This window comes from Haliotis asinina, chromosome 4, assembly GCF_037392515.1.
Source record: "Haliotis asinina isolate JCU_RB_2024 chromosome 4, JCU_Hal_asi_v2, whole genome shotgun sequence".
NCBI lineage: Eukaryota > Metazoa > Mollusca > Gastropoda > Lepetellida > Haliotidae > Haliotis > Haliotis asinina.
In genome coordinates, this window is record NC_090283.1 from 57,360,138 (window position 1) to 57,816,001 (window position 455,864).

Sequence of the window (455,864 nt, forward strand, 5' to 3'; positions counted from 1 at the left end):
CCCCACATCCGCACAGTTTGTGAACCCCAAGTTTAGTATTCTCAGCGGTGATATTTCTGGAATATTGCTAAATGTGGCGTAAAACTAAACTCGCTCAAATCCTAAGTAGAGGGTCAGTTGAGCATTTATCGTGTTGTAATCCCGTTTAGTTTTGAAATTATTTTATTGTGTCCTACTATATTTCTACTCTTGTGAGTATTAAGACTTTGTGGGGCTGTCAAGAACCAACCTTTTACTTTATAGGAGTTTAAGCTCAGGTTAGAAACAAAGCCTCAGCCACACAACTAACCGACTGATCCAATGTTTGGATCACCAAACATAACAACATGCACCAAAACGTAACAACGAAGTAATACTATCTCAACATAAATGTATGTGTCAGCCTTAACACAAAACTGGAAGGTCGAGTCAAAAAAGAATGTCTCTAACTGTTCATGTGCCTAGTTGGGGAAATGAAGCACGGAAATGGTTGTGAAATGATAAAGCAGTCGGGAACCAGCCCTTTGGCTACTGACGCTTAGCTCATTTTCGAATTTGTGTGTTTTATACTACACTGTGCACAGATTATAAAAAAATATGACTTCAATGTGTTTTGCACCAGTTCTAGAACAAAGTGAATTATCTTATAGTAGATGCACCAACAAGAGATCTAGACTTCGTGCATTGTTGGAAATCAAATCCAGATCTTGGATTAAGAAGCGGTCAATTTCTCTAAACTCTTGTTTGGATAAGACGTAAACAAAATGAAGTAACAATAATTTACAACTAATGTCAGTTTTCTTTCACAGCGAGTTTGTGTCACAGACTACTTTCATCGTTATTCTAACTAGGATTCAGTGCCTTTGGGGGAAAATGAAACAGAAATAAGGAAAACGGAGCTGATAGCTTTTGCTTTTCAACCGCTTCATCACATCATGCTGCTCACATCTCTCATTCCTTTCTGCTTTTTTCCGAACAGCTAAAATCGATCAGTCAAATTTTCTGATTACCCAAATGGAATTGTATTTTGTGGTTTCAAAGTTTCAGTGTCGAGCTTATTTTAGAGGGATAATTCATTCACCGATTCGTTGCTCATGCATAAAAAGCGAGAAGGATGTTTTCACTGCTCCGTCTTAAAATTCATCTCTTTTCCACTGAGATTGTTTGCATTTTTCTACATCCTTTAACAGTAAACCGTAAGAAATAAATGATGGCCAACAATGTGTGATATATTATTCCATACAAAATCATTATGATATAAATTATTTCTTTAATGGACGGTACCTGCAATGATTCAACATTACAATAATTCGTATACACGACAAACTGCTGGAGAGATATTGTCTTTGTGTGAAGTATTCTTGAATCCCGAAATACAGATTCCGTGAGTGAGTGAGTTTAGTTTTACGCCACACCCAGCAATATTCCAGCTATATGGCGGCGGTCTATAAATAATCGAGTCTCGAACAGACAATCCAGTGATCAACCAGTGATCAATATCATGAACATCGATCTGCGCAACTGGGAACCGATGACATGTGTCAACCAAGTCAGAGAGTCTGACCACCCGATCCCTTTAGTCGCCTCTTACGACAATCATAGTTGCCTTTTTGGCAAGCACGGGTTGCTGAAGGCCTATTCTACCCCGGGACCTTCACGGGTCCCCGAAATATATATATGAATACGATCTCTGAACACATTTAAAAGTGTTTATCCATATTTTCATTTTACATTTGGGTAGATATCACAACATGGATTTACGATATGCGTTGAGGGTATTGTTTTCTGTGGTCTGATTGTCCTGTTACGTGTAACAAATAAAGACACGGATTAACATCTTACACTGATATCGACAGAAGCACATTCACACAGTCTCGGTCTGAGCAAAGTTTTATGAATACATTTTCAGCTTGGACCTCTGTCAGAAAATGTACTATGCAAACAATCAGTCTTTTCTATTCATTGCTGATCTAGAAACCATTCCACGTGTTTATACTGACTTCATTCATTTGAATCAGTATACAGCAATCAAGAAAAGACTGATGGCCTAGGAGAAAAAAATGTTTTTCTTGGCATTTTGATGAAATATCTGCGGTGTATCTTTTCATTCCTTAATACGGCAGGACAAAATGATGCATGGGTTTCCTTGAAACGCCCTCAAGGTACCTGGGTCAGAGGAATTTGCACAGCGGTCAGTAAAAGTCATGTAGCCGTCATGAATTGAATTACTTTTGAGAATTTGTGTATGGTTGTAGAGGAACTGTCAGTTTATAAACTTAACGTGCAGGTTCCATATCAGAAGGTTGAACATGGTATTTAGAGATTGGTCATTCTTGATTCTATTAATACATCAGATTTCTGTAAACTTTAATCTGGAAGTCTTCCTGAAGGACGAAACACACTTCCCAACAAACAAATGTCATGTTTGCGGTGAAAGGTCTGTTTGATATTATATGAATTTGAGCGATTGGAAAAGACGTCAATCACAGGGACATAAATGAATATACTCAGATCAGTATGTGTAAAAATGTATCATTATCCACGTATGTTGCTACACTGCAAAGCCACGTTTGCAAAGTCAGTATGTCAACATCTTCACATAAGGATACCAAATATTGAAAGTATACTGCCCAGCCAGTCGAGAGGTCAGGATTGCAAAGTTTGTTGTTTTCTCTTCCAAACCGTATCAAAACGATGCTCGCTATGTTGGTGTGCCCATCCCATTTCACTCCATGAGTTGAATGCAGTTAGAATGAGGCACCTAGAAGTACGGGTGCAATACCGATTTGACATTTGGAATATAGGGAACCTGTTGGAGGGGGCTCTCGTACTGAGGGAGAGATAATGTACACTTGACTGATCATGACAGAAATATTGACTTAGCACACACTGAATGAAAGGTCCACGGTTAAGTTACCTAAAAACTAATTTTCTTTGAAAGGAAGGCTTTTCTTAGATGCAGCGGATCTGCCATTTCTAAAGTGAAGCAAAGACATTTATTGTTGCATGCTATGACAGAGGTAACGGAAGGTGTACCATATAGTGTGTCCTTAACCTTGGCAGGACCGAACAAAATGCCGTCTGTCAACACATGTCCTGAATGCTTTTTTGTCTTACTTCGCAAGAGTGATAAAAGAGGACGTAACTCACATCTCAGTCCAACATATAACATAACCTAACCACATAACCACATAACCTCATCAGTACGCTACACTATACGCGTTTGGTATATGTCATGGTGCTGTATTGTGTGTTACCTGATACATGTCATCATGTCACTGTATATATTATGCTTGACTTTAGTATGTATCCTGATTATATCTTTGTTGGCTATCTGTTGCGATGAACACCCGATTTGGTGACTGGAAGTGATGTTGAGTTTTATGCAGTAACTTGTTTACATATTTATTGACCATTTAGTGACCCCGCCCCGCCGCCTTCAACGTCAGTCATCACCATGTGATTGGACAGAAGGATTTTGAGATACATATTACCTTATGTAATAAAACATGCACATGTTTCACATGTGGCACACATGCGCCAGCACACATATACCACACATATATTTGTCGTTCACTTTACATTCATCACCTTAGCGAAAGTGCATTCCTTGAACCATGAGGCTATCCGATGGAGATGTCTACCTCAGCACTCAATGTTAATCGTATAAAACTGAACGCTACACAAGGCCATTCATCAAATTCATCACTTCTGATTTTTTGTTCCATTTACCATTATATGTCCGAATGGAGACAGCTACAAATGATTGAGAGGAGAAACGAAACAAACCTTGCCTCTAAATGTTGATCGTATCAAACTGTAACGTCAGACAAGGCCATTATTTTCTCAGTTAATGAAATAGTCATCGCCTTTAAATAGAAAGATTCCATTTCCTAACCACAGACAGATTATGCCCCCTTTGGCATTCAAACATTAAGCTGGTTAGAAAGCCAACGCGGGCAGTTTTGATTTGTGGCTTGCCCACTGACTGATTCAAGATATTAACAACTGCACATGTTTCGTCGACACAGGTAAGTCCCCATGGTCCCTAGTGAAGTGATCTACCTTCAGTTGTGGGAAATCTACAGCCCGTTTTTATATTGTATTGTCATCTATTCTTAAACTGTTTTAGATTTAATTACTAACTTTGAATGGATATCTGCGATATATCGGTGGTTTTACTGTTCTGTGTGAACAAGGTTTTGGTTTCTAATATTCTTGATATACAATGTCATTATTAACTGTTACAAAATATTAACTCACTCAGCCACTCACTCACTCTTGGACACAAGAGTAATGTTAAATGTTTTTAACATCGGTGCAACAGTTACAGTGCAACATAAACCAGAGACGATGTAATTTTGTATCATTTTTTGTATGTATTATGAATTTTGAACCAACTTTAGTCACGATATGGCTGTAATATCAATTCTCTCCAGATTGCAGACGTCCCACATCCTAAGTGTTTAAGTGCGTTCAAATTGGGAATTGTTGTTCATTTATGGTACTGTATTCACATGTCCGCCGGTAAAGGATATCACACCACCCAGAATTAACACAAGGTTAAACTCATACCCTTTCAACCACACAGCTCTTAACTGTGGACTGAATATTTTGACATGGTCCCTTTAAGATCCGGTTGAGACTTATCAAATCATCTACGGCGATTTCAATATACTCCAGCTTAATGTGATGTGAAAATCAAATTAAATAGAAAAGTGATGTGTTCGCTGTCTACAGTCTGACATAAGACCGTCACAATAATGTGTGAGATACGTTTCACGGTAACATTAGATCTCTCAAGTAAGATGCCCTTTCAAATACTTACACGAAAGGTTCAGTTTGAAAGGATAATGAACTAAATTCCTAATAGGATCGTCATGAAAGGCGTTCGTATGTTCGATTTATTTCATAAAAAGATAACTCACACTGCTGTTCTGACTTGTCAAATGACTCTGAGCCCTGGATCGGGATTGAGGGTTCCCTGACATATGCAGGAGAACTTCGAGTACCAACAAATACACTTCGAGAAATATATTTCACGTTTTTAAGACGCCTTAATGTTTGAGGATTTCTTTGTGGGTTTTTTCGTCAGCTTTGAAATATTCAGTCATATCCTCGTATGTTCGTCAAGAACAGCCAGCACACAATGTTTTGAATTGATCTGCGATCGTCGTCATTGCGAATCTAAGGTTTCACTAGCAGATTACCTCACTGAACCCTTGCTTGTATCACCACGACAAAACAGGTTCAGTCTTCTGTTTCTGTATTGTAAGCAGACTGATTCTTGAACCCATTTAGAGGAGGATATGAGCATTCGAGGATGTGGAGGCAAAATAAAGAAAGGATTGTCTTGAACAAAGTAGAAATTGCAATAACAAAGGAAACGAATTCAGCCAGCCTTGAGAAGAATAACTTCCTATATAGATAGGTGTCCAGTCATCCCTCCAACGAGGATTTTTCATATTCTCATCTACAAAACATGGGCACTTTCACATTTCGTATGTTATTGTTGAAAAGTCCCCTTTCAGACAACCATTTTGAGATGAGAGACACAAAAGGCCGTAAAAGTATTTCATACCACACAAAATCAATATGCTCAGAAGTAAACTACTTTGGAATTGTTGCCGAGAAAATAATAGATCTTAATTGTTTTATTTCCCCGTGAACAATTTTCACACTGCTGTGAACGGAACATTGAGAGTATCGCTTCCCTAATCAGATTGTCCTGTCCCATCAATTAACCAGTCACGGATAATCATATTACACCAGAATCGACAGAGTAGACATTCTCGCCTCTACCTCTGAGTGCATTATCGGGAATAGTATTGTGTGTATCTTGGATTACCACAAGTAAATATACTGTATTGCACAAAATTGGTAACCATTATATTCTTTACCAGCTGGTATCCAGAACGTCTGATATATGATTGCATTTGGTAGGCTCTATTATGTACATGTAACAAATATACTGAAAACCAAAAGTTTCTTAGATTGGGGGGTTCAGTCATAAATGAAATGAAATAAACGCGGAACATACCAGGAAGTGCTATGGTCATAGGCATGTTGATCTCATTTCAAACACGTTTTATTCACAGCTGTAAAAGGGATTGGAGAAAAATTATCCAGCTTAAGTATTCACTCTCTGATATTTAAAGAAAGGATAAGAAAGTTGAAGCGAGGAAGCGATACAGCATATGTTTGTACACATTTGAAAATATAGTCAAATATGTTGGCGAAATAACATTAATGCCTGTGTGATTGGAGAGTCACGTTTTACAATTGTCTATTGTATCTCTCTTGATGATATAGACTTTGCAGTCTAATAGCGACTGATGCACATTTCCACTAGCATTGCCGCAGTAACAAGAAGCAGAATCTTTCATGTTGTAACGACACAGGGCATAGTGCAGCTGACGCGTACCGCTACAAATGCATGTTCAGAAGAAAGCAACCGCCTAGAAAATAATGTATCCGATCATTTGGTTAATACCGATCGCGCGCGATGATGCATCTTAACACTCATCTCCGGCTTGGTCTAATGTAGCATTTGTATTTATAAATGTTTCAAATGTTAAACTTTATATGGTGAACTATGTCACAGAAGATGACGGAAGTGTCCAATGTTATACTGCAGAAACATCAGCATACTCGGACTTTATTTATTTATCTGCAGCACACGCAATGGTTATAAAAATGTCTGTGAACTGTTCTTAAATCACCAAACACAAAATACCTTATTTGCTATGGATCAGAATTCGTTTTTAGCATTGAATCTTTCACACGTAAACGTATTCACAAAAATCAACACAGATACTTACAGAAGCGTAGTAGGGCCACCGTAAAAAAGTTGGAGGTGGGGGAAAGGGGGAGGCGGGTGTCCTAGGTGTGACTTAGTATTCTCTACGTATGACTTAGTATCTCTTACGGGGCGGTGGGGTAGCCTAGTAGTTAAAGCGTTCGCTCGTCACGCCGAAGACCCGGGTTCTATTCCCCACATGGACACAATGTGTGAGACCCATTTTCTGATGTCCCCCGCCGTGATATTGCTGGAATATTGCTAAAGGCGGCGTAAAACCAAACTCACTCATAGTATCTCTTACTTAGCACTTAGTATGTTCCACGTAGAACTTAGTATCTCCTGAGATAATGAGTCTACAAATATTCACCGTGGTCCTAATGCGCTTTCGTAGATACTCATGCTATCACATCGATTTATTTTCTTGGACAAGGACTGCTTATTTGGCTGTGATGCCGAACAATATTCCATCAAGATTTAATAATAGTAATGAAATTAAATCTTTTCTCTTTCAAAATAAATTACATGTAATTACAATCAACCAATGAAAAAAATGGAGCAAGAGCACGTATTTGATGAATTATTTAAAATGTATGTTTAGCATTTGTTTTTGTTGAAGAAAATGTGAAGTTATGCCCCTTTCACTTTGGTGCGTATAGTGTCATTTCTGTCGTGTTTTATCAAATAAAAACAGATTTAGTATCGAATTTGTCACGTTATACATTACATTACACCAGTCTAACATAGATCTTACAAAGTTTTCAGTCATAAGACTGGATTTTTGTTCACTTTGCAGAGTACACAAAATTGTCAAATGTTAATCATTTCATCACACGGTAGATATATCAGTGTATGACGAAAAGAGGTTCATTGTAAAGATGATTCGTCAGCAAAGCAGAAAATCGTGCACACGTGTTCTTAGCACTGATGTTGCGTCAACTACTGGCTGTACCGTGTGAATGTCCTTTTAACACAATGTGGAAAAACAAGTATCTGTTTTGAATATAGTGGCGATTTAATCAAATATTTCCTTGACTGTATTGATTTTGCCATCACAAGGTATAAGTATTTCAATGTCAAGACTGTAAAGGTTGTTTATGGTGAACTTAATTATCATTTTGTTATTGAAATTTTACAGAATTACTCCATTCATTTTGATAAACGGTTTGTATTTACAAATAGATGAATATTTTATCTTTGTTTAGATTAGGACCTGAGATTGTAAGTGCATCCTCAAAGGGGGTTGAGGTATTGTAAAAGTATTATCCTCCTGAGAGGGTACGTAAGTCCCAAGATATTCAAGGTCAGTTTCATTATGGATAAGTTTCCCTACATTGATCGCCAGGGGCAGAAGGGATGACGTAAACTAGGGCCCATGGTTGTTGGTGATCTATAACTCGTTTTTACATTGTGTCTGTTTTAGATTCAATTACTAGTTTTACACACACACACACACACACACACACACACACACACACACACACACACACACACACACACACACACACACACTCACTCACTCACTCACTCACTCACTCACTCACTCACACAGAGAGAGAGGGGGGCGAGACAGATGTGTGTGTGAGACTACTTCATGGGCACAGGGAACTCATCTACGAACCGACCATTCTATATTCTAGGTGCGGTAGAGAGCTCAAATGGGTGTGGCAGGCGTTATATATTTTTGTCAACAGTCTGAAACGTATGTATTTTCAAAGATTACAACAATATGCACGTTTTCGCGAAATCCAACTGACTATTACTGGCTGTGTTCACCTGCTCCTCAACCTCCCACATCCCAAGAAAAACAACAACAAAAACCAAAAACCAAACATAATCTGTGAATAAATCCTGTTGACTGTTAGCTAAACGTAAACATTGAATTTAATATTGCACGACAACCAGAGAGTCTAAATGCCCCCGGGTAATGCGGTATCCCTTTCTAACAGGATTTAAGAGCTAAAACGGGAGAATAACTGCAACAACCCCATTCATCCCTCACGAGAGAGGAGATATCATGTCTAAAGGAGACTAAGCACATGTGGTACGTGCATCTAACATGGATCAAGACCAGCCTGTGCTAGCTTAATAGTGTGATCATATCTTCACGTCCAAAGATGGATGGTCTCAGCACTAGACGCAGGTATTCTAAGATGTGTATTGATGCCCGAAAGGAAGACATTAGTTTCTACGAAATCTGATGACCACGATACCCTCTTGACTAGTAAGTCTGTCTTCGTGAGATTGCTTCCAGTGTAATAGAGGGCACTTGTTCCTTTGCTTTGGGAAAAGAGAGTGGAAGTAACATAACAGTCCTGCTTTGACTGGAATCCCTTTCCGCTGGTACCTGCAAAGTATGTAAGATATGCTCATGTCTGTGGTCCCGCATCTCTGTTTGAACGCCCCCTAGAACCACAATGGTACTATTAGGTGTGAGTTACATTAAACTTCAAATAAATGGTCTGCTAAAATGTTCCCAACAAACTCACTGGTAACGTATATCTGTACAACATACAACATATAATAGCCAATCTCCATCAAAATTATGTTATGTAAGAGTTTCACTGCGGTGTGTGTGTTGTGTGTGTGCGAGCGCGTGAATATGTGCGTGCGTGCACGCGTATGTGTTTGTATGCAAGCGCGTGAATGTGTGTGTGCGCACGCGTGTGTCTGTGTGCGTGAGTGTGTGTGAGGGAGAGAGAGATCACACCAAGAAGATACTGCCATGATTGGTGTCCCCACCACTGTTTAGTTCACGGGCTGCGGTAAGTTGAATGAAGCACTTATTCTCTAGCTGCCAATGGAAGTGTAGGTAAAATTACATTGGTGCATTGACATTTTGAATACTGTGGGTCTGTTAGAGAGGGTTCCCACGAGAAGGGAAAGATAAATCTAAACTTAAGCGATCGTGGCAGAAATATTGACTGCTACACAATTTAATGGAAAGCACTTAACTGAGTAAATTGTTCGTGAAAGAAAATGAGTTCGGAAAATACATCAAAATGGTCTGTTTCTCCTGCCATGATGTTAGGAATACGCAGGTTCTGGTAAAAGTACACGAATACCTATATTCAAAACATGACTTTGCATTGGGGCTATGAAGAAAGTAATGTTAAATGCTGATGTCCACAGTGGTGATTTGGAGCTGTTGAAGCCTTGGGGAAGGATGGGGGTCAGGACTTCATGTTTGTTGTGATTGCAAAGCTTGGGTTCCTTCGGGGAAGATGTGTTTGTAGTGATCATATCTTTGGTCTTAGTTTTGTACCTGGTGTGGTGATGCGTTAGATACTTTTTCGTCTATTGCGATTTGGCGACTGTAATTTAAGAGTGAGTGAGCTTAACTATCTAACTATTTTCTAAACATCTGCCATTAACTAATTTTCACTGTTTACCGATAGTATTCAATACACAAAGAACTTGGTTGTCTAGTGGCAGACATGGGTCACCCCACACACATTTGACAAATATATTTTTGTACACTCCACATTCATCACTCTTGTGATAGATCATTCCTTCCAACACCAATCTTCCTTAAGGTGACAACTACTTCTGATTGAGACTAGAAAAGAAATAAAACGTCGATCGTATCAAACTAAACGCCAGACAAGGTCATTCTTTTCTCGGTGTAATAGCCATCGCTTTAAACACAGGGAATCCATTTCCTAACAGCAGACAGACCGTGCTCTCTTTGGCATTCAAAGATAAGCCTGATTATAAAGTCAACGAAAGTACTTTTCATTTATGGCCTTGTCATTGACTGATTCAAGATTAACGGAAGGAAACCTGTTTCCTTGCCACAGGACAGAAAGTGCAGTTGATTTATGCTAGTCTTTAACCTGTTACTCTCTAAAAGCTAACCTTAACTAAAGTTTTAACTAAACTGTTTTTCCCAAAACGTAACTGAAACCAACAGGTATGTTTTCATGAGAAATAACCGTGTACAAACTGACGACTGAGATCATGAGTGTCACTGTGATACTTTAGAACAGGCCAAAGAAGCTTTTATTTTGATGCAATATATCGCACGCACGCACGCACGTACGCACGCACGCACGCACGCACATACACACATACATACACACATACATGTCATCTGCACTGACCAAGCAAATATATCTGTATCTCTCCCTAACCCGGGACACACCGATTTGAGACAAACCGGTTGTGTAATTTCAGATTAAGCTGGAAGCAATCTTACAGAGCAAGCAAAGGCAGACTCAACAATCAAGGACGTATCATTGTGATCGGAAGTCATAGAAAAGTCTTTTGTGGCTTTAGAATCATGAAGAAACATCCAGTAATGTCAGCGAGAGCTCAGTCAGTCTTGTTCCCGAGACAAGGCATTTGAATGATGTGAAGGTGTTAGTCTAATTATGTCGGATGGCCAACAACAGCCTGTTCGTAAGATGGGTCAGACACGATCTGATTAAGGTCATCAGACGGTTCCCCCAAGTATAATTACAACCCCTCGCTTGTGAACTATAACTGGGTTTGGATTTAGTCATTTCTAACCATTGTTGTAGTAGTGTAATCCACTGCTCGCTGTCTCCAAAACAGCATCAAGACAAAGTCATCAATGTCCCCCATAATGGCAACATACTCTTCCTGGGTATGTCTGCTAGTTATGATGACGCCAACTGTTTTGGTGTGTATCTGGCAAAGTGGAAGGAGAGCATTGAAAGCTTTTAAGTTCTGCTTCAGAACATGGTATGGAAGCACAACAAAAACATTTTATTCATAATTCAAAAACTACCCAAAGGCACCGTTACACCACCAGACCTATCCATATGCCAAGTTTGGCGAAGAAATAGCAAACAGTTTTAAAGCTCTGCCCCGAAAAAGAGCTACCTCACCAAATTTAGTCAAAGTCCAACGTGTAGCGATGGGAATGCAGAAATACATTTATTCAGAAGTCCAAAACTACCAAAAGGCACCAGTTCACCACCAGACAAATCTAAGTGCCAAGTGTGATTTAGAAACAGTGAACAGCTTTAAAGTTCTGGCCCAGGAAAGAGCGCACTTACCAAATTAAGTCATAGTGGAGCTTGTTGCCACCTAAATGAAAATAAAAATATTCAGAAATCCAAAATATGTAACACAACACACTTCGTCAATCCAGGCTACTTTTACAGGATAAACAGGCGATGGTTCTGGCTCTGGCTCTGACCCTTAGTCTCGCTCGGGACCTTTTCTGCTGCGGGCTGCTGGAGAGGTTGTTGGTTGTGCCTCGGTCGTCTGTCCTGCCGCCGTCGGCCGGCTCTTGTCTCTGCTCAGAAAAACTTTCGTTTTTATGGGCAGAAGTTTGCGTCCTACTTTGAGCCCACTGACCCAGTCCGTGACCCTATCGTCACGTTTTCTGTCAGGCACCGGTGTGGGATGCCTTATCGACATCTTCAAGTTGTTTGTCACACCTGTTTCTCGACACTTGGCCCATAGCCCCAGGCTGAACTATCTGGTCGTGATCCTTCACCTACTGCTCAAGACTGTCCGTCGTCAGCAAACACACACACACACACACACACACACACACACACACACACACACACACACACACACACACACTTATTAGCTTCGTAACTCGTCCAAGCATACGTGACTGTCTTCGGGTAGCTTGACCCTCGTTACAGTTTTTCACCACATAGCTGTGTTACAAATACCAAAAGTGCTAAGTTTGATGAAGAAATATTCAAAGGTTTTACTGTTCCAGTTCGGAAAAGAACACTACCACCAAATTCAGTCAAAGTCAAACTTGTTGCCATGGAAACGCTGAAATATATTGTATTCAGAATCCCAAAAACTACCAAAAGGCACAAGTACACCATCAGACCTATCCAGGTGCCACGTTTGGTTTAAAAACAGTGAACTGTTTTCAAGTTATGCTCCAACAAAGACCACAACCATCAAATTCAGCATAAGTCGAACTTGTTGCCATGGAAAAACGCCAAATAATATATTCAGACCTCCAAAACTACCAAACTGCACCATTACACCACCAGTTCTATCTATGTGTCACGTTTGGCGACGAAATAGTGAACGGTTCTTAAGTTCTGGTCAGGAAAAGACCAATGTGCCCGTACATACGTACGTACGTACTTATGGAAGGACGGGCGGACGGTGCGCTTTTTAATATTCCCCAGCAAAACACGGTAATGAAGTGTTCTTACTCGCTATCGCAGTACTTCAAATTTTCGGTTTCGTTTTTCGTTCATGAATGCTGTTAAGTGATTGGCTGGTTGGTCGGTCGGTTAGTTGTTTAACGCTGCACGCAGCAAACGTGTGATCAACACTATGAGCATCGATCTGCGAAACAACGATATGCAACACTGTGAAGATTTGATGTGACGAACTGTACAACACTGTGAAGACTTCATGTGAGGAACTGTGTAACACTGTGAAGCCTTAATGTGAGGAACTGTGTAACACTGTGAAGACTTGTATTCAGGGATACAGAAATACAGGTCAGTCAGAGTTTCTCATCGTGTGAAGACTGTTCTAAACGAAACACGGCATGACTTAATGTTTTTCAGCTGTTTAAATGCCTGACCAAAAGCCTCTCAATATTCATATATACTAGCCATATAAGGACACTGCATTGTCCAAATATCATCCCAGTTGTTAAATACGATACCAATGTCAAAGATACATACAAACTGTAATGGAGAGATCATGAGACCATAACAAGTCGGGAGAAGTTCAATTGAAAAGTCAATCACAATGACGCCTCGAGTCCACAAGCGGGACAGGGGTCAAACCATGTCACAAGCTCAATAATGGGTATGTCCACCATTGGCATTGAGCACAGCAATCCATCGACGACGCATTGAGCCTATCAAACGTGCAAGGAAGGCTTGTGGGATGTCACGCCAGATTCTCTCATGTTCTGTTGCAAGGTCAAGGACGTTATCTGGCGGAAGAGGAAGACGGCGTAGACGTCGATCCATCTTGTCACAAACATTCTCTATCGGGGAGAGATCCGGTAAATTTACACGCAATGGCAGTAAGTCAACGTTGTGGTGTTGCAAGAAATCCATAGCAACCCTTGCCGTATGAGGGCGGGAAATGTCCTGTTGGAATGGTAACCCATGGCCATAACGTTGGAGAAAGGGAATTGTCACAGGTCGAAGAATCTGATCCCTGTAGCCCACACAAGTTAAGTTGCCCTGAACAATCAACAAAGGAGTTCTTGGGGTGCTGCTACTCCACCCCAAATCATCACGGAACCACCTGCAAAACGATTCCTCTCCAAGAGACAGGCCTGTTCATATAGACCGGTTATAGGCGTCTATAGGCAGGTTGACGTGCATGTTAAACCTGGACTCATCTGTAAAAACAACATTTTCCCACCAAAACAAGGGTCTGCGGACATGATTTCGGCACCACATTCGGCGAGCATGTCGATGACGTTGTATCAGGATAAGTCGTATGATGCCGTGGTCTGATCCCATGATGACTTAAACGTTGTCGAACTGTGTTCTGATGAATACGGCGAAGCCCTGGGATGGTCTGGGCAGTCATCACTGTCAGTCTGAAACCTGTGGCGAAGATGGGTCACCCTTATCCATCTGTCCTGTCTGGGCGTTGTTACACGTGGACGTCCAGAACGTGGCCGATCGATGACGTCATTTGTGTTCTGGTCTTATCAGTGCAGAAATGGTGTCCCGGTGGCAGTGGAAATGTGCTGCCACTTGTTGTTGAGACAGACGTTACCCCACGGACCATCCCAATGCCTCATAACGCCTTGCAGACGTTAGCCTTTGCAAGCTATGCGTTTCAACAGCCGTTTGAGCCGAACGATCGCAAGGGCAGAGGTAGAGCCTTCCAAAGTGACAGTATTGTGTGGCATTCGTTTGCTCTGTTTCTCTTTCCCAGAATGCACGTGCAACAACGTATTGCACGTCTCGAGGACGAAACCACTGACGTCACGGAATGTGGCACTTGCATGCATTTTGGATACATGTCACTAATCTCTGAGTTTAAATTCTAATGTATCTACACAGGTTCGATAAATTTAGATTTTAATTTTTTTTTATGCAGTTTCTTTACGTGCTTAGTATACCTCCTAACCCAAGAACTCGTTGTAAACATTTCTACACCGAAAGTGGAATTTATACTCGATGTGCTCTTCTATTATATCACGGCAGGAACTCGTCGACCTCCAAACTAAGATCAAAAACCCTCAACTTTGTTATCCCGACCTCATAAGCATTAGAACCGTCAGGGCTGTGTTATACACTTCGAACATTACCTTCTATCCATATGAGTCACAGACTCGAACGCCAGCCATGAAGACCCTTCAAACCAATTTTGATTTCCATCTGTACCTTTGGTGTGGTTATTGAATTGAATACTCTTTATGTGATTGCGATCTTACTAAAATTATTCTGACGGCCCGTGGCAAACTATAGAGGGTCAATATATCACTTTCCCTTAAATTTGATTTTCACGTCAGAATAATGTGCAGTATATTGACACGGTGGTTTAAGATGCCTTTGATCTGCCCCGACCGGATCTCCTTGGGGACCGTGTCAAAAACACTCAAAGCATGGACAGCCAGTGGTGCAATATGGCTGATAGAGGATCTGTTTAACCTTATGTCTATGCCGGTGTTTGTTGAGAGGGTTTGGTCTGACATGCCTTATAGCAGGACATCAAACGATCATGTTTGGAGTGGACAGCAATTCACTTAGGAACGCACATGTCACTTATAATTTGGAACTTTGGCGATAGAATGAAGAGGTGTCGGAGGCTAGCTGGTGTGTCTGATAAATATCTATAACTTGAGCTTGTTTCAAACCAGTTTGGCAGTGTTACATTGGTTTATCAAACCTTTAAGATGTAAAACCAACATATCCATTTTAAGAGAGTCTGCAATATATCCACACATGGATTATGGACGGTTTTCTAGGAAATTATGTTTTTTTCAGTTTTACACAGTATTACACTAATAATGTTTCCTCCAGAGCGTTTTAGAAGGGCGCTGCACCCATTCATTTTTTCTGGCGCCCTGCCCCTTTTTACTTCGCCCTGCACGGTACTTGCTAGTTTGACGGAGCACAGGAACAGACTGAAAGTCAGCAACTGTAACAAGCATCTTATGATCAGCCTAAACACTGACAGCCACAATGAAACCGACTTGGAAGCTGTTGTGAAAAGGTTCCTGAGAAAAAATCAAAGGAGAGTTAGAATAGATCTCTTGTCGTAAGAGGGGATTAACAGGATCGGGTGGTCAAACACGCTGACTTGGTTGACTGATCATACTGATGCTAAATTGCAATAGGGACCCGTGAAGGTCCCGGGGTAGAATAGGCCTTCAGCAACCCATGCTTGCCATGAAAGGTGACTATGCTTGTCGTAAGAGGCGACTAACGGGATCGGGTGGTCAGACTAGCTGACTTGGTTGACACATGTCATCGGTTCCCAATTGCGCAGATCGATGCTCATGTTGTTGATCACTGGGTTGTCTGGTCCAGACTCGATTATTTACAGACCGTCGCCATATAGCTTGAATATTGCTAAGTGCGACGTAAAACTAAACTCACTCACTCACTAAATTGGAATAGGAGATGTTATGTCGCATCGAGTTCCAAGAAATGATTTCTCACATCAAAAGTCCAAACAGAACAAAGTTGTGATAAAATTAATAATCAGATATAGTTGGCCTCGGCTCCTTGTCAACTCGGTTCTGAAAAACTGTTTGTTTTGAAACCGTATTTTTAACCAGTCAGAAAACATTTCTTTTTCTTTTTCTAATCTTGAAGATTAATACTATTTGCTTTATTTATAACTACTTGTAACCCCTTTTCGGGTATCGGACTGATCACTGATCATGTTTGTCGTTGTGTCAGACGTATGCTCACAAAATAATCCTTACGTACTCGCCCACTGACATTTCCACTCAGACACTCAGTCACCCACACACCCACTCAAACTCTCACACCCTCACACACCCACTAATATAATTTTTTCACTAAAACCCGAACTTCCTGCAAACGTTTATCGAACACAATGATTATTTTTAAACCTGTACCATTTCAATCTGAGATTGCACAATTATCAATGATGTCAAAGCCAAGCAAGCGAAAACTTCAACATTCCGTTATGGGGGTGTTCATCTCAGAGCGCACCCAAGTCGGATGATGTCTTTGCAGCTACGGTAACAGTACTTTCACAGGCGATACAGCTCTCTTACTGGTTTAAGTCTGCAGGGGTTTTATTATTCAATAAAGGATGTGCGTTATTAACTAGTGTTTTCTCTCGTCTCCCCAGAAGGTGGAGTAAATCAATTTAGGTTGATTTGTGGCCAGTTGGAAATCGATTTCAATGCGTTCAGAATCCACTCGGAGAATGCAAGTCAACAGCTCTCCTTAATGTTTCAAAGTTCTGCAGCCTTGTTTGAGGTTTAACACGATTTCGTAACATGTTATGAATTATTTTCGCGTTACCCTGAAAACGTTGAAAATCTAATTGGATTCCAAAGGCATTTAACTCGCAGCTGTTTCATTTTAATACCTAAGACAATAGAAATATATTCCTTTTATGCGAAAATCGCGTCAGGTGCCATCAAACGCTCCCTTTGAGAAATTTGGAGAATGGTATTTTTATTGACAGTTGGCTACGATTACAAGGCAGTGCGTGACTACTTTATTTAGTAACGTAATCACGATATGTTGTAGAAGCAGTTTGGAAACAATCGATAAAAAGTTGAAGGGCAGTTGAACCTTCATCCTGATTCAGGCTTGAGGTCTTAACACTCACTAAGACCATGAATTAAACATACTGATTTCCTTTCACTGCACAGGAACTGGGTTACAATTTACAATACCTGTGTATTGTATACGTATGTCTCAAATGTTGGAAACTTTACATTCTTGGGAGCCTGTGAATAGGTCGAGTCTGACAAGGGCATGTCATTGCTACATTGTATACAGACTGAGTATATTTATATTTTCGTAAAACATTGCTATCTAGTGGTGCGGCATTATGACTTCGTGTATATCAACTGACTCATTCATGTTGAAGCGTTTAATTTGAGAGAATTATGGACTAGAAAAACTATCCAGTTAGTTAGTGTACGAAATGTAAGGCGAAGCTAATAAAGTCTATAGAAACTGTGACCCGTGAAGGTCCCGGGGTAGAATAGGCCTTCAGCAACCCATGCTTGCCATAAAAGGCGACTATGCTTGTCGTAAGAGGCGACTAACGGGATCGGGTGATCAGGCTCGCTGACTTGGTTGACACATGTCATCGGTTCCAAATTGCGCAGATTGATGGTCATGTTGTTGATCACTGGATTGTCTGGTCCAGACTCGATTATTTACAGACCGCCGACATATAGCTGTAATATTGCTGGGTGCGGCGTAAAACTAAACTCACGCACTAACTCACTTTAGAAATTGTAATAGCAACTGTAGTGATCTCATGTTGTCATCGATGTTAAAAAAGAAAATCCGGATATACGTCAGCTGCTGATGTCTTCTTTTTAAAACTGAATGCGATAATGTCGAGATTTTAGATGTACAAATGAGAATACTTGACATTTGGTTCGTTTGACAATCGGTACTTAAAAGGTAATGTGTTTCCTTTGTCGCAAAATCAAAATTTTAAAAATGATTATGTTTTAGAAATCGTTGGTGGTGATGCAAAATTGTAATATTAATATCCTGCCCAAACCTTGAACAAAGCTGGAGAACTCTGAATCATTAAAGATCACATATACTCTACGGGGTACAACTGCTTAAATCATTTATTGACATCGTCTTAAATGAAACTCCGTCATTAAACCTACTCATTTCAACATTTACTTACCTTAAACAACCTGTTTGATAACACTGTACCATTCTCTCCCGCGAAAGAAATTTCAGCCAATCAGAGGGGCACGCCTCCGTGATGTAATGTGAGGTATGTGGGTGGTTGTAGTATTCATGTACATTTCCGGGGTTAGATTATCTTGTTTATAGGTTTCTCTAAGCCTGCAGTCTTGACAATTGTTTTGGAAAATGAGAGATTTATGTGTTTACAATCTACTGTCATGTAATTTTGTCACCTGCTTTTCTTGTTTTCCGAGATACAACTTGTTTTCGTAGACGATTATGTCACAATCGCTTGCTGTCATAATGGCCATAAATCGTTCTGTTACAAACGTCACGCAATGTCTTTTTGGTGATGATTCAAACAAATATTTAACTACGATTAGGAAGTAGTGTTGATATTTTAACTTGATGAAAACAAACCGTAATCTTATTTATTCTCAAACTGATTATAGACTGTGACGCCACGGTTTAAAAAAAAAACGTCGGCGCTATGCGCTATGTCGTGAACATCCCCTAGTCTGAGAATAAATGCTATTTAGGATTGTTTTCACCGAGTTGCAAAATCTAAATTACTTTCTACTGGTAGTAAAATATGTATTTGATTGGAGTTTTACATGACACTGCTATAACATAACAATTTCACTCTTGAAAGCAAGGTGGGTTACTTACTATGTTATTGACACTTCGATTACAACCTCGATAGCTTCCGAGGAAGAAAACGTTACAAGTTGGTTATCAATCATTTACAACTAGTATGTATATTTTTTAACTCGGTGAAAACAAATCTAAACAGCATCTTTTATCTTGGAAGCGAGGTAGGTATCCAACTACCCGATTTAATGCGGACAGGCTTCCACAACGCTCGCTTCGCACTCACAAACAACCTATTTAGCACGAACTGAGGGTTCTGGTGGAAATCTGTGCATGGTGACACCATCACCCGACATCTTGGAGCTATTGACGGCAACCTAACGATAGGGCATGTTTTTGTTGACGACAAGAAATCGGCAAACTGACGAGCTTGTTACACATTTTTATACAACTAACGTGACGTCACTGCGGCTCACTGTGCACAGTGCTCTGTTACATATTCTGTCTGTGGTTTTGTTGGCGAGAGTGGAGCAGACGACTTTTTGGCAGCTTTAAATCGCTGGGTATTAATTAACCACTCGGGTTTTTTAGAAATAAAATAACGCTTCTCTTAAGACTAACCACGTGTATTTCATATCTAATGTTTAAGAGAGCACAAACAATGTGTTTGTTCCTTCTTTAAGGAGTGACCCGTGAAGGTCCTGGGGTAGAATAGGCCTTCAGCAACCCATGCTTGCCGTAAAAGGCGACTAACGGGATCGGGTGGTCAGACTTGCTGACTTGGTTGACACATGTCATCGGTTCTCAATCGGACCAATGGTCATGTTGTTGATTACTGGATTGTCTGGTCCAGACACGATTATTTACCGACCTCCGCCATATAGCTGGAATATTGCTGAGTGCGGCGTAAAACTAAACTCACCCACTTGCTCTTTAAGGAGTGCTTCCGCTGACAGGATTATAAACGCATCCAAATTGACTTTCAACATTAGTCTCAAATCAACCTAAACTACATTTACTACACTTTGTGGGGAGATGAGAAAAAACAATATCGCACACCGTTTATTGAACGCCAAAACCCTTACAGAATTAACCCGATAAAATAGAGAGCTAAACCTTTAAGAAGGGCACGTGCTGTGGCCGTTATCGTATCATCAGTGGGTATATTTGAGATCAGCTCTCCATCGAGTTACCATTCTGAGAAGGTATTCAATTTTTTCGTTTTCTCGGCACTGAGATCAATGATAATGTCAGTTCTTGAGATTGAAAATTCGTTATGAAGACATTTTGTATAAACGTTTAGAGAAAAATGTTAGTTGGAATGGAATGGAATTCATTTTGTAGGAAGTTATATCATGTTTTGTAAGGAATAAACTCCTCAGACCCACCCAGCCCCGCGAGTAGGACTTTATTGCGCTCAAACCTAAAATCATACATATTGGCGGCCTAGTTTCGTAACCTCTGTACCCGAACACAGCAAGAGCAATATTGGCGTCCTACATCTGGGTAACACGGTATGCACGATACACACGTTAAGAGCACGTTCTGCTGTGCACGAGGCAGCTTATAGCGTAACAAACCATACAAACCAAGTTAGGAGGCTAGTTTCACATCGTAGGATCGGTGAACGGCAGGAAATAGTTCATCGCAGGAAGTGAACGACTTATCATGCTAGAGATGAGCACGTTTTATTTTTAAGTGTAGGAAAATTGTGGATATCTGAATTTCTATTGGTCACATTGTTCCCAAAATTCATTCTGTGAAAAAGAAGATACATGTGTGTATTCCCACTAAATATCTTTCCATTCCGTCAGTATTCAAACCCACGAGCTTGTGGAACATTGTCTAGCTTCGCCTTTGTTCCCGTAAAGATGCATAAGGTTTTATGTTAGAGTATCATTGTTGTATAAACCCAAACTAAAATACACCAACATTTAGAGTAAGTATCGAATTATCTTTGTGCCAAATTTGAAAGCATTAAACTGATTTTTGCAGTTGAGGTTTGGTGATAAACTGCAAGCGCCAGACAGCGACGTATAGCGTTGTTAACGAAGGTGACTCAGCAATTCAGAACAGCTGTGATTGAGTAAGTTGAGTCCTTATTATTGATAGTCCGTGATTTTCGCACGAACTATATATATTGCGACAGAGCACACATACATCAGTCTCTTTGTGCAGAAGAGCAATGAGGCTCGCAAATGTCATGCGCATTGGGAATCACGTGCTGCACGTGCAGTATGTCGTCGACACGGAAGACATGCGTAGCTCAAGAGCATAATAAAATTATGATCAGTCGGGGAAGACAATTGGAAACAATGTGAACAGTTCGGACGAAGCCATTGCCTGTTCACAGACTCAGTCTATGAAAATAGAGGATTTCTGTGCCCCGTCTGGATTTGCAGGTGAATACACTGCAATGTTTAAATAGTGAAATTTCAAAACCTTTAAAAAATGTGAAATTTTCAACATGTGTTGTTATATACGTATACTACCCTTCAAAAGTTTATACTCACTTGTGTAACTGAAGCCAATTACTTAAGTGTTCTAAAGTAGATTTTGCAAAATATGCCATACCGTTTAAAGGTACTGTTCACACATGAACTGATGGCTTGTAAAACAAATCCAAAGTTTAAAAACATTATTGCCATGAGTTCAATAAATGATTAAACAAGGTGAAATTTGGAGAATTCTAAACAAAACTCCACACCACAGCGCTGCTCTTGACATGCACTACATTTGTACACGCCTTTGAGCAACTTGATGTATGAAAACGTGCATTTCATCTGCATGTTTGCTGTTGGGTTGGAGAGAGGGAAAGAAGGACGGGGTTGAAGAGAAGTGGGGGAAGTGGTGTAGATTCAATCCAAACTTGAAAAGTAACGTGACCTGCATAAGCGTGGTGGAGAGGTTGTCCATAATTGTCATATAGTCGTTTTATTATCGTAGGGAAAGCTGTTTGAGGACAAATTCAAACTGAGTATATACCTTATCTTTATCGTGATGCCATAATTGATTATAAAATCAAACGTGTCATGGGAATATCTGCTTATATCACGTTTCCCCACCCCCAAATAATATTGCTCAATCATTATGTACTAAATTATTAACAAAACCTACAACAATTACTAGACAACTCACAAACATGACTTAATGTCCAAAATTAAAATTTGGGGTAAGGTTAGGTCTAGAGTTAGGTTTAGGTCGGGGAAAGGATGTTAGTAGCAGTCACTAAAATAGTTCCGAAAATCTGTTTGCTTTGTAGGTTTTACACGAACCACTCACTGCGTGCGATGTGCGCTACCTGCTTCTACCACTGAGGAGTTCCACAGTCCGTTTCGGCATCAGGTCATACAAGAGGGCAAGTGCAGAAGAACAGCGTAAGCATGATTGTGCGGGGTTCCCACAAGTGTACAGTTAAAAATTCTGCGACTTCGCCATCCACAGGAACGCCAAAATGTGCGGCGATGGATCCCGGAGGACCTCGATTTGTCCAGCTGGAATTAGGCGTCACGTGACCTTCACGTGACCTGGTTATCATGAAACTGCACGTAGCCGCCTAATTGTTCAACGAAAAATGCGGAGCCAAATCGGCAATAAAGGAGTATTCGTTTTGTTTGCGTTTTCTTCATATTCTACTTCTGGTCAGTTGTAGTGTCATTTGTGAAGTACTACCTGTATGACCAGAAGTAGAATTTACACTCAGTAGGAAATTTCCACACACAGGTTACTATGCTTGGAAGTAGTTCCAGACGTTGTCAAACTGAAATTTAAGTTGGTTGGACCACGCATAAAAAAACAGGTATTTTCTTATTAAAGACATTCACTTGTCAAAATTTCAATGTCTTAGTGTATCCTTTTCCACGAGGTGTATTTAACAACTGACCAACATCACCTTAAATACATATATCGAATGATGAAATACCGCTCGTGCTCCGGTTGTAGCAACTTCTGCCCGTTAGTTTCAATGCAGAGATATCTAATTCAACAGCGAATGTTTACATGTTAAAGGGCAATTGCAAGGTTGCACAAACGATAACCTTTTTTGTCTTGCACTATTTCAAGATAAAAAAAAGTGTTCCTTAAGTAATTATATAGCCAAAACGGTATAGAAATAGATATAGCTATAGTGTATTTTTGCGTTATATCGATTCAAATTTTCCACATTAACCGAGATAAACACACCATGGCTTACGTCCCTTGGAAATGAATATACGAATGACGTTGTTAGACGTTACTGAACCCATTTCACGTGGTGCAGGTATATTTGTGGTTCTTGTCTTGATGTGCAGGCTACTGTTTAATCCAGCTGTTGCCTGGCCGTCAGTTCCCTATGTGGTCGACGTTGCGGTTTCAAGAAAACGTACATTGTACAAACATTCAACCGGAGTCGGCGGTCGCCATTCCAACAATATCTTCCACCAAACCTCACCGATGGCAAGCGTTATTACATTCAGCTTGCCAAAGGTGAATGTTTGCGACTTACTTCCTGCATAGATCGTACGATATATACCCCCCCCCCCTCCCTCTCTCTCTCTCTCTCACACACACACACACACACACACACACACACACACACACACACACACACTCTCCCACCTTCACATTGACGTCGACCCAGTATCCAAATACACCAAGGAGAATGCATGCAATTTGCAGTTTTGAATTGTGTTCGAAATTCGTTTTCACATGATATCACACACTCATTTTTGGATACACTCATTGCACATTAGCTGAAAGTTACTTGCATCGTAAATGTCGCCAATTTTCACACATTGCTAAATCATCTTTCACTACGTTTTGCGTAACTTACAGTATGTCTTAGTTGAGTTGATGAGTAACATGCGTATCGTTGAGATTCGCGGTATTTATGTTGTTTGATCGAGTCACTAATGTTCGTTCATAACACATTGTCCATATACAGAGAATCGCGGGGAACGTTTTGGAACATACGCACAGTTAACGTCAAAGTGAATTTTCAGCCATATTGCAGAATGTTTGTAAAATAACGTCACACGTATGTCGATTATTTTTCGCCCCAAAAAATCATTTGTATAAGTCAACATCATATTTCCTCAATCCCTCAGATAGTTCAAAATAAAATGTCAAATGGTCCTTGTCATCAATACCAAGTGCCTTGGTGAAATCTAGCGAAATATATCAGATGCCGCGTTGGGAAGGACCACTTGTTTGAAATGTAAACAAAGCCAATCTCAGATTTAACACTATGTAACCGTTCGCTTACTTTTGCTGCATCCTCGTGCTTATTAGTTTTAGACCATGCATTGGAAAGGTAACGCAGCCAGTAATGGTAAAATACAATAGGTGTATTCCAGTGATTTCTTAGTCATCACGTGACATCACCTTATACGTTTCTGAAAGTGTGACGCCATGACTGACGCAAGCTCGCGCACACCGACGATGGTATTTGTCCTCATTTCTGACTGTTTCCCTTCGTCACAATGAAGACAAAACGAAAATAAAGTCCTGCAGATCATCAGGATGTTTCGGACTGCTAGCATGCCACCTTTATGCATATACATTGCTTGAAACAACGAACGATTCCTTCGAAATTTCCGATGTACTAGTGTCAGGGAACAATTAAGCCATTTTGAGCAAGCAGCTTCACGGAAGTGATGTCATACGTACGTCAACATTGTTAAACATATCTGGTATTGTCCTTGAAGTCATGTTGTGAATGGATCGCACTATCAAACTGTCCTGATGCTTACGTTTTCCGTTCTAATGCTTCTTTCGTATTTTCACAAACCCTTTTCACATTTCAGTATCCGGAAGTTAAGTTATGTAAAGAGCAAATAAACATCAGTTCTATTTACTTGAGATCCGTTAATATCACTTCAGATGCAAAGTCATTTGCCTGTAAAGCAAAACATAGCGAGCGAAATTCAGCAAGAGCAGTCGTCTGTTAGTTATGGATTGTGTATAAAACTACATGGAAGCCACGTTATCTAAACACTCTCTCGCAGTTCGGAGGGGAAAGTATGGCATATACAAAATCCCCGGATGTGGCAAGCCTACAGTTTCACCGATACGCCGTCAGTTTTTTGTATGAAACGCATGGTATTTTTTTGTGAAACAGATGAATATATGTCCATCACTCATTGTTAGTAAAATCAAAACTTTAAATGATATTAAATATAAAAATTTCGTTTTCGTCTTACATCATCGAAAACCCCTAGCACCGGTTTATTTATTTATTTATTTATTTATTTATTTATTTATTTATTTATTTATTTGGGACTACACGGGAGATCAAGTGGCACCAAATACGTCATAATCAAAGGGTGGTAATTCAGGCCTTTTCAGCTCGGCGACCAAAGACCACATGATGGTATAGCATTCCATCACTTATTTTTAGGGTTATGCTTTCATTGTAAGAACAATGACTGAATATTTTCAAGCATTCATATTGTCTACTTAAAACGTTTCACTTTATTTCACAATGGAATAAATGTGTCTTTTTCGTGTACGCTTCCTCTTTAGACATGAACATTTATGGAGACCTATATTCAGCATGAAAATGAATTTCCTTAAATATGGTAGCGTGGCAAAAAAAGTATCTATTTCACAACATTGAATTATTGTTCAATCCCACGCTCAGCTCGGAATGCGCGAAACCTGGTCACGGCAGCTTATGATGTCCTTCAAACACATGTGATACACCAGATTTGAATATGTTTCTTCCTTCGTACCATAAAAGTAATCCACATTAGTACCCACGTTTCCAAATGTTGCCCTTAACTAATTCTGACCACTACTGAGGAAAAAAGACATTTAAATGCATTTTCGCAGTTCAAAGTTTTTTGGTTTTATTGTCAGTTGATGCATATTATTTCTCTCGCATACCCCAGGGCTTGGTATTATGGCTATTTCACTCATACAGTTTGAATACTATCGTTTTTCTTGTAAAAGTTATTAAGTTAAAAAGACGGAAGAATGATGACAGAAAATATATATAATCGCTGCCTGCGTTTGGAGCTGCTCTAGAATGATTATTTTATGAGAGATTCACACTTCAATATATTTGAGACATACACTCTTCAACAAAAAAAAGAAACGCATACGTCATTTTTGACGAATTTATTGTCTTCCTTTCAGAGAAAGTATTAAATGCAGTTTCACTGGTATGATAAGAATGTAAATAAACGTCTGTAGACAAAGAGTTCGCCAACACCAGAACAGCCTATGTGTTTTTGTTTATGAAAGTCCACAAGATGGCGTCAACTTTCGTACTGTGTGGTCACCATAGGCAGCAATGTTACTGCTCGGCACAGAGTGGACAGGTCGACGAAATCACTCTTATGGATTTTTTCTGACTTGTTGTGGAAGTGTTTGAGGCAGATTTTGACGCCGACGTACACGTCGATCGAGTTCATCCCACAAGTGTTTAAGGTCTGGTGATCGGGAATGCCACGGCAAGACATTTATGTTAGAATTGGCAAGGTAGCGGACCGTGGAAGTAGTGTTGTCATGCTGGAGCAGCTTCCCCTGTCGATCCATAAGCGGAAGTATATGTGACGTGCAGGGACTGATTTGCTGTCAAATTCTCCTAAACCACAACTATATCTTATCTTTGAGAGCTGGATATCTCACCCTACACCATGACACTTTCACCACGAATCTGTTGCATATGTCGAATGCAGTTAGGGGCAAAACGTTCATTTCTCCGACGGGAGCTACCCTGTCTTCCTTCTCGCAGGTGAAAAAGAAATCGTGATTCATCAATGAACCGACTGGTCTGGAGTTTTCCTCAAACTAAGGATGCGTTGTGCAGTCTCCACGGTTGTTGCCAGACGATGGCGCAAGTGAGCAACCCGAATGTAGCGGCCCTGGGCTTGAGTAGTAACACTTGGATCACCTCTTCGCGGGCGGAACTGGTCTGCAGGAAACGATCTTAAATGCGAGAAGATGAGCGTTGGAACGCAGGGCAACCACAGACTGTGACTTCCCAGCTTCAAGTCGGCCTTTGGCGATGTTTCGATTGGTGGCGCACTAGTGCTGTTGCGGCATGAATTCCCTTTTCCAGGCCAAAACGAATGACGCAATGAAACAGAACGTTGGCCTTTTATAGTCATCGATACCGAATGTTTTTCCGCTTGCACTAGCTCTTTCATTTTGATTTGAATGTTCTGTTGGTGACGTTTTGTATATATGTAAGTAAGGCAGCGCCACATGGCGACGGTAGTGATATTTCATTTAGGTGACTGTGTTCTTGTAAGCACACATCAAGGAAGTTCATTGAATTTTCCGGTGGAAAAATGCGTGTTACTTTTCTGTTTGTGCATAAATGCCTATTTCAGTAATGTCGTATTAGATATCTTTTAAGGAAAGCAATAATAAGAAGAATTGACAATATCTACGTTTGAAACTAAGACAGAAATAAATATCTCCACGACTTTTGCATGAGGTCATCGTGGTTGCTCTTTTAGAAGCAGTATTCGATTGCTTTTGAAAGGATCAAATAGAAATTCCGCTTTACAATTTATCTTCGTTTTTCTTTCCCTGAAATACGTGTCATGGTTTTAAATTTGCGAAAGGCAGACAGTCATTATCTCAACAGGAATACTTGGTAAAGGCGAGACAGCGCGAATACACCAGGGAAATTGTGTTCATGATGTACATTAGCTTCAGTGTATACTGTATTTGTATTACTTGATGTGACAGCAATATTCAATGGCGTTTTTCAAAGTTATGCAATAGAAATTCCTCTTGTCGTGTGCATGTATGACTTGATGTTTTGATGTTTTAAACCAAATCCTCAGTACCAGAGGACGTCAACTAGACCCTCAATCCTGGAAGCCTTAGACATATTGGTAAAACAGTACACTTTTAAAAAGTTACAATTTTTATGCAAATTGAAATATCTTCAAAATTTAAACACCTTTCACAATGATCCTTCAAACCAATTATTCCATTGTGATTATTTTTTGTTTGTTTTTTAACTGTAGCCTTGCTGTAGTTGTTGGACTGAATACCTCCAGTTGGACTGGACATATTCTTTAAGTTATAGTGAATATATTAACACAGATTATACTGACGACCCCCTGACGACGTCAAGCAAATCACTTTTCTATGTATCTAAATTTCATGTTCAAATTCCACTAGAGTCTACTGGTACTTTTAGGGTACTGTAAGTCCCCATGGTCTCTAGTATGGTGATCTACCTTCAGTTGTTGGCAATCTGTAGCCTGTTTTTATATTGTATTGTCCGAATAGTGATATAAGTTTTAACTTTCCCCGCTAATTTTAATTCTAATTGGTGATATTCTAGTTGTTTTACTGTCCTTCGTTGACAGATTTTTTTATAGTAGACATATATTTCTTTTCAGTATTAAATGTTCTCGTAACGATATGGCTGAGATATTGCCGATGTGACGTTAAATATTAACTCACTCACCCACTATTGGCACTTTTAGTGTTAGTTGCCTTAGACCAGAGGTTGTCTTCAGTAACACATGCTCGTTGTATGAGTTGACTACCAGGATCGGTTGGTAAGGCTTGCCAACTTGGTTGATATATGTCATCGTATCCCAGTTGAGTAAATCGATGTTCATGCTGTTGATCACTAGGCTGTCGGCTGTAATAAGGCTGGAGCGTTGCTTGGAACGTCGCTAAACAACAAGAGAGAAAAAAATACATGGCTTGTGTGTGTCATCGTTCAGCGGTGACAGCCCAAATTGCGATCTAAAACTGCTCTCACTCACTCTGGACTGAATGTTATATACACGCATCAATTGTCATTGTTTTGCACAGTCTGTTATGTAAAAGGCGTGAAAAACATACTGACGCTTTCAACCTATCAGACTGCAATAGGAGACGTTCCTCTAGGAGATGTCGCATCATGTTCCAAGAAATTACCTTTCACAGCAAATTCAAGAGTCGATCTGTAATTATTCTTTTTCATAGGATGTTTATATAGTCCACATATCTACGCAACTAGTACATGCTCAAGGAGCTGGAATGGCTTTTCTACCATTCTTTTAATCTAGTTAACTAGCTGGAGAGTATTCGACTCGCGCTGCCTGTCAAGTGCAGCGAGTTATCACACAGCCTGCAACATGTTGTAATACATTTGTAATACATGTCACATCTATATAATTTAATGTGGACCCTTTACGGATACCCTCGCATCGACTGGTCATCGACTGTGAGTCATTGTATCTTGACAGGTGCGTGCTCACAAACAAAATAACCGTTACATACTCTTCCACTCACTCACTCACACGATCACTCACACAGTCGCCAACACGCACGATCACCCACCTCAGTCACCAGCTCATCGCTCACTCACTCACACGCTCATCAACACACACGATCACACCACAAACCGACCGCTAACACGTCGCTCACTTACTCAAAACTACTAAAAACAAGACTCATTTCCTTCCAACAGCTATCCCAACCTTTATCCAATTTCATACATCTTCATAACGACTGGTTTTAAACCTTTAAGATTTCAGTCACAATATCCGACAGTTGCGGGTGTTGATTTCAAAGCATACGGACGATGTCTTTGTAGATACGGTAACAGTATCTCCACAGACGATACAAACACTCTTGCTGTTTTAAGTCTGTAGGGGTTTTATTATTCAATAAAGGTTGTACGTTATTAACTAGTGTTTTCTCTCGTCTCGCCAGAAGGTGGAGTAAATCAAGTTTAGGTTGATTTGTGGCCAGTTGGAAATCGATTTCGATGCGTTCAGAATCCACTCGGAGAATGCAAGTCAACAGCTCTCCTTAATGTTTCAAAGTTCTTCAGCCTTGTTTGGGGTTTAACACGATTTCGTAACATGTTATGAATTATTTTCGCTTTACCCTGAAAGCGTTGAAAATCTAAATGGATTTCAAAAGCATCACTATCTATGTATCAAACAAGTTCATTTTACATTCAGGGGCGGTAGGGTCGTCTGGTGGTTAAACCGTTCGCTCTTCACGCTAAAGACCCGGGTTCGATTCCCCACATGAGTACAATGTGAAACCCATTTCTGGAGTCAGCTGACGTGATATTACTGGAACATTGTGTATAACCCAACTCACTCACTCAATTTGGATTCCGAAACGTAGCAGTCTTGGGAGCGTCTGGTTTGTAAACTGACAAAGTGCGCGTGATTGTTACAGTTCATTCATATATAGTCCTAGCACATAGTCCTCTTTGGTGCTGCATTGTGACTTTGCGTGTGTGAATTGATTGATTAAATTATTGCTCAAACTAAATACATTTGATTTTTTCTATTTTTGCTCATTGTTGATTTTGAATTCATTATTTATTCTTTGATATTTAAGTGTTAAATCTGACTGAATTTTATCGTAAGAAAAAACTAGTTCTCCAAATATGCTTAGGACAAAGCTGTTAAAATCTTCACTGTACTCATCATTTTATAACGTCATCCTTTCAAGATAAATAACCCAATAAAAAAAAAATAACCAGATGATTCAGCTATGATGTCTGTTTAATGAATTCAAAAGTGACAAATCACGAACTACGAAGGATATTTTTTGTAATATTAGTTATCATTTAATCACGCGTTTTAAAAGAATTAGATTTGTTACATGACTTGTAAATAGATAATTTTAAAATATTTTATGATTTCAAGTTGAGTTAGCAACTGAGATTGTTAATGGCAGTATCCTCGAAGGGGATTGAAGTACCGTAAACTTATTGTCCTCCTGAGACGGTACTTAAGTCCAAAAACGGTTGAAGTCAGATTTAATCTTCCACTTTTTTTAGCTGTAAAATATGTGTCATTTTAATTTGTGGGTAATCTTGCATACAGTCGTCAACAGCTGAGGGGATGGTGTAAATCCAGCAAGGGACCATGCAGGTAGCAGAGGCAATGTAAGTCCCCATGGTCCCTAGTATGGTGATCTACCCTCTGTTGTTGGCGATCTATAGCCTGTTTTTATACTGTATTGTGCAAATAGTGATGCTATCATTTTTTTAATTTTTCACGCTAGTTTTAATACTAACTGTGATAGTCTAGTGTTCTTACTGTCCTTCGTCGACAGGTTCGTCATAATATGCATATATATTTCTTTTTTATGTCACGTTTGTTCCCGTCATGATATGGCTGCAATATTGCCGATGTGACGTTAAATATCAACTCACTCACTCGAAAGTGACAAAGTTTGAGGTTGCGCTTTCGTGTTAGTTTAATAGAAAAGAAATCACAATTCAATTGCTTGAGGCTGAATTGACACTGTATTGGCGATCCTGAAATTCCAACAAGTTGTAGCTTGTTCTTTTGTGGAAACTTCAAGGCAGTAAAACGTGCCTCCTAACTGCTGGGTTCATTAAAACTTACACGGGAATGTGGGTGACAAGGGCTGACCTGTCCTTGAGGAAAAATACCGTTTTTTCATATAGATATTTTCAGTCTGCCAACATAGCAGGTGACTGACAGACTCTATACCGAACCTGTCTATACCGGACCTGTCTATGCCGAACAGTTGTTTTCGGGCCATCGAGATATCTGTGTCCATCCTTCAAGTCGAATATATACATTTAATACAGCTACACTGTGCCTGGAGCAGGTACTTGGTACAGAGACAGAAAATGCGAAGCACTGGAAATATCTACTGTTGAAAGAGTATCATCACAGAATGATATTTTTATACTCATTCACACACCCTTGCAAGTTATATGTTCTGCATGCATGTATGACACCGTCGCCTTTGCTGCGTGTGTATCAGATCGCATTTGATTTAGAAATGATAGAATGTGTAATCAAATGGTATTAACACTGATGATTTTTAGTCTAAAAGTATATGGGGAAGACAATGAGAAAAAAGACATTCATCATGAAAGATCGCGACAAGACTGCTTTGCGAATTGACGCAAATACTCTTGAGGTGTCGTTTAAATTTTATTTACAGTGGAAGCAGTCTAAACCGGCACTCATTAGGTCTGAAGAAATAATCCGGTTTAGACAAGATGTCGGATTGTACAGGTGATGATAAATGTACAAGTCATGAATGGGACTGAGATGTTATGCCAGTGATAACAACATGTCGGATTGGACAGATGCCGGTCTTGACAGCTTACACTGTATAAGGTTCGATACAAAGTGTACTAGGACAGGCCTGAATTCACCTGGCAGTGGAGCATGCCGCTTTTCAAACTTATACTAGTATTCAGAGAAAGGAACTTATTCCTAAAGCACTGTCAATAATTGTCTTGCTTCACTCTTTTCCCGCGGAAAGGCTATCAGTGAACATTCGGTGTGCAAAGGGAGATAAGATATACTGTAGGATGTTAAACAGGGAATGAATTGTGATCAGAATATGTTCCTAATATTTTTAGCATGCATATGTTGTTTAGATATTTTTAGAAATATATAGTCTGGTTCATAATTATTGAGAATTTTTCTTCTTACTTTGAGCTATCCTAACACCTCAACTGATTCACTGATACTTAAAACTAAGTAATGGTATAAGGGAGGTAACTCATCTTGGCCTACTGAGTATAGTACAATTAGAGTTACCTCCCCTGAATTTGTAGCAGACGTCATTTTCCTCAGCTCTGTCAGCAATGTCTGCTGAAGATAAAAGAAGGTTGATTTTTGAGTTGTGTAATCAAGGAATTGATGATGTAAATACATTGGCAGAGAGAACAGGAACTGCTCTTTCTACTGTGTATAGGATTAGGAGGAATTTTAAAGAGGGAAAGGATTTTGGGCACCAGAAAGGAGCAGGGAGACCCAGAAAATTGGACTTCTCAGATCGCGTCCGGATGGGAATTTTAGCGTCTAAAAAGCAAAGGGCAAGCATCTCCAACAACAGGTATGAAATGATAGAAAGGGGATCAAAAGTTGTATCAAAATCTACAGTTAGAAGAAATTTGATTGATCTTGGATGGGAGAAAAAGACTGGAATTCCTTCTCCTCTCATGAAACAAGAACATAAAGACAGGCGTGTTGAGTGGTGTTTGGCACATGAAAACTTTGACTGGGAAAATGTGATTTTTACTGATGAAAGCTCAATATGGGTATATCCCAATAATGCGAAAATATGGACAAAGTCTGCTCAGAACCGTTGTATCGACGACCTAAATACAGCCCAAAGTTTCATGTATGGGGAGGGATATCCTTATTAGGAACGACCCCGCTGTGTGTGTTTGAGGGAAATCTGACAAGTCAACGCTACACTAACATATTAGATAATTTTCTCCTTCCAAGTGCACATGTGTTTTATGGAAATGACTGGATTTTGCAGCAAGATAATGATCCTAAACACACCGCAAAACATGCCAAGCAGTGGTTTCAGGAGAAAAATGTGACTGCATTACCACTTCCTGCATATAGTCCCGACTTAAATCCCATTGAGAACATTTGGGGGATGATGAAGAAATGTGTGAATCAAAAGGGGTTGACAAAAATTGAAGACATGAAGAGAGAAGTGGTCCGATACTGGGACAGCATAACTCACGAGACACTAACCTCTCTGATAGGAAGTATGCCTACCCGTCTTAGACTGTGCCATGAAGCTCAAGGAGACTTGATAAAATATTAAATTGTTACCTACACAACATGAAAAGGTCAGTTCACTTTCACAATACATTCAATTTTATCTGATTTGTTCTCGTTTAATAATATGAAATGCTTTAGCTATTCTCAATAATTTTGAACCATACTGTATTGTAGCCTAAATTTGTCTTCGTTCTATGGTGTTAATGTCGTTTTGAAGTTCTTGGGGACGTTCCGTTGATACTGTCTATTATATACGTGAGTGAAGTATCGTGTTGTAAACAAATAGTGCAGCTTTTTATTTTGATAGGACAAGTGTCTTTATCTTCACTGACCGTCATTGTATTATCATATCAATATTGTGACTAACCAAGTTTAATTTTGTTTCATGGTGGATACCCTTCGTACAGTCTGGACAACTTGCAATCGTCCCAAGACTTGGTACCTCTGACGTCTCGTAAGTCGCGAGGTGATTGTGTCAAAACAAAAAATTATTTTAGGCGAGTTTGAGACTCGCTTTCGTTGGTAGGGTTGTCATTTTCATTTCACTAATGTCATACCGAACCGTTTACCACGTCTGCCATTTTCGGTGCGTTTTCTCGATATGCTTTTTCATCTGGAAACACCGACGTTCGTAATAACTGTCGATTTGGGTTGAAAAAACATGTTAACAAAACGGTACAGTCATAATAAAAACACCGCCATGTAGCAACACACTTTGGCACTTGGTTTTGAAGGTGTCGTTTCTTTTGTGGTTCAGTATATGAAAAAACAACATTCCGATTGGCGGAATGGACGGCGAATAAATCAAATCTATGGTTTACACAACAGCGTTATCTAGCTGGTCCACTTCGCTTTAGTACTAGTACTGAGTCAACTGAGTACTAGTTGCACGAAGTGAGGTATAGTATTCGGGATTCAAACAATGTCATGGAGGTTTGCATGCACGTGCGAAGGTACTGCGCAGTACTATGGGAAGAACCGGGCAAGAGCTGACCTTCAGCAAATCATGCATGATAAATGGTGCCTAAATAAATCGGCTGGATAGGATCGCTGACTTGACACTTGTTGTCGTATCCCAACTGCGTAGATCGATGTTCATGATGTTGATCACTTGGTTATCCGGTCCAAACTCGATTGTTTACAAATCGCCGTCAAATCCAGACCCGTGCCACCTATATTCGCATACTTGACGTACTTTCCCTAGACTTACGTGTTAATTTAGCGGAGCATAAAACAAATATGTTTCATAAATGTAAGTTTCAAGAGATCCAAGTCGAATTTTGCACAATTGTGAGGAATTATCTTACCTACAATCACATAATTTCTCTTTAATATTCCGTTGCTTATTTATCGAATGGCAGCGAGCTGATCAGCATATGCACAGTGCCGAGAACTCATTTAACATGGCAGCCTATAACAATGTGTATTGTGGAACCATAAGTAGGTTGATAAATGTGATGTCATTAGTGAAATAGTGGTCGGAAAACTGAACTGAAATTATGTATGAAGAGCAGACATGATTTCACATTTGCCTGTCAAATTTTACAACGACCCACCCTAAACTCACTTCATGAAAATTATTTATGCTACACTGAAATAACATGTAAGTCTGTGGAAATGAGGTCAAGCGTCGTATAAATAGCGAATATAACTGACACGAGCCTGTAGATGGAATATTGCTGAGTGGGATGTTAAACATCAAACAGACTTAGCTGTGATTTGCTGTTCAACAGAAAGCAAGGGTTTGACATTTCTACCGCACGATGTTCGGTTATTGGAAAATATGTTCAAATGTGGACTATTTTGTACACCGACATTGTACGCGCGATGAAGAGAATTCCTTGACAGTTTAGTGTTAACTGTGACACTCTTATATCTTAACAATGTATATAGATAATTGTATTACTGTGCATCAAGCGAAACATTCGAAAACTTTCTTTTAGTGACGAAATCCAATGTTCTGCTCTACCGTCAGAACACCGGAGACGTCTAGTCCACAAGGTAAAAGGGACGTAACTCCACATTCCTAATGACCTTTTCCTCGGACCGATCCCGATTGCCATTATTCCAAGTGTCCATTTTATTCGAGTTTTTGTGAACAAAAATTAGAAAAAATACATTCATTTCTGCTGTTAGCCTCGGGTTATAATGAATGTAATCCGAATGATCAGAAAAAGGAAATATCCTGCAGAATTTGTATGAAATAAAACCTATAAATATTAGCCAGAAATAAGGCTTGTGGATAGTATCATCGGATATTGCCAATGAATTAAAGTCTAAGAATAATGGCTTGAAAATAAGTGCGTTTTGAGTTTTGATTTGAATGCAATTAATTACGATTAAAGTTTGATGTCCGGAGAAAGTGTGTTCCATTGTCGAGGAGCTACATGAAAGGATTTCTTTCCATGGCTGGTAAGATTATATTTGGTGTGTTCAGACGTTCAGATTTGGGGACCGAATAGTCTATAAAGGAATGCAGTCTACCAGCATGTTAGAGAGATGTGCTGGTGCCATGTCATTTTAACATTTGTACACCATACATAGAACTGTAAGTTGATTATCGCTTCAACCCACCAGTGCAAATCCTTTACAATGGGCGTTATGTGCGATGATTTTGGCGTTCTAGTCACTATCCTGACAGCAGTGGTTCTGGATTGTCTGAGTTTGTAAAGCTGGAGTATCCTATTAAGTAAATTCAAAACTGGGAAGTGTGTCCGTGAACATAATACGCATGGGTGTACCTATGTCATCGTTTCTGTTAATCTCAGATGAAACCCCACAATTTTTGTCTGTTTACGAGAGACACGTGGGCAAACTTTAGTTTACAAATTGTGTGCCCTGGCACACAAGAATACATGGTCGTGGACCATAGCAAATTCAGTCCACCTAAACGGATACTATAATTTTTGTTGTTTGTAACAGCATATCAGACTAAGTCTTATGCTTTGTCCCTGTTGTTAAGGTGGTGACGTCATCACGGAAGCGTATGACGTCATACTTTTGTTTGGCGTAACCATTGTCAACATTCATAAATGCAATTAGGAGATAAACATCATGTGTTGGCCAATTTCCGGGTGTTATTGAGTATTTGAAGCAAGGGAATGCATTTGGAACCGACGGCGTCAACAAAAAGGTAAACCAAGGGGTTTTACTGTCTGGACTCGTTTACATCGAGTATGAGTACAGCAGTAAAGTGTCATCAGCTGGCCGTTTCAGCTGGTTCCCATGGTAGCATCTGGAGTTGCTCATTTGTGACGTCATTCTAACTTTACGTCACAATATGATTTGAATGACGTCACCACTGTTGATGACACAACAAAACAATTGTTTACGTGTAAATGTGCAGTGAATAGTCTTGCAGTTTCCGGGAATCTAATACCATTTGATCATGTTTTTCAACCAATCAGATTACAGAACACAGTGACTTTTGGTTTACAATTAAGGATTGACTGTGTATTTCTTTCGTTGCATTGAGGTATGAAACTAAAAACCAATCCGCGTAGCGGATTCTTACAAAGGTTTGCACATTGGTTTTTAGTTTCATACCTCAATGCAACGAAAGAAATACACAGTCAGTTCTTATAATTAAATTCAACAACAAATACTATAGGCTTTCAACAATATTTCTTTAAACATAATCAAATTCATGGAAACAGGTATCTTTGTTACCTCCGATTAACAATTTCGGTGTAAGAATTCGGTAATGGCGTGACATGACTCCGGTGACTCATTTACATAAAATGACACGCCTACCAAACCATTAGCCAATCAGCACAGAGCACCCCCAAACTGCTGTCAATCAACCAAGCTAACATCGGGTGGTGAATCAGAATGGAACAACACAGCGTGACGCGTTCCGGTAACAGCAAAGTTTCAAGTTCAAATATTCGAATTATTACCAGCGAACTGAAAGACCCAGTTTCAAAAGTGAGAATTGGAAATGAAGCCCGATGACATGAAGTTAGTGGAACTGAGATTGTTAGTGGCAGCAGCATTTGCGCAAGTGGAAGGAGGCTGTGATGTGACTGGGATTGCGATGCCATGAACTGATGTTCCAACGTGCACATGCTCTTGTTGAGGCGTTACAACGTTATTAACGTTCACGGATAATTTTGAGTTGTTTGTTTATGTTAACCACAATGTATCATTTCAATGTTTATCCAAAGTTCATTAGGGTACCTGAGTGCAAGGGAATTCCCTCGCCGTGTAAAGGTATTCCCCGACATTCCTCAGGTCCGAAAGTAGTGAGTGAGTGAGTTTAGTTTTACGCCGTACTCAGTAATATTCCAGCTATATGGCGGTGGTCTGTGAATAATCGAGTCTGGACCAGACAATCCAGTGACCAACAACATGAGCATCGATCTGCGCAATTGGGAACCGATGGCATGTGTTAACCAAGTCAGCGAACCTGATCCCGTAGTCCGAAAGTAGTCCGGTTCGGTGGGCGTGGCATAGCTTTTTAGATTCAGTGGGAAATGAAATCAAACGAAATGTTCCCAGTTAACCAATCAGATTGCCAGAATTTTATTGAACTCAATGAAAATGTATTTATATTTGTATGAAAAGGTTCATGAATCATGCAGACCTCAGTGTTATATCTGTACATTCACAGTACGTGAATATAACCAACTTGTATGTTTATCACGGGTGAGGAACTGGCGTTTACGGGAGATGCTAGAACACGATGTATTGATGCTTTTGATTGTAATTCACTTCAAATTGTGCATTTGGGGAACAACTGAAGATCGATACCGGTGTATGTATTGCAGTGCCTATATTTCAAATATTCTACTCAGTTATCATACTTTATTCTATTGTATTTCTTATTATTTTTAATAACCAGTACATGAGTAAATTCAGCATGCAATAAGAAGAAAGTTATGATGGGATCAAGTCAACAATCCTCCTCTTAAGCTTAAAACGGATGTTGCTGATTTACCTACATGAACCTTTATGTTCTTTACACCGAATAGAGAAGATAAAGAGCTTACGGTCAAATAGCTGCGTCTTTTTTTTCAAATCTGTAAGTGGGATATGAAGTAAGAATTAGGATATAGACATAATATGTTATAAAATCAGAGGTAGGTTATAAAACGAAAATATTATAGCTGTGTATTTGATTTCAACCCGAACGCGTAGCGTGAGGTATTAAAGTATCTGCAGCTGTCATAATTTTGCTATATAGCTCTGAGTTTCCAACATAGTACGTTTATCTCCATTCTGTTGTTTAATTTTTTATACATACTGTGCTAAAGCATCAGTTATATAACGTGATAATATGCCTCTGAGTGACTTTAATTAACCAATCAAAATCATGTATGTATACTAAAGTCATGGTAGAATGATGATGTATCTAGAGAAATATCCTCTCCAACTTGTTAAAACTATATCTGAATAATGTATGTTACTGTTTTGTATTCAACGTTGTAAGATATAAATCTACATTTTTTTATTTTCCGTTTGGAGACATTACAGTCATCGTGGAGCAAGCGCTAACTGCTCTTAGAAATGAGTCATCCCCAGAGACAACTGGTATCAGCAATAGAGTTACGTCCCTTGCCAATGTTTACATCCGGGCATCGAGTATCCAAAGCAATGGAGAAACAATCCAGGCGGCCATCTTTGTTGTCATAAACGCGAAGTCGTAGGTCGCCGTCTCAAAAACCGTCAAGATGAGCAACAGAGGGGCGAATAGCATCCTAAGCGAAATAGAATGGGACGAAGGATTAAGTATGCCCGTCGCCAACGCCTCAAACAAGGTGTTGGAAGACCAGGTTAGTTTATGAGGCAATGTTTATTTGGTTGTCATCAACGAAATCAGTCAAAAATGTTAAATATGTCTGATTCAGATTGGTGCATCCATTTGTTTTCAAATTACACATACAAAAGTACCGATTGACAGAAACACAGCAGTGAAATCACAATGATCGTTGGAATACATGTGAAAATTTGTAGGGATGCAGGATGATAACAGGATGACGCAGAAAATATGCCGAGGACACATAGGCCAGGTGGCAACTGTCCTATTTTCGATCAGCAGTGACCATGCATAGAATTAGAAAGCCAGTCAGTCGGACCTACAGATCGTACATTTATCAATACATAAGTGTTAGACTCTATGAGGAAATAAATGTATTCTGTTTAGTGCAAAATGAAAACAGAAACTTAATAAAAAAAAATTGTTTTATCAATGTTCGTTCTCATTTGGAGCATGGTTTATGCACGGCAGGGCTACAGTAATAACAAAAGAAACACTATGACTCCTATACAATATTTCACAAATAAAACGTAACGGAAATTAATGTTTATTCTTAACATGAAGTTAAATCTAACAAAAATGCCTTGAAATATTCATTACGTGATAGTGTTTTCATGGAGATGTGGGAGGGTTCACCCATTTTTTTTCTGGGGAGGTACAGGTCTTAAGGTATTGTACACATGTAGTAGGGGTGAGGTCACAAATTTGTACATGACATGCAGAGGAAGGGTGTGGGGAGAGCTGGATATCCATTCACAGTGAATAAGCTTTTCCACAGAAATCAATATCAATGCCCTCCAGCCATACATAATGAACAGTCCCTAATGCAGAGGTGCCAACCACTCTGAATTAGGGGAAGTTACTCTGATTTTCAAACACAAAATCTACTCTCCGATTTGTCTGTAAACCCAAACTTTTTTAGAAAATACAAATATGTTCACAAATTTCGAATGTTTAAAAGACTTTTAGTAAATGGCTGCTTGAATATGTTCATTTGAGTTAGGTATTATCTTGTTAAGTATCCCCAGCATATTTCTAACCAATTAAATCTATTTTTGTAGACACCCACGGTCAAAAGGGTCCTGATCCCCCTCTCACACTCACCTACAACTCATACCTTTAGGTCTCAAGAATTGCTTTTGGCAAGGCACGACACCGCTTTCATTTGATTCAGGGTTGGCTAATGCGCCCAACCCCACTTTTAACATAATAAATAAGATTTTCCTAGATTTTAGAACCAATATCTTTGAAATGCAAGCCAGCATTTATTATACACATTCAGAATATCTTTGTGAGATAACTTTGTTATTTGATACAGGTGTTGTGTAAATTACTGTAACCAGTTGAAAGTTGTCCTACAAGTGCTGTGTAATCAAACTATGGTATTCAACAAATTGTGACATCATAATGCCGAATTTTCTGTTGCCACTTTGATATCCTGAATTAACATTATAATCCATTCAAGCAGTTTTTTACTCAAACTGTCAACCAAACAAAACAACTGGCTTGTGGATAATTGAAATTCGGTTCTGGTGTCCTTGGATTTAGTATTATTTTTCATTCGAATATTTTCACTTTTTTATTTTCATCTCTGAAGCAGTTGTGACATGGTTACCTCAATTTCATTTGTTTACATCCATTATCATCTGCTTGATTTGTCATATTGATCACACTGTTTGCCCATCCTGTGTGTAATGAATGACAAACCTTATAGATGTTGAACATGTAAAATATTCCATATTCAACACCCCCTTGTTTTGTAATCTCTGTGTACCCTTCAGTGTATGTAAATTTTGGTTCAACCCAACATAAGCTTTCAAGATATATTAATTTCTGTTTATAGTAATGTATTGGTCAGTGGTACAAATCACATAAAATGGATAAATACCCATACTCTGCTATATTCCAAAGGTACAATCAAAACAAAGAGTGATAGTTACTCACAAAGAGGAATTAGAAGAAACAGAAGATCGTGTCCATGCTATGACAGAGCATCTGAAGAATGTTCGTCAAGAACTGCAGCACACACAGAGTCTAGTGAATGCCCGAAAGCATGAGACTGAGACTGAAAGTCACCTGTTGAAGATTGCCCAGAGGGAAGATGGTCGACTACAACAAGAAATCAAAAAGCTGGACAAGGAGCTGGAGGAACTCAAGGAGAAGAAAAACATATATGAGGTAAGACAAGAGGAAGAGTGTTTTCTTGATAAGAAAAAAGTGGAAATTGTTTAGGGGAGTACAAGAGGAAAGGCAGTACTTGTGTATTCAAGAGGAAGAGGGTGATGTCTTCAGACAAGAAGAAAGTAGCATCATTGCTCAGTCACTGAATTGTTTAGCCCAGATTTAATTCATTATTTGCTATCATTTTCACAATCTATGTGCTATTAGTTCATTTGCATTTTCATAATTAATCATTCTCTTCACAATATGGCTGCAATATTAACTAAATATTAACTCACTCACTCATTATTTGCGATCAGCCACCACATAGCTGGAATTTGCTAGGTGCAGATTTAAATATCCCACATTAAGTTCGAACAAGTGACACCATATCTCATTGCTAACTGTCATCATTTTCTCCCCAGAACAACATCTTCAGGCAGACCCAGAAGTTGGAGGAGATGAAGTCCCAGATGAACTGGGACCAGCAGGCTCTGGAGGCTTGGCTGGAGGAGTCGGCCAGGAAGGATGAGGATGCCATGACGCTCCAGAAGTACACACGCCAGGATGAGAGCAAGATCAAGGTATGGGCTCACTAAGGAGGGACATTATAAGTTGTTCACTGGTCATGATTGGTCCATGGGCTCATGTACCCGCATGACGTGGGGAACATAAACAAACTTCGAGGTACATGAGCCCATGGATGCCGAGGGACCAGCGAACAATTTATTTTTCTTACCGAACACCTGAATTTTAATTTTGAGCTGTTTGAAGCACTGGCACAGCCTTGTAGTATAGCGAATCGTTTCATCGCTGTTGTGCAGACGACACAAGGAAAACAAATTGAGAGATATCTCCCTTCCATTCACTTTCAATCGCAAAACATCGGTAATTTCCATGCATGACGTGTGATTCAATGTTATTCAAGATAAAGAAGTATTACCATGAAGAACCAAATCAGTTCGGCATTCCTAGCGCTGTACATTGAAACAAATACATGGTCTGTAAGTGGGGTACATTGAAAAAAATACAAGGGCGCTTAGCCAATCAGAAAGCAACATTCATGTGTGAGGTAAGATAAATATGAATGTCAACTTCTTTAATACATTAGTTTACTGGATTCAATCATTGGGCACTCTACTACTGACAAAAACTCTCATAGAGGATCATAGATGATGTTTGGTTTTCCTCCTCCAGGGTATAAACTATGACAACTGAAATACTCTAAAACAGTGTACCTCATGTAAGTTGAATATTAGTTCATAAGATTATAGTCTAATCTTAGAACACAAAATATGTATAAATTATTACATACGCTTAGCTTGGTTGTGAGGTTAAGTGTGTCAATACATTAATCTTCCTTTCCAGGAGTTGTCTCTACGTATGGAGAAGCTGACAGATGAGGCTGCTAAGAAGCGTCATCAGTTGGATCATGAGATGACAGAAACTCTGACTGCCCAGGTAAGAGAGCATTCTAAAGGACTGTCTCAATGCTTGATGGTATACAGATACTGAGACTCCATGAAAATGCATTATTAGCTTGAAATTAGAAAATATCTGTTTTTGTGCATAAATCCATCACATTGGATTCAAACCTTTTTGTGTTTTATTATCGCTCGTCTAAATATCCAGAAGAACTTAACTTGAAGCACCAGCCGTCCACACTGGACATTATGTGAGTTGTTTTAAGAAACATTTGTAGATTTTTTAGATGGCAGCTAGTCCCCACTACTTTTGTCTGTTCCACCTAGAAACTGGTCTATCCTGCTGGTACAGTGTAGTGAGTGGTTCTATCAGTCTGTATTGTATTGTTTAGATTGAGCTGGACAAGACTGCTGAAGATTTCCGGAAGGCCCATGCTGAACGTCAGGAGCTGATCCAACAGTGGGAGTACACCATAGACCAGATGCAGCGAAGAGATAAGGAGATGGATCTGCTGGCTGCTGTAGGTGTACTCTCACTCTCTCTCACACACTCTCTCATTCTCTCACTCTTAACTGGCAGCTAATGGAATCTGGTGTTTTATGCTTGCTGTATTGATTTATGCATGTCATCATATGCTAGTTTCACAGATAAATGCCTGTGATTTCAATCACCCGATGTGATTCACAGGCTTTGATTGCATAGCTGGAATATTTCGTAGTGAGATGGTAAACAGGTAAACAGGAGCAAAATAAGGTGCTATAAAAACTAAAGCAAGTTCTTAAAGTGGGTGAAAATCCTTCATTATGAAATAAAATGTATTAAAATTTTTATCGTCTTTGTGCTTCCTCTAGCATAATGTGCTCAGACAATTGAGGGGGAGTTTAAAAGAAGTACTTTAATTCTGAAATCGTCTGTATGACTAACAACAGTGCACCAGATTTTCATCTTTACATATTGAATTTATTAATCCTCTATATAAAACATCACTGCCTGATTACCCTCCCAGCAACTGGCACGTGTGAAGATAGAAGTGCGGAAACGTGAGGAGTCCATCAAGGAAAAGCAACAGTTCCTCGAGTACGAGATCGAGAATAACAAGGACCAAGAAGTGAAGATCTCCAGCGCTGAGCGGCAGTCTGCGAAACAACGTCTTGACCTACAGGAAGCTGAAACACAGCGAGTACAGTTTCAAGATGAGGTAGGATTTCAATAATCTATTTGGTTTTCATGTATTTGGTAAGAGGTTTACATCTCTTGTGTAAATCCAGGTGTGAGTGTGTGCATCTGTAAAATACATCGTTGTTTCAAGAAACCTTAAAATAGTGACTCCCATATTTTCCTGTTGAGGCATATTCTGCTGTTCACAGCTTGTGTCACACATGAGGGAATCGTAGGCATCTTTCGTTGGGGAGACTAGTGAGTTGGATGTCTGTTTTTGGCAGTGCTCCAGAGAATTTCATTGGCTTTGGCTCTGGCCCATCTTATTCAAGGTCTTGTAATGCTCTTTATTTTGCCTTAGACATGTTAATCGGAGGCATGTTCAGAACCATGAGTGTACGGGCTATTGCCTCCCACGAGCGCTCACATCGGCCCTGGATGGACACGAGTGGTTACATTAAACCATTATTTGTGACCAACTTAGGTTATTCCGGGAAAAAATTGAATAGCGTCTTGTATTCTTGTAGGAAATCACAGAAAGGGGCGAGTGGTGATGAATGACATTATAGCACCTTATGAAGGAGCAAGTATACCCTCCGAAATGACAAGTTATTCACAATAAACAAGTTGACATCCATAATGTTTACTTTTCTTTGTTTATTTTTGTTTCAAATGACATTATATATGGTCACCATCTGGGTTCACAAAGCGAGGTTGCATGGGGATAGTCCTTGGACTCATGCAGGCTCTCGAACAGGTACAGGCATTCAGGATCAAGTGCTTGCTAGGGTTCACGAGCACTTGCAGTTCTGAACATGCTTTGGGTCACTCGGCAGTGAAAACGGTCATTAGAAGGTGATATGGTAACTAATAACTTTCTAGTACAGGCAGCCAGTGTGGCACAGAAAGGAAATCCATTGATCCTAAGAATGGACTTTGGCAGATGTCCATTTTTGATCGCCATTGTCATTGTATCAGTACATTTTGTGTTGTAGCTCGATGCCTTGAAGCGTACAGTTGATCGCACCAACACTGATCTGGAAGTGACAAGATCACAAGTCAAACAGCTCAGAAAGGATGTAATCGAAAAAGCAGACAGGTACAAATAACTGAAACAGGAGTGTAATGACTGGATGTTGATCAAATCTTTTGGTATCTCTCACATACTTTCACCCTTCCCTGAAACATTTGTACTAAATCTGGCTCAGTTTTGCATCTATACAATCCAGGATCAACTTGAGCACAGAGAACTTAGGCCAACGACTGTCTTAAGCTGATGTTAGAGTAGAGTACATACAGTCACTTTAGCTTTGGTCAAATAGAACCAGATACATTTTTCCATCCTTTCTGCATCCATATTTACCTATCCATGACTGTACGTACAGATTAGAGGAGGCTAAACTCCTCCGCGAGACCTTGGTGAAGAAGTTGAAGGTTGCGACAGAGTCGACGCTGACTGCTGAAGAGAGGGCTACTATGATGGGCAATCTCCTGAGTGATGAGGAGGCTCGTCAAGCGGAAATCGAGCAGGAGTTGAAACAGCTGAGAGACATGCAGTTCCGTAAAGCTGAGGAGATGTACGCAAGTAAACGAGAGGAGAAGAATACAGAAGCTGAGATACAGGTGAGATATATATCTCAGGGCCTCCTTTCACGAAGGTTCTCCTTTGAGGGTACGTAAGTCCCAGAACATTTTCAAGTACATTTAGACTTTCCACCTTTTTAATCATAGAATATGTGTATATTTATTTATGGCTAGATATGTCTCAATTGCTAACGGCTGGAGGGATGATGTAAACCCAACTGGGGACCATGCAGGAAGCGAATGTACTGTGAGTCCCCATGGTCCTTAGTATGGTGATCTACCTTCAGTTGTTGGCAGTTTATAGCCCATTTTTATACTGTCTTGCCTGAGTTTGCAATCCAATTTTAGAGATAGACACTAGTTTACTTCTCAAATACTGTGATAATCTAGTTTGTGTTACTGTCTTTTGTTGACAGGTTTTTATACTTTGCCTGTATTTATGGTGAATTTACCACTTGTTTTAGTCATGGTACGGCTGAAATATTACCGACGTGACTAAATTTTAACTCACTTAATCACCCTTTTTCTTTCTGAGGTTAACCTAAACTCCCATTCTTTAACATTGCTTTAAAGATACCTTAGTGACGTACGATCAGCTTAGTGTCATTACTTAGTTAATACTGAATCATGACTCAATTAACAGTATAATATGAATCTAGAACATATCTTGTCATGGTACAAGTCGATAGGTACATGGTAGTTACTTGAGTGAAATTTTGTTATGGCACCCTGAAACATGGCACTTTTCTAGAAGTCCATCTCATTTGACTCATTTTCAAGTAACAGCTTTTTCAATCAACATAATGATGAACAGTGTGAATAATTTGTAATTAGTCCATCATTTTAATGTTATAGAAGAGGATATGCATGTATTGACTGGTAATGCAGTTTACTGTCTGACCTGACTAACATCTTGGACATTTTCATAATTCATAACCTTCCAAACATTTACAAGGGAATCAGGGCAATGTATGTTTTGTGTGCATGCTGTATTATAAGTTGTTTCTCATGAATTTGTAGTCTATAGCCAGAGAGTGTGTTGTGAAATGAGATTTACCTCCCTTAGGTCATATTGTTCATTACATGACGTCTGTTCTGTTTTCAGGGAAGTTATGCAGCCATGAGGAACTTGAACAGCAAAGTGAACAAACTGGATCATGATTCTCTCAAACAGCAAGAAATCATCTACAACCAGGTGGGTACTGTCATGATAAATTTTTCATGGTTTAGTATTCTTGTTGAAAGACTGTGCAAGGTACAGTATTGTTGTATGTTAGAACTGGCCATGAGCAAGTTTTGTTTGTTTCATGCCACACTTGGCAATATTGAAGCTACGTGATGGCAGTCTTTAAACAATCAAGTCTAGACCAGACTGTCCTGTGGTCACTGCCATTCCATTAGCATCAAGTTAGGCACTAGAGAAAAGATGAGATACATCAAAAAGCCCAGCAAGCCAATAATTGCCTTTGGCGACAAGAATGGATAGCTGAAGAGCAAGCTTTGATGATTATGTAAAGCAGCTAAATCGTTCAGGGTGTCAGACTTGGGGACTGGTTTAATTTGTTCAGACTCAACAACTTCGGGGCCCCCTCCATCAGGCTTTGATTAGGGTGTTGAACAGCAACAAGAAACAGCAGCCAATTTATCATATATCAAACATCTGGTAAGTGTTTAACTTTATGAAGATACCTCTGTTACTGATTCCTGCATGTCTTGCCAGGACTTTTCTATCCAACAACTGGAGCGGCGGATCAACAGGATGAGTGGAGAGAGAAGCAATGAGGAGAAGATTCAGCTGGAAGCACGGATCGCAGAACTCACCAACGAGCTAGACAACAAGAACGCTACCCATGTGCTGCTGACAAGTCAGCTCAAGAGACTCCAGGTACCATAGCTATCAGTTTGTCCACTTCACCATGGACAAAGAAGCATCACAGAAGTGAGACACCTGTTGTCCTTTACTGCACATTATATTTTCAGGAGAAATAAAGTTAGTCTATCCAGTCAAATGGCATCATATTTCTGCTTAAAGCGGATGAAATTAATAAGCAGTTACTTTACCTTACCCTGACTCATACTAATTGCTATACCGTTTTAGTCAGGATAATTATAAACAATGTGGGTTTGATTGCAATGGTGCAGGAAGTACCATTGTATGTTTTTTTCTGTTAGTGAACAAATGTATGACATGTACTGATTGCAGGATGACATCCGGCGTGTGACGAGGGAGCTTGGGGAAAGTGGGGCTGAGAAGTCGGATCTTACGAGCAAGATCGAGGAGCTCAATCTCTACAATGACAGCTCAGAGAGAGAGCTGAGGAAGATCATCTCTGCCAAACAGGTATGTTGTTTGAAACTATTGACACTCATAGACCATGCACTGATTGAAGAAAATTGCTTATGTATTCAGTCTGATGTTCGTGAAGATTCTACATACTATGAATTCTTTTATTCTGTGAAGCCATAGCTACGACAGTCCAGCTGAATCTGGTGCTAAAAGGAAAATTGTGGCAGTTACAGAAGACTTAATTTGAAGGAATGCTTTAGATGATGAAGCACAAGATTATGGCCAGAAACTGAAAATATTAATGCAGTGAATTAAATAAATAAGATAACAGTTCAAGAAGGTTGCTACAAATCATCTGTGGTTTTTTTTGACACATGTTTTTTTTGTTGCATGACACCTTGAACATTTATATAACTGTCTGTGCAAACAGCATTTGATGCTATCAATTTAAGCATAGCCCCTATCATCATTTGATAAAATATCATATAATTTTGTCCTATCCTGTATGTCAGTAGGTAAACTTACTCGTCTGAACATCATTTTATGAGAATCTAGCTTCCGTGTGGTGCCTATGAGGTCTCAGACTGGTCACTACACCAAGAGCATAAACTAGTTGCAATCATAAATCTCACTCAAAAGTCATGAGCGTGTACATTTCAAACATTTTTCTCTAAAACAGTTTCAAATACATTAGAGTATAGAGCATAGCAACAGTTGACTATATGTGCGAGCTAGTCACTGCTGATCTGTGATGCAGGATCTGATGGTGGACGAGAACCTGATGAAACTGGAGACGAAACGTTTGAGGGACATGCTTAGCAACAAGGCCGACAGTGTGCTCAGTCTGGAGAAGAGGAAACTACAACTGGAGACAGTGAGTATTGTCGACATCATGGCTGTGTTGGGTATGACAGCAGTAGTGTCCGTTATTTGACATTCTGGGCTGGACAGAAATGACTTTTTGAATTGTCACAGAAAATTTTCAGAACTCAAATACATATTTCATATTCTCATCACACATCTCAGCACTGCCACCCATCATATTTTGCTTTGTCAAAAGTCATTGGAGTGTTCTTCTTTAATCATAATGGCCCATGAAGAACCGGGTTAGAATTGGTCTTCAATAACCCATGCTCTTTGCAACTAACTGGATCGAGTGGTCAGGCTCGCTGACTTGGTTGACACATGTCATTGTATACCAATTGCATGGATTGATGTTCATGATATTGATCACTGGTCCAGACTCGATTGTGTACAGACTGCTGCCATATAGCTGGAATACTGCTGAGTGTGGCATTAAACAACAACAGCAACCGACCAATCAATAATCATATAACCCACTGGCAATATCAGGTGGCCCTGCTGAGAAACCAGCTTTTTATGTCTCCATGTTTCTCTCTATTCTACAATGTTTTGTCAGCAATGTAGGGTGTGAACCAGTATTTGTAGCCTACTCATCATGTGTCTATAGGCCATGAAGGAGAGACGCCAGGAAATCAACATCCACAAGGACATGTTAACAGCTCAGTTCCGAGTTGCCAACGACGAGAGGCAGCAGATCAGTGCTGAGCTCCATGAGAGAATCTCAAAGATTGACAAACTCAGAAAAAGGTGAGTTACCACTGAAAGAACAAGTCACCAAATCATTGTACTCTTCTCAGAAGCAGTTTTAAGGTCATATTGGGATCCAGGGCCTTCTTTCACCAAGCACTAAGGCAATCATAAGTCACTAAGGCAACCTTAGTCACGTTAGTGCAGTATGAAAGAATGGGAGTTAAGGTTAGTCATAGTATAGGCAGGCCAGCTTTGTGGAAGAAGCCCCAAAATGATAAGAATGTGCAACATGGCCGACTGTCATTTTACCCTCACAGCACCGATTGTCATGCATTTATCCAATTGTCTGATTGAGAAATGATGATATGAAATATAGTTGCATGAGACAAGATTGCTTTTTACTCATGCAATAAAGGTTTTGGTATTTAATCTGGAGGGTCCATTTGGATTGTGCTTTTTGTTGTACAGAGTTGCATGTCCTTATCACGTCCATTATCAATTCAGTCCATGAGTCATCATGATTCTCAGTACCATGGTCTTCACACATCATTCTCACAGGCTATGGATATCAGCAGTACTGGTCAAAGCAGTGTTGGGGTGGGGGTGATGGTGTAGCCCAGTGGTCAAAGTGTTCCCTCCTCATGCTCAAGACCCTGATTCAGTTCCCCACGTGGGTAAAATGTGTGAAGCCCATTTCTGGTGTTGCCTGCCATGATATTGCCCTTGGCTTTGAATTCAGATAGCAGTGGCAAGTGATACTGATGAAGTAATCTGAGGTTCAGTTCTTAGATGTTATTGAGGGGATGGATGAGTGGTTATTTGATGTCCAAGAGAGGCTGTTCATACAGATGACCGATTCCTGGTGTCCTCCTCAGTGATATTGCTTGAATATTGTGAAAAGAATCGTAAAGCTAAACTCACTTGCCTACTCATACCAGTGAACCTGTCCCTGGACCTGTCACTCAATATAGTAGTACTATATAGTCTCCAGTATTGGCCATGACGTAATCGGTGTGCTGTCTGTCTCAGGTATGAGATCCTGATGGTGTCCATGGCTCCACCGGAGGGGGAGGAAGAGAGATCTCAAGCCTACTATGTTATCAAGGTAAAACTAACTACTTTTAATTACTTACTACTCTTGAAATTCACTTAAAATATTCACTTGAAGCTTGCATGTGTGCCAGTTGTGCAGACAAGACAGCAACCAGCAACTATGTCAAACCCTCAGCAGACTCATGAATTTCTTCTGTCCTGAAGACTGTCACCTGAATCAAATTCTGTATTAAATCCTGATCCTGCCTAAGCCCTTTGTAGTGTCTGGTATTTAACCAGTTCTATGAAACTTGTACTTATCATAAGATGCTGACATGTTGGATCAGTGGTCAAGCTCTGAGTTTGTTGACTGGATGTCTTCATCCTCATGCAGACAAAGTGGACCATTGCTTATGACATCAATCACTAGTTTGTCTGTTCCATACATGAGTATTTGAATCATCATATTGCTGGGATATTGTTGAATCTGGCATTAAACAATAAACACAACAATTCTAATGTCAGTGTTTGTCCCCAGGCTGCCCAGGACAAGGAAGAACTGCAGCGAGAAGGGGATGAACTTGACGCACAAATCAGGAAGGCTGAGAAAGAGATCCGAGCTCTAGAGAACACACTCAAACTGATGAACAGCCGGAACGAAACATACAGGAAGAGCTTCAACAAGATCACAGAGACAAGTGAGTGCTTTAGTACAGCCACAAATGTATGAAGGAGTAATATTTCCTAATGTGTGTGCTGCAGGAGATGGTGTAATACAGCATGTGTGGCATAGCTGATGCTGCAATGAAGTATGTGTGCTTGTTGTTGATGTTGTAATGATATATCAGTGGTGTAGATGAGTGATGGTTTTACAGGTATGGTATTCCAACAATATTATAACAGGGGATACCAGAAATGGGTTTCATACATTGTGCCCATGTCGGGAATCATGAGCAAGCAAGCATATTTTACACTTCTTTTAGCAATATTCTAGCAACATCACAGTGGGCACACTAGAAATGGGCTTCATACATTGTGCATACATTCATACAGATCTTCAGCATGACGAATGAACACCTTAACCACCAGGCTACCCCACTGCCCATGTGGGGAATAGAATCCAGTTCCTCAGCACAAACACCTTAACCATTAGGCTACCCCACCTCCCCTGCAGGCGATGATATTGTAAAGTGTATTTGTTGTAGTCGATGCTATAGTTGATGTAGATGTGTGTAGGTGATGTTGTAATGACGTGAATGTGCTGCAGGTGATGTTGTAATGACGTGAATGTGCTGCAGGCGATGATATTGTAAAGTGTATTTGTTGTAGTCGATGCTATAGTTGATGTAGATGAGTGTAGGTGATGTTGTAATGACGTGAATGTGCTGCAGGTGATGTTGTAATGGCGTGAATGTGCTGCAGGTCAGTTTGTAATGACGTGAATGTGCTGCAGGTGATGTAATGACGTGAATGTGCTGCAGGTGATGTTGTAATGATGTGCATGTGTGTAGGTGATGTTGTAATGACGTGAATGTGCTGCAGGTGATGAGATGGAGGAGAAACAACAGCTGGAGGAGCAGATGAGGGCCGTGATGGACAAGTACAAGTACAAGAGGAGGCAGATCAGGGAGCTCCAGGATGACCTGCAGGTAGGGGAGGCAACTCTGGTGTATTTACTATGTAGCCACTGTTCATTTACTTCATGTTTTCAGTCGTCAAAATGAATATATTCTCAGGTTTCAGATGTTTCAGGTAATATCTGACACATTGATATGTGCAGGTATACGTCAAAATGACTGATGATTCTGTTGATTTTCAGACAATGAGCAACACTCTGGACAATCTTGCACGAGATGAAGATGCATATGTTGATATGATTGAGGACAAGAAGGTACTACTTGCTTTCTGTATTGAATTCTTGTTTTGAACTCATGACAACCACAACACCCACACCCACAACAACCAACAACTTGAAATAATAACCAAAACCACACATCTCAAACTGTAACCCCCCAAACCCCAAATACCGAACACCCAACCCCACATTGTTTGTTGGGATCCTTTGATCCACCATTCACTTTCATTGATGTTATAAGTGTCTGAACATTGTCAGTGTATATAATGCGTAAGTCATTACTTTGTTAACAAATGCAATTGTGTTTGTTTTCAGAACAGAATTCTTCAACTGACCAAAGACCTTGAAGTCCAGAGAACAAAACTGGAGAGAGTTTCAAAACAGGCATGTATATCTTCAAATGACTGTATATTACAGATTAGATATATGAGAAATCGAGCTGTATGGAAGTGTTTAGTTCTAAACATATTTCTACACATGAAGATCCAAGTTACAATTGATGTTCAGTAAACCATGCTTGTCGTAAGAGGTGAGTAACAGAATCGGGTTATGAGGCCCTCTGATTTGGTTGACACATATTTTCATATCCCATTTCCACAGTTCAATGCTCTTACCATTGATCACTAGATTGTCTAGTCCAGACTTTATTATTTACAGACTGAAGCCATAAGGCTGGAATATTGTTGAGTGTGGCATAAGACTGAACTCACTCCCTCACCTAATCATGTTGCATCCAATGGAAAAACCTTTACCACTAGCAATACATTATGAAACACAGCATGTCAGCAACTGTTCAGCACAGCATGACTGGTTGTCTGCTTTCACACTTTGGGGCAGTAGGGTACCCTAGTGGTTAAAGCATTCGTTCATCGCACCAAAAACCCAGGATCGATTCCCAACATGGGTACATTGTGTGAAGTCGATTTCTGGTGTTCCCCATCATGACATTGCTTAAATATTGCTAAAAGCGACATAAAACTAAACTCACTCACTCACTCTTTCACACTTTACAATCTTGTTTTTAGTATATTATCTTTATATGTATCTATTTGAATTTCATTAGTAAAGTGTCAATTGGAAGTTCACGTTTTGTTTGTCATTTAGATATATAATGTGTGAAAGGCCCCTTTTTAAGGTTTCTTAAACATTATGTTACAGTGGATATAATGATGGTTATCAATCTATTCTCCATATTCCAGAATGCCAAATATGCAAGAGAGGTCCGTTCTGCCAAAAAGAGCAAGGGTGAGACACCAGAAGAGGTAAGCTTGAACTTTGGGACTATTCAAGTTCTCTCACAAATATGCTCTCTCTTCACTCGTGATGATCTTTCACCCATCATTTCCCTGATGAAGTATTAAATGTTTGAATGTTGTAGTATCATGTCTAGCTAGTTCTTGTGTTGTTGTTCCAGCGTGACTTTGAAGTCCGTGAGATGCGTGAGTTCAACAAGAATATAATGAAGGGTATCTCAGATGTTGTACAGGTCCACTCTGAACTGAATGAAGCTGTCAACATGTACTTCTCTCAGGTCAGTAGCCAGTCTTTGAAGTTGTCAAACAATGTCCTTAGGTCAGTAGCCCTTTAAGACATTTTCACCTGTAGCTTCCGGCCATCTGAAACTTTTTTCTGTGCTTTCCAATCATTAACCATCAGAGACCTATAAAGCATACAGGTCAGTAGCCCATCAGACAGTGATAAACTACTACCGGATAAGTAGCACATCCAAGAGTTACAATGCTTTCAAATTGGTAGCCCATCAGAGAGTAAACTACTTCCAAATTAGTAGCCCATCCTACAGTTACAGAAGGTTCAAATTATTACCTTATCAGTTACAAAACACTTTCAGTAGCCATCCAGAGAGTAATACACTTCTTCCATATTAGTAGCCCATCATAGAGTTAGAAAACAGTTCAAATTACAATTACAAGTTACAAAACACTTTCAGATTAGTAGCCAATCAGAAAGTGTTGAAACACTTCCAGTCAGTGTGATAAGGCACTTTCAGTAGCCCATGGGAGTAATAAAACACTTTCAGTAGCCATCACCGAGTGATAATACACTTTCAGTAGCCCATCAGAGAGTGATAAAACACTTTCAGCAGCCCATCAGAGTGTGATGAAACATTTTCACTAGTCCATCAGATAGACCAACATGTAACACCTGTAACTGTGTGTCCAGGCTAACCTGCCACCCCCTACACCAAGTGGCCATCGTCCAGGCAGTTCTCGCAGCAGCCTGTCCTCAGCCCGCAGCTCTGTGTCCAGCATCAAGAGTATCCAGTCGTCCCGCAGCCGACCTGCCTCCATACAGATCGGGGCGGACTTTGAAGGTCAGTGTCCACAGTTTCTGGGTCTTCTGTGACATGTATGAAAGTGTGTTTCTCTGGACACACTGTTGTAATTTCAAACCTTTACTTTTGACTCTTAGTATGCAGAAAACTGGAGAGCCTATAGTTGGTATATGTATGTACCCTGCTCCAAAATGACACAGTGCATAAGGTTATCTTGTCCACATAATTTTCTTTTTCTTTCTTATGTTTGTTTAATGACACACTCACCAATATTCCTGTTGTATGATGATGGTCTGTAAATAACAGTCTACACTAGAGAGTAAAGTGATCAACAGCATATGCACTGATCTACACAATTGGAATACAATGGTTGCCCAGTCCCATTATTTGTGTCCTATAACAAGCGTGTGGGTTGCTGAAGGTGCCATTTAAACTGATCGTCACACGTCGTGTAGATATTATGTGCAGTTACATTGCTATATATGTGGAAATCATGAAGTTCTAATTAGGTCCTATAATTACTATGTTGTTACATGGTTACAATGTTGCTATGTTGTTCCATGGTTATCATGATGTTATCCTCCTGCCCAGGTCCTGGATCTCCCGGCAGTGCCCGCAGCGGCAGCTCCATCGCCAGTGTGCGCAGCGACCGCAGTCGTACCAGTGTCACTGGCCCCAAGTAACTGACCAACTACATTCCCTCCACCCATCTGTGATATGTCTTTCAGAAAATCTTTTAATATAGAACTTGTACTGAAGTTAATTCCATTAAAAGAACATTCCAATTTATTCTGTTTTTAATTTATTATCTATGTAATAGGAGGATTCAAAAGTTCTCAGAATTGATAATTAGAATTTAAGTATGTTTATCCTCCTGTGGAGAAAACTGAAGTTTACTTCTTTCAGGGAGCATATTGAATTACTTGTATTTTCAAGTACAAAAGTTGATCACCTAGAATCTGTTTCTTTTAAGCTTTCACTTGTTTCCCTTTTGTTAATTGTCTTCTTTTTCTGAAATATCACCCAATGCTTTTTGTCACACCATCAAAGGACTTGTTTCTCAATACTGGGTAGATGAGGCCAGATGTGAGGCTGGCTACTCTTTTAGTGAGCGATTGTCTCATGTCAAAATGAGATGTTTTATACTGAAAAGTATTTATTGTACATTCATATTTGTCTTACCATTGTAAATAATATCAAGTGTGTATTTATACAACTGTATAGAAAAGCTTGTCCACCATCAATTGTGAATCACACATTAAATAATGTAAAAGTGGAAGGTTTTGTTGTTTTCATTAACTGGTGTTTATCTCCAGTTTTATACATTGATATTTGCATTCCACTGTTTTGTCTGGTTCAGACAAAATGAAATCAGAGTGAGTGAGTTACATTTACGCTACTTGTAGCAATATTCCAACACCAGAAATGGGCTCTACGCATGGGTCCTCAATGTGAAAAACGTTTTAAACCACTAGGCTACTCCACTGGAACTCAAAAACACTGGAAGTTAGAACACCTATACAGTCCAATGGATAGAGCACCTCTGCCAGGAGAGTGAAAGGTCAGGGGTGCAATCCCAAAAGACATTATGTGATGTATTTGTTGTTACCTTGCCTGGCACTCAGCGTTAGAGAATAAATGCAAAGACAGTTTCATATGTGTTCATCCATATATTGTCATCCTTCCATAGGTCACTTTAGAGTCCAAACACAGTGTCAGTGTGGTGTCCATGTTAAGCTGTGGCATGTGATTTCAGTGGTTTGGCCCTATCATACAGGAAATAGTCAGTGATAGTACAAGCAAACACAACATTGGTTTAACACCATGAAATACATACGGTTTTAGGTTTTGTTTGTCAGTCAATACAAGTTAGATATCCCAAACAAACCTATATTATGTTTAAAAGCATGGATGATAATAACCACAAGACATGGGTTGATGAAATGAAATTGATGTATATTTATGGTTTTAGCTATGGGTGGAATTTTCAGAATACTGTTAACACTGACTTATTTGTTAAACAGTTTTCTCAGCGAGTCAAAGATTTTATCATCCAGTGTATATTTTCTATGTTAAATGAACATTCAAATTTTGAGTTCTACTCATGCGTAAAAAGTGTGTTCAACATGAAATCATATTTGTCAACTTTATATAATAGAGATTTAAGAAGATTTTTATCACTTTTAAGATTAGGTGAATTGAACATTACAAAGAATACAAGCAGAAGGAATAATATCCCAAGAGAATTCAGATTTTGTCCATCTTGTAAAAATACTTTAGAAGACGAGGTTCATTTCATGCTTATTTGCCCACAATACAATGATTTACAAACAATATATATGTTAGATATTGTCTGTAAAGATTCCAACTCTCTAACCTGTCTTCTGCAATGTGAAAACAGCAACTATTTATGTATGTATGCCAAATGTATTAAGGAAGCTTTGATGCGACGCAACACGCTATTTTTGTAAGTGTATACAAAATTCTTTTTGTTACTAGTATTGTGCACATCAGTCGTCTTATATTGTATCGTACATTGTACATGGACCTGTGGCCTTCCTACTGAATAAAGTTATATATAATACAAGTTACCGTGTGTTCGTAAGCTGGATATAGAGGTTTATCATGTGACCGAGTTAAATATCAAACGAGAATGGAGAGATTGCAACTCATGCTTAGTGATGTCGTGGGTTTCTGGAGAGTACCCTTCATGACCAATAGGTAGCCGATATTGATGTGCAAGTCCAGATGATCCGTGTTAGTGATGCTGAGACAAGAAAAATTCAGAAGCACTCATAAAATGACACGAAGTATTTCACTCTTTGGAATCCGTATTTCTATGTAGGTGGTTGTGAATGGCAGGCCTCGGAGTGCTTTTGTCCTACAAAACACTGGCCCCGAATGATGCAGGACTCAAATGCAAGTTATCACTTTCCGTTAGACGTGCCCTCTCCCTTTGACTGTAGTATAAAAGATGGTTGGATGGTTGATTTGTTGTTTAGCACCGCGCCCAGCAATATTGCAGCTGTATGACGGTGGTCTGTAAATATTCGAGCCTTGACCAGACACTCCAGTTATCAACAACATGAACAGCGATCTACACAACTGGGATACGATGATATGTGTCAACCACGTCCTCGTGCTTGACCACCCGGTAATGTTGTCACTCACCACAAACATGGGTTACTGAAGGTAAATTCTAGCCCGGATCTTCATGGATTCAGTCAAAGTACATTTATTTAAAATTTATATAAATTAATCAGAGTCATTTTCATAAATAAATGTCCTCAACTAAGGTCGTGATTCATAAGTTTGTTAATGAACGACAAACAGTTCGGATGCATGTTCTTTGGGAGTATTATGTTGTTTTCGATGTCAGTTGCAAGCACGTGTACTGAATATGCCATATGCTCATACCAGAGTCAACTTAAACGTCATGGCGTGCTGAAAATCAAACTCTTCTTTGGAGTATTGCAAATAGACATATCACGTTGACAGACATTGTGATGTCCATGGAAACACTGCCGAACTGTTCGGAGATGTTACTTACAACAGGGCAATATATGTAACTTGCCTCGGGCCAGTCCTCCACGGAGGAGTCTGATGGTCGTGCATTGCATCTACAAACGTCAAGGAGGGCGTTTTGGCGACGCTTCCGTGTCTTAGGAGCCAGCGAAGATCTGGGTTAGAGTTGATATTCACCAACCAACGCTTGACGCAAAAGGAGGCTAGCAACTGTTTTGTTGACAATACCCGTGACAAGGGCAAAACCATATGGTGACAGGTCTCCATCATCTAAAGAACAATCTCCCATCTTGTATGTCTTGAATACTGCTGTGTGCGGCCTTCAATAAGAAACCAACTGCAATCCTTATTTTAACAGTGGTATGTGTGTGCGTGCGTGCGTACGTGCGTGTGTTATTTAGTTTTTGGATTTTTATTATTATTTTATTATTATTTTTTGTATTGTTTGTTTGTTTGTTTGGGTTTGGGTTTTTTGTTTGTTTGGGTTTTTTTGTTTGTTTGTTTTGGGGTTTTTTTATGCAGCTGGAATGTTATGAAGTGTGCCAAACAAGTAGATAGCCTTACTACCCGTCTCTGTCGATATATATACATGGATTGCTGAAGACCAATTAATTTCAATTCTGATATTCATGCAGTGGAACTGATTTGGTAAGACTGGGTAACATTCCTGAACTACCATGGCCACCAACGCTCCCCGGTTGTCCGACTCTTTCTGGTCGCCTGGTCACCACCCCGGCCGTGAGCTGGGGGTATTAGCCTAATCTGCGTTTCAAGTGGGCTATAACCTCAGCTACCCGAGATCAACCCTGTCATCTACACACATGCTATTTTGATACAGGTAATAAAAGGGGAATGTACCTGATGGGGAGGAAATGCTAAAAATATTTTCGCAGGGGTATGAAAACCAGTGGTCAAGAAATAAAAGTGTACACGTTTCAGTGGTTTCGCCAGGTGGCGTTGACACCAGAAATGTTTACTGGGATTTGTCATGTGGAATCCATGATCAAGCTCAGTAACACATGTCCTGTCTTTGCATGCTTTTACCACGTATGTTCTATCGTGTAATTTTGGGGACATATCACCAATGGTTTGAATTTGATAATGTCTGTTTGACGAGTGAATGTTTGACCTTACAGCATTTCGAACCCATCCTGTGTTTCCGATATTAAAGTACTATATGCCTTACAACAGATCGGTATTTTATCCGTATCGAGACCCTAAAAGAGTGTAAAAGAGTGAGTTAGTGAGTTTAGTTTTACACCGCACTCAGCAATATTCAGGCTCTATTGCGGTGGTCTGTAAATAATCAAGTCCGGACCAGACAACCCAGTGGTCAACAGCATGAGCATCGACATACGCAATTGGGAACCGATGACATGTGTCAACCAAGTCAGCGAGTCTGACCACCCGATCCCGTTAGTCGCCTCTTACTACAAGCATGGATCGTTGAAGATCAGTTCTATCTAGGATCGTCACGGGCCTCAATCGATCTATAGTATACACACTTCACTGCTAGAAACTATTTTTTAGCCAACAGTTTATAAATGTCACGTGTTCAGCTCATTTCAGCCTAAAGTGTCGATTGATGTCTTCCTTTAATTGCATTTTATCACAACAAAACAGGAACAGACCCATTCTACACCAAGGGAACGCCATGATATACTCTTATATCTGTGAAAGCAGTACAGGTCGGCGTACGATTGATCTGTCTCATATGACTACGGTCACCACCCCTGGCCAGTCTGGCCACCACCCCGGCCGTGAGCAAGGGGAATTAGCCTAATCTGCCTTTCAAGTATGGTCATAACCCAGCTACTCGAGATCAAACCACTCATCTACTCACATGCTATTTTGATACAGGTAATAAAAGGGCATGTACGAGACGGTGAGGAAATGTTGACAATATTTTCACTGACTAATCAAAACCAGTGGTCGGGAAATAACAAGATATACGCTTCAATGGCATCGTCAGGTGCGCGGAGACCTGGAATGTTTACGGAGATTTGTCGTGTGTTTGTGATATCAATGGTCAAGCTCAATAGCACTTATCTTTTCCTTTCTAACTTTGATCACACGTGTTTTATCACAACCTCTGTTAATTGTGGCATATCGCAAATGCTTCCAATTCAATCATGTTTTTCATACATCAATAGTGTAGCTTAATGGCTCCAAACATAACAAAACGAGATTCTGTTTTTCGCGGTCACTGTTGCGGTGGTGTCAGTCATTGCCCACTTTGGGGGATTTTGTCTTGTCTCAAATTGGCATGGTTAATTCTGTTGTGAATACATATTCTATAGGGACCGCCCCCGTGGTGTAGTGATTAGAGCGTCCACCCGGAGAGCGGAAGGTCGCGGGTTCGATCCCCGGCCGCGTCCTACCAAAAAAAAAGGAAACGTCCCTGTCTATCGCTCGGCATTAATGGGTTCCACGAGGTATGGCCGGTTCGAAGCCAGTATAATGTGTGTCACCTCACCTCACCTCACCTCACCTCACCTCACCTCACCTCACCTCACCTCACCTCACCTCACCTCACCTCACCTCACCTACTCCACAGTGTGACTGGTCCCTCCTGTTTTATATGTGTAGTGCTCGTCTAACTTGAAAATACAAAAAGAGAACTTTGGAATACCTACACATAACCTTCGGCTATAAGAACATAATTCTTCCATTTTTCTACACATTGACAAGGTGAAAATGCGCCAACACGCAACAGTGAAGATCCGGGTTAGAGTTGGTTTTCACCAACCATTCCTGTCGTAGGAATGGTCGAACGGCATTGGGTGGTCAGACACGCTGACTTGGTTGATAGCTATTGTCGTAACCCCATTGCGTGGACTGATGCTCATGATGTTGATCACTGAAATATGCTGTGTACGGTAACAATACACCCGGATTGATTATCACCGGATCCTACCGTGTCACGCCTTTGCAGCGAATATCCTGGAACCAGCCCTGCTCCTTCCTGAGAATACACAAAACTTTAATTGTATCTTATGTGTTTTATTGCTTGAAAACACTCATTAGTCTGAATGTATGGTGAAAATTGCCACCATATAGCGGAATGTTACTGATTAAAAAACAAGCACACAAACAAGATCCAAATTACAAACAAACTTCGTTTATTTAGTCTTGTGACGCTCTTTAAGTATGTTTTACACCGCTTTTACCATATTCCTGCAATACCGCTGCGGGGAACACCAGAAATGGGCTTCACATGTAGTACATATATCGGGAATAGAACCCGGGTATTCTATGTGACGACCAAATGCTGTAACCGCTAGGCTACCCTACCGCCCGTGTCGTTTCTTGAAATAACCGTACAAGAAAGAACATAGTAGATTTCCTTGAGCATGTTTTATACAAAAGCACGTCCGCTGTAAGTAACGTCCATGTCAAGATCATAGCAAGACCACATGATATTTTGTAACCCGAACATCACATTCCTTGGTGTTTTGTTACCCACAGTTCAGCACCTGCGGGGCGATTTGAGTCGACTTCAGCAAGGTCACGGCTAAATTGAAGGTACATTCATTGTCAATGATTCTCACATTTAATCTGTTATAGTAGTGAGATGAACTGTAAAGTGACTATTATGGCTGTTTGTGAGTATATAGGTAGACCGGTATACGGCCCAGGGTATATTCTCTGTCATGCCTATCCAGTTTATTGTGACATATTATACGAGGTTAAAACCTTTGGCACTATTTTGGACATTTTATTTTCAGAAGGGATTTCGATAACTTTAATTTAGTTCTGTTTTTTTCCAAATATACAGGGCATTTTTTCAAATCAATTTAATCAAAGCAAAATAGTAGTAATTAATAGTAATAATAGTAATAATTCATTAATAATTAATTAGTAGTAATAGTAGTAATCACTATGAAGTGATCATATTAGTGTTTATCCCTTGTCAACACTCAATACAACACTAACTCTCCCTGTAATTGTAAAAAAATGTGTCGACTAAGGTAATTTGAGAAATTTCCCGGTAACTGTTGTATATATTAAATTCGAGTAAGAATTTGACTTATTCTCGGGAGTGATTCGCATTTACTGCAGTTTTGAACAATATTCAAGCTGCATATCATCCTGTCTCAGTCGAATGTGGGAGGAAAGTCGGAAGTGACGCTGCCGGAAGTGATGCTGCCGGAAGCGATGTCTACATCATTTACAAACATTATGGAAACTTAAGAGCATGGAGAAAAATGCTGCCAAACCTAGAAACGTAACAGTGAAAGAGTTTAGTTTTACGTCGTTTTAGCAGCAATGCCACAGCGAGAGACACGAGAAATGGGCATCACATATTGTAACTATGTGGGGAATCGACCTCGGGTCTTCAGTTTGACGAGCAAACACATAAACCACAAGGCTATCCCATCGTCCTATGATGCAGTGAAAAGAAATCAACATGTTCTATACATGTAATCTTCCACATGTCCCTTGTTAAGACATCAAACTGGAAACACCATAAAGGCTCAAATGCCCTAGTTTCATCTACTTAAGTGATTGTTTCCTAACTGTTTCTCCAACATATCTTGATTCCGTTCCTAAATATAATAGTCACGTTAGGCTACCACACCGTTCCACAAACACAAAAGGGATTCGAACTAGCAGCCATAGGTTTCTGATATGAACGTGGGAAGAGGTTTTGCTTGGGGATTATTTTTTAAAACAACGCATTCATATGGGGGAAAAATCCCTTAGGCCGAGGACTTGCTCCTAACCTGGAGTCAACAAACAAGAATCCCGTTTAGCCATGTTTAGAATTTGATCTTCTCAGAAATCCAAATCTTGCAACTGTAATAAAAGTGCCAGTGGTAAACCTTCTGAATATTCTGATAATTGTTGCTCAAATGTATCTTGCATCTTCAAAATCTGATATTTTCAGATGGTCAAAGGGGGCCGTATCTCGTTTTTGAGTATGATAATTAGATTAATGGCCAAATAAAAACAGTGGTCAAACAATGAGACAAGTTTACAGGTGTCTTTTCAGTCATAGGAGCGATTTGTGGTCGTCTCATTAAATTCTGTAGTAGCACGCGCTTTGTGGCGACCGGTCACACGTGACCTTTGACAACAGCACTTGTGCCAGCATGTTTCATTTAAACAGAACCCAAGTTAATTAAATCTTTGAAGGGCATACAGAAGTGGAAAGTAAAAGAAAAGGCTCATTTATAGATGTCAGCTTCTTTATTGTGAATAGCACGACGTTTCATTCAGAGCATATGCTTGCTCCTTCACCAGGTGAATAGTTGGTAGAACGCTGTTTATATGCAGGGGCGCTACACTCAAGTTAATTGAGTTTCGGGTTCCAAAAGCTATTAAAGTTAGCTATACACTTGTTGCCAGTATTCGTACAAATTTAACTGCAAGAGCATCGTGTTTCGGATTTAATTTCAGATGTTCAGAGTCCGTATTTAACATTCCTCCGATTCCTTCTGATCAAAGACGGGTCAACTTTTCATCCAAATCTCTTCAATAATGGTACAACACACCGTTGAGGAGGCAAAGATCTTTTCTAAACTATCAAAGATAATAATAATCCCCAATTTACTTTTCAATTTCACTTATCTAGAGGTAATACCCTGGTCGGACTTGATTATCTCTAATGCCATTCAGGGATGTCCCGTCATGCCACAGGACATCTACCTGAAGCTGTCGCATCTGAACTGGGTTCTTGTCTACTGACATCTGTACTGTGATATCGTTTCAGTAGACCGTGCACAGCAATGAGAGACCCACTTTCGCTCCCACGGGGCCCTGTCATCATGATTACCTCCAACAGGGTCATGTTAACACCGAGATCTCTATCGCAAAGCCTTCTGGGATTGTAAGTGAATTTTGACGGCTATCGTCTGCTGCTTTTATCACGTGACTGTTAGAATTTGCGCCTGAAGCCATCCTGTGTCAATTGATGAGCAAGATGCGCTTTGAAGTGACGGAGTGGTCTTTCCCTCAGGCGTTTAGTACACGACATGTTGCGCAATTTGTCTGATACGTTTATAAATTATGATGAGAGATGCAAGGCCGGAGATTTGTAGTGTTGATGGTATCGTTCACTGAAATCAATTACATAGTAACACATAGTAGGAGATAGTATCAGGGAAACATTCGTGCTGGATGTCGAGATTTTTAAGAAGTTCGGTGTGGATGTTGATACACGAACTAATGGGTAAAATGACACCTTACGCGCCAGATTTAGAGTTTTGTGAAGTTAGATAAACATGAACATAAACTACCACTGCTGCTGCTGCTACTACTACTACTACTGCTGCTGCTGCTACTACTACTGCTACTGCTGCTACTACTACTGCTGCTGCTACTACTACTACTATTACTACTGCTGCTGCTGCTACTACTACTGCTGCTGCTGCTGCTACTACTGCTACTATTACTACTGCTACTACTGCTGCTACTGCTACTACTGCTACTACTGCTACTATTACTACTGCTACTACTGCTGCTGCTACTATTACTACTGCTACTACTGCTCCTGCTGCTGCTACTACTGCTACTACTACTACTGCTGCTGCTATTACTACTGCTGCTGCTGCTACTGCTACTACTACTGCTGCTGCTACTACTACTACTGCTGCTGCTGCTACTACTACTACTACTGCTGCTACTAATACTACTACTACTACTGCTGCTGCTGCTGCTATTACTACTGCTACTATTACTACTGCTAATACTGTTGCTGCTGCTACTACTGCTACTATTACTACTGCTACTACTGCTGCTGCTACTACTACTACTGCTGCTACTATTACTACTGCTACTACTACTGCTGCTGCTACTACTACTACTACTGCTGCTACTAATACTACTACTACTACTACTGCTGCTGCTGCTGCTGCTATTACTACTGCTACTACTACTACTGCTGCTACTGCTACTACTGCTGCTGCTGCTGCTACTACTGCTGCTGCTACTAATACTACTACTACTACTGCTGCTGCTACTACTACTACTTCTGCTGCTGCTGCTACTACTACTACTACATACAGCTTTCCTGTCTGGTCTCAGACAGATGATGAAATGTTACCAATTAATCTCAACAGATTTGGAAAGTCGAGAATACAAATGCCAGAACTGAATGATCTGTCTGAATGAAAGGCGGCTTCATTCGAATATGGCTACTGCTGCTGCTGCTGCTGTTGTTACTACTACTACTACTACTACTACTACTACTACTACTACAGGAGCGGATACAACGTTTTGAGAAAGGGCTGCCGAAAAGAAATTCTGTCTTCTATGAGCAGAACCTTTGTACTGTTCCAGCTTTATTACTAGCATTAGTGTATCTGTGTAATGCCAACAGTGCGGATAGTCACGAGATTTAGGATAGCCAAGTCGTTGAGGACTGGGCTCGATTCTCCAAAAGGTTAAGTATAAACCTTTCCAACCTAGACATCGATATTGCTGGGGAACTGACAAAATTCACCCACTCATTCACTCACTCATCCAATGGTATCGCTACTGTGGTCATAAATTCAGTCAGTGTGAAACTAGGAACACGGCCATATACATATGCAAAATATTTCTTGTCCTTGTATTCTGGTTCCTGCAGTGAAGACAACGAGAATATGCCTTAAGGCAATGCCAATTATAAATATATATCCGGTTATAAAATTGTTTGCTCAATGGACAAGCCACGTCTGAGCTCCCTGAGCTTTACAGGAGTTTAAGAACCTTTAAGATTTTACGACATATCCAAGTCACACATTAATGTACTTTACAAGTATTGCAGAGCCTTTGAGCTTACCTACGACACATTCAAGACAAAACGATACATGCTTTACCAAACCCATCTTTTGACATCTCCACTTAGTCAAACAATACTCGTTTTGTTGAGAGACAGTTTAAGTCATTGCCCTGGGGACGATGGAATTTATAGTCTGAAGTGCCGACAAATCCAGTCCATTTACATGCAATAAATGTATTATTGTTGAAACGATTCGTCCTGGCATTTGGAGGTCACGAAAAGGTTGTTAAATCATATCCAAACATTTCTCTTGTCGGGCAGTGCTTGCAAACACCTGTTGATGTTGGACTTTGGTCTCCATTAACGTCAAAATAGTGTGTGATGAGCTCCAGTTTGACGTGTTTAACGATCCACATGTCAAAATGATGTATTCTAAATGTTTTACAGTCCTTAAAAAACTGAGTTTATCTAGTTTGACGTGATGACGTCATGCACATACTTTGAAAGGTTGTGTATTTAGTGATACATGCATACACGGAAGGACACATTTGTAACTGCCTTTTTGAGATTTTTATAGACATGTTATATGCATGCATCGCGTGAAGTCTTTTGATATGACATACACAAGTTTCTAAACCAGAACCAAAGATACTTGCTACGAAAGTACACGCCAAGTTAATACCTGTAATATTAAAATGTCCTTGTTTTCTACGGACATTTACCGTGCATTTCATTTCGAACACATCAACAGCTCACGTATAAATAAAAGCGACATCCATAAGAGATTTCTACTAACAGCAACATGGATTGTAAACTGCCGGCTATATCATGAGCGCGAGTTTATAAATCTCTCTCTAAATGATGATCCTTAGCTTTCGCCATTAGGTGACGAATGCCATTACTTTAAACATCCAAGGCGTTTCTGGTAGTGCTAATTCTACATACTGATTTATGACTAATGTCATACGTCAGTCCGTAGTGCATAAGTGACCTTTGTTCATTTTTAGACTAACTGTGCAATGACAGTTTTGATTTAGTGTAAACGCAACCTTGCTTTGACCTTTGACTGTGTGGTGTTTCCTGGGTCATTTAGAACCCGAAGGATCCCGTGTCGCAAATCAAGCGTCGAACTGTCATGCTTGTGGCTATTACGATCAAATGTTTAAATTTTATTCAAAGGTATGTATCTTTGTAAACTTGGGTGAGGACAAAACTGCATCATCCATTCCGGAAACGTTCCACTGATTGAGATTGTTCCCTCTGTGGTGATATGTCTTGGTTTTGTTTCTGTTTTTTGGTTCGTTTTCGCTGTTTGGGATTTCTGTGTGTGTTTGTTTTCTTTACAGGTGTTTTGTTTGTTTGTTTGTTTGTTTGTTTTTGTTTGTGTGTTTGTTTGTTTGTGTTTTATTTTGTTTTGGGTTTATTTTTGCTATTTATTTATTTATTTATTTATTTATTTATTTATTTATTTATTTATTTATTTATTTATTTATTTTGGGGTTGTCGTTGTTGCTTAAATCATAAAAATCGATTGGAATATTTCTTTTGTCAAAACGATTTTTATGATCGGTGGTTAAAACAAAATCTGTTCTTCTGCTTTTTATTCACTCTGAACATTGAACTTTTAAGATCGGAGGCCAAGGAAAGAAACTGGACCATATGTTTATCTAAACAAATGGAATGGTGGCATTCTGTAATTGTTCCTGCTGGTTTATCCCATCATGAGTAATCTCCTTATATACCCCCATTGTATAGCTGGATTACTGCCCAGGAAAACAATGACAAACAAATAGACTAACAAATAAATGGCATGTGCCGAGTTAACAGCATGAACATATTCGGCAAATATCTCTAAAATACGAATAAAACATGGATATTACGTGGCCAATTTACCTTACACACGTAACGTATTAACTGCCGCTTTAACCACAGATATCGTCTCATGTGCTAATCCCGAAGTCACACCTGATAGATTCATATCGTGCTGGGCGAGATTTACCGCCTGGCGGTTTGCTATAAGCCTTCTGTAAATAAGTATACACAGTATAGCCGATCATGTTCACGTAACATCCGATCAAATTGACAGATTCCATTGGCGTTGGCCCAGTGTCCAGTCTATGCTAATCTCTGTGAAACGAGACTCGAAGTCAGTATACAGCCTCAGGAAATATTCCGCCACTTTATCAACTCGTATCACATTTCGGGGTTCGAAAAGTGGAACCCTCGTGATACGAGTACCAACTCAAACTATATACAGCTCAACAAAGGTTCAGAACGCTTGATTTTACATTTTATTACGGTAATCTCTTGTGCAATTTAAGGATTCATTTTTGCAAAGGAAATAATGGGATTGTCAGTTAACTACTGTCAGTTTGAGTTGTACGGTCAAACACTGCTGTGTCCAACTCAGATACGTCGAGTTTATTGTTGTCACAAAGTTAAAGACGACCCACACGCCGCAATACCTCGGATAACCCACTGAACGCGAAACCTCGTATAACTCTTTCAGTGGGATAACTCTCAATAAAAAACCTCGGAAAACCCACTCAATGAAACCTCCCGGATAACCCACTCCGTGCAAAACCTCATATACTTAACCCGCTCAATTAAAAGCTGGGATAGCCGGCTTGATTAAACACAGGATAACCCACTCAATTAAATCACCGGATAACCCATTCAGTGGAAAATCTTGGATAAACCGTTCAGTAAAAAACACAACTCTGAGGTAACCCACTCGATGAAAACCCTGATAACCCATTCGATGAAAAATCTTGGATAACCCACTCAATTAAATACCTCGGATAACCCATTCGATGAAAGAACTTCTGTAACCTATTCAACTGAAAACCCAGAATAACCACTTACTGAAACGAACGAATGACCTATTCCCTGAAAAACCTCGGATATCCAACTCACACATTGAAAACCCTCAAGACACTTCAGGTAACCAGGTCACACGATTACAACATACAGCTAACCTACTCCCTCGATTACAACGAACAGATAACCCAAACATTTAAAGAAAACCCGAAACACTCGTAAAAAGACAAGTAACCCACAAATAACCCACTAAATGTATCTGGTTTCGTTATACAATAATTTACACTTTTAGTGACACTGTGAAAACCAAAACACTGTACTGCTTGAGAGACATTCTAGAAGTTTTAAGAAATAGGACAAGTCATTATGGATCACGTTTGTTTCGTTATGAGAATGAGTATAATTTTATGCCGAATTCATCCACGTTCCATTCATTATACCTCGGGACCTCGGTGAACATGCTGTCTGACACGGATCGTTGGCATGATCAGCTGTCAGTTTAACACATCCCAACATCCTGAAAAATCAAATACCTATAGAAAACATTTGCACGTCACGCATAATACCTATCATGGGTAACGCAGGGCGTGAACAGAGGCAAGGCAACACGATACCTAGGGATGACATAGACAACCCTCTCACACAGTTTACTGTCCACACACGAAGGACTACACACAAAGTCGGCTCACGTGACGCATCCTCCTATACGTGCACCCACACTGCGTGGATCAACGACAGTGACATGTCCTGCTTTCAAACTATTTTTATTAAAATATACCTGATGTAAGATCTTGATACACTAAATTATGCAGGTGGTTTATTCTTTCTAGCCCACAACAGACATATGATACACATAGAAAGTTCTCGCATACATCTTCAAGTACGGTATAGCCATCATGAAAGCAAACATTATGTCAATCGTTTTCGTCATGTCTTCCCCAAAGTAAATAAGTGTGGCCTAGAATACGGGTTTCCACAAAGGAACACGCCTCTCTCTGTCTCTGTCACCTTTGTAGGAGCAACCCATAGACATATTATTATCTATGTGTGTGCAAGATAACTCCAGATTCAAAGATGTTATCGATGTGCTTTCATCCCTCCAAAGAACCTTTATGTCCAGGTTCTGGTTTGAGGGTTTAGTATGACAGCCCTAACTCTGTACTGCATGTTTCTAGAATGAGTCATTTTAACAAAATGCTGTTTTAAAAAGTCATGGTCTGACAAAAGGCATTGTGAAGTCTCGCCCTGAATATGAATTCAAAGATGGGGTTTAATAAGGTAGAAGACGAAAACATGAGGTTATATTGTGATGTGGAGAACATAGCAACGCTCCTTTGACAGTAAATTACCCGTGAAGTGTCACCCTGACGGGGTGTATGGACGTTAATGATGCCGTTGGTGGAGAAGTGGGTTGCTGTTGTTGGTGACGGGTGGGCAAACATAGCATGGGCTACAAACTAGAATCACGAAACTGACTTCTAAACTCTTAAAAACGCGGAATGGAGTGTGGAAAACGGCACCTATGCAACTACTTGCATGTCTGGTCTATGTAGAACCTATGTCACTTAATGGTTTTAAGGCGCCTGTAGTATGGACAGTTTGATTAAATACAGTCAGTATTTGGGTCTGGATTCGTATTAACGCACCTGTTTAACGTGAATCCATTCTAGTTGAGGCAGTTATTGTCCCTTGTGATTCAGAAGAGAGTGCGCTCAAAAGCATTGCATAACTGGTATATGTGTAACATGCAGATGTTTGGGAATGTAGTGTTTAGATAATGTGTGCAATCTGTGTCACTTGCCATCACCATTATAGATGTGACGTTTGGTCGCACATTGATGTGTCGAAGTAATGGTTGTCTCAAAAAAGGCTTGGTCACCATTCTGCGTCTGTCGAACCTCGGGTAACTTGAAGCACTCACGCATGGATACACATGGATACACACCCATCTATCCATTCATGCATATATCCATGCATATAGTTCGATACTCCTACTGTTAATCACTGGATTATTTCATCCAGACACGATCATCCACGGACTGACGCCGCCCTTGCCTAGATGGTCTCACGTAATTATTCACCGATTTCAGCCACCAGCGACTACTTCCAACACACCAACTACAACTTACGCTTGTCTCGAAGTAAAAATATCTATCCCGGCATCCACCCATGCACACGCACGCACACGCACACACACACACACACACACACACACACGCGCGCGCGCGCGCACACAAGTGCATTACTTTACAACTTCTAATCTCTAATATGGGACATGGTGGGCGAGCTGGCTAAAGCGAGGCTGACATTTCGGGATCGAGCCCACCTGTGACCGGGTGTAAAAACCTTGGAGTCAACTTTGTGTGCAGACTCTTTCAGTGTTGTCACAACCCCTAGTGTACAGTACACAACCCTGTGCACTTAAAAGAACCCACGAATGCGTTGGTATATGACCAGACGGTGGCCACATGAATACGTGCAAACACCTAGTTGCGGGTACAGCAACGTGCAGTAAACTTGGACAAAGTGCTGTGACTATGTGTCCCAGTCCACCCAACCGTCAATTGGGTACCTCTTTAGAATGAGAGAACCACAATAAACTCGGCGCGCATAGTGGCAGTAAGAGTTGTATACTCCCCTGGGAGTTGAGATTGATGCGCTGTTGAGACTGACATCCAGTAATCGAAGGAAAAATGCCAGCGTCTTGAGTATGCACTAGTGTGTGGATATGTGCGCTATAAAAAATACCTATATCTATGTATCTAATATTGCAGATGCGGCTTACATAGCGTTACTTTTCAACTAACAGATCCCATCTACAGATATTGACGCTGTTTTAACCAGAGAACTTACTTGTCATAAGCCGTCGTAACAACACCCAGGATTGATTATCACCGGATCCAACCAAGTCACACCTTACTAAGAATATCCTGAAACCAGCCCGGCTCCTTCCTGAGCATACACCAAACTTTTATTTCTTGCATTTATGTGTCTAATTGCATTGCTAACACCCATTATCCAGTGGTCATGGATTAAACTACAAGTCTCCTTTGTGTATGATGTCGTTTTGAACCTGTCCGGATTATAACTCGTCACGCAAGACTGAGCCCGATTATACAGCACTGTCGTGTCGAAGCAGAAGGAACCTACTACATATTCGAGTTAGCTGAGGATCCACGCAAGCGCATGTGATGACCAAATAAGGAATCTGCCAGGATCCAGCCTTTATCTTCGAGTCAACCGTAAGTCCGATATCTCGAAGTTCAACTCAAAAGTGTTGACTGTGTTCGTATAAAGAAAAAAAAGGCAATTTAAAATCAAAATGTCTTATTCAGTAGTAACTGACAGAAGTCGATATTAACCGTTTTAAGTGACAAATTTAATGTTTAACTTCTTCTGTCTCACAGGCCATGTCTAACCCTCTCTGTGATGCTGCTTAAGTCAGAAATGAAGCAAGTCTAGATTTCTCCAGGTTCTGATCCTCCCTTGTCACTAGGTCTCTGTTTCAGCATAAAGGGAATTGTTTGTTTCTAAAAAGTTACATTTTCAGAGACTAATCCTTAGTCTCTAACTTCTTCCGCGGACTAAGTTTTATTCACAGATCTCTTTGGGGAGTCGTAAGGCGAATTAGTAATGCATACACGAAGTTTCGAGTGACTGGGTGAAAACCGACAGTAGTCACGTAACAGATGCAATTATGGCGTTGATATCACGTAGGCACATATTTTCATCATTTGTCATATATTGTACCCAAAGGAGGGGGGAATCGTTGCTTCACACACTTGTATATTTTCAAGCCTGTATCGAATCAGTGTCTGGCGTTCCAGTGTGAGATAGTTTTTCCATTGAAGTATGGTCTGTTTTTCTAGGGAAGGAGAGAGCGTAGTTTCACAAACTTGGGTATTCAACCTGCATCGAAACAGTGACAAATATTCCTGTGGGGAACAACTATTGGCCCTTTCCAGCTGAGCTAACACTCATTCTCTCCATTTCTATCTTCTTCCTTCTACCCTTTCTACTCTCTTTAATAACTAGTTGGATTGTGTGCCCATCACGCTGAAGACCCAGGTTCGATTCCCCAAACTGTGAGAAGGCCATTTCTGGTGTCCACCCATCGTGATATTGCTGAAATATTGCTAACTGTGGTATAAAACTAAACTCGGTCACACACTAATGGAAAGAGTATTCTATCCAGCTCGACTATCTGTCTTGAAATATACTCGATTCCAGGGAAGAATATCCCTCGGGGTATATGCGGTGTAACTGGGAAGACCACTGGCCTGCTATATGGATATTGTACCACGATCTGATTACTCACTCATACATATTCATATTCATTCGCTATAGGCTATATACACAAGCGTGTAAACCATTAACAAAACTGTTCGCTGTTTGATGGGCAAGATAAAGGTAAGTAGTACTATCATTTAAAGAATATATTTCACCTTCGTCACAAAATCAGGATCTCCCATGCTGTTTTCGGCTCTTTAACACTGTTACTGGATAGAATCGGCATCGAGTGTTCTCAAAAGTGTTCCATACACGGGTCTCATGGGGTACAAGAGATATAGATCCCTATTAAGTCAGGCTTGTCGTGATGGCAGTCTGCGTGGGAACGGAAGTTGGTGTGTGACTTATATTCTGGTGGATGGTTAGGAGAATGTTTGGGTTGATGTGTTATCGAAGCCTCACAACGCTCACCGAGAATACCAATATTGTTTGTTCGTATTGCGCATGAATTACATGCATTACATGACCAAAGCGCTGACAGGTATCAGGGAAAGGGTTTTTTAAGTTTGCGCTTGAAACGTTCACATGAAGAGATAGTTCTGAGTTCTGTTGGGAGAGACTTCCTTCTCGAACCCTGGTTTGCTAGGTACTGGTCGCATTACCTTCAGCAAGGCGCTGTCATTTTGAAGCACCGTTAAGAAATAGAATGTGTTCCTGACTCCCTATCTCTCTCTCCTAGACTGAGTCTGGGATGCGGGGGTTTACGACGCTTTACGAAAAATACAGCAATTTCACGACAGGAGAGACAAGAAATGAGCTTCATATATTGTAACCGTTTGAGAATTCAAACGCAAAACTTCGGCATGGCAGGTGGAGGTTGAAACCATTAGGATACCCCAAAGCCTCACACACTTAGATGCAGTTTTTATTTAGATATTTATCCTGGTTAGGATTCTTCAGCAACCTGTGTTTGTCGTGAGCGGCAGATCGAGTTGTCGGGATCACTGATGCTTGCCATTCTATAGTAATACATGTAGATCGATATTGGTGGTGTCAATCATATAACCGAAATATCATTGTGCTAAAGAACAAACAATGAATTATAAATGTCGGATGAGACAGGACAGTTGACACACTTCCTTTGGGTATATTTACTTCGGAGGCAAATAGCACATTGCTCGTGAGAGGTTCTGCTGTGTATGGCATACTGATTATAAGATGATATGTTGTGTATAACATACTGATTATAAGATGATATGTTGTGTATAGCATACTGCTCATAGGACGATACATCGTGTATAAACATACTGCCAATAGGACGGTATATCGTGTATAGCTAAGATGTCGCTTATAAGACGATATGCTGTGTATAGCATACTTCTAATAAGATGATATATTGTGTATAGCATACTGCTCATGGAACGATATATCATGTATAAACATACTGCTAATAGGACGATATGTCGTGTATAGGATCGACTTATAAGACGATATGCTGTGTATAGCATACTGCCAATAGAAAGATATGTCGTGTATAGCATACTTCCAATAGGACTATACGTTGTGTATAGCATACTGCTAATAAGTCTCAATTTTTGCTTAGCATGCTTCTCATTGCCCATGAGACTTTATGTTGGGTATAACGTACTGCTTCTAACACTGTATGTTTTGTATAACATACTGCCCATGAGACTTTATGCTGGGTATAACGTACTGCTTCTAACACTGTATGTTTCTATAGCATACTGCCCATGAGACTTTATGTTGTGTATAACGTACTGCTTCTAACACTGTATGTTTTGTATAGCATACTGTCCATGAGACTTTAGGTTGTGTATAACGTACTGCTTCTAACACTGTATGTTGTGTATAGCATACTGCCCATGAGACTTTATGTTGTGTATAACGTACTGCTTTTAACACTGTATGTTTTGTATAGCATACTGCCCATGAGACTTTGTGTTGTGTATAACGTACTCCTTCTAACACTGTATGTTTTGTATAGCATACTGCCCATGAGACTTTATGTTATGTATAACGTACTGCTTCTAACACTGTATGTTTTGTATAGCATACTGCTCATGAGACTTTATGTTGTGTATAACGTACTGCTTTTAACACTGTATGTTTTGTATAGCATACTGCCCATGAGACTTTATGTTGTGTATAACGTACTGCTTCTAACACTGTATGTTTTGTGTAGCATACTGCTCATGAGACTTTATGTTGTGTATAACGTACTGCTTCTAACACTGTATGTTTTGTATAGCATACTGCTCATGAGACTTTATGTTGTGTATAACGTACTGCTTCTAACACTGTATGTTTTGTATAGCATACTGCTCATGAGACTTTATGTTGGGTATAACGTACTGCTTCTAACACTGTATGTTTTGTATAGCATACTCCTCATGATACTTTATGTTGTGTATAACGTACTGCTTCTAATACTGTATGTTTTGTGTAGCATACTGCTCATGAGACTTTATGTTGTGTATAACGTACTGCTTCTAATACTGTTTGTTTTGTATAGCATACTGCTCATGAGACTTTATGTTGTGTATAACGTACTGCTTCTAATACTGTTTGTTTTGTATAGCATACTGCTCATGAGACTTTATGTTGTGTATAACGTACTGCTTCTAATACTGTATGTTTTGTGTAGCATACTGCTCATGAGACTTTATGTTATGTATAACGTACTGCTTCTAACACTGTATGTTTTGTATAGCATACTCCTCATGAGACTTTATGTTGTGTATAACGTACTGCTTCTAACACTGTATGTTTTGTGTAGCATACTGCCCATGAGACTTTGTGTTGTGTATAACGTACTGCTTCTAACACTGCATGTTTTGTGTAGCATACTGCTCATGAGACTTTATGTTGTGTATAACGTACTGCTTCTAACACTGTATGTTTTGTATAGCATACTGCTCATGAGACTTTATGTTGTGTATAACGTACTGCTTCTAACACTGTATGTTTTGTATAGCATACTGCCCATGAGACTTTATGTTGGGTATAACGTACTGCTTCTAACACTGTATGTTTCGTACAGCATACTGCCCATGAGACTTTATGTTGTGTATAACGTACTGCTTCTAACACTGTATGTTTTGTATAGCATACTGCCCATGAGACTTTATGTTGTGTATAACGTACTCCTTCTAACACTGTATGTTTTGTATAGCATACTGCCCATGAGACTTTGTGTTGTGTATAACGTACTGCTTCTAACACTGTATGTTTTGTATAGCATACTGCCCATGAGACTTTATGTTGTGTATAACGTACTGCTTCTAACACTGTATGTTTTGTATAGCATACTGCCCATGAGACTTTATGTTGTGTATAACGTACTGCTTCTAACACTGTATGTTTTGTATAGCATACTGCCCATGAGACTTTAGGTTGTGTATAACGTACTGCTTCTAACACTGTGTGTTTTGTATAGCATACTGCTCATGAGACTTTATGTTGTGTATAACGTACTGCTTCTAACACTGTATGTTTTGTATAGCATACTGCTCATGAGACTTTATGTTGTGTATAACGTACTGCTTCTAACACTGTATGTTTTGTATAGCATACTGCCCATGAGACTTTATGTTGTGTATAACGTACTGCTTCTAACACTGTGTGTTTTGTATAGCATACTGCCCATGAGACATTGTGTTGTGTATAACGTACTGCTTTTAACACTGTATGTTTTGTGTAGCATACTGCCCATGAGACTTTATGTTGGGTATAACGTACTGCTTCTAACACTGTATGTTTTGTATAGCATACTGCCCATGAGACTTTATGTTGTGTATAACGTACTGCTTCTAACACTGTATGTTTTGTATAGCATACTGCTCATGAGACTTTATGTTGTGTAACATTCTGCTAATAGGACACTATGTTGTGCATAGCATACTGACGTCACTGGACGCCTTAAACAGATGATTGATACATGTGATATACCGGTCAGTATAGGCCCCACTAAAATATTCGTGAACACTCCAACTTGTATGATTGTACTCCGTTATCAAGAGATCATGTTTATGGCCAAGCTGACATGTCAAACAGTTGCTACTGAAGAAATATAGACAAACATATCAGTTCATTTATCTTTTGACGGGTTCATTCATTCATTCGTCTTCTGATTCATTCGTTTATTCAATCATCTTTTGATTCATTAATTAATTCTTTCATTTCTTAATTATTTCGTTGTACAAATGACTTGCTTTCATTTACAGCACAAATCATCTCTAGATGCGTCTCTGTTATTAAAAAAAGCAACTCAAAGCTATCTATGCCTTACAGATAACATTGGACAACAAATCCGACTTCAGATCTCCGTATTAAGTAAATCGTGCTTAAACGAGCTGCGGATTTATATTACATTAGACCCAACCCAAATACAGACAGTGATACATGACTTGAGTCAGGACTCCACAGTCTCACCCCTAGTCTTGTACTAGCGACACGTTCCCACCACGCTCCACTGGCCGACACACTCCGCTGACCACGACAACAACGCGATGGAATAAATTAATTTTATTAAATGGCAAATAACCCTCTTGAATAACAAGCGTCAACTCTGGCCACGAGAGCGACACACACGGTAAGTCGTGAACTCTTCGCAGTAATAATATTTCCCGTGTTCCTACCTTCAGTTTATTATTGGCCTACAGGATTAGCAATACGCGAGCGTTTACTTTCAGGTGTGATTTGTATGTGTTGTGTGGCTAGAGGCTGTTGTTGACCACGGCTGGGTTTGATACAGGTGTGGGACTGCTGTTGGCGACGTCACTAGACCGTCGTGGTCACAACGCTACTGTTGCGCGCATGTGTTTGAAGACGTTGATGCTTGGATCGAGTTGGACATTCTAGGTAAGAGACTATTGTCAGGGTATTTATATAATGCTGGGTATTTAGGTCAGTGTTTCATCTTAAAGGGACAATCAGTAGAATCAGTTTGTTTCGTGTCCACTGAAGGAGAACTTTGGGAGAGATTCGGCGTTTTTACGACTTCAAGTCCAGCTGTGTTAGAGTGTATGTAGGTCATTGAAACGAAGAGAGACTGTGATGTCACAAATGTCACGGTCGTGAAGTCGCGTGACACCTACTCCCAATGTAGCCTGAGTCTACTCCTCAAATCCCACACAAACCAAGCCTCCAAATCCAAACCATAATCCATCGCCTAGTCTACCCCAACATTGGACAAACAGATCTCCAGATCTTGACTTATCCCATATGCACACACCCATACGATTTGAAGCAAAACAGAACACGCTTTCATCAGTCTTGGTTCGCGTATAGTAAAGGATCGATTTCCAGATGCCCTGTGGCGGTCCAGCCTAAGATAGTCTCACAATGATGCCATCCATTTCTAGCGTATTCTTTGAAGTATCATGGAAATGTATAATGCCACATAAGATTTCACTCAAGTTAATTCTACATTTAGCATACAAGGAAAATGTGATATGAACGTGTTGTCTGCAGTGTTCAGCAATGTGTGTGTAATGTTGAGGTCAGGTTGTGTATGTCCTCATTGCATGGAGGAAACAGATGAAAACGCGGGTTTAGGAGGACGACAGTGTGTCGTGATGGATGTATTCGGGAAACAAGAACAGCCTAGTCACGCCTGGGTTGACGTCTGATTTATGTCCTGGTAAACATGATCTATCACACACACATTAAAACACCTTGGCAGATCTGACAAGGCACTTTGCCTCAATTGAAACAATATCTGACGTATATTTTGACCATTGCTTTCATAAATAGAGAGAATTAATGATACAGCGTGACCTGAATGAATGAGTAGATGTCGGGAGGTGAGAAACAGTTGGGATGGTGTGTCTGTATGCAAAGAGGTAGACAGCTAGGTAGATGTGTCTTTATGTATGGAGGAAGACAGATCGGTAGTTATGACTGTAAGTGTAAGAAGGTAGACAGATGGGTAGATATGTCTAGGTGTCGGAAGACAGATAGGTGGGTAGATGTTTGTGTATGTAAAGAGGTAGACAGATGGGTAGATGTTTGTGTATGTAGGGAGATGTGTCTAGGCGTAGGGAGACAGACAGATGGGTAGATGTATCTGTATGTAAGGAGGTAGACAGATGGGTAGATATGTCAAGGTGTAGGAAGACAGACAGATGGGTAGATGTTTGTGTATGTAGGGAGATGTGTCTAGGCGTAGGGAGACAGACAGATGGGTAGATGTATCTGTATGTAAGGAGGTAGACAGATGTGTAGATATGTCAAGGTGTAGGAAGACAGATAGGTGGGTAGATGTTTGTGTATGTAGGGAGGTATACAGATGGGTAGTTGTTTGTGTATGTAGGGAGATGTGTCTAGGTGTCGGAAGACAGACAGGTGGGTAGATGTTTGTGTATGTAAAGAGGTAGACAGATGGGTAGTTGTTTGTGTATGCAGGGAGATGCGTCTAGGTGTAGGAAGACAGACAGATGGGTAGATGTTTGTGTATGTAGGGAGATGTGTCTATGCGTAGGGAGACAGACAGATGGGTAGATGTTTGTGTATGTAGGGAGATGTGTCTAGGCGTAGGAAGACAGACAGATGGGTAGATGTTTGTGTATGTAGGGAGATGCGTCTAGGTGTAGGAAGACAGACAGATGGGTAGATGTTTGTGTATGTAGGGAGATGCGTCTAGGTGTAGGAAGACAGACAGATGGGTAGTTGTTTGTGTATGTAGGGAGATGCGTCTAGGTGTAGGAAGACAGACAGATGGGTAGATGTTTGTGTATGTAGGGAGATGTGTCTAGGCGTAGGGAGACAGACAGATGGGTAGATGTATCTGTATGTAAGGAGGTAGACAGATGTGTAGATATGTCAAGGTATAGGAATACAGACAGATGGGTAGTTGTTTGTGTATGTAGGGAGATGTGTCTAAGTGTATTGAGACAGACAGATGGGTAGATGTGTTTTGGTGTATTGAGACAGACAGATGGGTAGATGTGTTTGTATGTAGGGAGATGTGTCTAAGTGTATTGAGACAGACAGATGGGTAGTTGTTTGTGTATGTAGGGAGATGTGTTTAAGTGTATTGAGACAGACAGATGGGTAGATGTGTTTTGGTGTATTGAGACAGACAGATGGGTAGATGTATTTTGGTGTATTGAGACAGACAGATGGGTAGATGTGTCAAGGTGTAGGAATACAGACAGATGGGTAGTTGTTTGTGTATGTAGGGAGATGTGTCTAAGTGTATTGAGACAGACAGATGGGTAGATGTGTTTGTATTTAAAGAGGGTGGACAGCAGGGTAGGTGTGGAGGTAGACCTAGTGATAACTACGAAGAGATGAAGGAATGTATTTAAGTATAGCTGGGTAGACATATATTAAGTTATCCGTGTGAAGAGAACAATACATTGTCCTGGCACTGAGGGCATAGAAAGAAAAATCATTAAACAGTTACATGAGGAAGTCGGAATATATTCCATCAATGCCAGATCACAGCATTTCATTTAGAGAAACATTGCTTAGGGCTGTCAAAGTGCAAGGTTTTATAAGAGCATATAGCCGTATAAGCCCTCATATGTCATGTAATAACTGCATAAACCCCCATACGCCATGCAATAAATAGCACAGACAAATCCCATCACACCCAAGACAGGCCATTTCAGCTGTTTCAGGGTAATATCTGTCTTCTCACGTTGTATATCATCGATGCTTTTTAACGACTGACTCCCATTGTACTAATCAACCAAGCATGCCTTTCTGTAACTGTAGGTAATTACAGGCGAGTGGCATCCTATATCAGTGTAGTTTTGTGTATACTATCTCGTGATTGGTTAGTTTATTGTTTCCCGTCGCACTCAGCAGTGTTACTTTTATGTTGCTGCAGTCAGTAAATTATCGCGTCTGGAGTTGACAATCCAGTGATCAACAGCATGAGCATCGGTCTACGGATTTGGGATAGGAGGACATGTGTGAACCAAGTCAGCAAGTTTGACCACTTGATCCCGTTAGTAACATATTACAACAAGCATGAATTCCTGAAGACCAGTTTTAACCCAGATCTTCACGGGACCTATTGTGTGATGCATGTAGAACCGCGGCTTTCCCTCATGTCTTTATGTTTGAAAGTCATCGTTATTAGTTCTGATCACCAACAGTCTCGCTATATGTTGTTCATGGTGTTAGACATTTCGTGGCGTTCAATAGCAAACATGCACCGTGTCGCCATTACCTTGGTCACTGACATTGGTGGATGCGTTTTGTTTAAAAACACCAATGAGGATGATATATGACCCAGTTCCCTGTATCTCGCAACACTGGGCCTGATACCGACTCAGTCAAAGACGCCCAAAGCCTATGATTAGTTCAGATATCTGTATTGAAATTAGTATCAAACATCAACGAAATCCATATGTTAGTATCCAGCCTGTCATATGTTTGTTGATCCGCACATTTATGAAAATGACTATGCCATGTTTCGCGTTTTCCCCAGATAAGCACATGCAGTCAAGCTATGTTTGTAATACTGTGACAGTGGTGTTATAGAAACGTCTGAAAGGCCTGTCAAAGGTTGTGAAACTTAATGGTAAGCATATAGAGGGCATTTTGAAATCTGGCGCACAGGAAACCCAAATGATTTCCGATAAACGTTCTTTATTTTGACAGTGATTTCAAAACAAATTCTGATGGTGAAGTCAGTATCGTTCAGTCGCTGCAAACGTGAGTGAGAGAGTTTGGTTTACGCTGCTTTCTCAATATCCCAGCAATATCCCAGCAATATCCCAGCAGTATTCCAGCAATATCCCAGCAGTATTCCAGCAATGTCTCAGCAGTATCCCAGCAACATCCCAGCAGTATTCCAGCAATATCCCAGCAGTATTCCAGCAATATCCCAGCAGTATCCCAGCAATATCCCAGCAATATTCCAGCAATATCCCAACAATATCCCAACAATATCCCAACAATATCACGGCGGGGGACACCAGAAATGGGCTTCACATATTGCATCTGTATGGCGAATTGAACCGGGTGTTCGGCGTGACAAGTGAACGCTTTCACCACTGGGCTACCTAAAACGCCCAGCGCTACTAACATAAAACTTCCGCTACAGATGAGTAGCTGAACCAGGCGTCAGACAAACACATACTGAGGATATGGTCAGAACTGAACAATTGCAAATTTCTTATGCCTGTGGAAAGGGTTTCGTCATTTCTATCATGTCAATTAACGGATGATATACGAGGTTCTTGAGAGGCATATGGAAGTTGATATCCTTCAGGTGAATGACGAAGGGTCAAGGAAAAGCCTTGAAATGTTGTGTATACAGTGCAGATGAAGTTGACACCCATAACAATTTGTAGGATAATAAACGGTTATGTATTCGACGTTCGTGTCACAGAAATGGTGCCATGGTGGATATCCTGAAGCATGTAACATCTTTTATATATACAGTATACTTCAGACGGGTTACAGAGGTTGCATTTAACTGTAACACGTGTGACACCATCAGCAAGGTGACAAGCACACTCAGGTACCCCCCTTTAGAGTATCCGTCCCTCCCCGGAATCCCTCCCTTACTCGCCTACACTCTCACGGTCCTTCCAAACCCCTCTACACTCGCGGCCCAGGGGGCAGTTAGAGCGCCCCTCAGGAAACCTTCCTACACTCTCTCACAGCGCTACACAGGGGGCAGGTTGACGGCGTGTACCTGTTGCCGGCTATCGATGTGTGGAAACAGGTTGTAGGGACGGGTTCACCTCGTTCCACGACCTGAATAACACACAGCGGAGACAAGGGGCAACTTGAATATCAGGACGGGAAAATTAGGCTCTTGTGTGTCATAGTGTGACACTTACTACGATTTGCTTGAAATCTCATATATTTTGAACTCACGCCACGTCGTTCACGACTGAATCTAATTATCAGTGGAGGTTTGTCAATTTTCAGTAAACGATGATTATTGAGTTATTGAGAAACTGAGACATTGATTCTCTGTGATAGGGTAATCATGTGACTGTAGGCCGACATCATAAACTCTGGGTTAGCAAATTGACAAAGTGATCTGTGAATGTGACTCGGTGGAGATATCTTCTAGATATAGTGCCCTTTAATGGCGATGTGGCGAAAGGGGATTTGATCTCACGGTCAGGATTAATGTGCTCTGTATAGCGACATGCTTGCACGTGTTCCATGCAACTTTTTTTGATTGAGTTAATTTTACGCCGCCCTCAGCAATCTGCAAATAATCGAGTCTGAACCAGACACTCAAGTGATCAACAACATGAGCATCGATCTGCGCATTTCGGAACCGATGAGTGTCAGTCAAGTCAGCGAGCCTGACCACCCGATCCCGTTAGTCGTCTCTTACGACCAGCATAGTCGCCTTTTATGGCAAGCATGGGTTGCTGAAGGCCTATTCTACCCCGGGACCGTCACGGGTTGTTCCATACAACTAATGTACCGAGATGTTATTACAGTGTAATAGAGATAATATACATATTATATACAGCACAGGAGCTGACTAGGTCTATTCCGCTTATTGTCAAGCACGAAATCAAAAATGAAAGCTATGAGTATGTTCTATGAGTGACTTTAGTGACTTAGTGAGTTAGTGACTTTATCAATATTTGAAGGGGACACAAGAAATTGGCTTTACATATTGTTCCCATGTGGAAAATCGAACCTGGTCCTCGGCGCGACGAGCGAAAGCTGTCAGCAATATGGTGCCCCGTCGCCCTGTATTTTACATGAAGCATGAGGGATCATAGTACACGGAGACATGATACCAAGACCAATTTATCATTGTCACTAGGCAACCAGGGTCTGAGATATTTAATCAAATCCATAATTATGTATTTCATATGTCTTTGGATACTAGTTACTAATCATGAATCCTATCCCCACTAACTACAGCGTTGGTTTCTGCGAAATACGTGACGTCGAGTTATAGCTTGTTCTTGATTCGAGTTCATTAATCATATTCCTACTTTTATAAGAAACCAGTACATTAAGACATCGTTGGAATATCAGTTTTCGATAAAAAATTATTTTACTGGATTGGATCAGACTAATAGCTGATATTTGGTTTTGGGGTTTTTTTAGTTTTCTTGTTTTAGTGTTGGTTTTTTTTTTGTTGTTGTTGTTGTTTTGTTTTGTTTTTTGCTTTGTTGTTTGTTTGTTTGTTTTGTTTTGTTTTTGTTTTGTTTTTTGGGGGGTCTTTTTGGAGGGGGGGTGTTTTTTAATTTGATTCCTGTAGGCATATTACATATTCTTCTTCGAATTATAAATTCAATAGCGTAAATGTACATTAACTGTGAGTACAAGGGCTATATGGGGTTGTGTGGTAAGGTAGGCATTTTCAAGAGTGTATTGAGTTCCATTCCCGCAGAATATTCCAGTAATTTAATCCCTGGTTGCCCTCACATCTGTGGTGCAAGTTATGGACGTGGTGTTTCTGTGACTAACTCTGTTGGCAGCCATTAGTAACTTGATCAATAACAGTAACAATAGCCTATTATCCTCCAGGTCGAGACCCACTGCTAATGGCGACGTTATATGCTATTACTGAAACAAGAGAATAGGATTATTGTTCATTAATCCTTATTCACAATGTTATGTCAGAAGAGCGTGTTGTAAGAAATGTTGACCGTCTCCAAATTTCTTTCAGTAAGGAATGGTTCCACAATCCTCTGAACATTTCGAGTCGTCACAGATACAAGTACAGTAACTACGGTTTATACCTAATCAACTTTTTATGTAAACAATAAAATGATCGTGATAATTTCGCTTCAAACCCGTTTTGTTTTTGACGAATTATTCAACAACGTAAAACACCCGATTAGATAGATTAAGAGAAAATGAAGCTAATGTTCAAAGGGAGACAACTGCTGTTAGATGGAATAAGAGCTCTCCCTATCGATGCCCCATGCGCTGATCTGATTGGCTGAACACCGGGTATTTGTTCAAAACACTGTTCGTGCGACCTCGTGCTTTTTTACGTGACAATACTCCACGAAAGTTTTCATGGCTGCCAACTTGTTGATTGAGTATCACTCCAACATTATGTAGCCAGCATGGAGATATGTTGGGACGATTTAAACGCTGGATTAATCACCAAGACTCTCACAGGGTATCCGGAGTACTTGACCCAGTGAAAGTCCATAGTGAACGGGACTTAGACGTTTAAGAAGTTGACAGCTGGAGCAAATCCGTGACTTGCAAAGGATGTGAATAATCTCAGAAGAAATAACCAACATAGCACACCTAATTTCCCAGTCTCACTATAGGATTTATCGCACAGTGAGATACAACCTTATAACTTGGACATCGTGTTGGAGGTGAAAGATAACGAGCAGTGTTTGCTGGTCATAAAACCGAGAATTCATAGATTGAAGTGGGTATAAATATTTCGCCGAGTTATGATTATGTTTACGGTCACCTTTGAGTATCAGTATCATGTGTTGTCTCTGCTTAATGTGAGCTGTGTTTTACAGTATTGATTTTATGACTGTGTACATATGTGCTGACATCCAAGAGGAATACGAGCAATGTTTCTGTATCCTTGTTTAGAGTGGTTCGTCCTTGATGTGTGTTAACGTGTATAAAATTTTTCCATTGTTGTTCGAGTATTATTGAAGGTGTTAAGGGCTTTAGCTTAAGTGAACGCTTCTATTTACGATTGACAAGTTTACGAGACCTTCTTATTTATGCTTCTCGATATTTAATTTTAATTTTATTTTAATTTTTATGATGCCGCTGTGTTATACATCGAGGGAAAATGTCAAACTTGTGTCCACACTGAAGTTGCCCAAGTTGTGCTGGTTTATTTCAGTGTTTCGTTACTGGGGCATTGTTCCGTAACAGGTTTGAGAGACCCCCTGCTTTGACATTGTATGATATTTCATCCTTCAGCAAGACTTGCCTAAGTAACTGTTACATGGGTCCCGAGCTGGTCACTAATAAACTCTCATATATTTTCAGACAAGGATTTACAGATGACTTTTTCTTGGCCTGCCACGGAGACTTTAAGGGAACGGTGAAATACTGGACATTTTTCAGCCGTAAACGCTTGGCAAAACGACAGTTGCAACAATAGCTCAGTCTTATTCTATTGAGACACGGATGTCTGCGTTTGTTCGACTGGGATACTCTGTGACGAAGACCAATCGTGACCTCTAGGTATTGAGCTGGCTTAACCCGAAAAAGGGAGGGAGCAAGGAGGCCACCCCAGCCCCCTCCTCTTGGGAGTAAACAGGGCTATACTCTTTTACCTTTTCTTTTGGACACATACACGTCTGTTGCAAACACAGACGAACCAGGACCTATTTGCTTGATTGCCTGAAACTGAAATATTCTGCGGTGCTTCATCTGAATGGATGGTTTGATGTGGACATTACTCGAATGTCGATCTCTGGATTCCATGTGTTACTGAACGATTAGGAATACTCTCAAAATAATTACGTAACCTTTGCATCGTTTGATGTCAGCTTAATTGGAACTTTATTCAATACTCGGCTACCTGTCAAACACAGCAAAACACGGAATAACTGATTTTACTTTGAGAATAGCTTCTGTGGACAGGCAGTGTGCTGACGGTACATTAAACAGCTGTAAAGGATATCACATATACCAGCGAGGGCGCTATCGGATTTACCTGTGAAGCCAAGGCGACTATGCATGAATGAGATGAAGTTTACTCAGGTATGTGTACACAGAGACATTGATTGTTTAAGGAAAAATTTACATGCATTGCTTCACACATGCGGTGTAGACGTGTATTTTGTGGAAAAGTTATATGGATTGCCTTTTATTACCATTATCTATCAAAAGTGATGGGGTAATGCTAAATTATTACATAATGAGCCATAATCATTAAAAGAGGTATACTACTCGAATTAAGTTTAAGAACACTATATTCCCCACCATGAGTCATACTCTTCACGAAATATGTTAAAGAGCACCATATTTACCGCCACGAGGTATATACCACTTTAAAAAGTTAAAGAACACATACATATTCACCAACAAAATTATATACCACTCGAAAAAGTGAAAGAACCCATATTCACCACCACGAGTTATATACTACTCGAAAACGTTGAAGAACACTATATTCACCACCCTAAGTTATATACTACTCGAAAAAAGTATGAATATAGGTTTCGTCATTACTATTAAATTTTGTTCTATGAAAAGAATCCCGTCTTCTTGAACGTCTTTTGAATCACATTTATGATGTATTAATGATCTAAACTCTTTATCATATCATTGTCCAGAACACAAGAAACCACTTTCCAACTCAGTGTACTCAAATACAGGCTTGGTGGCATCGAGACCACACTGCATCCATAGGTGTATTAATACTACCGAATAATACACGTGAGATTTCACGAACGCTTCCTTTTTATAAGGTAAACGTTGGCTAGAAGTCTTTTACCTTCTGTAGAAAAAGGCTACCAATCTGCGGGCATGTAACGTATATAGAGTTTTGTCTAAGAGATTCAAATACAGTTAACTCTCCATGTAGAAACAGCAAGTCCGTTTCAATATGACCGTGTGTTAACCACGCAGTCCGCCTTGGCATGCTATGTCATTATAAACCTTTTCTCTAAAAAAGTTAAGACTCGTGTACTACGGCAAATGTTACACACAAAAAGTCCTGTTGGTGTATTATATTGACACATGCACGTTGCCTTACAACGAGTTATAGTGTTGGGTCATTTCAAGGCGTGCTGTGACAAAATGGCCAGAATTGCAGTGTATGTACAATGTCGACGTCGTTGCTGGTGCTGTATATGGTGCTGTAGTAGTGATGACGTTTTGGAACACTTATCAGTCTCCCACAGGATTAACGCCTTGACCAAGCCGAGCATTATAATCGTTATTCCATTGTCATGGAATTGTGGGATATTAAAACGCGTCTTCTTTGAATCATTTACCAGGAGGATTACATCCTACGAACAAGGACAGTGGCGAACCGGGCTTGACTGATGCCTTGGGAATAGTCCCCCTAACTATTCTGTATGAGTGTTTTGACCATTGGACATTGGTGGTGCATAATTCTGAAATGACAAGAACATGAGTTAATGGATACCACAAACCTTATAGGTGTCATTTTATCACACTCTGAGATTTAACATAAAGACTTGTATATTACCTCGAACATATTAATATGATAATTATATTATAATTATTTGATTATTTGTATTTCTGAACAAAACAATAAGTAGTATTTGCTTTTAACTCTGCTAAAGATGGAGGGAAACGTATTTAATATTTGTCATAAAACATTTTTGGTCAATTGTTGAATGTTTCATTAAATGATAAATTGTAGGTGCCATGCATTACAGTCTGTTTGGTTACAACTATGACGTGTGTTTAGTGATGTGGGTAGATGTTAAACTGGTGACTTTCTGTCACGTACCAAGTTAATTTACGAATAACAGGAGTTATCGGAAAGTTTCCATATTTACTTGCCATGCATATTTAGCATTCAAGTTAAAACGCATTATGTATTGTTTGATGTTATTTGTCTGCTATATAATAGAGATATTTTTACGAGAACTTCGTAAAAAAAATTCTTACCATTATGACTGTCGATCGCAAACGTAACCTTTTATTTCATGTGTACCAGTGTAACAACGCTTAATGTAGACAGCTATTTAAATAGATCAAAATAAATGAAAATATATTTATTAAGTCACATAACATCATGTATGCACATATATACTTATATCATGAAAGGAAACGCCACTCAGTGGCACACACGTGGTCACTGATGAGCTGACTAGAACATCCGTGAACATTCTTGGGCTCACTAGTACATCCATGAACATTCTTGGGCTCACTTGGACATCCATGAACATTCTTGGGCACACTAGAACATACATGAACATTCTTGGGCTCACTAGAACATCCATGAACATTCTTAGGATCACTACAACACCCATGAACATTCTTGGGCTCACTAGTACATCCGTGAACATTCTTGGGCTCACTAGAACATCCATGAACATTTTTGGGCACTCTAGAACATCCATGAACATTCTTGGGCACACTAGAACATCCACGAACATTCTTGGGCTCACTTGGACATCCATGAACATTCTTGGGCACACTAGAACATACATGAACATTCTTGGGCTCACTAGAACATCCATGAACATTCTTAGGATCACTACAACACCCATGAACATTCTTGGGCTCACTAGTACATCCGTGAACATTCTTGGGCTCACTAGAACATCCATGAACATTCTTGGGCACTCTAGAACATCCATGAACATTCTTGGGCACACTAGAACATCCACGAACATTCTTGGGCACACTAGAACATCCATGAACATTCTTGGGCACACTAGAACATACATGAACATTCTTGGGCACACTAGAACATCCATGAACATTCTTAGGATCACTACAACACCCATGAACATTCTTAATCTCAACTGAATACCCATGGAACATCTATGAGGAATTCTTAGGCTCACTTGAACTTCCGTGAGGAACATTCTTAGGCTCAATTGAACACCTATGAGGAACATGTTTAGGCTGATGTGAACACCCATGAGGAACATTCTTAGGCTCACTTGAACAATGTGTAAGATTTATCATAACGTACGGTCATGAATATCTTTAGACCAACACAAAATATCTGAACAAATTGATATTTGAAATGATATCTTTATTCATTATGTTCAAGTGCAAACATAAAACATAGCATAAATTTGTAGGAAATGTGTAAATTTCAGTCTGATATTGCCATCCGAATATGTATACACAACTAATCATGAATTCAAAATACTCGAAGCCTTGGGATACACACCTGAATCCCTGACCCAGCCCCAACTCCTAGCCGTTCCCACGACAGCTCAGCACAATGCTTTCAGAGGGAAATGCACTGTACAGTCTCCCCCATTGCATTCGCGCCGTCCTCTGTGACAATAGCGAGCTACACCGCAGCTTGGGGAACTAATAAAACACTTCAATAGGGTAGCAAACCTCAAAGGCTGGACAAATAGGTTTCCTATTCATAAGTCTCTTGCTGGGACTCAATATTAATAGGTAGTAAATGTGCTTGTATCGAAGTACATATCGCTGCATACCACTGTAAAAGGGGCTTCAGGAACAACTGACACATTCTTTGTGAGCTATGTTGATCCGTTGGGGTTTGTCTATAAACATAAGTATTTATACGTGTGTGTGCGTGCGTGCATGCATACGAGCGAGAGTTCGTGTGTATGTAATGATGATGTTAGAGTGACACACGTTTTTCTCCGTTTGATGAAGGAGTAAGGATATACTCCGAAAAGTTGTGTTCCTCATAATAAAGAAGCTGACATCCACGAAACTTCTTTTCCTGACTGTTATTGCTTTTTGCATTTTCAGTGTCCTCATTGTCCTCACTAATGTTTTTCATGTGTGTGTACCCTATACCAGTAGTTCGCTGTTACGTGGTCGATAGATTTACTTTTCACTACAGGGGCGGTGGGGTAGCTTAGTGGTTAAAGCGTTCGCCCTTCACGCCGAAGACCCGGGTTCGATTCCCCACATGGGTACAATGTGTGAAGCCCATTTTCTAGTGCCCCCGCCGTGATGTTGCTGGAATATTGCTAAAAAAGCGGCGTAAAAATAAATCACTCACTCACTTTTCACTAAGTTAAGATTTCCCCAGCCATTTTGCTCCGAACACCAAATTTTTCGTTTCTCAAGATAGTATGTTTTGGCACTAGCGTTATATAAGTACTCCCTACAGAATCAGTTCCTGGAAGTATTTTAGACTGTTTATTCTCTGTCAATGGCGGCTTTAATTTGCTGAGATATCTTACTCAGGATAGTGTCCGAGGTTCCAGTTCGCCACGGAACTGTACCACACTGCTTATTGAAAACGTAGAGTGACAACAAAAATCTTTCATATTATGTCTTATTCCTTTTGTATTATAACAATTACCAGGTCGTTTAATTGCATATAACGTTGTCATTAAATTGACGATAGTGTTATTGGACTGACTGTCGGAGAAACACTGGTAAACAAATCAAGAAGCAGAAAATAATAAACACGGATTGTTGATAGAGGCCATTTTGAAATGAACACTGAGAGAGGTTAAGTAAACAGAATGTCAGACATTAACACTCTTTGATGGCAAGCATAAATCCAATGTGATAATCAGATGAGATTAAAGTCAGTAGTTACTAGTGTCGGCGAGATGGACTCATAGATTGAGAAGGTGTTAGACACGTTGATGTTAGTGTAGTGTTAATTCGTAAGGCTTATATGAAGATGGGGAAGTTTAGCAAGTAGGAAGAATAATAGGCCTTGGTAAAACATGCGGGTTCATATTCAGTTCCACACATATCAAAACGATTTATCCTATCAACTCAACACCTAGATCACAATGACGAATTTTTAAGTATCAAAATCCAAAGGAATGTATATTGAATGTAACTGAGCACTGTATGGCCAGATGATGCAATACTGAATTTTTTTAAAGAGAATTGCATCCATTAATTTCACTGAAGGTATACACTACTCACATTTTTAAATGCAGTTTTGATTTGCATATTTTACACAACTCATCGTTTAAATAAACATGCATTTTGTTTGTTGCTTTTGTCACGTCAGGATGTTATGTATTAAATCACAACCCCAGACACAACGGTAAAATTAAGTTTTAGTAATTGTGTATTTTACCTGATGTAAAAAATACGTACGTGACATTTCTAAGCAATTTTGACCATACAATTTAACTCTTCCGCGGTGATCAGTCAGTCCTATATAAGGTAGCCTAATGGTTAAAGTTTCCACTCGTCACGGTTCGATTCCCTACATGGGTACACTGTTTAAAGCCCATTTCTGGTGTTCCCCGTCGTGATATTGCTAAGAGCGGCGTAAAACCTTATTCACTCACTCACTCACTCACAAGTACCCAGTGAGTACATCGTAGAAAGGGAATCAAAGAGGTGTTTAAAATGTACAATTAATCAAGCATCGCATTAACACACTGACGTCATTTAACATATTTCAAGAGGTGTATTACTAGCATGCATTCTTAATTATGCTACCTGTTACTTGACAAAGTTTAAATGTCCGTTACACAACGACACAAAGACGAGGCGTCTTGTCAGCGCTGAAGATGCAATGTGTGATATCCTTCAGCGTTGCATCCACAGTGTTGGGTTTTTGTCATTTGCGTCGAGGTGAGGCCAGTGTTCAGTTGTTTTCAATTTACCGTCAAGTAGATTCAGGCATACAGCATAAAAGTATTTGTATAAATGTTGTACACAGAGGAACCGTCCAAACAGAAATCAAAATGGCATTCAGTCACGATGATTTGAAAGTACAGCAAAGTATCTTCATGTTCATCAATAATAAATATGTCAGAACATGGAATTGACTCGTTAAGGCATGCATGTGTATACCTCATACGAACATATACAAATAAATTTGTAAGAAGCAAGTACTATTGCAATCATGTATTTGACATAAGTTTCTAATAGTATTCAATACAAGATATCCTTCGTGGATATCTCCTTTGAACGGAAATCACAAAATTGTTCAAAGGTTTTATAGTAATTTCAAAGGTTTTGGAGTAATATCACTTTTAACCTTTGAACACACGTCCAGGTGTATTTCAGGTGAGTTCAATCAGGCATCAAGAACTGCTCGCTCAGGTGTACGTCTGTCTTAAGCCTTCTCTTCACTTCTAGAAGGATTAGGGGATAGACTTGACCACTGGCCAGATACCTCGTTCGGTTCCCTCAGTTGTCCACGCACAAAGGATACAATGGAGTTTCACTCTGTCGTGTTGGGAATCCGGGACTTGGATTGTCAGAGTTGCGTAGACATAATCTTTGGAATCCACAAATCCTGTCCAGTGTCTCGTGTTGTTTTGATTCTGCTTATGAATTCCTACGCTGTGGCACACAATAATCGAAACTCGTGCCTCTAGTTCGGAAGTAATACTTTTCGTTGTTCTTGGCCTTTGTAGAGGGCAGCTCATATATGTATACTCACTGACAAAAGAAACTATGCTTTTGCTTTTATGAAATCAAATCAACCATATTTATGTTTTGGGGATGGTGACGGTATGGGTGGGGGGCTGGAGGTGGTGGTGGTGGGGTGGGGATGTAAAATATCGAAATGTACGCAGTAATTCGGTCTCTTGAGGAAATTAAAGTCAACACTGTTTTGTTTTTAATGAAAATCAACTGACTGCCGACGTGTTTGCAGTGAGACTCTGCATGTAGAATGAAGGCCTGCTCTCAGTCCTTGGATGTGGACTCATATTACTCAACACATACCAAGCCGATCAATTTCAGTCATGTCACTTCCGCATATTAAAATCATTTCTAACAATATGACTTGCAATCATAACACCGTTTTGTTTGTTCGACCCTAGATGTAAAATTCAAAGACCGACGCTGACGTAATCTCACCACTGTTCAAGGTAGCTTCTTTTATGAAATGTCGTGAAAAATCGAATCTTGAAGGAAAGAGGAAATCAAGTTATGCGGGAGTCAGCTTACATAGCTTCCTGGAAGGACGACGACAAATATTCAACCACAATTTGTATATTTACAATAATTTCATGAAGTTTTGTAGATCGAATGTTTGTTTAGATTGAAATAAGTTTATTTAATTCGGTCATGGAGGATAAGTAACTTCTGTGACAGAATATGGTCTTAACATGTTATCAGACTGATGTGAAATGTCTTCAGAGAAGCATTTTAGACATTTTACATTTTAAATTTTAAATCCAAATAGATACCAGAGACGTTCAATAAACCTGGTATTTTTCAGAGAAAATGTATTTTCATGTATTTGTAATGTTTGCAATTAAACACATTTTACATTAAGTACAAACAGATTTAAGGCCGCTGAGATGTACATAAAAAATTATCCATGAGAGGATGAATTGCCAAAAAGTCATTTAAATTTAATGCAACCGTAACGACCTCTTCTTCATCATCATCGTCGTCATCATCATCATCATCATCATCATCATCATCATCATCATCATCATCATCATCGAGGTGTGCTGGCATCTCTCTCCAACTAGATAAGAGACACGTGTCTGGTAGCAGTGTCGTACGGTGGAATATCTGAGGTCATGGAAGTGATAGTTCTTGAAAAACAAAAGTATGAGGTCCTATTTTTACAGACCTCTTGTGAACTCTCTTTGTCAAGGTACTTTCCCTTTATGAATCTGATCTGTCAGGTTGTTCTGTGTCTAATGAATATTGCTAAGTGCATTGTAAACCGTACTCGATTCCCCTAGCAGTAGCAGTAGCAGTAGCAGTAGCAGTAGAAGGAGTAGCAGCAGCAGTAGCGGTAGCAGCAGTAGCAGTAGAAGGAGTAGCAGCAGCAGTAGCAGTAGTAGTAGTAGTAGTAGTACTAGTAGTAGCAGTAGTAGTAGTAGCAGCAGTAGCAGTAGAAGGAGTAGCAGCAGCAGTAGCAGCAGTAGTAGTAGTAGTAGTAGTAGTAGCAGTAGCAGCAGCAGCAGCAGTAGTAGCAGTAGTAGTACTAGTAGTAGCAGTAGTAGTAGTAGTAGTAGTAGTAGTAGTAGTAGTAGTAGTAGTAGTAGTAGTAGTAGTAGTAGTAGTAGCAGTAGCAGCAGCAGTAGTAGCAGCTGCAGTAGCAGTAGTAGCAGCAGCAGTAGCAGCAGCAGTTGTAGCAGTAGTAGCAGCAGCAGTAGCAGCAGTAGTAGCAATCAGCATGGAGCGGTCCTAGAGGGAGTATTAGCAGCAAGATTAGTAGACGCAAAGCAGGCGGAGCTTTGGGAGCAATAAGAATAGTCAATTTACAATAACTTTTAATTCTTATTATCCGTTTAAAACTTGATCCAGCCAAGTTCAAGTGCAACCCGTAAATCAGACTTTTTAACGTTTTAAACCGTATTGCATAACAGCGCTGTGTGATTCCTTCACCGCCCGACCTAACACTAGGGATCCATTTGCCCTCACCCACCTCTCACCAACAATCTGTACACTAGCTACCATGGAGACAGCGACTGCATTATGTAAGGGTCTCCTTTGCTTCAGTGGAGAACCTCCTCCTGTGTTAGAACACAATAGCCAACACCTGACACAACGTCAGGCACAACAATACTATAATGGCAAGACACGGCTAATTACAGGTGAGAACAGGTGATTTGTTACCACTCACTTAAGAGGATTAAATACGTGTAGAAATCAGCTTTTCAGGAAGTCTGAATTTCTGCTTTCAATACGACTTTTTGTCTATGGTCAAGGTTGAGTAGCTTTAATGCATAAATCGTAAAGTATTGTGACGTATGAATCAATATATATTTCTTGTTTCTACATTCATCTGATGAATGAGTCTCTTCATTCATCATCTACCCTCGTGTTGAAAATATTAAAGAAATTCTAATTCCATACTATGCGTTGTTATGTGACGTTCCAACTTCTAAATGTCAATCAGTCAGCAGACTTAGTAATTATCATTTAATCTGAGATATTTCCAGAAGATATTTCATCCCTTCTTCTCATCCTTTCTCAGCTGAATACTCAAGGGTAAATCAATGGTTCGACAAACTCCAACCTCGTCTCTTCCCTTGTCCTCTTTACAAAAATACATTTACCAGTGATACCTCCTATCCATATATCTCCACGTACTAGCATACATGGGTAGTGTTGGCTGGTGACCTTAGGCGTGGTATAGCACTACTGATGAGTTTCTGATCTCTCCAATAAGTCACAGTCTTTACAACACAAGGTGACAACACTCCTGGCCACTCCCGGGGAATGACTGATTACTGCACAACACGTGTTTATGATCCACACATATCACGTAAACACTATTAAGAAGATCTAATTTATTTCCGTCCTGCCCGTTCAAAGGAGTTACATCAATGTCAAGGATAATATCTCACACTGATCCATAATCACACATATTTGAACCTGTATAAATATATCATGTAACTAGGTGTCGTCAGTAAGCCCAATCGGATATGTATTTTTCATATGGTAGTTAATAATAAGAGCGGGACACAATTACAGAAGGCATTTAACGATTCCATCCGATTTTATTTCATAATGAACACGTTTAAGGAATAATTTAAATTTCTCGGATTTATGCAGTCTTCCTGTTAGTCAGGACGTGTTATCTTTGGGCTAATCCTGCCATCATTCCTGTTCAGAAGCGCAATGGATCTTTAGAAAAAAAAACCTCCGCGAATCCTGTCCATGAACCACCAGAATACCTATCTAATGGTTTGATAAATTCTCCACCAGCTTCAGTTTCCTTGTCAACATTTAGGTTTTTCACTCCCAAACCTCCATTCAACCTTGAGGCATGTTACTATGGCCTAGTCCAGTCACAAACCGTCGGGGTGTCTGACCGTGGTGACCCCCTGACTCAACATCGGAGATTTAGAAACAATGTGAGAACAAGAGGATTTCTCTTCTAATCCGATTGTATGGAGATATCAGACAAACACAAGTGTTGGCCACAGGTAGGTGAGAACAAAGCAAGATTTGAGTGGAACAAACATTATTGCCAGAGCAATGGTCACTTCCTTCACTGGACTGAACTGGACCTTGGCCATTCGGGTTCTTTTAGACTACTTGGGGATTATCGATCTTAGAAGCAAAACTTTAAAACTTCCTTTGTTAGGGGGATTTCTTAAGATAAGGCATAAGGAATCCTATATTTCTTTCTGTTCTTTTGTCTCATGACTTAGACCTTAAGATTTCAAAAATTTTACATGGTTCCGAGAGTTTTGTGCCTAGGTCTTGTACTCCTATGAACAGTTCTTAATTGTGATTCAGGTAGGACTAACATTCCACCTTTTGCGTCAGAAATATGCACATTCCTGGTGTGTGAGGGGGTATGCGTTAAGGAGGATTGGACACCTTCCCCGCCTCCCCACCCCCACCCCACCCCCACCCCGTCCCACACATACACCATACCACACCACCCCCATGCCCATGAGTTAATGTTATCGCTTTATTTCATGCTCTATTATTTTGTTTCACCTATTAAATACCTTTCAATTTTATGCAAAATTGTGCTTGTTTACCAAAAGATGTTGTCACAATCAGGTCATGATTTATTTGCTGATAATGTCAACAGTTAGAGAAGGGCGAAATTCTTTTGTGAAATGCCTGCCTTTGCAACATGCTGTCGACGAGTGTGTCCCATTGTCTTAGCGGTCAACATTTTATCGAGTGCGTGATCTTAGATCTGAGATAGACTAAGGCACCTCCTCGAATGACAAGTGTCCTTGTCGCATTTTATTCAGTTTTACTAAGGAATTTGTATTTGGAAATATTGGTATGTTTCTCTTTGTTGTTTCGTCAGCGTCTGTTCGGTTTCAGTGCTTTGTCCTTTGTCATGAACACTCTGTTATTGAGAGCTTATGTTCAAGAGAGTCATACGATTCTTGTTCAAGGTTACAATATTCAAGGCCTCAGTAGAGCTTTAAGGTAGTTGTATAAGGTTAGGCATGTGGATGACATTCTCAACTTTAACGTATGTGTGTGATAAAAGAATATGTCTGATGTATTTCCCTAATGTATTATTAATAATGCCTCTTGTGGGTTTATTAATTAAACATTTGACTTGCCATTTCATGCGTTTATGACGTGTAGACGTATTAGGATGTTTTGGGGACCATAGGATGTTATGTATTGATAGATAAACAACGGCTCATAATTTGGTTGAAGTCATGCAATCGAATGGTGTTAGCAGAAATTTCTCATGAAAATTATCTTTTTAGCCATTTCATCATGTCAGTACCAAAGTGTGTCAGGAAAACAGTACGAGTACGAAAGGGTGGTCAACAACTGACCACATGAAATTGACATTGTTTTTTATTGATGCAATTGGTAAACACTTCACGGTGAACTACTGATCCTGGGTATTAGTAAAAAACTGTCAACACCTGAGAATAATCAGTCTGGAATATCTGTGATTATCTAAGGTAAGATAATATTAGATGTACACAGAAAACTGGAGGTGGATGATATACAAACGAATTTCTACAAATCAGTGATAATGAACACAAGTTCGCGAAAAGGTTAAGTGTGTCCCATTTTCTGAAAATACGAACCATTAATCATGTCATACTGTATAAGAGAAACCGGTTATATTACATAATGAATACTCTTACAGAGAGAGTCTGATAAACAAATATATAAAGCATGTATTAATGAATATGAACTGTGACGAATTCTTAGCCAAAACGCCAAAGATTCTCGGCAATTCGTTTCCCTAACCTGCAAATGCATGTTTCGTCTGAAATGAGATCATGTATTGGAAAGTACTATACACATTTACCAATACATCACCTTTGTTTTCACCTGTTGTGCCATGTGTCATTGTTGTACAGCAAACGCATGTTTGAACGCCCTGTCAATTATAATGCTATTGAAAAAGAAGATGAATGTCCTCGTACTGCAGCCAATTATGAGGTGGCTAGTAGTTTTGTGTCAGGCCGACAAGTTACACCCATTGTTACAAGGAAGTGTTAAATAGAGTACTTAACGGGAAGGTTATTAGGGGCCTCTCGACCCATAAACTCTTCAGGGTAACCCTCAACCTGCAATTAGCGGCACCTTATCGGACTCGTAAAGTATTCCTGGGTGCCGACTGTTTAAACATTAGATTCCAGCAAATGAACTAAGATAACGGCAGCGAGCACTGAGTGATTATTCGTACCAGTTCCTGAAATTTGAAACCAGAAGTTGGATCGAAGGAAAATAAGGAGATTTGTTGCTGTTGATAAATGTTCCAGACTTTAAACGTTTCAAATGCACAATTGGTTGAATCAAAGGAGTCCGACAAGGAAATGTACTAACACCTACCCTTTTAGCCAGAATACATTCCACTTACACAAAATGTCAAAATGATATGTATGTACATAATAAGTCGTATGTTTGAAATGGATTCTTCCCGTTTGTTAGACACCCAGTTGTTAGACAGCTTTAAAAAACTTTAGTTATATGCACAGATAAGTAATTACCTGTTACCTTAGCCAGATAATGAAATCATCCATGCAGAATGCTGATATAACATAAAATAATAGATAGCGAGCACATTATGTATGTCAGGCATTATTATTCTCACATGCACAATCAGCTGATTCCTTTCGGTTAACATGTTTTGTATATATTTGCCTTTATCGATTTATGTACTTCCAGTTATGGTATATTTCTGTAACCTATGTTTTATCTGGGATTACACTTTCAGCGAAATCTCATCCGAGATTCGAACCCCTGCCTTCCTAGTCAGACACCTAATAGCGAGCAAACTAAGCGGTGACTGAGCGGGTTGGGGTTTACCAAGAAAGTGTAATCCCAAATATAACATATTTTATGCCTTACCACTTTCTAAATGGTATAGTGTAATTATAGTAGATTTCATCGAACATAACCTCGTATTATTTAGGACAATGAACTTAAGCATGTGTACTAGTGCAGACAGTTCACGGTGCCAAACATTGTCTCCATTTCCGAGCTAAGCTTCTGAGTTTCTCAAGATCCCTGTCTCATAATTACTGCTCAGCGGCATTTGCAAGACACCACTCAGCTAAGTAGTGTGGCTTCTGTATAGCTTCAACAGATTACATTTGCTCACAGCATATCGCAGCCTAGAGAAGAGGTGCCAAGACTGACTAAACACACGGAACATCGTGATTCCCTAGCAGTGGGCCCACTCTCTTTTGTTGGCTTATCAAACTCAATTTGTTAGTGTATTGAGAGGTAAACTAGCTGTATGTAGTCGGGAAACAGTGGGGAAAGTCAAACACACGTGTTTGAGGACATGTCTTGATTTCCGCTTACGTCATCATGTCATCTATTGTAACGCCGCAGTACTAGCGGTCAACATTTGATACATGCTGATTCTATTGTTTTATATGAGATTTGTCACGTGGTCAAAAATATTAGTTATGGAAAAATATGCACTAATGATCAAGAGTTCAGTTGGACTTTGGGAACGGCTTGGTAATTCTTAATAGGTGGCACGTTAAGGATATTTCGTTTTATTGACTTGTCTTTTGTTTCTAATTGTAAATACGAGGCGAGACTTTAATAACAAATCTGTCTGTCTCAACATTTTTGTATTACGAACAACTTAGGTTGTATGGTTCGTTTACGGGAGATATCTCGACGAAAGTACCCAGCGGATTAAACAACAGTGTTGTAAATAAGTTCATCTGACCTTCCATAGTACATCCCTATACAGGTAGCTTAAACAACAACCTGTGAGGTTATTACCATATTCTACGTTTTAACCAATGTGCTCTTGAGCAATTAATGTCTACACACACTTATAATACTGCCCGTCTAGTTCAGATGCTACAGCCCTTTCATTCCCTTGGGAATCGTGTCACATGTGAACCCTGTGACTGCGGATCTTCACTCAAGCGTAAAAACGTTTCAAGCAGTTGGTTGTTATTCTTTCTTTGCCATTCTGACCAATTATATTCGGGGCCTCAGCCATTTGGAGCTCCGTGCGCCTTCCGTAGCATGATTGTACCTTTCATTTTTTGCTGGCTGAACATTGCAAGTTTTGTCATATGTTCGACGTGAGCTCTTTAATGCTGCTTCTGTGACAACAATAGCTTTTAATATGATCATGGCTTTGCGTCAAGTTGATTCTGATGAAGGAGAGGAAGAAGGAATAAGAATCGTATAAAGAATAAACAGAAGTTCCTAGGAGAATAAGGAATAAGAATCGTATAAAGAATATACAGGAATACCTATCCATATAAGGTGTCAGGCGTTCATGGCTTTGAGTCGTGGCTCTTAGACTGTCTTGTATGTACAACAGTAAAATAGTAATATTAAAAATATTGCACATCGTCTTTTGTATATCGGTTGGTTTCTTGTCAAGCTGCATGAGACACAGACTTGCGTCTCTGGATCATTTCATTTATTACAAAAAGCGGCGTAAAACATACTCACTCATTTACTCATGTACGTGTGAGATGGTGTACGTGGACGTCATCGGCGCCATTCTGTGCGGATATCCTCTCTCCAGCTAAACATGAGTCCATACGTGTATTAAGGGGTTTATGGTTTAGAACAGGTTTTCTAAGAAACGTAACGCCCTGATTAACACTGGATCAGAAGGGATTCCGCTGTGGCTTGGTGGCATTGTGGCTTATAATCACTTAATATGACATTCAACTAAAATATACTTTACTGGGCAATTTGCGAAGACCCAATGAAACAATTTTGCCTGTTGCATACTCAGGGATAAACCTATAGGTGTTGTAATAGTGATTGTGACTTTCGTTGCTTTCAACAATATTCTGGCTATGGCTAGGCTAGCATTATCCAGGACTTGTTATTCTACACTGTATATAAATTTAGGTGTGTGGCGTGACGAGGTGACGCTTTAACCACCTGGGTTTATGCAGATATGACATCATGCCTGTCACACACCCAGTTTCTACAAATTATAAGAAGTTGTGGCTGGCATCCATAGCTTTAAAGGCTTACAGTTATCTGTAATGAGTGAAATCCATTCAATTTTTTCTCGCCATGATTTTACAGTTTATCGTCATTTATACTAAAGCGAGAAAAATTACCATAACAAGTATTTTCCAAAAGGAGAGTCCATTGTCCGGCAATAAGCCACAAGCCTGTCGCCATTGCCTTCTCACTGATGGAAATGTCTCCTCTGAAAACATTTTGAAAGCCTTATTGAAGCCTTGAATGTTGTCAACTAAATCGCATAACTTTTGTACAAGAGTGACCCGACGCCCTTTGATACCATCATGCCCTGTTGCACAACAAAACCGAACGCAGCAAGATTCAAGCTGTAAATAGTCCCGTCTGGACCAGACACCCCAGTGATCAACACCACGGGCATCGATTTACGCAACTGGGATATGATGACATGTGTCAACCAAGTCAGCGAGTCTGACCACCTGATCCTGTTAGTCGCCTCCTGCGACATGCTAGTTGCTAAAGACCTATTGTTATGCATTTGCGTCAAAATTTTGCAAACTTTCACACCTCTACAGCTACGTTTAATTATACCCATTTTAAGTAAGTACAAACATTCTGCATGGCTGTACTGGGTTGTTGCAGTACCACATTCCTCGAGATTGCACAGCTCACCTCTTTTCTATTATGCTTAAAATGAAGCATTCAGTGTCAGATACTATAGCAGAAACACTTATCTCTGAAACGATGCATCCACAAAACTATATGTGCAACAATGTAATATAAGGTGTATGAAAGCGCCCACCGATCTGTTGAGCTATATGAAATTAAATGAGGTGATCAGGTGCGTTGATAATGTCTCGAATCAAAACCCCAAAATGGTATAACCTACATTAACCAAGGTTTTTATAAACATCACTTCAATGATTCTAAGGAAACTGTATTGCCACTCCAGAGAGCCTGTTGTGTGTAACCGATCACCTTTCAATCTTAATGTTGTGAATCAGATTGAAACGACCCGCACATCGTCTCACTTCACTCCACATCTTAGTTTTCTGAGAGAGCTGAATGGCGTTGTAAGACGATCGCTTGAGATGGTTCCTTAGGCCGGCATTTTTACCAGAGACTTAACTGTTTCACAATCATTTTAGTGGTGGATGTTTACCTTTTGAAAATGGGGTTGGCTAGAATTTTATAACTTTTAGGATGAGTTTCATGAATTAAGAAGAGGTGACATCATTTAACTGGATCTACGACGTAGAGCCGGAGATGCGTTCCCGACACATGAATCACAAGCGTTAACAATGTACGGATGTTGAAGAACAGTTCAAGGTATTTAAACGTGTGAGTCACTCGGGGTACTTTACTGGAATGATTGGTGATGTTTATAAGCCTTGTGTTTACGAGTAACCATTCAAGGCTACCTAGGTTATTTCATTGACATAAATATAACTACTGTCATATGAAGTCAACAATTGTTGTGATTTGTTTGAGGGAGATATTTAGCCCAGCTTTTTTCGCAGTTCTCCTCGCGTACGTTTCGGGTAGGTGTAGGGAACAAGATCGTCATCACATCGGTTCAAATGTGTGATTCTAATCTACTAACAGCGGAACCTGGTGGAACAAAGGGAGGCGACTTTGTTTTCCGTTTGCCTGATATTTGTGCCTCATTTTATAATGTATTCAAGCGTCACATGTATTATACATGGAGATTAATGCTAAATATCCATGACTTATATCGTTTGACTTAAACAATAACCTACTTGCATTATTAGCATTATTTGTCTTAGTATAGCATCAGAGTATAACTTTCTGATGGTTGTGTATCGTCCAACTAAATAGTAGTAGACATGATATAAGTGATTCGATACTTCACGTCTCGGTAGTCTACAAAAGCATTGGTTCTACGCGCAATAGACATACAAAGATACAGACCTGTCATGTGAGAAAATTAATCCAAACATTTTCACATTTTATGGGTATCACTTCTAAAAGCCTTCCAAAAGCTTGATATATAGATGTTGGGTATAATGAATTCCTGCCTGACGAAACATTGATAATGACGAAACAGCACGAAACAACTAGCTTCACAGTGTATAACCTGTATATTACATATTCACATGTTACGTACAGCTTCAGTTATCTTATAACAAAAATGCATTATTATTCTTTGCACAATGGATCATCGTGTTTGTCAATCTTATCATAAAAGGGGCACCTGAAGAAACCTGTGGACATGTATTCTAATCAAAACTTGATATTAATTTTAATTCTGTATTTTGCTGGTAAAATATCATGCACGCATGATTCTGTTTTCAAATACTCATTCAGATGCAAGAACATACCAATAACAAATACAAGACTATTGTTTACCAAAACTCCACAATAGTACAACGTATGGTGGGAATTTACAACTGCTTTATTACTGACAACCCTTTCATCAGGTCAATGAAAGGCTACTTCCCGTCCCTTCATCAGGTCAATGAAAGGCTACTTTCCGTCCCTTCATCAGGTCAATGAAAGGCTACTTTCCGTCCCTTCATCAGGTCAATGAAAGGCTACTTCCCGTCCCTTCATCAGGTCAATGAAAGGCTACTTTCCGTCCCTTCATCAGGTCAATGAAAGGCTTCTTCCCGTCCCTTCATCAGGTCAATGAAAGGCTACTTCCTGTCCCTTCATCAGGTCAATGAAAGGCTACTTCCCGTCCCTTCATCGGGTCAATGAAAGGGAAAGAAGCAGCCCAGAAACATCGTGTTATAAAGAAATAAAGACGTTTTTTGTAGACACGTAGCGGATATTTCGAACCTCGAAGCATCAGTGACGAAAATGACGTCCGATTCAATTCACTATTTTGACTTGTACCATAAGTCATTTGTGTCAGGTAAACTGTTGACTAGACTCTGCATGTGTTTAAGCCAGGTGACACCATGTGAGCGGGATACGCTCACCCTTTGGCGAACACCTGGTATCATCACTATTTCATAGTGATTCATAAGCACATGACCTGTCATCATGTGAATCACTGAATTGTCTTGTCCAGATTAGATTGTTGCAGACCACGTCGTACAGCTATGATACGGGTGAATGTGACGTCAAAGAAGTACATGCTCTATAGTCACAACTGTACAATCGTCTCTGCTTTTAGCAAATGTGGAAATGGTTTAGTATTTACGGACAGAGGGTGAACAACCTGTGTCAATATTTCAACTCAAAATGAATCATTTAACTTCACCCGTAGTATAGATAGGAATGGTACACATGTTTTCCTTTTAGGTTCGAACGAAATCTCCTTTTCCAAGCAGTATGAAAGGTTTACGTTACCACGCCATCAATATTGGTTTAAGATACGACAGTTTTACACATGACGGACTTCGCCGGACTTGTAACAGACCTTTTGTATGTTTTCCTGTGTTTATTTCAAGATCAAAGAAATCAAAACACATATACAAGATGCCTGAGTATATTGGTGTATACGTGAGTTGGTACCGTTCGATGTCACAGCATAACATGCTGATTGGCATTGCCATTTAAATGTTGCCCTTATAGTCAAAATACGTTCAATCCATGGGATTATGGCATTAAGGAGAGATGTCTTCCTTTAAACATTGAGATTTTGGTTGTATTTCCACGACCAACATAGGACTACCTGAGCTACAAGGGCACAGAATCCCCTTCATACGAGTGAGTGTGACAAGGTAAAATCAGGCACAGCCCTACAGATCTGATTGCTTTAAGGATTAATGGCGCATTCGTATTTGTGTGGACAAAGACGGAGCCAATTGTCGTTACGAAAAACTGCAAAATCCAATACTTTCAAAAATGTGTTTTCGAATGTAGGAAATGTTAGATGAAAACAGATGAATATCTTAATGTTAAAGCGGGAACATTAATAGAATCTATAAGTGTTTTGGCTATGGGTGTCAATTATGTTTTGTAATTTCGCATGAATAAGTTAAGATATAATACTCTGGCTAGAATTGGTCTTCAGCAACCCATTTGTATCGTAAGAGGTAACTAACGGAATAGAACGGTCAGGCTCGCTGACTGGGTTAACCCATGTCATCGATTCCCATTTGCGCAGATCGATGCTCATGCTTTTGATCACTGGATTATCTGACACAGAGTCGCTTATTTACAGAACACCGATATAATGCTGAGTGAATAACAAACCCAAAAAGTTAAGACGTCATTATTGACGAAGAAAACTGACGCCATTGTTGAGAATGCTATGTATAAACAAATGATTTTACAAATAGTTTTAACTGAATCTTTGTCTGAAGGTGTATGTCAAACCACAGTGTGTAGGTGTATGTCAAATTACTCTTGAAAATGTTCATTCAAAGGGATCCTTATCTGCCCTCACCAATAGTCGCCCTAAAGTTTTCGTGACAATACGACCTTGCCTTCGTGTACATATCCTGATGTCAATCAAGATTGTGGTAAGATCAGCTGGGAGTGAGCTGGTCAGATATTAGCGTTAAGACCAGCCTTCCTGTTCCGCGTTGCCTTTGTCGGTACGTCCTAGCACCTGTCTGTGGCCAGACAACACTACTTCCTGGTTCGTATACAACAGGTGCCCTCTGTTTGCGGTGTTTGTTATGACGTCAAGTGTGTTTTCCAATGTTTAGATGACTTTCTGTTCCTTATAATCTATTCTGAATCTCTCATACGTATTTAGGGTTATGTTGGGCTCTGTTTTATTGGGACAATTTGGACCTGTGTAGACTATGGCTTAGTTCTTGAATGTATATAATTTCGACTGAAATGAATAAAACCATTCAAATTAAAAAGTAGCAACAGTGAGTTGAGATAATTCAGGCCCGGATGTGATAAAATCTGTTGTTGCTTATATTAATAATTGGATTGAGGCTTTGGCATTGCAGAGACAGCTTGGTAGTAGGGAAAGTTATGTGGTTCAGGGACTGTGAGGCAAACTAGGACATGTGTTTCATCTTCCTGTGTATTAGGTGACCAGTCTCAACGTGTGTTTGTGACGGTTGCTACCGATAGGGTAGGATCCGCACACCGTTACGCTAACATCTGGTCTCAGCTAGTCTGTGGCACAATCCTAGAAACACATTATTTTCCCTGCTGTCTAACTCCTCCCAGCAATGATGAAGTCCTCAATGGATATCACACATATCAGCTCCTTTTCAGTTCAGCTGTTAATGGATGTTAGGATGAGGGAGCCTCAATATACTCGGTGCGCCACGTTGCAGCAAGAGTTGTATACTCCCAAGAGAGTTGAGATTGAAATACGATGTGCTGTTGAGATTGACATCCAGTGATCGAGAAAAACATACAAGCGCCTTGAGCATGCAATAGTGCGTGGATATGTGCGCTATATAAATATATCATATCATATCATATCATATCATATCGTATCGTATCGTATCGTATCGTATCGTATCGTATCGTATCGTATCGTATCGTATCGTATCGTATCATATCATATCATATCTCATATATCATATCATATCATATCATATCATATCTCATATCATATCATATCATATATCATATCATATCATATCATATCATATCATATCATATCATATCATATCATATCATATCATATCATATCATATCATATCAATGTAAATGGGTTGTATAAAGGTATATATATGGTGTTTACATTATGTAGTCTAAATCGTACAATCACCTTTGCTGAGGCTTCTCGTGAATTTAGGAAGGGTTGTTATTTATGGAATATCATCAATCAGTCAAGTATAGCGCTGCTATGCCCTTGAAGTGCCCTGCCAAATCAAATGTTTATTGTATGGAAGCCAGAGAGCCAGATATATAAAGTGCACACAAAACATTACAGGGTCATATTTTGAACAAATAGATTATATACCAGATTTTAAATCTCGATAATTTGTGGTTGCCACACAATTAAACGTTGTATGTTGTACTCAAGGTCGAACAAAATATTTACTTTGAATGTATTGCTTACAAGTCTTGTAAGGATAGACGACTACATGTCTTCGATACTGACTCAGATACGATATGTATGTATGTTTTCAGATTTTGGAATTTCCTAAAGTCTCCTATTGACAATATTAAACCTTGAGCATCCAAGAGGAGCACGATCAAGACCGGCAGCAAATGTACACAAGGTCGAATCTGTTCAATGTGTAATGGGCTTATGTTGAAACTTATATAACAAAAATATAACTAAACATAAATATTTGTCCATTCTTCAGTAAGTCTGAAGATTAAAATTATATTGAATGGTATCGGTGATGCATGAATACAAATAAGCGCCCCTTTAACGGTCACATGCAACGTAAAACACAACTTTGCAGATTCTGGTACCTTTCGGTATGCACTTACCGAAACAAATCATAAAAAATGCCAATTCAACCTATAAAGTTGAAGAAAAAGCGATGAAAAAAAAGCCCGCGAAATCGGAGTTCAAACGTTTCACTAAATTCCCCCCAGCGCTGGGGGGAAAACTGGTTTCAACAGCTGTGCTGCGCTGCGTCCATAATAGGTTCGCGGAGCTTGAAACAGTATGCATGCCCAGCGTCTTAGGTCGTGAGCAGTAGTCTTATCTTGGTTGTGTACACAAACAAGTAAATGATCTACTCGTTACGTAAAAAAAACTTGTTGATTGTGGAAAGCAGTCTCTGTCACAGAGAAAGCTCAGTGTCTGGTTTATTCACACCTATATGTCTGCCTGCCTGTCTGCTAAAGACAACATGCAGTACACAGCTTCAATCATTGACCACGTGTAATTTGAACTTAACACCTATCAGAGTATACGACATAAAGAAAATCAGTTGATTTATGACTCGTGCACCCGAGTCCCGTGTCTGCCGCATTATGTAATTAGGCACGTGTGATACACATGACATGTTTTTATGTCTGTGGGTTGCAAACAAACTACATTCACTTTTTTCGGATGACTGGATCTGACGGAAACTGGTGCAAACTCTTGTCAGTTTCAAGTCCTGCCTTGTACTTGGACGAATGACAGATTCCAGCCACGCAGTAGTTTACCATCTCTACTGATGTCATTTTTGATTGGATCGAGCGCAAATTCGGAGAACATGTATTTTCAAAACCCAACATCTCTATATACATTCTTCATGGATAACGACTTGTTTTAGTATGTATGATTTTGTTTGACAACAGTATATGAATCCATACTGAAACGACGCATCAAGTACACAAAAAGAAGTTGTTATCCATAAAGAATCTTACTTTCTTGTGACTCGCTATACTTCTAAAATGCCCATCAAACAGATCATCTGTCTGTACACACAATGAACCCTCAGCAGATCAGCAAATGAAACAGCCAATCAGAATCCGTCGTTACACTTGAGTGCACATCCAGGTGCTAAGACTGGGTTCGGTCTCCCGACGGCTTCGTTTCGTGGGAAGTAAGCCCAAGTACAAAATATTGCACTTTTGAATCGCGATTATACGCTTATAATTTGTTTATTTGTTTTTTAAAAAGCAGCAATGTATATTATATGTCATGAATAAGTGATAAATGTGTTTTAATTATGTTTGATTTTTTGGTTGCATGTGACCTTTAAACATTGCTCCGCAAAAGCGTATACGTTTATACATATTGAGTATCTAGTAAACACTGACCCCGAGACATCCCTGTGTATCTACGATGCCATGAGCATATACAAGAGTATTGTAGTCCACAATTTCCTTATGACATTGAACATACACGTCCTTTCAGATTTTCTTCTTCTTCTCCTTCTTGTCTTCTTCTGTTTCCTTCTTTCCATCTTCTTCTTGTCTTCACCTCCTCCCTCTTCCTCTTCGACTCTTCCTTTCCTTCTTCATCCTCAACTTCTTCACCCTTCTCTTCTTCCTCTTACTCCTTCGTCCTTTTCTCTTCCTCGTCTTTGCTCTTCGTCTCCTCTCCCCTCCTTCTCCTCCTTCACCCACCTCCTTCCTCTTGTTCTTCCTCCTCTTTCTCCTCTTGCCCATGAAATATGTGAGTGTGACAGGGTAACTCGAAATATCAACCGAGAACCATTTCCAATGCATACGTACATCTGACATTCGAAGCAAGGACACTGACTGTCAAGAAAAAGGCACAGACCCTCGTCAACTGTGGTCAGATTAAGGTATCCAGATAACATCTCCGAACCGCGACACTTTCCAGTTCGTCACGCTTCCCAGGTGTCACGTTTCCTTTGTGTTTTGACCCCAATATGATAGGTGTCTCGTCGTGATTAACACCAGGCATTAATATGCCATCTCGCACATGCTCCCCATAATGGGGGGTCGGCCTGAGTGATGGTCAAGTGGAAGGTGGATCTTGACATGAGAGGTATGGAGGACATGTGTTTTGACGCCTACATGTGTACTTACCGTCTTTTTGATTTCGTTGATTGAGTGGACACGTAGAGTGGCTCCAAATGTGAATGCTTCAATTTAAGTGTCCTCATTGCCTGAGCGTCACCCGTATCGTATCTGATGGTCTCAGCGATAGTTCTTTAAGTGATCTTTGTGGGTGTTAGAATCTCAAACGTGTTTACCACCCGTGGGCATGTATAATATAAATATGTATTTAGATTTGTCCATATAATAGACGATATATGGATATGCATCTAGGGCTTTATTATATATCCATTAAAGTATGTTCGATATGTCCATATAATAGAAGTTGTTCATCCATAACGTTTGTCCTTATCTGACTGCCCAACTTCTAAACATTCCACTCAAAGGAACATATAATAGAGAATGCAGTATTCATTTAGATATGTCAATATATACTATCCACAAAAAGATACGAATAGGTGATTTGTCTTTTTAAGAATCTATTCATTACCTATGAACAAAAGCGCTGATAACATGATTTTACACAATTTCACAAGTACAGCATCGATTTTACCTGAAAATGTTGATTTTGATGAGATTTCTTACAAGGATTGAAAAGGCATCACCGAAAAGCAACAGAAATCACCTTACAGTTGAAATTGTGCAGCAAAGAGCATGCACTGTCTGGCAATGAAATTCCAGATTACTTTCAGAAATTGACATTCGTTTTGAAGGCGTTTCAAGGTCAAATCACTACGTCACTAGTTTACTCGTAGCCATTGAAAGAACGCATGCTGGAGATTACCAATCTTCTGATGCAAAGCGTCTGAATGCTAGAGAGAATCTTGGCTTTGGAGGACATCAGGTCAAACTGTAGGGGACAGGCTGAAAGAGATTGGTCATAGAACCAGGAGATCCGACGTCGGGTCCGCGCGACGTCAAAGTCTCCGTTATCTAAATATATCCACTTGGTTGTATAGACATTACCTTCTTCTAAACTGGTGCAAAAAATCATGCACTTAAGTCTCTTTGTGGACGATTTATAATGTTTGAAAATACAATATTTTCGCAACACATATCTGTCATGTGTTTCTTTTTGGGGATATTATATTATGACATTATTAAATGGCTATGCATTGAAGTATGTCCATATGATATGACAAGGCATATATTATGTGAACATGCATCCTTTATGACATCTCCATATAATGGGACATGTTTTGAAAGAATGTGCATTGAAATATGCCCATATAATATTCAGGTTTTAATGTTATTCTATAATATGGCAATCTAGAAAATTTCTTAAATGTTTGTAACCAAATTCTCAATGAATATCAGTGACATTTGGAATATAATCTAGCAGAAGTGATATATTCAACCACGACTCAACATGGATACCCAATTCAGACACAGTAGATAGATCCGAGCCGACCAATTCTTGTATTAGCCCTTTATGCCCTGCGCATGGCACGGACACAATACGTACCATGCTTTAACGTCTTTTGGGGATCAAATCACCGATCACTTGGCAGACGCGCTGTCCACTCTACCACCAAGGTCGTCCCGCATTAAAAATAATATCAGGAATACTACTATCTGCCTGACGTTTTCCCCTTTTTGTAAATCCAACCCAGCAATCTAAAGGAAAATTGTCAAACACTAGACACGAGCCTGCCATACGAAAACAAATATAAGAAATTCAAGAACACAAGTGAAGAAATTGTACCTCATCCATAACGTAGTGTCATCTCTAGAATATATGGGAAGTATAGATGTCCACAGCTTCAGGAAGAAAGTCTCCCGTCTCCTTTTCATCACATGCTTTTTATTAATATTCAGCAACAGGTTTTTTTCTGTGAAATATGTTCATTTCATACCCTAGATATTAGTCTAACTGAGCATTAATCCACGTTTAAAAGACAACAGCGCGAATAAACAAACATGTTGCATGTTCTCCAAGCTTTTCAAAAAGCGCCTGAACTCTCTTTAAGCAGCAGGTCTTGTCGTTTAGCCCTTCGGTAAACTTAATGTGGGACGCCCTTCCTATAGACGAATGGGCATCTATAGGGTAAGGACAAACAGCCACATAAACGTCGGACATTTGGCATGTTTTCATATATGTTAAAAGTACCGCCCCGACTTTGTAGTAAAATACCCTCCTACTTCTGGGTAGAAGGTGTTAGCGCAAGGAGATGTCCGAGGCCGCTTTATATTCAGTGATTACCAGTTGGATGTTTGTAAAGGGTAAATATTCCGACTTTTAACACGCTTGTTGCGATAGTTTCTCTATCGTTTGAAATAATTCTCGGACTATTTATAGACTTACGTGTACAATAACATCAGTTTGAATAGCTTGTCTTGGAAATAATTCTTTGTGTTTATCACGCGATGGGAACTATGTCATATTACGAACAATTGTCAGTGAGTACAAAAAGATGTATTGCTGATAAAATTCATACTTTTACTGGAGGTCACGGTTTAATGAACTGCCACAAACTCAGTTTATTAACATGTATTAACGTGGAAACTCATTGCCGTGTCCATGTGCTCAATCTGGGTGTGGTCTATATTGTTTATTTGACCCATGAAGAGCAGGGTTAGAACTGATCCTCAGTAATCCATGCGCGTAAAAGGCGACTAACGGGGTAGGATGGTCAGGTTCCCTCTTTAACACATGTCATCGTATCTCAAGTGCGTAGATCGATGCTCATGCCGTTGATCACTGGGTTGTTTGGTCCAAGCTCTCTTATTTAGCACCCTATAGCTGGAATAACTCTGAGAGGGGCACAAAAGGAAACACACTCATTGTTTACTTCCGAACTAATACAAGTTATTGGCATTCTGACAGATTCCTTACGTTTGTACAAATATGTTTTTACAACACAACAAAAGGTTTCGAAACACAATGCAGTTGGTGTGGATGGTAAAGTACAGATGAGCATGTCATGATACCAGGCGTATCACCGCGTGTCATAAATACAAGTAAAGGCATGTCAAGTGTTCACATCAACAAACACATACACATATGACGTAGGCAACACAATAAGGAAGTGCATGGGGCATCATATCAGTAGCTGATATCCCGTCTTTCGAGTGGGATAGTGGTGTTCAGAGTTGAAAAAAAGTTTTTACTGGGTGGCATCATCGAAGCAAATGGGGATTTGCAAAACAAAATTAGAAACCACATGACATGTTTTACCTCTAAATATAAAGAAAGTCCCACTTAGAATCTATCAAATAGCATTGTTAATCTTTCAGATTTGGATATTGGGACATATTTGATTGACCCAACAAAATATCTCAATTTTTTACGGATTTTTAGGAGCTTCCTGTTCGAATTAGGAATGGACATGGCTCATGGTTTTTAGCGTCAAATAAAAGTTGATGGTGCTGATGCGTGTTTTTGGTACATCTCTCCTGAGAATTACATGATAGATTTCTGAAATGAGAACCTCAGGACCTAACCATATATTATCAACATTTGGTGCGTGAGGTTTGTTCAAGCACTGTAATGGCCTATACTAAGGTTAACCTTAACTCCCATTCTGTAACACGTTAATAAGGTTACCTTAGTGACTTACGATCACCTTAGTGCTTTGCGAAAGGAGACTCTGGTACGTATTCTCCGGAAATTTGTGATCAGCGTTTAGAGAGAGACATAACCTGATTATCGCAGACTTGTCTGGGTGACCTATCTCAATCAGACTGCCCCTGTCACAATGTCGGATACGAATCCACCTTTAACGCATATTCTTACATTCCAGGGGATGGCGATGGACGTTTCAATAACGGTGATGTTGTGGATGCTGTTGGCGTTGTCAGTCGCCTCTGGATTAACCGTATATGGTACGTGGAAGTTATTCCGTAATGTATCTGCTCTACAAAAGGTTTCAGAGCAGTGAACGAATATTACAGTTGCCACTTGTCAATATAGTAAGGGTTAACATTCCGGAGGAAAGGGTTATAATTGGTCTTCAGTAACCCGGGATAGGAAGGTCATATTCTGTCACTTCACTTATATATGTCACAGCATCCCAAATGCGTAGATCGCTTCTCATGATGTTGATCACTGGATCATTTGGGTCAGACTCATCTGGGTCATTTTTTATAAGCCCCGCTGCCGCACAGCTGGAATATTGATGACTGTGGCGTAAAACTATACTCACTCACTTAAATATCTGAATGGGGATGTAATACCAAAAGATTACACAGTAATCATCATTATGAATTACAGTCTAAGGTTACAGTGAGTGAGTGGATAAGTGAGTTGGATCCAGTTATATCACGGTTTGTCAACTTCATTTTGGAAGAAAGCCCGAAAGCATGTCTCAGAATTTCCTGCTTTCAGTGAGACCTACGAGTAAAGACAAGTCATGTGAGAAGTCTCTTGAAAAAAGGTTTAGAACTGATCTTTAGAAACCAATGCTTGTCATAAGAGGCGACTAACGGATTCAAGTGGTCAGACTTGGTTGACACATGTCATCGTTTACCAGTTACGTAGATCGACGCTTATGTTGTTGATCACTGGACTGTCTGGTCCAGGCCCGCATATTTACAGACTGCCGCCATGTAGCTGGAATATTGCTGAGTGCGGCGTTAATAAACAGACCGGCGTTAAGTAAAATAAAATAATAAAATAAAATAAAATAAATAGTGTGAAACAGGAATTAGAAGTTACAATAACAGATAAGACTAACTGGTCTGCAGAGCGAATTATGACAGGCACCTTGATTTGTTCCACAACAATAGGCCTTCGCGTTCGCTTCACGACATGTGAATACTGCACGACTGCCGCGTACTGCAGAAACTGCTTCCCCCAGCTGAGATATCCACGCATAGCTAATACTAAATGATGTTTGTTTGTTATTACAGAAGCGTGTGTAGCCATGCCTAGCGGGCTGTCCGAGATATTTGTGGATGTCCAGGAGAGTGCAAGTGTTGGTATGTATCGTAATTATGGTTCATTTACACTCACAGTGACGTCTGTGACCATATACAAATATTCATGTACAAACGCATTATATCTATAGAGCCTAGCGGTTAAAGCGTTTGCTCGTCACGCCGAAGACACAGGTTCGATTCTCCACATGGGTTCAATGTGTCAAGCCCATTTCTGTTGTCCCAGCTTTGATACTGCTGGAATATTGCCAAAAGCGGGGTTACGCCAAGACCCCGCTAACTTTTGGTTAAACAAATGCATCATTGACAATCCAGTACATGCTGAAACTGAACTGATGGAAAAACGAACTGGGTATTTTTGTTCCGACGAACTAAATGAACTAAATTTAACGTTTATCTTGCGATAGTTAGAACAATCACGCATCTTTGATATAACCTCCAAAATTAGGTTCATTGACACACCTCCAAAGAATGTGCTTGAAGGGTTGATATATGACCGTGTAGTAACGTTTTTTCGTGCTGTTAGAATTTGGTCTTGAGCAGCCAACGTTTGTTGTAAGAGGCGATTAACGGGATCAGGTGGTCAGGTGATCAGGTGGTCAGGTGGTCAGGTGGTCAGGCTGGCTGACCTGTTTGCCAGATGCCCTCGTATCACAACTACTTGTATACTGGCTATGATGTCAGTTATTGGAATGTCTGTTCCAGACACAAACATTTACAGGCTGCCGCCATACATCTTCAATACTTTTGTTTAATGCGGCGTTACACAACACACACACAAACAAACAAAGCTCATGCATACACTTGATGTGTGGATGCATCATCAATCACACGATTGTCTGGTTCAGAATCCATTATTTAAGAGCACCGCCATATTGCTGAAATATCACAGCATCTTACAACAATCGCTACTTATTGTTTTAGGTTCTGTGGTGAAAAAAATGCAATACAACGCAAGCGTTGGTGAAGTCAGAGTGGCAGGGGTTCCTAACACCTACTTTGGCTACAATGACACAAGTCAGGAGATATTCCTCATCAAGAAACTGGATGCTGACAATGGTGAAGAAACTGAGATGTTGGAACTGAAGTGTCAACTGGCCACGTCGCCACAACCCAAGGTAACAACTACCTACAAACCTGCCATTGTCATTTCCAAATGCATTTGAAAATGTATAGGTGAAGGGTTAAAAGAAAGCATACCGTGTTTACATTGCTATGGAATATTGAAAATAGCATAAAAACCGCTGATAAATGTTACATAGCAGTATCAAGTTCCGCCACCAATTGTAAACAGGACCATAAACTGATGGGGAGAGTAAACCATTTATCCACAACAACCCGGCCATGTTTGAAACGTAACTGTCAGCCCAAAATGACAATATTAATGTCAAAGAGAAGACGTCAGCAGATTTGCTCTATACTACTTGTTTTTTTTTCCATTTGTAATAATTTAAATTCCTTTATGTTTGAAAGTATTTGGTACTGACTAACTAGCGATATGTTCAGTTACATTTAGGATACAATCAACTGAGAGGTTTAGTTTCTTGCAGCCGTTGTTTGAGAATGTCGGTTTTGAGCTATGAACTTTAAACCATATAATAATCGTGAAAGCAATATAATAATCCCTCTGTTGAACCAGATTCTGTTGGGTGTAGAGATAAGGATGTTCAAGCTTAATGCGTGACTTGAAATTGGATAAATAAGTTAATCAGCATTGCAAGGTGCAAGGTCACGTTGTGACTGTGCTATAATGAAAGTATACCACAGAGTGATTATACCATAATGAAAGTATACCACAGAGTGATTATACCATAATGAAAGTATACCACAGTGTGATTATACCATAATGAAAGTATACCACAGAGTGATTATACCACAATGAAAGTATACCACAGTGTGATTATACCATAATGAAAGTATACCACACAGTGATTATACCATAATGAAAGTATACCACAGAGTGATTATACCATAATGAAAGTATACCACAGTGTGATTATACCATAATGAAAGTATACCACAGAGTGATTATACCATAATGAAAGTATACCACAGAGTGATTATACCACAATGAAAGTATACCACAGAGTGATTATACCACAATGAAAGTATACCACAGAGTGATTATACCACTATGAAAGTATACCACAGAGTGATTATACCACAATGAAAGTATACCACAGAGTGATTATACCACAATGAAAGTATACCACAGAGTGATTATACAACAATGAAAGTATACCACAGAGTGATTATACCACAATGAAAGTGTACTACACTGTGACTATACCACAATGTAAGCATACCACACTGAGACAATGCCACAATGTAAACATACCACACTGAGACTATACCACAATGTAAGCATACCACACTGTGACTATACCACAATGTAAGTATACCACACTGTGACTACCACAATGTAAGCATACCACACTGTGACCATACCACAATATACGTACACCACACTGTGACTATACCACAACGTAAGTATACTACACTGTGACTATACCACAACGTAAGTATACCACAATGTAAGCATACCACGCTGTGACTATACCACAATGTAAGTATACTACACCATGACTGTACCCAAAGTAAGTATACTACACTGTAAGAATACAGCACCATAACGACTATACATCAATGTACGTATACCACAATATAAGTATACCACAGTAAAGGAACTATAAAATCCTATTCCAGCTAACTATCGCTGTAACCATGCTGATCAAAGACTTCAACGACCATCCTCCAGTGTTTGACAAGGACAATTACTACATTAACGTCAGCGAGGTATGTTAATTTCATTAAGTGAAAGAACAGTCTGGTTAATGTCATGTACCGATATTTTATTTTATTTTATTTTATTTTATTTTATTTTATTTTATTTTATTTTATTTTATTTTATTTTATTTTATTTTATTTTATTTTACTTTGTTGTTTGGTTGTTTTTGTTTGTTTTCTATGGTTTTGTTTTGTTTCTTTGTTGTAGTTTCGGGGGTTTTTTGCTGGGGTTTTTTTTTTTTTGTTTTTTTTGTTTTTTGTGTTCAAACACCTAACCACAACTAACATGGGTCCCAATCTGAAGGATTGCTACCTTTTGTCTTTCATACGGATAATTTCTTTTCTATTATTAATTTATTCGAGTTTTGTAAACGATTGGCTTCTGTTTATCATCTGAAAGACTGCTGCCTTTTGTCTTTCCTATTGATAACTTCTTTCCTGTTAATCATTCCTTCGAGTTTCCTAAACAATATGGCTTCATGCTTTTCGTTATCAGCGTTATGAAATCTGTAACTACATATAAAACATCTCACATTGCAATTACATGATGTAGCCACTGACAGGAAATAAAAACAATCACAAACAAGACAAAATATGACCATCTTAATTCTGTAGAGTGATGATTGTACTTAATGTTCCAGAGAGAGCCAAACGGGACAGTTATTCCAACGCCAGTTTCTGCCACAGACAGGGATGCTGATAAAAATTCCAACGGGCGTATCTACTACAGCATCCCTGAGATGTACTCGGTCTGTATATTGCCAACATTCATCGTACTTTCTATAACGTTACACGGGAAAAAACTGAATAATAGTTACTCTCGATACATATTTACATTGGACGTGAAAGTAAATAACAGTTGTAAAATGTAAATCCAAATGTAAACCATCACCGAACGCCGGCGTTTCTATGCTCTCAGTGGTATTGAAACGCGAAGATATGATTTGGTTCTTACTAATTTCGCTAATTTACTAAAGTAAAAAAATAAGTTTCGTAATATTTTGTTTGCATTCTTTTCACAGTCATACTTTGAAATTAAAAATCCACTCCGGACTTCTCTGACACTCATCAGCCCGTTGGATTATGAAACAACCCCTAACATGACGATACAAGTAACCGCAATGGTGAGTTCAGCATTAGTCAAGAGTGAGCTAACGATTCGTCCGTTTCACTCGATGTGACGTTATATCAATCAGTGTCACACATGCAATTCCCTTTTCTGCCATGGTAATGCATTATAATATCCCCTTAACCTATGAATTCACAATGCCATTTAGAAAGTGGTCAAATGTAATGTATGTTATATTTAGGATTACACTTTCTCAGTAAAGTACAGAACCACTCAATCAGGCAAATAATCAAGCACACAAAATTAGACGCCAAACCCTTGTGGAAGACGCGGTAGTTGAGCCGGGTCAGGCAACTGACTTTGCTCGCTGGCAATCAGGTACTTAACTCTGAGTGTGTGGGTTCAACCCATCGAAAGTGCTGGAATCCGACATCAATCTGTCCTTTACTGGGGACAGATAAAACATATTTTACATACCGTTAACCTATTCATTTATAGTGCGTAACACGTTTTCATTTTGTGTTTTTAACAGGACCAGCCCACAGGGGGAGCGACCCAGATGACAGCAACAGCAACCCTGCACATCAACGTTATCGACATGGATGATCTTCCACCTGCTTTTGACGAACCTTCATATACAGGAACTGTCCCAGAACTGTCACGAAAGGTACGAGGTCTAAACTGAAATATGTCGCATTTTTTAGCATATATTACTTTAATTGCCATATATGTGTGATTACAAACACACAGTTTAATTTTCAAGTTGCTACCCTTAGGAAAGGCTTCCTGGCTGGTTTCGTGTACACCTGTTATCGTTGGTTTTTTTGACCACCTGGTGGCTTCACACATTGTAACCATGTGGGGAACTGTATCTAATGTTTTAGCGCAACGAGCTAACGCTTTAACCCACTAAGCCACCCACCGCCTCTCGGGGATTGCATTTGTACACAGCGTAAGGCATATACGAACTGATTCAGTTGACACTTGCTGCTACGTGTACGTCACAAGCAAATAATCAGGTGACTGACATCATGAGCACCGATATACGACATGGTGACATGCAGTCAACAAAGTCACCGAGTTTGATCCCCTGATTCTTTGAGACACTTCTAACGACAAGCTCCTGTCATGTGTTTTATTACCCGTATGTATTCACCAATCTGGTTTTATATTGCTTGTATTATCACGGAGTATTGTCATTTGTTTTCAAGGGTACAATAGTGAATGTTACGAAGCCCATCTCAGCCCGTGACCAGGACGTTACAATCAACGCTCCCCTCCGCTATTCAATTAAGAAAGGTGAGGTTGTCACTATCACTCGTGGTTTAGGTGAGACTGCGCTTCAAAGACCATTGCATAACAAGTATGTGTGTTGCTATACTGAAAAGCAAGAGAAACGCAAGTTTCGAAAAAGGCTTCATGATTATGTCTTCTGTTTATAACCTTGAAAAACGTTGCGTATGTTTTGTTGTTCATTATGGCTACACACGTACTTGTTATGCAATAATGTGTATAAATAATAATCTTTATTAATAATCTGTATAATGTGTCATCATTTTAGATGTGACGTTATTCGAAGTTTGATGTGTCGAACTGACGGTTGTGTCGAAGTAATGGCTTGGTCCCTGGATGTTACTTATTGTCAATATTCTGTCGAAACTCCGATGACTGGAAGTACTTACTTACTTCGAAACCACTTTTAAGTCGATATTATTAAACACACACACACACACACACACACACACATACACACATACACACTGGAATCGGTTGCGAAAGTGTAATCCCAAACATAACACGTGGTAAAATTGATCACTTTCTAATTGGCCCTCTGTAATAATGTCCTATTTCAGCCACTAACAACTACTTCATGATTGACCCTAACACAGCAGTGGTGTCGGTCAACAGCCCGCCTCCCGCCCAGGAATTCTCCATCATGATCGAGGTAGGTCACTACACTGACAACGCATCGGTCACTTAAACTAGTGTGCTGGTTTACGGGCTCGTTGGCCTTGTCGAAGGATCGGGTTCGATTCCCTACAAGTGTTAAAATGTAGAGTTATTTTGTGTGAGATATTTAAACACTGCAAAAGCCGCGTAAAACTATACTCACTCAACTCATCAGTCGTTTAAAGGTATTTTTGTATACGTTGTCCATACAAACAAATTTTGTCCCGTTGGATTCATACAAATTAATTCCAATGAAGCATTTCTTCTCCAATTATCCTGAACTATAACACGGAAACTTTACTGAAACGTTCTGGACCGAACTTTGATGGAGTTGGTTGCCAAATATTTCAACACGATCCCATGAAAGGACCACAGGTATTACAAGAAAGACTCCAAGAGTCAAGAGTAAGGCTTCGTCTCTGGAAATACGTTATGTCGATATATTTAGGAAGGCAGGTAAATGATACTGAAAAAGCTCAGCATTGAGTTGTGAAAGATTCAGAAGCTGAGGAATATTGCTTCGCTTTGGGCTGGGCATTGCAGATAGGGGTGGACGACAGAGAATCGGGTACAATCAGTACGTGAAAGTTCAGCGGACCTCGTCTGTTTCAACAGAGGAAACTTACATGTTTGTTTCAGGCTATTCAAGTTGACAACCCGTTCAGGACAGATACAACCTTCATGAAAGTAGTTGTATCCGCCATCAACAGCAAGCCCCCTGTGTTCCAACAGCAATCCTACACAGCCAACGTCCCCGAGAGTCTGCCAGTGGGCTCCACCATCGTCACCGTCACGGCCACAGACTCAGACTTTGTACGTGATCCCAATCTCTACGACTCATCTCGCTCACTCTTGTTTTTAAATTTATTTGGACTTACTCGTAAGATTCACTCACTCATTTTCATAAGGCGTTATTTCTTGTCCTGCAGGGATCGAGGCTACGGTATTACTTTGCCAAGGAGGAAGACGTATTCACAATCAACGGAGACAGGTCAGGAGATATAGAATATCGACAAACTTGTCATTTTAACTATTAAATTTGAATAAGTGCATGTGTGTCAGTTTGTAAAATGTATTGTGACAAGCACATCCACCCAAAATATGTTTCAAGGGTATGCGATCAAACTAATCTGAAAGCACCAGTACCTGGAGCTCTGCAAGTACCAGTTTTATGTTCTGGTTGTTAATAGGACAAACCCTGCTCAGATTGCGGTGCCAGTATGTTTCATATATTTCGAATTCCGAAATCTGTCATAGCTTATCGTTACACTTTTTTTAACGAATACGGCACTTCCGAAATCTGTCATAGCTTATCGTTACGCTTTTTTTAACGAATACGGCATTTCCGAAATCTATCATAGCTTATCGTTACACTTTGTTAACGGTTACGGCATTTCCGAAATCTGTCATAGCTTATCGTTACGCTTTTTTTAACGAATACGGCATTTCCGAAATCTGTCATAGCTTATCGTTACGCTTTGTTAACGGTTACGGCATTTCCGAAATCTGTCATAGCTTATCGTTACGCTTTTTTAACGAATACGGCATTTCCGAAATCTGTCATAGCTTATCGTTACGCTTTGTTAACGGTTACGGCATTTCCGAAATCTGTCATAGCTTATCGTTACGCTTTGTTAACGAATACATTTCCGAAATCTGTCATAGCTTATCGTTACGCTTTGTTAACGGTTACGGCATTTCCGAAATCTGTCATAGCTTATCGTTACGCTTTGTTAACGGTTACGGCATTTCCGAAATCTGTCATAGCTTATCGTTACGCTTTGCTAACGGTTACGGCATTTCCGAAATCTGTCATAGCTTATCGTTACGCTTTGTTAACGGTTACGGCATTTCCGAAATCTGTCATAGCTTATCGTTACGCTTTGTTAACGGTTACGGCATTTCCGAAATCTGTCATAGCTTATCGTTACACTTTGTTAACGGTTACGGCATTTCCGAAATCTGTCATAGCTTATCGTTACACTTTGTTAACGGTTACGGCATTTCCGAAATCTGTCATAGCTTATCGTTACACTTTGTTAACGGTTACGGCATTTCCGAAATCTATCATAGCTTATCGTTACACTTTGTTAACGGTTACGGCATTTCCGAAATCTGTCATAGCTTATCGTTACACTTTGTTAACGGTTATGGCATTTCCGAAATCTGTCATAGCATATCGTTACGCTTTGTTAACGGTTACGGCATTTCCGAAATCTGTCATAGCTTATCGTTACGCTTTGTTAACGGTTACGGCATTTCCGAAATCTGTCATAGCTTATCGTTACGCTTTGTTAACGGTTACGGCATTTCCGAAATCTGTCATAGCTTATCGTTACGCTTTGTTAACGGTTACGGCATTTCCGAAATCTGTCATAGCTTATCGTTACACTTTGTTAACGGATGCGGCATTTCCAAAATCTATCATAGCTTATCGTTACACTTTGTTAACGGTTACGGCATTTCCGAAATCTGTCATAGCTTATCGTTACACTTTGTTAACGGTTACGGCATTTCCGAAATCTGTCATAGCTTATCGTTACACTTTGTTAACGGTTACGGCATTTCCGAAATCTGTCATAGCTTATCGTTGCACTTTGTTAACGAATACGGCATTTCCGAAATCTATCATAGCTTATCGTTACACTTTGTTAACGGTTACGGCATTTCCGAAATCTGTCATAGCTTATCGTTACGCTTTTTTTAGCGAATACGGCATTTCCGAAATCTGTCATAGCTTATCGTTACACTTTTTTTAACGAATACGGCATTTCCGAAATCTATCATAGCTTATCGTTACACTTTGTTAACGGTTACGGCATTTCCGAAATCTGTCATAGCTTATCGTTACACTTTGTTAACGGTTACGGCATTTCCGAAATCTGTCATAGCTTATCGTTACACTTTGTTAACGGTTGCGGCATTTCCGAAATCTGTCATAGCTTATCGTTACACTTTGTCAACGAATACGGCATTTCCGAAATCTATCATAGCTTATCGTTACACTTTGTTAACGGTTACGGCATTTCCGAAATCTGTCATAGCTTATCGTTACGCTTTTTTTAGCGAATACGGCATTTCCGAAATCTGTCATAGCTTATCGTTACACTTTTTTTAACGAATACGGCATTTCCGAAATCTATCATAGCTTATCGTTACACTTTGTTAACGGTTACGGCATTTCCGAAATCTGTCATAGCTTATCGTTACACTTTTTTTAACGAATACGGCATTTCCGAAATCTATCATAGCTTATCGTTACACTTTGTTAACGGTTACGGCATTTCCGAAATCTATCATAGCTCATCGTTACACTTTGTTAACGGTTACGGCATTTCCGAAATCTGTCATAGCTTATCGTTACACTTTGTTAACGGTTACGGCATTTCCGAAATCTGTCATAGCTTATCGTTACACTTTGTTAACGGATGCGGCATTTCCGAAATCTGTCATAGCTTATCGTTACACTTTGTTAACGGATACGGCATTTCAGCATTATGTCACGGACCAGCTTATTTTCTTGTCCGTCCTTGAAACTGTTCTGTAGAGCCTCTGAACAAATTGGTTGGAATGAGATCAGCGCCCGGAAGCATTCGTGTTTTATGACTGGTGTATGTGTTGCAGTGGTGTCATGCAGCTGAGACAAGCGTTAGACTACGAACGAGAGACTGGGTATTCTGTCGTCGTCGTGGTCACTGATGGGCAGTTTGTAAGTATCTTCTTTCTTCAAGATATCGATATAGCATTCACTTGCAGTCTTACAACTTTGACTCAGACGTATTAGGTGACTAAATCACTGAGCACTGTGGCCTGATCCTGTCATGAAATAGAAGCCCATCAATACAAGTCATATTCTTGAGAGCTGGATTTCACGGTGAAATGCCAAACCTTTTCAGAACGTCTGCAGACTTAAACAGTCAACGACAGCATTACACACGTACACGTCCAGGGCGGGCGTGCATCGTGTGTTATTTTTATTTATTCATTCATTCATTCATTCATTCATTCATTCATTCTTTCTTTCATTTATTTATTTATTTATTTATTTATTTATTTATTTATTTATTTATTTATTTATTTATTTATTTATTTATTTATTTATTTATTTTAAAAAAAACAATTGTTAGCCCGTGGTACACTGCAAGAAAGCCAGTTCTTCGGACTTCTCCGTGGCCGAGTGCTTGAATCTCATTTCTTTTGAAACATTTTCTTTCCATTTGCCCGTGATAATGGTCATGCATCTACTCGGAGTGTAGACTATGACAGTATCAGCACGCTGTTACATGTTGTCCTGCTGTTACAGAACACAACGACGACAGTGACGGTGTCTGTGTCTGACGTTAACGACAACAACCCTGTCTTCACTCAGAAAGAGATCACAGTTGAGAGAGAAAGAGTTACCGGTGAATTAATAACGACAGTGGAGGTATGTGTAGTGAAAATAGTATATATTGCATGACAGTACTAATGTAACAGCAGAGCACTAATTACAATCGAACCCCGTTTACTCCGCGTTCAGTAACTCACTATATGGTTCTTAATGCTATTCAGACCCGTGAAGATCCGGGGTAGAATAGGCCTTCAGCAACCTATGCTTGCCATAAAAGTCGACTATGCTTGTCATAAGAGGCGACTAACGGGATCGCTGACTTGGTTGACACATGTCATCGGTTCCCATTTGCGCAGATCGAAGTTTATGCTATTCATCACTGAATTGTCCGATTATTTACAGACCGCCGCCATATAGCTGGAATATTGCTGAGTGCGGCGTAAAATTAAACTCACTCACTCGGTATCTCTATTCATACACGAAGTTAATCTTCAGCGTTACTGTGACATGCACCGTTGCTATGGGGGTGCCAAAGAACCAAGAAAAGAACCTTGAAGTTGGGATTAAGAAACAGCAGCTTTAGACAGTTACATGTACAATATATTGTGTGGGAAAGAGTTGCGTATGCATTGTGCGTGTATCTGTCTGTCCGCGTGATATAGTTACATAACCGTTAATGTAAATTAATTTGTCGATGTTGCATAACCTCACAGCCTAGCCACATTCCATTCAAAGAATGTTTCGTCATTCTGCTATGGAACTGATCTTTAATCTATCAGTATTTATCACCAGTTTTATTTTTTATTTCAGGCAATGGACCATGACTATAACTCTGTGCTGAGTTTCTCACTGGCGAGTCACACAAGGTACGACATGTTGCATATTTCACTAGCTGTGTCTGTTGTAACCTTCGTTTCGTTATATCGTATTTCTTCTAATAAACGCCCGGGCGCATATTTTCTCAACGTCCTTCCAGACCCTGAGTTTACCAGACTCCCGGTTCTTTTGCACCTACCGGTTGCCACTAACGTAATCGTTAGTAAGCTGCTTTACGTCCAACGTTTATTAGAGGAAATACAGTATGTTGAACAAGAGTGCCATTAAATTATTAGGTTGTATCCATAGAATCGTGTGATCACAATGATACACAAATAAACAAACATACATTACACTCTGAGGTTTAGAATGATTCTAATGAACATTCTGGAGTGATGAGTCATTAATATTAATGTTTTGATTTTTACATAATTATTAAATGTTTACTGTATCGTGAGATTCATGCTCTGACTTCACATAATGTAGGACAGACATGTCACAAACGCGATCTATTTTCATATTAATGACGCGAGGGTCAGGTTATCCTATTCCTGTTTGAATACAAATGCACTCAACCCTCGTGTCACAATTGTGTATTATATTCAAAGTATTCCCACACAAACTCTACATTTAGAAGTGTTAAGTGTTGCCGCTTCTAAAAGAACAGAAAAAGCTCTTCAAACCATCAACACTATTTCCGTGGAAGATTATTCTATTAGCTTCTGTAGAAAAATCAACTTTTTTCCCAAATCCGACAGTGACTTCAAATACATGACAAAGAAGTCTCGATGTCTTGCCAATCCTACGAGTAAGTTACCCAGCGTCCAGATGAATGCAGAAAAACATTCCCACATTGCAAGGCCCAATCCTCCAGTCTAGTCCTCGTCGGGCTGAATCTTCCATTGTTATTTGAAACCGGATCGATCAACTCTGTGTGCAAACAAGTGTCAAATACCCTACCAGGTTTCAAACAGTGTTAGTAAATAGGGACACTTCTTCCATCAAATACAAGACAATGAGAAACATTCACTATGCATGGGTCTTTTATCATTTATTATGGAGCAAAATTAATGGAATTATGCTGTCAACCAAAAGTAGCGACATCAGACGACGAAACAAATATTTCGATGATGAAAGTCAAATCTGGCATCATATATGCTGATTCTACACGTGGGCAATATTTAACCAGAAAATTCACGGATGATTGATAAAAAGGTTCTTAACAGCCGACTAGACTTCTGTGAAATTTGATGATTGGAGGCACGTTGTTGAAAGGTGGTGATGTTGTTTCAACGTTAGCCATTTGTTAATATTATTTTATTTGATTCTTTTTTTAAAAGGAAACGTTTGGTGCAATATGTTATGTTGGAATTGAAGAACTGTTAAATGTTTTCTTTCTGTTTCATTTTCCCTTTCCCTATTTGTTGATATAAGACTTCTTTGACACTTCTTTGACACTTCTTTGACACTTCTTCATGCAACGCTCGAACGTGAAATTCGTTTCGTGTTAATATAGACGTGATTGTGTAAAGAAATATTGTTTAGGAATGGTGCGGAGAACAATAGTTAGGAAATATTCGTCCTTTAAGCTACATCCTTATCAGACGGAACTATGCTTTTACACAAACATGAAACAAGAAACGGTCATACATCTTAACAATGGAAAGGGATCATATTAACATAGCAATGATTTACTAAAAGTTTAATTTCCTTTCTAGTCCCTTTCTTCTCTCTGCTTCCAAAATGACTAGCATTATTTAGAGTTTCGCCGTGAATTGTGATAGTTACTTTTTACCCTCTTCGCGGACACGCTGTCATCAATGATTTTCAGAAACATATCTCCACTGTCCGTTTGATTTTCATGATATGTGGAATCAGTGTTGTTGGAAAGTCATGAGTGTTCCTCTGCAGCAGGTTATCTGTCGGGTGTCATAATTTCGTGTCACTTATATGAAAACAAAAACAGCATCGGAAGTTTACATAAAATCAAGGTGTAGTTGAATTAACTGGACGAAAATTATACTCAATCGCAGTATTTTATTCTCCTATCATTACACTCTTCCACATGACTATGAGTTCTTAGCCTTTTATATTATATTATATAATCCTTGTAATTTCTTAACCCGAGTGATGGCCGTATTTCTTTGAGAGATATTTTAGAAGTTGTTAAGATGAAGGAAAACCAATTTCTGTGGATATTCCCCGTCCAGATACATTATCAAGCAATTGATAACAATGTTAGCATCTACACCGAAAAGTCGCATTCTTTGCAATAAAGAGTTGCCTATCCTCAGAACTTTGGTTTTCCATGCTGGCCATTTTGTTGAGCACTGATACCGAGGGATGGCCAGACACCAACCATCTTGTAAGTGAGATGACGTTGTCACGGTGTGTCCAGGGTGTAACAACCGATATAATTCAGGGTAGTTCATAGAATTCTCTTAGATATAAACTCACTCAAATTATTTCTTAAATTATACACAAAATATCCATTGTGTTGTATTGCCTTGTAAACCTGTTAACCCAAGGTAAAGTAACAACACATGCCAAACCACGTACAAGGCTTTATCCTAGACAGGAAAGGAATTTGTCAAAACAAAAGTACTACGTAGATTTTTTTAAAAAGTAATCTTATAAAATGCAACTCGATATCCCAACATTACCACAAATCCCACCCATTCTGGCAGCTCCTTGCCACAGCTGAAGCTCGAATACCTGTCGCGATTGAACCAAACATTGTGTTGTTTTTTCATCTGTTTGTGTAAGACCGAAAGGCATGGCGTTTTGCCCGTCAGGCGGATTTATTCAAACTTGAAGGAGGGGATCATCTTACTCACAAAGCTTCGCTTTTTCTCCCCTTTAATGCCTTTTGAATAGCGGGCAACGGAAATCACTATCTATTTTAACGCTGAAGAACCTGGTGTAAATTTGTCAAGTAAGACAGCCCCAAATCTTGGTCAATTTTGGCACCCGTGAATAAGCCTTCCTCTATCTCCTGTTAGACTGTTGGTGTTCTTCCGCATTCTCGTGCTAGGGGAGAGTATGTTTGACAGGTAGGTGCGACATTCTGGTCAATGTTAGGACAATCACCATACAAACACCCTCTGGAAATATACGTGGGCGTTTGTGTCTTATGTCGGAAATGCAAGCGGTTTATCTTGATATACCAAGATCATGTTGAGTGTCTTTTTTTCAAAGAGAACATCACCGGCCTAAAGTCGGACGGTTTATCCTATTTTGATTTTTTATATTTGTATCCGAAAATCAATCGATTTTTTAACCTCGATTTGAACTGTTGCTTCATTTTTTATAACGATACAGTGATGTGGGGATACAGTAATATATGAGAAGTGATACAAACGTCACAGAGCAATCTCGTGATGATTAAGCCCTAGAGTTGTTTATCTTACTGATACGAATAGATTTATAGCGATCACATTTGAAATGACCTTAACGTCATTCAGAAAATATTACGTTGATGTGATTAATATGATCCAATTCATTCCATCAAAATTCAGATCGACCACAATAGTACGTGTCTTCTCTAACCGGAAATAAAAGCGACAAAACAAATTTCATATGTGCAGAAAATCTCTGCTGGCTGTAGAGTCGATTGCAAGAGCCTGACCTTCTCATTAGCATGCGTTTATGAATCACTGTCAAACTGTGATGATAACAAATGTTCGCGAAAAGGTGAACATACTCTTCCCCACATGTCACAAACACACGCAAAGACCGGTCAATGTCTCACCTGAAAACGCACGAGGTCGATGATACTATAGAATGGTTAACATTGAAAACAAGTTTTGTCACTGAAAGTGACATGGCGTTTGAACTGTTGAAGATTAAAACGAAATTTGCCATTTTACAAAAATCAGTGCATATGAGCAATATAATCATTATCCATTCGGAGCCACCAAAAGCATTGAGGTGATAGTGTTACTGTATGAAAACCAGTTATTATAGGGACATTTGGCATATAAAGCCTGAAACTAGTCGTTCCATGAAAAGGTGCAATATAGTGAGATCCACAATAACACCCCTGTTGTCAACTTGACAATACAGACGTTAAAAGTTAAAGTCCACTGAAACATTCCATTAAAAAGCCTCTTAAAGTTTTAACAAAGAGTTAAGAAAAAAACTAATATGTTTGGAAAAGACACCAGTCCATTAAAAATAAAGTCTGATTCATTCAGAGACCTAATGAAGCTTCTATGTTCATCTTTACAAATACAAAACAAATATGGTTTCGTAAGCAAAGTATAGTAGGCAAAATAATGTGGTTCAGGGACTGTGAGACAGACTATCTCGCCAAGTGTATGCACGTCTGACAATTTTGTTATGAAGGGAACATCTGTCTATACACACAGACACTTAACAGACAGGACGAGGAATCACCCGTGTTGATGCTAGTCACTGTGTATAGATACTGTCCACTTCCTAAATAGGACCACCAATTAGAATAACTGGACAAGTTTGGATTGCCTCAGCACTAATGCATAGTTGTTTCTTTGATATTTGGTATTATGTTTGGTTTGTTTTTGTCGAGAAAGTAAATTTAGATCATATGGATTTTCTGAATCTGACAATTAGAATATAAACATACATACGTGCGTGCGTGTGTGCGTGTGTGCGTGCGTGCGTGCGTGCTTGCGTGTTTATAAATCCCTAGCACAACAGATGCGGGTTTCTTCAGATAAATCTTCATTTGTTCATTGCAATACCTGTTTTGTTTCTTTCATATTCCTTTCTCTTTTTACTTTTTACATTTGCTTTTCTGTGTTAGCATGATTAGTGTTCATGATAATTTAGATTTCTGAAGAGTAGTTTCTGCAGAGAAATATACACAGTGGAACAGTCAGGAGACTGTGGTTTGAATGTACACTGAAAACGTATCCCTACAGGAGACGTGGCAACACGTTGATGGATGCTTCACTCAGCTGTAGGCGATCAGGTGTGGACCAGATAATCTAATGATTGAAATCATGATGCATCAACAAAGTCAGGGAACTTGTTCCGTCAGTCGTCTCTTACGACAAGCACAGAATCGGAAAGTAATAATTACTTACCTATCTTGAACCCGACTAACGAGGATTCTCTGAAATGTCAAATGAGCCAACGTTCTCAGCACTGTTAATCCTCAAAACATTTCTCTCCGACAAAAATCTGCCGATTCAGCAAGTACTTTATTCATTATCAGCATCCAGTATCACAGCATCAATATCAACTCTTTTCAGACCACAATATAATTCCCATTCACCACTAAATATACTTGAAACGCTACATGGAGGTACCGCGCAGTCATCGGAAACTTATATTCGTCTATCATATCCTGTATTCTTGAGTAGTGCCAAGTAGCGTCAAACGACGCGAGCAGGTACTTTTTGTAATGTAGGTCGTGTGGGCGGCGGGTTCTGCCCGGGGGTGCAGGGCATGCCTGTCATTTCCGCAGGGCGCCTAGTGTCGTGGCTGTTGTTTAGGTGATCCATTCATGGGATTTCGCCGCTGTGTCGCCTTTCATGACCAAAGGAGTCTTTTCAGACGAATAGTTGAAGCTGACTGTTTCTCTGACATTCACGTTTTATATTTCAAAACAACGCAAAACATCTTCCCTGCAGATGTGCTCATAAAGAATAGGTAAACAAAGGCAGTAATTTATATGTATTTTTCTATCAGTCCTATGTAAATGTAGCATGCCAAAGCTCTACAGAACACATAATTACAATAACAATACGCTAGCCTCGGTTTGTGGGTGTGTATGTGTGATGGTGGGGAAGATGACTCGACGCTGCCATGTGGACTCCAGCCTGACTTAAGACTGCAAGGACACAACCGGTGATTACCGTCAGAGAGGCGGGCGATCGCACCTTTGTCACCCGTCTCAGGAATGTTGACAACTGAATTATCGTGTACGCTTGGTCTGTCAAAATTGGTCGGAGAGAAACATCGGTGTCACCACATACCGCGGTACCATGTGAGATGTCCAGTGACTGTAAAGAGTGTGAGATGTCCAGTGACTGTAAAGAGTGTGAGATGTCCAGTGACTGTAAAGAGTGTGAGATGTCCAGTGACTGTAAAGAGTGTGAGATGTCCAGTCACTGTAAAGAGTGTGAGATGTCCAGTCACTGTAAAGAGTGTGAGATGTCCAGTGACTGTAAAGAGTGTGAGATGTCCAGTGACTGTAAAGAGTGTGAGATGTCCAGTCACTGTAAAGAGTGTGAGATGTCCAGTGACTGTAAAGAGTGTGAGATGTCCAGTCACTGTAAAGAGTGTGAGATGTCCAGTCACTGTAAAGAGTGTGAGATGTCCAGTCACTGTAAAGAGTGTGAGATGTCCAGTGACTGTAAAGAGTGTGAGATGTCCAGTCACTGTAAAGAGTGTGAGATGTCCAGTGACTGTAAAGAGTGTGAGATGTCCAGTCACTGTAAAGAGTGTGAGATGTCCAGTCACTGTAAAGAGTGTGAGATGTCCAGTGACTGTAAAGAGTATGAGATGTCCAGTGACTGTAAAGAGTGTGAGATGTCCAGTGACTGTAAAGAGTGTGAGATGTCCAGTCACTGTAAAGAGTGTGAGATGTCCAGTCACTGTAAAGAGTGTGAGATGTCCAGTGACTGTAAAGAGTGTGAGATGTCCAGTGACTGTAAAGAGTGTGAGATGTCCAGTCACTGTAAAGAGAGTGAGATGTCCAGTGACTGTAAAGAGTGTGAGATGTCCAGTGACTGTAAAGAGTGTGAGATGTCCAGTCACTGTAAAGAGTGTGAGATGTCCAGTGACTGTAAAGAGTGTGAGATGTCCAGTCACTGTAAAGAGTGTGAGATGTCCAGTGACTGTAAAGAGTATGAGATGTCCAGTGACTGTAAAGAGTGTGAGATGTCCAGTCACTGTAAAGAGTATGAGATGTCCAGTCACTGTAAAGAGTGTGAGATGTCCAGTCACTGTAAAGAGTGTGAGATGTCCAGTCACTGTAAAGAGTGTGAGATGTCCAGTCACTGTAAAGAGTAGGAGATGTCCAGTGACTGTAAAGAGTGTGAGATGTCCAGTCACTGTAAAGAGAGTGAGATGTCCAGTGACTGTAAAGAGTGTGAGATGTCCAGTGACTGTAAAGAGTGTGAGATGTCCAGTCACTGTAAAGAGTGTGAGATGTCCAGTCACTGTAAAGAGTGTGAGATGTCCAGTCACTGTAAAGAGTGTGAGATGTCCAGTCACTGTAAAGAGTCTGAGATGTCCAGTGACTGTAAAGAGTGTGAGATGTCCAGTGACTGTAAAGAGTGTGAGATGTCCAGTGACTGTAAAGAGTGTGAGATGTCCAGTCACTGTAAAGAGTGTGAGATGTCCAGTCACTGTAAAGAGTGTGAGATGTCCAGTGACTGTAAAGAGTGTGAGATGTCCAGTGACTGTAAAGAGTGTGAGATGTCCAGTCACTGTAAAGAGTGTGAGATGTCCAGTCACTGTAAAGAGTGTGAGATGTCCAGTGACTGTAAAGAGTGTGAGATGTCCAGTGACTGTAAAGAGTGTGAGATGTCCAGTCACTGTAAAGAGTGTGAGATGTCCAGTCACTGTAAAGAGTGTGAGATGTCCAGTGACTGTAAAGAGTGTGAGATGTCCAGTGACTGTAAAGAGTGTGAGATGTCCAGTCACTGTAAAGAGTGTGAGATGTCCAGTGACTGTAAAGAGTGTGAGATGTCCAGTCACTGTAAAGAGTGTGAGATGTCCAGTGACTGTAAAGAGTGTGAGATGTCCAGTGACTGTAAAGAGTGTGAGATGTCCAGTCACTGTAAAGAGTGTGAGATGTCCAGTCACTGTAAAGAGTGTGAGATGTCCAGTCACTGTAAAGAGTATGAGATGTCCAGTGACTGTAAAGAGTGTGAGATGTCCAGTGACTGTAAAGAGTGTGAGATGTCCAGTGACTGTAAAGAGTATGAGATGTCCAGTGACTGTAAAGAGTGTGAGATGTCCAGTCACTGTAAAGAGTGTGAGATGTCCAGTGACTGTAAAGAGTATGAGATGTCCAGTCACTGTAAAGAGTGTGAGATGTCCAGTGACTGTAAAGAGTGTGAGATGTCCAGTCACTGTAAAGAGTGTGAGATGTCCAGTGACTGTAAAGAGTGTGAGATGTCCAGTCACTGTAAAGAGTGTGAGATGTCCAGTGACTGTAAAGAGTGTGAGATGTCCAGTCACTGTAAAGAGTATGAGATGTCCAGTGACTGTAAAGAGTGTGAGATGTCCAGTCACTGTAAAGAGTGTGAGATGTCCAGTCACTGTAAAGAGTATGAGATGTCCAGTGACTGTAAAGAGTGTGAGATGTCCAGTGACTGTAAAGAGTGTGAGATGTCCAGTGACTGTAAAGAGTGTGAGATGTCCAGTCACTGTAAAGAGTGTGAGATGTCCAGTGACTGTAAAGAGTGTGAGATGTCCAGTCACTGTAAAGAGTGTGAGATGTCCAGTCACTGTAAAGAGTGTGAGATGTCCAGTGACTGTAAATAGTATGAGATGTCCAGTGACTGTAAAGAGTGTGAGATGTCCAGTCACTGTAAAGAGAGTGAGATGTCCAGTGACTGTAAAGAGTGTGAGATGTCCAGTGACTGTAAAGAGTGTGAGATGTCCAGTGACTGTAAAGAGTATGAGATGTCCAGTCACTGTAAAGAGTATGAGATGTCCAGTCACTGTAAAGAGTATGAGATGTCCAGTCACTGTAAAGAGTGTGAGATGTCCAGTCACTGTAAAGAGTGTGAGATGTCCAGTGACTGTAAAGAGTGTGAGATGTCCAGTCACTGTAAAGAGTATGAGATGTCCAGTGACTGTAAAGAGTGTGAGATGTCCAGTGACTGTAAAGAGTGTGAGATGTCCAGTGACTGTAAAGAGTGTGAGATGTCCAGTGACTGTAAAGAGTATGAGATGTCCAGTCACTGTAAAGAGTGTGAGATGTCCAGTGACTGTAAAGAGTATGAGATGTCCAGTGACTGTAAAGAGTGTGAGATGTCCAGTGACTGTAAAGAGTGTGAGATGTCCAGTGACTGTAAAGAGTGTGAGATGTCCAGTGACTGTAAAGAGTGTGAGATGTCCAGTGACTGTAAAGAGTATGAGATGTCCAGTGACTGTAAAGAGTGTGAGATGTCCAGTGACTGTAAAGAGTATGAGATGTCCAGTCACTGTAAAGAGTATGAGATGTCCAGTGACTGTAAAGAGTATGAGATGTCCAGTCACTGTAAAGAGTGTGAGATGTCCAGTGACTGTAAAGAGTGTGAGATGTCCAGTCACTGTAAAGAGTGTGAGATGTCCAGTCACTGTAAAGAGTGTGAGATGTCCAGTCACTGTAAAGAGTATGAGATGTCCAGTGACTGTAAAGAGTGTGAGATGTCCAGTCACTGTAAAGAGTGTGAGATGTCCAGTGACTGTAAAGAGTAGGAGATGTCCAGTGACTGTAAAGAGTGTGAGATGTCCAGTCACTGTAAAGAGTATGAGATGTCCAGTCACTGTAAAGAGTGTGAGATGTCCAGTCACTGTAAAGAGTGTGAGATGTCCAGTCACTGTAAAGAGTGTGAGATGTCCAGTCACTGTAAAGAGTAGGAGATGTCCAGTCACTGTAAAGAGTGTGAGATGTCCAGTCACTGTAAAGAGAGTGAGATGTCCAGTCACTGTAAAGAGTGTGAGATGTCCAGTGACTGTAAAGAGTGTGAGATGTCCAGTCACTGTAAAGAGTGTGAGATGTCCAGTCACTGTAAAGAGTAGGAGATGTCCAGTGACTGTAAAGAGTGTGAGATGTCCAGTCACTGTAAAGAGAGTGAGATGTCCAGTGACTGTAAAGAGTGTGAGATGTCCAGTGACTGTAAAGAGTGTGAGATGTCCAGTCACTGTAAAGAGTGTGAGATGTCCAGTCACTGTAAAGAGTGTGAGATGTCCAGTCACTGTAAAGAGTGTGAGATGTCCAGTCACTGTAAAGAGTGTGAGATGTCCAGTGACTGTAAAGAGTGTGAGATGTCCAGTGACTGTAAAGAGTGTGAGATGTCCAGTGACTGTAAAGAGTGTGAGATGTCCAGTCACTGTAAAGAGTGTGAGATGTCCAGTCACTGTAAAGAGTGTGAGATGTCCAGTGACTGTAAAGAGTGTGAGATGTCCAGTGACTGTAAAGAGTGTGAGATGTCCAGTCACTGTAAAGAGTGTGAGATGTCCAGTCACTGTAAAGAGTGTGAGATGTCCAGTGACTGTAAAGAGTGTGAGATGTCCAGTGACTGTAAAGAGTGTGAGATGTCCAGTGACTGTAAAGAGTGTGAGATGTCCAGTCACTGTAAAGAGTGTGAGATGTCCAGTGACTGTAAAGAGTGTGAGATGTCCAGTGACTGTAAAGAGTGTGAGATGTCCAGTCACTGTAAAGAGTGTGAGATGTCCAGTGACTGTAAAGAGTGTGAGATGTCCAGTCACTGTAAAGAGTGTGAGATGTCCAGTGACTGTAAAGAGTGTGAGATGTCCAGTGACTGTAAAGAGTGTGAGATGTCCAGTGACTGTAAAGAGTGTGAGATGTCCAGTCACTGTAAAGAGTGTGAGATGTCCAGTCACTGTAAAGAGTATGAGATGTCCAGTGACTGTAAAGAGTGTGAGATGTCCAGTGACTGTAAAGAGTGTGAGATGTCCAGTGACTGTAAAGAGTATGAGATGTCCAGTGACTGTAAAGAGTGTGAGATGTCCAGTCACTGTAAAGAGTGTGAGATGTCCAGTGACTGTAAAGAGTATGAGATGTCCAGTCACTGTAAAGAGTGTGAGATGTCCAGTGACTGTAAAGAGTGTGAGATGTCCAGTCACTGTAAAGAGTGTGAGATGTCCAGTGACTGTAAAGAGTGTGAGATGTCCAGTCACTGTAAAGAGTGTGAGATGTCCAGTGACTGTAAAGAGTGTGAGATGTCCAGTCACTGTAAAGAGTATGAGATGTCCAGTCACTGTAAAGAGTGTGAGATGTCCAGTCACTGTAAAGAGTGTGAGATGTCCAGTCACTGTAAAGAGTATGAGATGTCCAGTGACTGTAAAGAGTGTGAGATGTCCAGTGACTGTAAAGAGTGTGAGATGTCCAGTGACTGTAAAGAGTGTGAGATGTCCAGTCACTGTAAAGAGTGTGAGATGTCCAGTGACTGTAAAGAGTGTGAGATGTCCAGTCACTGTAAAGAGTGTGAGATGTCCAGTCACTGTAAAGAGTATGAGATGTCCAGTGACTGTAAATAGTATGAGATGTCCAGTGACTGTAAAGAGTGTGAGATGTCCAGTCACTGTAAAGAGAGTGAGATGTCCAGTGACTGTAAAGAGTGTGAGATGTCCAGTGACTGTAAAGAGTGTGAGATGTCCAGTGACTGTAAAGAGTATGAGATGTCCAGTCACTGTAAAGAGTATGAGATGTCCAGTCACTGTAAAGAGTATGAGATGTCCAGTCACTGTAAAGAGTGTGAGATGTCCAGTCACTGTAAAGAGTGTGAGATGTCCAGTGACTGTAAAGAGTGTGAGATGTCCAGTCACTGTAAAGAGTATGAGATGTCCAGTGACTGTAAAGAGTGTGAGATGTCCAGTGACTGTAAAGAGTGTGAGATGTCCAGTGACTGTAAAGAGTGTGAGATGTCCAGTGACTGTAAAGAGTATGAGATGTCCAGTCACTGTAAAGAGTGTGAGATGTCCAGTGACTGTAAAGAGTATGAGATGTCCAGTGACTGTAAAGAGTGTGAGATGTCCAGTGACTGTAAAGAGTGTGAGATGTCCAGTGACTGTAAAGAGTGTGAGATGTCCAGTGACTGTAAAGAGTGTGAGATGTCCAGTGACTGTAAAGAGTATGAGATGTCCAGTGACTGTAAAGAGTGTGAGATGTCCAGTGACTGTAAAGAGTATGAGATGTCCAGTCACTGTAAAGAGTATGAGATGTCCAGTGACTGTAAAGAGTATGAGATGTCCAGTCACTGTAAAGAGTGTGAGATGTCCAGTCACTGTAAAGAGTGTGAGATGTCCAGTCACTGTAAAGAGTGTGAGATGTCCAGTCACTGTAAAGAGTGTGAGATGTCCAGTCACTGTAAAGAGTATGAGATGTCCAGTGACTGTAAAGAGTGTGAGATGTCCAGTCACTGTAAAGAGTGTGAGATGTCCAGTGACTGTAAAGAGTAGGAGATGTCCAGTGACTGTAAAGAGTGTGAGATGTCCAGTCACTGTAAAGAGTATGAGATGTCCAGTCACTGTAAAGAGTGTGAGATGTCCAGTCACTGTAAAGAGTGTGAGATGTCCAGTCACTGTAAAGAGTGTGAGATGTCCAGTCACTGTAAAGAGTAGGAGATGTCCAGTCACTGTAAAGAGAGTGAGATGTCCAGTGACTGTAAAGAGTGTGAGATGTCCAGTGACTGTAAAGAGTGTGAGATGTCCAGTCACTGTAAAGAGTGTGAGATGTCCAGTCACTGTAAAGAGTGTGAGATGTCCAGTCACTGTAAAGAGTGTGAGATGTCCAGTGACTGTAAAGAGTGTGAGATGTCCAGTCACTGTAAAGAGTGTGAGATGTCCAGTCACTGTAAAGAGTGTGAGATGTCCAGTGACTGTAAAGAGTGTGAGATGTCCAGTGACTGTAAAGAGTGTGAGATGTCCAGTGACTGTAAAGAGTGTGAGATGTCCAGTCACTGTAAAGAGTGTGAGATGTCCAGTGACTGTAAAGAGTGTGAGATGTCCAGTGACTGTAAAGAGTGTGAGATGACCAGTGACTGTAAAGAGTGTGAGATGTCCAGTGACTGTAAAGAGTGTGAGATGTCCAGTCACTGTAAAGAGTGTGAGATGTCCAGTGACTGTAAAGAGTGTGAGATGTCCAGTCACTGTAAAGAGTGTGAGATGTCCAGTGACTGTAATGAGTGTGAGATGTCCAGTCACTGTAAAGAGTGTGAGATGTCCAGTCACTGTAAAGAGTGTGAGATGTCCAGTCACTGTAAAGAGTGTGAGATGTCCAGTCACTGTAAAGAGTGTGAGATGTCCAGTCACTGTAAAGAGTGTGAGATGTCCAGTCACTGTAAAGAGTGTGAGATGTCCAGTCACTGTAAAGAGTGTGAGATGTCCAGTGACTGTAAAGAGTGTGAGATGTCCAGTGACTGTAAAGAGTGTGAGATGTCCAGTGACTGTAAAGAGTGTGAGATGTCCAGTCACTGTAAAGAGTGTGAGATGTCTAGTGACTGTAAAGAGTGTGAGATGTCCAGTCACTGTAAAGAGTGTGAGATGTCCAGTGACTGTAGAGAGTATGAGATGTCCAGTGACTGTAAAGAGTGTGAGATGTCCAGTGACTGTAAAGAGTGTGAGATGTCCAGTGACTGTAAAGAGTATGAGATGTCCAGTGACTGTAAAGAGTGTGAGATGTCCAGTCACTGTAAAGAGTGTGAGATGTCCAGTGACTGTGAAGAGTATGAGATGTCCAGTCACTGTAAAGAGTGTGAGATGTCCAGTGACTGTAAAGAGTGTGAGATGTCCAGTCACTGTAAAGAGTGTGAGATGTCCAGTGACTGTAAAGAGTGTGAGATGTCCAGTCACTGTAAAGAGTGTGAGATGTCCAGTCACTGTAAAGAGTGTGAGATGTCCAGTCACTGTAAAGAGTATGAGATGTCCAGTGACTGTAAAGAGTGTGAGATGTCCAGTCACTGTAAAGAGTGTGAGATGTCCAGTCACTGTAAAGAGTATGAGATGTCCAGTGACTGTAAAGAGTGTGAGATGTCCAGTGACTGTAAAGAGTGTGAGATGTCCAGTGACTGTAAAGAGTGTGAGATGTCCAGTGACTGTAAAGAGTGTGAGATGTCCAGTGACTGTAAAGAGTGTGAGATGTCCAGTCACTGTAAAGAGTGTGAGATGTCCAGTCACTGTAAAGAGTATGAGATGTCCAGTGACTGTAAATAGTATGAGATGTCCAGTGACTGTAAAGAGTGTGAGATGTCCAGTGACTGTAAAGAGTGTGAGATGTCCAGTGACTGTAAAGAGTGTGAGATGTCCAGTGACTGTAAAGAGTGTGAGATGTCCAGTGACTGTAAAGAGTGTGAGATGTCCAGTCACTGTAAAGAGTATGAGATGTCCAGTGACTGTAAAGAGTATGAGATGTCCAGTCACTGTAAAGAGTGTGAGATGTCCAGTCACTGTAAAGAGTGTGAGATGTCCAGTCACTGTAAAGAGTATGAGATGTCCAGTGACTGTAGAGAGTGTGAGATGTCCAGTGACTGTAAAGAGTGTGAGATGTCCAGTGACTGTAAAGAGTGTGAGATGTCCAGTGACTGTAAAGAGTGTGAGATGTCCAGTCACTGTAAAGAGTGTGAGATGTCCAGTGACTGTAAAGAGTATGAGATGTCCAGTCACTGTAAAGAGTGTGAGATGTCCAGTGACTGTAAAGAGTGTGAGATGTCCAGTGACTGTAAAGAGTGTGAGATGTCCAGTGACTGTAAAGAGTATGAGATGTCCAGTGACTGTAAAGAGTGTGAGATGTCCAGTGACTGTAAAGAGTATGAGATGTCCAGTGACTGTAAAGAGTATGAGATGTCCAGTGACTGTAAAGAGTATGAGATGTCCAGTCACTGTAAAGAGTGTGAGATGTCCAGTCACTGTAAAGAGTGTGAGATGTCCAGTCACTGTAAAGAGTGTGAGATGTCCAGTCACTGTAAAGAGTGTGAGATGTCCAGTCACTGTAAAGAGTATGAGATGTCCAGTGACTGTAAAGAGTGTGAGATGTCCAGTCACTGTAAAGAGTGTGAGATGTCCAGTGACTGTAAAGAGTATGAGATGTCCAGTGACTGTAAAGAGTGTGAGATGTCCAGTGACTGTAAAGACCGCGGAGGCTATTCCTAGCGGTAAACCAGTATCATGGCACTTGAAGCACATCTACACCATTTCGTCCAATGCGCGATCGTCACTGGAGAGGCATGTTGCCTGATTGGTTTACATTTTATGCACGTGATGCACGTTCGTACCATGACCAAGGTGAATTTAGTTTACGCCGCACTCGGCAATATGACAACTATATGGCGACGGTCTGTAAATAACAGAGTCTGGACCAGACAACCCAGTGATCAACAGCATTAGCATCGATCTGCACAAATGGGATAGTGACAAAGTCTTAACCAAGTCTGACCACCCGATCTCTTTAGTCGCCTAGCATTGATTACTAAAGACCAATTCTAAACCGGAATGTGACAGGTCCAGTTATGGTAGGGATTTAGTTATCATTTAAGCAGGAAAGACTATGTGGTGATACTGGTGGTCACGCTGAATGATGACAGCAACTAGGGTGAGTGAACGTTGTTTTACATTTGCGGGCGATGTTCCCGTTATATCGCGGCGATGTCTAGATATCCGTGTCTGCAAAGTCAAACCAACGGTTGATAGCATGAGCAAAGTATCCAGTTGACTAGTCGCTACCCATTCCCTTCATCCTGGAAGCATAGACTCAGATGTAACATCTGACAAGAGGGAAGTCTGACAACTTGGAGAAAACCAATGACTCTGCTCTATGTAGAGATTCCTTATTATTATCGAATCCTCTCAATTAATTTTCTTCTATATTTAGGAATAGCGGCTGATGCTCCCGTAAATATTTCTTGTTAGAATAGGTCGTCAAGGCCCATGTTTGTCGCTATAGAACAGAAGAACTGTCTCAGGAACTATGTTGATCCCATTCTGACAGTGTTCATCATAATATCAATCACTGGTTTCGTTAGTCAAGGCACAAGTATTTACATGGCTATGTCAAATTGTTCTACTATTGCTGGATGAGGCTAACACGTTAACACACAATGCAGTGTTTGGGGATTTGATCTGTTCCGGAATCGAGGAGAGTCTAGGCTTTGTGATCTCAACATGGAACATATGGTGTCAGTTTGGGCAAGTGAGCTTGTTCGAAATATGTCTCTGTTACCCAAGTAGTGAAAACGGATACCCGGTCGGGTGGATTGCTTCGAACTAGCTTTCTAGTTCTAACAGCTGTAATTGCGTACTTCTCCCGGAGCTGACTCGTAATCTTTTATCGCCTGACAAGGGTGGGCAGATCCTAAAGACTGGACAGTCATCATCTAGTTCATAATGTTAGCGCTTAGCATGCCCGAGGTATTTGGAGGCTAGACCTAAGTATGTCATCATTATTATTATAATGAGGATGAAAAGTACAAACACTGCTGCTCCCACCCTTGGGGTTTGAGTCGGGTATCTCGAATGGACAGGAGCGCCTGTAACGTGTAATTACAGATACGTGCAGACGTGAGAACTGCTGCGTCATGTCACGGTTCGCGTTTCACGTCAAAGCATCACGGTCCATGTCAGTCGAAATGAGAACATCCATAGCTCACAGGCATGACTAGGCGGGTTTACTACAGCCCTCTTCAATGTGATATCCTTGTAATGAGCAGGTACTGCGCCTCGCCATCAGATTAGGGACACGGTGGACCGGTCACGGTAGCCGGAATTCGCTCTGCAGAATTGCTTCCCTTGATCACCCCAGGATCTTTCGGGCTCGAGGTTACACACCACCGAATGTTTTCTCATAGATTTCTATAGTAACGTTATATTTTAGTAAAAAATATCCAGGCTATTAACAGCTGGTCCGTTTACATAGTTACAATCTAGCCTTAAAACTACAATAAAACACAAATTCTGGCCAACTTATCCCTTCAGATCCACTTCTGCACCAAATGTCACCTACTTGAAAATATCTGTATACACATAAGTCAAGGTGATAAAAATGACAGCACTGAATGCTTAAAATTGTGGTCAGTCTTAATTGCTGGGAGGATGTGATTTTAAAAACATAAACATCTTACACTGTTTCATCCAATCACAGCTGTCACGTGTGTCTTTTCAGTTACACGATCAGGGAGAAAGTGATTCTGATTTATAGTAATGGAACCTCGAGTCTCACTTCACCCCGAATGTCCTCTAGCACCACATACATACGCTCGTTGGTTTCACCGAAGTGATAAACTGTACGCATTACTTCGGGTTTCCCTCCCACATAAAGCAGAAAAGCCGTGCATAACTGGAACAAATTTCAAACGGACCTGAGAATACTAACTCCCTGACCTGGATATGTCAGCGCTTTTGCCATGCGTAGGTGTGGATTAGGCTCTCGTCAGATTCATATTAATTAATTTTCTGATAATATTTCTCTTTTACTGGGGTTTTTATTTGAGGAGTGCAAATAATACACTAAAACAAAAAGTCGTGAGTATACTGAATACTGGATAGACCCGTGAAGGTCCCGGGGTAGAATAGGCCTTCAGCAACCCATGCTTGCCACAAAAGGCGACTATGCTTGTCGTAAGAGGCGACTAACGGGATCGGGTGGTCAGGCTCGCTGACTTGGTTGACACATGTCATCGGTTCCCAATTGCGCAGATCGATGCTCATGTTGTTGATCACTGGATTGTCTGGTCCAGACTCGATTATTTACAGACCGCCGCCATATAGCTGGAATATTGCTGAGTGCGGCGTAAAACTAAACTCACTCACTCACTGAATACTGGATTAAAACCCTCAGGAATCATAAACATTTTTCGTAGGACTGATGTTGTTGTTGTTGCTATTGTTGTTGTTGTTGTTGTTTGTGTTGTGTTGTGTTGTTGTTGACAGTGACTGAAAAAAATATTGTCCTTAAATCAGATTCCAGGCAGATAAATATTATGATCGGTCTCAAAAGCCACTCTTCATATTGTCATTTCATAGGGAAAAAGTCTCTTAATCCAGGCATGGTTACGACCCTTGCCTGTTTCAGGATCAGCAGATCGTTGGTTCAAATCCTGGGCCTAGACTTTCGAAGCTATCTCCGCACTAAGATAGTCGTAAGTGCCATGCATTAACATTAATTTACGACTGTCTTAGCGATAGAGAGCTTCGGAAATCTAAATCTTGGATTCAAATGAATCAAGTTTAGATTTTCACGGGAACTGAATATCCCAGCGAACTGTGTCCCCACTTCAGTTTGAATTAAATGTGATTTTTCAAAACTGTATTAAGAGACTGAGCGTTAGTCTGGTAATTCATACTTAATGGTTTATCCAAAATACTAGATACACGTACTACCTAGGTGAGTTTCAACGCCAGTAGCAGCCATGATGCATCTCCCACGTCCATTATTGTATACTTGCAGCTATACCTAAATAACTTATTTTATGTATATTTCCAGTCTGTTTGCCATCAACTCAAAAGGAGAGCTACGAATATCCGCCGATAAAGACAACCTAACGGAAAACGAATACGACGTGGTTGTCATAGTAACAGACAATGGCGTTCCGTCCCGTCAGTCCTCAGCGGTAGTGAAGGTCAAGTTCCCTCCTCAGAGTCCAACCATTGGGAACGTGACGATGCGGGAAGGCGGGAGCGACGTCGTCTCCATTTGCCTCGGCGTCGTCGCCGCCATTCTCCTCATCGTCGTCATCATCCTCACAGTCTACATTGTTAGACGGTACGTTTTCAGAAGCAATGTCCGTCGTTTCATACTCCGACAATATACAACTGAGGGTCCGAAAATAATGGCAAACCGTATATATTTTGCTTAAGTTAAGAATCTGTATACCAGAGTCGATCTGTCATATTACCTTAGTTATCTGTCGTTTTATTCTCAAAATAAAGTGAAGCGACTGACTTATGATACACTTAAATTAACATACCATGTTAGGCTAGCCAATGTGTCATTCTGTTCAGCTGCACACTTTCCTACATATCGCCACTAATAGTCCAGCCTTTCTCTGTTCAGCTGTAGACTGTCCTACATATCGCCACTAATATTCCAGCCTTTCTCTGTTCAGAAGACTACAGAGTACGGAACAGCTGGACAAGGCCAAAAACCGCAGCTCCCTCGACCCACGTGGCATCATGTTCAAGAAGCATCCTGGCTCCAGAGCTCCGTCCCGGGTAGCCATCGACTTCGCCAACGAGGAGTCCACAGACGGAGGCACGACGTTAGCAGAGAACCCCTTTACGCTAGATGGCAACAGTAACTATGGTTACATGCATAGCGACGAGTCCGAGAATGACCGAGACGTTGACGAGATTCAGATTGAGACTGCTGTAATTCCCTACAGAAATGTGGGCAAATTTACTTCCAACGGACCAGTATTTCCTAATATGGAAGATGAGGATGGGTTACCTATCAACGATCACTCGTATCACAATAGCTCCCTCAGCACGTTCAAAGATTCTAATGACAGTCTCCACAGTGACAGCACGAGCAGTAAGAAGGGACTTATGAAAAACATGAATGGCATCGGGACAAAGTCTGTTCCTAATAAAAAGTTGTCCTGGGCGGGGAATGGCGAGATGCCGTCAAATAAATCCCTGGTAAGTGATGGTTGAAGTGCTTGATGATCATTTGATATGATCTGTAGTTGCAGTGAGTGAGTTTAGTTTTACGCCGCACTCAGCAACATTCCAGCTATATGGCGGCGGTCTGTGAATAATCGAGTCTGGACCAGACAATCCAGTGATCAACAACATGAGCATCGATCTACGCAATTGAGAACCGATGATATGTGTCGACCAAGTCAGTGAGACTCACCACCCGATCCCGTTAGTCTACCCCTATTCTACCCCGTAACGGGTCTCGTAGTTACAGGAGGGGCTAGCAACTTAATATTGTGGTTGTGTTAGGTAGGCGTGTGTGAATGATGGTTCCACTGTATTTTGGGTTTTTTTGTCAAACATTAATTTGTTCCTTACATAGTTGACAATGGAGATTAACTGGATGGATGATGACGTATTGCTTTTGTAACCATTAATTAATTAATTAATGATTTTACTGGCACATATAGTATTCCCAGAAATTATTGAGAATCATGTTGCGTCATTGCATTGCAAGTTGATATGGCCACTTTGGAAATTTAGGTGACCTGTGACTCCGCATCATCAGATGAACAGCTATGCATAAGAGTGAGTTTAGTTTTATGACACACTCAGCAATATTCAAGCTATATGGCGGCAGTCTGTACATAATTGAGTCTGGACCAGTGATCAACAGCAAGAGCATCCATCTACACAACTGAAATATGACATGTCAACCAAGCAATCCTGTTAGTTGCCTCTTACGACAATTCTACTCAGGTCTTCAAGAGAATCTTTTTTCAGTAAGAAAAAACCATAATTAACAGAACACACAGAAGTGTACACTAAAATCATACAGTTACAAAAGATGCAAATAGTTTCTCATTGACTAAGACAAAAAAATTAATTCACTTCCAATAAAAAATTTATGAGAATATGTTCTTAACATAATAAGGAAGCCACTAACAAATTAAACATAAACAAACATTAACACTATCATGTATAGTATTCCCAGAAATTATTGAGAATCATGTTGCGTCATGTAACTCATTACGTTTATTAACTTCTGGCGTTTTACTAACATAAACATGTTAAAACATCATCCTTTTACAGTCTCAGTCTTGTTTTAGTACTTTGTTAGACCTCCTCGCTCAGCAATGCATGCCTGAATACGCCTAGGCACACTACCCATCAAAGTTTGTAGGTAATCGTGTGACAGGGTATCCCAATATTGGACCACCTCGGCCTTCATATCTTCAATATTTCTCAGTCCCTTTTGGTTTATTCTGTCCTTCATTCCTGCATTCCTTCCCCACACATTCTCAGTTGGGTTTAGGTCTGGACTGTAACTGGGCCAGTCTAAAACTTGAACATTTTCGCCCGACAACCACTGTTTTGTGTAGCGCGCAGTGTGTTTTGGGTCATTATCATGCTGGAAAATCCAATCATCTTCATACAATGTTTGTGCTGTCGGAAGAAGGTGACCATTTAGAATGTCAACGTATCTTTCTTTTGTCAAGTTTCCCGTGAAAACACACAATGGCGTCACTCCGCGAGCCGATATGCCATCCCACATGTGAAACTTCGGGCTATGTTTTGGTCGCTGGTAGATAGGTTTGACAGTATCTTTGGTCCAAATTTTCACACAATTAGGGAAAAGCCAAACAGAACTTTCATCCGAAAAGAAAACATTATCCCAATCTTGACTTTCATGAGCCCGACACTAGTTTAAACGTTTTTCCTTTTGTGCATCTTTCATCAACGGCGAGGGAATTCCACGTTTTTTTCACCAAATTAAGTCTCTGTAATTCCTGCCTAACTGTTTCATTGCATACCTGAGGACTTCCTCTGCTAATCATTTCATTTCTGATGTTCTCAACACTTTTCAATTTGCCCCTACTCACAATCTGCCCAAGTCTTCGGCGATCCACAACACTGAATTTCTTAGGCCGACCTGCCCCTGCTTTGTGCTCTATCCCGGTTCCTGTTTGAATATTCTTCAAAGTTCTGTATACTGTAGACAGAGGAATACCATGTCTACAAGCTAACACTTTAGCATCAGCCTCACCCCTTTCAAAATCATCTAGAATGAGCTTTCTTTTCTCTCTTGCTGTAAATTCCGCCATGTCAACACAGGAAGCCGTCTGCTCAGACAAGGGAGATGACTCTTGACGTAATGAGCTGCCTTCGAAGCCTTCAAGAGTTGTCTCCCTTATTTAGTATGCTTAGTGCATAGTGAAAGCCCTTTTTCCAATCTTAGCATCATTAGAAAAAAAACAAAGATTTTCTCAATAATTTCTGGGAACACTGTATATGTCATATATCCCAGTTACGTGATCGATGCCGATGTTGTTGATCACTGAATTGTTTGGTTCAGACTGGATTATTTACAACTAGCATATAGTTGGGATACTGCTGAGGGCGACGTTAAACGACGAACAAACAAAACATTAATGTGTTCCAGAAAATGTAAGCAAAACATCACCATGCATTAAAATATACGACTGAAAATTCCAAACGATTCGCGTTCAAATCCCTGCTTTTGCCCTAATCGTCTCAGATTGTGAGAGATTGCTGACGATTCCCATTAGTGCTCATTGAAAAACGACCCGTTGGCCCGTCAGCAATTGTTCAAGTTTATAAGTGTTCCGTATGTATACCATTATTAATACTTCCTTGGTGTTCTACTTACAGAACAGCCTGGATCATGACCCGGGGATTTCGCCGATAGACGAGAAGCCAGAAATAACGGTATACTTCTGAGCAAAGATGTACTTTTGTGTGTAACCTTGACCTTCGTGAGGCAATCACGGACAAGTTCACGTGCAATTCATGGATGTGGGGACCCAGCGGTAACAAGTGATATTGCACAACCACCAGCTAATGTCCAGACAGTTGACAGTATTGATACAAGACACGAGGCAGCTGGATGACATGATACCTTCATCAAAGTGCTGATTTTGATGCTGTGGACTACGGATGTAGGGTCTTTATACGTACATGAAGATGGTCAATGTAGATATTCAAGTCTTACCGGTCACTGATTTGCGGAAAGACGTAACTGGAGTGTTGACGTATTTGTGAGTGAGTGAGTGTCGTTTGACGCCGCTTTTAGCAATATTCCAGCAATGGTCGTCACACATTATACCCATGTTGGAAATACAGCCCGGGTCTTCGGCGAGACGAGTGGACGCTATTTGTGTAACGGGCAGCTGAATGACAGCTGAGGGATAATTTCAATGGAAAAATCGTCTTTCGTCCACAAGAATAGAGCAAATCAGTACATCTACAGAACATCTGACTGACCAAGTATCTAACCTGCTGATATGTTCGTTTCAAGGAATACAACGAGCTGGTTCACTTACCGAGTAGTTGATCGGTTCGATAATATAATTCGTATCCCTTTCCTTGTTGTGTGTGTGTTTGGTTTGTGATTGGACGAATTTCAGTGCAGCTGATTCATTCTTGGACAGAAAAGAGTGATTGTAAATGTTTCTTATTGGTGAAAGAATAGCAATATGAACGATCTCTTCAACTGGGGAAACTCTTCGTGAAAGTTTTCAGTAGTTACCTCCCTTGTTTTCGTGGACCATTAGCCATCGACAGAGCCAAATTTCTTGGATTTGAGTGTATGCACCAGCACGCCAAGATCGATGTAAACCAGGTGCATCTTGAACACACACTCATCTAACACTATGTCAAAAAAAGATGTAGAAATGTTTAGAAAAGTCACGTATTAATTTCATGTTAGCATTTGTTGTCTCAACAGAGCAGTAGCTCGGACATATCAACAGACTATGTAAATCACAAACGAAATCATGTGGATTGCCAGTGCCATCAGATGAATGAGTGATTGAATATGGTTTTATGCCATATGTAGCAATATTCTAGCAACATTGCGGGTTGAACACCAGAAATATATCTATGTCTTGTCTCGAATCCGGACCGTAGGCGTGACGAGGCTAACACTATATCTACTGGACTACCCGACAGCTATAAAGCTAACATTTATAAAGCACCAATTAAAAGAAGACCCGAGAAGACTACGAATTACTAGAATCTGTATTTAACTGGCAAAGTACTAGAATCTGTATTTTACTGGCAAAATACTAGAATCTGTACTTTAATGTCAAATTACTAGAATCTGCACTTTAATGACAAAGTACTAGAATTTGCACTTTCCTGAGAAAATTATATCATGCATTCATAGCAGTACAGACTAGTAAGCAAGGCTCCAGAGATTCGTATTCAACTGATTTTTTTTATTCTTACACCAGTTTTATTTCCAATCTAGAAGGATCCATGTACATGAGGTACAACTTACATAGACTGGACCTTCATACTGGACCCAGAGAGTTACCCTCAGCCCCACGTCCCACCCCAACCCCACCCCACCCCACCCCAACCCATCCTCTATGTACGACGTTGTATACCGAGATACTCTCTAACAAAAGTGCCTTACTCAGAATGAAGCATTCCTGTCTATCTTGCCCAATGTGTATCGTTCACGTTAGCATAATTCATGCATCATGGCGCTCTGTATTCAAAAGATGTGTAATATATTCATCCTGCGTCATGTGCACGCTTTTGTACATAGACAACATAATGTCATTAACCAAAGATTGTGGTGATATTTTGTATGATACATACACGACACTAATCAAAATGCATCATGGGATGATTATGGTGCGATATCTTAGTAGGACTGTAAACACGTGTTACATGCGTGACACTAATCAAAATGCATCATGGGATGATTATTCTGAGATATCTTAGTAGGACTGCAAACACGTGTTACATGCGTGACACTAATCAAAATGCATCATGGGATGATTATTCTGAGATATCTTAGTAGGACTGTAAACACGTGTTACATGCGTGACACTAATCAAAATGCATCATGGGATGATTATTCTGAGATATCTTAGTAGGACTGTAAACACGTGTTACATGCGTGACACTAATCAAAATCCATCATGGGATGATTATACTGCGATATCCTAGTACGACCGTCAACACGTGTTAGGGTGAATTAAGACGCTCTTAATACTCAGACTGATGTGTCTTAACATTGTATTTTATCCAATTATCGTATCCAAGAAAAGGAAAGTTTCCAATTTTCGTTCCACACACTATTGGTCATTTATGTATTTACATATTTCCAAAGTTCCTGAAAATGTTACAGTATATTCGTTCACGATTGAGGGAATTGATTCTAAAGTAACAAGACAGGTAATAATGAAGATTTCAAAATATTGATATAAGAAATGATTGGTAGAAGTCTACTATTGATGATTATTTGACAACGTACCTGTTAACATCGGCGGGATATATGTGCCGCCTATCGTCCTTCATGTACTCTTTCAACATGTATATATTTCTAACATCTATTCATATGACCTGACCTAGTATTTCAGCCGTACGTTTATATGGTTGTTTATACGAGTGTAAGCATTGTGATCCTACATACGATACTCCAAATGTGATTTCACAAGAAGATATTTCTTGGGAAATAAAGTCTTTCCACAACGAATCATCATCGTCATAATTTGTTCGTATCGGTACTGACTGAGTATGATTTTACGCCGCTTTTGTGGGGAATCGAACACGAGCCTTCGGCGTGAAGACTGAGCGCTTTAACTACTAGGCTACCCATCTTATCAGTACTGACTGAGTATGATTTTACGCAGCTCTTATCAATATTTCAGCAATATCACGGCAGGGAAACACCGGCAATGGGCTTCTCACATAGTACCAATGTGGGAAATCGAACCCGGGCCTTCGGCGTGAGGAGAGAACGCTTTTACCACTAAGCTACCCATCTTATCGGTACTGACTGCAGACACTGATTGAAAGCAAGGTGACCCAGTCGACCTACATACTTCACACCTCTAGGCTTCCCAGGATACTGTCTGCTGTAGAAGTTTCAAATCCAGATTTGGAATTCCACTCTGTCTGTAAAAGCTCATGAACTAATCAATAGACGCTTACTTATAATGCGAAAAATCAAACCCTTTGGCATGTTTAAAGCCTAGATTATTACGCCGGTCATTGGATCAGAGTGTACTTACTTTTCAATCTCAACTCCCCGGGGAGTATCAACTCGAAAGTGCAGACAGACAGACTGATCGTTTATTTGAGTCTCACCTTGCACATACAATATATAACATGTAATGCACAAGCCATTCCAACACGAAGTATCAGAGGCTTACACATACATATATACTACCCATCAAAAGTTTGGAATCACTCGTGTAAATGTAGCCACTTACCTCGTTCAACTGTTCTAAACTAGATTTTCCAAATATTCCAGAATTTTAAAAGCACCGTTTACACGTGTACCGATGTATTGTTGACACAAATTGGTAACTTTGAAAAGATTATTGTCATGAGTTCAATAAGTATGAAATACTGTAAGGGACATTCTCGCGATCTCGCATTCTCGACCTTTGGAAACAAGCTTAAAATGTCAAAAGTGCGAGAATGCGAGATCGCGAGAACGCGAGATCTGGCCAAAATTTTTGGTACAGATCAAGTTTTTGTCCAAAGTCGACGACACGAGAATGCGACTTTTAAACATGCTGTCAAATCTCGCTATCTCGCAATATCGCAATCTCGACTTGTCAAATAAAAACACGAATCGCGAGAACACGAGAATGCGACATTTCCTTTTCTCGCGTTCTCGCGATCTCGCTTTTTAGGCGTTGGCGTTGCGCATTCTTATTATCACAAGGTCAAGGCACATGCGCATGCTAGTAGTGCTGTGGTCATGCTTCTTTCATGTTTTTCATTGCCCAAGTAGCAGTTAACAAATTTATGATATAGCTTGAAAATACTAAACATGTAATTTACATTCACGAAGTGTAGGGTAGTGTATATAAGTCCGCTCCCGTTGTTACAATTTCCTACGTGCATAAAATCCTCAACATGTCCTGCATAAATTAACACACGAAATTGTGAATATCCAATGTAAGTGGAAATATGTAAGTGTCTGGAAGCTGAGAAATATATTTAGGTTAGTGATGAAGCTCGGTGAAAATTAGTGAATTCTCAACCAACTTTACACCCACACGCAACTGATCTCATGCATGTACACATACTATACAGCAAATAACGCCTGATCCTCGTGCAGCTCATCTGCATAAAGTTTGCAGCTGGTTTCCCCATGGAGAAATTCAACTTCAATGTAACCATATACATAACGTGTAGTTCGTGCTTTAAGTGACCCAACTTTTGATGGATCTTATGTATTCATAAAAAAATCCAATATAATAATGTTTAAAGGTAACAGGTAATAATAGATATATGTGTATAAAAACTGTCGCATTTGAATAATACTAAATCAGGTTTTGCCTCAGAGATAAGTCCATTTTTACTAAAAAGCACCTAGATCGAACCTGCATGTGCATGTGGGTTTAACAGTCACTGCTGGGTGAAATACGGCATACTGCGACCTGTAACTTGCCTCAGCAGCATGACATATGGTATATGCTTCAGTGTGGCTAAGGAACGAAGGAACACATTTAGAACTAACGTCACTAGCGTTGCTAAGTTTCATCTGGTTTCTCACAATGGGGTTATTACAGACAGGTCGATGGGCCACCCATACACTTCAGGCGGACACGCCATGGTCTGGCCTCGGGATCATGAAAGTGTCCATATTCTGTCTTAAGGCTTAAAATTTAGACTTGAGACAAATTTTGTGCTAAGCAGTTTTAAGACTTAAGACACTTTCGTGATCCCGGCTCCTGGTGCCATACTGACCAACATGGAGTTAAGCAAAAATCATACACTCAGACTATCAACAGTATACAGCTTTACTCGGGACTGATAAAACCCCGTATTTCCCTCGACACGATGTGATAACGTATATTATCAACAGCGGATGATCCATGCAGGTGAACCCTTTGGGGATGGCTCTGTTATGGTGTGGGGGTGTATCTCCCATGACTGCGTGCTGAATCTTATCATCATTCAGGGGACACTCAATGGTCAGAGATACCAACAGGAAGCACTGGAAGCTGCTGTTGTCCCGCATTTGATAACCACCCCCTCACCAGTCGCCCAGCATGTATGGACGATAATGCTAGGCCCCATCGTTCCAGAGCTGTTATCTATATGCAGAACAACGTAGTTGGCGGATTATCTTGGCCTGCGAGAAGCCCTGATCTCAACCCAACTGAGCATTTATGGGACCATCTGGGGCGTCAAGTTTAAGTAAGCGATCCACCTGTTCAAAATCTACAGGAATTAGCCAGGCTCTTCGTGAGGAATGGCAGAGGATTCCAGTGATGCGCATTCGGAGTTTGATTTCCAGCATGAGGAGGAGGTTTCCAGCAGTTATCCGCGCGAGGAAAGGATACACCAAACACTGATGTCACCATTACTGTTGGCTTAGGATTGAACAGTCAACGTTTTTGAGAAGTTTGTGTACGTTGGACCACAGACATTGTCTGTGTGGCCATAGTTTTGGACATGATTATTGATAACGTTTTTAGTGCCTCCATATGACGTCAATAAATAACAGCCGAAAGTAGCAGCAGTGTTGGTAGTTGATGGATTGACACTTTAGTCAACGAAATCATAACCATGTGTATGGTTTCCATATCACGAATGACCAGTGTATTGTGTTAAACACAATCTTATAGCATGAAAATGGGCGGTGCTTGATTAATGCTCATGTGTATATATCAAATCAGTGAATGCATTACCAATTGTTTGAACACGAGTTCATGGGGGAATGTGCACAAACACGCAGAGGGTTTCTCATCTTTACTGTTCTGGATACAAAAATGACCTCAATAAACAGGAAAAACTAAAGTTTCTTCAAATGCTGATGAATCCCTGCACACTGTGAAGAAGAGTTTGACAGCACATCTTGAAGTAAAGGTCATAGAGGTGATTTTCAGAACGGGAGAAAGCCAAAGCTACAGGCAGTACCGTCTGTGAAGCATCCAACACGTCGATAGTGTTACAGCAGTTTGGGGGTAATTAAATCAAATGTCCTTACCATGGCAAGAAATTTACTTCTCGGCAAATCTATTCATTGCCAAAGTACTGTGTGACACAAGTTCTTTGCGAAATGATTGTTCTTGGTTGTACAGAACGTTTCTTCATATGCTACACTGAGGCCACGTCTACCATTTTGAGAATAACGTCTTCACTGGTATCATATAGAATGAGCTCCTGAATTTGTATGGAGTTGAGCAAACGAAATGTCCAAAGAAACTGGGTTTGAACATCGATAGGATCAAGTCGGTTTGGGCTCAATTTCTGCTTGAAAATGTCACATTCTTGTGTGAAGCGCCTTCTGTTGAGCAATGTTCAAATCTTCTAAACTTAAAATATAAGTTCACATTTCAGTGACATAATCACCCTAGACACTTGCTCGTGTAGCAGAGCGTGGAGTCATCCAACAGATGACATTCTTACCTTGTCAGCTTGCTGACGGGGTTAGCCTCTTTGGATCTCTTCGGATCGGAAGGTCCGTCGTTCGAATCCCAGCACAGGACTCGGAAATTTTGTGGCCGCTACACTCTGATATTAACCATCAGGTAGGAAAAATACGCACTATAGGGCTATAAAACGTTGTGACGTAATTGGTACACTCTCAAAATGCGGTGGTCACTGCAACACGTTCACAACCCCTTGACGTAAGGCGTTCACTGGATTTTAATACTAGACATATAAAAAGTCTTATAATTTCCTTATATGACAATATTAAGTGTCAGTATTCGGCAAGTGGGTAGAATGTTCGTTGGTATGGTATGTACATTTTGTAAAATATTCTCGTGATTTGTAACTTATAAGAACTAATCATATGTTACTTCCGGTAGGTCAAGTTGCTGGGGAAAGTAGGCCGCAGAAGTTCATATTAAGAGCTTATGTGGTGTTCTTTCTCCTACACCTTTCCAGATGGCAACATTTTTAGAGCTTGAAATATAATATCTCAAACGTCTATAATACATGTAATTTGTTTTCATGACAAAATGCTACACTGAATGCATGAAACAAACTCCCCACAAACTTCACTTCCTAGGGCGTAACGATGTCCAGGCGTGCACGTTCCTACGGTGAACAATGTCCGGTCGTGACCGAAGAGCAGAATCAGCAAAAGGAAGGGACGTCCACATACAAATTATGCTTTTGGTAAAGTGCAGTTTAGGAACGTGCTGTAAAGTGATATCTAGACGTTGATAAATCATGTACATTTGACAACTGTCTTAACTCCCCACAAGGGGAGGACATGTTGGCGTCTATTGAAATTCGGGAACATGTCATATACTAGATGTGCCAATCGGTATAGATTCAAGGTTAGGACATGGTCATATAGTTATCCAAGCAAACAAACCTGACAAGAGAATCCCCGCAGAATATTTAAATACAGAGAAAGAAAAGATCCCTGTTAAGACTGAGTGTTTCAAAGACCATGTGGTTCATTCTTGTTAAAACAAACTCCACAGGGAATAGTTTGTTCAACCACGCTACGTGACGTCATACATCTGTGGAGAAGGTAGTATTGTGACGTCACGTTGTGATAACGTCACAATGGATGTCGCTGGGGTAACTTGCCACACACATGCGTCTCATATGTACTCTGCCGCACGTCCCTGAGAGGTTCGGATTTGGGTTGGGTCAGTTCACGCCCGATCATTTCGCTCAGTGACGCACAATGTACCAAAATGGCGAGCGGAAGAAAAGGGTTCACTGGGATGTGAGCATCACAGACAATACTGATAGGTAAGTTCAAACACATGACACACTGTATTGCTCTGTATGCTGCCTACATATTCACCAATTATTGGCAGAGTGAACTGTAACTGTTGAAATTTTCTGGGACGGTAAGTTTGTCTGCAGGGTAGAATTAAATCATTACTCTTAAATTTCACTCTACGGTACATACGTCCTAGGATAGAATCACTATTGAGTGATCCGGTCCATGCCAATTCTCCAATGATCGAATCACTCCACTCTTAATGTCAGATTTCCTGGTAACACATTTATGAAAATCCATGTTATGCTTCGGAAATAATGAAATAGAAGAGTATTACAAAAGGCCACAGTATCATCAGGCTTGTTACCACTGTATTGTGAGTGTATGTGGCGTAGGTGTGAGTAGTAGTCGGGGACTTTTGCTCGTGAATAAATCCAAACGTTAATATTATCCCGTTGGCATATTTTCCATATTCAACACCCATTCGTTTAGTAATCTCTATTTATTCAAGTCAGGCATCTATTTCTTCAGAAAGGTGTTTGACTCAAATCTGTTACAACTTGGTTTTGACCGTCCCCTTTTCACCTTAACCATGGAGAATACAAGGAATGTAGATTATCTCTGCCTTAACGTTTCACTAGACCTCTTACAATGTTGACGATTTGGGGGTGGTTATTCTTGGAAACCGATTCGTACAGGCACGCATTTGTTCAAGTGTTTACAGTACATCCACACGTCCCACGTTTTGCTCAACAATGTTTCCCATACTGCCGACACTACAACCAAATCTAACTTTTGTAGAGTCCGACCATCTGATAATCCTCCCGACCTGCCCAAAAGCAAGAAACGAAAGTCAAGACTCACGTTATTAAAAGATTTTCAAACGGCCAAGGAAAAGGTTGTAGAACTTATTCACGAAACCAGATGTTTACAACTTGAGTGTTGCCAGCTGACAGCGGATTTTTCCAAAATTGAAGACGATTTCATCACAATACGAAAAGCTTCCTCTCAAATAAAAGACCTGCTCGGGAAAGGCGAGCCGCCATTCACACGCAAGTCGCTCTTTAGTGTTGACGGAGTTATCTCCCGTGTGTTGTATCCAGGCGAGTCGCTTGCGCTTAACGTTGAGTAATTTCTACAAGCTGACGGTTAAGACAACTTCAGAAAATGTGGTATTATTGAACAATAATTCTCACTGTAATAAAAATTAACTTTCATTTATATAATTGGGTTTGTCATAACACAACAATGTGTTATTCATATAGGCTGTTTATTTTGCCCATCTGTTGATGCAACAGCTTTATTGTCACAAGACTTAACACTTAATCTGGGAAACTAGTCAAATGGGCCCAATGACAAAAGGGCCGAGAAGTGCAAAATCAAAACGGCTGATGGAAAAAGTCAAAAGGGCCAAGGTGAAAGACAAATGAGTCGTGACAAAATGCCAAAAGGGCCTAATGCCTTGTCATATGGGCCAAACAGAAAAAAGGTTTAGCATTACTATCCAATTTATTAAATATTAATTTTCCCGCCCGTTTTTCGGCTTTTTTTTACTTTTCATTTCAGCCCACTTGACCTTTAGCCTTGACCCTTTTAACCCTATTTCATCCCTTTTGTCCTTCGGCCCTTTTCAATACTTTCAACTGACCTTGGTATATACTGATTGTATTCATGGTAAATGCTATACATAAAAGATCGCAACAAATATAATGTAAAGCTAAACATTAACGTAAAAGCTCTGTAATGTCCATTTACCATGTCTGTATAGATGACAAGGTAAATAATTTCCACATGACAACCTAAATTGGTTTTGTCACTATATTACCAGTCACCTTGAGTAATCCGGAAGCATTTGGAAATAAGTCACCACTTACAGTTTCGTCCCTTGACTAGATGTAAAACAAATTTGCCTTAAAACTTCTACAAAAATCAAATCGACAGAAAACATAAAGGTGTGACTGATGAACAGCACAAACTCAACATCAGACATATTACCCTTTTAGTACAGACATATGCATGTGAAAGTATTCTTAAAATTTTCTTAAATTTATATCAAATTATTCTTGAAAGAAAATCAGACCTGGCAAATACCTATAACATAAATAAAATACCAGTGAAGGTCCAGGTTAGAAAACTGGTCCTAAGTAACTCATGCTTGTAAGAGGTGACTTACTGGGTCAGGTGGTCAGGCTCGCTGACTTGGTTGACACAGGGCATCAGTTCACAATTGTGCTGATTGATGCTCATGCTGTTGATCACTGGATTGTCTGATCCAGACTTGATTATTTACAGACCACTGCCATATAGCTGCAACATGGTTGAGTGTTGTGTAAAACTAAACTCACTCACATGAATAAAAAACAAATAAGAATTCTTGCCAAACGCACCCTGCATACATAAGTCTTGAACACATACTTTGAATGCTCTTTAATCTATTTCATGTCCCTGCTCAGGTGCACATTGTTTGCAAACAATCAGCCCCAAACCAGTCTCTCTCATAAAGTTAACAAACTGAACTGTACTTTGGCACAGTTAATGAAAATATATCTTTTTTATGTTTGATACTACAACCCATAACTTTTATATGTTTTTAGAAGTGAAATTACATAAAAATGTTTCATAGAAAATGACAGATTTCTGGGAATTACTACTGAGTATCACTTCTGAGTCTATTTTGTTTTCAGTGGTTTGATTTGATTCAGGGCCTGCAGATTTTAAAGCCTACAGGCAGCAGTAGGTCCTGATGGCCATTTGGCAAATCCAAGTAATGCAAACACTGATTGACTTCACTGCAAAGTGTCTGTCTATATACACTGGTATTGCAGAAGTTGTACAAAGAAGAAGATGGGGAAGTTGTATAAAGACCTGTGAAATATTGACGATACCTGACCAGTTACAATTACAATCCAACAAATTCAACAACTAGTACTGATTTTCATTATACGAATTTACTGACTGGTATGATGGGAAGTTTGTTGTGCCTTTCTCCACAACATTCTGGCTAGTCAGTCTACCCGAGATACAATGGCTGCCATAAAGTGCATTTTCTCTGTGTGCAACTTCAGCATACCGGAAGCTTATGAATTTTAACACTTACACCAGTCAAAAATCTGTAATAACAAGGATACTATTTATTGGTGGACTGACTTTATTCAGTGGTTGGTTGGTTGGTTGTTTAACGTCTGAACCAGACAATCCAGTGATCAACTGCATGACCTCATTCCACGCTGATCACACACTCACATACAGTTTCAACAGTCTGAACTGTTATGGGCAAAACTGGACTACACCTGACCCTGATTTCTAAAAACAAACTTAAGTTTTTACACAAATCTCAAACTGCTTGTCATAATTAGAAACAGCTGAATTTTGAACTCAACCACATTTTTACAACAGAAAAGCCAAGACAAAATGAGTAATCTATCCACCAAACTTAAATTGTCTACTATAGTTGAGTTTAATACCAATTCAGTTCATTCTGTGAAATGCATTTTCCTACGTTTCTCAAATGTTTAGCTAAGAGTCATTTTTGAGCTTGCTTTGAGAAATCAGGGCTAGGACCAACTTTCACAAAGCAACCTTTACTAAGGTTAACCTTAACTCCCATTCTTTAACACTGCACTAAGGTTGATGTTACCTCAGAGGCTTTACTAAGGTTAACCTTAACTCCCATTCTTTAACACTGCACTAAGGTTAATGTTACCTTAGAGGCTTTACTAAGGTTAACCTTAACTCCCATTCTTTAACACTGCACTAAGGTTAATGTTACCTTAGAGGCTTTACTAAGGTTAACCTTAACTCCCATTCTTTAACACTGCACTAAGGTTAATGTTACCTTAGAGGCTTTACTAAGGTTAACCTTAACTCCCATTCTTTAACACTGCACTAAGGTTAATGTTACCTTAGAGGCTTTACTAAGGTTAACCTTAACTCCCATTCTTTAACATTGCACTAAGGTTAACGTTACCTTAGAGGCTTTACTAAGGTTAACCTTAACTCCCATTCTTTAACATTGCACTAAGGTTAACGTTACCTTAGAGGCTTTACTAAGGTTAACCTTAACTCCCATTCTTTAACATTGCACTAGGGTCATCTTAGACTTAGGTAACCTCATTGCAATATTAAAGAATGGGAGTTAAGGTTAACTTTAGTAAATGTTGCTTTGTGATATCAGCTCAAAGTCCTTATGAGATTGCATTGCAAGTTGATACAGCCACTTTGGAAATTTAGGTGACCTGTGACTCCGCATCATCAGATGAACAGCTATGCATAAGAGTGAGTTTAGTTTTATGACACACTCAGCAATATTCAAGCTATATGGCGGCAGTCTGTACATAATTGAGTCTGGACCAGTGATCAACAGCAAGAGCATCCATCTACACAACTGAAATATGACATGTCAACCAAGCAATCCTGTTAGTTGCCTCTTACGACAATTCTACTCTAACCCAGGTCTTCAAGAGAATCTTTTTTCAGTAAGAAAAAACCATAATTAACAGAACACACAGAAGTGTACACTAAAATCATACAGTTACAAAAGATGCAAATAGTTTCTTATTGACTAAGACAAAAAAATTAATTCACTTCCAATAAAAAATTTATGAGAATATGTTCTTAACATAATAAGGAAGCCACTAACAAAATAAACATAAATAAACATTAACACTATCATGTATATTAATGGTCTACAAGCAACATTAAATAAGGTTAAAATAATATTGCAAGTAATTAAGTATGAACCAGTTCCTACAATCAGTACTATAGTCATATGTCACAGTGTAGAACAGATTTCAGGATGAACAGGTTTGTTTGTTGTTTTGACACAGCACTCAGGGATATACCAGCGGCCTGTAAATAACTGAGTCTGGACCAGACAATCCAATGATCACCATCATGAGCATCGATCTAAGCATTCAAACAGGTGATAGATAACATGGATCAAAAGAACTGAGTCTGGAAGTATGGATTACTTTGTTGCTGGGAATTGAACTCGGACAACAACCCGATGAGATTGTCTGCAGTGATCACCTGACCATCCCCCCCACTGCCATGTACACCAGCATGGACAGCTGCCCCATGTACAATGCCACGATCACCTGTCCCAGGAACAACGATCCGGTCTGCAGGTCCATGGGCAAGTCTTTGGTCTGTTACTCCTTGCAACAGGACCCTATCAGAAGTTCCCTGCACAATACCTCGATCAACAGCTGCTTGCATACGAGCCCGTTCATTGGCTGCCATTACAATTCGCTGGGTGGCAGGTAGTCTGGCAGGTCTCCTGTTACTTTGCTCTTGGTAGATGTTACTTGGTACTTTGGGACGTATCCGTACATATTGAGAGGTTCGGACAGGAACGTGTTCTGTACCGCGTACCGGTACATGTTCTGTATTCTGTACATTTACATGTTCTGTAGTGCTTAAAGGTATCTGTTCTATAGCACGCACAGATACGTGATCAGATCGGATCGAAGTCACATGATCAGATGTGACTGGAATGGCATGATCCTCTCTGATCCCTGGAAGCTGAGTCCTCAATCCAGACTGATCAGCACGAACATCTTGGTTGTCACCGACATAGCTCATCACATGGTACAATGTCTCGTCTGGCCGGACAACAACGTCACTGTTCAAGAAGTCGTGTCCACTCAAAGTAGCCATGTGCGGCTGCTGGAGAGGAGCTACCCATTGGTTGGCTGGATAGTTCCACCTTTCTGCAGAAGAGTAAGCAGCAGATCTCCTATCAATCTGAGCTGACATAAAACCTCCATGAATATCCGGAACAGACACAGGGACTGACGTGGGTACTGACACAGGGACTGTGCCATCTTCCGCAGGAAACACATTCTCAGAAATGACCTTCACAGTGCCATCTTTCGGTTTCACTGGCATATCCTTCCCTGTCAACAAGTTTGAAGGTCTACCTTCTTTTAGAGTCCTATTTTTCTGAAGCAGATCCTGATGAAGGTCCTGCCTTGGAATCTTTGTAACCTTCTCCTTGCCATCATGTTTCTTCCCCCCACTGTCCTCTCTTCTCCCTGATCCATGCCCCCTGCTGGGTGTAACTGTCATATGTCGGAAGGCCATGTGGTGTTGCAGAGAAGACGCCTCCAGAAACCTCTGTGGACACTCCTTACATTCGTGGGGAAACTTGTCCATGTGACTAGCCAGGATGTGATTGATCATTCCCATCACCCAGAAGAACGGCTTATCACAGTATTCACACTTGAGTATTGCGATGGACTTGAGACTTTCAGCCTGGCCATAGGTATGATCCTGGTCCCCGTAGCTGTGCTCCTTCTTCAGATGGAACCTCAGATCCGTGTTGTAATCAAACTGCTTTTCACAAAGAGGGCATTTCGGCTGCATGATCTTCAGATGATCCTTGGCAATATGTCTCAGCATGTTGTCCCGAGCCTGGAATCCAGACCCACAGTATGGACAGTGTTGACACAGGGCGTTACCATGGAAATCTCTGGTATGCTTATCCATCTCCTCATCAGTGTCAAACTTCACTTTGCATGTCTTACACATTCTGTCCATCTGGTGAACTTCAATAAGATGTTTAGTGATATCCTTCTTCTTATCCAGCCTGAGGTCACACAGCGTGCAATGGATGCCCCGTGACCTTCTCACACCCCCATGACCTTTATCGCTGTGGGTCTTCCGAATGTGATTCTTCACATATGACTTCCGGGAAAATGTTGCCCCACAAATCTCACAACTGTGATCCATTTCTTTTTCATGGATGCCCTTGATGTGGCATTGGAGAGAAGACTCCCACTTGAACGTTGCCGGACAAAGGTGGCAGAGGTAGCGTTCACTTCCATGAGCAGCTTTCAGATGACGATCATACTTATTCTGATTGACCCAGGTCTTATCACAGAGAGTACATTTTATCTTTTGAACAGACTCTCCAATCAGCTTCTCTGTGTGGATGTCTCGCATGTGTTGGCCAAAACTTTCCCATCTGCCATAGAATCTATCTTCCACACACAAATTGCATTTCAGTTTCATCTTGCACCGATTCTCTCTCACAAAGTCCATGTACTGGGGCTGGTTCTTGTGTATGTTCCTTGTGTGATCAGCCAGGAGAAGCGGATCAGGAAAGGACTTGGCGCAGAACTTACAACTGGTCTGTATCTGTGCTGGATCAGAGACGGGACCCCACAGATCTGAGTCAGCCTCGGGCACTATTTTTATACAGTAGCTCTCCAGCCGTTTGTACATAGCCTCCATGCCTCTCTTGGACAATTTCTTCTTCTTTTTCTTCTGCCTTGGCTTATGTTTCGTTGCGCTGTTTGGGCTGATCTCCCTCTTTGTCACTTCAGGGCTTATTTCAAAATCTGCCATCTCATTCACCGCACCTGTGAACAATAATGCATAGATTTTATCTAGGATTCCAACCTAACAGCCCCAGGCAAATCGTGAAGAGTCTGTTATAACATTCTAGGTTTTCTACATTCAGGTAGTTTGTAACACCTAATTTCTCTACTGCACTCAATGCAACAGTATTAAAATAAGCATCAAAGCTTCTTTATTCTCAGACCATTGTCATCAGCATTGTGACGTCAAAACTGTGAATCATATTGAAGTGTAACATTGACGTAAAAATATTATACTGCAGTAACTTCCACAGGTGATTTAAAAGACCCTGTACTATTGACAACAGGATATCTGAGCAGATGATGTTGGAGTCTTATTGAAATATTATTGAAACTGTTCTTCATTAACATTGCATCTGTATGTGTATCCCTTATAGAGAAAGAAACAGTTTCAGGTATCTGTAGGTTTTCAACAAATAAACATGACACCTGCCAAATATCTCACCAGCTTCATCCTGCCCACTACAAGCATCATTCTGTCCACTCCCAGATCCATCTTGTTCAGCCCAATATCGTTCCTTCCCCATGTTCAGCTCCACACAGTCTGAATACTCCTCCGTCTTGCCTCTAGATTTCTGGAAGAGGATTTTTCAAACTGGTTCAATGCCCAGGGATGAATCAAGAGGTGTGCACACACACCAAACAAAAAGTTCCCCCAGTCTTTGAACTTTCATCCTCATTATCTCATCCTCGATATTTTGTATGATTTTCACAAAATCTGAGTCACACTGCAAACAAACCTTTGCAGCTACAACCACTATCTTGACACTGGCAAGCTTGGTTGTAACAGCAATGAGTGAATGAGTTTAGTTTTACGCCACACTCAGCAATATTCCAGCTATATGGCGACAGCCTGTAAATAATTGAGTCTGGGCCAGACAATCCAGTGACCAACAACATGAGCATCGATCTGCGCAATTGGGAACCGATGACATGTGGGTCAACCAAGTCAGTGAGTCTGACCACCCGATCCCATTAGTCGCCTCTTACAACAAGCATAGTCGCCTTTTATGGCAAGCACGGGTTGCTGAAGGCCTATTCTACCCGGGTAGACCTTCACGGGTCTCATACTCTCAGAGTACGCTCAGACCGCTAACACAGATTATTACCCATCGTCAATGCATCTCACTATACACAGATGTACGTTATCACCTTTGGCCAAACAGAACGAATGTCAAATGAATGCTTTTGCTTTGGGTGCTTTTACTCTGCTTTTAGCAACATTACATCAAAAGCAGAGTCGGACGCCAGAAATTGCATTCACACATTAGCTGTATGTAACAGCACAGCAGAATGAGTGTGGGCTTGATACATGTTGAGTGAATTCCTCCACTAGGCTACCCCACATTATAGCCTGTGGTGATCCAGCATGTTTCCTAACTAGTGTTTCGGAGAAGGAAAGAATCATTAGTGTCTCTCAATATTCATCTCCTGTCACAGGATCACATGAGTGAGAAGGGTTTAATGCCACATTTAGCAGTATTCCAGTCATCTCACGGGATGACAGCTTAATCAGTAGAGGATGTAAGGTTTATGGTCTCCCGTAACACGTACAAGTGACTACCCAAGAGGGGGTCACTCATCCACATGGCTACCTCATCAGAGACAGAGAAATTCTGCATGTCACAGATGTCTAAAAGTGTTATTTATGAAAAATAAAAAATCTGCTAGTCATTGATAGATGTTCAATATATTGGATGACATAATGTAAAACATCTGATACGCATAAAAAAAGAGGACATTAAATAGTCAAATACTGTTATTGTGTGAGGAAAGCCAGAACTGACGCAGGTTATAGATGCTTAAAACATCGGTGAAACCCTCCAGAATAGGCTGAAATGAGTTTTGAACCAAGGATCACAGACTCTTTAGGTGTATCTTTACACTGTGATCAATCACATGAGTTGCCAGGTCCCATAGACTCCCTATGTTATCAGGGAAGAGTATAAAACATTGACAATTCTGGAATGAGTAAAGATGACCTTTACAAAACATCAGCAATATTTCAGCTATATAACAATCGGAACAGATGGCACCTGACATTATATTTCAGACTTGCTGATTCTAGTTCGTGGTCAAATGAAGCTGAAACTTTATTTTGCTCAGATTTACATGCCTCTGCCTTAGGCTCAGTTTTACTAACCCTGTGTGTTGGTTTCAAGGTGACAAGTTTGTCAGGACATGCCTCATCCTGTTGTGGTTGATCTTGAGGGTCAGACTGTTCGCTGTCTGATGATGCAGCATCTACTGGGAGGTCTGTATCTCCTGAGGAACACAAGACACGTACATCAGTCATCTCTTCACTTACTAGATGAGTCATGATATGCTTACCTCATACAGCATTGCAACAATAATCTGCACAGGATTAAATGGCCTTTGACTCATCCACCAAGCAAAACCTTTTTGCCAAAAGAACACTATTCAACAGATACAAGCTGAATTAAATGTTTCCTGACTGATATTTAATGGGCTTTGAGTCACATTATCGTGGCATTGATGTTAACTGATGGTGCTAATTCTGTATAATGCAGGGATTAGGGAAGGCAGGAGCCATGGGCCATTTTGCACATCAGAATGAAAATGGCCCATTAAAATTTTTAAGCTTACTATTGACATAAGGGCAATGGCCCATTATAAATTCAGAAATGGCTAATAATCCTGTAAATGGCCTATTGTCAAAGTTCTCTTTCCCAAACCCTGATAAAGTCTACATATTTTAGGTGTTTACAATTAACAAGTAGTCTGTGAAGTAACTGCTGTTCATAAATATCTTAAAGGTCACATGCAACCAAAACACCAAACATAATTAAAACACAGTTATCACTTATTCATGATATATAAAATGTATAGCTGATTAAGAAAAAACAAATAAACAAAATTATAAGCCATTAATCACAAATCAAAAGTGCAATATTTTGTACTTGGCTTTACCTCCCTCGAAATGAAGAAGACACGATACCAAACCCAGTCAAGAGTCGGTGAGTGTGCACTCAAGTGTAACAAATCCTTTTCATTGGCCACTGGGTCATTTGCCAATAAGTTTACCTGGCTCTTTGTTTATGGCTTATAAGCCCAATAGGTGTTAATTGCATGTGGTTAATGATTGAAGCTGTCGTTAGCCGACAGGCAGGCGGACATATAGGTGACAATAAACCAGACATTGAGTCTTCTCCGTGACAGTCTGGTTATCACAATCAACATGTTTTGTTGGGTTTTTTTATGTAACAGGTAGATTATTTACTGCTGTGTGTACACAGCCAAGATTAGATTACTGCTGACGACCTCATACTCCAGGCAGGCATACTGTTTCAAGCTCTGTGAACATATTCACTGCACAGGCATTGAGTACAGCACAGCATAGCTGTTGAAACCACTTTTTCCCCCAGCGCTGGGGGAAAATCAGTGAATCGTTTGAACTCTGATTTCACAGGCTTTTTTTTCATCATGCTTTTTTTTCCAACTTTATTGATTGAAGTGTTATTTTTGAGTGCTTGTTTCAAAACTTCAATGTATCCACAATAATTGTACCAGAATAGTTACTCTATGTCCAAAGTCTAGCCATTTCACACCTGTGCTTCAGAAACTGCACTGACTATGTGTCCGTCAGAGAATCTCCTTTAAAGTTCTCTGCATCACCTATAAGTGTGTAACAGGGGCTGCTCCCACTTATCACTGTGAACTACTTCAGCTTTACACACCAGGAAGATCTCTCAGATCTGCTTCACAGACCCTCCTATGTGTACCCAAAGTCAGAACCGTCCAGTTTGGCCAAAGTTCCTTTGTGTCTTCTGCAGTCACGGAGTGGAACAGCCTTCCCCACACTCTTAGAACTGCACCATCATACTCAGCATTCCAATAATATCTGAAAACTTACCAGTTCCAAAAAGCCTACCCTTCATGTTGAGGTCTATCAGATGAACATAATTTAATCCTGTGCTGCGTGACTTTCAACATTGGGCGCTTCAAGCATACATTATGCATGGAGAAATGCGCAGTACAAACAGACTATTATTATTATTTGATGATATGTTTTGGTAAGTGCATACTGAAAGGTATAATAATCTGCTAAGTTGTGTTTTACGTTCCATGTGACATTTAACTGACTCTTTTCTGCATTCTTTGTTGGTACAGTAACAGTCTGCTTATATGGGACTCATATCCAGGCACACTGCCTGTTCACAGCGCTACGTACATTTCTATCCCCAGTCATAGGACAATACCATACTTTACGATACATTGTCACCTCACTGGGGATCACTTTGCCATGCTGCCTGTTAGACACAATGAACTTAACAATCACATTGCCAGCATATCTTCACGATTTTACAGCTGGTGAAGTGAGACAATGTAGATCTACGTATCTTGTCCAGGATACTACACAAACATGCCCACCTCAGAACCTGAACCTCAGTGACTCCACTGAGATGTGGATGGCTCATGTAATCAGTTTTGCATGGTGGCACAGAATGCACAGCTAAAATAACTGAACTTTTCCCAAACTGCCTGCTAAAGACACTTATTTTGAAATCCGACATAAATCCCTTCATGAGGGGCCACTCCAAGTTACTTGTACATCAAAGAAATGATCCAATGATCCAACTCACCATTCTCCTCCCCTGGGGTACAAGGTTGAAACTCTGTCTGGGGTGCACCTCTGGGCATCTGTTTCTCCCCTTCAGCATACATTACACCAGGATCACCATCCTCCACCTCTGACAGCCTCAACTGTTTATCTGCAAAAAGGGCTGATTCTATCAGGAAAGACAAACATTTACTGCCAGAAATAATGTTATCTTAGTTCAAAATGTATATCAAAAATATAAATAAAATCAAAAGAAAGCCCTGGACAATGCCTAATTTCGAGCTAAAGCAATCTAACCTTGCCGAATGACTGTACATGGATTCATATTTTAATTTTATGCTCTAGGGTGTGAGACAAACTGACTTTAACAATCATTACATTAGTAACCATCAAACAGTATCTTCAAGTTAACGTTATTCAATATTCCACAACATGGTAATGACAGGAACCTCTTGACTTCGATGCTTAAGTCTAAACACTATCAATGGTAATGAAACAAAGAAAAATACTCTAAATAATTAAGAGTTTCTCATTTCAAATATGCCTTGCTTGACACATTTTACCAGTATCAGCATGGTCAGGTAGTAATGAGCATGGAGCTCCCTCTCACTACTCACCAGTTAGGAGATAAACAAAATGGAATGGCCAGTTTCTGGGTGTTATTGAGTAATCGAAACATGGGAATATATTTGGAACCGACGCCATCAGTCGGGGGTTTCAAATGAAATATTCTCATGCTTCAAGTACTCAATAATATCCAGAAATTGGCCAACACATGTTTATCCATGTCTAAACGAAAAAGTAAACCTAAGGCTTTTACTGTCTGCACTTGTTTACATCGAGTACGGCTACAGCAGTGAAGTGTCATCAGCAGGGTGTTTCAGCTGGTTCCCATGGTAGCATCTGGAGTTGCTCATTTGTGACATCAGTCTAACTTTACATCACAAAATGTTTTGAATGATGTCACCACTGTTGATGACACAACAAAACAATTGTTTGCGATGTTTCTATGTGTCAATACGCAGAGAACAGTCTTGCAGTTTCCAGGAATCGAAGACCAAATGATCCTGTTTTTCAGCCACTCAATTTACAGAACACAGTGACTTTGGGTTTACAATATTAAACAATCTATCACTATTACCCTCTGATATGGATCCTGGTTGATGATGTCAAACACAAGTCTTGACTAAAGCATGTTCAAGTTACCAAAACATGGCGGGACTACTGCACTATTTACTGAAAAAAGTATCCATAATCCTCAAAAAAAACAACTCACTTGTCTCAATCTTTCTACTCTTTGGACTTTTCTTCACCAACTTGGACTGTCGTCGCGGTTGTCTCCTGGATGGAGTTGCTTGTTGATCTTTATTGATTTCTTGACATCTTGATCCTTTTCTCCAGGTCCACTCACTGGGAACAAGTTGCCCAATTTCATCTTCAACACTCAAGCGCAGATGAGGGACTGGACTTGATTGCAAGACAAAAGGACCAAGCAAAACACAACCTATCACATCTGCTTTCTTCCCATGAATATAAAACACTGGAGTTGTCCCTTCTTCTACAAGAAGTGTAGACTTTATGTCTTTCACCGGTTGACAGCTTTGTTGTGGTGTTCTCTTCAGATTTAACAATGCCATTACTTTACTTTGAGGTTCTGATGTTGCATTTTCCACATTTGTTATTTTAGATTTCAAACCTTTTATCTCAGTATTTAAAGAATCAAGTGAGCTTGCAGATGATTCTTTTTCAGTATGAACAATTTCATTATCATTAACACATCTGTTAAAAGACACCTTCAAATCTATATTTCCTAAGGAAACTGGTTTTAAGTGTTCAGGACAACTGTCTGCATTTGTGCTTGTTCTCAGATCACTGACATCAATATGCTGCATCACCTCACTAATTTGCAAGTAAGTGTTGTCAGTGGTTTTATTTTCACGAACATCAACATTTTCAGATTCCTGTTGAATGCCAGTTGACAATGTTTTTCTCGTCTTCTCACCTGATAAAGAAATGTTTTCACTAGTAGAGTGAGATGCACAATCCACTTCAAAGTGAAGTCTGGATCCATTTTGCAATTTGTCAAAGTCATGTTTGTTGACATCCTGATGTCCATCTGTGTTGCAATCACTCTTACAGTTCTTGTCATGATGAATATTGTTAAGTTGAAAAACATTGTCACTGGTTTTCAAGCTGTTTGCAAGATCCGTTTGGAGAACTGTGACATCATCTGATAATTTAAGTTTCTTGCCATTTTCCCTGTCTGTGTCAAGCAACTTTCTCTTTGGAGAGATGTTCTGTTCGATATAAAATGAGATGGAGCGATTGCACTCCGGTTCATTACCTTCACATACTTTCACCTTTTCCGTCTTCTGTGCCTTCTGTTTGCGTGCTTTAGAGCATTTTGAAATTTGCTTACTTCTACTCTTGCATTTTCCTCCCTTCGCTTCAACGTCAACAATTTCATTCCAGTCTATGATATTGCACGAGATCGATTTATTGTCACAACTGAATGTTTCTGACTTCAAGCGTAGCTGCACAACTAGGTCTGTAAAATTTGCATCAATATCACAGTGAGAACGGTTATCATCATGTTTGTGTCGTCGGGATTTTGAAACACTGGCTGAAAAATGTCTAGTGTTTTGCTTTGAGCCGGAGGTCTCATGTACGAGGGACTCTAAGAACGCAAGAGGAAATGCTATCCTTAGTTCACTAAGTTGCATCGTGCTAAATCATGCAAAATGTGGGCACTTTGTGCGATGTTAGCAGAGGAAATATCATCTACAGTAACGGAGTTCTATCGTTATGTAACGGTGCACAAGATGCACAGTCCCGTTGTTTGATGGATGGCAGCCATTTTGCAAGTTTACAAAGGGAGGTAACTGAAATATTTGATACTTCTGCATACCACGTATATTTATAGAGGACACTAACTGACCTTCCATGTAATACCATTTTTAATAAACGAGTTAATGACTTGGTATCAAACGAGCGAAAGCGAGTTTAATGCTAAATTTTTCAAGAGTTTAGTAAAAATGATCGTCAACTTTACAGAGTTTAGAATTCTGTTCATTACTCTCCTAAAACTGCTGCTAGACTGCCTACAGTGTGATGACAGTCTGTAGCATTGTGACGTCATAAGTATAAACCACAATGATGTCATACGTAATAATTGCGTAATAATAATAGTCAATATTGCCGTAAAATATTACACTCACTATCTTCCACAAGCGAGTAATAAACAGAGAATTGTATATGTAGACTAGTGGTTTCTGACTCGTCAGAGGTATAACAAGCCACAACCTATGTTTATATCATGTTACATATCTACCCTTTAGGAAAAATAAGGTTGTGGTCGCATAAAATAGGTAAGGTACGTGGTAACAAAGATGTTACCATGGCAACACATGACATTTTCAACAAACACACCTTTTCACTATATATGTGATAACTTCTGAAATATTTCATATATTTCAACACAACTGCTCGCAAATTAAAGGACATAGGTTGTCCCTTCTTTCATAATAGATGTGTATTTTGAAAACATTTGTAAAAGTTGTATTTTGTTCACCGCCCTCGTAGGCACCTACGTAAAAATGCGCGTATTTGTTGCTCGCATTATTTTTTAAACACATTTCAGTCTATTTTTTCAACGTGTTAATAACTAAAGACAATTTAAGTGACGATTCAAAATTTTATTCTTGCAGACATGAGCACTTACACAGCAATAAATAACATTCAAATTCACAGTCTCTGGTACTCACAATAGTGTCATTTCAAAAACTACTTGTACAATACTACATAAGATTTGAGATTACCCCCGACCCGAAATGCTTAACAGATGTATTGTACTGAACAGCATTTTGAGTCGGGGTCATATGAAAAAAAATAACTTTTTATCTTCGCAAAGACTCTAGGACCTGTGGTTCATATGTGTTAACCGTCATTGATGAACTGGTCGTACAATGATTAAAACACGGTTGGAAACAGAAATAGAGATAAATTGTCTCCGTTTTGTTCATTAGGATGGTTCGGTTAGCGGCCCCTCCTATTCTTTGATGTATCCCGGGATAAAAAGATTTTTTTTAAAAATGTATACAAAGTTGAGATGACCTTTGACTGAATCTTTCACAGTACACCATGAAGTATTGTACTGTGCACCATTTTGAATCGAGGTCATCTCAAAAACAGTATTTTGTTAATCTTTTATCCACGAAAAGACACGATCTAGGACTTGAGAATGAAATAAGCAATAGCGTAAGGCATGTAATCTTGCACACGATCTGAAATCCTGTTCCACCTCATCACAAGACAGCTTGTCCGAATGCTCCTTCTCACTACACGCTGCAAGGAGCTCCCTGTGCCGACCATGCTGTTAAGAGTTTATACGGTTGCTCGAAGCACAGTCGCATCGCGGCGACAAACATGCATGTGATAAAATATCAAAGATCATTCATTCACCAAAGTCTACTATATAGCATTCGAGAAGCTAGATGCATATCCCGACCTTTGTCACACGGTATCTAACAACCACAACTCGAACGTCACCACTCACGTGATTAGGACACGTGACATGTCTATTTGCGTTCAACTGTCAACTCCATATGTGTTACAGCAGACACAGGTAAGATTCATTTCGGAGAGACACACGCAGAGGATAGAGGATTACGTTCAAGGTATGAATTTTCTCAGGTGGTTTTGAGCTGGCCAAGTGGGGCTTCTCTGGACAGCGCTTTCTGTCCCAGTCATAGATAGTTTATATTTGTCAGATTTGAGTAACAGTGATATCCCAGCTGCTACACAGAGCATCACATAGAAAATATGATTTGTCTGTTCAACGCACAGTGACATGTCATACTCGGTACACGTAACATTCTGTCCTTCCTTATTTGTGAACTTAATTTCAAAATGGACTAAAAGTGGAGTTGTTTCAAAAGGAGTACTTGACATCTCCGATCTTTTTTTCATTTATCCTGAGCGTTGTATGCAGGATTATACGGTCAAAATCTCTGGGCGCCGTTGTAAAAAACAACTGTAGGGCTGAGACTATCTTAGTTCTATGTTATGGTATGGGGGTTACCTTAGTGCTAAGATTGCTTTGTACAACTGCACCCAGATAAGGCAACTGACCTAAGTCAAAGTGAAATACATTTGTATGCGATAAGTCAACTGAGCATTGAGACCGTATTTATGTTCGTGAAAGGTAGGTTAGGAAATATAGTCATGGATTATAGACACATTTATTCCACTAGTTCCCTTTGTTTTCCACGGAGTTAAAACAAACTTTGTACCTTTGAATGTTATTAGAGCGTGCATGAGTAAACGGTGACAAACCCCCCCAAATCCGTGAAGCTAATTGATAGTATTACTGGGGCATGTAACAGAGCTTCTTCTTTCATACGCACTCAAACATCCCGCTGTGGAAATTAAAGTGCGATACGGTAGTGTTCTTATGCACGTTAGCATCGATAAAGAGAACGTGGGGACATTCAATCACAGGGCTGCAAATTGGACAGACATTTAGTGTGGGTTTATATGACACAAATTTCACACTGGGCGTTCATCATTCATATTGGATTGTATTTCTTCATTTAGGTACAGGCGACCCCTAGAAGCAGTACGGTTGCTTAAACTGTTGACAGCACTATAGATAAACATACATCTGGGAAACTTGTCTTATGCGTAGAGCTCGTTAAGATCCAGGTTAGAACTGATTTTCAGTATCTCATGCTTGTCGTAAGAGGCGATTAAAGGGATCGGATGGTCAGATTCTTGGCTTGGTTGACACATGTCATCGGATTCCAATTGCGCAGATCGATGCTCATGCTGTTGATCACTGGATTGTCTGGCCCAGACTCGATTATTTACAGGTCACTGCCATATAGCTGGAGTATTGCTGAATTCGAGGTAAAACTAAACTCACTCACCCTTATGCGTAGATGTTTATCTAATGATGTGGATCGAGTCACCGACCCCCTATATTTCTTTTCCAAGTGTCAATATCAACTTGCATTCCAATCCCATAAGGACCATGGCCCCATTTCTCAAAGCACTAAGGCAATCGTAATTCTCTAATTGCACCTTAGTGCAATGTTAAAGAATGGGAGTTAAGGACTTAAAGTTAACTTTAAGCTAAGGTTACTTCGAGAGAGGAGCCCCTGAACCCCATGATCCAATCAATATAGAGATATAGGTATATATATATAGGTTTTGTAAATACATGCTCTCTACAATTGTGTTCGATCCAATCAACGTATACTGAGATGGTGAACTACTGCATGGCTGGAAACTGTCGTTCGTCAACGTACAAAGCAGAACTTGGAACTGACTCTCAGAGTTTGCACCGGTTTCTGTCCGACCCAGTCATCCGAGAAAAATGGATGCAGTTTGTTTGCTACCCCAGATATAATAACATGTATACACAGTCGCCTGTCTGTATAATTACATAATGTGACAGAGACAGAACTCGGGTGCAAGGGGCCATAAATCAGTGTATTTTGTTTTTGGTGTATAACGACCAACAAAATCTGAGACTATATGGTCCCCGGTTGTTCGCTGACACTTCAGCTGAAGGGGTCGTTGTCGGCACAGATACTACAGAAATGTACCCCAGGTACCTTTCTGTATACAGAATGGTATGCGAATGGGTTTTTCGTTTGGTACCGAGAGACGTGACAAGAAATGCTTGAAATGTAAATACAGTACAACGTATCATGACCAAACGATGTAGGGGTTATAATCCATGAGCAATTGGCGTATAAAACAAGTCACTTTCATAAACATTTACTGCTTGGAATATCAAAATCTTACGAAGTTTGGGACTCACTCTCTACCGGGATCCATTGTCTGTCTGAGAAATGGTAGTTAATGACGACCGACTGTCGGTTGAGCAAGGACAAGGATCGCTTTTGACGTTGCAAAAGAAACCCAAAACCGTCATCACATGTGTTAATATTTCATTTTCAGACACAGATTTCGATATGGCATCTGTGACCTTTGTTTGAGAAGAAACCGCAGAGGACAAGCAGGAGTCAACTAATGCCCTTGACATGACTGATGAGGAGAAGCTGGATATAGGTCGTATAAAAATGAATAAAACATAACCCATCTTACAATTTATATGGGTCGTACAATACGAGATGCAATAAATAAATAATTATATAGATACGTATGGAAAAGTCTTCAACATTAGACCTAACAACCTGAAAAAAAGTTTCGTTTTCCATTCATTTTAATAGACATGTATTACCTGCATTTTCTCTCTGTTCAGAGGAATCATTGGACTAGACATGGTTATCGGTATTCAAAGTAATTATCGCCTCAATTTTGTCTTATCATTTTATTTAACGTTTTAAAATTTCAATGCAGGGTCAAAGATGTATCTAGACTCTGCACGGGCCTATACAAAATTTTGCCACGTGACTGCAGATAATGAGCTGGTCAACTGTCCAGCCAATGAACTAAGTATGAACACTGTACGGTTCCGGAATTACTACGGTACGTGTGGTCAACCCATCCCATTGATTTCACCTCCGTCCATTCGCTACTGGGAGACACACATCAGGGTAGGGGTGAAGCGCCCAGTGTGGTCTGTAATGGAGATGGCAGTGCTGGAGGAGAGTCAAGTCGACCGGAAGTACTTGGCGTGCTATCAGCCTCGATCCTGGGGCATCAATATATCTCGCTGTGATAGGCATAATGGTATATGTGCTAAAGTATACAAGGAAGGAGAATATGTCACTTGCTCCCCAAACACCATGACTGAGGTCCCAGGAACTGAGACTACCCTCCACTATGGTGTTGTGTTGGATGTTGGAAGAGGGAGAGTAGCCTTTATCGATACAAACAAGCAGGTTATGTTAGCAAAGCTGGATGTGGAGTTCAGAGAAGTGCTTTACCCAATGTTCAGCGTTGGACCGTGGCCTGACTATTTCACCGTGATAATGAAATTGGTCAGTGGGGAGGACATCACAATGACCAAAACAAAGAAGTTACTTATTCGTTCTGCACTTACATGAGGAAATGATTGTGAACAACCATTAAAAGATTGTGCATCCGATGTGGCTGTATATATGTAAACTCTAAATATACAACCCGTATAACTGGAATATTGCTGACTAACTCACTCACTTACTAAATGTACAGTGACGCCAAGAATACGAGGCCAGCAACTTGTCATGAGCAGTGATGTAATGGCTAGGTAGTCAGGCTCTGTGAATTGGTAAAATGTGTGTCATCGTCCTTTCATCTGTCTCTTTTCCCAAAGCGTTCGTTCCACATCGGTGATATTTCTTGTGCGGCTTTACACAAAATACAAACAAAACGTAACAAAATTAACGATATACGGACTGTACGCGAATGTAATGTTTCAAGAAATGTTTGTTAACAGCTATTTATTGACGATGGTCAGAGCAAAAAAGCATCTCCGATTGCTAATTTCTGGGAGTCGGGACTACTCCTCTTGCAGCGCAGCACCCAGTTCGGTCAGCGTAGTTCGTGGCTGTTGACACGTTTCTGTGAAAAACATTCGGTGATCATGACTGACCATTGCATGTATTACTGTGTTTTAGCATCTCCCAACAAACAGTATTAACATTGTGAAAACTAGACGAGATATACCCTTCTGATATCATGCAGAATTGTAAAAACTGTAGTTCATGTCCTCACTTTATAGGAAACCATCACAAGCGGAATCCACGAGTAAACTCCTGACCTCACACCTGGCACCCACTGATTAATAACCTGTTTCGAAATTTGAAGTCTAACTTGCGTGGAAGCGATTCGCCAATGATGAACACAAGGCTACGAGGAAGGTTGAAAAGTTTCCATTTATCACAATATATTGTGAGGTGTTGAAACGCTCACGGGTATCTCATGAATGATCAATGATTGCAATGCTACTGGCGGCATTGCAGTTGCATAACTTTTTAGGTAGTGAGTTCGACAAACCTCTTTACCTCCTCCGGTAAAGCGACCTTCACACGACAGGGACACGTTTGTGGTGCCCTTAAGTGCACAATGGTCTTAAGTGCACAGAAAGTATTAATATTCATCAGTGGGCGGAGCTTATGTGACTGCAAACTCGAGGTTGTGAAGACAGCTAGACATATGACGTCATAATTGTTATAGTTATGACGTCACGATGCTAATGCCTCTGTCACGATGCTATTAGACCTTGCTTGTCTCGCGGAAAATTAATCGTGGACTCATTACACTGGAGGCAGTCTATCAATTTATGTTTCTGTTTCTAGATTAATAAACAGAATACTAAACGTGCTTCCGTAAAACACCATTTTCATCAAACTCGTGGAAGATTTAGTTTCAAATGAGTATGTGTGATACAATATTAGCAATATTCCAGCAATAATTAAACAACAAAGAAACAAAACACTATCTGAAAAAAATGTTTGTTCCACAGACAGCTCTCGTGCAGCTGGACTCTTGTTGATGCCGGCGTTCAAGAATAACAAATCGTGTCATATTACCTGATATTTATTGATGATCAGGGGATCATATATCGTAATAATTATATGAGAGAACACCTAAATCTGTTATTGTTATTTATTTCAAACTGGTGTACAGGGTCCACGCACTAGATTCTAATCGTCACTCCTTCAACCAATTATAACTATTTCAATAGAATCCATTCAGTACAAAGAAGAAGACAAATAATGTGACTCCCAAATTCAGCTGTATAACAAAGTAAACGAACTTATACTAATTCTTTTGACTAAAAAGGTCTGTAAAAACACCCGTTGCGCTGCACTGAAGAAGTCATTAACCAAATCTCATAACAGAATGCACTGACATATTGTAAAGTCTTTGAATGAACAAACTGGTAAATGGTTGATAATTCTTAATGAATTAAAAATATGAAAATATACTTTAACCCTGCATCTCTCCTTTAATGTGGAGGGTGATCCCTTAATGTGAAAACAATCCATTCAAATGTGTTCAGATAATAGGTTGAAAAACAGAGATTCTTCTAGTTTTATGCAAGTTAAAAATGATGTAATTTGACTCTTTCAAACATTAGAAAATCGGAACCATACTTTGCACTGCACCTCTCCTTTAAACATAGAAGCTGTTTTCCAAATGTTCCAGTACTTTTTCAACTTACTGGTTGAAAAAACTAGTAAACTTTGTAAATCTTACAATACAATAATAGAGATAATAACAAAAGCGGTTGGCATTTTGATATTGCTACCATACCTCTGAAAAACAGAATATCAAAATATGAAGTCCCGAAGACTAAGTAGTTCAAAATTTCAAATCAATCCAGCGAATATTTTCCACGCTATTGGTTGAACAAATATGTCTTCGGAATTCCATGGTATAACCAAGGATTATCTACAATAATCTCTCTGTTCCCTGGTATAACCATATATATTAATCAACTACCCATCAAACTGTTAGACTCACTTAAAGCCCCATTTGAATGTTATATATGTATGCCTACACGCATACGAAATGCACATTTTTTTATTTATTTATTTTTTTTTTTGGGGGGGGGGGGTTTGCTTTTTTTTATCCAAATAGGAAACAAACTCGGAACGCTAAATTGATATAAGCGCACCATACCAATGAACACACTGAGTATCATGCACACATCCCGTGAAATCGAATTGTCACCAAAATAAGTGGGTATAGGACTGCAAAACGTTGTTGGAGCTATCAACCTTGTTAAAAAAATCCCACGCTAACTCAAGGTGAAAGAAAAACAGGCTATCGGACGTTTGGAAACTGAGGTGTTAGGCACAATACGACACATCAGCGAGAGCCGTTCTTGTCAACCCATTTACCTTTCGAAAACTTAATGATGCCATCTGTCTTGGTAACCAATTAAATGTCTTCCCTCAATTATTTGTCTGTCTGTCTTGTATTAAATGTTGGACAATACATACATATAATCTTTAAATTGACTTGCGTTACTTTTGCGTGTGCGTATACATATGGTTACATCAAAGACGTACTTCTCCACTAACTTAATGGAACCAACTGCAAACCTTATACAGATGAATTGCATGAGGATCATGCATCAAATTGCTGAAAGTCACGTGCAAATATCATGTATGTGAACAGCTGGGTTTTGGTTTAAAGTTTTAAGAATTCATCAGTATTCATTGAGTTTAATCATTTGCTGAATTCATGACATAATCTGTCAAACGTTACGAATTTGTTACAAAATACACATCAATTCATGTGTAAACAGCACCTTTCAACAGTATGGAATATGTTTTTAAAAGTCTAGTTTAGAGCAGGTGACTGAAGCAAGTGGTTACATTTACACCAGTGAGTTTAGGTTGATGGGTAGTATACTTCAGTATCGTTTTTATGATAAACATCTTTTGTCCGAATTGAAATACTGAAATTTACAAATGGCATCAAACTCGACTTACTTAAAAAGGATTAATTTCTGAAAAGAGATTGGCTGTACACAATATGTCACCGATTCCTGATTTCAGTTTCGTTGTACCAGTAACGCACATATCTTTGAAAGAATACTTATATCTCTTTAAAAACAAAAACAAAAACAAAAAAAACTTGAGGGCTTTTACATATTTTTACCTGGCAGTTGCAACAAATAATATTACCCATGTCTCAGATAGGGGGATCACTCCACACACATGGCTACTGACAAATTTACGAATTTTCTGGGTTTTCTCTACCTGGCATGTTTTATTTGAAATAAACAATGTAATACATGTTTCATATCGGTAGATAACTGAGTGGGTGAGCGAGTTGATATTTTATAGCAGTATTCCAGCTATATGGAGGCGGTCTGTAAATAATCGAGCATCGATCTGCACAATTGGGAACCGATGACGTGTCAACCAAGTCAGCGAACCTGACCACCCGATCCCGTTAGTCGCCTGTTACGAAATGTATAGTCGCCTTTTATGGCAAGTATGGGTTACTGAAGGCCCATTCTACCCGGGGACCTTCAAGGGTTGTAGATCACTACATAATTGTAAAGACAAAGTTAACGATTTTATGTTTTCTTCAGCTGACATTCTGGACTTTTCAACCTATGGTTTCTTAAGGCAGCTCTCCAGCGAAATCTCTCACCACACACGCCACAGACATACAGCTTATTTTTATGCATGCCATTAACGTGTGTATTCAAAGCTCTTTTGGACGAAAAATTGGTGTTGCACATGGTGCACAAAAACGCTTTATCGATATCTGTTCGAAGTCCGCAGTTTCTCATGTGGTGCTGTAATGTATGTTTGCGGGAGAAATGTTTAAAACAGTGTGGACATTGAAGGAAAGAAGCACTGCCTTGGAAGGACTCATGGGCGTGGCTCTCCACGTGGAGTTGGTGTTCATCCAAGGTGCCGCACTGCAGACGACAATGGCGACATTCGAACTGTCCCCTGTAACCGTGTTGCTCGATCAGATGGTAGTAGTACCCGTGCTGGGTGGTGAAGGTTTGATTGCAGCTGTCACACAAGAAGACCCCGGTGTCTCCAGCTGTGTGTGATGTTGCTATATGAAGGTCAAGGTCGTGCTGGCTGATGGAAGAGAAGCTGCAGAAGTCACAGAAGAGGAGGTCCTGAGCCACGTCTTCACTGCCTCGCTCTGGAATTAGAAATGTTCATGCATCATCGTGGAAACATTCAATATATCATTTATGTCCAACAAAAGGCAGGGCCGTATGTAGCCAAGCGGGATGCTGGGGGGCAGATGTCGACCCCTAGAATTATTTTACAGATTATTTTCTGTACATCAAAGTAATGACATAACACTATTTTGAGTGTCATATACGCTCATCGGCGCACTGAAATCCACATCGCGGTTAATGACGCATAGATTGCGGGCAGCCCATCTGACAGATGATCAGTACCAGAATGATACTATCACATATTTTAAAAACAACCAGTAATAAACAGAATAAGAAATCCTGGGCATCGACAGAGACTACCTGTGCCCCATCAACTGAAGGCACATTGTGCAATACCCAATGATAATTAACGAAGACTAGACATAATCAGAAGAAGGAGAGCATTCAATCCACACGACTCCAGGATAGACTCTGGACAGGAGAGACAAAATAGGAATTACATACAAAACAGTGAATGCACAATGAAACATTTTCTTGATCATATGGTAACTTGATCTGATAGCGTTCAGGACCACACCAGTCGACTACAGCAGGGACGAGTAACCCAGGTACCCATTATGATCATGTGACTAATACACTAAACAATGTAGTAATGTGTCATCATTTCATGGTTAAAAAATTTATTGTCTTTGAAGATTTAGCTTTGAAGCTAAGATATTGAAAAACTCGAAATTGTAGCCCTACCAAGCTGATGAATATACTGCCATTTCTTACAAATTTGATGTCAGGAATCAATGTAGTGGGTATCTGGGTCGGGTAGGGTCAAAGGGTGATAGGGTAATAGGGTGGGGGGTGGGGGGACCTGGGTTGAAAACGTGAACCCGTCCCAGTCATACAGTCGGCAGTATGCCTTGTGGACGGTCTTTCATCTGCCCCCTTTGAGGCACAACCTGCCGACAGGTGCTACAATGAACACAGAACATCTAACTGGTCTGACAGTGCTACACATATACAGAAACACACCTTTGATGCCAAGTCCATGCTCTGTCTACTCTAGGACAACGAGGAATTCAGATACAGCTGGAAGTGTATAGTGGAGTCAAGATTTTGATACACGTATTCCATTAGACATGTGTTACTTTCATGGTTGATGGTAAATATAGCAATCTGTCTGATTTATGTTGTTAAGTTGCAGTAAGTAGACTGAGTGACTGGTAAATATTGAACCAATCTGAAGATATGTATTGCATGTAAATTTCTGGACTGTAAACTGAATTAAGAAATGCCCTCTTTGTATATTAATATGTAAACCGAACAAAGTAGTTCTTTTGCATATACAGGTATACAGATATGTTTTAACACATTTAGAAACCTAAATTCAGAACATCATGTTCAGATGCTACAATTTTGAACAAAGAGACCTTTCTAAAAACATGAAACAAATTTGTCAAACGTAGAAGGAAAAAAATCATATTTTACACAAAATTGGACATTACATAAATGGAGTCATTTTACCTTCTGAAAGCAGGAAATTGCATCTGAGAGTATCTAGTTTTAACAAATTCCCGGGGAAAATACCCCAAGCATGCCTCAAGCATGCCCCAAGCATACCCCCAGGAGTTCCCTGGTACTCTGCTGCTTCACATCCTCGAAAGTGGACAGTGTCCCTCCACTATTCAGAAAAGTTAACTACAACCTCTAAAGGACGAACAGTTTTGGGTTTTTTTTCATATGGAAAGTTTCAAAAACATGTTCCAGAATCTTACAGTACTATTGCCTTTCCGTTGTTATGTATATTCCGTGTGGCACGACCTTATCGTGATTTGTTCTTACAGAAGTTAAAGCTGTGTTGTTTCATATTGAAGGTGTAAAGGACACATCGAGGACAATCACTTCCTCTTAAAAGCCCTGCAAAAATATAGACATTTCTTCATTAATGACGGAACTAACAAGTGCCCAAGATCTCGATGTTGGTGAGAAACAACCTTCCAAGACACCTCACTGTAACATTTCAAACCTCAGCATGATATTCTTGACAATAGTGATAGGCATTACATGCTATGCTGCCAACGGTCAAATATAGCGACATCTGCCAAAGATGGATGTACATCAAGAAATCCAACCACCTGCCAAAGAATAACAGGTGTCCCCTGGAGTGAGTGTGCACACCTCTACCAATGGCACCCAACACAGACGCATCATAAAAAGGGAACCATTTTGGCAAATGCCATTGGACTGCACTGGAAAACACTTCTGGCCACACATGGACATATCCGAAAACACATATATATGACAACCCTTGAAACCCCTGAATGATCCACCAAAGCCCTTTAAACAGCAGCGGGGACCAAACAACCTTCAATCTTTAGCCTCATGATCTAAAATCCCCTCTCAACCCTGTCTTATCCTAGAACAACACAAATTGGTCACGAATGAATGAGAACCCTTTAAGTTGATAGATGTGAACACTAGGATGCATAAACAAACAATTATGTATGTTTTGTACCTGTCAAAAATACAAAATATGAAAATATAAATTTTTGATCCTGCCATTTCACAACAATATTATGAACACTGGGTGAATGATTTGACTGTTTTCAAGTGAGTGGTAAGTGTGAATGACAGCCATGTCGAAAAATGATTGTCTCAGACAGATCTTCATAGGAAATAAAAACTCCATAATCCATAAAACTGTTCATAATATTGCAGCCATATTGGATACCAAAAACCATCCCTCACAAAAGGACAAAAAGGTTGATTGAAAAGGCGACAAAACCCTTTTCACATCCACAAGAAATCTCTGGAAAAGGCATTGACTCTTGTACAGTTTCAGCTATATTAAACAGTGACCAAATGTTCGTCAGTGGGACTTTCCACAAACACATGCAATAGTCAATTGTTCCTAAAAAACATCAATGCATTTGAAGTCCAAATAAGGATATTTTGTCAGGGGGACAAATTTGGAAATTGTCCTCTAAATATACACTATAAAGAATTTATCAAACAACTCTGAGCAACCATTGAAATAATTATAATGAAAATAATCTGTAAAACATAATGATATTCCCATTCATATTGCGCATTTATCTATTCATAGTGCATGCTCAAAGTGCTGACATATTACCCCAGGTCAGGGAGTATCTGTCAGATGCTAAAGGTTCCAATTCCTACCAACTTGGTAATGTCTATGCCATCTGTCTTGTCTGTCTTGTGGACAGTTTGTTGTCATTTGGTGACAAATTAAAGCTCTGATAAGGTCACTTGATGATATAATAGGCCATGAAAGGCTTGAACAGGACCATGCTTGAATAGACCATGAAAGGCTTGAACAGGACCATACTTGAATAGACCATGAAAGGCTTGAACAGGACCATGCTAGAATAGACCATGAAAGGCTTGAACAGGACCATACTTGAATAGACCATGAAAGGCTTGAACAGGACCATGCTAGAATAGACCATGAAAGGCTTGAACAGGACCATGCTAGAATAGACCATGAAAGGCTTGAACAGGACCATGCTAGAATAGACCATGAAAGGCTTGAACAGGACCATACTTGAATAGACCATGAAAGGCTTGAACAGGACCATGCTAGAATAGACCATGAAAGGCTTGAACAGGACCATACTTGAATAGACCATGAAAGGCTTGAACAGGACCATGCTAGAATAGACCATGAAAGGCTTGAACAGGACCATGCTAGAATAGACCATGAAAGGCTTGAACAGGACCATGCTTGAATAGACCATGAAAGGCTTGAACAGGACCATGCTTGAATAAACCATGAAAGGCTTGAACAGGACCATGCCTGAATAGAAATCTGAGAGGTATAGACTGCTACCAAGCAAGGCAGACATTTTGATCACCCCCTCTGCTTTCATTCGTGCACTTGGACAAATATATTAATGGGGATATGTTCTTTCTTGTTATCAAAATACCAACATAAATGTGATTGGAGTCCTCTCTCCAAGATTAAAATATCCATATACAATTGCTTTTCTATTATGGACGTTCAGACTATGTCCATTTAGAATACATACATACATATTTGTGAAATGTGTGGGGATTGGTTTGGTAGAACAGAAATTATGGTGGAGTCCAAGGTTTCAGTCCTGAGCTGTTATCCTTCACATTTGCAGTTATTTGTACTGATACAGAATAATGAGTGAATTTGGTCTCACATTGCTTTTAGCAATATCCTGGCTATATAACAGCAAGGGACACCAGAAAGTAGCTTCACACAATGAATCCATGTGAGTAATCGAACCCGGGGTCTTTGATGTGCCAAGCCAATGCTGTATCAACTAGGCTACCTTACCACCCATGATAAGGGATAAAATGCTCATAGAAATACAACAGATACGAGAATTACTGCAGTAAGACTTTTATTGAAATGTCACATTTCTTCTATCAAATATAACACATAATTTTCACAGTACTGATATATATCATAACGTCCCTAACTGATGAAGTCTTCACTTTATCTATCTGTATTTCCTTTTGAATTAAAAAAAGACTAAAATATCTACTAAAAACAACATTACTACATATCTGTATAACGTCAATCCTGGCCTTAGTGAATGAGAACAAAATATACAATATGCACCTTGTCACAACTGAACAGATACATATTTGAAATCAGAAATACTTTCTCTGGGTAATAAGATACTGCAAAAGACTTGTTGGATTTCTAATAATAATCCTTCTGTATAGTGGTCTAGATTTTCAAAGCTCTCTCAGCGCTAAGACAGTCATAAATGCCATACATAACTTATGACTACCTTGGCGCTACGAGAGCTTCGAAAATCTAGGCCCTGATTTTGAGTGTGTGAACATTTAACAACTTCCCACCAACACCAATTTCAGAGTAGTCAAACTGTTGTTAAGAAAAAGGATCAGTCTCTATTCTCATCAACTTTTCCATCAAATCTTTGGTGTTTTCAAATTCGATTTTGACATGTGACGTGTTGTCAAACTCTTGTTGTTCAGAAACAACCATCCGAGGTCAAACAAACTGCTACCTGACCAGACCGATAAGGACGTGCTCTGATGACATGGAAGTTTGACACCATGTGTTTGATGTGGAAAATGCAAGTTTGACAATCTCAACAACATGAGTTGTCACACCATAGTTTGCTGTGTGAAGGTCACTTTTGGCAACCAACAGTTAACAAGGGAATTGTCGAAGTTTGCTGATTGGTCCAGCATCAGCTCTATGCAAATACACTCTTAAAGTACTGTTTGTTGCCATCAAGGACATATGAAGATATAGCCGGATTGTGAACTTAAAGTCTATAAAATCCAAAGCAGATCTGCAAGGCAGTCAGAGTCCTAAACCTGTCCAAACAAACATTATATTTACAAAATGCACTTCAGTCATCAAATCACTCCACCTTCTGAACCAAAGTCAGTCGATGGAAACATCGCTTGGCATGTGCCATCAGGTTTGGTTTATGCTTGTACACCTTCCCACATTCACAAGGGAAGACTTTGTCCTCATGAGCAGACTCCTTGTGATACAACATGGCTCTCTGATCTGAGAACAGTCTCTCACACACGGGGCAGGCTGTTCGTTTCCTTTTCGTTTTTCCGCCAGAAGGTGACACAAGCAATCCACTGCTGCCTGGCAGGTCTACAGGTCTCTCGGACATAAGTCTGTGAATCGATCCCATTGGTAACACACCTGATCCCTGAGGGTAGGACAATTGTTCCGAAAAACTTCCAAGATGACTGCCATATGTTTGTTCTCCGACTGGGAGATAATTGGACGTGTGCAGTTTTGGAAAGGATCCACAGTCTGAAATGAACAAGAAAGTCATGTCACAATGGTTGTCTGTTTGGCATTAACATGGTGGAGTGAAACACTGAATACAACAATGTGGCAGCATGAACCCTACTTGGTGGTGTTAAGTCATCCTCCAGATGCCAAAGTGCTGTGCAGCTATCTGGAAAGGAAATGTTTACCTGGTATGCAAAAGCCAGTATTTCAATTATTTGATCAGCATTGTAGAAGTTGATAATGGTTTAAGAATGTACATCAAAACATCAGTCTGATCACCCTCAGTCATTGCCCACTACAACAATCCAGCCCTGAGTATCAGTCACAAATTATTCGAAGGTGCAGTTCTGTCATATATTAATGGTTTAATCATTACCGCATGCAAATACATGTAGTATATTTAGTTTTTTGTAAGCCTTACGACTGATTTCCTTCTAAAAGAGTGAGTGAGTGAGTGAGTGAGTGAGTGAGTTTAGTTTTACGCCACACTCAGCAATATTACAGCTATATGGCAGCGGTCTGTAAATAATCAAGTCTGGACCAGACAATTCAGTGACCAACAACATGAGCATCGATCTACGCAATTGGGAACTGATGGCATGTGTCAACCAAGTCAGTGAGCCTGACCACCCGATCCCATTAGCTGCCTCTTACAACAAACAGAGTCGCTTTTATGGCCAGCATGGGTTGCTGAACGCCTATTCTACCCCGGGACCTTCACAGGCGCTTGTATAAGAAGCATCAAAAATGGGCGACAGGTTTCCGTTTTAAGTTGTTACTGGAAACAAAACATCAGTGCAAGAAACTTAACCAGTCTATAAAACAATTGGGTCAATAGTCAAAATAGTGGTTCCCTTAAAATCTGTGATAACACCTGGTGTTTGTGAAAAGGGCAAACATATCCTGTTCAGTCTTTCAAACAATATGGATGAAAAATTGACCTACAGCCAACAGGCCTTCAGTCTAGTGACAACTGTCTCAAAACAAACCAGACAATCTGGTGATTGACCAGACAATTAAGAGACGCTGTTGTGCATTTACTGATTTGTTGAAAAGTGAAAACGAATATTTGTTATTTTTGAATACATCTGCTAGGTGCAAGGCAGAGATTTTGTGGTCCAGAGGAAGACCCCATTAGGAATCCGTCTCCAGCAATTCATGCAAGTCAACTCAGAAGGTGTATTTGAGAATTGGTCTTGTCACTCGAGGTGAACAATGTGTATAAGTACTTGTTGACTTTGTTGATGCTTGTCAGTGTATTGAAGCTGTATATACTCTTCAAAACATGTAGTTGAACCTGAACTTTGAAGTCTGGTAGAAAGAAAAGCCATTGAGGAACGTTACAATGACATTCATCTTGTGTATGCAGCATCATTTCACGTTATCACCACACACAAACACAATGCATGGGAAACACGTGAACAACGTGGGAGCCTCCTACACGTGCATGGGGTGTCATTATGAATCTTGACATTTTTACGGCAGGTCAATAAATCACTGCAGACTATTTTTTCCAATAATTTTCTTGCATCTGTGCATGGTCAGGGTTTTCAGAGTCAAATCATACACTACTGACTGAAAATTGTAAACCTGAAATTTTCATGTCATACTCCAATCACCCAGTCTAAGTAAACTTCGTTACACTCCACCTCTGAGTGTAACAAAACCTCTTTGAAGGTCGCGTCAGGTAACCTTTGAGCGACCAATGACCGTCAAATAAAAGGCGAGACGGTTAAGTAGATTTAACCAGTCAGATAACGGCTACAATTTAGGGATAGGAGGGACTTTCAAAATATTCAGGTCACTGACACAGATCACTCCACAAACAAAAATCCGCATATAACATAATTTTTTTTACCTGCAGTATATATGCTTTGGGGTTTCTGTTGACATGGTTACCATTAGCTAATATTTCCGCAAGACGACATCCTTGAATATTGCCAAAAACACCATTTTTAGTGACTGTTTACTCACCGTTGTCATGGTTGTACATACGCCGTGTGCATCACCCGGAAGCGAGCAATTTGGTAACCTGTGTTCTGATTGGTCAATCTCAAAGGTTACCTGACGCGACCTCCCATAAGGTTTTGTTAGACTCAGTGGTGGAGTGTAACGAAATACACTGTGACTAAGTTCACTTAGACCGTCCAGTCACCTAACAAGGGGGATAACTGAACGAACAGCTTTGCTTTGAATGAAATCCATGTGGTGATACATTCTCAAAACATCCATTATTATTGTGTCCATATTGATTCAATCCCATATATCTCCCAATTTCAACAATCATAGATTGAAAGTACAGTTCCCCTACTTTCTTTGAAGAGTATATATCATCACGATGACCAGTTTTTCAGGGTTGGTGGAGAAGCCTAGTGGTTAAAGCATTCACTCATCACGCTGAAAACCCGGTTTGATTCCCCAAATGGGCATGATGTGAAGTCCATTTGATTCCATGACATTGCTGGAATATTGCTATGTGTGGCATAAATTCTCAATCGCTAGATTGTCTGATCAAGATCTACTATTTAAAAGCTAATGTCATGTGACAGAGATATCACCGAGTGCGGCAATAAACAACAAACAAAACTCTGATACCTGAACAGCATATAGAAGACCGAGACTAGGTGTCCATTTAACCATGTTCAGCACCCAATGCTAAGACACTACACACTTTGCGATGGCCAATAAGTCCGGTCCTATACTTGTACACCTTCCCACACTGACACTGAAACACCTTCCTGTCATGGATGGCTTCCTTGTGGTAGATGAGAGCCCCCTGGTCGGAGAAGGACTTCCCACACTGGGGACATGGCCATGCTCTCTTCCTGACAGTTGGCCCACCAGAGGATGGGCTCACACACTGAAACACGGCATTCATTGAAGGGCTCATGTGCATAAAGTTTGGCAAGGGGAGTCCAGCTTGAGGTCCCCAGACTTGGCCCTGGGTCATAGGATCACCTGAAAGTAACAAAGCCAGAGCTTGACCAATTCTTCATGTACGACATCCATGGGTATAGCCTATAGATATGAATACATACAATGTAGAGAAGAACCACAAGGCTCTGTAGCCTTGAATTATATGAATAATAATCAGCCTAATACATAATATCCATATTGATCTAAAACAAACTGGCCACTCGACATATGAATAACAATTTGATACTTCAGTCTAATACATAATATCCATATTGATATAAAACAAACTGGCTCACTCCACATATGAATAATAATTTGATACTTCAACCGAATACATAATATCCATACTGATCTAAAACAAACTGGCCACTCGACATATGAATAATAATTTGATACTTCAGTCTAATACATAATATCCATATTGATATAAAACAAACTGGCTCACTCCACATATGAATAATAATTTGATACTTCAACCGAATACATAATATCCATATTGATCTAAAACAAACTGGCCACTCGACATATGAATAACAATTTGATACTTCAGTCTAATACATAATATCCATATTGATATAAAACAAACTGGCTCACTCCACATATGAATAATAATTTGATACTTCAACCGAATACATAATATCCATACTGATCTAAAACAAACTGGCTCCCTCGACATTTGGATGATAATTTGATACTTCATCCTAATATACTCTTTAAAAAAAGTAGAGGAACTTCACTTTTAATTTCAGATTGAAAGAAGAGATATGTCAGAATGAGCCAATGTAGATGTGATAATGTTTTGAGAGTGCATCACCACTTGCACTTCCTTACGACCATAGTTGTTGGTACAGTTATCGCTCTTGAAAAATGGTTTCTCATTGGCATTCTTGAAGAACAGTCAAAATCAAAGGCTTATACTTCCTATCCCCTACTTCTTTTAAAGAGTATATATTATATTCCTAATGAATACAATAAATCAGCACAAGTGCTGATAATTAATAATTAAAATGAATAATATGATCTTCCTGTTTGGTATTTCATTCACATCATGGTAAAGTTTCCAGTGGTTCATCTGGACAAGATCTATAAAATGATTTACATTTAGATTGAGTGAGTGAATTTAGTTTTACTCTGCACTCAGCAATATTCCAGCTATATTTCAGCAGTCTGTAAATAACTGAGCCTGGACCAGACAATCCAGTGATCAACATCATGAGCATCAATCTGTGCATTTGGAAACCGATGACATGTGTCAACCAAGTCAGCAAGCCTGACCACTCGATCCTGTAAGTCGCTTCTTACGATTCATATTTGGAAATAGACCTTCAACAACGTCACAATGATGAAACGCACACTACTTTATAAAAACGAACCCACAGAAAATCAGTTCCATCAGTTAAGATGACATGTAAGAACACGCTCAGGAGGCAAAGCCCTTACATTTCTTACTACACCAGATCAGAATCCGTTGATTTAACAAACAGTTTATGTAGGGAGTCCTCAGAGCAGACTGAATCATTTGTCAGCTGTCAGGTGATTTTCTGTACTTTTTCGTTTTTCTGAATGTACATTGTTCCAGTAATCAAAACTGACCCCATTTTTCATATTCAGTGCAATTATTTTTAACATGATGACTTCTGCTGAATGTGACTACAGATGGTTTAAGTGGGTGACATTTTGTGTGGAACTGGGGCTGGTCTGCTTTGTTTCCTGCACTTGGGAAAGGAGCTGGGTGAGGTGGAATTTCTTTTGTTCTCTTTGCAGCTTTTCTTATAGCTGCTGATGGTTTAGTTCATTTTTAAAAAATATTACTACAGAAGTCAAATGGAAGTTACCTGGTTTTATATAGCCTTCAACAGCAGAGGTGAGTGCTGGCACTTACCATATCATGGAGTCATGTACAGTGAGACCCTGGATATCCAGACACATATATTTTTGCATATACTGTCTGGATAACTGAATATCCAGATATCTGGATTTCTGTCTTCCAAGACTTTGTTGTTGAAATGGTAGACAGCATACAGTTCTGGGTTAAAATCACTTCCAAAACAGCACCACGGTCATTTTGATGCACAATTACAATTCACCCGCTGATAAGTCATTAATCCAGATTAGCAGACCATGTCTCGTATCAAAACACCTGAACACTCGCACTTCACTTCAAAAGGTCAGTGGAAGATCGAAGCTTCGTGTGGATAAGTGAGTCGATCCTGTACTGATTTAGTTGGTTCTTTTGGAAAATTTACTGTTCAGCCACAAAAAACAAATATCTGTTACGGACAGTCACCTTCAGAGTGCAAGAGATTGTGTTTACAGTCACCTTCAGAGCGCAAGAGATTGTGTTTACAGTCACCTTCAGAGCGCAAGAGATAGTGTTTACAGTCACCTTCAGAGCGTAAGGGATTGTGTTTACAGTCACCTTCAGAGCGTAAGAGATTGTGTTTACAGTCACCTTCAGAGCGTAAGAAATTGTGTTTTAGGGGAATTGACCAGAAAGTTTATTATTTGTGGTCCAGGTATCCAGGGTCTCTCTGTACCTTTGAGGTAATCAGTGGCAAGTGAGAGATTTAGTTGATTCTTTCAAAATTGGTGAGTATGTATGGGATGCTGAACAGCCAATTTTGTGACTCCATGATTGATTTTTGTGGTTGTTTGAAGACAAGTGTATATTAACAGAAGATATATTTAATAAGAAAAATCCTGAATATATACCGGAATATGATAATTTAAGCATATTAAGGTTGTCTCAATTCAGTCATTTTTTTATCTTCAACATTCTCAGATAGACAGACACAAAGTAATTTTAGTGTTAGCAATACAAACCAGAATTGTGCAATATAAGAATAAAAGGATACAGAATAAGTATTGTTGATGAAAGCTGTCTAAACAGGAGACTGCATCCTTCATACATATTCAAAACAGAGGAGCAACTGTTTCATTACCCTATTTTAGCAATAATTCAGCAATATCACAGCAGGGGACACCAGAAATGGGCTGTAGCCATGTGGAGAATCCAACCCGGGCCTTGCAGCAACTAGTGAGCGTTTTAACCACACAGGTACCATAAACCACCTTTTCTGAACAAGTGTTTTGGGGTTTAATATCACTTTAACAGTGTTTCATTTTCTTAAATCAAATCTTATCTGAAATAATGCAGTAAGCTTATATATAGATTATTGGTGATGTCTTTCTACTCATCTTCATATATGTTACCTATGCTACACATTTGGGAAATTACGCTTTCACAGTGAGTGAGTGAGTGAGTGAGTTTCAGTGAGTTTAGTTTTTATGCCACACTCAGCAATGCTCCGTGAAGTACTGATTCTTGTACCTTTTTCTTCACTTGTCACTGAAGTTGAGTGGGAGAGATTGCTGTCTTTGTGTGCTGCTGTTTATGTGTCTTTCCCTCAGAATGTGTGTTCGAATCCTGGATTGGACTCAACCCAAAAAGAATCTTTACTGAGAAAGAGTAATACCTTGGCTGGCTTTTTATCCAATCAGGTGTCTACACTGGGAAGTTGTGCGGACCAATCAAAACTCACCTTCACATTTTAAATTATGTAACTGATTATCGAACTTGGCAACACAAATGATGCTGAGGTACTCTGAAAGAGGTAGGAGTTTTTGCAACTTTTTTTAAAGTTTCAAACCTGTCCATTTGTCTGTATGAGTTCCCCAAAATCTGAGTTGCACTACAAACAAACCGTCCCGGCTGCAACCACTATCTTTGTTAACACTGGCAAGCTCATCAAGCCTATCTGACTGGCTACTGTGAGAATGCAGGGCCAGCAAAGGGAGGTAATAAAGATGCATCCAGGGTATAGTAGAGATTTATTGGAAAGTATACCCTGGTGATATTCAGTATGTTGCCTGTTAAGCTAAGATGAATCTTCAGCAGGCAGTAGGCAGGGCTTTTTTCTCTCTGCTGCAGACATGTTATGCTTTGCGAGTGGCAGATTCTACCTGCAGAGCAGTACGGTTACCCTCTATGCAAACACCTGGTGTTCTAATAGACTTAGCAAGATCCAGATGAATCTTCGACAACACTAATCAAGTGTGGACACATTTTGTGTGGTGTAGACATATCATGTTGTGTGACTGGTAGGTTCTATAGTTGAGCACTGCCCTACCCTATTTGCAAATAACCTGGTGTCCTTACAGATTTATTTAGACACATCACGGTGTCCTCATTCTGACTCAACACTGTCTCCACAATGATAACTTTCTGGACTATCTCAAACAACTCATCTCCATAAATGCACCCCACCGAAGTCTCCGATCATCCTCTGCCTCCCCTCACCCTATGCATATCTCCAAACCAACTGTCTCATCGAGCCCTCTCCTTTGCCAGCCCTGAACTGTGGAACTCTCTTCCAAAGGAAATCAGGAACACATCATCACGATCCAGCTGAATCTTCCACAGTCAATAATCGAGAATGGTTATTCTGTAGTATGGACACATAACAGTCATGTTCACACACTTGATGTAATTTCCATATAGACTTGTGTGTTATATTTAGAGTAGCATAAAGTATTTTCATGAATGCAATTTTCGTAAGATACTAGTCAAATTTTGCATATTTGTGAGGAATCATCTTCCCAACAATGACATAATATCTGTTTAATTTTCCATTGCTTATTTACTGAATTTCAACAATTGATCAACCTATGCACAGTGCCAAGAACTTAGGCTGTTACGATATACTTGCATATTTGATGAATAGAACCGTAGCCCTTCATGAATACAATTGGTAATCTATGGTGACCAGAACCGTATATGAATGAATATTTACATTTTTTTAAAGGAGCATGTTTTACTTGAGCTCTTATATACTTTCTCAAAGTGAGATAAGCAAGGATGGAATATGTACTAGAATTGCAGTAGAGCAAGTCATGTCAGTTTTAATGGCTGCACATGGTGCAATACGTAAGATGATTAATGTGATCTCATATTAACTATAGTGGTCAGAAAACTGAACTGAAATTACGTGTGTAGAGCAGATATGATTTCACATTTGCCTGTAAAAGTTTTACAAAGATCCATCCTAAACTTGCTTTATTAAATCATGTATGCTACACTGACATAACAAATAAGTCTATGGACATTACATTAAGTGTCTGAATAGAACTAGCACAGGCCATGAGATTGGTAGGCCTACCCTTTCCACAAACACCTGGTGAATCACAGATTTAGAGTGATCCATGTATATCTCTTCCATTTGTATCTTTAGTACAACTGAATCCTCTAAGGACAATACTAAAGACTGACTGTTTGCTGGTTCAGACATAACATGTGAGTTATGGATTGTTCCTGAAGCACTGGGCATGGTTACCCATCCTGTAGACCGGTCTCGTCTGTGTGATCTATTCATATCATTTTTTTGCACCATTTTTCTTTTAATGTCCAATGGAATTTGTCAAGCTGATATTCACAAATGGTTATTCTTTCAAACTGTTTAGTATTTGGAATGCTTAATAAAAACTATCCTGACAACAATTAACACATGTAGACAGTAAGAGCTGAGGATGCATACAGACATTAGCAGACATAAGCTGACAGTAGCAGACAGAAGAAGACAGCAGACATCAACAGACATTGACAGACAGTAGCAGACAGCAACAGACATTAACAGACAGCAGAAGACAGTAGCAGACATTAACAGACAGTGGCAGACAGAAGACAGTAGCAGACAGCAGAAGACAGTAGCAGACAGTAGCAGATATTAACAGACAGCAGCAGACAGCAGCAGACATTAACAGACAGCAGCAGACAGCATATGCGTTGTTCCAATGGTCCATTGGATAATGTTAACACTTTTCACTTTATGGTGATGGTCTGTAAATAATCAAGCCTTGACCAGACAATCCACAAATTATCATCACAAGAAAGATAAAGAGACATTTCATGAAGACAATTTATTCTGTTTGTACAAACCATATTTGTCAAACACATGACACAAAGTCTGCCATTTTTCAGAGTCACATGACATGAATAAATGAAACTTGTCACGGAAAGCATACCTGCACCATCATAGAGGCCATTTTTAATTCTGATGTAATTTGTTTTCAAGTAATAACCATAAAGGCTAACATCTGAAAACCAGTAAACAGTCTACTGAAATGAAGGGGTGTCCTAATATCCAAAACAATATCAAACAAATAAACTTACATAATGTGTTAACTCTGAAAACAAAACAAACCTGTCTTGACTTGCGTGACCACAACGTGTGCAAAATACATACAGTGAACAACTATACAACTGAAATAAATACCATCTTTGTAGGTTGTGGGCTCCCCAGGGAGTTGATAATTAAACTGAATGTTCTCTACATCCATAGGTAGTAATATAATGCTTTCAGCATGCTTCAGGGAGTAGATTTGGCATGTCTATATTTTTTTCAATGTCAACACAACTGAAACAGTTATCTTAGATATTCCTGGATAAGTCAAGGGTGCTTTAAATAATTAGCTACTGTAAATCAAGAAATTTGTGCACCAATGTATGTTTACAAGTGTCAACCAACAGACGCTTTTGCATCATATTTTTGTAACTTAGCTAATTCTCAAAAATAAATTGCAACTGAAAGTTCTACCTAAAGAAAATCCACCAACATAAGAAAGGTTGACACTAATCGTGTGTGTGTGGTGTGATGCATGCGTGCGTGTGTATGGTGTGTGAGTTGAGTGTGTGCATGCGTGTCCATGTGTTCCACATATGACTACTTGTAATGTAAGTCATTAGTCTTCCTCCATGTTAAACGTTGTTGTCAAATGACGTACCGACTATGTGACGGTGGGTGGGCGTGATTGAGGGTGGGCTGCCATGATGTCAATGTAATAGATTTAGAACATACACAAACCTTAGCGCTGCATATGAATAAATCTGTGATAGTGTCTCGCAGGCCATATGGCCGGATGGTATACTTTTCAACTGATTCATCTGTGTGACACTCTTTTAGCAAAGTATATCATGTGACACTTAAATAAAATATTCTGTTATCTTATCTTTTCTGTGTTGTCTTAAACTAGTGGCTGATAATAAGACGGAGATAATGAGACGGATTATTTGTTGACTGGACCTGCAAATTGCGTCATGGTATTTTTGCGAGCTCACTCAGTTTTCACAAACATATCATGCTCACAAAAATCTTGTGAGTTACAGTATTGATCACCAAAGCAATTTCCTACAAGAACCAGCCTAGAAATGAGTTGTAAACATATTTCTATGTTAACATGTCAATGTGCCTATATTCTGTCATTGAATAGTAATACAGTGTAACAATTACACTGGCCCAGTCCACAAATATCACAAATTGATGTCAGTAAGTCAATTATAAAGCCTACAAGAGCGACACTAAGAAAATACAATTTTAATTTAAAAGGATGTTCTGAAAACCGACTGAGTGGGAGAACTACAGTTGACCTGCAACCAACAATTAAGAATGAATAGCAAACAAACATGTATATTATAATAGCTCTACACAACACCATTATAAAGGGTAAGTGCTGTACATCAATGCCCAGACTTCACTAAAACACCAAACGTTCCGCGATTTTGAAAAGATTAATTTCATATATACTCATAAAAACAAATAAGGGAACACATGAAGGTACAGAATTTCACTCACAGTGTAATACACACCTCACTAGCGAGTGAGTGAGTGAGTTTAGTTTTATGCTGCACTCAGCAATATTCCAGCTGTACGGCAGGGGTCTTTAAATAATCGAGTCTGGACCAGACAATCCAGTGATCAAAACATGACCATCGATCTGCGCAATTGGGAACCGATGACATGTGTCAACCAAGTCAGCGAGCCTGACCACCCGATCCCGTTAGTCGCCTCTTTTGACAAGCATAGTCGCCTTTCATGGCCAGCATGGGTTGCTGAAGGCCTATTCTACCCCGGGACCTTCACGGGTCTCATACCCTCAGTGTACGCTCAGACTGCTAACACTTATTATTACCCATCGTCACCTCACAACTTTTAAGAAACCTGGAAAAGAATTAAGAAACACTCATACTTTCATGTGTTTGTTTATTTGTGTCGATGAGTACATGTCCTCATAGGTCTCACACACAACATCCTATCAAATAATCTAACCAGATCAACATAATATTTGCAAATGAGTCAAGACCTGATAATAAAATCATACAATACATTTGCTTTGAGAACAACAACCTCTTGTACTATCATGTGTTCCCTTATTGGTTTCCATGACAACCTATATATATATAACACCTTTTAATCAGTAAATGAGTCATCATCAGAACAATGTAAAATAGCTTGAGACCATGCATACAGTGACTAGACTCCATCAGTCTTTGCCATGGGGTCTTTTCTCCACAGGAGTGGGCACAGGAGGCAGAGTTGCCTTTCTTTGGTGTGACTGTGGTTCAAATCCAGAATTATCCCTGATAATGTTCCGTGGTTTGTTGACATCATACACAAGCTTGTGTAGTAATGGTCATGCAGATGCATCTCTTCATCGTTTTAATCAATCTGAATAATCAACTGAGATGTTTTTGTTAACCATCTAGATACTCCCTTTAATGAAAAAATATGCCAGCGAGCAGCAACCATCAAGATTACCTATATCCTAGCCCAGCCATGACCCAAACCTAGCAAAGATCCAGGTCAGAATTTGTCTTAGCACCCCAAGCTTGTCATAAGAGGTGACTAACAGGAACAGGTGGTCAGGCTCGCTGACTCGGTTATTACGTATGAGTTATTAATTACTGTTTCAACAAAGCATCACAAAGATGCACCACTGACTAATTAAGTGACATGTTTGAGTTGAACTTCTAGTTTTACCATTTGACGAAGAAGTATGCCAGCAAGCTTGGTAAACATCAAGCTTACATGTATCCTGTCAAAAGTCCAATCATGATCCCCAAACCAGTGAAGATCCGGATTAAAATCTGTCTTCAGTAACACCTGCTTGTCACAAGAGGTGATAAAAGGGATCAGGTGGTCCGACTCCCTGACATGTGGATACACAATGCCAAGATAATGTAATCCCAAATCTGACATATGTAACATCACTGACGAGACTGGTGCATATAGTTAATTATTTGTTTGTTTATTGTTCTGGACCAAATGAACCAGTGATTGACACCATAAGCATCGATCTACACATTTGGGTTACGATGACTTGAAAAGAAATGGGTGAAACGGAGCATGTCTTCTTTGTTGCTATCTCAAATTTGATTGATTAGTAAGTTCACTTTGGTTCTGTCTTTTGTGTGAGAAGAGGACATCTGGGTTTGTGGTACACTAAGCCTGATCGATACGTGTAGACCTTCCCACACGCACAACCATATGTGACCTTATCATGGAAAGCCGCTGTGTGGTACTTCAAGGTCCTCTTACTTGACAGGACCTTACCACACTGAGGGCAGACCACACGGCCACTTCCCTCAGATTCCGCATCCTGGCCAGGTGTTTTCCTGAACATCGAATTCAGGAAACCTTGGCTTGAGGCAGTCGCAACAGATATGTTCCATGGGAAATCTGACAAGAAACCTGGATCTTTCTGATATCCCGTATTGTCATTTCCAACCTGCTTGAAACCATCTGAAACTCCTTGACCTGAAAGTAACAAAAAGCTCAGATCAGTTTCAAGCAATCCACAATATGTCAGATCGGCACTGTACACCAAGAAACAGACATCAAACCTGGTCAGTTATGCTCCAGCTGAGAGAAAGTTTTGGAGAACGTTCTGAGGCCAGAATTAATGGTACCAAAATATAATGTGACCACCCAGAATTGAACTCTTTGGGGGATTTATAACAAAGCAGGCACCAAAAGCAAAGAGATGCCTCATTACATCACCTATGCAACAAGATAACACAATCCATCATAGGGAGTTATGTTTAATGCCAGCAAATATCACTGCAGCAGACATCAGAAATAACCTTCATATATTGTACCAATGTGTGGAATCCAGTCTGGAACATGACTAGTGAACACTTTAACCACTGAACAACCTCCAGCTTCAGAACACAGACCTTTATCACCAGCTGATATACATCCAGCTTTGCCTGTGAAATGTACAGTTACCTATAAAGAAACGCGAAAGCATCACGTGACCACACACTACTTCAGTATTTCAGTGCTGAAACCTATTATTCGGGGACTGATCTGTAATAATCATAATCGCACCGGATTGAAAATTGTTTCTTGATCCTGTAGCAGGTCAGACAAAACCCAACAGTGAGTGAGTAAGTATGGTTTTACACTGCTTTTACCAATACTCCAGCAATATCACAATAACGAACACTAGATTTAGGCTACACACATTGTATCCATGTGAGAAAAAAACTCAGGTATTCAGCGTGACAAACATACGTTTGATATATTAAGCTAACCCATCTCACCTCAAAAACCAAAGAAATAAATTTGGAAGTACTACAAGTTTAGAAATCTGGCACAGCAGCACAATCCCAGAACACTGCCCACAGTCTACTAAAACCTCAGCAACAGCCAAGACACCTTGAGGACCAACAATGAATGCACCAATTTATGGAAATAACCGATTGGTCATCCAAATTCAAGAAAACCAACAAATTTGTCACCAGTGAACATGTCAGTGTAATAAGAACTGAAACAGACATATGTTACGTAGCTGTGTCATAATCACAATGTGAAACTAATACCAGTTTTAGTCCTGCAGACGGAGTTTCTGTCTAACAGTTGGAGTTGAGGCCATGAACATTGAATCTGTGTCTGTTCAAAGATCTGCCCAGAGTGAAGGTCTGCCCACACTCAGTGCACGTGAAGCTGGTGGATGTCCTGGAGCACTGTGGACGGTACGCTGGCTCATAGTCCTCATCCTCACAAGGCACATCCACCCTCTTGACCTTTCTGGATCCACTGTTTGTCTTAGATGGTGTCTTACTCAGCACTGGCCTTGACAGTGGCTTAGTATGAAGAGCTGGATGTTGAATTCCATGCTTTGAAGGCAGACGTTCTTGCATAACATTCAGAGATGCTGTTTGGAAGAAGGATGACACAACTTGATTTGTCAAATTCTGCGGGTCAAGACATCCAAGTTCATCAGATGTACTTTGCGTTGAAGTGCTATGCTTTTTATGGTCCCTTTTTGAACTACGTTTAGACAATCCCGAAGGAGGTGGAAGTTTTTCTGACTGTGATGAAGCTTGTACCAACCCTGGAAATAACAGATCCGACTTTGATTCAATGTTTCCTCCAGAATCTACCAATGTGTTCTCTGAGCTGACGCTACATGAATTAGTGTTCTTCCTCTGGGGCAAGTTATGTGGTACACTCAGTTCTTGAGATGACCCAGTTGCTGGAATCCCGGGATTTGAATGATAACCAAACTGTGAGTGAACCTTAAACGCCTCAGACGGCCAGGTATCAACAGGAGCTTCCAGATGGCTTAAAGAGGAATGTGCTGGATCAGGTTCAAAATGACTCCCTTCTTTCAGAAAATCAAGGTGGCTCTCTCCACCCTTTGAAAGGCCACTGTAAGAAAATGAGCCCGCTTCATACCCATCTGAGCACTGATGAGAAGACATATGTTCATGGCCTCTTTCATCCTCCCGTTTTATCAAAATGCTGTCTGCTATACACTCACTGAAACTTTGTGAGTTCCCATGACCTGAAAGCAACAAAAAAGGAAATTTCGAGATTCAGTTCATCTATGACGGCTACAATGATGAAAGCACAGCACAACAAAGGGTTAGTGTTTGTCACGACAATTCTGATACACAACACATCTCTGTCGGTGGTGCAATATTGACGGTTTATACTTGTACACTTTGCCACAAACACACTCATAGGACACGTTATCATGCACGGCTATTTTGTGAAAGCTGAGTGTTCTTCTACTCGAGAAAGTTTTCCCACACTGAGGACACTGGATTCTATTCGGTTGTTGCTGAGCTGAGCTAAATGGTATCAGATCGAAAGAACCGTCATTAATGTTTTGATAAAAGTCCTCCAAGAAGTTCAAAGAAGATTCGTTTTGTAAGCCACTGTTGCTTCTGCTTGACAACTGTTCGGGGGACTGAATGAAACTGACAGAACTCCTCACACCTGAAAGCAACAAAAAGTTCACAATAGTGTCCAGGTAAAAGTCCTTGAATTATGAGATGAGCATCATGTGTTGGCCAATTTCCAGGTGTTATTGAGTATTTGAAGCGCAGAAATATTTCATTTGAAACCTCTGGCTGACACTGTCAGTTCCAAATGTATTCCAGCAGACGCTGTCAGTTCCAAATGTTTCCCCGTGCTTCAAATACTCAATAACACCTGGAAATTGGCCAACACATGATGTTTATCGACATTGTAAACAAAAAAGTAAACCAAAGGGTTTTACTGTATGCACTCGTTTACATAAAGTACGCCTACAGCAGTGAAGTGGCATCAGCTAGCCGTTTCAGCTGGTTCCCATGGTAGCATCTGGAGTTGCTCATTTGTGACATCATTCTGACTTTACATCACAATATAATTTGAATGATGTCACCACTGTTGATGACACAAGGAAACAATTGTTTGCGATGTTTCTACGTGTCAATACGCAGCAAATGATCTTGCAGTTTCTGGGAGTCAAATACCATTTGATCATGTTTTTCAACCAATCTGACTACAGAACACTGTGGCTTTTGGTTTACATTGGCATGTAGATGTGATACACATGTAGGTGAAAATGTATGGATGACATCTTCTGTTCCTGAGTGATAGAGCGAGTACAGTGTTACTTTTAGCAATATTTCAATATCACGGCTGGGGACACTAGAAATGGGCTTCCATGCATGGTGAGTTAACGCTTTAACCACTAGGCTGCCCCACAACCCTGAAGAACAATATGCATCAAAGTATATGTTCTTAAGTCTCAATCAGGTAAAATGGTCAAATTTGTCATCAGGCCACCCCACCATCCTGTAGAACAAGATGCATCAAGGTTCTTACGCCTCTATCAGGTGAAAGAGCAGAATATACATGTACATCGAAACATTGTGTCTCGCTTGTGCCAAATAAAGTTTATTTGTTTAATTTAAATACGGTTATCATACTGCAATAGAGTGAGTGTGATAGTACTCAAGACCCTTTCAGCAATATCCCATTAACATCAGCGTGGGGAACACCTGAAATGAACTTCACACATTGTACCCATGTGGGAAATCGAACCCAGTCCTGGGGCATGACGACCAAACACTTTAACCTCTCAGCTACCTCTCAGCTACCCCACACCCCACAAAAAAAGAATAGGAAAGGATTAGGTATTTTCACATCCTCTTCCTTTCTCCCATATTTTTATCATCAGCAACATTCCACAACCTTCATCAGTAGGCATAATGCAGGCATAATGTTTCAAGCTCCATGAACCCATTCACTGTGCACATGTTATGAGTGCTGCGCAGCACAGCTGTTGAAACCACTTTTCCCCCCCAGTGCTGGGTGAAAATTAGTGAATAGTGAATCAGTTTGAACTGACCTTTTTTTTCATTTCATTTTTTTTTTCAACTTTATAGGTTGAATTGGCATTTTTGATGATTTGTTTCAGTAAGTGCATACCGAAAGGTATCAGAATCTGCAAAGTTGTGTTTTACGTTATATGTGACCTTTATGTTTTAGAAAAGAGCAAGTCAGCAAAGACTGGCAGACATTCCATCGATAGTTTCCAGTCACTTCAGATCAGTGCAAATCTTATAGGAACTTTATCCAAAATAAGAACGATTGAAGAAATAAGGTTTTGAAAAGTTGAGACAGGTAGCAAACTGTACTTTTTCAAACATGCATGTGGCATCACTGAAGTTAAATGCTGGAGTGGACAGTGTCCCTCTACTATGGCACTTCTCGTAAATTTTGTTTTCAGGACACACCATTCTCATGTCTTGTTTTACGGATCTGCCTGTTGTATTACTTCAAGCATAAGGAAGAAAAAAAAAATAACCCTACTCAAAAAGTAAAATTCTAATTTTTTATAGGACAAAAATTGTAAACTTGTACGAAAGGGTTTTATAAATGTTTTTTTCCACCCATATATACTTCATAAATTGCCAAAAGTATAATACATTAGCTTAAAAAATAAATATTACTTTGACTTAAAGGTCAAGTTCAATTTCATACACTCTTGTTTCTGTGAAATATTCAAACCTAGAACAATTTTCAGAATCTTCCTTCCAAAAGGAAAGGGAAACAAAGTAATATTGCACTTTACATTGGTGGACATCAATAACTGCATCTGAACCAAGCGATCCAGTGACAAATCACCTGTTGGTTTAAACGGACATGCAACCAAGTCAACATGCCATACAATCCAGTTAAATTCAGTAACAGAACAGTAAAAGCCACCTGCACCTAATTCGAACCCAGAGTCAAGGAACCAAGGCAATTAAGTTGTTTACCTCTTGCAATCAGAATAGGCCTTAAACCAAGTCGAACAACAAGCCTGAAGTAAACATTCAAGGCTGTATTTCGGGTCCAGCATAGTATTTTTATGACTTGCTCACAATGTACAGAGCAACTCAGTTTGCCAAAGAGTGAGTGCCTTTTTAGCTGCCTTGGCATTGTTGCAGCAATATCAGAGCAGGGGACACCAGAAATGGGCTTGACTCAATGTACCCTTGTGGGCAATCAAACACAGTTCTTTGGCATGACTAACTGACGCCAACCCTCTTTTGGGCCTAAGTGTAATACTGGAAGTCAAAAAGTGTAATGTGGACCTAAAAAGTGTAATTCTTGTCTTCGACTCACTTCAATATAGTTTTCACAGTAGAAAAGCTTATATTTCACATATTGTGTAATAGCGTAATTAACTGGTTAAAATCGTAATAATTAGGCCAACAGCGTAAGGGTTGGCATCTCTGTTTAACCACTCGACATGGAACATTATCTAGCCTCATGTCGAGCTTGGATTGGTCCACGTGACCCTGATGAAATACCATGTACATACATCACAATCCGCAAGCGAGAGTATAAAAGTCGTGTACTCCCGCTACGAAAGTCACATCACCCCACTACGCCTCGGTGACAACACGAAGTGAGAAAAGCATGCATCGACAAGCCTTTAGTAACGTGCGGTGCACCGAGGTCAAACAGTAGCATCTCAAGTATATAAACACAATTTGCGTGTTTGCGATTTGATGCGTGTTGTTTTGTTTTGATTTAGTGAAAACGCTCCGCCAGATAAATGCGCTATCACATGGTGTCGAGGGAAATACAGGGTTTTATCAGTCTCTCTGATAAAACCCTGTATTTCCCTCAACACGATGTGATAACTTATACTGTGTAACATGTCATATGTTCCTCATCTGCAAACGTTTAATCATTCCATTTCCTCCTCCCCAACAGGATGAAAAAGGTATTCCCCATGTCCCCACTCAGCCACGTTAAATGCACCTTCATGCATCGACACAGCATATTGACGATGAGTAAATGTTACAACTCAAATAAGTCATAAACTTTTATTTTGTCAAATCATATACAAATGAAAAATTATTCTGTGTGCCTTCAGATGATCAGTATGACATATCAAATAATCTGTTTGACAAATCTGATAATCACTATTACAAATCAGATCCTTAGTTTCACATATCAGATGATCAGTATGACAAATAAGATAATCAGTTTGACATATTAGATAATCAGTTTGACATATTAGATAATCAGTATAACATATCAGATGATTTGCATGTCATATCAGATAATCAGTTTAAAAATTAGATCAGTTTCACATATTAGATAAATCAGTTTGACAATTTAATCTACAATTATTAATCAATTAATTCCCAATAAAGACATTGACATCTATAAACCTTGTTTTTCTGATAGTCCAAAAAGCAAGATTTAAGGATGTCAGCTTCTTTATTGTGAATAACATAACCTTTTGCAGCGTATGTTTGCTAATTCATTAGATGAGATGAAGGGCATGCGTATGCTCCAAAATATCATGTTAGTCACAATACAGAAGTTGACAGCCAGAAATCTTGCTGTTCTTATGTATTCCACTTCTAACTGCCCTTCAAATATTTAAATCAGATAATCAGCTTGACATATCAGATGATCAGTTTGACAAATTAGATAATCAGTTTAACATCTTATATAATCACTTTCACAAAAGATAAAAAAAATCCCAATCAATCATATGGTCTAGATATGAAACTTTTAATAAACATTTAATAAACATTTAATAAACATTTAATAAACAATCAGTCATTTGAGGCAAAGTGTGAATGAGGGAAGTCCCACATACTGATACAAATTACTGGATCCATTGAGAACGTTTCACAATGTACAATAACTGTCAGTATCTCATTGCTTGAGTGAGTGAGTGAGTACGGTTTTATGCTGCTCTTAGCAATATTTGAGCAATATCGTGGCGAATGACACCAGAAATGGGCTTCACACATTGTGCCTATGAGGAGAATCAAACCCAGGTTTTTGGTGTGACTGGACAATTGACACACCATTTTACCACATTTCAAGCACACCAATTTACTTCTGTTTGCAAGGAGCTGTCTATATATCAGACAAACCACAAGATGCTCGACAGTCACTTCAGTGGGCATGGAGGTGTCGGTATGTCACCTACCCCACAAGATGCTTGACATTCACTTCAATTGGCATGGAGCAGTCAGTGTATCAGACTACCAACACCATGTATAACATTCACTTCAGTTGGCTTGGAGTTGCCAATATATCAGACAATCCAGAAGCGGACTGACAGTGACTTCAGCTGGCATGGAGCTGTCGATATATCACACAAGCCATAAGATGCTTGAGTGAGTGAGTGAGTTTAGTTTTACGTCGCACTTATAAGATGCTTGACAGTCACTTCAGTGGGCATGAAGTTGTCAGTATATCACATAACCCACACGATGTTTGACAGACAGTTCAGTTGGCATTTAGCTGTCGATGTATCAGACAACCAGCACGATGCTTGACAGCCACTTCAGTGGGCATTAAGTTGTCTGTGTATCACCCAACCCACAAGATGTTTGACAGACAGTTCAGTTGGCATTTAGCTGTTGATGTATCAGACAACCAGCACGATGCTTGAAAAGTCCCGAAGGATACATGTACACCTTCCCACAAACACAAGGGTAACTCTTCTTGTCGTGAACGGCAAGTTTATGGCAACTCAGCGTTTTTGCACTAGAAAACATCTTGCCACACTGAGGGCATGCCACTCTGCTTGGAAGACACCCCTCCATGGTGGGAAGGGGCTTTGTGGGGGTATGAGTCTGATGTACAAACCAAGCACCATCTGAAAATAGGAGAAAACCCATTCTGATCATGTAAGCCCATATCAGGTATTGAACATAGAAAATCCATTCTGGTACTGAATATATAACCCTGTAACAGGTATTGAAAATAGGTGAACAGGTACTGAAGAAAGGATAAAATCCATTCTAGAACTGATTATATAAGTGTGTAACAGGTACTGAAAAAAAGGTTCTAGAAGTGATAATGTTGCTACACTGACTGATGAAGCACAGCTTTTGCTTGCACTCGTCAGAACAAGACGAAGGGCTACCACCCTCTAGTGGTTAAAATATACCCTCGCCATGTTTTAGACCTGGGTTCAGCTCCCCACATGGAAATAAACATCCGAATCCCATATCTCATGTTTCCATCATCATGTTGAGGGGAACATTGCTGAAAGTGGCGTAAAACCTCTATCACTTACTTACTTACTTACTTACTTACTTACTTACTTACTTACTTACTTACTTACTATAAACAGTCTGTGAATACTTCAGTCTAGACAAGGCAATACAGTTAAAAGTATCAGCGTTGATCTACACTACTGGGATATGATGACGTGTCATCCGAGTCAGCAACTCCGATTCTGACCCGAATCTTTACCGATGTTCTTTAGAATGGAAAAATTTCCTTAAAAGTAGAGGTAACAAGAGCGAATGCACGCTCAAATTGTTCAACAGACGTTTGTCGTAGTCTGGCTACAATAAATCCAAACACTTTATTCACCATAACATATTTATATTAATGCATTTAACATACTGACTGATGACAGGTCGAACATTGAATTACTAGGACATAAATCAGCAAAACAATTTAAACCTAGTTAACTTAAGACTATTTTAAATTTTAATGTTTGTATGGGGTGGGGTGGGGAGTGAAGTGAAGTGAAGTGCTCCAGGGGTTGATAGAACAATGTGTATAACAACTGTCAACCAAACTGCTTGTGAACAAGGTCCAAAATGTGTTTAAGTAATTCACATACACCCCTTTCTCTCTGATCGTAACTGCTGAGGAAAATTTCTTAAATCAAAATGTTGTTTAGGTTTTATCAGGTCCAATATCAGCATGCTAAAGTAGTTCTCAAAGTTTGCTCAGAGGTTATACATATATGTTGAATCATTCTTAAATCTGAATCTTGTCTGATTTAAATAGGTCCAACGTGTGAACATAGATTGGTCTTAAAGACAGAGCACTCAACTCAAAGGTGGAACACTTGAGATAGACAATTCTTACATCTAAATCTTGCCTGGAGTTTGACATGTCCTACAATGGTTGTCAAAATAGCTCTTAAAGACAGGACACTTTGTTGAATGGTCGGACACATGAGATGGGTGGTTCTTAAATCTAAATCTTGCCTTGAATCTGGCCTGTCCTACATCACTTGTCAAGAAAGTTGTTATAAACAGGACACTTTGCTCTGTGGTGGAACACACTAGAAGGGTAAGTGTAGACCTTTCCACACAAGCAAGAGTAGGTCTTCTTGTCATGAACAGCAATTTTGTGGTAACTCAGTGTCCGTTTGCTGGAGAACATTTTGCCACACTGAGGGCAGTCTACTCCTTTGCTTTGTGCCTGCCTGTCGTGGTTCTGGTAGTCATAGAGATGGGGATCATAGATAATCCCCGGCCCAAGACCTGCAAGGAACAAAAAGTCAGTTCAGGCTTCGTTGGCAAAATGTCACTCCAGTTTGTTGGAATAATCAAAGTAATATCACTTGTGGGACACCAGATATGCTTAACCCATTCTGCTTATTCAGTCCAACCCAGATTTTGTGTGGAAAAAAGGGTCTTAACAATGGTCTCCGTCTTGATCGATTAGATGTTTTGTTACAGTTAATAATTTGCCATGACAAAAGGTGTAAGAAATTCCCTCAGAACACAGAGAAGTCGAAAATATTCAACATGTTTTGACCAAATCGCAAGATACAATGATTCACAATAGAGGTTTCCAGTACAGTGCAACTGAGTCAAACCTTAAGTAATGGTCACAAACATAATATCAACTCACCAAAGGCTTGGTTTTCAGTGACAAACCGTTCTATTAAATCTTTCACTGCGAGCGATCTCGAATGTAGGTCAGGCTTGATGAAGAGGCAGACAGACATAGGTAAGCCAAATGATGACACAAATCCTGTAAGGCCATGTGTGTTATCAACACAACAACCAGTCTTATATGTAGACAGACACCTATTCTTGAGGATTCCAGCACAGCATTGAAGCTTCACGATCGTGCTCATATGTACCAACAGTCAAAAACACACCAAAGGGAGGCAACTCTAAAGCACTACCTTAAAGGCGATGATATGAAATGTGAACCATAATAACTATCACTCAAAACTCTAAACATTGCGACCCAATATAAACCTAAAGCGTGCTTCTCACTGTACATTAGGTCATCTCTTGTTTTCCCAGAATAACCGCATTTGAGGTTTTTGTTTTGGAGTAAGACCGCTTCCCAGGGTTTACTTTTCCTAATTTTATATGAACATCAGGATTCAAATGATCCATGAGTGTTTGAAATCAATTGAAAAATATTGTTCAAGATCATAGTCAGAATGCAAGGGTTTTACTACGTGGGATTGGAACCGCAAGTCTCTCATCCGTAGGCAGACGCACTGCCGCAGGGCCAATAGGCCGACAATGGTGGAGGAGTCAAATTATCTAATTATAGTTACTGTTATTACATTGATTTTACGCTCGCTTCAGTTATTGTTATGTAGCTTCATTAAATGATCATCACATTGTAATTACCAATCATTGACGGTATATATGATTGAGAAAACACTTCTCCTCGGTTTTGGTAGACAATGTAAAACTATGGGGTCGGGAAATCCCTTGGGGCTCTGCTCCTCGGGATTTCCCTCCCCCTTCGGTTTTACATTGTCTACCGAAACTTCAGAGGCATGTTTCTCCTATACATAACAACTATCACTCAATCAATAATAATTCATATCAAAGAATATACACACTCGTAACACTCTCCCCCTTAAGGGAAAGGAAGTTTCACAGAAACTTTCCACTACAATCATAGCAAGATTACTAAGATTAGCCATGTGTGTTATGGGTTGTACCAGGAAAGAAGGATATGGTAACCCTTTCACAAAAACCTGGTGTCTTCGCAGACTTCAGTTTTGCCTCTTAAGGTCAGCTGAATCTTCTACAGACAATAACCCATGAAGGTCTCGGGGTAGAATAGGCCTTCAGCAAACCATGCTTGCCATACAAGGTGACTGTGCTTGTCGTAAGAGGTGACTAATGGGATCGGGTGGTCAGGATCACTGACTTAGTTGATGCGTCATTGGTTCCCAATTGCACAGATCGATGCTCATGTTGTTGACCACTGGATTGTCTGGTCCAGACTTGATTATTTACAGACTGCCGCCATATAGCTGGAAAATTGCTGAGTGTGGTGTAAAAATAATCAAGACTGATTATTCTCTGACCGAGCCATGTGAGTTACGAGACCTATTGCTGGACATGGTTACCCTTTCTGCATACACCTGCTGTCATCACCAACTCTGTCTCATCCATTGGTATCATATTTACATTCATTATTCTTTTAATGTCCAATGAAATTTGTTAGGCAAATGTTCAGTGGTTACTAATGGAGCTAATGTTCAAGATATAGAAGATTCAACAAGAGTTATCCTGACAAGAATAAACAGATAAGAACAAGTCCGGATGCACTTTGCTGCAGACAGCAGATAGGCTGATCCAATGGTTGGTTTGCTGGTTGATTGGTTGAACATATTCAAGCAAGTCAAACCCAGATCTTGGGTGATCTAACCTCAACAACTGCCCCTGTTTTGCTTGATTAGATGTAGGTTCAGGGTAAAGTGTTTTTGTCTATTGTCCAGGTTCAATGATGCTCTAATCACTATTCCACCTGTATGATAAATAGAGGATAATAACCAACCTTCTGTGTAATACCATTTCTATCAAACATGTGAACGATTTGGTATCAAATGAGAGAAAGCGAGTCAGGATGGCAGGTATGTCAAATGCTAATAACACAAAACCAATAATTTTCTTGCAATGATGAAAATCAGAAGTTGCAGACGTCAGTGATATGTAGGTGCAGATGTCAGTGATCTGTAGGTTTGAATTATGTTTGAAGTTTGGAGCACTATAATACAATATTAATAATCCTCAAAGAGTTTTAATATTGTTCCATGATTGACCAGACACACTTCAGAGGTAAAAAAATGTCAATGTTTCTTGGACACATTTATTCAAGTGATGGGGGTGCTAGGACTTTTTTTAAAAAAATTGACAATGAAGGATTTGGTTTTTTTTCTCCCTCAGAAATACAGCTTGGCAACACATGTTAATGAGTGGTAGATTCAGTCACTTTCATTCTTACAAACACTCATTCTTATAATGCACGAACACATCATCAGCATGCACCATAGTCAAAATTATCTTTTTATAATCAAAAATAAAATATTGTTACGCACACAAACAAAAGTGACGCACCGATGCCCGAGAAACATTTCACATTTTCCATTCAGCCTAATCATGTGATGGTCCAACTGATGCAATTGGTTGAGCAAAGAGCAAACACTCTAGTTTATTATGAACCTCTTTATTCACATTCTACCAGATCTACTGAGAAGGATGTTCCTCATCAACTGTAATCACAGTTCAAAGATAGGTTTGCATCCATCACTTAATTCAAGTCCACATGTGAACTGTATTAACATGAAGCAGTCAGTATAATGAGCTGTTCTACCCTCTTTCAGCAACTGGCTATATGCAGATGCCACCAGATATGGGTTTCACACTCCAACCCAACAATATCCATGAACTTGTACGTCTTTTGACATACCTATACAAAATCAGTACTGGCTGCCCAGATCACATGAATGCTTCCAAGAATAACCGTGCAGTTCAAATAAGGAACATCAAATATTGATCTCAAAACAATTTCTGCCATGAAAAATATACTACTCCAAATTAGTTAAACAACACATACAAAAGAAAGACTGTAAGAGCCAAAACCCTACAGCCATGCCAGATGAACTACAGTCAAATGACAAAAAGTGTGTATTCCTTAACTTATTTTAAGAAGCATTCAGTCTTCAATATGACCTGTCACAGAAAAATAAGATATTTTCATATCACCCAAGCACAAAATTACTCATTTTACACATACAATCATATCTTTACAACTGTCAATAAGATTTCTTGCTGAGAATTAGCTATCAATCAAGAGTAGTCAGATGTGGTAGATGCTGTTTGGGCCACTTCCTGTATTACAGGCCAAACGTCAACAGTGAGACAAGTATATGTCAACCAGAATAGGTTTTTGGGTGTCTTGTTTAAGTGACGAAAATCCTCTCTGCAACTGAAGTGACAAAGCAACATCTCATATTGAGGCCAGGGTTAGAATTTAGTGAAATCAAGATAATCAGGAAAGGATGACACCAAATATGGGCATCTCATTTTTTCAAACTCACAATATGTGGATCCTGCCACAAACAAGGGAAGCAACTTTGATTCAAATCAGTTATGAAACATTTACTATAGAAATATTAAAAAAGTGGACTTCTTTTGAGTAGTAAATGTGACACAAAGAATAATACTAAATAAAGATTCTCCACCTGGGGGAAAAATAATGATAAACATTACTAACTTTGAAATATTTTCAAGAATGTAAAGGGAGATGTAAAGCAATCAATCCTGCTGTCAAAGGTGTCTGATGACCATGCTCTTGGTGCAAACAAACATACAACTTGTATTTTCCTGGCAGAACACTTGTACTTTGTACACTGCTGTTTTCAAGGTTTGTGTCCTGTTTAGAAGGAAAAGAACTACAACAATCTGATTGCAGTGATATTGTAACCATGTGTCCACCAACGCTATCATCTGAACAGTTTCACTGATGGTAAGGGATGCCAAAGAACAATGTTCCTGGTCCTTATTATCAATCATTCAAACACAACCAACACAGCAATAACTGACAAGATGAAGTTAGGTTTTGCTCCAAACAACATAGAAAAGTTATTGTCTGTGATGAAGGAAATTCTTTGAGAATCTGGCTATTCAACAGCAGTTAGCCATTCATACACATTTCCTATGATGACATGTTTTAATATGGACCACTGTCCCATCAAGATCTGAAATCTGATGACAGTAGTGTTTCTACAAAACCCAACAGCCATGTGGGGTCTAATCAATGTGGAACAAAGTCTCACTGAGGTTCCAATTCATTTGAGAGCTTTCACACGCATTTTCTGTCATGACCTCTTTCAATATGGAGCACTCTCATATCTCAAATCTGTGGAACGCATTGTTTTTGCACAACCCTAAAGCCATATGGAGCCGAATCACTGTAGAGGAACGTTTAACCAGGTTTCAAAATTATATCTGAGCATTGTTTCAGAGAGAAACTGAATGAAGCACAGTTCTTGAGTTCCAAAAACAATTATTTATGAGACTTCCCAAATCAGCTGGGAGCAGTGTCCCTCTGGAACATGAACAAAGAACATTTCTGCTGGTGATTCAGCAGACCTGGCTTATATTTATACATCTTCCCACAGACACAAACATAGGTGACCTTGTCATGTACAGCAGATTTGTGGTTCTTCATGGCACTCTTGTTAGAGAACATCAAGTCACATTCAACACACTTCACAAGACGCATCGCTCCAGGAGACGGCCTCACCATCCGTGCGTCCAAAGGCTGGTCCTGAGCAAACGATTCCTGATGACCCACAATGCTGAAGTCCATGACCTGGCCTCCTGAGTGAGCTGGACTGGGTTGGAGAGGTCGGAATGAATGACCTACTGATGAACTAGAGTGGTGATGAGCTAGAGACAGAGCAGCCTCTGGCCATGCTGGACCTTGACTCAACCTTCTGGGCAGAGCCACAGGAAGAGCACTATCATGCTCAACGTATGAACTGTCTGCCTCAGATTGACTGACACTGACTGAACCTCTGTGATCTGAAAGTAACAAAAAGTTCAACTGGTGTCAGTCCATCTACACTCTACACTGAATATGATATACAGTGGAAGCCATGCTACTCAGTCGGCAACGAAACACTCCACAAGGGAATACAGAATCAACTAGTAATTCTGACAATCTGGAATGACAATTATAATATACTCATGGAAACAAATAAGGGAACACATGAAAGTACAAGTGTTGCTTTATTCTTTTCCAGGTTTCTTTGCAAGCTTTGTATTGCTCTATAGGTGAAATTCTGAAACTGGACAAAGAAACGCTATATAGAAGTGATCTCCCCTTATTTGTTTCCCTCAGTATACATAGTAACGGTGATGTGATGAAAAAAGTGGTTTAAAACAGAAGGTAAATTACTTGTTCATATGTTTATCATGACTTATGAAAATGGACATTTTGATTGTGTTTAATTTCTTTAGAGAAGAAATGTGAATAACATGTTCCATGGGAAAGAATATCAGATCTGTTTTGACATACCTCAACTGAAAAACTAACAGGAGAATGATAATAAAATGTATTGTGTATTGGACTGAGATAATTACCCATCTCACAATCCAGACTATGCTGGAAGATTCAAGCTATTTTTCCTCACAATACAATTCTTCTGGTGACTTTTCAAGCCAGGTCTATATTTGTACTTTTTTCCACAGACACAGATATAGGAAACATTATCATGGACGGCTGCCTTGTGGTCATACATCGACCGAGGAGTCGCAAACACCTTGCCACAAACAGCACATTTGGATCCAGCAGGTTTGTCTCGTATCGGGGGTTGGTCGTAAGCTTGGACGATGGAATTGGCACTGAGATCGAGTCCCATGCACAATCCTGCAGGGGTCAACTGCATGTGCTTTCCTTGCCAGAGGGTCTGGGCATAGGCCTGGGGTCCGTTCCCTCTTATCATTGTATCGAGAGCCAGAGATGGACTGAAACTGATAGAACTCCCCTCACCTGAAAGTAACAAAAAGTTCATTCGTGTTTCAGTCTACCTCTGGCATTTTAGAGAACTGGTTGAATGGCATTGCGGATTGGTGCAAGAACAAAGGAAACTACTACCTTTAAAGTAAAGGTAGTATTACCCACACATAATGAGCTGGCATAGTCTTAATGGCCATTGAACCAGTTTTGAAAGAAGCATTCAAACTTAACGTACATCCTTAGGCCTGAAGTTGACTGAAAACCACTCGGACCCACAGCTTTTGTTTTCTGCAGGTCCTTATCAGTGTATGACACTCCTAAAAAAGACAGGAAGCCCACAGGGCTGATAACTAAAAAATGTTGCTAACCCTGTTGCATGTGCCTAGCCCTGTATGAAAAATAGGAAACTGAGGTTAGGTGTTAAAATAATTAATCGATTACTTGTAGTGAGGCAAACTTAAATATGTGCAACAGCAAATTATTAAAACGTAACTTGGTGGTCACGTTAGTGCCACTGCCATCTGCATCAGAAAAACAGCAACTGTCAACTTCAGTTTCTTTGGCCAGAATGTTCTCTACGTGTTCATACAATGTAACTCACTATGTGAAAGTAAACATATGCAACAGCAAATGTAACAACTATAACATGGCCACTGACAGCATTCCACTGACAAAATGTATTGGCGCACAGGGCTAGGTACAAAGAGGAAGTTGTAATCCCACCATGTAAGACAATGTCCTTATGGTCGACAGCTTTTTCATTCCTGATAACTCAGGGTATTATTTTCACATTAAAATATAGGGCCGACACATTATAATCAGGACAACATTTTGTGGTGCTGGGTCCTTAAGGCCTGCATCTTTTCTGGGATAAACACTGTTTGGAGGCATATTATCTAGGAATGATATTTCTCGTGAAATGTTGCTGTTTGTTTGTTTGTCATGTAATGCCTTATCTTGGCCAGTTCCTGCACCAGGATGCAATTCATTCAGGATCAAACAAACCAGTGACTCATACTATAAGTATCTACACCATCTGCTTATGATGACACATCACTGGTGTAAAACTGATTTCTCATCTATCCAGTCACTTCATAGAGTATAGGGACCCAGTGTAAGCAGGAACGTCATCTGAAATGTTTTTGTAGTACCAAGGTCCACAGCCTGTAAATTCTGCCTCAGTCCACTAGCTTAACCACAAGTTTGTTTTTTATCTACTGTACTAAGAAATAGCTGCAAAGGGAACTTGAGTTTCAGGTTTCTTCCAGCAATACCAAACAAAGAAATACATGTACATCACTTACATAACTAAGAACCATAAACAGAGATACTAACCCTAGTTTGGGCCAAAGTGTAATACTTAAGGTTAAAAAGTGTAATTTCAACCTAAAGTGTGTAATACTTGTCTGGCTGTCACTTCGACATTGTTCATGTTTTCACAAAAGGAAGGTTCTAAACAGAAATACATGTGACCAATCATTATGAAGCTCCATACATCAAAAATTGTTGGTCACGTGACACAAAATACTGTTATTACTTTCAAGTTAACTGGAATTAGTGTGATGCTAAGAGGAAGCAATTCCAATCGGTGCAAGGCCATTTCTGAACCCCAACACTGGTGTGTTACAAAACACTTCCCTGTAGAATTGTATTCCCTTTACTGACTTTCGTAAAACGAGCAGAAAAGTGTTATTTTAACAGTGAAAGTGAAATGGTGTAATTCAATGGTCAAAATCATAATAATCAGGCCCAAAGAAGTTAGGGTTCACACCTCTGTATATATATGCTCAATGAGCAGCGATACTGTATCTATCAGTCAAGTTGTTTATCTGCTGCCTTGAATCAACAATATTCTAACTATACCACAGTGTCTTGCAAACAGGTCATACAATCTAAACAGCAATGTGTGTTGTCAGCCTTTGACCGTGTGACTGTGTGTTTGTCTGTGTGTCGGTCTCCATGTCTGTGCAGTTCAATGTGGCAGTCATCAATCTCTTTCAGGAAGATGATTGACTGAAACCACCTCACATCACACATCTTTACGTGAGTGACGTTTGGTTTTTGCTGCTTTCAGCTATATTCCAGACTGTGGGAGAAATCCTGAAATCTTGTGTCTTAGACATTCACCATACATACTGTATGGTGCCAACATATCTTAACAACTATGAGTCAGGTCATATCAGACATCTCTTTAAGCAGCAAATTTCGACAACTCCGCCATCTATGCTCTTTTAATTTATGAAATGAAAACAGTTACCTCCATTCAGGAGTCATCAATCCAACCAATGAGAACATGAATGAATGTTGGTGGTTTGGCTTCTGTAGAGAACATACCATTTTGATACGGATTGGTTTATATATCTGATTGGGCGAGGGAGTTTACTTCCACACTGCAATCAGCAATATTCCAGCAATATAGCAGATATGTGATCGACTTCAGCAAGACATATATTATATGTTGCAATTCATTTCTGAAGTACACAAGTCCTCTCCTTATAACATTAAATCAAGCACTGGGCCAGAAAGCGATGAAGGTTCTATCTCCTGGATATGTCACAAAGACGTAAAAGATAGTTCTTCACACAAGCCTGTCCTGTACTTAAGGATGTAACAAAGGTGGCTTGCGAGTCAGTATACCATTTCTGTGTGGGGTATATCCACATATAACAATGGCATGGTATCTATTGGTAGAGGAGTACAAAACTAATACACCAATCAACAATACAAATGACTATATGACTGACGTGTCTCAAACGGCATTCCAGGCTTCAGTTGATTTCTCCCTAATTACAGACACTATTGAAACAGAAGCTTAACACAACCTTAGAAATACTTCAAAGTTTTATTATGAAAATCATATGCACATGACAATTGAAATATACATGTATGTACACACACATCGAGGATAAGAACGTGAATATGCACTGCTCCATACTCAAATATCATAGCTAGATAAATATGCTCATCTTCCTATATGCACCAAATATACACATGAACGACTGCCTGCTGAGTCAGCAAGTTTTCTTGGAGTGGAGAGACGTTCACAAGGAATAATGACCTTCTTGGGTTGTCCTAATGTGTCAAGTCTCCTACCACAAGACAGAATCGTGTTTGACCAATGATTCAGCTTGCATTTTCAAAATCACCAACTTTCATGAGATTTACATATATGTACATGCAAAGCTACTCATTCATGAATTTACATAAAATGACAGAATATAACCTAACACACCACACTGACTCGTGCTCCCGACTGAAACAATGATCCCTGACCCTTTGACAGGTACTTGACCATTTCAGAACAATGTGCTTATCTTTTCTATCCACTAAGGAAAACAGGAATATTGGCATAATTTGCAAAGGTTGTGGGTAATTTCACCCATCTCTCTTGAACATCAACCTGAAATTATCAGATACTAAACGATATTATGCAAAGGAAATCATCGCCAACTTCAAATTAAATTTGCTACAGATGAGACCATTTCTTTTATATCAATGGCATAGTATCTCCTATGTCTGACACGTCTTGGTTATTTAAAATGGATGAGATCAACTGTTCAGACCTTCATACGAACTTCACTGAAAGTGAACACTTAATACAAATGAGAATCTTCTCATCAGGGCATTTTACAAATAGTTCATAAAAAAAAAAAATACTTTTGTGTTTCACCAAAAGGATCAAAAGAAATTTGGGCTAAAACAAATTGGGTTCTTTGAAACAATGATATCTTTATAAAATTACGAATACAAAATTCCTCATAATGATATCTTTATAAAATTACGAATACAAAATTCCTCATAATCTTTGGAACAGGATGAAAGATTTTAACTTTACCAATACACAGGATCAGAGAAGGGCAAAAAAAGTCTAAAATCTAAAAGCAATAGCTAAAACCCACTTAGATCTATTGACGTCTGCAAAAACAGAAACATGAAAGTGAGAGAAAACACTCATTCTTTCACACCTATCTTCCTGTGTAACAGCAGTGAGAGAGCAAAGAGCAATGGTCATATACACTCTTCACAAAAAAGTAGGGGAACTTTACTTTTTTTATTTACGATTAAAAATATTTAGGAGATTTATCGGAGTCAGTCAATGTTGATATGAGATTATTGTTTTGAGAGTGCATCAGCATTTGCACTTCCTCACAACCACAGTTATTTGAAATGTAGTTGCTTTCGAAAGATGATTGGTGTATGGCATGTAATTTGCATGTATACGATTTTCATTTTAAAACAAACGACTAGAAACAAACACTAACAAATGTGTGATGCAAGATGAGTGTGAAAATGTATGTTCTAAGTGATTTCACGACCTTCTTGAAAAAAAGCCCATCAAAATCAGGAATGGGACCCCATGCACGTGTACGGGGCTACTGCGTTGTATTTAGGGGTGATAATAGAGGGAAATGGTGGTGCGTTCTTAAGATGTCTGTCCTTGAAACATGAGTCAACATTTACACTTCCTATCCAAATTGAAAGTCCATTATCCCCTGCATTTTTTTTTGAAGAGTATAGTTCAATGCAATAACACGAGAAATTACCAATGACAACATTCAGCAACAACACGAGCATCGATCTGCACAACTGCGAACCGATGACGTGTCAATCAAGTCTGGGAGCCTGACCACCCGATCCCGTTAGTCGCCTCTGATGACAAGCATAGTCGCCTTTTATGGCAAGCATGATTTATTTGGAGATCCACAATTAGTTGTCATCAAACAATGTGCACAAGAGGAGTAACGAAATGTTTAGCATGCGTTACAATACGTATCCTGATACAATGGGTGTGAAAAGATTGGAAACCAGACACTGAACCTATGTTTCATGAGTTCATTTCTCTCCATTCTAACCAGTGTACCTCAACAGTCAATCATTTTTTTAACATATTTCTGAGAACAAAGATTTGAGATTTTAACTTGGAGACTCTGCAGATTATGCTATTTATTGCCAACCAGAAAATACTTGAAAGCGCATAAGTTTTTCCTACATAGTTTGCTATCATTCACACTACTTATAAGTGGCCTTCACATGGCAAACTTAACTGTGACAACACCATGAGGAAATTTAAAAGTTGTCAAACACACAGTTTCACATGTCAAACACATATTGTCAAACTCTAGTGTCATTTGAGTGACATGTCTCTATCAGAGAGGTCACATGACAATTTCATTGACTTCAAGTGGCAGTGTCTGAACAACATGAGTTTGACAACACTACAGATGTCAAACTCAAATTTGAGAAGACCGAAAAAAGGAAAAATGGGGGAGAGTAGAAACCGGTCCTAATTCTCGACAACAGTCTGACACCTCTGAAATTGGAGTTGGTGACAAGTTGTGGGGATGTTCCAACTTGTGTCAGACTTTGGTTTGTCGTGTGACGGCCGATTTACACAGATATGACTCATAATGAATCGATACAGTATTGGGCTCCGTTTCACAAAACTCCTGTAAGCCTAAGGTCTTGTAACTTTTCCCGTAGCCTTTGCACCTCCTATGTTACAGAATGCCAGGTACAAATGCTACGAGAAAAGTTATGAGACCTTAGTCTTACGAGAGTTTTGTGAAACGGGGCCCTGTATGCCATGTCGCAGCACCACTAATCTGTACCAATGTCTGACCCTCAGCTGACAATGATACTGACAACACAGCTATCCTCACACAATTTAAAAGAATATTCAAAACTGATACATACAGAGGGGTAGCATTATGCCATTGACAGTTCCCTTTGTGAGCCATCCCCAAAGCCATAACAGTGACATTGCAGACACTTCTAGATACGAGCAGTTACTGTCAATAATCTTAATTACAAAACTACACACATATACAAATATCGAGACTTATCTACTACTTATATGTCACCGTCCAGTGAGAGATGAACTGCGGGAAAGACGTGATAATTATTTGTGATAATTGTGTGACAATTGACATAGCAATACTATTGAAACAAATATAAATAAATAATATCCTTAAGATATCGATAATATCTACACAAAATAAAAATACAATTTCTTTCAAAGATTAACTCAATCTGACAGTGAACAAATGGGATGCCATGAGAGGATTATTACTTGAATTAAAGTTATAGAATTTATCAAACTTGTGGTAATACTGTATATACAGGCAGTGAATTCTGCAATAAACATTGGCCAGATTCACTGTAAACCGGTCAAACTGCAAAATTAGAAGAATGTAGGTTCAGGGGGCACGAATGACTATTAGCCAAACGCCTTGTTTTACACCTTGGATTTTAGTTATAAAACATCAGGCTGAGTCTGGCAATAAATGGCTCGACATTTTCTTAAATGTTTTTCTTGACGATGTAGAGGAGGAAAGCAAGTGGAATTGAGTAACAGGTGCCACTTTGGTGAAACTTGAATTGGCAACCCTGAAAGAAAACCTGGGCCCACAACTGGAACAGAACCAGAATGATCTAAGGGAAGCAACTCTGAATTGCACAATGAGGATATGAATAAGACAACTGTAACTGTTCAGGTCAGCTACCATTGCCACAAGGATTATGACCTGCAGTCTGGTTACATAATATGCATGATTTCTTATGCCTGAGTAAACCTGGTCTGTACTTATAGACTTTGCCACAATGGCATTGAAAGGTCAAATTGTCATGTACAGCCTCAGCGTGCGTCTTTCGCGCTTTTGCATCTCCGAATGATTTACCACACTGGTCACATATGTATGTTTTCCTCACAGATTTATCACCCTGTTTGACAGACGGGAAAATGTGAAGGAGGGAATTGTCAGCCAGGTTGATAGAGAAGGGGAGCGCACCAGACGGATCAGAACCCGACCGTTCCATGAAAGCCTGTCTATGAGGCCATGACTGGCCAACACTGTCAGGTAAATGCTGATCTGGGTTCAATGCAACTCCATAACCTGAAACACAGGAAGAAGAAGCTCGAGTTCCTTCAAAGGAGATTGCAATAGGTATCATGCTGGCAAGGAGGATGCAACAGGAAAAACAATCTTACACAGTGGACATGAGATGCAGCTGTCACCATCAACACTCTTGAACAAAAGTCATCTTTAGTTTTCAACACTTATGGCACATCACAGTGCAGTACCTTCAGACACATTGCACTTCATTGAGAGGTTCCTTCAGCCCTCAATACACTGGACATATCTGGAGGTAACTTCAGACCTCAATATACTGAATACTACAACAAAGTGCCTCCAGACTCCATTGGTCACTCAGTTCCCTGGCTTTTCCTTATCATTCATTATAAGGTCACTGAAGAGCAAGGTATCTTCCAGAACAAATGACACTCTTGGTATCTTATACCTTCAGATGTTGGATGGAAAATATCATCAAAATATCCATGCATAAAATGTATCTGATCCCTTCATCCCTCGAACATCATCACCCAACGACGACATCCTCATCAACTCACTCCAGTACCTACACTACCAAGAACTGATCATCCATCCAAATTAACGTGGTTTGTATGTTTGTTGTCCCTGATCTAAGAACTAAACATTCTCCAGACGTGACATCAAAAATAGCTTTAAAAACTAGCCCACAAAACTGTCCATACAGTTTCAGAATATTTAATGACAACTAAAATACTTCTAATATTGTCAAGAAATGTACTAAAGAATTCCAAAGGACTTGATGAACACGACGAATTTCCAAAGTTTGTCACAAAAGCGTCAATCTATTAAAAGCCATAGACGACCAGCTTGCTTCCAAAGAAGAAGCAGTATCATCAAGGTTATGTTGTAATCCAGTCTTCAAGCTGCTCAGTCATGGCCATCCCTCATCATCTTAGCACACGCACATTTCTTCTTATGCATCCTCAGCCCTGTCATGTATTTATACTCCTTGCCACAGACACAAGAAAATGGTCGTTTATCATGCACTGCCCGTTTGTGGTTGGATTTGGATTTGGAATCGGCAAAAATCTTGCCACATTCGTCACAAGTCGAATTTCGGATCGCCTTCACTTGACTCGACAATTCGCCATCTTTGCCAAGGAAAGAACCGTCAAATGCATTACGCAAAGCAAGGCCATCTGGAACAACTGGCGATGATGAACTATCAAACGGATTAACACGCATAGCGAGGCCTTCACCAACAACAGGAGATGACGAATGTCCAAGAAATCCACCCGGCTTCCAGATTCTCTCTCTGAGCAGACCTACTGAATACTCTGTCTGGCTTATACTCTGTCCTCCAATATCTGAAAGTAACAAAAAGGTTTGGCTAGTTTCATCACAGAACCGTTCAACAAAGATACCCGAAACAATCGCTATAGCAGTCTACTTCTGCACCTGTAAACTTAGTTGACATGTTTTCTTATGTCTCCTGAGAGCAAACGGGTACTTGTACGTCTTCCCACACACACACGGCAGTGTCACATTGTTATGGATAGCATCTATATGGACCAGCATAGTCTTTTTCTCAAGAAACACTCGCCCACAATCTGGACAAAACCATCGCTTCCTAAACAGTTCCCCTTTCATGTTGGAAAGGCCCTGGGGTGAATTAACATAAGGGTCTCCCTGGGGCCTGACATTCATCCTTATGTTGTCAGCTACATAAACAGCAGATCCAATCGTTTGACTATCAAATCCTCCTTCACCAAGCTCTGTCTTTGGAGCATTTGCCACCACAGAGAAGCCTGAAAGCAACAAAAAAGTCTAGTTTTCAAGAACATACTTTTGTGACACACTTATTACATAAAGTCATTTTCCTTGCTCTTCACATGCCACGGATTATATACCTTCTGAAACGCTGGACTGCAAACAGTCTGTGTCATCATGTGCTCAAAGTGTGCATCAATTTCTTCTTGTTTTACACATCACCATTTTGTACACTGATAATCATCAGTGACTCAGATTCTGGTACTTGATCCAAATGGTCAATTACTCAGTCAATTATATCATATACTGCATAGCCACCACAATATACTTTAAGTCACATCTGATGGTTAAGAACTTTCCCAACTGATTTGCAAAGCTGACTTCACTGGCATCCTTTCGTACATTTCTCAAATATGTGAACAGTCGACAATGACAACACTACAGTCCATTCCTCAATGCATCCAAGGTAAGACAGACACATTTCTATGCACTCACAACACAACTGAATCACCAGTTACAACTGTGAAATTGGTCATCCAAACTTGACGGAAACCCTCATCATTATTCATCATCAAACAGAACTTGCAATACTCCTTCCCACGAATATACGCATATGTTCCAAGTTGAACCTCTGAATGGCTGTTGCAATTTAGAATCCAGGAGTGCTAATTCGTCATCGAACAGACTTTTTTGTGCAAGCGCAGACCTGTCCTATATTTGTACTCCTTCCCACAAACACATGCATATGTACGCTTATCATGCTCAGCCTCTTTATGGTTCTGTCGGGACGTTGAGTCCAGGAATACTTTCCCACAAACAGTACAGGGCCAAGGGCCTTTCCTTTTGGCGTGACTTGAGGTCCTATGAGTTTTCCAACTCCCCTTTCCCTGACCTTGAGACTGGTACAATGGTTCTCCATATGAACCAGCATAATAATCCCACTGACCAGAACTCACTGCCCGACCTGCTGTCTGCTGCCCATTAGCAACAGAACATCCAAAATCTGAAAACAACAAAAAGGACCTTAGAGTTTTGGACTGAAATCATTCAGGTAAATGTACCAGAGCATCAACATCATTCTTTCCCCAGAAGTCATTCAGAGGTTTCAACTATATATGCCAACACTCAAAACAATTTAGGCACCAGTTTATTTACATCAGAGGATTTTTCTCAGTGTGTGTCATCGAATCAAGACTAAGACACCAAAATTCAATACTACGTTGCACAAAACTGACAATAAGATAAACTATTGTGTGATCTACCAGTGATGTGTTTGGTTAAACATTTCAGATGTCGAGTCAAGTGCCCACAGGTAGGAACTGAGGAGCATTTGGTAGCATGATTCTACTGTACGTACAACTGGTTACAGACAGCTGACAGAGACAAGGAACTGTATATAAAATCTGAACATTTTTAAAGTGAGACAGCATATAAAATACAAGAATTCACAGGACTTTATGGTTTCCTGGCAAAAGGTGTTTCATTTGACAGGACTGTCTTTGCTATTCATACAGCTTTCACTTATTCCATTCTCAGTCATAAAACAAGAGTTCTTCAAACTGTCTCCCATGGTAACATCACCTCATCAATGGAGGCAAAAGGGTTGATCAAATGAGTTAAGTGAGGTTAACCGATCACCCCTGAAAAACAAGTAAACCTTCCAGATTTTCACCAGTCCCTGGACAAACAAGACTACTTGCCACAACTGACACTCATTTCATGCCCTCCTCTTGATAACTTAGTCTCACAAGAGCATTGTCACCGAGATTTGTGCTGGATCACTCTGGCTATCAAGTAATATTAGTCCTCTACAAAGGAACAAGGTGCACCCTAGCCTACAATGATCTCATTTTCCTACAGAAATTTCAAGCACAGCAGTATCCGCAACAAGTCGAACAAGCATGAACTCAGTCAGTTAAATTAATGTGATCAGCTAAGTGTAAAACTCAATACCAGAACTGCCCATAACTGTACAGATGAATTTTGTAAGATGGAAATCTTTACCTCAATTCATCCATGATGAAATCCTGAAAAAATCCTAAAACACAATCCTTCAAAATTCTAATGTAAGGTCCATTCCCATATTTTTGTTCTTGAATTCCTTTTATTTCAGCATCAAAAGATACTGTGAACAAGATTTCTGATGTCTCTGTAATGCATTACGGAAGGTGTAGACCTTCCCACAGACACATGCATATGTTAGTTTATCATGAATGGCTTCTTTATGTTGTTTTCGTGAGTGAGGATGAGTAAAAACCTTGCCACACTCTGTGCAAGGCCAAAGTGTCTTTCCCTCGCCAGACTTTAGCTTATTGGGTGTATCACCAACATTAAACAACTGATCACACGCTGCGTCTATTGTCGTCTGTCCACAGACTGCGTCTACATGCATCCAGTTATGGCCATCAGAATCTCCTGAGTAATGACGACTCAAATCTGAAAGGAACAAAAATCAGTCTCTGAGATTTCTAAACCTCCAGTTCAGATCCATACAAATTCCCAGCTCCTCCTTCCCATCAGATGCGTTCAGCTCTTGGACAGTTGAAACACACTGCAAGCTTTTTGGTGCCTTTGTAAAGCACTGACATACTTATAGACTTTTCCACAAACACATGAGTAAGTCCGATTCTCGTGAGTAGCTTCAACATGTCTTTTCACAAAGCGAAGCTGAGAGAACGTTTTCCCACAGATTTCACAAGGAAAACTATACATATCGGAACCCATATTTTCCACCATACCCCTGCTATATTGCAGGGACTGAGGAACAGCCTCGAACTGGGACTGAAGTCTCGGCCAAGGTTGAGTCTGTCTTGATGCAAGGTCAAAGCCACCTTGAACAGAGCTACCCTTGAAGGTTTCGCTCAAACCAACACAAGCAGCATAACCTGAAACCAATAAAAGTTGGATTCTACTTGATGCTGAACAAATCCATGTCACAATAGAATCGTCTAGTGCTACATTCTGGCAATCAAACAGAGTTGAAGATAAAGCATGATTTCTGATGTTTCAGGAATGTGAAGCGATATTTGTAGATTTTGCCACAAAGGCAGGTGTAGGTAACAAAGTCATGGTGAGCATCTTTGTGTCTTTTTCGGCCTCGGGCATCCGCAAATACTTTGTCACACTCATCACAAGGGAAAACAGGTTTTTTGGGGTCTACAGTCCTTGCTTGGAAATTTTCAAAACTTTCATACGCAGTAGGTACACTAGTTTCTAGATTATAGGAAGACATTTGTCCAGAAGCCGCTCCAAAATGACCAAACTTGCTTGAATCCTGATAAGAAGAGCCAGCCAAATAGCCTGAAAGCAATAAAACATCTATTCTAACATGAATCAGCTTTTGAAACTCAATAATGACTGACAGTCATGCAACAAGGTTAAAAAGTGAGTATGGTCTGTGAAGGTTAAAATTGCTTAAAAATTTACAAATGTCTATCAAATTTTATACAAAGGAATGTTTCAAGGTAAATACATAAAGGTAAAAAGGTGATTGACAACAATTTTCATTTTCAAAAACATCATTTGTCACTAATCTTGGCCAATGGCTGACAAAAGACTTCGGAAATGAGGTCAAAATGGCTGCACCAAGCAATCTTCATTCACATTCCTGCAGTTACAACAAACAACTAGGCACTGTCAACTCACTATGCACTCCAGCTACACCTTTTCTAGTTTAACCTAGAAATACGCCATTTTTTAGAACGTGAGCAACCTTTTTCCCCTGCCAGTTTCTGCAATCATGATGCCGAATCATGTCATGAAACACCAAGCTTTTCATGTTACAAGTTGGCCTAGCAAGTCCTTTAACCAATGGGCTACACGAATCTTGACACTTTCAGGATCACTAAACAGTGTATAAAAACAACTCATTAATCAATCATTACCTCACAAATGGAGATGCCTCCTAATCAGGACACTGTCAATCTAGTGCCAAGGAAAATATGTCTTCATACGTTACAAGGTGAAAAACATGTCATGGGGTAAAAAAGTGTCTCCTTGTGTCATCACAATCTCAACCAATACGTCAAGATGGTTAAACAGCATAGGACTCATTCCACAGAAACCCTAATCAGGCATGTCCGTCAAGATGAGAGTTACCTCCCCTTAGACTCTTGTGTCAATCAAAACAAGTCCCTTTCTCTGCTATTGGACTACTTGTCACAGCCTGACTGCAACATCTAAAAACTACAACTAAATCGTGTCACAAGATGCAGTTTGATCCTTTCCAGAAACATCACAATTTGAAAATTTCTTGTCCCCTCACGTCAGCTGCTTTGTAACAAAAGCAAGACTTCTGATGCTTGAGGAGAGTACAACGGTACTTATAGACCTTCCCACACACACAAGGGTAAGTGAGGTTGTCATGGTTTGCTTCTCTATGCCTTCTCCTCCATCTTGGGTCTGTAAACACCTTCCCACAAATCTCGCACGGAAAACTATCCCCCTTCGCTTTCCCTTTCTGCTTCGTGAAGCGCTTAGCTATCATAGGTGGCACTGACACCATTTCTGTCCCCCTGCCAAACTCCCCTCCCATCTGATCATAAGCCAGTCCACTATCTCCACCCTCAGGCTGGCCTGGACCAAAATAGCTGTCCGAGCCTGCAAACAAACAAAAAACAAACCTAGTGGTTGTACCAATTTAATAGTTTACTTAGTCCAAAGCTACATGCATCATATGTACATCATAAGAAAGTTACAATAATTTTGATAATAAAACAAAAAATTACATGTTCAGTCTGCTAAAAGAAAACAAACGATCAACCACAATCTGACAAAACTTCCATTTCACATAAATCTTGGTTCCCCAAGACACTTTTTGTGCAAATAAAATTATTTTCTCATAAAAACATAAAAGTCAAATACACTGTTGAATTTTACAATTTTTCGTTCAGTCTGCTTTCAGTTATGCAATGTCACATCAACTGTTCTTGAGTTATTTGTCGACCAAAGATGAACAGGTTCTTGCCACCAAATTCAGAAAATGATAGAATGCCTTTGTTTATTTTTAGATAGAATCTGTAGAGGACACAATGGATAAGTTTCCCTAGAGATTCAAGTCCAAATGATAAGTGTTAACTGGACAAAGGTCATTTCAGGGCATGAAGATCCTTAGCAAGATTCTTGCACTAGGATCCTTCACAAATCACAAAGATCCTCAAATATGCACTACCATCTTTTACAGGGTGCTCTACAAAGCATCACAATCCTTGATAATGCAACAGGATCCTGTACCTGGCATGAGGACCCTCAGCAATGCACTATGATCCTCTGCAAAGGATCAGGATCCCTCCACAAAGAATAAAATCCTTAACAATGCACAAAGATCCTACACAAAGCACTAGCATCACAAAAAAATCAGGTGCCTCAGATCTTTAACTATGCACTAGAATCCTCTGCAAAGCAGGAGGACCCTCGACAAAGGATAAGGATCCTTAACTATAAACTTGGATCCCCTGCAAAGCATGAAGTTCCCTCTACAAAGAATAGGATCCTAAATGCATTAAGCATTCTCTACTATCCACTAGGATCTACAGGATGTGCATCCCGGTGGATTGTGCATCTTTTCTGATGCCTCTGCAGTGTGCCAAGATAACTATAAACTCCCCCACAAGCACAGATATACTTGAGGTTATCATGATTAGCCTGCCGATGTCTTTTAATCCCTTGACTGTATGTGAACACCTTCCCACAGTCTTCACAAGTATAGCCTGTCTTTTTCTTATCAGAGGGCATTTGAGATCCTCCCAGAAAATCAAAGAGCATGGACACATCAGTACTATTCCCTGACAACTGTCTCCAGCCTACACTGTTTCCTCCCGGTGGATTATCAAGAACCGAACTTTGTTGATTTCTCATTGAACCGCCATGGTCTGAAAACAACAAAAGTTAGATTTTGTTGACACCGGAACTGGAATATGTATTCATGATGAGATCACTGATTACTGGTCAAACATGGACACCTTGAAACAAATGGGAGAAGGAAAGAGAAGATAAGATTTATGAAGTACAGAACAGAGAAAGCATTGGTCATTGTAAAAGATCAGTGCATCATAAACTGTGTGTTGAGTCTACTCATAATTGCCTAACAAGGAAGTTATTCATTACTGCTTTACAACCTGAGCCACGAAACATTCATTTTTAAAGTGTACTTGTCCAACCTTTATTATTTTTTTATCAATTGACTTTTCATCGTAACAACAAGCATTAGCTCATCTTTTCAAGATGACAAGAGTTGAGAGTTTTCCAATTCAGCAAACGAGAATTCAGCAGATCCATGTTTGAACAGTGATGAGTTGAGGGGCGGGCATCATCTGCATTAACAACACAAGTCACGATACCAGCTCAGTGTCTCAAGACACAAATTCTCACACAATGATCACTCCCTGAATCAAACAACCTGGCTACAGCACCAAGACCAACCTTCCAAAACTATCACGCTTGTTTGTGAATGGGACACTGTTTCTGGTGTCTCTGTAAAGAACCCCTGTACATGTATACCCCTCCGCAAACACAAGTGTACGTCACTTTGTCATGATTGGCCTCGCGATGCCGCCGCCTCCCTGCCTGATCGGTGAACATTTTCCCACACTCCTCGCAGGGATACAAGGCTCTCTTATCGCCAATAATCGACTTGATTATTCCCTTCCCTGCTTTATCAAACAACAAGGGCAAGTCATAGTCTACAGGGTCGGCTGCAGTTAGGGTCATTCCTCCAGGGAACACCACTGGTCCTGGAAGAGCTGGGTAATAAGTTCCCCCACCAAGGCTCACACTTCTGAGGTCTGAAAGCAAATAAAAGTCAAAGCTAGTTGGCAGTTTTGACTCTCTGGTAGCTGGTGAACAGCAGAAGTGAATGTCATCACCTATACACACTCTATTTCTGTCTCATGTATCACTTGCTTGATAACGACAATAGAATCAATGTAGAAATGTTGCCTTCACCTAATGAAAGAAGTTGTACATCCATAATTGAAGTCATTGTTCCTCATCTCAACTTCAAAAACACCCATCAAAGAAGCCAAAGTGAGGTCGCAGAAACCGAAACCTGCATTTGTCCTACTATATGTCATATTTGTTATTTTCAAGTTTTCCTAAATTAGAAATCAAGATAATGAAAATAAGAGAAGATAAAATTGAACTAAAATTTCAATGAACCACACAAACAACCCACCAATCCTAAATCTGACTACTCCTAGTAGTGTTTCATAATCAATTTAAACAATCACTTTCATCACTAACTACATCCACTTGTACTGCTCAGCTAGACATGAGTGAGCGAGTGAGTATGGCCTTACGCTGCTGTCAGCGATATTCCAGCAATATCATATTATGGGACACTAGAAATGGGCTTCACACATTGTACCCATGAGGGGAATTGAACCCAGGTCTTCAGCGTGACAAGCGAAAGCTTTAACCACTGGGCTATCCCACCATCCCTCTCGGCCAAACACACCTTCACAGTCCATGCCTAAAACTCATGAGATCACAAGCCTTTAAGTATGTTTTGGCGAAGTTTTCAGTAATGTTCACTTTTAGCTTATGACCTAAAATAATATGAAACCAACACAAATGTAACTAGAACGGCATTTCAAATTCATGTTTCAAGTGATAGCTGTCTTACTCTCTGAAAGTATGCTTCTACTTTGTTCTTGGGAATATTCCAGAAATATCAGAGGACACCAGATATTTTTTGGATGCTGTACCCACATAGGTAATTGAACCTGTCTTTGTCATCAATAGCTACCCCACAGTCCTTCATGATAAAATATCGAGTGATGGGGTTTAGTTTTTCTGTACTTTTAGCACTTTTCCAGCAATATACTGGCAAGGGACAGATATGGACTTCACACATTGTACCCATGTGGAGAATCGAACCCATGTCTTCGGTGTGACAAGTGAACACTTTAACCACCTGGCTAATAACCCGGCCACACTTCCCGGTCCCATCACGACAAAAAAAGCAAAGCAAATATGCAGCACTGATACAATTTTATTGAAAAAACCCCACAGCAACGTCAAAAGCATGAACACCTGCACATGGCGATCCATGTCTTCCAGATCAAAAATGTGCAAGAAGATCTGCCTAAAACTGTTACATAAAACACTATGATTTATAACAGGTGAATTGGGTCCCATTCCATATAGCGATCGCAGCTCTAGGATAATCATAACTGCCATACTTTAACAGACTTACGACTGTCGTAGCACCATGATCGCCTTGAGGTACAGGGCCCTGCGTAAGAACTCAAAATTTGTACTGACGAAGGAAAAGAAATGTCATCAATGACTCCATGAAACACGTGGTGAGCTGCTTGTAAGAAAACCCTGAAAGTAACCAGTAATACTGATCTAACTTATCACAGAAATGTACTACTCAACTACATATATAACTAAAAAGCACTAGATTCTTCTGTCACGATTAACAAAAGTTAAACATGTTGAGATTCTTCCACGTAACAGACTTAAATCTGACATGCCACTCAAACAAATTAGAGCATGTTGTGAATCTTTCACAAAAATTAATCTGACATGTGACTCAAAAGAAAATTAAGAATGTTTTCATTCTTTCAGATGATAACAAAAAATAATCTGACATGCTACTCAAAAGAAGTTTTGGATCAACCAATTTGTATATATCTATATTTATCTGTAGTCAGGTGGCCCCCGAGTTCTTTGGTGGTGTATATTTGTGACTTTTAATAACCTTTTAAGGCATGATGATAAAACAATCATTCAGTGCCTTCAAATACTCTGGATAGTTATTTTGTATATCCTTCCAAACCAAATATCAAGCACTTTATTTAAAGTTGAAAAGTAACCTATGAAAATTTATCAGAAATTCTATTTTCTCCCCACATGTTAAAACATATCAATCAGTATTTTAACATTCTCTTAAATATGGTTATTCATCTCTACACGCCTTTCTAGAAAGAATATCTGTGAGTTGTATGGAAGCATCCTTTAAAAAAGGTCCTCTTAAATTGCCTCTTGCAAGGAGCATAATTTGCGTGGAACCTATTTCATCTTAACATACCTACAAGGCTACATGATCATGGAGATATCACATGGAAATGACAACTTGAAGCAGCCAATCATTTTACATTATACATCATATGACATGTCAAAGTGTTAAATACATTGACATGTAAATAAGCTGTTCCTTAACAATAAACATAAACATGCAACTGCACTGAGTGGGCATGGCTGGATAACACCTATTATTCCAGGAATATCATGGCATGTTTGAGGAAGGAAATGAGGAAGGAAAGTCAAAAGTGCACCCATGTGATACAGCCGTTTCCCACTTGGAGCACAAGTGTGGCACTGCATAACTCATAGACACCAGTTTGATTGAATTGTGAGAAATGTATATTCTTAAGCTTCAAATGCTACTAGGTCTTAAGCTATGTTGATGCATTAGTGCGTGAGTGAGTGAGAGAGATTGGTTTTACAAAGTTTTAAGCAATATTCCGGCAATACCATGGTGGGGCACACAAAAAATGGGCTTCACAGAATTTACCCATGTAGGGAATCGTACCAGTCCTTGTCGTTGCAGGTGAACGGTTTAACCACAAGGCTACCCAACTGTAAACAAATATTCTCAAGTACTCATCACATACACTCTGCAAGTTTTCTTATGCCTTTTTAAGGAACATCGGAAGGAGAAAACCCTTCCACACAAGCACGAGTACGTGACCTTGTCGTGGATAGCTATTTTGTGCCGTTTTCTTGAGCGCTGTTCGGTAAAAACCTTATCACACTGATCACATGGCCAAAGTTGTTTGTCTAAAACCCTGCCATCCTTTGGTGGCAACCTCCAGCTATTAAGGAATACTGACAGGTTATAGTCTTCATTTGAAATGGGATATAAGCTTGCATCTTGTCCTAGTCTGTTCAGGCCCAGGGTATTATGCTCAGCTAAATTCCTGCCCATACTGAGTCCATTTTCTGAAAAGAAATTGTCCACTTGTAAGAAACTATTATGGAAATAGTTACACATGATAGCTATCCATCATTGGAGATTACCTATCAACAGCAGTGTTCCGATGATTGAAAATAAATCAAAACAAGGGTAAAAATAATTATCTATTGTAAAAAAACATATTTTCGATTTATCAGAATTTTGTTGTCTTAGTACAACACACTTAAGTGAAGTGAAGTAATGATTAAATTTAATGAATATTCACGAACAAACGTACTGAACAACATAAAATTTTAACCCCTTTTATTGCTTAATTACAATTCAAGTGTCTTTTCCGCATGCGTGCATTTCATTGCATGACATTAGCTACAATTCATTAATCAGAAAAAAATGTGGAAAACCCCTTAAAATTGGTGATTACATTTAAAAAGCATATAATTTGATTATAATTTAAACTCATTCACCCCAAGTCCTCCAATTTCCGACACTACAAAATAATACTTCATACATCTCAGGAAGGATGAGTACATTAGAAACAAGACAACAGGATCTCAGTAACTCATCACTGACAAATACTCAACCAGCCTAGGGACAGCGGATTTTATTTAAGTACAATGGAAATTAATCAAGGTTGCAAGGACTACATAACATGTGTATATTGTAAGGCCAAGGCTTTCGACACAACAAAATCAACAGAATTATGCAAATACACTAAAGAATCTCAGATGGTTTGATTCACTGAATGACAGTGAATCATCACAGCCCGATTAAATTCATCCCTGACCAATATTTCACAATGTATAGTGTCTTGATGTGGCTATTCCATTTTGGCATGCAAAACAATCACTAGTCACAAACAATTTCGGCAAATATCTGGGAACATAGGGGACACTTCAAAAGTTCAATGTTGGACAAAAAACTAAATTGCTTGTATTTTAGCATACCCCACCACAAAATTAGTAATTAAAACAATTTCTTCTGATGGGTAGGCATCATATGAAAGAGTTGAACCATATTGTATTCCAGTTCACATTATCAGAGGTCTAAAGAGCTGACACACAGAGTTAACTCCCTTTTTGTCTCTATTCACCTTGACACTGAAAACTATCACCTGGCCAAATTGAGATAACATTTCACTCTATTTCAGTTATTGCATAAGATAATGAGGACTCAGATAAAATTACTTTCTACGGAAAACTTGCAGGGTCATCAACCCCCTTCTACCAGACTCAAGCATTTCAAGGTTTCATCCAGAACTGAACTTTTGCACTGGTACCAAAACTGTACAAAAACTTTCATACATTTCATTGGATCATGAAGCAATCATATTTGAAAATATCACAACAGTATTATGTACAAAGACCATTAATCATTCAGTATTAACTCCATGCCTTAATGCCGCACCTCCATTAACTGTCAATGCCACAATCTGGAGATTGAAAATTCTAACAAATTATCTTATCAAGAAAACAATTTGAAGTAGAACATATATTATTTCAAAACTACAATGAAAATGTTATTAGCAATATATATCATGACACTGCACCAGATGTTGGTATCGTCGTTTCAATTATATAATCACATGTCCAGCTTCAGTTTATTGAAGGCCTTGTCCTATAGAGAACTAGGGTAGACTAGTGGTAGAAGTGTTCAGTTCCATATAGAACGCCTGGGTTCAAATCTTCATGTAGGGACAGTCTCTACATGCGTAAACAAGTACGACAAAGAAAGGTGCAGTAGAACAACACAGTACAAAAGCCTTGAAAACAACACAAACACACTTTGGTAAAAACAAGTATGCAGTTAAAACTCAATTTTTCCTGAATTCATTAATCCTTTCTACATATGATGAAGAACAGAAATGAAAATTCACTGAGGCAAGGTCAAGGTCAGACGGCTCAAGCCAATCACACTTTTGTATCTGGTTCCCATCTACTTCTGGATTTCGTTGCTTGAAACAGCAGGTGATTGCTGATTCGTCTTCACAAAGTCCATGGGTAATAAGTGTCAGATAATGATCGCATTGTGCAGATCAAACCCGATAGTATCATTTTTCGCATTAACATCTCCTGTACATCTTCACATTAATAAATAAGAAAACATGCAAAGAGCTAAAGTCAAATGAGCATCACTTGACCTGTTTGTTCAACTGCATTACATTACTGGGCCAGAAAGAGCTAATATTTTCCTAAAATGACATTCAATTCATACTCGTTATTTGGGTTTTTTGGTCAGGTCCACAAAAAACACATAAATAATAATAATGATAATAATAATCATCCAAAGTTGGCTTACTGTCAAACTTCTGAACGGTATGACAGAATGAAACAGGACCATAAGCTAAAAGCTATCTTAATACGAGGATCACCATAACTCGTGTGTATGGTCATGGAGTTGTTACAACAGCCAGTACGACAGCCAGCCCATGCTGGATTTGCCTCTAATTGGTTGTATTTTCAACACTACGGACAACCTGACACTCTTTCTGATGTCTCATTAATCCTCGGCGGTATCTGTACTTCTTCCCACAGATACACCCATGAGTGACACCTTCGTGGACAGCCTTTTTATGAGAGTTTCGTGTAGATGAACTAGAGAAGTACCTGTCACAGTACTCGCATTTGAATAAATTTCCTACGGTTTTGCTTTCTGAGTTGACTGAGCCATAAATCTTAGCTGCGAATGTGAGGAGCAAATCATCGTCACTATCCCGAGACTGTCCCTGGCTGTTCCCTAACTCAGTACCTACGGATACCATGGAACCTGCAAGTAACAAAAGGGTGGGCATTAGTCACAGAAGCTGACGACAGCCAATTTATTTGGAAACAGACTTAGTCAATAGCAAATGCTTGTTACATATCAAATGATCAAGAACAGTACACATCCTGCACTTCAGGCTGATGTGAGCAAGTCAGCGAGTTTAGCTTCACTGCGCTTTTAACAATGTTCCAGCATTGCAGGGGCACACCAGAAATGTACACATTTGGAATCCAACCCAGCTCTTTGGTTTGACGAGCAAACACATTAACTACTAGACTATCGCATCACAACCGTAAACCCAACCACCCCAGATTGATCAATCATGTGGGTCAAGAAGACCATTCCCTGTGTGATATCACTTACAGAACCTCTTTAGCAATGATCTTGAGCCAATCTGAACTGAATTACCCCTGGATATCAAATCATTCTTTGCTAAAAGATCAAGAATTTGATTTAAGCCAATCTAAACTGAATTACCCCTGGACATCAAAGTATTCTTTGCTAAAAGATCAAGAATTTGAAATTTATACAGAGATATACCTTAGGGTCATACCTGTGATACAGCAAGGGCTTTCAAACATGAGGAATCATGGAATATGTAAACAACTGTCAAGCTGTTCTCAGAGATAAATCATGGCACAATGGCCTGGTCCTGCGCTTCTTGAAAGCTGCATTGGCTCCATTTGAAAGTCTCAAGTGTTTCAAAAAGATGGATGATATTTGGGGTTAGTTGAACAGATTCAAGGGAGTTCCACCACATTTCTGTCAGAAGATTTTGTGAAAAAAAGGTTTGTTCTGAAACATGTCCAAACTAAATTGTTTGATAGCGGAGGTAAGAATGTGAATAATTTTGTGCAAATTACCCAAACGTCAAATGTTCCTGTGAATAGAGAAAATGCATAGATTCTTTGATAGTGACACTTCTTTGAAATACAATTTGTTGGATCTAAAGTGTCATGATTGTCAAGGAAAACACATGTGAAATAAGGTTTAATGTCGCCATCTGCATAAATGCACTAACACTGCAAAATGAACGTTCATGTTACCCCACATATAAATGTCTCTGATTGGCTGAGTACTTTTCTATTACTGTCGATGTGCCCCGCTTACAAGCGTGTAACTTTTTCCATGTAAACAACTGTGATTGTCGAACTCCTTTGATATTTAGTGGTAGTAATTTTTATATCAATAATATTGAATCACTTATGATGTACAATTAACCTGTTTTATGAATGCAAAATCAATGGAAGGGAGATAACTCTACTTGTCTGCAAAATCCAGTGACGGCTACACACATATTTGTACCCGTGCTTAAAACAAACCAATATTAACATCAAGGTGTTCGGTAAGATATACATGTTGTTCATTGGTCCCTCAGGCTCAGGGAACATAAAGAAACAAAGGGTACATCAACCCCCATGTTCCCCTCCTGACCAGTGTACATTGAAGAAGCTGCTATAACTTGCCACTGGTTTTCGAAATGGTTCTCTAGTGCTGTCCTATATCACACTGCAGAATAACACTGACGCAACACTCAGCCCAGTAACACAAACTCTGAAACACACAGTACGTTTCACCCCCTTGATGTTGCCAGTAACACTGGGTACCTGTCCATTATGTCTTGTGGTATAATGCAGCTCTGTCAAGAATGACTGACCTTCCATATATGTGAGAGATGTTCTATGGACTTTGGAAGTCCAACACCTTGAGCATGTACTAGTCGTGTGGACATGTGCGCAACATAAATATTCTATGATAAGCAGGAGTAAACTTGAGTATGGTTTTACGCATCTTTTAGCAACATGCCAGCAATGTCAAGGCAGGACTTCATACATGGTACCCATGTAGGGAACTGAACCCAGGCCTTCAGTGTGAGGGGTGAACACTTTAGCCACTGGGCTACGTCACCATAGGTCAGGAAATGCGACACATCATTGAGGTCTTTCAACCATGATGCCAGGGTTCTACTTCCTTAATGCATGTCAGGAATGAAGCTTTGTAATACAGGAAACGGCTGAGTGCAGGTGCATGATGGGTACATGTCTGCATTTGTGTCAGAAATGAAAACATAATATCTGTGGAACTCTCTCCCATTTAATCTAAAGAGTGCACCTACAACATCTGAGCATAAATCTTGACTAAAATCATTTGCACTACCACTAATTGTCTTTACAGTGTGTTCTGAATTTATGTGTATAAGCTATGATGTTCCTTGAGCACATCCCTCAGCGATGTGGAACTAGCGCTATATAAATGTCCATGTTATTATAACTTTTAATACGCCATTTAAATACACATTCTGTCGAAACATTTTCAATCATAAGAATGTGTACTGCATAAAGAGAAAATAATTCCCTTCATATGTGGAAATTAATTAATCTCAAGAGATTAAAAAAGTTGGTCCATGCATGTGCATATGACTTCAAACATCTGTTTCAACTCCAGTAACCCGAAGTCGAACCTATTTAATATCCAATAAAAAGTATGCAAACGATCAAAGTAAACAAACACCACATTACGAATTCACATATTTATTGTTGCATCTTCATTGAACATTGTACCAGGAAACATGATACAGAATTAGCAGTAACCTTGGCAATAATGGAAATAAAGACTGCATGAAATGAATGAATGAATGAATGAATGAATGAATGAATGAATGAATGAATGAATGAATGAGTCAGTTTAGTTTTACACCACTTTTTAGCAATATTCCACCAATATCACGGCAGGGCACACCAGAAAATGGGCTTCACACATTGTACCCAGAATGAATGAATGAATGAATGAACGAATGAATGAACGAATGAATGAATGAAGAAAGACCGACAACTCAAGACAACCAATCAATGGAACTTTTGACTAAACACATTTCCAATCCGAAATAAACGTAACAAATAAACCCTCTTTCACACTTAGTCCAACATGAAAAAGTCAAATTCTTACTGTGACACTCATGAAAAATACACAAACTTGAAACATTATTTTAGTAACAGTATTTTAAACATAATAAGTGAGACAAGCAGGAAGTGAAGCTGACTGTTTTAAATTTAGTTAAAACCCTGACAATGACGACTGACCGTGGATCAGCTACACAGTGACTGCAGGACATCCAAAAATGTCCAAAAAATCCATCTACTTCCTACTTCTTTAGCATACAGTTGTATTTCTGGTGTCTCTGCAATGTATTACGGTAAGAAAACACCCTCCCACAGTGACACGTGTACTTGACTTTCTCATGAATGGCTTCCCGATGCTGCTTTCGGGAATGAGGGTCAGTAAAAACACTGCCACATTCATCACATGGCCACCGGACAGATCTACGTTTGCTTAATGAATCAACTCTCCCCAAACTTAACATTGGAATATGTTTTAATTCTGAAGATGAGATGTTTTCAAGATAGGATCCAAATATTCCAGGCACTTGACCTCTGTCTCCAGGAAAACCTGGGTTACAATTGTCAGGACTGACGAGACTCATATTGGTGGATCCGTATCCTGAAAACAACAAAAGATCTAGTCTTGATTCAGTAATGATATTGATCATGTGCCACATTCAACATCAAAACTAAACTGTTCAACATAAATATCGCTCCCTTTCAGGTAAACAGTACAACCGTAAGTGCGCAAGTGAGTGAGTTGATTTTTACGCCACTTTTAGCACGATCATAGCAGGGTGACCAGATATGGGCTTCACACATTGTGCCCATGTGGTGAATCGAACCCATGTCTTCAGCAAGATGAGCAAAATGCTTTGACCACTAGGTAACCTCACCATCCCACAGCTCAAAAGTTCCACTTTCAACTTCAACTATCATGGGCTTCACACATCATTAAACAAAAGGCATCTAAATTAAGATAAATCCTGGGATGTAACAGCCAAAGGTGCCAAGGAAGGAATACTTTAGATAACACAATTAAAGCAGTTTGAAAGTTTAGTGCAACATTCTCGGCACCAGATAAAGGTCTCCATTGTGTCACAGCAAAGGATACCAGATATGGGCTTGTAAACAATAGCCTGAGGATCTTATGTGACAAGCAAACCCCTTAACCACAAGCCTAAACCACAGTGATGCATTAAAAGAAAATCTGACGAGACTATTTGGGTTGCTGAAGACCAAGCCAAACCACCATAGATAATACTATATTTATTTCCTCAACATAACCAAACTCTGTGACACAATGGAGACCTTTATCTGGTGCCGAGAATGTTGCACTAAACTTTCAAACTGCTTTAATTGTGTTATCTAAAATATTCCTTCCTTGGCACCTTTGGCTGTTACATCCCAGGATTTTTTGTTCCATGTATAAAGCATAAGAAACAGATAAATAAAGGTGGCCAGTCCGTATTCAATTACACAATTACAAACGTCTATTCTGCCTTTTCAACAATTTTCACACATAAAATGCATCCACCAAGGAAAACCAGAAATACATGGGGAACACTGAACCTCCAACCCTCCTCAGTCACATCTTAGACACAAGTCATCAAATCATCTACAGACGTTGTGCTTCTGCTCCTTATCAGATAGCTGTACCCCTGGATAGTGCAAGAGATGGAGCTTTTGCCCTCTCTGGTGTCAGCAGACCAATCATCCATAGACTTTGTCCTGATGCTTCTAAAGCCCAATCTGACATTTGTACAACCTTGATGATGCCCTGTTTGTGTGTTACTTGTAGACACACATACAAAACACCTGGGCATTGATTGTATACTAATCATCTGATAAACAACAAAGACTCCCCTGGTGCTTCTCAAGACCAATCAGACATCAGTTCACCCTTAATGGTGCTCTATTCATCTGAGGAACTTTCAGACCTCCCGGTACACGTATATGAGATAGTCATCAACCAGTCATCCACAGACATTCCTTCTGGTGCTTCTGAAGCCCAATCAGACATCTGTTCACCCTTAATGGCGCTTTATTCCTCTTAGCAGCAGAGCTCTCGGTACACACATATATGTGACAGTCATCAACCAATCATCCATAGACATTCCCCCTGGTGCTCCTGAAGCCTGGTCAGACAATTGAACGCTCTTCCACAGGCACATCTGTATGCATCATTCACGTCTCCCACAGCAGCACCAACAAGAACGGCACAACTCAGCTTATGGTGTCGAAGTCCTCGATGGTACTTGTATACCTTCCCACAAACACAAGCATGAGTGACATTTTGATGAATAGCAGCTACATGGACTCTCAGGTTCTGTTGTGAGGCAAATGTCTTGCTGCACTGTGTACAGGACCATCGAGAACTAAAATCCTGGCCAGTGCTACAACCAACAGGCATACACTCTGAAAATAAAAGTTTGAAAATGAGTGATGCTTGCCCCATTTGCTGAATCTCATGTAATGAGATCAACAAGTAACAAATTTAGTCAAGAATCTGTTGTGGCATCAGGATTGTTGAAGCAATACCATGTAGACACAAATTCTTTACTGGAACAAAGGCACTTGAGGTCATTTAAGTTTCCACCTTGCATCTCTTCTGTAAGGTGAGTGATTATGATTTTACACCGCTTTACAAAAGTTCCAGCAATATCCACTGAGGGACACCAGAAACTGACTTTAAACATTACTCATGTCGGAACATCGAACTTGGGACAAGCCAATGCTTTAACCATCATCCTTCCTCAGTAGGGATATCTGAACAACACAACAGGTATCTATAACACTGTAGTAACTGTTTCAGGAAGTATCTCCTCCTGGTTATCATATCTCGGGAAGTGGAATAAGTCAAGTTTCTCATGAACATGAGTTTGTAATCACAGTGTGTCATATTGGAGGGTCCACATGGGCAAGGTTGGAAGTCATATATGTAATAAAAAGAAATATTCAAATCTGGGACCATTCATGAGCCATCAATACTGTTAGAAAGATCAGTGAATAATTGTTGTCTGAATCATAACAGAATTCTGTATTTTGCAAATTCAGAACACTTATTTTATCTTGTTATCAGATCAGATTGTAAACCACTACTGCAATTTCAGCAGAAAAAAAAGAAGAGTTAGGGTTCACACATCGTACCCATTTAGGGAATCGAACCCAGGTCTTCAACAACTGCTTCAACCACTAGGCTACCCATCACCCCCTATACTCCCCAGGAAGACCCTCATCTTAAATCTGAATCATCCATGTCAAAGCTATTCACTTCCCTTTGTTTCCAAAGGAAGAATTTATTTTTCAAAATCTGGCTCAATTTGTCCTACTTCTATTTTCCATTTCCTTTTGGTTTGCCAAATTTTCTGTTCTGCTAACCAACCAGAATCTACTTTGATTCTGTACTATATGAACCTAAGTTGTTGGGAGGTACACTGCAGTAGACAGGGCAAAGCTTTCTGTGCCTATTCAATGCTCTGCGATATTTGTAAACTTTCCCACAAATACATTCATACGTGAGGTTCTCATGCACAGCCTCAATGTGTATAGTCTTTGTCTGCTTGCTGGAAAATATCTTTCCACACTGTTCACAATGGAAAAAGCGCTTTCCAAAATCACCACAAGAACTAACTCCATACATATTTCTGTCAGAACGGGTTGAACTTCCAAAATCCAAACCCATTTGGTTTGACTCCATTCCGAAATCTGAAAGCAACACAAAGTCAAAAGTAAGCCATCATCTTTTTATTTAAACAACTTAAAATTATGCAAAAGAAGTATTCTGTGCGTTTCAAACTCAATCACTTTGAGGAACACATCCCATCAAACTTGAACGATAAAAGTCAGTGTCACTACGACATTTCATTTCAAAGCTAAAACTAAATTTGTCCAAGCTCAACCAATACTGATGGAGTCCATGAATGTTTTACCCAACATGACTTGACAAAGCACAATTCTTCTGATGGCGACTTAAGGCCCTAGGGTATCTGTACACCTTGCCACAGACACACGAATAAGTGACATTCTTATGTACAGCTTCAACATGAAGCTTCTTATTCTGCTGTCCAGTGAAAGTTTTCCCACAAATTTCACACTGCCATAGTGGTCTGGGACTGTCACCTTGACAACCAGACAAGCCATACGTTACAGAACCAGCATGATTATCTCCTGGCATATACGGCATGAAATCATTCGTATATCCCACATGGGATTCCTGACGATTACTCCCAGAATAATGTCTTGACTCAGTTCCAAAATCTGAAATCAACAAAAAGTCACATCTAGTGCCAGTCTTAATCATGAGATCGAAACAGTTGAGTTATAGTTCGTTTTCAAGATGATTTGTTCCAGTTCAAAGATCCAGGTGATGTTCAGATGATGAGACACTGATATCTTCATCAACTACACAGTCAACACACAGACAGATGATAATCCACAGTCAGAGACAGAAAGGGTTCAAGGCCCATTAAGAGACTGACAAATAACACCTTATTCTCTAGTTCTACAGACCTAATACCCTGATATCAGGCTTAAGGCGCCTAGCATGATGTGAAAGAACTTATGTTCACAAACCTATCTCAATGACACTTGTATCTAAAGAACCGATCCATCGCACCTTTATTCCAAGAAACACAGCTTCAGATCCAGTTGATATTAAGATCAGACAGCAAAGCAACCCAATTCAGCAACTTTCAGGATGAAACGATAAACAAACTTACATGGCATTTATCCTGTCATGTAACAATGAAGAAAAAAGGTTTTTCGAAGAACAAATGCAGTCTACTTTCAATGAATTTACATTCTTTCCTTCCCCAAACCACAAAGACCATAAACGTCAAGACTTCTTTTCAGGATCAGACTGATAAAATGCCTGAAACAAAGAACAGGATTTCTGATGCCTGTTCAAATTCTTGATGTAACTATAGACTCTTCCACAAGGACATGGGTAGGTCAAATTATCATGCAATGCCTCTACATGCAGAGTTTTGTTTTGCTGGGTCTGGAAGGTTTTCCCACAAACTTCACACACCCATGTGGGTTTGGGGGCCATGTTAGAATCTTTACTTCTCGGAATCGAAAGAGTGCCTTGCATCTGTGACAAACGTGGTCCCAAACTGCCCGTAATGCCATGAGAACTAGGGTGATACATGCCAGAACTATCCATGACTGGGTCCATTCTAAGACCTGAAAGCAACAAAAAGGAAGATCTATTCTGAAAGTTATCACCATGAGGGAAAAGGGACTATAACAACATCAAGACCTCATGATCAAGATCCTGTCATGTGTAGTGACATGATCTAGATATCCATGTTCAACAGTTATGCCAGTACCCTGTGCCAGTGTCTTCCGACTCAAGTGTGTCTCTACTAAAAGTAGTCAAGCAACATCTATCAATTATTTGCAGAGTGAAAGGTCAAAGGTTGGGGAGGGAAGAAAGGATGAGGACAGACAGTATGTACCAGAAATACTTGTAGAAGACGACAGGAAATGTTTCCACTTCTGAGTTCTATGACCAAAAAGCAAAATCTATTCAATAAGACCTAATGTACATGGTATTGTAACAGAATCCAGATATTTATGTTAAACAGTTCGGACATGACTGTGTATATAGATTCCAGTAGCCAATGTCTCATGATTCCAGTTAGTGTCTACCCTAAGCTGCCAAGAAACGTCTATCAAGTCTTCACTATCTGTGACAGGGAGAAGGTTGGGGAGGTGAGAGAGGATGAAGATGGATGCTGTGTAACAGAAATCGCCCTAGACGACAGACAATAAGTTTCCATTTGCGCAAGTCCAATGACCAGTCAGGAACAAGTGGGTTGTCTCTAAAGCCACTTTGGACAGTCAGCAACCTCTGTTTAAAGCCAGGCCATGCATTCGTTGATGCATTTTTGCCTTTCCATTTCCTCCATATTCTGTGTGAATTTCTCACGAGATCTGTCCCAACTGCAGAAATACAGAACACTCTTTCTGATGCCTTGACAAATTGCGGGGGTAACGATAACTTTTCCCACAGACACACGAATACGAGGCGTTTCCATGAACAGCTTCTATATGAAACCTCTTATTCTGAAGCCCAGTGAATGTTTTCCCACAATGCTCACACTGCCACAGACGCCTCCTACTGGCATCCCCCGAGTCCCTATATTTCCACTTATGTTCTACACTTTGTGCATAACGCTGTTGGGGAAACATTTGCACTGAGCATCCAAAGCTCTGAGGAGGAGAGCTCGACAAACCGTGACTTGAACCCAGACCTGCAAGCAACAAAGACTGGTTTGTGATATCGCCAAGATACATTGTTCTCTGACTAACACAGTTCCTTCTAAGAGCATACTCCAACAGAACAAGAAAAAGAAAGAATCTTCAGTACAAATTCTTTGTTTGGGAACACAATCATGAAACCAGCCACCTGTTTTGAATGGAAATGAAAATGTTACGGAACAAATTTCATGAGGACATTAGGGTAGGTTAACCTAACCCAAACTACAATTGAGTGAAAGAGTATTTTGAGCATTAAGTGTATTTGTGGTGCTGTATTCTAAAAGTAGGCCACTGTTACGAATAATAAAGTTCAGATGAGCATCATGTTTGTCAGAAAGAAAAAAAAGAAAAAGAAAAAGGAAACAAACCTTTAGTTTCAAAAGTCAGACCTTGTTTGGGGACAAGGTCACTACAATCAAAACATGCAACAGTTTTGAATGAAAATCATCCAAATGATTATGTTCACATAAGCACATCAATTAAGAAAGCCTTTTAGTCAGATCCTTTTCGTGACTTCATACATCATAACACAGAAAATTCATTTGAACAAGACTAAACTGACAATCATTTATTCCTTGAAATGTTTCTTACATTCAAGTGATAGCAAACTTGTGAGTCTGAACACAGAAAGGTTAATGAGTGAGCAAGTTTAGTTATACGCCACTTTCAGCAATATTTCAGCAATATAACAGGGGATAAGGGGCAGTGAGACACCAGAATTGGGCTTCATACATTATACCCATGTACAGAATTGCCCCACCGCCCCAAAGGGTTAAGGAGAAACTGGAACTTTCAAAGTCTGTTGCAAAGTATCAATATGTACTGCTGTACAAAACAGCCAAGACAAAACACACAAAAAAATGATGTGGAACACAAAGTTAATGTTGAAAACAAAAAAATGTTTTATCTGCTGAACCAAAACATTCCTCACTTCCTGGACGACAAGACATAACACTTCTTATGTCTCATCTGCAGTATCAAAAGTGTTCCTCATTGGCTGGACGACAAGACAATACTTCTTAAGTCTCATCTGCAGTACCAAAAGCGTTCCTCATTGACTGGACAAGACACAATGCTTCTTATGTCTCATCAAACAACTGGGATATCTGTAGGTCTTTCCACAAAAACATGAGTACTTTGCATTTCCATGAATAGCTTTCATGTGGAACTTTCTATTGTTATAATTTGTGAAAGTTTTGCCACACCAATCACATATCCAAACACGTTTCTTGGAAACCAAAGCCCCATCGCTATCCTCAGCACCAAACTGAACGGTCAAATATTCGTCTGATGGAATGACGCACTCTGAGTCCAACAACCCTGAAAGTAACAAAACATCCGTTTCACCACTGCTATTGCAATTCAACTTTATGAATTCCATACTTTTGTTCATCATGTGACTTCCTTACTATTGCTGCTGATAAATATTCCAGAGCTCACCAGTTCCACAGACTTCAGATCTATTCACCCACAAGAGACAATTGTGGATCACCTGACAAAGAAGACTCATTACAAGAAGTTTTCAGAGTTCCTCAAAACACACTCTTTCTTATGCCTACTGAGATTCTTGCTATATCTGTACACACGACCACACACACAAGGGTACGAAGCATCTCCATGCACTGCCTCCTCGTGCAGTCTTTTATTTCTAGGATTTGTGAATGTTTTTCTACATTGCGAACACTGCCAATGTCTCTTCCTGACCAAACCCGGTCCCTCAATATCCTCAAAATATGTCTCTCCATACAAGCTCAGTGGAGCACCTGCTGGGATGCTTGGGACAGTTATACCAAGGCTGGATTCCACTGACATATCTGAAAATAACAAAACATCTTTTAACCCTGACATCTTCTAAATTATGACCATCCTCATTCCCTCAAGAACTGACTTTTTCTGTCTTCAATACCCATACTATCCTTCGACTAGCAACATTTGAATCTGTACACATGAACCTTCCTGGACCCTTTCCAACATGATGTACATGGAAAAGTATGCCCTATGATCCGACAGGAAGACTAGAAAATTCTGTATCAATGGCTGTTTCTGACTGTCACTCTTTCTGTGGTTATTCAAGAACGTGCTCACGATAATCTCACATGCTCTGGATCTCATTGAGATCCTATATAATTATGGAATATGGAGTTTTCACAAACGTGTTATTTCACAAAGAGTCCAACAATTGACTTCAACACCTATATTATCCTTCCACTAGCAACATCTGAATCTGTATACATGAACCTTCCTGGACCCTTTCCAACATGAGACAATGCTGTAGATTGATAAGTATGTTCTATGATCCGTCAATGCCATGAGAAAATTCTGTGTCATTGGCTGTTTCTGACTGTTACTCTTTCTGTGGTTATTCTGGAACACATGCTCATGACTATCTTACATCATTAAGATCTCTTACAATATGGAATTGAAGTTTTCACAAAAGTGTCATTTCACTGAGAGACCAAAAATTCCAAGTCCCCAAACGGTTATAAAGCTCATCAGACTGGGGCCACGGGTACCTGCTAAGTCCTCAATCAAGTTCACTAGCCGAGGCATCCCCTTGAGCCTTGTCTCCTTGATTTATCCAATCACAATCCTTCTGATGCCTACTAAGACCTCTTGGGTACTTGTAGGTCTTCCCACACACACAAGAGTGTGTTACATTTCTATGTATGGCCTCAATATGCAACTTCTTGTTTTTAGAATTTGTGAATGTTTTTCCACACTGTTCACATTGCCAGGGACGTAACTTGTCTGGGTCTGAAGCAATACTGACAAGTGTGCCATAGTCTTTCTGCACATGGTGACCAAATTGCTCTGAGAAAGGGTATCCAAATGTGTTCACCAAAACAGGACCGTGTCTAGAACCATCTGAAAAGTAATAACAGATATGCTCTAAGCACTGGGAATTCCAATACATTTCCATGAAGATCATGCACAACCAATAATAAATGCATTCAACACTTTCTGCATCAGCAACATGCATGAACACCATCCGAATACATCCATTTTGAACTTCATTACTCTGTCAGCATAAGTATCAACACAAATGCTTAAGAAGGTTGAAATATACTATCCTGGCATTAGATCCCACTGCATGATTTCACCCTGATACCTCTACCCTCTGTAATTCTCAACAGACGAGTACAAAATATCCAACGTGGAACTGTTATAGAGGATCACTTGCTCAAAGCTAGTACAAGGTGAAAAACAAGAATTTAGCGGCTGATTATGACCATGCTAACATATTACATTTAAACACCATCCCTTCATTTGAAAACAGGTTCCGTTGAATAAATTCTTAGAACAAGTGTCATGTTTCAGAAATTTAGTCACTTAATACTTGTTATGTATTGTGATAGTCTATATCTAGGGTCCATATATTGATACATTAATGACAACATTGTATCCATGAGGCAACTGTATAACCAATGACAGTCTACCATGAAGTAATGATACCATATAATGAGGCAATGATATTATGCCATGAAGCAATGATATCATAAAGCAATGTAACATATACAAAGATACATCATGACACAATGATACCATAAAATGGAGCAAAGATACAGTCTAGTTAAGCAAAAGCATGCCATGAAACACTGATACCATCCCATGAAAGCAATGCTATTGTAGGACAAGCTAATTATACCCCACCATGCGACAATGATACCATACCATGAAGCAATGATACCATACCACGAAGCAATGGCATTGTACAATAAAGCAATTATACCACAATGTGACAATGATACCATACTATGAAGCAATGACATTGAATAATAAAGCACTTATACCACACCATGAAGCAATGATACCATACCATCACATGAAGAATTCACATTATGTGATAATGACACCATACCAAAAAGCAGTGATACCATACCATGAAGCAACATTCCTTCAGATGAAGTAACACAAACATCAGTTTCTGATTCATTTATAACCAATGTATTTCCTACCTAACTCCAGTCCAGTGTGTAATGAAGCACTTCAGTTCTACAAAGGATCTGTGCAGTAGCCTCTCTGACAGACAAGCCTGTGCCTCCTGAATGAACTGCGGTATTTGTAGATATTCCCACACATGCATGTATATGTAGTGTCATTATGCACAGAGTCCATGTGACCTTTCAGAGTGTCCTGACGGGTGAAAACTTTTCCACAAACATTACATGTACAAGACCTGTTCTTAGGGAGATCATACTGAACAGATGACAGAGCAGGATCATTCATGTCTACTGCTTGTGTTTCTAGCCCTTCAAGGACCATGTGATGACCAGTTATTTCTGCCAAATCAGTGTTAATACCATGCAAAGTTTCAGCATCTGCAAACAAAAAAAACCCAAAAGTACTTTTCTGTGATCTGTGACAAAGGCTTTTATTTCCAGAATCAAATTTTATTATGAACAATAGCAAGCATTGAAAATAGCTTTCAAAACAAATTCTGAAAGTAAGAAGAGTAATTTCATCAATGACCTTGGGTCTTCTCATCTGGCTACATTTCTTTCTGAAAAGAACCATATCTGCCAGGATTATTGTGTTTGTATTCTCATATATCAATCAGCTCATGATAAGCCAATAACATTTTCACTTTCAATTTCAGAATGATGGAAAGGCTGAGTTAACAGAACACAGTTTTCTCATCACCTGTTGCTTCTTGTCTTAAAGCCATCAATATGGGGTACAAATTCGGTTTCAGGGGGTCAAATCTTGCTGTGTGCCGAGCAGCGTTTGCCATGATGCAGAAAACCTGTGCAATTGACACACAAATTATCTCAAATGCTTGTGTCATCTTTTACGTAATGCTGCTGGGCCGTAAGTTCAGATACTCTAAACTTGCAATTTGCTGTTGTTTAAAACTACTCCGTTTATTTTTTGCTGGTTACCTGCTCAGTGTTGATTAACTGACCTGCTGTACCTTGTTTTTAATCATTATTAAACAATCACAGTTGATGCATGGTGGAAGTTCATGACTCACTCTCATGACACCCAGGAGTCCTGATAACTCCTACATTTTCATGTCTAAGTCAAACACAGGTTGAGTGGCTTTCAAAAAAAAAAATGTTTAACCCCTTTGTGTCAATCCAGTTTCTTTGATTTCATCTGAGCTATATGGCAAAGGATTCTGTTAACATACATAACTGCTTTCACATTGGTTGTTACTTCATCTTTTAACACCAACAATATGGGGTATATATTCCGTATCAATCCAATTTTTCATAACTGAGTTGGTAACTACTAATAAAGTAGTCAGTCTTTTTGCTTACTATTTCCCAATCAATTTTAAAACTGGATCATCTTCTCATCACTATCAAAATGTGCCTGTCAGAATACATAGATCTAATATTGTTTACAGCAGGGGATGACGATGAAATAATAATAGTGGACTTTCTTTCACTTCTTCGAAAAACTTAATCACCGTCTGCAGCACATGCTCACATCAACTCACTTGAACTAGTTTTACAATGCCTGTAGCAATCTTCCAGACATATTTCAGCAGTGAACAGCAGAAATGAATTGCATAAAATGTACCCTAAGGAATCGAACCTAAGATTTGGGTGCGACACTTTATGTCTTTAACACTCAGTCACCCAAACACCCAATCCACATGTATTTATAGCCATGCATGGAGATAAAGGACACTAATGAGACCAGGCTAGCTATTCCCGAAACATTTGTAACGCTACGAACTTCTTAAACCCATTCTTAACACATGGGTTTCGATCAAAGTTAAGAATGCTTAGGTCTACGAACGCTTCAAGAATAAGGTCCAGGGGCTCCTTCCACAAAGCAATCTTTCGTAAGATTAACCCTTATTCATTACACTGCACTCAGGATGCCTAGTGACTTTAGATTACCTGAGTGCTTTGTGGATTTAGTCCCTGGTGGCTTGTTCGAGACTTGCTACCAGATATAAACTGTTAATATCATCACTCATAACATTAAACAACTATTGTCTCCAAAATGAGTCTCTTCCACACATGAATATCAATAACAACCAACCTCGTCAACAAATTGAGTCCAACCAAGTCCTTCATTACATACAATATCTTTAACTCCAGACCTGTTACTCCGTAATAACCTGGACCTCTCCCACTTCTTCCAAGCACGAAAATGTTAGTCAACATGTCAACTATCACCCCAAACAATTTATTTATCAACACAGTGTTTGATAGGTTCAGATCGAAATCCTTCAACACACTTCAGCCTGTGCTGGCGGAAACCACTTCTGTATTTGTATGTCTTCCCACAGACACAGGAGAAGGTGGTTTTGCCATGTATAGCCTCCTTGTGGGCCGTCCGATTGTCGGACCGACTGAACACCTTCCCACATTCATCACATGGGAAGGAACGGATATAAGTCTCGGCAGCACTAAAGTCGAAGGAGTTCAGGTCGACACAAGCACCTGTCACACTGCCTGTGTTATAGGCAGATGCCCCATCATCTGAAAGGAACAAAGATTGGAACTTGTATCTCTGTTATGTGTTCATGAAAAAAAAAAAAAAATCTCTGCATCTTGAAAATCGACAAGACGTTGAAACGCTTGTGTCTCATATCAGGGTCCACAATTTAGCAAGTCACGGAGAGAGCAAGTTTAGGTTTATGTCACTTTCAGCAAATTCCAGCAATGTCACAGGAGGGAACACCAGAAATGTTTCACACATCTATACCTATGTGGAGAATCGAACTCAGGTCTTTTAAGCATGGCGAGTGAACACACAGCCCACCTGCCCGCCGATGCATTTAGGTAGACATGGGTGGAATTAGAATAGGTCCATTGAATGAGTGAGTATGGTTTTCTGCCACTTTTAGCAATATTCCTGTAATATCATGGTGGGCTAAAATTAGTAGAACACTAGCATATTTTCGACAATATTTCAAGGTGCCTTCTTGCTGACTTGCTCGTTATTAGTATTTTGAACAGTTTTCTTGCAAATGTGTTCAGAAAGAAGACACAACAATGCCCTGCCAGTAAAATGAATAGGAGTTTTCATGACCGGTAAATGTCCATGATCTGTAGATTGTGTTGCAAGGATGAAACCTTCATGAAGTCATCATGTCTGGGCCTTCAACAGTCACATTTTGAGGCTTTAATAGTGGGCTGTTTTTGTTTAGTTGCAGCTGTTTGTCAAACAAATTAGTTGCACTGCTTAACATTTTGTTCTTAAGTCGTTTTGGAGTTAGTTCAGTGGTGCAGATACATAAGCAGAAGACAGACTGATGCATTAACAACACAATCAAGGTTAACTATGACAAGCCAGCACTAACTGGTTGTCAATGGGCAACACATTTCCACAACACACTGCTGCATTTCTATTCATCCTGTGACTGCTGAAATCACTAGAAACATGTTGTGAGCTTCAATAAACCATACTTATCAACGCCTTTTCCCCCCATCCTAAAGTGACTTCTTTAAAGTTTGTTTTGAAAAACATTTGCGTTTAGTCAATTAAAATATATTTATTTACAAAATGACACACTAGGATAACCGATTAAAATGAAAATGTGTGTACACACTCAATGATTCTGGGGCTCTTCCAGTAAACATCCACATAACAAGAAAGTGGATCAACAATTCCAGAAGATGAGGGATCCGCAACTAAAATTCATGGGACATAAAGACTATTTGTGAAGCTTTATTTCAAAATCATATGATCTTCAAAACAGTCTTCCCACACACAAAAATAATCAATATAATTATTATTGTTTATCTCACACACTGTGGCTTAGGAGACTATTCACAAATCTGTCAACAAAATGGTGGACTGACAAATCACTACAAAGTCTGAGAACATTTTGTGAATTATCTTACACAAATACTAAGAATGAGCACAAAGAATATTAGTTTCCCAACATTCAATCAGCTCTCATTTGACAGGTCCTGCTGAGTACTGACAACAGCTCTCTGACAACTGGGTAGCACACATTTGTTTCCCATCTCAAGCCCCTCTGAAATTGTTTTGGTGGAACTTCAACACATGGAATGGCTCGATTTAGCACAGAAAAAAGACTCAGGCTTCATGAGACCAAAAGACAAGCACCTGTTATGCGAACCACACTACTCCCTGAGAACAGATACACAGGTTTTCTTATGAACCCTCAACCCTGTCCGGTACTTGTACTCTTTCCCACATTCACATGCAAATGTTCTACGATTATGTACTGCATTCATATGATTGGTCCTGGTCCCAGAATTGGCAAACACTTTCCCGCATTCTGGACAGGGCCATTCCCCCTTGCGTGTCATAGACTTTCTCTGAAGGTCATGAACTTGAAACACGGCAGCATCTGGGAAAACCAATGAACCAAATTCTGCTATACTTTGGTTTGATCTTTGATAAGGTCTATTGTCTGAGGTCTGTTCATGTCTTGTAATGTCTGCATGATGATCTCTACCCATTGACCACAAGTTCCCTGAAAGTAACAAAAAGGAAATCTCATTTTTGATGGCCAGTATCTGGAAATCAGAACCAAAATTTTGAGGATTCAGAAGCCTGCTACTTAAATTACCAAAATATGCAACATCTCACGTCAAAACTGTGTTTTGATCTTTCAAATTCAGCAAGGAATACCATCAACATATAGTGTTTTCTCCAGAGCATTTTCTTCTGGCGCCCTGCCCCTTTTTACTGCACCCTGCCCGGTACTTGCTAGTTGAGACGGAGCACAGGAACAGACTGCAAGTCGGCAACTGTTACAAACATCTTATGAGCAACCTAAACACTGACAGCCACAATGACACCGACTTGGAAGCTTCCTGTGACAAAAAGCAAAGGAGACTGTAGGTAAATAATACACAAGGCTCAATCTGGTCATTTTGTTTTTGTTTTTATTGTGGTTTGTGCCCTTTTCTGTAGAAACTTCACCCTGCCCTTTTTGTGGTCTCGAGGAAACACTAACATGTCAGTGTCCACTCCATCCAAAACTAAAAGCCTTCATTTCACAAAATCTTGTTTCGTCTAGTGAGCTCTTCAAACAGAAAACATAATTACTCTCAAACCCATGTCACATACATCGCATATGAACCACTTAAAAGCAGTAAACAAGTCAACTTGCAATATGACTAGTGAAGTTTCAAGTCAATAAGTTGACATGGCTGAAGTTGCATAAAGCTTTCCTAACGATCAGAAGCAGAAGAGGATCAATATCCATGTAAGCGAGCATTATATTTAGTGTCGTGTTTTAAATTTATTTCCAATTTTGATCTCAGGTGTTGTTTTCTCACTTTCACGTCTGACAAACACCAGAAATGTCCTTCACATGATATATCCATGTGATGTTAACTTCAGCGTGACAAGGAGATATCTTAACCACTAGACCACCCCTTCATCATGTGGGTCGCAAACTTCCAGACCATATACAGGAGAACATTTTAAATTATCCTGCAGTTGCAACCTTCAGAGACTGAGTGGTGCTATCTTGCCTGTAGCAATATTACAGCAAAATAAATCCAGGGGATACCAGATATGGTCTCTACACACTGCACCTGTTGGGATATCGAACACGTCCTCAGTGTGACAAGCAGACGCTTTAACTATTGGGCTACCCTACCACCCCATAATCTTTAGAAGCAAACCAAACCTCTGGACCTTCTTGCAGCAAGTGAACGCTCACACCATCTACCCTCAATATAAAATGAACTCAAAAGGACAAACAAAGCAAGAAAACATTGGAATTTTAATTGAAACCATAAATCATTTCCAGTTTATACATGTAATATAGCTATAATGAAAGCACTAATTGTCAAATTATTCATAAAAATTGGTACAGTTGTTATTGTGTACCACTAACAATTAAAAACTGAGGTTTTGTTTTCTGAAAGCAAAGAAACTTTTATCGCTCTGTGTAACGAAGACGTACTGCATCATTGTCAACTGTATAGTTGTGCCAATAGCTCCAGTTTCTTTGACTGGTGTGCGATGATATAAACACTGATCTTTTTTATTATTTAGACAAGTTGTTCATAGTCATTGTGCCATTATTGGTCCATAAATGTCATTATTTACAGTCTAGGTTCTTCATGACGGTTTCAGAAGAAGTATGCTTTTGTTCCACAATATTCCAGCAATATCACGTTGGTTGACACCATGGACTAGCTTCACACATGAATTATCTGTGGGAAATCTTGTCCACATCTTCAAGACATGCTAACCACTGGATTACTTAACTACTCAAGGTCATCAGAACGTCTTAATGTGCAAACAAATGTGGTCAATGTGTAAAATAATCAAGCTATGCTTGTGGGACAATCCCCATACAGCTGACACACTGCCACAGTAGGTATCACATATCCCGGACTAGCAACACTGTCAATCAACAAGAGTCAAGCAGACAACTCAACAGACCATAGATCTATGATTACAATCTATTTGTTATCCAATAAATCAGTACCCCACATACTTAAGTTGATCACTCTTCTGTACTGATGTCAAGTTCAAAGCATCTTGCTACCAAGGTTGTCAACACATTTTGGCCATGATAGTATGCTCCACCAAAAGCATATTTAAAAAGAACCTGGTTTCTAAGTTTAGTCTTCAGACACCGTCTCCTTGACAATTGTCTCAGATAAAAGTGTCCAAGAAAATACATTCTTTCATTCACCTGACTCAAATGTTTTGTCTCCATAAAAACTGTTACATTAAGAATCTGAATCATCAAGTCTCAGCTCAGATACGGAGTCAGCCATTTCATAATTCAATCACCATCCTGACTTGAATACTTAGCATCAGAAAAAAGTTCACTATCTTGACTACAAAGTTTGGCTTCTGACAAATTGTCATACTCATCATCATGCTTGGTTTCAGACGTGGTGTAGTCAACAACATCATCGTCTGTGTTGCCTTCTGATACAGCATGACCTTCACGACCTTCGCGATTTGTTTCGACAGCATCATCGCCATCTTTCGCCTCCGTTTCAGCTTCTGCATTATCATGTCTATTTTCCGAAACCGTGTAATCCAGGGGGCCATATTCATCAATCATGGATTTGAACTGTTTGTGTCTTCCCCTTCCCTTCCCAAAAGTGATGCCATGCCTACATTTAAACCTTTCCAACCAACCCAGAGAAGCCTTAAAGTCTACATGACCACGCTGGAGAGCTATCTCCTGGGTCTTGGCCAAGAGGATACGACCAGATACTGGAAAGTCATTCATGATGGCGTTTCTATACCACTGCAATGTAGCATCGTCAACATCTTCATACTGGACACTTCTGAGACGTTTACGGGTTGGGTTGAAGCTGCACTCTAAATAAGCAGTTTTAATTCTATCAGCCTGTTTTAACCACGTGGACAATGTGTTCGGGGGAACTCCAAACTCCCTGGCTATTTGTGCCTTGGATTGCTGACCCTTCTCCACCTCCAATAGGGCTAAGAACTTTGTTTCTAAGGATTTCACAGTCAGTTTCCTTTTCTTAGGCTCAAACACGGTCATTTGCCTTTGCAACATGCCTGTTGCTGATTGGTGGGTTGGGAGGTCACCTGACGTTGTGTCAAAGTGTACCTGACAGCCTGAAACAGCAGAAATATGCAAGAGTCCATCAAAATATTCTTTTTTTCTTGAAGGCATGATAAAATACTTTTCAAACAATTTCTTTTCACGTTGTAATTACGTTCAGATTCTTTTTTTTTTTAACAAGATTGTTTTAACTCTTTACATGCCTAAGCATATAGGATTATGTACTCTTGCATATTTTTGTTCTAAATCTGACCAAACATCCACTCTGTAGCAGTGACTGTGTAAAGTTCAGTTTTGACTGTAAAGTCCAACATCTGGCTGTGTTTGAAGATTGTATACTATCATCCACCTAAATGATCAGTACATGTAAGACTGCAGATTCCTGTTTGGCTTATTTTTGGTACGAAGTTAGTGTTATTGATAAAAGTATGACAACACAAGTACATATACTGACATCTTTATTTTCAAATGCAACTTTGCCGTAGCAAACATGGTAATGGCATAAATGATATAAACCTGAGGATTTTACTTTTCTTTGTTTGAAGTTAGCAATTACAACTCAATGATCATTATTTTACATAGAAATGCATGATTTAATAATACTGACAATGATAACCAAAAGATATCAGAAACAACATGTTGCTTGAAACACTTCATGATGAAATCATGCATAACCACTGCAACAGACTTCGATTAGGTCAACACACGATTCATGTGAAACCCTGAAAAATGCTATTTAATGATGTTATGAATATATTTAACGCCCAAGAACAAATGGGAACACAGCACCAGAGATAACTGAGAGAAACACAATAACTATGAAATATACTTCATTATCTACCAACGGTACCCTGGTGACAAGAAAATCCAAGACTTCAGCATGGATGATTTCAACCGAAAATATTTAATCTACACATGCAGTGTAAAAGATTCCTGCAAAAACTGCACAATATATCATGAACGAATGAACCATTTCTCCCGATTTGAATATGATCAGCAACAGAAAAACAAAATCATGAAACCAGAAAGTCCATATGTGGAAGTGGTTATTTTGCCGAAGGAGCTTTGCAAGAACCTCCAATGCATTCTTCCTCCCACACATACCTTCCATTATATCAATTGCTTAGCATCACGAGCAGCAAGCTGACAACACTCTGTAACTTTGACCACTGATTAAATTGACCAAAAGATGTCTGGGCAAGTCAGCACTGTCACTGAAGAACCAAAATTCTTCTGAAAATGGCAGCAAGAGCAATGGGTGGTTTTCTCAAGAGTTTTTCGAACAGACAGTGACTCTAACACGTTTTGACACAAATTTCAGCAGCAACTTCTCTCAGATCAGCAATACAACCCAAGGGAATTCCAGGTTTAAACTGGCCCCTCCAGCAACAAGTACCTTAGAGGTGACTAAATGAATATGTGATCAGGTTACGTTACTCGCCACCAGCCTAAAGCACACCAATGCCATCGACCCTTGATTGACATATTTTTCACTGGATAGTCCGTTTCAGACTCGTTCTCAGGTGCAGTTATAATATTGAGGAATACTGCTGAGACAAGAAGCAACAAAACACTATTGTCAGAACACCTTTCAAAATTTCTCACCAGACCACAGAGCCAATGAGATGACAAAAATTGTCAGTCCAGATTGTACTAAACTTGCCCAAAATTACATTTGAGGATTTACTTAACTTTCAATACAAATTTCACTGGCCACCAGGACCACAACAAACTTGTAACTTAGTGGTCCTGGTGAAATTTTACCAGTCAAGGACCACAGGACCAGTGCAAATTTCACACACTGTCCATCCAAAATTAGTAGACAGTCCCTGGGTCCCCACTAGAAGTAGGTGCACATTCCTTGCTCTGCCTCCAATGCCTATGCAAGCCTGTACGGTATTTGTAAACCTTTCCACACACACATGCAAACTCCCTCTGATCGTGAATGGTCTCGATATGAAACCTTCTTGTGAGAGAGTTTGTGAAGACACGATCACACTGTGGGCATGGGAAGGTGCTCAGATGCGTTCCTCCACCTGCACTGCCCAGACCAGGTGTAAACGAGTTTGCAGGTTGGTCATAGTAACCATAACCAAACCCATGCATACCTGAAACAGCAAAAAGGCCATCTATAGCAGGCACCTTAAACAGACTGCTTAAAGGACAGTGTCGGTTTGTGTATCAAAACCAAGATTGTGATTTAGCCATGCAAGTAACACATCAAAGGCCAGCTTGTTTCAAACCAGCTACGTTTATGTCTGCCATGCAAAAGAACCTATCAAAGTTACTTTCATACCAGGTTCATTGATGTCTTTATAACGTTGGCAAAACATCAATTTAATTCCTTATTCAGTAGGAAATATGCAAAATGATGCATCAGTTTGAAGCTGAAAATGTCAAAAGTCCAGCAAAACCATAGAGTGTGGATCCCATAACCAGACTACACACTTTGTAGCTGTGTACAGAATACAGAATTTGGTGTGAAGATCACACATGTAACCACTGCGCTACCCCAATCACCAAGGTTTCTAACTAAGGATTAACCAAAACGGGAATACATCCATAACATAGCATAAATTGTACTGCCTCATTGCCAACTTAAAGTGACAATCTTTATTCATAAGATGCTTGTTGGAACACCAAGATAATTCCCAGTCTCATCAGCTCATAATCATACACATAATAACGCCAATATCAACGGACACCAACGCAAAGAATGAGTTGGGTGTTGACCCACTATTAGCAATATCACGGCAAGGGACACCAGAAATGGGCTTCACATATTGTACCTATGTGGGGAATTGAACCCAGGTCTTCGGAGTGACGGTCAAATGCTATAACCTCTGGGTTAGCCCACCACCCTCCAATGGTAAGAGCTTCAGGATGGAAGATTCAAATGTTAAAGTTGAACCTGAACATTGTGTGTTTTCACGTCAGCAGACAGCCATCTTAACTCAATCCCATAAACATCGAGCATGTTTTCTCATGCCTCTTGAGGCCAGTCCTATACTTATACACCTTCCCACAGATGCAGGTGAAGATGAGATGCTTATGGACAGTCTCAATATGATAAATTCTTGCAACATGATTCATGAACACTCGGTGACATTCAGGGCATGGGAAGGAGGCTCCATGAGCAGAATCTCCTCGATTAGAACCAGTCACTTGTCCTAAACTAGAGCTGAATGAACTTCCAAATTCAGCCATACCTGAAAGTAAGAAGAAGGACCACTCTAATCTTTACTGAGAATTATCAAATAAAGAAAGATTCAACAACCTGAATGTACAACATGGTTTCAGACAGTCCAGTTACATATCACGCTAAGAACATTCTCTAAAAAGAAACTACCTTCAGTTTTCCCGTACACTGAAGTTAATATGGCTAATGTGACCGCAAAAGACTTGCTCAAATTCTGATCACAAGAGTGAATGAGTTAAGTCTGTACGTAGCTTCTTGCAATATTACAGCATATCATGGCAGATTACACAAAAATGCTTTACACACTGTACCCATTTTGGACACTTTAACCTCTCTCTTAACAAACTGATTTCGGATCCCTTATGTGACTGCCTTCAAGGGCCTGACAAAGCAGTGAAGGGATATAGCTTACTGGAGGCCAGGGAAGAAGCTCAGTTAATGGAGGTGTAAGTACACATTGAAGACTTCCCTGAATAGTTGATAAGATTCTTCTCACACCTAGTGAAATCCCTGAAGCCTCAGGAACTTGATTCTGACATTTCACATTCAAAGGATTGACTTCGGCTGCGATATCACAATTTTCTCGCATCAATTCCTATAAAATCACACTAAAATGTATCTGCAAAGATTTAAAATCTCATCCTGCTCACCTGTACGATTAGAAATAATGAAGTGTGTAAATCTATTTTTCTGAAAAGGGTTTGGTCATTATTTTGTTCTGTCAAACATATTCCCGTTGCTTTGTACCTTTGTTCTCTGTATGGAACTTCGAGCCTAGTTACACAGGGATGTACAAGGAGCATAAGCTCAACCTCTAAGTACTGTGCTGTTTATGCACTGTGCGACACTGTACAGAGTACCAAAAAGAGAGAGTCTGCTAACGAAATCATCTCATTCAATACAAAAGTTTTTAAAGACTACAAATGAAAATGAAGAAACAGCTGAAATCGTTGACCTTGATGAACACCAGAAAACAGACACCAATGGTGATGCTAGTAGAGTTTTAATTCATTAAAATTCATGATCGGTTGTCTTGAAGTTGCTTAAATACACATGACAATATCCCATTTGTCGTTGAATCCTTTTCTTACGAAAGATCATAAACAGTTAAATCTCATAAGATTTGAAAAAAATCTCATGTTTTTGGTCCCATGTAAGATTTTATCTCATATCTTTCCTGAGCCAGGTTTATCCCTGATATTCTACAGCAGCTCAAACACAATCATGCCCATGAACAGACACAAAATGTTGACCACAAAAAACCTTAATCTCAGACACTCTGAAACTGTCCATCAGTCCTACTGCTGAGACGACTACTACAACTGGCAACACAGGTTTCCTAACATCTGAGTATATATTGATGGGCGTGTAGCAACCTAACAATGAAATACAGACATGACCCTGCCAGACACTTTCTACAGACACAGTACTGAAACAGTTTTTAAAAACCTTTGCAGAAGTAGACCCTAACAGACAAGACACAATAATATATTCCCACTCATCGAGCTTTTGTCACAAACAGTGCTGATCACTACTTCCAATGCTGTGACATGCAAAACCTTAACCACTATCACATAGATCAATTTTAAAGCCATTTTTCTAATTATTGCTGTAAAGAATGGTAACAATCACACCAGCATAGGGATCAAGGTAGATTACTATAGTGGAGCATGGACAGCCAAAAATAAATCCTGTTCCAGCTGTTCCCCATTTTTAAATCAACCCCGCCTGGTGCGCACACTCTCTATTCTGCCTGTGATGTTTCTGCAGGCCAGTTCTGTACCTATACATCTTTCCGCACACACACGTGAAGGACATTCCTTCATGAACTGTCTCCATGTGATATTTCCGTGACATGTAATTCATGAAATCTCGACCACACTCGGGGCAGACGTATCTACCAAGTCCCTCCTTAACTCCAGAAGCATACAGACCATAGTCATGGCTGTGGACCAAGGCCGAGACCTGACCTTGGAAACCTGAAAATAAGTAATATTTCAGTCTTCTTGAGGAAATTACCTTCAGGTCTTAACAGAGGCCATAGCGTTTCTACATAATGTGCTGCCAGCATGGACAATCTGGCATTCACACTTAAGTGTTCACTTACAGGGCTGCAAACATTCACATTAAGATTCACATCCAGAACACTGGACCCTAGTTTCGAGCACTTTTTATTTCATTCTACATAAAAGTAAAATATCAGATTTCATTTAACTAACAGGGGCGCTATATTTTTTTTTTCAATGGGGAAATGCACTGTAAGCTTTGCGATGTCTACTAACAGTTCTCCTTGGAAAAGTAGCCCAGCATCTACCAGTCGGTGTCACTTCATCATATTGTGCCTGATCGTTCTAGAAGAGCTACACACTGAAGACTCAATTATGAAATCAGATGTAGGTGTTCACTGATCATTTTGTGCCTGATTGTTCTTAAGAGCTACACACTGAGGACTGGACATAAGATGATTCCGTAAACTTGTCCGATACTTGTAGACCCTGCCACAGACACAAGGGAAACTCATCTGCTGATGCACAGACTCAACGTGGTATTTCCTGGCCATTGAATTCATGAACACTCGGTCACATTCTGGACATGGGTGGGAACCCATGACAGCACCATTGTCTTGTGCCGTTTGGAAAGGAACTCTGTATGAAATTGGATCAACTTTGTTATATCTCCCATACTGCTGTTGGCTATGCTGATCACCACTGACACACCCATCTCCATAACCCTGATAACCTGAAATCAACAAAAAGTTCCAGATCATCCCATTGATGTCCACGAGCAGGCCAACATTTGAGAGAAAAGGACATCCTTCCCCAATACTGACATCACAGCCCTTAATCCATCTTTAGAACACATCAGCTAGGATAGATCCAGCCATGTCAGTGAAATGTATGAATACCTTCACAGAAACATCTACTTCAGAGCTGAAACCTCTTTTTCAGATACTGATCTGTAAATATTCATGATCATTCTCACAATCGCCTCAGATTGCATATTGTTTGTTGATCACATGGAACGTCAGTCAAAGCCAAAGAATGAGTGAGTGAGTGAGTGAGTATGTGGTTTAATGCCAACTTAAGGAATATTCCAGCAATATTACAACAGAGGACACCAGAAATGGGCTTTACACTTTGTACCCACTGGTAAACTGAACTATTGTCTTGGATGTGACTAGTTATCTCCAACACTTGGCCATCACAGTTCACAACAAACCACAAACCATCCTATAACAGATGTCAGTATGCAACAATTCGTAAAACAGAAATCAGATGAGATGGCCTAAAGCATTTTTAAGTACTTTGTAAAGACTTGAATTTGAGAAAAGAGATGAGTTAGTGAGTTGGGTATTTTATGCCACTTTTAGCAATATTCCAGCAATATCGGGGGGGAAGGGGGGGGCGCGGAAGAGACACACCAGAAATGGGCTTCACATATTGTACCCATGGGGGTAGTAGAACCTGGGTCTTTGGCCTGTTGAGCAAACGCCTTAAACACTGGGCTACCCCACCTTTTAACAAATACATTTAACATAATAGGAAAAAAAACAACAATACTATTTCCAGCACTTTATTTTGTGACGTGGCATGAACCCAGTCACCCTTTCACCATTCATTTTTGTTGATCCTTAAAAATAACACAGGAATATTGGTGAAACACAAGACCAGATCTGTATTTGTAGGACTTTCCACAAACACATGTGAACTTGATATTATCATGGATAGCTTGACGGTGATACCGTAAACCACTGACATCTGCAAACACTTTATCACACTTATTGCATGCATGTTTTTTTGGGAAATGTTCTCTGTTTAAGCTCTGTGTATTAACATCCAATGACATCGATCTTTTGTACAACTGTGAACCCCAAGGGAAATGACCGTGACCCTGTAGCAATGAACCGTATTGGTTCTTTCTGACATTCCCTGAATGGCCCACACTGAATTCTGAAAAAAGAAAAAGAAAACAAACTAGAAATCACTGCCTTTATTCAGAACAGTTTTCTGTTGATCATTTCCTCAGAACCGTCAACAATAATCCAAGCACAAAGGACATTCACAGTATCTTACAGAAATACAACTCTTGACTTGGTTTTTCGAAAAAAGACCACTGAAACCCTCTACAGCTGAATCACTTTAAAATCTGTTCTTGAGTCAAAACATAACAGAATTTAAGGGTTGAGCGATTCCAAGATTTTCCCTGTGGCCTATACACAATCGTCAGAAAGACAATGATACCCTGTTCATCCAGTTAAAGCTGAACATAACCAGATCATTTTCAAAGAACCTTAAACCCATTCTCCACCAAAGACGTTCAGAATATCCCATGAAATCATTTATTCCTTTGTTGGTTAGCAATTTTGCAGGTTTTGACATGGTTCAGCAACCCTGGCTTGTATTTATACACACGACCACACACACACATGAACCGCATCTGGTCATGTATTGCCTGCTTGTGGTTAAGCAGGGCCCCAGAATCAGCGAATGTCTTGCTGCACTGAGGACAAGGAAACTGTTTTTTAAGATTTGGGACCACTATGTTTTGTCCAATCATTGTGGATGGTCTTGCACCGTGTTCTTGTTCAGGCCAAGTGTGCGAGTTGTCATAATAACTATCTAAATAACCCTGCCTCGGTGCCCAATCTGAAAGCAATAAAAAGCCTACATGTACCAACGTATCTGCACTTAAATGCAAATGAATGGACAATGTCTTTACGATTGCAATACAAAGGCATCGGGTTCTGGGAGATCAAACTGAAAACTGAATTACTCTACGGTTTCTACTGTCACTAGGAAATTTAATCACACAACCACTAGTAGTATAGGGAATGGTGGATTAGACGGGTCTAGATTCGCATTACTGGCAAATATATGGTTCATATGGGTGTGGTCCAAAACCACCATTCCCTATACTACTCCACTTGAGTCCGAAATCAACTTCCATACACTAAGCAAAGCTGGACGATATTTGACACTACTTTTACCAACTAAATTATTCTCATCTCAGTGTACAGCATATGTAGAAAAGTTCTTGCCCATAACATTGGCAGTGAAAAATTTAAAAAGTTGCATTGACAAAATTAGCACAGAGCCTCTCTACTTGCAAAAGGAACCAGACGCTTGACCAAAGCAAAACACTAATGTGAGCATTTTTCCATCTTTATGCAATTGCCCAGCAATAGCAAGGAAGGTGTAGCAAGAATTGGAAGCAATTCGAAGTCAAACTCTGGTCTTCAAATGCAGAGTGAAACCTTTCAACACTAAGCCTTATGGGTTCAGTAAGCCAAGGTCAAGGTGCATCAACTCAAGATTTGTGCCACAGCTGTTGCATTTATGTTTGTATTTCACAATCTTTCGTTCTACAGCAGCATCACAACAAAAAATGCCAATGATGATTAACCAGTCCTTGAATAATCACTAATCTGTCACCCACAAAAGGGAAAGCATACAAAACAGTCGGAGTAGATTTCATCATACGGAGTAAACTCAAGAGGGACAGCATGGGTGCTGTATGGCCTCCCAGACAGCTTTGCTCGCTTGAAGCGATTCAGAACTTGTTTGTGGGCAAGGCATATTTTCACTGGATGTACATCTGGAACATCGGTTAAAACGTCGACATGGAACAATTCCAGCAGCTCTCGCTGGAATTTTATTTTCTTAGGGCCACCGTCCGCTAGCTTCCCACAAATTCGACACAGTCTCTTCAACATAAAGCTGTGGTATTTGAAACTATGGCCAGCAACTGAAGAACAATGGAAAAGCCATTGTCAGTGTTAAAGTAACCAATACAGTTTCCTTTCCATATCACAGCTTTTAACTTTCAATATCAATCAACAGAGAGACAATACTCTCTTCAGGCAAGCTATCTCAATGACGCAATCGTAAAATACTAAGACTGTCAGTGTTCTTTGAAACTGAAGAACTAATCTCCAAACCATTATGTAATCTTCTTTGATTCATGTGATACATGAATGTAAAACAATCACAGGCTATGTCATACAGCCTAAAGCTATTGAAAACTTGAAATCAGGTTGTTATCATGTCTTATGTCTTACAGGGTCTTGCTAGCAATATTAGGATTCTGTGAAGTAATGAAATGGTTTAGTGCAAGGTGCCTTCGGATAATTACTTGATTTGAATCATGTGGTCTGAATTCATGACTCGTGTGAAATTAAACATAGATAACTCCTCCTGATGTACAGTAGGTACTTTTGTGCATCTTTGGGAATTCTGCATTCATTCTCTACATATTTGTGTTCTGGACACAGATTTGCTTGTGACACTTAAAACCCAGTTGATATTGATAATCATTCAGCATCCCTGGTTCTTGATATCATGTGATCATGCAAATAACTGTTTACTCAGTGAATGGTCATATTACATGTTATGTTTGCAATCGAACGAAGCAAAACAGATCTGGAACCACACAATTGACATCTTTTCCAAATTGGGCCTCGTACTCCTTGAAGTATTCATCTGAAGTTCAAGGTCCCTCACTCAAATGGGATGAATACATATATCATCATTTCACACAGACAGTATCAGGTCTTTACAATTGTTTTTGCCACATCCAAGTATTTTCTCAGAAGACAAAGACTAAACTCTTGAAGTCAACATGTCTCAATCCACTCTAAAAATCACTTTCACAAAGACTATCATTGCAAGTTTCTTCGTTCAACATGAAATATTGGTATCAAGTCCTCCACAGCAAAATCCCAACATGTGTATACACTAAATAGTCGTAGCTAACAGAAGTGTGCATCGAACACATACGGAATACGTATCTTATAAGCAGTAAAGCAAGTTCATCCACAAGAGTATTAGTAAATCATCATGTATCAGAGTATTAGATAACAACACTTACACTAACACCACATCTGACCTCTTATGTATAAAACTGTATTTTCAGACAACGATCCAAAGGCCTGAATGATATTACCACAATAAAATCAACATATTTAAGCTGGAGATGATGCATGTTAATGTTCCAAATTCAAAGATGTGTTATAATATTATTTATACACCAAACACATACTACATACACATAATTGGTCAAATATGGTCAACAATATTCAATATTCAACTACTGAAACATACAGTAACATTCCTATCTGTTCTCTAGTGCATGCTTGATAGCCCTTAGTGTTTGTCAGGTAATGGAAAAATATGCAAAATAAGTGAAGAATTGACACCTTAAAACTATGTCACATTTAAATTGTGAGGAACTGTTTATCTACAAAAGCACATCACTAAGTTGATGAGGGACATTATCTTTTAACTTTTTACTGGTACATATATTTTCTAATCCTTCAATTCACCAACACCTGTACCTTGTTTGACACAGTATTTAAAATATATCAAGACAATGTTGAATGTGTGCCACTGTGTGTCTTCAGGCCCAGGAGTTATGGTTCAGATTCAATTTGATTAGCACTGTTTTAGAGCTATTTTGAAATATTTTTTATCATTATTTTTGGAAAAGGAAATAGCAACTAGCAGGGTAAAGAAAAAATATTCACAAATCAATTTCAAAGTTATTGTGAAAGTTTCAAAATAAGCTTAAGTTTAAACTTAATCGGAACCACAACTTTCTTACCATCCTCCACATTTCAAGATGACCAATCAAATACCTCGCTTGAGTGAAGATAACATACATGGGAAGAAAGAACCAAATTCATCCGATCGTGCAGACTTTATTCATAAAGCAATGCATGTGTGTTTATATGTAACATAGCAGGGTTCTATTTCACCTCAAATCCAGGCTCATTACCAAATTTGACTGACCCATTTAAATGGGTTGTGTATGTTTTTACAATCAAGATTTGAACTTTGAAAATTCAAAAGTCCAAAATAGAATACAAAGTAAACATGGAGGAGTGTGAGACAGCTCCAGATAATGATGAAATTAAACCCTGAATAATCCAGGTTTTTTTCATACTGTGTCAAATACGGTACACCTGTGGCTAAATCTTATTTTGCAGTATTTTACCAATATTTCTACCTGGTCTATCTTTGCTGAGCTTGATGACGTCCTAGCCCAGGCCACAGTTGAGTCAGGAAGTCAGTGTGTGGACTTACCTTGTGATGCCAGGAACCACACCCCCATCATCGTTGTACTGTGGCACCGGGTGTGTAAACATGGCAAGTGACAAGATGGATTAAAGGGAGGAAACTCTTCCCCAATCAATTTTAGCTCTTCAGTTTTAGTAAAAAGTTTTCATTTTACAGAATTAAAAATGAAAAACCTCAAAAGGTTTATCAATCTATCTTGTCACCTGCTCAACTAATGCATGTGTGTACATAACTAAAAATGGTGCTTAACAATTACCATAAATAAAAACATGGCACCAACATCTATATTTTACTTTTACAAAAAAAACAAAACAATCACTTATTTAAATTTTTAAATTTTAAAAAGACTGTTTTTGACAGAGCTGGACCATTAACACTATTTGTTGAGAACATAAAAACCTGAAACAGGCCAATACAATGCAAACACATTCTTTCTATCATGCCAGCTTTCTGACAATCGAACAAACACTCAAAGATTATGTACTAAAGACGAAAATCTATTTGAGCATCAATTTGTGTTTTTCAACTGTTATGTGTGCCATCAATACTGAATTGGTTTGAAGGAACATTGCTTTCACATTACAATGCTTGCTCCTTTAAGTCATGAGCTGCAGAGATGGGATCACAGCGTGTCAGTACAGAGCTCCAGATAATTCTTCAACATGAGAAGTATGTGCGCCTTATTTTTTCAATATAAGAGTACTGGGAAAAGTTAAAAGTACACTCAGAGTAATCTTGAGTTTCATTTCATACATGCACAATATTGCTACTCTTCTGTCAACAGGTCAAAGACCAATAAAGCAATAAAATATACGTTTTCAGATAAATGTCTGTAAATGATTCCAAGACACCATTGCTGTGGTGCACATCTGCTACGTTTTGATTTTTTCCTACCATATCATGTATATTTTTTATCCATACTTACGCCAATACAGCCCTTATCTGGAGCCTTGTCAGTAACAACAGCAACAAAAAAATCGGATTATCCTTAAAACTTCTTTAAAAGGTATAAACAGGGACACTTAACAAATTATGAAAATGTATCTCTGACTATGCTTTAGAAGTTTACCTATTAACATTTAAATGTTACAAATTCAAGTTCTCAACTAATGTTCATGATCAAACTCTGTACAAAAACAAGCTGCTGCCAATGCTAAGAACTTTTCTGTGCAATCAAATCCATCATGAACTACTGCAGAACTGTCAAAGTTAATAAAATGCACCCAGGTACGGCAACTGATCTTATCACAAGACATCAAACTAGATGTTTTCCCACCTACAAATTCCTTGACAGCTGTTTTCAAAAATGCCCTCAGCAATTTTGAGGTCATGAACAATAATGTGTTGTGAATTAATTTCAATTGTTAATTTCAATCAGAATACTGAACTACTTATTCACAAAACCTAGGTGGCAGTGTAAAGTCGGGAAATGGGAGGTAACAGGAATTGAGAAAGGTATGGGCCATTTTGCACATTAGAATAAAAAACTGACCTATTCAAATTTTGAAGTTTGTTATTGATAAAAGGACAGTGGCCCATCAGACAATGGTAAATAATCCTGGAAATGGCCCACTCCAATCCCTGGAGTTCAGCACCTTAAATTACATCCTTGACCATGAAGTACATCACAGCTCCATCATATTATATCCACAAGCAAAGTTTACTTTCTCGATCAGGGAAAATTGAAAAACATCAGGACTCTATTGAGTGCTTTGTCACTTGCACTGGTGCAACCCAACCCTACTAAGTGCAACCTAGTTCTTAATCTTATCTGCACCAGGCGTAAGTCAATTATTACGTGGGTCCACTTCCCAACAAACCATTTAAATAATTGAAAACCATACTTCTTTCATTACACTTTGCATTAACAGCAGAGCATCGGGAATTTGTCTGGTGTAATTATGTTTTTATCTTGGGCTTCCCCTAGTGAATTCAAGTTAATATCTATTAAATCAACCCCTGCATGTGAAACAATCTCAACCATTCCCACAATTTTGGTTGCATGAACTTAATTTTACAATGAACTTAAAAACATTATGCTGGGGCCTCCTTGTAGCAGCAGGACATCTTTTTTTCAAACTCTTCTACACTGAATAAGCAAGGATATTTTCAAAGCATTTGCCATTTTGTTTTCTACATCTGACTGAGCTTGGTTCATGTTCATGCTATGTTGGATGTTCTGTTTTTGTCACCTTTAGAAATTTTGTGAATATGTTCAATATAAATATTAGGAAGGCAACTTATTACTTGATACACGTGACCTTGCATGATGGAACCTGTTTCAGTAATAATTCCCATTTATCATTTGCACAAGAAATTACTTGTTTCCATACAAAATCACATCTTTTTATCTACAATTTTTGTCATCAACCCTTAGCCAGTGAAACATGGCATATTGTCATCAAAGGTTTCAGAACATAGACTCAGCCTTTACCAACACCTTTGGCAAATTTTTGGACATCAAAGAATGTTTCCAACTATAAGTTTTTCGGAACAGCAAGGACCCGAATCAATAATGAATTGCCTTCTAAATCTTGCCTAGTCAAATACAAAACTTTGGAAAGTTGTGAGCATGGCCAGCAGCTTCTGAAGAATGAAGAACTGAAGAATATAATCACCATCATTTCCATAATCAGCATCGTTGTCATCACAATCTTCATCTTGTTCTTGAAACACTAAAAAGTCATCTGCACTTTGGTCACCATGATGAACTTGACTAGTACTGGGTTCGGCGTAATCTGGCACATGTGGAACATTTTGATGGAAGGACGATGATGAAGAACCGGGTGATTGAGAATGTGATGATTGTGGATGAGAGAGTCGGTCTAAAGCTGCTTGGGACGTTTGCGTATGAGGTACATCTGAGGAATAATCTATTTGCATGTATGGAGTCTCTTTCTTTGGCACAACATCATCAGGATCATGGTCTGGTTCTATTTCTATTAAATCTGGGTCTTCTGGTTCTTGTTTCACATTCACCGGAGAGTCACTTTTGGATTTTGATTGTGTGTTTGTAGATGGACGAGGACTGGATTGAGGTTGTGAGCGACGATGAAGTGGAGATCTGGGTCGTGATGAATCAGAAAAAGAAGTCCTACGATTTTTAGTAGGTGGTTGCGACACTGATATTTCATGATGTCTTTTGGATGGAAATGACACAGGTGTTGAATGCTGCACTGCGGACATATTATTAGAATCGTAACTGTCATTTTCTTGAGGCATTAATGTCCGGTCCACATCGAACACAGAGAGTTTTAAAGTCTTACATTCACTCTTTGATATCATGCTTGCATTTGACGAAACACCGTCCACTTTGAACGTTAGTTTGTTTGAGCGCAACACAACCTGCAAATTCGCATCTTGCGTTGTACCGTACGAGTTCACTGATGCAGGAAATTCAACATTTGACCTGTGGCCCTTCTGGAGGCTTGAAAAAATACTGCACAACTCCACAGGAATTGTAAACTCAAGCGTTTCGATGAACATGATTGATTATGTCGGAATAAAAAACGTCGTAATATCACAAAATGCTTTCAATGTTAGTAATATTGAGCACTTGGATCAGTGAGCGATCACTTGTGTTGATCGCATTGCATGATGAGCTTTGCCGCCAAGCAGGTGCGCGGAATGTCGAAACAAAAGCTTCAGCTAAATCACCTGTTTTCGTTCCAGTTTAAGCACAACACATACAGTAAAGTCGCCCGTTTGCTTCCCAGTGGAGTGTTCATGCAGATTTTCATCGAAATATCTTCTGTTAATGTGCAATCCAGCTGCACAAGTGCTCTTCGATTTTCTGGAAATTTCTCAACAATGGCGGATTCATCTTCTTGACCGGCTTTTCCGCCTGTACTATTCCCCGCGCGACATCCTACAGTTGGACTTTTGGCTTTGAAATCGTCTGTCGGTTTATATACTAGTATAGCATTTACTGTAATCCAAGCACATGCACAATTAATATGACTGTTGTGTTTTTAAAAGTATGACATACATTGTAATATATGCATGTATGTTTCACCGGAGGAACAGATATTTCTTGAATATTATGATCTTCAGGTTGCAGAATGGTCAATAGGGGTCAGAGGCAGGTACAGGTTTTTGAGAAAGTGAGGATGCACACTATTGAGAAAAAAGTGGTGGGATGGTGCGTATGCTTGCTCCGTCACCGGGTGTGTTTTCCCCAAAAAAAGAAGTTGACATCCATGAATCTGTCTTTTTTATGCTTTCCACTTCTAAATGTCCTTCAAAGATTTGGTTCAACGTGGTAACATACATACATCAGAGACTGATGAGTGGGTGAGTTTAGTTTTACGGCGCACTCCGCAATATTCCAGTCATATGGCGATGGTCTGTAAACAACTGAGCATGGACCATAAAATCCACTGATCAACAATATGAACATCGAGGTATGGGATACGATGGCACGTGTTAACCAAGTCAGTGTGCCTGACCACCCGACCTCGTTACTCGCCCCCTACGACAAGCATGAGTTACTGAAGACCAGTACTAACCTGGATCTTCGTGGGCCAGAAACCGGCTCATTTGTAGCATATCTGCAAATTGTTGATGTAGAGCGACAAAATATCGGCCATAGATATTTTTTGTCACTCTTCTTCTTTTCTGGCCAATGTGGTAGGTTTCTTTAAGCGTATACCCTTATTGTGAAGTAATTTGGTTTTGGATAAAGTTACACACATGCCTATGTACCGTTTACCAAAAACATGTTATAATATTATCCTTTTATGTTATAGAAATGGAGACACAAAAAACAGGATGACTAAAATAAAACAACTGTCATTTTCTACTGGATTTGGAGACATTTGGCATAACAAAGAAACTGGAACACATCCAGACTTCAAGAAATCATTTACTCAAAGACGTGAAGAATTGTATTTTCAAGAACAAAAAATATATATTTCTAGCAAATGCGACACTTATCTAATGTTTGAAAACAATATCCATACCGATTTCTATCTGTCATGTTTAAATGTACAAAACGTTTTGAGTAAGTTTAAGACGTTTCCGATGCTCATCACATCAACCTGTAATCAAGAACGGTAGATGTGTAAATATGAATAGAGAACATAGAACCTGTAAATAATGTAATTCAAATGCCACTGACGACTATAATTTTCTCCTTGTATTCCCTAACTACACTGATCTTCTAAACTAGTATGTAAAAGAAAAATATCATGTCCATCAAAGGAGGTTTACGTTTTCATCTACCTGTAAACAGTTCAAAGAATATATATATATATATATATATATATATATATATATATATATATATATATATATATATATATATATTGACTGAAAACCTGTCCATGTATATTTTCTACTCATTTGTACACAGAAAAACATACTGTTCCTTGACTGGGGCCTTTTGAGTACAGGAACATAGATAAACAAAAATATTCCGCAGAATTACCGTTTAAAAAGACGGATAGCTGAACTTTCCCAAAACTATTTCGGCGGTATTCTGTCAGCTCCAACCTTTGTGGAACAATGGATCTTCCTGTTACGGGGCAAGGGTCGTCCTCATGAGGGGGAGCTTCCGATGCATCTGATGCATCATGGACATTAAGTGAGTGAGGGGAATATGGCGCCGCTTTTAGCAATAATCCGGCAATGTCACAACGGGGGACACCTGAAATGTACCCATTGGGGAGAATCAAACCTGGGTCTTTAACCATTAGGCTAAAGTTCCGTGCCTCACTCATATTAAGGTAACAATCTGATTGGTCAAAAACAAAAACTCACATAGTATGAGGCTGAACTGACTGGTCCAAATTCAAAGAAAAACGTTTATCTTATCGGTCAAACACCAAGAATAAAGTTGATCTGATAGGTCAGACACCAAGAATAAAGTTGATCTGACCAGTTAAATACCTAGACTGAAGTTGATATTTAGGATCCATATATCTGGAATAAAGTTAATCTGATCGGCCCAAATAGATAGAAACAATGTTGAACTGTCCAAAATTCGAAAAATAACGTTAATATTATGAGTCAACACCTAGGATATAATTAAAATGATCGGTCCAAATACCCTGAAGAAAGTTTGTAGTATGGATCAACATTTATAATAAAGTTTATCTGATCGGTCTAAATGGCCAGAGTAAAGTTGATATTAAGAGTCATACACCTAAAATACAGTTGCTCTAGCCGGTTAACACCTAGAATACAGTTGATTTGATCGGTCCAAATACCCATGAATTCGTTGATATTATGGTCAACACCTAGAATAAAGTGAATCTGATCGGTCAAACATCACAGAATAAAGTGAATCTGATCGGTCAAACATCACAGAATAAAGTGAATCTGATCTGTCAAACATCACAGAATAAAGTGAATCTGATCGGTCAAACATCACAGAATAAAGTGACTCTGATCGGTCAAACATTACAGAATAAAGTGAATCTGATCAGTCAAACATTACAGAACATAGCTGATCTGATCGGTCAAACATCACAGCATATAGCTGATCTGATCGGTCAAACATCACAGAATGTGGTTGATCTGGTAGGTCAAACATCACAGAATGTGGTTGATCTGGTCGGTCAAACATCACAGCATATAGCTGATCTGGTGGGTCAGACATCGCAGCATATAGCTGAGCTGATGGGTCAAACATCACAGCATGTAGCTGAGCTGATGGGTCAAACATCACAGCATATAGCTGATCTGATGGGTCAGACATCACAGAATAACGCTGATATTATTGGTCACCTGGACACCTGGAAGAAAGTGGTTCTGATCGATCCAAATACCCATGAATTCGTTGATATTATGGTCAACACCTGGAATAATGGGAATCTGATCGGTCAAACATTACAGAATAAAGTGAATCTGATCGGTCAAACATTACAGAATAAAGTGAATCTGATCGGTCAAACATCACAGAATAAAGTGAATCTGATCGGTCAAACATCACAGAATAAAGTGAACCTGATCTGTCAAACATCACAGAATAAAGTGAATCTGATCGGTCAAACATTACAGAATAAAGTGAATCTGATCTGTCAAACATCACAGAGTAAAGTGAACCTGATCTGTCAAACATTACAGAATAAAGTGAATCTGATCGGTCAAACATTACAGAACATAGCTGATCTGATCGGTCAAACATCACAGAATAAAGTGAATCTGATCGGTCAAACATCACAGAATAAAGTGAATCTGATCGGTCAAACATCACAGAATGAAGGGAATCTGATCTGTCAAACATCACAGAATAAAGTGAATCTGATCGGTCAAACATCACAGAATAAAGTGAATCTGATCTGTCAAACATCACTGAATAAAGTGAATCTGATCTGTCAAACATTACAGAATAAAGTGAATCTGATCTCTCAAACATCACAGAATGTGGTTGATCTGGTCGATCAAACATCACAGCATATAGCTGATCTGATGGGTCAGACATCACAGAATAACGCTGATATTATTGGTCACCTGGACACCTGGAAGAAAGTGGTTCTGATCGATCCAAATACCTAGAATGTTGTTGATCTGTGTTTGTTCAGTGAAGGCTTGGCTTTCCTTTGCACATGTGTATGAGGGCTTTAGCAGATATTTGTCATGAAAAGGGCAGTCTGTCTGACTGATTCTGGACAGTATATTTATTTGATATCCAACTGAAGGGTGTAATATTCAGGTAAGTCTACATTTAGTGGTTATTATTTTTGGCTCAAGTTTTGTTTTCTGTTTCTGGGACTTCATGCTTCGTGTACACAATGTGGAAAGAGTGTTTTGTTGCAATTGTTGTACATTATTTGCCAAGTATGCTGGTTGTGTTCAAATAAGTCTATTGAAATTAGAAGGTATTTAATATTAAATGGTAGTTATTTATGTTTGAAGGTATATTCGAGCGACATTTGTGCTACGCCAGACAGACAATATTTCGGCGATATCTGGCACATCCCTGAAGTCTCCGACATTTATTTTCTGTTTACAATACATGGTTAAAGGATATTCCGCTCGGACAGCGAACAGTGCAGTCTGTTAAGTGTAACCCGTAGACCCATTCTTTTCTTCCTTTTTCTCTTCTGGGCCATATTATTTAATAAATGATGTCCCAGAACGCGATTTTCGGAAACTCACATAACAATTTCTATGATATTATAGACGCCTCGGTCTATATATTAAGCTAGTTGGAAGGAAAATACTTTTCGTCTCCGTTGACGGGTAAAGTCGGAAAAGTTCGGGCGCATTTTCATTGTGTGTTCTATAGGCGTGCCGGACATTACCGAGGATCTCCGAATGTTAATTGACGCTACGATTCCGCCATTGTGAAATTTGAATGTGGCAAGGAAGAAGATTACAACGAATTTTACCACGTAAAAGAACTCACTTCGTCGCCGAGTTTCCTTGCAACGCAGTCAATAGATATCAAAGACTATTAATGTGTACATTTGCAGTCGTTCCAACTGAGGCTTGTGGGTAGGTCAAGAAGAGTGTTTTTTTCTGAACGCGCACCTGCTCGAAACTGGCAAACAATGGCGACCAGCTACAACGTGAGGCTTTATCATCACCGGTGAGAAACCGATCGTCTGTCTGCTCATTAATCGGAATAATTGAAGCGGTTTGTGATATTTGTGTTGTGGTCCTCTGCATAATCAACATGTTTATTGAAACACTAGAGTTCACGATTCCTGTGGAATTGTGCAATGTATTTTCCTCTCTTCAAAAGGGACCGACTTCTAATGTTGAATTCCCAGCCTCAGTGAACTCATACGGCACAACGCAAGATGCCAATGTGCAGGTTGTGTTGCGCTCAAACAAACTAACGTTCAAAGTGGACGGTGTTTCGTCAAATGCAAGCATGATATCAAAGAGTGAATGTAAGACTTTAAAACTCTCTGTGTTCGATGTGGACCGGACATTAATGCCTCAAGAAAATGACAATGATAATTACAATTCTAATAACATGTCCACAATACAAACAGTGCAGCAAACAGTGTATTTGTCACATCCTGCCAAAAGACTGCATGAAAGTTCTGTGTCTATGCCACAACCACCTGCAAAAAGCAGTAGGACTTCTTTTTCTGAGTCTCCAAGACCCAGATCTCCTGTTCATCGTCGTCCACATTCTCAAGTTAGTTCAAGTCCTTCAAATCACTCTAATCAATCAAAATCAAAAAATGACACTCCTGTGAATGTGAAACAAGAACCAGAAGACCCAGATTTAATAGAAATAGAACCAGACCATGATCCTGATGATGTTGTGCCAAAGAAAGAGACTCCATACATGCAAATAGATTATTCCTCAGATGTACCTCATACGCAAACGTCCCAGGCAGCTTTAGACCGACTCTCTCATCCACAATCATCACATTCTCAATCACCCGGTTCTTCATCATCGTCCTTCCATCAAAATGTTCCACATGTGCCAGATTACTCCGAACCCAGTACTAGTCAAGCAAGATATGGGGACCAAAGTGCAGATGACTTTTTAGTATTCCAAGATGAAAACGATGATGGTGATGATAACGAAGCAGATTACAGCAATGACGGTAATTATCTTTTGAAATACATCCTCACAGAACTGCTGGTTTCTCCATGAAAAGTGCTCTGATGAAAAAAAAAAACAAGGAAAAGTAATGATGTATGATTCATGTAGTTTCCAAATGTATTTACCTGAAAAGCATGTGTATGCCCTTTTAGGAACAGAATATTTACAAGAAATGACTAACTGGCATGCCATGAAAGATGGATTGTCCCTAGATGTTCAGAGTGTACAAGTGGCAAAATACTTAGCTGATAAATTATCAGGCCATGTTTCTTTTTGAAACAAAATCAAATTTTGTAGTTTGGCATTGGAATATAGCTATGATTTCTTTTCTAAGAATGACACAACCCAGAAATGTCCATTTGGTCTATAAAAGATGCAGACTTAAGTAATTTACAGCCCCTAAATGGATGAATAGTGATATGCATTGTTCCACATTATCGACTAAAGGTCTTGTAATGAAAGTAGTAAGAACAAACATGTCTAGAAATTTATTCAGGAAGCCCATATGAAATTGCCTCTGAGTCTACTAAGGCAGAATTTCCATTCCAAGAGCACTGCATTATTTTGATATATTTGACCCTTCTGTAAGTACCATTAAAAAATTGTGGCCCCATGGACCCTTAGTTATGGAGGTCAAACTTTTTTGTATTTTATAAATAGATATTATGCTTTTCGTCCTGTGTAAGTTAGTTGGAGCTCAAAGGTCCAGCCTATATTGATGTTTTGATTTGTACCATTTTTAGTTGGGCAAATTTTCTGAATTCTTTTGGAGGGTGTGCATTTCAGATTAAACCTTTTCATGCTGACCAGCAGTTCTATAATATCTGAACTGTGCTTGATCATGGTGTGTATATCAAGAATCAGAATCTGCTAGCACCAGGTTTGCTTCTTAAAATTGAAAGGGATGTTATCGCTAAAGATTAACAATTCAGTTCCTTGCTGGTAACGTTGCAGATATTGTTTATGAATTGAGATGGCACCTGACAGCATTTATTGTTATCAGTGTTCTTCAACTGAATAATGAAAGATAGCAAAAAGTTTTTGTCACACTCGATCAAAATGGCTTCAACATTAACTTTGTGTTTTCTTAACCCCCACAAGAGTTGTCTCCCTTGGTCTTCCTGTTTTTCAAATTGAGCTTGAATATTCTTGATGCAAATACTGCCAGTGATCCAACACAGGCTCAGATTCACTGATATTTTAAACGTGCATGCATTATGAGTAACTTGAGTAATTTTTCTGGTGCTATTTCAAGTTATAGTAAGATAATTCAAGCGCCAAACAGCACTGCAGATCCATGCACTTAGTTAAGTAATAAGATGGAGGGGCATGGACTTAATTAATCAATGCCAAGTGTTGATTTTGCCAAATTGGATTGGTATTAATGTATTTGGGGAAAGTGAAAAAGAGGAAATGACTATGTCAGAGTTCATCCATCTTGTCACTTGCCATGTTGACACACCCAGTGCCACAGTACAACGATGAAGGATGCGTGGTTCCTGGCATCACAAGGTAAGTCCACACACTGGCTTCCTGACTCAACTGTGGCCTGGGCTAGGACGTCCTCAAGCTCAGCAAAGATAGACCAGGTCAAAACATTGGTAAAATACTGCAAATTAAGATCTTAATTATTGATGTACCATATTTGACGCAATAGTACCCCAATGTTTTAGATACCCAAGGTTTTCACATGAACACACATGCACTGCTTACGAAATAAAGATTGCAAGAATGGATGGCTCTTGTTTGTCTTTTACATGTTATTCGCACATTATTTGGAGCACGTATGCAAGTCTTAGTCGTACACCAAAGCAAAGCAAACACATCTAGTTTTATTGTAGTGGGTCATGGAAGCATTTGGTACTTCTCTGGTTGTTTGTCTTAGAGAGTTGTTTTTACAATATGCATTTCATACTAGCTTTGTATAATGTATTATTGGGTCAACTATGGTACATCGACCATTAGCAACATTCATTGCTTTCTGACTGTGTGAAAAGGACAGAATTTGTCATTTGTATTTCAAAATGTTCAGGCTTACTTTGCAGGATTTTCCCATGACCTTGAATACACATAGTTTTGCTGCATGCATTTTCACACAAACATCTGATCAGTCATTATGTGATACTTCCATTTCATTGACTGACCAAATCTGAAAGAATCTTGTTTCCGTAATTGTTAATGAAATTGAAGTGTTGTGTGTGACATAGTTTATAAACATTAACATGATTAAATATCTTACTGTATTCAACTGTATTACTACTTTGATAATTGTCCACATCAGTGATTCTGATAGTTTGTTTTCTGATACCATCGATATAAATATATATTTGATTGTCTGCAAGACAACAGTTGAAAGGGAAAGTTGATTTCTCATCCTCTGTAAATATCAGAGATGTAACATAGTTGAATATTGTAAGGAAGTGTATTGACCTTGACTATATATGTGGAAATATACGCTTTTTGCGGAAGCAATACTGTTTTCCTGAGTGGTTTATTGATTTTGATAAAGTTGATTCTGACTTAGATACAAGTTCTTTATTTGAAATGGTACACCTTGTACATGGGTTCTCAAGGATATATATACACTACTGAAGCATATACAAATGCTTGGGTTATACTGAGTTTTGTGGCAGCATGGTGTTATCAAGTTAAAACAGTTGTGTGGAATATGGATATAGACATTTAACAAAATCTTACAACTTTCATATCTAGGCTTGAGTGCCTTGTTGGAATACATCTGTCTAGAATTCTTGATGGTGTAAATTTCTGTATCAATTTTTATTTAACTGAGCAAGTTGTTGGTGTGGGAAATGATACTTTGTCTGCATATCTTATTTGAAGAGTTGCCATGTTTAAGGTGTTGGTGCACGACAGAGAAAATTGGCACCATACTGTTTAAGGATCTTTCAGATCAACACTCGTTCACAGTTCTTGTGTGAGAGGTGGGATTGTTTTCCTCTCTTCTTTCTCAACATTTGTGTTTAATGACATTCGTTGTGAGAAGAATGGTGTCAAGCCTTGGGATACTCTCTACAGTCAGCCATGTTTGACATGATTTGCCAATGACCTTGTCAGTCTTGTGACACTTGACATTAAAGATCTGCAGAGGATCTTCTTTAATTTTAAGGTACATGGTTTCGTTCAAAGGATCTTCTTACTTAAGAGTAATATTCTACATTTGTTGTTGCATTTTTTATCTTGATTTTGATCAAAATACGTGTATCGTTCTTGTTTAAATATCTGAAGGAAATTTGTGGTTCAAGATCCGTATCTTAGGCATTTGGTGGCAGTGGCATATCACATATATACTGATAGCAGTTTCTCATTTATCGTATTGGGGGAACGGTTAAGCATATGCATGACATGGTAAAGACTTGAGTTTGATTCCCCACATGCATTTATGATGGATGCCCATCTGTGGTGTCACCTGATGTGATATTACTAAAACATACCGCAAAACGCAGCTTTCTCATTCGCAGTTATTTGTTAAGGAATATTGCTCCAAACATGTGAAAAACCAAAGCAGCTCATCATTCCGTGGCCTGTTGTAATAACATTTGACAGTGGCGAGGCATGTGACTGTAGCTGAGGCTGTTCTCCTTTCCAGGTGCATCCAGATCTATATCCACCTCCTCGTGGGTTTACAGAACTAAACCCAGATTAGAGAGAGGAAGCATCGGCTCGAGACATGATTCCGCAGCTGAATCTCCTAATGTTATGACCTGGCCTTGTCCTCAGTGCCCAATGGTCTTCTCAGACTCTGTCGCCATGCTTGATCACAGAGAAATGTTGCACAAAATGAACATTTTCACTTGTCCATGTGGAAGGGTTTTTTACTCCAAATCGGTTTTAGGCCAACATTTGAAGATGTGTACTTACTCTAATCCATCCTAGTAGATGAGTGAGTTCAGTTTTACGCCACACTCAACAATATTCCAACCCAGTGGATGCGATGGAGTCTGGACCAGACAATCCAGTGATGCACAGCATGACCATCGACATGCTCAATTGGGAATAAATGTGTCAACCAAGTCAGCTTCCCTGACCACCCAATACCGTTGGTCGCCTCTTACGACAAGCATGTTTTAATTAAGGCCAATATTCTAACCTGGACCTTCATGAGTCCCCATTAGATTAAGGATAGGCAAGCTTCTGGCATTGGGCTTACTGTCTGGATTTTGTAGTGATTTGTGGGGTAGCACAGTAGTTAAAGTGTATGCTCGTCACACTGAAAACACAGGTTCGATTTCCCATATGGTACAATATGATGTTCCTGGAATTCTACTGAAAGTGGTGCAAAACCAAACTCTCACTCATGACTACTGTGGACAGGTTCCATGTGATGTTTGATGTGATGATGAATGGTGTTGTCCAAGGCATTTGGTAGCATTGAAGGTGAGACGGTGCCTGGATGTGTTAGGTCAAGTTCACTTCATGTGACCTTAATGAAAGAAAAAGGCTTTAAGCCTAAATGTTTCAGCATCATTTACAACTTTCAGGACACTTCAGTATGTATATTTGGGAACTACTCCATTGGTGGTTCTGACTTTGGTTGTCAGCGGTATAGAACTTAATGGCAGCAGTCTTTGCTTGTGACGTTTGGTTTAGTTCACTTGCACCATGACAGAAAGAAGTTTGCATGTATGAAATATGAAGTTTTGCATTGAGAATTTTAAATCCAGATGTTGATCGAGAAAATCCACTAGACATGACCTATGACAAACAATATGGATGGTGAAATTAAGCTTGTTTTGAAGAGGTTACTCATTCTTTTTTCGGGTGTATGCTTTGTCTTACGGCACAATGGAGCAGCATTCTTCAGGAATGTCTTTGCATGATATTGCTCTACTGACGACATTTAAACACGTTTGTAGGTTTTTGGTTTTTTTCAATGTCGCCTGAAATAGAAGACATTGAAAAATTTGATTGGTTTTTCACGTAAATAAAGAAATTAAAGTACGTTTTCATACTGTATACTAGCAGATACCTTTTTGTTGCTTTCAGGAAATGGGAGTTCTGCTTTTTTGAGCCATTCTTCAGGCATTCTGGCTGATTCTGGTGTTTCTCACGGCAGACTAGGCTTCGCCGAGAACACTTTTCTAGAGTACCCTGGTTTGGTGAACCTCAAACCTGCTCGCTCAAAGAAAACAGTCTGGCCTTGCAGGCAGTGTGATAAAGTTTTCACTAATTCTGGAACATTGGCTTATCACAGGGAAGCTATTCATGATAAAAAGATATTTCAGTGCGAATGTGGGAAGGTGTACAAGTACAGGACTGGCCTTCTTTCTCATCGTAGAACTTGCATTGTTCACCAGGCGCCAAGTTAAACAGTTTCCTGAGGGTTAGATTTTCTCATTTGTTTCTCCTTAGTGATGATTTGTGGTTGGATGAAACAATTCAGCAGCTTTTTGTTGGGTTTCAGATTGTCAGGACCAAATGGCTCGACTGAACAAACTTACACAAGATTGGTCCTTTAACCTGGCCCAAGCTCAGAATTTTGTTCCTGTCATGTGCATGAATGCTATGGATAATTCAGTTGTGCAGCATAAAAAGTTGAGGCTGAAGCCACACAAAAAGCAGTATCCCTGTCCAAAGTGCGAAAAAATATTCCAAGATCCCTGTGCTTTGAATTACCACAAAGAAGCTATCCATGATAACATTACGTTTGTCTGTGTTTGTGGGCGGTTGTACAAGTATAGGACAGGACTGTTTTATCACCGAAAATCATGTTCCATGTACAAGGCTCAAATTGAACAGAAGGATTAAGTTGTTTGTGACATCAGCACCTTGAATTTATTTTGAACAGTGCATTAGTGAAACTGGTTCACGTTCTGAGATGTGAAGAGTGGTGATGAGTGTTTTTAAGGTCGAAGTTTACATATCATTAGAATCGGACAGATAGTGAAGTTTAGTGGAGAGGACTTTAGTTTGTTGCCATTAATGGTGGAATATTCTAGTGCCTTGATACTGCTTTGTACCTTAAAAGACACCTGCAGAGTTGTGTAAACTAAGAGTTTATTCATTGACTAAGAGGAATACTTTTACTTGTCAACTCGTCTGTGTCACATGTTCAAGGTGTTCAAAACCATGGAAAGCAAGTCTGTTTCTGCTGTCAAATATGGGGAACGAGTATTTCTTTTTTTTTCAAAATGACCAGCTTCTGAAACTGTAGTAAGTTTTTGAAAGAAATGATCACATTAACTGTCTTTGAAGTTCAGTCAGTGAAACTTAGGCAAATTAGCACAGCCTTTTTGTTACTTTCAGATACAAGTTGTTTTGGTGGAAACAGAGCTGCCAGTTCTGTAACTGTGCCTGAAAGTATCTGGAGGACCCCTAAACAAGAACAGCTCCTTACAAATTCTCCTCAAAACTTGCCCATGTACCTTGACTTTGATCAGAATGTTCTTCATAGGCTTCAAACTGAGAGCTCTTCTTTAGTTGTCCAAGATATAAAATATCCATGTTTTGAGTGCGTCAAGACATTTGCAACTCCAAATGCAAGGAAGTATCATGTTGAATCTGTTCATGAGAAAAAAACATTTTCCTGCATTTGTGGCAAAGTGTACAAATACCAGCCGGGCTTGTTTAAGCACCTTCGATCATGTCCCGTCCATATTGCGAGCAAACTCAACTAATCTCACAATTTTGTAGCATTTGTGGGATAATTGACCATAAAAGCTGATTGCTTGTTTGCGTGATACAAGAATGATACTCATATTTTGTGGTTTACTTAATCAGGAGTTGTCTCTTATTTCGAATTGAAGTTTTACATGTGAAATTTTTTACTTTACGTTTTCACCATGTTGTGAAACAATATGTTTGCTTAGCAAAAAAGTAATTTGCACAAATTAATTTTTTTACAATTTTTTTAATAAAAGTGTTAATAGGAAGATTTTTAGTAATGTTCTGAAAATAAGTTGTATAGCCAGTCAACCCCTTTGGCGCTTAACTAAATAAAACAAAGTATTTAAAATAAGTCAGATTAACCACTTAATCTTGTTTGAGATATGACACCCTAAGAGCATAGATGCATTTTGATCCCAGTTTATTCTTGTAGACGTACATGCTCATGATTTTTTGCAGAGCAATTGCTGCAGACACCAAACATTCATAAACTCATCAACAGTAAATAATGCAAAAAAAGTGAGCTGCTTTTCACTTTTAATCACTGTCAACTTAAGTTGCGTGAGTCAGAACAGATACTAAGTTCAGTTCATTGGAGCATCATTGTTTTGAGAAAGAAAAAAAATATTAAAAAGGCTAATTTTTTTGTGTGTAAAAATGGTAAATTAGCAAAGAATATATTGGTTACCATGAGAAAACTCCCATTTCCCATGTCAGTGCTATCATGGGAGCAATAGCTCAAAAATGAATGCACCTCCAGAGTTTTTGAGTTGAGTTGTGAAGTTTGTAAGAGACGCACTGATTCCGAACATGATGATTACGTGTATGCTTTGTTCAGACACTGATTGTCAGTCTGAAGAATCATTTGTAAAATATGAATGATGCAAATAAAAATTTTGATTACTTCAAGTTTTCGTGTCCTTCATCACTCCAATGTCGATGTCAAGATGAGGAACGAAATATTGGAGTTGGCGGTAAAAATTAGATGAAATATAGAAAATGACATGCTTGAATAAGTTTCATAGAAATATGATTGTCAGCATTTTGTGTACAATGGAGTATGCCAACACAGAGTTATACAGTAGTACAAATAAAGGGGTAATTTTTCTAAATATATAAGCGAAGTATTTTCAACATGTTTGGAGCAAGTCGCAAGTCATTTCTCATTTTTGTTCCTTTCAGATTGTCATGGGAGTTCATTTGGACAATCTTTAACACAATGTGAACAGGAAGGATACACAAGCAGCCATTTTATGCCAAATACATTCCAAGGCAACATAAGAAATTTGTCAATGTGCAGTTTAGGGCCTTCTTTCGGCACAATGGAAATGTCTGATGTAGATCTCCAGGGAGGTGTCCAGAAACGAGTTTGGCCTTGCACTCAGTGTGACAAAGTTTTTGCAAACACTAGGTCAAGGAGAAATCATATCGCAGCCATTCATGATAAGGTTGAATATATATGTGTTTGTGGTAAAACATACATATATCACCCTGGCTTGATCAAACACCAGAAGACCTGTAGTCAGTTTGCCTCAAGTCTACAGACTTGACAGTCACTCATCCTGTTCTATGGGGAAATAATTTCTTGATAAGGCTGAACATACATATGTTTCTGGGAAGATGTGTTTATGTCATCCGGGCTTGATCAAGCAGAAGACCGTCACTTTGCCGTAGGTCCAGAGACTTGACGCTTGTTTTGTCAAAATAAAGGCTGTTTGAACTAATACAAGTTAATGCAAGTTTGTCTGTGAAAGTGATTCCCGGGGAAGCATATAGGTAAAGCTTATGCTGGTTTGTTATTTCTGTTTGGGAAAGAAAATGTATAACTGCATCTGTGGACACCAAGTCATCATGAGTATAGCGCATGTTTCTGACATGCACTGGCTTACGGTGGTCGTTAATGTACATGAACAAGGCATAATTTTTGTCATATGTCACTGTTGATGTTCGTTTAGTCAAAGTCAATAGAAAATCAATCAAAAGAGACATTGAAATAAAAACATATTCTATTCATCATAATTTTGTTGTTTTAGTACAACACACTTGAATAAAATAACCAAATCATTAAATTTGGTGAATATGCATGAATGAACATGTGCTCAATAGCGTAAAACTATGCACATTGTAAAATATCAACAACTTTTATTGTTTAAATATGATTCCAGTGTCTTTCTTGTATGCACGCATTTCATTGCATGGCGGTATTAAAAACAGTTAATTGGAAAAATATGTGAGGGAAAACCCTTAAAATTTGTGATTACATAAAACTATATCTTTCAATTATGATTGATAATTGTCATAAGTCCTCCGATAATTGATAGTGGATTTTGTTTCCGATTCCCAACACCACCCGTCTCAGACAATTGGAATTGATTCCTCATTCTCTTGACTGTGAAGCCTTGCTTTTTAAGATAATTACATGTTAAATTAGGAAAGCAAGAGTATTGGTTGTCTTGCAGTGTGAAGTTTACAACACTGTTGAGAATAACTTGTTTAGACAGCGACAACATCTTCTTGGTACCTCATGAACGGACGTCAAGAAATGGAAGTAAATTCCATCGGTAGTGCATGAGTTGTGCATTTTCAGCCTGCCGGTTGATATCTATATTTACTGTATCTATGTTTGCATACACACCTAATTTACCGCCGATGTTTTTCAAGTTGAAAAGCGACACAAAATGGAGCTGATGAGATTTTTGTTACTTTCAGGTCCTAACCAGGGACTTAATCCTAGTCACTCATGGGAAGACAGGATGTACAAGGCAAAACTTACTTCATATTTTGCTCAGTCATTGTATCCCAGGCATTCAAACTTTTCAAGCGCTGGTTTAAGACCTTCAGGTTCTGAGTGCACAGAGTGTGGCAAAGTGTTCTCTAACACTACAGCTAGAAGGAACCATGTTGAAGCTATTCACAGGAATGTCAGTTTTGCTTGTGTTTGTGGCAAGGTGTATACCTACAGACCAGGATTGTTGAAACATCAGAAAACGTGTAGTGTGGCGCTGATTAGTCAGACTCCTCCCCCAGAACCCTCAAACACTGAAGGATGAAAACTGATGTAGTCTGTTCATATGGGTTGATCATACCAATTCTTACTTGGACTTGTATGCCCTGAAATTATACAACTGACTATACCTGATGTGTATGCATGTGGGCAGAGTGTAAATGTGGCGTGTCTGAACTCCCGAGGTGGAGCAGAATTTGGATGGTAGGAGTTAGTTGTTGGTGTCTGGACTTGGTTAGATCCATTTTGGGCTGTTAACATTTTGAACTTACCGTCCCTAAAGATTTTTCATTGTTTATTTGTTTGGGTTTTTTTAAAGGTGGGGTGGTTCTTCTTGCTCATTTCATGCACTGATATGGGATAAGGATTTGAGCGTCTGCTACTTAGCTTTTGCTTCTCCCCAAAAACAATCTTGTTAAAACTTCAAATGGTGAGGTAAAATCATCTCCCAACCAAGATCTATATTTATTGAAAATAAAGTGCAACAACACAAACACTAGTTCAGACCCAAAAAGTAATAGGCACAGACTGTGATGCTTGAAACCAGTTGTCCTTATCAGAGCACTTTGCATTGACACAAACACCACTGAGGGGTTCTTTGTTCTATTGAATTCTTGATAGTTCAACGTGGAAACCGTTTTCATCCAAAACTGGTTGACTTCCTTTGTTACTGCAGAAACAGGGCAATATTGTAGGGAGTGTTTGAATGAGAATAGTTGTTGAGTAACATTAGTGGTGTTGAACAGGATGTGAACCGAAGTTTTTTGTTATTTTCAGATAATCATGCTTATTGGAGCTTGGGTGGATTTAACCAATCTTTTGGTGCCCAGAATGTGAGGAGATTGCCCAATCAGCAATTAGAATATGCATCCTTGCATGTGCCTGGTGAAACAAGAAATCGGTCATATCCTTGTTCTAAATGTGAAAAAGTGTTTTCCAATGCCAATTCTCGATGGTATCACATCAAATGTGTTCATGAGAAAGTCAATCTGACCTGTGTTTGTGGGAAGCAATATTCATACAGACCCGGGCTTCTAAGGCATCAGAAAAATTGTAGTCTGTTTTCACTTCAAGAAAACAAAACTCAATCGGAGGGACAGCCGAAGTGATGTTTTGTACATTCATGTTGGTAAGACCATTTATTCAATTGTTGTTTGTAAGTCTGAGAGTAATGGTTTCTCTGACATGCTTTCATGCTGAGAAAACGCTTGTCCAAATAAATGATGAAGCACTTCAGTTTGTCTGGTGGATGCCCTTGGTGAAGAAGCTCTTAAGGTAAACTAGGAACTGTTAGAAAAATCCCCAAATAATGTCATGTGCGGAATGAGTCCTGAGAAGGTGTCACATTTTGCTGAAGTCAAAGGTATTCAAGTTCATTCAGTTGTTTGTCCAACATTTACGGATGGTTGGGTAGCCTCGTGGTTCAAGTGTTCGCTCGTCAAGCTGAAGGTCCAGGTTCGATTCCTCACATGGATCCAAAGGGTGAAGGCCATATCTGTTATCCCCTGCTGTCATATTGCTGAAATATTGTTAAAGTCTACATACAAACCCTTCACGCTCAATATTCATAACTGTTTTATGGCTTCATTCACAGTGTCTATAAGAATTTTGAATTTGTTTCAAACCATGAAACCAAACCCAGAAATATGTGTAGGAGAAATGTGAAATGCGTGAAATTTTCATTTCCTGAAGTTTAAAAGATCTTGTCATTTAAGATCTAAATTTTGTATCTTTCAGGTTTGGGACGTTCAATGGCAGGGTTCAATAATGATCAAAGGATAATGGCGGCCAGTCATAGGCGCATCAGTTTTGCACATCCAAATTTTTCCACAACTAGCATGAGGGAAGAACTTTTTGATAGAGGCCAAGACAGTTCCCTCTCTGAGGAAAGCCACCTAAGATTATACCCATGTCCGCAGTGTGAAAAGTCATTTTCAAATAAAAGTGCCAGATGGAATCATATTGAGGCTATTCATGAGAATAACAACTTCCGTTGTGTTTGCGGAAAAGTGTACTCTTACCGAACTGGACTAATGCGGCACCAGAAATCCTGCAGCATGTTCATGTTTTCTGCAGAATCTGGCGCCAAATGAAAAGGAATATTAGTGTTTGACATCACCAGTCACCATCTTACCATCTGTAAGCAGTGCCACTCTGCCTTTTTCGTTGTCATCCTGCAATATTTCAACTATATTACGGCAGTCTGTAAATAATCGATTCTTAATGAGACATTCCAGTGATTGACATACTGAGCATCTATGCATTTGTGATTCAGTCCCCAACTACTGGTAGCTTCCTTAGTTCAGACAGAAGTGATTGTGGAATCGTTTGTAAATTCCCCACGTGGGTACAATATGTTAGACCCATTTCTGGTGTTCCGCTTCATGATATTGCTGGATTATAGCTTAATTGGTGTGTTGCATACCTCATCCATTTTGTCATTGAGTCTCATTAGACCAGCTGTTGAACAGTTAAAAGTCAGTTGCTTTTTTAATTTTGTCCTGAATGTTTGATACTGATTGATACAAATGATATTTTAAAATACACTTGTCAATTAGGCAGTCAAAGCCAGTTTGGCACTGAAATGGGTATCTTTTTGAAACAATCTGGGACAAATATGGTGTAACGGAATCTCTTTGATCGATTCGATGGTCAGTGTTTCAAATCAAGATTGCATATTTGAAATATTTGGAGAAACTACGTAGACCTGAAAGCAACTGAAATGACAGGTTAATGTTTTGAAGAAATTTAGAACTGACTTTTTGTTGCTTTCAGGTTATCGTGGTCACAGGACCTCAGTTGATCCTACTGAAGAATTTCAGACTGCTACCAGTATTGGTCACATACCTGTACAGGGCAGTCATCCTTGTTATGTGTGCAATAAGGTGTTCTCCAATACTGGTGCTAGATGGAACCATATAGCAGCTATTCACAATAACACAATATTTTCTTGTATCTGTGGAAAGGTTTACACGTATCGGACTGGTTTGCTTCGGCATCAGAAGTTGTGTCAAATGTATCTTAATGCAAAGAGAGCTGATGTTTGAAATGAAGTCATTTGAAATTGAGAAATTTGCCAATTGGACTTTCATCTTGCCTGTCTGATGTAAGAATTGTGAAAATAGCAAGGGGTTAATTGGAACCACAGTGAAGTGGATAATCTCTTGTAATCCTGATGGTTACAAGTTGATGGTGTAGTGAAACATATTAAGTCTGTCCATTTTCTCACTCTCTGTTGGAAAAACATTGTCTTCCCTTGTGGATTCAGGGGTTAAAGGGTGGCTGCCCAATGGTTTAAATGACTGCTCAAGACACCTCAAGCCATGGTTTGACTACATGGGTAAATGGATTGAATTCTGATCTTACCTGTTGTAATATTGTTAGAATACTGCATAAAGTTGCATCATATCAAACCAACTGTATCTGGCATAAAACTGATTTTTTTCCCCCTGTTTTGGTTAGCTATAGTCCCATCTTTACAGACTGTTAAGGGTTGTGGAACAAAATAGGGACTTTATCGTGCGTACATAATGTTCATTTTACTATTTTGGACAATCCCCTAATTTGGTTTTGGAACAACTGAGTGTATTGTGCACATGGAAATAAAACTCTGTTGCCTTTGCTGCACCTGTGGGGTTTAGCGGAGTACAAAAGAAACAGGATAATAATGAGATACAGAGATTTTCAAGCATCCATATTTGTGTTTCATTTTACATGTGTATTGTCAATAAGTTTCCTATGGTTATGTTCTTGTACAACTGAACATTGTGTCTCTCATAAACGTCACCATGTCATGCTGATTTTACTTATCATTACATCATATACAGATTGTATTTTATGCCATTCCGTTTGCAAGTAAACATTTGAAATAAGTTTTCTTGTTACTTGTTTTTGCCATTTTCTTTGAAATGGTTTACATTCTTGCAAGTGTTTTGTCATGGACGGTGTGAGTTGGATCTCAACACAGATGATTTCCAAGGGATGGGATTGTTCTATGAAGTTTTTGCTTATTGTGAAGTGGACTGATATTTTGAACAAGGAAAAACATCAATACAAGACCACTTTTTGCTTGCTTTCAGATTTTGATGGTTGTGCGAGTACAATCCAACGTGGTCCACACAATGCTCTTTTGGAAATAGATGGGCGAGGGGCACAAGTGTTATACAGTATGAATCAAGGATTAGGTTCAGGCCTGTATCGTCAGTCTGAAGGAATTAGGACTTTCCCATGTTCTGAATGTGATAGAGTGTTCATGAAATACAGAACATTGCGCTATCATATCGAAACTGTACATGAACAAATTGATTTCTCGTGTAATTGTGGGAAAGTTTATAAATTTCGAACTGGTCTTCAGAGGCATATGAGAACCAGTCCTTCGTGTGCTGCTAAGAAGAAACATGAATGACGTGTCAGGATTTGACCATGTTGAATACAGGACAGTGCACTTTGGTGATTTGTGCAAGATATATGGCAGGGGTTTAAAGGCATACGAGAGGCATGCCTCTGTGCAGCAATGAAACTACATGAATGACGTATGCATTTGACCATGTTGAATGCAGGACAGTGCACTTCGGAAATTGTTATGAGATTAGTGTAAAGGTTTGTTTTTTTCTCAAGTGTCTTTCGTCCTCCGATGGTGATTCTCTTAAGTTGCCAACTGTCTTGATGTCTTCAAATCGTCGATTGTTCTTTCCCACTGTTGTTTAGGTCAGCTCTTTTCATGTTATAGGTTGTCGTAGTTGCAGCAGATCATGGAATCGGCGTAGATCAAAGGACTTAAGTCAATGATTATTTGACAGACAAGCACTTGCTTTGTAAATTTTACAAGGATTTTCTTTCAATCCTTGTCTGTTTAAACATTTTCCACAGAAAGGATTCATTGTAGTTGAAGTGCCTCAACATATTGTGATCATATCCCTGGAATCTTTCACTGCTTTGAATACCTGTAATAAAAACTATCAAGAGCTTGAGCTTGCGACAAATATATTGTTAAAGCTGGATTTATTTTGTGACTCCATGTGCGTTCCAACTACAGGCACCTGCAGGAATACATATTCCACTTGAGTCAACACCTCCATGCAACATTGGAAGGAATTAGACCTAGACTTTTTGTTGCTTTCAGGTTATCCCGATGAGCGATATTCTTATCAAGTAGAGGGTAGAGACTATTCAGGCTTTCCCTACAATCAGGACTTTGTTCAGGGTTTCCAGGCCGAGGGGAAAGGCTCATTTCCATGTTCGGAATGTGAACGTGTGTTTATGAACCCCAAGACTCGAAAGTATCACATGGAGACTGTTCATGAAGAAATGAGTTTTGTATGTGTATGTGGCAAGATGTACAAATACAGGACTGGTTTACAAAGACATATGAGACAAAATACTGTTTGCGCCATGGCCAAAAGGGCTTTGGGCGAGCCAAGACCTTAATGTTCCAATCATGCTTAGAATTTCTTGACATTCAGAATAAGAACTTCTTAGTGCAAAACAAACTTTCAGAAGTCAGAAAACAACTTCAGTTTCTTGACTTTCAAGTTGAATTTTCAGTTCAATCAGACCTTGGTCGTGGAAATGTGTTTTGAAATGTTAGTAAAGTGAAGTTATTTAAGTCACATAAAGTATCACATGTATAGAATAAAGAAAATAACATTTGCCTTGTTTTAAATCTGTTTTTAGATGGCCATTTGGTTGTTGAATTTGCTCCAGTATGACCATTTACAGATGTTTTATGGACTCGCGTGCTCCCTCAACAAGACATTTGAATAAAAATGACTCATTAGTTGATGACCTCACCTTCCGACTAAGACACGGTTCAATTTAAGGGATGTTAACCTGGTGCAAGTTGAATTAAAAACCTTGTTGCGCCAGCCAAATTCCAGTTGCAACATAGTGTGCTAAACACATGAGAGGTTTGGGTGCACATAAGCATATTTCTGTGATGTGGTACTCATGAAACTCGGAGACACTGCTGATTGCTGATAACAAGAGCTGTCACAACCCAGATTTGCAAGTTTTAGTTCTATACCTAGTCAAAGGACATATACATGATTTCACAAGTGGACATGACCTAGTTTCCATGCTATCCCTTTAGCCGCGATACCCAGAAATCTGCAGCATACTATGTAATGCAGTCAAGACTAAATTGATCAGAAAGTCTATAAAGCAGATGATTTTACCAGTTTTCCTTCCATCCTTCAGATCTGATACCAAGTTATTTGCATCGCATTCAGATTTACAGCAAACCATGTAATAAAGTCATTGAACTAGAAAAGGCTTTCTTGTTGCTTTCAGGTTTTCAAAGCTACACAGACTCGTATCCCTACAGTGGGCAGTCCAGTTCTGGTTATTCGAGGAGTGATTTGAATGTTGGTGGTTATCCATGCTCTCAGTGTGACCGCGTGTTCACAAACTATGTTGCAAGAGTCTATCATGTTGAAACAGTTCACGACCAGGTCCTCTTTATGTGTAACTGTGGAAAGGTCTATAAATATCGAACAGGCTTGCAGAGGCATCAGAGAACTTGTGTGTCAAATAACCAAGGCAGCAAGACAGACCACTAAACACCATTACTCAGTGGACATTTTGTGACATGAAAAGTAGGGTTATCATTCATTCATGTCTTCTGTGATTCAAACTGTACCCGGAATGAATTCATTGCAATGCTCACAGTTGCATGAATTGAATATTCATGAAATTTTTAAAAGGTTTTTATTGGAACAACATATTGAAATTAGTATTCATCTAAGTCAGGCAGGGAATTCGCTCACACTCATGTATTTAATTCGACAGTGATGTCAGTGGCCTTTGTTGTGATCAAATTGGTCACATTGTCAAAAAATGTTGAAGAATCTGTATCTCCTCTATATCTGTGGTTGAACTTAGTGGTGTTCCAATGACCCAATTTATTATAAATCGATTGAAAGAAAAATTGAAAATAGGTTTTATACAATCAGTAACTTTTTTGGATTAGATTTTGTTGTTTTGGTATAACATACTTGAATGAAGTAAACTGACCATTAAATTTGATGACAATTCAAAACCCGCTCAACAATGTAAAGCTGTGTGTTGTAACATTTGAACCACTTTTATTGTTTAATTGCATTTCCAGTTTTTTCTTGCTAGCGTGCATTTCATTGCAAGACAGTATTAGTTGTAAAAAACATCAATTAGAAAAAGCCTTGGGAAAACTCTTAAAATTGGTGATTGCATTAAAAATGTATATATTTTTATTATAATTGATAATCATTCATCACAAGTCCTTCGATAATCAACAGTGCATTTCGTTTCCAATTCGCAACACCTGTTGAACCATTCACTTGTCACATTACAACACATGTACATTGTATGAAACCAATATCTTTTCCTTCCACCCTGATACTGCAAGAATATTGCCAAACAGCATAAAACCTACGTCACTCACTCACTTACTCCAGCCCCACTGGTTGAGGTGAAAATAACATGCTCTTTCCATTTTGCTTTTTACATAAACATAGCAAATGAAACATACATATTTGTTTGCCTTTCAATTATGAATTTAGTATTTCCTGTCCTGGTGTGAAGTATTCTGCAGTCTCAATTTTTGTTGGTTTCAGGTGATGGTGGTAGTTACTATGGCAACACTGCCAGTCAACATCATCAAACTTGGTCAGAAAGTGGATTTGAACAAGCTATGTTTCCTTGCCCCAAGTGTGATAGAGTTTTTGCTAAGAATGTGGGGAGGTTGTTTCACATGGAATCTGTTCATGAAGGACGCAGTTTTATGTGTGTCTGCGGCAAAGTGTACAAATACAGGACTAGTCTCCATAAGCATTTGAGACAGAGCAAGTCTTGTGCTGAAGCAAACAATGCTGACAGTTTTCAGCAATAATGGATTCTTAGCCTTACGAGGACTTACGTTTGTTGCTCTGTGTACAATTTCACAATTTCAGTCTGAGAAGTGTTATGTAACTTGATTTGGTAAGATTAAACGGGCGATGGGGTAGTCTAGTAGTTAACGCAGTCACTCGACAAGCAGAAGACCCGGGTTCGATACCCCACACAGGCACCATGTGTGAAGCCCATTTCTGGCGTCACCGCAGTGATATTTCTGGAATGTTGCTAAAATTAGAACCAGTCAGTCACTCTTTAGTATTGTCATGCATCTAATGTGTCAGTGGTTTTTCTGTCATGTCAAGGATTGGCACTGGTTAAGAAGTCTTCAATTGTTTGTGCTTGTTTGGTTTTATTTTATTTTTTTTTAATTCAGACTGCTAATTGCAGTTTGCACCTACCGCATCTGGAGTGATGCAGACATGATTAATGAAAATGGCGTGCATAGGAAAGGGATAGCAGTAGTTCGTGAAAAGTACATGAATCATTTGAGAACTTTGCAACTACTGACAAAGCCTACCGGAGAACTGAACTCTCACTCACCATTGAAGTTGCCATGAATCTGTTCTTGGTAGAGTAGGCTCATTATTCTGGAACTCCTGTTTAGTAGTCATTGAACAGAACCAGGGTACTACAGCTCATACGATTTGGTGTTTCAAATAATTTGGCGTCATGCATTCTATTTGATATTTGAGGTCACATGACAACCTTGACTCATCATAGCCATGTGATAAGTTGTTCAACAATATTTCATGGCGCCGTAACACTCAACTGTTTATAATTAAATTTTTATTGTGTTCATTAAAATTCTGGCAGTCTGATTGGTTAACTGGGAACATTTCTTTTGAGTTCATTTCCCAATGAATCTGAAAAAAAAAAAGCCACGCCCACCGAACCGAACTACTTTCGGGCCTGAGGAATGTCGGGGAATATGTTTACACAGCGAGGGAATTCCCTTGCACTCGGGTACCTTAATGAACTTTGGGTAAACATTGAAGTGATACATTGTGATTAACATAAACAAACAACTCAAAATTATCCGTGAACGTTAATAACGTTGCAACGCCTTGACAAGACAACACTCAACTGTTTGTATTTGTTTTAGACTTTGATGTATTTGAGTATTGATCAAACTTGTCCTGTCAACTGTGCAGTACATTGCAACAAACAGACCTCTAATTTTTATCCAGGGTAAATAAATTCCAATGTGTATTAAATGATTGAAAGTTACATTGGTGATAAGTTTGGACTTTGGCTCCAGCCCTAATTTTACGTCCACTACAGTATGTGAAGACTATTTCCTGGGTCCCCTGTCTTCAACTTGCTGGAATACTGCAATAAGCATTGTAGAACTTATTCACTCATTCTAATACGTCTGGTATGATTTTCGATAGTAGACTGAACTGGAACCTTTTTGTTGCTTTCAGATGGTGGGGACTTCAGCAGATCTTTTCAAGACTCTAATTACTTTATGGGAAACACAGTTTCACAACAGTCTCAAATTTCTGATAGCGGGCAGATCAAAAAGAACGAATATCCATGTTCCAAATGTGAACGGGTGTTCACAAACTATATGGCTAGGCAGTTTCACTTGGAGTCCGTTCACGAGGGCCTGGTATTCTCCTGTGTTTGTGGAAGAGTTTATAAATATAGAACTGGTTTGCAGACGCATCTCCGTAAAAGTCCTGTTTGTGCCGCCTATAAGAATGCTGCTAAGTTGAATCTGGAGACATTAACATAAACTCCTTAGGGTGGCGAGAACAGCAGTGGTGTCAAAGGGAAAGGTCTTCATAAACTTAGGATGATATTTTGTTTATTTTCATTTCTGCATTTAGTCAGACATGACATATTTGGACATTTTACTTTACTGATTGTGTATCAGAGAAATACACTCAAAATGTTACTCAGTATTCTCAGTGATTCTTGTGTTCGAATCGTCATCACGACTGTTTTCTGATTTACATATAAGAGATTGGATTTAAGAGAATTAGTCTCACTGGACCTTCTTTGTTATGTCTCCTGTGCATGAATTGAGAGACAGACATATGAGCATGAACTAGAACAAGTCTTTTGTTGCTTTCAGGATTTTGTGCTTATGGACAAGCTGGTGTGGACATGATGAGACAATACCAACCTAACCCAGATCAAAATACTGGCACTGGTGTGTATCCATGTCCCAAGTGTGATCGAATTTTTACGAACTATTGTACTAGATTGTTTCACATCGAATCAAAGCATGATGGGAAACTGTTCCCGTGTGTTTGTGGGAAAACCTATACCTACCGAACAAGTTTGAACGCACATCTCCGAAAGAGTGCCCAATGTGCTTTGTTCAGAAATAGTCAGAAGTCATACCAGTGACCATGCCCTAGCAGGATTTCTCAGTAAATGCAGACTTTTCCTGCTTCCAGATATACAGGATCAAGGGCTTTCAGTTCAAGACAGTAGATACGTTGGTGGATTCTCTGGTCAAGCTCCAGGACACTACCCAAGCAGCTCTAGTCGATCTCTTCCCTGCTCTGAATGTAGCAGAGTGTTCATGACCTATGCTGCGAGACTGTTTCATATTGAGTCTGTTCATCAGGGGTTAAGTTTTACTTGTGTTTGTGGAAGGGTTTATAAATATCGAACAGGCTTGCAAACTCATCTGAGACGAAGCAAAGAGTGTGCAGCTTACAAAGATGCTGAGAAGTCATGAAGATCTTGATCTTATGAACCTACTGACATTTTCAGTCTGTTCATCATGGTTCAAGGTGTTCTTGTGTTTATGGAAGGGTTCCTGATGCGCAGCTTACAAAGGTGCTGAGAAGTCATGAATGTGTTAATCTTGTGAACCTATATTGACATGTTGAATCTCTTCATCTCAGATTAGAATTTACTCATGTTTGTGGAAGTGTTCCTGATGCTTAGTTTACAAAGATGCTGAGAAGTTTTGAACATCTTGATAAGTGCAGGTGCAAGAACCTATTGATGTTCAGCCTGTTGTTGAGGTGAATTTGAATCCATGTTTTTGTTGTTTTCGGGTTGTCATGGTAATTGAGATTATACACAAGTTGATAGACTTAATGCAGAAGTGTCTTCCACAAGACATAAGACCAGCCCACGCATCTGGCATTGGGGTTCCTACCCATGTTCAAAATGTGATCGTATATTCATGAACCATGCTGTTAGAATATACCACATGTGTGTGGAGAGACATTTTAATACAGGACTAGTCTTAAAACGCATCTCCGAAAAAGCCACTTATGTGCAACATGACAAGAAAGCCAGCGTCAAATACAGTAAGTGAGAAATGCTCTCCCAAGCTGACTGAATATTTTGAAATTGAATCGTGTTCTTTTTTCTTTCTTTGGTTGCTGTTTGAAATCATGGGTACCATAAGCAGTGTTAAAATGAATGGCAGGTCAATGGCTGTGAATATTCTGATGTTATTCATGATGTCAAAAACGAATATGCATCTGGTTTCTCTAAATCTTCTGTTTGCTCCACAGAGCTCTTATCTACATTTTCAAGGTCATCAGCTAATACAGTACTTCTCTTGACAGGGTGTTAAAAGTGATATTTCTTGGTGCCATACACGGAGTGAGACAGCAATACTGCTAAAGCTGAGATAGTGATAGTAGTCTGGTCATCATGTTCTCCTGGAGTTAGCCGTACCTGAGAATGTTGCATCTTGGTTCCCTTTTCACAAGAAAACAACGCTTGAATTCAGAATCTGATTCATTCATACAGACCTGTAGGTTCTTGTCTTCCTTCCTACACACGCTCCGTTGGTCTGGATGTGGCCATCGTAAGAGGTGACTAACGGGATCGGGTGGTCTGGCTCGCTGACTTGGTTGACACATGTCATCGGTTCCCAATTGCTCAGATCGATGCTCATGTTGTTGGTCATTGGATTGTCTGGTCCAGACTCGATTATTCACAGGCCGCCGCCATATGGCTGGAATATTGCTGTGTGCGGCATAAAACTAAACTCACTCACTCACTCACTGGATGTGGCCAAGAGTTCAGTAAAGTTAAAATGTCCACAGTTTTTATATAATCTAGCTTATAGTATACCAAAACAAGAAGGTATGTTTCTGCTCATTTGAAAACTCTTGCCCATTCAGATCACAACTAGCAAAGACTTCTTGTTTTTTCAGATGTTCTTGGTTTTGGACGTGGGAAATTCAGTACCATCTCACAAGGTGTTTCAAACCATCAGGTTTTCCCCATACAGGAAGGAGGTCCTCCTCAGTATGCCTTTCCCTGTACCAAATGTGATCGTTTGTTCACAAGCTATAAGGCCAGACAATTTCATTTAGAGTCTGTTCATGAAGGACTAAGATTCATGTGCGTTTGTGGGAAGATCTACAAGTATCGAACAAGTTTACACAAACACATGAGAGAAAGTAAATTCTGTTGTGCTGTTTCTGCAGACTCTGGACCGTATAAGCCTTAGTCTCCTTCGATATTCCTGCCTTGTTGCAGTTCATACACGGGATGTTGCTGCTTCTTCAGGGAATAGGAGCTTAGTCAGCCTTGGATTGGTTAAATCTAGCACTTATTTTGCTGAAAATTGGTTTCTGGAAATTGGTTGAGAGAACAAAACAAATTTTAGATTCTGCTATTTGTGTTGTGTTTTTCCTGTTCTGGAAAACATGGTGAGTTCACCTAGAGGAATTACTGAAATAGTATTTTTGTTACTTTCAGATGTTCCTTGTTATGGTGATAATTACCAAGGCCATGATGGCTCCTATTTAGTGCCCTTTTTAACCCAACCTCCTAAACCTTCTGAGGTGCAACCCTGGCTGGACAAAGTGCAAGCCTGCTCTGATACATCCCAGGCATCAACCTGGCCCAATACAGGGCAACTGGGTTCTGACTCCAGGCACCAGGTGTCTCATTGGCCCAATAATGGGCAACCATCACATGGTATAACTCAGATTTCAACACGGTTGGATAAAGAGCAAACCGACTCTGACCCAGCTGGTCAGGTGTACCCCTGTTCTCACTGTGACCGAGTGTTCTCCAGGCAGGGAACAAGGAGATACCATATAGAGTCTGTTCATGTTGGTTTGACTTTTGCCTGTGTGTGTGGTAGGGTGTACAAACATCGTACAAGCTGGCAGAAACACTTGAGGAAGAGTAAAGTATGTGAGGAAGCATGTAATGTCAACCACTCATCAAACCCGCCAAGTTTTGACAGTATCAAAGATTAGGTATCACTTCAGAACTCAGATTTCATGATTGGACCAGTTTGTTTCTCATTGATACATGTATTGCTCTTTTTGGATTTGGCAGCTGATCAAGGATGGCAGTTTTCCACTGATTAACATATTTCTGCTGATTTCATTTCAAAGTAATCAGTTCTGTGAATCGCCTTCAATGACACAATGTTACGTTTTCTGCTGAAAATAGATTTTGGAGTGGCCATCCCTGTGTCATAATTTTCTCTCAATTGCTCATTTGATTTTATCGGTTTTATTGGATCAGCTTCTTGCATTTCTCTGTGGTCAGTGTTTATGGTGGTGAAATTCATAACCAATTCCTTGAAGGAAAGAAAGTGAAAAAAGCTGCTGCAGATGTATGTGTATGGTTGTCTATTCTGTTGTTCATTTAGAGAATTTGTTTTGTGAACATTAATGAAAGTAACAAGTGTTTTGGTTACACAGTGTCTACATAAAGGATTCTCATCGCTGTTTCAGATGTTCATGGGTACGGAACTACTTTCCCTGTTGGCAGAATTGTATCTCGTCAGGATCATCCTGTCATTCCATTTCAAGTTAGAACTCACTCGGCTGAGCATTCTCCATGGCCGAGAACTGTTCCGTCTTCCGAGTGTTACCCTTGTCCGAGGTGTGATAAAGTGTTCACGAACTACGGAACAAGGAAATATCATGTTGAGTCTGTACATGACGGTGTTAGTTTCACCTGTGTATGTGGGAAGACTTATTCATATAGGACTGGTTTGCAGAAACACTGGAGAAAAAGTAAACAGTGTGCAGAAGCCATGAACTCACATTAAGCAAGGTTCTTTTATGTTAGGTGATTGGTTTGTCTGATCCTCAGGACCAGGTCTTGTACAAACCTATCTTTGCACTAAGGTGATCGTAACACCCTTACTGCAACAAAGGATTATGATTACGAATAAAGTGTAATCCGAAATAAGACGAATAATGGTTTAAATCATAGTAGTGGTCAAGGGCCAAATTGCGGTAAGCCATGTTTTGCACTAAGTTGATCGTAATTCCCATACTACAACATGGGCTTGTGGTCATTGTAGTGATCAAGGTCCCAGTTCACTGTTGTGCAAAGCTGTTAAAGTGCTTAAACTGCAGCATAATACTTACAATTATTGATCATTGTAGTTATCAAGTAATTGCATAAGTCTTAATTCTAAAGTCATCATAACTCCAATACTTCATATTCTTACGATCATAATAGTAATCGAATAGCCTGGACAAAGTTACACAAAGCCGCCTTTCCCTGAGTAATCGAATAGCCTGGACAAAGTTACACAAAGCCGCCTTTCCCTGAGTAATCGAATAGCCTGGACAAAGTTACACAAGGCCGCCTTTCCCTGAGCATTAAGGTATTCATAACTCTTATACTGCAACAGCTTATGAAAGTCGAAGCACCAAGATTTAAGAATGAAGATTTTTATGGATATCAACTTCTTTATTATGAGAACACAATGTTTCGGAGTTAATGCTTACTCCTTCATCAGATGTATTCTTATGTATTTCACTTCTAAATACAAAGCCTTGATACACCAAGATTTGTTTGTGGAAAGGGGCGCTAGTAATATTCATTCCATGGGTATGGAGGGAAAACACTGAAGGTAATATGGTATTGTTCAGCTGCTCGTTTCAAACTTTGGGTAATACGTAGTAACGACAAATAACTTGTATGTCCAGAGAACTTGTCCCATACAGCTGGGCAAGTAGCTGTGTTTCTATCCCAGCTGAATATTTTGCTCTTTTAGTTTATCGTTAGCACTTGGAAATGTTTATGATGGTTTACTTATTTGAGTTTGAATTCAATATGGTGTCAGATAATTTCCATGTTGCTTTAATTACTTCATGTTAATTTAAGGTCATATTTTTCTGAAGGTTAATTGAAAAAAAAAACTGTATATTTATGTGAATTACTTTGTTGCATCTAATTTACAGAGTTTCGTAAACCCATGATGTCTCTGTTACGGCCAGATGCCATAAAAGGAGTCAGGCTTGCTGGCTTGGTGGACATCTGTTCCCAGACCGCCGCCATAAGTATAGCTGGAATATTGCTGAGCGTGGCGTAAAACTAAACTCGCTCACTGTTGTGGCCAGTGGACATTGTGAAATCATGTTTTGTATGTTGTTTAATGACAATAATACTTTGTAAATAAAAACATTTACAGACATTGTCTTGCTCTTGTTCAATTCAGAGCAGTGGATGTAGAGGACTACTTTGGGAAATCTGCTTGAAACATGCTTGGCAACTGTTTATCAGATAGTGGTTGCTTTTCTTACAAAACAAAATGCATAAACTCAAAGTTTATGCATGTTATCAGTCGTCACAAAAGTTCACTGGAATGGATTCATGAGCCCTGAGGACATAGATATTAGGACTACATAGTGTTACAAGTAGATTGCAATTTCATTCATGACTTTAGTGCGTTTAACTGCAAAGAAGACCAAGGAATGGCAATCCAACTCAAAAAGTAATAAATATAAAATACTCAATGAAATGCTGATCATAATTGAAACATCATAATAACACTGAGGTTTTTGCAGGATTTTAATACACATACACCCACCCACCCCACACACACACACAAAAGTTGCTTCAATAACTATAAAAAAAAAATACTGACAGTTCACTGTTTGTTTTAAATGTATTTTATTCGAAATGAACTCGATTGGGCACAAGTTAACCAACTTAGGAACACCCTCTCCCAGACACATTTGTTACGAGGGAGGGGTGCAGAGAAAGGGACAGCCATGTGTTCAAGAAGCACATACACAAGAGCCAACAAAGTTTTTGATTCGTTAACCTGTGCTGTGCTGTCTCCATCCTAGCACACCTGGCTGTCCCTTTCTTTGCGCTCATCAACTTGCCTTTTCTCCAGTCTCTGTGTAGCAACAGTCATACGTCATGGACAAACAGATTTGATTTCAGGGCATCTATGTTTCAATTTGTGTTCTGCAGCAATAATCATACACTGTTTGCTTTAATCAATGCACGTTTTTCAATCTAATGGTACAATACAACACTCTTCAGTTCAGAATGATTACAGCGTCATAGAATTGTGAATGACGTTTCTTCTACTGATTATCAACTCAAATGTCTGCAATGGTTCTTCCCTTTAGGTGTGAAGTTTGTCCAGTCTCGCCGCGGCGGTAGATTCTTGTGTTTTCAAGGCTATTCGTACAAATGTAACAAGAAGAGGCTTGCCTGGCAGTCTTGGGAATGCCTGGAGAAGACATGTCCAGCTAGGCTGTCCACTGTCAACGACATTGTCACTAAGATTGGCAATCCACACAATCATTAGACGCCCAGCTTTAAACATAGGTGGGCAAACATGTCTTCATTTAGTGTGAAAATTAGTATGCACTTATCTGTCATAAATAGTGATGTTCTGATAATCAAAAATAATCAAAACTTAACTGGAGGATTAAAAGAAGTCAGCTGTTAAAAAAGAAACATTTCGATTAATCAGAATTTTTTGTTGTTTTAGTATAAAACTCTTGAATGGAGTACACTTACCATTAAATTTGAATGTTCACGAAAGTGATCAACAGTGTAAAGCTGTTGTAACATGTCAACCACTTTTATTATTTAATTACAATCTGGGTCTCATTCTTGCATACATGTATTTCATTTCATGACTTCTTCAGTTATAACATTGATTAGGCCAGACCAATTTTATTTCTTGTCTTACAGATCCACCTGTATTTTTTCAAGAATTAGGAAAAAATAAATAAAAATGAATTTTCCCTGCTATAAATATAAAATCCTAATATTTTCATTGACCAAATATTTAAACTAACAAGAAAATCTTTTTTTTTAGATTTTTTTTTTTTTTTTTTTTTCCCTGTGTACATTTTATAAATTGTCATAAGTGAAAACAAAAATACTTGGATTGGTGATTTTGTTTTATTTTATTTTCACTCCTGCCTTCGGGATTTCTGAGGGCAAAAATCATTAAAACAAGAAATAAAATTGGTCTAGCCTGAGAAAACAAAAAAAAAATCCTTAAAATAAGTGATTACCTTAAAAATCTGTATACCTTGATAATCATTCACTGCAAGTTCTCCAATAATCGATACTGGATTTCGTTTCTGACTCCTGACACTAGTCATAAGGACCATGTAACAGGTATCCTATACAGTCCATGCATGTATATTTGATGAGTGTATATTGCTGCAGTTTTATGTTCAGACTGTCACTCCGTCCCTTTTGTCATATTTCAATAGAAAAAAAAAGCTTTCTTTAAAACAAGATATCTGTCAACCAAGTTTTAACTCCGGGCTTTCAGTCTGGAACTGTCCGATTTGCCAAAAGATGGATTCAAACAGTGAGCTAAGTCCCACATGACACAAGAGTTTAATCATTCTGAACATAAAACAAATTCAGCTGTACCATCTCCTTTTTGTTCATGGAAATGTCACATCAGATACAAAGCACCCTGTGTCTTGGGTTTCATTGGGGACACCAGATTACTACTTCAGACCATATTCCACATTGTTGTTTTCTGGTCCCAAGGCTTCGTGCACCAGATTACTACATCAGACCATATTCCACATTGTTGTTTTCTGGTCCCAAGGCTTCGTGCACCAGATTACTACATCAGACCATATTCCACATTGTTGTTTTCTGGTCCCAAGGCTTCGTGCACCAGATTACTACATCAGACCATATTCCACATTGTTGTTTTCTGGTCCCAAGGCTTCGTGCACCAGATTACTACATCAGACCATATTCCACATTGTTGTTTTCTGGTCCCAAGGCTTCGTGCACCAGATTACTACATCAGACCATATTCCACATTGTTGTTTTCTGGTCCCAAGGCTTCGTGCACTTCATTAATACATGTCCAGGACCAGCATTATGACTTAAATCACAATGGATGTGCCAGCAGTTTTACACAATGTCAAGGATGTTTGAAAAGTTAAGCCATTTTGGAATATTTTTAGTTCATGAAGCTTCAAGAACTTGTGTCCATTCATTTGTACGTGTCAGAAGTCTTCACTTTGTTTTCAAGAGGTCAAATTTTGCTAAGTTTTCGAAAAGTCAGGTTTCAGTGTAATGTGATGATATTTTAGATGGTACTGGGTATTTCAGACAGTGCTCTCTCTAAAGAAAACAGGGGAATTTTCAGACAACAGGGCAGAACTATATTGGTCATATAAGATTTTATTGATTTTGTCAAGAGGCTCCTAGCTGACAACTGGCTGATCTGTGTGTAGCAAGGGCAAGTGACAAATGTATTTCTATCCTAGCATGCACTTAACCGTGAATGTTTCAAAAAACTTTCCAACTGGAATTATACTCTGGATGTTCTTGTAACTTTAAATTTGCCTTTGGAATAATTTTGAGACAAAGTTGTTTGAAGGCATAAAATAAGTGGAAAGTATATGCACCTTGTGATTGTGCCAAGTGTTGCATTGAAATCAGTTGATTAAAACCTGGGATTATTATGTTGTAAATTGTCCTTTCCTTTCTTGCCCAAGGCTCACTGGAATTGATTCTGAACAGCGCTGATCACGCTAATCAGATAAAAAGATAGCTAAATTACATCTGTACAGATCAAAATCATGGTTTCATTATGTGGATGTGATCACTGGCAGAAAATTTATATTGCACTATATTGCGGTATTTCCTACAATATATTAACAGTTTTTGGTACTGATTGTACATTCAGATCCAGTTTTGTACATCACCAAAGAAAATATTAATCAGTGGCTGCCACCATTTTGTTGTCATGGATACAGGGGAGATAAGAAGGAGACAAAAATCTCCCAAGCAAGTCTTATAGTTTAGTTTTGCAAGGAAAGTTAAATTCTTAATCAATTTCTACACAGATTTCAACTTAAACAAAAGATCTTTTTACATTTTATTCACCCATTATGCCAAAACACAGCTAAAAATAGCAGAATGTATACCAGCACACCAGTAATACCACAGAGTCCAGAGAACAACTTAATAGAGACCAGTCTGAATTAAGAATGTTCAAATTTGTTTTCTGAGCATCATAGTTCCAATACTGTTCATATCTATGCACCCTAAGGCTTCTTGTTGAAGAAAAAAATCAACCCCAAATTTTTTGTTACTTTCAGATAAAGACCATTTGATGAGTATGGCCAGTCTTGGTTTGATAGAGAGTGCACAGCCGATTTGGTCCATGACTGACAGTATTGTACGTAGTGTAAAGAATAGTTCCGGCATGACCTTGACCCCTGACATGAGGTCAGTTGTGCATAGACCGTATGAGTTGGGAACTGTGGAGAAGGGCCACTACTTCCCCTGTAGGATTTGTGGGAAAGTGTTCACACGATCTGCATCCAGGACCAATCATCACTCAGCCTGTCACAGTAACAGAACCTACCCTTGTGATTGTGGGAAATCGTACAAATATAAAACAGGATTGCGGATACACAAGAAAGTTTGTTTCCTGCATCAGAGTCATCCTGCATAGTGCAGCCTTTTTCTAGGAGTGAAACAACATACTGTAGTATTGGTAGAACTGCATTATTTTGCCTTCGGCTTGGTACACCGCAGTACATTAAAACAAATTCTGTATTTTCGGTTTTTGTACCATCATTTTATTAACTTTCTTAAGACCTTTTCTAAAATGTCTAGAAAGAAAATCATTTTGACAAAATCCTTTCCTCAAGTCTGATGGTATCTTAAGATCATATCTCACATCCCCAACAGAAACAGATTGATCTGAAGGCCTTGTACCGCAGTTCATTCCGTGGTAAGAACCCAATGTTTCACACCAATCCTTTTCACAAGAAGAAAACGCTTATTAAATTGTCAGTTAAACGAATGAGGAAATATACCCATAAATCAGCTCATTAATGTGCACAGACTGTTTCCACTTCATATTGGTCTGCTCAGTTCATGATATGTAGTTGTGTGCTTATTAAGAACAGGACTTATTTTCTAATGAACTTATTTCTGAAAGGAAAACCTGCATACCTGTTTTAGCTTGAGGTATTTTCTAACTCCCAAGTTGTGCATTCAAGCTGAAATCAAGTTTCATCATTCTAGAGTCCCTTTCTGAACTCCGTGTCCATTTTTTGTGAAGGAGATGATCAGCAAGCATCTGTAGATAGTGATTCTGTGAAATGTGAACTTGAAGCTGTAATACATTTTGGTGTTTTAATCTGCACTGCCTGATTCTTGGTCTGCATGTCTCATGAAGTTATATATTAGTGTCCTTAACAAAGCTGCACCAAGTTTCCCTGATAAGGAAGACAGTTGGCAGCATCACAATATTGATTATGTACAGTGCGAACATGAATCGAGAGCACAGTAGCACTCACTCACTCACTCACTCACTCACTTACTCACGCAATAGATTCTTGGTTGATATCTCATCCAGATTCTGGATCTACCAGAATGTTACATTATTTACAGACCCCAGCCATACAGCTGGAATATTGCTGAGTGCGGCGTAAAACTACACTCACTCATTTAGACTTTCATTGCGATGTTTTTTAGAAACACTTTTACAGCACAGTATGGAAAGTTGACAGCAAGGTGGTTGATAGCAAGTGTATTTTATGCTTGACCACATGTTACAAAAGGATTCATGCAAATAAGTTACTTTAATATGTATTTATTGGCACACAAGCAGTGTAGTAGTGGACAACTCTCTCTGAATTCAAATCTTGTTATCTCATTCAGCTCTTCATACACTTTTCATCTATTTTTGTATTTCCATCTTATCTCAAATTCTGTGGTTGATCTGTTACTCCTTGAGATAACACTGGTTCACTTATTCTCCGAGAAGGACCTCTCATAATAATCAATAATTCAGCAGAACGGAATGTGGATAAAGAAATAAGAGCCACAGATGCCATTCTTGTCCCCACCGTTGCCAGGAAGCATGCAAGAAGAATTATCATTTTTTTTAAAAAATAATTTTGATAAAGAATCATACTGATTTTGTAAAAACACAGTTGGAACATTAGAACGTAGTAAGCTTTTGCAAAATTATTTCTGATAAAATTGAAAAATAACAGGTCAGTAATACCCTCTTGCATGTTTCTGCTTTTTCAGAAAGTCAGCAATCTCCTGACCATCTTGACCCCGTGTCAGATGACCTTCACCTTAGTGCTTTCTGCAGACCAGGGGCAATCGGACCTCTTCCGGAACCAGTCAAACGTAAAAATAATGTCCGAACCATTGAGACCAAATATTTTGCTCTATTAGAAGTAGACAAAGGAGAAAAATCCAAAAGCCAAATAGCTCGTGAGGTTGGAATCCCATCAAGTACTTTATCGTCATGGATAAAAGACTCTGAACGGGTCAAAACTGCATATTTGGATTCCGATTTTGTGCCCACTCGGAAGCGAATGCGTTCGGCCAAATATGAGGATGTAGATAGTGCTCTGTATCAATGGTATCGAAATGCTGTGATGGTCGGAATTCCGCTGTCAGGACCAGTGTTATTGGAGAAGGCTCGGGAGATTGCATCCCATAGGGGTTACACTGACTTCTTGGGATCGTTTGGATGGCTTGAAAGGTTTAAAGGCCGACATGGCATTTCCTTGAGTAGGAAACTGAAGCCAAAGGACACTAGCGCATAAACACTTCTTCCCTTTTGATGAAGTACTTACTATACAAATCATCTCATATTATTTATACGTATTATCAGAAAACTCTATCATTTGTGTCACACTTGAAAAACATCTTGTCCAAAACTGCTGATCAGTCGATCTGTCAAGTTTTTTGAAAGTGTCATTTTAGTTTTGTGTTTGTGTTACATCACAATTCATTCATGAGGAAGACGATGGTCACCGAAGATCTGGGTTCAATTTCCAATATATGTACAATGTGTGAAGCCTTCTTCTGGTGTCCCCTGCTGTGATATTGCTGGAATATTGCCAACACTGCTGTACATCTAAACTCACTAAATTTGAATCAGTCCTAGAAAGTGACATTGCTGAATTCACTCTGCCACCAGCATTAATTAGAACAAGAAATTTTGGGGTATCATTCCACTCTTACTTGGATCTTTTTCTACCATCAATAGTAATCAAGTTGGAAACATCTGTGCGATTCTTCAGACAGATATTTTCAGAAACTGGAATTTCTAGCTCAAATTTCATTTGCTATTGAATAAATAGTTCAGATGTGATAAACAATTGTTGTTGTGTTTATTATACAGAAGGATAGTTAGATACTTGTCAGAACACTCTTTCACTGTGTCAAAATTTTGTCATGTAAAAGTAAAAAGGAATTTTGAAAATAGCAAAAATATGCAAGAGTTTTATGATGGTCAGTGTTTCAAATTGGAGAACTAAATATTTTTGTAAAATGAAGTCCGACAATTTAGTTTTTCGGTGCTGGGTATTGTATTATTGGCATACTATTCAGTTGTGTGAAATTGTACAGATCAAGTAAAATCCACTCTGACCATTTCTTGCATGTTTCTGCTTTTTCAGGAAGTCAACCTCCCTATAACCTTGGCATTTTGACAAGTGACCTACAATTCAGCCAATCAGACGACTCATTACAGTGGCCCATGAACACTGTGCCAAAGAAACGGAAATTAGAATTTAAGTCCCTCGAGACCAAGTATTTTGCAATAATGATGGTCGAACAGGGAGACAAATCCAAAGCTCAAATTGCACGGGAACTAGGGGTACCACACAATACCCTGTCGACTTGGATAAAGAATTCAGAAAGGATCAAATCTGGTTATTTGGAGTCTGATTTTGAGCATTCAAGAAAGCGTTTGCGCGCAGCAAGCTTTGATGATGTTGATCGTGCTCTTCTGCGCTGGTACTGGGATGCTGTGTCCCATGACATGTTGTTGACATGGTCAGAGGTACAAGCAAAGGCTGAAGACATTGCTGTTGAAATGGGGCATGCTCAGTTTACAGGATCCCATGGGTGGGTGAGCAGATGGTTTAGGAGACACGGAATCAACCTGGGGAATGTCCCAACTGATGTCTCCTGATCGATGACATCTGTTGCTTGATGATGTCCGGTGTTCGGATGTAAACTGTTCATGCAAATTAGGGCAAGTTCAGTTTACTTTACCTACGTAGATAAGCTAGAGGACACGGAATCAACATGGAGAGCGTACTGACTAACGTCTTGTGATTGACATCTGGTGTAAATTCTTGATGCAAGCAAAGAGGGAGATCATGATCCTGTTCAGTTCATGATCAGTTCATGTTTTATATACTCTTCATGTTTTGCCTTGGAATGACTGTGGGATAGAGTTGAAAAGTCTCCGTCTCTGTCTCTTTTTTGGGGGGGGGGGGGGGGGGGTTGCAAAGTTGAGGATCAAATTTCACATTGCTGATCACCCAGAAAGGTGTGAGATAGTCATTGCAATGCTTGCCCAACCTGCAGTGCAGTATTCTACAATGTTTGTGCAAACATTTTGGATACAACAAGCTTGTTTTCCTTTAAAGAAGTTCGGTCTGGTCATATTTTACTTTATCTCAGAATAGAGATCTGTTTTTATACATTCATCTCACTAAGTTTTTTTGATAAAGATATGATCATTCATTGGATGTCTTTCTTTTGTTGTTTTCTAGCATGATTGGGTGAAATACTTTGACAATAAATAATGTCTTCTTTCCTCAAAGAAGGGACAGATTTCAAATACTTTCCACAGATAATCAGGTCTTGCGGACAGACATTTTTGAGATTTCTTGCCCCTTATCACAACTGTGTGATGAACATTTAGAGGTCTGTGCTGCCATTGAGTGTATCACATGTAACTGACTTGTATCGTTTTGGAGATATCTGCTTGTTGTATACAGACATTATAAGGCCACCATGAATAATGCTGCTAAAACGTTAGTTCTGTGAAACTTCTTTAGTGGGATAGACCCGTGAAGGTCCCGGGGTAGAATAGGCCTTCAGCAACCCATGCTTGCCATAAAAGGCGACTCATCTTGTCATAAGAGGCGATTAACGGGATCGGGTGGTCAGGCTCGCTGACTTGGTTGACACATGTCATCGGTTCCCAATTGCGCAGATCGATGCTCATGTTGTTGATCACTGGATTGTCTGGTCCAGACTCGATTATTTACAGACCGCCGCCATATAGCTGTAATATTGCTGAGTGCGGCGTAAAACTAAACTCACTCACTCACTCTTTAGTGGGATAATTTTTCTAAACTGATTGAAAAAATAAACCCGGTCTAAATTAAGTTATACAACTGACTGATCTCAAAAGTCCTCAGAAATGAAGAACTTTCAAGAAAGGGAAATTTTTCCAATTGAAGTTCATAGTCCAAGATGAATTTCGACATGATTTACTTTTCTCAAACCTAGAGTGAGTGGGTGTGTATGATTTTTACACTGCATTTACCAATATTCAAGCAATATGACAGCTAGGGACACATGAACCAACACTTAAATCACGAGGCTGACAGGACATACGCTCCATATATAATCTTATATGATCTAACAAACCGAGTGCACCCACACACCTCACCAGTGTTATGAATAGCGTCTCACCCACTGACAAATATGAGGCAGATTCCCTGACTGTCCGGTGTAAGTCTACAACCTGCCAGTCCCAGTGTCTTACTGTATATTTCACAAAAACATGACTCAATTTGTCATGTGATACTTGTTTGCTATTTATGGATCTTAAGTTTGTTACTAATTTCAATGTCAAATGTGTTTAATTTTATGCTAAGGGTCCTGTGAATTTTAAGCGGGTTAGACAGACATCGGAAACTAACATGACCCAGTTTCCTGTTACTTTTAAACACCATTCATGAACACCGATCTCACTGTTACAGCTTGTGAGTTGCTGTAGTATCAAGTTCACCAATAAATGATTGATTGTGTTCAGGTCCTGATGTTGTTTCACTACATGGTTCTGTGTTATTAGGATGTTGCCTTGAGCAAGTCTAGTCAATGAAGGACCGCTGACAGAATTGGCTGTAGGGAACTTGAAATTATTTATTATCTCTTGAGATTTAGGGCACAGGCTTTGTTGTCTGTGGTTGAAATAGGTTTTACTGCTACAGTGTACATTTCAGATACTAGTTTACTAGAATACATCAAACACTGGTAGCAACTGAAGGATAGACATTATTCTCCGAATCATGACATCTGCTCACTAATGGTTTAACCTAGGTCTTATAGAATATTTATATAGTGCACGTATCGAGGCTACTAGTGCTTGCTCAAGGCGCTGACATATATTTCCCTCAATCATTGGATGTCAGTATCAACAGCCCATCATATTCATCAGTCTCAACTCCCTGGGTAGTATGCAACTCTTGTTGGGTCTAGGCACACTGAGTTATCTGTAGCTGTCTCATCCTGCCGAGGTACTAATTCACAACTGTGTTGACTGGGACACATAGTCTCTTATGTAAATCGTTTGAAGGACATTGAGACTGTGAGAGTTCTCATTTCTTTTAGACCTCTGTGCATTGCTGTGTCGCTGCAATTTTTAACTTGTTAAAATATTCTGTTTTCCTTGCACAATCAATTTGCTTATTGGAAGTAACAATGTTAAATCAATCTGCTATACATTGAATTTAATGTTAAAACAGATCATTAAAATCCTCATGAGGTTCATTTTGTCACTGATCACAGTATCACATGTGACATCTCGCACATATTCGGCTTCACTGTGGACTACATTTAATATTTGCAAAGTATTATGGCAGAAAAAAAAGTGTATTTAAACTGATAAAAAATCTCCATGAGATTGAAGATTCAGATCCGCATAAAATTGAGACTTGCTTCAAATACAGCTGTATTAAGGGGCAGAGTGGAAGGGTAGACAGTATGGTTTAGGGACTGAGAGGCAGAGTAGCTCCTCACTGCACACTGGAAACTGTCAGTGACCCAGTTTTGCTCAACAGCAAGCCTGCTTGATAAAGCTGAACATTCTCATGTCAGCTCAGCCTGGTTATTGATAAAGCCTGGCTGCCTGGAGCTGTAGGCTGGCCAGATAAAGCTCAGCCCAGTGGGAATAGGTTGCCATGACAACTCTTGCCTTTCCTGCACTTGTTGTGGTTTCCTTTGTGTTATAGAAACAATGCTGGCTCTTGATTTATCAACAAGCTTTATCACACACTTGTCTTCTTCCTTTAGGGATAAATATAGTATATTGTACTGTATTCTATTGTGTGAGATGCTTTGAACAATACAATAAACTTGTTTTCCTTTGTTTCAGCAGAGACCATATAACTAACTATTATATGGTCTCTGGTTTCAGTGTCAACTTTGATCTAATTATGCAGTGCCATTATGCAACACACAAAATATAATATAAGTCATATGATTTTTCAAACTGATTTTTCCAAACTGTTCATCAGAATGCAGTGTATTGTTTATTGTTGTTAAATAAACAAGTTTTAAAGTAAAGTATGTACAGGAGGTGGAGACTGATTGGAAACACATGCTGTGCTCAGTTCTAGCTGGGGAGCACACATGTAAAGCTAGCCCTTAACTGATGGCATCATGGACAGAAACGTTAAACATCACACAGACATTCCTTCATCACATTCCTTCATCCCATGATTATTGAAAACAATGCAAATCTTGAGATGTGGAATGTGAACAACCAGAAAAATGTCACTCATCCAATCAAACTGATTCAAAATATGACTTTTGTATAAGCAGATGAGGTGGCCAAGTGGATTAGGTTTTTGCCTGTCCACTTGAAAGACTGGGTTCTATCCATGAGTGCAGTGTTTAAAGCTTGTTTCTGGTGTTATTTCTTGAATTTCATCATGATAAACGCTAACATATGAATGGTTTCAAATTTGTTCTACCAGCGGACAAATTGCCAAATCCTCGGTGGTTCACCATTGCATCCCCTGTATTTGCAGTCTCATATACAGTTGTGGCATAGTAGTAGCCAAGTGGTTTAAACATTGACTCATCATGCCAAAGACTCAGGTTCAATTCCCCACATGGGTACAAAGCCCATTTCTAGTGTCCAATTCCATGATATTGATTGCATATTTCTGAGAGGGGTGTGAAACCATAATCACTCACTCACACACCCTACCCTCCATGTTCAGTTTAAATGCATTGTGGGATTGAGGTGTTTACAGGTCTCTGCAATAGTTTCAAATTCATAACTGTTGCTTTCTTAACAATTGTCAAATAGTGTGAGGACTAGTTATTGTTCACAACAAGCTAGAAGTTGAGACGTAACAAAATTGGTTTGGGTCAAGAGTTGTCTGAAGGTAATACCATTCCGTGTACTGAGTAAACACATGGTGCCCTTTCGTTAGCAATATTTACATCCATGCTGAATTGTGGTTTCACCAAACAATTTGTGAAATTGTAATAACATAATCGATAGCATGAAAATAAATTGCTAGTCTCATTGATTTTCGTATTTGGAAGTAAAGAGGGAATCTCTCTATAAATTTTTAGGTTTCAAGGCTGTTTGGTTGTATTTAATGATCTGTTGGTCACAAATAATTTGTTGGTTGTAAAAGTTTTAGCTTTGAAGGACTGACATTATTACAATCCTTTATCCTGACACGAGTGATTCCAGTGATGTGTCTTTAGTGCCAACAGAAATAGACTTACTTATTGAAGATTACTGGATCCAGAATGTGTAGATTGGAGCTCATGATGTCGATCACTGGATGGTCTGGTCAGGGCTCAAGTATGTAGAAAACCATGATATAGCTTGAACACAAGAAAGCACCAGTCATGTGAAGAAACCTGAATAAGGAAGCCATTGTGTGGATAACCTTCAGTGTGATTATGCCAAAGGTTCAAAGAAATAGCTTGTCTTTTTGTTATTTTCAGGTGGTGTGAATATTCAGAACTCTTTATTGGCCAAAAGGTCTCGTGATATCAATGCCGGCTGCTTCAACTCCAGTTTGATCAGTCCTGCTCAACCACAAACTGAAAGTCGAAGCTTTGACTGTCAGCAGTGTGGCAAGTGTTTTACCCGACTTGATGGCCTAAAGACTCACCAAGCAGCCGTTCATGATAATACTGTCTATTCCTGTATCTGTGGCAAGGTGTACAAATACAGGCGGGGCTTCCGGAGGCACAAAGAAGTCTGCAGCCTGGGCTATGACACTGATCCAATTAAACTAATTCAAAATAAGGACTTTGAGTAAACTGTTGAGTTATTGACGAAAGATCAGGTGGCCAAGTGGTTAAGGTGTTTGGTTGTCAACACAAAAGCCTGGGTTCTGTCCAGGGGTGCAATGTTTGAAGCTCGTTTCTGGTGTTGCATCTTAAATTTCATCATGATGAAAGCTAACGTGGAAAATGGTTTCAAATGTGTTCTACACTCCTGGAGTGCACATGCACACCATTCCATCCTTGGCAGCACCTTAGTATTTTTATTGTGAAAAGAAATATGGGTCACCCACACAGACATATTGGTGAAAATTATTAAAATGTGTACAAAGCTTCTGCACACTCATAGATGTTGCACACAGTGGAAGGACATCAAGCCAGAAACTGGTTTATAATGAAAGCATACTTGGTCACATCACAAGATGCCTAAAGGTGAATGCAATTCCCCATTACTGATAAAGCTGTTTACTGGTAAATGTATTGACATCACAAGGTGCCCTCGCAGCATTCAAATTCATGCTCAGTCATAAAGATGTGAACATTAAAGTGTGTTATTTAATTGTATAGTCCTATGAAGATTATTTTGTATAATTGTGACCTGATGCCTTGGTCTGTTTGAGGTTTGAAAGGTGATTGTACACTTTGCCGATATTCAGTGATGTTTGGATTTTCATTTTATCCTTTACCGTTTGTCATGGATGATATATGATGAATGTTTAGTGAAACGTTCTGGTTTTCATGTTTCTTATCATGACACAAGTCAGTCACGTGTTGCCTAAATAGTGCACGCATAAATAGATGTCTATATTTGTATTCCAATGCTCATCACATCAATCACTGGATTGTCTGGTCCACACTTGATTATTTTCTGACCAACATCGTATTTGCTGGAATGTTGCTGATGTCAGTTCTACGATATGATTGCTACCTCAAAAACTGTGCAAGAATTGTACAAGAGATTCGAAGAAATAGCCTTCTTTTTGTTGATTTCAGATGGTGTGAATATTCAGAACACTTTATTGGCAAACAGGTCACATGATATGAATGCCGTCTGCTTCAACACCAGTTTAATAAGTCAACAACTAAATGAACGTCAAGACTTTGAATGTGAGCTGTGTGGCAAGAGTTTTACTCGACTTAGTGGACTTAGAAATCACCAGGCAGCTGTGCATGACAACACAGTATATTCCTGTGTCTGCGGCAAGATATATAAATACAGGCGAAGTTTCCGAAGACACAAAGAAGCCTGCACCTTGGGCTACAACTCTGATCCTATTAAGTTTAAACGTTGACAGATGGTGGGTTATCCAGTGGTTCAGGTGTTCCCGTATGACATCAAAGATCTTGGTTCTAATTCTCCACATGAATACAACATGTGAAGGCATTTCATGAGATTTCTGTTAATTTTCACCATTTTCTTTGCCAGAACTGCGAAAAGTGGCATAAAAATCACCAGGATGCTGAAGCGTTGATAGAAGTGATGTTTGTTCACATTCAGCAATACCCAGCTTCCAAAGTGTGTCATAATGACTGGGTTTCTAATCTTGCTAAGTGTGGGGCGGTACCCAAAGTACATTTGCTTGTTACGCCGAAAACTAGGGTTTGATTCTGCATTTGGGTATAGTGTCTGAAGAGCATTTCTGGTGCCCCCCCCACCGTGATATTGATGGAATACTGCTAAAAGCAGCATAAAACAAAACTCGTTCACTTGGTAAGTGTAGTGTCTTGAAAAAAAGCTTCATCAAAGGTCCAAGAAGTATGCTATGTTTTCAGAGACTAAATTGTACAGTTATTTTTCGAGAGATTGTGTTTGTGAAGAAGTTGTTAATTTCTGATTGATCGAAGTTGATTGTAGTTGAGAACTTTTCCATTCATAGTGGCTAACATACTTATCTGATTCTTATCACATTTACTAAAGTTTATCCAAAGTGAAACTCACCCTCATTAATGAATATGATTGAATTCTTGGGCAGAATATTAGTAGAGTGATATTATTGTGTACTTCAATACTGCCGTACAATTAACACATCTCTGATCTGAAATTCATGAAATATTTAATCAGGGTTGTAATTCACATGCCTAACTTCTGAAATGTCAGTACTGTGAGGGAATACGAGTTGTACTGCACCTATAGTAGAATGATATGAATTGTGTTACATCCAGAAGTGTCAGTTGTCTATTACCTAAGATCTCACTGTATCTCCGCAGAATATGTCTGCTGTGGTTGTGTAATATGGTGGATTGATCAATTGATTGCTTGACGGATTGATTGTGTCATTCTACTTGAATTGAAGATTTAGTACTTGTATGTAGCCATGCAACAGCTGCAGGATTGTAACAAAGGAAGCAGGGAACCCATCTCCAACTGAATTTTTGCTTCGAAATAGATTAAAACAGTATGCATTAAAGCTGTTAGATGATAACAGATGATTACTTATTATTGTCTTAAAGATGACCAACTCAATTATTTTATTTTTAGCCAAAAGCTGGTGTAGATTGTAAGACATTTGATGGGATACACTCCAAATCTTCGCCTGAAATAAATTTTCAAGGAATCAAATTCTTGTTACTTTCAGATGAAGGCTATTCTGGGCAGGGTCAAAATTGGGAGGACTTAACAGCAGCATATTCTAAGGGACACCGAGAAAGTTCAGTGTTGACATCAGAAAGTCGATACTCCTTCCCCTGTGAACTGTGTGGGAAACTTTTCACTCAATCAGGGCATAGGAGCGATCACATGGAAGCCGTGCATCAAAATACAGTCTACTCGTGTGTTTGTGGCAAAGTTTACAAATATCGAAGTGGCTTTAGGCGACATAGACGGACATGTTCTGTAGGATTCAGCACCCAACCCATTAAGGGGAAACACGACTTAGAGAGGAAATAGATATCATTTACATACCTTCAGTTGAATTCAGCTGAACCCAACCCATGAAAGTAAAACATGATTCACGGAAGAAATAGATGTCTTTAGGGCAGACTGCAATGCATATCTTGACTTCTGATGATACATTGGAAGAACCTGTTGCTGGATTTGCACAAATGATGAATGACAAACTTTCAGCTAGATGAGCTGGATTTTCTTACACCAAATATGTTGGACTGTTTACTGTAGTTATTGATCCACAATAGAGTTATGGGGATCTTTTGTAGTTTCTTGACTGCAGAGATTGATGTTCCAAAATGATGGCAAATTGATCTATCCATTATTAGATCAATAGGTTATGTGAGATTTTGTGACACCAAGGCTTTTGTTGTTCACTAACCTTGCCGCCTTGTGTTGCTGTAATTCAAAAGCCGTTACTGCAAGTGATACAACAGCCAGAATTCTAATGGTCTTAATTTAGCATCAGATTGTTGTTAGCCTCTAAGTAATATTGATTAATATGGTATTCCATTTGTGTAGCTTGATACTCATGATGTTAATCACTGGATTGTCTGGTTCAAACTTGATTATTTACAGCCCAAGGTCATATAGCTGGAATATTGCTGAGTGCAGCCTTAAACAAGACACACAAAATGGATAAGTGCAGATAACTTTCATAAACATTTGATGTATGATTTTGTTGTTTGTGTTGGACAGTGGGCTCTCTTTGAGAGATGATTTGGATTAATGGTGTTTAATAGACACTGGTTGGTTCTTGTTCATAGCTGGCAAAAACAACAATGGGTATAGGATGTTTGAGGTCAAGAAAGTATTGGTTGGGTTTTTTTTGGGAGTGCATGGCTGTCAAGCGTGTCTGGATTTCATAATTGCAGAGTGTCTTCCCCCAAAGCCATGATTCTTTGTTAAACCTGGCTGGACATTTTTGTCAAGGAAGTGAAGGCACATTTCATTGAAGATACAGCTCTGTTCTTTGTTCCTTTCAGATCAGAACTATTCATTAAACGAGGATGACTATGGTGGGTTTTACACAGAACAATCGTCAGGAGCACCTGCCTCACAAATGGGACAAATGATGCGACCTCGTGGCGAGTACCTGTGTTTCTACTGTGATAAGACATTCAGTAGATCTGACCACAGGAAAGTTCACATGGATTCAGTTCACTGTAACACCACGTATGCATGTGTTTGTGGGAAGGTGTACAAGTACCCAAGTGGGTTTCGATATCATCGGAGGACGTGTGAGAAATCTGCTCGGACGCCCATTGTAGGGAAACAGCCAGACATGTAATTTCATATCAGGTGATTTCATGATGTGCTTGGGGCAGTGAGGTAGCCTAGTGGTTTAAGCTTCACTTATCATACCGAAGACCTATGTTTGATTCCCGATAAGGGAACAGTGTGTGACATATTGCTAAAAGTGGCGTAAAACCATACTCACTTGTGATATGTATGGTACAAGGAGCCCAAAAGTGATGCACTTTGCTTTCTACAGTTTCCAAAAGTCCCAGGCTTACCCTCACCTACCTGAGAGTTTTCTTGGTCTGTCGGACAGAATCCTACTTCTTCAATGTGTCTTGGAACATGTCCATCACTTGCTCTCCCATGATTGGTTGACATTCTCTCATGAGATTGAAATACGGTATTAATGCTAACATACTCATAATTTGATCTTCCTGTGCAGTTATGTCTTGCCTTTGGCTTCTTAAAGTGTGTCCTAAGTCACTCAGCTTGATCTTAAGGGCATGGGTGCCCCAGTTGTCTGAGGTGCAACATTTCCACTGCTTAGTCTGCCTTTGGCACTCCAGAATATTATAATCATCACTTTAACTTGCAGTTCACCGTGATTATGTTCCTATAATTGCCAGTCCTGTGATGTGAAGTTAAACGTTCCAAATGGAAATTAATCCCTTGTCACTCTATGATGTTGTTATTCATTTATTTTATATTCAGTTTCACTTTTCCAATTTTTTTCCCTGTTTTTTTTTATTATTATTATTTTCTTTTTCAAGTTTTTTTCAAGTTTTTTTCTCTTTCTTTCTTTTTTTTTTTTTTGGCAATTTCTTTTTCTTTTCCTGAGTCTGCAGAAAGACTTAAGAGCCACAAAAAAGCCTTAAATTTCGAGTTAACTTATTCAACACCATGGGAAACCAGGCCGGTATACCGGCCAGGGAGTAGTCGCATTAGTCATTAGAACCCAACATGTATCCAGTAACATCGCTGTAACAACTGTGAAAATAGTTCCAGTAAGGGTACAGTGACATTCTTGATGTTCAGAACCTTTGAACAATACCTGTCATCAAATGAATCACCTCACGCTATTCATACAAAGCTTTGAAATGGAGGTATTGCATGCTGTTGTATCACATTACCAAACAGAGTGGGTGCCGATATCGGGAAATACACGACCATACATATTATTTTTAAAATATTTTTATAATAATTTTCTGATTGTGAAAATATGAAAATATAAAAGAAAAAAAGAAGGGATATCATAACATGTTACAAATAGAGACAGTCGCCTCAGTTTTTGCTTTGTCCGTGGTTTATCTGGACATAAATGTGTTTTCATTTTCGTTAAAAATTAACTTATTTAAGTTGTAGTCATTTTTACTTGAGTAATATGATAAAAGGTAACTTTCATATTTATAAACAGTAGGATTAGACCTTTCAGATGGTGTATGATATGTAGTAGTAATAATGATTAATCAGCTGATATTTTCCTTGATAAACATAAGCTTCATCTATGACCTCAGAGTCACTGGAAACTCGGTGTCATGGCAGTATATGCCTCTGGTTGACTGGTGTTGAAAGAGTTAAAGCTTGAAGTGGACATGTGTGTTAACCCATTCAACATGGTAAGCCAGTTTTCTGACGAGGACATCACAAGTCCTCAGACACCATGTGCCACAAGCATAAGTCACATAAAAATGATATACAAGTTTGGTAACCTATATAATTTCAGCCAAGAGCCAGGGTGTTTGGGTATATTCATGAAATCTAGCCTCGTGGTATTTATTAACTGCCTTTCTAAACTGATATATTTTAGCAAATCATTGGGACACGTTTTAGTCAAAAAGACCATAACAGTGCTCAGAGGTTGTGTTTGCTATTATTTTCACTATGTTTATTTGTACAACTGCTTGTCTTATTGACCTTAATTTTGCCCCCCAAGAAGTCTTGAAAAAAACTTAAATTTTGGTCTTGAAATTCTGTATGAATCCTATGTTCAAAACTAGTGCGCCACTTGTTGGAATGTCAACTAGGACATGTACTTGAGAAGATTATCTGAAGCAGACACCAACAGCCAAATTAATATGAATAATAGAACTCCCTTCTTACTATGGCTGTCATAAATATGTGTTACGATAGTCGCAGTACTATGATATCATTGTGAAATGGGGCTCTGATGGTCTGGTATGCATCATACTGACATTAAGATGAAAGGGGTTTTTTTCAGTATTAACTGTCAATGATCCAGGATGAACTTATCTTTGTGGTTTTAATAAATATGTGCAAGTCCTCGAAATGGACAGGCACTTTTTAAGTGTTGTCTATCATGAAGTATTTGTCTCTTTTGTACATACAGCATAATAAACTATTATGATGAACATTTTTATATGCTCATCACATTGCATTTGTCGTAGTTTAATGTAGCTTACGAACTTATGTTTGAAATGTGAAGTTGATCTCTATTGTGTTGAGTGCATACTGGCAGATAAAGACGATGTATTGCGCACAACATGCTCATCAATCTGTTTTTAATTTCTGTATATCAGCACGTACAGAACAGAGCTTATCTGTTCATTTGGTATGAATAAATACATTTTAATGATCTCACTTACTGTTGTGATTAGTTCCCTGTTGGCATCAAAGAACATATTAGAAATAAGGCTGCAACAATTCATGCAGACTTCAGTTCGATTTGATTTTCGATATTGGACCATTGATTTGATCATTTTCTATCCTGTTCTTCATAAAAGTAAAAACATCAGAGCTCATTTATCTCTCAGAATCCATTATACAAACCATGCCACCTTGAAAGCTTTGCCAAGATTTCACTTGGAAATAAGGATGTAACCTTTTTCAAATAAATAAAATACAATGTTTGAACACAGAACAACACTTATATATCAAATCAAAATGGTGATAATGATTATCGAAAATCAAAACAAATGTGTCAGATTCGATTTTCGATCAGTTGAGCTCAATCGTTGCAACCCTAGTTTGAAAGCTGTTCGGATTCTGATCAACTGACTGGTTGCTTGTTTTACGCAGCACCTGCCAACATTCCATCTATATGGCGGCGTTCAGATTCAGCTTGACAGTTCATTATGTCTGAAAAAGTGATTTGTATAACCCAGATGCTGCTCAGTCGTGTGAGATGCTGCAGTTTTGCTAGGCAGATTTGCTTTCCTTGGATGTCCTAGAACCATCTGATTTGGTGGTAATCACAGTGATGCTAATTCAACTCAGACAAATTGATGGTGATATCAAGAATTGGTGAATTATTTACCTATGTTCGAAAGAATGAACAAATTTTAAATAAAAACAGTTTTCAGTAAATATTGCTTTAAGAACATTCATCACTTATTTCATCTAAAAGCCAACTTGGATATCTCTGACAAAAGGACTAACATATGGTTTCAACTCTAATAATCTTTACATCTTTGCATTGGTTACAATGACTCAGTTGAAAGTATTTACAATGATGTGTGCAATATGATGCAAGATGATTCAGCTGTAACAGTTGGTCTCTTACCTGATTGAATTTGACGCAACTCTTAAATCTAATGAATACACCACACATCTGGCTTGTAATGATAACATTGTGCAACATGTGCTACTTTCATAACACCTGGTTCACACATAACATTGAATATTTCACATTTTCACCCCATGCAAATGTAATTATTGCGTCTTTGTGAGGCGAGGAGACATCTGTCAGTACCGAAATGTGCAGATGAATTTGGTGCTTTGGAATATTCTGAGAAGAATTGATCCTTATTCAACTGTTACCTATATCCATGAAGATTTCGGCGAGAATTTGCCCTCCGCAAGCCATGCTTTGTCTTCAGAGGCAACAGGATCGGATGGTCAGACTCACACTTGTTTCATGCGTCATTGTATCAGAATTTTGTAGATTGATTCTCATAATGAGTGCAGGTTTAATGACAAGCAAAACAACCGTTCCCCAATTTATTCCTGGGTAGATACTTGTCAGATTCAGTTTGGGGCTGTATCGATTCATCCAGACCTCAGTTCAGTTGGATTTTTTTGTATTGGACCCTCATTTCTTCACTCGGGTAGAAACCATTGGATTTCATTCAACTGTCTAAGTCGTCTTTGTTTGCATGAATTTCATCGCCAACTTGTTGATATCTACTAGCAGCAATTAGTATTGGATTATTAGCTTACTGTCAACTAATCTTGCCTTGTTTCAGCATTCAAAACATCTCAAGTTAGAGCTAAAGTATGTTCTGACTGTGTGGAAATAATTTAACTAGATATTTAAATCAAAATAGTGATAATGGATTTCAAAACTCAAACACAATGTGTCAGATTCCTTTTTTGAAGAAAGGAACCAAATTGGTGCAGCCCTGTTTCAGTAGTGTTCTTAGTTCAGATGCACCAGAGGCGCAAAATCCGTGAAGTCAACTTTTGAATGAGTGTTGATGTCACTCTGATCAAACTAACAAGGCTTTATGCTGTCAGTTTTGTAGGAAATGTGATGGGAAACAAGATGTTTTTGTTTAAATACGATCCACCAGTTTTACAGTATCACACACTTAGGACTGCACAGTACTATCTGAATACATCATGCTTTCGAAATAATACAATGTATACAGAAACACAACTGAACTGAAAAAAATGGCATGCTTTACATGCTATATACTTTAATTAACAGAACCATAAGAAATTTTTAGAGCCTTAGTATGTAGAAAATAGTGTCTGCACATACAATTCATGTCACTGTCAGACACTTCAGCTCCCATATATCAACACTATGGTTACCTGAATCACAGTTGATCACTGGATTATCTGGTTGATTCGATTGTTTATTTATTTATTTAAAATACACAGCTGTCTACTAATGATTTTTAAAATTACATCATTAATCCACATCCTATTCATCGTCCAACAACTGTCATCTTCTTGTTCTGCATAAATTCTTGCTAGTTAACAGTACTTTGGTAATGGCTTAGAAGGGCCTTAAATATGCTGGCAGTTGTGTATGAACCTTACATAAGGGGACACTGTTATCCTTAAACAGGTGACACATCAGGAGGTCCACTTGGAAAGATTGGCAGGGAGAGTTACCTCACACCATGACCATGTTGATGATTCTCTGGAACATTTATCTCAAACCCAAACTGACCATCAACGTGCAAGTCTTTAACACATCTGCAAGCTTCTAATGATAAATCATGATCCAGTTTGGGTGATACAATGAATTTATGAGTGACAATGTCAAGTATTAAACATCACTCACTTTGAAAAGAGTTTGACAGGTCTGAAGTTTTCTGACAAAATGGCTGACTGTTCATTACACCGGTTTCTGACTGGACGATAACGTTGCTTGATGCTTCATAGCAAGAGCTTATTGTACAGCTAGCTGCAGTGATACAGAGTGCACAGCTTCACTCACACCTGCTCTGGATCAGCTTGCAGGGGATACTGCCAATCTGTAACATTTGACCACTTTTTTCTTCGTTAAAAGATGAGGAGAAAATACATGTGTCTTTGTTATTTTCAGATTTTGGCATGGGCCTATATACCGGTGCTGCCCAAGATCCTCATTACATTGACAAGCCAGTAGGGTTTGGTGGTCAAAGACCGTTCAGTGCCTCCAGGCACAGTCACAGCCTTCAGTGTGAATATTGTAAAAAGAATTTTGCCAATGAAAGGAACAAGAAGATACATGTTGAGGCAGTGCATGAGCACTTGACCTACAGCTGTTTTTGCGGACGTGTCTACAAGTCCCAGAGAGCTTTACGTAGACATAAGAAAGAATGTGTTCCAGCACAGAGTGCTGACTTTTTTTAGAGTCTCTGTAAGGATCAATTGAATTTGCAATGGAGGAAATCAAGACTGGTATACTAACTTCAGGATTGTTTGAATATAGTTTTTAACATTATTCCTGTGTTGGAACTTGATGGTTTTGCTGATGACCAAGGGGAATTTGTTTCCATCACAAGGCTTGAACCTGTATCTTCAGCTTGAGAGGTGAACACTTCAGTCACTCCACTAACAAAGCACAACAGGATTTAGAATGTACATCTTATACTCAGCTGTAATGGTTTATAGCATTGCCACTTTGAGGTTTGAAGTTTACCCCTTCTGCCCCATGTTCCTGACACCTCAAGTATCTTGCCAGTGGAATTCCTCAAGGTTGGAACATGCCCATTGCAGCTTGTGCTTGTCATCGGAGGCTCCAAGTAGATCTGATGGTCAACATTGTGACCTTGGTTAGTATTATCTTGTATCTTGAAGACAGGGTTTAACACTCATGATACAGGTGGACTTATCAAGACCTGACATTTTCCAACTTCTGTGATGTTGCTGGATGCTGTGTTTGACAGCGAGCAGTTATTTGTGCATTTTGTAGCATCACATTATAAAAACAGTGATTTACAGGACGCAAAGTCCTGCATCCTACACGCATAAAAACTGACAATGGATGCATCGAAATAGATGAGCATGTACATGGGGATGCAGAAAAAGTCCAAGTATTATTTTTTAAATGTTGAATAAGTTATCACCTTGAATCCCTTACTTAAGGGAAGGTAGAGGTTACCTTGGTTGTAAATTCTTCCACTGTTTTAACTTGAGATGAGCTTCTGTCCAAAACAGTGCAAGACTCCTTCCTATTCTGGTATGTTATTGATATGACAGGTCAAACTAGTACATTCTCAGACTGTTTCACTAAGTGATGTTTGGTGCCTTTATTTGAAAAAATTTGGAGCAATGTATATGGTCATCATATATGAAAATCATAAAACTGATGGCAGAGCTTTCACAGGAATATGGAAAGAGTTTTGCCTCGTATTTTCACATCGGGGAAAATTCAGTTATTGATAATGCTTTAGTATGAGTTTATTAGGAGTAAGGCCAGCTAATGATGGTTGAGGACAGTCAATTTATCCGCTGTGCAATAATCATGATTGTTTTTTGTGTTCAGGCCCCTTTTCGAAAACTATTTTTATTTTCGGTTTCAGATATCGGAAAAGGTTTGGGTCAGCATTTAGTGGAAGAGACAAATTCTGATGATATAGACCATTCCCTACTGTTCCACATTGCAGCAGACGCTTGCAGAGGGAGCTATGGGAAAAAAATGTGGCAGTGTGAATATTGTGCCAAGACTTTTACAAATCCACGGAATAAGCGATTGCATGTAGAGGCTGTACATGGGCCTGGTGAAGCTGCCTACAATTGCGTCTGTGGCAAGGCTTACAAGTACACACACAACCTGTACAGGCACCGGAAACATTGTTCAGTGTATCAGCTGTCTCAGCAGACGCAGCAGACGCAGCAGACGTCTAGTTCGGTGCAGTTCTGTTGATTGTGTGTGAGTTAATTTTTAGGTTCACTTTGTTCAGGACACAGGATTGAGTTTTAGAGATAGTCTGTTGGTTTTTGAATGGTATCCTCAGGAACTGGACATTTTTGTGAAAATGGTGCGTGAACTTCCTCACCAAAGCTGATATTGTCACCAAAACTTCATATGTGTCCTCTGCTGTGATATTGCTGGAATGTTGCTGAAAGTGGCAAAAAACCAAATTCACTCAATCAAACTGGTCATAAGGATGACCAGTTGAGCTGTAGTCGAGAAGCCATGTATGTGATGTTGCAGAGTTTGCAAGAATCTTGAAGTGGATACTAAAATAGCTTGAATCAACAGGGAACAAAATGCTGTGACCAGGTGTAAAAACCTTGGAGTAAACTTTCTGTACAGAATCATACCATTTTGTCACAACCCCAAGTGTGCAGTACACAACCCTGTGCACTTAGAAGAACCCACGAATCTGTTGGTATATGACCAGATGGTAACTACATGAATACGTACATACACCAAGTTGTGGCTACAGCATCATGTAGTAAACTTGGACAAAGTACTGTGACTATGTGTCCCAGTCCACCCAGCTGTGAATGGGTGGACTCGTTAGGATTAGACAGCTATAAATAATGCGGCCAGATGCAGCATGAGTTGTATACTCTCCAGGGAGTTGAGACTGATAATAAGATGGGCAGTTGATATTGACATCCAATGATTGACGGAAATATATATCAGCGCCTTGAACAAGCACTAGTTGCCTGGATATTTGCTATGTAAATATCCTATAATAATAATAATACATGTAAAATGTCTTCACTGCAAGGCCTTAATGTATATTTTCAAACAGGTTTAAAATTCCAAGCATCAAGAAGGAATCTTATGGGGAAACATATGAGATCAGGTTGTGTTTTTCAGGCTTAGTCTGGCCTGCTTTAGTACCAAAACATTATGGAACAATGACTACACTATGAACAAGTATGGTGTTGGCAGATTAATAAGTGTCCATGATTTTCATCAGTGTAACTATTCTCAAAACAAGTTCCATTTTGTTATTTGCAGGTTTGTCAATGGATTCAAAGGCTCTTTCTGGCTATGCTCAAGCTCCACTGCAGGGCGTTACAGTATCAAAGGGTTATACAGTCAATATGCATCATGCCCAATCAGTGTCTGGAGCTGTGTTTGACCCAGTGGTTGTTCCATATCCCTTGTCGACATTTGTAAGTCATGAAACTGTTAGGAAATCTTCGTACGAGTGTGAACAGTGTGGAAAGACCTTCACCAACCCTCGGAACAAAAAGTACCACATAGAAGGGGTACATGGGGATGCTTCTTACACCTGCATCTGTGGGAAGGAATACCGATATGTCCGAGCTCTCTACCGCCACCAGAAAACATGTCTTCTTGCCAGTGTCAAATCAGATCCAAATCACCCTGCAATGTAGACAGATTAATTAGAGGATACCTTGGTATCGGATGTTGCCAAGGATCCTATAGTGTAAGATATCACTATTGTATCTGATGCCACCAAAGAGCCAACAGTGTCACGTGTCACCAAGGTATCTGATGTTGCCACGGATACCATGGTATATAGTTGCCAAGGATACCATGATATCTGATATTACCAAGATACCAAGGTATCTGATGTCGCCAAGGATACCACGGTATCTAATGTCATCAAGTTATTGGATATCACCAAGGATACCTTGAGAGTAGTGTGATGTGACACTTTGTGTCTTGATTCCTCCTGTTTTTCATTTATTGACATTTGGAAAAAGGACTAGCAGCAATACTTTGTTGAATACTTCTGACATCAAGATGGTGTGGGGCTAGTTTGTAAGAGACTTAACATGGCCATGAACGTTAGGATTGTTGCCTTGTCCATTAATCGCATGCTATTGTATGTGTAAGAGGAAGACTCATCAGTACAGTCAAATGTTAAGATGTTGCCTGTTTGGTAGCTGTTTGTATGAACGTTTGTTTACACGTTGATCAGTCTTGTTTTTGGTCCTTGGTAGAACTTTGTAAATGAGATAGGGAACATCTAACCCACCTTTAATTCATTAATACCACATCTCAGCCACCATTGGTTCATGAAACCACAACTTCAGCAATCCAGTGACGAAGCTCACTGACATGTTTGACACATTATTGTATCCCATTTGGGTGGACCACTGCTCATGCTGTTGATCAATGGATTGTCTGGTCTAGACCCAGTTATTTACTGACCACAAGCAAGAAGCTGGAATATTCCTGCAAGTGGCACCAAACATCACCCCAAACCAAACCAAATATGTTCCAACCACATTTCATGAACCACTTCTTTATCAGACCACATCTTTATCAGACCACATCTTACCAAAGAGTTTCTTCATCAGATCTTACCTCTCTTGTTCCTGCTCTTTATGAGATGCATGACCAAGTCATTGTGATAGTTTGCAATTTAAACCTGATTAAACATGTCAGCACCAGTCCATGTTCACTCAAAGTGGTAGATCTGAGACCTACATCACAACAAGCTGTGATAGATTTGGAATATTGTTCACAGTGGCTGTAAAATGCACTCCCTCTGTCCATGTGTTTTAATTGATACTTGTGATGTTAATCACTGGATTGACTGGTCCACACATTTATTTACAGGATGGAATGGTGATGAGTTGGATGTTAAACGACAAAAGTCTGTCCTTGATGGCACTTCCTGTGGCAGACCCCATCTTGTGTTGTGTTAACTTCAGCATTGTGATCACGACCAACTACTGCTTGACCAGACCATAGTTCATGGTGTTTGGTTATCTGTTAATTTGAAAGTGAAATAGCACTGACATTTATTGACTTCTGAAGGGAACAGTTTACACGTCCTCTTGTGATGTTAACGTTTAATTGTTCGTCAGAATTACTTTACGTTTGGAGCAGTTATTGCCAAACGTATGTTTGTTAAAAGAACACTTGTGTCAAGGGTAGCATATATTCCTGTTCATCTGTCAGAATAAATCACTGCTGTTAAAAGGGCAGAGTTGAGCAGTGAATGATTTTTTTTTACAAATACACTGAAGAATATGTCATTCCTTGTTTGTTCAAGAGGCAGTGGAAAGCCAAGCGGTTTGGTTCCCACCTGGGTGGAAGGTGTGAAGTCCATTTCTGGTGTCCTTGCCATGATATTCCTAGAATATTGCGAAAAGTAGCACAAAACTTTGTTGTTGATCGTTGTCCTCAACTGAAGGTTACTTCGTCCCGAATGTTAAATGTTGGCGTATCTTTTAACTGTGTATTATCAGAAAGGATTGTCTCAGGGCATATTCTCCTGACACCTCCTTTTTGTTTGAACAAGAAGGGATGAAATTATCTTGACACAAGACATGAGTCAAGACAAACATTTTGTCTCTGAATATATATGATGTTTATTGTAAGAAATAAACCCATTTAAATTGACATGGATCCCCAGGGATGCCAGAGATTCAGGACCTTGGGAAATATGGACTTACTTTGCTAAGGGGGTGGGGAGGGAGGGCTTGGCTGTAGGTGAAATAATACGGTTCACGAACTGGAAGGCTAGACATGAGTCATTGCATCATTCTTCTTAATCAGTTACATTGTGTTGATGTTGTCTTCTTCCTTTCCATTACTCTTATTCACATCTGATATAAGATCAGGTCTAGACACAACAACAGTCTCCAACAAACTTCCTCTTTTGTTGATTTCAGGTTATGGATCGACCACTAGGTCTGGTTGGGATTATACATCTCAGTATACGGGCAATAGAAGCACGATGTCCTCTGGCTCGAGACAGAGTCCTCTTTTTGCCAGCAGGTCACAAAGCATGGGTCAAAATATGCAGGTGCCCTTTCAGTCTAGTCATGGTATGACAGAGTTCAGTAACTCAGGACTGCAAAGGTCCTATTTTTCTGGTTCTGCTGAAGCCAATGTGGATTCCTTTCTCAATGCTTGTAGAGATGCCCCGTCACATGGGCGCCGTGTTTACCAGTGTGATGAATGTGGGAAGACCTTCACCAATGCTGCCAATAAGAAGTTCCACGAGGAGGCTGTCCATGGTCATGGTGATGCTTCCTACCCTTGTGTCTGTGGCAAGGTGTACAAATATCCAACTTGCCTGCGGAGACACCAGAAATTCTGCTCATTGGCTCAGAAAAATGGAAACAGTTCACAAGCCATGACCTAGGCCTGTACTGATACACTGGGTGAGGGTGGGGCTGTGGGAAGACCCTAGTGATGGAAGCGTTTGCTCAGTTACACAATAGACTTGTGTTCAAATCCCCACACTTGTGGAGTGAGGGAGTCTAGTGGTTAAGGCTAAATAAAAAAAGTGAAATGTTTCTCAGGCATCGGCGCATCACTTTTATTTAAGCGCTTAACAAGTTTTTATTGCAATTTTTAAAAAAATAATTTTGACTTGGCTGCATCACGATCTTCCATTTTTCTACTGTAAGAATGAGTGTCTGTAAGAATGAGTGTTCCTGAATCTACTACTCGTTAACACATGCTAAACTTCCCAAGCTGTATTTCTGGGGGGAAAAAAATAGAAAATGTTCACCCACATAGACTAATTTTTGAATCCCCACACTTGTTCAATGGTTCATGAGTTCAGTGTGTTGAGTCCATTCCTCAAGGTCAACAGGAATCCAAATTGTCACTGGAAATACATTGTATCCTATACCTCCTTTGCTTTGATGGTGTTTATCCACTGATACCTAACAGTCGGGGCAATGGGGTAGACGTATGGCTATGGCGTTTGGTCATCAGATCAAAGACCCTTGTTTGATTCCCCTGTGTGTTCAGTGTGTTTAGCCCATTTCTCAAGGTGAACAGGAATCCAAATTGTCACTGGAAATACATTTTACCCTATACCTTCATTGTTTAATGTTGTTTATCCTCTGTTACTTAACAGCCTGGACGGTGGGGTAGCGTTATGGTTAAGGCGTTTGGTCCTCAACAGTGTTTGATTCCCTGCATGGTTACAGTGTGTCGAGCCCACTTCTAAAGGTGAACTGGAATCCAAATTGTCACTGGAAATACATGCTAACCTATTCCTTCTTTGCTCTGATGGTGTTTATCCACAGTCTTCCCCAGTACTAAACAGGGGTAGTATTGTGTTAAAAGGGACTCTCCTCAACCACTGTCTTCTGGCATTTTTCTCAATGCTGACCCTCCTTAAAATCAGCCAATGATTCCATTTCATTGATACTCACTAATACTGCAACTCAAACATCTATAGCTTGATATTGTTTGAGGCTTTGGAACCTTATGGCATCAGAAATGTTGTTATTGCAACTGATCTTAAAATTAGTGTAAAGATTCCTCTGCCAGCTCATCCCATATGTCAAAGTCATATTCTTCTCAGGTATAGATAAAATTGCTGAGTTAATTAAGCAACAAACGTACAATTTTAGTTAAAGATCACCTGATTATTTCATATCATGAAAGTTTATCCTATAATCACAGATTAAGTACAGTAATTAGCAAGCGTTGAGTGTTGTTTGAATTATTTTGAGTTGTGTTTCATTCATATACTTTGACAAAATTTCGCCTTATGTTGCAAGTGATAGTGGGATTATCCTCACCACTGGCTTCTGTTTCATGCTTAAATTTTTGTTTGTTAGTTCAATGATGTCTCAGTAGATTTTTGTTTCAGTTAAACCAGAATTTATTTGATTATCTTTTTTCAGTGTTATGTCCTTTGCAAGTTTGTATTACTAATAAGTGGTTGGCAAATTTATCAATTTGTGATTTTAACATGACAACAAGTATGTTGAATTCAGCTGTGTGAAGTGAATGATGCAAATCTGTGAAATGTTCACAAACAGTTTGTACAAAATAAACATTTTAACAAGTATGCTACAGTTATTCTTATTTTATTAAGAAAAGCATGGAGCAAGCATGATACTTATTTCATACACTCCCCAAAAACAACTGGGAGTGTTTACAGTGGACACTGACTGCCCACAGTGAATGGCATGCACCAGGACATGGTAGACTGTTACTGTTATTACATACCACCATTCTGTAGTGCGTGCACCAGGACATGGTAGACTAGTACTGTTATTACATACCACCATTCTGTAGTGCGTGCACCAGGACATGGTAGACTGTTACTGTTATTACATACCACCGTTCTGTAGTGCGTGCACCAGGACATGGTAGACTATTACTGTTATTATAAAGCACCTTCCTGTAGTGCGTGCACCAGGACATGGTAGACTGTTACTGTTATTACATACCACCTTTCTGTAGTGCGTGCACCAGGACATGGTAGACTAGTACTGTTATTACATACCACCTTTCTGTAGTGCGTGCACCAGGACATGGTAGACTAGTACTGTTATTACATACCACCTTTCTGTAGTGCGTGCAACAGGACATGGTAGACTAGTACTGTTATTACATACCACCTTTCTGTAGTGCGTGCACCAGGACATGGTAGACTAGTACTGTTATTATATACCACCTTTCTGTAGTGCGTGCACCAGGACATGGTAGACTGTTACTGTTATTACATACCACCTTCCTGTAGTGCGTGCACCAGGACATGGTAGACTAGTACTGTTATTACATACCACCTTTCTGTAGTGTGTGCACCAGGACATGGTAGACTAGTACTGTTATTACATACCACCTTCTTGTAGTGCGTGCACCAGGACATGGTAGACTATTACTGTTATTATATACCACCTTTCTAGAGTGCCCTATTTGAACTACTTCCAGATCACTCAAAGGTGTTTTTTCCTCCATCACTGGTGTCAGTCTCACCACACATGTTTCACATCATATTTTCAATCTCAACTCGATGGGGATCATACAACTCTTGCAGCCACTAGGTGTGCCAAGTAAACCTGGTTTGCCCATTGTAAGACTAATGCTTAGTCTCTGAGTGAGCGAGTTAGGTAAGTTTTATGACGCACTCATCAATATTCTATATGGTGGCGGTCTGTAAATAATCAAGTCTGGACCAGCTGATCAAGTCTGATCAACAGCACAAGCATTGATCTGCGCAAATGGGAACCGATGACATATGTCAGCGAGCCAGACCACCAGATCCTCTTAGTCGCCTCTTGCATCAAGCATATTCGTCTTTTATGGCAAGCATGGTTTGCTGAAGACCAATTCTACTCAGGACCTTCACGTGTCGCGAAGTCTCTGAATCGATATAATGTGCGTCATAACAAATAAACTCCTCAAAATTGAAAAGGATCCCAAGTGAAATGGAAGAACTTGAGGAAATCTAGACTTGCTTTATTCAGGGCTTTAGCATTGCAACGAGGGCTAAGGAGTTGGGAAAATAATGTGGCTCAGGGACTGTGAGACTGAACACATGGCCACATGACTCATCTCACAAGATGCGAGTGAACTATGACATGTATAGAAAAAATGTTGTGGATGTCACCCTCTTTATAGCATACCCCACATGAGTATAGCGTGTGAAATACATTTCTGGTGTTCCCCGCCATGATGTTGCTGGAATATTGCTATAAGCAGTGTAAAACCGAACTTGTTCGCTCACGCTTTGTTACATACACAATGGTTCTGGGATTTTCCTTGCACCTTGTCAGGTGAAAGCTAACTAACAGATATACAGGACGATGTATTCATTCTGAAGCTAAGTTTCTTTGCAATGGAGCAACCAAATTTGTTTCTTTTATTCCAGTCAAGTATGTTGTTTTCCTGTTTTCATCGTAGCCAGTTCTTTTAAACAATTGTGAAGCAGTCTCATTCATATTGCAAATATTTTACTTTCAGAAGAGATAGGCATCTTCCTACCAGGTTCTAAGGGAAGTGCTCAGTCACCTTATACACCTGTTGTGAGATATCCGGGCTCATATTCTCAAGCACCACGATCAGGATATGTCCGAAGCTTGGCGGCCAAAGACGCCTATCAGTGCGAACACTGTGGCAAGAAATTCACCTCTCAACAGACCAAAAAATGCCACATTGATGCCGTCCATGACAACGTGACGTACACATGTGAGTGTGGGAAGGTGTACAAATACCCCAGAGGGCTGCGGAGACACAGGAAAGACTGTATATTGAAGCAGCTTGATCAAAAAGGTGTTCAGCACCCAGTGTGAAGTTCAGAGCTGATGTTTCTTGGTCAGATGTGTCCTTTGATACACAACTGTTGTTTCTCGTACAGATGAACTATCAGACGTTGGTGGGGCATTACTTTGGGAAGCTTTATACTGAAGGTTCTGTGGAAATGTTTCTTGCACTCTGAATCTGATGTGACTGTTCTATTGATCTTGGAAGTTCCGGTTGAATTTGGATTTGTCATTCCACAACTGATAGGACATTCAGATAAACCATCTCAAGCGCAGATTTCAAGTTGCGCCAAATCCTTTTTGTTGCTGATGAAGGCATATTTTCAAGCATACAGGTGGAATCATTGAAAATGAGGATTCTTTTTGATCTGTGTGATCTTAACCTTCACAAGGGGCAGTAGGATAGCCTAATGGTTTAAAGCGTTTACTCATCACGCCAAAGACCCAGGTTTGATTCCTCAAATGGGTAAATGTGTGAAAGCCATTTCTGGTGTCGCCATCTGTGATATGGCTGGCATATGAGGTACTCAGTCACATGAACTCACATTCACAGAATATATTGAAATGATGCTAAGTTTACTGTCACTTCTTGGGACGTTGGCAGCAATTGAGTCAGTGACTCAGTTTTTGGGATGATTCTCGTAAGGTTGTCCTATACTTTAAGGAGATTGTTTGTATGTGGTGGTATAGCAAATAATTTTAATAAATTGCTTATGTTATAAGTCACTGATATGCTCATCAACCATTCTTGGAAGCTGTGATGTTTAGCTGTAGAAAAATTCATGTCGGTGCTGTTGCAAGACCCTATTTCCCATCTAATGCTGAGATGATTGTAATTCAAAATCTTTTAACGTAACCTTGCAACAGCCATTTCAGTTCATAGTTTGGAGACCTAATCCTCATGTTCAGATGTCCAACTTGCCATGCCTGTGCCTTTCAACAGTCAACTATTGTAGTATGATCAAGATCCTAATCCCCAAAGTAATCTAACACAATGATGATTGATGATTATAGCTCTAATTCTTAAAGGGGCTGTCGTAATATAATCACATAATCAAAATGGGTCCTGTTATAAAGAAAGAGATGAAGATATCGAGATATTCAAAGTTGTATACTTCAGCATATCCGTACAACACTCGTGCTACAATAACGGTGTGTAACTGTGCCCTGATATTTTACATTAAAGAACTGTGCGTCTGAAATGATCTCAACACATGAAATGCTGTCAAGAAAAACTGTATACATCTTCTTTGTTGTCTTCTTTGATGTTTTGAAAGACAATGTCTGACTGGAGTGATTTATTATCACCTTTGTAGTGGTTTCAGCCACTTTGACCCTGATTGACGCGAAATATGGACCCCCTTCAATTAAAGTTTGCGTGTTTTGTGTAAAATATTCAGTTTACTCTTTCCCCCCCCCCCCCCCCCCCCCCCCCCCCCCCGGATTCTGTGCCTGCGCTATCCCAATTTTAAGGGGTTTTGTCAAAGTGGTTTACAACTCGTAATCCCCGCTGAATTCTGTGTCTGTGCCACACCCATTTTAAGGGGTTTCACCGAAGTGGTTTACGAGTTGTATCACGCCATACTTTCCCCCATTGTTCCATGTGGTCACAATTCAGCAAAAGTGCAGAATCAAACCAGACTTACTCACTAACACACTGAAGTGCTTTATTACATTAAGTTACCTTATTACTTTTCTGAGAGGAAATGTTGTAAGGCTGAAGCTGCAAAAACAGCATCAGTATAAAATGTGCTGAAACGGAACAATGTATATGGAAAATTGAACCCACACAGAGCCCTAAAGATAAATATTAGCATGAGACATTGTGAACTTGTTGCGTTTTGCTATGACATGGATTCACTTATTGATGTATTCTCGACTTGATTATTTACAGGTCTCCACTTTTTAGCTGACATGTTGCTGAGTGTGGTGTAGAACTAAACTCAACTCACTCACTCACTTGATACTGTATTCCTTGTGTTGAGACAACTAGGATTTAGACATCTGTAGACAAGGACAAGGATGAGACGATAGTGTGTTGATTTACAGGGTGTTTAGATAAAAGCCCCGGATGAGGGGATTCAAGGATTCATAATCTTACCATCTTGATTTTTTGGGTGATTTCATGAAAAGTACCTTCACTGTATTTGCTTGAGATGTTTGGATGGAAAATTAAAAAACATGATGCTTGTTTGTATATATTTTTTAACAGAGACGAATAAATATGCTTGTTTACTTTTCAATATTTGTCTTTTTCTCTGTTTTTATAAGATAAACAATTATGTTGACCAGTTGTGTGGTACTTGGTGTCATATCGTGAGTTGGCCAAAGGGAGATAACTCATTAACACCATGTAAGAGGTGGCCCACATATACACTGCTAGTCACATCTAAAAGGCCAATAGCTCACATGAAATAAATTGATTTTTAGTTTAAACTAACTTGCCTGTCAAGAATGAGGGCCATGTCTGTCCCTAACAGTAATGATAATAGCTACCATAGGTGTTCCAAGAGAGAGTGAGTGAGTGTAGTTTTATGCTGCACTCAGCAATATTCCAGCTATATGGGGGTGGTCTATAAATAATCAAGTCTGCACCAGACAGTAAAGTGATCAACAGCTTAAGCATCACAGATGGCATCTGATTACGTGTCAACCAAGTCATAGAGGCCACCCGATCCTGTTAGTCGCCTCTTTTGGCAAGCATGGGTTTGTTAAGGCATATTCTACCATGGACCTTCACGGGGCAGGTATTCAAAGAACAATGAATTGTTTCAAGCAATCTTGCTCAGGTTAAACATCTATATACAACTACTTATACATGACATGAGAAACTGAACTACATAGTAACTCAAAAAATAAATACAATTTCAGTGCCACTCATTTGTTACGGGATCAGACTGGAATCATGTGGTTTGGCAAGGGAAACAACTCTGCAATGCACAACATGCATGGAATCAGACAGACACACAGACATTTTTTTATGCAGTAACATGCCACCGTCCCAGAATACAATCATGTTAATGTGTAACTCATGAGCGCATTTTACAGTGTGTACGGTATGTGTCTCTTGTTGTCTCATGATGTAAGAATATACATACATTTCTTATCATATCCACATATATGGACTGAATCAGTATCATCCAACATTTCATCACTTCAAATTTACAATTTTTATCTATCCAACCGTATAGAATTAAAAAAGAGAGTGAATTGTCCAAAATCTGGACTTGCCTCATTAATGACAGGGGAAAAAAATAATAGAATCAGTTACTCTGAGACAAACTTTAGTTGTATATACATCCATACACATTGCGAAATACCCAGTGGCCTGCTAGCCTGTGGCTGTGAATAAATCAGTTGGGCCAGTAAATCTCCACAGTCACTGGCCCGACTGTCTTGTGTGTTTTCATAGGGTTAATTTCTAAATATATCTTTCTCTCCAACTTGTGTTGTTGAAACACGCTTATAAATCATGCAAGGTCGTGGCCTGGTAAGAATGTTCATCATATTATCAGCATAAAGATCAAACCTGGGCCCCGTTTCACAAAACTCTCGTAAGCCTAAGATCTCGTAACTTTTCTCGTAGCATCCGCAGCTCCTGTGTTACAGTATAGGAGGTACATTGGCTACGAGAAAACTTACGAGATCTTAGGCTACGAGAGTTTTGTGAAACGGGCCCCTGTGTCGATATTCACATTTCAGGCTACTGAATTATTTTGTGGGCTTGTAAATTTGAGGCATAGCTGGTCTGACTGACCAGCTGATTTTGCACACTGCAACCATAGGCATGTTATTTGTGTGAAAGGCTGTATACATATACTGTAAGCTCAAGTCACCAGGTCTTCTGTAATACCATCCATTTTCTAACTGTTTCAGAAATACATGATGTGGTTGCCAGTGTACGTGGTTATGAAGGTGGCTTTGTGCAGCCCACACTGGAAGGGGTGGAGGGGTATTATGGCTCCAGATCTCGCTGGCAGTGCGAACAATGTGGCAAGACTTTCACTTCTCCTCAGACCAAAAAACATCACATAGAGGCTCAGCATGAAAATGTCACTCACTCGTGTGTTTGCGGGAAGGTGTACCGATATCCTAGAAACCTACGGAGACACAAGAAAGATTGTGAAGTAGTCAAATATGATGGTTTTCAGGGACAGTGATTGATATACATTTTTCTTGTTTGATCCAGTTAACTGGACGCCTCGCTATTGGGACGATTTCCGACTGTGACCAAAATGTCTGGATAAACGGGGTTGGAGTGTATGTGCAGCTGGATGCTGAAATTGTCACAGAGTTGATATCATCAATGAAAAGACAATTTCTAACATATTGCTCAGCTTTTTTAAGTGTCTTGGCATAAACAGTATGTATGTCAGTTGTAAGTGTATGATCACAATACTGTAGAGATTTCTTGACAGAGACAGTGTCCTTATAGTGAACAATTGCCTTGCCTTGTCATGTGTTTGTGATCTGTCTGGAAACAGCTGTTGTCATCACTATCTGATTGTGATTGACAAGCTTATGATAAATTAGAACTGTAAAATCGGCACTGCTCTGAGCACAGATTGCTTGTGACTGGAGAGGAGTTTGTCATGCTAAGTTTTCGTACTAATTAATTAGGAGTTTTTCATAATAATTAAATCCATCGGTTAAGAACTGTGAATGTTATTTACAACCTCATCAGAAAAGGTTCTTCTATAATCAGGAAGTGACCTTTTACATCTGTACTATTATGAATGTTCTTGCTGTTGAGCAAACACATGTGCTGTCGATCTTGTTGCTGTTGAGTGTGTGGGTCTTCATAACAATTTTGTTTGTGAAAAAAGGAATTTATAGTTTTCCAAAACACATTGTGTCACATGAAAACGCTGATCATCTTGGTGCATTGTTGCCAAGACAATTTTTTGTTTCTATGAAAATGTCAAAAGAGGTGACATTGACAACATCGGTATCTCTGAAGATCTGTGAGCCAGCTCATCTGATTATTGTCACCAGTCCAAGAACAGTTTGTTGATGGTACATATTTTGTAGTCAACCTGGACAATTAGCATGTCTTTCATCTGCACAATAAAGAGGACATTAGTGCTGCTTTTATCCATACTAGGATCAAGATATTTTTCACATCATCCGATCTAGACAAAGGAATCAATTATTTTTAGAAAATGCTCATCTACACAGTTTTGTGTGGTTCTCCATGTGCTGGAATGTGTCATCCATTTTCTACCCTCTGAGGAAATCCCTGATTTAAGAAGAAAGTATTACATTTTCAGCAAAAACTGACTTATTTCATTCTGCACATTCATATAAAAGATGGCCGACGTGTCTGGAGCTTATATTATTTTTTCCATTTTCTTGATTGCAGGAATGGGCTCACAGGATGTTCGTGTGTTTACCCCAGCTGTTCGTCACGATCCTAGATTAGCCACATCCTTGCCAGAAATAGATCAAATCTTGTCCAACTTTAGTGTACCTGCAGTCCCTGGTGGTGCTATGGAGGAATGCTTTCCTTCCAGACGCAAGTACCAGTGCGAAGAGTGCGGGAAAACATTCACAAACTCCTGCAATAAGAAGGAGCATTACGAAGCAGTGCACTTGAACATCACCTGCACATGCGTCTGTGGGAATGTTTACAAGTATCCCAAGAACCTCCGTTCTCATCGTAAACATTGCGAAGTTGTGAAATTATCAAAGCTGGAAGCTGAGAGTTTATAAACAATGTGGATGTTGGAACATTTGCTGGTGTTTATTACACTTCTGGTCATAGCCAAGTGTATATGTCCATCCTTCCTGGAAATACTCTGTTGAATCTGGGTCCCTTTCCAAAATAGATGAATGGGGATATCTCCATAGATCTATTTCCAACATTAAACAGCAAACGTGAAAATATTCTGTGTAGAATATTATTAGCACAAGTGGATTGATGACTCATTTTATGTGCTCCTGATTTGAGGAACTTCAACTCAGTATCTGATCCAGGGCTAAATGCCATATCTATGCCTATGTTCTTTTGAAGCACAGTGGCACAGTTTAAGCCAACAATATCCATTCATTTTCCATTCAAGTGTTAATATTAAGTAGATGTTTCATCATTCTCTCCTTTAATTTCATCTTTGTCAGGGAGCAAAGAGCGTGTCTGACATTAGCACATGTATTTTTTTAAGCAAAAGAAAATTTATCTAACTGACTTTCCAAGTATTTCTTGTTGTGATGGAAATGCCGTCTTATGAACCGGATGCTTTTCAAATGATCACATTTGGAAACCAAGTATATTGTTATGACATGTTGCTTTCTTTTGTACTCTAAAAATATGTAGCTTGAAGTAGCAAAACAGTTTTGCATTGCCAAATCTATTCAAGCACTTGATCTGTTTTAATCTCTTATTGGTAGTGAAAACTTGTCTGGCTTTTTGAAAGAATATAATGTCAGTGTCAGGGAGTATTCAGCGTGATTATCTCCCCTGACAATCATTAAGCTGAATAGCATTGAACATTGATCAGAATGGATCACTAAAAATCATTGATGAGTATGAAGAAAATAACAAATTTCTAAGATGTACTGATCAGTGTTTTACCTGATCTTTGTTTACTCTTTTTTTAATGTTTTGTTACTGCCTTTTTCAGTAAATCAGGTGATAGCTTTCATTGCAACATCAAGGTCAAGGTCAGTTATATTCCCACTTAGACTGTTTCTGAAAAATCAGTATTGTTGTAGTGAGTATGTTTTATACCCTTTTGGCAATATTCCAGTCCGATCATGGCAGGGCACTCCAGCAATGGGGTTCACACATTTTACCCATGTTGGGAATCAAAGCCAGGAACTCGGAGCAGACACTTGAACCACTAGGCTATACCTTTGTCCAGAGTTGTTTATGTAAAGATTGTACGTGCTATATCCTTTTGTGAAGTTACATGGGAGATTGCTGATAGTTAACGCATGCTGTATTGGAGAATGATCATTTGGTCATCTGTTGTGGATGCATGTCCTCATGAGGATTATCTGACTGTAATGTAACATTTTTCGTCCAGTGCCTTGAATACAGTTTGTATGGCTATGGTTTCCTGCCTTGTAACAGCTGAAACTGCTTCCGGCCTGTTCATGATGGAGACATATTCGCAACTATACAGCAACCCATTTTCCAGGGCCATAGCTACCATTATGGAATAAAGCCTGTGCTTACACGTGGCTGTTGCTAAACGTTGGGCAACCCCTCAATACTGTCTAAATATAAAGCTTTCACTGTCTAAATATAAAGCTGTTAAATCCTTCTGTCACCTGGTACATGATCTTGCTGATAAACACAGAGATGGTCCTGCTGTCTGTGGTCAACAGATGTGCTGGTGTTCCTACCAATGTCTGATCCTTTTAATGGCTGAACCCCTGAACTACAGTAATCTCTTTCCACTACCTTGCCATGGATATTAGGCTGAAGCAGAGACATATGTCAGAGCCAAAGAGCACCAAGAACTGTTCAATAGTCAGCTGCCCGTCCTCACATGTTAGTGAACACTTTGACAGTTGAGACAGCCATTGTTGACATTATTCAAGGAACCATCTTTCCTTTGCCAGAAAAAGACTGTGTCTCAGCTACTGTCACAGATCACCCTCACCATGAGGTAAAAACTTCAGCTTCCTTTTTCATGTTTCTGTTGAAACTTAATGTTCACGACCTTTTTCTGACGGTTGAATGTGAGTTGATAAAGAGGTGCTCTGGTAGATCAAAATACTGATTCACGTTGTAATTGATTCGAAAAGTCACTTGAACATATTCTGATCTTCTCCAATTCACCTTTTTTCCTAAGTGCATAAATGTGAAACTGAGAGGTTCTGATTTCTGATTGGTTGAATATAGTTTTATTTCGGTGAAATAGCGCCTTGATGGTGCTATCTTTACCTTGTCAGGTTGTGTTGGGGGTCATCTGATGCCAGCTAAAGGCTTCTTTAACAAATATGGAAATAGGTCCAAAGTAAATTTATGAAATGTATTTTAAGTCAAATATATAATGGAAGTTGGCTTCTTTGAAAACCTTACCAACAAAGCACATTTTCTTGTTTTCAGATTACGGAATAACTTCAGCTGGTCAGTACAGCCCAGGGGATCTCATAAGCAAACTCTCTTCAATGTCTGATAGCACTCAGCTCTTCCCAGTCGCCTTTGATGGGAATGTTTCATCCCACAGGCGACGTTGTTGGCAGTGCGAACAGTGTGGCAAGTCGTTCACGACGCAGGAGACAAAGCGACATCATATCGAGGCAGTCCACATGAATGTTACCTATCCCTGTGTGTGTGGAAAGGTGTACCGATATCCCAGGAATATCAGGAGGCACAAGAAGGATTGTAGTGTTTTCAAGCTGATGGGAGACCATCAGAACTTAAATTGATAAAGGTACACAGCTCTGCTTGTGTCAGGATTTGAAAACAGAATTATCATACTATCAGCTACAGCCTAATTTGTAACAGTTTTTCAAGTTAGTGTTTGATCCAGTTTCGGGTGTGGCTGAGTATCATGTGTTTGACAGTACACTGGCACATAATCTCAATTCAGTCAGAAGTGGTGTGGGTGATATTCATAACTGAAAAAGATTGCAATAGTCATGATATGTTGGTCAAAAGGAGATAACTTAGTTATGTAGCAGTTGTGTATTATCAGGGAGGACTGTTGTGGTTAGACTAATTCATGGTTCATATCCGGAAGATATTTAAATTCTTCTGCACCAGACCGCAAATAAGTGGTGTTGCAACTTCAGTGCCCCAATGGGACGTCAAGGTTGACCCACCCACCACCTCTTCCCCTTTCCATTGATGGTGGGTCATTATAACCTGGCAGATGGATCATTGTTCTCAGTGATATTCAGAGGATTGTCTTGCCCAGGCTGACGTCAAATGGATGATGTATTGTAGAGTGTGTCTCTGTTTGAACCAGATAAGACATCTTTGATTGCCACTCTGAGGCAAGGAATGTTGTGTTTCTTTAGAAAAATAACATCATGGTAATTGTTTCCAAGAAATTCATATGAGAGGGACATCTTTCTGCATATCATCAATTAAATGAAGATACTGCCAGTATGGCTTTTAATAGTCCACAGTCCATTAACAATGCCTATTCGATTTCACCTCACACTTACTCTAATGCAAATAGCTCCCAGTAAAGCAAACTTAAATTTTAAGCAGGTTCTCTAATTGCACTGGGGCTCATTTTCAATTATAATTGTGTTGGGTGTCTGTGTTATAATGGGAGTCAATCATAACATGCAAACAAACAACGATTAATGTGACAATCAGGATGATCAAGGAAACTTCTTCTTGAGACATGCACAGAATATCTTGCTTACTTTACAGTTTTATAAGTCAGGAAACTGCATCAGTTGTATATGAACTTACTTTCTAAAGCTTAATTTTGTTTTGTTTGCCAAGCTCATCAGTAATTACTGATGCAAGTCGGTGTCAATTGTTTGGCCGATTATTTGCTCAACCACTCCCGTGCTACTTGTAATTGGAAATAGACCATTATTTGACAGTTCCCAAACCTTCTTCCTTTTGTTGGTTTCAGGCTTGGTATTGATGAACCAGGGGGAAAGTGGCTATACCCCAAGGAGCCATGCTACTGGCTCAAGTATGTATATGAACTCTTTGATCAGGAGCAATAGCCCACTGTTTCCCTTGGGCAGAGCTCGAGGGCCTTCAGGAGGACCTTCTGGAGGTTCTAGTCTTTCCTGGAAGAAGTATCAATGTGAAGATTGTGGCAAGACCTTCACAAATCCCTGGAACAAGAAGATTCACAAAGAAGCCATGCATCAAAATATCACGTACACTTGCATTTGTGGGAAGGTGTTCCGATATCCCCACAACTTGACTACACACAAGAAGAGTTGTCCAGTGTATATTCAGATGTCTGCTACCTCAGGAAATATTTAGGAAGCCCTTCTTTGAACCGGACACTTGTCAGTTCTCTGATGTTTCCACTGCTGAATTCATTTTTCTTGAAGGAAACTTTGTACTCAAGTGCATACAAGACTTTATGATTTCTAATGGTTCATATATGTATTCATTGTCTTTATTTGCATCTAGATGCCTGTTGTGATTTTTTAACTCTGGTGAAGTACATAATATCACAAGAATACCTGTTGTGAGTTCAAGGCTTTGAAAGTTCTCGATTGATGGTTTTCTCAAAAGAATGCGCGAGGAATCAATGTTAATTTTGCTAAAAATATAATCATAACCTTGCACAAAGTGGTGTACAGTTATACTTCCATGTTGAAACCTGACGTCACTATTCAGTACTCAGTTTTATAGCAGTGGTGTCAATGGTAGCATATCATGACATGTATGAACGCCAGAGAAGAGTCTGTTAGAATTGGTCTTGAAGGTTGAAGTAGAGCTTGCTTACTTTAGATTTATGACATTTTAGTGATTCAACTTCATTAATAGTACTCATGCATAGGAATCTGGTCCTAGATTTTTAAAGCTCTCTTAGCGCTAAGTTAAGCGAAGTTAGTATTAATGAATGGCACTTACAACTACCTTAGCGCTAAGACTGCTTAGAAAATCAAGGCCTAGGAAGATGATGCAGAAATTGCTCCACTGCCAGCTGACTCAAAGCATTGATCTCAGTGTGTGAAATTCATGCAGGTCCTGTGGTCACTGGCTATTAAGGATTCTTCAGGACTTCTATAATGATTAGCCAGCAGTGGTCCTGGTGACCAGTGAATTTTGTAATGGTAGTTAAGTAAATCCACTAATGTTCATTTTGCCAGTGAAGAACAGTCAGGACCACTAATTATTGTCCACTCACTGGTCTTGTGGCCCAGTGAAGAACAGTCAGGACCACTAATTATTGTCCACTCACTGGTCCTGTGGCCCAGTGAAAAACAGTCAGGACCACTAATTATTGTCCACTCACTGGTCCTGTGGCCCAGTGGGAAATTGTGAACGGTTTCTTTCCCTGTCATCTGCATCCTTGGTATACACTGATGTGTGCATAATCAGTAATTTGTTTCCTTGACAACACCCAAGACATAATTGTCTTGATTCACAAAATTTGATAAGAAATCAGCATTATTATGATGCCATTTTTGTGCATTCTTGCATAATGTGTTCTAGTGAAGGTGAGTGCAGTATTGTATCCAGACTGCATGATTTATCTCCCACTAAAGAAACAACAGAAAAACAATGCGCGACCGTCACTTAACTCACCGGTGTCATGTCCTGTCTCAAAATTGTCTTTGGCAACTGCACAAAAAAGTCCACGAATCATGTTGATAAACTCGTCCATTTGTTAACAAAACCAGCTTCATCATCACCCTCTATATTTATCACAAATGCCAAAAGCGGTTTCTTGACCTATATCTATTTTCGGTTTTGCATTCAATAATGTATGGTATAGTCTGTAAGTTCACTTCAGCTGCATGTTAAGCAGCTCTGTGACGTTCATAATTTGTTTAGCTTGAGCTTGTTGAGCCTGAGGCCAGATAAGAAAACTCATGTGAAGTGTTAAGCATTGTTGTTTCAGCATCATCACTACAGTAACTACCTATCTTTAGTCAGTTTGTGATCCCCCCTGCTAAGTGTCAGGTTCCCCTCTTTTGTAGCAGTTGAGGAAGATGTCCAGCTTAATCCCTAATTTCTGGATGCAACACTCTGAATGGGACAGTCTGCTAAGGGCAACCTGAAAATTTGAAGTATTTTTGTTTAAGGTTTTTTATTTGTAATTATTATGATCATCCTCCCCTTTTAAAAAAGTTAGGGGACATGGTGACCTAATGCTGTTAGGAAGAATCTAGTTTCAACCTGTTAAAGATGTAAGAGGTTGCGAATGTATTTGGTTATATGTCTGGGCATCCTTGTTGATCAGGTGTCACGGTGACCCAATGTTATCTGTTGTTCATGACATCAGCCACTAGTTAGCCAGATTTGATAATTTGTGGGCTGCCAAATATCAGTGAAATATTATCAATATAGGCAACCATGTACATCTGATTTGTTGCTTTGGTGTAAAACACACATAATGAGAACTCAAAGTTGCGTGCATTTACTCAATCATTTGATGTTTTATTCTGTATATGAGAACAGCTCGATTTTAGTTGTTTCCAATGCAGTTGTATTGATCACTGTTACTGGGTGTACATATTGGTGTGTCTTGTTTTACTACGTCATCACCCGTGGATCACATGCAAACTGGGTATTAAAAACAATGGTGATCTCCAAATCATGTTTGTTTGTCGTTTGTGCTGCCTGTTGTAATGAGAATTCATCGATCCTTCATGTTGAGAATCTGCATGTGTACACACAGTCACTGAATGTGTGAATTCACAGATGAGGATTCATCAATTGTTTATCTTAAGTGAGTGAGTGAGTTTAGTTTTACGTTGCACTCGGCAATATTCCAGCTATATGGCGGTGGTCTGTAAATAATAGAGTCGGGACCAGACAATCCAGAGATCAGCAACATGAGCATCGATCTGCGCAATTGGGAACTGATGACATGCAATCAATTTAGTGAGTCTGACCACCCGATCCCGTTAGTCTCTTCTCACGACAAGCATGGTTGCCTGTTATGGCAAGCATGGGTTGCTGAAGGCCTATTCTACCCAGGACCTTCACGGGTTGTTTGTCTTAAGAATCTGCATCTGAATAAGGTTGGGGGCTAGGGGAATCCTTGTGTTGAGTGCTTTCACTTATCTTGCAAAGACATTCAGGTAAATTAATGCTAAATGTTATTTATGGAATGAAAAAATAAACTGACTTAGTGAAAGATCTGCAATCTGTATGTGTTGGTGTCAGATTTGGCTAAGTCTGATTAAAGCTGTGATGTGTTTAACCAGTCATTGCCAAAACTGTGTGTCGTTGACAGGGGCTCAAAAAATCACATCCCCTGACGCCCGGGACCAGTCAGTTTTCCTTTTGGGCGATCAAATAATGGTATCTTACTAGATAATTTCCACTTATTGTTTCAAACTGCAAATATACTTGAATTTCATTTCACATCTGCTCAAAATGTAGCCATTAAACGTTTCAGTGATATTAAAATAAAGTATCACTTTTTAATAAGTAGTCCATTAATATCAAATACCATGTTGATTTATTCTTTTTCAATTAATCAGCATCATTATATCATGGGCAAGTGGAAAATTAGTCAGGACAACTCACTTTTTCCGAAAGTCACTTACCCTGTGGCAAGTTGTGTTGTCCAGCAACAGTCAGTATTAAGTAGGGATGACAACAAAACATGAACATATCCCACCCACCAGCGACACTCGACACAAACACATGCAAAGTCAAGTCAAATGTTCACCTGAAAGAAATGACTGGAAATGTGTCAGGTTGTCACCGATTTGAAAAATTTGGTATGTGCAAATAGTTTTATCATCTCAAAATGTCCCACAGGAGATGTTGCTTTTGTGAGATCACAGTGCCCCGACAATCCTGTCATTAAGTTGATGGTGTCACAATGTTATGACTCTGATGTCAGTACCATGTTCAAATGTATATTTTTCATTTAAAAGTTATGAAGAGTGATTTTTTATGATAAGTACAATCTCATCCTTGTGTCTTCTGATATCAAATATATCAACGTATATATTTGTAACTTGATCAGCTTGTGTTAATATAAATGACATCAGTAGACCCTTGGGTGAGATTCTCTATTTACACTGATTTAAAAATATTCCAGCAGTATCGTGCAAGGGGACACCAGAAATGGTGGTACACATGTGGGAAATTGAACTCGAGTCTTCAACATGACAGGTGAACACTTTAACGACCAGACTACCCCACCAACCTGAAAGATGTGGAAGTGTCTTGAACATGTCTACCATACAACTATTGAAAGCATTTTTGAGCCCTTGAGTACAGTACTCAACCTTGATCAAACAAATACTGAACATGAATGGCACTCTTTGACATGTTGTTTGAAGAATCCTCCTTGACTGTATCACACAAATTGTGAAGTGTAAAGTCCAAACATGGAGTCACACAAACACAGCACATTTTTCTGCAAGGAGGGAAAGTTGACAGCCATAAAAATCACAGCATCCTCTTATACATTCTTTGGAAAATGTCACTCTCAATATCTATACACAGATCTAAATATGAAACTGGCAAAGGGGTGTCTTCTATTTGTAGTTCAGCTGCAGAAGCAGTATAAAATAGTTTTGAAATATGGCCTTTGAAATAAGGATTGGCTGCCCCCCAAAATAGTGACCATTGACTGCCCCCCAAAAATAGTGACCATTGGCTGCCCCCCAGAATAGTGGCCAGTCCTGAATAAACACAGCTAGTGACAAAACTGAAGCAGTGAGAAAATAATATATATGACAAGCTTCAAACAAAGATAGGTTTATTTTTTCAAACATTTCCCCCGACCAAAGGACAGCCTTACTTATGTGATAGGTCGTCCTTCGCAAAAATTGACTGTCAAGGACAATGGGGCAGAAGGGAATTTGTTATTTGATGGTTATTGAATGATATCATGTGATTAATATTCAAGAACTTGGAGCTGTTGGCCAAATAACATTTTTGCTAGTCTGAGCCTCATTTCCTCTTTATATGTATAATGAAACAGACCAGGAAGATGGGCACCACTATTGGTACCCATCAAGTTATTGGGATGTCAACATCTTGCTAAAACGTTTTTTACATGGATGTAGTACATCAATACACATGTCCACATAAGTACAATGTTTGACGCCCATTTCCATTACGGGAATATTACTGTAAAACAGTGCTTACTTTCATATTGTTTTCTCAATATAATTTAGATGACATTTCATTTATGACAAATTGCTCTTAACTACATGGAGGTAGACAGGGATAGGTCATAGCATCTGTGAAACAAATGCCTAATGAGCATGTTTTCTGTTAAATTTGTCGTATGGGATAATGGTTGGGAAAGTTGAATATGGAATGTTTTGAGAGAATGCCTTCCCTTCTAGGGTTGTGAAAGGTTTGTCAAATTCCTCATGGAATTAATTCCACTTTTCACACATGCTTTATGTGAATGTGAACCTGAACATATTGTTGTTTCAGTTTTGGCATTCAGCATTGTCAGCTTATGCATGAAGCTTCATACATGTTGGTCAAAAGCGGAATCACGTTGGATTTCGTGACGTTGGATGTGTTACAGACATTAACTTTCAGGCACTGAGGCGTCAAGGATTTTGCAGAATGTGTGCAAAGATTTTTCTCCTTCCAAAATTTCACTCTTGTTATTTCAGATGTTGGAAAGGATCAAGTCAGACCTGGCTACCCAAAACTGCCTAAACGTCCAGAAGTCACTGAAATGCATAGGCCCTCTATGCCTGAACACGTGCTCAGTCCTTTCATGTTGCCTTTGGGTAAACCGGCAGGGATGTTAAGCAATCCTGAAGGGCTGTTTGGCAAACCAGAAGCCTTAGGTGGCAAACCTGAAACTCTGTATGGCAAGCGTGTATGGCAGTGTGAGGAGTGTGGCAAAACCTTCACCAACCCCTGGAGCAAGAAGGTTCACAAGGAAGCCCTGCATGAGAACGTGACCTATACATGCGCCTGTGGGAAGATATACAAATACCCTCAGAACTTTAAGAAACATCAGAAAGAATGCTTTGTTATGGGTCAGCTTGCAGGAGACCCTGACCGGTCTTAGGATGAGAATCTTCTGGCCTTCTGTAAGACCTTCAAATAGGTGACAGCTTGCAGGAGACCTCAACCGGTCTGAAGATGAGGGTCTTCTGGCCTTCTGTTTGACGTTCAATTGACTGACAGCTAGCAAGAGACCTCAAATGGTCTTAGGATGAGGTTCTTCTGACCTTCATCAAATGAGTGAAATTCGTAAGATAGACCTGCCTGGTTTTGGAGATGTTTTGGATGCATCAGAGATGGGTCTTATCCCAACCTATGTGACTCGTTCTAGTAGTATCTCAGGGCAGATAGCTTTGTTTCTATTTTTTTTTCTGTGTTTTTGTTTCGGGGCCAGTATCAAATGGAGCTTCTGAGGTTCCCCATGTGTGTTCAACTCCAGAATTAACAGATTCTTTTACTGGACATGCAGATTTTAATGCTAAATACCTCAAACGATTTCTGCTATGTACTCCATGCATCAGTAACTCTGACTTTTCAAGCTGGTTTAGTGAGATGTTGCAAACATAAACGACTGATTTTCTAATGCCTTCTAGGATCTGTTCATCGGTTGTACCTGTACATGTTTTCCAACATTTCAAGAAATGCTTGACTGTGTTTTTGAGGATAACATCAGGGACTTATCTTCTGTGAAAGACTGAAAGACTCAACTATCACTCACTGACTGACACCTGGTTTGCAGTTAATGGGTAAATCTTCATTGTAAGAATCATTCAAAGAATCTTCAATGAATCCTCCCTTTTTTTGGTAGGTATATCTGTTTTGTTGAGGAATTGTTCTTTTATTCAGATCAAGGTGTGGTGGGTTAGCCTAGTGGTTAAAGCATTAGCTTGTCATGCTGAAAACCGGAGTTTGATTCCCCACAAGAACACAATGTGTGAAGCCCATTTCTGGTGTCCTCTGCTGTGCTATGGCTGGAACATGCTAAACTCAGTGTTAAACTAAACTCACTCACTATTCAAGTTAGAAAAATTGTTCACAATTTGGGGGGCTATTTTAGTAAAAATGGAAGGAATATTGTCTTGACGAAAAATTAAATGTTCATGCTGCTGATGAGGATGTACTTTTCCCCAAGTTGTTAAGATTAGGCAACATTATTTTTTATTGATGCGCAAATTTTCTATAACCTTCTGTCTACATCTCAGTTCTGTTTTGTGATTTCAGATCTTGAGATGGGGACAGGTATGGCTGGTTATTCTCATCTCAATCTGTACGGAGCACACAGATCTGATTTAAAGTATGCATTATCTTTGGAATCAACTTCAGGAGATTTCAGTAACGCGAGAAAGAAACGTTCATGGAAATGTGAAGAGTGTGGAAAGGAGTTCACCAATGCCTGGAACAAGAAGCTCCATGACAACAGTGTCCATGGGAACGCTTCCTATGGCTGTATTTGTGGCAAGGTTTACCGATACCCCCGAGGACTGCGCAGACATCAACTTCTGTGTCCTGTAGCTCTTGCAGCAGAGACAGGGACAACATAGGATTAAGCAACTTCATGTAAGACCAGTTTCCAGTCAAGAAGAGAGAATATTTTCAAGGAAAATACATGATATAGCATTGGGATTTCCTTTACAGACTCTTTAGTATCATCAGTATTTGCAACTGATAACACTTACTGATGATAAAGTGCAAATTGTTTAGTCAACAAAGTGTTGTTGCTTGTGGTTTACACACTATTCAACTTTTGGGAAGGTTAAAGAATTGTCATATGTAGTCACAGATAGTGACTTGGCAGATGTGGTTGGTACATATCATAATTCAGGGGGATTAGGGCAGTGGGTTGTTACATGATCACCTTGGGAACAGGTCTGGTTCTGTGCCCTCCTTGGCTACATTCGTGGTGACTGTCATGAACTTCATGACTCCCCACTACACAACATTCACCAAGAAATTAGTTCAGTCCTCATTTAAAACAAGATCATTACTTTTTCTGGTTTTATTGTTGGCCTAGAGAAAAGGGCCTAATAGCGGTGTATCTGTTAATCAGTCGATCTCATGTATTTGTTCATAATTTTCAGCTTCACTTGGTCAGACATTTTTAGTTGGTCTTGCGTTGTTGTCTATATGTAGGTTGTACAAAGTTGTCTCAGAGTAGGTTCTTGTGAGGTGTGGAGTCTACATTTATCAGCAGCTTCTGTCTGTATCACATTTTAATATTTGACCAATATATTCTTGGTAGTAAATGTGCTTATTTGCACTGGAAATCAACTGGAGAACAAGGCAAACAAACTGATGGTTCACATGGATGTGTAGCCTTGGTTCTGCATACCAATTACAGTTGTGGAGGGGTCCTATATGCACATAAATGGCATCTGCTAAGGATAAAAATCATCATGATGCAAGTAGAAAGGTTAGATTGTTTCCTAAGGTTTAATTGGTGGTGGGGTAGTCCACTGGTTAAGGCATTGGCTCTTCACACCGAAGACTTGGGTTTGATTCCCCACATAGGTTCAGTGTTAAGCCCATTTCTGGTGTCTCTCGCTGTGATATCTCTGGAATATTGCAGAGTGTCGTAAAACCACACTTATTCAGCTGTAAGGTTTAATTATGAATACTGTTCTCCTTTGAGCAGTGTTCCTTTCCTGTTACTTGCAGGCTTCCTGTTCAGATAGTGTCAAGGTTTTCAAGGCATTTCCAAACAAAGTTCAGGAGATGATTATCTCCATTTTGAAGTGAAAGTGAAAGTGAAAGGTCGTACGTTGTCAAATAAGTCACGTGAGGTTTGTGGCAAAATGTTTGCCACACTTTGGAACAAGAAGCGGCATATGCAGGCTGTACATGTGAATGCATCCTTCCCTTGCACTTGTGGCAAAGGTTTCAAGTATCCCCAAGATCTGAGGAGACATAAAAAAAGTGCATTGTTTTTACAGAATATTTACACACTGCCTCACAACGGTTCTGATTTAAAAGGTTCATGACAAATTCTCCAGTGGTGTTTTGAAAATTGACAGGTTTTATGTGTTGTTCTGATTAATTTCGTTAGGTTTGTTCTTGGCGCCAAGGGATTGATCTTGGCGTTGCACGTGAGACAGATGTTCAGTGTGATTGAGTCTTGGAATATCTTGAAAATCCTGCTGCTTGATAAGTGTTTAACACTCAACCAATCCAAATCTGACAAAGTACATTTCTATATTGCCCAACAATCTACCACAAAAGCTTCTTTTTTTCTTGCTTTCTGTGAGTCACAACCTGGCACCTTTCTTTTAATAGAAGAATCTATTGTCAGTAGTGTGTTGCTTTTGGTATACATGTATTATGCGCCTTTGGTAGTTCAGGAATTTTTTAAGATACTGCGTTTTCACTGTTTCTTGGATGGGAATCTTTGTACAATCTTCGTATCGGTATTTATTCAGGTTACAGGCAGTGGGGTTACCTAATGGTTAAAGCATTCGCTCACAAATTTCCAGACGTGATTTAGTATCTTAGTCTACTAAGCAGCACAGAGCTGTACATCTTAATGATTAAGATGTGAAGGTGTTGTGGTCTGTGAAACTCCGTAGTCATTGAAACACAGGGGCAGAGAAAAGTGAAGGAAACTGACTGAAAAAATCTTTTGCCAATCTTAAAAAATGTACACAAGTTGCTGGATGGTAGCCGTAGAGAGGTTCTGTATTCAGCAAGCCACTGACGATAACAGGTTCCATGAACAGGTTTAGGTTTTGCACAATATCAAACATGGAGACTGGCCTTTCATATACATATTCATGAACATGTATTTTCTATTGTGGTAAGAGAAACCATGGTGTTACATTCAGGACAGATGACTGAAACAAGATTCCACTTCTTGTTGCTTTCAGGTGTGAAAATGGATCTTGGTTGGGGCATTTCTGGATATTCTCGAGTAGGCCGCCATAGTGACTCGGACCAGACAGGTTTTCTTCCCAACATTCCTAGCGGTAGCCATGGTAGTCGTGTTTCTTTCACTGAGGGCAGCGACAGGGATGTGTGGAACTGTGAACTGTGTGGAAAAGGTTTCTCTACTGCATGGAACAAAAAGCTGCATATTGAGGGTGTTCACAATAAAGTGACTCACGCTTGTGTTTGTGGAAAGGTGTACAAGTACCCACAGGATCTCACCCGGCATCAGAAACGTCAGTGTCTGCTGCTTCAGCAGCAGGGAAGGGGGGCAGATGTCGACAGTGGAAACATGTAGAGGCTTTTGTGGTAGATCATATACTTGAATTGTTTGTATGTCTTTGATCAAAGGGCAGTAGTACTGACCCCAGCATCAGAAGTGGCAGTGTCTGCTGACTCAGCAACAGGAAAGGGGGTGCAGACGTCAACATTGGAAACACCTAGAAGTGTTTGTGTTGGATTGAAGGGCAATATCTCATGTACTGACCCAACATCCCTCCATATCAATTAACCTTATGAGACTTTGATTGGTTGCTCACTATTATCACTTGAAAATAGTGTGAGTGTTTCTGGTAGATTGAAGGGCAATACAACAAGTACTTACTCCAGCGTTTGAAGATGTGTCTGTTGGCTCAGCAACAGAGAAGGGGAGACGTCAACAATGGAAATATATAGAGGCTTTTGTGGTAGATCATATGCAAAGAGGTACATACACGTATACACGCCTTTGATCTTAGTGCTGTGCAACAAGTCCTAAGCAGGACATAAGAAGAGGCAGTTTCTGATGGCTCAGCAACAGGGAAGGGGCAGACGTCAACATTGGAAACATGTAGACTCTTTCATAGTTGATCATATTGCAATGTGACAAGTACTCTTCATCAGTATGCCTTGCTAGATTTTGATTGGTTGAGTATCACACTTGGTTGGATAATTATTTTCCATCAGCATGTTAGTGGTGTTTTCCTTAAAATTTTGTTTGTCAGGTGGTTTTACTAACATACTTTGAACAAAATTTCATAGGGTCATTTCTCATTGATATTGAATATTTTGCATACAGTGTAAGAAATATTTTAGGTTCCACACTTTGTTAGTAGACATGGTCCGAAGTAGCTCTCTATTAGAAATAAATAACTTTTGTTTTATCGATATGACCAAATGGGAATTAAATTGTGTTGCTGTAGTTTTTGTCAGTGTTTCACGTTCCTAAACCTTTTTCTTTGAAGGTTTGTTTTAAATTCTTTTTAAATTTAGTAATTTAATTACAAGAGTTAACAACTGATCTTATCAAAATGTGCAACTTTTGTTCATAACCCTTCCATTGTAATCCAATGTATTCTTTTTGTAAGTAGTCACTTAAATGGATCAGATAATCAGACTTAGTTAATTGATTGTGTATTGCTTCACCCCACTGAGTGAGTAGTACTTTACACCACTTTAAGAAATATTCCAGCAATAACACTGCCTTGGGACACCAGAAATAAGCTGCACACATTGTGCCAATGAAGGGAACTGAACCCAGGTCATAATCTTGATGCGTAAAAGAGGGCTTCCCCATTGTACAATGTGTTAGAGTGGTAAAATGTACCATTTTCTGATGGTATTCAGTGGACTTCTTTATGGAAAGATAACTCTGGTTGAACTTCTTTTGCATTATACAAAGGGACATGGTCATGTTTATACTTGTTGTAAGTGACTGAAGTTTTGGTGATAGCCAAGCCATGTTTGCATTTGCAAGAGATAAACCCATTGTTTGTTTTTGAACCAGTAAAAGGGAGGTAATTTCTTCTGAAGGTATTTTGGTGGACTATATTAAGGGGAGATAACTCTGGTAGAGCAAGCTTTTACATTTTTATATGCAGCAAGGGGGCACAGTAATGTTCATATTTGTTGTAGGTAACTGCTATGCTTACAGTTACAAAGGCTGCTGAATGTGTTTGAGGATAGTTTTGAGAATCTTTGATCAATAATGGGAACCATATACTTTCTTTTGTTACTTTCAGATTTTGGAAGTTCAGTGGGTGGTCCCGGGTTTGCTAGCAGGTCTAAGACATTGCACACAGAGGAGTATAGACTGTCAGCAGGTGCTCAGTTGGGTTGTGAGTCTACACCTGGTGACAGGAAGGAGGTGTGGATCTGTGAGGAGTGTGGCAAACAGTTCAGTAAATCCTCCAACAGAAACACACATTATAAGACTGTGCATGGGAACGCCAGCTATGTATGTGCTTGTGGAAAGGCATATCGATATCCTCAAGGACTCAACAAGCACAAGAGATGCTGCAGTGTTTATCAACAACTTGCTCAGACAGGATCACTTTAGGCAGGAACAGTTCTTTTGTAAATATAGTCAAACACTTCCATTGAAATGTTTGGGATACTGCGGTCGTGCACCTTGTTTCGATGCTGTGTTGTATACAAACAGCTACTCCATGCAGAGTCACTTTAGTCAGGCTCTGTTCTATATGGACATACAGATTAACTATTTTTTCATTTAGGTTGCTACAGTCATGCACCTTGCTTCCTGTTCAATTAACAGTTCTTTTGTAAATATAGTCAAACACTTCCATTGAAATGTTTGGGATACTGCAGTCGTGCACCTTGTTTCGATGCTGTGTTGTATACAAACAGCTACTCCATGCAGAGTCACTTTAGTCAGGCTCTGTCAGGACATACAAATTAACCATTTTTTCATTTAGGTTGCTACATTCATGCACCTTGCTTCCTGTTCAATTAATAAATGATAGCATTGAGATGACCTTGTATTTAGTTTGGATTTTTTATCATACAGAAGATTCTAACTCTATTTCTGAAATTTGGATACATGCTCTCTGATCCTTGCTGTATAAAGTTGTAATGTTTGCTGAAGTTTATTTTGAATCAGCTCACATGCTTTGTTTGAATGGCTATCATGTCTGCTTTGAACCACATTTCAGAATGGTTGCAGTCTTGAGCTTAACTGTTTGATAAAAGTAGATTGGAAGTTGTTTATGCCTACCATCTAACATCTGTCCACTGTGTGTTGTGTCACACAATCTGCTCCAGAGATCACCTTGCAATGGTGGGGGTAGTCTTACTGACCCCACATGGGCATCATGTGTGAAGCCCATTTCTGGTGTTCCCCAGTGTGATATTGCTGGAATATTGCTAAAAGCAGTATGAACCTCAACTTACTCATCACCTGTCACAATGTGAAGAATGACATCACCATCAGCTTGGGATTATAGACCTAATTATAACCAACACAGTGCACCAGCAGTACAGGGTGATGAATAAGAATTTCAAGTGGTCTCTCAGATCTACAATTATGTAACTTCATATCATTTTTGGTACTTTTTTGTCTTTCTGCAATCTGTCTTGTGTGGACTAGTGAGAATCGAGATTGGTCATTGGTTCTCTGCAGTAGGTTTCTGGCATTGATGACTGATGATATTCAAACACATTGATCAATGTTTACTGTATGTGCGATTGGGGTCCATACTCTTCTGTTCCATGTGTTAGATTATTTGACAAAACAAGTTTACTGTAACCAAGCCGTCAACCATCTGAGTATGTCAAGTCGAGTTTGGGTCACATTTCTAAATGTTGATCTAACCTGTGTCACAAACGGATACCTGTAGCTTGAGAGTTTCTCGATGCCAGCTATGCATCCCCATCTTTCCACCATAGATTTTCCACAATAAATTCATCTGAAGCAACATCTTACGGATATTTAAAGGGATGTGTTGCTTTTATTCACAGATTGTGATACCAATCATCTGAATGATATGGTGAGAATGGCCTCTCTACACATGGCAAAGCAGAATCTAAAATTTGGGTTATTTACAAGAACCTCCTACAAATATCCACAGTTCATTCATAGAAAAAACACAATCTTGCAATCTGTATAAGAACGAGATATCTCGTCATTGTTTCTCTGCAATGTCTAATGCTGATATAAGTGTTTATTGGCAAAGTCTCATGGCCATCTCCTTGTTGCTTTCAGATTTTGGCTTGGGTTCAATCGATGGGTTCAGTCGGTGTGGCAGTTCGGGGCAAGGTAGACCTCAAACATTAACGGGGTTATGCCCTGACTCTTCTCAGCAGGAACATGGACAGCAGGACAGGACATGGTTGATTCAGTGTGAAGAGTGTGGCAGGAGATTCTCTAATCCATCCAATAGGAACTTACACTTTAAGTCTGTTCATGGCAACAGAACGTACACCTGTGTTTGTGGGAAGGAGTACAGATACCCGCAAGGCTTGAACAAACACAGGAAACATTGTTTTGTTTTTCAACAGACAAACTCTGGGTCATGACTTGATGCTGAAAAAAATCAACGAAGTTTGGTCACAGCTGGTTTGTTGGAAATGTGGGAAATGGGAATGCATATTCACCAAATTGCTCTCATCTTGAGGATGCCAGATTGATTCCCTTATGCTGGTTGGTTAGTTGGTTGTTTAATGCCCCACTCAGCAATGTTCCAGCTCTGTGGTGGCAGTCAGTAAATCTGTGGCAGTCCGGACCTGAAAATCCTGTGGTCAACATCATGAGAAACATTCTACACAACTGGCATATGATGACATGTTAACCAAGTCAGTGAGCATGACCACCTGATCCGCGCAATCATGGGTTACTGAAGACCAGTTCTAACTCGTATTTTCACAAGTCTCGCTTCTGCTATTTATTGAGGACGAACCGAGTGAAATCAATTCTGTGTTCATGCTTCGTTGCATTAAGACTGATGGGGTATCGTGATAAGTGTTCCTGTCTTCGTTGTTCAGGAAACACTCTTCTTTGTCAACTGTCACCAGGACACAAACATGCTTCTCTTTTATGGAAATCTGCTCAAAGGTGATGTCACACTCATTTTCTTGATCTGACTACAGCATGAAGCCGCCGTCTATCATCCAGTCTGAGCAACAGTTCAGCTGTTAACTTCCGTGTTTAACTAACTCTGGAAACTGCTATGATTGATCGTAGATCTACAGGAGCCCAGAATTCCACAATGTTTGAAGCAACCTGCCATAGATAAACACATACACGATCACTTAATGGTAACCCATGTCTTCATGCATTTAAGATCATTTAATCATTACCTTTGCCTGCATGTCTGCCTGTATTCTATTTTCACTAGGGAATGACGGCTTGTTTGGGGGATTTTGCTGACGAGGAATAATTGTTTCTGGACATGATGTCTCTTCTGTTCCATTTGGTGTTTGGAAGTGGAATGATGGATTATTCAAAGTTGAAATGTGGCCCTTGATTAATGATCAGTGTTTTGTTTTTAGGAAACATTCGAATCAGGGCTTCATGTTGAAACTATAAACAGTTTCTTCTTCCAGAATAATGGTGTTTCCCAAGTTGAGAGAGTTCTGAAGTGCCTCCCCTCTCCCCCCTCAATTTATGATCAGTACTTTTAGGATGCATTGAATGAAATACATTCTTTGTTGTAACCTGTCTTAGTACTTTTACTTAATATCTCTGTTGCTGTTTTGTCCATTGCCAAAAAAGAAAACAGATTACTCTTTTCAACAATGTTTGAATGGAACTTTGAGACAAAATTACCAAATTTCCCTCTTGTTACTTTCAGATTATTATACTGATACAAGCCAAGGTTTCGCTGGTACTTCAGCATCAAGTTGGTACCATGGTCATCCTTGGCAGCCATTGTCTGGGAACCTAGATTCCAGCAGCGCTGTACGGTTCAGCCAATCTGGTGCACTCCTTGAGTGCTCTGGTTCCAGGAAGAATTGGCAGTGTGATCACTGTGGGAAAACATTCACTAATGGGAGGAATAAGAGATTTCATGAGGAGGCTGTTCATGGAAATGCAAATTATGCATGTGTTTGTGGAAAGGTGTATAGGTATCCAAGGAACTTGGCACGACACAAACTGCACTGTTCTTTGGTCAGCCAACTGAAGTCGACTCCAGATTAGGGTTAGCCTGTGTGCTGCTCCGCATTTATATTAGGAGAACCGTCAGGACGATATAGAGGCAACTCCTTTGGATTTACAAGACATCTTACAGCATCCCATATATTGGAATTTGGACATTGCATCAGTGTCTGTTTGATCTGACGTTTTCTCTGGTGGATTAGTTGAGTGGGAGTTGAGGTGTCAGAAGAACATGTCCAAACTGTCTTTATACTGAGTTGGCCTTGAAAACATACCCATGAATTCATCTTGTTTTCATTCTTCCGATTTGTTTCAAGCCATTTCAATTTTGTTGATTTCAGATTTGGGATATAGTACAAGACAAGGTTATGCCCGAAATGCCCAACATGCAAGTCCATGGGAACAGGTGCCCAGCACAACAAATGCCAGAACTAGACGCCTTCAAGGTTCTTGGTCTGATGGAAACCCTCAGTCCACAGGGCCATCAGGTCAGGTGTCCACTGCATTTTCAGGCCTGTTGCAGGACAAAAATTTCATGTCTTTGATGCCTGGTGGAGGAACAAGCATGAGAGGCGTCAACAGATGGTCAAGGATTCCAGCGTCTGGACACAGTCCTCATGTTTTAGGCCCAGAGGACACTTCGATGTCCATCACTAAACCTGTTTGGCCGTGTGATCAATGTGAAAAGACCTTTACCAGTCAGCAAATGAGGAAGTTTCATATTGAGGCTGTTCATGAGAATGTGACGTACACGTGTATTTGTGGGAAAGTGTACAAATATCCAACTGCATTGAGCAGGCATCAGCGAGACTGTGTGGCATTTAAACAGTCTTTGCAGCAGTGATGAAGGGAAATGTTTTAGAAAAACTCAAGGAACTTTACTCATTCATTACCTCATCAATATGTGACTGTTACGTATCCTGGCTTCAGGAGCTTTAATGGAATTGTATTGCAAACTGAGACTTTGGTCATCTTGTACATGGGTTTTCACTTAACAAGCTAAGCTCAGTCTGTCTTCCAGTGTTCGTTTCATACTGGGCTTGAAATATTGTCATAAGATCCTTTCCAATTATAAGAGTGAATCATGTAGAGATAGATCGCCATTTTGTATACATCTAACCACTTCATATCTTGGATAGTCAACCCTATGAAACATCTAGTCGTTCAGGAGTGTTAGAACAACAGCCATGTGTGACACTGTTTGCACCCATGGAGTGAGATTATGGTTCATAATCACTCAGCATTAGATTCTGTTAGTATACCTAAGTCATTCCAGTTTCTTTTCAGAAGCTATTAGCAGCATGTATCGATAAAACAGCTTTGAAATTATATGCATCACTTTCGAACATGTAGTGCACCAGTATTTCTCAGAAATAAAATGCCAATTCCTGTTTCTAATTTCAGGAGGTCCAAGGGGTGGACTTAAGATTGCATCAAGTAGTTTCAGAGGTCTGTCACCAAGATTGAGTAGATGGCGATGCGAGCTGTGCTTGAAGACATTTGCGTCCCAACAGAGCAAGAAAGCACATGTTGAAGCTGTCCATCACGATGTCACTTATACCTGCCTCTGTGGACATGAGTATAAGTACATGCAGGGATTAAACAAGCATAAAAGAAAATGTGTTGTGTTCCTCAATCAGCAGTCTGTTGGGAGTCTCCATCTGGGCTCCGGCAGTTTTAAACGAACATCCCAGGACAGCATCAAACGTTCATCCAAGGACAGTTCAGACAGACTCTGATATCTTTCCTATATGGCAATATCTGGGTAGTTGTCGTTTGGGTTCTGGCATCTTTCAACAAACGTCTCAGAATAATGTTGAACGTACATCCCAGGACAGTATGGATAAACTCTATTATCATTCATGTCTGGCAATATTTGGGCAGTTGCCACCTGGGTTCCAGCATTTTTCAATCTACATCCCAGGAGAATTTAAAACATATCATGCTGAAGAATCTGAAGAGCACATCACATGTCTGGTCAGACAGACTCTTCATATCTTTCATATGTGGCAATGTCTAGGGCAATTGTCTTCTGGCATCTTTTAACGTACGCCCCTGGAGAGTCTTAAACTTCCCACGACAGTTCAGACAGACTCTCATATCTTTCGTATTTGGCAGTATTCAGACACTTGCAATTTGGGTTAAAGTTGTAGAATCTTTCAACATACCTCCAGGATCCAAGGAGAGTTTTAAACTCACGTTTCAGGACAGTTCAGGCAGACTTTTTCATATCTTTCGTAGCTAGCAATATTCAGGTAGTCGCCATGTGGGTGCATGTTCCAGCATTCTTGAACATACATTCCTGGAAGAGTCCTAAACATGTGTCCCAGGAAAGTTTGAAATACACATCACATGAGAATCCAGACTCTTGCCTCTGATATCTTTTTGAGCATGCAATATTCAAAGACATATGGCACACACAAATGCATCAGCTGCAACTGTTGTCATCACCTGGACCATTCACACAGCTCCCTCAACATAGCAGCAACATCAACTTGTCAGTTGAAAAGTTATGAAGTTCAAGGACTGGACTGGATTTATATCTTCAAATAATTCATTTTTGGTCACATTTCTCAAGACTTCTTCTCTTTTCTGTTTGAGTCCAGATCCTCTGATGTCTCAGAAGTTCTTCACCAACAGGAATTCTGTTTATATTTTATTGCAATTTTCCATTCTTCTAAGAAGTCAGTTGAGTTATCAGTTTAGAATGATGTTTTGTGTTTCGTTTTGAAAGACAATTTCTTCGTGGATTTGAGCCATTTCCAGTGAGTTGTCTTCTATTTTTCGTGTGATCATTGAATTGGACACTAAATGGTATTTTGAAGGTCTTGATTTCATCAGTTTTGTTTTTGTAACAATATTTAATGTTTCTGTCATCAAACAGATGGTGTGATGATTGTGTAACAGGTTACACACAAGTGCAATGCATATATTCTTCCTTGGTAAAATGTCCAAGAGACCTTGTTGGTTTGTACCAAGTTTTGCTCCCTTGTATCACACATTGTACTGATATGTCATTGATGTGTATGGATTATAGAAATCATGCTGACATGTCTTCTTTTTTTTGGGGGGGGGGGGGCTAACTGCTCTTAAATGGAAGGGGAAGGGGGTGGCAAGCGGCTTGATGGGGTATCCAACCGGTTAAAGTGTTCACTCGTCGCATCTAAGACCTGAGTTCAATGTGTGAACCCCATTTCTGATGTCCCCTGCTAGGTAATTGCTGGAAAACACGCTAATGACACCCACTCACTCTTTAATTTGGAGAGAAAGAGGTGAGTTATGTGGAGGTCATGGACTGAATGGAAGTGCTGTTAAAAAAAACTGTCATAAATTTGAACATTAATATTGAAATGGTCATTCATTTTGGTCAGTTTTGAGGAACAAATGAAAGATTGTAAGAGTGGGATTTGGCATGAAAATGGTTTCCTGAAGTGGTTTCCTGTCAGCAACAAATGACTCAGTGTTAAGTGACCAAACCCATCAACCAACCCATCGTGCATACTGTACCAGTTTTAGATTTGAATTTTTATTTTCTATTGAGAACTCACTATTGATGAATACATTTATAGTTATATTGAAAATGTTAAACCGTTTCTTTTGCATGTGAATTCAAAAAACTTTTTAATATTAAGACGGTTGAATGTATCCTTGACATTATGAATCTGTATTGTTGATTGTCAAAAGTATGGATCAGTTTTGTACTTAAGGAAATGTATTCGATTGGTGAAATGGCAATCTTTCCTTTGCAATATGGTGCAATAATCAAAGTCATCTCACATATTAGAATCGTGATTTTAGGAAAAACGCAGCAGTGTGTTTTTAAAATATTCATGTTTTTCAATTCCATTCTGCATAATTCAAAGTTTAGTGCTACATATCATATATATTTTGCAAAATAATAAAGATAACAAAGATATTTGTTTAGTTAAACATTGGGTTCTTTGTTTGTCCATTATGTACGTAGTATTGGTGAACATTTGAATTGTGAATGATGACTATGGCCATTAGTGGCAAACAGACATGTCTGTCAGTTTCTGTAGTGTTGCATTCTACCATGAAAATAACTGAATACCATCAAATAACTGAACATAATAGCCATGACCTTTACATGTCTTTTTTTATTCAAACACTTGAGACCCACTGTTTTTGTAATGCTGCATTCTGCCATCAAAACTTGCAATCAGATCATGGAACATAGTAGCCATGAAAGTTATAGGTCCTTTTTGATTCAAACAGACATGTCCCACTGTTTCTGGAATGCTGTGTTCTACTGTCACATTTTTTCCTCACACCACTAAGCACAGTAGTCCTGGCTTATACATGTCCTTTGCAGGCCAGACAAACATGTGAGTCAGTTTCTGTAGTGCTCTGTCCTATCGCCAAAATGTACCCTCACATCACCGAATGTCATGGCCTTGACCTTTATGTGTCCTTGGAAGTTGATAATTTGGGAAGTTTTCACTAAGCATGCTAGTTTGATGACAACGAAGACTGATGCTGTGTAATGCTGTTATTACTGTTAGTGCTGTTGACCAGTATTTTATAGAAGAACAAAGCTGGTGCTGCTGCATTTGGTATACGGATTCTGTTAACATTTCCTGTAAACAAAAAGAATACTATTTAGTGAGGGAATATGGTATGATGAGATAAAATGCTGATGCTGTTTGACACTGTTAAAGCCCTGTTTGGACTAACTTATATACCATTGTTGAAGAAACAGCTGCTGCTGAGTTTCTCTGATTCCTGTAAACAGTAAGGGAGGGAATAGGACAATATGGTCTAGACTGATTGTCGAATGGCAATAGATACCTTCCAACAGAAGTCATTTATAGATCACACATGGTATGGGTATTGTGTTTGTTAAGAATAGCCTTGTTCACGGCTCCAGATAAGGATTAACATATATACAGATAAAAAATATGCACGATACAGAAAGAGATAATTTGTGCAGATAATGGAGCAGATACCGCCCACAGAAATGGTGTACAGTGTAAGAATCATTTATGGACGTATTGATCTGAAGACGTATTGTTTTACTGTTTATGGACCATTTTTTTACGCAAGAGTTTCAATGTTGTGGTGCATTTAAAAACACACAAGATTACTGTTCGTCCATTAAATTCCACTCAGTACTCTAAATGTACTTATTGGATTTTCCAGTACTCCCATATTGACAAATAAGGAGTACTTACATCTGATGTTGTTAATTATCTGGAGCCCTGGTTATTGGTGGAGAAAATAAGTCAAATAACTTTGGTATACTTATGTGTTGAATATGCAATTGAAGACACCCAGCACCAACTTCATACAGGTTCTATACATAAATGTGATATCCTGTGACAACTGACTGACATTCCCTCTGGGGAATATAAACACTAGGATTTCCACACTTGTCTTGAAGGAATAATTATTATGACTGATGAACATGCATGCACAAATACAAAACAAAGAGAACCCAGAACAACGCTTAATTTCATTGTAGACTGGAGAGGAATTAATTTCTACTATATTCTCGAGGAACTGAGAGAATAAAGGATTTCATTGTGACTTGAACTGTTTCGGTTATTATAAGGACTTGGAGAAACCCAAAGGATTATTTTGCCTCATTTGGTATGATTCACAATGTTTGGATCATATTTGTAACATCTTTAGGCCAAACCAATTTTATTTCTTGTTTTACGGATCCGCCTGCCATATTTTTGCAAGAATAAGGTAAAAAATAAAACTTTATTTTCCTGGCTCAGAAAATACAATCCTAATGTTTTTTGGTGGCTAAAAATGTAAACTCACAAGAAAATACTTTTCAGGTTGTTTTTTTTACCCATATTCACTTCATAAATTTTTAAAAGTAAAATACTTTGCGTATTTAGAAGGAATATTACTTTGACTGTAGATTTTATTTTTATTTTTTCCCTGCATGCCTTTGGTTTTCAGAGGACAAAAATCTGTAAAGCAAGAAATAAAATTGTTCTGGCCTTACTATGTTATTTTCCCAAAGAAACACTCAGAAGTTTCATGTTTTGGTTTGACTCTTTCATGTCAGATTGTTTAACCCATCTTCCCTCACGTTCATACTGTTTGTATTTATTGTATGTGCAGACAGACTTTACTCCCAGCAGCAGATATTCTGTAACACTGCATGATATTTTGTTAATTTCTTTAATTTTGATACTGATTCCTAGTAAGTTATTTGATATCTCAGGTCTTGATAAGTTTTGATGCTGTTTCCCACACAACTTATCATTAGGTGTGTAGGGGAATTGATCAGTTTTGGTACTGTTTCCCACACAATTTATCATTACATAGCTGGCAATGAAGAGAATGTGTGTTGATGTTTGTTGCCTGAGAGTTTGTGACCTTGATGCAACAGAGGTCTTCAAATTATACTCAATAATTACTGTTGATTGATATTTCTGTGACAAGATAAAACCTTTTGTTACTTTCAGGGTCATCAGTCCAAATGGCTGACTTAAGTCAACAGTACAGCACTCACAGCGGCAGTTTAAACTTTTTGGGCTACCAGGTTCAGAACCTAGAACAGGATATACCAAACATACTAAACAGAGAACAAGTTTCTGTAGACAGTTTAGAAGGTTTCAACTCTGCTCGAGTAAACAGGCCGGTTTTCCCTTGTCCAGAATGTGGGAAAGTTTTCACTGCTCTTCAGTCTGTGAAACAACACCGAGCAGCTATTCATGACAAAGTAAAATTTGTTTGTCAGTGTGGAAAATCTTTCTCTTTTCGTAACACTTTACAACGGCATCAGAAGTATAATTGTTTGTTGCTGAGACAGTGAAGATTAGTTTTAAGGAAAACATTTCACTTTGCTTTGTTTTATTGAGCAGGAAATTGTAGTCAATAGAATCTGAACTTGACACCTGTAATGGATGGCCAATCAAACCACAGAGTTCCTCCATCACAGAAACAAGAGATGATAAAATTATGTTTTGTTTGGACGCAACATGGAGGAATAGGTGTTAAACTGACTCCGACGTTTCATTCCTATGTCAAAAAATACTCAGGAGTAAAATCAAAATTAATTGACAACCATTGTGTGATTTATCGTACCCTGACGAAATTCATTACTTTTTCATGGACTCATTTGTGCATAGCTGTTATTTTGGAAGAAGGGTCAACCAAAGTGTCATGCAGAAGATTCATTCTTGATTGGTTGTTAGTTTCAAGTTTATTGAATAAAGATGATAACAATACATCCCAAGCAAAGCTAAGGTGTTAATTAGTCACAGCCACTGATAGTAATCGAGTAGTGATGAAATATATACTGCATAGCCAGGAATAAAACCATCTTGAATAACTTACACAAACCTTCAGACTCAAAGTGTTCAGTATTTCTCGTTCAGTCCAAGGATTGTCATACTGCGAACATTCTGTGATGTCATCGGGAATCCATTCACTATATTCAGTGATGCATTGAACCCAAATCACTCACTCACTGTTTATTATATTTGCACAGACCTGTGAAATCATGTTCCTTCTACCATTATGTTTTCACATGTTACCAAATCATTTTTGTTCACAACTAACGCATTCGGGTAGTCAGACTCACTGACTTGGTTGATCACTAGATTGTCTGGCCCAGACTTGATTATTTATAGACCACAGCCATATAGCTGGAATATTGCTTATGTGGTGTAAAACTAAACTCACTCACTCACTCATCCTTAATTAGTTTTACTGCTTTGCAAGATGCATACCGAACAAATCAAGTTTGATATTATGAATATTTTCGGATGTATCTTTCTCTGATGATGACAAGTCTTTTGCAATAATGCAAAAATATTCAGGATTACATATTTTTTCTGTTTAGCCTGTACTGATGTAGACTACATTATGTGAATATTTTAGCTTTAAAACATTTTGGAGAATGATCTCGGAGATCTTGCATCTGTTTCATAAAAGTATTTTGATATTGGTGATTTCATTCTGTAAATAATATTTTTGTCATATCATGAGTTTTATCGTGCATATGATATGAGGATCTTATAATCATCTGGATATGATGTTTTGATATGTATTTGTATTTGTGAAATGAATGTGAATGTAAATAAATATTTGTTGATAATTTGTGTTTGCCTCTATATGGAAGAGAACCTCAAGCGTAAATGCTAGGGAATAACGTCTTAATTTCCAGGCGTTCACAAAGAGAACAAGCAAGCATGCGAGCTATGAATTAATTAGGCACTGGAATACTGTTCATTTATCTGGGGCGGTTGAATAGGGGTTAGAGCATTCACTTGTTACACCGAAAACCTGGGTTCTATTCCCTACATGGGTACAATGTGTGAGGCCCATTTCTGGTGTTCCCTGGCATCATATTGATGGCTTATTGCTAAAAACATTGTGAAACTAAACTCTAAACACTAACTTGATGAAATATTTCTGGATTTGTACTGCAATGAACCTTCTACAGGATGACCACCATCCCAAGTCTATCAAAACCATCCAGATAAATGCATGTCGAATAAGCCATTCCGACAAAAGCAAATTCATTCTGAGTCTTTTCAGACTGTAACAAAGATATAGTCTTACATGCTGAGGGCTAGGATCATTTTTGACCAGAGCTCCAGATAAGTTTTTGACCATGTGTGTATGAAACCCATACATTTGAAACTAAAACCTTTTAAAACTAAGTGGGTATTTCCAATTTTAAGTGGGTATCTATACTTTTAGATAACCACCTTCTTTTAAAATCCAGGTATTCATTTCAAGTTAGAAGAACAGATGTGTGATTTTTAATTCAATAATAAATTTAGACAAAATCCATCCACCAGTGCCAAATTATAGCTGATACAGCCTTACCCATGTGTAGTCCCAAAACTTGCAAAGTCAGTTTAACTCTACACACCTATTTCATCTTAGAATATTTGCTGTTTTAGTATGGCTAAGTATAAGTACAATTGCAAATGGCTGAAGGGATGGTACACATCCAGCTAGGGTCCATGCATGTAGCCAGAGTACTGTGAGTCACCATGGTCCCTTGAGTGGTAATCTGCTTCAGCTGCTTTGTGAGTGTGTTTCATATGGTATTGTCCTAACCTGAAATCCTATTTTAGAGATATATGCTTGTTTAATTTTTTATTACTGTGATATGCTAGCTGCTTTTACTGTCCTTTGTCGAAAGGTTTTTGGAATTTGCACATTATATTGAATTAATGTTCATTTTAAGTCACAATATGGCTGAATGCTGACATTGTAACTATGAACTTTAAAGGTCACATGCAACGTAAAACACAAGTTTGCAGATTCTGATACCTTTAGGTATGCACTTACCTAAACAAATCATGAAAAGTGCCAATTCAGTCTATAAAGTTGAAAAAAACGCGATGAAAAAAAAGCCAGCGAAATCTGAGTTCAAATGATTCACTAAATTCCCCTTAGCGCAGGGGGGAAAACTGGTTTCAACAGCTGTGCTGCGCTGCGTCCATAACGCATGCACAGTGAATAGTTTCGCGGAGCTTGAAACAGTATGCATGCTCAGAGTATGAGGTCGTGTGGAGTAGTCTAATCTTGGTTATGTACTCAAACAAGTAATCAATCTACTCGTTTAATTAACAAGCTTGTTGATTGTAGTAAGCAGCCCCTGTCACAGAGAAAGCTCAATGTCTGGTTTATTGACACCTGTATGTCTGCCTGCCTGTCTGCTAAAGACAATATACAATAGACAGCTTCAATCATTGACCACATGCATTTTGAACTTAACACCTATCAGGCTATACGCCATAAACAAAATAAATTGATTTATGACTTGTGCACCCAAGTCCAGTCTCTGCCACATTATGTAATTAAGCAGGTGTGATACTTGTACACATGGCAAGTTTTTGTGTCTGTCGGTTGCAAACAAACTACATCCATATTTTAGGATGACTGGATTTGACGGAAACTGGTGCAAACTCTTTGAAGTCCTGCTTTGTTCTTGGATGAATGACACTTTCCAGTCACGCAGTAGTTTACCATCTCTGCCGAGATGATGTTTTTATTTGATCGAACTCAAATTCAGAGAATATGTATTTACAAAACCCAGCATTTCTATGTACATTCTCTAGGGATAACAACTTATTCAAGTGTAAATGATTTTGTTGACAATGGTATATGAATGAATACTGAAACGATGCATCAAGTACAATAGAAGAAGTTGTTATCCATAAAGAATCTTACTTTCTTGTGACAAGCCATACTTATAAAAGGCCCATCAAACAGATCATCTTTCTGTACACACAATGAGCCCTCAGCGTATCAGCAAATGAACCAGCCAATCGGAAGTCATCGTTACCCTTGAGTGCACAGCCACCCGCTATGACTGGGTTCGGTCTCCCGAGGGCTTCGTTTCGAGGGAAGTAAGCCCAAGTACAAAATATTGCACTTTTGAATCGCGATTGTATGCTTATAATTTTGTTTATTTGTTTTTTAACAAGCAGCAATGTATATTAGATGTCATGAATAAGTGATAATTGTGTTTTAATTATGTTTGATTTTTTGGTTGCATGTGACCTTTAACTCAGTCACTCGCTTATTACCCATGTGTACTGTCTGTTTTGTGTAATACAAGATACCATAATGATATAACAGCCATGTCTTCACTCTATCAGTTTTCTTCAAAACACACACTACTTGCCTATTAATTCAACTAGTAGTCCTCTAATGAAGTTGGTTTTCTTTCTGTTTGTAAGGCGTTAAAAACTAGATCTTTTTCTCTTAACTTCCGATACTTGCACCTCTTTTTCAATTTGTTTACACAAAGCCGCCACCAACTTAAGCTGGTCATGAGTGGTGACCATAGTGGTTTATAACAACCAACTGTAGTTGAGTGAGAGTGGCTTGATTTTTAGCAATATTCCAGCAATATCATGTCGGAAGACACCAGAAATGGTGCAGAACTGAACTGATGAGCCATCACTTTAATTACTAGGCAACCCCAATATCTCTTAAGTTAGTGTGGACCAATACAAACAACCACACTGGACCGATACAAACAACCACACTGGGCCGATACAAACAACCACACTGGACCGATACAAACAACCACACTGGACCGATACAAACAACCACAAATATGTACATCACAATGTTAGTAAAATATTCTTCTATATGATGTTTAAACACCCAGTTCTTCATAATCCCTACTTCAGACATGTCGTGATTTTATTTCCCTTAGTACTGTGTGATATGCATCATTCTTACAAACTCATTAACTGCATATACATGCACACATGTATGTGCATGCATGCATTACAGATGGAATGTCACACCACTCCATGTTTTCTGTCATGTTATGCTGATACATTGTGCTGTAACTAGAACACTGTTCAAAGCAGAGTTGAAGCGAATCTGGGCTCCGTTTGTACCTGGTATACTGTAACATAGAAGGTGCAAATGCTACGAGGAAAGTTACGAGATTTTAGGCTTACGAGAGTTTTGTGAAACAGTACCCTGATCTGGATCGATTAATGCTTCGTGTCAACATTCTTGCTGCAAGGTGATCAGCATCTGCTCCATCGACTGTAGCGGACACGAGGACCACATAGCTGTCTTACCAGAAGTTTAGCCAAAACATTACGGTGGATGTGCCCATCAGTTGCCATCATCCTTGTCAGTTCCTGTCTGATTGTAATAAAGTATCCCAGCAACATAAGCTTTTTCAGATTTTCTGATGTTATGATGGCTGATCTAATTTGATCTCATTTCTGAGAACGTTCTACAATTAATTTCAAGATCAATGTAAACACTTTTAACTACCAAGCATTCGGCCATCATACTGAGGCCCAGGTTCGATTCCCTACATGGGTACAATATGTGAAGCACATTTCTGGTGTTCCCCCACTGTGATATTGCTGGAATGTTGATAAAAGCGGCGTAATATTTACTCGCTCTTAAGTACCATTCCTGCTTGCAGATTTCACAGATACCAACCGCATCATTAATAGTCGCAGGGGAAAAACAATAACGAAACCAGTCTTGAGGACTTGCTCTAGATCAGTGTCTCTTTAAGCCCAGCTAAGCCACTTGACAATGTACTGTTACCCTGAAGACAACTTCTGTATCTTGTCAGTGACACTGACATCAGAACGCCTCATTTAGGTCTTTGTCATTGTTTGCTGTGTAAAGCTGCACTCAGTTAAATACCAGCTGTGTAACAGCTAGTGTAGAAACATGAGCCTGAAACTGAGATTGTGGATCACCAATGCAGGATGTTGGGTATGATGACATGCAGTAAAGTAATCCACTGAGTCTTGATAGCTTCATCCATTTGATGTCCTCTCACAACCAACAATCGAGAATTGTTCAAGTGTCACCATGGAGACCTGTTTGAAACTGTGAAATCTGCCGTGGAATCTGCACTAATTTCAGAACATCCTTTAGAACGCCCAAGGGTCATTTTATGAGACGTTTAGTCTCTAATCGCCTGCATCTGTATATGCCTGCATCTCCAATCGCCAACAAAAACAAAGCCAACAAATAAAGATGAAAATACGCATCCCGTACTCTTATAATGAAACGCCTTACCAGGGTTCCAGTGATCTTGACTGACTCTTCTTATAAGAATATTTAGTGGAGATAAGTATGAAGATAAGCATCTCCAATATGAATTCCATTATATATTTACACTATGAGCATAAAAAAAGTTAAACTTTCACATATTTATAGTGAGATAAAAAAATCTACAAATCATATAAATTTACTGCCTTTGCACACAGCGACCAAGCTAACATGTATCTCTTGGAAATAAAAACTTGAAAAAAAGTTGATCAAGTTTGACATGTTAGGTCATTTAGAAAAATAATCATTACTACAATAAGAACGTTCATTCACCCATGCTAAATAAATAATTATCTTCCTACTCCACTAAATATTCTTTTAACAACAGTCAAACCTTCAATCAAGGTCACTGTAGCCCAGGTCACGCGGTTTCATTAGAAGAGAATTTTCTCTTCCTGATAAGTCAGCTTTGTTTTTGTTGGTGACTGGAGACTTAGGCGAATAGAGATGTAGGTGATTAGAGACTAAACTGATATGCTTGACACTAGATAACGATGGAGAATTAAAATCAGCATTTGAAGAATATAAATTGTACATAACATAAATATAAATGGTATAACATTTTAGTTCAGTTTGAACATATACATTTATGGATATATCTACCTAATTCACCTTACATCATGAAATCTGATTGTAATAACTGTTTTAACAATCATTAATCTAAATCTGTTTATTAACCTTTGACTGCTCCTTTTAATCACCATTACAATGCAGGCCTTCAGCAAGTACCAGTGTCGACCTGGCCATACCATATCTGTCATACTCAGTTTCATTCATTCTGTGTGTATCTATCAATGTTCTTTATTGAGAGCAATAAATGCTCTTTAATGAACAACGTATTCTGCATTAATAAACTCATTAAAGAGCCATGCCTCCTATCGGTACTCATCAGCAACTGGACTGTTCCCACTTTCAGTGTAGGGATATGGAAGCACCAACCATGTGCACTTAAACAGTAAATTAATGTGTCTCACAACTGGGAGTTCTCACAAATGGGAGGACACCCCACACCACACCACACCACACCACACCACACCACACCACACCACACCACACCACACCACACCACACCACACCACACCACACCACACCACACCACACCACCCCGTCCCACACACCCCACCACACAACAAACACAACACAACACAGCTTCATTGCTTTACATGACCCTCATGTTTCCTTTAAGGACTTTTATCATGGATCCCTAATTCTACTGAATCCAGATAAAACAATGCTATTCTTCATCAACACGACCTGTCATCTATCCTGAATGTTTTGCTACTTCCAGATAATGGACTTCTCGAAGCATATGACAAGCCATGCAGACTTAAAGACGCACATGACAGCAGTTATGGACAATCCTTCTTCTGGCCAGGACAGCCTTCAGATCTTTCTGCCACCCAACATTCCGATGCTAGTGGTATTGTCCGTAGTTTTGGTGAATCACATGCAGGAGCCAAACAGCTTTCAGGCGAGTCGCAGTTTCCGTGTGACATCTGCGGGAAAGTGTTTCCACAGTCTCGATACAGAAAACGGCATATGGAGGTGACCCATTTCAAGTTGACCTACCCCTGTGTGTGTGGCAAGGTGTACAAGTACGTCAGTGCACTCCAGAGACATCAGAAGGCTTGCAGTCTTGCTCATGCAACATTTTCTCAGTGATATTGCAGCAGAATGAGTCCGGTGAATACATACCTTGAATTTTTGCATCAATGACACTCCACTTTTGCCTTGGAAATGAGTGAGTGAGGGAGGGAGGGAGGGAGTGACATTACTCTTAGCAATATTCTGGCAAAAGCATGGCAGGCAGGCACATAGCAAGCCAGGTGTTTTTTTAGTAACCTTTATATTTTGATAGTACTGGAGGCTTGTCCAAACTTTTTAGCAACAATCATGTGTAAGCCCAGGCCTTTTTTCATAATGGCAGCAACACCCCTGGCAGGGAACACCAGAAATTGATTTTACACATTGTTCCCATGTAGGAAATCAAACCAGTCTTGAGTATGAGAAGCAGTCACTTTATCCTTTAGGCCAAGGTACATTATATGTTGGTCACTGGTCGCGATGGGGCCATGGAGTCATATATAAACAAACCTCCAGGGTACATGAGCCCATGGACCCCGAGGGACCAGTGAACAATGTATTTATCTTACGGAACACCTGAATTTTAATTTTGAACTGCTTGAAACACTTCTGTTGAATGCGAGTCGAATCACCATTTTGCAGACGACACAAGGTAAACAGATTTAGAGTTATCTCCCATCAATTTTCAATGGCAAAACATCAGTAATTTCGATGCTTGATGCAGGATTCGGTGTATTTCAAGGTAAAAAAGTACTACCAAGAAGCACCAGAAGAGTTTGGAATTCCCAGCAGTGTACATTGAAAATATTAGAACAGAGCCTAGCCAATCAGAAAGTGACATTCATGTGTGAGGTAAGATAAATGATGTTAATTCAGCAGACATTTTCGCTTTCATTTTCTGTTTAGACATCCTCAAAATGATAATGAACTTTCTCAATAAGTGAATCGGTTTATATTTCCCTGTATCCATACTCCACAGATATTAAAGTAATGAAGTTAAACTTATTGTCTTAAAAATATAATAATCGATATACTGTGTACTTCTACAAAAAGCAGCTTTGCAACAATATTTATGAGTTTTCAAATTGTGTCACTCTTGATTATGAATTGCATGACCTCACAATACAACATGAGGTAGGATCGTTCAGGCTCCACATGTTGCAGTCCTCTAGATATAAAAGAAAGGAAGTAAAATTATCATGGCCTTCTGAAAGTTTGCTGAACCAAATTTGGTGCAGTATTATTTTCAAAATGTAGATTCTGCATGGACATACATAGAATGCATCAAAGTTTCTTTTTTTTATTGAGATACCCTGTAAAATGTAAACATTACATGTAAAAGTTACATGTAAACAATATTGCCTTATCACTTTTGTACATAAACACTATTGTACATAAAAAAGCTTCTTTGTTTGCAATTTACTGGGTAAGTATTTATGCAAGAGACACATAAGTCGTTATATCCTTCTCTCATGGAGTATAATGATATATTGACATACTGATGTACTAGTTTTGTTCTGGGTTACTGTAGGTTTGTTTGCTTGTTGTTTAATACCACATTCAGCAATATTCAAGCTATATGGCAGCCATCTGTAAATAATCGAGTCTGCACCAGACAATCCAGTGATCAACAGTTTGATCTTCAATATACGCAGTTGGGATAAGATGACACATGTTAACCCCCTGGATGCCACAGGGACATATATGTCCCTCCTCTTCACCCCTCACTTTAAAGTTCAATAAAATTCTAAATGCACCATGCACATATATATACTTCACAGTTTTGAATTCTGCAGAACATTCCCCGTTTCCTGGTACCATTCACTATTATCTCAGACCAAGCTGAAGTGCCTTCATCATAAATGTCGCCATTTTTCACACTGTACAAAATTGCGATAACCAAGTCAGCAAATTTGACCATTCGATCCCTTTAGTCGCCTCCTAGAAAAAGGAGTAATGGTTAAAGTGTTCGCTGGTCACTCTGAAGACACAGATTCGATTCCCCATATGGGTACAATGTGTGAAGTGCTCTATAGCCACACTCACTCACTCACTCACTCACTCACTCACTCACTCACTCTCAGAAGCATGGATTGCTGAAAACCTATTCATTTTCATGGGAATCTCGCATTGGAATTCAGATACGGCAACAATATTGTTGATGGTATGCATAATAATCGATAGTTTCAATTAGTTGTAACTAAACATGAATCATGCAAATTTGAAACCCTCTTGTGTGTTGTTTTTTTTGCAAGGATTGTAACAATTTCAGATTAGAGTTACTACCCTTTGATGACAAGGAATAGATGGCAGTACTTGGTCAGTTTCACTTGCAGCGTTAAAGTTTGTGATGTATAACTGCCTGGCAGATAGTAACTATAGGTGAAACCGGATAACATTTGTAGCTTAACAAAGACAGAAATCTTGAAAACTTTGATGGCTGCATGAAAACCTGGCAATGAAGGTCAGTGATGTCATGCAGCATATAAAACAAAACCATCACTAATGATCCGTGACGTTATTGACATCACACAACAATAGACTATGGGTAAGTAGCTGCCTGTCACTGGCGAAATGTAGACTCCTATCAAGTTAAAGTGGCCATCAGATTTACAATAGCATGCCTGCAGTCGTATGATATTTCATCCATTTTAGCTATAATGTAAAACATTTTAAACAGTGGAAATAGTCTCTGCACTTGTAACATTATACATTGTCTCCTTTTACTATTTTCAGGTTTTCTTATTGAAAAAAGACGTTGGGATGACAGAAAACAAGCAAGCTTTTCTGACTTGACATACCGCACATCACCCCTTGCTACATTCCTTCAACCTCAGGAAACCGGAGATGAGGACAGTCTTGATGCAGGTTTTTGGGGAGTTTCAGGACACTCTCCTGGAGGTGCTCCTGAAGGTTCTTACGGATGTCCCGATGATCTTGGACAGTCTTCTGTCCACAGGAAGAGGTGGATGTGCCCACATTGTGGGAGGGAGTTTACCGCTAAACAGGTGATGATGGTCCATATAGACGCTATCCATAACAATGTCACACTGCCGTGTGTGTGTGGGAAGACGTACAGGTACCCCTTCGCTCTCAGGAGACATAAGAAGAATTGTTCTATACATTTACAATCACTGGTGTGATGTCTGGAGATCTGCCCTATATTGTCATTTGCTGGTGCTGTAGTCAGTGATACTGACCTGAAACAAAGACAGTATGTGAAACAACACTTTGTATGAGGCAAGCACCTGTAACAGACTTCAAGATAAAAGCATTTGCTCGTTATGCTAAAGCCACAGGTGTTATTCCCCATGTAGGTACAATGTGTGAAGACCTTGTCTACCCGACCATGATATTGCTGAAATATTGCTAAAAGCAGCTTAGAACCTCAATTGGCTCACCAAACTGTAAGCCAACACAACGTCATACTACAGGAACATTGTGGCACTGAAACCAACTGACACTTTCAGTTTTGCATACAGACAATGAGTAAAATCAAAGAGCTATTCATCAACAGTGATTGATCAAGAGTAGGAACAATCATATGAAAATTTGAAATAATTTCTGTTTCTTTTTGTTCTTTTCTTTCCCGGTCTATGTAAATCATATGCATCACCACATGAACAGTATGTATGACAGTATGATTAACGTTCTATTGAGTTTAGAACATCAGATGTGACAAATTCAGGTTAGATTTATTATGTCCTTAGTACCAATTTGAATTGCAAATGTTTGTGTAATTTTATATATTTTTGTATCATTTATCAGAAAGGCTGCTGACTTTTCTTCTCATATCCACAGTTTACACATATCAAATTATATACTAGATGATTTTAATACAAAAATAAATTTGAATTCATATAAAAGACACATTCCTGGGTTAATAGAAAATATGTGTGCTTTTATCAGAACATGATGACACATACTGCCCTAGATACATGACTTATAAGATGAAACTCAGTTGTCCTTGACATTGTTTGAGTCGTGCATGTCATTCTTGACAGATGAAAATACCATGACTGAAGTAACACTTTGTTCTTTAACTTCTTTTGAGTAGTATATATTCTGTTATTGTCCTGGTGTTTACATGTTTGATGCAGAAAATGACAATAAAGGATTATCTGTCATGCAAGTGCATGTTATGTTACTGTCTTGATGGGGCAGCAGAGTCGCCCATGGTTAAAGCATTCGGTGGTCATGCCGAAGACCCAGGTTTGATTCCCACATGGGTACAATGTGTGAAGACTCATTCACTGTCTTGACCTTTGTACAGTCATTGTCATGAAGTCATTATGGTGCCAGAAAACAGAATTTCCATATCACTGCAAGGTTAGACAGTCACATGCTGATATTTTTCATATTATGGTGTATGACGTTTATGGCCTTTATTGGTCATCCCCCTTGGCCATGTCTGTCATCAAATCAACTTCTTCAAGGGAGTGCTGCTGTTTCTCTATCTGTCCATTGTTGAGTCTTTGAGTGTCCATTGTTGTCAAAAGCTGTATACATGCCCACGTCTGTATTGTCAAGCAGACGGGTATTGTGACTGTGTAGGGATGAATGCAAGCAGGATTATGCCACTCGTAGGAAATTCCCCGGGGTTGAGCAGTAACTCCGCTTTCCTCATCCATGTACAAATGTATGCTTGTTTGCCATGTCTTGTGTAGCCAACAAATGAAGTATCCTTTGTCTTTGTTAACGTATTGTTTGAATAATTCTGAGCTAATTCCCTACCCAGTATCTATGTGTTGACACATAAATTATTCCAATCATCTGATAGCATTGAAGTTATAACACATCTCAATGCCACAGATTAACCAGTCTTCCTTTGTCAGCCGTGACCAAATCCATGGGGTGTAAATTTCAAACACATATGTGGGTACTTACTACTGATTTAGATGCACTGTTATTAACCAGCTCATAGAATCTGTCTGTCTGTCTGTCTATGGACAAACTTTGAAATTTACCTGGTGTTGGACACCAAATGTAATGAAACTGCAGTGGAGACGATTTCTCATATAGAAAGTGTTCAAGTTGAACATTTTTTAACAACAATATTAGTATTTCTAATGCTACGCTTTCTTGAAAACTTGGTTTGCAAATCTGCCAACCCCCAAAAGGTAAGGTATGAAAAAAATATGGAAGCAATGTATTCTTTAATGCAGACCGAAGATGGTTGTAATCACAAGAAACATCTTTTGTTCTTCAACTTCAACCACAGCAGTAATCATCCTGTTATCTTTTATTTTGGATTTTTGATAATTTGTTACTGTAAGTCCATACTCAGCCTCAATATGCCTAGGGTATACGTTCCGTTTAGTCTCCTCTATATCCTGGATGCATCAATGGGTCGATCTGATAATTTTATTACCTCCCTTTGCTGGCTCAGCATTCTCACAGTAGCCAATCAGCTAAGCTGCCTTTACAACCGAGCTTGCAAAGATAGCAGTCACAGCTGCAAAGGTTTGTTTACAGTACAACTCAGATTTTGGGGAAGTGATACAGACAAACTGACCGGTCTGAAATTTAAAAAAAAAATATATGCAAGAAATCCTTCTACCTCTTTCAGAGAACTCCTGCATGGTTTGAGTTTCCAAGTTGAATCAGTTAGATATTATAAATCTATGAGTTGTGATTGGTTCGCTCAGCTTCCCATTGTAGACACCTGATTGGATGCTACCAAGGTACAGTAGAGAGTCATCAGAACGTATATCCTGGAGATATCGACGATGGTCCATACTGAAAGGTATCAGAATCTGCAAAGTTGTGTTTGGCGTTTCAGTTGAGTTTTAATGGACAGCTGATATATTTCATTATCCCGTTCAAATGTAGGGTTGTGTGTTTTGAATAGTGTTGGCCAGTATATAGCTAATGATGAAGAAGATGTTTGAAATTGGAAAGTTATCTGTCTCTTAAAGCAGATCACAATGTAAATGAATCACTACTGTAGTGGTTTCGAACACGAGAGATCTTATTTTGTAGAAGATACTGAAAAGAGCCGGGTACGTGTTGATGTGCTCAATTCATTGTCTCAGTCAGTGCGTACACAAGGTGCATGAGTGAAAAACACACTTAAGGATGATGAAGGCACACTCAACTGATATAGACAAAAAAATATTCTAGTTAACCTGCCTGCACCCAGCTTTAAGGAGACCAAAGTGTAACTAAATGGCTTAGAGTTGACAGAGTCTGGGTGTGTCAGCCAACTTGCAGTATTTCTCTCTCTCTCTCTCTCTCTCTCTCTCTCTCTCTCTCTCTCATGTGCGCACTCTCTCACACACACATGCACACATATTTAATTGCAAAAATCAAAACATTCAACTTTAACACCAAAGAGACTATCAGGAATAATAGTACTGTATTCGTGAACAAGAATGCATTCTACAAAAACATGACTTTGGTGTTATTCGTTTACTCAAAAGATGTCTGAAATTCTATTTCCATGTATTTGTGTGTTATAGTATCCTCGGGATGTTTTGCATAATATTTACGACTTATATGCCTGGTCCATATTCGTTTATTTATCCATTGTACAGCAGAAATATTTATGAAAGAAGAACAAACAGACAAATCTTGTATTCTATAGGCCACTCATGAAAGATATGTAAGAGTGGCCTTTGGAATTTGATTGAACCCAAAAGTAAAAGACTCAAAAAATAGAGTCTTTGAAAGAATGGATGCAAAGATAATTGTTTAAGCTCATATTTCAGCTCTGTGACTACTCGTATTTCAGCTCGGTGACAGCTCATATTTCAGCTCTGTGACTACTCGTATTTCAGCTTGGTGACAGCTCATATTTCAGCTCTGTGACAATTTATTGTTATAATGTGAATGGCAGTCATGTCCACCTGGACACACTGTGAAACACTGGGTCAGCTGTAGCCTTTACTGAATACTTTCTTTGAAAGAACCTATTGTACTTCCAGCCTTGGCAGGAGATATTTCATGTGCAGCCAAGTGTGAAATAAAACATCATTTTTTTCATGCAGAAGTTTATTCATTTGCACGCCAATACTGTATAATTTTATTTTCACGTATTTCTGCAAGCCACAGATTTTGAAATCAGTCACCACTGTATCAGTTCATCTGTCACAAATATTCACTTCCACTTGCAAATGTTTCTATTTTCCTTTTTCAGCTCAAGTCCACAACAGAAGACATATTGCCGGAACACTTGACCTGACCTATGACCTCATCCCTGGTATATTTGGAAATGATCGTCCAATAAGAGGTGTGGAGTGCCCTCAGTGCGGGAAGTTGTTTGCCAGTGCCAAGACGTTGAGCTGCCACAAGACAGCAGTGCATGACAAGAAGGGATATGCCTGTGTTTGTGGAAAGGTTTACACATACCCCTCAGGGCTGAGCACACACAAGCGGGCATGCTCTGTGTTCAATGCTTACCACACTCCACTGGGATAAGACATCAGGGTGTCCTTGTACAAACCGTTCTCAGCACTACAAATCTTTATGGTCAGTGTACAGGTTTGAGTTATACCTTGTCAAGATCACCTTACTTTTTTAAAGTACACAGTCAGCTTAGCTCTATGACTCCTTAAGATGTAGGGAATCATGACTACCTTAACACTGCAAAACTTTATAGCATATATTGGGGTTTAAGATATAGGGAATCATGATTACCTTAACACTACAATAGCTTATAGCATATATTGGGTGTTAAGGTATAGGGAATCATGATTACCTTAATGCTACAAAACTTTATAGTTTATATTGGGGTTTAAGATGTAGGGAGTCATGATTACCTTAACACTGCAAAACTTTATAGTTTATATTGGGGTTTAAGATATAGGGAGTCATGATTACCTTAACACTACAACACCTTATAGCATATATTGGGGTTTAAGATGTAGGGAGTCATGATTACCTTAACACTACAACACCTTATAGCATGTATTGGGGTTTAAGGTATAGGGAGTCATGATTACCTTAACACTGCAACACCTTATAGCATATATTGGGGTTTAAGGTATAGGGAGCCCTGATTACCTTAACACTGCAAAACTTTATAGTTTATATTGGGGTTTAAGATGTAGGGAGTCATGATTACCTTAACACTACAAAACTTTATAGTTTATATTGGGGTTTAAGATGTAGGGAGTCATGATTACCTTAACGCTACAAAACTTTATAGTTTATATTGGGGTTTAAGATGTAGGGAATCATGATTACCTTAACACTACAAAACTTTATAGTTTATATTGGGGTTTAAGATGTAGGGAGTCATGATTACCTTAACACTACAACACCTTATAGCATATATTGGGTGTTAAAGTGTAGGGAATCATGATTACCTTAACACTACAACACCTTATAGCATATATTGGGTGTTAAAGTGTAGGGAATCATGATCACCTCATATCTACAACATTTTACAGCTTATATTGGGGTTTAAGATGTAGGGAGCCCTGATTACCTTAACACTGCAAAACTTTATAGTTTATATTGGGGTTTAAGATGTAGGGAGTCATGATTACCTTAACACTACAATAGCTTATAGCATATATTGGGGTTTAAGATGTAGGGAGTCATGATTACCTTAACACTACAACACCTTATAGCATGTATTGGGGTTTAAGGTATAGGGAGTCATGATTACCTTAACACTGCAACACCTTATAGCATATATTGGGGTTTAAGGTATAGGGAGCCCTGATTACCTTAACACTGCAAAACTTTATAGTTTATATTGGGGTTTAAGATGTAGGGAGTCATGATTACCTTAACACTACAAAACTTTATAGTTTATATTGGGTGTTAAGGTATAGGGAATCATGATTACCTTAATGCTACAAAACTTTATAGTTTATATTGGGGTTTAAGATGTAGGGAGTCATGATTACCTTAACACTGCAAAACTTTATAGTTTATATTGGGGTTTAAGATATAGGGAGTCATGATTACCTTAACACTACAACACCTTATAGCATATATTGGGGTTTAAGATGTAGGGAGTCATGATTACCTTAACACTACAACACCTTATAGCATGTATTGGGGTTTAAGGTATAGGGAGTCATGATTACCTTAACACTGCAACACCTTATAGCATATATTGGGGTTTAAGGTATAGGGAGCCCTGATTACCTTAACACTGCAAAACTTTATAGTTTATATTGGGGTTTAAGATGTAGGGAGTCATGATTACCTTAACACTACAAAACTTTATAGTTTATATTGGGGTTTAAGATGTAGGGAGTCATGATTACCTTAACGCTACAAAACTTTATAGTTTATATTGGGGTTTAAGATGTAGGGAATCATGATTACCTTAACACTACAAAACTTTATAGTTTATATTGGGGTTTAAGATGTAGGGAGTCATGATTACCTTAACACTACAAAACTTTATAGTTTATATTGGGGTTTAAGATGTAGGGAGTCATGATTACCTTAACACTACAACACCTTATAGCATATATTGGGTGTTAAAGTGTAGGGAATCATGATCACCTCATATCTACAACATTTTACAGCTTATATTGGGGTTTAAGATGTAGGGAGCCCTGATTACCTTAACACTGCAAAACTTTATAGTTTATATTGGGGTTTAAGATGTAGGGAGTCATGATTACCTTAACACTACAACACCTTATAGCATGTATTGGGGTTTCAGGAGTAGGGAATCATGATCACCTCATATCTACAAACACTTTATAGCTTATATTGGGGTTTAAGGTATAGAGGATCAAGATTACCTTAGCTCTATGGCTCTTTATGGTTTATATTGGGGTCTAAGGTGTAGGGAATCATGTTCACCTTAGTACTACAACTCTTTTAGTTTATATTGAGTCTCACAGGGAATCGGATAGCATTAGCATTAAGGTCAATCTGTATAAAGGCACCCATGCATCTGTAGAGGTTAACACCATTTTTGCTAATGTAAAGGAGGTTCAGTAAGTGAGATGGATTTCTCAATTATACAATATATATTAGTTCCAGTTATCACTACATACCAATGCGTTCTGTGTTAAAAATTGAGTGCTGCAAAAAAGTTGTTGTGAGTCTTTGTCTTTCCTCCCCCACAGGACATATCACAGTCATTTTAACATGCTATGTTCATATATTTAATTCATACAAATGCTGTGATGAATGGTACTTTGTATGATTATGATTTGTTGGGAATGCCTGCCTTTTGACAATAAAGAAGAATTTGGCTGTATTTTTAGTAATTTTCAAACATAATTGTTTCTTGAAATAATCAAAGAAAATTTTGCAAAGCAACTTCAGATAAATATATATGAATCATTTGATTCTTGCCATTTCTTTATCACTGAAAGGTGCTTTCTACATATTGTTCTGTCTTTATGGATCTATCATGACCAAATCTAGCATTACTCCAGGTGGAAATGCTTGTTATCAAGGAATCTGATGATGGTTTGAAAAGACTGGGGTATCCCGCTTCAGCACACCACAGGATACCCTCGGAACCAGTCGGTGAAGACTATATTTCTACTGCACCCATCATGATTTTAACAATACCCATATGTATCAGTTTAGCCACTGTGTAATGCAAGAAGTCATAACACATCAACTGGAATCATTTATCCCATCCTCATGTGATAACATGGGGAATCTCCCATTTCGCCCATTTCTGTAGATAAAGTTCCAGTTAGCAGTCTTAGTGCTAAGGTCACTGAAACTCACATGCTGTAAAATAGGTTTACTATCATTGAAGCACTAAGATTGCTTTGAGGTGCAGCTCCCTGATCACTTTCTATTTTTAGCATTTACATGTTTATGAATAAAACTTGTGAAGTATTTTTTCTGGAAAATAAACTGTTTAGCTATTTTTGTTTAAGTTGACTTTTTTCACAAAACAGCACTGGAGAACAGACAATCCAGTGATTGACAAAATAAGAATCTGTCTATATATTTGGGTGTTTTCTTGTGAAAATATTTTGCAGAAATCATGAGGATTTCAGTGGGTTTAAAAAGATCTTTCAATGCTGTGCAACTTCAATGCTACCTAAAGGTCTCTGTTGAATCTTCAATGCAACATGAAGGTCTCAGATGAATCTTCAGTGAGACATAAATGTCTCACTTCAATCTTATACACTACAAGGAGGTCTCGGTTCAATCTTCAACACTACAAGGAGGTCTCGGTTCAATCTTCAACACTACAAGGAGGTCTCAGTTGAATCTTCAACACTACAAGGAGGTCTCGGTTCAATCTTCAACACTTCAAGGAGGTCTCAGTTGAATCTTCAACACTACCAGGAGGTCTTGGTTGAATCTTCAACACTACAAGGAGATCTCGGTTCAATCTCCACCACTACAAGGAGGTCTCAGTTCAATCTCCAACAATAAAGGAGGTCTCGGTTGAACCTCCAACACTACAAGGAGGTCTCGGTTCAATCTCCAACACTACAAGGAGATCTTGGTTCAATCTCCAACAGTACAAGGAGGTGTTGGTTCAATCTCCAACACTACAAGGAGGTCTTGGTTCAATCTCCAACACTACAAGGAGGTCTCGGTTCAATCTCCGCCACTACAAGGAGGTCTCGGTTCAATCTCCAACAGTACAAGGAGGTCTCGGTTCAATCTCCGCCACTACAAGGAGGTCTTGGTTCAATCTCCAACAGTACAAGAAGGTCACAGTTGAATCCCCAGCACTACAAGGAGGTCTCGGTTCAATCTCCAACACTACAAGGAGGTCTCGGTTCAATCTCCGCCACTACAAGGAGGTCTCGGTTCAATCTCCACCACTACAAGGAGGTCTCAGTTCAATCTCCAACAATAAAGGAGGTCTCGGTTGAACCTCCAACACTACAAGGAGGTCTTGGTTCAATCTCCGCCACTACAAGGAGGTCTTGGTTCAATCTCCAACAGTACAAGGAGGTCTTGGTTCAATCTCCAACACTACAAGGAGGTCTTGGTTCAATCTCCAACACTACAAGGAGGTCTCGGTTCAATCTCCGCCACTACAAGGAGGTCTTGGTTCAATCTCCAACACTACAAGGAGGTCTCGGTTCAATCTCCGCCACTACAAGGAGGTCTCGGTTCAATCTCCAACAGTACAAGAAGGTCACAGTTGAATCCCCAACACTACAAGGAGGTTTCAGTTGAATGTGTGTGCAAATAGTACATTTAGTACTGCAGAAACACTGTTTCATACTGAAAATCCTTATTACTTATTACTAAGATGTTTGAATGGCACTGAGGGCAGTAACATTTGTTAGCTGGTTGTCGTCATCTGAACTGTTGACTATAAATTAGGTGAGCTACAGTGCCTTGACACTACACATACTTTTCTTGAAGTTAACAGCAAGACATTTTCATATAATTGTCACACAAATATTTGTGGATATTTGGTATGCCAAAACCAAAGGCGTAAACACTTCAACACAATATTGGCTCTGAATACATGAATGCCTTTTCGCAAACAACCGTTGTCAACTGATTTCCACCTGATAATGCAAGTGTCTCTTCTATAGTTTGGCATGACCCAACACTGCCGCCGTTACAGGTCACTGGCCACCTCCTTATGCAAGCTGTCTGCGTTCTGCTGTTTATTTTGTTGACAGTTACATAGACAGATTCTTTCATACATATGCATAAAGTCAGTGATTTATGATGTCTGACAAAACGTACACTTGCAAAGTTTGAGATCGATTGGATCATTGGATGAAGAGTTATTTACAAAAAGCCGGGTCCACATGCATTTCATGCCAAACTATAGTTAACCTTTTACACCCAATGGCATCGGTTTTTGAAGTTGGCAAACCCTAGCATAATATACTCTTTAAAAAAAGTAGGGGATAATGAACTTTCAATTTGGATAGGAAGTGTAAACGTTATCAAACGTTTCAAGGACAGACATCTTATGAATGCACCACCATTTTCCTCTATTACCATCCCTAAACACAACGTATGATATGCACATGCACAACGCAGTAGCCCCATACACGTGCAAGGGGCTCCCATTCTTGAATTTGACATTTTCCCAAGAAGGTCAAGAAATCACTTTGAACATTAATTTTGACACTCATCTTGCATCACACATTTGTTCGTGTTTGTTTCTAGTCGTTTGTTTTCAGATGACAGTCAGATACATGCAAATTACATGCCATACACCAATCACCTTTCAAAAGCGACTACATTCCAAATAGCTGTGGTTGTAGGGAAGTGCAATGGTGATGCACTGTCATAACTTTCAATAACATCATATCAACACTGATTGACTCCAATAAATTTCCTAAACATTTTTTATCGTAAATAAAAAAATGATAATCACCTACTTTTTTAAGAGTATATCTTTCGTTCACGTGAGGAAAAGGCAGGTGAGTGAGTGAGTATTGTTTATGCCAATTTCAGCAATTTGCCAGGAATTTCACAGCAAGGCACACCAAAAATATGTGCTTGATTGACATTTTAGATAATGCTATTTGATGAACATAGAGGATTTTGTGGGTTCCATCTTCTTTTTACTGTTTGAACACAATGTTTCATTAGTTTTACCTGCTATAGGGGCCAGAACAAGCCCTGAAAAAACCCCAGAAGAACTGTGTGTGCAGACTCTTTCCGTGTTGTCACAACCCCTAGTGTGCAGTACACAACCCTGTGCACCTAAAAGAAACAACAAATGCATTGGTATATGACCAGATGGTGGCCACATGAATACGTACATACACCTAGTTGCGGGTACAGCAACGTGCAGTAAACTTGGACAAAGTACTATGTGTGACTATGAGTCCCAGTCCTACTAGCTGTAAATTGGGTTCCTCGTTAAGATGAGAGAGCCACAATAAACTCAGTGCACCTAGTGGCAGCAAGAGTTGTATACTCCCCTGGGAATTGATCGGACAAAACAAGACATGCAGAGTCTTGACCGCCTGACCAGAAGGATCATGCCTGATAACAGAGCACACCACCCTCGTTCCTCTCTTAATCGTTTATATATGTCAAATCAAATCTGGAGTCGGGGTTTGATTAATGTGGAAGCTCTTCACGACAGAATTTTATTGTGTACTTTTGCACATATTTATTTATCGGATGATCTTCTGGTGATGCACATCAAGACTCATGATGAAAGCAAGGAATTCCACAGCTACTTTAAGCGTGCCAAGGTTGTTGGACACAATCTGAAATTTGAAGTTGATTTTGTTGATGGCGGTGTATTGCTGGACGGTACAGCATGTACAGTGATGGGAGTAAACCAGGTGAAGTCCTTCACCAAGTCTGCCCAGTGTCGGTCCTTTGTGGAGAAGCTGTCTGAGAAGCCATTGCATCGTGTGTATGTGCAGTGTGTGGAACAGAACAGCAGTCCAACCGACTCCTTCGCCTGGATGAAGTCGGCCGGTCTCAAATGTGAAACTGAGGGCTTCCTTTTTGCTGCTCAGGGCCAGTCACTTCCTACTCGCAGTCGCCAGAATGTGATTCTTAATCAAAATGTGAACATGAAATGTCATCTTTGCAATGAATGTACAGAGACTGTCCAACACCTTGTCAGTGGATTCCCTACCTTGGCACAAACAGCATATCTTAAAAGACATGATGGCATAGCTCACTGCTTTTACTGTCATCTCCGCCATACCTGTGGCTTTGACCCGGAGGTCCATCTATGGTATGACCCTGAACATGCCCAGGGTGTCCTGGAAAATGATGCTTTTAAACTTCTCTGGGATAGGCCCATATACAACCTGAGACGAATTCCTGCCAACAAACCTGTTCTTGTTCTTTTTGATAAAGCCAATGAAATTATTTATTTATTGAATTTTCTGTCCGTTTTGACAGCAATGTGATTAGGGAGATTCGGGAAAAGCATGATAAATATGCGGAACTTGCCTTTGAAATGTCTCTCTTGCATCCAAAGTACACTGTCACCAGGCTCCTCATTGTTCTCGGTGCCCTTCGTTTGGTACCTCCTGATCTGGAGAGTGCCCGGGTTCTCCACTGGAAGCACAGCCCTTCTGACAATCTGGGTAATGCAGAAGGCAGCAGTGTTGGGGAGCCTTCATATTCTCCAGAAAGTTCTTGGTGGGTTCGACTAGGCAGTGTTTCCTGGGAGAAATCCCATTCGCTGTCTGGGCTGCGTGTAGAGGGGGTAAGGGCCCTGAGCTGATGATGAGCTTTACCAGCCTGATTGTGCCAGGAACACCCAAACTCTCTCTGCTGCATTTCAATATTAATCTCTAAAACATAATAATAAAAAGAACATGAAACCCAGAAAATTCTGTATGTTCAGTGGAAATATGCTTCACACAATGAACCCATGTGGGTAAGTGAACAATGGTCCCTTGCCTAATGAGCAAATGCTTTAACCTCTAGGCTACTACACCGCCCCAAGAGGCCATAAAAGCAAAGGTGGTGTTGAAGTAGATGCATGGTATTAAAACATGTTGTGGTTTGACCACTGACATTCCTCATGTTCAAGGAGACCCAGGCCAGTGATGGAAGTACTTGTACAAACAACTTGCATCTGCCAGTTTGACGACTGACACTGACATTCATAGAAATGTGAAGAACAAAGTACTTTGTGTGTACAGGTGTATTTATTTATCCATGGTAATGACGAGGAAGACTTTTATGGATAGACAGCCTCTTTCTTGCAGTGGATGTGACGTTTTGGGGTAGATTCTAACACTGTTAGATCTATCAAGCAAAAGATACGAAACATATGCACAAGGAGAAATATATACATGGCAACGATAATGCTTCTCATGCATATGTTTAGTATCTTTTCTGGATAACTGTGTTAGACGCTACACTGAAACTGCAAGAAAGAAGTTGTCTATCCATATCTTCATCCTCATCATACCAACCTCTAAAATGCCACTGACATTGGTAATGACAGCTGCTTTGTGCCGACAGTCCAACCATGGATCACCAGTTTGCCCACATAACCTGACACACATTGGCTAGATGTTGGGTTCTTTTCTCGGAATAAATATAAGTTATAAACGAAGTGTTTCAGTTGAAACTAACTACCACTTTTATACTTTACACACCTGTTAGGGGAAATATGGCTTGCAAGAACACTTATTATCATGCAATTAACCAATAGAAATAAGGTGTGTACAGGTACATTCAGCTAAATGTACAATGTCTTGTCTTGAACCGGACGTTTGGCTGGTTGAGCTAGCAGTTACTGAGGTAACTGCTTACACGAGAGGAAGGGGCTGTGTCACACATAAATGTTACAAGACGTAGCTGACAACAAAGAAGCGTTAACCTATAAAATATTCTGTTATCACCTTACAAGTGGTTACACCCACCAGAGGTGTGCCTTGACTGACACTGTGGCAAGTTTCATTCATTACTGAGCCATATCTGCATGTTTATACGACACACAGATTCCCTTGTAAGGAAGTAAGATAGCAGACGACATTCGCGTCTGGAGACACCGGCTTCTAATCAGTTCAGCAGTAAATGAATATTGTTAAACTCACATCGTTATCCCATAATGCAAATTAAAAGTAAGGAATGAAAATACGAAGCAACAAGTTTAATGGTTTATTTGATCAACGTTACAACATTAAAAACATAGCTAACTTTTGGAATATTTAGGTTATCTGGTAGGACACTCTTCCAAATGAGAAGGGCCACAGAACTGATGCGTCACTGTGTTACTTTGACGTTTATGTCGTCTGTGTAATCTGTCTGCCGCAGAGAACACACGCAGGTTTGTGGGGAGATTTGTTAGAGCAGTCTTAAAAACACACGCGTGATTGCGCAGCAGATAGATCGATTCATGAAAGTGCACTGGCAATGGTAATCAGGCAGCTTTAATAAGGAGTTATGGGCAGATGTAATGTGGCACGGCTCCCACAGACGAAAACTTTAAGTACACAATGTCAATCATAAAGTATTCATATGTGACAGAGACCATACATACCGCTACATGGTGTCTGTATGTGACAATATATTATATTTGTTAGTCGCCTCTACTTATATTCACATGCAGAAACGCATTTTTTATCCAACTAGGAAACAAACTCGGAAGCCTACACCACCCTCTGGAACCCTGTCCTGCAGGCGTCCAGTGATGGTGATTCTGTACAGCGAGCGCGCCAGTGGAAGCGACGTAGAAGTAAACGCAAGTGGAAAGATCAAGCATGTTGATGACAAAGGGCTTGTAATCTGTACAGTATGTAATGATGCAACAAAAGCCATACCGAAACATAGGTCTCATTAACCTATTCAGACAATGACCTACTTTTCAGAAGATCCGAATTTTCTCGTGTGAAAGTGTAAATTGACACCACAAACAACTCTGGTTAGACTGAATTCCAGTTCCTTGTTTCATAAGAAAATGGTATTTACAAATGAATTTTAATTTTAAACTTTAATTGCACCGTCATTCTCTAATTTATGTCGAGGTTGAGGCAGCATACTTTAACTACGGAATCACAGATTGCCCCTGTCTGATGAGGTCGTAAAACGATTTACAATGCATCTGGCTCACTGGTTAAACTTGTTATGTGTTGTTTTGCGCTTATTGAGCGTAGTTCTGTAACGCACAATGAGGTTGATGTAATATCAGTTCCGTCAGAGACCACTAAACGTTTCTAGCGGCAGAGCCTCGTTCTGATATTTCCATGATTTCCAGGTTTCCGTTTATCAGAGCTCGCTGTACGACATAGCATGCCGTACGACGTATTTACTAGGATTAGAAGGAGCTTAGTAAAAATACGAAAATAAGAAGGAAATAAGAAAACAGAAAATGTTCCATTTGCTCTCGCACTTTCCAACAGAAACATAACATGCTCTCTCATTCCAAACGCTGTCGTTTTGCTGAACCGATTTTCTGTTTGTGCAAAACATGTGGACACAAATTTAGACCCAAAAAGCTCTAAAAGTGCATAATAATAACAAACATTACAAATACACAGTATCATGTCCAGCCTGTGAAAGAGAAGATATTGGTATCTGTATTTACTTGTATTTCAACTGTCAGCATCTCAATTTTGCTGTCTCTGTGGAACTGAATACAATGCTGTACAGTTTCCTGGAATGTGCCCATCAAAGGACTATAACCAAACTTCATAGTGTCCTTCATGATGCCTGATCTGAAAATTGATAACAATTGTTCTTTTGAAATTCAATTTATCAACGACGTTTATACTGTAATGCAAATATTGTACAGAGAGTCACTATCACTGCAGACAATCGCGCTCACTCCTGTGTACTGATCACGACCACTGCGAACTATATACAGTTTGATTTATCTATAATAACTTTTTATAGACTTAATGAAACGCGCTGAAATTTACACGATGTATTTTTGGAAGCCAAAAGTTCATGATTCTGTACTAGTTTGGTCAATATGTTTCCCGGTATTTACATAAATTATCAAAGAAGCATGTATATTTACCAGCCCGGCCAATAATCGTCATGACTACAAACATATACGTCAACACTACGTCAAAGCAAAGACAAATGTGAGATGACCAAATATTTTGCTTGACATCAGTCCAAAACAATTACTGTGTATCACTCAGTTATTGTTTCAGTGCTCTAGTTTTCACACACATGCCGCACATTCTCTCGAAAATGCGATCACTATCACTGCAGTACTGGGTTCCAGGGGGTGACACTGACATGAGGTTTTGGCATTTAGCGAAACCTGAGTGTAATCATGTGACCAGTCATGTGATCCACTAGCGACAGACATCGCTAGCGTCAGTCTCACCCACTGGAACCGCTGTCCTGCAGAGGTGCAGTGAGGGGTGATTGTACTCTCGCATTTGCAGTGATCGCGTGCTTGTTTTGGTGTCGAATGTATGGCCGGTGTTAATGAGCTAGTCACCATTTGCGAAACACGAACAATATCGTTTGAGTATTAACATTTCACGAATGCACAGGTCCTGATGGTGAAATATTGAACGGTTCAAGTTGCTAGGTTAAAACATGAAGAAAGCAATCGTCGATTATCGGCAGAACATGTCTTTACACGCAGACAAATACTGATTTTATTTCAGATATATTTCCATTTTTCCAGTGAATGACAAGCAGAGTTAACAGGTATCACCAGCAGTACCCTCTGTGAAAAGAGGAAGTCATTCAGATCAAAAGTGAGGAAGTTATTGTACAAATTTAAATCTGACATTCAGTGAAGTGATCGCATGAGTACAGTGAACACATAATTCAATGATCGTAAATTTGGAATATGCAGTGATCGGAAATTTATGTACACTTTTTCTTAAAATTTATCCAAAATATGAAATAAGTAGGTTTTTCGATGTAACAAAGTATATTTTCAGTTAGTTTCAGACCGAGCAACATGAATGACGGGGTTAGGTGTGGATATTGCCCTTCTATGGATGACTTGTCTGCAGTTGTCAATCATTGTGTACACAAATACGGAGATTTTAAAAGAGACAATGACCATAACACTTAATAAAAACAAAGGCAATAATTCATATTTATCAAGAGTACACGCACGACAATCTATATCAAGTCAACTTTAGGGCACTAAAAGGACATTACATATCTGCAAAAACACAAAATCTCTACCCATAGTACCTTAAGCCACAGCTAGTCCCCTACGCAAGAAAGCGAACCAGAGACACATATTCAGGATGTATCGCAAACGTGTGAAAATTGATCAGTGATGTCATTTGGCGGAAATATGCGCCATACTCCGACTTTTCATTAACGTACTTACAACTACTCACACAGATTTGTTGTTGACCAACTGATCAGTGGTCACCACACTGACAAACATGTAGACACGAAAGGTTTCCTCAATGCGGAGTACATACAATCAATCCGTGTATCATGTGAGATGTGGAAAGAGAACAATTCGCACTTTTTGTACTCTTTAGATATTCTCTGAATAATTTTCATAAGACATATTCAGAGATATTTGTAGTTCCAAATATATTAAAAGAATTACACGTCATAAGTACCATCAATACCGGTGTTGTGAATTTATTTTTACGCCGCCCTTAGCGATATTCCAGCAATTGCTTGTCGGGGGACACCATAAACGGGCTTCACACCTTGTACCCAAATGGGAAATCGAACCCGGGTGTTCGGCGTGAGCGAACGCTTTAACTTCTAGGATACCCAACAGCTACAATAATGGTATTGAAGGAAGGCTAAATTCACCCCTAAGTCTGCTAGCGTCATAATGAATGGTCAAGCTATTAGCAACAACAATTCTTAAAAGTTGTAAAATCTTCGTTTTTGTTTCAAACAAATACAACTGGGTTTTTTACAAACCTTCTTAACAGTATGGAAAAACACATTTAGTTTTATAATGTCCGATACATTCTGTTTCAAATGGCACACATTTTATTCAAAATGTCGACCTGGAAATCCATTTGTTGACACTTGCTGAAAGCTGTCAGACTTAGACTAATGCTTAGTCTCTGAGTAGATAATCATAATTTTGAAGGCAACCAACAAACCTATTATGAATTGAAAAGGAGCCCCACTGAGACCAGGGATTCTGAAATGTTCTGAAATGTTACTCACTTGTAAGCGGGGTACATTGAAAATAACAGAAAAGCGCTCAGACAATCACAAAGCGGCATCTAGGCGTGAAGTCTGATAATAAACATTATGATGACACTCTTAGTTCTATCATTTCTGAGAAACGATTCTAGGCTTGTGTTAGGCTCTACATCGTTTGACTCTTTATTAATGACGACAATAGTCCGTTTGGCTCAAAAGAGGACGATGAATTACATCTCTCTAACGCGGAAACTGTTAAACATAGCATACTCGGTGAAAATCTGATCATAATCAAACCCTCATACCAACTCTGTGAGGATTTTTGTCCTAAAAATGAAAAAAGTTGTTTAACAATCCATCATGTATATATTCACATAGCTCACTGTTTGTTGCGAGGGAGGAGTGCAGAAAAAGGGACGGCCAGGTGTTCGTGAAGCACCTGCACAAGTGCCGAGAAAGTATTTTATTTTCATTAACGTGTGCTGTGCCGTCTCAATCCTTTCTCGCACAATAGCTGGGACTTTAATTTCTGTTTCTATGCCAATAAAGCTTAGATCCAAACAATGTATTTCATTCATCTTCATTTCTACATGGTCCATGCGCGTGTTTCTAAAGACTCTACGATACCGATCACTGCAAGAAAAAATACGATCACTGCAAGCATGCACAGTGGGTGTACAGTCATTGGAAACCGATCACTTCACGATCACATTTAGATGGATAAAATGAATATTATGCATTCAATAGCGCAAAGACGTCATATATATGTGGGAAAGTGTATCATTAACAATGTCGTCTCGTAGAAATGCTGTAAATTGAAACCAATTAGGAAATAAACTTATTTTCTGTCTACATGAAAAGATATGTCCTGCTAATAATCGACAATTGCTTCTTTCATGTTTAAGCTAGCAACTTGAGACTTTCTATTTATAACCACCACATCCTGTGCATTCGCGAAGTGCTAATATTTCTAACATATTGTTCGTGTTTCACAAATGGTGATTTTTAACACCGATCATACATTCACCACCTAGACAAGCACTCATCACCCCATCCCTGCACTCTGCAGGACAGTGGTTCCAGTGGGTGAGTCTCGCTCTGCGTATCCCCGCGAGGAGATGTAATGTCGGACGAAGACCAAAAAGCACAATCAGTCTCGTTAGATGAAATTGCTGACAAACTACATACAGTTCTTCTCCGGCAAAACGACCTAGAGTAGCGTTTTGAGCAACAATTTCGATTGCTTCCTCATCAAACGTCGTCCACCGTCGGTTCCGCTGAATCGACCCCGACTGTCGGTAGTACAGACCGCGAATACATCCAATCTCAAGGGAACCCTGACTCTGTGGATTCTCTAGATATCCAAGGGCAGTTCCAAGCAATTAAGGACTCCCCTCAGCGTATAAGATTGCCACCCGAGATTAGTGGTGGTATTTTTTTGTCTATATGACCCCGTTTCTTGCATTTAAGGTTGAAAATTGCACACATATATACTTTATACTTCGCTTGCGTTACTTTTGCGAGTGAGTATACAAGCATGGATTACTGGAGATACATTCTAACACGGATCTTCACGGGTGTCTCGCAATATCACGGCAGAAATGGAAATTGGCTCGCAAAATTTGGAAACTATTTCGCACACTGATTCAGATAATTTAACACCCACGTCACTCTCAAATTCACCCACATTCTGCACTAAACCAGTAAAGAATGATTGTACTCATTAAATCAAAATCGCTTAAAGATCACATATACCCTAATAGGGTACAAATACAAAATCACTTGCTGACATCGCTATAAATGAAACCCCGCCATTAAAACTACTCATTTCGACCTTTAATTAACTTAAATCGACCTTTTTGTCAACAGTGCACAATTCTCAGCCGCAAACGAAATTTCAACCAACCAGAGCGCCGCGTCTCCTTGACGTAATTGTAGGTATGGAAATGAGGGTCTGTGCAGTAGTCATCTACATTTCAGGGGTTAAACTATTTACCTTACAGGTTTGCACTAACCTGAAATTGCGAAAGATGTTGTGAAAAATGAAACGCTATGTGTTCTCACAATCTACTATCATTTAGTTTTGTCTCCTGCTTTGCCTAGTTTTCGAATTAAAAGCCTTGTTTTCATAGACGATTCTGTCAAAATCACATGGTGTCGCTAGGTTGTAATCCGTGTTAGGTGGTATAAACCTACACGTTATTTGTCATCATTCACTTGATGCTCAGTTAATGAATTTATAACAGGTATAATTAGTGATAACGCCACTTAAATTACCCGAAAAAAATGCCCATTTGGCATTTCTTGTGTCTGGATCGATCAAAGGATTAATCGATAACACGCTGATTGATTAATTAGTTTTATGTGGATTTAAATGGGGGATTTGTCAAAAGGTAGTGTTTATGTATGTACATTTACTAATCTATACTGAATACACTCTGTCGTGTCTGCGTCTGTGTAAAACAACACCCTTCTTTCAAAGGATTAACCGACAATACATTGATTGATTCCTCATCATTGGCTAACTAAATAACTTTTTTAAAAGAATGACGCACATATGCAATTAGTTGCCAGGTGTGATATCTTGGGTGACCAATGAAACTATACAGCAATGTGAAAAGCCTGAAACGACACATCACGTTTTCGTATATTAGACTCTGGCATCGTGTAATCATATATTAGACTGTTAAAAGCCACATCACTTGGGAAATCTGCAGATAAAGTAAATATCACTCGTTTTGTGGATACTGATGGATACATTCCTCGAACAAGGTAATAGCCTGACATTGCTCCTATAACTTAAATTTTAATATTTGCATTTTTGTCTCTATTAAGTTGTCGTAGCTTTCAACAGAATCATTGTTTTCGTCGTGAAGTGTAATGATGCAGACGACATACACTAGGGCGTGCGTGCGAATTATGATTCATATGGGCAAACTATAAAATGGCTAGATATTACATTCCTGTTATACATTCGCAGATCGCTTCTTTTTATTAAGTTGGAAGCAAATGCATGCAAGTATGATTGTAAAGTAATTAGGACTATGAGAGCAAGTATAAAGACGTACATTGACAAGTGTCTACATACTGCTGAGTGAACGTTACAAACCAAGTAAATTTAGCAAGTGACGAAATATATCGCGCAGTATTTTCACTTCGACCCCGACCTCGCTTAGGCTACGTTCAGGTTGTGTCATGCAAACTCATTTTGGTAATGATTCAAATACATATTTAACTACCAGTAGAAAGTAGTTTTGATTTTCTAACTTGATGAAAACAAACCATAATCTCATTAATTCAAATGGATTTGACTTCACGATTTTCAAAAATGGCGGCGCCCTGTCTTATAATGAATGCTGTTTAAGTGTGTTTTCACTGACTTACAAAAGTCGAAATTTCTTTCTACTGGTAATAAAATATGTATTTTATTGATGGACATTAGGATTTTACATGTTATTGCTTATAACATAACAATTTCACTCTTGGAAGCGGTTAATATAACAGGTCAGTACAGTATTACTTACGATAATATTGTCACTTCGACCACAACCTCGTTTCCGAGGAAGAAAGCGTTATATTCATGCAAAATCCTTTTGGTCAGCAATGTGTAGTAAGCAGTCTTGATTTTATAAACTCGATGAAACTTGAACCCCATTTTCTATCCTGGAAGCGTGGTAGGGGGCGAACCATCCGATTTAGTATATACCACAGGCTTCCACAAAGCTCACTTCGCACACACTAACAAACCAATTTAAGCACGAACTACGGGGTCCGGTGGAAATCTGTGCATATTGACACCATCACCCGACCCCAAGGAGCAATTGACGGCAACACAACAATTCGGCATGTCTTTGGTGACGTTGAGAAATCAGCAAAATGACGAGCTTCCTACACATTTTCTATACAACAAACTGAAAATCGTTAATTCTATGACGTCACTGTAGGGCTCTGGCGACAGAGTTACGTAACCAGTCAGAGGTTTCGTTTGTGGGCAAGAGAGAAGCAGGCGGTTTTTTTAGCAACTTTTGAGCGCTTGGTGTTTTTTTTGTGTGTGTTTTTTGTTTGTTTGTTTGTTTTGTTTTTTTTCTAAAAAAATCATGTTCCGTTTATGACTAACCAGAAGTCTTTCATATGCAGTGGTAAAAAGAGTACCAAAAGATTGAGTTTAGTTGTTCTTTAAACTTCCGAGACCCGTGAAGGTCTGGCTGAATAGGCCTTCAGCTACCCATGCTTGCCAAAAAATGGCGACCATGCTTGTCGTAAGAGGCGACTAACGGGATCGGGTGGCCAGGCTGGCTGACTTTGTTGACTCATGTCATCGGTTCCCAGTTGTTCAGATCGATGCTCATGCTTTTGATCACTGGATTGTCTGATTCAGACTCGATTATATACAGACCTACACATAGCTACAATATTGCAGAATGCGGCGTAAAACTAAACTTACTCACTAAAAAATCGACATGTCTTCATTACCTAGTTCATGGTACAGCTTCCACTTTGTAATTTAGTTTGTTGAATTTTGCTGTAAGCAAAAAGAAATATTTCTTTGAAATATAATGTTTTCTGATGTACCTAGAAAACTGATTTAGCTAAATATATACAGGTCGTCTTAGGAGGGTGGTTTGAACGTTGAATATACCTTACTAGTTAACACACAATGTACTGTAATTTTATCCATTTGATTTATGAGTACTCCTTTATGTTTCAGTTGTTTTTGTAGATATATCATATTCGTTTTGTTGTGGTAATTTGGATGTGTCTACTTGTTTATCATATTCACTGACGCTTTTCAAAGAATATGTTTATCGTCACGTGATTCATTGACGCTCGGATATCCACGATTGTATCGGAATAAACCGAGGAATCCCGACTGACCAGCATCGCGTTTATTCGTGACCAACTCGTGTTAACCCGTGACGAGCATTCTTAGCGATCATTCGTAACTACTCGGGTCATTCCGGAAAGCCGGATGGCGTTCTTGCAGGTTACGGAAAGAGGCGAGTAGTTACGAATGTCTTAGCGATAACGGGAAGGGGCGAGTGGTGACGAATGCATCACGTTTTCGATAGCGGAATTTGTCGTATACACCCGAGTATTTCCGACTGTGTCAGCTTATGAGAACATGGCCGCCTAAGTGTGGAGAAAAAATTTCGTGAAATTTAGAAGCCTTTTTGGAAGTGCACACGCTAAAAAGGACGAAAGCACCGTGTGTTCGCACAAGAAAAACGTACATCATATCAAACAAGAGGTAAATCGTTGCGCAGGTGCTAGGAACTGAAACGGATAACCGGCATCAAATCGAAAGCTTTTGTCTTCCGTTAGCGCGCACCTGCTATGGTGGTGTGATCTAACGTACCGGTGATGTGTTGACCTAACTTGCTCAAATACAGTTTCCAGTTTAACTGTTTCTGCAACAGGAGGTCAAAATGTTCATTGACACGCTGGAGTTTACGATCCCTGTGGATTTGTGTAATTTATACATGACTCTTCAACAACAAGGGACGAAATCACAACTTGATTTCCCTGCGTCTGTGAACTCATACGGCACAACACAAGACGCCAATGTTCAAGTGGCTCTCCGAGCAAACAAAGTGACGTTCAAAGTGGATGGTGTATCATCAAACGCGAGCATAATTTCCAAAAGTGAATGCAAAACGTTAAAACTGTCAGTGTTCGATGTCGACAGGTCGTTAATGCCCCAGAACAATGCAAACAATTCAAGTGGCATGTCCCCAGTTCATCAGCCACAACCTGTGTCAAATGCCTCAAAAAGATTGCATGAACAATCTGTGTCATTACCACAACCACCTGCTAAAAGCAGTAGGACTTCTTTTTCTGAGTCTTCAAGACCCAGATCTCCACTTCGTCGCTCACAACCTCAATCCAGTCCTCGTCCATCTTCAAACACACAATCAAAATCTCATCACAATGACACTCCTGTGAATGTGAAACAAGAACCAGAAGATCCAGATTTAATAGAAATAGAACCAGACCATGATCCTGATGATGTTGTGCCAAAGAAAGAGACTCCATACATGCAAATAGATTATTCCTCAGATGTACCTCATACGCAAACGTCCCAAGCAGCTTTAGACCGACTCTCTCATCCACAATCATCACATTCTCAATCACCCGGTTCTTCATCATCGTCCTTCCATCAAAACGTTCCACATGCTCCAGATTACGCCGAACCCAGTACTAGTCAACATGTTCAAGGACAATATGGTGATCAAAGTGCAGATGAATTTTTAGTGTTTCAAGACGACAATGACTACGGCGATGATAATGAAGCAGATTACAGCAATGACGGTAATTATCAGTTCATTTGTTCCATTTCTGCATAGAACTGCTGGCCAATTCAGTCGTGAGTCTTCAACACATCAGAATTATCAGGCTTGCACAGGGTATACACTAAACTCCTCGCACCCCCAACAACAGTCATGTGTGCCCAGCTTCCACAGTCTACAGTCAGGGTAGATCCCACATACTAATTCATGGATGAAGAACCGTCTCTACTTTCTAAAGAGCAAAACCAGAGCCATGGCTTATTGATCTGTACTTCAAACATCTCAGAAATGTAATGTAATTCATTCTCTATGCATTATTTAGTATCATCATATCTGTTAATTCAAACAATTTTGAACTCACATTGAATTATTTTTTCTTGACATGTATCTGGTAACTGCGCCCTGTATCAATTATAGTTAGCCATTTCAATGACACTGACTTTACTATCCCTTGCTGTTAATTTAGGGCACACACATTGTTATTTGGTGGTTTATGCAATACTTTGAAACTTACCATTGAAACAGTAATTTTTCCTTCATGATTCACACCTCATGAAATCCTAGTACAAATGCATGAAAATGACAACCGGCGTCATAAGACTTTAAGGAATAGACTTTCCTTTCACAGTAAGCTGACACACCATGATACTACCAGAATACTGTTGAATTAGTATCACTCACTCCACCTAGTGTTGGGAATCAGATATCAATCCATTATCGATTATTGGAGGACTTATTGTGAACAATCATCAATTATAATCAAAGTGTACATTTTTAATGTAATCATCAATTTTGTGGGTTTCCCCCATGTTTTTTCTAATTAATGTTTTTTCATAACTAATACTATCATGCAATGAAATGCATGCTTGCAAGAAAGATACTGGATTTGTAATTGAACCATAAAAGTCAGGGTTTACCTAGAATCCAGTTTTTGAGGGGTCCTAGGGGTACCAGACACTTAAATATTATTACAAATACAGTGTTATAATATTGTTGCAGTTCAGTCACTGTTGTGTTGTATTGTGAATCATGATCAATAATTAATTAATGAATAAGTAATTAAATTGCAAATGCTATTAATGATCAGTGATATAACCTGGCCAGTAGCAGACTCAGTGATAACTTATTGTTACTTGATCAACAGATTAAAAAAAGTATTTGGTCTTTATCTGCGTCCTCATGGACGCCCTCATGGATGTGGTAGTTTATCTCATTACGTCCATTGTCAATTTTTATGGATATCGGATGCAGAAATTTGTGTCCTGTAACTCCCTCAAAGGTGGTTAAAATATTAAAATTTGCATAGCTTTACACTGTTAAATGCATGTTTGTTTATGAATATTCATCAGATTTAATTGTTAGTTTACAGAATTCAAGTGTGTTTACTGAAACAGAAAAAATCTGATTGATTGAAGATGCGTTTTTTACAATCAGTATTCTTTCTTATTCCTTGTTTTAATCGACTTCCGATTATTTTTGATGATTGGAATGCCAAGAACTCCACCCACTTCCCAAGTTAAACTTCCAAGATGACAAATGTGAAGCCCATTTCTGGTGTCCCCCTGCCATGATTTGGCTGGAATATCGTTAAAAGCGGCGTTGAACCAAACTCACTAACTCGCTCCAAGATGACAGACAAGCATACATGTTACATGCCCATGACCGGTTGAGCCAGCAGTTCAGTTCTGTACAGTGTTCGATCATGTCATCAGCTGAGATTATTGCTCGTCAGTGTTTGGTATCTGTTTGCCATTTTGTAATAGTAGCCAGGGATTGATGAATGTGAAGAGTAGAAAAATTGTGCTTTAAGCCAAAGGAAAAATCCAACAATCTTTCCAGTAGGAACATTATCCATAACAAAAAATAGCATGTTTTGTGATTGATAATTTATGCAGCATTCATTTTCAGTATTCTTCTTATTCACGTGGCAAAGTATGAAATCTCATTATATTATGTTTATTAGATTGATTAGTGTAACAGCAAATGATAGGGACTGTGGTATGAAACAAATAACAAATAACAAATACCCTGATGAAGGAGTAAGCATTAACTCCGAAACGTTGTGTTCTCATATAAAGAAGTTGATATCCATAAAATCTTCATTCCAAATACCCTGTATAGTTTAATTACTTGATGTCATTGAGTTGTAGAGCCAAAGAAAAAATGGACATATTGCTGTTAAATCCAAAGAAGACTAGTCAAGACTAGTCCAAACATTATTTCACTAGTCTTCAGATTCTGCACCTAGTCCGTTATGGACTTGATTCTTGATGGAAGCACAACTTGGTTGTCTTGGACCAAGAGACTACTGTAAATTCTAACACGGCAATTGTGTTGTTCAACATTGAAATAAGGACCTTGTTGAAAAGTAAGAATCCACTTCAGGGAGTTTTGAACTGTTGCATATGACGTTCAACTTGTCTGCTTGGATTGGCAAAGGCATAGGTCATTAGAATGGAAAATGGCCCATTAAAATGTTGAAGTTAACTTGATACAAGGGCAGTGGCCCATTCTAGATTCAGAAAACGGCCCATTGTCAAAGTTCTCTTTCCCAATCCCTGTGTCTGTTGTCAGCCTGCAACTTAAACCAGTAATCTGAAGTCTGAAGTGTATGGTAGAATTCATTTATGTATAACGTAAACTCTGAAATTTCAGAGAAAATGACACCGAAAGCTAAGTTCGGGATAGTGCCTTGGCATGGCTACTTTGTTGGAAACAGATTCTGTGTTGAAAACTATGTTTGCATTTTGAATTTTAAATTTTTACCTGGTCAAATTAGGTCAGATGCATTTGAAATTATTCTAGAATAATCACTTGATTGCGATGGGCGTCACACTCTCAGCATACTGGTGATATGGTGATCTAGCACTGATACAAAACTTGAATAATGACATATCAGCACTTGATGAATTGTAAGGCCATGATTGATAACTTACTGATAATAATGATCATGATAAATTGATGTTGAGAACAAAAGAAACTTTTCGGAAGAGAGGTTTTATTACCTAAATGAAACAATTTGGTGCTCATTCACGAAATATATTAACTATCACATTTAATATTTGTTATCATGGCCTTGTGTAATGTATAAATCAAAGATTATCTGATTTGATTATTTTTTTTAAACCTTTTTCTAATTGGGTGGTTATCAACATGTAGTAGTTACGGTTCTAGTGTTCTCAGATCAGGAATCTTTGATTTTGTGTATTTTCTATGTGCAATCCAGTTCATTCACCATTAAATATAGACTTAAATGTTAACATGTTGTTCTTAAGACTGCACTTCCTCCGTGATATTACAGATTCTAGGTCTGTTGATTAGGTTGAGTACTGTCCAGGATTTGAACCTATAGTCTGTCAGGGATTGCCAGCACATAACGTTGATCTCACTCTCTCAGCCCTCATATCTTCCACTGGGCGGGTTTAATCATGATTGTGTGCTGGTGATAAGGTGCCTGGGTCTGAGGGTCGGGTGGGACTCAACCTAACAAAAGCACTGGAATCTGTGTAATTGTGAAATGAAGTTTCAAATGTAACATGTTACATTTGACCATGTTCTAATGATGTTGTGTGTTCATGTTAAATATTGTAAAGTAATATTTCAGTATAAATATCTTTGGTAGAATTGGATCTTGTATCCTGCATTACATCTTGTTTTGTTTTCATGTTTGTGACTCCATTTCAACATAAATTATGCCCCCCTTTATAGTGAGGTCATGGCTTTTACAACCACACCATTCACTTAAACACAGGTGCTTATTTAATTATGACTAGTGAGTTGACAAGATCCATTATGGCTTTTATGGGTGGGTAATTTTTTAAGCTTTAATCCATCTTGTCACTTGCCATGTTGACACACCCAGTGCCACAGTACAGCGATGATGGGGGGCGTGGTTCCTGGCATCACAAGGTAAGTCCACACACTGGCTTCCTGACTCAACTGTGGCCTGGGCTAGGACGTCCTGAAGCTCATCAACATTAGTGTTCCACCCTGATTGATAAAAGTTCACTAATATCACCAGTTTGTCAATGCAACATTGTAGACTGTGCTACAGTGATATTTAGTTAGGATTTATTACCGTGGCAATGGTGAAAAGAAATGGAAGACAGTTTGCTCATATCAAAGAAGCACGACATGAAGTCTTCCAAAGGCTTTGAACTATCAGACTTTTCAGTTTTTGACATCATATAATGTCTTTGATATGTGGGCTGCATAAGTTTGTGATTGTATGAAAATATACCATAGTGCTCAACCCATCATCTTCTGCTCGTCAGTTCCTGGTCTGGAACAAGCATGTACTGGTGGATTTGAACTTGTAACAGTACATTCAGGTTATGGCTGAATGTCATGTTTACATTTCTGTAGTTTCGCTATTTGACAAGGATCCCTGAGAAAAGTTTTGTTTTAAACCCCCTGATGTTTTAATGGGCAGTTGTAATAACTTGATGGTCGAACAGCACATTGTAATGAACATTTTCATGACTTCTATGGCAGAACAAGAAGTGTTATTGTGTGTGCTATTACAAAGCCATAATGAAACTTTCTTCATCAATACTCTTTAATGTGCCTGGAGGAAATGTAACAGATTTATCATTTAGTATTTTAAAACTCTCGCTTCTTGTTGGTTAATGAGTGGTCAGGTATTTTGAAATAGGTAGCTTATGCAGAGATTGGACACAGATTTCACATTGTTTTCACCTATAGGGTACATGATGCGATATACCCCCTTGAGACTGGTTGACAGCTCGTATTGGTGCAAACCTGGATGTCTTCTGTGGTGGTTTCCTGTTGGCCCTGATGTATGAAGTTGGTGATGTGCTGGTTGCCCTGTTGTGTATTCTTACCCTTCGTGTTTGATGGATGCTAATGCTAGTGGCTCTTTCTATACCATTTCTTAATCAGATCCTTAATGGTGTGTCAAACACTTGCTCACCTTTGCAGGGAAACACATGAAGAAAAATGCAAGGTATAGACAGGATAGACAAGATGCTCATTTTGAAACATCAGGCTGTCTTCCCAAGTGTTAATGGCAACTTGAGGCAGGTGTGACACTCCTGATGATTTGAGTCTTCTGGTTGTGAAAGGGTCATCTCCCATTAGTCATACGCCCATTAATCATAGTCCTGCTAGTCAAACAAGTGAGGATTGATTAAAACGAGAGGAATATACCCTTTGTTAAAAATGGACTAGCCTACTAATTATAGCTTGAAGATAGTTTAATCTCAAGCACTGAGGATGGCACAGTCTCTGGATATGAAAACATACACAAATATATTATAAAAGTAAATTACATTGAAATTATATGGACTTGATACACCACAACCATTGATAATCGAAACAAACATACCACAACCATTGATGATCAAAACATTCATATCAGTGTTTACAATGTTATTGTTTGATCGAGTTTACTCAATCTCGTAAAAAAAAACCCATGAACTAGTTCATGAGGGTTCCATGTTATAGACTCTAGCATATCACTCTTGTTATGGCAGGATTGATTGGAGTGGAATACGTAACCTCTAGGCGAGGTACGCCACAGGTACTGTTTCAAGGTCACCTTCACAGCAGGAATTCTACAAAGAAACACTGTGTCCATTGGAGGTGTGTTGTCAAGTCTTGCAGGGGTCGAGTAACTACAGTTGGAAACTATATCCGGAACTCCACTCCTCACAACCATGGCCCACGAGAACCCGACACAGTGAGATTCATCAGTAACCTGAGGAAGAGGGCCAGAGAAGAGACTACCCCCATACCAACGCTGTATCAGGAAGCACTTGCCCAGGAAGATCCTGACTTGGTTCCCCATCTTCCATCCTTTGCAAGCCTTAGCAGCGCCCTCTACAGACATAGAAAGCACACTATAACAGCACCTCCCGAGACAAGAGGGGATGTGGAACTTGAAAGTGCAGATGAAGTGTAACATGTGATATGTGGCAAAACTTGCAGTAGAACTTCTTGTAATTGCAAACATTTGACCTGCAACTTCTGACATATTGTGTCAGAAACTTCAGTGTACAAAATGTTACCTTATTTCTTTCAGCTTTGCTCATAATTTATATATATGAACTAGTGTTAATGTTTGCCTGGATCATTTTGTGAAAACACAATGAATATTGGGAAGTAAACATAGTAACATACTAACATATTACTGAAGTGCTGTGAATAGCTGCGTGGACTGCACTGCACAAAGAACCTTCGTCTTCACTTTCTACAGATGCTGCTTCTGGCCATAGCTAAAGACGTTCAGCTAAGCCCGTGGAACTTCCTCTGATTGTGAAAACTTACCGTGCTAAATCTGTTTTGTGACAGATTGTGTTAGCAAAGTAACACTCATAACCTATGAACTTGTGTTATTGTTTTCCTGGATTACTTTGTGAAAACACAATGAATGTTGGGAAGTAACCATAGTAACGCTGACAAATTTGAAGTGAAGTGCTGTTAATAGCTGTGACAACTTCACTGCAAGACCCTTAGACGTCATTTACCAGAGAAGTGATAGATGCTGTCTATTGCCTCATCCAGAGATTTTAAAGATGTTTGGGTAAGCATGAGGTCACTGTGGCTGTGGTGCTGGCATTGCTTTTCGATCGTTGTAAGCCTGTGTTTAAGTAAGGGTGTTACTACTGCCAGCACTGAAGCTCATATAAGAGTATTATCTGATTCCGAAACTGTTGGGATATTCATTATGGCTTCAGGCAATCTTCAAGGCTTTTCATTAAAGTTTTCTGGTGGAAGGCGTTTTTCTTGAGTATTGATCCTGCCAGTACTCCATGCCATTGATCATGCAGCAATGTAGTACTTAACTCCCAAGTTATACCAACATGGTAGAGATGGTAGAATGTATCTCCATTTGCTCGCTTTGAAAAAAATTGCTGAATTTGAAATATTTGGATTGAACATGGCAGATACACAAAAACTTTCAAATATAGAAAGTGGTTTTAGAAGGAGGAATATTACTAAAAACTGTGTTCTTAAGTAAACTAAAAGTCAGTTTTATGTTGTCAAAGTGTACCAAGTAGATTAAGTCACCAATCTAAAATTATACGTACATTGACTTATTAACAGATTTTAACGAGGAAGGAAGTGTTGCCGTGCCAACAGAGGATCAGTGGTTTGCCACAGATGCTTCAAATGCGAAGGCCTCAAGGGAACGCCATGAGGAGGTCAACTCTGATGAAATGGCTGTCAATTACGACATTTTAGGTAATAATTCAAATAAATGAGAAGATGGGTATCAATTATTGTACAACTATGTGGGGTTATCTCCCCAAATTTAGGCCCAAATGATACCAAAATTGCTTTTGATTTTTTAAGATTAGGAAATTATTTTATCATGGTGTGCATGTTTTCTGTTTTACATTTGTTTGTTTGCATTTACTATGAACATTTTTTTAAAAATCCTCTTAGGACACAAGATTCTGGTTGTGCTCAGCATTGTAGTTATTTCTGGTATGGCGGCCATATTGGAAGTGTCATTTTGGCTCTTGTCCACCTGGCTTGACAAGAAAGATTTGTAAAGTAACATTCTGTTTTATTGTCATGAAAATGTTTCAGTTAATATATATATCAGTGGAAAAGATATATTTGAATAGTCATCAGGTTTTATTTTGTTTCAAGTGAACAAATTTTATTCAGGAGTATGTCTGTGCATATCTTGAATGTCATCACAATGATGTACCCTAAACCAGCTGTAGACATGTTTATGTATATCAGCAGATGTGAAAAAGGAAGTGGGTGTTTCCATGGAAACTGAAGACGAATACATTGTCTCAGATCCAAATGCATCTACTTCAAGGAGTCTAGTGGATGAGGACAGCTGTGAGGAAATGGGGGTCCATACTGATCTTTTAGGTAAAGATGTGTAAATGGCGCTATGAATTAATAATATTAATTCTAATTATATGTAGATATGAACTTCGGTTTTCATTCAAGTAAACATTAATGTAATCTTTGAGAAGAGACAAGATTTAGTTACACTAACTGCTGATTCTGTAATTTTGAAAGCTGATAACTTTTGTAATCGGCAGTCGGGGTCGTGGTAGTGCATTCTGTCATTGTTGATGGCTTGAGTTTGAATCCCAAAATGAGGTACACTGTATTAATATCTAGAATACAATATTCCTAGAAAGTACAGAACCTTCTGACAGTATTATAAAAATGGGAATTATATCCTACAGATGACAAGGATGGGATTCTTCTGGCAGAGTCCCCCACACATGTGTCTACGTCTACAGGGCGTTTTGCTACAGTAGAGGAGTCGGAACTAGACTCCATTTTACTGGATGGGCGAGCCAAAAGCACCCAGCGAACTACCCTATGGGGAGTAAATATATTTAGACGTGAGAATAATTGACTCTTTCATTTTAGTTTTCTTTCAAGTGCAAAGCAAGCTTCTTAGATAAGGACTAAAAATGATGTAATTCTCACTGGTAAGAAGGTTCAATCCACTGAAGACTTAGCTAGTGGCAGAAGTGACAGAACACATTGTGTGAAAACTTAATTGAAATTTTACTTGGACTGGACAATAATTTCAAAGAATTTTGAACCCTGTAAGTTGTTAAAATGGTCATTAAGGGCGCATGTCCTCTGGAAGCAATAAAGAATTTTGTAGAGTATTATTTTAAGAACATGAGATTACATGGAGTTGTATTAATTTGCTTACTTGGGACTTGGCAAACCTTACAAGATGTTCGTTTCTATTCAGAGTGGCTGACACAGCATAACAAGTCAACAGATTTTGAGGAACTTCCAACGGAAGAATTAAGTGCTCACTTGAGACGGTTTTATGCCGAGGTTCGCACTGAAGATGGTCAATATTATTCAAGGTCCTCCTTTATCGGCCTGAGAGCAGCCATTCACCGGCGCCTCCGCTCACCTCCATATGACAGAAACATAAACATTCTCCAAGATAAGGAATTCCACAGTGCTAACAAGGTGTACATGGGCGTCTTGGGAAATATTAAGAAGCTAGGTCTGGACAGTGTTGCTCACTATGAAGCTATATCTCCAGAGGATTTGAAAAAAATTCGCGATTCTCAGTCCACAGATTCTCGGATAAACCTCCAGCGAAAAGTGTGGTTTGATATTACGTTAGGTTTTGGAAGGCGGGGGAGTGAGAATCAAAGAGATATGACTGTTCATTCCTTCTCCATCGAAAGAGACCATGATGGTGTAGAATATTTAACACTCAGAAACACAGACTCTACCAAGAGTCCATCTGAGAAAGTACATGGAATACCTCGTATTTATGCCACAAGTTCCCGGTCATGTCCTGTATCTGCGTTCAGAAAGTACTGTTCCAAACTGAACCCGCAGAACTCGGCTTTCTTCCAACAGCCTCGTAAACACGCACAGCAACTAGAGAGTGTATGGTACACACTGAAAGCCGTTGGCCACAATACCCTCTCGCAGATGATGAAAGGAATATCCACTGAATACAAACTCAGCAAGATCTACACAAACCATTGTGTGCGGGCCACTACATCGGCTCTTCTCTCCCATGCCGGAGTCGACACACGTGTTATAGAAACAATGACTGGTCAGAGGAGCCAGCCCACTTACTATATCTATAGCACAGACTCCTTGCTAAACCAGAATCAACATTACTCAGTAGTCCTGCGTGGATCAAGTAGCAGTGATCAGAGACAAAATTCCGATTGTGAAGACGATTGTTAATAATCCAGTCTTGTATGATATCGCTTGTGAAGTAGGCAGAGACCAGGCTCCGATTGTGAAAACGACTGTTTATGATCCAGTATTATTTGATATCGCTGGTGAAGTAGACAGTTACAGAAGAGTGTTTCTGTTTATACAAACAATATTAGTGTTCAAGAGGTGTTCCTGGTTACCGTAAGTTTGGCTAAAGGGTAACATATTGTAAATCCATCTTGATACAAGACGGTTAATGTTGTGGGATGGGTATGGTGCAATTAACACATGAATGAAGCCTCCTATATTGGAGTGTGTATACTATTGTTAGCTGTTTTCATTGATATCTGCTTCATTGTTAACCGGCATAGTAAAGTGAAACCATGGCAGTTTGAGGCCAATTTTTCATTAAAGATCCTTGTCAGCAACATCAGTAAATTTAGGTCAGACAAACATGCGACCATCAGTCATTTGTTTTTCAGTCAAATCTTATTTCAGTGACAAAACAATTGTACATGACTCACCTTGTTCAAGATCCTTGTCAACATCAGACATACATGTGACCCTCACTTGCCCAATTCTTGTTGTGTTCACAGACGTCTGCTGCCTCAGACTCAGCTGGTGGTATAGACTAAGGCCTCGTTTTTGTTATTTTCAGGTTCCAATAAAAAGGGAACTTCTGCTACCGATCAGTTACATCTTGGACCAGACGGACAAATACTTGCTGCTTTGAAAGTTAATTTTGGTGAAAACCTTCCAGGCCCCAGGAGAACATTTGCTTGTGATCAGTGTCCAAAAGTATTTGCTCGCATGCATGGTCTGAGATATCATAAGAGAGCTATTCATGACAAGATCACTGTCAAGTGTATTTGTGGAAGGGTTTACAACCATCAGCGCACACTAAGCCATCATCAGAAATCATGCTTTCCTTATCAGATTCACAGACATTCTTTGTGACGTTTGTCATGGATGTAAACAGGGGATTCGAGGTTTTGCTGTTTCCTGGCAGCTTGTGCAGGTTGTTTGAGGTGATGGATTTGGTGTTTCTGACTTTCTGGATGTGATTGAAAAGAGGAGTACTGTAATTGTTGAAACCAATTTCATCAGTGGAGGTTTGCTTGGTATTCAGTGTTGTTAATGCACACTCGTTTGTCTTCAACAAAGTTGATTCCCCATGTGAGACAAATGCGTGAAGCCCATTCTAAATATCTCAACCCTTAAAAATCTTTGAAAAAGTAAAATCTCATTCACTCAATCATGTCAGTGGACATTGCCAAAATTTGGAATCATTGTGTAGAAATAAATTGTGACATTGACACCTTGCTCAGTTACATCCTGTGAGCTATTGCCATATATTGTGATTGTTAGGGATTCAGAGTAAGAACGTCTGTCGAGCAATAGGTGCTTGTTTTAAGGGTGACTGAATGAATTGTGTACTGATGTTCACTGACAGTTTGAATCAAAGTAATAACATCTTTCCAGCAACAGGTGCTTGTTTTATGAGTGACTAAAGTGGTGACTTTGAGATCACCATCACACCATGACAGCTTGAATCATTGCTTATGACATCACTTGTTTTTTCTGGTAATGACTTGAATAGTTCAAGGCCATCCAGGTGTTTTTGTTGAAAATATGTATAGTGAGTCTTGATGTAGTGAGATACTCTTGTGGATGTTTGCGTCCCATGTTTGTTTCTGAAATCCACATGTAACTGAATGTTCATTGGCATATTTCACATTCACATGCTTGTTTGTCAGTAGAAAGAATGAAAGTTTGTCATGATAGGTTGTGATGAGGCTCTTCCCGAGTTGGCACTTGAACTCAGATAGACTGATTTTGCTCATAGGAGTAGTGTCTTATTCCTAAATGATTTGAGTAGACATCACAAATGTCCGTGTTCGGATAGTGGCGACTGACTCATTGCCTTTGCCTGATCGCACTCAATTCTGATATAGTAAGCGAAAGGCTGTTCTGTGTGCACCATGCATTGTAAGAGACTCTAGCCAAGGTCTTATCAAAGACACGACTTGAAAATCAAAGGAAGACCCCTCTTACTTGACTACTTTGTTAAAACCTTTGTCACTGTTTCTCTCATGTTGGCATTGGTATGTCGGCATTAGGTTCATGTGTCAACTTCAGTGAAAAATGTTGGTACATATGTGCTCTTGTCTCTTAGAAATCAGTAATCCTCATTGTGTATTATCTGAAAAACGAGATTGATATCTCCGTCTGCTTTATAATGTAGTGGATTATAATGATGGATTATGTCCTTTTGTTGCCATGGTATCAATAAACTGTTCACATGCTGATAGTAGTGATGTCTTCTGTTTCCTCCCTGTGAACGTGGACTTTTGTTCCTTTCAGGTTTCCAAGTTGTTGCTTCTAGAGCCGATAATCCTCGCGATGGGTTTGATGGGAATCTTAGCTCCGCATCTTTATCCCTAGTTCATAACACAACTTTTGGTGGAAACACAGCTCAGTATTTGGATCCCAGGAAAGTGTATGTTTGTGCCCAGTGTGACAAGGTTTTCTCTAGCTATAGAGGCCTGACATACCACAAAACTGCAATCCATGACAAAGTGACAGTTCGGTGTGTTTGTGGGAAGACTTATAACCATCAACGTAGTCTTGCAAAGCATAGGAAAAGCTGTGTTGCATTACGTGATTGACTCTCAATGTCACAGAGGAGACTCAGTTATACATACACCAAGAACATTCCTCAATGCCTTAAGGGCAAATAAAAGTAAAACATGTACAATTCAAAAGGAGTAGAGGATAGTCTATTCTAATTTACCTGTAATTTCTCTTCATCTTGTTTCTTCCTTACCATCATCATTTGCATTTTGTCGGTCTTGTAGATCCAGTATCCCCTACTTTTTTTATACGGTATTTATGAATGGATCACTGATAACAGTGATAAGAAAAGACGACCACAGTCTCATTGTACTTGTAGGGTCTTGTGACGGCTCTGACGTAACCAGTTTGTAAGAACACTGACAGAAGAGTTGGGTGTCATGGTATTGTAAAATTTTGACCTGGTTGCACCCTTGTGAAGCAATTCACATACTTCTTTGAACATGTGATAGGATCTGATGATGATCTGCCTTTAAGAACACTGAAGGATGACAGGTGGATCTCATTGTAAGTCCCCTGATTATGTAAGACTAGTCTGGAGGTCACAGACATGAACAGCTTGTATCAACACTGATGGAAGACCGGGGTGTATTGCTAGATTTTCTCCTTACCGTGTTCTTTGAGGGGCGGTGGAATGGACACTGATGAAAGAAGACCTTAATTCTCACTGGTTATGTAGTCCTTTTTGACGCCACTTGAGGAGGGGTGGTGGGGTCGCATGGTGGCTAAAGTGTCCGCTCGTCATGCTGATGACCTGGGTTCAGTTGGTACAATGGATGAAGCCCATTTCTGGTGTCTCCCGCTGTGATATTGCTGGAATATTGCTAAGAGTGGCCTAAGACTGAACTCACTTGCTTAGAAAGAACTGCGTGTACGAACTGTGACACCCACACGTCAGCGTTGCCTTTTGTTACTTTCAGGTGTCAGGACCATCTCCAGAAGAGAATCCCTGGCTGGGATGTATGGATTCAGGCCTTCCTTTCTCAACCGGGGTTTGAGTGAAACGATACCATCTCCTGTTCATTCAGCAGGTCAGAAGAAACTGTTTCCCTGTCCGCAGTGTGACAAGGTGTTCACCAGCACGCAGGGTGTCATGTACCACAAGACAGCCATCCATGATAAAGTTACGGTGGCATGTGTGTGTGGCAAGGTCTACAACCATCAGAGGAGCTTGGTCTATCACAGGAAGAGTTGTTCCGTGTACTTGGCATCCCTTGATCAGTCACACAAACAGATGTGATCCTATCATGGTGTTTTGTGTTAAACACTTCCATTGAGTTGAGATGGATCTTGACTGTTGTCAAGTTCGCTTGTCCTCTGTTGTCTTCATTTTGCTTGTTCTCTGAGGGGCATGCAATCTGAGTCATAACCACTTTGGTTGTGTTCAATAGAAGTGAAATGTGGGGGTTTGCAACCAGGGACACAGCCACCCTAGTCTGATATGTTCAACCTGAGGTGTGCAGCCTGTATACAGACCCTTCATTGCCTGAAGTGTGAAATATAGGGGGTGCAACCAGGGACACAGCCACCCTTGTCAGATGTGTTCAACATAAGGTGTGCAACGTATATAGAGACTCTTCAATCTGAGACAGAATCACCATGTCTGAAGTGTTCAATATAGGGTGTGCAACCCGAGACAATTTGTTGTCTGAAGTGTTCAAAATAGTGTGTGCAACCTATATACAGACACTCCATTGTCTGATGTGTTCAATATTGGTTGCTGTGCAGCCAATCTCCATCAAGTGTTTTGACAATCTCCATCATGTGTTTTGATGTGTGCAACCTTAGAGACTCCATCAAACGATAACTTACAACCCTGACAGTCAAAGAGTGCTTCCAGAAGGTGCCTTGTGTTGAGGCAGTGTTGCATTTTTATGCAACAGGTTCATCTATCAGTTCAATGAACAGATAGTTCTATCTGTGAAAAACAGTCTGAAAGAAATCCTACAATTTTTCTTTTTTCTTTTTTTTCCCCTGCAATCTTTCCTCCACATAGCTTTGTCAGACACTTCTCGAAGACACACAATAAAGTATATCAGAATAAACATTATTCTTATTATTAACGTCTGAGGATGTATTTCATCATGCATTACTCTTCAGGACAAATTGTTATTAGTGTTGTCATGGAGATGGATTCCTTATTAAATTTTGGATGATGCACTGAACAAACAAAAGCGATCATAAATAATTTTGGAGATGGGAGTGACACAGAATTATGTCATGGCTTCCAATTTTATTTCCTCAGTATGTCAGTAGTTTTTGTTCAGAAAAAAAACTGTGCATAATGACTTGTGTTAATGTTTCAGATGGGTAACCTGGTTTAATTGTCAGCTTGCCATGACAAAGACCTTGGTTCAATCCCTCACAATGCTGCAGTGTTTGAGGCCAATTTCTGTTATCTTTTCTAAATGCCATGCAAAGACTACATGACGTTAGTCTGATTCTGCTAAATGTATAAGACATTTTTAGACAACGCTTATGCTTCTGATGAAGTTTGTGTAAGGAGGCTGGTTGTTACTCCAGCTTGTCTCTGCAATGCCAGTAAATATCATTTCATGCTTGATTCATCAGTTACAAAGTAGGTCGTCACCAGTATTACTGTGATTCACTGTGTGTCATCATGGTGATGATGAGTGATGCCGTTCCCTTTTCTGCTGTAACCAGCGCTTTGTGTTAAAAAGTTTAAATTTATTAAGTCTTTGCTCAGTTCTTAATGTAACCAATGAGAGTGTTGATAGGTTTAAACTGGGTCCATTTGCAAGCAGTTTTGTTACATCAGTATTATGTGTGACAATCACAAGGAAGACATCTTTGTCATTACCCGGTCTACAGCTCAGTGTAGAGTATATCCATGTGTTGTCTTTTGATCTGGAAGAAAACAACTGGTTGATGCAGATTTTTGCTTTTTTAACTGACGGTTGATCCCGCAAACAGATGCAGTATCCAGTTCGCATTCTCACTTAGTGGTTTGGGGCAGTGGAGTAGCCTGATGGTTAAAGCATTCACTCGTCATGCCGAAGACCCTGGTTTGATTCCCCACATGGGTACTATGAATGAACCCCATTTGTGGTGTCACCTGCCGTGATACTGCTGGAATATTGCTAAAAGTGGCATGAAACTGAACTCACCCTATCCATGGTTTTGTGTCCTGGTTCCTGTGTTAGCTTGTCATCCAGAAACCCCTCTTGGATACAGTGACGTCCATTTCTGATGTTGTCTGATCTTCATTATTTTTAAGAGCCTGTAAGATTCATCCATTTCTGTTCAGTTTAACTGAACTGTAGTCATATAAGATGGTCTGCATCTTTAACTAGGTTCAAGTTAAGGCAAGATGAAACAAATGGTTTGTTGCTTTCAGATATTCTGTCAGGTTAGTACGGAGGCTTATCTTATGACTTGTAAGAGTCTGTAAATTCATCCATTGCAGTTATGATTGAACAATCACAAAAGATGGTCTTTTTTTCTTCTTGGTTAAAGTTTAGGCAATGACTTTTTTGTTGCTCTCAGATAATCGATAATCTTGGCAAGGGTAGCACTATAGCTTATATTTATTTTGATTTGTAAGAGTCATCTATTTTAGTTAAAAATGACACCGTTGAAGTGAACATTTTTCACATAAGATAGTCTGTATCTTCAGTGAGGGTCAGCTTAAGGTAATGCTGAACAGATTTTTTTTTGTTGCTTTCAGATAATCTTGGCAGGGGTAGTACTATGGCTTGGCCACGAGGCCTGTCTCCAGCCCAGTCTGGAGGTGCAGTGGGTAGTGTCAAGGGTTTCCGATGGGAAACTAGTAGCCAGAAGAAGGTGTTCCCCTGTCCCAAGTGTGATAGAGTATTCAATCATATCAATGGGCTGGTGTATCACAAGAAGGCTGAACATGACAAAATAACCTTCCAGTGTGTCTGTGGAAAGGTGTACAAACACAGACCTAGTATGGTGTATCATCAAAAGTCTTGTAGGGTTCATCTGGACCTGAAGGAGAAATGATGTGTTGATGGTTTATGCCTTTCAAGGAAGACTTCAGATTAATGGTTCCCACTTTTCCAAGATGACGTCAGAGTTGGTGGATCTATTTTTTCCCTCATCTCATTGAGGTGCACAAGCACCGACCTAGTATGATGTCTTATAATATCTGATAAGGTTCATCTCAAACAGAAGGGGAAATGATATGGTTATGGCTTCCGCTTTTCAAAAGATGACTCAGGTTTTGAGGATTCACACACCCCCAGCTCCCCCTTCATAGTTTTGAAATATGTAAACAGAGACCTAGTGTGATGCATCCTGAAGAAGGGCAATGATGTAGTAATGGTTTCTACCTTTCAAAGATACCAGATTTTGAAGAGTTTTTCTCCCTCAACATTTGAACAGCCAAGGTTTTTATGATGCCTAGGAAACATCCTTCCTGTTCAAAACGCAGACATTTTGGAACTAGTAATGGATGGAGTCCAATACAGATATTGTTGGCAGACCACAGTATAGGCTGAACACACATTTCATATGACTTAAGTAATCAGGATCGCCACTGTAACCATGATTAAGGTCTGGCTCTTTGGATACGGTATTCCAGGTTGATTTTTTGTTACTTTCAGATTTTCGTGGTTATGGACAAGATTATGCCCACAAGGACAACTGGGGACAATCTGTTTCTCCTCTGTATGTAGAGGAATCATTATCTCAAGGACTTGCTTTTGGACCAGGTCCTTCAGGAGACCCATCTCAAAGGAAACCTTATCCTTGTCCTCAGTGTGACAAAGTGTTTAATAGAAAGTTGGGTCTGCAGTACCACATAAATGCCATCCATAATAATATTACTATTCAGTGCGTGTGTGGGAAGACATACAAGTATGAAACAGCTCTCAGCAGGCATCAGAAGTCTTGTTGTGTCTACGCAGCTAGGGATTGCCAATGGTGAATCGCTGGTACAGCAAGGAATGCTCCATTCAGTTATGGCAAAATCGGGCCCCCAAAATATGTCGGAATTCACAGATTGTCGGATAATTCAGACATCGGAATATACACTGTATTAAGTTTCAGCTGAAAATAGATTTTCCTGTTTCCATCCAAGTTCATTAGAGAATTGTTTTTTACCATTCAAGCATCATAAGGGGCAGTGGGATAGCCGAGAGGTTACAGTGTTTGCTCCCCACGCCAAATGTCTGGGTTCGATTCCCCATGTGGGTGTGATTTCTGAAGCCCGTTTCTGGCATCCTCTCCTGTGATGTTGCTGGAATATTGTTTAACACAGTGTAAAACTCAGTCACTCAAGCATCATAAGTTTCATAAATGGGTCATGTGACAAAGTTTTTACAGTCCGAAATTCTTATGTTAATGAAAAAGAATGATTTTTTTTTAATGGTTAAGTTCAGTGGTCCTAGTTATGATCTGAAGAAGATTTATGATATTGGTCGCACAGAATTGTGTATTGTGTCTTTTTCTGATGTTGGGAAACACGGATTCAATAGGTTGTCTGCATTAGTCATGTCTGGATCGACTGATTGTTAGTTCAAGATTTACTTTCACAGTTTTTTACAATTGTGAAAAAGAAATGCTGATTTGTTTTAATTATTGAGTTCAGTTGTCCTAATTATGATGTTAGGAAGATTAACGGAACTGTGTATTGTGTCTTTTTCTGATGTCTGGGAAAGAGATTCAAAAGGTTGTCTGCTTTAGTTATGTCTGGATCTACTGATTGTAAGTGCAAGATTATGGTTATGAATCACTTAAACTGTTCTTGTCAGGACATCTTTTTAAGATAATTAACTGGCACCACTTCACACTTTAAGGGTGAGTTTAATATGAAATCAGCTCTCATCTCGACAACACGACAACGTTAAGGATTCTGCCACACTTGTCCTCCCTGCTTCCTGTCAAGAAACTCTAGTCGGTTACTCTTTTCTTTCAGATTATCAGGGTTACGGACAGGCACCTGTTCCCTCTCTCCAGCTGTATCAGACAGATCATGGCCTCTCAGACATCAGTTTGAACCCTGTCCTGTCTGGTCAGGATCAGTCACTGAGTTGGAAGAGAAAGACAAAAATGTGCCCCCATTGTTCTAAACCCTTCAGCAACACGTGGGGGCTAAACTATCACATCCGTGCCATTCATGAGAAGGTTATGTATACATGTGTATGTGGGAAATCCTACAAGTATCCACCCGGTCTAGGCCACCACCAGAAAACATGTAGTATGTATGCTGCCAGACATTACAACCAATGATATTCTGTCAGTGATTATCCAATAGAATCTCACCCTCCTCGATGACCAGTAGAGATCGCCTGTCCTAGATACCAGATAACATTCTACATAAGTGGTCCAGTGGTGATGATATGTCTAGTCCACGATGCCGGACACATCCTACAGAAGTGGTCCAATGGAGACCACATCTCCAGTAGAGGTCACTTCTTGATGCCGGATACATCCTACAGAAGTGGTCCAATGGAGACCACATCTCCAGTAGAGGTCACATGTCCCTGACAACAGAGTCTACAACCAAGAGTGATAGACCAGTGGAAACCACGTCCTCAGTGAATAACATAGCCTCTGTGGCAAGATACCTTCTTCCTCTAAAACCCAAAAAGGCTTGTTTCTTTTGTAACAGCTTGATTATTGAAAAATGTTTTAAGTGTTCTTACCTAAGACTTGATTATCCATTGTTCCTTGTTTGGGGTATATGTATTTGTTTACAATTATTTGTTTTTAGTTGGTGTGGAACATCAGTAGAAAGATTATGATCACCAGGTTGGCTCTGTGTTAACATTGACTGTGTTTTTGACTACAATTGATTATTCTTGCAGTCATTGTCAAGTTATAGTTCAGTGTGAGGTAGGAGGTATAGCAAGAATTGAGAAAATTCTTCATTACAATGCAGAGTTGTGTCTCTTAGTTCCTAAGATCAACTGGTTCAGCTTGATCCATGGTTTCTCCGCTCCAGGCTCTATGTCAGGAGGATTTTTGCATTATAATTGCTTTGTGTTCATGTTGATACAGGAATTGATTGACAGATGGTCATGTTTCTTATATCCATAATGAAAATAAAATCATGGTGACAGTTTTCTGTATTCATGTTTTGTTTCATTTTCATTAAGTTAAGTCCATGAATATCTACAGGCTTACAAACACAGTTAGAACATAACACCTAATAAATAGATAAGTATTTCGTATGGTCGGCGTAGGACAAATCTAGGCAGTCTATGAACACTTGTTAATAACTGATAGAGTTACCTGACCTTGACATGATGGCTTCACACTTTGCATATATGCAGTTTGTTTCTTTTTGTCAATCTTGAGGAACTGAAATGAGAACTGGCTTTTTTGTTACTTTCAGATAACAGTTCTAGGAATGTCAGTGGATTTGGTGTGGGACATTCTCTAGCATCTCCTGAAAGTAACATGGGCAGTGATAGAAAGCCACCATTTGGCCTAGATACTGAAAACATGTCAATGTGTTTGGACTGGGGTCAGAATGTTGTATTTCACAGAGTTGCTGCTACAATCCCTGAAACCACACAAAGACAGTATCCCTGTCCAAATTGTGAGAAGATTTTTGCCAGTAGAAGGTCTAGAGTTTACCATGTTGAGTCTGTCCATGAGAACAAGAGGTTCCAGTGTGTCTGTGGCAAGGTGTATGTCTATCATCCCAGTCTTCTCAAGCATCATAAGTCTTGCAGTATCTTTAAAGCCTCAGTTCAGGGGAAAAAAACAAATAACTATGTTCCATGAAACGTTAAAATTGATGCAGTATCCTTCAACATGTTGATTGCCACCATGAGTATACTTGTATCTATTCTGGTTGTATTTGCCACAACGAGTCATATTGTAGCTGCATCAGAGGTATTTTAAAACAAGTTTTACATGTTGTTAAACAGGCACAAGGAAAAGTCGTTTCCTGGCATTAACAAGGAGTCTGTTTCTTGTGCCGATCTTGCCAACATCCAGCGTTTGTAATAACCGCTTGTACTGTATCAGGCCGACAGTTTCAAATTTGTGCAGGCCCTTATGGCCTTCAGTAAATTATCTGTCAATTATTTTTCTACTAGAATGTTTCACCTTTTTTTTGTTTATTAACAATCCATCATGTTACAATAAGTAACAATTCAATTCCAGATATTTCTGCACTTTGACGTAGGATTGTCAACACCAGTCTAACAAGCCATAGGCTTCACTTGATTTTGTAGAAGCAATGTGGAACTCTGTACAGTGTAGTCTATTTTGTTGGCCTGCAGATTTCATCCAGGGCTTTTAGATTTTAAAAGCCTGCAGAGAGCAGCAGGCCCTGATGGCCAACATGTAAAATTTGTTCTAAAATATCACTGCTAACTCATGGTGGCAAATTCAACCAGAAGTTGGAGAATTTGCAGTTTAGCATTTAGTAAAACATGTCGATTATATAGCAGTGGTTCATCACAGATATCACAACAGTTGGACAGTGTAAGCACATACTGACAGTACAGGTACATTACTCTCAACATACCCATGAAGGCCTTCAGCAACCCATGCTTGCCACAAAAGGCGACTATGCTTGTCGTAAGAGTCGACTAACAGGATCGGGTGGTCAGGCTCGCTGACTTGGTTGACGCATGTCATCGGTTCCCAATTGCACAGATCGATGCTTATGTTGTTGATCACTAGATTGTCTGGTCCAGACTCGATTATTTACAGACCGCCGCCATATAGCTGGAATATTGCTGAGTGCAGCGTAAAACTAAACTCACTCACTCACTCTCTCAACATATACACAGACTTATTCAAATGTCTGTGCCAAACTGTTTACATTCTTTATTCAGAGGTTAAAAACGTTTTATTGCCTTTAAGGAATGTAGGACATTGTATACTCTTCAAACAAAGTAGGCGATAATGAACTTTCAGTTTGCATAGGAAGTGTAAACGTTAACAAACGTTTCAAGGACAGACATCTTATGAATGCACCACCATTTCCCTCTATCACCACCCCTAAATCACAACGCATGATATGCACATGCACAACACAGTAGCCCCATACACGTGCATGGGGTCCCATTCTTGATTTTGACGTTTTTTTAAGAAGGTTGAGAAATCGCTTAGAACATCAATTTTGACACTCATCTTGCATCACGCATTTGTTAGTGTTTGATTCTAGTCGTTTGTTTTAATATGGCTGTTTTCTCACAGTAGACACTATGAGTGTATGATCGGACTGAGGATTCTTTGTCTGAAGGATGTGGTATACAGTGTAATTTTTGAAAGTTTTTTTATTAGGTTCCTATGTTTTTACTTTTTTCTGTTCTATGTTAGAGTTGGGTATATTTGTACGTAATGTTTTATTACTTTGAATCTTGATGTCTTAAGTCAGTTTGTTTCTGAGGTAAAAAAGTTGACAGTCTTCTACAGTGTGCTAAGTCAGTTGTGTCTATGAGATGTTCATTTTTTAAGACTGCAGGTTCAAATTCGGCTGAAATCTGATCCTTGGGGTTTCACAACACTTCTGAGGGAGTGATCATTGTTTAAGACTGCTCAAGCAGAACTTACACCTATTCATGGCAGAATCTGTCAAGATGTCACAGTGGATTGTTTACATCATAACTACTGTCATCTGTGGTATATGATCTCTGTTTGGTGAGGGCATAGTCCTGGGGTTAAAGTGTGTGCTTGTTTCACAAAAACCTGGTTTGATTCATAACTTGGGTACAATGCGTTAAACCCATTCTGGTGACCCTGTCCTGATATTGTTTTAATACTGCTAAAAACGGCATCAATCAAAACTCATTCACTCTTTGGTGTGACGAGCAAATGCTTAGGCAACCCCACCATCCTAAATGCCATGATATTGCATAATAAATATTGCTAGAAGTGGTGTAGAACTATTCATTCACTCCACCAAACCGAGGAGGAGACATGCTAAGACTGATATATGATATGGAATGAAACAGGTATGGAGATACCAACTCTTAGATCACTGGAAGTTTTAAGTTTTGATGCAGAAACATAAAAACACTCAGCTCACATCAGATGAATTAGGGTTACATGGGATGCCAACACTTGAATCAGTGCATCTGATTTGGATTTTCAAGAATGTTTCAACAACATTTGAATCACGGCACATAGTGAGATAATAACATTCCTATCGCCGCAATCGGACTTAGGATTCAGTCATATTTCAGCACTAGAATTCCAGCGATAGTTTTAGTGTTCGAAGCTTTCAACACTAAGATAGTCGTAAGTGCCATATATTAACATTAACTTATGACTATCTCAGCGCTAAGAGAGCTTAAAAAATCTAGGTCCTGGGGCCCCTTTCACAAAACTCTCGTGAGCCTAAGATATAGTATGTTTTCTCGTAACCATTGTACCTCCTATACTGTAACACAGGATCTACGGATGCTATGAGAAAAGTTACGAGATCTTAGGCTTACGAGAGTTTTGTGAAACGGGGCCCTGGTTCATAAGTCTTGGCAACTTCATTTTGTCACACTGGGCCTAGATTTTCGAGGCTCTCAGCGCTAAGATATCATAAGTGCCATACTTTAACATGAACTTATGACTATCTTTGTGCTAAGAGAGCTTAAAAAATCTAGGCTCTGTAGCAGTAGCAGGCTTGACGATGTTACCAGAACTTTTTTTGCGTACATTCTCTTGAACTGGTGAAACACTCTATAAATGTGTAGTTCAAGCTTGTTTAGAAGGTTTTCATGTTCACAAGCCAAAATTGGACCTTCTGATTTATATGTTCCCAGTGGAGGAGAGTATTAGTACCCAGGCAGACTGTCTTTCCCGATTTTCTATCAGACTTATGATCCCAGCACTCAAACAGACAGACTAAAGTGTTCTACCTCAGACCCATACTTGTCCAACTCATTAACTGGAACAGCTGGAACTTTATTTCGTAGACATTTTGATAAAATCAAAGGAACATTTTCAACATTTCAGGGGCTATTGGGTAGTCAAGTGGTTACAGCATTCATTCATCAGGCCAAAGACCTGGATTCGATTCCCCACATGGGTACAATCTGTTAAGACCATTGCTGGTGTTCTCTGCCACAATACTGCTGGAATGATGACAAAAGCAGGGGCGATGGGGTAGCCTAGTGGTTAAAGCGTTCACTCGTAATGACATTGCTGGAATATTGCTAAAAGCAGCAAAAACCTAAATTCACTTATTCAGAATTTGAAGTTAAAGAGTTTTCTCCCGTTTTCAGTTGTGTTCCTTCTTGGCCTCCTTGGACAGACCCCTTGTCAAACTGTACAGGTTTCTCATGTTGCATATATGCAATTTGTTTCTTGTATCATTTGCCCTTGAGGAACTGAAATGAGAACTGGCTTTTTTGTTACTTTCAGATAACAGTTCTAGGAATGTCAGTGGATTTGGTGTGGGACATTCTCTAGCATCTCCTGAAAGTAACATGGGCAGTGATAGAAAGCCACCATTTGGCCTAGATACCGAAAACATGTCAATGTGTTTGGACTGGGGTCAGAATGTTGTTTTTCACAGAGTTGCTCCTACAATCCCTGAAACCCGACACAAACCCTACCCCTGCACTCATTGTGGAAAGAGGTTTGCCAGTGCTGGGTCTAGAGTTTACCATGTTGAGTCTGTCCATGAGAACAAGAGGTTCCAGTGTGTCTGTGGCAAGGTGTATGTCTACCAGCCCAGTCTTCTCAAGCATCAGAAATCTTGCTCTATCTTTAAAGCTTCTGTTGACGAGAAGGATCCAACTCATCCTGTCCCCTGAAATATTATATTTCATGTTGTAATGTTTAGGGGGCGGCGGGGTAGCAAAATGGTGCAAGCATTTACTCAGGTTCGAGTCCTCACATGGGTGCAGTGTATGAAGCCCATTTCTGGTGTCCTCCACTGTGATAATTCTGGAATATTGCATAAGAGCAGCATAAAACCAAAGATTAAACCAGAAACAAAGACAAGCTGTCTAATTTTAGGGTGGGGACAATATATCTGTTTGATGGAATGTGTAGGAATGAGGTGGAAGATATTTTCAAGCATTTTATTGAGGGTTTGTGATGAATGTGTCAACCAGGAAAGGAGGTGCCATTATGTCTGTTAGAAGGAATGAGTCTTTGGCTTGTCTCCAAGGGGAAGTGATGGACCTGGAATTCTTGCCTTGTAGAAACATACAGGGATTCAAAAACATTTTAAAAACCACTTACAACAGGACAAGCAATTTCAAGAAAGTAACTTGTCCTGACTAATTTTCCATTTGCCCTTATTCTATGATTTAAATGAGAATGATAAATAGCAAAGAAAGTTAACTGTACTATATTGTGATTGCGAAATTTATTTGCTTTATTTTGAGCAGATATGAAATGAAATCCAAGATTATTTGCAGTTTGAAACCTTAGAGGAAATTATCTAGTAGTCCAGGGATGAATATTGTATCATTATTTGACGGCCCAAAGTGAAAACTGGCTTGTCCCAGGCATCTGGTGATGGGAATTCAGTCATATGATATAGTCATAATTCACCACTGGCATTACAATGGTTAGATCAACCCATGAGACTGATCTGTATGAAACAAGAGCATGACCTGCTGACCTTTCTTAACAATGGCAGCGTCTTGTCTGCATGAAACAGTCTGAATTTGTATCTCGTTTGTGTGGTTGTAGCTTAAAAGAATCTCTGAAATAAAGGCACAAAGGGTTTTTTATAATGCTGAATGGCAGTGCATGTGCTTTAAGGGCATCAATGGTCAGTGTCAAAGATTTTTAGAACACTAACCTCACCGTGATTTTTAGGGGTGTGTATTTGTCAGTGAAACCATACACTTTCACTTCTAGTTCTGAGAATACAACCTTTTTAAGTAGTCCTCTGTGACAGTATTTTGCCATAGGAGTGGCTGTAACAGGTGCCTAAGGGCAGGATGTGTTACGTTTAGACAATTTGATAATGTCATTACAATTTGATAATGTCATTTAGTCACTATTACAGCAGGGTAAAGCTTAAAGTGTTTGTTCATCATGCTGAAGAGTTTGATCCCCCTCCATGGGTACAAAATCTGCAGCATATTTCTGGTATTCATGATATTGCTGGAATATTGCCCAAAACTGTAAGACCTCTCTCTCACTCACTCACTCACTCACTCACTCACTCACTCACTCACTCACTCACCCACTCAGCAATAACAGTTACTGTTATCCTAGAAGTAGAAGAATTTTAATTGTTTCTGTACATATGTTTCATAATTGTTGTGTAAATATGATAAACGTTAGAACAATATGAATAAAATGTTAGTAAATATCATTGTTGATGTTGCGTCTTCTTTTGCACTTTTACACATCAGACACTATTTCACACAAGTTGAGCATGTAACACAGCAAAGGATTGAACTTTGTCAGAGCTATGGTGACAAAAAGGGCTTGATTAAAATCCATTGACATCTAGGTAGATATGTTATTACTAAATAGAAATTACATTGTCAGGTATGAATACATAAAAGACATTTTTGTGTATGAAGTATTTTAAAAACTTGCTTTTAGATATGTTTCTCACAAATGGCTTAGTGTTTAAGATATTTCGCACTTTCTAAGTAAGTAAGTTAATGAAAGCAACACATCGCAGATGAATGAAGAACTGTTTTTTGTTGCTTTCAGATATCCTTGGTTATGGCACATCCCACAGTCAGCACATCTATTCTCCACCTTATGATAAAACTCTCCCACAAACTGTCTTCAGTTCAGCAACTGACAATTACCTTGTACCTCCTAACACGGAAACACAACCTAAAGGATTCCCATGCTCCCGATGTGACCGTGTGTTTGCCAGCACAGGGGCTCGGTGTAACCATGTGGCCACTGTACACAATAAGATCAAATTTACCTGTGTTTGTGGCAAGGTGTACGCCTACCAGCAAGGTCTGATTCACCACAGGAAGTCTTGTCCGATGTGTGGATGAAACAGCTTGCCCATATGTAGGATTTGTGTTGAGAGGTCAGGGTTTAAACTGACGTCTGCTCATCTCCTTTACAAGCAATTTTCAAAGAGGACTTGTGGCATGTTCCTTATGTACTACCTTTAGCACCATATGTGGGTCTGTGTAGGAGATATACTGAGAGATCAGGGTTTGAAATTGACGTCTACTTGTCCAGTACTGGCAATATTCAAAGAGGCATTGTGACATTTCCTTGTGGACTATCTGTAACACCATTTGTAGGTCTGTGTAGGATATATACTGAGAGACCAGGGTTTGAAGTTGATGTCTACTTGTCCAGTACTGGCAGTATTCAAAGAGGCATTGTGACATTTCCTTGTGGACTATCTGTAACACCATTTTAGGTCTGTGTAGGATATATACTGAGAGACCAGGGTTTGAAGTTGATGTCTGCTCGTTCAGTACTAGCAGTATTCAAAGAGGCATTGTGACATTTCCTTGTGGACTATCTGTAACACCATTTGTGGGTCTGTGTAGGATATATACTGAGAGACCAGGGTTTGAAATTGACGTCTACTTGTCCAGTACTGGCAATATTCAAAGAGGCATTGTGACATTTCCTTGTGGACTATCTGTAACACCATTTGTAGGTCTGTGTAGGATATATACTGAGAGACCAGGGTTTGAAGTTGATGTCTACTTGTCCAGTACTGGCAGTATTCAAAGAGGCATTGTGACATTTCCTTGTGGACTATCTGTAACACCATTTGTAGGTCTGTGTAGGATATATACTGAGAGACCAGGGTTTGAAGTTGATGTCTGCTCGTTCAGTACTAGCAGTATTCAAAGAGGCATTGTGACATTTCCTTGTGGACTATCTGTAACACCATTTGTGGGTCTGTGTAGGATATATACTGAGAGACCAGGGTTTGAAGTTGACGTCTACTTGTCCAGTACTGGCAATATTCAAAGAGGCATTGTGACATTTCCTTGTGGACTATCCGTAACACCATTTGTAGGTCTGTGTAGGATATATACTGAGAGACCAGGGTTTGAAGTTGATGTCTGCTCGTTCAGTACTGGCAGTATTCAAAGAGGCATTGTGACATTTCCTTGTGGACTATCTGTAACACCATTTGTGGGTCTGTGTAGGATATATACTGAGAGACCAGGGTTTGAAATTGACGTCTACTTGTCCAGTACTGGCAATATTCAAAGAGGCATTGTGACATTTCCTTGTGGACTATCTGTAACACCATTTGTGGGTCTGTGTAGGATATGTACAGAGAGATCAGGGTTTGAAGTTGATGTCTGCTCGTTCAGTACTAGCAGTATTCAAAGAGGAATTCTGTCAATTCCTTATGCACTACCTTGAGTATTTGTAGCCTGTGACACCTCTCAAAAGCAGGACTCTGATCTTCTCATTTGAGCACATGTAACGATAGATAAGACTATAAGTCTTGTGTTGGTCAGCAGGCAGTCATGAATGTCTCTTTGCCAAGGACTGATGTGGCATTAAAATGTTTCCAAATCCGAGGATAAACTTTGACTGTAAATTTGCAAGGGTCCTTGGAGAAAACACAGTGGTGCCATGTTTTGTCATTCTTGTTGGGGTTTGTTAGTAGTTGTCATGACAACTCTCATTATTCCATGACATGCTCATACCAAAAATAGTTCTTCTTGGAGTCAGCTGTTCTTATCATCCAACAAAACCTGTAATATGACTGAGACCAGCGTTAATATAAACAATAAACACTTTGTCTTGTTTTCAGGTCAGTCACTAACACATAGTGAGTGATATTCCCATTGTCTTGGAGGACAATGTGAGACAGCGTCTTTCACATACGTATAAGCCGGAAAACATATTGTTACAAATAGTCAAGGCGTTGTTATGCACGATACTTTTATTGTCTTTGCAATAAATCGTGTCTTCTTGGAGTCAGCTGTTCTTATCATCCAACAAAACCAAAATCTCATGAACAAAACCATCATGAACAAACCATCTCTACCCACTCTATATATATTCCAGACTAGGAGAGTCTCCCAGAAGCATCCATTTGTCCGATGAAACAGCAATATTGCTAGGGTCTTCAGGCTGTGTCTTCACTGATTTCTTCGTACAGTACTATAATGGAATTTTATTTTGTCATAGTATCAATCTGTCGTTTGTCTTGTCAAGACTTGATTGTTTTAAAGGCCTCTCTTGGAGCTGGAATTTTGAAAAGATCAGCTTCAGATCAACAAAAATGAGCACGCAGAGAACATCTGTCAAGATGGAATGCAACAGTTTGTCAGTATTTGGAAGTAATGAGGTTGACAAGGTTTAGTTTTGGTTGTTGTTTAATGCCATACTCCACAGTATTCAAGCTATGTGGCTACAGCCTCTAAATAATTGAACCCAGAGAGTAAAGTGATCGTCAGCGTGAACGTTGTGCATAAATGGAAACCACATCATTTATTAACTTTTTATTAATAGTCACTTCTTACAACAAGCATGGATTGTTGAAGATCAGGTCTAACCCAGGTTGCCTAGGCAGAGTATTATGTGCTCAGGCTATTAATGAATGACTTGTCCATATATGACGAAGATGATATAAGGCTACCATGATATGTCTGGAACATTGCTCAACTTGTGAAAGGTAGCCATTGAACACACCACCAAGTTAATGCTGTGCCAAAACAAGGCTGTTGATACATATGAATGTAGTGGTTACATATTTTTTTAACAAAGATAATTTGATTGTGAAATAGGTCTGATTAGGTCTTCCAGTTTTAAGGTGTCTTCATGGCTTCCTTATAGTGCATTTCATGATGCCAGATGTTTTCACCACCATGTGTAAACCCAATTCTTGGCGTTCCCCATTGTGATTTTCAATCCATCGGATGCCCGCTCGCTCGCTCACTCACTCCACTCCAGTCCACTCGCCCACCAACCCACCCGTTCCACTCCACTCAGTTACCCACCCACCCACGCCACTCTACTTACTCTCACACACACTCACTCACTCACTCACTCACTCATACCATCATAACATTGTCTGTTCTAGTACTAGCCCCAACACTTGAAAAATGTAGTTACTGCAAATTCTGGAATGTGTAATAAAATTGTTAAATAGAAACACTGCATTATGTTTTTCATGTCACAATGTCACAGTGATGACAACATGTTTCCAATATATTTACCAAACCATAAAATGTGGAGATCTGTAGTATTGTGGAAATGAAATGCAATTTGATTCAAGATCATCCTAGTCGTGTTGTATTTCCCTGACTCGCTGCTGATATACCCTCCAAAAAGGAAGATGGAGCATTCAAAATACTGAGATTGGTGAAACATCTAAAGTATACAGCTTATTTCTTCATATAATCTATAAAATCTGAACTGGACATTTTTTAATCGTCAGATCAGACAACAAAAATGGAATATATCGGAATTTCTCTATTTTTGACCTGTAAACACAGACCTTATTTCCGGACATGGTTTTGCACGTGGAGGATGTTGTAACACGTTGTAGTGATTTATTGAAATCATTGACTGAGGGTTTGCTTTGTGACTGTTTTCAATTTTGTAATTTTGGAATCTTAGAGTAAACTAAACCCTCAATTTTTGTTACTTTCAGATTTTGGCAGTAGTCTCGGGCGAGGCCTACCTACATTTTTATCTCAACAGTCACAAGATGAACTTGTTAAGGAACGGATAAGATTTTACAGATTAGCCAGGAAAATTGGTAGATCTGATCGTGTTTTCCCTGAACCTATCGACGGCATGTATCCGTGTCCAGACTGCGACAAAGTGTTTTCAGGATCTGGTGCACGGTGGCACCATGTTACTGCAGTCCACAAAAAAGTCACATACAGATGTGATTGTGGGAAAGAGTACCCATATCGGCATAATTTAGTGCGACACCAAAAAACGTGTTCCTTTGTCCCAGAATAAGAAAGTATATATGTTCGTTTCCCTGTTCAGAATGTGTTTTTTCTGCAGTCTCTCATTTTTTCATATTTTTTTTTTTTTACAAAATTGGAAGTAAAATACCTAAATAAGATTTCTTTCTGAACTCATACAGATAATGTGCCAATCTTTGAGTAGCAAATCAAGAGGTCTAAATTGTTATACATGCTGGTATATGGAGGGTAATTTCTGTTCATCTGCTATGATGGGAGTTTCTATTTTTCGTTTGTCCAGCTATGACTCTTCATTTTATCGGAAGTTGCTGTTGCTAAAACCAAGAGACAGAGCTAGCTTCTCACGTTTTGGTTGTTTACCAGAAGATTGGAAAGAAATTCCAATCAGATCTGGAAAAACTTATTGCTATGGTTCAGAGTCAGCAACATGTATGACCTTATGTTCTATTAAGCAGCGCTGAAATGAATGGCATCATCAGTAGGGCTAGCTCAATGACCGATAATTGGAAATATCGTTGACAGAAAAAAAATATTAATGATTGTAGATATTAAAATTGTGCTTGTTTGATGGGCATTCTAGAAGTTGGTGAGTCTAAAATGAAACATACAGCTATATGGATTACAGCTTCTTAAAATTATGTTTGAAATGACATTGTACATTTACTCAGCATACAAATTTAAGAATGGTCTGTTTCTGAATCATGTTCAGGATGTCGTTTTGTTAATTATTCCTTGCAACAACATATCATCACTCACCTGTAATGGTCAATGCATTCAATTCTTTCAGACATTTTTGCTCAAAGTTATGTCTCCATATTGACTGATGATTGGTCGCTATTTAGTTAACGATTATGAATCTTCACAGTCTATATGGAAAGCTAACCCTTGTCATCATATTCATCATCATATTCATCACCATAGAGAGACCAACGGAACTCATCAAGACGTGGAAGAGCTACTACCTGTTTGACATGGATGGGCGAGGCATATATGTCTTTGTTCAGATATTATCTGTAATTTGGGCTCAAATACACAAACATATCCAAAGTGACAAAAGAACTGTGGTGTTTAGTCTACATAATTGGTTCAAATCAAATATTTACTGTGACTTTGGATCTACTGATGAAGCAAAGAAAATGTCTGAGGCCTCTGTCATTTACCTTTTAGCATCATTTAGAGAAACCAGGGGTAATTGTCCGGTAATTTTACTTAAGAAGTCAAGACAGCTGCAATATTGCTTAGTCCAGTGTTAAAAAATTATTTGTTTTGCTAATTTTAACATTGTATTATAAAATCGTACAAGGAGCAGAACTTTTCAGCTAACTGATGTGCATGTCAAGAATGGTAATACCGCCGGATCTTTCATTTCACAAACATGTTGTTTTCACAAGGTCACCAAATCAACCCCCTTTTTCGGCTAACACAAAATCTGAGCCCTTTGTTTTATTTGCAACATTCTCGAGACTCGATGAGTGTCATCATATTCTGATTGACTTGGTCTGGACATGTGATGTCAATCACTGGATTGTCTGGTCCAGAGTTGATGATTTACAGACTTCTTCCATACAGATGGTATTTTTGCTGAGTCGGCACAACTGTCATGAAGTAATAGTTAATGAATTTTCGTATGAGTTATTATTTCGTCATGGAATAATTGTTCATGCCAAAATACTTTATTAATTATTATTCCTTGATGAACCAAATGAATCATGTTTGTAAGATCAAATTGATCACTCATTTGTGAGGAATCATTCAGCCATGTATCTCATAGATAACTTTTGTTTTGTTGAGATCTATTTTGTTTTGTCAGAAGCAGACCATGAATAAAAATGTGAATAAAAACATACATTTTCAATGCTTGTATGAGGTTTTGTATCTTTCTGCAGTTCATCTAATACAAGTTCGAATTCATTACACTGAATCAAACTACGAAGCAGATCCACTTATCACTGGAATCCTGGGTTTTATTAAATGGCTAGTACAGAGATACAACTGCTGAAGATGAACTGCACAAAACAGTGTGTAGTCATAAACATTGTAATGTGTACCGTATATTACCATAGATAAGCCGATCACAAAACCTTAGTTACGATTATAAATATTTTACATTTTTAGAGCAAGACCTGCAAATTCAATGCTTCATTGCTAGAGTATATTTACAAATACCAACGCCTTGAGCAAGCAATAGTTGCACTGATATGTGTGCTATATAAATATCCAATAATAATAATAATAATATATTTCTCTTGGTAAGAAAATAGTTTCAGATTCCCTATTTTCCCGATCGCTGCATCAGAATTATCTTGATTATATTATTAGGTATGTTTTAACTAAATCACCAGTTGCTCAATGGGAAACTTGTGCACAGCTGATTGCTATTTCTGGCTTTATGTACACGATAATATTAATCCCTGCATATAAGAAAATGCCTAGCAAACACAAATCAGAACTGAAGAGGTAAATAACCTTGTCACATGATGTTAAGGGCATTCTTGACTTCTTCACGGACAAGTCTCCACTAGTTTGTTCACACAAAGTGATATGAGTGAGTGAGTGAGTTTGGTTTTACGCTGCTGTTAGCAGTATTCCAGCGATATTACGGTGGGGGACACCAGAAAATGGTCCTCACACATTGTACCCATGTGGGGAGTCGAACCCGGGTCTTCGGTGTGACGAGCGAACGCTTTAACCACTAGGCTACCTCACCGCCCCCCAAAGTGATATGAGTGAGTGAGTGATGTCATTTTTATATCCCATGAAAAACGTTTGGTGAAATTATTACCTGTAGATAAGGTGACCCCCTTCTACAGATTGCATTGTGTGGCTCTCAGAACTTGGCTTACCTACAGTAATGAATGGTATATTGCTACAGCAAGGAATTCCTTCCATCCCTCTATCCAAAGATATGTAGCAAGTTATTATTAAGATTACACTGACATAGAAAAGTACAGATCTTAGCACTTTTGTTAAGTCCCATCCTGGATTCGAACCCATACCCTGAGTCAGGCACCTAACAGCCAGCGCACAAAGCCGACCATCTTACCCAGTCAGCCACTCTGGCTTCCACAATAATGGGCGTCTAACAACTGGACATCTAGATCACATACTTTGTGTACGGGTCACTTGCCTTTGCCTGTGTTTGTGTGCCAGTGTGTCGTCTGCTTCTTTTGTTTTTAGGATAGAGATTTCATAGAAATATGGAAAGGTTCTGTTGCTTTTATTGACATGAAATATGTTCAGAAATTCAGAATGGTGTTTTACCCTGCCAAAGGTTTATCAGTTCAGTATGAGTGCTCGACCAGTCTTTTTATTACTTTCAGGTGTGTTGGATTGGGGCAGTTTTCACTTTTAACACCCAAAACATGTTTAGAAATTCAGAATGACCATTGCCCTCCTCAAGGTTTATCAGTTCGGTATGAGTGCTCGACCAGTCTTTTTATTACTTTCAGGTGTGTTGGATTGGGGCAGCTATTGTGGACTTGACAGATCAGCTTCTGTTTCTTACTCACAAGTCAATGATACCCCCCAGCCCCCTACCTGGGGTAGAACTAGACGCAAACGGGTGTATCCCGACCGAGTTGGTGGCAAATATCCTTGTCCCGAATGTGACAAACAGTTCCTTAGTCACGGAGCCCGATGGAACCATGTCAAGGCCATCCATGACAAGGCTACCTATCACTGTATCTGTGGGAAGACGTTTAACTATCGCCATGTTCTTAATAATCATCAGAAAGTCTGTCCAGCTCGTGCCTTCGATTCCAGTCTTTAAATAGTGACTTCATGATGAATATGCTAAACTCTTCAGCTCAGGTTTCTGATTATTTTTAACCCATCATCATCTGTGACTCGTGAGGATGAGGAGCTAGTGGGAAGTGAATCATATTCACTGAGGATGGTGGATTCCAGTCTTTAAATAGTGATTTAATAATATTGCTGAATGCACGAAACTTTCTTACTCCAGTTTGGTATCATCAATGCTCCAATATTGCTTTATGTGACATAGAACCCAATTCAGTCTTCATGGGAGGCTGGGGCACGAACTGGATCATTTCTCGAAGGGTATTATGATGGGCACCAAAGATTGTACATGTGTCAGTTTTATAAATATTTGTTTTCTGTGTGTTGAGAAAATTCTCAGGAGATTTGGACTGGTATAGATTTTTTTTATTACTTTCAGGTGGTTCGGGTATGGGCAGTCTTGTTGGCAATGTTTATCCATCCCAGTCTTTTGGCAGAGCTGGTAACCCCAACACTCTCCAGTTTCCTTCCACCATGAAATCAAATCGCAACCAAGTGCGTTTTTCATATCCCAAAGCTGTGGAAGGCAAGTTTCCTTGTCCAATGTGTGACAAGGTGTATTCCGACAGTGGTAACAGATCACGCCATGTTGGTGCTGTGCACAAAAAACAAACGTTTTTCTGTGACTGTGGTAAGATGTTTAATTACCGACATGTTCTCATCCGTCACATGAAGACTTGTTCCTTTCATGGAGGAAAGGTTTGAGAAATCTGTGGTGTTCTAGTTCAACAGCTGAAACATCAACAACAAATACAAGACATTTCACATGCAGAGGAGAACGAATCACCTCATGTCTCTTTATTTTAGTTTTCTGAAGTCATTAGGATTTTGCTGTTTTGTGCCAAGTTAATGCTCTCCGTCTGATTCTTTAGTTAATTGTCTGTTACCTGAGTCTAGTTGAATTTATTTTGGTCTAGTTATTTTTACTCATAATGGTCCATATAGTTTCTGACAGTGTATGAAATTTACTCTGGTCCTGTGGTCCTTGGCTAGTAAAAATTCATCAGGACCACAAAATTACAAGTTTGAAATGGTTGTAGTAGCTAGTACATTTTGTATTGATAGTTAAGTAAACCAAGGAAAGATATTTACAGACAGGAAGACTAATTATTGTCCACTCACTGGTCTTGTGGTCTAATGGGAAATTTTGAAAAGTCTTTCTCTGCACTAAGATCTACAGGAAAGAACTCATAGGCTCTGTCACATAGACTCAAAGGTTTTTGGCAGATTGTCATTCACTCTGAAATATTGCAGATTTGGGTCTTCATTCAAGTGGTTAGAAATGAATACAGCTGTTTTTATACATTTGTAGTGCAAAGATGCCATCGGATGTCAATGTAAATCAAAACAGACAGCACTTACAATTCACATTCAGTTGCAAAATTGGACTTTGTGAAGTTGGAGTGGAGTCAAAAGTTGAGCTCCTCCCAGTCTTAATGTGGTGTGTTAAGCAGGTAGACAGATTTTATATTTGTAAGGAAATCATATTTAAGTATGTGAAGAAGCTATTTTATATTATACCCCAATGCATTACACACATGTGATCTTCCTTCTTAAAGGAGACAGACCTGGGTCCTCTTCATATCATGGATGTGCCAGTGGTGTATTTTTTTTAAGCTTCTGTAGTAACTGATTTTTTAAACAAAATACTATTATTTTGAATAATTCTACCTAAGCTAAATCACAGAGTCTGTTGTTCCACTGTCAACAAAACAGACCAAACAAAGTTTCTTTTTGTATGTTGGGGACTGTAGTTCAGCCAATATGTTAAGTGTTTGCCCAGTATGGTGAAGACTCCTGACTTTTTATGTTAAGATAGTCGTAAGTTTATGTTAATGTACGGCACTTATGACTCACTATCTTAGTGCTAAGAGAGCTTAGAAAATATACCAGTAGGTCCAGGATTTGATTCTCCATGTCAGCCATTCCTGATGCTGTTGGAATATTGTTGAAACCTACATAAAACCCACTCAATTTTAGGTTGTCAACATAATACCAGTCCTCGTGGCTTTCACTTCACTGTGGTAATCATCTTAACTAATGCAACATGTGGCTTACCTTCCAAATTTTTGCTGACTCGCCATTATAACTACTTCTCAGAGCAGTTTTTTCATTGAGTTTCCTTCAAGTTCTAGAAAGGCAATTGGAAGTTTCACGAACATGAATACATGACGTTTTAAGGAATTACAACATCTTTTCAATCTTTGTAAGTTCAAAGCGAATTCTTCCTCCTTCAACAGGTGAAAGCTGAGTCAGTGCTGAAAGTGAGCGTCATAGTCATATTCATATAAATATTCACTCTGTATGTTGACTCAGCATTCCCCTGTTGAATGAGCAAGAATAAGCACTGAAATGTCGTGCAAAGAATATAAAGAAGTTGTTATCCCTAAAAATGTGTCATGTGTTCCTTTCACACTTCTGATGTATCCCAGATGAAGACTTCAGCCATCAGCATTAGGTTTTGACTAAGTCTGTCACCACTTAGTCATAATATATCGTTGTGTGTTAATATGTCAATAACCATGCTCAAAATGATTCTGAATAAATCGTCAGTTTTTGTGAAATCTTGTCTTTCCGCGTGTTTGTTCAGTTTCTCCTGCTGATGTGGTTTGAGCACAACTAAAGTACTCGGCAACATACAGTAAAATACTTTTATAGCGAACTACAAGGGACCACTGAAATTAGTTCGTTATATCCGTAGTTCGCTATTCGCGAAACTCCATTGAAAGAACAGTAAAACACACTACACAGTACAACACATTCCTACTCAGTTTATTCATACTTTCATTCATATTACGTTCTTTTCACTATAAGTCAGTAATCTTACACTGGTCACTCGTCACTATGCACTCGTCATTGAATATATCATATTTTAATAGTCTCAAGAGTATCAAAAGCTTCTGTCCACATTTCTGATGTGTGTGGGAGGCATATACACAGGCCTTTCGAGGGGATGCTCTTGTTGTTTTCTATTAAATCGCCAAAGACTGAGTTGCTATGCGGGAAGTATACTAAACTAGGTCATCAGCGACGGGCTTTATGGTGTCCGGCAATCTGATTGGTTAGTAATGCAAACTACAACTTCACGTGGGTGTAAAAACATGTGTTGTATCCCACCACTGACGTCTAACTTATTGGTCAGATTTCAAAGTGAGCGCTGCTAATTGACACTGATTGAGTTTGCTCAATTGACTATTCACACCATTAATTACTGTTAACTGGACTGTCAAGGATTTCAAAGTGAGCATCGCTAACAGGCAATGACACTGATTGAGTTCGCTCAGTTCGTTATTCACACCATTAATTAGTGTTACCTGGGACTTGCGGGATTTGCAAATCAGTTCGCTATAACCGGTAAGTTCGTTTTAGAGAATTTGTCATTCACGACTTTTTTTAGATGATAACATATAGTGGTTTATTCGGGACTTTTAAAACAGTTCGCTCTAGCCGTCAGTTCGTTATATCCGTGAGTTCGTTATATCCATGTTCGTCATAAAAGTATTCTACTGTACATCATATTTTGGAAGTCACGGTGGCTGAGCAGGGTTAGGCGGGTGACTTTGTTTGCTGGCGGTTAGGTGCCTGACTCTGAGGATGTGGGTTCGAATCCTGGATGGGATTCAATATCCCCAAAAAGTACTAGAATTTGTACTTTACTAAGAAAGTGAAATCCCGCATATGATATATGTTGCATTTGACCACTTTCTAAATGGCAATTACGATTGTGTAATCGTAAACTACTCATATAGTTTAGTGGTTAATATACTCGTTCACTGCACCGGATACTAAGATTGGCTTCTTTACATGTTGCAAGAGATTTTGCTGATGTGTTGGCAGTGGCAGCCATTTTTATCTGTCCTGTTCATGATTGGAAGTATAGACAAAAGGTTCCCCAAGCATCATTCAGATATCATTCTGAATGTGAACTGTTCTCAACTCAAATTTTTCAACATAAAAGTAATAACAAAGAAGTGATGGCTGTTTGTCCCCCTTGTGATCTACTTCAGACTGCTATCAAAGGACATAATCATTGGGAAATTCCAGGATTCCGTTCAAAATGGAATTAAGCACAACTCGCCTGCTTGTTTTGAATGATGGTGTGTTTCATTTTAACTGGATAGTATTCAAAAGTGGAATTAAACCCAGCTGATTTTGAATGATGGCATGTTTCTGTAACAGTGAACATCAGACTGGCTTTTTCTTGCTTTCAGATGTGCTTGAGTCAGTCAAGGGGTATGACTTCAATGAGTTTGTTCAGTCTGGGAGAGGAATACATGATCCAAGCCAGGAATCCTACCATTTGCCAACTGGTAGAGGCAGCGCCCTCTCTTCCACACCCCTTGAAATAGGGGGAGGCCACTCTTGTCCTCAGTGTGGCAAGACTTTTGCCAATATGGGCAGCAGATGGCATCACATAGCTGCAGTTCATAACAAGCAGACGTATGCTTGTGTTTGTGGAAATAAGTACAACTACAGCTATAACCTGAGGCGACACAAGAAAAGATGTCCTGTGTTTATTGAGTTCTCCTCTTAACTTGTGGTTCTCTTGTACAAATATCATCACTTGTACAAATGTCATCTGAAGAACAAGGTTAGCAGTCACACTACTATCCCAAACTAACCCATTTACAAGAAGATTAACAGCAGCTTATTGGAATAAAGTGCTTAACGTGCTACATGTGGAATATTGTCGGGCCGCAAGAAAGCAACATTTCGGGAGCAACAGAATCAGTCACACTACAAGTATGGTTGTTTTGTACAACAGCACCCTTGACATTTCCTGTAATTGGCATTGAAATTATTAACAAACATAAAATTTATAAACAGCAAACAAGTGCGACACGTCACATTTCACAACTTCAGTCAAAGTCATTGTGAAATATACAGTCATACACTGGGGCTTCTGGATTGTAGACTTCCACTGGACTGTGCCCAAAACTGCCGGATTTGTCGGAAGGTCAGACACTATTCCTGATAACTCTGTAGTCTTAGGTCTAAGGTTGTTTTGTACATCAGCACCCAGGTTTTCAAGCTGATGTCATTGCAAATGACGTTTATTCCACTTTTCTAAGCAATAAGATACGAGGATTCAAAATGGCTAATGCCTTGGTTGTTTGTAAGACGACTAGTTTTTTTAAATTTCTGCCTAAACATATTATTTTGGGTGTAAAAATGCAAATAGTATTAAATTCTTTGAATGGATTGGGTGATGATACCAGGTGTTCACACAAAGAATCTCTGAATGGAAGTGTACTTGATGTGGAGAGACTACTCAACTCTGTTCCTGTTTATGATGAGCACTTAGTTAGAGGAGCCATGATTTTCCTTCTTCGATATTGTTTCGAATATGCTGTTGATTTTAATGGTCTGGATAGTGGTTTGTTTGCGTTGGTCCATCTTTTGAGCTGTAATGAATGTGATCATTTGCAAAAATGTCAGTCAGTTCCCATGGTTTGTTATCAGGGCCTAGATTTGAAGCTACTTTATCCCTAAGATAGTCATCGTAAGTACATTAACATAGACTTATGACTATCTTAGCACTAAGGGAGCTTCGAAAATCTAGGCCATGGTCACCGGGACTTCAACCATCACGTGTATTGTCAGTGCCAGTTAATGCACCGGCAGGGTGGCCCAGTAGTTCACTCATCTTGTGGAAGGCCTGGGTTCGATTCCCGACATGGGTACAATGTGTGAAACTGGTCTTTACCCAGCATGATATTGTTGGAATATTGCTAAAATGTGAGAACCAGTGATGACAGGTTGTAACCAACAAACAAAACTGTACTTTAACTTTGTACATTCAACAAACTTATTTCCAAATGAGATTCTTCTTGGTGTTTTGGTGTATAATGAGCCAAAAATTTTAACCACCTATTTCATCCTGAAATCATTCAGGTTCACCAGCAATTTATGGTTATTGTGAAATGGTAACCAACACATAAAAAACTGAGCTTTGACTTTGGCTTTTATCATTGTAGTCACAATGAAAGGGAGATGGCAGTATTCGTCTATGTAGTATATTACTTATGTCTGGCAAATACCAATCGCCAAGTTTGTAGATGGATAAAAGTAATGCCTGTACTTCCTAAGAACACATGTGAACATCTTTATGATTGATGACCTATGGTTTACTTTTACATTTCTGTCCCTGGAACATATGATGTGTTGTCAGGAAAATGTTCTTAACTGTGTAGTACCATGTTCCATGTATTACCAGTATGTGTTATGACTATTTTTTTTTTAGAAACATGGCATTATTCCACTTCAGACTTACAAATAACTTCTGTCTCCAAGAAAAACGTTTGTTTCATTTTCCAGACGCTCATGGTTTGGACAGCTTCATGGAAAGTTTCCAGGGGAAGGGGACATGTTTTCAGCCCAGCTGGTCAGACCGCGGACAGAGTAAACAAAGTAGTTCCAATCGCGTGTATCCTGGCCCGGTGAATGGCAAATATCCTTGCCCTGAGTGTGATAAAACCTTCGCCGGCTACGGTTCCCGGTGGAATCATGTCAAGGCTGTCCACGATAAAGTTGTCCATGCCTGTGTCTGTGGTCGCACGTACTCCAATGGTTTCAACTTGAAGAGGCACATGAAGAACTGCAGTCTTTGTGTTCCAACTTGAAGAACTTGGCTTTCTAATTGAGAAGGAACATGGAGAACTGTAGTCTCTGTGTTCCAAATGGGTGAAGTTGACCTTCTGCTTGAAGAGGAACATGGAGAATTGTCTTTCTGTTCGAAGAGGGTGAACTTTAAGACATTTAAAATTTATTGAAACTATTGACAGCAAACAGTGCTATATGTTGGTAGATAGCGGCTCTCAGCTCTTTAAACTTCCTGATAATCAAAAATTCGTTATGAGCATCCTGGAAGGAAGGAAGAAATTATGTTTAATGTTTTTAATTCATACCTTGATGACATACTAGGAGCTTAAATGACATCAGTTTTACTTGATTGATGCATACAGCATTGATTCATGGCATCTATAAATCAGTGACTCTACTGACTACTTGGCTATCTGTGGTTGTATAGGCATTGGACAATCAGACTTTTTCTGGATGCTAACAGAAACATTAGAGTCGATTCTTTTCCATATTCATTTTTTACAAGCCTCTTTGCTACAAGCCTCTTTGTTGGAAGCACAGTATCCCAAACCAGTAGGATTTAGAAAAGCTGCACCCATCTAATCTTCAATGAACCTTAAATGATTAACAACATCACGCCAATGCTTTTAGTTTTTCTGAGAATAGTAGACATAACAAATGAGTGAGGTTCAATTTTATTCCACTTTTAGCAATATAGCAACAATATCATGGTGGGGCACCAGAAATGGTCTTCACACATTGTACCCATGTTAAGAATTGGCATGGCTAGTAAACTCTTTAATTTCAAGGTTACCCGGTGAAGATAAAAAATACTGCCCAATGTGACACTGAGCTCACTCAGGCAAATTAACCCAAGATGATGAGGTTGTTGATGCAGGTGAACAGGCTAACATGATTTTTTGTTATGTTAAAATTGTTGAACTCCTGAACGATGCATGGGGATTATCAAGATTATGCACACTTGGAAGTGGAAGCCATTCTTTGTTTAGTTTACAGGGTTGTGTCAGTTTGACTCAGCTTTATTATTCATTCTAAGAGTTTCATTCCAGGAAGTGATACCTTCATATTTTAGATCTGCCCCATTTAAAGTTTTGGGTTTTTTAGCTTTTGTGCTGTCTACTGAGTTTTAATGCCGATGTGTTTTTGTCCCCATGGTATGAGGCCTCCATTGTTGGATTTGACCAATTTTCGGTTTTAACAGGTTGAGTGAGTGAGTATGGTTTTACACTGCCTTTAGTGATGTTCCAGTCGTATCAAGGCAGGTGACACCAGAAGTTTGTCTTCACACATTGTAACCATGTTTGGAACTGATCCCAGGCCATCGGTGTGGTGAGCAAACACTTTGACCACAGGTCTATCCCACTACCCCTGAGATTTAGAAAATGTTCCTTTGATCTTTTGATGTCTAAGGAATAAAGTTCCAGCATTTCCAGTTAATGAGTTGGACAAGTATGGGACTGAGGTAGAACACTTTTTTCTGCTTGTTTGAGGGCAGACATCAAAAGCCTGATATTAAATTCAGGAAGACAGTCTGCCGAGGAACTAGAACTATTAAGCATGGCATGTGAAAGCTATGTACCTTTGTGCTTACAGAACAGCTTATGTTATTCTTACATGACCCAGCAACTGTGAGTGAAATCTTCTATGTACATTTTTATTTGACATCTGATGATGGCTTTCGGAACATAAGATATGAATGCCCAAGAATGTTAGGATGATTTGGATTCCATTCATTAAGGGCAGCAGGGAACTATCATTTTATAACTGAAAATGACACCAGTTGCTCGTTTTAAGGGTTACGTTCTGCATATGCCAGTCTCTTGAAACTCTTTAGGAAGTACGCAGATCCACATATACAGCGTAAGTGGTCAAAACCGGCATCTGTCCAATCTGGGAATTAGTCAACACTGGCAAAAATCTCAGTCCCATCTGTGGCTTGTATATTTATCATTAGCTCTCAATCCAGCACATTGTGTAAACCAGATTATTTCTTCAGTCCCAATGAGTGCCAGTTAGACAGCTTCCACTGTATTTCTGGTTTCTATTTGATGATAGCTGTCACAATATTAACCATCAATGGTCAAGAAGATGAAGATGAACTAGTTCCTTTGGACATGACTCCACAGGACAAAATTGGGGGGAACATGAATGGATCGCTCAAAGTATTTACGATCAGGTGTTTGCAAATGAATAAGCATTATCTGTGCCATGCGGCTATACAATAATTGTAAATGGCATGTTTTGATACCTTGTATGTACTGATGTCAACTCCTTGGGGATACTCACACACCCATCAACGCACTGCTTGTCTTAAGACGTAACAAGAAAGTTTGTCAGTGGTTTCTGTTTCTTGGTTTGTTAAATTGCTTTGTCTGTATCTGAGACCCAAATTGGACTGCTTTTCAGAAGATGTCACTGCCCAAGCTGACATTTGGTCGTATTTACAAGAATACAAACTTTCTTCTTATGTTTTCAGACATGCGTGATATGGGAGGTTTTGTTGGAATCCCTGGATTAGAATCAAGTGATTTTCAGTCCAGTCAGAGCAGACGGACAAGATGTCCCTCGCAGGTTAAAGGCAAATATCCGTGTCCCAATTGTGAAAAGGTCTTCTCCAGTTCCGGTGCTCGTTGCAACCATGTTGGAGCTATCCATAACAATGCCGTGTTTGCTTGTGTCTGTGGCAAGAGCTACAACTACAGCCAAGCCTTCAGCAGACACAAGAAGACTTGTAGATTCATCCATCAGCACCTTGCCAACCTGAGCGTCCTTAAATGATGAGTTCAGCATCAGGATAGTGCTGTTCATATTCTTCATATTTAAACTTGTTATGCTCATTTTCTAGAAAAGTCTGTATTAGGAGAGCAGTCGTTGCTCAATACTTCCTTCAGTTGTTTTCTTCCTCTGGATTCAAAATACTGCGTAAATATTGCTGACGGTTGTACAAGAACAAAATACAATAAACTCGCTTAATTACAAATAGGGTAGCCTAGTGGTTAAAGCATTCACTCCTTGTGTCGAAGGCCTTGGTTTGATTCTCCACAGTGGGCACAAGTATGAGTGAGTGAGTGAGTTTAGTTTTACGCCGCTTTTAGCAATATTCCAGCAATATCACGGCGGGGGACACCAGAAATGGGCTTCACCCATTGTACCCATGTAGGGAATCGAACCCGGGTCTTCGGCGTGACGAGCAAACGCTTTAACCACTAGGCTACCCCACCGCCCCCACAAGTATGAAGTCTATTCCTGGTGTTTCCGACCTTGATCTTCCTGGAACATTGTTAAAAGTGGTGTAAAACCCAACTCACACCCTTCATTACAATATTAATACACCTCAGCAAACCTTTGACTGAATTGATTTATTGATGACAGTTTTTTATTTGTCACAAGACTCTGGAGTGAGATCTTCCATTTTTTGTAAATTTGGTGTCAGTTCTGCTACCATGTTCTCTGTATTGTGCTGTGGGATTCCCTTTGAGATTCTGATTCAGCACACAGATGAAGATTCACATGATCGTGATGAAAGATATTCTGTATCAGTCAGTAGTTAAAGATTGCGGAGCTTTTGCTCCTGAGCCATGTTTTCGGAAGACACATCAGCAAGTTTGATGTACTTTGTGTTTAGTATTGCGCTGGTGTGATAGTGTGCTCCTCGGAACTGTATTTTACTTTGTGTAGCATAATCTCATGGCAGGATACGTACACACTGCGCGCATGCGCTGTTCCTTATACATGTACAGGTCAGATCTTACGAACTGTTAAATGTTTGACACCAGTATGAAACAAATAACTTTATTTGTGATTCTGTTGAGGCTTTTTCAACTCTTTTTTTTTTCTAATGTTTGTTTTTATGGCCAATGTCCAGTAGAACCTTTTGTGTCTTTTTGGATCTAAGTGACGTTTTGGATCCAGTAAGATTGAGATGTGAAAGGTTCCTGATTCCTATAACATCAGAAGTAACATGTCTCATTGGTTGCTTTTGTTACCCATCAACATTGGTACTGTAACATCAGAATTGGCAGATCTGATTATCTTCCTATCCCAGGACATTTGAGCTGTCTTTGAAACCTTTAGGTATTCATGCTGTAACATCTGAAATGGGACATTGATGCTGTAACACCTGATGTAATATTTGATTGTAACATAGGACATTGATGCTGTAACACCTGATGTAACATATGTATTACAGGATTTTCATGCTATAACATCAAATGTGCTATCTGATCAAAATATTGGACATGGATGCTGTAAAATCTGATGTAACATATATTTTTGTATTATTTGTTGTTATCTGATTGGTTGAAACTTGGATGACACATAAAAATGTCATTTTCTGATGTATAAGGGATGACTTTCTGTGTTTATTTGAAGGAAATAAAACTAAATATCTCTCAAGTGGTTTAACCTTGTATTTTACATGGATAAGATCAAAATATTATTAAGTATAAAAGTGGAATATTTGTCCTTTCTCTTTCTTTGGTATCTAATCTGACAATGAGCACCATACCACACTATGAAACTATCAGTTTTGTTTGATCACAAGATGATAAACACATATAATTTGGCAAAAAGATGAATATTCTTTAGTTTTACATTTTGTGGCAATCAGTATCAGCCTGGGATGATTTTGAAGTTCTTGGCTTGAAGCAACTCGTTCTTGTGTATCTGTTCCTGTAGTGACTGTTACACTGTTGACATCAAGTGAAAATGAAGAACTTTTTTGTCTGATTTGTGGTTTGCTCTTCCCCTTGTTGTCATCGATCATGATCAATTTGTTATGAGCGTTTCACGCTATTCCCCTCATGACACTGTGGTTACAAGACACTGGTTACAAGACACAGCAGTTACAAGACACTGTGGTTACAAGACACTGGTTACAAGACACTGGTTACAAGACACTGGTTACAAGACACTGCAGTTACAAGACACTGCGGTTACAAGACACTGTGGTTACAAGACACTGGTTACAGGACACTGTGGTTACAAGACATTGTGGCAGTAAAACACTGGTGACAAGACACTCTGGATACAAAACACTGTGGTTTCTAGACACTGTGGTTACAAAACACTGGCACTGCTCTCCTGGAACAAATGTTGTTCTGTATACAGATATAAGGCTTATTTGACTCTGCAGTGATGATTTCAAAAGATTAGTGGACAAGTTTTAAACTGTTGTATGGTTGTCATTGAACCCCACTGGAACTTGGATTTCTTCCATATTTACAACTTCTAAAATGCTTCTCAAAGAAAATGTTTATTGTGATTACTGAATAATAAGGCAAACGAACGCTACTCTCATCGAACAAATGTCTTGTATATTCAACTGAATCTACTGGAGATTAGGGTCTTCAGCAGTTTATGATGGTCGCAGGTGTTGACACAAGTTCATTGGTTTGACAGTCGTGTTGAGAGGATTAAGTTGAGCTTTATGTCGCATTGGTATTATTTCAGCCAGGTGACACCAAGTCTGCATACATAGACAGTTTAAGTACAAAGTCCAGAGGGATTTAAGGGAGGATTGTTAGACTATGTGTTGTCACTGAACCCCACTCACGATATTAACTGCTGGATTGGCTGTGTGATTATTTACTGGCTGATGTCACAAAGAGGTAGCCTCCATTGGTTATACCCAACAAGCTCATTTTGGACAAGAGACAGCTGAAATGTTTAGATTTGGGAGAAGCATCGTCCTTGTCACTATTCACACGTCTAGGACTTAGTAGTGGCTTGAACTTAGTAGTGGCTTTCTCAATACCTGCCTACTCCAGCATTATTCAGCAAAATGTATTCGTGCCAAAAGGAAGCGAAAGAAATATCTGCTGTTTACTTTGAACAGGCATTCTTTGATACAGTTTGGCTTTTCTGAAGCAGATCTCCAGATAAGCTGCATATTTGTGTATAATAGTAGAAAAGTTAAAATATGCCAAAAAAACATATGAAAGTTAAAAATATTTACATTTACCCTATGTCTAAATAACAATGCGTATTTACCCAATGCATCAAAATCATGTAGCGTATCGTATCAATTCAAGTCAGTCGAAACAAACGTTAAGTTTTTCCATCTCAAATGTTTGAGATTTATAGAATCTTAAATAATTGAAAATGCTTTTGACATAGATAACATTCCAGTCATGGTTTGTTAACCCTTCACTGATTGACTCATGTACAAATAGCGACCCATGTAATACTGTAATCTTTCTACGTGTAATGTGAACAATGGATAGTGTCGAGAACTGTGTGTAAATGCCTAACCACACTAAATGAGATATGTGGTATTTTTATTTCATTAGAGGACCACTAGATGAATTAATAGGGAAGTGCTGTTTCACAGTCAGATTCAATTGACGGTGACATTTTAAATGAACTTGTAACATCAGCCGTTCGTGGCACCAAAACAGACGTAGACAAAGGCACATATTACTTTTTTAACAGCACGAGTGGATAAAGCTGTCTTAGCTATTAGCTAAAATTTAGCATTATTTGTTCTTCATCTTTGACCTGGAGGATCTTGTATCATCTCTAATATCAAATGAAAACATGTTGCACCTCTTAAACTTGCTGTTTGAAATTGATACCCAGATTTTGAAAATATCCTGGGTATCAAAAAGTATAGATACCCACATAAAATTGTAGATACCCATTTAGTTTCACAAGAAGGGTATCATACCTACATGGCCAAACTTTTATCTGTAGCTCTGCTGCAGGACAGCTCTGTATACTTTTCTTGTTTGCGTTGTGACTGTTTGCCAGGTTTCACGCACAGGTATGGACATGTTCTTTGTCAGACAAATGGATTCCAGTAACATAAGTTAAAGTGGTTATTATGCAAATCTTGAACAATCCAAATCTTCAGTTACTTTCATAAGCCCTCTTTTTGTTGTTTCAGACAACAGCTTTTCATTTGGCTCACATCAGCAGTTACCTACCAATTCCACTTCACAAGATATCTGGACATATTCTCAGTCTTTGTTTAGACATTCCCAACTGACCTATTCCAGACCTGTTGTGCCCTCAGGTGGAAGTGAACTTTCGCTCCGCTCTGTGACCGAAAGGTCAGGCCAAGGTCAAGGTTCTGGTGATGCCCAAAGTCATATTTACCAGTGCGAGGAATGTGGGAAAACATTCACCCAACAATGTAACAAAAAAATACATATGAAGTCTGTTCATCAAAATGCTGTGTACTCATGCCCGTGTGGCAAAGTGTATCGATACCAGAGAAATTTACGAAGGCATATTTCTGACGGATGCAGTATGGCAAAAATGTGACATGAGAGGAAGGCTGATGTGTTGCTGTTTGCCCATATTTTCTGTGATGTGAAAAGGATCCTGACCTTTCAGGAACTGTCATTTGTGCTGGCGACACAAACATGTTTATACTGAACTAGTGAATATAACATACTTTTTCTGGACCAGATTGCTGTTGTACGAAGCGATCTTAGCGCTAAGGTGATCATTACTCCAATACTTTAACATAGGCTGCTGTTGTGCAATGGTGCCCTGGACATATGCTGTATTTTAGTCTATATTTGTATAATGAACTACAGTTGTAACAAATAAAACTTAACTGACTGATAAAGGTTGCTATAGTCATAAGTTCACTGTAGTTGGTCATATATCAATGGATGATTAAAAAATATCAATCAACATAAATTGTGTCAGTTTATTGTCAAAGTCAAATGACCATGTGTTTCATTTCTTTTCATAACTGTTCTCATCTTGCTCTATCAGGTGCACATTTTCTGTGGTATGATCTGAAGCAGATTTGTCGTGTCAAAAGAGAACAGTCAAGGTCACTCGCCAAAGTAGACAACCAGTGTAACCTGTGTTTACTGTCGGGTAGAACCAAATGCTGTTAGCCTGTAAAACAGACCAAAAACCTCTGATGCATGCTTATGTTATATGATGTTTGTGGTCAGTGAGGGACTCAGAAATTTGACCTTTGAAAGCTTGTGCATTGGTTGATTAATTACCCCATGCACACATTGCCTAAGAAGCCCAAATCACAAACAGGAGTCAGTTTTCAGGACACATGTTATTCAATTCAAAGGGAAAGCAACATATCCAAAACATTAAATCTAAAGTAACCATTTACTGGTGACCAGTCTGTTTTGTAGTCTTGAATCATGTCACCATGGGAACAGTGAGGATAGCGACACCAACAGATTAGTACAATAGATGTGTGAATGTTAAAAAGAATGTTGACAAAACAAGTGAGGTGTGATTAAGCATGTTCACTATCGTCCAAGGGCATAGTGGTTAAAGAGGATGATGGGGTACCCAAGATCTCATGTGAAGCCCATTTCTGGTGTCCCCTACCATGATATTGCTGGAATATTTTTAAAAATGGCATAAAACACAACTTACTGATGGTTAAAGCTCACCTTGCCCAAGACAGGGTATTGATTTGTCTGTCTCACAGTCCCAGAACCACATTATTTTCCCTACAGCTTAGCCCTCCCTCTAGTGCCAAGACTCTTAATAAAGCAAGTCTAGATTTCCCCAGGTTCTGAATCTCTGGTTGGCCTTGGACCACTTTTCATTTCAAATAGGTTTGTTACAGTCAAACTTATATATTCAGAGACTAAGCTTTAGTCTAAGTATCAATTCCCTACATGGGTACAATGTACAAGTGTCCTCTGCTATGGTATTGCTTGAATGTAGCTGAAAGGGCTTAAAACCTTCCTCCTTTGCACCTTTATGAATATGAAGACACATTGTCTGGCTATTCTTGCCCTTCAAACTGGCTTTATTGTGTTCAAACTTGACTGATTCATCTAAAGGGTTTCCTTTTGTTTGGCTTGCAGATAGATCTGGTTCCCGGAAGATAGATCTAAACACCAGGCCGCTAATGTCCCTCTCTACATTAACGCCATCATACCAGCACTTGCAACCCATATCTGCCATGGGTCCAAGTCTGATGGACAATATCCCAGAACTGGCCATGAACCCCCCGAGCCAGATTTACCGTTGTGAAGTGTGTGGCAAGTCATTCACTAGGCAGTGGGTGAAGCAAGACCATGTGTTGTCTGTACACTGTAACATGAGCTACACATGTGGCTGTGGGAAGACATATAGGTACTTGAGGAACATGCGCAGACACATGAAGACTGATTCATGTAGTGGTCCGGCTGACTTGTTAAAACACTGACATGCTCAGTTGGGGTTGTGGATGAGATCGAAGAAGGATGTCTTCACTTTTCACTGCAGGATGAGGACTAAGAGAAATTGGCTTCATTTTTCCTTGCAGGATAAGCTCAAACAGTGGCATAGTCTTCACTTTCCACTGCAGGATAAGTGCTAACAGTGAAATTGTCTTCATTTTTCCCTGCAAAATATGATCAAACACCGACAGTCTTCACTTTTCACTTCAGAATATGCGCTAACAGTGAAATTGTCTTTATTTTTCCCTGCAGGATAAGCTCAAACAATGAAATTGTCTTCACTTTTCACTGAAAATATCTCCCCAAGCAAGCTGAATTCGACGTTCTGAAGATTTCGACTATTTAATTGCTAGCACTATATCAGGGAAGTATGTGTGCGATCAGAGTGTACAAGTTTCATCGATGGGGTGGATGCCCACTTTCTGTTGTAAGATGTTTTATTGACAATTGATATCCGGAAGTTAAGTTATGTAAAGAGCAAATAAACATCAATATCATTTACTTAAGATTGTTAATACCACTTCAGATGCAAAATCAATTAACTGTATAACAAAAAAAAATAGGAAGAGAAATTCACCAAGATCAGTTGTCGGCTAGTGACAGGTTATACAGAAACAGGAAACCATGTTATCCAACTATTATTTCGCAGTACTGAGGGAAAAACACTACAAAATACCCGGATGTGACAAGCAGCTATAGTTTTGCCGATACGATGTCATCAATACTATTTTTGTGGGAAACACTATTTTACCATTCACATTCAATAGAATCTGTTTCTGTGGATGGATGGTAATTCTCTGGGGTTGATGCAAACTGTATTCAGATGATGGATTTAAGAGACGATAATGACAACGACGACGATGATGATGATGCAAACTCTATTCAGATGATGGATTAAAAAGACGATGATGATGATGGCATAATGTGTCAAGGATACACTCAATATCAATACTTCATATGGAAATAGCTTAGATACAAAAATATTTGATAGTTTCTACGGACTTTGTTTTTCTTGGCCTAGCCTTTGTAACATACTTAATGTTTCCAGTGAAGCCACATTTGTACATGGCATGTTTGGGGATTCTGTTTGTAGGTTGATACAAATTTATTGCAGTATCTCTTGGCATTTTACACACCAGGGACCATATGCACAAAGCCATCTTAGGTGTAAGTCTATGTCAGGCCTTCCAGTTAAAATGTTTACTTGGGCGGCCATTATGTGTGTTAGTTCTTGATACGTGGCTGATGTTGGATACAAATATTTCTGTTCTGTTTCCTGTCAATACAGTAGGTGAATGAAATAGATTATTTCAGTAATAAAATGTCAGAAAACATATTTGTTGATTATATCTTCATGTTACACCTCAGTTGTCAGTTCATATATGAATGATTTATCCTTGATATTAAGTGAATATGAAGAATACATAACTCTTTTGAAGAAAGTGTTGATGGTGCTACAGATTGAGTAAGGAACTAAAACCTACTTGCACCCTGTGAAGCTTTGTGATGGGTGAAGGCATGTAGCATCTTAGATTTAGACAAAAAGCTTTATGTCAAACCCATTATCACAGGTTTGACAGTTTGACAGTTATGAACCAAGGATCATAATCGGAACCAATATGGGATTCAAACCCTTCATCATGGTATCCTTGTATGCCTACTGGGCTAATTGCAGTAAGTTCTTGACACTTTGTGTTTTACACTACCCCAAACTATATTGACGCCCGCACTGTATTCACTGTTACCTCAGTCTAGTCTGATTTCCAATCGGTCGTTTTTCTTTGCTTGCAGAGCAAGGTGCATTTCCTCCTGTGTCAAGCAGCGATCACGACTTAAAGACTTTGGGGCATATGTCAGATGTGTTCGGTGTAGGTCGTCAACGGGATGTAGTTAACAACGGAACTCGGAAGATTACGGAGGGACATAAGAACTACTTTCAGTGTGATGTTTGTGGTCAGCTCTTCACACGCTCCAACGACTGCCAGAGGCATCGTGCGGCTGCCCATGACAATGTGACTTGTCAGTGTGTTTGTGGCAAGACATATGTCTATCTGAGAGGCTTGAACAGGCACCAGAAAACATGTGCTTTATTCAAGCTCAGTAATGCACCCACACCTGAGTGAACTGATGGAACACTGTCCTCAAGTGCTTCTATCACCCGTGTGTTATCACCTCAAATGATAGCTATTTGGTGCGCAACAAGAACTGATGGATTACTGCTTTGGGCTGCTGGTGGAGCTGATATGTTCACTTTTTTTATGACACCTCGAGATCTGTATTTGATTGAAATTCATAAGAGTGTGTATCTGACACAATTCAAGTAACTGTTTAAAACAGAGATATGATATTTCCCTTGAAATGGCTTTGTGGCTGTTATTTGCACTCAGTTGAAGGTCAAATCATGGCTTAGTTACGACTTTGTCCTAGATCTGTCACTGCTCAAGAAGATCATCAGAGAGCTCTCAGAGCTCATGTTCTTGTATCACTTGTATCAAGGCTATCTGGGATACATCCCTAATGACAGGGTGATACATCCCTAATGACCAGGGATACGTCCCTAATGACAGTGGGATACATCCCTAATGACAGGGTGATACATCCCTAATGACCAGGGATACGTCCCTAATGACAGTGGGATACATCCCTAGTGACAGTATGATACATCCCTAGTGACAGTGGGATACGTCCCTATTGATAGTGTGATACATCCCTAATGACAGGGTGATACATCCCGAATGACAGTGGGATACATCCCTAATGACAGTATGATGCATCCCTAGTGACAGTGGGATACATCCCTAGAGACAGTATGATACATCCCTAATGACAGTGGGATACATCCCTAATGACAGGGTGATACATCCCTAATGACCAGGGATACATCCCTAATGACTGTGGGATACATCCCTAGTGACAGTATGATACATCCCTAATGACAGTGGGATACATCCCTAATGACAGTGGGATACATCCCTAATGACAGGGTGATACATCCCTAATGACCAGGGATACATCCCTCATGACAGTGGGATACATCCCTAGTGACAGTATGATACATCCCTAATGACAGGGTGATACATCCCTAATGACAGTTGGATACATCCCTAATGACAGGGTGATACATCCCTAATGACCAGGGATACATCCCTAATGACAGTGGGATACATCCCTAGTGACAGGGTGATACATCCCTAGTGACAGTCGGATACATCCCTAATGACAGTGGGATACATCCCTAGTGACAGTATGATACATCCCTCATGACAGTGGGATACATCCCTAATGACCAGGAATACATCCCTAATGACCAGGAATACATCCCTAATGACAGTGGGATACATCCCTCATGACAATGGGATACATCCCTAATGACAGTGGTATACATCCCTAGTGACAGTATGATGCATCCCTAATGACAGTGGGATACATCCCTAGTGACAGTATGATACATCCCTAATGACAGTGGGATACATCCCTAGTGACAGTATGATACATCCCTCATGACAGTGGGATACATCCCTAATGATAGTTGGATGCATCCCTAATGACAGTGGGATACATCCCTAATGACAGTGGGATACATCCCTAGTGACAGTATGATACATCCCTAATGACAGTGGGATACATCCCTAGTGACAGTATGATACATCCCTAATGACAGTGGGATACATCCCTAGTGACAGTATGATGCATCCCTCATGACAGTGGGATACATCCCTAATGATAGTTGGATGCATCCCTAATGACAGTGGGATACATCCCTAGTGACAGTATGATACATCCCTAATGACAGTGGGATACATCCCTAGTGACAGTATGATACATCCCTAATGACAGTGGGATACATCCCTAGTGACAGTATGATACATCCCTAATGACAGTGGGATACATCCCTAATGATAGTTGGATGCTTCCCTAATGACAGTGGGATACATCCCTAGTGACAGTATGATACATCCCTCATGACAGTGGGATACATCCCTAATGATAGTTGGATGCATCCCTAATGACCAGGGATACATCCCTAATGATAGTTGGATGCATCCCTAATGACAGTGGGATACATCCCTAGTGACAGTATGATACATCCCTCATGACAGTGGGATACATCCCTAATGATAGTTGGATGCATCCCTAATGACAGTGGGATACATCCCTAGTGACAGTATTATACATCCCTCATGACAGTGGGATACATCCCTAATGATAGTTGGATGCATCCCTAATGACAGTGGGATACATCCCTAGTGACAGTATGATACATCCCTAATGACAGTGGGATACATCCCTAGTGACAGTATGATGCATCCCTCATGACAGTGGGATACATCCCTAATGATAGTTGGATGCATCCCTAATGACAGTGGGATACATCCCTAGTGACAGTATGATACATCCCTCATGACAGTGGGATACATCCCTAATGATAGTTGGATGCATCCCTAATGACCAGGGATACATCCCTAATGACAGTGGGATACATCCCTAATGACAGTGGGATACATCCTTAATGCCAATATGGATATATAAAATGACCAAGGTTCCAAATTGTGCCTTTACATGAAGAGAAAGCATTGAAAGGCATCAGAATTGTGTTGTAACAAATCAGTTTCCCTCTATGGGGCAGGTCTAGAGTTGAGTCTAGACACTCACAAACACTCTCACATACCATGTATATTATTTCTCATGGAAGGAAAGGTGGTAGGGTAGCCAAGTGGTTAAAGTGTTCACTCATCATGCTGAACATTCAGTTTCCCCATATGTGTACAATGTGTGAAACTCAGTTCTGGTGTCCCCCTGCTGTGATATTGCTGGAATATTGCTAAAAGTGGCGTTATACAGTGCTCACTCACTCTCATGCAAGGAACAATAGACCAATCCAGTCCCAGCCAATATGCCCCGCCCACTTCATTTTTGACATTATGAGGAACAACCACTGACTATTCACAACAACGTCATCGCTGACGAAACGTACGTGATTGAATTCTGCTTAGGATAACTTCAGTATTTGTCATTTGTGAATGATAGTTAAGGACGAAAGTTATATGTGTTTTATTTTTAATATATCTTACTTGACAGATTGTAATTAGCGAGTGAAATTGGGTTACATGCCCAATGTAAAATCGTCTCTGCCAGCTGCTGCGTGAGAGTGGGAAGCGCATTTTCTTTCAACCCAAATAATCTGGAAAGACACATCCTTCTAAGATACTAGCAGGGTAAGGGTAACTGAATTCCATTGTTTGATTTTTTGTCTCTGAAATTCCCTCATAAGTTTCCAAAAACTGTGAACAGATTGTATCTACAAATAAATTGTCAACACTGCACATGGTGCCTTAATTTCTTTATATGAAGTTTTGTTAGAGCATTAATGTGAAAACATGGCATTCTACCTTATAATGAACATTGCAGAAAAGATATTTCCCGCTTATAACTTCATGCAATTTATTTCTCTCTCTCTCTCTCTCTCTCTCTCTCTCTCTCTCTCTCTCTCTCTTTCTCTCTCTCTCTCTCTCTCTATATATATATATATATACATATTAATGTATACAAATCCAGTATTTGCTTGATGTGTTTCATTGCTATTGGTCAGTTTTTCAATGATCAATGATGTGTAATAAAATAATGATATTTCCCTTTTATAGCTGCAGCTTATGTGTAGTTGTCTTATTAAATGAACAGTTATGTGTACATGTATTTCCTTTTCACAAGTCTGATCTTCTACACTTTGACAATTCCATTCGAATGGGATTTGATGTGATTTCACTGAATTCTTTCTGGTCATTTTGGTATTGACAATAGTTGGCTCTAGTCTCCAGAAACTTCCTGAATCCAACAATGGGAATGAGTTCCATGTTCTGTTTTCTTCTGCCCAATGACATGAAGGTCAATGGCTGTATTTCTTCTTCACTTTTATAAGCATAACATCTGTCAGTTTACTTTAGGAAAAGCTTCTAAAATCAAGGAAATTTGAAAACCATAATTTCTTACTTAACCACTATTTTGAAGGGTGTTTGTGGATTGCCCATTTTCATTGGCCATAATAGATCAGTTATTAGAGTTGTATCCAGCCCACCTCAATACAAAACACTGTGCCTCACATTGTTTGAACTTGAGATTGAGAGTATTTTGTTTCAAGCATACACACACCTGGGATACTGTAAAAAGAATAATATTTTTACTTGATTTTTGTTTTATTTGTTGTTTAACACTCCACTCCGCTATAAGACAGGAGATTGTAAATAACGAGTGTTGA

At 39.4% G+C, this 455,864-nt stretch overlaps 9 protein-coding genes and 1 long non-coding RNA gene across 63 annotated transcripts; 6 read left to right on the forward strand and 4 right to left on the reverse strand.

The window, feature by feature from the left end:
• Positions 1-39,256: 39,256 nt before the first annotated feature.
• On the forward strand, positions 39,257-56,044 carry LOC137281709 (coiled-coil domain-containing protein 39-like). Its single transcript, XM_067813127.1, has 22 exons — positions 39,257-39,436; positions 41,332-41,598; positions 42,006-42,164; positions 42,949-43,041; positions 43,397-43,525; positions 44,012-44,203; positions 45,159-45,262; positions 45,549-45,786; positions 46,853-46,942; positions 47,468-47,632; positions 47,951-48,088; positions 48,792-48,908; positions 49,506-49,645; positions 50,618-50,693; positions 51,159-51,318; positions 52,163-52,269; positions 52,440-52,511; positions 52,791-52,859; positions 53,675-53,737; positions 53,890-54,006; positions 54,657-54,807; positions 55,360-56,044. The coding sequence occupies exons 1-22, from the start codon at positions 39,335-39,337 to the stop codon at positions 55,449-55,451; spliced, it is 2,841 nt and encodes a 946-aa protein (XP_067669228.1). The 5' UTR covers positions 39,257-39,334; the 3' UTR covers positions 55,452-56,044.
• Positions 56,045-77,825: 21,781 nt separating this feature from the next.
• On the forward strand, positions 77,826-150,394 carry LOC137281710 (protocadherin gamma-A4-like). 3 transcript variants are annotated; one of them, XM_067813129.1, is made up of 19 exons: positions 77,826-77,932; positions 86,003-86,722; positions 113,497-113,578; positions 114,605-114,673; positions 115,556-115,749; positions 117,338-117,427; positions 118,060-118,167; positions 118,441-118,542; positions 119,020-119,154; positions 119,699-119,786; positions 120,341-120,432; positions 121,077-121,250; positions 121,367-121,428; positions 124,062-124,146; positions 124,741-124,863; positions 125,578-125,633; positions 143,729-144,007; positions 144,351-144,882; positions 147,556-150,394. In XM_067813129.1, exons 2-19 carry the CDS (start codon positions 86,699-86,701, stop codon positions 147,622-147,624), a joined length of 2,364 nt encoding a protein of 787 aa, XP_067669230.1. In that variant the 5' UTR covers positions 77,826-77,932; positions 86,003-86,698; the 3' UTR covers positions 147,625-150,394. The 3 variants fall into 3 exon arrangements, with proteins under 3 accessions (XP_067669230.1, XP_067669229.1, XP_067669232.1); XM_067813128.1 differs by having other exon boundaries at positions 77,842-77,932; positions 144,336-144,882; XM_067813131.1 differs by lacking the exon at positions 77,826-77,932 and adding an exon at positions 85,027-85,415.
• Positions 150,395-160,360: 9,966 nt separating this feature from the next.
• On the reverse strand, positions 160,361-170,412 carry LOC137281714 (uncharacterized). Its single transcript, XM_067813157.1, has 5 exons — positions 168,816-170,412; positions 167,562-167,690; positions 165,101-165,222; positions 163,403-163,532; positions 160,361-162,939 (listed from the first exon to the last, which is right to left on the reverse strand). Exons 1-5 carry the CDS (start codon positions 170,260-170,262, stop codon positions 160,514-160,516), a joined length of 4,254 nt encoding a protein of 1,417 aa, XP_067669258.1. The 5' UTR covers positions 170,263-170,412; the 3' UTR covers positions 160,361-160,513.
• A 1,729-nt stretch (positions 170,413-172,141) lies between these two features.
• Positions 172,142-176,927, forward strand: LOC137281721 (uncharacterized). The gene is made up of 3 exons (XR_010956758.1): positions 172,142-172,215; positions 174,506-174,616; positions 174,908-176,927. It is a non-coding gene; the product is annotated as an uncharacterized lncRNA (long non-coding RNA).
• A 6,434-nt stretch (positions 176,928-183,361) lies between these two features.
• LOC137281038 (uncharacterized) lies at positions 183,362-183,961 on the reverse strand. Its single transcript, XM_067812191.1, has one exon. The coding sequence runs from the start codon at positions 183,959-183,961 to the stop codon at positions 183,362-183,364; it is 600 nt and encodes a 199-aa protein (XP_067668292.1).
• A 1,527-nt stretch (positions 183,962-185,488) lies between these two features.
• On the reverse strand, positions 185,489-199,172 carry LOC137281039 (transcriptional repressor Rhit-like). The gene is made up of 4 exons (XM_067812192.1): positions 199,169-199,172; positions 198,171-198,389; positions 188,608-188,841; positions 185,489-185,901 (listed from the first exon to the last, which is right to left on the reverse strand). Exons 1-4 carry the CDS (start codon positions 199,170-199,172, stop codon positions 185,489-185,491), a joined length of 870 nt encoding a protein of 289 aa, XP_067668293.1.
• A 299-nt stretch (positions 199,173-199,471) lies between these two features.
• LOC137281716 (uncharacterized) lies at positions 199,472-270,916 on the reverse strand. Of its 4 annotated transcripts, XM_067813161.1 has the most exons (3): positions 269,693-270,908; positions 222,209-222,558; positions 222,005-222,117 (listed from the first exon to the last, which is right to left on the reverse strand). In XM_067813161.1, exons 1-3 carry the CDS (start codon positions 270,558-270,560, stop codon positions 222,097-222,099), a joined length of 1,239 nt encoding a protein of 412 aa, XP_067669262.1. In that variant the 5' UTR covers positions 270,561-270,908; the 3' UTR covers positions 222,005-222,096. The 4 variants fall into 4 exon arrangements, with proteins under 4 accessions (XP_067669260.1, XP_067669263.1, XP_067669262.1 ...); XM_067813159.1 differs by lacking the exons at positions 222,005-222,117; positions 222,209-222,558 and adding an exon at positions 199,472-200,424; XM_067813162.1 differs by lacking the exons at positions 222,005-222,117; positions 222,209-222,558 and adding an exon at positions 210,605-212,983 and having other exon boundaries at positions 269,693-270,916.
• Positions 270,917-273,183: 2,267 nt separating this feature from the next.
• On the forward strand, positions 273,184-274,574 carry LOC137281040 (repetitive organellar protein-like). The gene is made up of 2 exons (XM_067812194.1): positions 273,184-273,192; positions 273,417-274,574. Exons 1-2 carry the CDS (start codon positions 273,184-273,186, stop codon positions 274,572-274,574), a joined length of 1,167 nt encoding a protein of 388 aa, XP_067668295.1.
• Positions 274,575-275,291: 717 nt separating this feature from the next.
• LOC137281717 (uncharacterized) lies at positions 275,292-451,753 on the forward strand. 49 transcript variants are annotated; one of them, XR_010956756.1, is made up of 4 exons: positions 275,325-276,589; positions 339,181-341,431; positions 341,875-342,202; positions 343,367-346,021. XR_010956756.1 is itself a non-coding variant. In XM_067813172.1 (3 exons), exons 1-2 carry the CDS (start codon positions 275,698-275,700, stop codon positions 373,373-373,375), a joined length of 1,266 nt encoding a protein of 421 aa, XP_067669273.1. In that variant the 5' UTR covers positions 275,292-275,697; the 3' UTR covers positions 373,376-373,396; positions 376,034-377,429. The 49 variants fall into 49 exon arrangements, 48 of the variants coding, with proteins under 48 accessions (XP_067669273.1, XP_067669264.1, XP_067669270.1 ...); XM_067813172.1 differs by lacking the exons at positions 339,181-341,431; positions 341,875-342,202; positions 343,367-346,021 and adding exons at positions 373,002-373,396; positions 376,034-377,429 and having other exon boundaries at positions 275,292-276,589; XM_067813192.1 differs by lacking the exon at positions 339,181-341,431 and having other exon boundaries at positions 275,319-276,589.
• Positions 398,810-410,286, forward strand: LOC137281715 (uncharacterized). The gene is made up of 5 exons (XM_067813158.1): positions 398,810-400,024; positions 407,071-407,208; positions 407,722-407,856; positions 408,183-408,344; positions 408,710-410,286. Exons 1-5 carry the CDS (start codon positions 399,142-399,144, stop codon positions 409,678-409,680), a joined length of 2,289 nt encoding a protein of 762 aa, XP_067669259.1. The 5' UTR covers positions 398,810-399,141; the 3' UTR covers positions 409,681-410,286.
• Positions 451,754-455,864: the final 4,111 nt, after the last annotated feature.

Excerpts from the sequence above, each read along its gene's own strand:
- LOC137281039 (XM_067812192.1), bottom strand. Across the intron at positions 188,842-198,170 it reads GTGTGGTAAGGTCCTGTCAA|GTGATCCTATGACCCAGGGC; the intron begins GTAAGAGGACCT and ends TGTTACTTTCAG. Across the intron at positions 185,902-188,607 it reads TGACAGGAAGGTGTTTCAGT|ACTGTGGATCCTTTCCAAAA; the intron begins GTCAGTGTGGGA and ends TGTTCATTTCAG.
- LOC137281717 (XM_067813163.1), top strand. The coding sequence starts at position 275,698 with ATGTTTATTGAAACACTAGAGTTCACGATTCCTGTGGAATTGTGCAAT. Across the intron at positions 276,590-307,339 it reads AGCAGATTACAGCAATGACG|AAAGTCAGCAATCTCCTGAC; the intron begins GTAATTATCTTT and ends CTGCTTTTTCAG.
- LOC137281714 (XM_067813157.1), bottom strand. The coding sequence starts at position 170,262 with ATGCAACTTAGTGAACTAAGGATAGCATTTCCTCTTGCGTTCTTAGAG. Across the intron at positions 163,533-165,100 it reads CCTTGAAACCAACACACAGG|AAATCTAGAGGCAAGACGGA; the intron begins GTTAGTAAAACT and ends ATCCTCTTCCAG. Across the intron at positions 162,940-163,402 it reads TAGTGGGCAGGATGAAGCTG|GTGCGGTGAATGAGATGGCA; the intron begins GTGAGATATTTG and ends TATTGTTCACAG.
- LOC137281715 (XM_067813158.1), top strand. The coding sequence starts at position 399,142 with ATGTTCATTGACACGCTGGAGTTTACGATCCCTGTGGATTTGTGTAAT. Across the intron at positions 400,025-407,070 it reads AGCAGATTACAGCAATGACG|ATTTTAACGAGGAAGGAAGT; the intron begins GTAATTATCAGT and ends ACTTATTAACAG. Across the intron at positions 407,857-408,182 it reads GGTCCATACTGATCTTTTAG|ATGACAAGGATGGGATTCTT; the intron begins GTAAAGATGTGT and ends TATATCCTACAG.
- LOC137281710 (XM_067813128.1), top strand. The coding sequence starts at position 86,699 with ATGAATGAGATGAAGTTTACTCAG. Across the intron at positions 86,723-113,496 it reads ATGAGATGAAGTTTACTCAG|GGGATGGCGATGGACGTTTC; the intron begins GTATGTGTACAC and ends CTTACATTCCAG. Across the intron at positions 119,155-119,698 it reads TCCCAGAACTGTCACGAAAG|GGTACAATAGTGAATGTTAC; the intron begins GTACGAGGTCTA and ends TTTGTTTTCAAG.
- LOC137281709 (XM_067813127.1), top strand. The coding sequence starts at position 39,335 with ATGAGCAACAGAGGGGCGAATAGCATCCTAAGCGAAATAGAATGGGAC. Across the intron at positions 41,599-42,005 it reads AGAAGAAAAACATATATGAG|AACAACATCTTCAGGCAGAC; the intron begins GTAAGACAAGAG and ends TTTTCTCCCCAG. Across the intron at positions 52,512-52,790 it reads ATATGATTGAGGACAAGAAG|AACAGAATTCTTCAACTGAC; the intron begins GTACTACTTGCT and ends GTTTGTTTTCAG.
- LOC137281038 (XM_067812191.1), bottom strand. The coding sequence starts at position 183,961 with ATGTCTGCCTTGCTTGGTAGCAGTCTATACCTCTCAGATTTCTATTCA.
- LOC137281716 (XM_067813159.1), bottom strand. The coding sequence starts at position 270,560 with ATGTTCATCGAAACGCTTGAGTTTACAATTCCTGTGGAGTTGTGCAGT. Across the intron at positions 200,425-269,692 it reads TGCTGATTATGGAAATGATG|GTCATGGGAACTCACAAAGT; the intron begins GTGATTATATTC and ends TGTTGCTTTCAG.